At 49.2% G+C, this 505,901-nt stretch overlaps 26 protein-coding genes, 1 long non-coding RNA gene and 1 other non-coding gene across 40 annotated transcripts; 17 read left to right on the top strand and 11 right to left on the bottom strand.

Moving 5' to 3' along the window:
- Positions 1 to 9,554: 9,554 nt before the first annotated feature.
- Positions 9,555 to 17,852, top strand: LOC103175650 (epsin-3). The gene is made up of 8 exons (XM_007888783.2): positions 9,555 to 10,300; positions 12,154 to 12,281; positions 13,078 to 13,152; positions 14,721 to 14,834; positions 15,352 to 15,526; positions 16,031 to 16,204; positions 16,633 to 16,872; positions 17,253 to 17,852. The coding sequence occupies exons 1-8, from the start codon at positions 9,721 to 9,723 to the stop codon at positions 17,612 to 17,614; spliced, it is 1,848 nt and encodes a 615-aa protein (XP_007886974.1). The 5' UTR covers positions 9,555 to 9,720; the 3' UTR covers positions 17,615 to 17,852.
- Positions 14,502 to 14,573, bottom strand: trnaa-ugc. The gene has a single exon. It is a non-coding gene; the product is annotated as a tRNA-Ala (tRNA).
- A 1,078-nt stretch (positions 17,853 to 18,930) lies between the features above and the next one.
- On the bottom strand, positions 18,931 to 33,266 carry gga3b (golgi associated, gamma adaptin ear containing, ARF binding protein 3b). Of its 2 annotated transcripts, XM_042342456.1 has the most exons (17): positions 33,204 to 33,266; positions 31,656 to 31,740; positions 30,988 to 31,063; positions 29,820 to 29,918; positions 29,269 to 29,392; positions 27,875 to 27,978; positions 27,464 to 27,544; positions 25,806 to 25,943; positions 25,152 to 25,233; positions 24,540 to 24,656; positions 24,184 to 24,414; positions 23,791 to 23,861; positions 22,892 to 23,274; positions 22,256 to 22,449; positions 21,771 to 21,940; positions 21,458 to 21,568; positions 18,931 to 20,714 (listed from the first exon to the last, which is right to left on the bottom strand). In XM_042342456.1, exons 1-17 carry the CDS (start codon positions 33,241 to 33,243, stop codon positions 20,604 to 20,606), a joined length of 2,217 nt encoding a protein of 738 aa, XP_042198390.1. In that variant the 5' UTR covers positions 33,244 to 33,266; the 3' UTR covers positions 18,931 to 20,603. The 2 variants fall into 2 exon arrangements, with proteins under 2 accessions (XP_042198390.1, XP_042198391.1); XM_042342457.1 differs by lacking the exons at positions 18,931 to 20,714; positions 21,458 to 21,568 and having other exon boundaries at positions 21,874 to 22,010.
- Positions 33,267 to 39,421: 6,155 nt separating this feature from the next.
- On the top strand, positions 39,422 to 74,639 carry LOC103175745 (Na(+)/H(+) exchange regulatory cofactor NHE-RF1). Its single transcript, XM_042342523.1, has 6 exons — positions 39,422 to 39,882; positions 64,973 to 65,152; positions 65,662 to 65,815; positions 70,193 to 70,236; positions 70,915 to 71,028; positions 71,451 to 74,639. The coding sequence occupies exons 1-6, from the start codon at positions 39,472 to 39,474 to the stop codon at positions 71,604 to 71,606; spliced, it is 1,059 nt and encodes a 352-aa protein (XP_042198457.1). The 5' UTR covers positions 39,422 to 39,471; the 3' UTR covers positions 71,607 to 74,639.
- Positions 74,640 to 74,889: 250 nt separating this feature from the next.
- nup85 (nucleoporin 85) lies at positions 74,890 to 83,718 on the bottom strand. The gene is made up of 19 exons (XM_007888786.2): positions 83,543 to 83,718; positions 82,568 to 82,661; positions 81,858 to 82,029; positions 81,528 to 81,604; positions 80,970 to 81,010; positions 80,614 to 80,683; positions 80,101 to 80,222; positions 79,874 to 80,008; positions 79,587 to 79,709; positions 79,197 to 79,328; positions 78,960 to 79,066; positions 78,680 to 78,763; positions 78,289 to 78,354; positions 77,981 to 78,132; positions 77,473 to 77,590; positions 76,888 to 76,988; positions 75,898 to 76,049; positions 75,463 to 75,561; positions 74,890 to 75,126 (listed from the first exon to the last, which is right to left on the bottom strand). The coding sequence occupies exons 1-19, from the start codon at positions 83,696 to 83,698 to the stop codon at positions 75,022 to 75,024; spliced, it is 2,106 nt and encodes a 701-aa protein (XP_007886977.1). The 5' UTR covers positions 83,699 to 83,718; the 3' UTR covers positions 74,890 to 75,021.
- A 3,716-nt stretch (positions 83,719 to 87,434) lies between these two features.
- Positions 87,435 to 95,506, top strand: sumo2 (small ubiquitin like modifier 2). The gene is made up of 4 exons (NM_001292946.1): positions 87,435 to 87,493; positions 93,028 to 93,156; positions 94,032 to 94,103; positions 94,824 to 95,506. The coding sequence occupies exons 1-4, from the start codon at positions 87,473 to 87,475 to the stop codon at positions 94,884 to 94,886; spliced, it is 285 nt and encodes a 94-aa protein (NP_001279875.1). The 5' UTR covers positions 87,435 to 87,472; the 3' UTR covers positions 94,887 to 95,506.
- Positions 95,507 to 102,599: 7,093 nt separating this feature from the next.
- Positions 102,600 to 113,562, top strand: jpt1 (Jupiter microtubule associated homolog 1). Of its 3 annotated transcripts, none has more exons than XM_042342481.1 (5): positions 102,600 to 102,692; positions 105,921 to 106,072; positions 106,791 to 106,915; positions 107,514 to 107,556; positions 113,179 to 113,562. In XM_042342481.1, exons 1-5 carry the CDS (start codon positions 102,637 to 102,639, stop codon positions 113,310 to 113,312), a joined length of 510 nt encoding a protein of 169 aa, XP_042198415.1. In that variant the 5' UTR covers positions 102,600 to 102,636; the 3' UTR covers positions 113,313 to 113,562. The 3 variants fall into 3 exon arrangements, with proteins under 3 accessions (XP_042198415.1, XP_042198414.1, XP_042198416.1); XM_042342480.1 differs by having other exon boundaries at positions 105,918 to 106,072; XM_042342482.1 differs by lacking the exon at positions 102,600 to 102,692 and adding an exon at positions 104,709 to 104,734.
- Positions 113,563 to 114,270: 708 nt separating this feature from the next.
- LOC103175656 (5'(3')-deoxyribonucleotidase, mitochondrial) lies at positions 114,271 to 118,299 on the top strand. Its single transcript, XM_042342513.1, has 5 exons — positions 114,271 to 114,468; positions 115,719 to 115,819; positions 116,405 to 116,465; positions 117,132 to 117,246; positions 117,839 to 118,299. Exons 1-5 carry the CDS (start codon positions 114,295 to 114,297, stop codon positions 117,979 to 117,981), a joined length of 594 nt encoding a protein of 197 aa, XP_042198447.1. The 5' UTR covers positions 114,271 to 114,294; the 3' UTR covers positions 117,982 to 118,299.
- mrps7 (mitochondrial ribosomal protein S7) lies at positions 118,226 to 123,658 on the bottom strand. Its single transcript, NM_001292955.1, is given in 5 exon segments — positions 118,226 to 118,759; positions 119,595 to 119,762; positions 120,218 to 120,281; positions 120,852 to 121,043; positions 123,589 to 123,658. Coding segments are annotated over 5 exon segments (696 nt in total). The 5' UTR covers positions 123,639 to 123,658; the 3' UTR covers positions 118,226 to 118,537.
- A 1,006-nt stretch (positions 123,659 to 124,664) lies between these two features.
- On the bottom strand, positions 124,665 to 128,646 carry LOC103175746 (tripartite motif-containing protein 16-like). The gene is made up of 6 exons (XM_007888920.2): positions 128,062 to 128,646; positions 127,447 to 127,542; positions 127,068 to 127,301; positions 126,197 to 126,368; positions 125,419 to 125,508; positions 124,665 to 125,227 (listed from the first exon to the last, which is right to left on the bottom strand). Exons 1-6 carry the CDS (start codon positions 128,644 to 128,646, stop codon positions 124,665 to 124,667), a joined length of 1,740 nt encoding a protein of 579 aa, XP_007887111.2.
- Positions 128,647 to 130,789: 2,143 nt separating this feature from the next.
- On the bottom strand, positions 130,790 to 135,753 carry avd (avidin). The gene is made up of 4 exons (XM_042342555.1): positions 135,595 to 135,753; positions 133,298 to 133,568; positions 131,636 to 131,756; positions 130,790 to 130,918 (listed from the first exon to the last, which is right to left on the bottom strand). The coding sequence occupies exons 1-4, from the start codon at positions 135,751 to 135,753 to the stop codon at positions 130,849 to 130,851; spliced, it is 621 nt and encodes a 206-aa protein (XP_042198489.1). The 3' UTR covers positions 130,790 to 130,848.
- Positions 135,754 to 136,052: 299 nt separating this feature from the next.
- llgl2 (LLGL scribble cell polarity complex component 2) lies at positions 136,053 to 157,653 on the bottom strand. 3 transcript variants are annotated; one of them, XM_042342371.1, is made up of 26 exons: positions 157,409 to 157,653; positions 155,718 to 155,847; positions 154,770 to 154,867; positions 151,981 to 152,062; positions 151,645 to 151,763; positions 150,337 to 150,495; positions 149,677 to 149,839; positions 149,319 to 149,451; positions 148,072 to 148,126; positions 147,374 to 147,528; positions 146,245 to 146,462; positions 145,711 to 145,778; positions 144,993 to 145,146; positions 143,809 to 143,913; positions 143,081 to 143,373; positions 142,702 to 142,858; positions 141,926 to 142,076; positions 141,308 to 141,430; positions 140,698 to 140,864; positions 139,824 to 140,088; positions 139,150 to 139,306; positions 137,909 to 137,976; positions 137,645 to 137,695; positions 137,501 to 137,558; positions 137,159 to 137,238; positions 136,053 to 136,712 (listed from the first exon to the last, which is right to left on the bottom strand). In XM_042342371.1, the coding sequence occupies exons 2-26, from the start codon at positions 155,790 to 155,792 to the stop codon at positions 136,708 to 136,710; spliced, it is 3,159 nt and encodes a 1,052-aa protein (XP_042198305.1). In that variant the 5' UTR covers positions 155,793 to 155,847; positions 157,409 to 157,653; the 3' UTR covers positions 136,053 to 136,707. The 3 variants fall into 3 exon arrangements, with proteins under 3 accessions (XP_042198305.1, XP_042198307.1, XP_042198306.1); XM_042342373.1 differs by having other exon boundaries at positions 137,645 to 137,692; positions 157,409 to 157,649; XM_042342372.1 differs by lacking the exon at positions 157,409 to 157,653 and adding an exon at positions 156,709 to 156,770.
- A 1,704-nt stretch (positions 157,654 to 159,357) lies between these two features.
- LOC103175660 (galanin receptor type 2) lies at positions 159,358 to 168,296 on the bottom strand. The gene is made up of 2 exons (XM_042342554.1): positions 167,862 to 168,296; positions 159,358 to 159,449 (listed from the first exon to the last, which is right to left on the bottom strand). The coding sequence occupies exons 1-2, from the start codon at positions 168,292 to 168,294 to the stop codon at positions 159,358 to 159,360; spliced, it is 525 nt and encodes a 174-aa protein (XP_042198488.1). The 5' UTR covers positions 168,295 to 168,296.
- A 3,269-nt stretch (positions 168,297 to 171,565) lies between these two features.
- Positions 171,566 to 185,245, top strand: srp68 (signal recognition particle 68). Its single transcript, XM_007888799.2, has 16 exons — positions 171,566 to 171,673; positions 173,253 to 173,319; positions 173,746 to 173,859; positions 174,450 to 174,645; positions 174,958 to 175,040; positions 175,204 to 175,313; positions 176,008 to 176,078; positions 176,677 to 176,817; positions 179,782 to 179,880; positions 180,020 to 180,090; positions 180,722 to 180,875; positions 181,373 to 181,467; positions 182,706 to 182,835; positions 182,934 to 183,009; positions 183,364 to 183,416; positions 183,897 to 185,245. The coding sequence occupies exons 1-16, from the start codon at positions 171,586 to 171,588 to the stop codon at positions 184,122 to 184,124; spliced, it is 1,776 nt and encodes a 591-aa protein (XP_007886990.1). The 5' UTR covers positions 171,566 to 171,585; the 3' UTR covers positions 184,125 to 185,245.
- Positions 185,246 to 188,549: 3,304 nt separating this feature from the next.
- Positions 188,550 to 209,304, top strand: evpla (envoplakin a). The gene is given in 23 exon segments (XM_007888800.2): positions 188,550 to 188,668; positions 192,265 to 192,364; positions 192,902 to 193,056; positions 194,166 to 194,289; positions 194,449 to 194,580; positions 195,178 to 195,219; positions 195,686 to 195,847; positions 195,950 to 196,057; positions 196,314 to 196,409; positions 196,909 to 197,031; positions 197,205 to 197,354; positions 198,769 to 198,923; positions 199,305 to 199,432; positions 199,858 to 200,024; positions 200,511 to 200,689; positions 200,862 to 201,000; positions 201,267 to 201,460; positions 201,694 to 201,844; positions 202,452 to 202,535; positions 203,047 to 203,154; positions 203,675 to 203,767; positions 205,580 to 206,683; positions 206,685 to 209,304. Coding segments are annotated over 23 exon segments (6,015 nt in total). The 5' UTR covers positions 188,550 to 188,633; the 3' UTR covers positions 208,971 to 209,304.
- An 844-nt stretch (positions 209,305 to 210,148) lies between these two features.
- On the top strand, positions 210,149 to 224,853 carry acox1 (acyl-CoA oxidase 1, palmitoyl). 2 transcript variants are annotated; one of them, XM_042342510.1, is made up of 14 exons: positions 210,149 to 210,313; positions 213,782 to 213,941; positions 218,793 to 218,953; positions 219,452 to 219,559; positions 219,751 to 219,870; positions 220,153 to 220,268; positions 220,554 to 220,723; positions 221,212 to 221,374; positions 221,750 to 221,940; positions 222,545 to 222,724; positions 223,216 to 223,321; positions 223,526 to 223,669; positions 223,959 to 224,165; positions 224,410 to 224,853. In XM_042342510.1, the coding sequence occupies exons 1-14, from the start codon at positions 210,205 to 210,207 to the stop codon at positions 224,458 to 224,460; spliced, it is 1,986 nt and encodes a 661-aa protein (XP_042198444.1). In that variant the 5' UTR covers positions 210,149 to 210,204; the 3' UTR covers positions 224,461 to 224,853. The 2 variants fall into 2 exon arrangements, with proteins under 2 accessions (XP_042198444.1, XP_042198445.1); XM_042342511.1 differs by lacking the exon at positions 218,793 to 218,953 and adding an exon at positions 216,867 to 217,027.
- A 2,903-nt stretch (positions 224,854 to 227,756) lies between these two features.
- pik3cg (phosphatidylinositol-4,5-bisphosphate 3-kinase, catalytic subunit gamma) lies at positions 227,757 to 237,220 on the top strand. Of its 3 annotated transcripts, none has more exons than XM_007888802.2 (11): positions 227,757 to 227,950; positions 229,605 to 231,620; positions 231,803 to 231,868; positions 231,986 to 232,211; positions 233,900 to 234,003; positions 234,486 to 234,632; positions 234,959 to 235,049; positions 235,357 to 235,487; positions 235,687 to 235,798; positions 236,213 to 236,370; positions 236,806 to 237,220. In XM_007888802.2, exons 1-11 carry the CDS (start codon positions 227,945 to 227,947, stop codon positions 237,085 to 237,087), a joined length of 3,339 nt encoding a protein of 1,112 aa, XP_007886993.1. In that variant the 5' UTR covers positions 227,757 to 227,944; the 3' UTR covers positions 237,088 to 237,220. The 3 variants fall into 3 exon arrangements, with proteins under 3 accessions (XP_007886993.1, XP_007886995.1, XP_007886994.1); XM_007888804.2 differs by having other exon boundaries at positions 227,757 to 227,955; XM_007888803.2 differs by having other exon boundaries at positions 227,757 to 228,170.
- A 1,726-nt stretch (positions 237,221 to 238,946) lies between these two features.
- On the top strand, positions 238,947 to 251,865 carry LOC103175747 (fas-binding factor 1 homolog). The gene is made up of 27 exons (XM_007888921.2): positions 238,947 to 239,038; positions 239,526 to 239,553; positions 239,945 to 239,986; positions 240,240 to 240,327; positions 240,635 to 240,695; positions 241,012 to 241,062; positions 241,370 to 241,490; positions 242,092 to 242,160; positions 242,364 to 242,489; positions 242,809 to 242,956; positions 243,341 to 243,474; positions 244,264 to 244,363; positions 244,668 to 245,087; positions 245,217 to 245,312; positions 245,666 to 245,849; positions 246,346 to 246,446; positions 246,928 to 247,134; positions 247,543 to 247,650; positions 247,836 to 247,975; positions 248,242 to 248,360; positions 248,775 to 248,897; positions 249,380 to 249,565; positions 249,837 to 250,013; positions 250,234 to 250,371; positions 250,567 to 250,684; positions 251,054 to 251,193; positions 251,606 to 251,865. The coding sequence occupies exons 1-27, from the start codon at positions 239,036 to 239,038 to the stop codon at positions 251,687 to 251,689; spliced, it is 3,312 nt and encodes a 1,103-aa protein (XP_007887112.2). The 5' UTR covers positions 238,947 to 239,035; the 3' UTR covers positions 251,690 to 251,865.
- A 509-nt stretch (positions 251,866 to 252,374) lies between these two features.
- Positions 252,375 to 257,233, top strand: mrpl38 (mitochondrial ribosomal protein L38). Of its 2 annotated transcripts, none has more exons than XM_007888806.2 (9): positions 252,375 to 252,457; positions 253,351 to 253,556; positions 254,096 to 254,227; positions 254,405 to 254,610; positions 255,137 to 255,209; positions 255,341 to 255,386; positions 255,604 to 255,762; positions 255,918 to 256,054; positions 256,357 to 257,233. In XM_007888806.2, exons 2-9 carry the CDS (start codon positions 253,415 to 253,417, stop codon positions 256,491 to 256,493), a joined length of 1,032 nt encoding a protein of 343 aa, XP_007886997.2. In that variant the 5' UTR covers positions 252,375 to 252,457; positions 253,351 to 253,414; the 3' UTR covers positions 256,494 to 257,233. The 2 variants fall into 2 exon arrangements, with proteins under 2 accessions (XP_007886997.2, XP_007886996.2); XM_007888805.2 differs by having other exon boundaries at positions 252,375 to 252,491.
- A 640-nt stretch (positions 257,234 to 257,873) lies between these two features.
- Positions 257,874 to 261,337, top strand: LOC103175748 (tripartite motif-containing protein 16). Its single transcript, XM_007888923.2, has 6 exons — positions 257,874 to 258,051; positions 258,654 to 258,749; positions 259,012 to 259,245; positions 259,666 to 259,846; positions 260,400 to 260,483; positions 260,797 to 261,337. The coding sequence occupies exons 2-6, from the start codon at positions 258,681 to 258,683 to the stop codon at positions 261,312 to 261,314; spliced, it is 1,086 nt and encodes a 361-aa protein (XP_007887114.2). The 5' UTR covers positions 257,874 to 258,051; positions 258,654 to 258,680; the 3' UTR covers positions 261,315 to 261,337.
- A 1,390-nt stretch (positions 261,338 to 262,727) lies between these two features.
- LOC103175667 (transient receptor potential cation channel subfamily V member 6) lies at positions 262,728 to 272,111 on the top strand. The gene is made up of 15 exons (XM_007888807.2): positions 262,728 to 262,974; positions 263,777 to 263,874; positions 264,940 to 265,062; positions 265,161 to 265,301; positions 265,979 to 266,077; positions 266,245 to 266,411; positions 267,049 to 267,198; positions 267,629 to 267,841; positions 268,307 to 268,393; positions 268,862 to 268,938; positions 269,450 to 269,615; positions 270,026 to 270,092; positions 270,395 to 270,663; positions 270,880 to 270,986; positions 271,275 to 272,111. Exons 1-15 carry the CDS (start codon positions 262,844 to 262,846, stop codon positions 271,483 to 271,485), a joined length of 2,106 nt encoding a protein of 701 aa, XP_007886998.1. The 5' UTR covers positions 262,728 to 262,843; the 3' UTR covers positions 271,486 to 272,111.
- A 927-nt stretch (positions 272,112 to 273,038) lies between these two features.
- LOC103175668 (transient receptor potential cation channel subfamily V member 6-like) lies at positions 273,039 to 282,882 on the bottom strand. Of its 2 annotated transcripts, none has more exons than XM_007888808.2 (15): positions 282,619 to 282,882; positions 281,563 to 281,660; positions 280,932 to 281,054; positions 280,104 to 280,244; positions 278,298 to 278,396; positions 277,541 to 277,716; positions 277,057 to 277,206; positions 276,460 to 276,672; positions 276,084 to 276,170; positions 275,606 to 275,682; positions 274,922 to 275,087; positions 274,474 to 274,540; positions 274,031 to 274,296; positions 273,536 to 273,642; positions 273,039 to 273,247 (listed from the first exon to the last, which is right to left on the bottom strand). In XM_007888808.2, exons 1-15 carry the CDS (start codon positions 282,741 to 282,743, stop codon positions 273,211 to 273,213), a joined length of 1,932 nt encoding a protein of 643 aa, XP_007886999.2. In that variant the 5' UTR covers positions 282,744 to 282,882; the 3' UTR covers positions 273,039 to 273,210. The 2 variants fall into 2 exon arrangements, with proteins under 2 accessions (XP_007886999.2, XP_007887000.2); XM_007888809.2 differs by having other exon boundaries at positions 273,058 to 273,247; positions 276,460 to 276,522.
- Positions 282,883 to 315,845: 32,963 nt separating this feature from the next.
- Positions 315,846 to 323,197, top strand: LOC103175670 (serine/threonine-protein kinase SBK1). Its single transcript, XM_007888810.2, has 4 exons — positions 315,846 to 316,050; positions 320,531 to 320,768; positions 321,557 to 321,759; positions 321,972 to 323,197. Exons 2-4 carry the CDS (start codon positions 320,600 to 320,602, stop codon positions 322,749 to 322,751), a joined length of 1,152 nt encoding a protein of 383 aa, XP_007887001.1. The 5' UTR covers positions 315,846 to 316,050; positions 320,531 to 320,599; the 3' UTR covers positions 322,752 to 323,197.
- Positions 323,198 to 344,196: 20,999 nt separating this feature from the next.
- tmem94 (transmembrane protein 94) lies at positions 344,197 to 374,234 on the top strand. Its single transcript, XM_042342407.1, has 31 exons — positions 344,197 to 344,212; positions 352,331 to 352,450; positions 352,964 to 353,091; positions 354,847 to 354,983; positions 356,209 to 356,411; positions 356,654 to 356,805; positions 357,158 to 357,260; positions 358,003 to 358,089; positions 358,284 to 358,400; positions 358,893 to 358,949; positions 359,184 to 359,288; positions 360,595 to 360,768; positions 361,226 to 361,429; positions 361,790 to 362,105; positions 362,375 to 362,548; positions 363,374 to 363,476; positions 364,337 to 364,554; positions 365,343 to 365,524; positions 366,170 to 366,308; positions 367,281 to 367,396; positions 367,771 to 367,870; positions 367,990 to 368,098; positions 368,515 to 368,704; positions 369,147 to 369,224; positions 369,629 to 369,714; positions 369,887 to 369,968; positions 370,320 to 370,468; positions 371,177 to 371,271; positions 371,654 to 371,747; positions 371,958 to 372,128; positions 372,376 to 374,234. The coding sequence occupies exons 2-31, from the start codon at positions 352,337 to 352,339 to the stop codon at positions 372,446 to 372,448; spliced, it is 4,056 nt and encodes a 1,351-aa protein (XP_042198341.1). The 5' UTR covers positions 344,197 to 344,212; positions 352,331 to 352,336; the 3' UTR covers positions 372,449 to 374,234.
- Positions 374,235 to 376,155: 1,921 nt separating this feature from the next.
- Positions 376,156 to 413,194, bottom strand: LOC103175749 (caskin-2). Its single transcript, XM_042342406.1, is given in 21 exon segments — positions 376,156 to 376,864; positions 377,427 to 377,730; positions 378,154 to 379,813; positions 379,816 to 380,180; positions 380,487 to 380,625; positions 380,762 to 380,863; positions 381,241 to 381,351; positions 381,731 to 381,825; positions 382,257 to 382,329; positions 382,843 to 382,955; positions 383,889 to 384,053; positions 384,412 to 384,529; positions 385,027 to 385,121; positions 385,684 to 385,792; positions 386,185 to 386,293; positions 386,796 to 386,926; positions 387,453 to 387,548; positions 387,885 to 388,030; positions 388,367 to 388,464; positions 390,078 to 390,129; positions 412,843 to 413,194. Coding segments are annotated over 21 exon segments (4,272 nt in total). The 5' UTR covers positions 412,937 to 413,194; the 3' UTR covers positions 376,156 to 376,767.
- Positions 413,195 to 413,223: 29 nt separating this feature from the next.
- On the bottom strand, positions 413,224 to 416,322 carry LOC121850498. 2 transcript variants are annotated; one of them, XR_006085618.1, is made up of 3 exons: positions 415,928 to 416,322; positions 414,198 to 414,320; positions 413,224 to 413,504 (listed from the first exon to the last, which is right to left on the bottom strand). It is a non-coding gene; the product is annotated as an uncharacterized LOC121850498 (long non-coding RNA). The 2 variants fall into 2 exon arrangements; XR_006085619.1 differs by lacking the exon at positions 415,928 to 416,322 and adding an exon at positions 415,787 to 415,801.
- Positions 416,323 to 422,267: 5,945 nt separating this feature from the next.
- tsen54 (TSEN54 tRNA splicing endonuclease subunit) lies at positions 422,268 to 430,149 on the top strand. The gene is made up of 11 exons (XM_042342405.1): positions 422,268 to 422,413; positions 423,985 to 424,149; positions 424,994 to 425,057; positions 425,330 to 425,413; positions 425,569 to 425,667; positions 426,125 to 426,177; positions 426,732 to 426,839; positions 427,451 to 428,124; positions 428,604 to 428,664; positions 428,907 to 429,023; positions 429,502 to 430,149. The coding sequence occupies exons 1-11, from the start codon at positions 422,355 to 422,357 to the stop codon at positions 429,650 to 429,652; spliced, it is 1,635 nt and encodes a 544-aa protein (XP_042198339.1). The 5' UTR covers positions 422,268 to 422,354; the 3' UTR covers positions 429,653 to 430,149.
- A 1,029-nt stretch (positions 430,150 to 431,178) lies between these two features.
- Positions 431,179 to 495,702, top strand: spata20 (spermatogenesis associated 20). Of its 2 annotated transcripts, none has more exons than XM_007888814.2 (16): positions 431,179 to 431,247; positions 433,133 to 433,306; positions 433,544 to 433,608; positions 434,088 to 434,242; positions 434,702 to 434,845; positions 435,557 to 435,758; positions 436,306 to 436,436; positions 436,833 to 436,937; positions 440,438 to 440,512; positions 441,808 to 442,020; positions 444,641 to 444,833; positions 449,576 to 449,744; positions 454,300 to 454,508; positions 457,983 to 458,182; positions 476,508 to 476,588; positions 495,305 to 495,702. In XM_007888814.2, the coding sequence occupies exons 2-16, from the start codon at positions 433,179 to 433,181 to the stop codon at positions 495,482 to 495,484; spliced, it is 2,250 nt and encodes a 749-aa protein (XP_007887005.2). In that variant the 5' UTR covers positions 431,179 to 431,247; positions 433,133 to 433,178; the 3' UTR covers positions 495,485 to 495,702. The 2 variants fall into 2 exon arrangements, with proteins under 2 accessions (XP_007887005.2, XP_007887006.2); XM_007888815.2 differs by lacking the exon at positions 431,179 to 431,247 and adding an exon at positions 431,697 to 431,758.
- The last annotated feature ends 10,199 nt before the right edge of the window (positions 495,703 to 505,901 follow it).

Raw genomic sequence — 505,901 nt, 5'->3', positions numbered from 1 at the left:
CAGCACAGCACAGCCCCCACAGCCCCCACAGCCCCAGCACAGCCCACAGCCCCACAGCCCCAGCACAGCCCCCCAGCACAGCCCCACAGCCCCCCAGCCACAGCCCACAGCCCCCAGCACAGCCCCACAGCCCCCAGCACAGCCCAGCACAGCCCCCCACCCCCACAGCACAGCCCCACAGCCCCCCACAGCACAGCCCCCCACAGCCACCCCACAGCCCCCCAGCACAGCCCCCCACAGCCCCCAGCACAGCCCACAGCCCCCCAGCCCCCAGCACAGCCCCACAGCCCCCAGCACAGCCCAGCACAGCCCCCCAGCCCCCCAGCACAGCCCCCCAGCACAGCACAGCACAGCTCCCCAGCACAGCCCCACAGCCCCACAGCACAGCCCCCCAGCACAGCCCCCCAGCACAGCCCACCCCAGCACAGCACAGCCCCCCAGCACAGCCCCACAGCCCCCAGCACAGCCCCCAGCACAGCCCCACAGCCCCCCAGCACAGCACAGCCCCCCAGCACAGCCCCACAGCCCCCCAGCACAGCCCCACAGCCCCCAGCACAGCCCCCCAGCCCCACAGCACAGCCCCCCAGCCCCCCAGCACAGCCCCACAGCCCCCAGCACAGCCCAGCACAGCCCCAGCACAGCCCCCAGCACAGCCCCCAGCACAGCACAGCCCCCAGCACAGCCCCAGCACAGCCCCAGCACAGCCCCAGCACAGCACAGCCCAGCCCAGCACAGCCCCCCAGCACAGCCCAGCACATCCCCCCAGCACAGCACAGCCCAGCACAGCCCCCAGCCCAGCCCAGCCCAGCACAGCCCCCCAGCCCAGCCCAGCCCAGCACAGCCCCCCAGCACATCCCCCCAGCACAGCACAACCCAGCCCCCCAGCACAGCCCAGCACAGCCCCCAGCACAGCCCCCCAGCACAGCACAACCCAGCCCCCCAGCACAGCCCAGCACAGCCCCCAGCACAGCCCCCCAGCACAGCCATCAAGCCCAGCTTCCCAGCCCAGCACAGCCCCCCAGCCCAGTACAGCCCAGCACAGCCCCCCAGCGCTTTGAGACGTCTCAATGACGTGATAAGGCGCTGTATCAACTGCAAGGTTTATTATTATTGTAATCCTTGTTATAATAATAATAATAATAATCCTTCCATTTGATACAGTGCCTTTTCAGGTCTTCTCGACGTCTCAAAGCGCTTCACAGGAAACACAGTAAAGTGAATTAACTGTGTATTTTATGGGCGAAATGCAGCAGCCAATTGCGCACAGCAGCGTCTCCACAAACAGTCATGGATTAAGTGATCAGTTTATTATATATTTTTTTTGAAGGAATTATTACCCCCATAAAAGCGATCTGCCTATCGACTGTCAACCGGGTTCCTACTTACTATAGCTAAACAGAGGTGTGTTCACCCAGAGGCTGAGATTGCTCGGCAGCCTTTGGACTCAGCTCACGAATAACATCACGGAAATGCAGGCTATTCCCAGGCCGACTCCGTCTGGGAGATTCCCGGAAGCTAATGAGGTGTAGGGGAGCTGGGCTCTGCTCGCAGACCTGTTTAACTGCATTTTCTGAATGAATGAACGAGGAGCGGAGAGCGATAGACGTTACTGAACACGGTGTGTGGATCCAGAGTAATGTCAGGTCACATTCCAAGGAAAACACTGGCTGTTTGTGACGGCTCACAGTATCTAAAGTTAAATAAACGGGCACCGCTGCTAAATCAGTTGAGCTCAGGTCCCAAGTTGTCACACTCAGGCTGTACAATGCCCGGGTCGGGCCACACCTTGAATACCGCTGACAACTCTGGTCACTGTGACCTAGAGACTGAGTGAAGAGAGCAACGAGGCTGAGAGAAATGAGCTGTGATCAACAAGCTAGACAACAACAACAACAAGATTCCATTTATAGAGCGCCTTTCACGTCAGGAGGACGTCCCAAGGCTCTGTACAGTTGGGTCAGGACCCGAGCATTGGGGGGAGATGGTCAGGGTGAGGGGAGGGAAGGGAGGGAGCGAGGAGGGGGGAGATGGTCAGGGTGAGGAGAGGGAAGGGAGGGGGCGAGGAGGGGGCAGATGGTCAGGGTGAGGGGAGGGAAGGGAGGGAGCGAGGAGGGGGGAGATGGTCAGGGTGAGGGGAGGGAAGGGAGGGGGCGAGGAAGGGGGAGATGGTCAGGGTGAGGGGAAGGAAGGGAGGGAGGAGGAGGGGTAGAGAGTCGAGAGGGGAGCTGAAGGCTGAAGGTCAAAGAGAAAGGTCTTGAGACCGGCCTTGAAGGAGGAAAGGGAGGAAGCGGCGAAGGCACTGGGGATGGAGTTCCAGAGCCTGGGGCTGAGAGGCTGAAGGCCACCGATAGTAGGGCGGTTGGGGCGGGGATGTGGAGCAGACCGGAGCCAGAGGAACGGAGGGTACGGGCGGGTAGTAGGGGATAGTAGGTCGGAGAGGTAGGAGGGAGTGAGGCCGTGAATGGCCTTGTAGGTGAGGATGAGGATCTTGAAATCGATCCTCTGGGGGATGGGGAGCCAGTGGAGGCGAGCGAGGGTGGGAGTGATGTGGTCCCGAAGCCTGGTGCGGGACAGGTGCAACAACAACTTGCATTTATATAGCGACGAGCTTGGGCTCTTCAGGTTTGAGAGAAAGCGACTCAAGAGGGTATGTTACATTAGATGGGTAACATTTTTAAATGGGATGGAAAACGTAAACCCAGATCAATACTTTACGATGTAGCAAGACAACAGAACGAGAGGTCGTGGGTTTAGTTGTAAAGGGGCGATTTCAGGACAGACACCAGGAATCTTTTCTTTACCCAAGAAGGTAATCAACTGACTGGAACAGGGTTAGCAGGAAGGATGGTGGAAGCCAGGATACTGAGTCTCATTTAAAAAGCAGCTTGGTGGGAGGGTGCGTGGCAGCAATGCCTAGGATTTCAGCCCTGAAACACCAATGTTCCGCAAAAAACAGCCATGGAACGAGCGACCAATTTTATTTAGGGGTTTGTTGGCCAGGACACCAGGAGGGAGAGAGACTCCCTTCATTTTTAAAACACTTTTAAAAAAATAGAATAGAAAGGAGCCCGTGGGGTCAGTCTGCCTCACTCCGTCACTTAACACGGCTCCTGGAGTCAAAGCTGACCTGGTTTTATAACTGTGATGTAAATGGAAGTCATGATAAATTTATAGCCGCCCCAAACCTATTAATAAATGATCGTCTCCAGAAGGAGCTAGTGGCGGGGCGGGGGCGGGGGAGATCTGAAAAGTTTATAGGTATACTATATTATAAACGATGCCTTTACTCAGGTGATTAGTAAAATAGTCCAGATATGGAGTTGCTGTAATGGGGATGAGGATAGTCTGCTAACATTACCCAGGCTACAGGTAACACAAGCTCCACTCGCTGGGGGCAAATTCACTGGGAGCTGAGCTCAGTGTAACCCAAGCCTCAGAGCTGTCAGCAAGTGGGTAAAATGCTGCACATATAAAGGCAATCAGACCACGAGACACAAACCAGGAGAGGTGGTGGTTTCGGGCATCCGTACAGGGACAAGAGGGAAGCGACTGTGACTGACCCAGCCTCACTCGGCTCCATTGGCTCTCTGAGCCGCAACAGACTGAGCTCATCTCTCCACGGTCTTGTCCCTCTGCGACCTCCTTCAGCTCTACCAACTCAGTGGCTCCCCTTCCTCAGTGAGCACTGGCCTACTTCATTCCCCCCCACCCTGCTCACCCCACCAGCAGCCTCCCCCAACTCTCTGGAACTTCCTCCATTCCTCACTCACCTCGTTCAAGGTCTGTCTCAAGCCTCTACTTTTGTTCAGCTTTCCCGTCCCCTCAGCTCCCACCTCTGCTATGAATGTACTTTGGAATGTCTCGCTGACATACAATGTAAATTGTATTGTATGCACTTGTTTAACGGTTGTATTGAATTGGACACATCACATCAACACAGGAGCTCTGTAATATGGGTGTGAGTCACATACCAATGCAGCTCAAGACAATGGGGTTTTGATTGTTATGACTGTACACAGAGGAAAAAACAGGTTTTTAAGGGTCTGATAAAATGTCTTAGAAACAATGCTTTTGTTACCTGGCCAACAATCCTCCTGATTAATTGTACATTCACTGCTTGTGAGACTTGCTGCTGTAAATGGCTGCCATATTTGTCTACAAAAACAGCAGCGTTTCCACCTCAATAATCACCTTATAAGATGCTATAAAAATGCAAATTGTTTCTTAAGTTCACTCATTCGTTCACTCACAAAACACATAGTCACTACACTACGCTGTAAATCCTGGGAAGCGCTTTGAAACTTCCTCCTGGCATGAAAAGCGCTGTATCAAACTCAGGGATTAACATTCATGCAGAAACCGTTAATTCCCCCCCCAACACTCCCTCCCCACCCCCCACCCCCCCAACACTCCCCTCCCCACCCCCCCCACCCCCCCAACACTCCCCTCCCCACCCCCCACCCCCCAACACTCCCCTCCCCACCCCCCACCCCCCAACACTCCCCTCCCCACCCCCCACCCCCCCCCAACACTCCCCTCCCCAACCCCCACCCTCCCCCACACAGTCTGTTGTACACCTTCCCCTGGTTAGTGCACATTGTAAATTGTACGTACTTGCCCTTGTACGCACAGTTTGACAGTGCGAGTATTATTTGCAGTGTGCGCAGGGTGTGTGTGTGTGTGTGAGGGGTATATCTGTGCCAGAGGGGGGGGTGTGTGGAGTTTAGTGCGTACAGTTGACATAGTGTAAATCTGCACTGTAAAATGTACACAGTCTAATTGTACATCTGCCTCTGTATGTGTGTTGTACAGTGTACACACTTTGTCGCGCTTTGGGACGTTCTCCTGATGTGAAAGGTGCTATGTAATTACAAGTTGTTGTTGTACGAACACACACACACACACACACACACACTGTAATGTCCCCCAAAACAGCCACGGACTGTGTTGACCAGTTACTTGTGGGATTGTCGGCCACGACACTTGGGAGAAACAACAACAACAACAACAACAACTAGCATTTATATAGTGCCCCTCACGCACAGTAGCATCCAGAGAAGCTCCCTTCTCTTTTCGAAATAGAGCTGTGCGATCTTTAACGCTCCCCCTGAACTGGCTGAGCGGAGCTGTGCCATTGGGAAAGAATTCCTCCGTGAGGAAAGTCAGCCTGACCTTCTTTGGGGTATTGTGGTCGCTGCCTCCGCTTACCACTTTGGGCGCACACCGGGGAGAGAGGTGATTCGGGTGAAAGGGATCCTCTCACCATCCTTTATCCCGGATTATCAGAGAAAGTTTTACCCTTTGCTGCCGATGGCCTTGTCCGTTTGGAGCGGTTCCCCAGCCATAAGCTTTTCACTGTCAGATCTCTGCAGCCCATGTCCTTCTCCCGCACCGGCCTATCGCCCCCATCCTCCCTCAGTTCCACTGGCTCCCCATCTCCTGCTTCATGGCCCCCCCCCCAACCTGCCCACCCCACCATTTACAGGCGGGCTTTCAGCCATTCTGCCCTCCCTTGCTGGAATCCCATCCTGGAGTCCCTCTGTCTCATTCTTGCCCCACCCCCCCTCCCCACCACCCCCCCTCCCCACCACCTGGCACATCTCAATATCTACCTCTTTAATAATAATAATAATCCTTGCATTTGATATAGCGCCTTATTACGTCTTCGAGACGTCTCAAAGGGTTTCACAGAATAGACCGTAAAGTGAATTGACTGTATATTTTGTGGGCGAAACGCGGCGGCCAATTGCGCACAGCAGCGTTCCCCCACGAACAATCGTGGATTGAAGTGACCAATTTATTGCTGTTTCTTTATTTCTTGAGGGATTATTATCGGGCGTGTGGAGTTTGACCTTGCTTTCGGTTACCTTTTCCCTGCTCCCCACCCACTTGGCTCCCATCCCCAGCCTGTGTGCCCAGCTGGCAGTGCCAAGCACTTGTGGACTTTCCAGATGTACAACGTGCTGTATAAATGTAAATAATAGCATCATCGAATTTTACAGCACAGAAGGAGGCCATTCAGCTCATCATTGCCTGTGCCGGCTCTTTGAAAGAGCTACCAACTAGTCCCACTCCTCCGCTGTTTCCCCATATCCTTGCAAATCTTTCCTTTTTGAGTACCTATCTAATTCCCTTTATCTAAGTGTGTGTTGCGGTATATTGTTGACGAGTGTGAGCACCGAGATGCTCGGTTTCAGGGTTCAGCTCGGCTCTGCTCAAAGCAGTGATTTCTCTCAGTCATTGACAGACCTTCCCTGAAGTGCAGTGTTGATCAATGTCTCTGTTTGATTACCACCAGGGTCAGGGACAGAGTTCTGAGGAAATTGCCCAACAGCTCGTGTCCTCTGGGACGCTCAGTACTGTTTAACCCTACGTGGTACTCATTCAGAAATAATCCCACCCAACAGCAGGCTCCGCTCCGCTCCACTCCACTCCGCTCCAGCCTGCAGTCTTCCTCTAAAACTGCACGTTTGTTCATTAACATTCCTCCCGTGTATATGTCTCCGGACTTTATGACCAAGGAGAAGGAAGAGGGAGACACAGGGCTCAAGATATGGAGGGAAGAGTGGGTGGAGACCGGGGGCGGGGTTTGGGGAGGAGACTTTGGACCTCAGGAAGTTCATCATCTCCTCATTTTTGGAAAGACAGGAGAGGGCGGGCGGGGAGTGGGAAGTTGGGTGAAGGAGCCGGTTTGTGGTGGGAGAAGAGGTTGCCTGGGGTTGTCCTTGATGTCCACGATGATCCTGGAGTAAGACATTCTGGCTGAGGTGAGGGCAGAGCGGTAGGTTGGGGTTACCTGGCGTTGGTGAACTTGTTGGGCCAGGTATTGAGCCAGATGATGGTGTGAGGCCCTGGCAGGAGAGCTGAGCAGGTGATCGGGGTCAAGGACATCGTGTGCGGTGTCGGGAGTTCACCGCTAACCTTGTGCTGATATCACATTGCTACCCGGAAAGGCTTCAACAGCATTTTGTACAGCTTTTCTCTTCACCAGCACTTTCTCGGTGCAGTGCAGACAGATGGTTGTGGCGGGTTGTGTGGGGGAGCGAAGTGGGAGCTACTGCCCACCAGCAGTGCAGCCTGGCTCGTGATGAGTTTTGCTCTGAGCCCACACCAGCACGTTAGTGACTGTGTCTGAATGCAGAATCACCATTTGCCTGTGAAGCATCACATTGATTGCACTGTGACGTCCCAGTCTGTGGATTGATTTCGGTTACACTGGAACCCGCGACACTTGAGCAGCTCAGGCAAGAGAGAGAATTCTGAGGCTTCGTGGTTAGAGCAACCGCCCGGCAATCGCGAGGACCTGCGTTCGATTCCCGGTGAAACACTGGGGACACAGCTGTGCGCAATTGGTTGCCACATTTCGCCCACAAAACGTACAGGCAATTCACCCTACAGTATATTCTGTGAAGCGCTTGGAGACGACTCGAAGATGTGATACGTTGCTGTATCAAATGCAAGGATTATTCTTATTATAAAAGATGAGGAAGTCGATGACTTGGGAAGGGTTTGGTGTACAGCTTACTGAGCAGCATCACAGACTGTGTGTCCTGCTCGTGCCTGAGACTTGCTGCAGGAATATTACACTCACAGGAGGCTGGTGTCGCATCCTCCACTGGAGCCAATTATAATCCTGATGTTTGCTGCAGCTCCATTCACATAGGGAGGATGTCTCGAAGCGCTTCGCAGGGTTTTACTGTAAAGTGTAGTGACTGTATATCTCGTAGGCAGATGCAGCAGCCAATTTTCCCCGTTTTTTTGTCTTGATCGATTGATGAATCGAGAAATATTCAATCAAGAATATTTATTTTGTCGGCCACCCCTGGTGTAAAGATGTGGCTTTGTGCCTCGCGGTGTCTCGGAGATTGGTTTGGGTCCAATTCCAATCTCTTTGGAGAATGTGTCGAGATCATCCGCAGTTGAGCTGAAAGCTCAGTCCACCTCCCCAGAGAGACACTGTGGGTTTTCACATAATAATAATAATAATCCTTGCATTTGATATAGAGCCTTATCACATCTTCGAGACGTCTCAAAGCGCTTCACTGTAAAGTGTAATGACTGTGTTTTGTGGGCGAAATATGTCAATGCAATTTGTGTACTGTGCCACTGTTCTTTGGGTGGAGAGAGCTTGTGTTAGTCTGTCCCCTCAGTCTATCTTGGTTACTGAGCTTGAGAAGAGCAGCTGGGCAGCCCTCAGTGTGTTCCCTGCTCCATCTGGCGTCAGAGCTGCTCTTTCTGCAGAACCAATAACTGAGGCCAGTGTTCAGCATCCGCACTGCTGCTCCGAGAGATTCTCTTAATAACGTGCCTGGACCATCTGATCTGAAATTCTTCCAACAAGAGGTGCGTGTGTCTGTGTATATGTGTGTCTGCTCACTGTGTAGCAAACACACACACAAATACACATACTCACACACACAAATACACATACTCACGCACACACACACACATACACACACACACAGAGCCAGGCTGCTGACTGATGGGTCAGAATGTTGCAGTTACTGCCAGGATCTTATCTGTCAGCAGAAAGCCTGGCCAAGTTCGAGTGATTGCCAGAGAGTGGTGAAGAGCGTTCGATTGCTGGTTTGGGATTATTCATTGTAGCTGAACTCCATGACGCAGCACATCGGGCAGAGAGCTGATGAAAGCTTTGTGCCTGAATCAGACTGAATTCGCTGCATCTCTATAGAAAGTGCTGGGCTGTGAGCTTCAGGCCCATGAGGTCAGTTTATATTGGGAGGCCGTCTGTCCCGGAGTCCTGGCCATCATTTCCCCCACGGATACAGCCGGTCATTCACGTCATGGCTATCTGTGGGACATTCCTGTGAGAAAAATATACAATCCTTATAAAATAACTCTTGCATTTGTTATAGCGCCTTATCGCGTCTTTGAGATGTCTTAAAGCGCTGCCACGTTGACCCACAAAATACACAGTCACTACAATTCACAATATATCCTGCGAAGCGGCTCCCGATGTGAAAGTCGCGAAACTGAATGCAAGGATTGTTGTGACAGTAAACTCCTGATAACTCGTCGCTCCAAAGGGAAAGGGCTGAGTGATGAGTTATCAGGAGCGGCGTGTTAGGAGTGGGTATAAATACCCAGATAAACACAGCCGGGATTTTGACAGCACGATGACTTCAGTGACAAGTTACGCCAGAGTTGGGGGCCACCCATATTGGAAGGGCCCAGGTGTCTCAGTAACTAGATGTGACAGCTGGGGGTGGGGAGGAGAGCACTGTGTCATGCCCTGCCCCTGTGCTGCCTCTGTCCCTGTCCAGGTCTGTGTCTGTATCAGGGATGGACATTTTATCAACACGTGTGAAGAAGGGGTGGGCTGAATACTTGGGACTGTGAGCAGAGCCCTGGGTGGGGCTGGGGGGAGGGAGGCTGAAGATTTATCCTCCAACCTCAACACAGCGAGCGAAGATCCCAGGACGATTGAGTCGACGTTAAGTGTGGAGGTGATTGTTTCGCTAGATCTCTAACGAGGCCAATCTCTCTCTCTTGTTTACAGGGCAGCACAAACAACGACAACAAGTAACATTTGTACAGCGACGTTCACGTCGGGAGGACGTCCCAAGGCGCAGCACGGATCTCGAAGGAGCTCAAGGTGTGAGCTGGTGACATCTTTTCCTCTGACCTTCCTTCCCCAGGACCGTTTGACGGAGGGAATTCCTGTGTCGTGTGAGGTGAGCACCAGCTTGGAGACCAGGCATGACCACCTCGGCCATCAGGCGACAGGTTAAGAACCTTGTCCACAATTACTCCGAAGCCGAGATAAAGGTTCGGGAAGCCACGTCCAACGACCCCTGGGGCCCTCCCAGCTCACTCATGTCTGACATCGCCGACCTTACCTTCAACGTGGTGGCCTTCTCCGAGATAATGGGGATGGTTTGGAAGCGACTGAACGACCACGGAAAGAACTGGAGGCATGTTTACAAGGCCCTGACCCTTCTGGATTATCTCATCAAGACAGGCTCAGAGAAGGTGTCTCAGCAATGCAGGGAGAACATTTACACAGTACAGACGCTGAAGGACTTTCAGTACATAGACCGAGACGGGAAAGACCAAGGCATCAATGTGCGAGAGAAAGCCAAGCAGCTGGTCTCGCTTCTCAAAGACGAAGAGCGTCTCCGCCAGGACAGGGCACACGCACTGAAAACCAAGGAGAGGATGTCCCAGGCGGCCACCGGCCTCGGCAGCCACCAGCACAGCCACCCCAGCCTGGCCTCCTACACACACCCCGAGGATCACAGGAAGTCAGCCTGCGCCTCACCCATCTCCTACCAAGACTGTGAGTACATGTCCCCCAGGGTACTCAGCAGCTCGGGATAGATTACACTGTACATAGACAATCTCTCTCCCTCCCCCACTCTCTCTCTTTCTCTCTCTCTCTCACCCAAACTCCCCAAAGAGCGTGAGAGAATAACTTGAGCTCCAAGAATGGCTGGGAATTGGGTCAGTCACTGAGCAGAGCCTCCCAGGGATGAGGTCACCGAAGGCGCTGGAGCCCAAACAATTCTATGCACACCCCAAAACTCTGGAATGCTCTTGCTCTATCCTTCTGCCTTGGCCCTTCCTTCCCCATCTTCGGATTGCACCTGAGGACCGTCCTCTTTGACCGACCAGGCCAATGGCAACCTCCCCCCAGGCTCGGCATCGCACTCCAGCACTGTCAAGCGCTCTGAGACGCTACCCTGCCTGAGGGGCGCTGTGTAGATGCATGTTGTTGTTGTTACTATTGATCAATGGGTTGCGATCGGAGGGACTGAAGGGCTTTTTTCATCCAGACTGATCTTGTGATCGAGGTATGTAAAGTAATGAAAGGAATCGACAGATTAGAGAGTGGACCATTACAATGGGCAGAGCCTGAACCTCAGAGTTCAGAAAGTTGTTTAGTCAACCGGGTGTCTGATACACACGGAAACTTATTATCCCAAAGCCTAAGGCTATCCAAAGTCAGACAGAGTTCCATGTATGTCACCTACACCCGGGAGTAGCTGTGTCTGCAACCAAGAGCGTTGATTCTGAGACAGGAGATATTCAGTCACTGAGGCTCGTGAGAGTGTGTTTGAGACGTTCTGCCCTAGATAGCTGTACAGACAGAATCAACAGGGGGAAAAGGGGTGGGCCTGAGCTGGGGAGGAAGGGGAGGGGGTGAGGATGAGAGGCCGTGCGAGGGGATGGAAAATGCTGAGTTCAATGGAGCGTGTGTGGGGGTGGCGGAGGCTGTCTATGGAGGACGAGACGTTCCTCAGTGAAGCCGTGTGTGGCTGGGGAATGGAGCTGATCACAATGTGGTCCCAGCACAAGGCCACACAGAGCTTGATGTAGGCGCAGGCACGTAAACCCATGACAGAATCCATCGATCTCGTGCGGTGTTGCAAATACCCCCAGCTGATATGGAGCATGTTATCACAAAGGAGTGAGTGGAGCAGAGGGTTTATCTGCAGCCCATGTTCTGAAGACAGCCGCTGTTTGCTATTGCTGTCAGTGATCTCTGCAGTGTGTATACACACACACACACACACACACACACACACCCACCCACAAGGAGCCAGGGAGCAGAGCAGGAGTGACGGTGGTCGAGCCCACACGGATTGACACTCTTTAGTATTTGTTTAGTGTTGAGCGAGCTCAGGCCCCACTTCCTCCATTGGCCGAATTAGCCCAAATACGTTCCACTAAGGAACCAGGGTTGCCCCTGCACCCCAGCTCTCTCGCCCCCAAATTGTCCAAGGACAATGCGGACCTGATGCCTGTGTTCACGACAACAACAACTTGCATTTACACAGCGCCCCCTCACGCAGGGCAGCGTCCCAGAGCGCTTGACAGTGGCAGAGCATGACACCGAGCCGGGGGAAGGAGGGAGGCGACCGTAGGCACGGTCGGTCGAAGAGGAATGCCTTCAGGTGCGACCTGAAGTTGGGGAAGGAAGGTGCAAGGAGGAGGGATAGAGGAAGAGTGTTCCAGAGTTTCGGGACTACCTGAGAAACTGACTGTGCAGCTCAGAGCCTGAGTGACCTCCCCCCCACCCCACAGCGGGGGCTGGACTGGGGGTCACCAGCGCGAGGCAGAGTCGCTCCTCACATTACATCACGTCACTGACTGACGCTCTCGTTGTCTCTGTCTTGTTTGTGGTTCCAGCCTCTTCCTCATCCCCCAGGTTCGACCCTGACCTGGAGCAGGCACGACCCACCACCAGCGGCGAGGAGGAGCTCCAGCTCCAGCTAGCCCTGGCCATGAGCAGGGAGGAGGCCGAGAGGGGCTTACAGGTACAGGGGGTGGAGGGGGGAGGGGGGCCAATGAGGGCAGGGGGAAGTGGGGGGGAGCGAGGGCAGTGGGGAGGGGAGGCAGTGAGGGGTGTGGGACAGGTACAGCAAACCCTCCCTTCACGGCACCTCCTGCTCGCTCGCCCACTCCACACCTGATTGCTTTCCCTCGGTCTCGACCGGAGGGGGTCACGTCTGTGGGAAGGAAACGGCAATGGGTGAAACTGGGCATTTTAACCGAAAAGATCTTTTCCCTCTCTGTCAGGCTGCTCTCTTGACGAAAGGGTTTGGGAGATTGTGGGGGGCGTTAATGCTCACGTCAGGGACTCTGAGCTTGTGTGTCTGGGCTGATGCTCCAGCGCGGTGCTGGGAGGGGGTGGCGTGCATTGAGTTGTCAGAGACGCCGTCCCTCGGGTGAGATATTAAAGCCTCCAACTGAATCTTCAGGCAATTTGGGCCAGTGGCAAGAAACTAATGGCTGTAACCATCGCCATCAGCTGCTGTCAGTCTGCTCAGTGAAGGGTGGTGTTGTGGTGCCACCTAGTCGTAACCTTCAGTAACTGCTGGATTCTCACAGTGTTCACCCGACACGATGCGCATCAGGATGGGGCAGAAATGGATGGATAGAGAGATGGATAGAGAGATAGATAGGGAGAGAGAGAAAGCGAGAGAGAAAGACACTGGCCGAGCAGCTCATCCTCTTTGACCTAAAGATTGACTTGCGTTACCGTTTTCCGGGTGTTATGAGTCTGTCGATCGAATGCTGTAACGTGCTAACCCAGCTTTCAATACCCTGTAGAGGTCACCAACAGACTCTGAGGAAGAGATACAGCTGCAGATTGCATTGAGTTTGAGCAAAGAGCAACATGAAAAGGTAGCCTCGGCCATGCCGAGCGAACAGACCGTGCTAACAGCCCGAGTGTCGGGCAGGACTTTCTTTGTGGGCTTTCGCTGCGCGCTTCTCCGCTTAATGGTTGCTGGTTACTAACCAAGTGCTCGTTCTGCTCACTCTGCTTGTGGGAGTAAAGGGAAGATGGTGGTGTCTTCACGTAGAATAGAGTCAACCAGCACTGCTTTCTTCCACCTATGACGCATCGCCCATCTCCGCCAATACCTCACTCCAAAAGCCGCTGAAACCCTGGTCCATACCTTTGTCAACTCTCGGCTGGACTACTCCAACGCCCTCCTCGCCAGCCTTCCCTGCACTACCATCCATAAAATCCAAATCATTCAAACCTCTGCCGCCCACATTCTCACCCGCACAAAACTCCGCTCCCTGATCACCACAGTCCTGGCCCAACTGCACTGGCTGCCTATCCCAGAGAGGATCCACTTCAAGATCCTCACCCTTGTATTCAAGTCCCTGCACTCCTCTGCACCTCCCGACCTCTCTGACCTCCTCTCTCCTCAGCACAGTAACCATTGCCTTCGTTCCTCCGGGTCTGGCCTCCTCCTCGTCCCCCGAGTTCTCCACTCCACCTTCGGAGACCGTGCCTTCAGCCACTATGCCCCGAGGCTCTGGAACTGCCTTCCTCACTCCCTCCGTCTCGCTCCCTCCCTTCCCATTTTCAGGTCTCTGCTGAAGACCTTTCTTTTCGGTCGCGCCTTTGATCACCTTCCTCCCCCTCCCCCCGGCTCTGCCCCGGGATCCGTCACTGTAAAGCGCTCTGAGACGCCGTCCAGCGTGGAGGGCGCTATATAAATCCAAGTCGTTGTTGTTGTTGGCTGTCACTTGCAGCGGCTAACGTTGGGCATTAGAACACAACCTTTACCCCTAAGAATTGACCACATAACAGCACATTGTTTACCACTGCCACAAGCTGGTGTCGGGAGTCTTCACTGGAGACGAGACTGAGCATCCGAGGACTCAAAGGGACAGTTACATTAACCAGGACCAAATGGATGAGTGCTTGGTTGCCTTTGCGGCGTTGTGTCTTGCGCCATCGCTGTGTTGGGTGGTTTCTGCTCACAGCTGAGAGTAATAATAATAATAATAATCCTCGCATTTGATATAGCGCTTTTCACGTCTTCTCGACGTCTCAAAGCGCTTCACAGAATAGACTGTAAAGTGAATTGACTGTATATTTGTGGGCGAAACGCGGCGGCCAATTGCGCACAGCAGAGTCCCACAAACAGTCGTGGATTGAGTGACCGAATTATTATTGTTTCTTTTCTTGAGGGATTTTTATCAGGCGTGTGGAGTAAGGAAACTTGCCCAAGGTTTCACCCTGCCGGGAATCGAACCCAGGTCTCTCGCTTGCAAAGCGAGCGCTCTAACCACTGAGCTACAGGACTCCGTCAGAGTGTGCTGTGCTCTGAGATCAACACAGGGCCGCGTGGAGCTGGTTTAGTGCACGTGAGGGGAGTGTGGAGACTGTAGCTATGGGAGTGTCCGGGGCCAAGGGCAGGGCTCAGCTTCTCTCTCCTCTTCCTCTCGCACAGGAGCAGAGAGAGAGGTCTTCGCTCGTCGATGATGATGAAGATGAGGACGACACACTTCGGAGAGCATTGGAAGAAAGTCGGCGAGAGAGCGAAATGTCCCAGGGGAAGAACGAGGTAAATTGAACGAGTTCTTTAGCTCCTCTCTTAGTTACAACATGGCAGCTACCACACCTGCTCCCTAGCACTCCCTTCCGCTCACCTCTCCCTCCACCCCACTCCCTCCGCCTCACTCCCTCCACCTCACTCCTTCGGCCTCACTCCCTCCCCCTTGCTCCCTCTTCCTAATCTAGCTCCCTCCACCCCACTTGCTCTCTTCCTGCCCCATCTGTAACACAGGGCGACACACCGCAGTGTGTAGCCCCTCTCAGCCGTGCACGTTATATCATTGTATATAGCAACATAAGAACATGCTAGACAAAAGATCAAGGTCCATCTAGTTCACCTTCCTCCATCCATCCTAGTAGTCGCTTGACATGTCGTGTCCCGAACTATATTACTGTATCCCCAGATATTATTTCCCAGCAGAAATCTATCTGATTTGTCCTCGAAACAAATGAATTGGCCTTATCTATGAGATTGCTGCGGCCCCAAGTCAGGTATTGCCAGACACTTGCTTTCTCTTTGTGTCCAGTCGTCGTTGATGGACCTGGTGGATATCTTCGGGGCCCCGGTGACCGGCCCCGAGGGCCATGCGGACCCCTGGGGAGCGGAACTGAACGGCGTCTCTGCCCCCGGCCACCCATGGGGGGACAAACACGCCACCTCCCCCACCTCCGGCACCTCTCCCGACCCCTGGGACTCCCTCGGTAAGTCCTCGAATCAGATTTTCTCGTCGTCCAGCGTTTGCGCCCGCAAAACACACAGTCACTACACTATACGGCGTATCCTGTGAAGCGTTTTGGGACGTTGCGAAGACGTGATAAGGCGCTGTGTCAAACGCAAGGATTATATTATGCTGCGTGTCTGTATATTGTAATGCGGTGTCAGTGCCCATGTTGAGGGGTGTTATTTCTCTTCTCTGGATGTCACTGTAATAAATGCAAGGATGATTACTGGTTACCATGAGCCTACCTTATCCCCCCCCAACCCCCTCCGCCGCCAACTCCAGACAGGCAAGTGGACCCTGGCCTTGGAGCAGTGGTCAACATTCACTGACCTGCAGCCGTTTGAGTCGTTCCTGTTCAGCAGCGAAAATAAACAGGACTAAAAAGACTCCGTGTTAAGCGTTTGTGAACAGGTGTGTAACGTTCTCTCTCTCTGGGCTCCCAACTGGCTCGGTACACATCGCTGTCGTTCACTCTTTCTTTCAGGTACAGAGATGCCGGCTCCCGCGGTGGCTGATTCCTGGATGTCTGCAGACAGCCAAGCAGCTTCCTCACAGCCCTGGGACCCCGATCCATGGGCAGGACCCCCAGATCCCAGCCAAAGCCCCCTGGATCCCTGGGCCTCGCTACCCACCCCCACCTCCGGCAGTCAGCCCGCAGGTAACCACTGCTAAACTCACAGAAGTAACTGGTGTTCAGTATCTGTGAGTATGTTTGTGTATCTGTGTGTTGTGTGTGTGAATATCTACGTGTGTGTATGTGTTGTGTGCGTGTTGTGTCGGCTTCGCTTCAGTCCCTCGTTTTCTCCAATTCCCAAGCGGCTCCACGTTTGATCCGTTTGCTGATCCGGGCAACTCTTCGGCAAACCAGGAGGGGATCCAATCCCCATCGTCACAGCTCGGCGGTCCGGCAGGTACATTCCCCCCCACAGCCACACTCCCTGTCCCATGCCTCCCACACACACCCAACAGCTACATTTCCCACAGCCGCACTTCACATCAGGGAAGTCTGTGTGAAGAATCCTGCTCCTGGGTATTCAATGTATTTGTTAACTCGCTAAACCCACATTTCCAATTCTCGTTCTGCAGGAAAGCTGGACTTGTTAAGTGAAGTTGCTCCGAGCTCAAAGCAGAACGGCACAAGCAGCCCTGACATCTTTGACATGACCGGGATGGGGAACTGCTTACAGGACTCCGCCAAGACCAACGGCACGCGGCGGACTCCAGAATTATTCCTGGATCCGAATGCTGCCTCCCTGGTGAATCTGGACTCCCTGCTCTCCATCCCTCCCCAGAGTGTAAAGAGCAAGAATCCTTTCCATGTGACAGGTAAGGACCAGAGGTCAATGCTGTGTGCTCCAACTCGTCATTCCCTCCCAATGCTTTGAGATGTCTGGAAGACCTGATAAGGCGCTGTACCAAATGCAAGTTTTATTATTATTATTATGATTAATGCCGTGTGGATGTCCTGTGGCGTTTGTACCTCTAACAGTCCACAAGTTCTGTCCTTTGGCTAAAACACCCATTTGCAGTTGTTGGTGTTCTTGAGGGATATGTAGTTGTGTGTGTGGTGGAGGGGGTGTGTGGTGGAGGGGGAATAAGTGTGTAAACTCTAACGCTGGGACAGGGAGATTGCATGGAAACAGAAAGCTGTGTCACGGACATTCGAGTGTTTCAATTAACCCAAACGTTTTTTTAATTCTCTTCAGGAGCTGCTAGTGCACCATCGGCAATTAACCCTTTCCAAGTGAGTGACAGGAACAAGTTAACCTTGAATCAGATGCAGATCAGCTCCGGGTTGGGGCAGGACAGCCTGACCCAGAGTGGCACCGTGGGATTGGCGTCGGGCTCCATGCCTTTCATGTCGTCTCCTCCGATGGCCTTAAACAGCAGCATGCCTGTGTCCCTGACGCTCCCACCTACCTTCAGTGGCCTGGCTCAGCTGGGAGGCATGGCACCAAACATGGGGACTACAGTGAACATGACCAGTAGCCTTCCGCAGCCTCTCATGCCAGTCACTCAACCTGCCCACGTGCCCCAGGCATCTGGCCAGCTAAACCCCTTCCTCTGAGTTCGACCAGCAACCTTCAGTAACCTTCTTAAACGAGTTGTGTTTTCTGTGATACCGAAATAAAATTAGATGCAGCCCTGACCCTAGGAAAGCTATTCTGCCCCGCGATCAACTGGACGAGTGACTTCAGCTAGAGATGTTTCAGGATGTGATGTAAGATTTATAAAAGGCACCCTGATCAGGAGAGATGTAAGTAATTATTGATTCCAGAATAAAATTTTAATTTTATTATCAATGATTGATGTGTAAGTGAATGAGTTCCGGAATAAAGGTTTAATTTGAGATCTGCCGTTTCCGTGCTGTTCTACACCGGCGTGAACAGGCCACTGACACGTTTATAATAATATAATCATAATCCTTACATTTGATATAGCGCCTTATCACGTCGTCACAGAATATACTGTTAAGTGAATCGACTGTATATTTTGTGGGTGAAACGTGGCAGCCGATTGCGCACAACAGTGCCCCACAAACAATCGTGGATTGAGTGACCAAATTATTATTATTTTGGAGGGATTATGACGCTGTAATCCACCAGCACATTTACTGACATTGTTGATGTATTGTTTGGTGCTATGGTGGTGGTGGTAAGGGGGGAGCATTGCTAAATCTGTTATAGAGAGTGATTGTGCTCAAAGCTGCAGTGGGGAAGCAAACAGGACTGATGACTGCGATGTACAGTACGCGCCTTGGTGGCTGCTCATCCTCAACACTCAAGGGTGGTTCAACCTTGAGCACAGCAGGATTGATGCTTCAGCTGAATCTGTCCAGTTTGACCACAAACAGTGTCGCCTTGTGGTGAAGGTGTTTACAGCTAAGATCAACTGGAAGCTTTGCATTGAACTCAAGACCTTCCAATGATCCATCTCATCAAATAGCAACATTGGAAAACAGGAGGCCAATTATCACCATCAAGCACTAGGAAGCCCCACCACTGAGATTGGCTCCCAGCAAACAGGAGAAACCCAGGGGCCTTCCTCATGAGACCTTACCCACTCCACCACGTGGTCAGGCAGTAAGCTAAGCTCCATTGATGCCATTTCACTCATGTTTCCCACTTGTGTTTGCTCAGCATTCTCAGGCTGTACAGAGGATAAAGCCTCTCTCTCTCCACAATGGTCTGACTTGGAGCCTGAGATCTCTCTTTCTCTCATAACCCTGACCAGCGCAGAACTGAACCACTACAACAATCTATAAACAGCTCAGATCAGCACCAAGATCGATTGATTTATTTAAAGTTGTGCGAAAGACAAGCAGAGCTTAAATACTGTATTCACATTACTGTGAGCTGGAGCAAAAGTGCAAGTGGACACAGAGAGAAATCATTTCCTTTTTTACTTCGAACAATAAATACAATATACAAAGCAGCAGCAACACATTACATCACCGAGGAATGATCTCCAAACTCTAATTGGTCAAATGTTGTGCAAAAACGATGGCTTTCATACCAAAGTATGTCACAGTTTGGTTGTTGTTAGTGGTGGGTGGTGGGCTGGAGGGAGGGATGGGGGTGAGGGGTAGGGTTGGGGTGGAGGGAAGAAAGGACGAGATTATCAGTCAGATTCAGTCTTTAATTATAACAAGTGCAACACAAAGCTCTGGAGCCAGCACGGCTCTCAAGGTAACAGATGAGGTTTCTTTTTCTCGCAGACGTGAAGCGTGGCAGCACAGCCCCGGGTGTCCCCACACGTGGAGACGCAATAGGCATGGCCAGACATTGTGGGGCAGACAGACGAACGGCTGGGGGATCGGATTCAATGCTATGGTGCAATTTGCTGAGTGAATTCTGTGCTGATTCGAGTGAGGGTGTGTCAGTGCTGGGAACTGGAACACTTCAGCATTAACATTCGCACTTGGGTCAGCAATAGCGCAGTTTGGGGCGGGTGAAAGCTCCCTCTAGTTTAAGTTAACAGTGTGTCCCTTGGCCCCCGACCTCAAAAGAACCTTGTGTTCTTGCCAATATGAATGTGATTTGCCAGTTTAATGCTAATCAAGGGGTAGTTTTGTGCTGCGCTCACACTCCCTGGGAATGTCACATCTCCACTCAGGTCCACTTTACTTTCATTTCACAACATGGGAATCGTTCTAAACAGGAGTTTCCTGTCCTCAGTAACCTCGGCACTGACTGGGCGTCACTGCACACTGGAAGGATCGTAATAAATCGTAAATAATAATAATATTAACCTTGTGTCTAATAAGGCGCCTTTATCATGTTGAAACATCTGGAAGCGTTTCACAGTATTTGTAGGCGAACGTGGCAGCTGATTTGTGCACAGCGATGTCCCATAACCAGCCAGCAGGCCGATGACCGTTTCCCTGGAGGGTTATACAGTAATTATAAGAGGCCTCAGTTCTGCCCTGGTGTCAGCAGCCCAGGGCAATGACGATGGCAATGCAGGCAAAAACAATGAAGAGAGCTCCTGACCTCCGACAGGCATTGTGGGGAGGGGGGGGAATTTGGGTCTCTCTTTTGGGAGGAGAAATTAAAATAACCCAAGCTCTCGTGCCCTTGGTGCCAGTGGGTTAGACCCCAACAAAAGCTCATGTGCCCCTCCCTCGCCAGCAAACGGTAGCACAGCTGTGGGAACAGACAATCAATGTTGGTTGGAACTGTCCTGCTCTTTTCAACTCAAAACTCGTCCCTCATGAGGTTACCAGTCCTCGACTACACACACACACACACACTGGCTGTATATGAGGGGGAGGGTTTGGCCTGGCCTAAGGAGTGGAATGATTGAAGTACAGACACATTGTTCCCCCTTTCAGCTGTGCAGAATGATAAAGCAGACCTGAACCCATGACTGATCCAGGCCTGAACCCACGCTCCCCCACCACCCCACCCCCCCAGCTCAAACCCAATCCCACTGGCGTTTGGGTGGCATTGAGACACTGAGCAAAACAAATGGTGCGTTCCTTCGGCTTTGAGGTCCTGGTTGGATAATCTCGGTGTTCGGTGAATCTCGACACTGTGGTTGGTAACCAGCGAGGGTCAGAGGCTTCCCCATCTCTCAGCTGGAGGGAACTGGTCCACTTCTCCCAGGTCCGAGTATGGCTGATCTCCCATCGTAAACGTTAACTTGTACCTTAGTCTAACCTTCTCCTGTACAGAGAGAGGAAAGAGAACAGGACCAGTGGCGGCGAGTGAAAATGTGACCTGATCGCACAGAACCCACTAAACCTGCCAATCCTGCAGTCACTATACAGAGCCACTGCCACACTGCGCACCAAACACTAGAGAGAAAAAAAATCAAGTGACCCAGGTGCTGAGCGGAAGACATGATGTTAAGAATCCTTACGTTTATCAGAGCACCTTTTACATTGGATGACGTCACAAGCACTTCACAGGGTTTTACTGTCTGTATTTTGAGGGCGAACACAGCAGTCAATTTGCTCACAGTAATGTCCCACATTTTTGAGGTGAATGGCCGATTTTATTTGGGGGATTGTTGGCCAGGACACCTTCTATTTACGAATAGTGCCAAGGGATCTTTGATGTCCACCTGAACAAGCAGACGAGACCTCGGTTTATCGTCTCATCAGAAGGACGGCACCTCCAACAATGCAGCACCTCCTTCCTCCCTCCACCGAGACCTGCGGCAGCCTCGACTCTACGAGTTAAAAGTCCTGACAACAGGACTTGAACCCACAATTTTCTGACTCAGAGGTGAGAGTGCCAGGCTGACATCTCGGTATCAAGAGTATGTTTTGCAACAAGACAAACTTTCTATTGAAAACAAACAGCCTTCATCAAATCCTCCTGTATAACAAACTAAGTGGCTTTGGTGTTTGCCATCTGGCACCTAGTGTGGTGGGTCAAGGATTGCTTGTGATGGGTGTCATTACCTTCAAAGGGTTGGCTAATAACATGACCTGGGTGATGGCAGCCGGAGGAAGGACTGGGTTGAATGGTGCGAGCTCGCTCCCGGACGGAGGCTGTAACTTCACTTTCATGGCCTGTGAGGAACAAATGCATCAGTCGTCAACCCACGAGATATCCCTGGAAGTTAGTAACGGTTAGTTAAACTGCAGTTAGTATATTGTGTCCAGTATTGATCAGCCTACGTTAGGAAAGATGTCAAGGCGATGGAGGGGGTGCATAAGCATCACAAAGCGCTTCACAGGAATTTACTGAAAAGTGCCGAGCCTCAGCCCCTACCTTTGGTACAGCTGCCTGCAGCACCACGTTAGAGATGGGCACCGGCGCGGTGCTAATCATGGAGATAACAATGACCAAAACGTCTGGCCTGGACGGAGGACAGTCCTTGGCAAAGTGCAGCAGGACCCGGAATCCATTCTTGTCGTATGCGGTGACAGGGAGCACATTACCTGCGTGTGGGGAGAGGGAGCGACACAGAGAGACTAATGTAAGCCAATCTGCGGAGGGTATCACACTCCCCTTCATACAACAGCAAATAGATTAATGTCAGGAGAAACTTAAACACAGAATCAAACTCACAGAGAATCCCTTCACACTAAAAATAAACACAATAAAACATCACACTATACACACACACACTCCAGCATGGAGATGCTGAAGACAGCTATCAGATAGCTCAGTACAGACTGAGCTATTACTAGGATCCCTCCCACTCTCACATTCCCACAAGTAAGAAGACACGCAGAGGGCAGTGCGATACCTACTTGGCTTAATGGTCTCCAATTGAACTAGTACGTTGCCAAGTGATGCTTCTGCCAGGAGGCCAGTGCGGAGCGGGCTGGAGGGCTGTGGGGAGAGCGAGCGCAGCAGGGGGCTGCCGGGTGCCCCGGATGGAGTGCAGAAACCGCTCCCTGACATCCCCGACAACCCCGAGGAGCTGCCCCTGTGACGAGACTCCCTGCGTTTGAAGTAAACACTAACTGTTAACAAAGAGGAATGGCCAGACTAGTGCATCACACAAACAAGGCAGCCACTTGTCAGACGAGCACATCTGATCAACTTCAATACATTTTGCCAACGTTAAAGTGTTTGACTGTCTCTCCTCCCCGCGCTCACACGGTGACCTGCCGAGTGCATCTTGGTGGACATGATGCGCATCAGGCGTCAAGGCCGCTTTCTGCAGCTCAACACGGACAAGACAGAAGCCACCCTCCTTGGCCTCTTTCCATGTCTCCTCACCTCCGTTCACTGACCTCCTTAATCTTTATTATTATTCATATATTATATATTACAATCTCCTGCTGCCGATATCCCATCTGAAGGGCAGTGACTGAGGAGAAAGCTTAATGACTTTTAACAAGACACAGTGCAACTAGCCGAGCTCTCTGCCGCTCACTTACCCTTTGACCTCTTCTAGAAGCTTCTGACTGAGCAAATCCAGCTCAAGCAGGCCGCTGTTTACTGAGGGTGATCCACTGGTGTGGGCGGCCGACAGTGCGGAGGCTGTGGTGGGGTCGGCACCTCGGTGAGCAGCGGGTATCAGTGTGCGGTGAGGAGCTACACTGGCCCGAGCTATACCAGGAACTGTCGGGTTTGGCATGAGCGGCATTGCTGGTGAGACACACGAGGTGGCAGCGAAGGGAGCCCCAGGAAAGGTGGGGCCGGAGGAAGCTGAGAGCGGGTTCAGCGGCTGAGGTACCGACTGCAGCAGAGACGTCAGACAAGAGCTGCTTCCCTCGCTGCCTGTGGTCGTGTCAAAAAGGTTGAGGGGAGTACTTTCATTCTGTAATGGAAACACGGGTGGTCACAGGTAGGTTGTTACACCCGGCACAGCTGCCAAACAGCTGGCAACACATCCAATATCACAGGCGGCAACAACAGCAACAAATTGTATTTATATAGCGCCTTTCACATCGGGAAAATATCTCAAAGCGCTGGGCCATGTATCACAGAGACGTCACAATACCCTGTCACCAGGGACCTCGCTTCATCCATCCACCTTTTTTCTATAAATCCCACCTTAAGATCTACCTCTGTCCCATCTGTGATTACAGCCCCCTTCCCCCTCCATTCTCACCAGCCACCACCAACAATAACAACAGCAACTTGCATTTATATAGCGCCCTTCAGGCGGGTAGCGTCCCGGAGCACTTCACGGTGGCTGAGTCTGACCCCATCAGTAAGAAGGAGCCACATCAAACAGTGCAGGTAATGGTTGCGCTTCCTCACTGGCTTCTAGCTTTCTCCCACTCAACACAGTCGTCAGCGCTATGTGTATTTTAAAAAATTTTTTTTTAACCTGAAACGTTTTCCACCGGGAGCTTCCCAAGTCCTGTCCGGCACCTGAATTCGATGGCGGATCGTTCAGTCCTGACACAGACAAACAAGGCGAATGTTACGCACCTGGTTGACAATGCTCTGTGCTGATTTCTCACTCAGGCTCCTCTTCCCCACCCCGGCCAAACCATACTCCCCCCCCCCCCCAAGTCAGTCCAGTCCTGTCCATAGTCTTTCCCCCCCCCCCTACCCACAGCCAGTCTAGCCCGCAGTCTTTCCCCCTCCAGCCAGTATAGCCCAAAGCCCCCACCTCCCCATCCATCGAGCCAATACAGTCCGAACTCCCCCTCCCTCCCCCGGGAAGGAAGCTTTAGTAACAAAGTGAATGATTTCCCTCTGAGGCCAGCACCATTACCTAGTGAGAGCAGCTCCACGTCTAACAGTCCCAGGGCGCCGCTGGCTGTGCTGGGAGGCAGGCTGGGGGCCCGGGGCCCACCGTGAGCAGCCACGTGAGGAGGGGGTGGGATGAGGGGGAAGGCTGGAGCTGCCGTGGCGTTTGCCGGGGCGGTGGTTACCGTGGGAACATCCAAACCAGCCAAGTCAATCAGCGTTTCTGTGGGTTCTGTGGTCGTGGAAGGAGCTTTAACTGAAACACAGGGCAGCAAGGCTGGACGTTAACACATTCACTAAACAACTCCCCCTTCTCTCTCCTCTCTCACCGTTTTACACACCATTGTTCCGTGGGTCTCTGTGATGTTTAAAGCAAGTTACCTGTTGGCTTTGGAAGTTCAGGTAAATCAACTTCTCCATTGACGGTCTGTCCTTGAACGATCTTTTTATAGGAATTGATCACACGCGAGAGTTCGTCGCTGGCTTGCAAAATCTCACCTGAAAAAAAAAATCAAGGACGTAACTGAGATGAAGTTTCAACAAGAGCTTGTATGCACATATAGCCCTTCACACTGGGTAATGTGTCAGAGCGCCTACTAGTGGAGGGACACCAAACAAGGGAGAAGGGGAGGGCGAGGTGACCATAGACGTGAGCAAAGTGTTAAGTTTTAAGGTGGGATTTAAATAGATAGTGAGGGGGTAAGTCAGAGGGGTGGAGACCGTTCCAGAGGTTAGGGGAGAAGTGATTGAAGTCTCGACAACTAACGGTGGCACAGAGGGGTCGAGGGATAGGCAGCAAGCCTGTGGTAGCTGAGCAATAGGGGTGGGCAGAAGAGTGGTGTATGAGGAGATCAGAGAGTTTCTAGGGAGAGAAGGGATTGTCTGACTAACTCAGTGGAGACTTCCTTCATCTGCAATGGTCCAGTTACACAGGAGGCAATGGCTTGAGCAGGTGAACCACCAGAATGGCCAAACGGATGACTGGTGATGTACCTAAGCAGTTATCATTATCCTCGGTCTCGCTAGCAAGCTTGAACAAAGTCCGCCTCATCTTCTCACACCGGTCGTACAGCTCCTGTTAAAAAAAATGTGCATGTTTAGTGTGCAGCTGCAGCAAGTCCAGTCTTATATTGCTACACAGGCGCATTGCAACAGATAAACAACCAGCTGTGTTGGCTGGAACAGATAACAACATATGTAATGTCCCTTGGCTGTGAGCCTCCTCATCCAGGCTCATGCAAAACAGAAACTGGGTAATGTGTAAGCGCTGAAGTCAGATGTGAAGCTGTACAATAACAATAATATTTTTAATAGTGGCTTATCATGTCTTTGAGACGTCTCAAAGGGCTTCACAGGATACACAGTAAAGTGAATTGACTGTATATTTTGAGGCCAAACGCGGCAGGCAATTGCGCACAGCAGCGTCCCACAAACAATCGTTGATTGAGTGACCAATTGTTCAAAAATTATTTTTATACGCAACAACAGCATAAAGCAGGTTTCAGATGGGAGAGTATCGGTGGTGATCAGGGGGTGGGGAGGAGGGAAATGGGTAAAGTGGAGTGGAAGGGTAAGCGGGAGTGGAGGTATAAGGGGGAGTGGAGGTTTAAGGGGGAGTGTAGGGGTAAAGGCTCTCTCTGTTTGCACCTTAATCAGCTCTTTGTCGCCGTCCGTGGATTCCTCCTGGTTATAATGAACCAGCATCTCATTGAGCAGCCGCACGTTGTTATTCACCTCCTCCAACGTGTTCAAGCGTTTGGTTATTTTCTGCATTCGCACCTCATCCTGCAAATGTTATAATAATAATAATCCTCGCATTTGATCCAGCGCCTAATCACGTCTTCAAGACGTCTCAAAGCGCTTCACAGAATATAGTGTAAAGTGAATTCACTGTATATTTTGTTGGCAAAACGCGGCAGCCAATTGCGCGCAGAAGTGTCCCACAAACAGTGATGGATTAAGTGACCAAATTATTGTTGTTATTATTTTAATTGTAGTAAATCTTAGCGGACACGAACGACATGAGCACTGGGCCCCCACCCTCTGCTCTGTCATCACGCTCACAGGGGCTGCCATCAATTTTAAATCTTTATTTTAAGGAAAACAAGCACTGGAAGGTTCTCGCCAGAAGCAGCCTCCTGTTTAATTCTACACAGCTCCGCAAAAACAGGCGATTGCATTTTATTCAACTGCCAGACAAAGGCAGTTTTTTTCCCTCCCCCATCCACTCAGATCCGAGAACAAAGAGTGCCATTTAGTCTCTTCATTCTCCTAGACACCGTGAATGGCAGATTGTACAATTCAAACCAGTTGACCTACTTTCTGGTCCAAAGCACAGAAACCAAGCCAGCCGAAGGGAGAGAAATGGCAAGTTCTTTCCTAATATCAGATCATATATCAGAAGGTTTTCACACTGCTGCTGCACTCCTCACAAAATAATAATACTTGCATTTGATATAGCGCTTTTCATGTCTTCTAGACTTCCCAAAGCGCTTCACAGAATATACCGTAAAGTGAATTGACTGTATATTTGTGGGCGAACGCGGCAGCCAATTGCGCACAGCAATGTCCCACAAACAGTCGTGGATTGAAAGTGACCAATTTATTATTGTTTTTGGTTTTCGAGGGATTATTATTAGGCTCTGTGTGGAGTAAGGAAACTTGCCCAAGGTTTCGCCCTCTGCCTGGAATTGAACTTAGGTCTCTCACTTGCACAGCGAGTGCTCTAACCACTGAGCTACAGGACTCCACAAAGCCACTTCCCAGCAGCAATTCCACACGTTTACTAAGGTCGGCCCTGCTCAGTGGGTTGAAGCCCCACATCAGAACTTCAGCTCACAATCTAGGCTGACAGAACTGTGCAGTCCTGGGGGAGCAGTAGGTTCCCAGTAGCTGAAACTGGAGACTCTTAAATAGGATATAAGGGGCTTCCATTCCCAGTTGACAAAAATACTAGGGTGTTGTGTACCTTCCCTTTGCATCCCCACTCAATGTCTGTCAGCAGAGCACCTGGTTAAGCACCATTCAACAACAACTACTTGCATTTATATAGCAAGGTAGCGTCCCAGAGCGCTTAATAATTGGTCCCATAAACTGACTGAGAGAAGAAACTAAAGGAAAATATTTACGAACATGCCTTTGGCCAGTTTGTAACTTCTTTAATAATAGAACTGATCATGGCCTTAATCCCACTCGTTGGAAAAACACAGTTCTGTTTTCTCCTAAAGACAACCACACCATATCAATTCCAACAGAAGCAGTTGCTGGGGGAGAGATAGCGAGCTTGGGGCAATCGCCACACCCACCTCTTTCACCATATTCTTAATTAGTTTGTTGGCTTCCTGAAGATCGTCTGGATTTTTACTCTTTAGTAATCTGGCCAATAACTGTGAAAGAAAAAAACGGCTTGTAAATCAGTATAACAAGAGGAGTAAGTAATAAGACTAGGCACAGTTCCATTTCAATATATTTACACTACAGTACAGTCAATTCATTTGCAATACAATATTATACACATTTACATTTATATAAAGCCTTTTGCATCAGGAGGATGTCCCAAGATAAATAGGAGAAGACAAGAACCTACGTCTCAAAACGCTTCATAGAATATATTGTAAAGTGGATTGACAATGTATTTTTGTGGGCGAAACACAGCAGCCAATTGCACACAACAATTATTCTGTGTAGAGGCGCTTATCAGAAGTTGCTTTCAATACCTTTGATTTTTCATCATCTTCAAATACTGCATTTTTGGGCCGAGTTGGGGGAGATGGAACCAGCGTCTTATCCACAGGGATCTGAGGGTCATGTTGTAAAATACCTGCAAGCAAAACGCACAACATCAGAAACACTAACAGGTAAGAAGCCACCTTCATCAGGAACCCTGTAAGTACAACCTTTGTAGTGCTGAATTCTCAATTAAGAGACATTATTTTCAATCCTAAATGATCCCTACTGACACTAAAGGATGCCTATGGAATAATAGCAGCTCACACCAGTTATCTGAGAAGGGTTGATACATGCGCACCTTCACTATAAGAACACAACCTGAAAAGCTGCCAAATTTGTCTACAAAAATCGTCACTACGTTTGACAACAATTATCTATGAAGCCCTTTGAGTCATTGATGTGAAAGGGAAGGTGCTATCAAAATGTTTTTTTGGAGAGAGCAGGAATCGTAGTTTACAGGATTGGGTGGGGGGGGGGAAACATTCTGTGGACTCTCACAGAGTTCAAGGATTTGGCTTCATTGCGACAGCCATCAGGTGGGCTGCCTGCTTAGTAGAGGCACAGACTCGAGATGAGAATCAAGACTGGTGAATAAGTCGCCTAATGATACTGCAGTGAAGCTCTGAGCAGCACGTAACAAGGCAGCCACGTGGGAGGAAGGTGATAGCCCACCCACTGCCTGTGCCTGGGAATGGTACACAGTGTAGAGGGGAGGAACAACAACAAAAAATGAGCAGTTCGCTCTTGCAGTAAATTCAAAACTAGCGGCTGTGTTTCTCCTGCTCAGTACCCACACTCCCCTCAAATGCCTTGAGATTCTCCTAGCTGGGAGGTTCAGAAAGTTGAACAGATATTTAGGAAGTGGGACTATGTGGTGAGATAGTGAGGAAGTGGGATTATGGATGTGAATAACTAACCAGTCATCCACCCCAGTAACCACGGTTATAGCTGCTCAGGCTCAAGAGAATCGAGTCTGCTGGTACCGATCAGATGATGAGGAGTTGGAGGTAAGCTGGTGTTCAAGGGTCAATGATTGACTGGATTCACCAATCCAAACCATTGCAAACTCATAAGATACACAAGTAAGTGCTTCAGTAAGTAGCTTTCTTGCCTTCAAGTCTGAAGGTTGTGGATTCTAACCCCATGTACATCAGAACTTGGAATTCAGTTTCTCCCGGTGTCCTAGCCGAAAATTCCTGATAAATTGGTCATTCACTTCATGGTTGTTTGTGGGATACTGCTGTTCACAAATTACTAACCTATCAAGCATTTTAAGCCATCCGCCTGCCATGGAAGTCCCTGCATCAAATGTAAGGATTATTATTATCATTATTAGTATTATTATTAGAGGGTTAGGATTAACTGGGCAAACTAGCCATACCTTGTTTTTTTAACATCTGATAGGCATCCTTAATTTTTGTTTCCTCAGGGAGAGCAACTGTCCAGCTGTAGAGAAGTTCAATCACTTTCATTTTGACTTTCTCCGACACTCGGTCTCCCAAATACTAGGAAAGAAAAAAATAGAAGAATCTATAAAAGATTATGATAATAATAATCAAAACCACACTGGCAGAGTTCAGACTGAACGCTCACGTTCCCTGTCCAAGGAGTTTAACAATTGTAGCCTTGGTTTAAAATCTCTTCAGGCTCTACACAACATTGATTTGACAGAGAACATAGTTTGCTTACTCCACTGGTCTAAATGCACTTTATTAATTTCAGCTATGGAGTAAATTCATGTCTGAAAGTAAAAGGTTTGCACTTGGTGAGAACAGTTATTGATTCTTGTGCGCAGCTATCTGGCACTGGATATGCTTCAGTTACTGTGATATTCCCCACTTGAACAGCTATGCTTCTTCATTCACCCCCCCCCACCCCATCTTTTCCCCATTGAAATAACAATGCCACTTCACATCCGTTAGTCGAACTCACCTTTGGAGATACCACTTTAATTAGTTCATTCAAGAACCGAAATTTTCCCACTTCATTATGAAATCTTCTCCCGCAGTTCTTCATACAAGCTTCTAACACCTGGATTCAATCAAAGCACTGACTGTAATTACAACCGTTATACAGGTTAGACAGCACATCACTTCCACCCACTGGCTTTCACTCAGCTTTCCCAAATTATGGAAGCGTCCATCGCACAATTCCAAATCATGGCTAACATTATGCAAAATCCCAAGATCCAGATTTCAAAGGGCTGTAAAGCCTTCACCATTGTGGTGTTCCATTTCAAAGCACTGAAGAATAAGCATTATTTTGAGTACTCCTGTATGGAGCTTGGAATACATGAGGAACCTGAGACAGTGCACTAACACCCTCACAGTACATCATTCAACGTAAAAAAAACCCTGACAATTCACATTGATTGCTTAAGACAAATAATTCCAAATTAAATTGTAAAACAGAACTTGTCGTCAATCCACGACTGTTTGTGGGACGCTGCTGTGCACAATTGGCTGCTGTGTTTCACCCACAAAATATAGTCAATTCACTTTACAGTATATTCTGTGAAGCACTTTGAGATGTCTCAAAGACATGATAAGGCGCTATATCAAATGCAAGAATTATTATTAGTATTATTATTGAAGTACATGAAGATATTTTTCTCTCTCTCAGCACCATTCCCCACCCAAAGGATGGGCAGGGAGTCCTACTCTCAGGCCTCCCACTATCTACATCTCCAATGTACAAGAGGGCTGGCCACCAAGCCTCTCAACCACTCCCTGTGGAAAGAGGATGTACTGTGTTATGCAAGTTCCTTCAACAACAAATGAACTCTTGCAAAAGAGATATTGCTGTACCCATATTGGCTGTCGCATTTGCCTTAAATATACACTCAGTACAACTTACAGTAAACCCTGTGAAGCACATTGAGACCTCCCGCTGACATGAGAAGCGCTGTAGCAAATGCAAGTATTATTATAAAAATTTCAAACATATTCAAGAATGGAAGCAGACAAGTACTTGTTAGGTCCCACAAACTTTGAAGCATTTGTAATAACAAACTGTAGTTTAAGAATGAGGTTTGTGCAGTCTCAGAAAACCCTTATATACTCATGGCAGACACTACTTTGGTGAATAATCCCATACTCACTGTAAGGGCTTGTACTGCCTCCCATTCTTGAGGAGACTGGATTTTATGAGCCAGTAGTCTGACAGCTATCTGTGGCCTGGAAAATAAATTAACATTCCAAATAGATTTTTTCTGTGGATAGATGCCAGTGGTCACTGAGAGGGCTAGATAATAAAGACCTTTTCATAAATGTTGTGCACTTATGATCACCATCAGTTTCAGATACATTTTCCCCCTTTGAACAAGAAGAAACAATCCACCCACACAGGTAATCTGTCCACAATAACTTTTTAAAGATGAAATCTCAGTAGTTCCAAAGGCCATGGTTTGTCTCCGAATTACTTAAGGCTGACATGAGAGTTACGTTGCTGCTTTGACATGTTTGATAGTGAAATCAAAGTCAAGCAAAACCATGTCTTCAAATGGCATCTAGAAATGTGCAATTTTCCAACACTGGTAAGGTGTCAGCTTGGCTCAATTAGTAGCACTCTCTTCTGAGTCAGAAAGCTGCGAGTTCTAGCTCCACATCAGGCCTATGAGCTCACTAGGCTGCATAGTCCAATGCCGTGCTCCATGTGGGTTGCATTGTCGGAGGTGCCATTATTCGGCTGAGACCAGGGTCCCAGGTAAAGGCAAAATAACTTAAATGAAAATGTAACAAGCAGCATCATTCTGGCAGCCGCACTTACCCTTCCAGTTCTTTGTTGACTTGATCACAGAAGCCTATGATGTACTCCCAGTCCTCTTGTCGGTTTGCTGGGCTGGTAGCTTTATCTGCAGGAAGGAAAAGAAAGATTCAGTTTGAAAAAATAGAGCTAAAGAAGTTTCACCTCATCTCAACCCATCTGTGACAGTCTTCGTAGTCCTGTTTCTGTGTCAGGCGGGTCTGCGGTACTCCAGGGCACTGCTGATGATAGGACAGCCAGCCTGTCACTGGGGGTAGGTAGTGTTCCATCTTAGCTCCAGTTAACCCTGCAAACCAAAGCCCTAATTGTAGGGTGGTCTTAGTTGGACAAGCAGCAGGAAAGCTTGTCAGTCAGTGATATCAATGGCAAGCTATGCGGTTTTAGCTGGTTTGACTCAGCAATATTAATACAATAAAATACAACATGATTTACATTTATATAGTGCCTTTCACATCAAAAGGACGTCTGATTAATTCGACTCACTCTCAGCAATATGTAAACACACACTCACTTACTATTGCCATGGACAGACACACACCTGTACTAATGTGTTAGTTACAGACAGACCTCAAACCCCCACCCCACCCCCGTAATAGAAATACTGTTTGTGGGACGTTGCTGTGCGCAATTGGCTGCCGCGTTTTGCCCACAAAATATACAGTCAATTCACTTTACAATACATTCTGTGAAAAGCTTTGAGACGTCTCCACAACATGATAAGGTATTATATCAATTGCAAGGATGACTGTTATTATTAACTACAAACATAATATTGTTCACAATTAGATAGATTCTTCCTCTCTCTCCCACCTCTCATTCACTGCGTTTGTAGTGAATGACAGCCCTGGTCTCTGTACACTGGCTCGGGACAATGACAGCCCTGATCTGGTATTGTGGCCAGTGACAGCCCGGTGCCCCCCCCCCCGTGTTGTGGCCAGTGACTGCCCGGTGGCCCCCACCGTGTTGTGGCCAGTGACAGCCCGGTGCCCCCCGTGTTGTGGCCAGTGACTGCCCGGTGGCCCCCCCATGTTGTGGCCAGTGACCCCCCCCGTGTTGTGGCCAGTGACAGCCCGGTGGCCCCTGTATTGCGGCCAGTGACTGCCCGGTGGCCCCCCCCGTGTTGTGGCCAGTGACCCCCCGTGTTGTGGCCAGTGACCCCCCACCCCGTGTTGTGGCCAGTGATTGCCCGGTGGCCCCCCCCGTGTTGTGGCCAGTGACCCCCCCCCCGTGTTGTGGCCAGTGATTGCCCGGTGGCCCCCCCCCGTGTTGTGGCCAGTGACCCCCCACCCCCGTGTTGTGGCCAGTGACCCCCCCCCCCGTGTTGTGGCCAGTGACCCCCCCCGTGTTGTGGCCAGTGACAGTAACAGGCCCCGATCTCCCTCCACCGACTGGGGACCGGCGACAGAGAGCGCGGGTGATCGAGGCGCCGGAGCCCCGGCGCGGGCGGGAAAGCTCCGGGGGCCGTGCGCTGGACGGCGGGGCGCGGGTCCGCGTGAGGGGGCGGTGCGGGGTGAGGGGTGGGGCCCGGCTGGCGGGGCGGCCGTTACTCACTGAGCCAGGACTCCAGCGACTCCCCCTCCGCCTCCGCCATCTTGCCGGCCGCATCCTCCAAACCTCGCGAGAGTTTGGCCCGGCCCCGCGAGATCTCCCCCTCCCCAAGTCTCGCGAGATGTCGGCGAGGGGGGCGGGGCTGGGGGTGACGTCAGAGCCTGGCAGTGGCTGCTCTCAGGGGCAGAGGAGTGACAATGTGGGGAACCCCTCTCTGTCTCTCTCTCTCATTTTTTTTGGGGGGGTGTTGGGTGGGGCTGTTGGGTGGGGGTGTTGGGTGGGGCTGTTGGGTGGGGCTGTTGGGTGGGGGGTGTTGGGTGGGGGGTGTTGGGTGGGGGTGTTGAGTGGGGGGTGTTGGGTGGGGGTGTTGGGTGGGGGGTGTTGGGTGGGGCTGTTGGGTGGGGCTGTTGGGTGGGGGCTGTTGGGTGGGGGCTGTTGGGTGGGGGTGTTGGGTGGGGGGTGTTGGGTGGGGGTGTTGGGTGGGGCTGGAGATGGTTTAAGAGGGTGACCCCAGTCGAAGTTGTTTTTTGAAATTATAAAAGGGCCCTGATGAGGTTTGACCTGTTTTCCCCACTGGTTGATCGGGGAGGAGGAGGACGACGACGACAACAATAATAATAACGATGCTGGGATTCCAGGGAGCCGGCCGACCTTCCGTCGCCTCGCCGAGACACCTCGGAGCGCCGCCCGGCATGTACTCCCGTAGAGCGGAGCGGCCGCCTCTCTTTGTGGGCGAGGCGCGGCGGCCGGTGGCGCACAGCAGCCTCCCGCGGACTGGGAGGATGTTAACCGTGATGGGAGGGGGTTGGGGGGGAACACGCAGATCTATTAGACGGGCGACTCGGGGATCAAAAGAGAGAATTTAAGGAGGGACTTCTCCTTGTAAGAGGGTGGTGAGATTGCGGAGCTCGATTGTAGATTGTAGATGCCTGAAGTCATGGTTGAATCAGATAGTATAGACCGTTTCAGGGGGAAGCTGGACGGGAGGGAGATAGAAGGGTGTGGCAGGGAATAAGGAATGGGTGGACACCCATGTTGAGTGTAAGTATTGTCACGGACTGGTTGGGCCGAGTGGCCTGTTTCCCTGCTGTAAATTGTGTATAAGTCTTTGTGATCTGATCCGGTGCGAGCTCATCCACTGGAACTATTGGTAGAAAGAGGAAATATGTCTGATTTGAAACCTGACTTATATCGAAACATATGCAAACCTATTGCTGCCTTGGAATGTTTTTGGCAACAATAAACACACTGGGAAGAGGGAAGATTTTCCATTTAACGGATTTTGAAGTCCAGCAGATGGCACTTGTTTCCTTGAAGTACAGAACTGCACGGAGTTACACACCAAAACAGACAATGTTTATACTCCACATGAGCCTCCTCCCATCCTATTCCCAGCATATCTCCTCACCCATACCCCGCTATTCCCTTCCGCACGTAAGCATTGAGTTTCCTCTTAAATGCATTGATACTTTGTGCTTCATCCAGTTTTTGGCAGTGAGTTCCGTATTCTCACCTCTCTGAAAGTTCTCCCTTTTAGTTCTGCTACTGGTCTCTCTTAAATTAATCCACTTTGTTATAGATATATCAACATTTGGAAATTGTTTATTTCTGTCACTGTATCGAATCCTTTCATAATTTTCAATACATCTACCAGGACCTCTCAAACACCTCACTGCCAGTATATAGTTATACCCTCGCCTCTACCTTGCCCCCTCTTTGCCCATCTTCAGATTGCACTTGAAGACTTTCCTCTTTAACCTTGCCTATGGTGACTTCCCCTTTTTCCGCAGCTCATGTCAAATTCCAATAATTTTAAGCACTCCAAGACACAACCCCATGCGATGGGTGCTATATAAATCCAAGTTGTTTTGTTGCTGACACTGACTGCTATAAGTGGAAACTATTCCATTACTAACACTAATCTCTCTCACCTTAATCAAAACACATTTTGCCCCTAAATTATAGATTACACAGCACCAGTTAGTCTGGGTCACGATATAGCACACAGTCTAGTATTTTAGGACGGCCTCTGCTCCCTTCATCACCATCTGTGGCAGGTTGTCCTTTTTATATTCCGAAGCTATCATTATGGAACAACCAACTATCAAACATTGAATTATCTTTCTGAAATAACCTTAAAGACATTTGGTATTTTCCTCCAACAGGCGAGATGTGATAATTTTTAATGATATGTCACTGTTTGTTTTTTGTAAGGGTCATGGTACTTTTTAAATTATTCCCTTTTGGGCCTTACCTGGGCCACATCCCACCCATGTCTGAGAGTCTCTGCCAATGCTGCAGGAGCCAACAATAAGCAGGCACCAGCTAGCACCAGGTTGACTCCACCAGATTTTCCTGGGGAAAGAACCAAGTCTTTGGCTGACACTTCAGGGCAGTGATGATGGAGTGTTGCATTGTCCAAGGTTTGATTGGACGTTAAGCCAGGTCCCACCTGCCTGTTTAGATGGATAGTGAAGTATCCAAAGAGCGAGGGGAGATTCTCCGTCTCTTGGCCAACAATTTTCCAGATAAATTGATCATTTCCCCCATGGCTTTTTGTGGCATGCAAATTGGCTGCCACATTTGTCGACAAATTACGACACTTAACAGCAATTTGCCAGGAAGTGCTTTGAGGCATAATACGTTGAGCTATTTGAATGTAATTAGGCGCTATAGCAAAGATTAGTTATTTATGACAATGCAACATGAAATTTCATATAACAATTTATCATTGCTATTGCAGCACCTAGATAAGGGGAGATGTTGCAAAAGAATAACCAATTTATAGAACAATCATGCAATGCATTTATTATATTACAGGCATCACTGAACTGTGGAATTGCACAATGTTGGCAGTCTCGGTGTTGTAATGCTCCTTGCCTCCCTCTACATTCAGCTCGTATTCACCTGGAAAATGTGAGTCACGCTATTAGACTTTAGTGAGATACATCCTTCCCCGATTGTACACTCTGGCACCCCTGGCACTGTTGTTGAACATTCACATGACATCACTAAGTCTCCCACCAGCCCTAAAGCTAACACCCCCACTCATCGTGAAGATCCCTGTTCCAAGCACTTAGTTACTTGCTCTTTTGGACTTGGCACAACATGGCAGTCATATGCAGTACTTTGTTGCTTTAACGGTAGAAGGGAGGCCACAGGACATGACTATCTGTCACTTTCTATCTGAGAATGCTATCAAATAGATTTTACTGACAATTATTTGACAACACACCCCCCCACCCTTTCAATGATGACCTTGGAATAACGACTTTCACTTCTGTAGAAACTCCAGCAGGAATGTGTGAGTCACTTGGCTCAGCTCACCGGGGTGTGCTTCCAAGGGGAGACGTGCATTACAAATACCAACGTTACAAGGCCTAGTGATAAAATGGATCTGTTAGTGTTTTGCTGAAAATTGGCTATAAAAACATAACAGCGCTTTGGGACGTCCTCCTGACTATCTATAAATGTAATTTTGTTGTTGGTGTTGTTTTAACAAGGAGAAGCTCTATTATAACGATCAGGTTCAGATCCCATTGTACGGTACACATCTTTAGTTACTGCTGTGCTAAACCCATAACCAAACCAAGTATTGTGAATATCACAGAACTGCTTAAGGTGAAACAACAACAACTACTTGCATTTATACAGCACCCCCTTCACTCAGTAGCGTCTCAGAGTGCTTAACAGCAGTGTGATTTAATGGCGACCCAGGGGGTGGGTGGGTGTGTCTAAAGGGAAGATCAAAAAGGAAAGTCTTCAACTGTGTTATAATAATAATAACAATAATAGTTACAGGAAAAAGAGGGGGCAAGATGGAGTGATTGAAGCAGGGAGTTCCAGCGTTTTGGGCGTAGTGACTGCAAGGGAGTGGGTGGGGTGAAGCCTGGTACAGACAACCCGAGGACAGTAGTTTTGTATTTTTTTGTGTTTTCTTGTGGAGCTGGGGAGACCGTTGAGGAGTGCATTGGAAAAATATGTGGAAACTTCCCACTTGGCAGTAATTGGGCAATAAAATCACAAATTTTTCTTCACATACAGCCTGGTATATTCAAACAAATTGTTTCACTTTTTTCAAACGAGTAATGTTTGGACCACACAGAACCACAAATATTTCCAATCAGAGGGAAAAAGGAGAAGCTTGGTTTGAACAGATCTGCTCGCTGTGAGCTGTGGTATAGGGTTTCTGTACCACTAGTGAGGCTGACCAAAATATTCAACCTGTTAGCCTATGTGGTTCATCTAAAGGTTATTTGTCAGATAGATATTACATTACAGATCTGGCAGCTAGTTTGTGTCCTCCCGTAAAGTTATTGAGTGATATTTATCCCAGTGTTTAAAGATCAGATGTTTTCATTTGTTCCTGAAACATATTCATTCCCCCACATAAGCTCAGTGGCTAAATTGCATTGCTGAATGAGTGACTGAATGATACAGACAAAGCAGAGAGCGAGGAACGGAGTGGGGGCTGGGACTTTGGCTGGGGTTGGGGCTAGGGGTTAGCAAGCAAAAGCCCTAATGAGTGGCTGTAGATGGACAAGTCGTGGAACGCTTGCCAGACAGCGCTTTCAAAGCAGCTTTGCAGCTTTAGCTGGTTAGACTCCAGCAGTTACCCCAAATGCACACTCTGTGGTCCCCAAGCCTTGGCTTAATTAATGACTATTAATAAATTAATTAAATTAATACTCATTAATTATTTTTTATTTTATTCTGGAATGCATTGCCTGAAAGGCTGGTGGAAGCCGATGCGGTAACAACTTTTAAGAGAGCAGTAGATAATTATTTGGGAAGGACAAGTTTGCAGGGCTATGGGGAGAGAGCGGGGGGAGTGGATTGGAAGCTCTTTTCGAAGAGCCGGCACAGACACCATGGGCCGAATGGCCTCCTTCTGTGCTATATAATTCTATGATTCTATGATTAATCCTCTCTGGAATGAGGTAAGGAGGGTGCGTCTCTCTCAGTGAGCATTCCATTCCAGACATGTGCAGGCAGCAGGCATAAACTCTTCAGTTCGGCTGGTGTGGGTGACTGTCAACCAGGGCGATGGGTTTCCGCCTGTGTCAGGCTCTCGCTTAGACCACTGGTATCAGCAGCCTGAACGCTCGAAACTAAACTGCAAGATCGTTTTGAGATTAAAAAAACCTTCTACGCAGAACCCAACCATTGCTGTGGTTATCAGCCTTTATTTAGATGACCTCCGCTCCTCCCTTTTATTCTTTCTCCCCACCCCCTCCCTCTCTCCCCCCCTCCACTCCCCACCCCTCTCTCCCCCCCATCCACTCCCCCCCTCTCTCCCCCCCCCTCTCTCCCCCTCCTCTCCCCACCCTCTCTCCCCCCCATCCACTCCCCACCCCTCTCTCCCCCCACCCTCTCTCCCCCTCCTCTCCCCCCACCCTCTCTCCCCCTCCTCTCCCCACCCCCTCCCTCTCTCCCCCCCCTCCTCTCCCTACCCCTCTCTCCCCATCCTCCTCTCCCTACCCCTCTCTCCCCCTCCTCCTCTCCCTACCCCCACCTCTCTCCCCCTCCCTCTCTCCCCCCTTCCTTCCCCACCCCTTCCCTTCTCCCCCTCCTCTCCCCACCCCTTCCCTTTCTCCCCCTCCTCTCCCCATCCCCCCCTCCTCTCCCTACCCCTCTCTCCCCCCTCCTCTCCCCGTCCCCAACGATGAAAGCGGGTGTCCGGCGAGTTCCCGCCCCCTTAGTCCCGATAGGATAGGCCGAGGCGGGGCGGTGACCTACGAGCGGCTGCGATTGGACGCGCGAGTTGTCAATCAGCCGCCCTCGCTCTATAAAGCGGTGGGGGCGGGGCCGGGGGTAGCTGCGCGCGCACTCCCCGTCTGTCTGTCTGTCTGTCCGTGTGGATACAGTGTATCGGTTTGTATCTCCGTCCGCGATACATTGTCGCCGAGTGGGTCGCGCTTTGAGGGACCGCCGACAGAGAGAGGAGACCCCCACACAGACCCCCCCACAGACCCCCACACACAGACCCACCCACACACACCCCCACACACAGACCCACCCACACACACCCCCACACACAGACCCCCACACACAGTACCCCCCCCACACACAGACCCCCCCACACACACCCACAGACACAGACCCCCCCACACACAACCCCACACACACCCACAGACACCCCCCCCACACACACACACACACCCAGACACCCCCCCCCACACACACACACACCCACACACACCCCACACACAGACCCCCCCCACACACACAGACCCCCCCCACACACACACCCACACACAGACCCACAAACATGACCAAAGAACAGCTCAGGCCGCGGCTCTGCGTCATGACCCGGAGTGCCAACGGCTACGGCTTCCACCTGCACGGGGAGAAGGGCAAGACGGGGCAGTTCATCCGCCTGGTGGAGCCGGACTCCCCGGCCGAGAGCGCCGGCCTGCAGCCCGGGGACCGGCTGGTGCAGGTCAACGGCGACAACGTCGAGGCGGAGAGTCACCAACAGGTGGTCGGCAAAATCAAAGCGGTGGCCCACGAGACCCGACTGCTGGTGGTGGACCGGGAGACGGACGAGCTGCTCAAGAGCCTGGGCTTGAGCTGTAAGGAGGAGTACGTGCACGGCATCCCCCAGCCCGAGCGGGAGGGCGAGAAGGTGCAGACAGCCGTCCCGGAGGAGGACAACGTGTCCCGGAGCAGCAGCGAGAAGGTGAGGGGGAGACGCGGGGCGGCGGGAACGGCCACCGACCGACCCGACCCGACCCGACCGCTCGATAGCGCCGGGGCCGGCGGGGCAGTCGGTGTGGGGGCACCGACACCGAGGACAGCAACACGGGAGAGTTAGCCAAGTCAGCGGGACAGCCAGGGGCTTAAACCTCTCGTAAGTCGTATCAGTTGGGACCCCCCCCCCCCCCCCGATGCCGTTTGATACGAGTTGCATTAGTCGTATCACACATGACTTAGACACATACAAACCCAGGAGTGGGCTATTCAGACCCCCCCCCCCCCCCCTCTCTGATGTAAAAGTTACGGATAAGTCAGATTTTATACGACTTAACAGGTAACGAATACTCAAGTGCTTAATATAAAATATTATGTGACATAAGTTGTACTACACATCAATGGTGTAAAGTTCTCCACGTGTCTCTAAATCTCTACAAACCGCGGGATCGCTCGCACATCTCTGGTCTGGGGCGTCAAGCCCAAGTCTATCGGGATCTCCTCCCTGGTGGGACGTCTTCGCAGAGGGATAGGTAAGGTGCCCAGAGAGTCGTTTGCGCCCGTGGGCGCGATCGCAGCATGCCAGGGTCCCGCGAGCGCCGCTCCGTGTTGGGCACTGCCCCGGATCACCGGTTTGATTGACAGCAAAGCAGCTCGTGACTTAGCTTAAGAAGGTCCCAGCTGTGAGCCCTTTCTGTCCTGAGTTGGCAGGTTTCTCAACCGTCGCCGCTGGAGCCAGTGTTCCCAGAGGTAGAAAAAATCCACCAGTATCTCAACAGCAACAACTTGCATTTATACAGCGCCCCTCACTCTCTGCTTCCCCCCAACACCCCGCACACACACGTTGGTCATTCACTTTGTGCTATTTGTGAGACAATGCTGTGTGCAAATTGGCAACTGCGGTCATCTTTTTTTTAAGAAAAAGTAGCTCCGCGTGAGAGCAATTATCTGTGGCTTGTGTCGAGAGGTTGAAGTTACAGACGCCGCATCAGTTTTTCTCATATAAAATGAGATTATTACACCTCGTCTTGAGTTGGCACCTTGGTGGGGGAAGGGGGGCAAGCGGTAGGGAGAGAGGAGAGAGGGAGGGGAGCGAGCGAGGAAGTGTATGTATGTTCCAGTAAGGGCCATGGAGTTAATCTGCTCTTCTCCCTTAGAACAAATGTAAAATTCATGATGTTGCCGTTGGTAATAGGATCACTTCATTATCTTGTCAGACCTAAATGTGACGCTCTGATTGTTTACGCTCCTCTGTGGGACCAGATAAACACTGACTGATAAACCAAGATGTCTGTACTTTCTACTTAATCTACCATATTGTTTTCGTTTTGCTCTGTATTGATTCACAGCCCAGCTGTGTATGTTTGCGTGTGTGTGTGAGATAACTGTTCCGTTCTTCTGAAGCTGAACCCAGCGGGTTGGCTGTAGGAAAGAACAGGTCAGATTTTCAGGGGTTAAGTGCAGGCCACCTCCTCTGGTTTGCACAGACTAATCTAAACAGCAATCTGAGACTTCTTGTTCAAAGCATTTATGAAAACCCAACCTCCCCAGGACATCCGAACTTCAAATAGAGGACAATTTCTACATCAAAGTGCTGCAAAGCAAAATATTTTTTTTCCCCCCTATTTTACAGAACTTGTTGTGGTTTGAGTTTCATCCAGTTGTAAGTAGAATCATCAGGATGAGATGAGACCGTAAGTGGTCTGGTTTCCCCCTTTGCAGTTCTATTGCTGCTTGTAAATAACCTTCTGTGGTGTCTGCAACTTGCAACTCTATCTCTATCTGGAGAGAATAGACTGTCTGTTTCCGCTCTGGTGGGTGTTCCCACAAAAGCCAAGCCATTTACATTGTGCTTCTTGTCTAGAATATAAGAACGTAATAATTTACTAGGCGAAAGAAGACCAAGGTCCATCTAGTTCGCCTTCCATGATCCTGGCAGTCGCTTGAAGTGTCGTGGTACAAACTATATACTGTATCCCAAGATATTATTTTCTGACAGAAATCTGTCTAATTTGTTCATGAAACGAACAGCACTTTTATAATAATAATAATCCTTGCATTTGATATAGCGCTTTTCACGTCGGGAGGACGTCCCAAAGCGCTTCACAGAACACACTGTAAAGTGAATTGACTGTATATTTGTGGGCGAACGCGGCGGCCAATTGCGCACAGCAATGTCCCACAAACAGTCGTGGATTGAAAATGACCAATTTATTATTGTTTTGTTTTGGAGGATTATTATTAGGCTCTGTGTGGGGTAAGGAAACTTGCCCGAGGTTTCGCCCTCTGCCTGGAATTGAACTCAGGTCTCTCACTCGCAAAGCGAGTGCTCTAACCACTGAGCTACAGGACTCCACAAGCTGTTGTTGAGCCTATTCCGTAAGTTTACTACTCACTCACTGAAGTAGCATCTCTGTAGATTTGTTCTGAATTTCACCCCTGTCAATCGCAGGCTGTGTCCTCTGGTCCTACTGTCTGTTGGCAAGTTCACTTCTTAAGGAGATTTACTGCAGGGGATCGGATGGTGCAGTAGCTTAAAGGACACCATTCACCTCTGGTTTGACTCTGTCCAGTGCCTTGGGACGTCCTCCTGACGTGAAAGGTGCTATACAAATGTAATTTACTGTATAGCAGGATTGAGGGTATCTCCTCTGTGCCGGCCTAAGCATTGGAAAGGATTTTCAGAATGAGTCAGTTTGGTTAGTGGAAATTATTACTGTCCTGGTACACGCTCTAGTGTAGAGACGAGACTCCTTGAGCCCCAAAGTCAAACAAAATATCCCCAAACCCTACAGTTTCTGACAGCAAGAAGTGTCCTTTGTGAGCGAGCGTTGAAACCTTGGTGCTGAGGAAATGGACGCACGGTGCGTGCAAGGTACTTCCGAGAGGTGGTTCTGCAGTGTAAACAACCCCCATTTTTCGGAGCTCACTTCATTTCTTTTCTCTCCCTGTTTTTCCCTCCATCTGAGCTTTATTGGCTGGGGCATCAGAGCTCGGGGTCTCATGGCAGGATGTGTCTTCCTGTCAGAGCTTGGCTGCCAGGACCTCTCCGCAGCCCTATTCTGAGGTTACGAAGGCCCCTGTGAGCCTTGGGACTTGCTGATTAGTTTCCTGTAAGTGGGTGTCTGTATGATAAAGCTGAACAGCACTGAGATCTGTACACGAAGCAGAGATTCAGTGGAGAAGGGATCCAATAAGACTGGATTATTTTAATAACGCAAAGATAATATTATTAATAATAACAAACTTGCACTGTTAATCAAATATAAAATGCTTTTATTTTAAATACATTTTTACTTTCCTCAAATAACTGGAGCCTCGGCACCCCACATCCCCTGGCTTTGTGCCCCCTCTCCCCCCACACCCAACCAAATAAAATCTGCTGCATTGCTTATTGTTGGGAAAGCGCAGTGACCACAGGGCCTGCATATTAAAGGTCAGGTTGTAATTTCAGTCACAGCCTTCCTGTGTGCAGATGAAGCAAACCCTATGTTTATCTTGCTAGCAGCCTGACAAAGGCTGGAACCCCCACTCCTGCCCAACCCCCCCGATCCCTCGAGTGAGGGGGAAGCTGACGTGTTCAGGAGCAGTCTCTGTGCTTCTAGGGGTTGCACAATCTGTCCCCTTGTACAGCTCTATACATGATCCCATGTTGTGTGTAAACCCATCAGTGTAAACAGATTAGAATGAGGTTGTTTTGAATATAACTCAATACAGTTCTGATTATCGAAGAACTTTAATCCTTTTAATGAAGATGACGAAATCATCTCGAGTTCAGCTCGCCCATGTGAATGCTTAAACCGCATTTTATTTGCCCGGGTGATGTACCGTGTCCAAAGTCCAAATGCTAATCTTGTGCCGGAGCAGTTTCAGAAGCTTAAGCTTAACCTATTCCTGAGTTTTGTTCATAATAATACACAGGCCACCATGGGGTCTCAGCCCTGGCTGTGTTAACGGAGAGAGAAAGAGCAAAATGTCCTCTGAAGTGTGTGGGAACGGGACTGACTGAATGGCCAGCTGGACTGAATTTCTCCTCCTCCCCTCCACATTCCTTGTCCTTGGTTGAAATTGTTTTTGAGAGATTTTGTGTGTGCGCTGCAATATTTTAAGAGATAAGTGCTTTACGTGTCTGTAGGATGCTGGACTTTTGGCTCCTAAATTTTAGATGCTGTTGACTATTAACAGACTGCACTGTACTTTGACATGTACATGAGGCTGTGAGGTGTCCGTGTGCTTTTCCACTGCTGAGGCTGGAAGGAACTTCTGAATCCTAGACTTTCTCTTCTCCTTTACCTCTGAACGCTTGAGTCTCGGGTACTCTGGCACACACGCCATCGTGCCACTTTACTCCCTATCAACTCCCACCTCCCCTCTCCCTGGGTGTTGGGGAGGAGACCATTGTGTTTGTTGGTGGGTGTAGAGCCGGGGGGTGGGGGCTCGTAACCAAGCCCTGACCAGTCCTTGACCGATGTCCAATAGTTCCGTTTCTTTCACGAAGACCTTGGAAAGCCATCAGATTTTCTGCTTGAATTTGACTTTCTTTCCTTCATCTCACGAGAGCGGTGGGCACAGTGGGAGCAGTGTTAATAATAATCCTTTCGATATAGTGCCTTATCACGTCTTCAAGACGTCTCAAAGCGCTTCACACAATAGACTGTAAAGTGAATTGACTGTATTTTGTGGGCGAATCTGTACTGAGAAAATTGATCTTGCCGGGACAGTGATTGGGCACAGTAAGCACCGGCCTCAGTTTCTGTAGGAGGAGGTAGATCAGGCAAGGTGGCTGATCCTGATTGCTGTTGGATGATCCCTGTACATCTGTGTGGATGTCTGAGAAATGGATCTGAACTTCTGTGACTCCCTGTTCAGGGAGCGACAATATTTCATAACAATCCTAATCCTTACATTTGATATACTGCCTTTCAATCCTTCACAGGATTCGCTGTAAAGTGCAGTGACTGTTTTGTATATTTTGGGTATTTTTTGGCTGTCTGACACCACTTGCAGAAACCCATTGCAGTGCTAAGTGTGTCCAAACCAGGCAGAGTTCCACATGCTCCGCCACCTACACGTGGAAACTTTCCTGCGTATGGAATGTGCACTCCCTTCCCCTTAATTCCAGAGAGTATTCGGTACTGATTGGCGAGAGCCAAGGCGTATATTGTGTATAAATACATAAAATGTTGTGTATTTTGTTGGCAAACACAGCAGTCAATTTACACACAGCAATGTCCCACAAACTGAACAATCAATTTTATTTAAAGGGGTTGTTAGCCAGGACACAGAGAGAAACTCCTTTTTTCTGTTCGAATAGTGCCATCGGATCCTTTAATGTCCCTTTGAACAGGCTGGACCTCGGTTTAATTTCTCATCAAGTGGCACAGAGGCGAGTGCTAAGAGCTGAGCCCGGCTGAGACCAGTAAGAGCTGCCATTGCGCTGTGTCCTGGAATGGAAGCCGGTGCCTGATGTTGCAGCCTAGTTAGTGACGGGGAGGTTGAGAAGGTGTCTGAGGCACCGAATCGGGCCCTTTTGATCCCTGTGGTAAAGCAAGTTGCTTTTATCATGTGTTGTTGCTCTCGGCTGCATGTGTAGGGAGACCTGAAGCATCCGGTGTCAGTAACTGCACATTCACATTTGTTTGTTACTTTCATTGTCTGGCAGCTAGTTCTGATCTCTTGGGAGTTCATTGCTGGTCAGTGACGTGAAACAGTTATTGTACATGGCCTCGAGTGCCCCAGGAAGCATTGGGAGGGACCTCTTGTTCTGCTGCCTTCGTGGTCACCGCGCTAACCAGCGTGTGAGGAGGAAGGATGCAGTGAGCTGCTGTGAGGTAATTCCAGCAATGCTTTCTGTAAACTAGCAGGTTAATAGCTACTGAGTTTGTGTGTTAGCCGATGGACTTGTTTTCCTGCAGATCAAGTGGTGACTAGTTTATCATCCAGATTTTAGCGATGTTTTGAATTTAAATATTTTCTTTTTTTGCAACGGATATTTACCTGATTTTTTTTTTAACGAAAGTGAATAATCTTTGAGTTTTGTATTGTACCTCATCACCTCATTGAACCATCTCCGAGCACTTCAGTTTTCTGTCAAGTGTAGTGACTGTCAATGCGGCAGCCAGTTGTGCCCAGTGATGCCCCATAAACAACCGTGAAGTGAGTTGGAGGATTGTTGGCCAAGGCATCAGGAGAAATCCCTTCTCATTTTGAACAGTGCCAATGGGATCTTTAATGTCCACCTGAGCAGACACAGGCAGGTTTAATGCTTCGTTTCGAGGGTAGCACCTCTGACAATGCAGCCCTCAAAGCTTCCATGTGGGGCTGAAATCCACAACCTTCCGCCTCTGAGCTGAGAGCTACCAACTGAACAAGGCTGACGCCCAGTTTGACACCAGTTCACAAGTGAGGTTCAGGTGAAGGCCTTCGACCCATTGGTACCCCCTTGAAAACCCATCCTGGTGTCCTCCCAACACAGCATCAAGCCCGTTTTCAAACGGATCCAGTGTCCTGTCTCCTTAACCCTCTCCCCTGGTAATCCATTCCACTCGTTGGTTGCCCTCTGTGTAAAATAGGTTGGCTGTTGCTGCAGTGTAGCCGTTTAAGCAAATGCTGTTCATTTCCTTCTGTTTAGCTCAGCCTTTTTTTTAAAAAAACGAAAACCCACAAGATTGTCAACGCGAGTGAGGTGACTCTCGCACATTTCCTGGGTTGATTAAGGAGCGAGAAGCTGAGACGTGTACTTAACCAAACCACACGGTGCTTCCTGAGTGCAACAGGCGTTTACACTGCACCAGCTTTACCAGCGACCGTCAGAAACTTCTAGAAAGCCGTGTCTTCACGACGACGGGAATTAGAGAGAATTGCAGTGTCTCTTCCAGGCCATTGGTGTGGGTGACCTCAGGCTGCTCCCGCGATGTTGCCCAACTTCGAAGGAAGGAAATGATTCAAAGAAAGTAATATTAAAAAAAAATCTAGTGTTAAAATCTCCAAAACTTTAACTTTACAAATAATGCTAATCATAAACGTTTCTGCTGGCTGTTTGTAGAACACAGAGTTTGGATCACGTCAGCCCCTCCGCACCTTGTTTATTGGTTGCTGGGATCTCTGTGAAAGGACTGATCCTTAAGCTTGACCTCTGTTTGCAAAGTACTTTTGTAGCTCCTTCCTCCCCATGTATTTATAGCTGGAGTTCATGCTGCTGCTATAACGCCAGTGACCTTTATGGAGAGGTCTCAGTGCGGGGAACACAGCCAACGGAGACCTAACAAAAGCACATTGTGGTGTTGAGGACATTCAGTTCTCTTCAAATTGTTGGAAAATGTGAAGCACTTCAAGTTGTGTCCCGGTGTATCTTCTTAAGGAACTTACTTTTATGTTACCGACTCTTTCAGAGACGTGTTAAACTTATTCCCCACGATCCCGACCCGGAAATCTTTGTTGGGACTGGATTGGACATGGGCAGCTGGCGGTTCTGTCGCCCTGTTGTCTTTCAGTTTCAGTCTGATTGTTTGATGGTGGGGCGGGGGACATTGTTGGCTCCAAGTTACCTCTCATCTAAACCGTCTTACCAGCAGTCCTCGGTCCCAACAGTGGTAGTTCAATGGTGATTTTAGAAAACAAAACATCTACTGTTACGATGAGCGTTGTGCTCAGTGGGTGAGAGTATCCGAGTCAGCAATACCCGAGGTTTCAACACAGCCAAGTGTTCCCGAGCTGCTCAGCTGTCAGCGTGGTACGTTGCCAAGCCTGATGGAGGAGCAGCTTGCTGTAAATATTGCTGGCTCTGTATTGCAAGCTGGCCTGCTCTCCAGTGCTGCAGTACAAGCGTTCCGAGACGCTGTCTGGCGTGAAGGGCGCTATATAATATAATTGCAAGTTGTTATTGTGCAGCTTGTCGTTGCTGTTGTTGTTGTTGAGGCTGTTTGGCATTGCCTGGTGTTACAGCTGAGCGAGTGGAAGGCCTCAGAACAGCCGGGTTCCCAACTAATTAGTGTTGTGTTTCTGCCAGGCTCATTGTGTCCAGAATAAGGAATTTCTACTGGTTGCCCAGTGACGCTGTATAAAGCGGTTGGAATCAGACCTGGCCCAAGTCGGGCCCCGGGATGTACAGCGGTGCTAGGAGAAGGACTGAGCGGAGGCTGATTACAACACTTGTTTTCTCACGCCACAGTAAAGGCAAAAATGTGGTCTTTGTCTCCAGAGAGGTGGAGCTTTATTGAATGTCACAAAAGCTGGACTTATTTTGGAGCTGGAGCCCTCTGTGTGGTGTACCTGCCTTGGGGACTGACTTTTCGACCCTATTGTTTATCTGTAACGTGATGGAGAAAAAAAGCATTGGGAAGTTCGAGTCTCTGAGGGTTTTCATTACGTGGAGAATTGGAGCTGTTTTCCTGTTTGGGAACGGGACAATCTTGTTTGACCTTGGATAGAGGGAACGGGAGAGCAGGCAACAGGAAGCACAAGGGTAGTGATTTGGGTGATTCAGCTTCCTGGGGTGCACAGTACTTGCATCTATTTGGTGAGGATTTGTTGGGGGAAAGCCACTCCTTCCGGTTACTACTTGTAGCAATAATTCCTGCATTTGATGCAGCGCCTTTCCATGTCATCAAAATCATGCATCACGAGTTACTTTGCAGGATTCAGTGTAAAGTGTGAGATTGTATTTGGTACATCGGCGCAGGGCAGTATCCTACAAACAGACATGAAGTGAATGATCAATTTTATCCAGGGGATTGATTGGTGGCCAGGACACTGGGAGAGCGAAACTCCTTTCTCTTTTTCATATAGAGCCACAGAATCTCTACCTGAACCGGTAAATTAATCTGCGTGTTTAATCTCTCATCTGAAGGATGGCATCTCTCAGAATGCAACCTAAGCGGTATGAAGATCCTTTAGCAAGGAAGCTCGATGACTGAAGTGGTTCCTTTTAGTCCTTGGGTTATTAGTTTATGCAATTGACTGAAGTCTAATTTGAGTAAGCTTGATATTGACGCATGACTCCCAATCAGGGTGTTTTACCCGATGGCAATAGAATTGTATGGTGTCCAGTCATTGAATAATTGATCAGTAACATAACTTACAATAATAATAATCCTCGCATTTGATATAGTGCTTTTCACGTCTTCTCGACGTCTCAAAGCGCTTCACAGAATAGACTGCAAAGTGAATTGACTGTATATTTGTGGGCGAAATGTGGCAGCCAATTGCACACAGCAGCGTCCCACAAACATTCATGGATTGAAACTGACCAATTTATTATTGTTTTGGGTTTTTGGAGGGATTATTATTAGGCTCTGTGTGGAGTAAGGAAACTTACCCAAGGTTTCGCCCTCTGCCTGAAATTGAACCCAGGTGTCTCGCTTGCAAAGCGAGTGCTCTAACCACTGAGCTACAGGACTTGGCAGTCGGTGAAATGTAAATACACAATCTGACTGATTCCCTCCTCATCTGCCCTGTTCTCATGTTTATCTTTTGTGTGTGTCCCAGTCTTTAAATGTTTAAGGTGGTGGAGTGAAGAACACCGCCTACTGACATTTTTTCACTCAAAGGGTGCTAGAATTCTGGAATTCTCTCCCCCAAACGGCCGTGGATGCCGGAAACATCCACACCTTCAAGAGTGAGGTTGATAGATTTTTGGTAGGTCGGGCATTAATGGATATGGGGAGAAAGCAGGAAATTGGAATTGAAAGGATTAGTTGCGGTCCAGATCAGCCGTGATCTAATTAAATGGCGGAATAGGCTCGAAGGGCTGAATGCTCTCCTCCTGTTCCTATATTCCTATGAGGGGTGGAGAAGAGAGTTGGGGTGGAATTACTTGGCACCTTGGTGTTTTTTGAGACTTATTGAGTCACCATGTGTGAACGTGACTTTGGAAAACTTGCGGCTGCTTTTCCGGTGAATAGGGAGGGAGTCGCTAACTGTGATGATAGAGAGAGAGGGAGAGAGAGGCTTCAGCTCAAGGCTCCTGGAATTTCAGTGGGTGAGGACTGTACGGACAGTGCTAGGAGAGTGCTAGGACAGTGGTCAGGAGAGCTAGGACTGAGCAGCCAGCAATGTGTTTATGCCACTTGCTACAAAAGACTGTGTTTACTTCCTCTCTCTGACAGCCACAAGGTAATGATGGCTCCGGGTGCTATAAAGGAAATGCCAAGTGAGGGTACAAAACCCCATGAGCTTTCTCAGCAGCTGCTCTGCTGTGGTAATGATACTGAGGTTTGGCTTTATCTGTAAGCTGCCTGCGTGGCTCACAGGAGAATTCACTGTAATAACTTCCCCCGAGTGTGTGTCTGAGTTAGAAATGTCTGGCTGATTTGACTCTGTCGTGTAAATGATGCTATTGGGATGATCTGAATTATTGGGGGGAAGAGAGGAAGTGGGCGCCTGGTGATTAGTCTGTATCAGATAAGAAAATAAATGTTAGGAAATGGCAAAGATCAAGAAAAAATTCTTGCACTTAACACACCATTGAATTCCCAGGAGATATCTGCTTACTCCCCCTCCCACTCCCCCCGCCTGTCGATTGGCCTGGGGTTGACAACTCAGTGAGGATGGGACAATAATGAATTCTTGGCTGTGGTTGAATTTGGCACCTTTGCTATCCACGTGACTGTTTTTTGTGCGTTGCTGTTTTTAAATCCTTGTGCCAAACCCAATGCCCCGCGAGCTTGCAGCTTTCTTCACTTCAAAAAGGTCTACAGGTTTCTTGGCACAAAGAGCGATTCTCCGACCATGACTTGTACAATTGGTGCACAGCTTCATTGTTACACGAACCTCTACATCAGGTGCCACCTAGTCTGGGTTACTCACACAAGTTTGTGTGTTTGCATTTCTGATGATATAAAGTAAATGCCCATTGTCGAGCCAGTGTTCAGTGTAGCCTCGCCTTGTGGGTCCCTCAGTAATGAGTCCCTCACTCTTGTGACCAACAGCAACGCAACAACAAATAACATTTACACAGCGCCTTTCGCGTCGGGAGGACGACCCAAGACGCTGGACAATCGGGGAGCTGGAGGTTGGGATCAGGAGCGGTGGAGGGCAGGGGCAGTTTGGGTGTTGGTGGGGTTGGCAGATACCCTCATCCAGTTGAGTTCCTTAAATCTCAGCGAGGTGAAGGATGCCCTAACTGTGCCCCATGCCTGCGCAATACAGTGGATTGATTACAAGAACCCTGGACTGTGCCCCTTTTCCACTGGTGTGAGTCACCTTTGTTACAACATGTACTGAACCTGGCTGGCTCCTGATCACGGTTGTGAGGGCGGATTGTTGTGAAGAAGCACGAGGCACTTCGGGCAGCATTCTGCCAGCCTAGACTGGCGTTTTGTGTGTGTTTTTGTACTGAGTGATGAGTGGGGTATACGGTGAGCTCCTGATGATAAGACCCTGGCATACTACCATCACAGGGCTTGTATCCAGGAGTCTTTTGGCCCTGATATGGGTGGGGGTTTGAACCCACAACCTTCAGAGCCTTGAGTTTGGGAAACCCTGCTTTATGAAGCTTTGCACTAACGGATGCTGACTGAAAACCGTATACCTGCTGCAGGACAGTCAGAGGCTTCTGAGTGTTAAATCACAGAGATTTATGATTGGCAATGTATAATCTTTAAGGACATCACACTCGTATCTTCAACAGTGTGGCGTATCTGTTGATCTGTTAACTAGGTTCACCTTACTGTTTGTGCAACCTTGTGAAACGTATCAGTTCCACCCTTTCTGAGTACATTGACTAATTGACCTATGGCTTTGTGGTGCTGCCTGGTGCTTGCTCTTAACATGAGACGTGACACTGGATGATCTTGGCCGACTATTTAACTGTGAGGCACACTGCAGTCATGCAAAAGTAAACCTAGACGTGTACTGCGCACACGTCACTGAATGTCCAGCAGGACATATGGCCCAGGAGCCGTGAGGCTGTCTCAGCTGAGATCCTCTGACTTGTCACATAGCAAAGACTCTGTAGCGCTTCAATTAAACTTCACCTCACCCCAGTTCAGAGTGGGTTTGATAGCTCTGAATTCCATTAAGTATTGATGATGTTGGATGAGTGTGTGTTTGTGTGTGTATCCAACACTGAATTTGTGCCCTTGTTGGTTGGCCTTGGTAGTAGCTTGTACATGTCTGTACAGTCCTCAGACTTCTGTACATAAGTCACTGAAGATGGGATTGAAGCCAGTGAACCCCATTGTTTAATCCCTGCTATATCCCGACAGGCACTGTTGGGTCCTTTAAATGCCTTGGCTTCTGATGACCTGACCCAGTTGACGCGCAAATCTCACCAGCATTGGCAAACCCTCTTGATTTGTGAGCTATTTGCTTATACGGTGATTTTCTTTCCCCTGCATGAAGCTCCGCTTTGTGCTGCGTGGGACTGAATGACAGGAACAACAAAATAACAACAACAAAATTACATTTGTAAAGCGCCTTTCACATCGGGAGGAAATCCTAAGACGATGAACAGTCAGGGATCAGGACCTGAGTGTGTGGGGGGGCGGAGGCAGGGTTGGGATGAGGGAGGGCAGAGGGGGTAGGAGGGCGGCTGAAGGAACGGTCAAAAAGGTCGGTCTTGAGTCGTGCTTTGAAGGAGGCAAGAGACGGAGCAAGGTGAAGGGATTGTGGGATGGAATTCCAAAGAGTGGGGGCACAGAGGCTGAAAGCCCGGCCGCCAATGATAGGGTGGGAGACCTGGAGAGACCGGAGCCTGCTGAGCGGAGGGAGCGGACACGTTGATAGGGGGTCAGCAGGCGAGCTGAGGGGTGAGGCAGTGGCGTAGTCGGGCAATGTTGTGGAGGTGGAGGAAGGCAGAGTGGGTCATGGCACGGATATGGGGGAGAATGGACAGTTGGAGGTCGAACAAGATGCCCAGGTTCCTAACTGGTGAGGTGGAGTGTGCAACCGTGAAAGCTGATGCTGCCGGTGCCTGAGGTGCTGAGGTGCTGGTGAGAGCCCATCAGGAGGGCCTCATTCTTGCTCACATTCAGCTGTAGAAAGTTAGCTCTCATCCAGGACTTGATGTCAGACAGACAGTCTGTCAGGACAGCAGTTGTCCTGAATCAAGGATAGAGACAGAGAGATAGTTGGGTGTCATTCACGTACATGTGGAAGTTGACCCCATGCATGTGAATGATGTCACCAAAGGGGGAGCATGTAGAGGGTGAAGAGGAGGGGACCGAGGACAGAGGCCTGAGGAGCACCGCATGAGACTGTGCGGGGGGCTGGAAGAGAAACTTGACGGAGACAAATTGGAGGTGGTGTGAGGGTTAGGGTTACACCTGAACCATTCAAGGACAGAATCTTGAAGGTTGAAAGGAGAGACAGTGGAGGAGGATGAAGTGGTCCATGGTATCCGAAGGCAGCAGAGTGGTCGAGGAGGATGAGGAGGCAGAGGGAGCCCGTTCTTGTAGAGAAGTGGCAGTGTGGTTTTTGATGAAACTGCACCTTAGTTTGGGTTGTCAACGGGACCATTTGATTACAGAAGTAAAAAGGCTACATGTTGCTATTTATTCTTGTATTTATACATATAGACACAGTGGAACCTTGTTATAGTGCGGTAATTGTGGCTTCATAAAGTCCCAACTCACCTTAATAGTTGGGCGCTACTTTCTGTGCAAAAAAGGCCGACTTGGGGGTAAACAGGTTGCCATCAGTGTCACTTCCTGCGGGTTGTGTTCTGCATCAGTCATTTCTGGCTCATCAGACGTCAACTGGTATTTTGAAGTGACCTAATTCTGTGTGTCTGTTTTTTTAAAAGTTCATTTGCTCTCTTACTGACTCCCTTAAATTGATGCCCTCTAGTAACTCACCGACCAGTGGAAATAATTTCTCCCCATCGACTCTATCAAAACCCTCTTGTTATTTTAAGGATCTCCATCCTGTCTTCTCTGTTTTCTCTGTTCTAGTGAAAATAGGCCCATTTCCTCCTGTCTCTGCTCGTAGATCAAACCATTCATCCTAGGCAGCTCACTGACACGCTTGGCGTCTTGCTCAGGAATATCCAGTACTCGGGGGGTTAATCCCCTTCCTTGCCATCCTCTCGGAATACACCTTTTCCAAGAGGGACAGGAAAAAGGAGTTGGGGATCTTATTGTGTTCCGAATCCAGTGCCTTAAAGGTGCGGCCCAGGTTCCTCTCCGAGTTGGTTACTGTGTGGTCAATGCCGGGTCAGCGATTGTCTTTTGTGCAAAGGGAAGCCTGATCTGCTCCAAGCCTTCCCGAAAACAGCACACCCTGTGCTTCCTGATGTTCCCAAAATGCCATTCTTCCCACAGTAATATCCCTCCTGGAATTTTGGGCCATTTAAAATTAAAACACAGAACAATAGGCAAATGAATAAAACATGCAGCAAATCCACCAAACCGACCTGCAAACCAATAATGTGAAGCAGTGAAGCAATCACTTTATTCCCCTCACTCTATAGCTTGCGGTTTCTCTCTCTTTAACCTCGGAATCTCTTTCCCTGACGATTGTACCAGTTTTGGCCTGAACCTCACAAGAGCGGTTTGGATGAAGAAGGCTCTACAGCCAATTTACCCTCCTCTTTCCTGATTTCCCCATTCAACTGCCCTCCCATTAGTGTCTTAAACTCCCAACATGTGCCCATGACTCCTCACGGGTAGGGGTTAATTGCCGATGTGTTTGCGAGGTATTAAGCAGGTTCCTTCCCAGTTGGTTTGCTGACTTCCCTGTTGATGTAGCTGCCAGGTTTGTTGGTAGGACCTGGAAGTTGCTCTTGACTAAGTCTTTGCTCAGCGACAGACAGGCCGTTGTTGCATTGATTCATTCCAAGGCTAATTTCCATGGAAATTGCATGATGCGAGGAGTGGGCAGAGTGGTTTAAACCCGGTGTTGTATCTCAAGGCATCTGGCCAGTTCTCCCTCCACACCCTCGCCCTCTAACTCTACTGGTACATCTGACTGGAGCCTGTTACCTGTTTGTATTGATTCTCTCACTCTACTTGTTTTAGTGTTACATAGACTGATGGCACAGAGTTGAACCAACTACTTCAGGTTCATAAACAACATAAGCCTCCTATACTCCTAGTTCCCTATTTATAACCCTCTATTCCCTTCTCTCTCATGTACGTATTAAATTTCCTTTTAAATACATTGATGCTTTTTGTTTTTAGCACATTGTCACCACCCTCTGTTCTTCCTAAACTCCCTGTTGGATCCAGAGCTGCATCTTATAATTATAACGTCTGGGTTTGCACTTGCCAACAAGTGGAAACTGCTTAATAACGTCCGCTCTATTGAATCCTTTTATAGTAAACGCTCGAGTACCTTGGGACGTACTCCTGAAGTGAAAGGCTCTATATAATTCCAAGTTGTTGTTGAATCAGCCTTGTTTGGGGCTGGTGCCTGTGATCGAGGGCTGATTGCTGCTGACTCTCACACTGGTGACTGTGTTAAGTTTGGTCAGTTTGTACCTTGTTTGTTGTTTTGTTGTTATAGTCTCAGTTGTGTGTTCAGGCTCCCGCTGACAAGACCCCGGTGATCAACCACCTGGTCTCCCTGATAGGAAACCATCCACATAGCCCTAGACGAGGGAACAGTAAGTCCACATGTCACCAAACATCACAGCGGGCAGCACTGGAGCAGTCAGTGTACCTCTCATAACCTTGCTGGATTGTAACAGACATTAATCTGCACCTAATCCTTGCTCTTGTCAGGGCCCTGTTGTGCCCGGAGTCTATCCCTCCGCAGGCTTCAATGGTTCCTGAGGAACCTGAGGTGGTGCTTTGTGGAGGGGAGAATGTCTGAACTCAGTGTCACTGAGACTCTGGGTCCTGGGTCACAGTTTACTTGTGGGCGTTTGCACCGGGGATTGACGCAGAAGGTTGCGAGATGCTCGACTTTTAACCTGTTGGAGCTAAGAATAGAAGTGATTACCATCCTGCCCTGCCTGACCACAGTGTTGTCAACGATTGCAAATAGCTACAGCATAGGGGAGGCCATTCAGCCCATTGGTGTGCACTGTCTCTCAGAGCAAGCTGTTCTTTTAATCTTGCTGCCCACCTCATTCCCACACACCAGGCTTGCAGGAGTGTGGGGATAGGGCAGAGCAGCTCTCTTGCTTCTAATGCTATGAATTTTTTAAAAGAATTATAATAATAATTCTTGCATTTATCACATCTTCGAGACGTCTCAAAGCACTTCACGGGATACACTGCAAAGTGAATTGACTGTATTTTAAATTTACATTTGATGCAGCGCCTTTCGCATCAGGAGGATATCCCATTAGCGCTGCACAGGTTCTAGGGTGCGGTGACTTGAGTATTTCGTGGCAGAGGCAGCAACCAGTGCGCGCACAGCAACGTCCCCACAAACAGCCACAAAGCGTGTGACCAATTTTAGTTGGGGGGATTGTTGGTCAGGATACCAGAGGGAGAGGAACTCCCTGTCCAATAGCGCCGCAGGATCTTTAACATCCACCTGAACAGGCAGATGGGGCCTTGGTTTAACGTCTCATCCGAAGGACGGAGCCTCCTCCTCACTCCTCCGTGTCATGAAGCGAGCCTTGTGGAGTGGAGAATGCCGGCCTCTGCGTAACTTTGCTGAGACAGTGCAACACCCCACCCAGCGAGACTGAGCTCAAAGTCCCAATGTGGGGCTTCAACCCACAGTCTTCTAACACAAGAGTTGGGAGGGCTCCCAACTGAGCCAGGCTGACGTACAGGCTTCCAATACTAATTTAACACCATTCGTAGGAGGAGAATAGAGGGTGAATTGAATAAATCAAAAGAAGGTTTCCAATACAGGAGCAAAATCTGTTCCAATCCCTTGCTCTAAAATCCTCAGCGCAGTGTGAAGTAACGTGTGAACTCTGAACCACCTATCAGCTGTATACCAAACATGACATAAACTTCCTGCCTCTTAATCTGGAGTCCGTTTGCGATTCCAAGCGAAGCACAGGAAAGCTGAACGCACTGGCCTGAGGCAACTTCAAAAGGAATCGTGTTTCTGGAAGAGATTGCTGCAATCTTCATCCTTCAGTTTCCCTGTGTGTGACAGCCAGATACTGAGCAGTCTGTCTCTCTCACCGGCACGCAATGCTGCCTTCGGCAGGCACGATGGTTAATGTAACTTTTGTTTGGTGATTCTGAACTCTGCTGGGAAATGATTCAATGAATAAGTTACTAATCAAAGTTGATCAAATGTAAAAGCGCCACACGGTAGTGTAATACAGGACAGTGCGCGGTATATAAAATCCTCAAGCTCGGGATGGTTACAAAATACAGTCACTACACTTTTACAGTAAATCCTGTGAAGCGCTTTGCGACATCATCCCAGCATGAAAGGTGCTGTATCAAATGCAAGGATTATTGTTGCCTTTTTCACCCTCGTATCTTTGACTCTTGCTGAAGCCTTCAACAACAACAGCAACTTGCATTTGTACAGCCCCCGCTCACACAGGGTAGCATCCCAGACGTTTGAATGAACGAATGAATGAATGACAGCAGCCTGGGCACTCTCAGGTCCCCACTGCCTCAGAATCCTAGGACTTTCTTTTGGCCAATCCAGTACAGGAGGTGCAGTGATAAATAACCTTTGCATTTCATACAGTGGCGTATCACACTGTCGATGTCTCAAAGGGCTTTTCAGGATTTACTGTGAGGTGTGGTGACTGCACTTTGTAGATGTAAAACTTTGAAATTCTGCGTTCTGCTCTGGGGGATTTTGGTGAGTTGGAATCACGTGTCTCTAACACTAGGTCAGAATTTCTGGGACTTTCTGCAATCATTTAGTTTGTGCAGAGGTAGCACTTTAAATCACTGTATCTTTTGAGCAACCTTTTATACACCTGATGAAATGCGACATCTATCAGATGTGCAGTACAAAGGTCCTGGGTGGGTACTCTGCTGTATCGTGCATTGGTCTGAGCGGTGGAGAGCAGGGGTAGGAAGATGACCGAAGGCACGGTCGAAAAGGAAGGTCTTGAGACAGGCCTTCTTTACACAGAGGGTAATGGACAGCTGGACTGGGCTACGAGGAGTGATGGCCGAGACCAGGTTTAATTGATTCTGTAACTCTCCTATGCTCAGCTATTGGTGTTGGTAATGTTTCCAGTCCCTGCATTCCTGGGTACAGGTCGGATTAAAGTTGTCCCCATAAACAACAATGCTGTAAATCTCCAAATACACCGTCATGTGATTGGTTTTTACTGCCTCACTGAGCCGGCTTGAATCAAGGGCACTTTTCTGCTGTGTGTTCAAACCTGCTGAGGACTGTTGTGAGATTTCCCAAGCTCACATCACCGAGGACAGGACACTTAGCAAAGCACTAAACAAACTCCAACTGTGCGTGTGTGTGTTTACTGTGAGCCCGGAAGTCGAGGGGAGTTGTGAGGTAGCCTCAGCCTCTATCCTAACGAGAGGAATTACTATAGTTACTATCAACAGGAAACAACAGTTTAAATCCTCAAAAGATGGTCCTATAAAGCCTATGCCAGTGTGTATACTCCACCCCTCCTAATCCCTCTTCCTTCTCCTGTACCCTCCAATTCCCTCTCCATGTGTCTGCATTGTTTCCTCTTTAGACCTAGGATGCTTTACTAACCAAGACACTGCATGTTACATTGCCTGTCTTTCCGCAGCCTTGCCCAACGCACGATGGACGGGTTGATTGCTGTTTGGTGAAACATTAATACCGTCCGCGAGGCAGTCTCCTCTGACCTACAGTTTGTGCTGGTGAAAGGGGTGGCTGGTTTTTTGATGCGCTCAAGATATTTGTTTCCTCGATGCCAAAAGCTTTGGCTATGAGCTGGCTGGAAATGAAAGCTCCTTTATGGCATTGAATCAGGATTTATTAGGCTCCTGATTTATTAGGTTCCTTCCTTACAAAAGCTTTTTTTCATAAAGAAACGTTTCTTTCCATTAGTGCAGAAACCTCTTGATCTTTATCTGACTCAGTGATTGTGGGAGAACAATATACATAAGGTCTCAAAGGGAGCTTTTATATGACTCCTAATTCAGCGCAGTTGACTTCAGAGGAGGGAAGGGAAGGCTAGGGAGGGGGAGGGAGGGCTGGGAGGAAGGGTGGAGTTTAATGAGTTAATTTTTTAAGTGGACGAGATTGTTCAGCAGTGATCTGCAAATTGGCCATCTCTTTGTGCTTTGTTATAATAATAACAATAATAATACTTGCATTTGACAGAGCGCCTTATTACATCTTTGAGATGTCTCAAAGTGCTTCACAGAATATACTGTTATAATGTAGTCTCTGACGTTGGAGCCTGTGTTATAGCAGGGCTGTGCTGTAGACTGTATTCTGAAATAATAATAATAGCCCTTCCCTTTGGTCTCGCACCTTTAATGATGTCAGGAGGCTGCCTCAGAGCGCTTCACGGGATTTACTGTAAAGTGAAGTGAGGGGAGGCTGATGTCTTTTTTTAGTGGGATTGATTGATTGGTTGATTCAGTGAATGGGCCGCCAGTGAGACTGGGAGACCAGCGAGGCTCCAGGTGCTCTGTCTAATGTTACAGTCTGCTTCACTTCAAGCTCAGAGTTGGCGCCAGACCCCAGCGTGATTTATACCAGAACAATCCTGCCAATGGAGTAGGTGTGGCTCCTCCCCGGTGATAACCAGCCGATCTGGGCCCTCCCTGCCCCCCCACCACCACCATGTCAGACATTCTGACATTATTGCCAAGTGTGTCACCACATCTACACACATGTTCTAATACGCTGGGGATGTGTCGTATTTATAAAATATAAAAATATATATTGTGTGTACACATAGGTGTGCACGAGCGCTTCACAGAATATAAAAACTTGGATTTATATAGCGCCCTCCACGCCGGACTGCGTCTCAGAGCGCTTCACAATAATGGATCCCGGGGCTGAGCCGGGGGGAGGGGGAGGGAAGGTGACCAAAGGCGCGGTGGAAGAGAAAGGTCTTCAGCAGAGACCTGAAAATAGGAAGAGAGGGAGCGAGGCGAAGGGAGTGAGGAAGGGAATTCCAGAACCTCGGGGCAGAGTGGCTGAAGGCACGGCCGCCGAAGGTGGAGCGGAGGACTCGGAGGAGGCCAGACCCTTTATACTGTCAAGTGAATTGACTGTACATTTTGTGGGCAAAATGTGGTAGCCAATTGGGTACAGCAGTGACCCACTGCTCTTTGCTCAACTGTTGGCATCTTGCTTCTCCACAAGAGTGAGAAGAAGATCTCCACCCCTCGGAGTCCTCACTATGACTAACTAGTGACTCCTGCTGGAAAGCTTGCGAGTGGTGGTTTGAGGCAAGACCCTGGTGCCCAGGTTTAATCAGTTAGGACAGGCACTTTGGCTTCTTTAACCCAATCGTCTGAACAAGCAGTGTCACCGGTGGAAAGTTTCCCGAACTTATTCCGTGCGTAAATAAGTGCGGGGTAATGTCAGTGGTCAATGTTAATTAGAACAGGCAGGATGTATTGCTCAACAGTGACTCACCCGCTGCTCTTTCCAAGAATGTTTCCTTTTAGCAGCCTCTTTCATGGGTGGGTCTTGCAACAGTCAACAGAGCACAATGTTGACTGTTAACTGGCAGCGAAGTAAGTGAATGATGGCTCACTTGTGCTGCTGATGTATATAACCTGTAATTATCCCTGCTAGCTGTTATGGGATGATTATAGGTTGAGTATGTATACACTTAGCAGGAAAACTAGCGACTGTTTCCATAGGCTGTTTCCATGGGTGCTCTGGACAGTGGTATCAATGCATTTGTATCCATCTTATTTCACCTGCGGAATACAGTCACTTCGCTTTACGCTATATCCTGCGCGGTGTTTTGAGAGGTCCTCCCAACGTGAAAGGCACTGGATCAAGCATATCCAATGTGAGGATGATTATTATTATAAAGTCAGCTTTGCAGTTTGCTTACGTACGTGTCGAATTTCTTTGCACCAACGCCGGTTACCTAATCCGATCTTATAGCAAAACTGTTTTCTTTCAAAGGTGTGACATTGCTTTGTTCTTTGTGTGTTTGATTTATTCCCGAGCAATAGTTTTCATGACCTTGTGTTGCCCTTCGTGGGAGATTGGAATTGGGTATGTGATTGCTGAAATACACACTGGCCAGTGGAACGTGTCTGGGTTTGGAGCTAAGAGTTTATCCATGAGCCTCTATCTTCACAGATGCTTTCCATCTTCTTTTTTTCTTTTTTTCAAAAAAAACATTCAAACTCTGCATCCTTAGAATTCCTCAACATTGATAAGGATAGAAGAGACCTCCCAGCCAAGAGCTGCCTTTAATTTGAGCCACATTAATCAACGCTGCACGTTCTGTCTTTCCACCCAGAGATTTATGCATTCAATTCAAAGGCTCCACTCGTCCGGCCAAATGTCCTTATTGAAGTGACCGACCGATGCCTTTTCATCCTGTTTTGAAGCACCACAATAGTCTGGCTTTGGCACATTTAGACTGGATACTCTTCATGAAGCTTTTAACGTGTAGGACTACGGGGGAGTGGGACTAGCTGGTAGCTCTTTCAAAGAGCCGGCATAGGCACGATGGGCCAAATGGCCTCTTTCTGTGCTATAAGCTTCTATGTTTCAGTGTTTCACTGAGGGTATTCCAGCAATTCAGTCGCCTCCCTCCCTCCATCATAGAAAAGAATATCAGTCTTGTGGGTTAACAGTTTGCTGCTCCAGTACTAAGTCCTGACTGGCACAACTTCAAGCTAAAGTTTACAGAGAGCAGATGGCTTGGCTTATCCATGATCTCATGAACTGAAGGACCAGCTCCAATAAAGCCACTGGAGCAGTGTGACCTGCAAACCCTTGTCTTGATCACGAGATTGTGGACAACAACTCGTAGTCTAGGCAGCCTCTGTCTTGTGATCTAACTCACTTGCCCTGTTACCAGATCTATATATTCATTGTAACACAGTCTGCACCGCACTCCAGAGTTGGGAGCCCTGCATTGTCAGATTGGCCAAAACCCACAGTTGCCGTGAAGCACTTTGGGATGTTTCGACATTCTAGCACTGAATCGAACGGAAGGATTATTTAATTTTACGTTTGGAGAAAAGGATGTAAATATTCTGGTGAACAGTTCATTAGAAGGCGGCTGTATTGTTCCAGCAAATGTGCTCAGGCTTGAACTTGAATCTTTCTATCTGGTTTAGTTCAAACAAATACTGGAGACGATACAAAGATGAGATCCAGACTGAACCAGCGTATCTGGCCGCAGGCCGAGAAGCAATTTGTAACACTGGGTACTTGGTACGAGGTCAAGTAAATTAATGATCCAAACATACAAGCACAGAAAGCTGAGGGGAGCTTGCTTGTGCATTGGAGGCCTGTCAACAGTTACGTGCCTGATGCTTTGAAATTCCCTCCACATTGGCCTCCTCCTAATTGACATACACTGCGGTGGTCACAGAGGAAGAGGCGGAAGTGGATATGTTAGCTTGGGCTGTGCTTGCTCACTTCCTAGTCAGGCATGCGTTAGCATTGATTGAGATGTGGGTATGGGTTGCCTTGCCTGCTTTATTGAGTTAAGTGCAGGCAACACTGGAGGGAGGGAGGGAGGAACAAGATGTACATTGCTGCTGTGTAGATGGATCCAGATTTCTGAACGGTTTACATATATATATATATATAGCACTTTTCCGGGGGGGGCATTTAAAAAAATTCTCACTTGTCCATCAACGATGTTGGTCATGTGCAGTGCTTAAATAAGAAGGAATCTATTTACACTGTCTGCACACACAGTGTTTTTCTTGGCATTTCACCATGCTCTTCTTAATCGGCATATTTTTCTCAGTGGTGGGCTTAAGGCTCATTAGATCATTGTGGTCCAGACTCCGTTCCCCGATCGCCCCCCATCCTCGCCGGCTCCCCATCCCCCAGAGGACCACCTTCAAGATCCTCACGTTTAAAGCCTCCACGGTCTTACACCTTCATGGCCTTCTGAAACCTTACCAACCCACCTGCACTTCCCACTCAGCAAGCAGTGGCCTCTTTCATATCCCCACCACACACACACACACAAATCAATAATGTGGCAAAAAAGGTTCTATTTGTCCTCGTTTTGAGGAACGTGACTGGTTCTTGTTAAGTTATCCATATGGTAGCTCCTAATGTTCAGCCCTGCCTTTAGTGGCTTCTCTGTGTTCCTTATCAAAGTGGCTGCTCGCTTGGTGACTTTCTATCCCAACCTTCCTCACGGATGCCAAGCTTTCAGGCGTCAGGACTCTGAGGGTTATCGGCCTCAGCCATCGTAAGTGTCATAGAAAGGCAGCAAACAATGTCTCGTATATACTTTCTATTGGTAATTACACTAGCATGAGAACAGTGTGTCCTGTTCTCTCAGGGTGGGAAGAGCAGACTGTTATCAATGGCAATGTAGAGCGGAAGGTATTTATTCTGTGATTGTCTCAGTGACACCGCTGTGAGAGGGTAAACAAACCACATAGACTGTCTGCCCTCAGTGATTACAAAATCGTTTCTCAAACTGGAACACATCAGGTTTACACGGTGCCTTTCACAACCGGAGGATGTCCTAAGGGCTGAACAGTCAAGGATTTTCACCCGAGCTGGGGGTTGGGGATCAGGAGGGGTGGAGGGTAGGAAAGGTAGGGGTAGGAAAGTGGGCGAAGATGCGATCGAAGAGAAGGGTTTTGAGATGTGCCTCGAAGGAGGCAAAGGAGGGAGTGAGGCGAAGGGACTGTGGGATGGAGTTCTAAAGGGTGAGGGCAGAGAGACTGAAAGCCCGACTGCTGATGGTGGAACGGGCTGAATGGGGGACATGGATCAGGCTGGAGCTTGTTGAGCGGAGGGAGCGGACAGGCCTGTATGGGATTAGCAGGTCACAGAGGTAGGGAGGAGCAAAGCTTTGGAGGGCTTTAAAAGCAAGGAAATCTGGTGTGCAGCAGTGTGGCTCTGAAGTGGTTTCCTATGTAGTTGTTTCAGAGTGTACACTTTGCTTCTCTCTCACCCCCACTTTCGCACACGACCGCTCTCTCTCCCCTCCCCCCCCTCCCCCCGCCGCTTGTGATTTCCTTGCGCTCAATGCACCTGTGAAACCTTAGCTGCAGCGAGTGCGGTCTGTTACCCACACTGCGCTGAGCCCGTTGGAGAGCTTTATCGTCGATTGCCGAGCTGCAGAAAGAGCGAGAGAGACAACAAAAGCTACTAATGGAGGAGCTGAGACCTTGGGGATAATGTCCCAGAGAGAGAAACAGAGAGAGCAGAGCGCGCGCTCATGGGGCAAGGCTGAGGCCGGGAGTTCAGCTTCAGGTCTGTCTCGTCTCTGAGCTGGAAGGTGATTGATGCTGACAGTTACTCTCCACAACACAATCTGTTATACGCACACACAGAGTAGAAGGCAGCAACAATGCTCGCTTCCTGCATCTCCCCCACCCCCCCGTGATCCTGTCAATTCTATATTCCACCTGTGGGGGGTGGGGGGGCAGGGCTTCTGGCTTCACTGTAATTGACGGCTCTGCCGTTTAATCTCTGGCTCCTGCCCAACATTGCCGCGGGCGCTGACCGCATCATCGTCCGCGGATACTCTTCGACACGTCACCGAGCCAGTCCGTTCAGTGAGGGAATGGTGATAACTGATCAATTCGTCTACTCGGTGACCTGCTGTATCTGCCAGGCTTTCCCAAGTTGTCCTCAGGAGATTTACCGCAATGTCTGTTTGATTTTACACCCAGAGTCCCCTCCTGATGGTCTCTCCTGTTAGGTAAATAGCCTGCATTATGGACACGTGACGTTAGCGTGTGGTAGCCGTGGTAACCCGGGAGAAACAGGACGTGCGCCAGCCTCCTCCGAAAAATATACCCAACTGTTTGTTCGGATGCTTGGGAGCGAGCGAGTGAGCAGCTATTACAATGATGGTTTGGTGACATTAACAACTGTCTGTTTGTCCCAGGGAGTTTCCCAGAGAGGAGCCTGGCTCCTGGCCGCGGCTCTGTGCTTCTGTAGTGGGGAAGACAGGCACCGTCCTGTTGGATGGAACACAGACGCTCTCTTCCTCGGTGTCATTAAATGCCCGGTGCTATAAACAGGAAATCAGTTTCTGCTAACATTGGCATTGCGTGTGTGTGTGTGTCTGTGTCTGTCTCTCTCTCTCTCCTCACTCTGAGCGTCTGCCGTTTCAGGAATCGTCAGATGTACAGACAGAGCTTCGTCCTCGTCTGTGTCGCATGAAGAAGGGCCCCAATGGCTACGGCTTCAACCTGCACAGCGAGAAGTCCAAGGCCGGGCAGTACATCCGAGCCGTGGACTCCGACTCCCCCGCCGAGAGCTCAGGGCTGCTGCCACAGGACAGGATTGTGGAGGTGTGTAAGTCTGGATTGCCATCTCACACCGTCTAGCATTGGATTTCAAACCTTGTCTGGCTCCTCTGGTGGGTCATTTGGTAAAACTGCAGTGAGAGACTGCGCGCGTGCGTGTGGTTTGTGTAGTGTAAGCTTGTAGTGTAAACCTAACCCTCTACCAACCTGTCCACTCCCTCTGCCCAGCGGGCTCCGGCTGGCTTCACGTCCCCCGCCTTGTCCACTCCATCATTGGTGGACGGGCCTTCATTCTCTCTGCCCCCACCTTTTGGAACTCCACCCCACAGTCCGTTCCGTCGCGCTCCCTCCCTTTGCCTCCTTTAAGACCCATCTCTTCGACTGCTCCTTCGGTTACCCTCTTACCCCTGCCCTCCACCCAAACACCAACTCGGGTGCAGATCCCTTTGGTTCCAGCGCTTTGGGAGGCCCTCCTGACGTGAAAGGCGCTGTGTAAATGTAATGTGATGTTGTTGTCGTTGGTTCCCGCGACTGACCTCTCCTCTCTGCCGCAGGTGAACGGTGTGAGCATGGAGGGGAAGCAGCACTCTGACGTGGTGACGGCCATCAAAGCCGGCGGGGACGAGACCTCCCTCCTGGTGGTCGACCCAGAGACCGACAAATTCTTCAGGAAATGCAAAGTCTTAGCATCGGAAGCTCACCTGACAGGTACCGGCCGCCAGGGTCTGCATCCGGCCACCCCTCGTGTGTCAGCCCCGGCTCAGTGGGTAACGCTCTCGCCTCCGAGTCAGAAGGTTGTGGGTTCAAGCCCCCACATTGGGACTTGGCATCACATACTATAAGCTGACGCTCCACTGCAGTGCTGGGGGCCATTCAGCCCCTCGAGCCTGTTCCGCCATTGTATAAGATCATGGCTGATCTGTACCTGAACTCCAGTTACACGCCTTTGCTACATATCCCCTGATACGCTGAACAAACAAATATCCATCCACAAATGTCCCACAAACAGCCATGAAATGAGTGACTGACTTTTTTATGTGGTCTTGGCTACCTGAGCTCTGGTGGTGGTTAGAATGAATGATACATTTACAATGGCAAAGCCCCAGGCTGGCTGCCTGCTCCCATTCTCACTGCTCTTTGTTCCGGTCACTCTGTTGCGAACTGATTTATTGTTTTCATCCCTTTGAACTGCGAGCCCTGTTTCAGCTGCCTCAGCTCTGCTCCTTATTGCCAGTGACACTGAGCATCGTATTGATGGGTTGTAGCATTGTTTTCCCCTGTGTTTTGGGGGGGGCATTAGCTCTGGTTTTCCAAACATGCTTTGTTGTCAAATGTTGCTTTGATCTGAGAGTACTTTTGTGCTTGAAGAATGACGATCTGAACAACAGCAACTTGCATTTATAGAGTGCCCCTCGGGCAGGCTAGCGCCCCAGGCAGCTTGACTAGTTTGGAACAAGGTACCAGGTTGGGGGGAGTGGGAGCTTCAAGAGAGCCAGGAATGGAGGTGGTTTGGGGGGAGAGGGCTGAGAGGGTGAGATCAATACATCAGCTGAGAAAGGAAGCAAAGCACTGAATGCTTAGCGCTAGAGATTGGGAGCTGTGCGAGAGGCTGGATGATGAACCAATGGGCCACAGATTGTAATCCTCTGCGGTGAGTTGGTGCTGATTGAAATGCCTCTGCGATGCGTACGGAGCTGCAGTCAGGGAGGATGTGGTGTGATTTACGTTACAAATCTCATTCCTGCTCTTCAGGAGAACATGAGCTGAGGCTTGTGAAGCTTATTCTGGATCTCAGGTATCCCTTTCTTCTGTCGAGGAGGCTTAAGGAATCTTTATTACAAAGACTCCTCTGACTTCTCCCATTGTGGACAGCCAGGGCGATTGATGACTCACCGAGTCGTTTATCCCTGCCTTGTGATTGAAATTTTAATGAAATATTAGAATCAGGAGTGTAGGTAACCCGACTTTCATCTCAAGGTTAGTAACCGCTCTTCCACTTTCAGTCTGTATTGTTTGTACTGACTGGAGCTAAAAATAATAATAATCCTTCCATTTGATATAGCGCCTTATCACGTCTGCAAGACGTCTCAAAGTGCTTCACAGAATACACTGCAAAGTGAATTGACTATGTATTTTGTGGGTGAATGCAGCATTTGAGGAGAGTGAAAGAGCCCCACGGTTGATGATTTGCCCTCTAACCCCAGGACTACTTGTGCTGATGGTAGTGAGCGAGGATCTACTGACACAACACAACCCGGAGTCCAGTCTCTCTGGTCTGAATGGTTTTGCTCAGTGACTTGACCGTGTCGCTGAGTAAAGCCACGCATTTATTTGTTTGTCAGCGTCTTGGGATGTCTTCCTGACCTGAAAGGCGCTTTAAATATTTCTATGTTTGTGAATCACCTTTTCTCCAGCATACACCGGCCTGCTTCCTGTCTTGTTTCCCCCACCCCCCCCCCCCCACCCACCCTAAGTGCACTCCCCATCTCCACCCACCACACCCAAGTGCGCGCACAAACACAAACAGTTCCTCTCCCCCCCACCCCCCAAACACACACACGTGGCTCAATATTTACTCTGGGTGGTGCTAGTTTTCACATCCTGTTTTGCTGTTCGTGTTTTGGCCCCAGTTTGAGATGTCAGTGCAGGTCATCAGGAATCTATTCAATCAAGATTTCAGTCGGGAGTAAATGGTATTCTTCAGCTAAACAATGGGAATTGCCACAGAGTGGTTGAGGAGCTGTGGATGTTTCGCTGCAGCCCATGTTGCTCCATTATTGGGTGGAAATACTCTAAACGTTGAAAGGGAATTGAAGTCTAGAGGGAGTTTTTTTTTGTTCAAACCTCTCCTGCTGGAAATGAAGGAAAATAAGTTACATAATTTCTTTTTGTCCTTTTTATAGCCCCCTCTTTGCCCCCACCCCGGGGTCGTTCTGATCACAAACCATTAAGGAAGGAATCTCAAGTAGCTCTTGGTTCAGCCCACCCAGCGCTGAGCCAACAGGGTTTTTATTTATAAATAAATCTGGTTTATTTGAACTCGCACCAGACAGAGCCACGAAACCAGGCTGCATTTGATGCAGCGCCTTATCGCGTCTTCGAGACGTCTCAGAAGCTTCACCAGATACACTGTAATAGCTAATTGACTGTATTTTGTGCGCGAAACTCGGGAGTCAATTGTTCCGACCTTTCCCAGTCTGGTCTGTGCCTGACTCCAGCTCCACACAGTGTGGCTCTCTTCCAATTCCCCTGTGCAGGGCCCCCACAAACCCCTCGCTATCTATGAAAAGGCAGGGTTTAGAGAAGTCCTCCCCCGCCCCCCCCCCCAGCAACTTCTCAGGACGCCCGGGGATAGTGCCAGGGTTGCCCACATCCTGAGACACTGACTTGTTCGGGAGAGGGGAAGGATGTCCGTGCATTTCAATACGAATACGTGAAGTGGCGCTAACTCATCTGCCCGTTTTGTCTGAAGACTTGGCCCTTCAGTGTGAATCATAGATCTTGAACTCATGGTCCAGTGTGCTGCCAATCTCCAAATAATTAAATTCCGCCTTTCAGAAAGGCTTTACAATTGCAAACATTGGGTGGTCTGTATTCAAAACTAAATCCTTTCAGCCGTAACTAGGTAACGGGCTGTGTCCTTGACGAAGGTAGAAGAATGGGAGCTCTCTCTCTCTCTCTCTGGAGTGAGGGCTCTCTTGTGTTGTGCGCTGCTCTTTGGAAATCCAGGCTTCACTTCCAGTTGAGACTTGCCGAGAGCCCACCGCTCCCAGCCCTCGAGGACCTTAATCCTTGCTCCAAGTGTCCCGAGTCCAACCCTCTGCTGACCTGAAGGATACGGGATTGCTGTCTGTTCCAGCCGCTTAGAGCTTTGGGAGGAGAAGTGAAGGTTTGGGCTGGAGCAGTCAGTGTGAATGCAGTTTGTCGCTCCTGTATTCTCAGTGTATGCAGCTTGTGGGGGTGGGGGGGGTGGCCTTGGCTGCTGGCCTGGAAGATGTAATGGGGGTGGGGGGCACAAACACCCACAAAGCATGAAAGTGTTTGCTCCCTATTCTCGTGCCTTTCGGCCAGTCGGGAGGGACACACACTGGAAGCAAATCTGCTAATTTTCTCCCTCTCTCCCACTGCCTTTGAGAAGTGATTGGCTTCCATTCAGCACTTTTCCCACCACCTCCCATTGTGCTGTAGGCTGTGTGATTGTGTTGAGTGAACGGATGATTGACTATACACTTATTATTATTATTAAATGCATCCCACAGACTCTGGGACTGTACGATGGGGCTCTGACACGAGGGAGGGAGGGGTGAGAGATGCTGGTCATCAGGGCTTCGGTAAGGAGCGAGCCAACAGATCCCAGCAGCAATTAGACTGTCCGTTTTCTCGCTGTGTAACGTGGCTTGCCCTGGATTTGCCAGACATCGGTTTTCTTCACAGAATGATTTAGAGTCATTAATCGTTCACGGTGTAGACAAGATGTCAGCCAGACCAGACCACTGCCACTGGGTTTCATTGTTACTGAAGTCAGCGTCAGAGCTCTCTCGCGCCTCACAATATCTCAGCATTTTTAACTGCCGTTTATCGAGGTTTTCAATCATCTCCCCCCTCCCTCCCCCTCCCCACTGGGGCTCTGGGCACAGTATAACAAGGCCTGTGGCTGTTGAACAATGGCCCAGACTGTATCGAGAAGCACTGGGTGTATGTTCATGTCCACACATAACCGCTTGCTGGGGTACCTCTTGAGGGGGTGGCAGAGATCAGCAATGGTTAAACCATCCGAAGACGATTGCTGCAGATCAATACCACAATCAACTGTTTGGGGAAATACAGCAAATGGCATCACTCTGATTAAAGATGGATCAATGATGGTGCTTGGGGGTGGGGGCGAAGCCTCTGGTTCTCTGACTGACAATGTTGTGATGGTGGCTTGAAGGGGTATGGGGTTAGGGCGGGGGCAGTGATGGGATTATGGCTGGGCAGGTGGGGTGTGGCAGTGGGACGGGGGATCACTTTGCTCTGAGACCCGATGTGCTGAACAGCCACCTCCTGCTCTGAATTTCTGAAAGTCAAATTATTTTGTTCTTTCAGGTCCTCTGCCGCTGCTGGTCTTAAACGGTGACATGGAACAGAAGGTATGGAGCTTGCGTTACTTTGCTAACTCTCTGAGAAGCAGTCTTACTCTCTGAGTTAAGGCAATGTGAAAAGGCAAAAAAAATATATATAATATTTATATCCGAGTCACGGGGCAGGCAAGCGAGAGGTATTTGCAACGTCTCCCACAATCTCCCAAGTCGTTGCTGAGCTCCAGTGTGGGGCTGGGACTGACACCTGCAGGAGTGGGGTGGAGGGGCCTGGAACTTACCCACTTACGCCACCCCACCCACCCCTCCTCGCGCTCTCTCTGGCTCTCTGTCTCGTGACACTTTTAACCTTTTATTAATCTTGGGCCGAATCTTGCTGATGTTGCCAATAATCCAGTATCGGTCTTTGGCACAGTAACTCCTGTGTTGTGTTAATCTCCCCCTTGGGCTGACCTGGTGTGCGTAGACTCTTGTGTGTGGAGCTGGAATGTGGGTTGAGACACAGCTGATCGGCTCCCAGCACAGACGGTTTATTGTGAAACACTTAATGCCCCGAGCTTATTGACTTCCTGAAAAGCTGTTTATTTAGAATTGAATATTACCCTTTGTAACGTGTGTGGAGATGAACGGCATTCGCTCTTTCTTTGGTTCTCAACTTGTTTGTGGGCTGATGGGCTGTTGAGCTGCAGATGCTAACGTTGACTTCTCTTGATCCTGACACTTTTCCAGGCAAATGGAAATGTCTCCACACAAGCCACATCATCAGCCCCCTCCTCCACTGCCTCGTCTCCTCCCTCCACTCCAACATCTCCAGGCAGGAAGATGAGTGCTCAGCTGGAACAGGTAAGATTTTCTCACCATGTCCTTGAGTGCTGTTTGTTGACCGTTGACTCGATGCTGACCAGAAGCCTTTTTTGTGAATGTTTAAATGCCGCATTTCATAACAAAACACGCCTCGGCCACATATAAAGCGTATCTAACATTTCTCTTGTGTTTACTCACTTGGTGATCAGGGCAAATCGTCTCCCTTTATCCTTTGACAACCACAAAATTGTTCATCATTCGGAAATCTGTTAGGCCCACATGTCCGTCCCCCCGACTGTACATTTTGTGGGCGGAATGCCTAAATAATTAATTATAGTGGGTACAGCTTTCTTTCGCTTTCTCCGCACTCCTCTGAAGTGGTTCTTTGTCCGAGTCTCTGAAGGAAACGTAAACCGTGTCGCTTTGTGATGGAAATTAACCCCGTGTCACTCGTGTCTCAGGCGAAGCCCGAGAACAAGGCGCCATTGGAGGAGGTGGGGCTGAACCTCAGCATGTCTGCGGCCGCAGCCAAGGAGAAGGTCCACTCCAAACGCTCCACCAAGCGTGCACCGCAGATGGACTGGAGCAAGAAGAACGAGCTCTTCAGCAACTTGTAAAGGAGCAAAATAGCTGGCGTCTGTCGCTCAGTCAGTCAGTCACATTGTTCCTCACACTGTCTGTCTGTCTTTCTGTTTGATACGCATTTGATTTTTGGTTTATGACAAAGAATGTTTTAGTTCATTTGTTCTTCAAATTCATCTAGTTTTATTGATGTTTTTTTCTCTCTCTCTCTTGGGAAGGTCCACTCCTGTCATCTTCCTTCTCAATCAAATCATTTACATTCCTTTCCCGAGTGATTGGGTTTGTCCTTTCGTCAAAGCCAGGCCACTTCCTTGTACTAAAACCCTTGTGGAATGAATCGGGTGGGAGAGACTGGAGGGGGAAATGCAAGGTCTCCCTCCCACCCCTTGTTTGACCATTGGAGCTCTGTCTAACACCTAGGACTGGGCGTCTGTCTGGTCACGTGTTGAGTCCAGCCCAGGTAGCCAGGCTCAGTGGCCGGGCTGGGCCTGGCTCCAGCCATTCTTCCTTCCATCCAGCTGGTCCCAGTCCGCCTCTGGCAGCACCTCACTGCAGGCGGACGTTGGCTTCAGCTCTGCACTGAGACGTCGCCGGACGAGCAGGACCCTAATAAGGACCTCGATAGACCTCGCGGCTACTTGTGGTGGATCCACGGCTTTCTGGTTGGTGGGTTTCCCCCTCCTCCTTTCCCTGAGCTCCATAGAATTCCCTGTCACTAAATTCCACATGAACTGATTTTTTTTGGCAAATAACTGTACATAATTGTCGGATGAGACAAAATGAATGAATTGTCTGATAAACCAGCGACCTCTCCAGTGGGTCTCTAGTTCTGTCTTTCCTGTGTGTTTTGGAACCAAAGGGTTTCTGAGTGAGCAGATGATCATCGGTAAAGAGCCTGTCAGCTCAGTCAATCTGAGGAGATCTCTGGCTGGAACCATCAGGAGCTGGTTTCGGACTCTGGACAAGTCCTTGAGAAACTTTGATGTAGCTTATCCAGCTCCTAGCTGAGATCTTTCTCTCCCTTCTTCCCCCCAAGGCTTATGAGTTGAGCTGGCAATTGAGAGGAGGGTGCTACAATTGGTTTGTGCCTTGGCTGGTGGTGGGGAGAATCACCCATGAGCTGTACTGGTCAGTATTCCAAAGTCCATGGAACAAACTGAAGAGTGTGTCCTATTGAAGAATTTATTAGGGCTGAGGATAATGATGTGGATCTGAGCAATGTAGAGAGGGAGAGAATTAAGAGGCGATTGGGGGAGAATTAATTGAAGGATAGTTTATAAACACCAACTTACCCACTGTAAGGCTCAATAAGATGATTCCTCCATTTGATCAGGTAAATTGTGTGTGTGTGTTGGGGGTGGGGAGAGAAGGGGGGATAGAAAATACAGCATCTGTTTTATTCCTTATCTTCCCGCTTACCCTCGCTGTCGAATCTAATAAATACTTTAGCAAAATGATCAGCGAATCGCTTTATTCTTGATCTCCTGCCTCGCTGCTCCATGGAATCTAATAAATGCTGTCAGAATAACGTGTGCAAAAGCTTTCCCTACAATCAAACCTCTCACCCCGAGGAGAGGGTTGGCATCGAACTGCACCCTGTAGCTTTCAGTTTTCTTTTTTTTTTAAATGGAAGAATTTGTAATTGTTTTTCCTCGTGAGACGCTGAGAGAGACAGAGTGAGTGAGAGAGAGAGAGAGGGGGGAGACTCCTTGTGGGCTGAGATCTGGCTGGAATATCAAGTACTTTTTAGCAATTTGTATTTTTTTTCAGTTTAGTTTTGATTCGGTCATCTCTCATGGAACTTCTAACTGGAATTATGCAATAATTTTACAAATGATGGAATATCTCCTGTGATGATGGCGTTCGAGAGATGATGCTGTAATGTTTGTTCCGTGAGCTAGTTTGATAGCAAGTCGCTCGTGACGATGAAATAACTTTGTAAAACTGTTCCGTGACGACCCTCCTTAAAGGAGCTCTAGTTAAGAATTCAGTGTAACTAAGGCTGGGCTGCAGTGTGTTAATGTGCAATGGCTGGGGAGGCGAGTGGGGGGCGCGGGTGGGGGTTTGTGAGCGTTGAGGTTTGAGCTTCTGCCCTTTCCCAGTGTCATTGTTTTGCCCACAAAATACATAGTCGATTCACTTTCCAGTGTATCCTGTGAAACCCTTTGCGACGTTTTAAAGGCGTGATACGACTCTATATCAAACGCAAGGATTATCATCATTCTAACCCTTCAAAAAAAAAAAAAATCCTTTTTTAAAAAGACGACTCGCTGCTCAGCGCACGTTTCAGTCCAACGTTTAATAAAGGTTCTGCTCCTGGGGCAGTGATCAGCCCTGGTCTCCGCTGGCAGTCGCACAGCCTCGTTGGTTCATCGTTCCTGGGAAGAGGGTAAAATGGAGTGTGTGAGCTCAGTGCCAGAGACAAATCTACATCACTCTGATTGGGGAGTTTACAGCCTGATGTACTGCAGCGGTTTGAGTCTATGCGGTCTTTAAATATGAATTTATTCTCAAGGTTTCGAACCAGTTGAGGTACAGATCAGCCATGATCTTATAGAAGTTCCAAGGTTCTCCGCCGACACAGTCCAGCCTCGCACATGAATTGATGGTCACTCAGGCAAGGTACCTGATACAAAGCAATAAGTTCAGCATGTAACACTTGGACGTCTCTTCCTCTTTCCTCCCCCAGTGACAGGAGGCTGAAGGTTTAAGCTCTTTCCTCTGCAGTGAATGTTATTACTGCCGAGGAAATCCTGGCTTGGCTGAAGAAGATTACTTCCCCTTGTGTTTATTTGCTCTTTGTACATTTCCTGTTGCTGGCTGTGCTTTCACACTGGGACCTGGGCTAAAGCAGGTTGGGTTGAGTTCAGTATTGGCGGTTTCAGCATTAAACACATTGAATAAGTTTCTCCTGTGCTGTTTCTCTAGACGGATCCGTTTTACTGTGTAGATTTAAGTGTTATAAGGGCAGAAATGAAATAAAATCGTGCAAATTCATACATATTGTAATTTTTAGAAACTATATTTTTATCTGTGTGTAAATTTTAAGAAATAAAATGAAAATCAAACTCTTGGGTTTTTGGGGTTAATTTCTTTCCCCCATTTGTGTCACGGAAGGTGTCGCTGGACGTTTTTCTCTCTTTCCTGGTGTCCTGGCCAACAGATAGTGATTATAATGAGCGCCTTTAGTTATATAAAGCTATGATTGTTACCTGATGCTATCTACTGTACAGCCTGACTTGACGATAGGTGGGGGATGACGATGATGATGGGACCTGGGTGGCCAGTGATGGGTGAATAATGAGCATAAAACTTTTTGGTACAAATATATTTTAATTTGCATTTATTCCGGGGGATTTAAAACCAAAAAGTGAAAAAAGTGATTAATTTACAGTTGGACGTAGTGCACACAGGCAGGTACAGCACAGTGAGGTCAGGTTCCTGTCGCCCTCAAGAGCCAGGCAGCGTCCCCTCCTGAACGATGGCTTTGGCCAGGTTGCGTGTGAAGGCGAGGCGAAGCAGCTCCAGCTTCGTGCTCTCCACGTCGTCCTCGTCCTGGAAAGAGTGAGAATCAGCTTTACACGGGCCACAAATCACATTGCGTGTTACAGCCCAGGGGCGGGCAGCATTTCATAAGGCAGGACGTGTTGTATAACAGTAAGAAGATGGCAGGGATTAACGCAAATCGGCTCCTGGAGTGCAGCAAACAGCAAGTGGACTGAGGCCTGAGCTTTTAAACGCCTTGAGAGAATGTGCAATAAGCACATCATGCCTCTCTTTCTCTTCACCCCCACTCCCATTAGTGGCAAGTCCTGTATTTACCAGTTTCACCCCCAGTCAGACGGACGGCGATTGCAACGATTGCCTCTGGCTGTAACAGCCCCCACTTACTGCTATCCTTCTGCTTTCTTGCTTGCTCTCAGCCTGTGCTGTTGTGACGTCCTCCAGACAGTGCATTAGCTCATACGTCTGCTCCGTGGAAAAGATGACCTGAGGCAGAACACAGTCAAGGATCAGTACAGAGGATCCCACAGGGGGAGGAGCAGGAATCAGCCAGAGCTCCTGCCCCATCACTTCTCCCCACGAGGGAGCAGGAGAATGGATAGGATTAGTATTGGCTGCAATGGCCTCTCACAGCTGAAAAGGACACACAGACCACCTGGTGTCTGAACTCTGACCTGAACACTGAGAGCAGAGAGGTCTGGTTTTGGCCTTTCCTAGAACAATTAGCAGCGCTGGGACAACACAGTTCCCTCAGCGCCGAAACCCTATCTAATGGAAAGATTATTGATAATAATAATAAAAAAAAGCCAGGAGCGAACAAACCTGTTTCTGCTCCAGCAGAGGGAGTGCGTCCACGAGCAGAGTCATCCAGAAGGAGCGGGGAGCGATGCGAGCGGTCATCAGGGACAGCAGCAGCCTGGCCGCCTCGGGGAAACGCTTCTCTCCGTACAGTTTGTGGAACTCGCAGTATTTCCCTGTCGCAGGACAAGTGTTCAGCAGCGGGGGTTAGAGTTTTGGGAGATCGTCGGCAGGTTAGAAATCCTTTACGTTACACCAATGACGGACTGAACCGAGGGTTTGTTACTGACAAGACAGTGATTCCTAATGTCTGCCAGGGACTTTCCAGGCCGTCTTTCATTCCCTTAGCGCCTTCCGCCCACTTCACTGTCTAGGCCGGTGGGGTGGGAGGGGGGTTTCCAACCGGTCGGTCGCCACTAGGGGCTGCTGTCTCACATGATCTGAGATAAAAGGAGTGAGAGAACTGCACGGTTCTGAGTCAAATTGAAAACAACCAAATGCACAAAGTATGCATTTGTGAGATAAAGATATAAACTTTGCTTAAGTGGCTGTAAATATCGCTCCTGCCTCTTGTTTTTACTGAGCAGGTGCAAGATCGACCGGTGGGAGTCCCTGGTCCAGGCTGACAGCCCAGGACACTGTTGGGGAGTGCTGTATTGTCAGGAGGTACCTTCCTGCAGACCAGCACTGGATATCAAGGTCCTGTCTACCTATTTAGGGATCCCCAAACATGATTTGAAAACAGAAGGGAGTTTCTCTCTCTCTTCCGGTGTCCTGAACAATAAACCCAAGGTAACATCAGTCACTCACATTTTGTGGCTGGGACGTTGTTGAGATAAATACAGTCACTACATTTTATAGCAAATTTTGTGAAAGGCTTTGGGATGTCATTCCCGACGTGAAGGTTCTGTATAAGTGTGAGTGTGTTGGGTATTATGTTCACAGGTGAGTATGAGATGGAGAAGGTGTGAGTGAGAATCTTGGGCAGTGTGACAGCCATGTTAGTGTCCTCACCTAGGAAGGTCAGCCGGTCACTCAGCAGCATAGCTGAGCCCAGGTTGTTGATCAGGTCCAGGTCAGAGAAGCTGCCCCGAGCGCAGTAATCCTGCAGGAACCTGCAAACCAAACCAGGGCCTTAAACGACAACAACAGCAACTTGGATTGATATAGCCCCCTCCACACCGGACGACGTGTCAGAGCGCTTTACAGTAATGGATCCTGGTGCAGGGGGAGGAAGGTAACCAAAGGCCCGGTCAAAAAGAAAGGCACACAGAGCCTTACACCACACCCAGGCCGGCTCCAACCAGGTTAGATTTCAGAACCGCGACACTCAATACAAGCCGCTGGAGTCTCAGATCTCATTCCTATCAAATACCCAACAGTTTTGCTGGGCTGTGACTTTGACAATTATAAGCCACCCGACAGCTCACTGCAGGGCTATTCCTCATTGAGAGCCTAGACAGTGAGCGTTAGATCAGACACATTGAGCTAACCTCCCTCTGCACACAGGAGCAGGAAGCAGGAGCTCAGGCTCGGAGGAGGAGACCCGGGGAGGGAGGGAGCTTGTTTGCGGCCCCAGTCTCTGATATCCGCACAAACCTATCAGAGATGAGAGTTGCGAAGGCGGCGTCTTTCGCTCGGATGCTCCAGGACAGCGCTGAGCCCAGCCGGTTGTTGCGCACGGCCTTCATAGCCATGATCTTGCAGATACTCCTCACTGCAGAGAAACACAAGAGCACGTTAATCGCGAGGCTCGATTCCAAGTCCCCGCCTGACCTGATATGGCCAAACCAGACCGAGAGTGCCACATAACCATGTCAGCTGCACACCGAGATCTCCCTGCATTTGGAATGGTTACGCACTCTCTCGCTGGAGGGAGGCTCCCTGCTTTACCTGATTCCAGAGAGTGTTAGTCTCAGGATGGGCGACTGAAGAAGTTTAACCAGCTAAAACCACATAGGTTGCATTGAGGATACTGTCTGGCAAGCTAGGACAACCCTACCCAATGGGCTAAATCACACAACAGTATCTTGCTCAGATAACCAGCACTTAATGTCGTTCCTTCTTCTCCTCCCCTCCTCCACTAAAGCAGCACGCTGACACCCACCTTGCTCATTCATCTGTCGCTGTTCACATATCCTCAGCACTTTCAGGGCCTTGCGTTCAGTGTTCAGCGGCACTCGCTCAATGTGCAGCTCCAGGTAAACACGACCAAACTCCGGGCAGTGATCAAAATAGTCTGTGGCCAGCTGCCAGAGGCTGGAAAAGAGAGAATCAGCTCAGTCCAAACGGAAAGAGTGGGGGAGGGAGGGGGGGCAGGATTTAATAACGGACAGTTTGTGTGGACAGTCAGTAACCCTCAGAAATTCCCCCCCAGAGTGAAAGGCCTTTAATCCAGAGGTGGCAAAGACCCACCTGTGATGACAGAAGAGGCCAGAGGCATACTCCAGGATCAGGAACTCTCGCAGATTTGAACCAAAGCTGGGAAGAGAAGACAAAACGTTAAACCTTTTCAGCACTGAAAGAAAGCTTTAGAAACAGAAACCACAAAGCAGTGAATTCCTGAGGACCTTAAAGCAATGTGAAGTGAAGTCTATGGGCAGCTCGGTCATGTGCTGTACAACCAGTTATTATTCCTCCCACCCCCACAGAGAGCGGCGTGGACACTCGCTATTACAACAATCAATGTTCCCCTCATTCATCTGTACGCTTCACACTCTGTACTCGGGCTGTAATTACCCCGTGCTGCAACCTTCTGACGAGGGACACACACACAGACTGGAGCCTGGCAATGGCAATCACTCACTGGAGGTTGTGGGACTGTAGAAGGCTGCAGTGATCCAGCAGGTCTGTCAGGTGTGCCACGAACCACCAGTTACTCAGAGCGACGCTGCAGAGGAGGAGAGAGAAAATAAGGTCAACAAACAGAAACAATGGCTCAAGCACGTAAGCTGCAGTTGCAAAAATCGTGTCTCACACGGAGGGATGTTAAAATCAAAACAATAAGAGACCCTGTGCTCAGTCTGTTCGGGGCACCTGTTCCTTTCTGATGTGTGAATCGGTCCTCAGTCCCCGCTCTCACTCACCTGCAGTCCTTCAGCACCTGGTGGATGTTGAACTCGAAGGCTGATAACAGGATCCTGTCCAGGGCATCAGGACCGTTCGAGTCTCTGGTAAACTGATCGAGACAGACCTGCGCAAAGCCGAGCAAAGTTAGTCAAATCAGTTACTACCCTTTACTATATATCCTTTGAAGCACTTTTATACAATAAGAATTATTTTATTGATTCACAAAGCCCACTGAAAACCATTGATTCCCTTACCTCTGCAAAGTGATGCAGGTCAGTGGGTTTTACTGAGGGATGAGAGTACAGCAACTTAGTGACTAGGTAATGATACCACGTGGTCAGGAGATCTTTCTTCTCTAGTAATGCCTTCTCGTCTCCTAATAGGATCTGAGGAAGGAAAAGTCATTAGCCATTTGTTAGTTTGTTGGATTTTACATTACTGCAAAGGCTCGGTCAAAGAGGAAAATCTTCAGGTGTGATTTGAAGACGGGCAGAAAGGGGGCAAGATTGAGGCAGGGAGTTCCAGAGATTCAGAGTGTAGTGGCTACCGATGGTGGAGCGGAGGAGGCGAGGGATGTCCAGGAGGAGGAGCAGTGGTGCAGTGAGCCTGGCTCAGGGCCGAATATCCCAATGCTACCCTCTTACCTGACAGATTAACTGCAGGGCATCGCTGGAGGCAAAGGTTCCCTCTCTCAGACATCGCTGGCACTCCTCATGCCAGTGCCGCCACTTTAACTCAAACTCCGTCAGTGTCTGAGAGCTTGCAGGCTGGGGTGAAGGAAAATAAAATAAACTAAGCCAAGAAAGAAGCAGAATGTTTAACCTGCCCAATAACAGCCTGCAGACTACAGGCATATTTAAATGTCTTCTCTCCCTCCCCTCTCACCCTCTCATTTCTCTATATGACAGAGGAGCCCAGCTCCACCACGTACCATGAAAACAGGCATCTTCTTCAGTAGATCATCCATGCTGACGTACATGGAATGCGCTGATGGAGCGAGCAAGGCCTTCTTCGCCAACATCTGCCGAGCCTCCTCTATCCTGCCCTGCAGCACGTAGCCAGTGACCTGGGAAAGCAAAGGTGAGAACTGTCTTGCAGCAGAGAACACTAACATGCAAACTCTGGCCTTCTCCTTTCGCACTGAAAGCTATGACTTACCACGTCCCAGTAGCTGCGATGTTCTGTGGGACTATCACTGGCCAGAACCTCTGGAGCCATGCTGTCCACCTGGCACACGTGCAGACGTACCCAGTCTAACAGATGCAACAGGAGAAACCCAGCTGCAACCAGACAAGTTACTGCTTAGCATTTCCAGAACACGTTTCACTAGTTTACAATAGACAGGTTATACCACACACCCCCCACCCCAACCACCACCGGCCCAAACAAAGAGCAATACTCGGGTTTCACATTATACAACTAAGACAACTTGCATTTATATAGCGCCCTTCACGTGGGATAGGGTCTCGGAACTCTTGACAGTGACACCGACAACAGTGACAACTCTGACACCGAGCCAGGGGGAGAGGGAGGTGATCAGTAACTGTGCCTCACAATGAGTCTTTGCCAGACAAGTGTGAATTTTAATCCTATTTTGTATCCCCGTTACAGAAAAAAGCTAAAGAGCTCACAAAGTGATCTTTCACAGCACAGTGAGGGGCTGCCGCTTACCTTGAGCTGCCTCAATGAACAGAACCTCACAAAGATTCCAGATCAGCTCCATGGCAGACAGAATGGAAACCTGCAGTGAAAAAATACACACAAATTAAAGCTGTTCTGGAATTAGTTTACATATTCTAGTTAGGGGACCTCCACCCTTCATAGCCTTTTGCAAACTGCAGGATACAGATGTCTGATGCTCAGTTTGTGTATACACTGTGTGGCTCTTACTGATGCCAGAACAAACGATAAAAAAGTTACAGAAATAGACAAGAGTACGGTAGCCAAGAACAACCTCATTTTAAATACTTTCCACATCACTTTTCTCTGGTCTTTAAATGTTGCGCATAAAAGGACTATTTCCGTACCTGATTTTCAAACTGGGTGAACAGGGCGGGATCGTGATGAACTGAAATGGAAAAAAATAGTCTCTTTTAGGCGAATCCACACAAACACAAGACATCCCATCACTCCCGACGCAGGAACGGTTACACAGCCGGAGCGCTGGAAAGTACTGGCGCGCTGTCTTGAGTCAGGCCTGATCAGGAGAATTGTTACACTGGGAGTTTTGGGTGAATTTTTGTCTCATTTCTTCAATCTTATTTCTTTGTTGTTCGCGCCAGCGCCCAGGTCAGAGGGTGTGCTCCCTGCAGCCAACACCAGAGGGTGCCAGAGATCCTCCGCGCAGTCCCCCTCAGGGACCTTCAGATAAAGAAATCTCCTTATTCTCATTTTCGAATGTCAGTAATACCCTCTTCATGGGACTCTTTCTTAAATAATGCCAGTGTCCCAGCCTCTGGTATTCTCTCTCCACACTGATAGGAAACAGCTCAGACTGGGAACTGACCAGACTATAATTCCAACTTGAACCCGTGCAATCAGCACCTTCTGGAGAGGAGGGAAGTGGAAAAAGATTTGCAGTTTACCAGTTTCCGATACTTTGTGCAGTTCCTCCATGTAAGCTCTCATCACTGAACGGTAGTTTCTGCTGACTCTGACCAGTCTGTAGGGAGAATATCAGCTGATTTACAACGTGGCCATAAAAGAGTGTACACAAACCATTCCATTCTAAGCTCCAAAAAATCACAGGGAAAATCAAACTGTGCTCAGACATCTCCCTCTCCCTCCTTCTTACCCCTCTCCTCTTACCGAGAGCAGGCCTGCCTGTCTCTAATGTAAATGCTGGACGATATCAACGAATGTTGAAGTCAGAGGAAGAGCAGCTTTTGCAGTCAATGTTTACAGTTGTTACTTACTGCAGTTTGCGAGCTTTGGCGACATTTTCCTTCTTGGTGGTCTGGAGGGCGACAAAGATCCCGTGTGACTCATTGAAGAGTTTGCGTAGAATGGGCGAGTAAATGTCTTTGTCTTTACGCACCACCTGAATAGCGGGAGCTGCGGAGGAACCTCCGGAAGGAGTCGGAATATCTGGGGATTAAACAAAGTACAGGGAAGGAAATTCAGTCAGACCTGGGCAGCGCAGACCAAATGCTGACAATACAGCTTAATAGACACGTTTACGGCAGTTTAATTTGAAACCACACTTTGGTTGTCCAGGTTGTTCTGCAGTTATATATTGTCTGATGTGAGGTAGACAGACACAACAAGTATCAGGTCTGATCCTGGTTCTGTGCTGTTGGCTGATCTCAGACAGGGTGATGATGCCTAACTACTATCAATAATGCAAAGTGTATTTCAGTGAGTATAGGATTGGCCTCAGCTGTCATACTGTAATAATAATAATATATTGAGTAAGTCCAGTGTTCAGTGTGAGCCCCCGCAACTGTCGGGAGAAGGAGGGAAAAGGGAAGGGGGACAAACAAAATCATCAATCATTATCAGAGCAGCCTGACGGAGCCATTTGAGACACAAAAATAAAATGTTACATCACAACGTTATAAAAGGAATATATAAATCTCAGTTTCCAGCTGCTAATCTGCCACAATTAACCTTCGACAAACATTACCTGCTCCTTTGCGTTTTATTGGATAGACAAGAATTTCCACAGGACCCCATTCAAATCCCATGTTGTGGTGACCGGGGTCCACTCCCACAATTTTCTGCAAAGAAAAATTATATATTCTGCTTAATATAATTGCCTCGGGATAATATCACAGGTCAGGTTTGGATGAAACAACCCCTCATCCCAGTTATCCCACCGTCATCCCAGCACAGAATCAAGTGACCAGGTAACAGTTCCGGCTATTTATGACCACACCGCTAACACCGCAACATAAATACATTCTCACACATTTCATGCTGAGCTGCGTCGCTCTCCAATTCCGGAAAGTAATAATAAAAATAATAAGAACGGCATTAGGCGCAGGTTGGGCGAGAGCCAAGGCTTGTGGGGGGGGGTGTGGGGGGAGAGCCCAGAGTCTGCGTTGGGGTAACTGCTGGAGTCTAACCAACGACAACCACACAGCTCGGCCGTTGATATCACTGTCCGGCAGCTTTCCCGCTGCTTGTCCAGCGAGGACCCCCTCCCCCCTCCCCGTGAGTGAGTGAGTGAGTGAGTGAGTGAGTGCGTGCGTGCGTGCTTTGGCTGTGGGGTTACCGGGAGCTCAGTGGGAGGATTCCCGGCCCCCAGTGACTGGTCGGCCCTTCCAGGTCCTGCCGATGGGCCGAGCCGAGCCGAGCCGTCACCAGCAGTGAGTGCCCCGGAGCCCTGCGGACCCTCCCGGCTCAGGAACCGGACCAGAGGGATGGCGGGGGGCGGGCGGGCGGGGGGGTGTCAGTGCCCTTTGCTGCCCGGGTCTCTCGCTGTGACTGGGGCCTGGTGCAGGGTCTCCCGGGCCGGGGGTGGGGGGGGCGCCGCCAGCCACAGGCCCTGATGCAGAGACAGCGGCGGCAGCGCAGCCCCGGAGCACCGGGGGGGAGAGGGAGGCTTTGAGGCCTCGGGAGTGAGCGCAGACGGCGTGACTGAGCCGCGTTCTCTCACCGTCTCCGGCGGCTCCAACTCCTCCATTGCTGCCGCTGCCGCCGCCGCACGCGCCGCCGCTCGCACAGGACCCCGAGCCCGGGGCGGGCCTCCCAACCGCCTGGATCGCCTTCCCACAGACGTTCCCTTTGTCCGATCGACTCTCTCGAAGGACATTTAACGTTTAAACCCTTTCGCCGTCATCCGAGTTAATGTTTTTTTTTGAAAAAAAATAAATTAAAACTCGCCCCCGATGGGGTGTTTTTTTTTTGCCGAGCAATATTTTGGGGCGGGTGACTATTTTTTATTAATTTGAAGCTTGCAAAGCGTGTGTTTTTCTCCCCCCCCCACACACACACACTTTGAAGACTACTTTTTCTTACGGTTTTCAAAAGCATTGAATGACTTTAAACTTAAAACCCCCTCACCCAACAGGGTTTGAATTTCTGGCGATCTCGTTGGCGCCACCCTGTGATGTCATCAGTCGGTGCCGAGGTTAAGGAAAGGACCTTCTCGCCCCCGGCGGCGGCGGGAAACACATTCGGGACAAAATCGAGGGGATGAGAGCTGTGTCTCTGAGAGAGTTTAATCACTCAATGAATCGATCGATTGATCGGTGAAAACTTATCAAAAAACCTGTTCTCTTACCGTGAAGGTGGAGGGGGAAAGGACAAGCGGAGGAGACGTCTGCGGGTTAACGATCCCGATGGGGCCCTCGTCCGTGCGGGTTCATGCGCGAGCAGAACAGCAGCACAAAGAAGAAGGACGCAGTGATAATAGTTCCTTGACCAACGAGCTTACTCTGCTCGAAACCCCCCCCCCACCCCCACCCCCCCACGCAAGCGCCTCCCAAAGGAACCCCCATTCGTCGTCTCTTGGGGAAAAGTGCTCTTAAAACTAATGGCAGTCCTCGCATTTGACGCGGCGCCCGATCACGTCCTTCGAGGCGTCTCCCCAAGCGCTTCGCAGGATACGCCGTGGGGCGAATCGATTGTATTTTCGTGGGGCGAACCGTGGCAGCCAATCGCGCGCGGCAGTGTCCTGCAAACAGTCGTGGGTTGAGCGACCAAATTATTGTTGGGGTTTTTTCTTTCTTGAGGGATTCTCATCGGGCGTGTGGAGTAAGGAAACTTGCCCGAGGTATCGCCCTGGCCGGGAATCGAACCTAGGTCTCTCGCTTGAGAAGGCGAGTGCTCTAACCACTGAGCTACGGGACTCTACAATAAATTAAATAAGTCACTCAACAAATGTGAAACCATCACAGTTATCAATCAGAATGAGTTTTATGGGGGTAAAACATAAATGAACTGTGATACGGACAAATTGCTTATTGGTTATAAAAAAAAGGCACATGTACTCCATTATTGGGGCAGAATTTGCACTCAACCCCTCATGAGAACCAAAGTTGCTTACTTCCAGTTTTTTTGGAACCACCCCAGTGTCTATTTGGCTCCCTCAAAATGAACAACAATGCTCCACTAATCTCCCTTGTCTCCAGAGAAAGGACCGTGGGATTCAGTTCACCAGTTTCCAGGAGATTTATTGCTTTTATGCCTATCTAGAATCTGCCTCAAATACTTGATATAGATTCTTATATCATCGAGACATCTCAAAGTGCTTCACAGAATATACTGTAGATCAGTGTAGCCAACTTTTTGATCAGCCAGCCAAATAAATGTTCCTTTGTTTACGACTGTGCCATGTGTATCACGGCTCAGCAGCTACTGGAAACAAGGTATTGATTCAATGCAGACTTGTCTGGACTGTGCAGGTGTGAGTGATTATTTTAGGGATTGTTGGTGAGGAATCGGATAAACACCCTTCTCTTTTCCTGCTAATCAGTGTTCCTTTTACCCTTGATCTCTGCTTCCTTCCTCCAATTCACCCAACCCTCCAAAAAATCTACTCTTTACAAATTCTTGCTGACTCTTTGATCAGCTCGTACTTATTCAAGTGCTCAGTTATTCTGTTCCTGAATGATAGATGCTCATAATTTTCACACAACTTACGTTAATATGACAGGTCTAGTTTCTCCTCCTCTGCCTCCCCCCCCACCACCTTTTTCTTGAATAATGGTAGTAACATTTGCAATTTTCAATCCACAGTTTCTGAAATGTTTTGGAACAGTTGAAGAGATAACATTATTAATCCAGGATGCTTCGGTGAACATGTCATTTCAACTCTATTGTTGTGTTAATCATTTCCCATACATTGTTAGGCTCAACAACTCATCAAAACTAGGTACCCTAAAGCTGTTTGATGCAAATATTTAAACACAAAATAACATAGACAAGTACTAAATGTTTGAGTTAGTTACAATTTCTAGTAACTGCTGGAGCTACTAATCATGTGGCTGGTTCCATCAGACTAAATACTTTCCGAAGAACAAGCGCCCTCTAAAACAGGAATCTGGAAGTAATTTGGTGTGAGTTTTTGTTAAATTAAAATATTACAATAAACATTTAGCATCTGGTTATGGAGGAAGAGGTATCTGCGGAGACCTGGAAAGGGGAGACTTGAAGGGAATCAAAATATTATTATTCGGGGCTTCGGGAACACATCACTCCCACCCTCGCTCGCCTCCACTGGCTCCCCATCCCCCAGAGGATCGAATTCCAGATCCTCACCCTCACCTACAAGACCATTCACGGCCTCGCTCCCTCCTACCTCTCCGACCTACTATCCCCCTACCTACCTGCCCATACCCTCCATTCCTCTGGCTCTGGTCTGCTCCACATCCCCCGCCCCAACCGCCGTACCATCGGTGGCCTTCAGCCTCTCAGCCCCGAGGCTCTGGAACTCCATCTCCAGTGCCTTCGCCGCTTCCTCCCTTTCCTCCTTCAAGGCCGGTCTCAAGACCTTTCTCTTTGACCTTCAGCTCCGCTCTCGACTCTCTACCCCCTCCTCGCTCCCTCCCTCCCCTCCCCCTGACCATTTCCCCCCCACTGCTCGGGTCCTGACCCAACTGTACAGCGCCTTGGGACGTCCTCCCGACGTGAAAGGCGCTCAATAAATGGAATCTTGTTGTTGTTGTATTCTCTCGCTCCTAAAAAAAAAGGAGTAAAGCCCGACCCAACCTGTTGCAAGAGGAAGCATCAGCTTCGGTTGCCGTGTAGGTTATACAGGGAGGGAGGGAGCCGGGTACGGGCAGGAGGAAGGAGCAAGTCACCTTTGGGTGAGGTGAGGGGCGGGCGGGCGGGGCGAGAGTGACGCCATCTCCCTCCTGCCCACCCACTGGCACCGGCCACCCGACTGCGCGGTCAGCCCCACTCCGCGCACGGCCGTTGCGTTGACGCGACCCGGGCCGGGGTGTGGGGCGGGCGGGCGGGCGGTCACGTGCTCGCACGGGAGCAGGAGTAGGCCATTCAGCCCCTCGAGCCTGTTCCGCCATGTTGTTCTGGATTCCCCCCACCAGAGTAAAATAGTCTCTCCCCTCCCCCCCCCCCACTCCTCCGCGCACGCGCAGGGACGAAACCCGCGACGAGGGGCGGGGGGGGGGGGACACAGCGGCGGCGTTGGTGGGGCGGAGGAAGGGTACCCGGTCACGTGCTCTCCTCCCCTCCCCCCCCCCCCGACGCGCACGAGCACGCACCAGGGTACTTCGCGAGGCCAGAATGAGGGCGCGCGCGCGTGGCGTCGCCTCGCCTCGGCTTTCTCCCTCTGCGGCGCGTTGCGTGCGTGCGTGCGCGCGCCACCCCCACACCCCCCACCCTCCCCCCCCGGAAAAAAAAAGAGAGAGAAGCGGGAGCGAGCGTTGTGGATTTTTTTTTTGCGCTCTCCCTCCACTCTCTCTCTCTCTCTCTCTCGCTCCTCCATCTCTCTCTCTTCCCCCCCCCCTCCCCCCCCCCCATCGCCCGCCCGACCGACCGACCGCCCCCTCGTCGTCTTCTTCTTCTTCTTCTTCTTCTTCTTTGTGCCGAGGGAGGGAGACGCTGACGAGAAGAAGAAACAATGGCGGACGAGAAGTCGAATGTAAGTTCGCAGCCTCTGAGGAGAAAAAGGCGGGAGAGAGGGGAGGGAAGGAGTGAGGGGAGGAGAGAGGAGAGCGGAGAGAGAGAGAGAGAGAGGAGAGAGAGGGAAATGGCGGCCCGAGCTACAAGGCGCCAGGCCTCGGGGAGTGGGGGGGGAGAGGGGAGAGGGAGAGAGAGAGAGGGCCCTCACGGTTCCGGCCCCGGAGCGCGCGCGTGTGTGTGTGTGTGTTTTTTTCTCTCTCTCTCTCTCTCTCTCTCCTCGTTAAAGCCGCGCTCGTCGGTGCTCGGAGAGGGGGCCCCCGAGCCCGGAACCCGCGGCCTTGTTCGCGCGCGGCCCCGTTTTGAAATTTTGCCGCCATGTCCCCCCCCGTCAGAGCCCCGGGGGGGGGGGCCGCGGGCTCGCGGTGCGGCAGCGCACCCCCGGGCCACCGCAACCCCCCCCACCCAACCCCCCCCCCCCGCCAGGCCTCCCGCACCGCACCGCACCGCCCCGCAATGCGGCTTGGGCACCATGAGGCAGCCGCGGGCGGGCGGGCGGGCTCGCCCGTACCCGCTCAGCGGGGCGGAGAGAGCTCAGCCCCGAGGCCCCGCTCACCCCCACCCCCCAGTTACAATCCCCCCCCCCTCCCCTCCCCCCAACATGCCCTCCAGATCCTCTTTCCTCCCAGACAGGCCCTCCAGATTACCCCCTCCCCCCAAATATACCCTCTAAACCCTCTGGACCCGACAAAAACATGCCCTCCAGATCCTTGCCCTCCCCCACCATAAGCCTCCGGATCTCTTCCCCCAATCTCAGCGGGGGGTGGGGGGGGTCTCTACCCCCTCCCCGAACTGCCTTAGGAACCCTGTCCCCCCCCCCCCCCCACCCACCCCCCAACGCACGCCCTCCCTCCAGATATTTAAAATGGACAGAGAAGTTTTTTTTTTCTCTCTCCCTCTCGGTTTCAAAATGAAACCCGACTTGGGGGGAAAAATTTTTTTTCCTCCACAAAAATTTTTCTGTTTTCTGACACTTTTTTTTTTAATACAACTTTTTTGTCTACCGATCTGAGTAAAGCAGCTACTGGCGCGAGCTTGATGCCTGCTACCTGCTGATCCAAGGATTCGGGCTGGACAGTGCAGGGTAATTTTAATGCACCTAACACCATCATATATAAGAATCTTGCATTTTGATCTAATGCTGTTTACACTTGTTGTAAAGTGTAGGGCGACTTAGCATTCCGTAGGCAAAGGTGGCAGCCAATTTGGGCACAGCAAATGTCCTTTGAACATGAAGAAGTGAATAACCAATTGTATGTCTACTACAGTCTACTTGTAGGCATGGGAGAGATGGAATTGGGCAGGCATGCAATAGCAGGCTCATGCCTTTCATCTGACGTGTCAAGGTATCTCAAAAGCGCTTCACAGGCTGCACTGTGGGGTGTGACTGTGTTTTGTGGGCGAATCGCACAATTCTAGGAGGTCTGATTTTGAAAGGTTATTGCTGTCGGTTTAAAATTCTATTATTAAATCTAAAATTGAATGTGAACCATTTTTAAAGCTAATTTTCTCTCTTTATCTTCAACTTGAAGTTGCTCATTCCTGCTGATGTACTGTTGCAAGGGTTCCAACAGCACTCAGTACCTTTCCCAAATAGTTATTGATGTGCGACAGTGAAAGGCAGCAGAAGGTTGTTTGATTCTGTCATCACCTGACATTAACATATGCACACCTTCCACCAGTAAACAGTGGCTTACAATCCCCCTTCTGGCATTGTCCCATCTAGTGTGGTAACTTGGCACAGACTGGGAATGAAACATCAACTCATCTAATTTGTGAGTTTAACGCTGCATATGCTCGGCTGTGGTGCTGCCTATAAATCTAGATTATAGCAGGAATTGTATTGAATATTTGTTCAGCAGTGCAACAGCTCTTGTCAATACATCACACCTGCTTATCTGAAGATAAAGATTTTCTTTTTCCCCCTCTTTCCCATCATGACTGAGTCACTGTACCTTCACTATTGTGAAGCAAAGCTCACCAGCTCGCCTGATATCCAGCTTGACCCTGCCTCCTTCTTCGCTTTATTCTCTCTATCCTGCCTTCATAGGCCACAATCATTATTCACCCTCAATTCCTGTATGGGTCTTGGCAGGATTCTTGTCTCCTTTGCTGGGTCATTGGTTCCTTTCTGCTTTGCTTCCATCGGTGCACTTGCTTCACATGCCTTCTCAGTTACAAACTCATAACTCCATGCCCTATGATTTCTGAGACTTTTGTTCCAACTTTGAAAATGGTCTGCTCATCTGCTCATTGGGTACCACCTTCTGACCTTCAGCCTGGTCTGCTGAAGGAGCAACTCCCTTGCTCCTCTTCCTGGAACACCATCTCAGCCATGACCTGAAGCCCCTCTCTAAGTCTGTTTGGGGCCCCCACAACCACTGGTTCCCTAAGTGGAGCGTGATATGGATGGCTGCCCATCCTCTTGAATCCTTGGAAACAACACATTCCCAGGCTGCTAGTTTCTTCCCAGTTCCTATCATCAGGTTCGCAACCTTACAAGATTGCTCCATTGTCTCACCAAACTGCAGTATTAGCTCCAGACTCTGTACTCTGATCTCCCTTCATTCCCTCAGGCTTGGCTGATTGAGGCATAATTGTCTGACGGGTAAAACAAAAGTCTGATCACTTGCTTTAGTTTTAAAATGAAAGTAACCCTGTGACACAGCAAGATATAAATTGCAGATGTGAAATACACACATTTGATTTTGTTAAGTATACTGACTTCCATGCCCCTGATTGGGTGAACACTGTGGGGTAGATATTTTGAGAAGGAAAGAATCTGGCTCAGCTCCCATTTGAATAATTTGCTTGGATATCTGCACATGGTCACTTGGGCAAGATACTTGGAATCCAGAAAGCCATGAAGATTACTGCTCCAGTAGGTACAACAACAATAACAAAATTACATTTATAGAGCGCTTTTCACGTCGGGAGGACGTCTCAAGGCGCTGGACAGTCATGGGTCAGGACCCGAGCATTGGGGTGCGGTAGGGGTGAGGGAAGGCAGAGAGGTGGGAGAGCGACTGAAGGCACGATCGAAGAGGAGGGTCTTAAGACCGGCCCTGAAGGAGGCAAGGGAGGAAGAGAGGCAAAGGGACTGTGGGATGGAGTTCCAGAGTGTGGGGGCAGAGAGGCTGAAAGCCCGGCCGCCGATGGTAGGGCAGGTCGGACGGGAGACATGGAGCAGGCTGGAGCCCGCTGAACGGAGGGATCGGGCAGGTTGGTAGGGAGTCAGCAGGTCAGAGAGATAGGAGGGGGCAAGGCCATGGATGGCCTTGAAAGTGAGAACGAGGATCTTGAATTCGATCCTCTGAGGGATGGGGAGCCAGTGGAGTTGGGTGGGATTGATGGGGTCACAGAGCCTGGTGTGCGAGAGTACACGAGCTGCAGAGTTTTGGATGATCTGCAGCTTGTGAAGGGAAGAGTTGGGAAGGCCGATGAGGAGGGAGTTCCTGTAATCAAGCCTTGAGGTGACGAATGCGTGGGTGAGCGTTTAGGTAGTGGGACTATGTGAGCGAACATCTCAGTAGATGAGATTCGATATCTAATCACATTTTTGTCCAGACTCCATTAAGATGACAGTGTCAGAACAGGAAGAAAAATAAATTTTCAATAAATTAAAAATAAACAAGAGGTGTATAGATGGTTGAGATATTCTCAACAAATTTAACATGTTAGTTGGGAAGCTCATATCTGTAACTTGAGAATGATACAAGGTGCTGAAACTGAGGGATGGAACCCCATATGTGTCCTGAGGTCATCACTAGACCAACATTTGTCGACTTGTGTTCTGAAGCTCAACTTGCGATTTCAATGCATTTAAATGAACTAAGGAAGAGTCATGGAGCTCCTCCATAATAAAGAAGATGAGCTTTAAGTGAAGCGTGTAGTAATGGTCGTCTGGTTCTGAAAGGCAAAAGTTCCTTTCATTTCAGAAAGTGCATTTGTGTATTAATGCAGAAGCCTGGCAGAGCTGTTTTGTGAATGTAATCTGATCACTGTTTGCAAATAATCTTGGGATTGTATACCCCTGAGAGTATACTATTTTCAGAATTGCAAATGGCTAACCTATTGTCTTCTTCAGTACGTTAGCTACAATTCTCCATTTGTGTTCAAAGTCCCAAAGACCAGGGAATTATGACAGTAGTTGATGGGAATATAGCATTGGGTTCTGTAGATGCTATGCTGGGAACAGAGGATAAGCAGGCTGATTAGAGATTGTGATCTTTCAATTTCCACAGTGCTTTCAAGTGATTTTAATACTGGAAGATACTGTAGCCGTATATTTAAACTTGGAGAGGTTGTATACATTTATGTAAGAGGAGTTAAGGAACAATAGTGAGGACTACAATTTTATGAATGTGTTCAGCAGTACAATTTGATAAATAAATAATCATAATAATCCTTGCATTTGATATAGCGCCTTATCACGTCTTTAAGACGTCTCAAAGTGCTTCATAGAATACACAGTAAAGTGATTTGAACATAAGAACATAACATGTTTTTAAGTTCTTATGAATTAACTATATTGTGGGTCCAATAAATATTGCTACGAAAATCAAGTTGCAAATTCAAGATGCAAATTAAGGCAATAGTCACATATGCACAATGCAATTCTTTTCAATTTTGACTGGCATTCTTTTTAATTTTCCTGCACCAGTGCCTAGAGAGATGAAACTGCAGCGAGAGCTCCTGATCACTGATCCAAAGACCCATGCTGGAAAGTGAATATGATGAGCCACTCGAGTTCTGCTGGGATGGTCTTCGCTGCCTCCTTTGAGTTGAAAGTTTTTCTCTTTCCCCTGCTTAGTGTCACCTGTAAATTGAACTATCTTGCACTGAGTCTGAGAATCCTGATCATTCACAGTCCCTGAAACATCCCCAATCAGGACATGCACACATGTTTACAGTCTGTCGATATCTGATTGTTCTATGAATATCCAGATCGCACTGAGCCTATACCACGGATGTGTGTTTGATTTTGAGCACCGTAATGCCCTCGCAAAGCAGGTATTTAGCTGATAGTAATGCAACCGTTGGCAACAGCTGACTCCACTGCAGGACAGACACACCATCAGCATGTATGTCGCTTTGATCAACTTGCAACTGTACCAAGCATTACAAAGCAGAATTTAGCAGAGGTCTAGGAGCATATTGCCTAGTCTCAGTGCAGGAGACAGGAAGAGTACGCACTTACCATGTACTTCCCCATCCCAATTTGTCATAGAATCAGTTGATGCGTCTCATGTTTTATTCTACACACATAAGCAAACTACAGTTGGTTCTATTCCTGTTAAAATGCAACAAAGCAAAAATCGTACCCACTTACAATGCAGTGGCTTGGTCATGTTATCCTTGCTGAAGATCCCTGCTTTCCAATGAATGCTTCTATTTTTGGTGTTTGTTGCCTGATGGCATCTAAAGGATTCTGATTGGGATTCTGCACATCACATATGCTTCTTAACTGTCTGATTCTTCATTTTCCCTCCACAGGAAATTGTGAAGAAAGAAAATGAGCATATTAATCTGAAAGTGGCAGGACAGGATGGCTCTGTGGTTCAGTTTAAAATCAAGAAGCATACGCCGCTAAACAAACTGATGAAAGCCTATTGTGAACGCCAGGTAGGGCTCCGGCTTGTAAGCTGTGCTCGTGCACAACAGGATATAAATGTTTGGGGAACTTGGGGCCAGTTGAGAAAAGATTTAAGTCTGTTACAACTCTCCCAATGGCTTAACAAGTCAAATCAATTGAATAGCTGCTGCATAAGATCAGGGAAGTCTCGAGCTTGATTCCCGTTTTGTGCTGAGTTGGCTACACCGAGCAGGGACACTACAGTTTGTTTCAAGGAAACCAGTCTGCAAGTTTCGTACCAATGTAGTTTGCATTTCACTGTTAAGTTTGTATCTGGATTTGCAACACAACAAAATAAAGTATCAAAATCTTTAGTGTGAGAACTATTATAACATAATAATCTTTACACTTGACATTATTCTAGGATGATTGTCTTAAAAAACTATTTTCAGAAGAGTGAACAAAAGCATTGTGGGGTAAATGTCCTTAACACCTGGAACTCCCTCCTTCTACTGTCTCACCCCTCTCTGTCTAAATTGGCCCTACAATTTACGTCATCAACCACACCCATGTCATCCCATCTCGCCCTTGCATGGCGTCCAACCTGTCTTTCTGATGCGTTCCAGCGGTTTGGGACATTTTCCTGACATGAAAAGTGCTTTGTCAATATATATTTGTTCCGAGACATCCGATGTAAAGGATGCTGTATAAATGCAGTTGATGTTGCATCTGAAATGGGTAGATGCCTTATGTGGAGAGACAAAGGCATCGCTGGTTTGGGGCTGTTGTCAACTTGTTGAGATTTTTTTTTTTGCTTATTGAGGGATTCCTATTTACTCTGGTGTGTTGGGCTCTGACAGTATGAGAGCTGCTATCTTGCTTTGTGAGCATCTTCTCACCCGTCAAGTTCTGTTTCTTTTCCTAGGGTTTGTCAATTCGACAGATCAGATTCCGATTTGATGGACAGCCAATTAATGAAACAGATACACCAGCACAGGTAGGAGCTGGCCCTGACCCAGAACTTTGGGTAAATGGATAAAAGGGGGTGCATGCTGGTGGCAGCTATATTCTGGGATCACATTTGTGCCATCCTGCTCTGATGTTGTGAATTAGCGCTCTGGAATTCAACACCATCTGGGTTGAATTACAGTTCCATAATAATTACAGCCAGGTAAGGTGTATTCTGCAGATCGGACCTCTTTATATGTCTAGTTTTTAACGCAAGCTGCTTTCTCACAAGAATGTTGGCCCTCTTATCCCAAAGCCACATCCTCTAGTTGCACAGGTTCCCTTTAGCATCATTCACCCAGCACTCATAGTATTTCCAACTCGTATTTTTTTTAAATTCCTGACTGACCACCAACAGCATTCTTCCCATTTTATAATTCAGTTAATTTTCCCACCTTTGCGGCAAATATCATTTTACTGTCGGGAGGCAGACAGCATCCAGGATTCTGTCAGTTCATGGAAACAGCCACCAGGAGGGAGGTATTGCTGGATATGCTGGTATTACGCTTTCCTGGAGTTGGTTAGCTTAAGATAAGCTGGTCCAAAGTGCAGGTCCTCTCTATGCTGTATTTCTAATACGGGTAGATTTATTTTTCTATAAATGGGAAGATCTGTGAACACAATAGAAAGCATTTACCTGCACTTACCTCCATTGTGCTTCGGTGCTATGGTGTACATGGTGGATTTGATTCACGTCTTATTCTTGCAGTTGGAGATGGAAGATGAAGACACGATTGATGTGTTCCAGCAGCAGACCGGTGGCCTGTACTGATCGCTGCTGCTTTCCCTTCTCTTTGTCTGCTCCATGGTTCATCGGTGATCAGTGCTTCTGACAAAACCGCAAATCCTTTCTCAGCAGCAGTTTGGAAAAACACTTCTAGATTGTTTTATGTCCACACCTTCATAATAGCTTTTATGGTTTGCTGGTTAATCTTGTTGCATTATTTTTTACAAAAGAATAAATTTACCAGTTTTTATAGAACGATTAGAATTTTAAATCGTTTTTACTAAAGCATCCACTATGGTTACCTGACCAAACCCGAGTTCCGGAGACAAAATATCTTGTTTTTAAGCAAACTTACTTTTGTTTTCGGCAAAAAACATTGGCTCGCTGATCTAGGTTTTACAAATTTGTAATATGGTAAATTATTTCGTTTCATTCTTTTAAAATGTTTGAAACTGGCATAGCTTGTTTGATGGTAGCCATTCCCTTGATCAGCGTAAGGACAGATGCAAACAGATTATTTTATACCAATTTGTATTGTTGTAGTTCCACAGAGCATTCTTTGCTGCTGTATTAAAGTAGTGTAAGATAGGTCAGAAGATGGATCCCATGATTTTGTTTTCCTCATGTATGTGTCTTTGTTTCATAAAATCCTTATTAAAATAATTAAAAACTTAATGAGCTAGTCATCTTCAGCCCGGACTTTTCTTAGTGTTGTTTAATGGGGATCAATTGTAAACCCTGCCATTTGTATCTGATTCATAACCAGAGTAAATGGAAGTGCACACTCGGTACAGATTGTCTTTACAATAGGTTACTTAGGGGGAATTCTAACCGATTGCAACTTCAAAATATGTCCGCAATGTGTTTCAAACTGATTGCTGTAGTATATTATAGACCGTGTGATTTGGCAAGTTCATAACGAGAGGAGTACTGATTACCTTAATAGAATTTTAAAAATGGGGAGGTTAAGGAAAAGAAATTGTTTAACACAGAGGGATGTTCATGTGAAACTCCTCACCACAAATGGCTGTTGAAACCGAGCTCATATCCGCATTTATGGGGAATTGGATAAATACCTGAGGAAAAATAATCTTCATGAGATTAGATATCTCCAGTGTGGGTGAGGGTGTGTTTGTGTTGGGGGTGGTTTTGGGGGGTAAGGAAGTACAGTAGTACACTAGTACAGACACAAAAGGCCTGAATGTTCTGTATTGTGAACGGGCTAGAAACCAAGGGTGAGGCTTACTCCCCATTACACCATCAGCATGAAGAAATAATACCTACAATAAGAGTCTGGCAGTGAAAATAATGGATAGACATGATCTGGCAGTATTCTCTCTACAAATTTGCATTGTGGGGATAATAGTAATAATCCTTGCATTTGATTTAGCGCCTATCACATCTTCGAGACGTCTTAAAGCACTTCATAGAATGTACTGTAAAGTGAATTGATTATAAAGGCTAAAAAGGAATGTACAACCTGAATTTGACCAAAATATTTTTTTTTGGAAAAAGAAATTGAAAATGGTGCTCTTATTATTTATGTGCAACTTATTGGTGGAGGTTAGACCGAGTGTGATGTTCTCAGCAATATTTTCCTTATTTCATGCAGATGTCATTTTTTGAGGAATAGAATCTGGTTCAGCCGGGTGTCACCATGATCAATTAGCACACTGAAGCGTACAGATACTGACCTAGGTAAGGTTCCTGTGGGATTGTGTCCCCCGATAGAAGGGGAAACAGAATCGTGCCTTGGGTAGGAAAAATCTTGGTGACGCAGTGTGCAAGCACACATCACTAAGCATCAGCTAATGAGGGAGAGAAAACCACATTTCTCTCCCATCAGTAAATTGTCATTGGTAGCCACGTTTTGTGTGGCTAAAACCTGGATAAGAACCATCTTTCCAGTATGCAAATAATGTTGAAATGTGGTCTGAGCCGAATACAGAGAACATAACCCTTGGAACTGGTGTACTCCATGGCTGATGATATGGACTTTGGAGATGCCGTCCAGTCATTTTATTTTGCCAAATGTGTATTGTGGTTTAAATAGGGCGGGCAGGTTTGAGGCAACGGAATGCTGACAACTCGCTGAGTAGATTTGCAACTACAAAACATACCATTCCTCAGTTAGGGGATCCCATCAATGGGTTGCAGTTTCCACCACACACAATGTGGTGTATTCAATGATACCTCCAGACATAATGAAAATTCACCTGAAATGTTAACATGTTATAAGGCAGGGTATCTTGCAAACCCAACATATCACATCTAAGCTGTTAAAACTTGCTCAAATGAGCACATTTGTAATCATTGACAATACTGCTTGGTATTCATTTTGCCTTAAAGGGACATTTAGTAGAATTAGTTTTGAGACATTGCATAGTATCAGTTTCAGCTATAGGAAGTTGGAACAATTTTTCAGCACAGAAGGAAACCATTTGCCCCATTGTGTCTGTGCCATTAATGCAAACTGTGTTTGCTCATATTTAGCTTGTTGTGATATAATTTTACATACATTTTGGTTGGAAAATATTTTGGACGTAAATAACTTTCAGGAAATGAATATTTGAATACATTTACTTAATGATCAAAATCCCAATGTTAATCAGGCAAGTCTGATTCCAAGTTTGAAAATAAAATCTATGCAGCTGATGTTAAACGTGTGAAGGTTGATGATCACAGTAACTGCTGTACTTTGAACAGGACATGCTTACTTTCCCATTATAATTATGTTTAATCATTGACTTTTATTTGACATCCAGATTCTTGGCAAGTACCTTAGAAAACCTTACCGAGTGTAGACCCTCCTGGCTCAGAAACGTGACTTCCAGACCGCCACAGAGGGTTGACTCGATCTGACATTCCGTTGCCAACCTTGGAGCCCGTTGAGCTCCAAGAAGACCCTACTTACCTATTTCTCTCTCTCCCCCTGACCAGTCACAGTGCGCCTTTGTGTCCCGGGAGCACCTATGCCTAACTCGCCACTCTGGATAACTAGTCACTGAGCCCCTTTCCCTTGGGGTGATGAGTTATCAGGAGTTTACTGTAAGTGTTCCTAATGGCTACACAGGTTATTCATTGAGTTGCATTGTTTCCTGGGTGCACATGTGATATTAACTGAATCGGCTTGAAACAATATTATTTGTGTTCAATGTCGCAACAGGAAACCTGGCCTATAAAACTGGTATTAGGAACACAATTGCAGTGTATGTTGAGCCTAATTGGAGCTTTCAGTATGTCCATGAAGCTGACATGGACTATTCAGTTGTTAAGCAAATGTCGCTGACTGCAGCATAGAAGCATTCTTCAGATTTGTGCAGTGAATCTCACTAGTCACCACAGATATCTGAATTTTAGAAACCAGTACACCACAAAGTCAGTATTACTACCTTGTGACCATCTCAAAACATGGCTAGCAAGAGACCCCAGTAGGGTAATACACATGTGTGGATAATGGGTAAGGACAGAATTGGGCTCAGCTGCAATGTCCCCCAACGATCGAGCAGCCTGCCGACAATGCTTGGGCTCAATGCATGTGGAATGATCAGCTGGGGCGACTTACCAGAAGGTACCTGGTGTTAGTGAAACTGTAACCCACCATGAATCACCCTCCTCTGGTCTAGAGTCTATTTTCTGGCTAAATTGCTTCCCAGGGGATGTCTGTTGTGCCTGGAGTGTGTTACATCAAACCATTCTGGAGGCAGATGCTTAGGCCATCAGAGTTATCTAGTAAATTAAATTATCCCTGTAGCACACTTATTTGATATTGGAAGAGAAAAATAAAAATAACTACAGTATTTGTATTTGGAGCTCCCTGTCAAACGGGTGGTATCACTTCAGAAAATGTGTGTCTGAGGCTTCCTTAAGCACTACGAGACACTACCTGTGTGAAGGCGCTACATAAATTATAGATGCAAGTTGTTGTTCTCCTGTGTAAAAGCACTACATCAAATGCAATTATCAGTTGGGTTTCTGCTCCAAATTCTTATTAAGAGACTCCAGTAGGGTAACACACGTTATCCTTAAAAAAATTTAAAATAATAATAATAATTTGGTCATTCAATCCACGACTGTTTGTGGGACACTACTGTGCGCAATTGGCTGCCGTGTTTCATCTACAGTCAATAAACAGTCAATTCACTGTACAGTATATTCTGTGAAGCGCTGAGACGTCTCGAAGACGTAATAAGGTTCTATATCAAATGCAAGGATTATTATTATTATATCTGACACTCCGCTTGTGCTCCAATCACATACTATAATAATAATAAGCAGAAATAGTTGCTCACCGTTTACAAATAGGCAATTAAATGATATTCTGATGTATTTTCATTACCATGTGGCTCACGTTGCCATCTGTTACTGATGATGTAATTGTGCCTTATCCCCATTAGTAACCTAAGCCCAAATCACACAGGTCAAGGGACTAGCTAGATTGCTGCTCTGAGAGGCTACAGGAGGAACACCTGTTCAGGAGTTATCGGAAAGGTTTCTGCAGAAATAATTTCAATCGGATATTTAAAAGGTCATTTCCATTAATAATAGCTTTGCAACGTTTTTTTATTTGGAGTTTTTTTTTTAGTAAAGCCAAGTGTGTTTGCGGCAGGGGCCAGGATGTTTTGCTCCAAAGTGCTCCCGAGATGCCATCCGTCGTGAAGGGCACTTTATAAATGCAAGTTGTTTTTGCTTGGGTGGATCTGGGTGTTTGTGGATCTGTATAATAACCTGCATTTGGAGTAGAGCCTTTGACCCTGGGTCCCAGCTCCTGGGATCAGGCAGCCACAAGGCAGGGCTGAGCTCTACTCTTCCATCTGCACTTCTTGTGCTGCCTCAGTGCCATGACATTGATTCAGCTTGTTGACCTGCTCCCCAATCCTTGTAGGGGTCAAGCCAAATCGGGAGGAAACCGAGAACCATAAGCGCCAGAGTTCACAGTAACATTTTATCTACAAGACCCGAGGACATCATTTGAAACCTCAACACTGATTTCTTTCCAATCTGTATACTCAGTGTCCAGTACATTGTACTGCAGTATATTCTGTGAAGTGCTTTGAGTCATCGCAACAATGTGATAAGGCGCTGTATCACATACAAGGATCATTATAATTATTATTTTAAAGTAACTCAAGAGGTAAAGGAAGATGTCAGTGCAGCCATATGGTTGTAGTTCCCACTATAACATAATAGGGAGATTGAACAGAGCCAATGTCCCCTCTCTTTAAAACACCTCTTTCACTGAGGAGGAAATGATCTAAGGATTGAGATTTACATAAAACCCCAGAAAAACTGAGTGCTTCATTTGATTAAAGAGCCATTTTAGAAGCTGTAAATTTATGGAAACTTAATTGGCAGAATAGATTCGATTGGATTTACATATGAACCTGACCTACATTTTGTAATACTAGATCCAGACCTTTTCTAACAACGGATAATGCTTATCGTCTTCCTGTGATCCCTCCGCTTTGCCCCCCTTCCCCCCACTTTCAAATCCCACCTAAAGACCTTACTTTTTGATCGTGCTTACGGTCACTTCTCCCCTCCCTCTCTCCCTCTTCTCCACCACTGCCAAATGCTCCAGGATGCTACCCCGCGTGAAGGGTGTTGTATAAATGCAAGTTGTTGTTGTGATGTGCTAACTCCCAGCTTGTACTCTTATCTCTACCATCCTGACACTGTGGACATTGCAATGCAGACAACCACATTAAACGAAAGTAACCCCTAACTCACACGCTAAACTGCAATGAAAAACATAGCTCTTAGGTAGATATCTATAAATTACACCAAATATGTACAATAAAACAATAAATAGTCCACGATGGATTACTTTTGTCCTTGTGTGTAATCCACGCATTTCAAGATGTAATATTCAAGACGGATTAACAAGTTCACTCTCATGGCTTGCAAAGTCAGCTTTCCTCTGGCATTTTGATTCTCTTGGAGAAAGATTGCGAGTTTTAGTGTCTACACCCTCACAGTGCCCCAAACCACCAAGAGAACTGCCAGCAGACAAAGCCAACTGTTTATATAGACCAGCGTAAACCCAACACTTTCAAGACTCCTTATATAACTTCAGTCCCCGACTGCCTGCACAGATCTCCTAAAGCTGCTTCCCATTAAAAACGAGAAGGGGGCAGGGAAAGAACGCTAAAATAAAAATTTAGGTGGGGTACAGTAGATGATGAGATCAGAGGTGTTGATGGTGGAAGACAAAAGAAGGCAATAAACAATAAATAAAAAAACAGTGGGAGATTGTGGAAAGTATGCGTCTTAAGACCCAGAGGATGTGTGAATGATTTTAGAAGGGTTGGGGCGGGGGGGGGGAGGCAAGTCTGCGAGAAGATGGGAGCTGTGTTTAAGGTTTGAAGAGGTTAGAGGGCTGTAAGGTGCCTCGTGGGTGGATGAAATGCTGCTCTTTGAGCTTGTGTTGTGCTTCGTTCAAACAGCGCAGGAGGCCGTGGACAGGCGTTCTTCCGTAGATGCTGCCTGACCTGCTGGGTGTTCCCAGCCACTTCTGTTTTTATTTCAGATTTCCAGCATCTGCAGTATTTCGCCTCTTGCCTTTTTCGGGTCTCTCTCTGTTGTGTGTAGAGAGATTCTCAGTCAGACGATGACTGTTGTGTGAGACTGCTTGGCTCCTGCGGTGCACAAGACACAGTGGTTTATAGTCGGAACAGTGAGTGCTGCCAACCCAGAATGAAACAGAAATTGAATGAAATCGATAGATATCAGTACCTCTGAGAGACAAAAACAATGGTCTGCGCTGATTTGAGATGGACTCCCCACCCTGTGTGTGTGTGTGTGTGTGTGTGGACAGTTGCTGTCCGTTATAGAGTGTACACAGTGTGTGGGGGAGGAGGTGACACCCCCACCTTATTGTCCTTCGCTGGTGATATCACAGAGGGTTACCCACAGTCGGTTACCAAGCCATCGAGATCATCACAGCAACCAGTTCCAAAGCCGTTTAACGGCAGCAATGATAACAACCGTGCCTTCCGTTTAAAAGATGCCAGAACCCACCCCCACCCACCCACCCACTCACCCCAGCACCCACACCCCCACCCACCCACACCCACCAGCACCTGGATCCCAACTCCCCATTCCATGCCATCTTCTCCCTGGTTTGGAAGCCTTGTCCCCCTTCCAGCTCCACCTCTGGCACACAGTGCCAGGCAATACTCCTGCAAATCTTCCTCACTTACTTGCCAGCCCCTGCCCTGCCCTGCCAGCCCCCTGCCCCGCCCTGCCAGCCCCTGCCCTGCCAGCCCCTGCCCTACCCTGCCAGCCCCCGCCCTGCCAGCCCCCCCTGCCAGCCCCTGCCAGCCCCTGCCCCGCCCTGCCCTGCCAGCCCCTGCCCCGCCCTGCCCTGCCAGGCACTGCCCCTTTGCCCCCTTCCCTCCCTCCCCTTCGCTCTGGGGTCCAGCGCTGCTCCGGCATTACGTCACCGCCACCCCAAACAAAAGGCTTCCCATTACGTCACCGGGGAGACTGGCAGCCCGACCCCCCCTCCCCCGGAGTGAGTGACAGCCCGCGCCGCCAATCAGCCGCGGTCCGGGGTGACCGACGTCACGGGCGGCCATCAGGCCTCGCGCGGAGGTGACCGACGCTCGGTCCCGGGCCAATCAGCTTCCCGAGGAGCGCCGAAGCCCCGCCCACCGCTGCCGCTCGGCACCAATCGGGAGCGGGGGGCGGGCGGTCGGCGGCCGCCGGCCAATAGCGGGCGGGGGGAGGCGGGGCTTGGGTTATATATAGAGGCGCGGCGGCCGGCGGGGCGGTCCAGAGCGAGCGGAGAGACATGACCACCACCACCATCTACCAGGGGCTCGAGTCCTCGGGGCGCAGCAGCTCCAGGTAACAGCGGGGAGGGGACCGGGGACCGGAGCCGCCGCCCCGTCCACAGCAGCCCCCGACCGGCGTCCAGGGGACCCCCCGGGGGGGGGGGGGAGGGAGCGCTGAGCATAGGCACCGCCCGCTCTCTCCCCCCCCCCCACCCGGGCTCTGCCACAGCTGTGCCCGGACCGGGGGCTTTAAATAGCGGGGACCCCCCCCCCCCAACCCCTCTCCCCCCATCCCCCCCGCCCCCTCTCCCCACCAGCCCCTCTCCCCCATCCCCCCGCCCCTCTCCCCACAGCCCCTCTCCCCCCCCCCCCCCTCAACCCCCTCCCCCCATCCCCCCCGCCCCTCCCCCTATCCCCCCACAGCCCCTCTCCCCCCATCCCCCCCCAACCCCCTCCCCCATCCCCCGCCCCTCTCCCCTATCCCCCCCCAGCCCTTCTCTCCCCATCTCCTCTCTCCCCAGCCCCACCCCAACCCTCTTCCCCCATCCCCCCCAACCCCTATCCCCCCCCAGCCCCTCTCCCCCACCCCCAGGATATACAGTCAGTTCACTTTACAGTGTGTTTATTCTGTGAAGCGCTTTGATCAGACCCTGACCAGATCTATTATTAATTGTAAATCATCATCAATTGCCCTTCGCCCACAAGATATCCGCTCGGTGCACTTTACATTGACACAGTAGTCGGTGAAGATGTCTCGCCGGTGCAGCGAGCCGCGACCTCAAATGCAAGGATTGTTTTTATTATTCTAATAATTACATTATGATCATTTTGATCATTGCATTCGATAGAGCGCGTTCCTGGACACCCGAACCGCAGACCGAGAGCTTTGGGCTCGCAGGCAGGAAAGCCTGTGATTTTATCTAAAGGTGGTGGAAATCCGGGTTTAATGGGACCCGTTCACAAAGCAGAATCTTGGTTTCTGCCGCCTCATTAATTTTCTTGATTCTTTAGGTAAATCTTCCGCTTTCCTCCCCGCAAACCCAAAGCCCTCTTTGTGGAGCAGTTGTGCCCATCTCGAGTGGCAAAATGGGAATTCCTTTGTTTTTAAACCTTTGGAGACTGTTTAGTCACCTCTTTGTGTCAGTCGGTTTTCAGGGTGTGTTTGAACCAGAAGCCACAGCTGGAGAGGGGCTTGTGATGACCCCAACCCCACACAGCTTCCTTCCTTCCTTCCTTCCCTCCATCCACGGGTTTAGGCAGGTGCTTTGTGAGGTTTGCGGTGAGCCGTCTTGCTGTCCCTGAACCCTGCCGCACTGATTCAGTCTGTTATGGCTGCTGATATCCTCTTATCCAGAACCGTTCAGTTTCCTTGTTCGATTGCATTCTTTCCCGATTCGGGCTCGATCTGGTTGCTTCCATTAGCGCCTAACAAAGCCTTGGGCAGCGAGATTGGCCTTTTCCTCTAGGTATAGAACGAATATGGGTGGGGCCTCGGTTGAAGTACTAAAGTGCCGGCTTCAATTGTCTGCAAAGCCTATTGTGGCTTTCTCTGGAGCATGCTTTGTGCTTCTCGTTGCGTCCGGCGTTCAACAATTTGTCCAGTCGCTGGACGGCTCGCGAGCACTCCGATATCATCCCCTAGCATTGAATGGTTGTGAGGGTGGTTCAGTTTGTATTCTAGATGTTTCCGTTTATATTGGGGTGGGGTGTTGAGGGTGGGGGGAGAAGGCTGTGCTGCTGATAATGCAGCAAATTTTCAAGGGAGGAGAAAATCTGGTGCAGTGTTGCTGTGAAGTCGTTGAGACAATTTAATACCCAGTGAATGATTTCTCTCCCCACCAACCCACCCACCCCATACGATAAGAGAGTGAGAATTTATTACAGATCTTCCAATTCTGATTGCTTGGTGCATAAAGGCATCACCTTTTGTAGTACTGTCGTGGCTGAGATGTCGCTGGTTTGATTCCTGGTTTGTGCTGAGTTGGCTGTTTTTGACCAGGGTGATGGTAGATGCTTTGTGTGTCCCCGAAAGGGGGAGAACTGTGTAGGATTCTAACTCAACAGCAACAAATTCCACTTGTACAGCGACTTTCTCAGCGGGAGGATGTCCCCAAGGTGCTGAAGAGTCAGGATTCGGAGCCGAGCTGGGGTTTGGGATCAGGAGGGGTGGGGGAAGGAGGGCGACCGAAGGCGCGGTCGAAGAGGAGGGTCCTGAAAGATGGCAAGAGAGAGGGTGCGAGGCGAAAGGACTGCAGGGTGGAGTTTCAACGGGTGGGGTGGAAAAGCTGAGCGGAGGCAGTTAGCCGCTCACAGAGGTAGAGAGGAGCGAGGCCGGGGAGGGCTTTGAAGGGGAGGAGGGGGATTTTGAACTCTATCCTCTGGTTGATGGGGAATCACGGCTGTGTTAACGGATATCTCCTGGGACTTGTGAACAGGCTCAGCACCTTCAGAAGAGGGCAGAAAATTGATGCAAGTGGTTGTAGTATCGTGTACCACTCATAAGGGCACTTTCAAACATCTTTGGATTAAATTCTTCCCTCCTAAAGGGTTGGGCGTGTGTGCTTTGTGTCGGGTCACAGGCTCGGCCAGGTAGATAGTTCTGCACATCTAGACAGTCGTTAGACCGCTCAGTGCGTACGGCATTTCAGTGGCGTCTGGTTGGGTTCTCAGACCTCATTGTTAGAGCTCGGGTTCTGTGTCAGCAAAGTGCATCTTACAATCTGCCCGGTTGCTATGGTGGAAACCAGGCAGAAACATTCCATGTGGCTGACGTGACCTCACAAGGGTTGGTGGTGTGCGCTCACTAAGATTATTGCAATTGTCTAGTGGAGAAAAGCCACTGTACATAATACTGCAGTGTAGAATGGTTTGGGCTGAGGCCACTGCAGCTCCCATTGTAACATTAGTTAATGCTTTCTGAACGCAGAGCCTTGGGTGATGAATGCCCAGAAATGATCGGCTTAAACCTATCGACTCTTTTCATTGTGTCTCGAATTTTTGAGGCTTGACGTGGGTTTGTTTTATTTGTTGGTTGGTTTCGGGAGCAAGATTTTGTAGATTTCTGCTAGAAAATAATATCTCGGGATGCAGTAAGCGCTCCGAGACACCGTCTGGCGTGAAAACCGCTATGTTTGAGACACGGCATGTCAAGCGACTGCATAAAAGATGGTGGAAGGCGGACTAGGCGGACCTCGGTTTTCTTTCGCCAGCGGATTCTTTATGTATTTAGGTTCGGAGAGGTTTGGGGCATTGCTGGAAAGGTTCCCCCGTGCTATAATCAGGATGTATGTATTTTAAGCAGGGTGTTGCAGCCTCCAGGAGGCGGATCCAGCATCTCGTTCGGAGTGGAGGAAAATGTCAAACCGCAGCAGAGCAGAGCCAACAAGACGGCTTCCAACATCTTCGGGCCCCCAGTGGATTCCCAGCCTGCCGTCAGGAGGAGCAACCCTCCAGGTACGGCCAGGGGCGGGCAGTGGGGGCTGCCGTTTCTACCTGAGTTCAGTTTCAGGATCACAGGGCACCTGTTGCACATCTTTCAATGCACTGCCTCTCTGTACCGTGTTTTTAAGTGTTGAAATGAAGCACCTCCTTCAAGGAGGATATTTTCTTCTTATAAATATTATTACCGCCCTATATGCCGTGTTTCGCTCACAAAATTACACAGTCACGGCACTTTACAGTATAATCCGTGAAGGGCTTTGAGACATTCAACGACGTGATAAGGCGCCATATCAAATGCAAGGGAACTTCTATGAAAGCCCGTCGCTCTTTTCTGACTCCCAACCCCCCCCCACCACCCCGACCCGAGCTCACGGACTCTTTGACCTCGCTTTCGGTCAGACTGTGCTGTGTGTGGTGGATAAACTGCTTACTGTTGCGTTCTTCACACCTGTGCCGCCAGCGTGCTTGTAACTGCCGAGATTCTCAAACCAAAGCGAGCTTCAGCGAGACAGGAACTGAGCTCTGGGCATCAGGAAACTTGATAGTTTGAGGTTAACCCAATTGTAATGTAAGTGAGTGGTGGCTGTGGTTTGCTTTCTCACTAGGTTGCTGCTAGTTCAGATTCTAATGCAGCAGAAGCCTCAGTGATGGGGTTAAGTTGTTGTTGAAGTGTGATCGAGCCTGTGGAGAGCTGCCTGTAACTATCTACTCTTAACCTCTCTGTCTCCAGGGGGGAAGAGCAGTGGGATCTTCGGAGCGACTGGCTCTGAAGCCTCTGATCTGAAGCAACGGAGAAACCCTCCTGGTGGCAAAACCAGCGGCATCTTTGACTCGGTGACGACTCCTGGCACTCGGGTAAACCGTCACAGCTCCTCAGCTAGGCTGGGCATCCCAGTCGCTGGTGTCTCCTTCCCTTTCTCTTTTTCCCCACCATCCACCAGCGCTCTCCTCCCCACTCCCTCCATTCGCCCTCTCTCCCACCCCCACTCTCCCTGCCACTTCATAGAATTATACAGCACAGAAGGAGGCCATTCGACCATAGTGTCCATGCCGGTTCTTTGAAAGAGCAGTCCAAATTAATCCCTCTCCCCCATAGCCCTGCAAATTTGTCCTTCCCAAATATCTACCTTGAAAAGCTTTCAGTATAAAATTCAGTATTTCAGCCAACGACAGGTTAAAAATTCAGCCACTTAAATGTAGCACTCACTGGTTTAATATCTTGAGTTCAAAGGCGTGTGGTGTTTTATTAACAGTGACAAGCAAAGGACTTCTTTGTCAATCTCGCAGCTCGAGTCGTTGCCTGACATTTAAGCCATTGTACTGTGTAAAGTGCAGGATTCCTCATTCACACCCATAGCAAAGCTCTCCCACTGAAACCAGGTCATTAAAGCATCTACAGTTCATCTCAAAGCCTGATTTTTACACTGATGTTGGATCTGAACTGTTGTTTCAGGGCTCTGCAGCTGGAGAAGGCAACGAGGGTGAGAAATGTCCAAGTAAGTAAAGATCCCAGGTAGTTTAACTAGCATGCTGGCTGGCACTGTCAATATCAGCATGAGTTGGCTGGGTGTCTGTGTCCTGTGAATATTACATATGTGTGTATATATAAATATATAATATGTTTATATATAATGTATATAATTGCCATGCACAGCTGCTTCCAAATAAACCCTAACCTCAGCATGTGTACCACTAGTGCATGGACTTATGTGCGCCCGTATCAGCATTTAAAGATTTCTGCTTAAAAGGTTACTAAAGTTTTGACTTGATTATGATCCATATGATCTCTGGGCACTTTGCATACAAGGCAGACTACAAGCAAAGTTATCTTTAATACTTGCTTGCAGCACCCATGGATGGAGAGGAAAGCGAGAGAGCAAGCAGAAAAATCCACGACTATTTGGGGAACACTGCTTTGCGCGATTGGCTGTGAAGCGCTTTGAGGCGTCTCAGCGACGTGATCGGGCGCTGTATCAAATGCAAGGATTACTATTAATAATAATAACATCAATGTTCAGTAGTCTAGAGGTTAAGAGCTCCACCGGCATCTTGTAGAAGGCAAGGCTCGCTGGACATGATTGCTGAGATTGTTGGTAATGTAAGCTGGCCGAGCGATTTGAGTGGGGGCGATGAGTTGCAGATTCCACTAGTTTGGGCTTTAGATTCTGGCTGGTGGATTTGGTCGCTGCCTGAGAGTCGGGATTGAGCCCACGTGTCCTGCTCAGCGTGTTTGAGGGAGTGCGGCACTGGAGATCCGCATTTCCCACCTTCAGATCGCTGCTTGGGTTAAATCCCACCTGTAGCTTTATTGACTTTTTGATTAGAAATCGTACATCCCGTGACCCTCCAGGAGCGTGGCTCTGAGCGCTTGTGGCTCGTCTGCATTTTACTTTCTCATCGATTGCGCTGCATGCAGTCTTGTGTTCCTTACTTGTGTTAAATTCCCCCTCTTCAACTCATCCACGCCTTCACCCGCATTTCTCTAATCTCTGTTCTAATACTTGTTAGTTGATGAGCTCTATAACCAGACGGTGGGTAATAATGACTTGGGACTTTCTAACAACTAATGGCCTCAATCTGGCATCATACAGACTTGTGCGTTTTCATTGAAAATAAGGCGTCACTTTAACTATGGGAGGAGGGGAGAGAGGATGTCAGATCTAGGGTAACATCATAACCCCTTAATAATTGAAGTGAACAATTGTTTTTATTTCCCAAACCACTCCTCATTAAAATTGTCAGAGTACACACCGCGGTGGGTGTCTTAGGTCGGCTTACATGGATTCACAAGTTTACAGAATTGCCCATTAAGTTTCCCTGTTTCTCAGACGCACTGCACACCTTTTCCACATCATTGCCTACAAACACAGTCATTACACTTCACAGTGTAATGGGTAAAGCTCTTGAGGCAACACGATGAGACACTATACCAAACTCAAGGATCATTAGCGTTCAATGTGATTTCTGTGCCTCAGTACTTGGAGCAGGCTGACAAACAGAAACTATTGGGAACCCCTATAAATTCAGTGCTGATCCATTGATTCAACAGTAGTACATGTCGTGATCACTGTCAATGGCTTTCAAGTACCTCGTATTTCTACTGGGATCATCTTAAAGCAATTAAGAGGTCAGGTTTCCAGGGCTGTTGTTGGTAGTGTTTAATTAGGAACCAAAAGCGCGAGGGTTTGCCTGTTTTGAGGGGAACCAAATTAGATAAGACATTTTTTACTGGAGTAAAGCCAGCCTCTAACTCAAACAAGCTGATCTTCATGTAGCAGAACTATTAGTCAACCTTACTATTCCTCATATATGTAACATAAAAGGCCTTTGCGGTTGCACGGAACCGCATTTAGTGAATTGAAAGTGATTTGAATTATTCAAGGAACTAGTTCCATTTCCCACATTGTCTAGAGCCAAATATTGGGCAGAACAGTCAACGGGCAGAAGTGACACCAAATGGCCTGAGATGTATTGGTGCAAGTCTCTTTACAAGAGGAAAGGGCCGTGAACAGAGAGGAGAATGGAATGAGAGACAGAGGATTGAAACTTGAACACAGAAATGCAAAAGAAGAACAAAGTAGAATGGACAAGTGGAGGCACGAGCAGAATGAAGTGAAAGTAAACAACCCCAGTGTGAAATCCCCCGTTCTTTAGTTTTCAATCTGATCATTTCTCCACAACCAATGTGTTTATATATCTCAGTGTATCTGCACCTGTCCCTCTGCCTTATCCTATTATAGGACTCTGGGGGACATATTCAAAAGTAACCCTTTAAATACAATCCTAGTCTCAGGTTTTTTTATGCCAGCAAATGGGAATACTGTACATGGAAAACTATTTCTTAGTAAGAACATTACTTAATTGACTCCACCTGACCTCCTCTCCTCCACTACCTCAAACTCCGCACATTGCGGTCCTTTCCTTACTGGAGGCAAGTCAGAAAAGGGCAGGCGTCAATGCAACTGCTCAACTCTTGAATGCTCACTCTTCTACTGAAGGTTCCTTCCTACAGGCACTGCAGTGTGGGAAGGAGATAATGCTGCACTCTTTAGAAATGAAGGCTAAACTGGTTCATGTGAAAGCTCTTGCTCAGTAATTGGGTATATGATCTGCTCCGAATAATGGGCTGAGTCCAGGTTCTGTGAGCTTCATAAACGTCTTGGATGGATTCCATCTGCATATCCTCCTGATGGAACAGTGGGCAGTTCTTCAGATTTGTGCAGTTCAATCTTGAAACAATGTTCTTTCTGAAAGATGCAATTACTGGCTTTTTTTGACTAATCTCGTTTCTCTCTCTTTATAGTCCGCATTGGCAAGTAGGAGTATCAGGTAACATTAATGCATGCACATTTGAGCCCATCTTCTGTATGTGACTGGGAATGAGATAGAAAAGGCATTCACTGCAACCATTCCCCTTCATTATTTGCAAGTTCCTTGTATTAGTTCAATTGAGCCCTGACAGAGGGTGAAGCTTGTCCTGAGGTGGAATCAAATGCCTTATTTTTGCTGGGGGTTTTTGGGGGATGAAAATGTTCATTCAACAGAACTCAGCAGGTTGAGTGGTGGGAGTGCCTGATGTTTCCCTTTCAGTTGATCACACGGTGAGATGTCCTTTAGAAATGGAGGGTTGGAGACCCCGTCTTGGAGTTTTGATTGAAGAATCTTGCAACATGGATTTTTGTGCATCTTAACTGTGTTGGGCTGTAGTCCCAACAGCTATCTGTCGCCAGAGGTTCTTTGTGTCCAGCTTCAAAGTTCGTTAGACAGTGCAATGAATCGTGAAAGTCCTACCATTGTTGTTCATCCTCTTTCCTGTGCTGCTGCTCTCGGCAGTGCTCTATTCCGGTCTCTCGCGGACGCTCCCAATTCGGCCACAATGCTAAACCTGATGCAGTTCTGCTCCTGAGTTTTCGGTTAATTGCGTAAAGTAAATTAACCATTAATGGTAACACTTAACACTTGAACACTTATTCTCAGACTTCCCCCAAAATGATCGCCAAGCGCGGGTTCTGCACCAACGTTGATTTCAGCTGGAAATAAGTAGATGGGAACCTGTTGCTTCCGGTTCCGGTTAATTTATCACATGTAATTTTTGTTGTTGCTAATAATGATATTGATTATTATTAATTGAGGGATGGCTAACTTGTCGCTTCCCTCTGCTGTTGATCCAGATATTAAGTGGTGCAGATTCTTGCTGTTCGTTTGACAACTGTTGGTTGGTTAGTGGGAGAGTTCTGTCCGGATTGGACAAGGTGGAATGTGCATGCAAGCAGGTTGATGCTGTCAGCACTTGAGGTGAGAAGGCGCTGGCGGGAGCCAAGCAGGAGAGCCTCTGTCTTGACATTCAACTGCAGGAAGTTAGCTCCCATCCAGCACTTGATGACTTAGGAGGCAATCAGTCAAAACAGCAATGGTCCTTGAATCGAGGGTGGAAGGAGATGGTTGCATGGAAGTGAACCCATGTCTGTAGATGATGCTGAGCGGGAGCCTGTATATAGTGAAGAGAGGACTGAGGATAGAGCCCTGAGGAACACCGCATGAAAGCTGGAGGACAAACTGTTAGAAGAGATAAAGTGGAGACACTGGGAGAGGACAGGACCACTGAGGTGCAACAGGGAGGAAAGGTGTAGCTGAGGAAATTGGGTCATCTCCTCACCAGTCGCTCCCATCTTTGTAAAGTGCTTTGAGACATTCTCCCTACAATGAAAGATGCTGGAGGTGCAAATTATTGCCCTCACTTTCTTAATCTGACTGGACAAATCTAGAACAAACTAGTTTCACGTGTAAAGCCATGGATACACAAGATCTTTCTGGTACACTGGGGCCAGTAAACACACATCTGCTGTAGGCAGTTTTAAGCTCGAGCATTACCGATCTCGCCCAAAGGCAACTCTACCCATTAGTTCCTCATGTGGTTGCCGCTGGCTGTTTTGAAGTGTCAAGTTACTGAGACTGGTCTTTATGACTCAACAAATCAGTTCATCGTGGAAGTTGGGGATTGAATAGCGCTTCTGTTTGTTACAATGTGTGTTTGTAAAGGGAAGAAAGACGTGCTGTGTGTGTTCTCGGTCACTCTGTTCTACACATGTTGTTGCTGAGATGTTCATGTGCTGATTTTCCCCAAAGCCAGATGTTCCATCTATTCACACAGCGTAGAACAGTACATGATCACTCGTCTCGCAGAGATGAGCTTGATTGGACTTGCAAAGCGAGAAACTTTGTACAATCCAGTTATAAACCAACCAAGCTTTTCTTTTTACATTTGATATTTGGATTAATCTGTTTGAATGGTCAGTGACTGAGCCTGGGTTCAGCAGTTAAAGATCACTAATATCACAGAAATGGGATAACGGCTGTTTAATGATGAGCATCAGCTCAGTGTTTGGGTTAGTTTGTTTGCTGATTTGACTATTTCAGACGTGTTTCTGACCTCAGGCCGCTGAATTGAGGCAATCTGTTTTCCTGCTTGGTGGGATTAAAAGGCTGAAGACAATTGTAGGAACTGGCCTTGAAGCAGATCACCTGCTCATTGATATCCAGTCTCCCACTGGCAGTGTACTGCTGTAAAAGTGTGTGAAGGATCAGAGCTTCACCGTGTTAACAGGCTACTTGAACCTCTTAGAATCTTATCTACCGTTCACAATACCTGAAATGTTGACCACCACCTCCCTCAGTTTGGCGGATTTCAAAGCCCACGCCCTGATGATATGACCTGAATTTGGTATGTTGGAAGATACCTATTCGGCTGAAATTCAGGGTAGATTTGGGGCTGTACTGTGTGCAATTGGCTGCTGCGTTTCGCCCACAAAATGTTCAGTCAAATTCACTTTACAATGTATCCTGTGAAGCGCCTTGAGACATCTCTAAGATGCGATAAGGCGCCGTATCAAATGCCAGGGTTATTATTGTATTATTTATCTCCAGTCTCTTTCACTGAACTGAGTTAAACCCTCATGTACCAACCACTGTGCCTGGTGTGCAGGACTGAGCGGGACTGAAAGAAATGCTTTAGGTCCAATGTGAATTGAATTATATTGCAAGTCGTTTGAGCTTTGGGTTTGGCCCCTGTGTGGTTGGCGGTGGGGGTTCTGCAACTGAATTCTTTGTGCTGCTTTCAGGCAATAAAGCCAGTGAAACTGAAGAGAAGCCGCGGGGTCTGAAGGAGGAACCTGTGCTAATCCCAGCAGAGCCTGCAGCAGCCCGGCCCAGGAAAAACCCACCAGGGGGCATGTCCAGCCTGGTTTTAGGATAAGCCTTTGATGTCTATTTCACTTATGACTTGCGAACCGAATAAATTGTTAATTTTAATGTGAGCTACAAAAAATTGAGCCCTTTTTTGTACTAGCACTTTACATTCGAGTGATCCTGTGGAGGCCAGACCTGCTGGGTGCAGTGTGCCTGCTGGGGGGAGCCTGACTTCTATACGCCCCGTGATGTGTAAAGAGTTGAAATGAGTATTTCATGTTTCTTATGTGACCCCCTCCCCCCCCGCCCCCCCCCTCCCCTCCCCCCCCCCCGCAAGACGGTATTTTGCAATTTAGTTTGTATTTGGCTATGTTGGAAGTATGATTGTGATGAAAATAAAATGTTCTGCAAAGTAGACCTCGAGTTGGTCCTTCTTCGTCCGACCCCACAAAGGGACGTTTGTCTGTCGGTCCCGCTGCCCGGACGGGGAGACGCTCTCTCTCTCTCTCCCCCTCCTCCCTCCCTCCCTCTCTCGCTCACTCTGCTTGAGCGATCGTGTCCGGGTGTGGGTGTCGGGTGGTGGAAATGACTCCCCCACCCCCCCCCCCCCCTTGAAAATCGGATCAATAATCAATAATCATCAGCTTCGTGGTCGTAACAATCTGGTCGCTCGACTTCACGGCTGCGGGACGTGCGCCGGCCCCGCCCGCCCCCCCGCGTGCTGCGGGGGAGGGGGGGGGGGAGGAGGGGGTGGGGGGGAGAGAGAGGTGACAGATTAGCCTTTCGATCGGTGATTGATCGATGAGGTGTGTCGTCGTGGTGGTGGTCGTGATGGTTGGGGGCTACTAAAAAAAAAGAGAGCGGCGCGTGTCGTAGCCCAAAACTCTGGCCCAACGCTGTGGGGGCGGGCGCGGGTGGTGGGGCGGGTAGCCCAACCCGCCCCCCACCAGTCTCGAGCCCAAAAAGTAGCCCAACGAGCACGGGCGGCGGGGCGGCGGCGCGGCGGCGGCGGGGGCGGGGGGGGGGGCGGGGCCGGGGGGGCGGGAGCTATGCCGCCGGTGCGGGTGCTGGTGGACATGGACGGGGTCCTCGCCGACTTTGAGGCCTCCTTCCTCAGGCTCTACCGCTCCCGCCACCCGCAGCTGCCCTACGTGGCGCTGGACGAGCGCCGAGGCTTCTCGGTGGAGGCCCAGTACCGGCAGCTCGACCCCGGCCTCGCGGCGGTGAGCGCGTCGTCCCGTCCGCCGCCGCCCGCCGCCGCCCACCACCCGGTCCCTCCGCGTCGTGGCGCCGGTCGGCCGGCAGGTGGCGCCGCCCGCGCTGCGATCGAGTGCGTTCAGATCAACCTAACCTGCTGTGTGTGTGTGTGTGTGTGTGGGCGGGGCGGTGGTGACGGACGCCTCCCGCAGCCAATCCGGGCGCGCACTCGCCGCCCTTCAGCCAATCGGGCGTGAGGACGCGGGCATCCGCCCCGCCCCTACCGCCCGCCCACCTGAGTTCGGTTGGCCCGCAATGTGTCATCAGCGTTGTGTGTGTGTGTGTGTGTGCACTATCCTAACCCTCTGTGGGGGTGGGTGTGGGGGTGGGGGGGGGGTGTGGGGGTGATGGAGGGACCCCTGTCCCTCACTCACCGCTATAACCATTGAAATGCACCGGTGTGTTACTGGCGCGGTTACTGTCCCCGTGGGTTGGCGTCACCGAGGCGTCTCAAAGCGCTTCCGCAGGATACGCTGCCACGTCCGGCGCTTTTGGGGCGTCCGCCCGACGGGAGAGGCGCTCCGTAAATGTCATTTTGTTGTCGCCGCCGCCGCCGTCGTGGTTTGTTGGCCCTCGGCTTGAGCGGCACTTTGGAAAGTGCCCCCCGACGTTCCTGTGGGGGAAGGGATGCTGTTCCCGGTGACCGGACCGAACCGTCGTGATGCCATTAACGAATGATGATATTTTTGTTATTTTTCAGATAATAGGGCGGTTAGCGCGACTTTTTGGGGTCCATCACCCCGTGATATGTGCAGAGTGTTTTGTCCTACGCATTGCGGTAGTGTTTTACTGGAGTGGCAGTGTCGGTAGAGATCAGTGTAAATCAATGGTCCAGTTGGGCGCAGCATTGTCCCACAGGCAGCGATGGAGCAAGTGACCAGTATTTTTATTTGGGGGGATTGTTGGCCCGGACACTGGGAGAGAGAGAGACTCCCTCCGCTCTTCGAATAGTGCCATAGGCTCTCTTTAACGTCCACCTGAACAGGCAGATGGGACCTTGGTTTAATGTCTCATCCAAAGGATGGGCCAGAAAGCAAGAGAGAGAGTGGGGGGGGGGGGGACAGACATTTTATTTTTTAATCAGGGTCAGGGTTGGCAATGCATGAAGGGCCGCTGTATAAATGTAAGTTGTTGTTGTCCAGCGCTCTGAGGGACTACCTCTTATGAAGGACATTATATAAATGAAATCGTCTAAAAAGAACCTTTATGATTTTAGGATTTTGTAAGGAACATTTATGGGAGTCCCAATTTCTTTTTGGATTTGGTGCCAATACCTGGAGCAGTGGAGGCCATGCAGGAGATGTTCAGCCTGAACGAGTGAGTGACCGCCATCCTTCAGTGTCATTGACCGTGGCTCTGTGCTCGATCTGTGGTTATGATCCTTTTCACAACACTGACAGCTGCAGCTGCTGATCATGTGGACAAGGAATCCTGCCGATCAGCCAAGATTCTTAGGCAAGAATTTTCCAGAAAAAGCTCATAGGAAAGTGATCAGGAATCAGATCAGAGTCGGGGGTAGATTGGTATAAGTCAACAATCAACAAGGCATCATAGAGCTGTGGACATCTGTTGTCCAGAAGTTCATTTCACTATGTGTGATACTGAACATTTTAGTGAATGGCTGTGTCCCAACACCCCCGTCCGGCCCACCCCACCATCGGCGGTCATACCTTCAGCCTCTCTACCCCCACCCCTTTGGAACTCCATTCCCACAGTCCTTTCATCTTGCTCCCCCCATTGCCTCCTTCAAGGCACGTCTCAAAACCCTCCCTGCCCTCCACTCCTTCTGATTGCATCCCCCAGCTCAGGTTCAAATGCCTGACTGTCCAGCACCGTGGGATGTCCTGCCAACGTGAACAGCACTGTGTAAATGTTATTTGTTGTTGTGTTTGTAAACCACAGAACAGAAGTCTTCATCTGCACCAGTCCTATCCTGAAGTATGAATATTGTGTCAAAGAGAAGGTAAGGCTCTAGCAGGTTTTAGTAAATGAACAAGTATTGATGGTTCTTGGTTAAATCGGAGGTCTGACACTTCACTGTGCTTAAGAGTATCTAAACAACATGTTCCATCTATACTGACTTACAAGTGGGAATTTCTCTGTGTCCGGAATAGATTGCACACACTCTCTCTTCCCAGATTGATGCAATAAATCAGAGGTTCTTAGATTGTGGGATGTGTCTCCCAACAGGCCGGGTCTCCTGGGTCCATTCCCCCAATGGCGAGGTCCCACAACTACCAAACCCCATCTCTAACATTCTGCAACCCTGAATCGGATAGTTAGGGGAGTAACACGACTCATGCAAAGAAATCCAAGTGGTTTGGATAGGAAACTGAATCGGACTCGAGTGAACCTACAGCTAAAGAGATTGTACGATTTATAAAGATTAGATTTATGCAAGTTTTACTGTAATCCCTACACTCAACAGTAAATCCTGTGAAGGACTTTGTGCTACAACAAATGCAATATTATTATTGTTATTGTTTCCAAAATTACTAAAACGTCTCAAAACCCTCTTTGACCGCACCTTTGGCCACCCTCCTACCCTGCCCCTAACTGCCCACCACCCCTTCTGATCCCAACCCCCAGCTCGTGTCCAATGCAAATGTAATTTGTTGTTGTCTCCCAGTACGCTTGGGTCGAGAAACATCTGGGCCCCCAGTTTGTGCAGCGTTTGGTGATGAGCCGGGACAAGACCATAGTGTCAGCCGACCTCCTCATTGACGACAAGGTGGATATCAAAGGTAAACTTTCTAACGCAGCGAGATCAGAAAACAACTTGGACAACCAAAGCTTTAACACTGTTCTCTATCTCTTTCATACACACACTTTCCAGCAAGGGAGCACCAGACAGTGATCACACATGGGAACACAGCCTCATCTCTTGAACTGTATAGATATGGTTCTTCTATTAGAGAATTCCAAATCACTACACAGAAATTCCCAGTTTAACCCCAGTAACCACTTCCAAACCGATTGTGTGCAGTGTAAATAGTAATAGCCCGAGCACTGATCTTTCTGTCCCTACAGCAGGGGATGTTCAGGTCAATTGGCAGGTTCAGGTCAACTGAGATGATAGACCACAAATCAAACCTAGTTTGCACTGCTGCCCTCTCCCCCCTTGAATCACACAGAGTAGCCTCGGACAAACCTTCTGCGCTCCAAGACACCATCAAACACGAAGGCTTCAATATAAATGCAAGTTGTTGCTCTGTAGGGGAATTTGCTGTTTCTCTCGCGCTCTCTCACAGGCGTGTGATGGCCTATTTGCTGTGACCCCGAGTCTCTGCCTGTTGGGATTTTACTAACGAAACCATGTTCTTATCTCTGGCTGAGGAGTGGAGCCAAACCCCAGCTGGGAGCACATTGTGTTCACCTGCTGGCACAACCGGCACACTGAGCTCGAGCCACATCGCAGGAGACTGGAATCCTGGTCAGACGACTGGAAAGCCATCATAGACGGCAAACGCAGGGAGTGACAGCACATCGGACGGGAAGCTGCCACCCGGCTTTACTAACGCGAGCACTGGTTCCTTCACTCAGGAAGGCGCTCTGGGACGCTACCCTGCGTGAGGGGCGCTATTTAAATGCAAGTTATTGTTGTTGTTGACAGCTTGTGGGCGATTTAATGAGCGAAACATACTGTGAAACTGTTACTGTGAGAAAATACAAAGGATCAGAAGTCAGAATGAAATCACTGTAAAAAAAAAGTCCTGTTTAATTGAAGTGAAACATTTTATTTGACTGTATAGTCTCGTCTCTTTTTCCCATTAAATCTCTGAAGTTTTATTTTAAAACCTCACTTCTCGTTTGTGGATTGACGTGGTTCGAAACAATCTTGTGTCTTGTCTCAGGGTGGCCGGGTTCAGTGAAGCTTGTGGTTAAGTTAACTGTCGCATCGCAGCACTTTGATTACTGTCTTTGTTGAGTTAGTGACAAATCGCTGCTCGGTCCAGATAAGAGTGAAATCTGACAATCCAGTGTCTTGAAGGTTAAGACTCACAAGAGTCTGGTGTCTGGTGCCGCCCGGCTCACTCACCACCACCGATAGTGGGCAAAGGCTCGGTTTGCCTCGGCCATTTTGTGCAGGTCGTGTTTCCTCTTGATGACGTTGCCCTCGTTGTTGAACGCAGCGAGCAGCTCCTGTGACAGCTGGATGGACATGTGTGTCTGCAGAGACTTGCTCTCCTGGCAATGTGTGATCAACCACTTCATGGCCAGGAAACGTCGGCGGTTGTCCTTCAGTGGTGTTGGAACCTATAATATCAACGACAATTAATTTCATCAAGATATCAGCTTGGCTCAGTTGCCTTACGGTCAGAAGGTTCAAGACCTATGTCAAGACTTTAGCTCACAGTCAAGGCTGACACTGCAGTGCAATGCTGAGGGCAGGGGACAGGAGGAACAGCTACACTGTCAAGAGACCTTGTCCCTCGCACCGGGTGTTAAAGCGAGTTTGCATTCCCTGTTTTGGTGGAAATCATAGCAGGTGGGGAGAGGGTAGAAGGGATTTCTTCTCTCAAGAGGGTCGATAGGGTTTGGAAATCATTACTACAGTCACGAATACACTGGTGGCTTTTGAAGCCGGAACAAGAGATCAAAAGTGAACCTGGGAGTGAAAAAACACAAGTGGGGAAGCTGGCAAGTGGGAAGTTATTAAAGAAAGGCAATTCAGAAACACGGGGAGTGACACATGGTGGGCTGAATGGCCTCCTGTCTGTCAGTATGTGGGAGGATGTTGAGTGAATCATCCCTTCTGTTCTCACACATCTTCGAGCACAGACACGATGGGTCAAGATGCCGTCGTCTGTGCTGTAAATCTATGGTTCTGATACCTCCATTGGCTGACAGCAGAGCAGTGCTAAGACCTCAAAGAATGTGGTCAATTTCTCTTCTCAGCCACGGGGAGTGTGTGCAGGAGAAGAGGAAAATCTCTCTCTCACCTCCACCCACAACCCCAGAAAATCTGATCAGCAGGGGAGGAGAGACACCGAGTATAAAAAACTATTTGTGATTTTTTTTTTAAATTGTCCAAAATTGGGAAACTTGTGCGTGTGGAATGACGGTGTAATCAGTCAGAAGCGAGGTTTACCTGGTAGGTCTTGCCGCCACGCTGAATATTAGTTAATCCAATGACAGGTTTACAGTTTTCCAAAGCCCGGTGGAAGATCTTGTAGGGGTTACACTCAATGTTCTCTCTATTGGCCTCTGGAGCCTTGTGGTACAGCTCAACCTGCTTCCGTTTAATAAGCTCAAAGGTCTGTGCAAGAGAACAGAGGCACTGTTTATATCAAAGTATGTGTGATGTGGGTGGCCACACTGATAAGCAGATGCATAGTACAGTCTGTCGTGATGGGTCACTGCCAGCGTGATAATGTCCCACAGAACAGAATACAAAATTACATTTGTATAGCGCCTTTCACGTCTTGAGGACGTCCCAAGGTGCTGGGCTTGTAGAAGACAGTACAAGAAGATCCAAGATTTGTTCTTTGTTCTGTGTTTAATAATAATAATAATAACCCTTTGCATTTGATGTAGGTCTTCTCTCGCTCGGGTGCAAACCCCAATTGTCCAGCACCTTGGGGCATCCTCCCGCTGTGAAAGACGCTGTGTAAATGTAAATCTATACTGCATGGTTCTGAGTTTATTTTCTCAAACTAGCGTAACGTCAAACGACACCTGTTATAAAAAAGAAGCAGAAATGGCAAACCGTACCTCATTCATAATGGATCGAGCCAACTTTTTCTGTCCTCCCGTCATTATCATATTGATGAATTTGCTGAAAGAATTTATTGAAAAAAATAATCCTTCACCATCTGCAACCAGGCCAACATGTACAGTGGCTCATAAACTCCAGAGCCAGGTCACAGTTAGCAGTTGGGTTTAGACACTAAATAGTTACTAAGACTTTAGAAAGTGTAGCATTTGAGACAAAACACATATATGTTATATATATATATATATTTGTGAGGTTCAGGCAATTGAGCAAGAATTCAACTCATCTGAACCCCATCGTGGAGTCCTGTAGCTCAGTGGTTAGAGCACTCGCTTTGCAAGTGAGAGACCTGAATTCAATTCCAGGCAGAGGGCGAAACCTCGGGCAAGTTTCCTTACTCCACACAGAGCCTAATAATAATCCCCCCAAAACCAAAAACAATAATAAATTGGTCATTTTCAATCCCCGACTGTTTGTGGGACATTGCTGTGCGCAATCGGCCGCCGCGTTCGCCCACAAATATACAGTCAATTCACTTTACAGTGTGTTCCGTGAAGCGCTTTGGGACGTCCTCCCGACGTGAAAAGCGCTATATCAAATGCAAGGATTATTATTATTATTATTATCACTGACCTTAAAAGAGGATCATAAAAGACCGAGCTGGTAATACTGTTCTGAGCAGCTTTTATCGGTCGAACCCTCTTGAGCTCCTGAATATCCTTCTCCTCTTGGCTGAGCTCTGTGACTGGAGCGCGATAGTATTCCCTGTTGACCTCTGGCTCCAGGTAATTCTGACTGTAACGGCTCCATCTCACCGGGATTACCCTGCAGGTTACACAGGCAACGGTGGGTTTTAAAAAGAAGGTATATGTTTTTCCAGCTGTGAGGGGGACATTGAGGTAAAAGTTAATTAACATAGAAGGGAGCAGAGGGCAAGAGAGTGAACTCTGGCCAGAAATACATGATGTCCTTCCACAAGATGCAGGAGTCTGGTGTAGACAGTAACAAAGAGACAGACATATAGACACTACACTCTCAGTGACAGACAGACACACAGTCACTACACCCTCAACAACAACAACAAGATTTCATTTATAGAGCACCCTTCATGTCGGGAGGATGTCCCAAGGCGCTGGACAGTTGGGTCGGGACCCAAGCATTGGGGAAATGGTCAGTGGGAGGGGAGGGAGGGAGCGAGGAGGGGGGAATGGTCAGGGTGAGGGGAGGGGAGGGAGGGAGCGAGGAGGGGGGAGATGGTCAGGGGGAGGGGAGGGGAGGGAGGGAGGGAGGAGGGGGGAGAGAGTCGAGAGCGGAGCTGAAGGCACTGTCAAAGAGAAAGGTCTTGAGACCGGCCCTGAAGGAGGAAAGGGAGGAAGCCTTTCACCTACAAGGCCATTCACGGCCTTGCTCCCTCCTACCTCTCCAACCTACTATCCCCCTACCTACCTGCCCGTACCCTCCGTTCCTCTGGCTCCGGTCTGCTCCACGTCCCCCGCCCCAACCGCCCTACTATCGGTGGTCGGGCCTTCAGCCTCTCAGCCCCGAGGCTCTGGAACTCCATCCCCCAGTGCCTTCGCCTTGCTTCCTCCCTTTCCTCCTTCAAGGCCGGTCTCAAAACCTTTCTCTTTGACCGTGCCTTCAGCTCCCCTCTCGACTCTCTTCCTCCTCCTCGCTCCCTCCCTTCCCTCCCCTCACCCTGACCATTTCCCCCTCCTCTCTCCCTCCCTTCCCTCCCCTCACCCTGACCATTTCCCCCCTGCTCGGGTCATGACCCAACTGTGCAGCGCCTTGGGACGTCCTCCTGACGTGAAAGGCGCTCTATAAATGGAATCTTGTTGTTGTTGTTGTTGTTGAAGCGGCGAAGGCACTGGGGATGGAGTTCCAGAGCCTCGGGGCTGAGAGGCTGAAGGCCCGACCACCGATGGTAGGGCGGTTGGGGCGGGGGATGTGGAGCAGACCGGAGCCAGAGGGACGGAGGGTACGGGCGGGTAGGTAGGGGGATAGTAGGTCAGAGAGGGAGGAGGGAGTGAGGCCGCGAATGGCCTTGTAGGTGAGGATGAGGATCTTGAATTCGATCCTCTGCCGGATGGGAAGCAGTGGAGGCGAGCGAGGGCGAGGGCGAGGGTGGGAGTGAAGGTGAGGGTGAGGGCGAGGGTGGGAGTGAGGGTGAGGGCGAGGGTGAGGGCGAGGGTGGGAGTGAGGGTGAGGGTGAGGGCGAGGGTGGGAGTGAGGACGAGGGTGAGGGCGAGGGTGAGGGCGAGGGTGGGAGTGAGGGTGGGAGTGAGGGTGAGGGTGGGAGTGAGGGCGAGGGTGAGGGCGGGAGTGAGGGTGAGGGCGAGGGTGGGAGTGAGGGTGGGAGTGAGGGTGAGGGCGAGGGTGGGAGTGAGGATGAGGGTGGGAGTGAGGGTGGGAGTGAGGGCGAGGGTGAGGGCGGGAGTGAGGGTGAGGGCGGGAGTGAGGGTGAGGGTGAGGGCGAGGGTGGGAGTGAGGGTGAGGGTGGGAGTGAGGGTGAGGGCGGGAGTGAGGGTGAGGGCGAGGGTGAGGGTGGGAGTGAGGGTGGGAGTGAGGGCGAGGGTGAGGGCGGGAGTGAGGGTGAGGGCGGGAGTGAGGGTGAGGGTGAGGGTGAGGGTGGGAGTGAGGGTGAGGGCGAGGGTGGGAGTGAGGATGAGGGTGGGAGTGAGGGTGGGAGTGAGGGCGAGAGTGAGGGCGGGAGTGAGGGTGAGGGCGGAAGTGAGGGTGAGGGTGAGGGCGAGGGTGGGAGTGAGGGTGAGGGTGAGGGTGAGGGCGGGAGTGAGGGTGAGGGCGAGGGTGAGGGCGGGAGTGAGGGCGAGGGTGAGGGCGGGAGTGAGGGCGAGGGTGAGGGTGAGGGCGAGGGTGAGGGCGAGGGTGGGAGTGATGTGGTCGCGGTGTCTGGTGCGGGACAGAGCTGCAGAGTTCTGGATGAGCTGCAGTGTGGAGGGAGGTGTGGGGAAGGCCGACGAGGAGAGAGGTCCCATAGTCCGGCCTTGAGGTGATAAAGGCGAGACAGACAGTCACTACACCCTCAGTTACAGACAGACACACAGTCACTACACCCTCAGTGACAGACAGACAGTCACTACACCCTCAGTGACAGACAGACACACAGTCACTACACCCTCAGTGACAGACACACAGTCACTACACCCTCAGTGACAGACAGACAGTCACTACACCCTCAGTGACAGACAGACAGTCACTACACCCTCAGTGACAGACAGACACACAGTCACTACACCCTCAGTGACAGACACACAGTCACTACACCCTCAGTGACAGACAGACACACAGTCACTCCACCCTCAGTGACAGACAGACACACAGTCACTACATCCGCGGGTTGACCCCTCACCCCGGGACTCGGCTTTTGATGAACAAACCCGTCACCGCCGCCGCCGCCATCTTGAGAGACGCGTAGACCTGACCCCGCCCCCCGCCGCCCAGGCCCCGCCCCCCGCCCAGGCCCCGCCCCCGGGCAGCGCAGTGTGGGCGGGTTGTGCGGGTTTCCCGCCCAATCGGGCGGGTTTGTCTTTTTTTTGCGTGGTCCTGTGCGTAGAAAGAATGGGCGGGTTTGGGGCGGGACGCCTCATTTTTGGGGGCTATTTCTAATAAAAAAATAATTTGTGCGACACCTGTGCGTTTCGCCCACAAAACACACAGTCACTACACTTTGCAGTGTGTCCTGCGAAGCGCTTTGAGACTATCGAAGACGTGATAAGGCGCTGCATCGGATGCAAGGATTAGTATTATTTATTACTGTCGCATTTGTCCAGTTTTTGTGCTGTCTCAATCGATTACATAAATTACAATTTGTACCTTGAAGGTCTCCAGCGATTGAGTTTAGCTCCAGGGGTCACGAAGCCTCGGCTCTCACTGACCTGCACCTTAATACTCTCCAGAATGAGATAAGCGCCAGACACAGGGATTTCCACGTGTCGGTGGCAGACGTGGAACTCTCAGGCTGGTTTGGAGATCTTAAGCGCGTGCTGACACCCCACCCCCCAAAAAATATAAGTTGTACGATAGACGCCATATTCAAGCTCTCCCGCTGCTCGTCCAGGCAGTCCTGTGCAATTTCCAGCCTTTTCGCATTTATTTGGAAATACGAATACTTTGCATTAAAATAAAGCTGCGCCAAACAAGACGACAAAATATACTGTAATAAGTTGCACAGGTGCAGCACAGCGCAATAGAACGCTACAGGGTCACGGGAGAGGGGGGACAGAGGAGTAAGAGAGGGGATTAGGAGCGGGTGGAGACGAGTGTGGAGTATAAACACCGGCACGGGCTGGTTGAGCCGAGTGGCCTGTTCCCGTGTTGTAACGTTCTGCGTGATTCACCGTATCAGAGTGACATTGTGCCGAGGAGGTCGGGCAGGTTTGGTACGAGAGGCCTGACCAGTAATAACGCCCGCTCCTGCTGCTGTAACTATGGCAGCTGCTGGATCGTGAGCGACGACTTGGAGTAAACTCCGAACGCGGGGAACAGGGGCTCGGTGAACACCGAGCGGAACCGGTGAATCAAAGTCATGGCACCCGCGACCACATCGTAAATGGCCAAGGTGCCGGCTGGCCAGTCCAGGTAGAGTCCGATCCGCTCGCACGCCACTCGCGGGATGTCGAACGACTTGTTCCTGTGCCGGGCGGAGAAGCGTTGCCGGCGGCCCCCGTCCGGGGAGACGCTCAGGCACCAGGACACAGCGTTGCCGCCGATGGAGCAGGAAAGGTCGGCCCCCTTCCTGTTGATCCTCCCGTAAGCGATGCCCAGGTTAGCGGCGAAGCCCCGCGGCCCTGCCTGCCCGCACACCTCCCAGTAGTACTTGCCGGCGCACAGGCTCTCGGCACACAGTACGTGCCACAGAGTGTCGAAGCGGTCAGGGTGCTCCAGGTACCCTCCCGACTCGGGGAAACATTCCATCACCGTCCGGTTCCCGGCAGATAAACTCAAGTAGTTGTTCGCGGTGTTTGGGTCAAATGTCAGCTTTGCGGCATCTGGAAAGGGAGAAGAAATATAATAATAATAATAATCTTTACATTTCATACAGCACCTCATCACGTCTTCGAGACGTCTCAAAGTGCTTCACAGGATACGCTGTAAAGTGAATTGACTGTGTATCTTGTGGGCAAATTTTCTCTTTTCGAAGGGATGATCACAGTGAAATGAAGACAAGCGCAATACTCACAACGTAAAAAGTCCTCCCGGGTCACCGGGTCCGAATGAAATGGGGCAACATGGAGGCTGAGCGGCCCAGGAGCAATCTCTGCTTTACGTCCTGTCCAAAGTGAAATCAGAACAATAATAATAATAATAATAATCCTTGCATTTGATATAGCGCTTTTCACGTCAGGAGGACGTCCCAAAGCGCTTCACAGAACACACTGTAAAGTGAATTGACTGTATATTTGTGGGCGAACGCGGCAGCCAATTGCGCACAGCAATGTCCCACAAACAGTCGTCGATTGAAAATGACCAATTTAATTATTGTTTTTGGTTTTTTGGAGGGATTATTATTAGGCTCTGTGTGGAGTAAGGAAACTTGCCCAAGGTTTCGCCCTGCCTGGAATTGAACTCAGGTCTCTCACTTGCAAAGCGAGTGCTCTAACCACTGAGCTACAGGACTCCACAAAACTGTGAGAAACGCACGTAGCAGCTTCCTGATTGTTGGTCGATTGGTGGATCGCGTGGCATTCAATCCACGGCTGTTTGTGGGACACTGCTGTGCGCAGTTGGCTGCGGTGGCGCGATTCTAGCCAGAAAGCGCTGGCTGACCGGGACTTTGTAGTCAACCCTGATCCTGATAAAAACAATCATAGGAACTGTCTCTACTAAAGCTATAGTGCGTTGAGGCCAATTTGTGCCCCACACTTTGACCCAGTGCTGAGCGAGGCGAAAATATTCTGAGCATCATATCAATCATTCGACAGACAGACAAGACAGACAGACAGATAGAATTCACTGACCTTTTGTGCCTCTGTTTTTCAGTCCGTGGTTGACGGCCTCTCTCAGGTACCCCGTTACCAGCACCGAGAGCTCAGTTACCACCTCACTGGCATGAGCGATCGTCACAAATATATCTCTCCGCAACTGCGGGAATTCCAGGCTTTGAGTGGCTTCATTCACAGCCAGAGATTCCTGACAGCAAGCGAACACACGTGGAAACATAAAAACATAAGAATTTGCCAAGCGAAAGAAAACTCAATGACTTTCTGGAGTAAAACCACAAAGAATTAAGACTTTATTGAAGTCACTGATGTAAAATACTGAAGACAAGATCACTCCATGGTTATATCATCAGATTGCAAATACCAGATTCTCCCCCTCGCATACACACCCCACACACACACACTGCTCCCCCCCACCACACACACACACCCCACAAACACATATACTGCCCCCCACCCCCACACACACACCCTCACACACCCAAACCCTCTCAGCAAGTGCTGACCACCAAATCCATCCCAATCATACTGCCAATGTTGTTGAATTATCTGGCATTTGTCCTGATTAAATAAGCCTTTGTTTGTATGAATAAAAGGCTTATTCAATCAGGACACATGCCAGATAATTCATACAAATGTAACTTTTTGTTGTAGATTTCATCACTGCTCCTGATCTCATTAAGTTAGCCATTGGTGCCCCATTGTATTATTTGGGATAGGTTCTGTTTATCACTGGCCCGTGTCTCACTATTTGCTCTTGTTATTTGCAGCTCCTGTGACCATGCTTGGGTCAGGTGACGCGCTGACCCCGTTTGACGGACAATAACCATCAGATATGATCTGCAGCGTGTAATCAAGGTCCAGGGCTCTGACTAGGCTTTGCTGTTACCTGTATCAGCCTCAGCTGATCGCTGCTCAACGACAGGGTTTTCAGCTGCTTCTCTCGGGCTCTCAGCTGCGTGCACTTCTCCTCCAGTTGGTTCCTGATGCTGTCGGCCTGGCTCAGCGAGGCTCGCTCCTCGCCCTCCACCAGCCCGATCACTTCCCTCTGCGTCTCCTGAATGGCCTCCGCCATGGCCATGAACTTGTTGGTAATTTCGGACTCCACGTTGAGCGCGGCGGTCTGACGAGAGAATGAGAAACCGGGACATAAGAATTTGCTGGAGAAAGAAGACCATCCAGTTCCCCTTCCCTCATCCTGACAGTTGTTTGACATGTTGTCATTCAAACTATATACTGTATCCCTGAGATATTAATGTGGTACTCACTGTAATAGAGTCGATGGTTTGCTGCAGGTTTCTGATCTCAGCCAACGTCCTCTGTATCTGTGTCGCCACCTCCACCTCCTCGTGGGCCAGTTGTTTCTGAAAATTATAACAACAATAAAACTCCCATTTGACATAGTGCCTTATCACATCGTTGAGACTCTCAAAGTCCTTCACAGCGTACACTGTAATGTGGATTGACTGTATTTTGTGGGCGAAACATGGCAGTCAATTGCGCACAGCAATGTTCCACAAACAAGTCGTGGATTGAGTTGACCAAGTTTCTTTTTTTTGGAGGGATTGTGGAATCCTGTAGCTCAGTGGTTAGAGCAAGCAAGAGGACCTGGGTTCGATTCCCGGGCAAGTTGCCTTACTCCACACACATGCCACTGTTGACCAAGCAGTAAGTAGGAACCTAGTTGTTAGTCGATTGGTGGATCGCTTATCCAGGGGGTAACAATCCCTTCAAAAATAAATAATAATAATAGCAAGGCTTTAAACCACAAGTTCTCTCACACACCACATGTTCCTACACTGTCCTGAGGCACTGCAGTCTAGATCATTTCCTACATAGACAGAGTCTCGGGAGATTGTTCTCTCCTGCCACGAATCTCTTACCTTCTGTTTGGAAACTTCCTCCTCCACAGTTACCGTCTGGTGATTGCGGTGTCTCTCGGTGGTGCAGAAGGAGCAGATAAAGATCTGATCGGTCCTGCAGAACAAGTCCAGGAGCTTGCCGTGAGCCGGACACCTCCTCTGGTTGAGATCGCCGATGGGCTCGGTCAGGCTGTGGTGCTGGAAGGCTGCGTTCTCACGGTGAGGCTTGAGGTGGAGCTCGCAGTAAGAGACCAAACACACCGAGCAAGACTTGGCTGCTCCCATCTTGGTTCCGGTGCAGAAATCGCAGGAGACTTTGCCCCCGTCGGCCGCTAGGCTGATGGACACTCGGGCTCTGGACGAGGCGAAGTCGTCCACGATCTTACATAAGATCAGGTTTTTGTGGAGGTGGGGGGCCGGGGCGAAGCTCTGACGGCAGTGAGGACACCTGCGGTCTCCGCCATCGCCCGCCTCACACCAGCAGCTCTGAATGCACCCGAGGCAGAACGTGTGGCCGCACGGGATGGTCACGGCTTCCTTCAACAGTTCCAGGCAGATCCCACACAGCAGACTCTCCTCCTCCATCAGCACACTGACAGCTGCCATCATGAGCAGAGAGCGAAGACTGGAAGTCGCTGACTGAGACTGAGTCTGAGTCTGAGACACATAGACTGAGACAGAGACTGATTGAGAGCGAGACAGACGTGAGACAGAGATGGGCTGAGACAGAGTCTGAGACTGACCGAGACTGAGAGTGTGATAGGTACCTATTGTCCGAGAGTTAATGCCTCTTCCGAGGGGTGGAGCCAAAGGCCAGATGGGGCCAGGCTGGGCCGGGGAGAGATAAGGGGGCACGGTGGCCATCGGAGGAGAAACAGGGAGTATTCCTCTCCCCATCCCCTCCTAGCAGCCACCCTGCTGGGCACCGCCAGTGGCAAGACATGACCCAACACATCAACCAGACGGGGCGGGGGAGGAGAAGTAATAATAATAATAAAAATAACAATCCTTGCATTTGGTCTAGCGCCTTATCAACTCAGAAAGATGCTTCACAGGATTTACTGTGACGTGTAGTGACTGTATTTGTAGGCAAGTGTGGCAGCACAATTACCCATAGCAATATCCCGCAAACAGCCATTGAGAGAAGAGAGCAATTTTATTCTGGGGGATTGTTGGCCAGAACACTGGGAGAGAGAAACTCCTTTCTCTTTTTGAATAGAGCCATGGGATCCTTAATGTCCACCTACACAGGTCGATGGGACCTCAGTTTAGCACCTCATCTAAAGGACCTTGACTGGGGGTGGGGGAGTGAACAATAACTTGATGGGGGGTGGGGGGAAGGGGTTGCAAGGCCAGATTAAAGAATAAGGGGTGCGGGGAGGGGTGGCCCTAAAACACATCACATTTGGGGGGCCTTTGAACTATGCACTCAAAATATACAATAACTTTTGACAGCTGTGAGGCAGGGTCTGTGGGAGCTCAGGGCGGTTACACCGAGGGAGATCACACAGCATTCGCCCCCTATTTAGAGTTCCTTTAGTTTCGGGAAACGGGGAATTTGGATCAATCATTGTCCAGAAGTTTGCAGATCCAGAGATTACGCCAGAAGACTGTAGAGAGGGACGAGTGATTCAGAAAGCGGTGGGGAGAGGCAAGTCAGTTATGGGTCACAGCTGCTCGAGATCACGAGGAGAATGGAAATCAATCCAGTAACATGAGAGATACACAGAGAGACATTAGAGCAGATCATTGCAATGGGGGTATTTTGTAAGATTTGGCCGACACACGCAGAGCAAGCGGGTTCCCCTGGCTCGGGGTCAGGCTGGGAGGCTTCCACCAGGAGCCGACACCGACCACGGGAACGTCAGCTAAATGGCCCCCTCCTATGCCGTCCGTTCCCATGGTTCTCAAGTAGTCATTACAGTCAAACCTGCTCAAGAAACCGCCTCCATTCAGCAGCCACCTCCCCCCCCCCCATTAACAACCACCCTGTCCTGTCAACAGGACGTAACCTGGTTCTGTTCCCGTTGTGTGTAAAGAGGCTCAAAGTTCTTGGCATTTTATAAATGGACAAATTCCTAGTTCTCCTGGGTTGAATACCAATTAACCCAACACCGCGACTCGGTTAGCTCAGGTAACAATCACTGTGTCCTCCTCCCATTTGATATTGCATGATGCGATAATTATGATTTAATCTCATGCAGAGCGCATCACCATGGAAACAGTATCAAAATTCACAAACAGTAGACAGCGTTCTCTTGGTTTCAGACCGATGAGAGTGGCCGCTGAATCGCTTACAACCGTGTTCCTGTTTCGTTGATGTCTTGTCCTTTCCTCTGCTGCGAGTCTAAGCCCCACGTCGGGACTTCTGCCTTCTGCTGCGAGTTCACAGACTAGGCTGACGCTCCAGTGCAGTGCCGAGCTTTGAATGAGACGTTAAACCGTGGGGCTAATTGAAAAGTGAATGGAGTTTCTCTCTCCCGGTGTCCTGGCCAACAATCCCCTGAAATAAAAGCGGTTGCTCACTTCATGGCTGTTTGCGGGACTTTGCTGTGAGCAAATTGGCTGCCGGGTTTGCCCACAAATACAAGCACTACACAATAAATCCTGCGAAGCGCTTTGAGATGTCCTCCTGACGTGATGAGGCTCTGTATTCGAACGCAATGGTTATTGTGACCTTATGTGGATGAGCTTTACAGATGATGCCTCACAGTGTATGCAGCCGACAAGTACTGACAAGTGACACACGTTAAAGAAGATCAAGTGGACATTGCTTTATTGGTGACACTATTCGCTGGACGGCTGCTGTTATGCGCCCGCCCTCAGCTGCTCAGATACCACATTGCCAGGGCTGCGGTGGAAAGTGTCCTCCCCGATCCTGAGGGAGAAAGAAACACAAAGACGGGAGAGAACAGTAAACACCGGCTCCCACACAACCCTCCATCACAGAGAGTGGTGCAGGCGGGGACAAGAGCACCGAGAACGCACCCTGAGCCTTGCTGTTGTCGGCATCGCAAATCACCGCTCTTTCCCCGCACTTTGCTACATGCGCACGATGTTGGACACTCAGCATATTGCTGACCTGATTCTCAAGGTCACCCTCATGAAGCCGGGTGACCACATAGCAGCAGGAGGAGGCCATTCAGCCCCTCGAGCCTGTTCCGCCATTCAGTAAGATCAAGGCTGATGTGTACTTCAGCTCCAATTACCCTTGTCCCATATAATAAAATAATATATTATTATTATTATATCCCTTGATCCCCTGAGCTAACAAATAGCTCTCCGCCTCAGTACTGAATGTGAATGGATCCGGCGTCCACAATCTTTCGGGGAACAGAGTTCCGGATTTCCACTACCCCTTGGGGAGTGGGGGTGGGGGAACTGGGGTCTCCTCGGGGATGAGGTGGCTCCAAAATGTGTGTATGTGGGGGCTGCAGGGGTGGGGAGTCTCTGCCTCACATGTGGTCCGACCTTCAGCAGCTGCTCGTGGCCAAAGGCTTTCATTCTGATAACTTTCTCTCCATTTGCTCACAAAAGAGTTGTTAACCCGCCCGGGGAGTGTCTCCCTGCCAGCGCCGGGGCAGATGTCGCTCACCTCACGGCTGCCCAGTTCTCTTGAGGGCTTGTCGCAGACGATCTCAGCAGCCACATGGTCTTCAGGACCTCCTGTCCGTCTTCCTGCACGAAGCACTGCCCGACCCAGGAGGTGGTGGAGCCTGTGTGCACGCAGACACGCGCGAGCAAACGCACGCGTAAGGTCAACTCACCTTGCGGTGCATTGTGTGGAGCGCTTTAGGTCTGGAAGACTGTCAAGACGTCTCAAAGAGCTTAAGATGGGAGGGCATGAGGGGGTGAGGAGGTGAGGAACGTGAGGGGGTGAGGGGGTGAGGAACGTGAGGGGGTGATGGTGTGAGAGTGTGAGGAGGTGAGGGGGTGATAGCGTGAGGAGGTGAGGGTGTGAGAGCGTGAGGGTGTGAGGGGGTGAGGGTGTGAGGGCGTGAGGGGGTGAGGGCATGAGAGCGTGAGGGGGTGAGGGTGTGAGAGCGTGAGGGGATGAGAGCGTGAGGGTGTGAGGGTGTGAGAGAGTGAGGGGGTGAGGGTGTGAGGGTGTGAGGGGGTGAGGGTGTGAGAGGGTGAGGGTGTGAGGGGGTGAGGGTGTGAGAGCGTGAGGGGGTGAGAGCGTGAGGGTGTGAGGGGGTGAGGGTGCGAGAGCGTGAGGGGGTGAGAGCGTGAGGGCGTGAGGGGGTGAGGGGGTGAGAGCGTGAGGGGGTGAGGGCGTGAGGGGGTGAGGGCGTGAGAGCGTGAGGGGGTGAGGGGGTGAGGGGGTGAGAGCGTGAGGGGGTGAGGGTGTGAGGGTGTGAGGGTATGAGGGGGTGAGAGCGTGAGGGGGGTGAGAGTTAGTTACTGTAGTAAACCCTAAGTCCAGTTACTGCGTCAAACCCTTTGCAAACCCCAGTTCCAGATCACCGTGAGCCTCGGTTCGGGAGTTACTGCAGTGACACCGGGAGAAGGAGGTGGTGAAGAGGAGGTTTAAGCGGTAGTTAGGGGGTAGTCACTGAGTAGGGAGTTGGCAGTTAATTGGCCAGAGGGTAATTAGTTAGTATTTAGTAGGTAGTTGGTGGGTAATTAGTTGGTAGTTGGTGGGTAGTTAGTAGCTGGTGGGTGGGTGGTTAGTTAGTGGGTGGGTGGTCAGTCAGTGGTCAGTGAGTGGTCAGTGGTCAGTCAGTGGTTAGTGGTCAGTCAGTAGTTAGTTAGTGGTCAGTGACTGGTCAGTGGTCAGTGGTCGGTCAGTGGTCAGTCAGTGGTCAGTGGTCAGTGGTCGGTCAATGGGTGGTCAGTGGTCAGTGGGTGGTCAGTGGTCAGTGGGTGGTCAGTGGGTGGTCAGTGGGTGGTCAGTGGGTGGTCAGTGGGTGGTCAGTGGGTGGTCAGTGGTCAGTGGGTGGTCAGTGGGTGGTCAGTGGGTGGTCAGTGGGTGGTCAGTGGGTGGTCAGGTCAGTGGGTGGTCAGTGGTAGTGTGGTCAGGTGGGTGGTCAGTGGGTGGTCAGTGGTCAGTGGGTGGTCAGTGGGTGGTCAGTGGGTGGTCAGTGGTCAGTGGGTGGTCAGTGGGTGGTCAGTGGGTGGTCAAGTGGTCAGTGGGTGGGTGGTTGGTCAGTGGGTGGTGGGTGGTCAGTGGGTGGTCAGTGGGTGGTCGGTGGTCAGTGGGTGGTCGGTGGTCGGTGGTCAGTGGTTGGTCAGTGGGTGGGTGGGTGGTCAGTACCTGCCGCCCAGGCCACCGAGAAGCTGAATGTGGGGTTCCTGCCCGTGTTCCTGACCCCCATCACATCGCTCTCGGGAGCGGCGTCTCCCTTCTGCACCTCCACCGCCGTCATATAGCGGCCGCGGAGCGCACCGCCGCCCCTCTCCGCCAAGTGCACAGCGGAGCCCAGACCACTGCGCCAGAGACCGGTCATGTTACAGCCCTCAGCCTGGGGGGGGACAGGGGGGACAGGGTCAGCGCCGAGCCCGGGGGGAGGGAGCCCCAACCCCGGCTACACCGGGAGGGAGAGACCCCCCCCCCGCACACCCCTCCCCACCCCACCCTCCCCCACCCCCTCCCCACCCTCCCCACCCTCCCCCACCCCCTCCCCACCCTCCCCACCCCTCCCCCACACCCTCCCCACACCCCTCCCCATCCCACACCCATCCCACACCCCCCCCCCCCACCCCACAACCCACCCCTCCCCACCCCCACCCCCCCCCACCCCACACTCCCGCACCCCACCCCCACCCCCTCCCCTCCCCACCCCACACCCCACCCTCCCCACAGCGCAGCGCAGCCTGACTTACCCGGGCGGTGGGCAGGACACACACCCACACACACACCCACACACACCCCCACACACACAGGCGGCACAGGGCGGCCATGGACACACACACAGACACACACACACAGACAGAGCGGCTCAGCCCAGACTCCGGGGCTTTATACCCCTCCGCACTGACAGCCGCGGCCAAGTCTGTGTGTGTCCGCCCCTGACCCCCCCCCCACCCATCCTGACCCTCCCCCCCCCCACCCATCCTGACCCTCCCCCCATCCCCCCCCACCCATCCTGACCCCCCCCCACCCATCCTGACCCTCCCCCCATCCCCCCCCACCCATCCTGACCCGCCCCCACCCACCCATCCTGACCCTCCCCCCCACCCATCCTGACCCCCCCCCCACCCATCCTGACCCTCCCCCCACCCATCCTGACCCTCCCCCCACCCATCCTGACCCTCCCCCCACCCATCCTGACCCTCCCCCCACCCATCCTGACCCCCCTCCCCCCACCCATCCTGACCCTCCCCCACCCACCCATCCTGACCCTCCCCCACCCACCCATCCTGACCCTCCCCCACCCACCCATCCTGACCCTCCCCCCCACCCATCCTGACCCTCCCCCCCCGCCACCCATCCTGACCCCCCCCCCACCCATCCTGACCCCCCCCCCCCACCCCCCCCCCCACCCATCCTGACCCCCCCCCACCCTTCACCAGACGATGACAAACCCAACACAAATAATAATAATAATTCTGGCACTTGGATAACAGCGCCTCTCATCGCACCCTCCGAGACGTCTCAGAAGCGTTCCGCGGGACGCGCCCCCCCACCCCCACCCCCCCCGCGGGGAGCGCTTCGCGGGGGCGGAGCGCGGCAGCCGATCGCGGGCCCGGCCGTCGCGGGGCACAGCCGCCGGCCGACCGCTGTGGTTAATTACCGTGGTGGTGGTGGTGGTGAGTTGTTACTGTTGTTTTTTCGGGAAGGGAGTATTGACCGCGGTACCTGCGATGTAGTCGGGGGGCGGTTCCGGCTCCCGAGTCGGGAGTGACCTGCGAGGAAAAGTTCTCCGAGAAACGGGGCCGAAAAGGAAACGGTTAAAATTTAAAAAAAAATAGATAAAAATACATTTTTTTTTGGCCAACGCCCAAAGCCATGTTTTTTTTTGTACTCCCCCCCCCCCACCCCCCACACACACACGAACCCGGGCCGACTCGCTGGCGCTGTGTGAAGGTCAGTGCGGGTGACGTGTCAGCCCCGCGGCGATTGCTGGGCTGCGGAGAGAGACATAGAACGAAAGGGCATCGACCTGAAACGTTAACCCACTTTCCTCTCTCCATGGATGCTGCCTGACCTGCTGAGCGTTATCATAATAATAATCCTCGCGTTGGACACGGCGCCTTACCACGTCTCCTCGACGTCTCAAAGCGCTTCACAGCATAGGCTGTAAAGTGAAGTGACTGTACATTTGTGGGCGAAACGCGGCAGCCAACTGCGCACAGCAGCGTCTGTCCCACGAACAGCCGTGGATCGAAGTGACCAAATTATTATATATTTGTTTGCCCGTTGAGGGATTCTTATCAGGCGGGCGGAGTAAGGAAACTTGCCCAAGGTTTCGCCCTGACCTGCCGGGAAGCGGACCCGGGTCTCTCGCGCGTGAGGCGGGCGCTCTAACCGCTGAGCTCCCAGTAATGTTCCCGGCGACTCGGGTTTCTGTTTGGGATTCCCGGCCTCTGCCGTATGTTGCCTGTTGTTACGAGCTCATCGCTCGTTGGCCGGCAGTGACCCGCCACCCTCGCTGCCCGTCCCCCCCCAGAGCTCTGCAGCCCGTGGGTCACTGAAGCCCGTGAGTTCCTGTCGTCTTTCCCCCGGAGCCCCGGCCCCACAGAGCTCGGGAGTGCCGGTGGGAGGACCATTAGCTTGGATCGTGACGCCTCCTTGTGGTTGAAGAGGCGGTTGCAGATGCTGTCCCAAGACCGGTAGGTACATAATAATACTACTTGCATTGGATATAGTGCCTTATATCCTTATAGTGCGTTCGCCCACAAATATACGGTCAATTCACTTTACAGTGTGTTCTGTGAAGCGCTTTGGGACGTCCTCCCGACGTGAAAAGCGCTATATCAAATGCAAGGATTATTATTATTACTTCTTCTGTTACTTCCTGCGTGTGACACGACACGCACGCACACACGCACACACACAAACACGCACGCAATGTGAAAATGGTTTAATTTATTGGTCAGTAGAGTAGTGTTTGTTGTGGATTTTCATTAGGATTCCTACTGACGTGATTGGCTACAAAAATAGGCTCCCGGGAGGAGCACCTTTTTAAACTCACTAAAACCATCTCATTTGTATCAAAATATTTCCTCACCAGTAAAACAATTACAGCAGCCACCAGGAACTAAATTATACATATATATTAAATTTGACTAAATGTTCTGTAATTTTTTTAAAAAAAAAAGTATTTCTACATTTCACTTTCATTCAAAAGTTTGGAAACACCCATAAGAAAAGGTCTAAAACCATTTTTAAAAAGTTCTACAGCAGTATAAAGTTTTCCCTATTTTAAAACTATTTGCACCCAGGCAGTTATTTTGAATTAAAATCCATCACGTTTAGTGACTGTGCAAAGAGAGATAGAAAAACCGAGGAAAGGATCCAGTGAAGTATTCCATCGAAAGGTGAAGCAGGGCATAGTGAGTTAGGCACTAAAATGAGCTGGCGTCTCTCCGAGCTGTCCGTTCGTCAGTCAGGCACTGAGCCTTCTCTCCACGGCTCCCTCCCCACCGACAGAAGCCCCACTCGTAGTGTTGTGGCAGAGCGCGTGACACGAGCTGCCGTCAGCGTCGCTAAAACCGTCACCGTCAATCTGTTCGGGAGAGAAGATCGAAGATCCCGTTTGTGAGGATTAAGTGGTGCGACGGTCTAAACGAAGGGTGAATTAACATTGCAAATAAACAACGGGATGTCCGATCGTTCGCTCCTCAGGCCGGCTGACATCTTCACGTCTGCACTCAATGATCTTCAAGTGAGAATATTAGCAACTGAGGGTAATAACACCCTCACCATTGCACGCCGCTGGCCCTATAGTTATTTAATGTCACTCGCGTGTAGTGTAACCGAGTAAAGGAGCTGAATTAGCTCAGTGCCGATGAGCATGTTACTGATGCTGCTGTCTCCCCTCACTCCCCACGAGATGCGTTGGCACTGATAAGAGCAAAGCACTTTGAGACTGCTCGTTGGGGAGCGATTTTAGTCACTCTCTCTACCCGCGAGCTAATGGTTTCCAGGGCATTTCGTGTCCCTTACACCCACCTCCATTAATCAGCCTTTGTTCGTGGTGCTGGCCTGCTCCAGACATTTTCTTTGAATTCCTGTCCAAATAGCCGAAGCTCCTGCAAACAACAAGGCAGTAGGTCAGGATGTTCAGCTGCTAACCACAAGAGTGGCAGAGCCCTGGGCCATTAGATATTCTGAATGGAGACTCTTGCATAACAATCTTCGCCATTCCACTCTCTCCCCCACCCTCGTTCCCCTCCCACCCTTCCCTCCCCTGCTCCCCCACCCTCGTTCCCCTCCCACCCTTCCCTCCACCTCTCTCCTCTCATGCCCATCTCCACCCACTCCCACCCTCCCCCACCCAGCTGCGATACCTACAATCTGTCAGGTGCTGCAGACTCCGACTCCAGCGTGCTCTGAACCTCGTGTAGAATCCCTGGACAAACACAAAGGGGATCTTTAGCCGGACAGAAGCCTTGCTGTATGGAAACCTAGCGTTTCAGCCGAGCCGGGGTTACTTACTTTCGTCGTTGAGCAGAGCGTGTTCCATGATCATCCCGACTTTCTTTCCTGCTGGAAGGAAAAGAGACCGAAAAGATTAATCTACCCTCGTAAGAACCCCCTCCCACCCCCATTCAAAGTACGTCGGTCGGTAAATGTTGATTTAGATTTGAATGATGTGGTGACATCAGGTACATGCAAAATGTTCAGATTTGTGTTCTCATTCCCGGCAATGGGAATTCTGCCCGTCCGCCACAACGCATACCCTCAGCCAGATCCACTCACCGTCCCCCTCACTTCCATCGCTATCTTTCCTGTTGGATCCACAGCGCTGTCGTGCCTGTGGAGCCTCCCTGGAAATGAACAGTCATCAGTATTAATGTTGTCAACATGATCTGCCCTGAGCCAATTTATCACTGAGACAGGAATCAACAGGAAGCGAGTTCACAATTCACATTGAATGTATCAGTACTGTGGGCACAATCATCCAACTAAATGGCCTGAGGAATGGAGAGTGAGACACGATTGTTTGCTTGTACCAAGTGTTTAGACTATGTGTATCGAACTGCAGCAGCCAATTTCGTGCACAGCATCGCCCCACAAACAGCTATAATAATAATAATCCTTGCATTTGATATAGCGCTTTTCACGTCGGGAGGACGTCCCAAAGCGCTTCACAGAACACACTGTAAAGTGAATTGACTGTATATTTGTGGGCGAACGCGGCAGCCAATTGCGCACAGTAATGTCCCACAAAGCGTTGTAGATTGAAAATGACCAATTTGTTATTGTTTTTGGTTTTGGAGGGATTATTATTAGGCTCTGTGTGGAGTAAGGAAACTTGCCCAAGGTTTGGCCCTCTGCCTGGAATTGAACTCAGGTCTCTCACTTGCAAAGCGAGTGCTCTAACCACTGAGGTACAGGACTCCACAATAATAAATTGGTCATTTTCAATCTACGACTGTTTGTGGGACATTGCTGTGCGCAATTGGCTGCTATGAAGTGAATGATCAATTTTATCTGAGGGACTGGCCACGACTCCAGGAGAAACCCCTTTCCCTTTTCTAACAGTGGGAGCTTTAATATCCATCTGAACAGGGAGACAGGCCCCCAATTTAACATCTGAAGGTTGGCACCTCAGTGACAATGCAGCACTTTCCCCAGCGCTGCAACAGAACATCAATCAAAACTATGGACCCAAAAATCACGATGCCTTGAACTCACAACCCTCTGACTCGGAGGCAAGAGTGCAAAACCATCTGCTGAATAAACCCAAAGGTCCCCTTTCAAGCTTTCGTTTTAAGCTCCGAGAGACTATCCTGAGTGAAGCGGCGCTATATAAAATGCAAGTTGTTACTGCTGTTTGTCCCTGAAAATAATAATAATCCTTGGATTTGATTATAGCGCCTTATCACGTCTTCGAGACGTTTCAAAGCACTTCACAGAATATACTGTAAAGTGTAGCGACTGTATATTTTATAGGCGAAATATACTACACAGTGGATTGTGTGCTTTAGTAGCCTCACCTGGAGTTGGAATGTGTTGAGCCTCCATCCTGGCTTTTTTTCCGGTGAAAAGGCCTGATCCCTGTTCCCTCTGTCTCAATAATGGACCTGGGCTCCACCACCCACTTTGAAGAGACTGAAAACCTCTCAAACTCAGAGGGGGAGATGAGGTAAAAACCTGAAAATACAGAAACAACCACCACATTTTGTAGTGGGTCAAATTTCTAGTCATGGTGACGGTAGGTACAGCCAGACTAGTGAATGTTCCTGAATTAGGAGGCATTGGGCCAGAGGTACAGGAAGCTACAGGCAGATATCAGATCTGTGTTAAATGGGAGTTCAATATAACAACTGAGGACGAGGAGGGGGTAGAATGGTTGAAAGCTTGCAGACCGATGGTGAGGTGCATCAGGCGGGGGAAATAAAGCAGGCTAGTGTTCACTGAAGAGAAGGAACAGGCAGCACAGTTGGGTGCGGGAGGTGACAGCGGTAAGATGTGGCCAGGCTATGAAGCAATTTGGATGGAGCCGAGCGAGGATGGGGGGTGGGGGCGATAGGCTCGCAGAGCCTGGTGTAGCAGAGGACACGGACTGCGGAGTTCTGGACGGTGAAGGAGCTGGGTGGGTTCCTGCCGTCACCCTACTAAAGCTGCCAGTATTAACTTCACTTCAACAGCGACGAGCCATAGCTCTCACCTTGTCCGGACTTTGTGAACACGCAGGACGCAATCCCGCTGACGTCCTCTTTCCGGATACACTCGTAGCGGACCTGAGATTTGAGGGCGGGCAGAGAGACCACCTGGACATCACCGAGGTTTGTGAGAACCAAGAGGCCGTTCTCACTGTACTCGTCAGTCTTGCTGCTGTTGAAATTGGCCACGGACACTCTCCTCACACGGGAACCTTCCACCGCCGTCAGCTTCAACTTCAGTTTGGTGCTGACCTTCGGCAACGTGAATATCTGTCGGCAAGAGTGGAATCCAGTTACAGCCGGAGCAGAGCACCGCCACCAACAACTTGCATTTATATCGAGCCCTTCACGCAGGGCAGCATCTCAGAGCCCCTCGACAGTGGCAGAGTCTGACCCCGAGCCAGGGGGAGAGGGAGGTGACCGAGGGGAAAAAAGGAACGTGACTGTAAACACGTCAATCGCTGTGAGCTGGTGGTGTGAGCGGTGAAAGGCAGAGCCAAGCACTGGGCACATCCACAATTCCTCATAAGTTACCGAGTTCTTAAATCTCTCTCTCTATCTCTCTCGCACACTGCAGCATTTCACCACAATAAACAATTACTGGAATAGAACAGAAAGGGCAATAATCTGAGCCGTTTGTTCTCAATAAGGAATCAATTGTGATATTTTCCTCGCTATTCCATTTTTTTAAAAAAAAATCAAATACAGGAAAATACGCAACTGATTTACTTTCGTTTCTGGTAACAGTTATCGTGAAAGGTTCAAGCAAGATCCAACGACGACAACTTGCATTTATACAGCCCTCCTCCTCACGGAGGGCAGCGCCCCAGACCGCTTGTATTCCAACCCAAATCACCTGGCAAACAGGGAGGTCGTTACCTTAAACTGCTCCTCGGACACAACAAGCAGCACGTGGCTGCTGTGCATGTCTGGGCTCCTGGAGAGATCGTGTGAAGCTTCCAGAGGTTCCGGGAGAGGAACTCCTCGGCCGTCCAGGATAAATATGCCGATGACAGGAGCTCTGTGCATCAGCTGGATTTCCTTTGCTGTGAAGTCAAGTAAAGGAATCATACAATGTTACAGCAAAGAAGGAGGCCATTCGGCCCATTGTGCCTATGCCAGCTCTTTGGAAGAGCTGCCCGCTCAGTCCCCACTCCCCCTACTCTTTCCCCTTTCCTCGTATCCCAGTTGGATTTGAAAGGCTCGTTTGCAAGCCAAACACGTCTGAACTTCAGAGGCGAGGGTTTTAAGCTCCTCAAACTGACAAGGTGTGATGTTAGCTGTTAAGGAACATTTTCTACCAGAAATAAAATAAATGTGTTCGCAAGCTCATCATTTGTGTCCTCTGCTCACACAGACACTGGGAGGGTGGCATCTCTATTCCCATGCGGGGCACAGCTCAGAGCTACCAATGAGTTCACATTCAGACTGAATTTTGTAACAGCAAATTGAAAGTATTGCAGTTACAGTTAACGTGACTTAAACTCACCCTGGACTGCAGTTACTGGCTCCTCCATCCTCCTCTCCACTGGGGGAATGTGTATGCTATACGCAAATATTGTTCCACCATTTGTGCCAGCCCACAATGATGGGCCGTGAGAGTGAGAGGAAGCTGTGCAGAAAATACACACACACACTACTGTTATGGCAGCTTCAGGTTAGAGATTGAATGTACATTAGCGCACAGGACCCAAACAGTTACCGAATAAAACCAACCAAGTGTACTTATACAGCTTTTCACATAGAAAAATGTCACAAAGAGCTGGAAATCGGTCAAGAAGTCCCCCCCACTTCACCTCTCCCTTCCCTCTCTCTTTGTTTTCACTTGTGGCTGGAAACAAACTCTTTTCTGTGATTTCAGCTACCTCTCCCTCCTCCCCCACCAACTGAGGCTCCTACTCTACCAACAATGTACTTCTACCAACCTGCGTTAAAGCACTTCGAGATAATCTACAGTCGCTCTACTTTACAGTATATTCTGTGAAGCGCTTTGAGACGTCTCAAAGCTGTGATAAAGCGCTATATCAAACACAAGGATTATTATTATGATTATCTCCCAACATGAAAGGCTCAAAGTGTAAATGTTGTTGAAGAACCTCTCTCTCACCGTCTCTTATAAAGGAATCAGCAAAATAAAGTGTCCGGACAAATCCTGTGAAGGAGTCATCAGCGGAACGTGCCTCAATCCTGCGCTGCACTGGGGCCAGCTCCATCTCATTCAGTGCCTCCTGCCCCAGCCTTGCATTGGCCTCCTGCACCTAAACCACAAAGACAAACACTCACGTTAATCACAAGACAGCCTTGGGCCAAGGGTAAATTCCAGTCTCACCTGATCGCTTTACAGTATAAACTGTGCTCCTCGTGACTTTCACCCTCTGAAACAGCCCGGAATATTTTCCGTGGCAAATATCCGAACGGTGCAATTGCTTTTAGTGTCAAAATCCAAACTATTTTCAATTAACAACTCTTCCTCTTGTGACCCGGAAAGCTCGATCCCCCAAAGTGCCAAGCTGTCATCTTCTACCCCGGGATACGAGAAATTCTGTGAACCAGTCAATCCCTTTGATAGTGACAACACCTCAATGTGGTTACTCATCCTATGGCAGGAGTCCGTGTGCTTAAATGTATTTCTGCCAACATACCAGCAGATGGTGACATGGCTCAGTAGAACAACAAATTACATTTGTATAGTGCCTTTCACGTCAGGAGGACGTCCCAAGGTGCTGTACATTCAGCTACAGGGAGATCTGAAAGACTAGGGACAGATTAAGGCATCGGGGGGGGGGGGGGGTCCTGAACCAGATCACATTGGGGGTCCTTGTGAAAGACCAATCTCAATCGTGTCCCTGGATAACCTTTACAAGTCCCAGTAAATTTTCGTACCTTTGCAGCATTGCTTCCAGGTATCCCTGGTCGCTTTCTCCCAGACATTCGGCTTCCCCGGATACGACGGAAAGACTGCCTCAGCGATTTCTTAATGGATTTTACCCGGGAGAGGGGTCCCTCCAGAGCCAGCTGATCACTGGGGTGCAGTGTACACCTAGAGCCGGGAATAAAACAGGTTACATTGGAGGGATACAGTGCTACGGGATACATATTTCACTTACGTGTTCACCTTAATGTTAACATACAAAAAAATTACAGTCACGACATTTTACAGTATATCCTGTGATGGGCTTTGAGACATCCTCCTAATGTGAAAGGCGCTCTGTTAAATGCCAGGATTCTGTACTCCTCACCTGCAACAACAGACAACACCAACCTGATCATGACTGTGCGCTTTTGCTGGTAGTCGAAGAGCCCAAAACCATGACTCGTCCCAAACGTCACCAGTTTCCATTCGGAGTGCAGAGCGAGTGAGGTAACCACGGCTGGAGGTAGGCACTGAACCAGCACGAAAGGCTGGAAACCGGGGGGGAAGTGAACGGGGTCATCGTGTGGGTTCAGCCTCTCGTGACCTTTCCACTTGAAGGTGTCCTGATCTTGTAAGATGTCCACCACTGTACAGGCCACTTCCTGGTCAACTGGCTCGTCGTTCAGCTCCATCACCAAAACCTGCCGGAGGCGATACACAGTAAAAGGTTACAGGATAATAATAATAATCCTTCCATTTGATATAGCGCTTTTCACGTCTTCTTGACGTCTCAAAGCGCTTCACAGAATATGCTGTAAAGTGAATTGACCGTATATTTGTGGGCGAAACACGGCAGCCAATTGTGCACAGCAATATCCCACAAACAGTCGTGGATTGAAAATGACCAATTTACTATCCATCACACGTGAGGTTGCTGGTTCTCTCTTTGCTCAGCAAGTTAGGAAATATCAGCTGCATTAACTGTACAGGGGAAGGTCTTCTCTGCACGTGTGTGTGCGTGCATGCATATAGATTACCTACACGTGCACACACAAGCTCCTAGAAATGTGCTCGCTCAATGTGCCTGTGTAACCAGCAGGGTATCTGCCGCTGTATGCAATGCGAGGAGTACGTACTTGCCCCGCTGTCCCGGCCACTGTCAAGTAACCACTGTACTTGCATAGATGAATCTTCTGGATTCCCAGTCTGGGATCATCACTGTACGGATCAAAGGAACCGACCTGTGGAGATATCAGCATCAGCAGGTAAGGAAAATACACATGTGTGTACAACAACAACAAGATTCCATTTATAGAGCGCCTTTCACGTCGGGAGGACGTCCCAAGGCGCTGGACAGTGTACAGCATTTCAGACCCGAGCTGGGGGTGGGGGGGAAAAAGAGAAAGGAGGGGAGGGGAAGGGGGGTGACCGATGGCATGGTCGAAGAGGAGTGTCTTGAGGTGGGACTTGAAAGAGGCTAAGGAGGGGCGAGGCAGAGTGATTGGGGGATGGAGTTCCAGAGGTTGGAGCCAAAGAGGCTGAAGGCTCTCCTGTCAATGGTGGGACAGGGGGGTTGGGGGACGTGGACCAGCACAGAGCCGGCTGAGCGGAGGGAGCGAGAGGGTTGGTAGGGGGTTAGGAAGTCGCAGAGGTAGGGTGGGGCGAGGCCATGGAGGGCTTTGTAGGTGAGGACCAGGATCTTGAACTGGATCCTCTGAAGGATAGGGAGCCAATGGAGTCGGACGAGAGTGGGGGAGATGGTGTCACGGAGTTTGGTGCGGGAGAGGACACGGGCTGCAGAGTTCTGGATTATCTGCAGCTGTGGAGGGAGGAGTTGGGAAGCCGACAAGCAGGGCGTTTGCATAGTCGAGCCTGGAGGTGATGAAGGCATGAACAAAAGTTTCAGCGGCCTGAGGGGTGAGATAGTGGCGGAGTCGGGCGATGTTACGGAAGTAGCCACTGAATGGAATTTTCCACAGTTCACGACATCGCTGCTCTGTGCCTGGGAAGGTGAAGCAGAGCGGAGCAAAGCAAGAGCATGACCTGTAGCCGCCGACAGGTCACAGGCACATGCACACACAGCAAATGTGATATTTCCAATGGCGTCCAGAAGAACAGATTAAATATTCAAAGGGTTAACAATTAAAGCCACGATTAGCTGCCATTCGGGCCTGTTCCATCAACTGCTACTGCAGTGAAACCAGTCCGACCAAACGGGTGCCTAACCAAGTCCCTGGCCTGACTGGCATCTGGACCCTTTAACGCCTCCCGCAATGTAACAGACAAAACTTTTAACAGTTATTTATTTCCGGCTCCTTACCTTCCGCAAGGGGGGCCACTCGTCCTCCCCAGACTGATTGAGGTTGTCGTTGTGATCGGCGTCTGTGTGGAACACGCTCACGGTGCTCAGTTTGTAGAGCGGCTTCAGGCAGACTCCCGATGCATCCCAGAAACGCACCGTTCCGTCTTCGTGCCTGAGAAGAGCAGAAAAGAAATGATTACACGTGGGATCCGGCAAAACCTGGAAAATAATATTCCTTGCATTTGGATGTCTCAAAGCTTCACTGGTCCTGCCGATGACCCAGGCTGGGCTGTGCTGTCATCAGCAATACTGCGGACTCGCCTGGCTCAGGAACCAGAGTGCCGAGACCACTTCGGAGGGCTGGCTCGATCCTGACATTCCGTCGACAAACACGTCACCTTGGAAGCCAGTTCAGCTCCAAGGAGACCCCATTCGGTTCTAGTCAACCTGCGCCTAGCGCTCTGGAATTAGGGAAGTAGCGCGGGTCCTTCCGAGAGGGAGCGAAAATCAGCATTCCAATCCAAACGGAAATCTCCGGCTGGGTGTGTCCAGCGTGGTCTGGTAACAATCTTTGTAAATCTGGGTGTGCCTCTCCACCCCTTGCCTCCCGAGTTTGCGGACATGTTTATTCCCCACACTCTGATTTATTGCAATAAATACTGGAACAGTTCTAAAGAAAATTAAGCCAAACTTTAGAAGTGAAGAGGAAGATCTGTGATGAAGGTGGCCCACTTACCCAGTGAGCAGCAGGTCTCTCTGAGGGGGCTCAGAGGCAATGCTTTTACCACCATTGATTGGCCACGGCTGTGAAGACAAAAACAATTAACCAATCACAATAATTCTCGGATTTGATTATAGCGCCGTATCACGTCTTCGAGACGTCTCAAAGAATATACTGTAAAGTGCAGCGACTGTATATTTTGTAATCATTTAAGGGGTCAGAACAGCCCACTTTAGCTAACCTTTAAAAGGCATCAGTCTGTGAATTAATATTTGCGTCATGGGGATGCAGGGTTTGGACATGACCAGGAGAGGTCCACTGAACACAGTAAGTTGATACTTTCCTCTTTTTCGCTCAGACGGCAACAATTATTCAAAGCACAATTTCCACAGCCATTAGTGACGACTGCATGTTGGTCAAGTGCTCAATCTTCAGAGTGTCACTGTCAACAGTGGGACAATCATTCAACCTAATCTCCTTCCCCCCCCCACCCCAACACACTAGGGACAGCAGAGAACAAAGAAGGGACGACAAGATTTGAGTTCCTACCTTGTTCGAGTAGTGAGTGTTTTGCTTGCTCCCTGCAGCGACGATTTTCTCCCACAGTTTGATGGGGATGTTGGAGACGTGATGGGAGCAGGTAATGGCTGAACAATGGAGAGGGATCAAGTATGGCGGCTGAATCACTGGCCATGAGGGAGTCTTCAGATCAATGACCACCAGCTCTTCCTCCGCTAGAACTGCCAGAGCGCTTGGCTCATCACACTCTGCACAGAGGCGCAGTCAGTCGGTCAGTCAGGGACTCTGGAACACTCCATCATTCCCTCTTCCCTGCCCCATCCCCACTTTCAAATCCTGCCTTTTGGATCGTGCTTACGGTCACCTCTCCCCCTGGCTCGGTATCAGACTCCGCCACTGTTAAGTGCTCCAGGACCCTATCCTGCGTGAAGGGCGCTACATACACGCAAGCTGTTGTGGAGCCCAAACTTTACCCACCACAACAATACAGCTCATTTCAGGAGGCCTGCAGCAGTGCAAGTTTCCATAGAAACAAATACACACACACATATTGTATATCACACAGATATGGAGCACAGTGAGAAGTATACAAATTAAATTTAACTCAAAGGAAATACACTGTGTAATTAACACAATCTGTGTTGAGGAAGTGCTGATAACTGCAATTATCTCATCCAACATAGACGTGTTAATTTTAGGGGTTTAGTGCGACACTGCAGGCTCTTTACCGAACAGTAGAAGCTGCCACATCCTAATGTCTGAGTGTCAGGGTTGGTGTTCAGAATACTGCCCCTGATTCAGTGTTAAAGCACTATTGTTTACCCAGGCTGCAACCAATTTAACAAAACAGCATCCTGTGGTATGGCAATGCTGTTGCGACAGGTTAACTGCTTAGAGAAAAGGAGAGAGGTATTCACAGTTGAATTGTTCCTTGTGCAATATTATACTGTAAGAGGCAAGAGTATGTGTCCCAGGCTGGAGTATGTGTGTGTGTGTGTCTGTGGGTGTGTCTAACCAGCAACTATAAGCTTTTAAAAAAACACTGACGAACAACTAAGAGACACAAAGTGTGCTTCATCTTTATGCACAATTTAGTAAAATATAATTTATCCTTTGATTACATTGTGAACTTAAGAGAAACTAACAAGCGATTACGTACCTGAATCAGGTCCATCCTCATTAACAACAAAGAAATCAATCACTCGAGAGGTGAAGTCAAATGCTGTCTGTTTGGCGCCATGTATGACTGAAATACTGTGCCGGTCACCATAGCTGGCACGGGGCATTCCTCCTTTGAAGATAATAAACGGGGACCTGGAGAAAACGAAACAAAATGTATATGTATATTTGTGGAGTCCTGTAGCTCAGTGGTTAGAGCACTCGCTTTGCAAGCGAGAGACCCGAGTTCAATTCCAGGCAGGGCAAAATCTTGGGCAAGTTTCCTTACTCCACACGCCTAATAATAATCCCTTCAAAACCAAAAACAATAATAAAAATTGGTCATTTTCAATCTACGACTGTTTGTGGGACATTGCTGTGCGCAATTGGCTGCCGCGTTCGCCCACAAATATACAGTCAATTCACTTTACAGTGTGTTCTGTGAAGCGCTTTGGGACGTCCTCCCGACGTGAAAAGCGCTATATCAAATGCAAGGATTATTATTATTATTATGTAAACCACTGGGAACAGTTGTACCGCACCCTTCAAGCAGAGCAGTTCTTTCACATTCAGTACTAAATGAGACCCAGATTTTTTATTTTATTTTACGCGCACACGGACTTGAGTTGTAGAGTGTAGACAGATGTTCGTGAGGACACGCACACACACAAAACTCGGTACATGGCAGCAGCTACTTACCCTTTTTTGGTGGACAGCCAAAGAATCTTTGGAATGGCTTTGCAGGGGAAGGGACCTGCACACACAGGGAGGAGAGAAAGAAAAACATTTATTAAGTGTTCTGTACTACATGTATCTGAAGAGGAACATAGGGACACACTACAGATGACAACCAGCTCTTTCAGCAGATGGCAAACAGGGTTTTACTAGAATATTCCAGGTACGATAGACTGCAACCAGGCACTCGGAAAGGCCAGGGATTGTCAGCTGGACATTAATAACAGCTCGTGGAAAGCACCCAACAGATTTATCCCCTCCCACAAGTAGAAACTGCAGGTGTTTTACTGGCCAGCCGTATGAAAATGCTTCAGACGGTATTTTAGAACGACTTGTCCTCAACAACTTGCATGCATACATTGTGCCCCTCACACAGGATAAGGTCTCAGGATTGCTTCACAATGATTGAGTCAGACAAAGAGAGAAATGACCTTAGGAACTTTTTTTTCACAGAGAGGATTTAAAGAAAGATAGAAAGTTGGTGAGATAGAGGGAATACCATAGCTTAGGGGAGTGGCAAGTCAATGGTGGGTTGGAAGCGGCAGGCAGTGTGGCATTCCAGAGCTAGCCGAGCAGAGGGAGCAAGCGAGCGGAGGAGTGGGGTAGGAGAGGATCTCAGAGATAGGGAGGTATTAGTGCGTAAAGAGATTTATGAGAGGGAGAACCTTGAAATCTTGATCCACTGGAAGGCAGAGAGCCAGTGGAGCATGGCGAAGAGTAGGGCGATTGGTGCCTGGGCTTTAGTGCTGCTGTGGAGGTTTAGATTAGCCAGACTTTATGGATGCTGGAACTAGGGAGACTGATGAGGTCATTCGTCATTCTTAAAAAGCTCCAAAGGATGAACATTTACACTAAACCTTTAGGAACTGAAGTGGATGGCCTGCACAATGCTGGACTTTGTCTTCTACACGCCAGTAACTCTCCCTGTAGTTCAGCAGCATTACCCCAGAGACTGCGGCCAAAGGTTACCATGTGCTGCTTTTAATCAAAATGAACCAACAACAACAACAAGATTGCATTTAGTTCAAGCAGCACAACCAGAGTAGATATCACAGAGAATTCCCCCACCATTGGGGGGAAAAAAATCAATGGGAATTGGAAAGCTAACTCCTTCGTGGATGGAGTGCAACACTTAATGTTCTTGCCATGGCAAAGGTCTGTTGTAAATAACTATCACAGGATTTCTACAATCACGAGATGGCAATGCTCACCATAAGGCACTTTGTTCTCCAAAGGCTCTGGCTGTTTGTCATTACTTGATACTGGCCACTGACAGTAACTGCCATCACTGTGAGAACTGACGATTTGCCGGCCATCCCTCTGCCAGGTCACACTATCCAGCTGCTGTGAACAGGATACAAACACATGATTAACATCAACTGAATGAGGCACACACTCACTGTAAGCCCAGACTCAAAGGAAACAAAGGTGGGGGGGGAAGATACACTGCACTAATGGCACTTTATAGGACACAATGATTTTTTTTGTTGTACATTACATAGATCCCTTCACGTGGGGTAGAGTCCCAGAGCGCTTGAGAGTTATAATGACCATGTGTCGGGAGCGTACCTGATCTCCCAGGAAGTGGTGGGTGGCTCGGTTGTTTTGCAAGTCCCACAGGACGACAAGGCCTCTGCTGTATCCGACGAGAAGCTGATCAGGGTTCCTTGGGTTCTCCAGCAGGACTTCCACAGGCCCCAATGCACGTCGATTCTTATACTCTTCAGGCACTCTGAGTAGAGATTGCAATGTAAGGTCCTGCTCACTCCCTCCCTCATTTACTGCAATACTGTAACTGGAATCCTGTCAGTGATTGGGAGTGGGATCCTCCCCAACCTTCATAACCCAGCCCCAAAGGCCAACAACATTTTGTCTATAAAATATACACAGTCACTCCACTTTACAATCACCTGTGAAGCGCTTTGAGACGTCTCAACGACCTGATAAGGCACTATATCAAATGCAAGGATTATTATTTATTAGCATCACAGCCATTGTTGCCCAAGATGAGATCAGCCAACGCGCATTGATCAGGGATCATCAGGATACTGAATTGAGAAGGGATTTTATTCACAGACTAGTTGGCAGCCCACCCCAACAGTAATTAAAGCTACTTTTTAAAAAAATAAACAGAGGAGCACTAATGACATCAATGTTATAGTTGTTACCATTCATATCGCATGTTAATCTGTATAAACGTCAGTAACATAAAATACAATAAAAGCTTACTTGTGTAAGACTTCTTCCTGGCTGATGGTTTTCTCGTGCTGCTCTTTGAAAGTTGGCTGCTCCACCACACATACGCAGCCGCCTTCTGTCCCCAGATATAGCACCTCGCCCGACGAGTGTGGCAGGACAACAGTGACTGTAGTGACGCTGGGTGGAGCACTGCAAACAGGAAACAGGACGTCAGAGACAAGACATGTAGCTGTGTCAAACTGCTGATTCACCATAGTGATAATTTCAAACCTCAAAACTAGCGCACAGTAACGATACTCTAGTGTCACGCTCGCCTCTTAATTAAAAAGGTCATGTCATACAGCTTGACACAAAACTAATTCTTCCAACAACATTTCTGGGCCTCTGAAATGAAGCACTGGTGTAGTGCCAGCACACTGCAAAGTCTCTGCTGTGCAGACATCAGGAGGCTCAGAGTTCTAAGCCATTAATTCAATACATTCACAACATCCAACACATCTAGAAACTGCTCCTCATTGTACAGACAGGCTCATTGTGAAAACACCTTCCCATGTTGTACAAAAGTCCCAGATGTCAGCAGGTGAAATTACATCAGGTTTGTATGATTAAACACTGCACCTTAGCTCAGCTTGTGCTGTACCTCAGAACTCCAGATCCATTAGAAACAATAAGCAGAAATGATGTTTTAAATACTGTATTGCAGTTTTGAATGATTGAGGCTACATTTCTAATGTAGAAACACTAAGATAAAGTCATTTTATAATCAGCAATCCTTTAATGTTTGCCTAGCTTATATCAATAGCACGCCCCACCACATACACTAGGTCTATTTACAGGTTGACTTAGATGCAGTTCATCCCCACTAATGGAAATGTTTCAATGGGGAATGAAACCCAGCAGTGATGTTTTTTTTCTTTAAACTATCAGCTCCTCTCTCCTCCCCCAATTACAGTAACGCTTCTGCTCAAAGCATTCTATGTTCACCTACTTAACCCCACTGGGTTCCAAAGATATCCTTTAGTACTATGAATAATGGGTCAGCGATTCAATCAAGGACTCATTGTGCTGACATAAACCCTCCCCCTCACATCAACAGAAGATCTGAATCCCCCAACAGAAACTGAAGTCAGCTGAAACACACAATTCATACTCCTTACAAAATAGAAGTAATCCAAACAAGGGCAAAGTAACCTTAACTAGAAGAATGAGTAACATGTCGAATGGGGATTGGGGTGGGGGGTGGGGGGAGGGAAGATCTACTGGGGACACCTATCACTTTAGTTAAATTGGCCAATCTAAAGTGAATCAAGACTTGGTTAAACTCAACCAATGGCTTACCCTGGCTGCCCTCGTAGGAGAAAGCGCGACTCCTCCTTCAGCACAGTCAATCCATCTTGGGTTTTCTTCAGAGTCCATAAATGCAGACTGTTGTCATCTAAGAGTGTCACCAGGTGACCCTGTGGCAGAGACACATTACATTACTTGTTACATCACATCCAAGTGACTGTGGAGGAGATCATCTGCTTCCGACTAGTCCTCAGTGAGACCAAGCTTGTGGGTCACAAGGGGAAATCATGTCTCAATACGAATGGCTATAAATGACACACCGAGGTGGGGCCTGTTTTCATTTACATACCTGCATAACACATACAAAGGGAAGAAAATAAAAATTACCTGTTCTGGCAGAAAGTGTATCTGGGTAACCGCTGCATTCTCTTCATGTAATCCCATGATCTCCACTTCTGGCGCCCCATAACTTTTTTTTTTGAAAAGTCAGATGTTAAGGGGCAAAACATTAAGCACAAATATAATTTATATCCTCATCTCCACAGAATACAGACCACCATCACCTTCCCATTATAGTATCGGGGCGGTTTCTTAAAATGAATCCAATCTCCTGATCTCAAGCAGTCTTCCCAGTAACCCAGTCCATCTGCTAATCAGATTGGTGTCCACGCTAAAACTGTGTATCACACAAGCCTGCACCTATGATCTGTTCCCTGCTGCCTTGGCATTGCTCAGTGTAACATACGCTTTAACCAACTTCCACAGCTTGAACACTGCTCCAGCGAGTTTTCCATTAGCTCAGCGCGTACACTGAGTAAACACGCTACTATATTGCTAAAGAATAAAAAAAAGTTGCCCCAAGCTAAGAATGTTCAATATTGGCGATATCTAAATAGATTCCCTAACTTTACAAACGTCTAAAAGGACATTACAATTTCTCAGATCGATTTCCTCAGTTACAGTGCAGCAGCTAAAATGCTTTGATTATAAAATAGTGTCAGTTACCAGCTATCACTGTGATTAATGGACTGCTTTTAACAGTCCATCAGAAGCGCAGGAAAATTAACACCTTTACAAGATTTTTTAAAAGCCTTTGAAAAAGGCGGCAGAAAGCCAAATTTGGACACTTTCACAGCATTCAGGCACTCAGCGCTGTCTTGGCTACTCAGCTGTGGTGATGAATTACATCACACAACGAACGGTAGGATCTAGAAATCGAGTTTTTAAAAAATATATATTCTTTGAAGGTTTGCAACATAAAGAAGTCCAATGTTTCCAACAGTACTCTGGATGTGGACAACACACCAAGCTGACTACTGGGATAGTTTGGAGGGGTACAAGGTGGAAGTTTATTTTGATTTCTTATCTCAGTTGGATGGAGAAACAATTTTTTTTAAAAGAAAGTCCCTAACTATACGATGCTCACTGAGGTGATCTACAGCAACACTGGCCAGAATAATAAGTGGTATTAAAGCCCGGCTATTTTTTTCCTGCTGATTCAAGCATGGAAAACGAGCTTATCATGCGCCGAGGCTCCTCGATCAATCAGACCTGAAAGTCAGCCGTGCGTAGGGCCACTTCTGCTACTGTACATTTTAGTAATCCTTTGGTATCTCAAAGGCTTTAGCAAAAAAAATCCCCCAATGCTTTTAAATTATCTTTGTCTAATCCACCTTGGTCAGTACTTTGAACCATCTTCCAGCATTCTTTACCACTGGTGGCCCCCAAGGATACACCCACAGTATGTGACAAGCTAGGTTTCTAGATTTCAATATGGGGAAAGAGAGAGAGAGCGCTGTGCAAATGTGTCTTAGTACAACAGGCAGGCAACTGCTCTAGGCTGCTGCAACCAGCTGTATATAAAAACCCATGCTGTGTAAACAGATAAAAAAAAATTGGAAGCAAAAACCAAAGCATGTTCTCTTTAAACATTAGGATTCACAGATCAGAAAACACATCTGTTATTTTCATTTCATGGCTGTTTGTGGCACACTGTTGTGTGCAAATTATCTGCTGCGTTTCACCTACAATAAAACAGTCACTGCACTATACAGTATATCCTGTGAGGCACTTTGAGATGTACTGCCGACGTGCAAATGCAAGTTGTTGTTGAAAGGCACTGCATACCAAATGTAAGGATGAGCATCATTTCCACGTGGAAATTTATAGGTATTTGCAGCCCTGCGGGGTTTGCCCATTCAACCACACCTGGTGTGGCATACTCAACTACTCTCAGGTGCAACTATATAATGTTCAATAAACCCCGCAAAAAGTATTCAATGCTTACACAGCCGGACAGGCAGCACGCCCCTCTCCTCCCAAACTCTCTTGCAAAACTACCTCTCCTTTGCCTTAACGTCTTCGAAAAATATTCACCCACGTCTTGGTCAACAATTGTAAATTGTTATCTCCCTACTCAGTGTAGATAGCTACATAGCTTTTAGAGACGATCAACTGTGTTCCTTTACATGAAAACAGCTATAAAAGTTAGTCATGTAAGCACACAAAAAATGTTTTACTTAAAGAGGATGAATAGCCTCTAGAGGTGAATAAAAATATACAGGTAGTTAGCGAACAGGAATAGGCGATTTGGCCCTAGTCAGTCAGTGTTTATACTCAACACAAGCCTCCACCCCTGCTAACACCCCTCTCACAAACTGCTCTATTGTCTTCACCTTCACAAACATGTAAAGATCTGTCTCTTCTCGATCAGGTGGTCATCAGTTGGATCTTAAAAGACACAAAGAGAGGGGACGAGATGGAGCGGTAGAAGGAGGCAACTCCAGAGGTGAGGGGTATAGGAATTCAAGACTTGGCCACTATTGGCTGCTTATCAAGCCCAAGTTAGCTGAGTGGAGGAGTAGATCGGAGAGATAAGGCGGTGCCAGGGAGGGGATGGATTTGTTGCTGAAGGCAAGTACCAGGAAATCCATCGCCTGGGAGATACGAGGAACTGGGGTGATGTGCGTGGAGTTTGGTGCAGGTAGCAGTTTTGAATATGTTGCATAAAAATAAAAATTCAGGAGAAAACATGTAACAAGGTCCAAGCTATGCTTTTCAGCACCTTGGGACATCCTGCCGATGTGAAAGGTGCTACATTAGTGCTGGCCAACCTCTTTAGTTGACCAAAAAAATGTTTCTTGATTGAATATTTCTTGATTTATAAGAAAAGATACAGTTTGAAGGCCCCAGATCGGCTTCCGATGGCCATGAGGTGGAGAGTTGGACTGTAAGCCAGAGCACTAGGCTGGTGCGGAAACCCATGTTCTACAGTCTATCAGAGAGAAACACAAAAAGTTGTAGATTTAGTAAGTTGGTAAAAGCCTACACTGCGTGTTATAAGATTTAACTTGTGACAAACATCCCAAGTACAACAGCAAAGTCACATGAAAGAAGGCACTTTAATCCACGTAGATAGATATTCAGTTTAAAATAAATATACACCCTTACCAAAGCTGAATGTCACACAGAGACATGACTCATCTTTGGGAATTGGAGCAAGAACTTCTCTCTTTGCAATGCTAAGAAAATGTGAATAATCAACAGCTAGCTTGGTTTCATGAGGCTCTTTCTACCGGCTCTGGTCTCCTACACGTCCCTCTGTTCCACCATCGGTGGCTGTGCTTTCAGCCTCTACGCCCCGAAACTCTGGAACATTCTTACTCTATCCCTCCGCTTTACCCCTTCCTTACTCATCTTCAGATTGTGCCTGAAGACCTTCCTCTTCCAGCGTGCCAACGATCACCTCCCCCCGACTTGGTGTCGTGCTCCATCACTATCAAGCGCTCTGGGACGATGCAAGCGATTAGACTTCACAATCAGAGATTAAAACTAAAGGCTTTTAACGTAATTACCTAAATGTTCAATGACCTCAGTTCTGGCACAACTACTCCGTGCACGGAAAGTACATGGAAAATTCAAGCTTGTGGTTAACAAGAGGAAGGGGACTTCATGGTGCAGGTCATGACTAACGTCTATGGTACGACAGTCTACTTCCCGGGTGGAACTACAATCCTTGCTGGAAATTATACTAGCAGTCATTGTGTATACACACACACACAGCTGTACAGTGGATCAGTAACGAGAATTTACGCTGCCATATATAGCTAGACAGACCAACCGACCTTGTTAAACTGGAACAGATCCTGCTTGATCTTCTCTCTGTTCGCCTCGTGCCCGTGTCGTCTGAATCTTTTCATTATTCCCGTGCAGTGCGGGGAGGCAGCTTCTGCAGAAGCACCGATCGATCAGTTCCTGCAGGAAAGAGTTATTGATTGGTAGTTTGCAAAGTCAGAGCGGTCTGTACCATTTCGCCTGGTGACAGGTACTCGCAGCTGCACATGCTCCACTCCGGCAGAAAAACCTCCCCCTGCAGCACAACATGCTCTTTGTAATGGTACTCGTTACAGAGATGCGGAGAGGTGATGTCACGCACAGCTGGCTGGCGTGCTGGCTGAAGGACTTGACAATTAAGCAGCTCAGCATTTACAGAGATGCTCCGCAGACACAAGATTCCACTGTGAAGTTAACCAGCTCAGCAGTTACTGAGGCACAGTATTCTGACCGCTTCGTAGCTAGCTTTCATTTTGGATATACAGTCCTTGGTTGCTAGCGTGGTTTGCAGAATTGCCCTGGAGACAATTTCCAGATTGGCACCGAGAAGGTTTAAACCTAAGGAACCACTTCAACACATTTCAAAATAAGAAAAATGGAGTGAACTGCCCAGAGGTACATAAATGGTTCACGTGGGAGGGTCTGAACAGCTCACAGCAAAAGACTTCACATAGCTGCTGCAGTCTCGAATGGTCACCATTAACCTAGAATTCTGGCTTTGATAGAAATGCAAAGATCCAGTGTGAAAGCAAAGCACTTGGAAGAGGGCAGCTGCCAGAGAAGGATAGTAAGAACAGCAGTAGAATCCAAGGATTTAATTATTTACCTAAACAATGTTACATCGAAAACTAGAAAGCTATTTATTTGGGTGGGTGGGTGGGGGGGGGGGGGGGGGAGCGCAGGGGGGGAGAGAGAGAGAGCTTTCCGGTTGACTCAGGAATAACTGGAATTACATGCAGCACAGCTGAAGAACAAAACAAGCCAGCAATGAGGTCATCCCACCTGCAGCGCCACGTCCCTCCCCAAAGCACAGTGCAAAGTCCCGATAGTTAACAGGCCGCCCCAGGCACGTGCACGGCTTAAGTAAACTATCAAACTGCACAATTTCCTCAATAAGGGGAGGCTTCGGTTTAAAGCGACTGCATACTGTTCAATCCCAAATGGCCGGTTTCTACGAAGTGAAACGAACCCCAGCCTTTTTCGTGAGGGGGTTACTGCATATGGTTACCGAACACTTTCAAAGCCGTGCGGCAAAAGTCACACCGGTTCTCTCCAACCCGGAACTCCCGTGTGTCTGAAGTTCAATGCAGAAGCTGGTCCCACCCATATTGAGTGAGCCCATATTCCAGTGTCTGAGCTGTGTGGCTGCTTTACACCAAGCAATGACCCGTCAGCAAGAATTGCAATGCAATATTTAACGCGTGTTGTACGCTAGTTTGGGAGCACTCACTGGGTGTTAAGCGCTCTGGGACGCTACCCTGGTGAGGGGTGCTATATAAATGCAAGTTATTGCTGTTTGGTGCCACAGAAGAAACAAAGCTCTTACACTGCAGCACTTACATCTCATCTTCACCACTGCAAGTTACAAAAATAACCTCAATCCATGTAAACTCCCCAAAAAGGATATATCTTCATAACCAGATCGAAGACACGATTAGAATGCGAGATTTCAAGGTCTAAAAATAGACTTGTAATTCCTTACCTCCCCAACGTGCATACCAGGGTCCTCAACCAGGAGGAAAATGGTGGGAGTTTAAGTGCTTCCTGTTGCTCTAACGTTGCAAGCTGTGGCTCCCAAAGCACTGTACAGTCTCATTAATTAGCAAGGCCTCAATCTTAACCATCTAGAGCACACAGAATAAGTCAGAGTGGAATAGTAGCCATCAGCCATTTTCCCACAATCCCCATTTAAATTCCACTGTTTGTCAAGGATTAAACTTATGCACCTTCTTAAACTGAAAAGGAATGAGTAGCACGAACAGCCAGGAAAGATAAATACCACATGCAATCTTCAACAGGCTTCTAACTGCTGCCTCAAAGTCATTCCACACATTGTATGTAAAATAATAATCTTTGCATTTGAATATAGTGCCTCTCACGTCAGTGCCACAAGATCTGCATCGATCACCTGAACAGGCAGATTCCATCCAAAGGGCGACACCCCTGTTACTTCCCCGGCCCGGCCCTGGTCTGTCAACCGAGATTGGGTTCAAAGTGCCGACAAACCCACAACCTGCTGACTCAGAGGTGAAAGGGCGACCAACTGAAACAGGCACATACCTTCCGCAAACAATTCAGTTGAAGATACCACTTTATAATAATATCAGTAATCCTTGTATTTGACAGTAACACCTGATCACGTCTTTGAATCGTCTCAAAGCGGTTCACAGAATATACGGTAAAGTGAATTGTCTGTATATTTTGTGGGCAAAAACTGACTTAAAGTGATATAAGCAGCTTGTTTTGAGGTCAAAGTGGCAGGGTTGGATGTCACAGCAGCAGGTTTGGATTGACCCCATCCTTGCCCTGCTCCACTGGCTCCCCATACTCCAGAGGATAAGTTCCACGGCCTTGCTCCTCCCTACATCCTTGGCACATCCTCCCAAAGTGAAAGGCTCTATACAAATGTCATTTGTTAGCAAATTTTTTTTTTAAAAAGTTTAAAATTATTCATCAGTGAATTATTCTCACCCAAACTCTCCACTCAGCAACGCCACTGCAATTTGTAAGTAATGTATGCTGTCCAGAATACATGGCACATATATAAATTGACAGCTGAAGTGCTGCTTCACTTGAACCTACTTTGTGCAAGATACGTAATTGGCAACTAGGTGGTGGAATCATAATACTAAAGCTTCAGCCAACAATGCTGCTACTTACAGTGAAGCGCGTGAAATGCTAAAATGACAAGCTACATATTCATAGGGGAACCGAAAGGTAGCATGGCAGAAAGCTCGAAGGAGTTATTTTTCCATCGATCAGGTCATTCAACGAAGAAAGCAATTTATTAATGCAAATATTTTGCTTTATCCACTTCTTCACAATGCATAACATTTAAGAATTTAAAGAAGAATTTAATATTAAGACTAGTCCAAAGACCAAAGATGGATTAGTTTGATGCAATTAATCCGCTGGGAGATCTGTCAAATCACTGAGCTATCACAGTTACAAACTCCTATTTGCAATTGAGCCATTCGCTCTATCCAAGCTGCTGGATATCAGGCAGATCAAAAAATCTGGACACACATTCCTGCAAAAAATGCAAATACTAAAGCAATGTGTAACATCTAAGAATATATCGTGGAGAGAGAAAAAAATAGTACCGCAGGTGACGAGGGACAATTTCCGAGCTTGTGACACTCTCTGCTGTGACAGCAGTGTGAAAAACAAGGATAGGAAATACTAATTCCTCACAAGAGAGGACTGTTGGGGACAGCATCAGACACAATTAAATGGGCCTGATGAACAACAGTTCTTTTCGTACCAAAGTTTTTTTTTAAACAAAACAGCAGAACACCACTGGGGAATTCCATTCAGGCTCCAACTCAACCAATAAACTTCAGGACTTTGGCAGGACAACCAGCTTGGAATGGTTATCCTGTCCCAACACATTTGAAACCATATATTGTCAACAATTCTTTCTGATCAGTTCTACAAGTACAGAAAGTCGTTTCCAGACACTTTTTGGACGCCAGGAGCAGGACCTGTTGCTCTGCCAATAGACCACTTACTCAATTTGATGACTGCCGGAGAAAAAGAACAGTCAAGGGACAGGGACTCGTGCTGTGTTACTCAGGCACCAGCAGCCCTCTAGTCATTCACCGCTGTGTGCAAACCCAGATATACCGTGTTGGAAAGTTTTGGGGTACCACAGGCGATTTTGAAAATGTCCTCTCTCGGCAACCACGTTACCTGGCTGGTGGGTGAAAAGGAGTAAATTCTCTGATCTCTATTACCTGTATAGGCCAAAACAATCAATCCTTCTGATAAAATTGGTCATTTACTTCATCGCTCTTTGTGGGACATTGCTGTGCTCAAATCCACAGCTGCATTCATCTACAAAATACAGTCACAACGCTTTACAGTAAATCATATGAACCTCAAGACAGTGATAATCATCTGGAGGAGGGTGGAACCACAGTACCAGCTATTAGTTGTAAAACGTACAGACATTTTTTTTTGCAACCCAAGTTGTGGAACTGAGAAACATAGGGCACTGCCCGACCAGCAAATTCCATGGTTAATCATCTCTTCTAGACAAAGATAAGGTGCAGGAGAGGGAAGAGTGAAGTTCACAATAGTTACAACTGAACTGTCATTAGGACAAGTGAACTAATAGAGCATTGAATAGAAATTATAAGCAGTTAATCCTTCTGCTGGCTCAATTTCTTCACGATGTTCTATACCAACCACAGTGCATCCATGCCATTATTATTATTTAACATTTCTTTTGAGCTGTAAAAGGGCAATTTAAGGAAAACATGAACCACTGGCTGGCTCAAATACGTATGATGCAGAATGTTATACTGATTATGGGCACCACAACTGCTAATGAATCTGTGTAAATCAAATACCATGTTCAGCAAGAGAATATACAGTCAAAACTGGGGCTCAGTTGGCAGGACATCAATGGGTCCCTGCACAACACAATGAGCACACAATCATACCCAGGGCAGACCCAGTTGATTCAGATGAACATTTCTCAGGCTGTGCGTGTGTCACTTTTCCGAGTTGGTATCTAAAGGCCAGAAAGTGCGTTTCAGCATTTGCTTTGTGACTGCAATGATATCAGCACTCTGTTTAAACCGGATCTCAATGGTCGGATAAAAGGTTTACGCTTGGGTTTAACAGTCCAGGTTGACCTAGGTCTGAACTGCAATCTAAAAATCAGGTCCAACAAGAAACACTGTGTGCTCCTAAAGATCGTCATTATGCATTGAGAAACCGACGCTCTCCCAACTGAAGTTATTGGTGAGTTTACAGCAAATGTAGAGCTCCCTTTACAGAACAGCCTCGACAAGCACCATCAAATAGCAGCATCACAACAGCACGGCTTCCCAGGTTACTGGCTCTTCTGACACCACAGAAACAATAACTTACTCTCTTCTCAATGAGAACGCAGCTTGGGGCATAACTCAGAGAGTGATACAGTACAACCACAATCGTTCGCGTGCTTTTCTACCATTTGTTTGCTTAAATCACAAATCCTTCAAATAACCTCATTATCATTCAGCACAGTGCACGCACCAGATATATATCCGCAGAGCTCCAAGACTGGCACGTCAGCACGTTAAATTTACCCACAGATCGCAATCAATACCGTTTGTATTTGTGTTTTGTCCGACGGAAAGCATTGAGACAATACTGTAACAAGCCAACGTGAGCACTGGGCACATGAAAATACACATCTTGTGAAATTCATCACCTCAAATTGCTCCCACACGACTGGGTCTGGACATGCAATTGGCAGCACTTAATCGTAGCGTTAGTTCCAAAAAAAAGGCACCCAAAAATTACAGGGCTAAAAATACTCATTCCAGACACAATGAGTTTGAAAGAGCAAATACCAATAATTGTATTTCTGTTTTTCTCCATCTGCAATTCAAGTGGACATAATGTGGAAGTATTAAGCCCACTACATTTTGCCGTAATCTAGAAGGGTCGTTTCATTCCTGCTAACCCAACAAGCTATGGATCATTCAAATCATTCCAATTTTTGCCACTGCACTTCTGTAACTCGGGGAGGTAGGGATTGTCTTTACAAGCCTGTGAGATGGAGGTAAACTAACATTACTTTGAGGGACATGAGTCACTGGCAGAAACTGCATTCTTGAAACGGCTACTTTAAAAAAAAATCATTATGCTTGCATGTCGGCAGGACATGAGTGCTACCTGAGACGCCGTATGGTGCGGAGGGCGCTATATAAATCCAAGTTGTTGTTGTTACCAACTGAACCAGGACGATACCTTTTCTTACACTTTCTTATATCTTTCCAGAATAACTACACAAAAGCAGGAGGACCGATTCTCTGTCACATCAAGAGCGGCCGTTTGCAAGATTTGAAAAGCTGCTTTCATCTCCTACGAGCCGGCAGATCAGATATACCCGATCTTAACCACAGATTTCCTCCATCAACAAATTGCCGCTCTCGGCTTCAAGACTGGGAGCAAGAACCCAGTGTCAGATTGTAATTATCAGAATCCGCGAGAGAAAATGCTATTTTGATCCAAAGCCAGAATCTGTAGCTTTAGGAAAGATGTCAACAGCAAGGGGGTATAGCAGATGCTATAATCATTAGCAAATGTAGAAATTTCAACTGCTAATTATTATGCTGCCTACAGTTACAACATGGGCTCTGTGGGAAAGGGTGAGCTAAGGGACATACAAGGAGCTCTGCGGGATGGGTTATAAGATCACCCGGTGACCCCTGGTATAAGAATGTTAGTATGTGAACAAAACCAAAACTATTTTAATTAAAAAAGGGTGATAGGCATTCCAACAAACTATACCAACGCAAGAAACCACAACGTTTGAAAATGAAACTAGACAAGTTCTTGTCAGCAAAATAGATTGGAGGGTTATACGACTTAGCAATAGATATACTGAAGGAATCTTGTGGCAGATTCAAAAAGGGGTTATTTAGATAGAGCGAATAACCTGCAGTCTTTATACGGCACAGGATTTTACTGAAGTGTAGGGACTGTGTATTTGCAGGCAAGTGCCACAGCCAATTTGCATACAGCCGTTAAGTGAATGACCAATGTTGCATGGGGAATTACTAGCCAGGATAACAGAGAAACTCCCTTCTCTATTCGAATAGTACTGTGGGATCGTTAACTTCCAGCTGAACAGGCAGACTAGAACCCGGTTTAAAATCTCATCCTAAAGATAGCAACTCCACCAACATTGGTGTGTCAGCCTAGACCATTGGTGACCAACCATTATCGTTGGCCAACAGATAAATTTTCTTCACTGATGTCATAAACCGATCAAGAAAAAAAAACTAAACACACACTACCACGGACCAAGTCTCAACTTAAACCCACAACCTTCTGACTGAGCGGCAAGAGCGCTACCAGCTCAGCCAGGTTGATGGCGTGAGATAACGAGTATCATTTTGATACACCGCAATTAAAGTGTACATTACACCGATAGCAGTGTAATGAGGATATTAGATGACGAGGAGGACATATTACACACCAACGAATAAACAGGAACAGTTGTTTGACACCATGATTACCCATCATGGTGTACCCATCTACAGGCAACGGACTCAAGTATACAAAACAAAGACTCCAGGAGAACTAAACCACAAACACCATGGCCACATCGGTGCAAGCTTCACTATTATAAGTTTAATTTGAGTACCACTACACTGCGATAGAGAGATCGACTTGTCAGAGGACGGGTTAAAAACATAGGAGCCAAGTCTTTGTGTGGTGCTCATTTCCAATCCAACAGACACAAAGAGGTGACATTTCTGAGTCACTGCTCGATTTGTATTGTGATCCCTCTTTTCCTCAGGTTATCACATCAGCAGTCAGCCAAAAAATGGCCCAACATAAAAAGGCTCCAGATTTTTTAATGTGGAAAATTACTAGGTAGTAATGAAGGGATCAGAAATGTGTCAGCTCTGTCATTCCCATTTATCCGTCCGTCATTCATTGCACAAAACACTCAAAACCGTTAATTGCAACAGTGCTTAACTCACACCCAGGTATCCATCGTTGTGCTCAAGGCATTTTTCTGTAGAAGTTTATTTACATATTAACAATTCTTCAGGGAAAGCAAACAGATGGTAAAATGTAACCCTTAACAAGAATCCAACAGCCACAGTCACGAGCAGACCTCAGCCCCTGTTCTGCAAAGAAATAAATGCCTGCATAAAGGCAATGGCAATTCCTGCCGCAGACCTTGTTGTAAAACAATGGCTATTCTTCCAAAGGGTAAGCAATACACTGGAAGGGATAAGTGGTAAATTGCAGTGTGCACTGAAACAGTGGGGTAAGGTGGGGGGTAGAAAAGAGACATGGCATGAAAGAGCTTGTACAGAATTGCAATCCGCCGAGTAGAGAATACACCGCAATGTTCAGGTGTTAGACAATGATGTAATTCTATTAAGAGAAATCCAATCATGAACAATCACTCAGTCAAAGCTAACCGTTAATCAGCTTACAGTGAGGCAAATCAGCGCAGCTAATCTGGTCTACACTACACCTAAACCAACACCAAGCAGACAGGTCAACGTTTCCGTTCCGTGACCCTTCATCAGAACCAGTTGTGAAAGTCACAAAGATAACAAAGTAAATAAAGTAAATACAGTTGCAAACGTCTCACTAACTGGGTTAGCTACTGGCATCCTAGGTAATCAATCGATATATGGCCAATAAAGTGCACAACTTACTCCTTACTGACAGGTATTTCAGAAGGGGAAATCCTACGGTATTAACAGCAGCTTTCAGTGACAAAACCTCAAATTTTAAAACAAGAGTCAGCATTCAAATCTAATGCCACATCTAGGTTACACAAACAGAAGTGGTTCTGTAATAGCCTGTCTGGCAGGTTCCGGTACACTTGCCTCATTTACACCGACTGCAAAGACAAAGCCACTCCAAAGTCTAGGATAACGATTCAGTGACTGTTTCGTGATGGTCCCAGTTTCAACAAAGAGGTGATACGTGCCAAGCCAGGGCTGACGCGCACAGATACGGTCAGGAAGCAAGGGTCTGCTGGTCACCAAAATACTCGCTGGCAAAAACTGTGGTCTCTGAACCTCTCAGGTAGGTTTCTGTCCCTTTAATGGTAAATGCTGCTAAAGTATCATATAACTGATGTTGGACCTGTGCAGGTGAACAAACCTTCTGAGCATTTATTAGGGAAACAATGAATCATAATACTGAACAATGGGTCAGTCTTCGTGGAAACTCAACCAGCTCACTAATAATTGGTTAATCTTCCGCCCTTATAATACTCACAAAAAGTTCGCAATTATTGCAAATAATAACGAGAGAAGACCATGGATTTTACACACCCCACAGCATATTTAGAACAGATAATAATACTAATAGTTGCATTTGACATAGTGCCTATCACATTGTTGAGACATCTCAAAGTGCCTCACAGAATAATAAGTAGTAATAATAGTAAGTGCCTCAAAGACGTGCTAAGGCGCTATATCAAATGCAAGGATTATTATTATTATAGAATATATTTTGAGGCGAGCAAGCTAACTACTACTCTATAGGACTCGCTACAGGAAGATTAGCCTGTCTACCTTGGAGCAAGTCTCTTTAGTTGCAGCACTTTCAACTCTGATACCAACCACACATCTCCCGTGTTTGGATAAACATTCAACCTTTGGAAGCTTTAATCTGCAACAACAACTTACATTTATATAGTTTCACACAGGAAAGCTTCTCGGAGCGCTTAACAGTGGCGGAGCCTGATGCCGAGCAAGAGGGAGGAAGAGGTGACCGTAAGCACGGTCAAAGAGGAAGGTCTTCAGTCGTGATCTAAAAGACGGGAAAGAGGGATTCGGGGAGAGAGTTCCAAAGCTTTGGGGCATAGTGGCTGAAAGCACAGCAGCAGATGGTGGAACGGTGGAATGGAGGGGACGAGGGACAAGCAGGAGGCTGGAGTCAGCCAAGCGGAGACAGCGGCCCTGGGAGTGAAGGGACTTATAGACAATGTGCCTATACATTTCCTCATAATTAAAGTCAATATCACAAGACAAATTGAGTGAAGTTACGAGAAAACCAAACACCTCTAGAAAGCCCAACTAGCACTTTGTTTTGTTGTCAAACTTTCCACAGTTCCAAACAGTACCACTCTGTCTCAAACGTCTCACCAGGTAGCCGAACTGCACAGGTCTCAACACGCCTCCAGGACAGTGAGTATTTTACACATAGTACTTTGTTAGAATCCTGGCATTTGATATAGTACCTCATTACATCATCAAAACGTATGTATTTGTAGCAAACCCGGCAGCCAATTTGCACACAGCAATGTCCCACAAACAACCATCAGTGAATAATTAATTTTGACTGGATAATTGTTCGGCAGGACCCAGGGAGAAACTCTCTTCTCATGTTGAATAGGCCATGTGATCTTTAACCTCCATCCGAACAGGAGCGAACATCTTGGTTTAATGTTTTATCTGAAGGTCAGCACCTCCACTTCCAGCACTGCACTAAAGCCAAGGCAATGAGCTCAAAGATGATACGAGTTCAATAATAATAATAATAATCCTTGCATTTGATATAGCGCTTTTCACGTCGGGAGGTGAAGCGCTTCACAGATCACACTGTAAAGTGAATTGACTGTATATTTGTGGGCGAACGCGGCAGCCAATTGCGCACAGCAATGTCCCATAAACTGTCGTGGATTGAAAATGACCAATTTATTATTGTTTTTGGTTTTGGAGGGATTATTATTAGGCTCTGTGTGGAGTAAGGAAACTTGCCTAAGGTTTTGCACCGTCCGGGAATGAAACCCGGGTCCTCTCGCTTGCGAGGCGAGCGCGCTAACCATTACGCTGCAGAACGTCTCGTTATCTTGCTAATGGCTGCACGGAGTCTTAGGGTGGCTCACCGCAGGCTGGAGACTCACACCACCCACTGTCTGCCTTCACAGTCTGAAGTGGGTCACAGATGGTGGACCATTACTGTTAATCGGGAACCTGTGCGCCATCAGCGCCGTTTACAGCCTTTTCATTAGACAGATCGTAAAGTCGGTTTACAGCAGTAGTTGAGTTCCCCCTTCACACCCCCACCTGTCCTGCCCTGCCCTGTGTCCTGCCCCCTGCCCTGCCCTGTGCCCTGCCCCCTGTCCTGCCCTGCCCTGTCCCCTGGCCTGCCCTGCCCTGCCCTGCCCTGTCCTGCCCTGTCCCCTGCCCTGTCCTGCCCTGTCCCCTGCCCTGCCCTGCCCTGCCCCCTGGCCTGCCCTGTGTCCTGCCCTGCCCCCCTGCCCCTGCCCTGCCCCCCTGCCCTCTCCCCCTGCCCCCTCCCCCTGCCCTGCCCTCTCCCCCTGCCCCCTGCCCTGCCCCCTGCCCTCTCCCCTGCCCTGCCCCCCTGCCCTGCCCTCTCCCCTGCCCCCCCCCCCCCCCCCCGAGCCCCACACTGCAGGTTAACCCCATCACAAACCCCACAGTATCTCGTTTCGGGGGTCAAACGGGAGCGCCGCTCCAACCGAGTTTCCCTTTGGAGCAGTTTGTACATCACAGCGCGTCCTCACCACCGCCACTCCGCCCATTCTGTAGCCCATCTCCCAGTCTGTCTGTGTCTCTGTCTGTCTGTGTCTCTGTCTGTCTCTCCCTCTGTCTGTCTCTCCCTCTGTCTGTCTCTCCCTCTGTCTGTCTCTCCCTCTGTCTGTCTCTCAGTCTCTTCCTCTGTCTCTCAGTGTCTGTCTGTCTGTCTGTCTGTCTCAGTGTCTCTCTCACACACACCACACACGCAGTCTCCCTGTCTGCCGGTGTCTCGGTGTCAGTCAGTGCTGTGTGTGTGTGTAGTGTCAGTGCTGTGTGTGTGTGTGTGTGCAGACACTGACCTGTCCACAGACACGGCGGTGAGGGTGTAGTGTGTATGTGTGCAGTGTGTGTGTGTGTGAATGTGTGTGTGTGTAGTGTGTGTGTGCAGTGTGTGTGTGTGTGAGTGTGTGTGTGTGTGTGTGTGTGTGAGTGTGTGCGGGCACTGACCTGTCCACAGACACGGCGGTGAGGGTGTAGTGTGTGTGTGTGTGCAGTGTGTGAGTGTGTGTGTGTGTGCAGTGTGTGAGTGTGTGTGTGTAGTGTGGTGTGAGTGTGTGCGGGCACTGACCTGTCCACAGACACGGCGGTGAGTGTGTAGTGTGTGTGTGTGTGAGTGTGTGTGTGTGTGTGCAGTGTGTGAGTGTGTGTGTGAGTGTGAGTGGGCACTGACCTGTCCACAGACACGGCGGTGAGTGTGTAGTGTGTGAGTGCAGTGTGTGTGTGAGTGTGTGTGAGTGTGTGAGTGTGTGTGAGTGTGAGTGTGTGTGTGGAGTGTGTGTGTGTGAGTGTGTGTGAGTGTGTGTGTGAGTGTGTGTGAGTGTGTGTGTGAGTGTGTGAGTGTGTGAGTGTGTGTGAGTGTGTGTGAGTGTGTGTGTGAGTGTGTGTGTGTGAGTGTGAGTGGGCACTGACCTGTCCACAGACACGGCGGTGAGTGTGTAGTGTGTGTGTGAGTGTGAGTGTGTGAGGGCACTGACCTGTCCACAGACACGGCGGTGAGTGTGTAGACACTGCTGTACATACTGAGGAAGATGATGAAATGTACGGCTTTGCACAGGAAGGATCCGAACAGCCAAGTGCGGAGGGTGTAGATCGTGGCCTGGAATGGCACACAGCACAGCAGGAAGCCCAGGTCGGCCAGGGCCAGGTTCAGGATGAACAGCTCTGTGGTGCTCGGGCTGTGTCTGTGTCTGTGTCTGTGTCTCTGTCTGAGCAACGCCGCCACCACCAGCACATTGCCCGCGGTCCCCAGGGCCAGGATCAGACTGAACAGCGCCGGTACCACCACCGTCTCTGCCCTCAGCCCCCACACCTCAGGCTGACTCCAGCTCCCATTGCCCTCCATCACCCCTCTCCTCCCCTCCTCTCTGTCTCTGTCTCTGTCCCCCTCCTCTCTGTCTCTCTCCTCTCTGTCTCCCTCCTCTCTGTCTCTGTCCCCCTCCTCACTGTCTCTCTCCCTCCTCTCTGTCTCTCTCCTCTCTGTCCCTCTCCTCTCTGTCTCTCTCCTCTCTGTCCCTCTCCTCTCTGTCTCTCTCCTCTCTGTCTCTGTCCCCCTCCTCACTGTCTCTGTCCCCCTCCTCTCTGTCTCTCTCCTCTCTGTCTCTGTCCCCCTCCTCTCTGTCTCTGTCCCCCTCCTCTCTGTCTCTCTCCTCTCTGTCTCCCTCCTCTCTGTCTCTGTCCCCCTCCTCACTGTCTCTCTCCCTCCTCTCTGTCTCTCTCCTCTCTGTCTCTCTCCTCACTGTCTCTGTCCCCCTCCTCTCTGTCTATACTCTCCTCTCTGTCTCTGTCCCCCTCCTCACTGTCTCTGTCCCCCTCCTCTCTGTCTCTCTCCTCTCTGTCCCCCTCCTCACTGTCTCTGTCTCCCTCCTCTCTGTCTCTCTCCTCACTGTCTCTGTCCCCCTCCTCTCTGTCTCCCTCCTCTCTGTCACTCTCCTCACTGTCTCTGTCCCCCTCCTCTCTGTCTCTCTCCTCTCTGTCCCCCTCCTCACTGTCTTTGTCCCCCTCCTCTCTGTCTCTGTTCCCCTCCTCTCTGTCTCTCTCTCCCTCCTCTCTGTCTCTCTCCCCCTCCTCTCTGTCTCTCTCCCTCCTCTCTCTCTGTCTCTCTCCCCCTCCTCTCTGTCTCTCTCTCCCTCCTCTCCCTCTCTAATCTCGCTCTCTAAATCTTCATCTCTCCTCTCCCTCCCTCTGTCTCTCTCCCTCCCCAATCTCTCTCTAAATCTTCATCTCTCCTCTCTGTCTCTTTCCCTCCTTAATATCTCTCTGAATCTCCAGCTCTCCCTCCCTCTTTGACTCTTTCTCTTTCTGTCTCTAAACCTTTCTCTCCGAATCTCTCTCTGTCTAAATCTTCCCCTCTCTCCCTCACTGAAACCATCTGTCTTTCCCTCTCTGAATCTTTCTCTGTGTGTCGCTGAATCTTTCTTTCTCGGAATCTCTGTCTCCCGGAGTTGGGGTTGGATCTGCTCTGTGTCTCTCTGCCCAAAGACAGGGGCTATAAAGTAGGTTGGCTGGTTACCAGGGAGTCTTGCATTGGCTTCAATGTTGAGGGTGAGGAACAAACCCTCCCCCCCTGGAGTCAGTCATACCAGCAATATCTCATCTCTCCTTCCCAGCGCTTAGATCTTGAGCTATAGGCTAATGCTGTCTCCCTCCCTCTGGGATTACACGGTGCGTGAGGTGCAAGGTGGATGTGAGTATATGAGTGTAAGAGGGTGTGCGCGTAAGAATGAGTTGAAGGCAAACTACGAATCATATAAAACTGGGTTTAATCAATAATCTACACCGCGCACTTGGAGTTCATTGCAGCCGGTAAGTGCACATGTGGTGTTTCTCACGATTCAATGTGTCTTGGAATCACAAGTGTTGGAATCGCATTGAATCGTGGAATAATAATAATCCTTGCATTTGATACAGCACCTTATCACGTCTTTGAGTCGTCTCAAAGCGCTTCACAGAATATAGTGAATTGACTGTATATTTTGTGGGTGGTGGCGGTAGTGTACAAATACACAGTCACTACGTTTGTAATGCCCTGTGAAGCGCCGTGAGAAGGTTTGATGTTACAGATACTGTTTCAAGTGCCAGGATTATTAATAAGGTAAAGAGGCGGATGAATGCAGCAACCGATTTGCACAAAGCAATGTCTCAAGGACAGCCGCAAAGTGAATTTTATTTGGGGGAAGAGTTGGTCACCGGGAGACACATTTCTTTTTTCAAATAGTGCCATGGGATCCTTAACATCCACCTGACCGGCAGACAGGACCTCGATTTAATTTCTTATCTGAAAGACGGCACCTCTGCAAATACAGCGCTCCCCTGACGCTGCACTGGAGCGTCAGCCAATACTGTATGAGTTCCAGGTCCCAACGTGGGACTTAAACATACAACCTTCTGACTGAGCCAGGCTGAGATATTCTGATGGATAGATATCCTTTGCATCCAATTTTCTTTTCAGTAACTAGGCATTTGCTGGCATAAGTTAAATATATTGTTTATATTCACACAGCATTGTTTGCCTGTTCGAGTGAACGTTAAAAATCCCACGGCACTATTTAAAAAGAGAAGGAAGTTTTTCCCAGTGTCATGGCCAGCAATCCCGCAAATAAAATTGGCCCTTTGTTTCAATGGCTATTTGTGGGACACTGCTGTGTGAATTGGGCTACCGCGTTCGCCTCCAAATACACAGTCACTACACTTTAGTCCTCCGAATGTGAAAGGCGCTGTATTAAATATTATTTATTATTAGCTTTCAGCACCGCTGCTGTCTCCGGAAATCAACACATTGCCCTCTGCTGACTGAAATGAACTGAGTTATATTCCTTATAATAAATAATAATAAGCCTTGGCATTTGACGTACTCGCGACTTTCACGTCGGGAGGACTTCTCACCGTGCTGCACAGTGCCGCCACTCCGTATTTTGGAGGTGAACGTAGCAGCCAATTTCACAGAAAAACATCCAACAACAACAACAACAACAAGATTCCATTTATAGAGCACCTTTCACGTCGGGAGGACGTCCCAAGGCGCTGTGCAGTTGCGTCAGGACCCAGAGCATTGGGGGGGAAAATGGTCAGGGGGAGGGGAGGGAAGGGAGGGAGCCAATTTTTAACGCGGGGGCGTGGGGCGTATCGGCCAAGACACTGTGAGAGAGAGAGGTACCCCCCACCCCACCCCTTCTCTTTTTTGAGGATCTTTTAAAGTCTGTCCTGAACAAGCGGATGAGATGGAGCCTCAATTTTAACACCTCATCCCAAAGGGATGGCACCTCTGGACAGTGCAACAACCCCCCACACCCCACAGCCCCCCCACACCCCACAGCCCCCCCACACCCCACAGCCAGCCCACAGCCCCCCACACCCCACAGCCCCCCCACACCCCACAGCCCCCCCACACCCCACAGCCCCTTCAGCACTGCACCGAAACGTCAGCTTAAGACGACTACCGCTTTCGAGTCGCGACGCGGGGACTCGAACCCACAACCTCGCGACTCCAGAGGCGAGTGCGCTGACAGACAGGCGCCGAGGGGGGCGTGGCCTTTTAATCCGCCCACACCCCCCCACATCAGCGGTTCCTCCAGTATCCCGGCATGCACCGGCCGGTCCTCCAGTATCCCGGCGAGCCGCGCGCGGTCCCAGGCTGATGGCGGCGCCGCGGGAGAGCGTGGCGGATGCGCTGGAGGATAAAGAGAACCGAGCGGCGGGGCTCGGGGCCTCGCTGTCCCTGGAGAGTATCCTGCGGCGAGGGCGGGGGCGGGAGAATAAGGGAGGGCTTCCCGGGCCGGTTCCGGGCGCGTTCTCCTCTCTCTCTCTCTCAGACGGCGGGAACGAGTGGTCAGCGGGTGAACTCGGCCCTGAGAGCTTACGTGTCAGTGTGAGGGCGGCCCGGGCCCGGGCCTGAGGGCAGCCGGGGGAGGGGAGGGGAGGGGGGGGGAATGGGGAGAGGGATTGATTGCCCCACGTCAACGGCAGCGGCCGCAAGTCACACAGTCGGCGTTAATCGCTGATTGTGAATAGGAGTGCAGTGTTGCAGCACTCGCCCTGCGAGCGAGACACCTGGGGTTCAATTCCAGGCCGAGGTGGGGGTGGTGGGGGGTCAGCCCGAGCCCGAGCCCGAGCCCTGGGCAAGTTTCCTTACTCCGCCCGATCGTCGTCTCCTCCCCCCCCCAAAAAAAACGACAAACCCCCCCCCCCCCCAAAAATAAATGGGGTCGTTTTCCCACCCACGGCTGTTTGCGGGGGACTCCGCCGCCGCCTCTCGCCCGCAAATGGTACGGCCGATTCGCTTCGCAGTCTTATTCTGCGAAGCGCTTTTTGAGACGTCGAGAAGCCGTGAAAAGCGCTGTATCAAATGCGAGGATTATTATTATTATTATTATTACGAGCTGACTGTTGAGTAGCGCCGATGCACTCTCCCCTCCCTCCTTCCCATACGTGTCGGGTCTCTGGCTCAGTCTCTGGCTCAGAAAGGTCTGGGTTCACACCCCACGTCCTGGTTAAACTCCAGCAGTTACCCCACCAACGCACACTCCCAAGAGACTAATACTCTCCGGAATTGGGTAAGCAGGATGTGTCCCAGCAGGGAGAGAGAGTGAGAGCGAACTCCGATTCCAACAATCTATTACTGGGATTTCCATGTGCTGGTGGGATGTATGGAATTCTCAGCTCGGTTTGGAGACTCTTCACTCTTCTAACTGGTTTCCTGCTCGCTCTAAATTCTGCCCACTTTTTCGGTAGTAATATTTTGCTGTGGTATTTTACCTGAATGGCGAGCGAGTTGTCCAGCTGCTTCAGGTTTTCAGTGATGGGAATTACTTTTTTTTAATATAAGTACTGGGTATCTATCTATACTTCTAATTTGCAAAATTTTATTTAATTTGATACTGCTTGTTTTCAAATGACTGTTGCATCCAGCCTCTGGGAGTGTTAGTCCCCTCTCTGATTATACAGTAACTATTAGTTTATGGCTTGTCTTTAACATGAATTTAATAGCACAAAACTGCTTGGGACACTAAATGTGGTGTAACAGCACTAGGCAGACAGATCCAACTTCAGTCACGGGAATGTGCATTTCACTTACAGGTTTATTTTAACATAAATTGAATAAATATCAAAATAGAATCTTTTTGCTGTCTGCCCTTCTGTAGTGCACCAGGTCTTGCTCCATGTTTGGAGTGACTTCTGGTGTGGGTAATTTAACAGCTTATGCCTTGGCTAACACCATATGGATGAATGATTAACAGTTGCTGGGTGTGCTTTTATAATGTTGTTGAGGTTTGAGTCCTGTTTTCCTCAATGTGTAAAATCCAGTCCTTCAGATAATCAAGGACTCTCAGCAGCAGCATGGCTTACGGCATCAAGACTACCAGAGATACAGGTCAGTGGTGATATGCTGGATATGTGTCCTCTGCCCATTTAAGTTGCTCTCAGCACACAAGCTCAGCATTCAGACACCGAGGCATTACAAACATCCAGTCAGTCAGCTTTGGTTTTAGCACAGTACTGAACAGTTCAGTGGTTAACGGAGTTGGAATACTGTTCGTTGCTAGTATAGCGTGCTAACACTCACTGACTGGACTTGCACATTGGAATGGTGACTTGGTGAGATAATGGAGGTGACTGGCCCTCATGGAATGCACCCCAGCCCGAGTCTGCTCTTTCAGAAGAAGAGATTTCATCCTGTGGTACATCTCCATCTCAAGGCTATGATGGCTGTTTGGTGGTGTTTCTGGAGCTTCGTCTGATTGGGGTGGAGGAGAGTTCCAGCTGTTGATTTCACTGGTTGTTTTCTGATTGGTTGCAGGGGTTACTGTTCGCGCAGACTCCGGCGTCTCAGGAAGACTTTGGGCTTCAAAATGGGGAACAGACACAAGTTCACGGGCAAGAAAGTGACGGCAGAGCTTCTCTCAGACAACAGGTAGGAGAAAAATCAGCTGCTGGAAGGTCACTTTATGCAATACAAGAGAGTTTAACATTTTGCAGTGCAGAGCTCAGTACCTCTGTGATCTTATTGGCATCTTTCCCTGGGAAGAAAGGGTGATTCAAAGTGCAGATAAATATGTTGAGCGTCAGCATAAGGTTCATAAAATCCCAGCCTGCTTTATAATGAGGCTGTAAAAGCTGTTGTTTTTGCTGGTATGTTCAGCAATCTGCTCGGGTCCCTGTGTTTATATTAAAAACAAAAGCCACAGATCCGGTTATCAGGTCACCCACAACATGCAGGACTTGATGTTGGCGGCTGCCTAGTGAGCTGACATTGACGTGTGAGTTTCTAGCTGTGTGTGTGTGCGTGCGCTCTCTCTTGGAGTGAATGGGGTGCACATCCCATCAAGATTTAAACAAATCAGCGCTACAAAACGATGCAAAATGAAAATGGCTGCTCCACGTCATTTCAACCATCTCCCAAGTATTTACCTGTGTAGCCGTGGCATTTCAGACATGGTGAGGTGATTGAAGTCCTGGGTTCCATTGCCTTGTTCGTGTCTAATCCTGAACTTGTGGCATTAGGTACCTGCTGCTGGTTCTGATCAATGCAGAGCGCGCATGGAGCTACGCCATGCAGCTGAAACAGGAAGCCAACACCGAGCCTCGCAAGCGTTTCCACTTGTTCTCTCGGCTGAAGAAAGCCGTCAAACATGGCGAGGAGCTCGAACGCCTGTGTGAGAGCAACCGTGTCGATGCAAAAACCAAACTAGAAGCTCAGGTAAAGTATTCGGAGAAGGATTGTGTGGGGTAGTGAGGGTGGCTACTTATTTGCTTATGCTTATACTGGCCTGTAATTGGACTGTGAGCACGATGCAAAGAGAGCAACATCTACATCTTAGCAATTTAACTTTTACTCTGAGAACTAAACTTGTGTTTATTAAATTAGTTCTAACGAGAAAAAAACAATGTGAAGTGTTTCAGTCCCTCTGTACTTTCTTTTTTCAATTGGATGCGTGAGGGGCGCTACATAAATTCATGTTGTTTTGTTGTTGTGGTTGTTGTGCTGACAACTGTTTCCTGTTCCTTTCAGGCCTACACTGCCTATCTTACAGGTATGCTGAATTTTGAGCTGCAGGAATGGAAACGCGCAATGGAAGCTTTGCACACATGCAAGTAAGTGATTTGCTTCTTTACAATGCAGACTTCCTGCGATGTGTTTAAGCTTGGAAACAAAACTGTTAGGTGTAAAAAGGAAGTGTACATGTTGGTCCTCCGTGAATGCTGTATGATAAGGGTAACTTTGAACTTTTAAAGTAGAACTTTTAAACTTCAACAGGACAATCTACGAGAAGCTAGCCAGTGCCTTCACAGATGAGCAGGCTGTGCTGTACCGCCAGCGTGTGGACGAGATCTCTCCCAACATCCGCTACTGTGACTACAATATAGGTAAGGCACACTCGTTTACTCTGTAAGGTGTTGGAGGCCAAAGAAAGTAAACTCAAATTAACGTGCTGCAAGTTTGCAGGATTGAAAGCTGGAGGACCCCAGAGTATGTGTTGGGGTAATTGCTTGAATTTAACCAGCTAAAACAGCACAGTTTGCTATTGAGAGGAATGTCTACAAGCATCCCACCGCTTGTCCAGCTCGGTAGTCGTTAGGGCTTTGGCTTGCAGGCTTAACAGGAGCCGAGTGGGAAGAAATCGCTGCCCTTAGTGACTGGTTTGTCATCAGACGTGTCTTGGAGTACAGTGGAATCCACCAGCTCAGAATGGACTGTCCAGTTCTGATTGACTCGATTCCGACATTCTGTTCCCATTCGCATCATCCCCGAACCTGCTCAGTCTCGAGGAGATTTCATTATACCACCCCCCCCACCACCTCCCATGAACTAGCCTGCCCATTAAATGCTGTGTTCAATAATCCAACCAGCTCCTTCAGAACATGCCGCTAGCAAAACGTGTTAGTGTTGTAAGTGCTTCTGCAGCCTCTGAAGCCAAATGTTACGTTTATTGTCTGAATCCTGGCCGAGCAGCTCATCCAAGATGGGATTCTATTGCTAAATCCAGCCTGCTTTATTGTATGCTTGTGTTACATCACTGTTAAATGTGTACGCTGAGATCTGCTGTTTGCTTGTTGGCAGGCGACCCACTTGCCATGAATGAGCTGATACAGATGCGACTAAGATCCGGAGAGAGTGGAGGACTGTTGGATGTAAGTAGTTACTATTTAGAATTGACTGATACTTGCGTCCTGCATGATAGGACTTGACGTTGAACATAATTGCAGCATTTTACACATCGATATGTATCACAGTTGGGGTAACGGAATTCCCTGCAGTTCCTGGGAATAAAACAACGGCTAAAGTAAAGGTTCATTTACTTTTATTTCTGTTTTATTCCGCAAACCAATCCTTCCCACTGTCAAATCCATCCATGGCATTTTCTGCAATGCAATACTGATTCACATTTATATCGCGCCTTTCACGTCGGGAGGACGCTCCAAGGTGTTGGACAGTCCATGTGGATCTCATTGACTCAAAGAGAGCAATGACTCGATCAGACTCTCTTTCAATCCCATTAATAGTGGCAGCGATGGTGTTGGCATTTGGAAAAAATATGATTGGTGAATGGAATGCGATCCATTCGCCGTCTCAAATGGAACGAGTGAGGATTCCGTTTGTACAAGCGAGGCACAGGCGAGTGGCGCCAACTGGCCTGTTCTGTGCCGGCTCTCGCTCCTTGTAACTAGCGGCTATATCCTTTGCCTGTCACTGTCAGTGATTCTCTTGTTGTGCTTGTAATTCTCCCAGACGCTGATCACACAGACCAGAGCCAAGCAGGCGGCCACCATGAGCGAGGTGGAGTGGAGGGGCAGGGTCATCCCGGTGAAAATCGACAAAGTCAGAATCTTCCTCCTCGGCCTGGCTGACAATGAAGCGGCCATTGCCCAGGTATGGCACTAGGTGAGGGGATCGCTCACCGTCCGGGTCTGATATCCTAGAGCGGGCAACCTGATCGGCCAGGGGTGGGTTCTGGGTTAACAGGAGATGGAAAATGGGAAGGTCGGTTATTAAGAGGTGGCGGGGGAGTGGTCGGGACCTGGTGGTGCAGTTGGGGGAAGGGGGGGGAGGTGCCTGGTAAGGGGGTAGCTAGTGGTGTGATTAACTGAGGTGAGGGGGCTGCCGGTGTATGTGAGGGTCTTGCAGTGGACAGCACTGTTCTGTGAGTTGATCAATGTGTACAGTGAAATAGTGTACGGTGGTGATCCGGGTGGTGACCTGTAGGTGTCAGAAGTGCTGATGGGGAAGTGTCGAGTAATCACGTGTCGAGCTGTGAGTCTCCTCTGTAATGTTCACCATTTCCTACCCTTCAGCTTCAGGGCTACAGGTGCATTCTGGTAGCCCGAGCAGCCATTATTGGTGTATGCGCTTAGTTTGTCCATGTTCACAAGGTGTGGAATCGAGGGGAGCTTGGTATTGTATTGTCCTTTCCCCATGTTATCTTACTCAGTATTTCTAACAGGGGCAGTGGAGCAGGGATTTCATTCTTCCCTCACCAACCCAGGACACTGAGTAAACTCAGCACAGATTGGGATTGAAGCTTATTCCTGCTCGCGTGGCTAAATTTCAGGCAGAACTAGTGGGACTACGGTTGAGTCCTGTAGGGTAGTGGTTAGAGAACTCGCCTCGCAAATGAGAGGACCTGGGTTCAATTCCTGGGCAGGGCGAAACGTTAGACAAGTTTCCTTACTCCCCACACCTCTGTTTATCAAGCAGTAAGTAGGAACCTGGTTGTTGGTTGATTGGCGGATCGCTTTTCCGGGGGTAACAAAACCCTTCAAAAAAAATTTTTTTAAATGTGGTCACTCAATCCATGACTGGGACACTGCTGTGCGCAGTTGGCTGCCGCGTTTCGCCCACTAAATATACAGACTATTCACTTTACAGTATATTCTGTGAAGCGACCTGAGACATTTCGAAGATGTGAAAAGACACAATATCAAATGCAAGGATTATTATTTTAATTGTTGTGGTTTACCTGCTGCAGTATCGGGGAGCCGGGAGTTTTGGATGAACTGGATTGTTGATGACAATGTGGGCAGAGCAGTGTTTGTAAGGGAGGTGTTGGAGTTGAAGCAGTTTCTTGAATCACTTTGGAAACAGCCTGGAGCACTCATACCTCAGGAGGTTTTCACTGTTCAAATAACAATCTGCCCACTCAGGTGACTGTAGGAAATGGAATGCTTTTGGTAAACGTGGAACAGTAACAACGCCTTTAGTTATAACCAAAAAAGGAGAGGGAGGAGAGAATTGTTCCGCTGACATACTTTGTTTGACTGGGAAGTTGATCTGAAGAGTGCGTTATTTCAGCTTTCTTAGTGGATTAAACGGAAGTGAGCACCTGTCGTGTTTCTGTGACATACTAGATGAAGCTTGCCATTTATTTCATAGAGAGATAACACAATAGAACCAAATTATAAAGTGCCCTGTTATGAGGCGTTGCCTCATTAGCAGTTGCCCAATTAATTTTGATGCACAGAGCAGCAAGTTTACCAGCACTAAAAAATGTCCAACTTATGGACAGCTCATGATGATGATAATAATAATAACCCTTGCATTTGATATAGCGTTTTTTAAGTCTTCGAGACGTCCCAAATCGCTTCACATAATATAATTACACATGCAGGTGGGGTTGGAGCCTCATTGTGTTAGATCCTAGAGAAAGCTGTCATAGCAAACACTCCCCAAGCTGGTTCCAAACCAGCTCAACAGACTGCGCAGCATTCCACTCCAAACCCAAATGCCTCAATTGGGTTGGGTTCTGAATTAGCACAGCTAGAGAGATCTTTACACTCCTCATGGATTCCATTTCTTTGCCTCTTGTTACTTGTCTCTATTTATTAGATCCAGTCACAGCATCTACCCTTCAAAATTCTCCGTTATATAGATCATGCTTTGTGTGACGGAGTCCCTGATGGTAATCATGGAATCCTGCAGCACAGAAGGAGGCCATTCGGCCCAACGTGCCTCTGCCGGTTCTTTGAAAGAGCTACCAACTAGTCCTGCTCTTTCCCCGTAGCCTTGCAGATTTTTTTTTTCTTTTCAAGTATATATATATATATATATATATTCAATTCCCTATTGAATTCCCTAATACAGGTTTAAAACAGGGGAACTGGGAGAGAAGTGAAGAGATGGTCGCAAACACAAAACATAATACCCCAAAAATTCCTGGGTTACAATTAAGGGAGGCTTTTTCAATGATGAAGACACAACAGGGACAGTGAGACATTGTTGTACCCACACTGGCTGAGATCACCTAACTCCATACTGACCATGGGAGGGAACTTCACTCTAGCTAGTCTGCATAGTCTTTGTTATAGCTGTGGGGAACATGGCTGGTGCAGTGTGTGCACTGTTCTCAGACTGGTGCTATGATGAGCTCCAGCTGAAAAATGTACCTATTTGAAATGGCTGAACAGTCTGAGCCCAGTTTACACAAGGACCAAATGTTCTTGCCTAAACTGGCAGTGTGTGTACCACATGTGTTTTCCTCTGAGAGGGAAGCTCTTTAACCCATTGTATAGCTGGAAGTGGTTGATGTGGTGGTGTAGAGGAAACTATATCTAGCCTGTGGTGTACAAGGATAGTAGCGCTTGACTGGGGAAATGCAGAGGAAGCTTTACTCTGCATCTAACCTATTGTGTCTTAATCATTGATAAAGAAATAAAATATTCCACATTTTGAACCCAGTTTCAGCATCGGCACAGCTGACAGAACAGTCTCTCTCACCTTGCCCACACGCACAAGAACACTCATCAGATATAAACCAAACTCTTATTTGTAGAATCAGATCAGTTTTACCGGTTGTGGAGGCTGACGCACAGCTTTATGTTTCTGTAACTTGTGCTGCAGGCTCCGACTGACGAGGCTAAGGAGCGTCTGTATGAGAGCCTGCTGAGCGAGTGTCGTGATGCTATCCAGGCTGTCCGTGAGGAGCTGAGGGCTGACCCCGTAAGTACCATCGTGAAACTTTGTAAAGAGCGAGTCGTAGCTGTAATGGTGCTTAACTGTGAGACTCCCTTCTGTGGCGAGCTGACTATTAGCCATTAGTTTTGATTCTATTGATTTTTTTTTCCTGCTAATTGTTCAGATGCAGAAGCAGAGGGAACGTTCTCTAGAGCCTGATTTGGGGAAGGTGTCCATTCTGCAATATCTCCACAGGTAGGAGCTCATTCTGGGTTAGAAATACCTTTGTTTGTTTGTCTTAGTAACCTGGTAACGTTTCAGAACGTGGAACTTTTCACATAACAAAAGAACGTTAGGGTGATGTGAATTCTATTTTTTTCTTAAAAGAAAACTACAGGCTTACATATATAACTAAATTGTTTTGTATTTGCATTTATGTGGTTGGACTGTGTGGCATTATAGGCAGAAATGTCAATCTACCTGTCCAATATTAAAGTCCAGTCCAACTCAATGCTGTTGTTGGTGACTACAGGTTATACATCACATCTCCTGTACAAGGCAGTGTTGAGAGCTAATATGTGAAAGCATCTCTGCCTCTGTTAAACAAACATACCATTTCTGGGTTTGTAAGACTGACCTTAACCTACAGCTTCAAACGTTGCTGGGAACACTCAGCAGGTCGGGCAGCATCTATGGCAACAGTTCGGGACCACGACCCTTCGTCAGAATGGGTCGTGGACGCGAAACATTGCCATTAGATGCTGCCCGACCTGTCAGGTGTACGCAGCGACTTCTGCTCTTGTTTCAGATTTCCAGCATCTGCAGTATTTTGCCCTTTGTTAACCCGTAGCTTGTTCACCACCTATTCCTGTTTGTGTCTCTGCAGCTACCTCGCCTACATTAAATTGTCTACAGCGATAAAACGCAATGTTAGCATGGCCGAGGCCTTGCAGAAGCAGCTGAACGAGCTGTCGCAGGAGGATGGGAAGCGAGTTCCGCGCCCACAGGATCTGATCCGCGTGTACGAGATCATCCTGCAGGTACGTGAGGGACGTCCCCCTGACGTGAAAGGCGCTGTACAAATGTCATTTGTTGTTGTTGGCCTTCCCTGCCTTTCTCTACACGCGGAGCCCGGGTTGCTGCTGCTACTGCTGTGTACGTGAGGCTGCATTTACCCTCTTTCCCCTGAATGAACACCCGGCCTGAGCTTGAGCGCTGAGAGACACCGTCTGTCATGAAGGGCGCTATATAAATGCAAGTTGCTGCTGAATTGTTGGTACGTGTGGCTTTGAAGGAGCACAAATGTGAGATTAGGAAATTAAATTCCCCCGTGTTGTGGATTGAAAAGCTCACACAGATGGACAGTCAGGAGAAGGGTCTCTGCTCTTATCCTAGTATGAATAGAGCTCTAGCAGACTAGTATTTCATGTCCCTGAGGAGGAAGTGTAGATCCAGAGCATGATGTTGGGTGACTGGGGTGAAATGAGGGGCTGGTGTTCTGCCGTCAGGATTAAGGCTGAGTGTTGTGCTCTCCTAGAATCTGTCGGAGCTGACCCAACTGCCAGGGCTGGAGGAGGATAAGAACTTCCAGAAGGAGGTGGAGCTGAAGACTTTAGCTTATAAAGCCTACAGGTGAGTGAAGAGGTGATCAAACCACTCTGTAGGTAATTACCTCAAACAACTCCTTCCTCCACGCACGCACACACACACACTATTGGTTGCACTGATGCTAACACTCTCATCACTTCATCCACAAGTGTCAATTTTTCTGTATGTGAACACAGTGAGTGTGAGTGAGCTGTTTGACAGTGGGGGGATTACTGCTGAGGCCATTCTAGTCTTTACCCTTGTCACCAGGCGCACTTCCCAGCAGGATCGTTGGACAATAGAAAGCAATGGGAACTGAGAGCCTCAGAGCCTCTCTCACTCACGCTGCCCGACCCGCCAAGGAATGTAGCGGCTCAGTGTAGCCCACAAAATACTCTTGTCAGTCCGTGAAGTACTTTATAATAATAATCCTTAATTTTCCGTTATTAATAATAACTTATTATTAGTGCATCTACATTGTATGATGTTCAGTGGCTTACCACACATTGCAGAACCATCGGAGGCGAGGAGATAAACAGATTAGTCAGTCCTCAAGAATTTTACATTCAGGAAGCAATTTAGAAGGAAGGTTCAAGAAACCTTTGTAAATAGAAACATTACAAAAGTTCTACTCATAAGAAACGGTGGTGCACATCTGTCAAACTGATGTTTCTGTAAACCTTGAACTTGCATCATTTAAAGCCTTTTTTTTGCCCTGTTAAATCCTTGTTGGATTCAGTCTTAAGATAACAGTTAATTTTCAGAAGGTTGAAGTCTGTTTCAAGCCAGTCTCATGAAGCTATGAATGATGCACTTCCCAGATGCAGGGTCATTGAATCCATCATGAGAATGTTGCACTTTTCCCCTGGATACATGCTTCCTGGGACACAGCTTGCTGTTTCGTTCTATTTCAGTCGGGAACACTTAGCCTTGTCCTGTACTGTTTCAACCATCTGCTTCACAGACACCTCTTCGTCTTACGTGCCATATCTGCATATCGCAACCACTTTTGGCTGCAGAGCAATTACAACCTTGTGTAGTCGGATGTTGCCCTTTGCAGGAATGCTGTTTACTTAGTTTATTGTGACTTGCTTCAGATGAATTCAGTGTGAAGGTTTAATTTGAAGGTTTGCAAGATCATGAGGGATTCTGATAAAGAAGTGCCCTTTGGGCAATTTGATCCCATCCTTCCCAAGTTACTGACCCTTCTGTCTTCCCTGTACAGCAACAATCTGTTTCTCAAATGAGTGGCTTGCCTCTCAATGTCTCTGCCTGCATTTCAGATGCTTTTTCATCGCTCAGTCTTATGTCTTAGTGAAGAAGTGGAGTGAGGTGCTGGTGTTGTATGAGCGAGTGCTTAAGTACATCTCAGAGTTCCAGACCCTGACCAGCAAACCTACAAACAACCTGCAGGTAGGTGTTGTTGAACGTCATTCAAAAGCATTGAGCTGATTAGCTGGGGTGCACTGGTTTCCCTGTGACGTGGATTGACTGTGTCCTGTTTTGTGCAGGATCTCCCCGATATGAGGGAACTCGCTGCTCGGGTGAATGCTGAGAAGTATTCTCTACAGGCAGCTGCTATTCTAGGTGAGTGCACTTACTAAGCTGAATACCGCTTCAATCATTTTAATGAAAAGAACGGCGAAAGAACTGACACGGGAAACCCTTGCTTCTCTGTGCAAAGTGACGCAAAAAGAGAAGGTACTGATATTATAACGTGTGTTAGGCAGAGAATATTGGTGGCTTTGCCCTCTTTATTGTGGTGTGAAGGTGTGTGATTGGTACAGGATTGTCCTGGGCTCTCTTTCCCACTCACTGCTCGGGGTCTGACATGATCGAGTGATGAGCTCTGAGATGTTGCTGTACCTGAAGACGCTGTATAAAATACAAGCTGTCGGATGTATCAGGGAATATTTATGGTGTTCATTCTTGTTTCTGCAGACACAGATGAGGTCTCTGATATGGTGTCACAGCTCCAGGTCAAAGACAACAAGGTAAATAATTCACTGCATTAGTGCTGTACATCCTCTGTGCTGTATTGTGATATACAAGATCAGATTAACGTCCAACACAATTCAAGTGTTGAAGGAAAGTGTATTTTATGGCTGTTTGGTGAGCCTGCTGTCTTTAACATTTAACAACACTCAGCTTAAACAGTGCAGCTTTTCATTGAACTCGGGCCACTAATCGGGGCATCTTTTTTCTGTGGGATTCAGATCAACCAGTTCAGGAGCTTGGGGGAAGTTCAGAAAACCTGCTGACTATAACATTCTACAGACCGTTTCACAGAAAGCACAGTGGGCCACTCAGTACCTCACAGTCATTGTCCCTATAGTTAGCTCTGCAAAGGCATGTTGTGTTCCTTGTTAACCCCGGCTATCTAGTGTGATGTTCTGTCCAACATGTGAACACTTGCCATGTCCAGCTGTACACTTGGTGATGATTGTAACCTCATGACCCCTTTTCTCCCACAGCCTTTAGCAGAGCGTTTGGAAGTCTTCTCCATCGAACCCTCTCTGGTCACGAAACACGCTTTCCTAGTGGAATTCCCACCCCACTTCCAGCCCATACCCTGCAAGCCCTTGTTTTTCGACTTGGCCTTGAACCATGCGACATTCCCACCCTTGGAAGACAAAGTGGAACAGAAAGGACGAGGAGGCCTCACCGGCTACATCAAGGGTTTTTTCGGCTTCCGCGGCTAACCTTTGGGGTTGGGATTGGGGTGACTGGTGGTGGGATGGCTGTGGGAGTTGGGGGGGGGGCTTTAAAACCTTATGTTCCACATAGCAGCCAGCGCTCACACCTGAATGGAGTTTAAACGCTTCTACTGTTGTACATCATAAACCGCGGACAAAGCTAGTGATCGACGGCAGACTGAACTGAACCCTGTCTCTATTAGATGTAGGGAGAGCTGGCAAAGTCCACCCGGCACCACTGGCGATCACTGAGTGTCACACAGTCCTGTCGCGGTGTGAAATCTGTTCAAACATGTCCTCTGGGCTACCTGGAAATGGACCTCGATTAAAGGATCAATGATTGTGGGGAACGGGATAGAATAGTAATTTGTGATAAATCCATTCATTCCGATACTTAGCCTGATTCTGTAGCATGTGGCTGTATGATTCTACCTGGGGTCGCTTGATGTGGTTCTGTGACATAATTTGGGTCCTTTCTGCATCAGGGACGACAGTGCAGTTTGTGAATTTTGTGGAAATGACTGACTGAAGCAGCTCAACACTGCCAGTGTTCTCGCCGACTGACGCCAGCAGCCAACCGACTCGTTGACTGCCGCTGAGGTGTTCTGTGGTGCGGAGAGCACACAGGGGTCCCTGAATGGTACACAAAATAAGCATCGTTCCCACACCTGTAATGTTTTAGTAAAAAAAATCGCTACTGCCAGTTAGTGGATTTTGAGCACAGAAAGCAAGGACCTTGCCAGGTTGAGTTCAGTCTGCCGGTACACACAACCACCTCAACTATTTTCCTCATTAATCTTGTGCAGTCGACTCAAGCGTTCAAAGATCATCATTGAGTAAATTCTCAAGAGTTTGTTTTTAATCGGTCTGTACGGTCAAGTGTCGAAGCCAGTGCAACCTGGGATCCACACAGAAGATTTTTTAAGATGAAACGTTCTAACCTAAAACAAGTTCAGAAGATCGAGGGTATATCTGAATTCAAATTTCAATTAAAATGATTAAAAATCTTAACGGTTTGAGTTCTTGGACATTGGGAAAGATTGTTTCTGTTGTACTGCCGTTGGCTCTGATAATTGGATGAAAATTTGCTTTGTTTCAAAGGTCCTACAGTAAAACATTTGAACTAAGCTTGTGTCTTGTATTGACTCTGCAAAATGACTTGCTTGTACAGGTCACTGATCGATTCCTGTTGTGGTTGGTCCACACCCACTGACAACTGGTTTGACACTGAGTTCATGGAGCTCCATTACAGCCACGAGACAAAGAGGCTTTTATCCCCTCAGTCTGGGCTGCATTCCCAGGCCCAGGGGTTGAAAGAACAGCAGCCAACTCAGGCTACCACCCATCTCCGTTTAAGCTGTTGTGTTATATAATACACAGTGTGTTTTGTGCTTGGAATGTCGCTCTTTTCCCTCCCAATGTTATAACATGGATATAATTGTAATAGGTTTCCTCCTTATGACTGTGTCAACACTTGTCTGTCCATTACATGCTACCAGGCTCCTCCAAGTCCCTCTGATCAAACTTCTCACACATCTTCCCATTTCTCTTCTCCCTGGAGCTAATCTTGCCCACTCCCTTGGTGTCAGATTGTAAATCAACATCGACCTCTGTTCACCATCAGTGGGTACAGGTGATGGTTTGAGAAATGCCATTGGGATGAAGGCACGTTTATGCCTGGGATGCTGGACGCATTTCAGAAACAAATTGGTGCAAGAATGAGGAGACGGTGGAGTTGAAATTCTGGCAGAATGAGTTGCAAAAGGAGCCTCTTTATCTGAATCTCTCAGGATGGGAGCTGATTCCTCCACTCCTACTTCCATTAGAATTTAAACTGTCAACTCCTACCTGCCCACTTCACTGCCACCTTGAAATGGGGAAAGGAATGGGGCCCCTTGCATTGTCTCTCCATAGGAATAAATAAAATTTGAATAAAGTATTGAGAGGAGCGTGTGATGTAACAGGAATTAAAACCTCACATGTACTTGTGTAAATTGGTGATGTTCTGACTGGAGTGGATCAGCCATGATATGAAAGCAATGCGAAAGAAAATTGTATTGTGAAATACAGAAAGGATTAAGCACAGCTGTTTCATGCAATTTCACTACAATAGTAACTAAGGAGACTGGAGAGTGCCCAGAGCCCTCCCACTGTTCACAGCATAATGTAATGTGCCGAGGACTGGTTTGGGTTTGACGGGATTGTGGAAGCCGTGTTCTGCTCATTTATCTGCACAATGATGGGAGCGGTTCACCAAGTATGGGCAGACATGCCCAGCAACCAACAACAACTTGCATTTATATACATGGAGTCTGTAGGGTATTGTTTAGAGAACTTGGCTCGCAAGTGAGAGGACCTGGGTTTGCTTCCCGGGCGGGACGAAACCTTAGGCAAGTTTTCTTACTCACACGCCTGTTTACCTAGCAGCGAGTAGGAAACCGGTTGTTAGTCGATTTGGTCACTCAATCCACGGCTGTTTGTGGGACACTGCTGTGATTTCACCCACAAAATATACAGTGAAATTCACTTTACAGTGTATTCTGTGAAGCGCTTTGAGATGTTTCAATGACCTGATAAGACACTATCAAATACAAGAATTATATTCCTAAACGAATGGAGCAGGAAAAGTGAGGGATTTTTGATGGCCTGTGATAGTGAACAGGCAAGAGTGACTGATGCTCACAGGCAGTCGATGCTTACAGTTCAGAGTTCTGACTTCTCGTAAAAGGAATCTGGTTCAGTGAGCTCATTCAGCGTGTAACTGCGCCATGATGTTTCCAGGCCTGATTTCCTGCCAGTCTGTGCTGAATTAGCCCATCTCAGCCAAGACAGCAGGACAGAGTGGGAATCAGTTTTCCTGGGATAAGGAGAGGAAACAATTAGATGGGGTACCCACCCTTGATCACAGTCCAAAGGTACTCTTGATCTGTATTGAGGGGTTAGCCTAAGTGGGACTGAAAGGATTGGTTTTAAAGAGGCGCAATGAAATGTGCTCTTAAAGAAGCATGCAATGGGCTGAATAGCCTTGTTCTGTGCTGTAAATTTCTATTGTTAATGAAAAGGGCTTTCAGGTTAAAGTAAGAGGGTGGTCACTCTTCATCCTGAGTAAAGGACTGAAACAAAAACATAGAGAATCTGGAAAAGCAGGGAGGTGTTGGGAGGTATGTGTGGAATGTACCAGTAAGAGCCCATTCAACATTTCTCTGCTAAAAGTCACTCACATTCTTTATATCCACCTCCAATATCTGATTCAGATATGCAGCACCAACCTTAAACACACCTACAAAATCAGTCCCGATCTCAAAGTCCTTTTGGACGGCAGTCCAGAACGTAGAACAGGAGCAAATCGACCCTTGAGTCCTGTGGAAATATCAACCTTTCAAACAAGGGTGAGATTAGAATGACCAATAGTCGTTACTTACAGTGGTTTCAGCACCGTCTGAGTAACTCACAATCATACGAGCTACTGAATTCTAGGCTTTAATTAATACTTACATTTGTTCCTGTTTGGAAATGTTTTGCTATCTGTTTGGCGAAAACAATGCACTGTATTGTGGAGCAACTGGTCAGTGGATCACTGATCTCCAGATTTTCTTTAATTTGGCTGAGTAAACGGCACACTTTGGGTTGCGGGTTCAAGCCTCCAAGTCAGGACTTTGAGCTCACAGTTTTGGCCGACGCTCAAGTGCAGTGCTGGGGAGCGCTGCAGTGTTGGAGGTGCCGTTATCCTCATTTCTTCTCCATCTGTTCTGTGGGTCAGAGGAATGTCAAACGATCGCAAGGCACAACATGAGAAAGGAGGTCAGGGAGTGTTTCTGGTGCCCTGGAGTACTGTGGTCCTGTTTGGCTCAGGAACCGCACTACTGAGCCCACCGCAGAGGGTTGGCTTGATTCTGACATTCCGTTGCTAAACGTGTCATCTTGGATCCAGTTCAGCTCAGAGGAAACCCCCTCCCCACCCACCCACAAGGAGGATAGTCTAAAAGTCACACCAAGATCCAATAAACTGGTGAAACAGGCTGAATGGGCTGAATGACCTCCTCCTGTTACCATTTACATTTATATAGAGCCTTTCAAGTAATAAAACCTATTACTGTTTTCCTATCGGCCCTATTGATTCAACAATCAATGAATAAAGTCCTGCCACCGCTTCAGCTGTTACGGGGCTGTATTTCACGGCCTGGACTTTAGATGTGATGTGAATAATATTCGGGCTGCAGAGGGAAGGTGGGTGGGTGGGGCAGCCAGTTGTACTGTGTTGCCTTTTGCATTCCCTTCGCAACCGGTTCAGCAAGTTTTATATTAACCTGAAACTTGTGCTTCAGCTTTCTTGGATCACCTGTCACTGCGAGGAGGAACCTCCCTGAAACTGGGTTTTAACAGAGCTTCGGAGATCACACACACCACACATACATACCGGGAGATCACATCCCACAGACACACACACACTGAGACACACACTGAGAGCTTGTGTACAGGGCACCGAGATTCGCTCCTTGCTGGAGACCAGACAAGATGTCCAAGTATATCTCTCCCCAGAAGGTCTCCAGGTGAGTCAGCCACATCACTTGACCGTATATTTTGACGGGTTAAATGCTGGTTTCAAAACATTCCATCGTTAGTTTGTACAGGGTTTGATCAGAGTCCCGCGTTTGTTCGTGTGGAGGAACAGCATTGTCTTTGTTTGAATTTGTGTTTGTGTTTTACTTTAAATGTTCTCTGCAGTGAGGCTGTGCTTCCCCGCTGTGTCTATGTGCCAGCTGTTTGTGCACTGCTTCGCTCTAAAGAGCAGGTTTGCAAATAGCTTTGGGGACTGAGGGAATTGAGAGCTCTGTGGGAGTTTGGAATTCAATGCGTTTTTTGAGTCCGAGGGATGGAGGAGTTTATGAGCTCGTCACAGTAGGGAATTTGAATATTATTAATAATAGTAATAATCCTTGCATTTGATCTAGCACTTCATCATATTGTTGAGACGTCTCAGGATATATTGTAAAGTGAATTGATTGTATATTTTGTGTTTTTTTTTGTATTTTGAATCTTGGAATTGGGGCTTTGTGGACTATTTTCCGAAGTTGAACACATTGGGATTTGGGAATTTTGGTTTAGGAGCTGAATGAGTTTGGGAATTGGGAGTTTAGGAACTGAATGTACATCATGTACATTTGGAAAATAACAACAACAACTTGGATTTATATAGCGCCCTCCACGCTGGACGGTGTCTCAGAGCGCTTCACAGCAACGGATCCCGGGAACGAGCCGGGGGGAGGGGGAGGAAGGTGACCAAAGGCGCGTTCGAAAAGAAAGGTCTTCAGCAGAGACCTGAAAATAGGGAGTGAGGAAGGGAGTTCCAGAGCCTCGGGGCATAGTGGCTGAAGGCACAGCCACCGAGGGTGGAGTGGAGGACTCGGGGGACGAGGAGGAGGCCAGACCTGATATATATGAAATTAAGCGAATGGGAGTTTGGGAATTTCGATTGGAAATTGCTGGATTGAGAGTGAATGAGTTTGGGAAGATTAGGGAGTTCGGACGTTTGGGAGCTGAGAGAATCCAGGAGCTTGCGTGAGTGTGTTTGTCAGTTGCACCGGTTTCATTTCCATAAATTCTAATTCAAATAAAAATGAACCCAAGCGGCAAGCTGAGCCAAGTCCAGCCGGAAAAATCACATACTGTGTGGGTTTTAAAGAAAAATCCACAAGATGACATTGAAATATCATCGTTACAGATACTAAGATGGAAGCAGGAAAGACAGAGAAAAACCACAATACAGAGCTTCACACTGGGCAGTGTGCAGTGACTATTGGAGTGGAAGAAGCCAGTTCAATTCATATCTTTGACCCTGAAAGACCCTGGTGTCGGACATTCTATTAATCTAGTAAAACCATTCGCAGTCGTTCACTTCCCCTCCTCCTTGCCTTCGCTGCTCCAATTAATTATATAAATTTTTTGGTCAGCCGTTTTTCGCTCTGACACGTGCGGAAACCCGTCACCGTGTCTAAGAGTATCTAAACCATACTGAGAATTCTATGCATCAGGCCTAGACATGGAAATCCCAATTACATTACACTGAATCCACATGTATTGATAGATTGTCAGTCCTGAAGGTCATAGTCAATGCCCTGCTTGGCTGGGCTGACAGAGTCTAAGTACAGGTGGACTGAGTGAAATGTAAGCCATGTGGTTTTCAAAAGGGTGAGAAATATGTCAGGAATTCAGGGTGGGGAGAGTGCTTTATGTGCCAGCATCAACACCCCATTCTTCAGGTGTTGCAAGAATATTATTGACCAATAACTTACTGTGATTGGTGATAAGCTAGGTATTATTGTGGTGTGCCACAGTCACTGATAACCTCCGATAACCCCTATCTCACAGGCTTGTTCCCAATCCAACCTTTGATTTGTACACAAGCCTTTGACACTCTTTAAAGCTCAACAACTACAAAATTACATTTGCATGAGGTCTCTGATGAGGCTGCGGGGAAGTGGGGCAGGATGGCAGCCACATTGAGGAGTGAGATTACAGCAAAGAAAACAAAATTAATCTGACCATGAAGCTGTAGAGAGGTTAAAACTGGGATGAATTGTCCCTTATCAGGGCCTCTGTATTACTAAGCTCTGTCTGGCATTAGAAGCAGCAAAGATGTATGAAAAAGCTGCTTTCAATGTCTCATACACCTCACTCATATTCCCCCCCCACCCCGCCATGGTATCTGCTTTAGTGGAGGAAGCGCAGCTTAGCTCAGCCTCTCTTCATATGTATGTTGTCTGTTATTAGTGCCGTCCTCGTCAATCTGCACCACACCCTCAGCTTCTCTCAGACACCCTTCCTGTCTGTCTTTATAATGTGAGAGCCCAATGTCAAATGTGGCAATCAGCACAGGAAAGATCGTGAGGAGGTGAAAGAGAGAGCGAGAGTCAATGGAAACACCTGAAGGGTGGGGTGAGGGCATAAGGAGGTTTATTGAGGAGTGAGGCACTCACCATAGGGAAAGGGCAGGTCAAGGGGCCTGAGACGATTACTCTTTCACAGAGCAGCGCAGACATGATGGGCCGAATGTCCTTCTCTGTGCTGTAAATTTCTATGGTGCTATGTTCAGATCAGTTGTCTAAATGGTACTTGAGAGAAAGTTACAGCTCCTGAGGTTTCAGTGTTTATTGGCCCACAAAATACGCAGTTCTAGTATAGTAGTTTATAGTATACTCTGTGAAGAGCTTTGAGATGTCTTGAAGATGTGATAAGGTGCTAAATCATATGCAAGGCTCATTTTTTTTTAGTACCCTTTCCCCCTTGCTCGGTGTCCAATCCCACTACTTAAGCACTCCGAGACGCTGCCCCGAGTGAAGGGCGCTACATAAACAGTGTTGTTGTTGTTGCACTGTGCATCGCTCCGAGACTCTATGCTGGGTGAAGGCCGATCTATAAATGCAAGTTGTAGTTGTTGCTGAGACGACACTCCTGCCCCTCAGTGACTCCAGACGGCTGATGCCACAGCCTGTGGTTTGCGCCGCGTGTTAATGGAATTCCCTTATCAGGAATCCTAATGATGTAACGGAGGATTCTTTCTGGTATCGTTCCTCGTCGATCCGTAGGAACTCCGCCCTGACATCATCCACTGCCAAGGAGTGGCGTTGGGCGAGTGGCGCCTTGAGACGTCCTCCCGACGTGAAAGGCGCTCTATAAATAAAATGAAACCTTGTTGGTGTTCCCCCACGTCAACAGTCACTACACTTCATAGTAAATCCATAATGAAGCACTTTGAGACAGCCTCTCAATGTGAATGAAAGGCGCTGGATCAAATGTAAGGATTATTATGTTATAATAAACCCCATTATATAACCCCCACAAGATAGGCTGTAATCTGTGAGCCACTGATTGGAAATAGCGCCTCCATATGGCCTATTGTTGCCTAAGGTTTTTTTTCCTGCCCAGGAATCTAACCCATGTGAGGAGTGTGCTCTAACCTCTACGTTACCGGACTCGTGTAGAGCACAGACACACACACCCCTACAACCTAGTGCCCAACAGGCATCGGTCATTAACCCGGCACAGGCTGACTGACGGCAGTCTCCAAGGTCACGTTAGTTAATCAAGCAACGCTTCTGAACGCTGCACAGTTTAATGTTTTCATTCTTCCTCGATCTTGTTGCAGGACCCAGAGCAATGAGATGCTTTTACTCATCTCTCGGCTCCAGAGTAATGGCGACCAGGTGGAGCACGACATCCTCAGCACAGAGAACAAGCTGCAGGCGGTGAGTGGGTGTAGGGACCTCTGTCTCGCATCGAATCCTCCTCTCCGGATTGGGCTTCCTCTTCGTTTGTGACTCTGCTAATCCTCTTCAACGGGCCATTTCCCTCCTAACCCAACAACAAGCGCCTTTCACGTCGGGAGGACATCCCAAGGCATTGTGCTTTAAATGCAACTTGAATCCTTTCAACCTGTTGCCACCTGTAGCATCTCTATAGCCGTAGAAGCAGAGATCAGGTCACTGGGTGATCAAGCACTATATCAAATGCAAAGATTATTATTATTATTCACCCCCAGAAAACCCCCAGCGATCTCACGTTTCATCCTCAAAATGTCCACTCAATCCACTTTACAACATATCTGTGAAGCGCTTTGAGACGTCACAACGACGTGATAAGGCGCCATGTCAAATGCAAGGATTAATATTAATATTATTATTATTATTACTATTACTTGTGCCTTTGTTATCCTGTCAGCCACCGGCCAGAATCAGTGAGATGTTTGATTGACACCTGGATGTTTTGTTTCAATGCATTCCCAGGACAAGATGTACCTTGCGCAAAAGAAGCCTTTTAGACACCAAGAAGTGATCAAAGACAGTCTCAGTCGCTCGGAGGAGCTGCTGAGGGACATGTTCATGGATGCGGACAAGGTGGGACGGCTCAAACACCCACAGAGCAAGGAGATAGAGAATGAGTAAGTCACACGGTTACCATCACTCTCTCTTAGACCGGCTACGTGGTGTCCTGTAGCTCAGTGGTCAGAGCACTTGCCTTGCAAGCGAGAGGACCTGGACTCAATTCCCGGGCAGGACGAAACTTTGGGCAAGTTTCCTTAGTCCACGCCCACGCCTCTGTTTACCCAGCAGTAAGTAGGAATGCAGTTCTTAGTCGATCGGCGGATCACTTTTCCGGGGATAATAATCCTTTAAAAAAAAGATAATAATAAATTGGGTCACTCAATTCACAGCTGTTTGTGGGACACTGCTGTACGCAATTGGCTGCTGCATTTCGCCTACAAAATATACAGTCAATTCACTTTACGGTGTATCCTGCGAAGCGCTGTGAGACATCACGAAGACGTGCAATGATTATTATTATTATTACAAGCTCCACCCCTTTCCCACATCCCTCTATCCCCTTCTCTCTCATGTACATGTGACGTTTCCTCCTGAATAAGAGATTAGAATCTAATCAAGGGATTTGGATGGTTTATATATACTGTACAACAATGATCGATGAGAGAGGCAGAGGCTGGAATCTCAGAAGCTTTCAGAGGAAGGCATAAGGCTCACAGGAGTGGAGCCTCGGTGACTTATCGTAGTTCTGTGAAATGTTTTGGGTTCCTGGTAAACAGTCCCACACAGAGAAATTAACAATCATAAAGTAATCTTGACGGTGAGGTGTTCCGTGTTCTCCCCTCACCAAGTATCTGCTCCTCGTGTGTGTGTGTGTGAGCTGTGACAATGGGTGTCAGTTGCTGTTTCACCAACAGGGAAGGCGGAGGATTCGAGGCCGAGCTCTTTCACTTTCTGGTTGCTTGCGGGATGTCGCTGGGCGCAAACTGGTCGCCGAGCGAGATGTTCCCCCACACGAAGAGGGTTATGTAAATGCAAGTTGTTGTGGGTTGTTGTTGTTTTTTTACCTGCAAAACACACAGCCCCTTCACTTTACTGTGAAGCGCCTTGAGGCGTCCTCCAGAGGTGAAAGGTGCTGGATCGAATGTGAAGATTATTATTTATTACGATGACTTTCCTGGAAGAGTCAATGGCTAAACGAGTTGTTGTTGTTGTCCTGTTTGTTTAGTGTGAAGAAGATGCACGAACGCTGGGCCAAGCAATGCTCTGAATATCGCGACATGTATGAGAAGCTGGAGCTGCCCAAGGATGACTCCTCTGTTGATTGGCCTCGTATCTTAGAGCAGAAGCAGGTAGATCTCCAACGTCCCCCCTGTCTCCACACGTCTGTCCGTCCATCCCACCCCTCCTCTTCCCTCCCCTCCCCGCCCAGCACAGATTCCTGGAGCTCGCCTCAGTCGTGTGTATATGTGTGTGTGTGATGTTCACCTCCCTGTTGTGTGTGCCCACAGAGAGAGATCAGCGCAGGTCAGTACGGACCTCAGCTGCCTGAGCTGGAGAAGCAGATCGGGGAGCACAATATCCTGAGCAGAGAACTCGAGTCGTACGGTCCCAAGATCAACAGCAAATCTGTCTCCAACCCGGTGAGTTCCGGTGCTGAACAGTTACCTGCAGCACCTTACATTTATATTGTGTTTTGCCCACAAAATATACAGTCAGTTCACTTTACAGTATATTCTGTGAAGACGTCTCGAAGATGTGATAAGGCAATTGTATCAATTGTATCAAACGCAATTATTATTATTATTATAATAATCCTTACCTTTGATATTAGCCCCTTTTCTTCATCAAAGGTAAAGGTCCTAGCAGTAAGTAGGAACCTGGTTGTTAGTCGATTGGAGGATCACTTTGCCGAGTGTAATAATCCCTTCAAAACAAATCAATACTGTAAATAAATAATAATTTGGTCACCCAATCCATGACTGTTTGTGGGACGTCGCTGTGCGCAATTGGTTGCCGCATTTCACCCACAAATTACAAAAAGGAACTGGAGAAGGTCCCTTCAACTGAAAGGATTCAGTTTCCTAGATTTGGAGATGGACATTGAAGGGATCAGGTGGCTAGTGAGACTGATGGTGCCCTCCTGCCTCAACTGTTACTGTCTGACTAGAGTATGTTGTGAGGGCAGCTGGAGCCTGTGGCTAGTGATGTTGACTGGTGGCTGTGACTTTCTCTTGCAGGATGAGCTGAAACGGGTCCAGAAACAATACCAGAACCTGCAGGTAAGTCTCAGCATCACGGAGACCCTCGAGGGTTCACAGCTGTGATGAGAAGCCACAGGTTACATGGCCTTTGCCAATTCTTTACCCTTATTTGTGCTGTTTACCCTGACCCAGTCACACAGAGTATGCAAACCCCTCATTACCCAGTGTGGCCACTGGCCTGGGTGTTTAGGAGACGGGTTCAACCCCAGCTACACCGATGATCACAGCAGCTCTGTCAGCATATCTGGTGGCAGATCAAGACATCCCGTTGCTTCTTGATTGGAACAAGGATAGAAACTAAATTGCGCTTACACCCAAAGCGCAGCCAGCCCTGACCCAGACACTCACTCCTGTGACCTCCCGAGTGCCTGGAAAATCTGCTGATGTCTTGGTCTTCAAGAAACTCTCATAATGTGATACCTTTTCCCACAGCGCCATTTGCTGTATGTTTCTGCCCTTCATTAACCCGTTCCTTCCTGCGCAGGACCAAGCCAAGAAGCGTAAGCAGGAGCTGAACACTGTGTACGACTACATTCAGGGCTGCTCCAAACAGCTGATGTTCCTGAATGAGCAAGAGGAAAAGATCCAGAAACTGGACTGGAGTGACAGGATGATGAACCCTGAGGAGGTCCGCAGACAGTACGAGGTGGGTTGGGGGCAATCCCTGATTTCCTTGGGGAGAAGGGGGGGAGAACGACGTAAACAAGGTTTGAAATAAATAACCGCCTTTCCGTTCTTTTCTTTCCAGTCTTTCAAGAAGAACGGGCTGCTGGAAGAGGAGGACAACGTTAATAAGATCCAGGAGAACGGAAACCGGTTGATTGAGCTGAAACACCCTGGGAGTCCTGCTATTGAGGTACAGTCGAGGTGACCCAAGCACTTTGGGTTGTTCTCCCAATGTGTTAGACGCTCGCTGTATCAACTGTCTGGATTAATATTATTATTATTGTTTCATAAAGCATTGTTGCATCGTACATAAAGGTGGCCGGTCAGCATCTTCTCGTGGCCTATCTCAGTGAGCTCTGGGCTGTCTGCTGTCTGCTCAGGTCCAATGCAGTGCATTGACTCCTCTCTACCCAGAGGTGTTGACATCTATTGGGACTTTCTTCCAGGCTCACAAAGAGGCGGTGAGGAACGACTGGCAACAGTTCCTGAACCTCTGCATCTGCCAGGAGGCGCATCTGAAAAATGTGGAGGACTACAGAAAGGTAACAGAGAAATGGGGTGGGGGGAGAGAGAGAGCACCACTGCTTAGCTTAGCCACCACACGTTGGGCTGTGTTGCTAAATCAGTTGTTTAGATCCCTAGACATCACTCTCAGGCTGTAAGGTGCTGTGGTCAGGCTGCACGTTGAATACTACACACAGCTCTGGTCACTGTGATATCAGGGGCCGGTTGTACTGGAACAATGAGATCAGATGGGCTGAAGGGCCTTCTTCGTCCAAACCAATCTGATGATCAGTATGTTCCCCTCCACTGTGCATGGGTTGAGTCACGTTACACCCTGACAGGGCGCTGACTGCAGGGAGGATCCCACAAGCAATATAATCTCGGGCGAGGTCTGGAGATATTGTCCTTTATACTGTTTACTCACAGGGAGCGGTGATTGTTGCCTGGTGATGTGATTTCTAATGCTAGGCTGAGCTTTGTTCTGATCCCACGTATTTGTGGATCTCTGATGGCTGTTCCTTTCCGCTCTCCTCCCAGTTTCAGCGCAATGCCGAGGCTCTCGACCAGACCATCAAAAAGCACGATGCGGAGCTGGACACCAAGTTCTCAAAGTACAAGAGCAGCCCCTATGCTGCGTCTGACCTACTTCAGCAGTTTGAGGTGAATGTAATGGACCACTTTCCCAGTATGTCCAGGCTTCGATACAAATTCATCAAAATCAGCTTCAATATAAATCCATTCAGTATCTCAGAGATTGTCTCAGCTATGTTCCTTCTGGTTTCTCTTTCCTGCAGTCATCTTAATCTCTTTCTGTCTCTCTCTCTCTCTCCCAGGCGGATGAGAAGAAGGTGATCGATATGTACAAAGATGTCAATGACCTGAAGAAGCAGAGCGGGCAAGTCATGCCGCTGAAATCCAGACGCACGCCAGTGTCTAAACCCATGCCAGTCAGCGCGCTGTGTGACTGGGGCGATGATCCCAAGGTGAGAGAACACCAGCAGATTTTAAAAAAAAAAAAGGCTGTGGATTATGGATGAATCCATTCAAATTTTCCAAGACTGAGGTGGATAGATATCTGTTAGGTCAGGGTATCAAGGCATATGGGGCAATTGGAGTTGAGGTACAGATCAGCTGTGATCTAATAGAATAGCGGAACAGGCACGAGGGGCTAAAAGGCCTACTCCTGCTCCTATATTTAAACGTCTCAAATCGACTCGCAACCACAGAGACCGAAAAGAGTGGATTTCACGTCCCTCAGAGATGCAGATCCATACCTGCCAGGGGTTCATGGCAGCTTGATAGTGTGGGAGTAATTGTTACTGCACTTCATCAACCAGTATTCATAACACGCTGATCGCCGCTTGATCGTGGAGGGTGGGGGGGGGGATGTCTGTATGTGGAGTCTATATTGGCGCGTGCCTTAAGAACGAAAGAACATAAGAATTTGCTTGGCGAAGGAAGATCAAGTCTTAAGATTAAGAAGGAAGTTGGTCTTCCACCATCTTGGCAGTCGCTTGACATGTCGTGTCCCACACTACGCACTGTCCTTGTTTGTTTGTATCTGTGCGGGGGCAGGGAAACATGTTGTACAGATAGGAAGCTCCTGGGTTAAACCTGTCTAAAATGGGAGTAAATGGAACCACAGTTGATCTCAGCCCTCCTGGGCTGGGCTGGGAGTGTGGAAGGAACAACAAACCAGTTTTAGGCTGTGACTGCGCCCTTGACTGTACGCAACAAGATTTGCAAGTGAAAGTCTTCATATCGGGTGGTTACCAACTGCAATTCTGAACAGGAGCGCAACTTGATTGGTCGTGGTGCTGGCACCGCTCTCCTCTCTCTCGGTGTCCTGGCCCGACAATCCTCCCCAAATAAAATTGTTCACTGGCTCCATGGCTGTTTGCGGGACATTGCTGCAGGCAAAAGGATGCGTCATTCACCTTACAAATACACAGTCACTACGCTTCACGGTAACTCCTGTGAAGCGCACTGTGATGTCTGGACAATATGCTAAGGCGTTCGATCGAATGAACTCCCTCTGGTTGGTTGAGTTACCAACTTTTCCAGTGTGTACGTTGCGATGGGGAGTGTAACTCCACTCGACCAAGATGGGGAAACGTGGGGGCGTGAGCGCCCCCTGGTGCCAGGAACTGATCTGTCAGCGTCTCCGGGAAGAAGCTGTTAGTTAACAAGTGTACAAGCTCATTCCTGCTGTGTCAGCAAGTGTTGGCCGCCTCCTGGGTCGCACTGAGCCTCCCGCGCACCCCCCTCCATGTTGCACTGAGGAGCTCTTCTCCCCACCCCCCTACCACCCCCCCCACCTCCCCCGGAATGGTGCAGTGCAGAGCAGAGAGGGGGTGAGAGCTGAATGGGAGCGTGACGTGCCTTTGACCTTCGCAGTCTGAAATTAACCGTGGTGAGAAGCTCGTTCTCCGGAACAACAACGACAATGACAACTGGGTGGTGGCCACCAACAACGGGCAGACAAAGAAGGCCCCCGGCGTGTGCTTCAGCATCCCTCCCCCGGACCCCGAGGCTCTCGCTCAAGTCAACAGGTCAGTCCGTGCAGTCATCTCCTTCTCAACACGCTCGTCCCATCGTTAGTTGCTTTGTCGATCGCTGCGAGGGCTCAGGCTCTCCAGCCCAGACAGAGCGACGGGTGGACTTCGCCCAGGTCCCCCGAAACTCTGGACCACTCTTCCTCTATCCCTTCGTCTTGCCCTTCGCTTCCCCATCTTCAGGTGGTACCCGAAGACCTTTCTCTTCGACCGAGCCTATGGTCACCTCCCTCTCCCACCCCCCCCCCCGGCTCGGCGTCGTGCTCCGCCACTGTCGAGCATTCTGAGGCGCTGCCCCGCGTGAGGGGCTGCTGTGTAAATGCAAGTCACTCGGCAGCGGCTGATCCTGGGTGAGCTGTGATCTTTTGTGACGCTCAGGTTGGAGAAGGAGATCAATAACCTGAAAAAGAAGCGAGAGACCGTGGAGAAGAACCTGAAAAAGCAGCAGGTGGAGAAGGACCACCTGAGTCAGACCAGCCTGCCGGCCACAAACACAGCCCCATCAGGTGAGAGCACAACTTGGAGCCGGCGCTAACCATTAACTAACCACTAACCGGAGCCCTGACACCAGGGCAACCCGGCCTCGAGAGCACCCTCACTGCCTGGCTAGCCTCCCGCTGCTCATTCAACTCGCACCATTCTGCCTGTTGAGGCCCTGGATCACCAAGACTGCACAGCCGATCGCATTGGTTCTGATATTCCATTGCCAGCTTGTATGTTCCTGATTGATTCTGCCCTCAAACCCTCTGCGTTTCCTGCCTTTCTCGGTTCTGGTGTGAACTGCTCTTCCTCGGTCCGCCTTACCTGCCCCATTTTGAAGCACATTGGTCCCAGATCTCAGCTTCATTGAGTTCCTCTGCCCCTTGTTTCTCCCCTGCTCTCTCTTTCGCTCTGTTGACCGGCCTGACCTCTCTCTCTCTCTCTCTCTCAGGAGCCTCTGATACGGTTGAGAAGCATTGCAAAGAGCTCCTGCCTAAACTGGATAAGATCAACGCGGACATTGATCGGACTGAGAAGGCGTTAACAAACCAGCTGCATACCCCTGTGAACCGCACTGCGGCCCCCCAGGACCTCAATGACCGTCTGAAGGACCAGCAGGTAAACAACAATAACAACAAATTACACTTGTATAATGCCCTTCACGTCAGGAGGATGTCCCAAGGCGTAAAGGCTGTCAATTTGCTCACCACAGGTCAAGCCACCGCCAGGAACTTCTAGAAGGTGTCATTTTGACACGTGCGCAAGATGAAGTAGATCCTATACATTGTGGGACAATAGAAGCCTGAGGGCAGGTCAGAGAGCGGTCTTACATGGGAGCGTCTCACTTTACATTGATCGACATTAAATGGAAGGTGGGGAGTGGGTGGGTGGGTGGTTGGGGTGACCCACATGAGGTTCTGAGACACTGCTCTGTGGTCTCTCAGTCTGGTCTGAGCAGAGGGACAGAAGCTGTGTCACATCAGCAGCAGCTCTGCTTGTGGGCGGTTGGTGGGGGGGGGGGGGCAGGGGTTGGAGTGGCGGAGGGAGGAGGTTTGAGTCAACGGTAGCAAAAGGGTTAATACCCCCACCCTGCTCTGCCCACAGCATATCAGCAACAAGCTGCAGGACATTGGGAGAGCAAAGGAGGCCGCCCAGCGAGATTGCGAAGCTATCCTTGCGAAGAAGCCCACGTCTTCCTCCGTGCCTCTGCTGAGTGACAAGCTGAACAAAATGAAGAACAATTACAAAGACGCCACTGAGCTGGTCTGCCAGGCCCAGGACAAGTGAGTGCACACGCAGCAGCGATTCTGTGGCTCCTTTCTTCCACTTTAACGCTACGACAAGTAATAATAAAGCTCGCATTTGATACGAGCGCCTGTCTTAACACGTCGTTGAGACGTTCTGAAGCGCTCCACAGAATATATTGGAGAGCGAATTGACTGTATTATTTTCCAGAACGAATGCTCAGCTCAAGCTGGAAAGTGACATTAAGAAAGTGGACGATGTCCTCAAACCCTATGAGTTGAATCTCGCTGAGGAGATGGTGGTTCCTGCTTCACCCAACGCCATCCAGGACAGGCAGGCTGAATTACAGGTATGGACCGAAACAGGCGGAAAAATGCCGTATGAACTCTCTGCAGTGAAGGTGACGGGGTGGGTAATGGCGGGAGGTGGGTGGTTCCAGATGGAACAGTGCTCTCCTTTACCTCTGGGATTCAGAGCCTGGGGAAAGATGACCAAAAGAGCCGTCAAGGAGGAATGTCTTGAATAGAGCTTTGAACTTGGGGAGGGTGGGGGGGTAGGCTGCAAACTTGTGGGTAATCGTAAAACTTCCTATTGCTTATTCTTGGCTTGTTTCAGAGGTTGAAACAGAATCTGGACAACGATCAGGACTCGGTGCAGACCCTGAACCAGAGCCTCAAAAAGACTGATCAGAGTTGCAAGGCTCTGCAGCTGAACTTCCAGGAGTTCTGCCCCGATTTCAAATCCCAACAGGCTGACGTCCAGCATCTCAATACCCGCTACAACAACATCCGAGATCAACTGGAACGCAGGTGAGTGGACATGGACTGGAGCCCGGTGTCAGCCTGGTTCTGCCTCTATTCCCCTCTCCCACACCCCTCTATTCCCCTCTCCTACACCCCTTTAGTCCCCTCTTGTACACCCCTCTATTTCTCTCCCCTACACCCCTCTACCACACACCCCTATTCCCCTCTCCTATACCCCTCTGGTAACAAGCTCCCCGCTCAGGGCAAGGATTGACGCTGTGTTGTGTGATTGCTCACAGGGAAGCTATGATCGAAAACGCTGATTCCAAATACAACAACCTCAAATCCTCTGAGCAAAACCTCAACAGCTTCATGAAATCCCTGCCCGTCAACCAGCTCAACCCCATGGACAGCCTCAGGGATACGGAGAACAAACTCCGCTCTCAGGAGGTAGGTACCTGCCCAGGGTGTAGGAATAGTAAACCTGAGGAACAGGCTCCCTAGGGAGATGGTTGAAGCAGGAAGTGTTGATTCCTTCAGGCACAGATTTAATAGGTTTTCTTTTAGGAAATGACTTAATGGGATATAGTACATAGATAGTTTGGGACATATGTGCATGAGGCCACCAGGAAGGTGTAAGGCGAACTAGATGGATCTTGGTCTTTTTTTGTCTGGCATTTCTTATATTCTTATGTTCTTATGAATAGAGGGGTGTAGGAAAGGGGAACAGAGGGGTGTAATAGCGGGCTGCAGAAGAGGTGAATATATGGGTGGAGGAGAGGGGATTAGAGGGTAATAAATCACAAACAAAATACATAGTCCATCCACTTTACAGTGTGTCCTGTGAAGTGACGATGTGAAAGGCACTCTATCAGATTGAAGGATTATTATTATTATAAAATAAATGTAAACTGTTGATATTGTTGCTTCCTCCACCACCATTGTATCTCAGGCATTTCGTGTCCTAACCACCCTCTCTGTGTGGGAACAATTAAAAGCGTCTTACATGGTGTTTACGTCTGCTCTCACTCAGTTGACTCAATCGTTTTCTTCACAGAAAGTGGTGGCTGACATCAAGAAGAAAGAACCTGAGAAGAACGCTACCCTCAAACTCTCTCAAGATCTGCAGTCAGCGCTCAACGTGTGTATTATTTTAAACAATTACAATAACAATTTGCAATTACACCGCACCCCTCAATCAGGGTGGGTCCCAGAGTGCTTGACCGTGGCGGAGCACGACACCGAGCTGGTGGGAGGGCAGAGATGACCGTAGCCACAGTTGGTCAAAGAGGAAGGTCATCAGGTGCGATCTGAAGATGTGGAAGGAAGGGGCAAGATAGAGGGAGAGTGTTCTAGAAACTCGGGATGTAGTGGTATAATGATTCCTCATTATAGATCTACTTATACAGAGTAGGGGGCAACACTTTACTGTGACTAGCTCAGTCCTCACTCTGAGGGGTCTGGTGTGTCTCTAACATGCCAGTTCCCAGGTCACAAGAGAAGCCAAAAGGCAAATAACAAGAGACGAGTGGCCCGAGAGGTCGATATAAAGATTTTAAATCTGAAGAAATGTCGACGTGTTTAACGTACAGCAAATGTTATTGTCTGTGAATGTAAAGACAGCTAACATTGTATTATTGATTGGTTTGAAGGACTTTGAAAAGAATTCTGAGAAATATCGGGCGACGCTGGACGACAGCAACAAACCCATCACCAAGAAGCAGAGGATTCAGCCGCTCCAGGATGTTGTTCAGGAAGAGGTGAGGGTCACAGCACAGTGCGAGTGATGTCCACAAACTGACAGTGCAGTGCAGGCTCTGTGATCACACTGAGGGTGCGGGGAGAGAGGCGGATGAGTGTGAGGGACACTTGAGAGACATAGGAGAGAATTAGTGAACCCGGCCTCAAGGATAATAGAAAGAGAGAATAAAAAGGTTGCGGGTGAGAAAGGTTCAAGTCTGGGGATGAGCACCATGTGACCTATCAGTCTGCATGCCTGTTACATCTATTAAAGGCGCTCTGAGACGTCCTCCCGATGGGAAAGGGCTATACAGCACAATGTGGGAAGAGTCCCTGCCACCAGTGACTAGTCTGTCCTTCCAATGAGCCAGGCTGTGCTGTGCTGTCATCAGCAGTGCCCTGGAGAACTGCAGGCCCACCTGGCTCAGCAACCGGACTAGAGACTGCCACCCAGGGTGGGCTTACTTCTAAGATCTGACATTCTGTTCCCAAACATGTCACCTTACAGCCAGTTCAACTGCTTAACTTTATTTCATGCAGGAAAAGGTCCTGGCCAGTGAATTTGCCAAAGTTTCATCTTTAAACCAAGAACGACTGAAACAACTGAGATACGCCACTGAGGTTAAAGCAAAGGTAAGGTGGATATTAGAACGTGAATATTGCCTCCCTAAACTAGACTTGTAAGAAAGATAGAAGCCCATGGTATAAAAGGGACAGTGGCAGCATGGATCCAGAACTCACTGGGAGACAGAGAGCAGAGAGTTGTGGTGAACGGCTGCTTTTCTGACTGGAGGGAAGTGTACAGTGGTGTCCTCCAGGGATCGGTATTAGGACCATTACTCTTCTTAATATACATAAATGAGCTGGACTTGGGTATAGCATGTACCATTTCTAAGTTTGCGGACGACACACAGTTAGGTAGGGTGGGAAACAGTGAGAAGGATAGGAGCCGACTGCAGGAAGACATAGACAGAATGTAAAATGGGCGACACATGGCAGATGAGTTTCAATGTGGAGAAATACGAAATAATGAATATGGTAGAAAAAATGAGGGGCGGCAATATAGGCTGGAAATACAATCTTAAGGGGGGTAAAAGAACAGAGAGACCTGGGGGGGCAGGTAAATGAAGATGACAGGACAGGAAGATAAAGCTGTAAAAAGGGCATATGGAATACTGGGCTTTATAAATAGGGGCATAGAGTACAAGAGTCAGGAGGTTATGATTAACCTCTATAAACACTGGTTAGGCCTCAGTTAAAATACTGCGCCCAGTTCTGGGCCCCACACTATAGGAGGGATGTTAAGGCATTGGAAAGGCTGCAGAGGAGATTTACGAGGATGGTACCAGGAATGAGGGACCGTGATGATGAGGAAAGGCTGGAGAGGTTAGGATTATTCTCATTGGAGCAGAGAAGGTTACGAGGAGACCTGACAGAGGTCTTCAAAATCATGAGGGGATTTGATAGGTTAGAAAGGGAAAAACTGTTTCCACTGGTGGGTGTGTCGGTGACTCGAGGTCACAGATTCAAAATAGTCTCTAAAATAAGCCGAGGGGAGGTGAGAAGAATTTTTTTCACGCAGCGAGTTGTTCGAATCTGGAACGCATCGCCTGAAAGGGCGGTCGAGGCCGATTCGATAACTACTTTTAAAAACGCGGTGGACGGGTATTTGAGGAGGACAGGTTTGCAGGTTATGGGGAAAGGGCCGGGGTGTGGGACTGACATTAATTGCTCTATTCAAAGAGCCGGCACAGACTCGATGGGCCGAATGGCCTCTTTTTGTGTTGTACGATTCTATGATAAACGCTTCAGCAGCAGTTTTGATGTTCTTGTTGACACCTTTCCTTGTTAAATGCCCCCACTTGCCTGGTCTTGCTAAGTCAGGAGAAAAGTCTTGTCACTTAGGGAAGCAGTTTCAGAGAAGCTGTAAAGGGTGGATCAACCATGCACAGTGGGTCAACCAATGTGTGAAGGATTTTGGGGTCTAATCCTCCTGAGAAATGGATGCGAGGGGGTTGTGATGGAGAACTGAACCCAAACAACAACTTGCATTTATATATCACCCCTCACGCAGTGTAACGCTTGACAGTGGCGGAGCATGATGCCAAGCCAGGGGGAAGCGGGGAGGTGACTGTAGACATTGTCAAAGAGGAAGGTCTTCAGGTGTAATCTGAAGATGGGGAAGGAAAGGGCAGGGTGGGAGACATGGAGCAGGCAGGAGCCCACTGAGCGGACAGGTCTGTATAGAGTTACCAGGTCACAGAGGTACTGTGAGAGTTCAGAATAGGCCCAAACCAACCTGGATCAATAGACCACATAGTGTGCCATCCCTTAGCAGATATTGTAGATTAATTGGCATTGGTTCTGAATCTAAGGCAGGCTCCAAATGATGTGCTAATTGTGAAATAAGAGTCTGAAAGTTCATATTTTTGTTCTTCCCTGAAGCAAGAAGATAGTCCAATAAGCCAGACTGTACAGAACAACAAGGCACTGTTTGCAACCAGAAACATGAATGATCTCAAAGAAGAGATGATAAAAGAGGCAGAGAAAATCCGATTAGCTGAGGCAGATCTGAAGGAGCAAAAGGAAGAGCTTCAGATGCTGAAGATCCAACGACCTGTGGACATGAAGCAAGAGAAGGAAGTGGTGGACTTTTACCGGGACCCGAAGACAGAAACAGACCTGAATACCCTGCGAACCAAAATCCACGAGGAGAGGAAGAAGAGGCAGAACACCGAGATGGATAAGAATGGACTTGTGAAGAAACTCCGTAATTTGGAAGACAAACAAAACTCCATTGTGCCCAACCTGCTTATCAAGGAGGTGACCAGGCTCGAAAAGGATCCATTGCTGGACGTCGAGGCTGAAAACCTACGTAACGATATCAACATGTGCAATCGAGAGACACAACTAACCGAGGGCGAGTTGGATCACCTGAAGAGGCAGATCTCCAACCTGGAGAAGACTCCGGTCAACGTGGTAGAAAAGGTGGTGGTTGTAGAAAAGGTCAAAGTGGAAAAGGATCCCGAGATGCTCCGAGCGTCCAGAAACCTCCAGAACCAGATTGACGAGGAGGATCAGAAGAGACAAACCATCACTAACAATATACGGTCAGTAGCAGATGAAATTGACTCGCTGGAGCACAAGATAAGGAAGATTACACCTAAGGTCATCATTAAAGAAATCCAAAAGATCGAGAAAGACCCTGAGCTTCAGAAGGAATCCTCCAAACTCCGAAAATGGTGTGAAGATGAACGTCAGAACAACGCCCTCTTAAGCTCAGACTTGAATGACCTGCAGAAAGCATACAATATTGTCAATGAGAAAAAACTAAAGGTAGAAGTCAAAGAAATTGTCCGCGAGAACTTCCGCGTCGCCCCAGAAACCGAGAAAGAGATTGTCGATTTGAAGAAGGAGATACAAGAACTTTTGAAGAGGAAGAGTCAGCTGGAGATAGAACTCACGCTCCTTAAAGGAGATCTGAATGTTCTCAAGGATCAGCAACCCCATATTGAATACAAGGAAATTGTTAACGAGGTAGAGAAGCTGCCAAAAAACCCCAGAGATGCTCAATCAGATCGACCATCTCAATAATGAGCTCAATAAGCTGTCTGACACCTCCAAACGCATAAAGGAGAATATCAACGATTTGAAGGACGAAAGGGACGATTGGCGAAAGAGGCGGAATAAGGTCGAGACTAAAGTGGTGACCAAAGACGTGGTCAAATATCTGAATGACCCAATTTTGGAAAAGGAAGCGGAAAGTCTTCGTAAGGAGGTCCGCGATGAGTCCCAGAAACGAAGAGACCTCGAGTCTCTCGTGTTTGACTTGCAGCAGAAGTATTTGCTGATTGAGAGACAGAAACCGAAAGAAAAGACCGTTGTCCAGGAGACGGTTCGCTTACAGAAAGATCCCAAAATCATTAGGGAACACGATAATCTAGGCAAGAACCTGGACGATGAACGAAGACTGAGACGCAACCTGGACCGGGAAGTTCAGAACTTGAAAGCTCTCCTGAAAGAAAAGGAAGCAGAAATCAACCTGGAGGAAGAGAGGAGCAAAAAATTGCAGTCCTTGCATGAATTGAATCGAATCAAAGACAGAATCTATGAGCTGGAGACGGCTCCTCCCCCGGTGGAAGAGAGAATTGTCACCGAAGAGGTCCTTAAGATTGAAAAGGATCCATTAATTGAAAAGGCTTGCTTATCTTACCGGCGAGAGCTGGAGGATGAGAAGAACAAAATAGTCGACTTGGAACAAGAAAAAAAAAGGGTTGAATTCGAAGTGGATCTTTTGCACAGAGAGAAATCTCAAGAAAAGACCATTTACAAGGAGGTTGTGCGGGTTACGAAAGACAAGGCTCTGGAAGAGGAACGTTCCCGAGCCCGAGACCAGTATAACAAGGAAAAGAATTCCAGGCTGGATGTGCTGGAGGAAATCCGCAGACTTAAAGAAAGGTTGCAGAAGCTGGACGACATGAAGAGAACACATTCCCGCGAGGAGGCTGAGCTGAAGAAGATGAGGGATGCAAATTTACATGAGAAGGACGCTCTGGAGGATGAGCTAAAAGATCTGGAGAACGAAAAGGAACAGAAGACCAGCCAGCAGTTGAATGAAAGCAAACTTATGTCTCGACAGCATGAAAAAGAGAAGGAAAAGAGGAATCAACTGGGGAACGAGGTAACGGCGCTGGAGAGAGACATCATAAAGGAGAACGATAAGCTCCACGATCGAGAATACACCGTCAGGGATCTCCAATCCCAGATCAACAGAGAGGAAGCCCGTCACAGAGATACGCAGCTGAGGGAAACCAACCTGTCCACCAAGATAACCATTCTGGATTCTGAAACTGGGAAAGATTTGTCCCCCTACGAGGCTTACAAGAGGAATCTGATAGACAGGGAGCAGTACATCCAATTGCAGGAGTTGGAATGTGATTGGGAAGAGATTTCAACTCTTGGGCCATCAGGAGTAACCTCAGTTCTTCGGGACAAGAAAAGTGGCAAGCATTACTCCATTGAGGATGCCTTGAAGAACCGGAAAATTACCAAAGAAGAGCTTTACCTTTACAGGGAAGGGAAGATCCCAATCTCCGAATTTGCCCTCTTAGTAGCTGGTGAAGATAAACCAAAGACATTACAAAGACCAGCGCTCAAACAAACGGATTATACTCCACATATTGAAAGGGATAAGTTCCCCATAGCAGGCGTTTATGACACCATGACCAATTCCAAGTTAAGCATCAACAGTGGGCTGAACAGGAAGCTGATTGATCCCCTAACGGCTCAGAAGATCTTGGAAGCTCAGGCAGCCACAGGTGGGATCATTGATGTCGGCACCAGAGAGAGGTTTTCAGTCAGCCAGGCGGTAGACAAAGGTCTGATCGATAGAGGCCATATGCAGAGGCTGCTGAATGCACAGAAAGCCTTCACTGGCGTTGAAGATCCCATGACAGGAGAACGCCTTCCTGTAGGGTTGGCTCTGAAGAATGGGTGGTTGCCTGCAGAAACTGCACTGCGTTACCTGGAGGCTCAGCACCTCACTGGCGGGCTGGTGGACCCCAATAAATCGGGGCGGGTGTCTATCAGAGACGCGCTGCAGAATGGGATGATTGACAGCAACACGGCCAGGATGCTTCAGGAAGAGTCCAACTACGTGAAGGATCTGATCGACCCCATGACCAATGAGCGAATCCATTACCGGGAGATGATGGAGCGTTGTCAGAAAGACGAGCTCTCCGGCCTGCTGCTCATCCCAGCTGCTTCCAGCGAGCAGAGCTCTTACCAACCAAACAGTCGCTTTGATTATAAACCAAGATACACATCAGGCTACTGATCACTGATACTGCAGTCTCCGAATGATACAGCCTCTCTCTTGCTATTCACTAAAAGGGCGTGACTCAAATGGTTTTCATTTTAGTTTTGGGGGTGGAAAATGTGGGGAAGACTAGATCGGATTTTATTTCCTCTTACTTCAGGCTTGTTTATTTGTATATTTAAAGGCATGTAAGGATCCAGAAGGAGCTTTAACTTTGATTTCTGAGCTGTGATTGTGATCAGTGATGCGTTACTTGACACATTGCCATCCGGAGTTGCAGGAAGTTGACATTGATTGTGTTCTATGTTGTATTTTACTATTTTTATTTTAATAAACGAACTTGTGATGGAAATATCTGACTTGCCTGTTTTCCTTTATGGATCTGAGCTCCTGGAGCCCTTTGCCCATATGCCAAGTCCAGGAGCGAGCAGTGAGCTGGATTTGTGGTAAACAAGGAAGTGGCTACAGGGAGGGAGGCTCTGGCCTACACTGATCTGTCGCTACGCACCAATAGTGACTGTCCTCCTTAGGGGGACATAAGTGGGGTCTCCTTGGAGCCAAACTGGTTCCAAAGTAACATGTTTGGCAACTAAATATCAGAACCAATTACACACACACACACACGCACGAAAGATGAACGAGTAGGGCTGTGGATGCACCAATAGTCTACTCCTGTCTGGACCTGTTGCTCCAGCCCTGAAAGCTTTGGTTTTCAAAAACTATTGCTCATTGGGCCCTATTAAACCTTCAGACGACCCCCACATTTGCCCCCGAGGGTCTGACAGGGCATCTCGGAAACCAGGAAGCCCGAGTGTCTGGGACAACCGACAAGGAAGCACGCGAACCGCAGAAGACTGCCGCTGGTCTTCCCGCAGCATTCCCAGAACTGCCAGGACAGCTCAATAAGAGGTGCAGCGCCCCCCCCCCCCCCCCACTGTGTGTGGGGTGGAGAGCTGGCATTGCCTGCTTAAGAGGTGCGGTGGTCCCCGCTATGTGTGTGTGTGAGTGAGGAGAAGGGGCGCGGGTGGTGTTGCCAGTTTAAGAGGTGCAGTCGTCCCCACCGTTGTGTGGCGGGGGGTGACGTTGCCCGTTTAAGAGGCGCGGCGGTCCCCACCACCGAGTGTGAGGCGAGTAGTGGCGGTGCCGGTTTAAGAGGGGAGGGGGAGGGAGGGGGCGGCGCGAGCGCGCGCGCGGGCGGTTGTCAGTCGCGCGGGCGGTTGTCGGTTGGTCGGTCGGTCGCTCGGTCGCCGCCATGAATCCGGACCTGAGGCGGGAGCGGGAGAGCGCGAGCTTCGTGACCGAGGCCCTCACACAGATCCTGGACGGAGGCGCCGAGAAGACGCGGCGCCGGAGAGAGATCGGTGAGGAACGGGGGCCGGTCCCCAACTCCCAGCCCGAGGCTGCGGCCTCTCCTGTGGCGCTCTCCGCCGCCGCCGCCGCCGCCCCTTTCCTGCCTCAGGTGCTGAGAGCATCGAGACCAACCTCACCGGACACCGGAACATGTCAATGATTAACCAGTATACCCCCTCCCCCCCCCCCCCCCACACACACACACACAACACACCACACAGTCACTACACTTTAGGGTATATCCCCGCGAAGGGCTTTCGGACGTCTGGAAGACGTGACCCTCCCCCCCCCCCCGGGGACTGGGGCCGGTGTCCAGGGGACTGGGGCCGGTGTCCAGGGCTAAACCAGTCACTCGGGAGGGGTTACGGTTACATGTAAACTCACAAAGCCAATAAGGAAAGGTCAAGTGCAGTAGTAGTAGTAATAATAATAATAATAATAATAATCCTCGTCTGCGATACAGCGCCTCGTCGCGTCTCCTCTCGACGTCTCAAAGCGCTTCGCGGCACAGGCCGTAACGCGAAGTGACCGCACGTCGTACCTGTGGGCGAAGACGCGGCGGCCGCTCGCGCGCAGCGGTGTCCCCCCCCCCCCCCCACCACGAACAGCCGTGGGTTGAAAAACGAACCGGTTTTTTTACGATTTCGGGGTTTTTTTTTTTTGTTTTGTTCCCACGAGGAAAACGGGGGATTGCCAAACGAGGAGAGGAAAGGGTCGAGAAAAAATTGAAATGGAAGGCGCGATGTACCCGGACGAATGCGCGAAGCAGTCGTGACGAGAGACACGAGTTAATAGGGCACGAACAGGGATAAACCAGTACGGTCTAATAGCCGTTACTGAGACACGGGGACAGGGAGACATTCCAGGGTATACCTCTGACGTATACAATATTGAGTTTGAGGTTTTGATGTAGTTAAGTCCGAAACAGGGGTCTTAAACTTAAAATAAAGCCGACTTTGCAGGCACGAGGGACGATTTGGCGAAAAAATAGACTGGGGAAGTAGATCAAAAGGTACGATGGTAGACCAGCAATGGCGAACGTTCAAAGATCTATAATTCCCAGCGAACGCGTATTCCCTTGAGAAATGAAAATTCCCTGGGAAAAGCGGTTCTGCCGTGGCTAACCAGAGACGTTAAGGAACAACAGCAACAAGATTGCATTCATAGAGCGCCTTTCACGTCGGGAGGACGTCCCAAGGCGCTGGACAGTTGGGTCGGGACCCGAGCATTGGGGAAATGGTCGGGGAGGGGAGGGAGGGAGCGAGGAGGGGGTAGAGAGTCGAGAGTGGAGCTGAAGGCTGAAGGTCAAAGAGAAAAGTGTTGAGACCGGCCTTGAAGGAGGAAAGGGAGGAAGCGGCGAAGGCACTGGGGATGGAGTTCCAGAGCCTCGGGGCTGAGAGGCTGAAGGCCACCGATGGTCGGCCGGTTGGGGCGGGGGACGTGGAGCAGACCGGAGCCAGAGGGACGGAGGGTACGGGCGGGTAAGTGGGGGATAGGTCAGAGAGGGAGGAGGGAGCGAGGCCGGGAATGGCCTTGTAGGTGAGGATAAGGATCTTGAAATCGGTCCTGTGGGGGATGGGGAGCCAGTGGAGGCGAGTGAGGGCGAGGGTGAGGGCGGGAGTGAGGGTGAGGGCGAGGGTGAGGGCGAGGGTGGGAGTGATGTGGTCGCGGTGTCTGGTGCGGGACAGAGCTGCAGAGTTCTGAATGACCTGCAGTGTGGAGGGAGGGCCGGGAAGGCCGACGAGGAGAGAGTTCCCATAGTCCAGCCTTGAGATCATAAAGGCGTGGACCAGAGTTTCAGCCGCGTGAGACTTAACTACATCAATCTCAAACTTAAGGTGAGATAGTGCCGTAGTCTGGCGATGATCCGGAGGTGGTGGAAAGCGGTGCCAGTTGTGGCGCGAATGTGGGGAAGAAAGGAAAGTATAAAATTAAAATAAGAGGCCTATAATATTGCCCAAAAGAGCTGTAACCCTGAGGATTTGGAGGACTTTAGAGATCAGGATAGGATATCCAAGAAACTGATTAAGAGGGAGAAAATGGTATATGAGAGTAAACTAGCTAGAGATATAAAGACGGATTGTAAGAGCTTTCACAAATATATAAAGAGGAAGAGATTAACAAAAGTAAATGTGGGTCCTTTACAGGCAGAGACAGGAGAAATTATAATGGGGAATAAAGAAATGGCAGAATCACTAAACAAATATTTGCTTCTGTCTTCACGTTAGGAGATACTAAAACTTACCAAGAATAGTGGGGAACCAAGAGACTAATGTTAGTGAGGAACTTAAAGAAATTAATATCAGTAAAGCAATAGTACTAGAGAAATTGAGGGGACTAAAAACTGATAAATCCCCTGGACCTGATGGCCTGCATCCTTGGGTTTTAAAAGAGGTGGCTGCAGAGATAGTGGATACATTGTTTTTGATCTTCCAAAATTCCCTGGATTCTGGAACAATTCCCGTTGATTGGAAGGTCTCAAATAGAGGATATAGTTCAAGATCGTTCTGCCGCTCTGCCCTCTGAAACTCCAACCCGCAGTCCCTCTGCCTCGCCCCCTCCCTTGCCTCCTTCAAGATCCGTCTCAGGACTTTTTCCTCATCAACCGTACCTTCGGTCACCCTCCTTACAACCCTGCCTTCCATCCTCCCTGATCGCGACCCCCAGCTCAGGTCCGAAACATTGATGGTCCAGCGCCTTGGGACGTCCTTCCGACATGAAAGGCGCTATACAAATGAAATTTTATTGTTGTTGTTTACAGTATATCCAGTGAAGCGCTTTGAGACGTCTCAAAGATGTGATAAGGTGCTATATCAAATGCAAGGATTATTATTGCTATGAATCCTGTATTTCAGCCAGGTGGCTATTTAGCTCGGAACACAACCTGACATGCAGAATTTCTGCCTAATCCTTGCTGCTTTGTGCAGTGTTTATTTAATTGAATGTTTTATTTAAAATGATCTAAGTTCCGTAGTCACCTGGAACAAAAGGCTGTGACTGAATGGCTTCCATTCAAACATGCAGTGAGTGAAACCTTACACAAAGTGCTAGTTCGATACAAAGGATATTCTCAGCTAGGACTATCATACCCATTAGGTGATGTCTGCTCAATGGCTCATTGATGAGCCAGATTGGATTTGTCAGTTTGTTTCCTTGGAGCCAGGGAGACTGCTTAACCTTGCCTTTTCCCCTCTCCAAAATATGTTTTTGGATAATTTTATCAACCTTAAGGGTTGTGTGCAAGGACTTGTTGTCTGAGCATTCTGGTGCTGAGCTGCCCATTGTGTTAATAATAATAATAATAATAATAATAATAATAATAATAATCCTTGCATTTGATAGAACGTGTTATCACTTTGTTGAGATATGTCAAAGTGCTTCACAGGGTATATTGTAAAGCTGGAGGTATTGGACGATAAAGGTGGGGTGTGCTCTTGCCTCTACATGCCGATTTTACTGTTTCCTTCCCTGTGCTTTAGAAGCCCTGGTGCTGAATGACCCTGAGCTCCAGCACGAGGACCTGAACTTCTTGTCACGTAGCGAGCGCTATGACACAGCTGTCAGGAAGAGTGCGCTGATGGTGAAGAAGATCCGGGAGCATGCCATCTCTAATCCAGAGGAGATCATATGGTTCAAGAGGTACGTGCTCTTCATTCATAAACCTGCCTGGCCCAAGAGTGAATGGAACAAGACTTGCTGGAATTAGGCAAACAGGAATGCCTTGCTTCCTGAAGTCTGCCTTTTTGATACTCACTCACAGTGCACCGCTTAATGTTTAGTGTGTATCTTCCTCAATCCTACCAAATATTCCTGAGTATTCTTCTGCTCTTTTATAGGTGTCTAGACAAATGGATTCTTATGGGACTGGGACGGCTGACTAATAAGTACACCACTCGCCAGAAAAAATAAAGTACAGGCTTTATACAGTATAGTGGGTCGTCCAATTAGAAAGGTTGCATTATTGAGATACTACTAAGGGGAAAGTCAAAGTAGCAGGAAGGGGTAGGGTTGTAAATAACACCTAGTCTTAGCCTACTAGGCCGTTTTTGTTGACAATTTCAGTTTGGGCTGCTTCTTTTTTAGGNAAAAACAACTTCCAAATTAAGTATGAATTTAAGAATTTTCCACAATTCTGTTCAAACTTATATTCTAAGACAATGTGGTCTTGTAGGCCAATATTCACCAGTGACTGTTCTGATCCCCCATCTAATGTTGAATTTAGCAGCCAATTTCTGTTGTGGTCCACATCCCCACTGAGAACTGGTTTAACACTGCCCGCCCGACTCATGGAGCTCCATTACAGCCAAGAGACAGAGAGGCTTTTATCCCATCAGTCTGGGCTGCATTCCCAGGCCCAGGGGTTGAAAGAACAGCAGCCAACTCAGGCTACCACCCATCTCTGTTTAAGCTTTTGTGTTATATAATACACAGTGTGTTTTGTGCTTGGAATGTCATTCTTTTCTTTCCCCCAATGTTGAGACATGAATATAATTGTAATAGGTTTCCTCCCTCTGACTTGTGTTAACATCACATCTTTATGCACAACCTCACTCCTGAAAGATGAGATCAAGAGGGTATTGTTTATGTGAACTTTGTGATTTGCTGCCTGAGCAATTGAAAGTGTGGCAAATGTGAAGGTATGGCTTTGAAACAACAACCTGATTCAACCCAAACACTTTGAAACAATTTTAGACCTAATGACTGAACCTGAATCATTTTGAAATTTCATTCTCAGTCAGTCTATTTTACATAAAAAGGCTATTTAGAAAAACTCATGGCAGTGGCAAAGAATTGTCCTCGTGTGTAGACGGTGTCAATCTGACTTAAAATCCCAGTTTCTCTTCTGCTGTGTCAAGCTATCACAGAGTGGTTAATCATTGACATATTCCTAATGCGCCCACGTTCGTGACTTGACAATGTGACCTGACAATAAGTGACAGAGGCTGGCAACAACCCAAGGACATCAATGTCAAAGTTGTCTCTTGAGTGGGTGACACGCATCTGGACCAGCTTAATGTTTGTTGCAGTGACTTCGGGTCGCAGGCACCACTCGTGTGAAATCCTACACAAAGTGGTTGACAAGCTGAGCTTTCCTGACCTTTTTTCTTTAGTGGCTTTTCAGTTCAAATCAAGTGACAGAACATGGCTAAGATTCCTTGATGTTTCCCAGTGAAACTCATCCAATTTCCAAAGTTCTGATTGATTGTAATATTGCTCATGTGCTGTACTCATGCACGAGGCAGTGCTGGATTTATCTGATCAAGAACAAACAGTAAAGTGCAACACTGCGCCCAGAACATAGTCCCTCTCCAGTGATTGGATAATCAGAGGAGTTGAGTGGTTCTGTCCTCCTGATGTGTTTGCAAAGTGCTTTCTCTGAACTTGCCCATCCCAAGCAGCATTCTAGCTGTGTGTGAAAAACACACATTGCTTTGGGCAGTAGAATGGAAATCAAATGGATGAGTGATGCCTTGGATAGGGTGGAAAAGTGGGCTGATATTCGTGGTCAAGGCTCTCGATAAAGAACGTGCATTTTTACAGCATCTTATCTCAAAGCGCTTTACAGCAACTGTTGCTAATTGTGCAGACTGTTTTTGTGGGCCAAACGCACACTCTACACTTTACACATGTATAACTGGTTGGATAGAGATTTGGATAGTTGGGGAAGGAGTCAAGTACTAAATACATATTTTAATGCCCCCCAAATTATGTATTTTTAAAAAAACTAGCATTTCCTGAAGTGATGTGAAGTACAGTGCCACAGACACCAGCTGCTTTGCCTGCAGATACAGTCTGGATACCTGGTGAAAGTTACTGTTATGTTATGAGATGTTTCAGTGCGATGAGATGCAAAAATAACACCCAATCTTTCTTACGTCCAATCATTTGCAGTCTCTGCTCACGAAACAGATTCCGAAACAAGCCTTCTCTGCACTCGCTCTCCTAAACAAATCAGTTACAGGGTTTAAAAAAGCTGAATTCTTTGATGACTTGAAAGCTGCACTTGAGTATCCTACTGGGGGGGTGGGGGCGAATCCATAGGGGATCCTCTCTTGATCACAACCCAGTGGCGCCCACTGGTCATGGGCTGCGATTCCATTTGCCAGTTCTTCTGCTCTAGGCTCCAGTTGGTGGTCCCACCCAAGGACAGAAAGGGGAAGAGATAGAAATTAGGGGACAGAGTGGAACAGGCGACCTATCCACAAGGCTGAGAGCCTCAACACTTGCCTCTTTTACCATGCTTTCTGTCATCTTTTCCCCTCCCCACTCCCCTGAACTCCCTCCCCCAGCTCAGGTGTATCCAGCACAGTGAAACACTTTGAAACATCCTCCTGACGTGACAAGTGCTATATAAATGTAAATTGTATTCACCCCTCTCTGTGTTGCCAACGCTAAGTTGGAACTTATTTTCTGGTTAAATGTGCTTCTCAGGTTGGCCATCATTGCATGCTTGCCATTCCCAGGGCGGGTCCTGGGAAGATTAGGGTATGCTGGGAGCAACCAAAGTACTTTGAGCAGTAATGATTTAAGTGAGCAGTCACCATTAATCATTGTCCCCTGCAGACCGTGTCTGAAGAACAAGACCGATCCCATTGGACTCCACCATGCCATGTTCATTCCCACCTTGGAGCACCAATGCACTTCCGAGCAGAAAAAGAAGTGGCTTCCCCTGGCTTACGCCTGTCAGATGATCGGCACCTATGCCCAGACAGAAATGGGCCACGGTTAGTGCTTCCCAAAGCTACCAGGTCGGTCTCTTGTCGCAGTGCTGGAACATTGGACAAGTGTTCTGGCTACTGAGCTGAGTTCCAGCTGGCGTTGGGGTATTATTGCCCCTCTCGGTCTCGTCCTCACTCCCCGCTCCCCCACCGCAAGCATTAGGAGAGACTGAAGTACCTCTTGAGAACTTGCAGCGTTTTCCTTATCTGAAGCATGCCACCAGATGTTAATGGAAACTCAACAAGCTCCCAGTCAACTCAAACAATTCAGAGGCCATGACTGACACTTCATCTGAATGGCATTGGCATAGATCGAGGTAGTTAGCCAGCCACACAGTGGGGTTGGGAAGTGCTAAAATGGGCATTGAAGGATGAAGAATCGAGGGATAGCTTGCAAACTTTCTTTCAAAAAGCCACCCAAGCCGGGAAGAAACTCTTTACTCTCGTTGTCCTGTTTTCTCTTATGGCTGGGGAAGTGAGCCTCTTGCATGCTGCATTGCGAGAGCCAGAATGGTGCAGGCCGTGTGTCAGAACAGCCTTCACTAACCTGTTTCAGACAAGAGTGTGAGGAATGCTGCTCCCTGACCTTTCTGCTGGAATTTAAAGATTTTGTGCTCGCTTCCTTTTCTTGCTCTTTTCCTTTTATTGTTTTCCTTTCCCTGTGCTCTGTGTCCAGGCTACTTTCGCTCCCTCCCGTCTCTCACAGCTTCTCTCCTTTTTATTCCGAACTGCCTCGTCTGCACCTCCATTAACTGCTTTCACAGCCATATTAATGAACTGTCAAGCTGCCCATTGATGGAATCACTTTGCAAATTTCTCTGGTGTATTGTTTTAATGGGAAGCCTTTCTCTCTCTCTCTCTTCCCAACCTTGTCCTCTTCTCCTCTCTTAAATTAACTTCCAATGAAGATCTATAGATGAAATGTTGCTCACTTTCTTTCTCTCTCTCTCTCTCTCTCTCTCTCTTATGAGTGTTGGATTGACCTGCTGTGGGTTTCCAGTATTTCTCTTCTCTTTACCGATTGTTCAAAATCTGGGTGACTGCTTTTGTTCCAAGGTGCTGGCTAGTGAAGGGTTTGCACCCGATTTGGGGATTGGAGCCAAAAGGGGTGGAAGGCAAGGGGGAGGACTTGAGACGGGCCTTGAAGGAGGCGGAGGGGGGTGGGGCAGTGCATGACGGAGGGATCTGTGGGATGGAGTTCGAAAGGGTGGGGGGGCAGAGCGGCTAAAAGCCTGACCGCCAATGATGGAGTGGGCAGGGTAGGGTGAGGGAACTTGGAACAGGCCAGTGCCCGCCGAGGGAGCGGGCAGGATGGTTAGGGAGGAGCAAAACTGTGGAGGGCTTTCAAATTGAGGATGAAGATCTTAAACTGTATTCTCTGGGAAGTGGAGCCAGTGAAGCTGAGCGAGGATGGGGGTAGCATAGAATTTGAAGCAGCAACGGAATGTTCGGTGTAGAGCTGCTCCACTTTCATCTCACTGTCGAGGGAGCTTACACAAAGGTTCTTTAGGTGAAAAGATTGTGTTCGCTAAGATTTTTTATAGCAGAAAATGCAATGAACATACAGGTACCTCTACTCATCGCATACCATTTCTAATCGAATATATGAGGCTCTCCTTTGATTGCTTTGCCTAACTGGTGAAATCCCTGCCATGACTGATTGTAATAGTTGCTGCATGCCAGCCCATTAATGGGGGCTCTAATGAACCTTTCTCTCTGTGACCTCTTGTCTGTTCCTATTCCTGGCAATCCTCCCACTCTGTCTCTACAGCTATGTGCACCGTGGACGCCCTGAGCCCCTGGATCTCCACCTGGGCATGTTCCTACCCACCATCCTGAACCAGGCTACTCCTGAGCAGCAAGATCGCTTCTTCATGCCAGCTTGGAACCTGCAGATCATTGGCACTTATGCCCAGACGGAGATGGGCCATGGTATAGTACAGAAAGCAGTAGTGTAGAGTTCAAGTCCAAATTCAGTTACCTTCCTAGCCCCCTCAGTTCTATAATGTAATCTGCTATCTGTGGTTTTGTTTAATTTCCAATCCTATGATGAGTCTCAGACACTTGGGCTCCAACAAATCTCCAACCTCTGCTTCAGTCAAGAGCTTCCGTTCCCTTGATGGTCCAGTTGGTTAATTTAGTATCTCACTCAATCACACAGACCAGGAAGATCAAGGATCTAACAAAACACTAAATACTGCAGATGCTGGAAATCTGAAAGGATCTAAGAATCCAAGGATCTAACCCTGGTTTCTGGGGAGTCAATTGAAGCAACACTAAGGGACGATATCATAGGTTTTAACATCCCAGGCGAGGTGTGGGGGGGGAATAATCTACCAAGACTGCCCCACCTTGATTGCCTTCCAGCAACCTCTGATAGTGTTGGATTGTAATGGTGAGGAACTAATCTTAGTTCTGTGTTGCTCTCAGGCACATTCCTGCGTGGATTGGAGACAACTGCGACGTATGACCCTTCAACTCAAGAGTTTGTTCTCAACAGTCCGACTGTGACCTCCATCAAGTGGTGGCCTGGAGGATGTGAGTGAGCCTCAGTACAGGAGGGACATGCTGGAGGGGAGGTGGGGGGGTGTTGTGGGAGTATGTGGTGGGGGGAAGGTGTGTGAGGGGTGTTGCTCTAGTATGTCGGGAAGTTTGTTCAGTAATGTGAACTGGAATGAATATGTTTACTTCCTGTCTTTCACGAGCACCGTGTGTATCTTGTTTTACAGTGGGGAAGACTTCAAACCACGCTATTGTGTTGGCTCAACTGTACACGCAGGGCCAATGCAGGGGGCTTCACGCCTTCATCGTCCCAATCCGAAAAATGGGGACCCACGAGCCTCTGCCTGGTAAGCGGCTAGATGTCTGGGGGCATTAGCAGGTCGGAATAAAGTCTCGGTTGTCTGGGACTGTAATAAGGTTCCCCAGTGAGTGTGCCGGTTAGCAGGGTCTGGTGAAACCTGATTCTCAGTGGTCCCCTAACCACAAAATCTACAGTCAATCCACTTTACAATATATTCTGTGAAGTGCTTTGGGAAGTCTCAATAATGTGATAAGGCTCTCTATCAAATGCAAGGATTATCATTAGTATTAGCAGCAGTATAACCTGCCTCTGTTTGTTTGCTCTCCAGGTGTTGTGGTGGGTGACATTGGGCCCAAGTTCGGTTATGATGAGGTGGACAACGGTTACCTGAAGCTGGAGAATGTCCGTGTTCCGCGGGAGAATATGCTGATGAGATACGCAAAGGTAGGTCAGGTGCCACAGGGTTAGCTCAAGATTCCACCTGTTTGACTTGTCGTTCGCTCTCTCTTTCTCCATTAACCCTTACTTTGTTTCTGTTCTGTGTCACCTCCCTCCGGCTCTACATCATGCTCTGCCACTGTCAAGCGCTCCTGAGTGAGGGGCACTGTGTAAATGCAAGTTGTTGTTGTTGGAGGTGTGTTGCTGTTGGCCTGGCACAATTGGCTGATTTGGTTTCTCTCTCATTTGTTTCATTTTCCCCCCTTCTCCACCCACCTCCTCTACATGAAGGTGATGCCCGACGGCATGTACGTGAAGCCCCCGAGTGACAAGCTGACCTACGGCACCATGGTTTTCATCCGTTCCATGATTGTCAGTGACTCTGCCCGCGCCTTGTCTCAAGCGTGCACCATCGCCATCCGCTACAGCGCGGTCCGACACCAGTCAGAGCTCAAACCTGGGTAACTGCTGCTCTTTGTACTTGTGTTCATGTTCAATCTCCCAACGTAATGGTTCCGAGGTGGCGACGCTGGAAGGGAGGGAGGGGAGATGTTTGCTGTTGAAGGAGCGAGAGGAGGTTCCCGATCGCAATAATAATTAATACTAACCATAAACCCGAGTTTCGCACTTCACTCCGAATTGAAGGATAAAAGAGGAGGAGGAGTGTACATCCGTGCTTTATATTCATAGATGGAAAGGAAGAATTTGCAGGGCTGTGGGGTAAGAGCAGGGACTAGTTGGTAGCTGTTTTAAAGAGCCGGCACAGGCATGATGGGCTGAATGGCCTCCTTTTGTGCTGTAAAATTCTACAATTCTATGAAAGCAGTACTGGAAATATCAAAGTTTTTTCGCCCAAACTCGTGCTGATCTGGTCGTATATGTATGATCTGTGTGTTTGTGTTTATTTCGGGGTTGGTAACGCTGGCTGTGTTTACTCACTTGCCCACAGGGCTCCGGAGCCCCAAATTATTGATTACCAGACCCAGCAGTACAAGCTCTTCCCGTTCCTGGCCACGGCCTATGCCTTCCGCTTCGTTGGCAACTTCATGGCGGACATGTACCATCGTATCACTGGAGACATCAACGAGGGGGACTACAGCGAGTTACCTGAGGTGACGTTGGGACTCTGAGCTCACAGTCTAGGCCAGTCTAGTGCTTCTGAAATGTTTGTTTGGTGGCCTCAGTGTGTGGACCACCAACATTTATTGGTGGCAGCAGTGTTACTTTTGTAGTTTGCATTACTTCTCTGCCCCTCCCCCCCACCCTTCTATATCCAGCTAGTGTTGGGGGGAAGAGAGAGGGAGAGCGAAAATGCATGCAGGCCTGCCCGGATTCCCCACACCCCTCCCACCCCCTTCGGGAGATGTAGTCAGTAGCTCTGGGAGGGGCTGTTGTGTTTGCACTTGGCTGAGTATTCGCTGGCGCTGTCTCCGCTCGGTGGTTTCCCGGCAGCTTCTGCTCGCTCACTGACTCCGGTTTGATTCCAGCTGCACTCGCTGTCTGCTGGCCTGAAAGCCTTCACCTCCTGGGTGGCCAGTGCCGGGATCGAGGAGTGTCGCATGGCTTGTGGCGGGCATGGATACTCGCGCTCCAGCGGCCTCCCAGACATCTATGTCACATTTACACCCAGCTGCACGTACGAGGGAGAGAACACGGTGATGATGCTGCAGACGGCAAGGTATGAGATACCAGGTGGCAGCCTGACCCATTCAGTCGCACTTTCACCTCTGAATCAGAAGGTTGTAGGTTTGAGCTGAACATCAGGACTTTTAATTTCTTAACTTCAGTGTAAGCTGAGGTTCCAGTGCATTGCTGGGGGTGGGTGGGGAGTAGTGCATTGTTGGAGGTGACGTCCTTCGGATGAGACGTTAAACCAAGGCCCCCCCCCCCCGCCTGGTCAAAGACCTTGAACGAGGGGTGGGAGGGAGAGAGTGAGTTGGAAGGACTCCAAGATGGAGTTCTAGAGACTGGGGGCAGAAAGACTGATGGTGGGGTGGAGAGGGCAGAAGATCTGAAACAAGCTGGTGTTCGCTGAGCAAAGGGACCAGTACTGCTGAAGAAAGTCACAGAGATAGGTAGGGATGAGATCGTTGATGGTGAAGGTATCTGTCATATTCCTTTTCCGCGATTATTTGTTCCTTTATGACTTCCTACCTTTTATTTAACTACCCCTTTCCTTTTCACGTGCTTATAAAATCCGTTAGTCATTTTCATTATTACCTGCCAGCATTTCTAATCATTGTTTTTTACTATCAGAGTATTTTCTTCCTGTTGTGTTGCAGATACCTGTTCAAGAGTTACACTCAAGCCAAGGCTGGGCAGAAGCTGTCTGGCACCGTCTCGTACCTCAATGAGCTGTTGCACGACCACATCCAGCTGCAGCAGGTGGCTGGCCGGCCTGCGGTGGTGGACATCAGTGACCTCGGCAGCCTGGTGGAGGCCTACAAGATGCGAGCAGCCACGTAAGTGCAATGAGAAACCCGGGAGGCAAGGCACCATTTACATACCCAAAACACCTGCGCTTGGACACATGTCTACAGGCTCACACATAAACACGATGGTGTGCATACACTCCGCTCCACCATCGGCAGCCGTCCTTTCAGCCACTTCCAGCTTTGGAACGCTCTCTCTTGATCCCTCGGCCTTGCCCCCTTTCTCCTCTTTTTGATCACAACTGAAGACTTTCTTCAATCTTGCTTACAGTCAACTCCTCCCTCCCCCTGGCTCGGCATCAAGCTCCACCACTGTTAAGCAATCCCCCACTGTTTCTATATCAATTCACTCTGTGTGTGTGTGTGTGTGTGTGTGTATATGTGTGTGTCCTCAGCAAACCTGACTTGTCTACTCTGTAGGTGTGTTCTTGACTGCACACACTGAATTTAACCAGTTGCACCTCGCAGTACCTTTAATTGGTCTACGTAACTTCTCTCTGCTTTTCCCATCTCTGCCTCAGACTAGTGGATGGAGCCGCGCAGAATTACCAATCAGAGCTGGCACGCCGCAAGAGCAAGGATGAGGCCTGGAACAATACCTCAATTGACCTGGTCAGAGCATCACAGGTAAATATCTTCCCTCCCACCGCCCCCTGCCATCAACAATGTTCGCTCCATCTGCTACCAGTCACCCTTTACCTCCCTGGCCATCTCAATCTCTGTCACCTTTATGTCATCTACTCCATCCTTTTCTCCCTCACTCTCTTCCTGTGAAAGGTGCTGTATATATGTTCATATGTTGTGTATAACCTGTTGCTTGGCCTTGCTCAGGCACATTGCCACTATGTGGTGGTGAAGCTGTTCACAGCAAAGCTGTCGGAGATCAGCGACACTGCCATCCACGAGGCTCTCAGCAGTCTGTGTCTGATGTACGCTCTCCATGGGATCAGCAAGAACTCCGGGGACTTCCTGCAGGTCAGTGTTCTACAGCCGGGTAAACCATACAGCAGTCACATTCACCCCAGTCCTCACCAATCCCTCCGTTTTGCCTCCTCTTTGCCCGTCTTCAGATCGCAACTTACAGCCACCTCCCTTTTCTCCCCAACTTGGTATAAAAATATGCCATCGCAAAGCGCTCTGACATGGGGATGGAGGGCAGAAAGACAGGGTGATGGTGCGTGTTTGAGGGAGAGATTCTGTGGTTTGGAAGTCTGGGTGTGGGCTCTCTCTCTCCCTCTGTGTGATGCTATGAGTTTGCTTGCAGGCCGGGATCCTGAATGATCCGCAGATTTCCCAGGTTCACCAGCGTGTGAAGGAGTTGCTGGCAGTGATCCGCCGGAACGCCGTGGCTCTGGTGGATGCCTTTGATTACCCAGACGCCGTCCTAGCTTCGGTGCTGGGACGCTACGATGGGAACGTCTATGAGAACATGTTCGAATGGGCGAAGAAATCCCCTTTAAATAAAACTGAGGTGAGGGAGCCTAGTCTGTCTGTCAGGGGCGTCGATTCATCGCGGAGGGGATGGAAGTGTGAAGATGGGGTTGTCCCTTTGCACTTGTGATCCAGTGTTTCAGTACAGATGGCTGACTGTCTCCCCTCACTGCTGGCTGTCATGAGAAGCAACAGCCTCCGTTTTGCTACTCGGCATTTGGTAGAAATCGCGTGATATTTCTGGCGCAGGACTGTACTGATCCCGCTCTCTATCTTGTTCACAGGTTCATGAGTCGTTCCACAAATACCTGAAGCCACTGCAGTCCAAGCTGTGAGGCAGCACTGAGTGCTTTTGTTTCAGGAGACTCGCCCAAGCCTCTAAATACAACACTGCACCTTAATCCCAGCCCTTGCTTCCTTTGGTCTTGTAGAATCATGATTTCCCTCTTCTCTCCATGCCCTCCATTCCCAATGGAAGTCTAACCCTCTCTTAGATATTCTTTAGACAGGAAACAAATGGAGTGGTTTGAAAGGTATATCTTTTAGCAAGTAATTGTGAATTAGCAGTTGACTGAGTGCAGCACCACCCTCTGCTATGAGAGGTTTAAACTGCATCTGAAGCCAGTATCATTGTGTAGCACTGAAGGACTTTATTTTCTTGGCTCAGTGCATAACTGGGTAAAAGTTATAATAATAATAATAATCCTGGCATTCATATAGCGCTTTTCACGTCTTCCAGACGTCTCAAAGCACTTCACAGAATATGCTGTAAAGTGAATTGACTTTATATTTGTGGGCGAAACGCGGCAGCCAATTGCGCACAGCAATGTCCCACAAAAAGTCGTGGATTGAAAATGACCAATTTATTTTTGTTTTGGAGGGATTATTATTATCCCTGCTTTGTAGCCTTGTGCAATAGTGAAAGGTGCTCCTTTTTGGTGTTTGCCCCCATCACATTTGTGATTGTCATTGCTCAGAGGCATGAGCTCAGACCCAACGGTCCAATTTCTTGTTTGTCTCTCGGAAAACATGTGGGCTGGCACGCATGAGTTTTTGGTTAAAGGTTCAATAAATGGGAATTAATGAATTTCAAATACACCCACCGTCTGAACAAATGAATTCAGCCGTCCAGTTGTTAGATCAAACAGTGACGTTGAGGTTATTTGGCTCCCAAAATGTAGGCAATGCCAGGTGAGCGATGGGGGTGTTCCTGTCACTGTCTTGTGTCTCGATTGCACATTCTTTATTATGCCAGCTGACTCCTTCCGATATACATCTGAGAATTTGTATGACAATAACTTTTCCTGTTAATTTTTAGGCACTGTTTTCTGCCGCCAGCGAGGATTAAGTTTTGTCCTATTTGTGTTTCGCTAATTGGCTACCGAGGCCCCTCTTTCAAGTGCTGCCGAAAAGCAGTTCAGATGAAAGGTTTGGCAGGGAAACCTGCCTGGAAGCTATAGCGGAGAGCTTTCATAAATAGGGATATATTTGGATTACGTAAAGTCAAATGCATTAAATGTGGCTGCGTCATTTTTAATTATTTTTAAGAAATGTGGAGGAGGCCCTTGCTTGTCCTGGGAGGTTTAGTACAACAACAACAACTAGCATTTATATAGCATCCCTCACGCAGGGTGGCGCCCCGGAGCGCTTGTCCGTTGAGTTTCCTCCTTTCTAAGATGGGGAGATTTTTTAAAATTCTGACCTCTGAAAAAGGGATGGGTTGTGAGTGGGTGATCATTACAGCGAACACTTGTTAATTATCAATGTCAGTTCCCCCTTTCAAGGAATCGCTCGTTTGTTTTTGCGAACGGGCCCCTAACCCAAAGGGGTTCGTGCAAGTGCACAAGACTGAACGCTCAGCTGCTGGACTGCTGACACTCTGCCAAGGAAAAGAGTGGCTCTGTTCCTTTTCAATCTGATCAACGTTTTGCTTTCGGTAGTTAAAAGCCGACGGACGACGGTGTTTTATTCTCGTAGGTGTCAGTCCTCTGTGAGGGACACAGTCTGGCCACTGGGTGGCGCTAAAGGGTGCTGCATTCAAAGCAGCGTCACGTCAGTGTTGCAGATAATAATAATAATAATACTAATCCTTGCATTTGATAGAGCGCCTTATCATGTCTTCGAGACACTTCGGAGCTTCACAGAATATACTTTAAAGTGAATTGAATGTATAGCTTGTGGGCGAAACGCGTCATGCGATTCCCTCCCATCGTCGGATCATTAATTATTGTTGGTTGAAATGTTTGTATCTTTTTCTTATTCTTGATTTAACTTTACTGCCTATTAGAAAGGCGTGACTCTAACACTGATTTGCAGGCTAGTCCGCATGCTTTTCTCTCTTGAGTAAGTAATTATAATGGTTTAATATGAGTCGCCCAGGCCGTAATTTCTGGGCACCCAACGATAGAAAGATGATAGGAAAGTGTGCTCATGCCTGTGGAAAGTTCACATGAACAACCACAATATTTCCAGGTAGCTGATATAAGGAAGTTCAGATGGCTCTCTTGTAAAAGATTCAGTGCCCTGATTGAAATGTACAAGACATTAAAGAAGCAGATTACCATCGAGGCAAACTGGTTACAGTGAGGGGAAGGAATCAATTACCTGGGAACTCAAGATTTTTTTTAATTAAAAAAAGGAATAATAAGACAAATCAGGGTAGCATTTTACATATCAGAGTAGCAGGTTTGTGGAATGTTAGTTGGGAGGATCATTGAAGCAGACTGCCATTGCAGGTGTGAAATTAAATATTTTTACTGTCACGATCGTGCTTAATATCGTTTAACTGTGTGGCACAGCTTAGCTGAGGCCCCGGGAATTACAGACTTCCAATGAACAGCCCTGACTGTGAACATTGGGTACAGAAATGAGATGACTGAAGCTGATTGAGTACCTTTTCAGTCAGATGATCAAGTGTGCGGTTCATTGAGTCGTCAAACCCCTCAGCCGTCCCTCCCTCTACTGATATCTACTGACTGTTTTTAGTGAATAATTATGAAGGAGCCCAGAGCAAACTGACATACGAGAGCTGGCCTCAGGCCATACAAACTATGAATTTCCTTCCATCTGTTGGGAGAGAATGATGTGACATTTAGTGCCTCGATGGTTTGTGAATATGATTTGTGTGTACACCTCTTTGAGGGTGATTAGATCCACTGTGAAATTAATACACTGTATGTGTAATTCCTGTATATCTAACAATAAAATGGACGATTAGAGAGCTGAGAGGTTGATTTATTGAGCATCTCTGCCGAAGGGTCTTGTTGGGAAATTGCCTGGTGGAGTGGCTAACGACAACAATCCATCTGCCACGTGAGCAACCTGGAGATCCAGCCCCACTTCAACTGCAGTATCCAGGCTGGGTCGCTGTAGATTGTTCAAGGCTCTGTAAAGACTGAGCTTTGTTTGGGGCAAATGTCCCATACTTTATTCCTTAAAAACTGATTGGTTGTACTGACTTTGAAGATGAACCAGGCATTGAAATAATTGTTTGAACAAATCTTAAGTCAGCAAGATACACCATTCATAACAAAATGCTTATTGTAATGAGATAAACACAACAGGAACTAACTATGCTGCTGTTTCTGAATGAGTAATACTCTTGTTAGCTCTGTTCTGACTTCCTGACCCAGCTTCATTTCCTCTGTGGCGTGTGCTACTGCTGTGCTCACTGACTTCTCTGATCTCAGAGCAAGTGTATAAGCCTTGTTCCAACAAACATCGAGGGTTTCGGGTAAAATGCCCTCCTTCACAGCAGGTGAATCTGCCTTTCAACCCAAGAGAGCTTCCAGGATTCAGCATCTTCAGTAGCTGTTGCTGATGAAAGTAAGGTCAGTTACACTATTAAGTATGGGCTGGTTTCTTTTGACTTAGATTGAAGGAGCACTAAATGAGGAACAATGAGTGGCTCGACTGTTAGTAATCTGGGTGTGGGCGGGTGAAGAACATCCAACTGCTTCAGCCCTGATACAACACAACCAGACACTCGGCGATTGAAGTTGAAGAGTTTTGAAACCGACGTGAAAAAGACTGAAATTTTTAAAAGGTTAGTTTTGCCCTGAGCCTTTCGCTCGCCTCACGATGTTCACTGTTATCAAACTCGGGAGAGTTGACAAGGAACGTGATCCCAGATCTTGATAGCTCTGCTCAGATCACCGGTCCTTACAGGAGAAGTGAAAGCAATTATGAGAACACTCTGAATTCTTACCTTCCACCCACCCTTGAGCAGCTTCTAGACAACCTTGGCCACTGCCCAAAATCTTTGCAACCCCCCCCTGAATCTTTGTAACCCCCCCCCCCCACCCCAATCTCTGCGTTCCATTTTAATTTTCATCCTCCCCATCGAGAGAGATGCTTTTGCAGACTGGCGCTCCAGGTGAGCCTGGAGCCTGTGTTCTTATAGCTTTACCCTAGAAGGAATCTGCAGCGAGGGACTGCGGTCAGATTCCTGGCAATTAGATAATGAATGTTTCCCCTCCTCACGTCAACACACACACACAATGGACGTGGTGTGTGTGAGTGCCAGGGCAGGGAGAGGCTGGGAGGGCCTCACAAGAGGTGTTTTCATACGCTTATTATAATGAAAACAAATGCAAGAGGAAATACAGGTATGGTTTGTGTTGCACTGTATGAGTTTTGTTACGTTACTGGAAGCAAAGTGCAGCACAGTCACAGACCTGTTGAGGATCCTGACAATGCAAATTATAGGTTAATTATTCCCGGGATGGTTACTCGCAAGTTCCCGGTAGAGGTAGAAATGCCATTATTGAGCTACGCACATTGTTTCTGAACCCTTAACTGAACATCTGGGGATGTTGTGTGACCCTGATACAATAAACCAAGATGGAATCCACAAACCCTTTCTATGAGGTTAGTGGGAGGAACTACTCTTCTTTGAAGAAACGACAACTGAGAATGAGACGCAATCCAGAAGCCCAAAATGTTGAAAGATATGGATGTAATCGAGTTGTTTCATTTAAATGAAAATTCAATGAAATGAATAAGCGTTGAACCCTAATGCAACCCTACGGATTAGAATTGCTTCTGCCCCCATACAACAGTAGATAAGGTGAATTGGGACATCCTCCTGACGTGAAAGGCGCTATATAAATGCAATTTGTTGTTGCTGTTGTGGTCACCTGGATGGTTTTAACCAGCTTGGCTGTTTTTTGTACTGCCGTGCGTGCTCTTGCACGTAACTTCTTTTACTGCTTTAAGTATTTATGTTAGTACCTGCCTCCCACCAACATCAGATTCACAGTCTCAATCCCTCAAATAAAATCGTTCACTAAATCCACGACTGATTGTGGGACACTGCTGTGTGCAATTCACTGCCACGTTTTGCCCACAAAATATGCAATTTATCCTGTGAAGCACCTTGAGACGTCTCAAAGACATGATCAAGCGCTGCATCAAATGCAAGGATCATCATCATTATTAATATTAAACAGAGTTTGGCTTTAACTGTTCCCTTCGACAGATCGACCCTGGGATGGAAAACAAAACGAACATTGAAAAGAATGATGAGCTCCCCATTGTCATGAGAGAAGAAAACAAGAGGCGGAGGAGGAACATGAGAGCCAACACCACCAGGGGCATGCAGTATTACTCGCTGGAGCAGCTAAGCATTGAGATCATCCTGCCCACTCGCAACAAACGTACTGCCATGCACGAGAAGATCTCGTTGGACATTGCTGGCAACTACACGGTGGAGCAGCTGAAGACCAAGATTTGGGTCAAAGCCAACGGAACAAGCGGATCTCCCGAGTACTACCAGAAGTTCAGCCCGGATCAGTTCATCTTGCTGTACCAAAAGAAAGGGCAGTGGTACGAGATCTATGACAAGCAGCAGGTGATCCAGACCCTGGACTGCATCAATTACTGGAAGGTGCTGCAAAAGTCCGTGGGCAAGATCCACGTGGTGCAGAAAGCCAGGAGCAGCGATCAGTCGCTTCAACTGCAGTGGGACCTCAATAACCTGGTTGGCTATGACGTCACTGATGTGAGCAACGTCCATGATGACGAGCTGGAGTTCACCCGCAGGACGCTGATCACCCCGCGTTTGACCGAGGTGGCCACCAGAGATGTTAGGCTGTACTCCATGGACCCCTGGATCCTCTCCAAGCCCCTGCCCGAGTACCTGTTGAATAAAATAAGTGGCAACAATATCTTTATGATCATTCACCGAGGAGCAGTCAGCCTGACTATAAAGGTATCCATTGATGAGACACCTGAGAGCATCCTGAGGAACTTCTTCAAGAAGATGGCAAAGAAGATGAGCCTCCTGGACATGAATGAGAGTCACAGTGAGGAACACTTTGTGCTCAGGGTCTGCGGCCGGGACGAGTACATAGTGGGCGATAACCCGATCAAGGACTTCTTTTGGATCCGAAACTGTCTGAAAAACGGAGAGGAGATTCACTTGGTTCTCGACTTGCCCCCAGACCCGGTCCTGGATGAAGTTCAGAAGGAAGAGTGGCCTCTGGTGGACGATTGCACAGGCGTTACCGGGTCTCACGAGCAACTGACCTTAGAAGGAAAGGACCATGAGAAAGTCTTCACCATATCCCTGTGGGACTGCAGCCAAACATTCCGAGTCAAGATTGTAGGGATAGACATCCCTGTCCTGCCGAGGAACACAGATGTGACCGTCTTCGTGCAGGCCAGCATACTGCACGGGCAGCAGATCCTAGCGCAGCAGAGGACACCAGCCAAGGCCTTCACAGAAGAGGTCATGTGGAATATGTGGCTGGAGTTTGATATTAAGGTGAAGGATCTCCCCAAAGGAGCACGGTTGAACCTTCAGGTTTACTGCGGTAAAGCACAAGCGCTGGGCAGCAAAGCACTAGAGGACCTGTGGGATTCCAGGAGCAAGAACAATATGCTCTACTATGTCAATCTGTTGGTGATTGACCATCGATCGCTCCTTCGCCAAGGGGAATATCTGCTCCACATGTGGAAGATTCCCAATAAGGGTGAAGAACAGGGCACTATTGAAGCTGACAAACTCACATCAGCCACCAACCCCGACAAACAGACGTCCATGGCTATCTGCATCCTCTTGGACAGGTACAACTACCCGATTGCTCTTCCCAGGAGCCGTCAGACAGACCCCGAGGCTGAGAGGTCGGGGCCGGAGATGCACAGTCAGCTCCGCAAGCAATTTGAGGAGATCGTCAGCACCGATCCGCTGAACCCGCTCAGCGCTGAGGACAAGGAATTACTCTGGCACTTCAGGCACGAATGTGTCAAGCAGCCGAAAGCCTACCCCAAGTTCCTCAGCTCGGTCAAGTGGGGCCAGCAGGACGTGGTGCTCAAGACCCACCAGCTGCTGCAGAAGCAGACGGCCTGGGCCAGCAGCCCCCTAGACGTGGGGCTGGCACTGCAGCTGCTCGACTGTCGCTTCTCAGACGAGCAGGTCAGGACCATGGCCGTCCAGAAGCTCGAGACTTTTGGCAATGATGACGTCCTGCGCTTCCTCCTGCAGCTGGTCCAGGTCAGTCTGTCTGTGTGTGTGTCTGTGTGTCTGTGTGTGTGTGGGGCAGTGTACGTGTGTTTAAGTGTGTGTGTGTGTGTCTCGGGTGGTTACAGTATTGCCTTGGGGGTTGGACAACGAGCCACACGGGACACATATCAGTCAGGGGGTTATTTAATCGCTCGTTCTCACTCTGATTTCAGGCGGTGAAGTTTGAGCCTTACCACGACAGCGCCCTGGCTCGATTCCTACTCAAGCGGGCACTGGGAGTGAGTATTTATCCTTATTATTATTGTTATCATCATCAATAATAAACCGTTTACTCCTTGCCCTTTGCGAATCAGTGTCCTTTTTCCAACGTGGCTTTCCCTCATGCCCATCGCCAGAGCAAACGCATCGGCCATTTCCTCTTCTGGTTCTTGAGAAGCGAAGTGTCGGAGTCGATGCACTACCGGCAGCGCTACGCGGTCATGCTGGAGTGTTACCTGCGAGGCTGCGGCCAGGCCATGCTGATGGACTTCATGAAGCAGGTGAAGGTGATCAAGGAGCTGCAGAAACTAACGAAGGAGATAAAGAACGTGACCGCCGACAAGTACGATATCTCATCTCAAGGTAAAGCCACCGACCGGCCAGGCACCCGCCAGCAACGCTCTCGCCTCTCAATCACAAGTTCGTGGGTACGAGCCACTCATCGAGTCCGGATGTTGTTATTAATGATAATAATAATAAATATCCTTGCATTTGATATAAAGCCGTATCGTGTAAAAAGGACGACCTAAAGTGCTTTGTAAGATATACTGTAAAGTGGAGTGACTGTGTATTTGTAGGAAAATGCATTGACCAGTTTGCCCGCAGCAGTGTCCCACAAACCGCTGTGAAATAAGTGCCCAATTTTATTCGGGGGATTGTTGGCCAGGACACCGGTAGAGAGAAACTCCCTTCTCCTTTTGAACAGCGCTGCGGGATCTTTAACGTCCACTCGAACAGGCACAGACGGGACCTCGGTTTAATGTCTCATCCGAAGGATGGATTTGAAAATGGTTTAAAAATATTTCTCACGTATAGCGCATTCAAATACAGCTACGCAGTAACTTTACAGTAAGGACGAAGGGAATAGAGGGGTGTGGGAGGCAGTGAAGAATGGGTGGAGATTCCTGTGGAATATGAACTCCGGCGTGGACTAGTTGGGCTGAATGGCAATGTATGTAAATCTATGTAAAACCCTATGATAAGGAACTGTGTCAAATACAAGGATGATTATTACTGTTTCTTCGGAAACCTTTTGATGGGTGGAGATTCCGCCTGGGTCTAGACTCGGTCCATTACTGTAGAGTTTCAGAGTGTCCTAAATTCATCCCGTTCTTAAATGGAGCCTATCATTTTGAAGCCGCTTCTTTGTGAGTTTCTTTTAACAAGTACTGAGCTCAAGTTGAAATCAGCTGAACCACTTCTCCAGTTCTACATCCTCTGAAATGCTGCTCATGGAGCAAACCTCGACCCAGGTGGAATCTCCACCCAAAAGACTGAGATCCTTGTACCTTGACATGGAACTTAACATTCAGTGACTGAGGAGGAGGTATCGGGTGTAAAAAAACGTGTGAGCTGATCAGTATAAGGTGGGCGAGGGGCATTTGTTAGGGCTGAAGTAGGAAGTGAAAGAGGATGTGTATGTGTGCGTGCGTGCGTGTGAGAGGATGTGGTTACACAGTGGCAGAAACACTAACCACTGCTGGTTCTTTTTAAAGTCGCTCAGCTGTTCAGTATCCTTCAGCTACAGAACGTTCGGCTTAATCCCAGCCCCCGAGCGCAGCCTGGTGGGGAAGGCATCGCCAGTGTCGCTCTCAGCCCTGCCCAGCCGAGGATTACAGGTCCAAATCTTGGTGTCCTGTAGCTCAGTGGTTAGAGCACAAGCTTCGCAAGCGAGAGGACCTTGGGTTTGATTCCCGGGCAGAGCAAAACATTGGGCACATTTCCTTACTCCACACGACACTGTTTACCCAGCAGTAAGTAGGATCTCAGTTGTTAGTGAACTGGCGGATCACTTTTTGGGGGTAATGATCCCTTAAAAAAATAATAACTAGGTCACTCAATCCATGAATGTTTGTGGGACGCTGCTGTACGCAATTGGCTACCGCATTTCACCCACAAAATACACAGTCAATTCACTTTACAGTATATCCTGTGAAGCGCTTTTGTCTCAAAGATGTGATAAGGCGCTGTATCAAATGCGAAGATTATTATTATATAAGATGTAAATGTTCTAAATAACGACTGACAGTCACGATCTGCTTCTCTCTCAGCAATCTCCCAGCTCCGACACCGACTGGAGAAGCTACAATCCTCTGGGTTTCCCGAATGTTTCCGGGTTCCATACGATCCTGGTCTGCGGGCTGGAGCCCTGGTGGTGAGTTATTATTAATAATAGTAATTATAATAATCCCTGCAATTCATATAGCACCAGGAGGAGGCTGCACAGGATTTACTGTAACATATAGCGACTGTGTATTTGTAGGCGAATGTGGCAATCAATTCCAAGTTGGGCTTTGACTGTCAATAACCTGATAAAACACACTCACTGGCCTCAAACATGGGAGGTAGTCCCTCCGCACAAGTCGGTCCGATTGGTGGTGGGGAAGAGCAGATAAATAAATGGGTGGGGGCGCGGAGAGGAGGAAAAACTATTCATTTCAATTTTGGGGTAAGTTGGTTCGGATGAAGAAGGCCCTTCATTCAGCCCATTTGATTTTTCCGATCAGAACACCCGGCCTTCCCTTCTTCCCGTCACAGCCAGTGACCTCCTAACCTCACCCACAACAGAGTTCTCTGAAAGAGGACGAGCCAACACCCGGTCACTGTCTGAATTTGCTGCCGTCCCTTTTTCTGCAGGTGGATAAATGCAAAGTCATGGCGTCCAAGAAAAAGCCCCTGTGGCTGGAGTTTAAGTGTGCGGACCCCACCTCCGTGTCCAAGGATACCATTGGGATCATCTTTAAGCAGGGCGACGATCTCCGCCAGGACATGCTCATTATCCAGGTACACAACACGGGACATGACTTGTCAACCAACTGCCAGGATGGTGGATGGCGAATTGGATGGACCTTGGCCTTCTTTTGCCTGGCAAATTCTTCTGTTCTTATGTACGCACTGTCCATTATACAGATACACACTCGCTCATCATAACACAGGGATACACCCCGCAATGTCACACCGCCTCACCTCGCCCTGTGGCACCCTCACGCTGAACGACTGAGATGTACCGGTGGGCAGTGTAACAACGTGGGTTGCTTGGTTGGTCAGACGCAGTGGCTGGTGTGACCTCGGTCATTGCTTGGTGATGTATGTTACTGTGTTACCCACAGATTCTGCTGATTATGGATTCGATCTGGGAGATGGAATCCCTGGACCTGTGTTTACTGCCGTACGGCTGCATCGCAACAGGCAACAAAATAGGTAAACTTCACCTCACCTCCGACCATTGTAGTGCAGGTGTTCTGACGCGTCCGTTTGTGTTTGGATGTGGAGCTGTGTGCGGGACTTTAAACAGGGGACTGTGCACAAATCAACTGCCGAGTTTGTGTACAAAATAAACACAGTCACTACACTTTGCAGTAAATCCTGCAAAGCGCTTTAAAATGTCGTCCCAACACTGCAAACATAAACGGATTTAGGGAAACGAGGGGCTTAGGATTGAGAGCCTGTGCCTCCTCCTGCGTTGCGGTGACCACCAGCTCATTAAAGCCTGGTTGCCCCTCGACAGGAATAATCCAGATTGTCAAAGACGCCACGACTATTGCCAAGATCCAGCAAAGCACAGTCGGCAACACCGGGGCGTTTAAGGACGAGGTTCTGAACCACTGGCTGAAAGAGAAGTGTGTGATTGAGGAGAAGGTAGGGGTATCTCTGTGTCTTAGTGTGTTGTGGTGTGTTTCTTGTGTGCGTGGTGTGTTTGTTGCGTTGGGTGTGTATGTTTTTTCACTCTGCGTCCCAGATGTGTTGGCCACTCGATGGTTTAGCCGGGTTTAACCTGGTTTAAGGTTAACCGTTTCCTGCACCATGTGAGGTGAGACTAACTCTGTTTCATCTGCAGTTCCAATCAGCTGTGGAAAAGTTTGTCTTTTCGTGCGCTGGGTACTGTGTCGCTACGTACGTCTTGGGGATTGGAGATCGACACAATGACAACATCATGATCACGGAGTCAGGTGAGTGTCCAGTATCAGTGGGACCTATTATTTTGGCCAGCCGGGTGTCTGACCCACGCGGAAACCCATCACCGTGATCAGCCGGGTGTCTGACCCACGCGGAAACCCATCACCGTGATCAGCCGGGTGTCTGACCCACGCGGAAACCCATCACCGTGATCAGCCGGGTGTCTGACCCACGCGGAAACACTTCACCGTGATCAGCCGGGTGTCTGACCACTCGGAAACACTTCACCGTGATCAGCCGGGTGTCTGACCCACTCGGAAACACATCACCGTGATCAGCCGGGTGTCTGACCCATGCGGAAACCCGTCACTGTACGTTATCCCCTGCATTGTAGGGTCTACTTCATGTTTTCTGAGAACTCTTCTAAATAAAGCTAAATCATGAAGACTTTTCTTTATTCTACTCAGGGAATCTTTTCCATATCGATTTTGGCCACATCCTCGGAAACTATAAGAGTTTCCTTGGGATAAGTAAAGAGCGAGTCCCCTTCGTCCTGACTCCGGACTTTCTCTTTGTGATGGGCACGTACGGTAAAAAGACCAGTCCTCACTTTCAAAAGTTTCAGGTGAGTAAATAATAACATAATAATATAGTTTGTGGGACTCTGGGACACTGCTGTGCCCAATTGTTTCGTCCACAAAATACACAGTCAATCCACTTTAAAATATATCCTGTGAAGTGCTTTGAAACGTCTCAATGACGTGATCAGAAGCTACATCAAATGTAAGGTCCATTATTAGTGGCTGTTTGTGGGACATTGTGGTGCAAATTGGCTGCTGCGTTGGCCTACAAAACCGCAGTCACTGCATTCTCCTGAAATATTGTGAAGCGCTCGTGAGACGTTGGCGATGTTACTGAGGCTACGAAGTGCGAGGATTATTGGTTGCTATTGACTGTATGTTTTGTGGCCGGGAACGCGGTAGCTAATTGCGCGCTGACGGCGATGTCCCGCAGACAGTTGTGTATTGAAACCAAATGATTTATTTTGTGTGTTTGACAGGAGATCTGTTTGAAGGCCTATCGTACCTTGCGTCACCACGCTAACCTGCTGATCATACTCTTCTCCATGATGCTGATGACGGGAATGCCACAATTGACGAGCAAGGAAGATATCGAGTACATCCGCGAGACCCTGACCGTCGGCAAGAACGAAGAGGAGGCCAGGACCCACTTCCTGGAACAGATTGAGATCTGCCGGGATAAGGGATGGACCGTGCAGTTCAACTGGTTCCTGCACCTTGTGTTGGGCATCAAACAGGGTGTTGAAAAGCACTCGGCATAGCTCCTGCAACTGGGGATGAGGGGGCGGAGTGGGGTAGGTGGGGGATGAAGGGTGGGAAAGCTCGGCAGACCTTTGAGCAGACCTGACATCTCCTGTGGAGTCCTGTAGCCCAGCGGTTTGAGCACCCTCCTCGCAAGCGAGAGGACCTGGGTTCTGATTCCAGGGCGAAACGTTGGGCAAGTTTCCTTACTCCACACACACGCCTCTGATTACCGAGCAGTAACTAGGAACCTGGCTGTGAGTCGATTGGCGGATCGCTTTTCCGTGATAAGATGCTACATCAAATGCAAGGAATATTACTATTATCTCCCCAAAATCCATCAAATCCCACTTCAGTTTGCTCAGTCAGGCCAGACTTAGATTTGCTCAGGTGACGTTCAATAAAAGGTCCAATGCCTTTGCCAATATTGTACGTCGGGGCAGGACAGCAGTGAACTGTTGTGGGTTCATTTGTTAAATAAAAGATGTTGCTTTTGCAAAGGTGTGTAACCCGTTCTCTGTGCTTTCCCCTTGTAAGCAGATAATTATTAGAGGAGGATACAAGTTTGCAGGGATCTGGGGAGAGAGCGGGAGGGGAGTTGGGTTGATCAGGGCTATGGGGAGAGCGCGGGGGAGTGGGGTTCATCGGGACTATGGGGGGGGAGAGCGCGGGGAGGGTCGAGTGGGGTTGACCGGGGCTATGGGGAGAGAGAGCGGGGGGGCGGGGAGTGGGGTTGACCGGGGCTATGGGGGGGAGAGTGCGGAGGGGGGGAGTGGGGTTGACCGGGGCTATGGGGGAGAGAGCGCGGAGGGGGAGGAGTGGGGTTGACCGGGGCTATGGGGGGGAGAGCGCGGGGGGGGGGGGGGGGGGGGGGAGTGGGGTTGACCGGGGCTATGGGGGGGAGAGCGCGGGGGGGGGGGTGTGGGGGGGGGGGAGTGGGATTGACCGGGGCTATGAGGGGGGAGAGCGCGGGGGGGGGGGGGTGGGGGTGGGGGGGGCGGGGGGGGGTGGGGTTGACTTGGAAGCTCTTTCCGCAGAGCCGGCACAGACACGATGGGCTGAATGGCCTCCTCCTGTGCTGTGCCCGGGGTGGGGGGGAGGGGTGTGGGGGGGGGGGAGGGGCTGATTGTCTCCCACACTCACTGTCACTTCCGGCATCACAGCGTCCCCATGGTAACCGCCCCGGCGCCTGCGCACTGAGTCAGACTGGAACCCGGAAGCGTTAGTGTTGCCCCCGAGTCAGTGACACAGAGAGAGAGGAGAGAGTGAGTGTGGAAGGGAGAGAAAGGGAGATAGAGAGAGTGTGTGTGTGTGAGAGAGAGAGTGAGTGTGACAGACACACCAGAGAGATACAGAGAGAGTGTGTGTGAGAGAGAGAGTGTGGAAGAGTGTGAGGGAGAGAGAGAGTGAGTGTGACAGACACACACAGAGAGAGAGTGGGTGTTTGTCTGTGTGAGTGATGGACAGAGAGAGGGTGAGAGAATGAGATAGAGAGGGAGGGAGGGAGTGGGGGAGTGGGAGTGGAGTCCGGCCTCTGACGGCCCTGTAGTCCGGTCCTGAGCCAGGAGGGGCCGCAGGATCACCGCTGGTCCCAGTCCGGCCCGTCATCGGCCGGGGGTCCTCCCCCTCAGCTCCTGTTGACCCCACACACCGAAGCCCTAAGTGACTGACTAACTCACCACCTGACGGGTCGGGTCGGGTCGGGTCGGGTGGTCCTGGCTGGACAAGCAGCGGGAAAGCTTCCCAGACAACGCCGGCAATGGCCGAGCTATGTGCGGCTTTAGCTGGTTAGTCTCCAGCGGTTAACCCCCTCTTCAACGCACGCTCTGGGCTCCCCCCACCCCCCGCCGACAAGCCTTGGGTCCTGCCAGCCGGGTGCCCGCCGGTGCGGCTGATTTCGGTCACACACACACCGACCGGTCTGGGTCTAAGCTGCTGGTGACGGAATTGCCGCGAAAGAAACGTAAGATGGTAAGTGGAGGCCGGGCTTCTTGTCACCGCTGAAACAACGTCGACCGCCATTCGTCCCATCGTGTCTGTGCAGTGGTTTAAAAGAGCTGCCTCTCCCCCTCCCCCCACCACCACCGCCACCCCACCCCCCCCACTCCACCCGCCGCCCCCACCCCTGCAACTCCTTCCTCTTTAGATATCTATCGAGTTCCTCTTAAATTATAAATAATATCATTTTAAAAATTCGGCCAATCAATCCGCAGCTGGTTGAGGGCCATTGCTGTACGTAATTGGCTGCCGCGTTCCGCCTACAAAATGCACAGTCACTACACTTTACAATATATCGTGTGAAGCGCTTTGAGTCGGCTCTCAATGCCGTGATAAGGCTCTATATCAAATGCAACGATTGTTAGTATAATTTGATCAAACGTGGCTTCACCAGAGCTGTGGGCAAAACTTGTATAATTTCTTCGAGAGGATTATGGAAGATTATGTGTTTGCGTTTCAGAGTTCAAAACAAAAGAGAGGTTTCCGAGGTGAGTAAACTGCATCTGATCCTCATCAATGTTTGAACTTGTTTGTGGACAGACAGTTGCGATAAGGCACTGTATCAACTGCAACGATTATTATTATTATTAATTTAATATTAATAATAAGGAAGTGGAATAAGAGACGAACGTCAATGTCTTGCATTTATCTTGCGCCCTTCACGCAGGATAGTGTCTCAGAGCGTTGCACAGTGAAGAGTTGGGATGTGTGTTGCCCTTCGCTGTGACTGTCTCTTGTTCTTCAGCAGGACTCTGTGTCTGGCTCACAGGCTCCTTTACATGTGCTCTTCTGGCCGAGTGTCTCTGGACAGTGTTTGACTGTAACGGTGGGGTAAGGTGTTAGCTGGGGCAGCCTCTCATGTGTCTCTGTCTGTTTCAGACTCGATTGATGATGTGCTGGGTGACCTTCTCGGTGAAGATGGTACGATTCCATTCAATGCGTATTCACAACCAGCTGGTTATACTAACCACCTTTATACTAACTTCCATATATTAACTACTGTTACACTATCCACAGTTATACTGACCACCGTTACACTGGCTTTTACAAAGTCTGCGTCAGAGCTCACTGCAGCAGTTATACTTCCTCACACAGTCGCCTCAATCTGCTAACTTTGTGTGGGGAGCCGAGCGGGTGCTGATCCTTTTTCCTGTCCCTCGCTTTGTGCTGACAGACGACTCGCCCACGAAGCCTGGTTACACAGCTCCACGAGCCGGCAGCGGCCCCGGGAGGCCGGCCAGGCCACCGCGAACCGGCAAAAGGTAAGTGTGAGAGTTGGTGCCGCTCACAGGCAACCAGCAACCACACTGAGCACAGTGACCTCCAGCACCTTTGCCCTCAGTCCTCACACGCACCCTCTCCTCACTGAGGCCACCGCTCTTGCACCAAATTCCCCCTGTCCATCCCCCAGTGAATATTTTGGGGTCAGCCCTCACAGTCAATTCATTTTACAGTGTATCTTGTGAAGTGCTTTGCGACGTCTCAGCGGCATAATAAGACGCTATATTCAATGCAAAGATTATTATTGTTATGTGAAGGGGTTAATGCTATGATTGTATTCTGAATCAGGTCATTGTTGGATGATGATTTCTTCAGTAATTTGGCACAGGAGGCTGACCAGGACAATGAGGTGAGAATGCCTTTCACTGACACACACGCACACACACACACAGCTCTTTCGTAGAGAAACTTATGCGGGCCCGCACGGGTGCATGTGCGTGCACAAGTGTGGGCGTTTGGTTGTGCATGTACGTGTGCACTGGGATGTGTTAGCCGTGAGGTGGTAGGGAATTCGGCTTCTTTTTATCGGTGGGGGTCGCTGACGGGCAAACCCGTCACGGGAAAGAGGCATTAAAGAAAGCTGTGGTCACAAGCTGACGCTGATGGACAGAGTGGGGATGAATGATTGCTGCCAGGCCAACGCTGACGATGTTTTCCTTGTGTAGGAGTCGGAAGTGTCCGAAGCTGACCCTCAGGCTTTGTTGGACAGTATGAAGGTAAGTGCGGGGAAGCAGTTCCGTGACCTGCAGTGAATAATAAGGAGCAAGTTGTTCTTGTGGTGCGAGGGGAAGAGTGTGTCATCACCTTTCGGAAGTCCCAGAGACTCGTCACGTGTCGGGGAGGAAACGGTGGTGTCGTGGTAACGTTACTGGGCCAGTAACCCGGAGTCCGTGGGCTCGAATCCCCCCAATGGTCAGGGAAGAAAATGGCTACGCACTGTACAGCATGACTGACGCCATCTGGCGTGAAGGGCTATATAAATGCAAGTTGTTGTTCAGGCAACAGGGTGCTCTCTGTGTGCAGGACATCGAGGACATGGACGCCGATCTCTTCAGCAAAGGGAAGAAAGCCAGTCCGTCCCCGAGCCAGACAGCAGTCACAGCATCCTCCAAACCACCATCACCCCAGAGCAGAGCAGCCAAAGGTACAGACAGTCCTGTGCGGGAGTGAGTGTGTCTTGAGGTAGAGGGTTCCCTCAGGTGTGTGTGTGAGTGTGCCCTTGGGGGTGGTGACCCCCAGTGGGGAGTGGGGGGGGGGGTGAGTGTGTACTCGGGGGGTGATGGTGGCCATTGGGTGTGGGGGGAATTTGTTTAGATTTGATACTGTGGGTATTAAATCTATTTTGATCTTCCCCTTTAACGTCAAAAGTCTCTAAACCCTTTGCAAGCGCTGAGTGTAGTGACTGTGCGTTTGTAGTTTCACCCACATTTTGGAGTTGAGGTATAGTTCAACCGTGATCTAATAGAATGGCGGAACAGGCTCGAGGGGCTGAATGGCCTACTCCTGTCCCTTTGTTCCTATACTTATTCTTCATTCGTTTTTCCCCCAAGAGTAACTGAAACGCGGAGGATCTCATTTTGAAGCTATACTTTTCCAAAGATTGCAGTCTCCCAGTGCTATCGCTTCGGCTGCCTGTAAACACCTCACGTAAGTCCCCATCACGCTCTGCGTGGTGGCTTTATGTAGAAGACGTATATGTATATATATTATTGTTATATAAATGCCAATTATTGTTGTTGCTGCAGATGTTCCTGGTCAGGATGAGAAGCCAGTCGCTTCCTCTGGGCGTCCATACAAGAAATTCACCTTCAACGGTGAGTTAGGGCATCCTGATGGACTTCCTGGATCTGTTTATGTGCCTGGCCCCAGCGCAGCCACGCCCCAGCACAGCCACACCCCAGCGCAGCCACACCCCAAGCACAGTCACGCCCCCAGCAAAGCCACCGTTCCCCACGTACTCGGTGATACATGCTCATCGCTGACCCGTGTAACGTTCCGATTCCCATCTCCATCCCAGACATGGATGACCCGCTGGCCGGCATTCTATCCGATGAGGAAAGCGAACCGAATAAGCCGGCGATTCCCGGGAAGCAACGGAGCGTTCGCAGTGCGGAGCTGGATGTGACGAAGAAAGAGGAGAAAGGTAATGGGGAAACGTGTTCCGCTGGGAGCAGGAGTATTTTTTATCTTATTTTCTGCCCGTCCTGTGTGCCAGAGAGCGCTGCCTCCCTGGTGCTCCTGAGCTCTCAGAGGGACCGTTCCTCACGTGTGGACCAGAGAGCGAATGTCGCCAGACTGTTCAACCTTGGAGGGAGAGTCGCGGGCCAACAGCTGAGTCCCCACAGACAGCCATAAGTTGTTAAGGACCAATTAAAGGTGCTGTGTGAGAGACGGACGAGTTGTGTTGGTGGGTGAGCGGTTGATTGACTTATTGTGACTGCGATTGGCTCCGTTTCTCACAGTGTCCTCCAGCCCAGCCTCCGCTCCGCCCACGTCCACCCCTCACAGGAAAGAGGAGCTGACCTTCGATGATGGCGATGACCTCATGGACGCACTCGGGTTCGGCGATGGCCTCAAAGCCAACAAGGAAATGGCGAAGAGAGGCGAGGAGTAAGTGTGCCGAGGGAGGAGCGTCTGTTTAGAGTCTGTGTCAGCTTTTCCCTGCGCAGCCCCACTCCCTGTGACCGAAGGCACGGTTACAGAGGAAGGTCTTGAGATGGACCTTGAAAGAGGTGAGGGACAGGGCGAGGCAGAGGGTCTCCGGGATGGAGTTCCAGAGGGTGGGGGCAGAAAGGCGGAAAGCCTGACTGCAGATGGTGAAGCGGGCAGGGCGGGGGACGTGGAGCAGCCACTGCCTGCCGAGTGGAGGGAGGTTGGTTAAAAAAAAAGGTTGGTCCCAACGTGAGGCTTGAACCCACAACCCTCTTGACACTGAGGCGAGCGTGTTAGTGACTGAGCCAGGCTGACAGCCGAATCCTCCTCTCTTTGTGCTAGAGAGGGACTGCGTCCTGCCCGATCCAAGCTGGATGAATTACTGGGGAGAGGGACAGCTAGCAAGCTCCTGGAGCGTCCCCCGACTGCCGAGCAGAAGGAGTTTAAATTGGATCCAAAATACAAGAAAACACAAGGTGAGGAGTGGCACGAATCCCGATCCCAGACCGGAGATCCCGGCATTCCTCAGCCGTCAGGTCGCCGTGCTCTGCTCTCAACTCAGGGAAGCAGAAATCGGATTCAAGGTGAAAACCTCGTGGAGCCCCTTAGCGTAGTGGTTAGCATGCTCGCCTCGCAAGAGAGAGGAACCCTACTTACCGCAAGTTAATTGGTTGTTAGTCGATTGCCGGATCTCTTTCCGGAGCTAATAATCCCTTTGAAAAAAAATACGGTCACTCACTCTATGACTGTTTGTGGGACGCTGCTGTGCGCAATTGGCTGCCACATTTCGCCCACAAATACGCAGTCACTCCACTTTATGGTATATCCTGTGAAGCGCTTTGAGATGTCTCGAAGAATTGATAAGGAGCTATATCAAATGCAAGGATTATTATTATTATTATTAAACCTCGCAGTACCAAAGGGTCCAATAACGTTTGGGCGGTTGGAGAGGCTCAAGAGTAGAAGCCACGAATCCCAATGCTGTCGGCCGCTGATTCTTTCAGCTGTTCTCTTGAGTGACCAGAGACGGACAGGGACTGGGTTCACTGTCTCAGCTGAAGGATGCCACACTGCACGAGGAAACACTCCCTCAGCATAGGGTCAGCCTCCATTCTGAGCTCCAGTGAGTCTTTGCTCTTGAGTTGTCCTGTTGCAGTTGCTGTTGAGTTGTCGTGTTCAAGAGCTCTGGGACGCTATCCTGCATGAGGAGGATAAACGCAAGTTGTTGTTGTTGTAGGAGTAACTAGTCTCTCTTTTGGCTCTAGAAGAGAAGGAGGAGTTGTTGGACGACTTCACCTTTGGCTCTTACCAGCCCACAGTGGCCACTACCCCAGAGGGCCGGCAATCCCGACGGCAATCGGTCAGGTACGTCAGTATCACACCCCCCCCCACAGGAGAGACTTCAATCGCTGTGCGTGATCAGCTGCCGTGTTTCGCCCACAAACCACACAGTGCGAAGTCCTGAAGCGTAGTGGTTAGCACGCTCGTTTTCGCTAGCGAGAGGACCCGTGCTCGATTTGAAGGTGGTGCGAAACCTTAGGCAAGTTTCCTTACTCCACACGCGTGGCTGTTTACCCGGCAGTAAGTAGGAACCCCGTTGTTACTCGATTGGCGACTGAGGTGCTCTGAGGGGGTGTGAACGGTCTCCGCGTTTCTATATCTTTTGTAGGTTCAGCCCGGTTGACGAGGGAGACTCCTTTCCGGATCAGAAGCTGAAATCATCTGCTCCGTCCCCGCCCACTCCCACACGGCTCCGCAGCAGTAAGAGTGCGGGGGACTGGCTGGGCCTGAAGGACGAGGAGCCCCTCGACCTGGGGCCACAGAGAGGAACTCCCTTAAACAGGGCCGAGTCAGACCCTGCCCTGCCAGCTCCTGCCGCCCCCAGCCAGCCTCCCCACACAGACCGGCCAGTCTCCGCGGCTAAACCCAGCGTTGAGCTCCAACGGGGGTCCACACCGTCCACACCATCTGCACCGGGGGGAAGAGAAGCTGATTGGCTGGCGGGGGCTCTGGCCCGCAAGAAGGCTCAGGCCGGGGATTCATCGCTCGCGGGGCTGGGGGATGGAGCTCGCGTCCAACCATCTTCACGGTAAGGCCTGAACAGAGTGCGGGGAGTTAGACCCAGCTGTGCTGTCAGTAACACTGACACACCCCGCTGTCACCATGTCTCTCTCCCTGACACACGTCTGTTCTTGTTATTGTTCGTGTTGAATATCAGGGCGAGGGCCTCGCTCGGTGTTCGTGGCCGGCCGCCTGCTGAAGCCCCCTCGGAGGCAGCGAGCGAGAGGAGACCCGGGGAAGCCAGAGACACTGAGTAAGTACAGGGAGCCGTTAGCTCGGGCTGTTAGCTGTTAGCTCACCGTCAACAACAGAGCTGTACAAAGATATGTGCAGAAGCGGAGAGAGATTGTGCCGGTCTGTTCCCCTCTGCACTGTATCCTGGTACAGTCTCCCCTTTGGACCATGTGGGCTTGGGTCCACCCATTCCATTCAACAATCTGTCTCTGGGATTTCCACGTGTAGGTGGGAGGCATGGAAATCTCAGCCTGGTCTGGAGGCTCTTGAACAATGGCGATGAGTTTCCAGACATTTCAGACACCCGGCTGACCCTCCTGCCTCCCCCCACCCGAAAAAAAAATCTAATCCTCTGCATTATTTCCCCACCAGCAGCTCCTCGTTTCCCTGGGAACCTCCGCATGGGCAGCCCACGGCTCTGCCTGCGACTGACACCCGGGCGGGTGTGAAGGCCTCAGAGACTCTGAGCCTGCAGAACCAGCTGAGGATCATGGAGGCCGAGCAGCAGATGAGCCTCCAGAGAGCTGAGGCCACCATCGTCGAGCTCCAGAGTCAGGTAATACAGAGGTCGCTGTGCGTGGGTAACTATTCCCGGTCCCGGCTCGTCGTGCTGTCTCTGATTCCCCGCCTGCCCCCCCCCTCAACCCCCTCCACACGCCGTCCCCGTTGGTACATTGTGTTTCACTATAAATCTGACATTGCCCTTCACTTCTCTCTGCACAAAGATTGTATCTTTTGACATTCACTGGTAGGAAACGTCTTTATACTGGTATGAGCTCGCTCTGGGACGCCACCCCAACCCCCACCCCCCACAACCGTGCCCCCCCGCCCACCCCCAACACACACACACACCAACACACCAATCCAGGACCATCCCTCCACTTCAGCTCGCGTCAGACACAAATGGCTCCGGCACTGCTGAGAGCTGGCTTGAGGAGGTTTTAGGCCTCCCGCCTCCCTTTCCCTGATATTCGCGACACGTGTTCTGTTATTCTCTGTGTAAACCTGGCATTGTGAACGTGAATCGCAGTGATTGTGTGCTCGCTTGTGAGGTGCGGAAGCTGGAGCTGGAGCGAGAGCAGCAGGGAGTCCTGATGGAGAGTCTCCAACAGCGACACGAGGAGGACAGCCAGCTGCTCGAGGACGCTCACAGGTGAGGCAGGACCCATGCTCCGCTCAGCGCGCAGGCACGTGTGTGTCCCGACACGCCTGAGACCGCTGGAGTGTGAGGGTACGCGCGATTGTATTGCACGCACGTGTATTCGGGCTGGAAACCCTTCACTCCGAAGTCCAGCGCCCTGGGCCGTCCTCCCAACATGAAAGGCGCTTTATACGTGTGTCATTTATTGTTGTTCGTAAGAGTAATACAAATGAGTGTTTGCAGGAATAATTTTAAAAAATCTTTGGTACAGCGCTCTCCGAGGGAAGGAGTTCTGGACAAGGGCAGGCACTTGATGATGACTGAGATGGCGTGGATCGGTTCAGTGGGAAGAGTATTGCAATGGCGGAGGGGAAGGGTTGGGGTGTCACATATTTCAGGGTCATTGTCTCGCTCGCATGGGTGTCATGTCTGCTCTCACGGTGGTCGTGAGAGCGAGATTGAGTCAGTGACGTTCCCTCTGGCTGTCCCTCAGGAAGCGGCTGAAGGTGCTGGAGGAGCTGTGGCAGGGGCGGGAGGCCAGGCTACAGGAGGAGAACCAGGAGCTGGCCAACCGGCACGTGACCCGACAACACAGCCTGGATCAGGAGAGATCCCAACTGATCGCTCAGCACCAGCGCAGGCTCACAGAGTCTGATCAGGAGAAAGCCAGGGAGATGGAGAGGATCAGGGAGCTCCAGCGGTGAGACACTCAATAAGTAATCCTTACATTTGATACAGACGTCTTTCACGTCGGGAGGACGTCTCACAGTCCTTCACAGGGTCTACTATAAAGTGTAGCAACTGTGTTTTCTTTGTTGGCGAATGTGACAGCCTAGGGCTGTGCTGGAGCGTCAGCCTAGACTGAGCTCAAAGTCCTGACGTGGGGCTTGAACCCATAACCTTTTGACTCAGAGGCAAGAGGGCTACCGAGTTGTCATTTTACGATGAGATACAGGTTGGCCACTTCTACATAGTACAGGCAGACCCGATCCCAGGCATTATCTAACCCACAAGGTGTGAGCAAGGGAAGGGAACCATCTTTTAACGGAGCGAGTTACAGAGCTGGGTTTTGTTCACGAGTTTCATGAGTGTTGACTTTTGAGACCAGGCAGTCGATCGTTGAAATGCGGAGAGACCACGAGGAGCAGCTGGAGCGCGTGAGGCTTCTGAAGGAGCAGGAGATCGACGCGGTGACCAGTGCCACCTCTCACACCAGGTAACTTTCCAACCCCCCCCCACCCACCCACCTTCACCCTCGCAGAGAGGGCAGTAACACCAGGGGGCAGCTGAGAACTGAGTTGTCAATGTGTTAATGATCCTCTGGCCTTCACTAAACACTGGGATCTCATGGGCCCGCGCGGAGCGTTGGGGGAGTTCCATTCCCACCTCTCTCTGCTGCAGGTCTCTCAATGGTGTGATCGAGCAGATGGAAGCCTTCTCCAGGAAGATGAACGACCTCTCCTGCAAAGTGGAGAGCACTCATCACAACACCTCACAGGAGATCGAGTTCAACTCACGGCAGAGAGAAGCACAGCATCGAGGTAACTATACCCTGCACACAAACGGGATATCTCTGTCTGTCACAGACTCCCTGCCTCCCTCCCTCCCTCCCTCCCTCCCTGCCTCCCAGTGTGGTGTGCACTCCTCGCCACCATGTGCACACGACACTCTCTTGAGTTGCAAGAGCAATCCCACACTTGACGGGTTAATCTGTGATGGATTTATCCGGAATCGGGCATTGGAGTTGTGGTCAGCAAAGAGCTGAAGCCAGAGGTTGCCGAGGGTCTGACTGTCTCCCTGCTCTCAGCCCAGCAGGAGCGGCTACAGGCTCAGCAGAGAGACTTGGAGGAGGAGCGAGTGCGTCTGCAGGAGGTCATCACCAAGATGGAGATCAGGCTGAACGAACAGACGCGGCTTCTTGAGAAGGTGAGGACCTGAGCGCAGGACACAGAGCCAGGGCCTGGCTGGCAGCGAGTAGAGAGGCTGGGAGCTAGTACCAGTTACTTAGAACACTCACCTCGAAAGAGAGAGGACCTGTGTTCGATTCCCGGGCCGGGCAAAATGTTGGGCAAGTTTCCTTACTCCACACGCACACACACACGCCTCTATTTACTTAGCAGTAAATAGGGACCCCATTGTTAGTCGATTGGCGGATTGCTCTCCCGGGGGTAATAATCCAGCGGGGTGTCGATTGGCTGAATGGCCGTCTACAGCGCTGTAGATTTCTAGATTTCTAACTCTGCCTGAAAGATAAATGCAAGTAGTTGTTGTTGCTGTCGCCTGTTAGATGAGGCTGGGTTGCTGGCTTTCACTGCTCTTGTGTCCTCTGATCCTCACCAGGAGCGCTGGAGAGCAGTGGCAGAGCAAACCAAGGTGGAGTCTGTGCAGAGATCGCTGGCCGAGGAGAGAAGGATTATGAGCCAGCACTTTGCCATTGAAAGAGAGGAGCTGGAGAGGGCAAAGGTAAGAGGCTAACTGTACAACTCACTGGGAATATAGGGGTGTCAGACACCCGGCTCATTACAGTCATGGGTATCCGTGTACAAATGTATGACTTTCCTTTGAAAGCATTGGCTAGTAAAACGACTCCCTGCTTGTCCAGCTCGGACCATCCGACTTGTCAGGGCTTCAGTTCGCAGGGACTGGCTCCAAGATGGCAATGTTCAGGAAAGGAATGTCAGAATCAAGTCAATCCTCTGACAGTCTCTAGTCCGGTTCCTGAGCCAGGCAGGTCCGCATATTCCAGCCCAGCCTGACTGGGGTATGAATCCCGTTCTTCAATGTCACTGCTCAAAGCCCAGGAACTCCTCACCATCGCCACCTCTCGCTCCGGGGTCGTGTGGGGATGGGAAACAAATGCCAGCAAAACGGCTGGGTCACCCTTGTGGAGGGGATCGAGTGGGGATGTCTCTGGGCTTGACGTTGCCACTCCGGTTGCCCGGCAGAATGCCTTGCTGGAGGAGCAGCAGTCTGTGATGCAGCGCTGTGCGGAGGAGCGGCGCAAGCTGGCCAGCGAGTGGGCAGAGTATCACACGCAGCACAAGCTGAGGCAGGAGCGCGTGGAGCAGGACTCCCGCCGGGCACTACAGCTCAGCGCGCAGCAGGAAGGCGCCATCTTCGGCCTGGCTAAGGTAAGCGAGCAGAGCAGCGGCTGCGCGCGGTGAGATCTGGTGATGGTTCCCGTCCCTGTGTTCGCCGTGATAAACACCATTAATAGGCACCCAACAACTTACATTTACACCTTCACGGTGAATAATGCCTTGGCCGGGGTGGGGGAGAGGGGAGGGCGAGGGGAAACGTGGGCATTTCGAGCACTGACCCAATGCTGTGTACTGTGTCTGGGAGTGTTTGATGCTCTCTGCACTGACCCAACAATACTGCCAATACATTATTCCCCTGTAGGAACAGGCTGAGATGAAGCTAAAAGCCTCTGAAATCAAATCCAAAGAGGAGCAGCTCGCCAGAGAGCGAGAGGCAGTGGAGAGCGAGAGGCGTGAGCTGGAGAAAGAGAAGGAAAGGGTTAATGACATGGCAGTCCGCATCCGGCAGAAAGCTGAAGAGATAGAGGGTATGAGCAAGGTGTGTGCACCTCCTGTTTCTCTGTCTTTCACTCCGATTGTTTCACTAATAATAATAATAATAATCATCCTTGCATTTGATACAGCGCCTCATCACATCATTGAGACGTCTCAAAGCGCTTCACTGGATGTACTGTATAGTGAATTGGCTGTGTGTATTTTGTGAGTGATTGTGTCATATAACCTCTTGTAAGTGTCTGCTGTATTCCTGTCCCACGCAGATTGCCTCTCAGAAGTATGAGGAAGGGGAACGGGCGCTGCTACAGGCTAAACAGGTGGAGGGTGAGCACCAGACCCGACTGCAGGCCATTCAGCAAAAGATGGAGAGACTCCAGCAGCAGGAGGAACAGCTACTACAGGTACTACAGGGTGTGCGGGCAAAGCTGGTGGTCAGGGAGTGGGAGGGGAACAGCTGGTGGGGGAGGTGGGGTATTATTTCACAATCTAACGGTAATGAGCGTGTAACCGCTCAGTACAAAGGCACAGCCCTCTGAGAAGAGGCTGGATGGGGACGAGCGGAGAAGCTGACATTTGTCCTCTCAATGTGTTTCCAGCAGCGACTGAACCTAACCCAGCACCAGCGACGGCCAGGGCCGGCCGGCATCGACACGCGGATTCCCAGCGCCTCCCTGGGGCCAGCGGGCAGTGCTCAGCCACTGGCCAGCCTTCCCTGTAAGTGCCTCACTGTAAGCCGAGTCCATACTGGTGAGCTGTGTGTGATACAGTATTACTGTACCCCACACTTACAGCCTGGTCAGTTACTTTGTGAGACAATGAGCAGGAAGAGCGATCAGTGAGACTATTACGTAGTAATAATAATCCTTGCATCCAATATATTAATCCTGGCGTTTGCTATAGCGCCTTATCACGTCTTCGAGACGACTCAAAGCGCTTCACAGGATACACTGTAAAGTGAATTGTGGGCGAAACGCGGCAGCCAATTGCGCACAGCAGTTTCTCACAAACAGTAACTGGTTCTAAGGCAGGCAAGACAGGCAGAAACCCAGAGCAGGATCTGAACTCTGCTCCTCGTCTCTTCAGATTTTACCCCGGGACTCGGGAACAATCTGTTTGGAATGCCTGGGAATTCTCGAGAAGATGGGAGTCTTCAACCGGTCGTGGGAGCTGGGCCTTCGGAGCTGGAGGCCAAACTCGCTCTTTTCAAGCACACGGCTGCGAAGGTTAGTGAAGGGGGCGCTCCCCTGGGCACTCAGTGTGAATCAGCACAGGGTGAGGAGGGTGCTGGTGAAGGAGCCGGACTGGCACAGCACTGATGCTCTGTACCACACACGCAGCCGGGGTGGTGAAGAGATCACAGTCCAAAGTGGGTTCAGTCCGTTCTGAGCGAGCCAGCCCAGGTCACTGTGGGTCGGCATGGTCTGAGGTGACGCAGCACAGGTCAGGCTGGTGTAGATTCAGTCCAGTGTCAGTCTATAAGTAAGAACAATAATCCTTGTATTTGATATAGCGCCTTATCACATCTTCGAGGCGTCTCAAAGCGCTTCACAGAATATACTGTGAAGTGCAGTGACTGTATATTTTGTGGGCGAAACGTGTGAAATAAATTATTCTTATCTTCCTTTTTTTTCATAGGACCAGGATTTCCTTGAAGATGAACAGTTATTTCTGGCGACATTAAAGCAAGCTCCGTACAATACGCCGTCCCAACTGGCATGAAATCAGACGTGACCAGCACCTTTGTCCTTTCTGACCCTCCGGGAGGACCGCTCAAGTTGCTATAAATTCTTTGCATACAATCAATGCTGTGATAATTGTACAGTCCTTTATTTTGAAAACACTGCAATGTATAAACTGTATTTTTTTTCCATTTATAAACCTTTTTGTAGACAACGAAGCGCAGTATAACGATGCATCTTCCTGATTCCACAAAACATTTCTGTTGCAAGATTTCTCTGTGATTCAGTCGGAATAATCATCCTCGACATAGCGCACGTCACACTGAAGCACCTCCAGAGAAACTTAACCAGCACGGAAGAAATCCGTTCGGCTCCGTCGCGGGTCTGTGAAAGAACAGTCCATTTAAGTCCAATTCACCATTCAGTAAACCTCAGGGGTGTGTTGGAAGCGAAATCAACAATTAAATGGATGCGATTAAAAAATCCGTCTGTAGCCCAAATCGACCCAACAGACGCTCTAAAGACTTTACTAAGATCAACAGAGAGAGGGAGGGGGAGAGGGGGGAAAAAAAAGCCTTTTCAGGTTTAAATTAAAAGGTTTTTTAAAAAAATTCGCTCATAGCCCCAGAATAGCACAAACCCGCCCAAATGGGCGTGAAAGAAGCCCCGATCGGGCGTGAAAAGGCGCGCCCCTACCCCTCCCTCCCCCCGCGGGGGCTGCCGGGATACTGGCGGACTGGCCGAGGACGCGCGGCGGGACAAGATGGCGGCGCTGGTCAGGCTCGGGGCCGCTGTCGGGCGGTCGCAGGTGCGGGAGCCGCTGAGGAGCATCACAGGCTCGGGTAGGGGTCCCAATGGGAGGGCGGGGACCCAGGGCCCAGTGTGTAACCCAGGCCTCCCCCCCCGCCCCCCCCCCGCCCCCCTCCCGGCCTAGAACCCACCTACAATATAAGGCGCTGTAAATGCGGTGTAATATGTTATTGTTAATGATAAATTATGTTAAATACAACAATGGGCTGATGTCGGACTGTGGCTTATGGGCTATAACGGAGTCCTGTGGCTCAGTGGTTAGAGCACTCGCTGTGCAAGTGAGAGACCTGAGTTCAATTCCAGGCAGAGGGCGAAACCTTGGGCAAGTTTCCTTACTCCACACAGAGCCTAATAATAATCCTCCAAAACCAAACAATAATAAATTGGTCATTTTTAATCTACGACTGTTTGTGGGACATTGCTGTGCGCAATTGGCTGTCGCCTTCACCCACAAATATACAGTCAATTCACTTTACAGTATATTCTGTGAAGCGCTTTGGGACGTCCTCCCGACGTGAAAAGCGCTATATCAAATGCAAGGATTATTATTATTATTATAATTCGTCTGCATAGAGCCACGACCCGCGGAGAGTTGGTGACTCAACGCAAAACACACACACAGTCACTCCCACTCTGTGATATATCCTGAGAAGCGCTTTGACACGATGGTGATGATGATGATCCTCACATTTGATACAGCGTCTTTTCACGTCTTCCCGGCGTCTCAAAAGCGCTTCGCAGGATAGACGGCAAAGGGATGAGGTGCCACGTCACATGTGAGGATTATTTAGTGTCAGCCCGGCCCAGGGGTAGCGCTCTGGCTCCGTTGAGTCGGAAGATTGCCCTTCTCCGCTGTAAATTTCTAAAGTCCGGTAACCGGATGCTTTGCAGAGTCTGCCGTTCGACATTTCTCTGTTTCGGCCTCTCTGAGGAACGAGTTCCTCCTCTGGGACCGATGCCCAACGAGGAGATTGACGTGAACGACCTGGACTCGCTGGAGAAGTACCGCAGCTACAAGCGCTATCTGCAGGTGGCGGAGAAAGCGAGGCAGCAGACTGCCTGGTGGAGAACGTATCAGCAGTACGTCCAGGAGCCAAGTGAGTAGGATTCAGCCGGGGGAGGACGTAACTGATAATCCCTTCAAAAATAATAATAATTTATTCACTCATTCCACGAGTGTTTGTGGGACGCCGCTGTGTGCAATTGGCTGCCGCCTTTCGCCCGCAAAATACACGGTCAGTTCAGCTTACAGTATACTCCGTGAAGCGCTTTGAGACGTCTCGAAAACGTGATAAGCCGCCATGTCAAATGCAAGGATTATTATTTGCGAGTGTTTAGAAGCGGAGTGAGCGTTGAAAATGTACTAATCTTTCACTTCCTGGGGTGCAAGTTTGTGTCAAGGTCAGAGAGAATCTCCTGACCTTGATACAGTGAGTGCAAGTGACCCAGCCTAGGGTCAAATGATGAAAAATGATCGTAATTGGCCCCGTAAACTACAGTGTAATTCCGAAGCAAACCCAGAGAGAGTTAGCTGACAGACTCGGCTGGCTGTGGCAGTCACTCAGCTTATACAGTCATTTGCTGCTCTGACAGTCCGCCGCCCATCAATATTTTCCATGTATTTCTCTCTTTTCAGGTACAGAGAAGATTGACATTGGTCTGCCTCATTTCAGAGGGTCACGGAGGAAGGAATGGAAGGAACGGAGAGACATAATCAAGGAGAATCGCAGAAACAGTGACCTTGAGAGCGCGGCAAGGCACAGGACATGTACGTTGATTGGGGTGGGGGGTGGGAGGGGATCTCATCACTAACTGAGGAGAGGCATCAAGCCTGTTGACACAAAACAGGTGCAAGAGGCAGCCCGCAGTGGGGAGGGGAGAGAGAGAGAGAGAGAGAGGAGCCTTCCCTCCATTAATCCACGTGGTAAAATCTTTTGTTCTACAGTGCTGATTTCTCTGGATAAAGTGAAAGCTGAATGGGAGAAAACCTGCGGCCCTTACCACCTAAGGACCCTGAGTGAGCACTACGGAGTTTACAGAGATCTCTTCCGCAGCGCCACCTTCGTCCCACGTGTGATGCTCCGCGTTCAGTACGAACTCAGTGAGGACCTTGTGCCAGTGTATCACGGGAACGTGGTGACTCCCACAGAGGTACGATAGTGCCCGCCCGTCAAGCCAGGGACTCCCAGCCCAGCAATGGCCAGTGCAGTGCCTGTGTGAACAGCCCTTTATACTTCCAACTGCACTAGACAGCAATGGGATGCACGAGGCATCAGCTTGAGTCCAAATCATTGACGTGCAGTGCCCTGGGACTCCCTCCTGACGTGAAGGATGTTACACAGATATAATTTTGTTGTTGTTGTTGTTGTTCCTGTTCAGCTAGATAACCAAATTGGTGGAGTTCAGATCCCCAGACGTCATTCTCAGGCTAGTCTGACCACCTAGATTGGTCATAGAATTCTGGTCGCCATGCATAATGGGGCTTAGCAAGTCCTAGAAACAAGACAAAGGAGAACAGGAAGGATGATTCCCCAGGGTCAAGGAATGAGCTAGGAGCGATCATTAGATGAGTGAGAAAAGTTAGATCTTCTTCCTGCTGTAACTTAGTAAGATAAAAAGGGTTTTGATGGAGACGTATGTCACTGTAGCTCATTTGTTCTGTCTGTGTGGTTCTCAGGCAGCGGCTCCTCCTGAGGTGTCCTTCGAAGCGGAAGCGGGGTCTCTGTGGACTCTTCTCCTGACTAATCCAGGTCTGTACACCCCTGGCTCGGCATCGGGCTCCGCCACTGTTAAGCCGTTCAGTCAGTCCCACTGCCCTGTTGGTTTTGTCATTGTGTTGAACGTCTGATGGTGATTCTCTGTTTCTTTGTTCTGATTACAGACGGCCACCTGAAAGAGGATGAATCTGAGTACGTCCATTGGCTTGTGTAAGTGTGTGGTTTTTCCCTGAGTTTCTTTTCAAACAGACTAACTAACGGTATTCTCTCCAGTTTTCTGACCTCAGCATCACTGTACTGTACTCACTGCACTACACTGCAATTAATTTACCTGACTGCACCGGAGCCTTTCACTACCCGCAGTGGCTGAGTAACTGTGAGCCAGGATGTCACTTGTCTGAATGTTTCCATCTCTGTGTTTCTACAGAGGCAACATTCCTGGGGATTCTGTGCGGGAAGGAGATGAAATCTGCCATTATTTCCCCCCTTTCCCCGCTAAAGGAACCGGATACCATCGATTCATTTTCATCCTATTCAAACAAGATGAACGCATCGACTTCAAGGAAGACTGTAGGCCCTCCCCATGGTAAGAGAGCAGTGCTTGTACCTAAGGTAGGCTTGTGTAGCTGATGGGTGGCTGTAGGGAGCTGTATATGTTTCCTTGATTAGTACGAATAACTAGAGGTGTATGTGTGTGACTAGATGCAGGAGGTGCCTCACCTGTGCCCACCTTATTTACAGTCATAACCTGGAGAGGAGAACCTTTACGACATTTGATTTCTACAAGAAGCACCAGGGTTTGATGACACCTGCTGGACTGGCATTCTTCCAATGTCCCTGGGACGAGTCTGTCACAAACACGTTCCATACACTTCTCGGTAAGCGTCTCTGCGAATACAGGATTGAATTCTAGTTTAAAGACACCGTTAGTTACATCTTCCATGTCTTCCACCTTGTTAATGTCTGTGTGAGGGGGGCGTGTGTTTGTGAATGGAGCCACAGTCCAAGTGGTGGAGCTGAATAAGACTCAGTGAAAGTGTGTGTGACTGTAGATTTGGGAGAGTTGCAGTTGAGGATTGACCGAGCTGAGTACAGTCATGGAAATACTAAAAAGGATGTGGAGATTTGATGGATGGGTGTGTTTTCAGGGACTAAAATCACTGCTTGTGTTTCCTGACAGATATGAAGGAGCCTATCTTTGAGTATGATTTCCCTCCAGTTTACCACCCACCTCAGAGGAAGTACCCACACGCTCAGCCCCTGCGCTACCTGGACAGGTACAGGGACACCCACGAGCCCACCTATGGTATCTACTGATCCCACAACAGCTTCCGCTCCGACCCCGACTCTCATGGCAGAGGCTGAGGCCCGAGGTCAGGTCTGCTCCTTCAGTGACGTTTGATATGACCTTCTCAAAACCTCCTGCAATTGAACAAAAATAAATATTTTTATAATACGTTGGGATTATGGCCTGGAGAGGATGGGAATGTGCCCATGAGATAACTTGCGCTCTGTCTCCTGTGTGTGTTGGTCCTGACTGTGGATTGGGTGACAAAAGAGCACTGAATTTTTCTTTAGGGTTTCAAACCCATCCCTCAATACACTGAGGAATTGTGTGTCAGCCTGGCTCCGCGGAGCACTCTCCCTGCGGAGTCAGAACACTGCGGGTCCGAGCATCGCACCTGGACTTTGACACTCCAGCATCACCAAGTTTTGTAATTTTGTTGTTGTTGTTGTTGTTGTGGCACAGTGCTGGGGAGTGGGGGGCAGGGGTAGTTTTCTCGGAAGTGCCATCCTTTGGATGAGAGATTAACCTGATGTCCCATCTGCCTGTACAGTCGGAGGTTCAAGATGAAATAATAATAATAATAATATATTGCTTGTTACAGCGCCTTATCCCGTCTTTGAGACGTCTCGAAGCGCTTCCCGGGATACGCTGTGAAGTGCATTAATGGCGCTATTGGAATACAGGAAGGAGTTTCTCTCTCGCGCTGTCCGGGCGAACAGATCCCCGCAAAATAAAAGTGGCTGTTTGCCTCGGTGGCTGTTTGTAAACATCGCTGTGTGCACATTGGGTTTCTGGTTCACCTACAAAAACACACAGTCACCAGTGCAGCACCAACACGCCCAATGGGGGCGTGAAACCCGTCCAAACCCGCCCAACGGGCGGCGGGGCGGCGTGAAACAAAATCACCCGATGGGGCGTGTAACCCGCCCAACGGTGGGCGTGTCGCCCGCACAAAACCGCCCAACGGGGGCGTGTCACCCTCACAGACCCGCCCAATGGGGGCGTGTCACCCGCACAAACCCGCCCAACGGGGGGCGTGTCACCCGCACAGACCCGCCCGCCGGGCGCGGCGATGGAGGAGCGGCGATGGAGGAGCGGCTGACGTGCGCCATTTGCCTGGAGCTGTTCCGGGAGCCGGTGACGGTGCCGTGCGGCCACAGCTTCTGCACTCGGTGCATCCACGACGCCTTCGACCGGCAGCGGACCGGCGGCTGCCTGCACTGCCCCACCTGCCGCCGCGCCTTCCCCGCGGGGCCGCTGCCGCTCAGCCGGAACGTCACTCTGCATGAGGTGGTGGAGGGATGGCGGCGGCGCGGCGGGAGGCCGGGCCCGGGCCTGGGCCTGGAGCCGGGCCTGGGCCTGGAGCCGGGCCTGGGCCTGGAGCCGGGCCTGGGCCTGGAGCCGGGCCTGGGCCTGGGCCTGGGCCTGGAGTTGGGCCCGGAGCCGGGCCCCCGCTGCCCCGCGCACGGCGCCGCCCTGGATCTGTACTGCAGGGACCACCGGCTCGGCGTGTGCTCGGCCTGTGCCGCCACCCAGCACCGGGGGCACGACCTGGCCATCCTGGGGGAGGAGAAGACACTGCAGGAGGTACACACTCCCCCCACCACCGTGTACTGACGATGATAATAATTCAGGGTGGCCCAACTGGCGGCCCGCGGGCCGCACCCGGCCCCCCCCCCCCCACCCGCTCTGCCCTCCCTCCATTTCAACTGGCCCCACCCCGCTCCCCGCCACCCCCCCACATAACCCGTCAATGTTTTGTTATGCCTCTGGACGGGGGAGACGCAGGAATGCTGATCGCGGGGCCGGCGGGCGTTTCTGACACAGGGCACCCCCCTCGCTCGCTCGCCCCGCGGGCGGGTTCGTCTCTCGGGCCGGGCGAAGCGGGAGGCAAGTTTCCTTTGCTCCACGTGCCTCTGCGTGTCCAGCAGTGAGTAGTGGCCCCCAGTCGTTGAGACGACTGGCGGATGGCTTTCCAGGAGTAAATAGTGTCTTAACCAAAAAAAAACTACGAAACAATAATAATATTAATAATAATGATAATTTGGTCACTCAATCCACGGCAGTTTGTCGGACGCTCTTTTCAAGTAGCACAAGCAGCGAGGAGGAAGGATTATGGTTGTGATTCTTATTAAGCGGCGCTCGGCTGTTTGGTTTCACTGACACCGTTTCCGTGTCGTGAAAAATAGAAGAAACTCATCGCGAGATACGAGGAGATGGAGCGACAGCTGAAGAGCACCGACAGGACGATCGGAGAGATTAAAGAGCGGGTCGAAGCCGTCAAGGTGAGCCGTTGCGGGTTTGGGAAGGGGAGGCCAGGGGGCGCGGGGAGGGGAGCCAAGCGTCGCGCCCAGCGTTGCTGGCAAATATCTTTCGTCCACACAATACGCAGTCCGTTCACTGTACGGTGTATCCCGTGAAGCGCTTTGAGACGTCTCGGAAGACGTGATGAGGCGCCGTGTCAAATGCAAGGATTATTATTATTATTATAGCAGGGAGGTATGAGCATTGTTGACCGTCGCTGTTCTCTCGGGGTTTACCCCTCAGGGCTCGGCCTCTCAGGCCAAGACGAACTACGTGAACAAGCTGGGGGTGCTGGCTCGGGCGCTGGTGGAGGCTGGGGCAGAGGTGACGGTGCTGATAGAGCGCGAGGAACGGATGGCGCTGAGCCAGGCGGACGGCGTCTTGCAGAAGCTGGAGGAGCGGCAAGCCGGGCTGAGCCGCAGCAAACAGCAGCTCGAAGCCACCCTGAGGTGCAGTGACGCCCTGCAGATCATACAGGTGACCGGGCGATCACGCCGACGCTGGGTCGGTCACACCATTAAAACTATTCAGGTTCAATTACCGTACTGTTGCTTCGGTCCGTCTGACACGTGTGGAAACCCACCGCCGTGCTCCGAAGAGTCCGTGCATCGCACCTACACACGGACATACCCGGGGTTTGTTGGAATGGAATGCGCGCTCTCCCCCTCTCCGGAGGGACCCCTCCTGCTTCCCTAATTCCGGAAAATATTAAGCGCAGGCTGGCAAGAGCCAAGGGCCCGCAATACAGGGAAACTCCCCTCAGTCATCCATGCACCCAAGTCACATTTCAGTGAAGACACGCTGAGACTCAGAAGCCCTACGTGATGTTGTACTGTATCATGTTATGTGTTCTCTGCTGTGTGTGCGTGTGTCTTGATATGCTACCCCCGGCCTCAGTTCTCTCAGGAAACAAACACGTGGAAAGCGATGGGTGAGGAGCCCGTGTGGGTGCCCTGTGACTTCGCCCTGGACACCACGCTAGGAGGCGTGACGAAGGCACTTGAGGCAATTTCCAAACTGATCCACAAAGACCTGCAGGGAGTGTCCCGGCAAATGGAGCGGGCAGAGGAGATTCCTGGTGAGGTTCTGCCAGACCCCCACATGCCGATCCCTGGTGCTCCCGTGTCGTTGAGCTGTCACGTGGGTTTTCATCTCAGTCTCCGGCACAACTAGACACCAACTCCCTACAACTGACCCCAACACAGCCCAGAGCAGAAAGGCCATCACACACCAGAGAGAGAGACTAAACAGAGTTGAGCTGAGAAACTGAGCCCACCCTCTACAATGGTCTCTAGTCCGGTTCCTGAGCCAGACGGGTCCGTGGTATTGCAGGGCACCACTGATGACACCACAGCCCAGCCTGACTCACCCACAGGATCTGGAAGGGCAGACCAGTCACTGGGACAAGGAGTCATCCCACTCCGCTCCTGTTAACCCTGCAAGCAAAGCCCTAATGAATAGGATGGTCCGAGCTGGACAAGCAGCGGTAAAGCTTGCCAGGCAGTGCTCTCAATGGCAAGCTGTGCGGTTTTATAACATTGCTCATCAAAAGTATTTGTTTTACATAAAACTGGGAACAGAATTGTATTATACACAATTGTGACCCTCTTCAATGTAATTCACTTTCTCAGGTCCGGAGGTGGCTGAGAGGTGTGAGGCTGGGCCAAACCGGTCTCTGCCCATCGACCTGCAGATCAGGGGCAAGTTCCTGCACAGTAAGTTGAAATTCTTGTCTTACAAATGCAGCGAGAGCTGAGATCGGGGCATCGCGGCCCAGCCTGAACCCGTTGTCATTGGCAGTGACACATGTACTCAGTGATGCGTGGAGTAAGGACAACTTGCCAAATGTTTTGCCCTGCCCGGCAATCCACCCCATGTCCTCTTGGCTTGCAAGGCGAGTGCTCTAACCACTGAGCTACAGGAGTTCTCCTCCGGGTTAGGGGTGGTGGGGGGATGTCACTGTATAAGTTTAACGTCACTGGCACTAGTTCCCTTCCGTCCTGTAATAATCTGTGGTGTGTCCTGCAGGTTACAGCCAGCTCACCTTTGATGCCAACACTGCTCACCAATCCCTCACTGTGTCCAAGGCCGGGCGGAAGGTCTCGCACAAGGAAAAGCAGCAGTGCCCTGCCCACCCAGAGCGCTTTGAGAGCGAGTGGCAGGTGCTGTGCTCACAGGGCTTTGCTCAGGGCCAGCATTACTGGGAGATGAAGCTCAGCGATCAGTGGGTGTTCGTGGGGGTCGCTTACAAGACGATCGAACGGAAGGAGGAATCCCGGATCGGGAAGAACGGGGCATCCTGGGCCGTGCAGCTGTTTAGCCAGAGTTACTCTGCCTGGCACAACGGCCATGAAACCAAACTGAGCCCGGCCGAGTATGGGCGTGTCGGTGTGTTCCTGGACTGCACTGCAGGCACCGTCTCCTTCTATGGCGTCACCGACACCATGACCCTGATCCACAGGTTTGACTCGGTGTTTGTGGAGCCCCTGTACCCTGCCTTGTGGGTGGGTGACAGAGTCACAGTGTCACTCACCCAGCTGAAGTGAGGCCTGGATAAAGGATTGGGGCATGTGGGCTGGTGGGTGGGTGGGCGGGCGGGCGTGTGTGGGGGTTGGGTATTTGGTGATGGGTTGGAGACGGATGGAGGTATCGAGGGAGAGTTGAGCGTTTGTGGTGAGGAGGTGCGGTTGGTGGGNGGGGGGGCAAGCAAGAGTTTTTTTTTGCAACCATACCTTTGGCAACTGAATGTAAAGTTAATCCAGGGTTAATGGTTTCAGTCTGAACACTTGTGCCTAATTTTACCTGTTGTTATTGCGGCGTTTAACCTCCTTTAACACTTCGCTCTGTGTACACGGGGATTTGAGTCGCATGTGGGGCGGAGGGAGGAGGAGAACAGGGGAAGAGATGGCAGTACATGCAATGCCCCCGGTCTGTCAGCAGGCGACGATGTTGGTCTGTGGTCCGAGCGTCACACTGAGGTGCTCACTGGGGTGGCAAACAGGTCCTCAGAGAAGATAATCGGGTGTTGAAGCCTTTCCCACCCTCATTGCACCCGCGCGACAGCAACCTCGGACTGGACTCATGAAGTTTGATAACATCGTCGCTGGAACAGGACGACCCAGGCCCCCGGTCCCGGGGGGAGCATTAACTGGGGCCTTGCAGACCCTTGGGAGATCAGATCACTAGTTAACGATTCTCGCTGTGTTCAACGGGACTGTCGGTGACACGCGATACGTACCGTCGGCTTCTTTCGGGGTTGGATTTTGCCTTTTATCGGGGAACGAGAGCTCGAGGAAGTCTCCACGTCACCAAGCAGCACGGACCTGCGCAGACCACCGCCGCTGTCCGTCTGACCCCAGCCTGGACGAGTGGGGCCGAACGGACTTTGTTTCTGTGCTCGAACCCCATGTCCTTCTGTCTCAGAGGCGAGAGTGCTGCCGCCTGAGCCAGGCTGAAACGAAATAAAATGGAAAAATGATCTGCAGAGTGTAAACCTTTCTCAGATTTGCTGCATGAGTGTGTTTCCTGGCAGTGAGTGTGACGGTTGCTCTCAGCCTCTGGTGGTTATTATAATTATTATTGTTATTGTGGTCACTGAGCTGCCTCGCTCGCCCGTCTGTGCCGCGCCACCATGTCTGGGCGTGTGTGCCACTCGGTCACTCGCTGTGTGTCACATTGTTCACTGGCTTGTCTGGTCCCAGCGTCGCTCTCACGCTGAGACAGGACGCAGGGACGCCTGGCACTGCCTCTCCAGCAGAGCTCATTCCCGTCTCCGGATTGGGATTGTGCCGAGCAGTCGGGACTCAGGCACCCACTGGCCTCCGTTAACTCTTTGATACCTGGCGGGTCTTTACACTCTGGCAAAGATTTCTCGGTGTGGGGCGGGGATGGGGGGGAGGAGGTGTGGCAGTGTAGAGGGAGGAGCAGCAGTGTGGGGGTGAGGGGGCATGTCCGTGGGGAGGAGGGAGTGTGGGAGGGGATGGTTGGTGCCTCTGATTACCTGGCTCCCTGGTTCCTGATCAAAGAGTGAAAAGGATTCCCGAAGGATACACGTTTTATTTTCCCTGGGAGCGGAATGCCGGGATTCCTGTCCGGGAGAGGGAGAGAGATCCTGTCCAGGTTTGCCAGGGAGCTGAGCTGCAGATTACAGCCCGGGAAAGAGCTACAGGATAGAATTGATAAGCTTCACTTGCTGCAGAACCAGAGGTGAGTTCACAGCAGCTTTACTCTTGATCTCCCCAGCGATTGCCGGTCTGCGCTCCCTGGACTCGGAATCACATCTTCCCTTCGGTGTTTGGCAGTCGCTGCTATTTCCCAATATTCCGACATAATAATATGGGAACTGCAATAATAATCATAATTATAGCAACAATCAGCTGTAACAGGCCAGGTATCATAAAGAATCAAATCGATTGCATATGTGGTGTTATCGATGTGGCTCTCATCCCAAGTGATTACGATGTGAAACAAGGAACTGGAGAAATTCAGGAAATATATTGATCAACAAGAGGGAGAATGTGGATGTATGTGGCAATGTAAAACAAACATAGTTCCTATAATCGTTGGTGAAACGGGCTGTTAAGACTTGACAAACTAATACCTGGTGAACAAAACATCAATCTCCTTCAGAAAGTGGCTATGACTCTGGGAGGGAGAAACTCTCTTCCCTCTTTGAATAGCGCCACAGGATCTTTACCGTCCACCTGAATGGGCAGACGGGACCTCGGTTTAATGTCTAATTTAAAGGGGTAATTGTGTCTCGGGACTCCCGAATATCGGATGGCATCCCGATCCCAAACCTGCAAAGTCTATAATGAGAAGCCGACGGGAAGCAGATGATGATTTGTTCTTCCATCTTTTTCTGGGGGTTTGACAGCCCAGGATTTCAACTGAAGGACAGCACCTCTGACAATGCAACACAGGAGGGTATCGATGTAAATTGTTGTACTGATGGTCTGGCTGCTGATGGCTGCTCTTTGCTGTTCTTACCGCTGGCCTCTCCCCATAGGATCAGTGAGACGCCTCTCTTTTTGGCTGCCAGAGAGAATGATGTGGACGCTGTTAAAACGCTCCTTGAATGTCCCACAGTTGATCTCTTTGAAAAAGGTGAGAGATGCAATTGGCTGCCGCGTTTCGCCCATAAAACGTAACAGTCAATTCACTTTACAGTATATTCTGTGAAGCGCTTTGAGACGTCCGGAAGACATGAGAAGCACTATATCAAATGCAATGAAGGAATATATTGTTGACCTTTGTAATCAGAGTGTGTGAGTGTGACTGTAATGGAGTGTCAGCCTAGCGGACCTAACTTGATAAATGTTTTAAGATTGACCGGCAGCTCAGAAATAACAGGGAAGCATCTCCCCAAACCGTGTCATTCCTGCAACATAACGACCCTGAGTCATTCCTACTCTTGACGGGTTTCACTGCAAATGTCAGAGCCAGGAAGCTAATTGCTAATGTAGGACTGTTTGTACAGGATTGTTAAAACAAGGCAAAAAAACCCCAGCTCAGCCCGATGAGGAGCGATAAGTCATGTCATGGGAAAGTTATCACATTAGAGACAAAGTGGTGAAAGAGAAGATGAGGGAACTTGGAACTGGTCAAACCTGCTCGATCCACCCACCACATCTGTGCTGGTGCTCGCTCCCCCACTGTAGCTGTCTACTCTAATCCCATTCCCTGCTCCCTCCTCATCGATCACAGAGGTTAATCTCTTTCCCTATTAAAGATACTCGTGACTTTTGAAAACTTCTTTTGAACCTCTCAGCTACATCCAAACATTCCCAACTTTTCAGGCCTCTTTCCATAGCGATAAAGTATCTTCCCTGATATGAGCCTCGTCAACTCCGCTGGGTCCTCTCCAGGACTCTCGTGTCGATGTGTCATGGGCTCAAAACCAAACTCAAGACTCCAACTGCAACTTCAAATATTGAAGTCAAGTTCAATATTTAATCTCTAATACCCAGTATTACCTACTCGCTCTTATAGTCAGTCCTCTTGTCTATAAAGCCTGAGATTTGGTGACTACCTGTGGTTTCTCCCCGCCTGGAAATTGAACCTTGCGAGGCGAGCACGTTAACCATTACCCTACAGGGACTCCGTCAGCAAGTCAGCGGTAACCGAGCGGTTGAAAGGAATGTAACAGGTTGCCTGTTCCTCTCTCTGTAGGAGTGATGGGGGAGACGGCCTTACACGTCGCTGTGCTCTACAACAATTGTGAAGTGGCAACGGAACTTCTCGAAGCCGCTCCAGAGCTCATCAACGTGCCGGTCACCTCCCAGATGTATGAAGGTATAGGACTGACTGCCGCGTGATAAAGCGCCACATCAAATGCAAGGACTGTTGTTATTGTCCACAGGCTGTGACCTTGTCGTTTGGTTGTTTATCAGGGGAAACGGCACTTCACATCGCGGTGGCAAATGAGAACGTGAGTTTGGTCAGAGAACTGATCGGGCGAGGAGCAGACGTGGTGACTGCGCGAGCGACTGGGACCTTCTTCAGAAGGAATGCGAAGAAACTCTTTCACTTTGGTAAGAACGGGTGTTGTTGGGTACCGTATGTAGCGTTACCGAGGTCGGTGGCCGGGTGGTGTGTTGGTAAAGGAGGTGTGAGCAACGAAGAATGAACCAGGGACGGGAAAGAAACATCTGGAGCTGGGGACCTTGTGAATGCGCTCAACGGGAACGGGAAAATAGAAACTGTGAGGAAACGTTGTCTTTATTATTGAATTAATGATGAAAATGGTTTGCGCACAATTTGGATGTTATCTGGGATTTATCTTGTGGGAGCTGAGTACCTGCCCCCAGTGACTGGTCGGCCCTTCCAGGGACCTTCCGAAGAGCCAGGCCGGGCTGTGCTGTCATCAGCAGTGAGTGCCCTGGAATATTGTGGACCCGCCGGGCTCAGGAACCGGACTAGAGACCGGCACAGAGGGTGGGCTCGATTCCCATCTTCCATCTCCAGCTGTGTTAACTTGGAATCAGCTCAGCCCCAAAGAGACCGGTTTTCCTCCTTCCAAATAGTAAATCTTTAAGATACTTTATATGGAATTTTCTGATCTAAAATTATAGCAGAAAAGATTTTAGTGACTCCCCATAGACCTCAATGTCACTGCTTCCTTTTGGAGAGAGAGATTTATTTGTTTCTATTTGCAGCTTTTAATTTGTCTGTCTGTCTGTCTCTCTCTCTCCCTCTCTCTCTCTCTCAGGTGAGCACGTGCTGTCCTTCGCCGCGTGTGTTGGCAACGAGGGGATCGTCAGGATCCTGATAGAGAACGGAGCAGATATCAAAGCACAGGATTCCCTGGGTAAGTCATGTGGGTGTCCTGTTCACCGAGGGTAAAGTGTACAGAATTCCTTAAACAAGTTCCTTCTGTGGCACTGGGCACAGGATGTTCTCTGGAGCAGTCTAACTGACGCTGAGTCTCAGACCGTCTGACACTGTGTTGGGTCACTCCTTCTGGCCATCTTGCAGGTAACACTGTTCTCCACCACCTGGTACTCCAGACCCAGACGAAAGTCACGGAGATGTTTGATTTGATTCTTTCCCTCGAACCAAAAGACGGGGCCACAGTGGAAACGATGACAAACCAGGCTGGGCTGACTCCCTTCAAACTGGCAGCCCAGGAGGGCAACGTGCAGGTGGGAATGAAAGCTCCTCACCCTGAGCTGCTCACAGGGTGGGTGTTGTGGCCCCCGCAGCAGCCACACAACACTGTGACCTGAACCTGACAGAGCTCCCACAACAACTCCGTCATTACACAGGACAGGACACAGACCCAGGCTAACTCAGTGCTTCCCACAGGACAGTCGTGCCCACTAGCCAGACCATGTAACCCATCCAACACACAGCTCCCCACACACCCAGAACCACAGCGAATCATAGAACATGTACAGTTCACTCACAGAAGCCACCAACTCTATCACTAACTAATTGACTGACCGACTGACCGTCCGACTAACTAATCTAACCCTCATGTGGTCTATGCAATATCATGAGCTTCTAACCAATATGGTTCACAATCCCATGAAGGGCTTTGAGGAGAGTTCCTGACTCTCTTGGAAGGCAAGATGCATTACTGTAAGCAATGCACCATATCTCACCACAAACACACACATTAACTTCCATGTCAGAGTCCCTGCCCTACTCCCCACATACAATAACCAGTATCTAGACACATAACCAGCAGTGGGGGTTTGAGCTGGAGCAGGGCCTGGCTGGCACTCCGCTGGGCTCGGGGACGGTCAGGCCACTTGAGCTGCTGCTCTTTCCTTGCAGTTGTTTCAGCATTTGTTGAGAAAGAGAGAACGTCGTCTTCAATGGTTTTTCCAATCCGTCTCCACTACCTTCTACGATATCTCCGGCATTGACTCCTGGGACGACAACTGCTCGGTCCTGGACCTGGTTGTGTTCAGTAAAGAGATTGAGGTGAGAGGGGAATGTCGGACAGAGACGCTGACCTGGCAAACATCCAGTGTGAGTTCAGAGTAACAGCGGAGTAAGAGGTGCAAAGGTCCCTGTTCAGGTGGCGCTATTCTAAAAGACAAGGGAGTTTCTCTCTCTGTGTCTGACAATCCCCCGGATAACATTGTTCAATCACTTCATGGCTGTTTACGGGACATTGCCATGTGCACATTGGCCCCCTCCTTTGCCCACAAAATACACAGTCACTACACCTAACAGTCCTGTGATGTGCTTTGAGACATTCTCGACAAACTGTTGAGACACAGTATCAAATGAAAGGATTGTTATTACATTATCATTGTTATTATTTGTATCAGTATTGCCAATATTCATTTTTATTATTATAATTATTATTATCATAATGATTATTATTATTATATCTGCTGGGTCTCAGGCTCTGAAAATCCTGGACCTTCACCCGATCAAGGAGTTGGTTAGTTTCAAGTGGAACAGGTACGGGAAGTATTACTTCCGCTGTCTGAGTGTCTTGTACCTGCTCTACATCATCATCTTCACCCTCTGCTGCACCTTCCGGCCCCTCATCCCACGGCCAGAGGTGGTCACCGATCCCGAAGACACACAGCTATTGGTGGAGGCTCCTTTGAAGGTCAGCACCAGAATAGCCATCAGCGGCCAACACCAGACAGTACAATGCAATGCAACATGATACATCTTACACCCGTCCAGAGCCTTTCACTTCAGGAGGACAAGCACCCAGACCGGGGGTGGGAGCCGAATGGAGGTGGGGTTGGGGGAGGGGAAAGATAACGGAAAGCGCGAGGTTAAAGATCCCGCGGCGCTATTCGAAAAGAGGAAGGGGTTTCTCTCTCCCGGTGTCCTGGCTGACAGTCACCCCGATTAAATTGGTCACTTACTCCGTGGCTCTTTGTAAGTAGCTAGCTGCTGCGTTGCGCTCACAAAATACACAGTCACTACACTTTACAGTATGTCCTGTGAGGCGCTTTGAGACATCTTAAGGACATGATAAGGCACTATACCAAGTGCAAGGATTATTATTATTATCATCATTATCATTACCGCCAACAACCCTGTGCCTGTGACTATGTTCCAGCTCTGCTACGTCTCAACCAAAGACCAGGTCCGCTTGGTGGGAGAGCTCATCAGCGTTTTTGGAGCCATTGCCATCCTCTTCATAGAGGTGAGGACCTGGCTCTGGTTACACTGCCGCGCGCGCGCGCGTGTGTGTGTGTGCGTGTGTGTGTGTGTACCTGCCAGGTCAGCGGGTGCCTGACACACGGAGATTCCTCGCTAGAACACTAAAGAGTCTCCAAACCCAGACTGGAGAGTCGGCTGCTAAATGGCTGCCAGGCACGTGGCGGTTGAGTGATGTCTAAGGGGCTGGGATGCTCCTCCTAACGGGACCGAAGAGACCTGTGGGCCACTCACCGATTACCAATACCAGAGCATCGAGGAGCATTACTCATTCAGGTCGATCGGCTGCTGCATTTTGCCCACAATCGTACAGTCAATCCACTTTTCAGCATTTTCTGTGAAGAGTGATGAGGCGCTATATCAAATGCGAGGATTGTTGTTATTATTATGTTTTGTTCAGCATTTGAGCTTTGCTCTCTCTCTGTGTTGAGCCGTGTATTGTTTTCCTGCCTAGATTTCTGACATGGTACGGTATGGAGTGTCCGGTTACTTTGGGAAAACTGTCTACGGAGGACCCTTCCACGCTATAAAGTGAGTAATATTCGAGGTATCCCTTGCGTTTCGCCCACAAAATACAGTCAATTCACTTTACAGTGCATTCAGTGAAGCGCTTTGAGACATCTCGGAGACGTGATGAGGCGCTGTGTCAAATGCAAGGATTATTATTATTATTATATACATAAAAGTAAGATTTTATTTCTTGTACGTGGGTTTTCATTTCATTTTTCAAATAAAATTGGCCGCTCACTTCTTGGCTGTTTGTGGGACGCTGCTGTGTGCAAATTATCTGGCGCAGTGTGCCCACAGCTCTCTATCTCTGCGAAGTGCTTTGAGAGGTTCGAGTGCTGTATCAGTGGCGGGAATTCTTCGAGAGTATTTGTTTGGCGTCAGGCTCCGCTGCTGTTAAGCGCTCGGCGACACTGCCTCGCGCGAAGGGAGCTATACAAGTTGTTGTTGTTATTGGCGGCGACGGTTCAGTCACTGGTTGACGAGTTCCCCTCCTGCTTTACCGTGTCCCTGATCTGAACTCCACCGGGGACAGTATTTGCTATGCGTGTCTGGTGCTGTTGATCCTCGTGCTCAGGCTGAGCAGTGCGGGGTCCGAGGGGATCTTCATGTCCCTGGCTATGGTCCTGGCCTGGTGCAACTTCATCCACTTTGCCCGCGGATTCCAGACTCTCGGCACCTTCTCCATCCTCATCCACAAGGTGAGCCATCCCAGTCCGTGCCAACTGCACTGTTACACTGCAGCCTTCCAGCCGCACACAATCCCATCAGACAACCAGGGGCATGGACAGCACAGCACGAGGCCATTCAGCCCTTCGCGTCTATGCCGGCTCTCCCTCACCGATCTCCGTCCGCTCTCTCCCCCCACTGACATGTTTTATATTTCTCCCTTTCTGATATTTGTCCAATTCCCTTCTTTAAAGCCATCATCGATTCTGCCTCTACGCTGTCCGTCCACACGGGTTAGAGACAGAGTAAAGCTCCCTCTACGCTGTTAGTTCCCCTCCACTTTCGGCCACTGCACCCGCTCCCCCCCACTCCCCCTCCCCCCGCACATTGTTGGCTGCAGTTGGTCTAATGCTGACATTGGCTCTTGTTCCTCTTTCCTCAGATTGTTCTGGAGAATTTGATGCCGTATCTCTTCCTGATGTTAATAATCATTGTGGGATTCACAACAGGTGCCCATTGTTAATCCCTCCGTTCACTCCCCCCCCCCCGTCCCCCCGGCCCCAATCCTTCAGTGTGTGCCTGAGACGTCGGTGTGTGCGTGATGTAGGTAAGCAGGATGTGTCCCTCCAGAGAGAGAGAGAGAGAGCGCATTCCATTCCAACAATCTATCTCTGGGATTTCCGTGTGTGTGTGTGTGGGGGTGGGGGGTTTGGAGACTCTTAAGCAACGGTGATGGTTTTCCCCGAGTGCCAGACATCCGGCCGACCAAATAAATAAATTGTAAAGGGCTGCGTCTGCGTCCTGGTTCCAGGCCTGTACGTGATATTCCAAGAGCTTGACCCCAAAAAGTGGGTGTATTTCGACGGCTTCAAGAACGAGATGTTCCTGATGTTCATGCTGTTCTTCGGGTTGCTGGACATCCCGCTCAACTACGAGGTCTACACACCCTACATGATCAAGGTGCTGTACGTGGCCTACATCATGATGACCTTCCAAATGATGGCCATTCTCCTCATCAACCTGATCGCGGGGACCCTACGCCGAGTGGTCCCGAACCGCAACAGAATCTACCGGGCGCAGGTACCTGCCGCTCGTTCTGTCTCCTCAAATCCTGGCCTTTAAATCCCTTCACGGTCTTGCCCCTCCCTATCTATGTGACCTCCTAAAACCCTACCAACCTGTCCCCTCCGTCTGCTCGACCAGCACCGGCCTGCTCAGCATCCCCCACCCTGCCCGCTCCACCTTGGTGGGCCCCACCCTCTGGAACTCCCCTGATCTGGCTTCTTTTCCTCACAGGTCATCGCGTCAACACTTCACCTGGAGCGGAGGCTGCCCCGGCTGCTGTGGCCTCGAGCTGGGACCTGGGGGGAGAAGGTCGGACTGGACAACAGTTGGTATATTTGGTGAGATGTGTGAGTGGACGTTAAAGGTGCCGTGGCACTGCCCACAAAGAGAAGGGAGTTTCTCTGTCCCCGTGTCCTGGCCGACAATCAACCTTCACCTTATCAAGCGCTTTTATTGTCTAATCTAACCTGCATCAGGTCCCCTCTCAAGCATTACGTCCAGAGGATGTGATCAGGTGCCTCACCTCCAGAGAGCAAAGCTCTATGAAGGACAACGGACGGCTAATAAAAATCTTATATCGGACACGAGGAAAGGAATCTTATCCGTGTCTTATTCTTGCGTTGCAGGGTGGAGGACAGGAATGACAAACCTGCCCCGAGCAACTCCAGGGACTTGACGACAGGAGAGAGCAGAGCGGCCGGAGACTGGACCAGGACAGGGCGGGCGGTCCAGCCACAGGCCGACGGCAGGAAACGCGGCCTGAGCCCGGGCACCAGGCCGCACGGCCCGAGGCACAGGCCCACCAACCACAAATCACCAGGTCACCATGTGCACTGAGTGGCAGCAGGACATGCGTCAACTCCCACCCGCCTTCCTCCTGTAGTTCTCTGCCAGGTCTGTGTCTATCTGTCTGTGCTATCAGGCTATATGCTATATGCGCTGCGTATCATGGTGTATAAGGTATATATGAAAGTGTCTATGAAGCTCTTTGGGAAGGTTTAGACCAGCGTGTGTATGAATGCGGAGACCAGTGGTGTGTGTATCTGTCTCGAGTTAGTGACCGTAGTTCATTGCCGAGCTAGTTTGGTTGAAGGCTCCATCACTTTTGACATTGCAGATTATTTCCAATGAATGCGACTAGATTTGCCCGAATTTCCTTCGCTTTAATCTTTAAATCGTCTCTAATCACGGGATCTGGGTGGTTTGTGGTCGTATAACTAACCTGAGTGGGCTGGAGCTGTGGATGTTATGAAGAGAGGGAAGCTGTACAGAGAGACTTGGCGCAGCACCGTAATTGCTCAGTAATTTAATGTGTCTCTGGTAATCACCTGGTACTTGTTGTTCATAATGAGCATCGCGGGGAATTGATGGGGAAAGAAATCCTGCTGCACGCACGGCTCCACGGCTAACTTTTAAATGTAACGTTTCCGGTGAACATAAAATACAATAAACCTTTAATCAGATCAGCGTCTGTGTGCAGTCGTCAGAGAGTGGTTTGGACAAGTTAACTAATCCTTGCATTTGATATAGCGCTTTTCACATCGGGAGGACGTCCCAAAGCGCTTAAAGTTGACAAAGCTGTCAAAAAAGCAGATAAAATCTTTTGGCTTTATAAATCGAGGTGTGGGGTACCAAAGGACATTTGTTGTTGTTGTTGCCCAGCCGCCGTGCCCCGAAACTTTGGAATTTCCTCCCTCAACCCCTTCGTCTCGCCCCCTCCTTCCCCACCTTTAGGTCGCGCCTGACAATCTTCCTCTTCGACAGCCCCTACGGTCACCTTCCCCTCCCCTTGGCTTGGTCTCGGGCTCCACCGTTGTTAAGCGCTCTGAGACGCCGCCCGGCGTGAAGGGCGCTATACAAATGCAAGTTGTTATTGTTGTTGTCTCAGCGACGTGATAAGGTACAAGATCAAATGCAAGAGACACACCTGAGTACACACAGCCACTGCTTTCACACACACAGAGAAGGGTGTGTCTCAGAGCAGTGCTGAGAGTCTCACAGGCACTGGGAGCCGCGCTGATAAGATCTGGTCTCGCCAGGTACAGCCTGTGCCACTCATTACCAGAGAGAGAGAGAGATCACAGCTGATTCCTCGCTTGAACGCTCAGCGATTTGCTAAACATCAGCCGAACTTGGAGCCCGAGAGGTCCCATTGGAAACATTGTGATTGGCATCTCAGGTCACAGACGTCCCCAGTCTCCCCTTCCTCCCCTTGAGACGTCTCGAAGACCTGATAAGGCGTTTTATCAAATGCAAGGATGATTATTACAGAAAGCGTCTCAAAGCGCTTCATAGGGAATACTGTGAAGTGAAGTGGAGTGACTATGTATTTTCCAGGCAAACATGGCAGCCAATTGCACACAGCAATGTCCCACAAACAGCCATGGAGTGAGTGAATCAATTTTTATTTATTTTGGGAAGATTGTCAGCCGGGACACGGGAGAGAGAGAGAAAGAGAAACTGCCTTGCGCTCAGCCTTGATCTTGTTCGGACGTTTGTCTTCCTGCGACCTTCCCTCAGTCTCTCCGCTCCCCACCCCCGACCCGACCCTGTTTCAGGCCCTCACCGGCAGCATTCGGTGTCCTTCCCGTCGCCCACCCTGTGGAGACACAGACACACAGACGGCAGTGAGCGGGGCTCAGTTTGCAGGACATCACACCTCCCCTTCCTCCCCACGCTGTCGGAATCGCTGAGCCGATTGTTTTCAATCTGGGCTTTGCTCACACTGACATCAAGGCCCGTTCCCATCACCCTGTTCACACTGAAACTCCCGGCAAACTGATGGGGAGAAATTCCCCTTATCTGGATTTAAATCCGTGTGCAATCCTCGTGCGCAGCGTGAACAATCCTGGTGTCCACTCTTGGGGGAGGTGGACAGGTAACTCACCGGAGGAACCAGCTGTCTCCCAGGCCATATGGTGTCCCACAGATTCCCAGTCGCGGCCAGAGGCATCTGGGGAGTCGCCGTTCCAGCAGCAATGTGGTGGCCGCCACCTGGATATCGGGAAAGATTTCAGGAAAACAGGAACAATAATAATCCTGCCATTTGATACAGCGCCACATCAAGTCTTCGAGACATCTCAAAGCGCTTCACGGAATATACTGTAAAGTAAATTGACTGTATTTTGTGGGTGAAACACGGCAGCCACTTATGCACCGCGGCGTCCCCATAAACAGTTTCTTTTTTGGGATTATTATCCCTGGAAAGCGATCTGCCAATCGACTAACAACCGGGTTCCTACTTACTGCCGGGTAAACAGAGGTGTGTGGAGTAAGGAAAGTTGCGTAAGGTTTCTCCACCACCCCCACCCCTGCCCAGGTCCTCTGGCTTGCCAGGCGAGCGCGCTAACCACTGCGCCAGGGGATGTACTTGTTTCCGTACCTGGCCTCTCCATATCTCGTCCCGCTCCCTGATCAACCTGCGGATGAGCTCGGACATGACGTGGATGATGAGGAAGACCATGAGGGCGAAGGCGAGGAGTGTGTAGGCGGTGTACAGCAGCTGTGCCATGTCCGGCTTTTGCATTTTCCCATTGAGCGGCATGTTGACCAGCCCGAAGAACAGCATGAAGATGTTGAAGAGGGTGGTGCTGAAGTCACTGAAGCGTTCCCACTTGTCGGGGTCCTCTTGGAAAGACAGGTAGATACCTGGGACAAGGACATGTCCTGTCATTCCCAGCACAGACCCAGGAGATGGAGAGAGATGAGAGGGAAGGAGAGGACAGAGAGAGAGAGAGAGAGAGACAGAAATGGCAGAGAGAGGGAAAAAGAGAATCAAAGAGAGAGAGAGAGAGCGTGTCAGAGAAAGGGCTGGGCTGTCCTTACCACATGTGAATGCAAACAGCACAACGAACATGAGCAGCAGGTAGGGCAGAATAATCTGAAATATAATCTGTGGAGAGAGAGAGAGCGAGAGAGAGAGCAGGTCACCAGAGGGTGGTGTGGGTGATACACAGTGTGCGACCTCCGCTCAGGCAACCAGTGAACCTGTCCCGAGTCACAGACACAATCTCATCAGCAGAAATTACATCCCCACCTAACTCCCCACACCCTCGCTCCCCCTCCCACGCCCTCACTCCCCCACCCCCTAACTCGCCCAACCGCACTCCCACCCGCTCCTTCCCCCACCCACTGCCCTCTCGCTCCCCCTCCCCCCATCCCCACTCCCTCACTTGCCCCCACTTTTGCTCTTCCCCCCCCCACCCCACCCGCATCGCCCCACTTCCCGGCTTGGACACGGCACGATCCTGGTGTTCCTGGCTGGGCTGCTCACCTTCTGGATCATGACGCTGAAGGGTCCGAGCAGCTGGAAGCCGCGGGCGAAATACATGAGGTTACACCAGGCCAACACCACAGCCAGCGACATGGGCTCCGGTTGCCCCACCACCCCAGCCAACCTCAATAACACAACCAGCAGCACCAGCACTGCCATAGACACACTGCCCGGGGGAAGAGAGCGGGGAGGGGCGTGGGGAGAGGGAGGGGAGGAATGGGTGGGAAAATATAGCAAGTGTTGTGGGGGAGAGAGAAAAACAATGCGGGAGAGTGGGTCAGAAAGAGATTGATAGGCGTAAGGCAAATGCACACACAAAAAGCAACACGCGAACAAGACGCTGAATGAGAGAAACTGTTGGTTAATTGTGCGTCGCCGCAGAAAGCTGTGACTTGCAGAGTGTGGGATGTGGGATCAGGGTCCCGGCGTGAGATTCCACCACCATGTGGGACAACACCGGTGGAAACTGTGTTTTGACAGCCGGAATTCTCACGCTATTTGTTCACCGCGGGGTGTGTGAGCAGGAGAGCTGACAGAGCAGCGAGGTCACACTCGCGGGCTGGCGGGGCTCACAGCACTGCTCCATGTAAACAGCGCAGGTGAGAGAGCCCTTCCCTGACCATTCCCACACTGGCTATTACTGCTATCGTCAGAACAGAATTGGTGCAAAGAAAAGAAACTCACTTGATGACGTGGAAAGGCCCCCCCAGCACTGACTTGCCAAAGTATTTCTTCGGTCCGTATCGCAATATGTCGTGCGTCTAGGAGGACGAAGCAATGATGAGTCTACCCACCGTGGGCGGCTGAGCTTTCAGCCGCTACGCCCCAGAGCTCTGGAACACTCTTCCCCTTTCCCTCCTTCTTGCCCCTTCCCTTCCCGTCCTCAGGTCACGCCTGAACGGTTTCCTCTTTGACTGACCGTGCCTGCGGTCACCTCCTCTGCCCGGCTCGTGCTCCGCCATTGGCAAGCTCTCTGAGACGCTACCCTACGTGAGGGGCGCTGTGCAAATTGTTGTTGTTGTTGGGCTGTTGTCATGCTGGTCAGGGGGTGGGGTGGGGGGGGGGGGGCGCGGCACAGGGGTGGGATTTGAGGTGAGAATTAAAGACAAAATGAGAGGGGGAGAGAGCCGGAGGGAGTTCCAGACCTTTGACTGTTGCTTACCTCTATCACAAGGATGGCGATGGCCCCAAACAGGCTGATGAGCTCACCCACCAGACGCACATAGTCTCCAGGGGTCTGGTAGCTTTCCTGCCAGAGAGAGGGGGTGTGGTGGTTAACGGCCGGGACAAACGGACCTTATTTCGGACTGCGTTTTAATGAGTTACAGAGCGAAGCCCAAGTCCTAGATACACAAGGCAAATGACAATTCTAATGCCCTCTGTCGACTCTATGTGTTCTATTATGTATTCTCTGTATCTGCCGGAGGATTGTAGCACATGGAGTTATTCACAAGTGTGTCTCCCCCCTCCCCCTGGAGGCCGAGTGAGTGGAGGGAAGAGGAGGGGAATTGAGAAGAGGAGAGGCGGTGTGTACAGACCCGCAGTGGCTTCTCCACGTAAATGGTGGTGTCTCTATCATTGGTGGCGTTGTCGGGCCGTAGCTGGAGGGGGCGGAAGACACAGCAGCAGGTGAAGATGATGATGTAAGCGAGGTAGGTGCAGGACAACAGCCGGAAGTAACACTTGCCGAATTTGTCCCACTTCAAACTGATCAGCTGCTGCACGGGAGCCACCTGGAGCAGCTTCAGAGCCTGAACCGGGACACGAGGGAGATCGATCGATAATAATAATCATAATAAGAGATTTATCAATAACAACAGCGGCATTTATATAGCGCTCCTCACGCAGGGCAAGGTCCCAGGGCGCTTTACCATGTTGTTGAAGCGAGAATGCGGAGGGGGAGAATGTGGAGTAGGAACAAACGATTTCCTACTTACTGCGCGGTAAACAGGCGTGTGTGTGCGTGTGCGTGTGTGTGCGGGTAGTAAGGAAACTTGCCCAACCTTTGGCCTTGGCTGGGAATCGAACCCGGCTCCTCTCGCTGGCCAGGCGAGGGCTCTAAACCACTGAGCTCCAGGACTCCACGTGCTCGACTGCGTAACAATAGCCCACTCCACTCTCCGGTGGGCTTTTACCTGGGTTTTATGGCTGGAGATCACCAGGTCGAGCACAGAGCAGTCGCCGTCCCAGGAGTCAATCTCGGAGAGGTTGTAGTATGTGGAGGTCCGATGCCTGACAAAGGGCTCCATACCACACGTTTGCTTCTTCACCAGGTGCTCAAACATCTGACACACAGCAAGCAATGGGAACACTGAACACAACAGGACTGAGGGGAACATTAATCACAACAATAATAATAATAATAATTGCAATGGATTCAGTGGCTGTGATTTCACAACGTTACCAAGGGCTTCATTGGGAATTCTCAAGTGTAGTGACTGTACACTGTGGGTGTTTCGCCCACAAAATACAGTCACTACGCCGTGTATCCTGTGAAGTGCTCTGAGATGCCCAGAAGACGTGATCAGGCGCCGTATCAAACGCAGCGATTGGCACGTGGGACAGTCATTGGTAACCGTCCACGCCCCTGACCCATTGCCCAGCCACGGACTGTCCGACCTGCAAGTTGCCCTCGGCGGCTGCCAGCTTGAGGGGGCTCAGCCCGTCCCTGTTCAGGATGGTGTCGGGACGGACCTCGTTCTGTGGCCACTCAGAGGACAGGAGGACATCGTATATCTGACAGGCCACCGGCAACTGTGTCTGCTGCAGCACCAGCACGTGGAGAACAGTGTTCCCTGAGAGAGAGGGAGGATCAGTAGTGAGAAGACGCCCACACACGCTCGCTTCCCCTCCTTGTCCCCGTGTCCCTCCTCCTCCTCCTCCTCTCTATTCCACACTCACCCTCGTTGAACAATAACATTCCTTGCATTCGTACACCACAGCCTTAGCACATCGTTCAGCTGTCTCGAAGCCCCTCACAGGACTTTTACGGTCGAGCGTAGTGACTGTGCATTTTGCAGGCGAGCGCGGCGGCCAATTTGCGCCCGGCCGTGTCCCACAAGCAGCCGTGGAGCGAGCGAGCGAGCGACCAATTTTATCCGGAGGATTCTTGGCGCTAAAGATCCCGCGGCGCTATTAGAGAAAAGAAGGGAATTTCTCTCTCTCTCTCTCTCTCTCTCTCTCTCCCCTGGTGTCCTGGCCAACAACCCCCCAGGGTAAAACCGGTTCCACACACTCCCCCCCCGCTGTTTGTGGGGACGCTGCTAATAATTATTAATATATTATTATTATTGATCATTAGTGGAGACAACCCTCGCTGGTTTACCCTTTGCCAATCACGAGCCGCGAGGCAAACAGCCGTGAGCGGGCTACCTACCCAGGGAATCCTGCGCTTTGATATCTGCTCCGTTCTCGATCAGGATCCTGACGATCTCCTCGTTGCCAACACACGCGGCGAAGGACAGCACGTGCTCACCTGAGACACAGCCACCGGGCATCACGAGGCGTAAGTAGAGACAGAAACAGCCTCTCTCTTGCCTCTCTCTGTGACTCTCTGTATCCTTCACCCCACCTCACCCCACCCCACCCTCACCCCCCCCACCTCACCCCACCCACCTCACCCCACCTCACCCACTCCACCCCCCCACCTCACCCCACCCCACCTCACCCACCTCACCCCACCCCACCTCACCCCACCCCACCCCACCTCACCCCACCTCACCCCACTCACCCCACCCCCCCCACCTCACCCCACCCCACCTCACCTCACCTCACCCCACCCCACCCACCTCACTCCACCCCACCCACCTCACCCCACCCCACCCCCCCACCTCACCCCTCTCACCCCACCCCACCCCCCCACCCCACCCCACCCACCCCACCCACCTCACCCCATCCCCACCTCACCTCACCCCACCCCACCCCACCCACCTCACCCCACCCCATCCACCGCCACTGTCCACTCCTCCGCTCAGGTAACCCTGGCCGCTGCGCATCCCCCCCCTCGCCTTCCCCCCTCGTCACCATTGGCGACCGAACCTTCAGTCATGGTGCCCCTAATCCTGCGACTTTCTCCCCCTCCGCCTCACCCCCTCCCTCTCTGCCCCTCCGCCTGAAAACACCTCCTTGCGTTACGTCGGAGCACCAGTCAGTCTGGACCGTGAGCTCAAAGTCCCGATGCGGGGGCTGGAACCCACAGACTTGTGACTCAACATGGCGAGAGTGCCACTGGACTGAGCCGGGTTGACGTGCGTAGGAGACGGGATAACAGCCACAGAAATAACTAACGGGCGGGGGGGGGCAACAACAACAACAACAACAGCTTGAGCGAGGTCTCGGAGCCCCTCGTTAGTGCAGAAACACAGATCGAGCTGAAACACGTTCTGATTCAGAGTTCAAATGCTTCAAGGACTGCGGCAGCGAGAGTCAGGCTATCACTCGGTGTCTGTACAGGACCTTGGACGCGAGGAGAGGACAGAACAGATGGGAGATGATCTACAGATAAGGGCAGCCTGTATAAAGGCCAAAGGATTAATGATGCGGGGTTTCAATCACCGCTGCTCGGAGGCTGGGAAAAGAACATTGAGGAGAAACTAATGAGGCGTGTAGATATCTGGAGGATTGTCTTCATAGGGCACCACTGTCAAACAACCGAGACAGACTGACATCAGTGATCAGTAACCAGTCAGATACGGAACACAGTGTAACCAGCACAGAAGCTGATCTCGGGATCAGATTGCACCGTTCACTGAAGTTCTCAAACTTGTCCTTTGGTGCATTTACAGATGACTACCGACAGATAATTGCCCTCAAAGTGCTCCCCCTCTCCAAGCGCTCCGCACGGTTTTTACTGTAAAGCCGAGCGGACGTGAATTTTGTAAAGTGGGATTTAGAGACGGATAGAGATGGGGTGTGAGACCGAGGAGAGAGTTCCGATGGGTGGGTGGGGAGGGGGAGGGGGGGGCATCGATACTGAAAGCCATGTCATTAAATACATCAACAGTGACTTTACCAAACCAGCCACTGTTTGAGCTTAGATAACATTCCACCAGCTGCCACCCCTCGTCCTCCACCCCAACTGGGAAGCTGAGCGCTGACACCCCGCCATCCCCCCCCCACCCCCCACCTCCCCCCCCCACACTGGCATCATTGTGTTGATTTTCCCAAACTCTCGTCTTGTTACCGTAGTAAAGGATCCCGGTGCCACCCAGCCTGAAGAAGGTTCCGGTGGCTCGCGGTGTCACCACGTCAGCTCCTCGTCTGATCAGCTCTCTCACCAGACCCACGTTGCCGTTCGCCACCGCGATGTGCAGCGATGTTTCTCCTGTTGAACCAAACGGCAACTTCTGTTCTCCGTCCAACCCCAGAGCCTCAGGCTCTCTCCCTCCTCAATGCCATAATCACGACACCAATTGTACAATAATAATAATAATAATAATCCTGGCATTTGACTCGGCGCCTCATCACGTCATCCGAGACGCCTCAAAGCGCTTCACAGGATACACTGTAAAGTTTAGTGAGTGTATTTATATATATTTATTTATCTTGGCTGTTGTTCTATCATTGCCTCTTTCAGTGTTTCAGTACTGCTGCTCTTGCGATATTTATATATACAATTACAGAGCCCGGTGGGGGTGGTGGGGGTGATGGGGGGTGTGTGGGGGGGGTGGGCGAGTGGGTAAGTAGCAGCAATGAAACCACTGTTTATTACAGAGTGAGTGAGTGAGCCGAATTGCATTAAGTAAAGTGGAATCAGTCTGAGACGCCTTTGTTGTATCTTTAATATATCCTACATCCACCTCCTGGCAAACACATTGATTAAGGGAAAATCTCGGTCTTTTTGTTCTTGAGTAATGTCTCTCTGTCCCTCTGGAATAGAGGAAGACTGAAGACTAAATGTGGGTTGAGGACTGTAGTGCTGCAAGTAAGTGTGTCCCTCTATTGATTGCTTTGATCGGAGCCTGTTGGCAGATCACTGACAAGGAGGACGAGGGTAAAGGCCAGGGTGTACCTTGGTAAAGCTCGCCAGTGATCGGTAGATTGATGAGTTCAGGAACTGCTTCGAGAAGAGTCACTACAGCCTGGTAATTACCGTACGTGCTGGCGATGTGCAGTGCTGTCTCCCCCATGGTGCCTGCGGAGAGAGCAACGTCAGAGAAAGACCTCACGCAGGTGGACAGGCCAAAGCCCTGGGTGGTGGGGGGAGCGTCCACTAATAATAATAACAATAATAATCCTACGCTACCTCCCTGCTCCCTGCAGGACTTCCCAACTCTTCCCTCCGCGAGCTGCAAACCATTCAGAACTCTGCAGCCCATGTCCTCTCCTGTGCCAAGCTCTGTGAACAGATCCTCAGCCAGGTTTTAGGAGCACCGTACAGTGCTGAGGTTAGGGAGAACGGGGAGGGTGGAGAGGTGGGGGGTGACTACAGGCGCGGTCGAAGAGGGATGAATAAAGAGGGGTGCGAGGCGGAGGGATCGAGGCAGAGAGTTCCAGAGGTTTGGGGCGAAGTGGCTGAAGGCACAGTCACTGATGGTGGTGCGGAGGGAGGAGGGATGGGTATGTGGCACTCTCCTGTGACTATCACAGAACGGATTTAACAAACCGCAGTGACCCTTTTTCTTTAGGAAAAACGTGTTCACCTGTTTGGAAGTTGTCGATCGAGGGGCATCGGATCAGCTTCTTGATATCCTGAACCATGTTTTCTTTGGCAGCGTATAAGAGAGGGGACTCGCTGATCCTGCGGGCAACAACAGCAAGAGTGAGACCGAGAAGACACCAGCATCGCTGGGATCGAACTAAAGCTAAGTCCATAGCCAACCTTCGAGCTACAGAGATGAAGTGAGCGTCAGCCTGTCCTTATCCCCCCCCATACCCCTGCCGTATGAGTTTCGTGGCATAAACGCCTTTTGTTGTGGTTGTTGTCCACGTACAATCAGTGGCCTCGAGAGTTTCCCCGAGACGACAGAGAGGGAGCAACGAGCAGAGGAATTTCAAGACGATCAAAGGCACAGCGAAAGAGCGAGGGTTTTAGAGAGGGATACACACGATATTCACAGGGTACGCTGTAAAGTGAATTGACTGTACATTTTTGTGTGTGTGTGTGTGTGGGGGGGGGGGGCAGCGAAACGCGACAGCCAATTCAATTGCGCACAGCGACGTCCCACAAACTAACAGTCGTGGGGTTGAAGTGACCAAATCATCATCTTTTTTTAAATACTTTTTTTTGATGGGATTATTACTCCCGGAAAAGCGATCTGACGAGGACCTGTGTTGTGTGTGTCTCTCCTGGGCTATTGCTGCTGTTACTTCCCTGCCCCTGTTCCTTGGAGTCCTGCAGCTCAGTGGTTAGAGCACTCGCTTTGCAAGTGAGAGACCTGAGTTCAATTCCAGGCAGAGGGCGAAACCTTGGGCAAGTTTCCTTACTCCACACAGAGCCTAATAATAATCCCTCCAAAACCAAAAACAATAGTAAATTGGTCATTTTCAATCCACGACTGTTTGTGGGACATTGCTGTGCGCAATTGGCCGCCGCGTTCGCCCACAAATATACAGTCAATTCACTTTACAGTGTGTTCTGTGAAGCGCTTTGGGACGTCCTCCCGATGTGAAAAGCGCTATATCGAATGCAAGGATTATTATTATTATATTATTATTATTATCCGCAGTGCAGTGCTCAGAGCCGGCCGATCACTCACCTCTTCTGCTGGAGCACATGCAGCTCCTGTACCTGCTGCCCGACTCCTGGGGTCCCTGTCTCTGTCCCTGTCTCCGGCCACACAGCCCGGAGCCTCCGCAGGGAACTGGCCATTAGACTGGTCATCTCTCCCTCTGTCTGTGCCTCTGTCTCTGCCTCTCCCTTTCCTCCGCTCTCAGCCTCTCAGGTCCTCACTGGGGAAACACTCTGGGCTCCTGTCCTAAGCCTAGCCCAACATTTACATTAATTAACATACCTTTTCCTCCCCCTTCCCTCCCTCCTCCTCTCCCTCTCTCCTCCCCATCTCCCTCCCTCCCAGACTCTACTAATTCCCAAACTATTTTTGGGGGGGAGGGGAAAGAGGTTTGATCAAAGTTTGTCCAAAAAAGTGGAAAACTTAAGATGTCAAGTTCAATCACATCCCCTGAAAGAAATATAGAAATATATAACAGAGACACAGAGAGAGAGAGAGAGACCTGATCTCACAGGGTTTAAAAGCACTCTCTCTCTGGGTTTTTTACAGAAAACTTCTCAGGGTTTATGGCTTTGAATCAAATAGAGCGTTTGTAGCGCATTCGAAAGGTGTCAATTAATGTGCGATTCGCTAGACATTCGATCAACACACACACAACACACACACACACACACACAACACACCTTAAAACCAGACAGTTACAATGCTCTGTCAAAGCTCAGATCCCCAGGTTCTTTGGTTTTCCCCCCCAAAGAAATTGGTCAAATATTGAGGTTGGACGCTGTGGCATATCAGGGATTGTAACTAACCGGTGATTTACTTATCGTTTCAGAAACCGCTTCTGCAAATGAAATCCGATGTGAAAAGAAACCTTAAAAAGACTTTGGCCGTGATCAGCAGCAAGAGGTCAATCCGATCAGGGTGAGTCTAACGTGGTGGGTCGAATGGCCTCCTCCCGTGCGTTAGATTGCCGTGGGGGTCCATCGGTGGATATTGCTGATGTACAGGGCGACCAAACAGTCCGTTTTCGTCACAATGTCCGATAAGTCTTAAAGAAATTATGATTTTTTTCTAGATAACAGGGTTAGTTATCACGACTTTTTGGTCACCCTTAATCCAAGACTCCTCTGACCCTATGCTTTGTGACGAGTCTGGTACCAGGAGGTAAAATGTAAAAATTAATGACAGTAAAATAAGCATAATTGAGATCCTTTACGGTACCATTTTATTTGAGAAGTCTTGTATCTTTGTTAATATAGCCTAGTGATAGTAGGGGTTAGTATGGAGTTATTAATGATAATAATAATAATCCTGATGTTTGATATAGCGCCTTATCACGTCTTTGAGACGCCAAAAAGCGCTTCACAGAATATACTGTAAAATGTAGTGACTGTGTACTTTGTGGACAAAATAATGATAATAATAATCCTCGCATTTGATATAGCGCTTTCCACGTCTTCTCGACGTCTCAAAGCGCTTCACAGAATAGACTGTAAAGTGAATTGACTGTATATTTTTGGGCGAAACGCAGCAGCCAATTGCACACAGCAGCGTCCCCCCCCCCAAGGTTTCGCCAGCCGGGAATCGAACCAAAGTCTCTTGCTTGCGAGGCGAGTGCTTTTAACCACTCAGCTGGGATTAGTTTGGAGTTATTGGGGTTAGTATTGACAGCTATGTGCCTGGTTAACACAAGCTTGGCTTCTGTTTGCTCTGCTGTTGATGCTCTTTAATGCTTTATTGAATGTTCCATTCACAATGTTAAATAAATGAGCTTTCTCTCCAGTCCCTGCTTTATTGTGTCATGGTGTTGATGTGTGCTCCGAGTCACCAAGGAACAGGTCAGTGCTGCAGACGACATGATAACCAACGAGGCTGATCGCCTGCGTTAGAGGAATAAGTTAAGAGCAACGACTTGACAAGCTGGGGCTCATCAGTCTTGAGAGAAGCTATCCAGAGAGGACCTTATAGAGGTGCGTCAAATGTTACAGAGATGGGCAATTTCAGGACAGATAGATAGACAGACAGACACACACACACACCCCCCACAGGAAGTTTTTGTGTACCTAGAAGACCCCGTTGACATGACACACTCAAAACCAAGTGGTGAGAGGGAGGGAGGGAGGTGTTGATTCTAACACCTGCCACTGGATGGCAGTGACACTCTACACAGAAACTTCAGACCACAGTGAAGCCAAAGAGAGGAGGACCACACACCAACTCCCATCTCAGCAACCACACACTGAGCCGATCAATATCGTCAGGGCATCTCCTCTGGGTCCACAAGAGAGAGGGAACTCAACGGTGATGCTGACAGAGGGTCCAGGTGAGGCTGAGACACCAACGCGCAGGACCCACAACGTCCCTGTTACCCTGCAGCCGAGCCCAAGTTGCTGCTCCTCTCTTCCTTAAGACATCTGCCCACGTGTTCCTCTCTCGCTCTCTCTCTCGAATGAGCGGCTGCTATTGTCTCGAACGGTATGGCACGAGAATCTGAAAAGTACCTGTATCGAGTGAGGCACTCGATCAAAGTCAAGTTTGTCCACAAAATACACAGTCACTACACCTTGCGGTAAATCCTGTGAAGGGCTTTGAGACGTCCTCCCGACGTGAAAGGCGCTGCATCAAACCGCGAGGATGACCTTTTTGGGGCTTATTCTCTCAACTCCGTTCAGCATCTCTCAAAGCTCTGTGAGGTGGCCTCAGTTGGAGGCTGAGCTTGTGTTGGTTGTCTTTGCTCCTGTCGTGGAACTCACACCGAATGGACAAAGCGCAGAGAATATTCTGTCTTCAGAGTGTCTGGGTGTGCGCACGCCAGCCTCAATCCAATCACCGGCCTCCAGTCAAGAACTTCTCAATTAAACACAGAACACAACAGATCAGGGAATCAATTACCTGCCCAGTCCCTGTTTTGTTTTGTTGCTATTTTGATCGCTTGATTGCAAATGGATTGAGGCTTCTTGATGAAGGTGCAGTTTGGTGAGAGAGCAAATTGCTGACCCCTGAGCAGTGTCTGCGCCAGTCGATTCTCTGGGCTCTTATCTCGCACTCCTTCCTCTGCTGCAATCTGCTGCCAATTCCACTGACATTCAGAGCTGGTCAGAGAGGTGAGGGAGGGAATGAGGGAGCGCTCTGAGACAATACCTCAGGTGAAGGGCACTGTGTAAATGCAAGTTGTTGATGCTGTTGTAGATTGATGGCCTGGACTGACACCAGCGATGTCGTTTGGATGAGATGTTAACCAGCCCACAGGACATTAAGAAGCTGCCCCCCACCCCCCGATCAATCGCAAGGTCCGAGGTAAGTCTGAGTTCAATCGGCTTTGTGTTTTCAGTTTTTTCTCGAATGAATATTTCTTGATCGATGGCCTCAATCCAGAACAATTGAGTTTGTTGGACAAGGTTGTCCACCCCTGAGATTTCATTCACTGGGTGTCATTGCAACAACAACAAAATTGTATTTACATAGCGGCGTTCAGTGTCTGTCGTGTTGGGAGGATGTCACAAGGCACTGGATGGTCGAAGGTTTGCACCTGGGAAATTGATGGGAGTTTCTCGCTCTCGGAGTTCAATTCTCCTGGCCGACAATCCCACAGACTGGTTGGTCTTTCACCTCGTGGCTGTGTAACATTGGCTGCTGCCTTCACCTGGATAAAAAGTCGCTTTGCTTGACAATCATTGTGATCAAGCTCACTGATCAGTGTGGTGACTGAGACAACCATTATTGGTGGAAGGAGGAGACACTGAGAGACAGAGAAAGAGAGAGCGCGAGAGAGAAGATAAGGAACTTGATAGAGAGAGGGAGACAGAGAGATGGAGAAAGGGAGACAGAGAGGTGGAGAGAGGGAGACAGAGGTGGAGGCAGAGAGATGGAAAGATGGGCAAATGGCAGTCGGTGGCTTGTTTGAGCGGCCTATTATTTTGCAAGCAGACAGTTTGGAAGGAGGAACACCCGGCCTCTGTTAGGCTCAGGCTGGCTGCTCAGAGCTCTGAGCCAGTCGCAAGCCAAGGACGAGATTGTGAGATGATCAGAATCACTCAAAGCATGAATGATTGATCACCTGCCCGCCTCAGGTAGTCTACAATTCATTACCATCTCCATATGCATCACTGTCTCCAGAACACGGGCTGTGGGGGGTGTCAGGGGCGGTCTGTCTGCCTGCTCGTGTTCTGTAAATGAGCCTCAGCGATCGAGACACAGAAACAGGTAATGGCTTCACATCAAATGTGTGGGAATCTCATTGATAAAGCTTCCCCAGGAACCCCTGGGTTTTAAACTGATGGAATAACAGATGACAGAGTTGCTGTGTGACGTTGTGTGTTCACAGGTCTCCATTTGTTGAGCAATGGGGGGGAGGTGGGAAAGACATAACTTGCGGCTGAGATGAACAGCAGTCTTTCTGTGCCCATCTTTTTTTTGAGAATACTGAGAATTACACAGAACATGACAGCAATGCCCGATAAACAGCCATGAAGTAAATGACCAATTCTATAATAATAATAATAATCCTTTTGGATCCGCATTTGATACAGCACCGTATCACGCCGTTGTGATGTATCAATGCGCTTCACAGGACATACGGTAATGCGCAGTGACTGTGTGTTTTGTGGGCGAGTCAGTTTGCACACAGTCACGTCCCACAAACAGCCATGGAGTGAGTGACCAATTTTATTGGGGGGATTGTGGGCCCGGACAGCGGAGAGAAAAAATCCCTTCCCTTTTCGAATAGCGCTGCGGGATCTTTAATGTCCACCTGGACAGGCAGATGGGACATCGGTTTAACGTCTCATCCGATGGATGGCACCTCCGACAATGCAACCCCCCCCCCCCCCCCCAGCACCGCATTGGAGTGTTAGTAGACTGTGAGCATTGAGCTCAAAGTCCCGCTGTGAATCGCAACCTTTGGAGTTTGCCGAAGAAGCCTCTTTACATTCGCTCACGCAATTCAGATGTGATGGTAGCCCTTCTGAATGCTTCTCCCCCCGCCCCCAACATCCCCCTACACCCCCTCCCGCACGCCCTTGACAGAGGCAAAGCAAATCACTGCGCTTGAGATTAAAGGGATTGGTATTGCTGAGCAGACACATTAAAAGCGAACAGGAGATCAGAGATGGAGAGAGGAGAGCTGCCTCGTTGCCTGGAGCATTTCATTATCAGGAGAGTAATCCTCTGGGACCTCACTTACATCATGTTGACACAGTTTGGGTCAAGACAAGGCTATTGAACTGAGGCCACTGATTGATGGTAAAAGTCACCTGTCCATCACACGTTTGGGAAGTCACAAAGCACCTGAGCAATGATTAGACAAACTCGGGCTCTCCTGATTTGAGACAAGACATTTCGGAGGGGATGTTAGAGAGGTGTACAAGATACTAAATGGGATTGAAAATAATACTTGCATTCGATATAGCACATTAACACGTCTTCGAGACATCTCCAAGCTCTTCACAGAATACACTGTGAAGGATTGTATACCATAATAACTCTTACATCGGGTATAGCGCAATTCACATCGGGAGGACATCTCAAAGGATTTACGTGAAGTGTGGTGACTGTGTGTTTTGCAGGTGAACACGGCAGCAACATACACAAGCAACACCATACACACACCCAACAACGACAATAACAACTTTATATATATAATATATATAGCGCCCTTCACAATCAGATTGGAGCCGGGAATTCTGCCCAAATTATCGGCGGTTATTATATTTTTAAATATTATATTAAGTGTCAGAGACTCTTATCAGTTTACTTCAAAGTAATCAGTGACCTATTGATTAATTGTGTTGTGATTCCCATTGCCTGAGCTGCGGCCTGACAAACTGACGGGTGTGTGTGTGTGTGTGTGTGTGTGTGTGTATGAGAGACAGAGAGCGAGAGAGATAATTCTGGCACAGAATCAAAGGCAATGTTGACACTCTCCTCGGTTCCCTTTGATAGTGGATATCTGGCAACTTCTGCTCAGCTCAAAATACAATCATGTTGGTGGGTAAATAATGATGATAATTAACGTTTCAAAGCACAAACCAGCCTGAGCTCTTCGGAGTCTGTACTGCTTTCCATCTCATCTCCCTTCCTCCCACCCGCACAACATCAAGGACCTTACTCGGTACTGGGGAATAGAAACGATGAACGCTTTGCAGCCACTGTTAGATCAAGCTTTTCCCAGTGCTGTGGTAACGATAACTGAACGCATAATCATCAGCGTTTGGCCCACACACTACACTATATCCTGTGAAGCGCTTTGAGACGTATCGAAGACGCGATAAGGCGCTGTATCTATCAAATGCTAGGATTACTGTGATTATTAAGGGCTGCGAGACACCGCCTGGAGTGAAGAGCGCGATATAAATGCACGTTGGCGTTGTTGTTACTATTTGCTAAGTGACATTTTCCACGTCTTCACGTGTGAAAATGGAACAAATCGTCGGGATTGACGGCAAGCCAGGCTGTGACCGGGGGAAGAGCCTGTAAACTGCCTGTGCGAGTGGAGATTACAGCGGCTTCATTCAGAAATGACAGCTTCATGCGTTGACCTGTCTGTGCTAATTCTCCCAGAGATATTAAACTTGAGCTCTTGATAAACGGAAGATGGCTCCATACAGTTTCAAGCCCTCACCTTGCAAAAGCCTGATATCTGTTCCTAACAGATAGCACAGCAGCACGGCCATGGGGGGAGAAAATGGTTCATAATGTACAGCTCTCAGTGCTCAGCCTTGCTCACAGGCTCACTGCCTTTCCCCTCTGTGAGCTGGACGAGGGGGGAATTTCTCCTGTAACGACTGTAGGGATTAGCCGCCATCCTGGCTCAGTCGGTAACACTCTCCCTTCTGAATCAGCCCCCGTGTCAGGACTTTGAGCTCACAGTCTAGGCTGATGCTCCAGGGCAGCGCTGGGGGAAAGCTGCATTGACAGAGGTGCTGTCCTTTGGAGGACACATTAAGCCGAGACCTGTTCAGGTGAAGGGACTCTGGGATGGAGTTTCAGAGAGTGTGGGCAAACTGGCTTTGGTTCTCCCTCCCTCAATCCTTCCTCCTTGCCCCTGCCTTCCCCACTTTTGGATCATGGCTAAAGACCATCCTCTTTGACCGTGCTTACAGTCACCTCCTCCCTCCCCCATCGGCTGGTCTTCGGGCTCCAGCACTGTTAAGCGCTTTGAGATGCTGCCCTGCATGACAGGCGCTGTGTAAATACAAGTTATTGTGGTCAGGTCTTCAGGTGGGACTTAAAGATAGAGAGGGAGCGAGGCAGAGGGATTGAGGTGAAGTGGCTGAAGGATCAGAGTGAATGTGACCTGTGTTAGCTGAGCGGAGAGGATGGGCAGAGAGAGCAATGGGATAGGGGAGAGAGGCTGGTGCTAGAATGTGAAGGGATTTCTAAGTGAGGAGGATGAGGATGCACTCGCAAGGCTCACAGAGTCAGAGTGTCGCTGTGTGTGTGTCTCTGTCTGTGTATTTGTCTGTGTGTGTGTGTCTCTGTCTGTGTGTTTGTCTGTGTGTGTGTGTCTCTGCTTTTTGTTGCTGTTTACAGTGTGGTTGATGGACTGTGAGGTCTGGTATATCCTGCAATCCCGTGCTGATTGGATTGGGAGCAGAGTGCGGCTGTGCGGTGATTTTGTTGTTGCTCTGGTAACTTGGGGATTTCAGCCATGGGAGGATGGGAGGGAGGGAGGACGGGAGGGTGGACAGGAGGGAGGGAGGGCGGGCAAGCGAGACAGAACTCCGTGGCTGGGAACCATTGACAAGACTGCAACAGGACTAAGGGGGTGAGGGGTGGGAGGTGGAGAAGGGGAGACAAATAGGACCAAAGGTGAACAAACTGGAGGTGACTATAAGCACTCTCAGCTGACCTCAGTGTTCCAGTTACATATTCCCGAGTCTGGGAGCTTGATGGAATGAATAATAATAATAATAATAATCCTTGCATTTGATGTAGCGCAACAGGGCAGCCAGTTGCACACAGCAGCGTCCCACAAACACGTCGTAGATTGAGTGACTGATTCTTTTTTTATCTATGCCACATTCCCAATGAAAACCACAGGATGGTTGGTTGATGGGAGGGAGCCAAAGGCAGAAAAGCTGTCTCGCTGCTCGCAAGTTCAAAGTGGATGGTGGATGCATGTCAGCTTCGATCGAGCCAATTCCTCTCTCCACAGCCTCTGCCATCACATGAAACCCACTCTCCACACAGACTGGCTGTTACACAGTACAGCTCTGCGCTGTCCAGCTGCTCAAACACCAATCTCATAACCCCAGGGCTCTGAGCCGTTGTGATACAATTGTCACTTCCCGCATCTCTCAATTAGAACATGAGATGTTTCCAGGCTTCACCGGGGGTTGGGGAGGGGGGAGATGAGGGGGGGAAAGTAGCGGTGTTTGATGGTTCTCACACTTCCCGTTTAGTTCACTGTTTGCGTGAAGCCGACTGTGACTGTCTCTCAGTGTCTGTTGCTCAGACGCTGATCACTGAGACATTGTAAAAATATGATTATTTCTGTTTGCATCCCAAACTCCCCAAGGCCATCACAAGCTCGAGGCCGTGCTCCGCCACCACCAAGCGCTCTGTGACACTGCCCTACGTGAGGGGGAGCGGTATAAAAACTTGTTGTTGCTACTGGAAATGTTTCTCATTTGGTATGAAGTCTCCGGGTGGCTGTCGGGCTGGATTGAGCTCACTGTCAATGATTTCCCGCTTTCGTTGATGGAGAAATGGCTATTATTTGGTTATTGCTCGAAGCACTGAGACAGCTGTGGCCTTCCCTAACAGCATGACTGACACGATTGCTTGCAAATAAATAAAACATCCGATTCCAGGGATCTTCACTTGCTCGCTCGTTTGCACACTCACTCACTCATGGTGGGAAGGGCAGACACCAGGAAGTTTTTTTCCACACACAGACTAATTAATAGCTGCAACAACAACTTACATCAATATAGCACCCTTCGCACAGGATAGTGCCCCAGTGCAGATTACCAGGAAGGGTGCTTGAGGCCAGGATGCTGGACTCATTTCACAAACAGCTTAGTGCTGGGATAGGGGAACAGGAGAGTGAGCGGTCCTGGATTATTGGAGTTTCTCTCTCCCAGTGTCCTGGGCAACAATCCCAATTGTCACTCACCCACTTCATGGCTGTTGGTGGGACACTGCTGTGTGTAAAGTGAAAGTGGAGGGACAGAGAGAGGTTAGAGTTCCAGAGGTTCGGGGGGTAGTGGCTGAAAGCACGGCCGCTGATGGTGGAGTGGAGAGAAACATGGAGAAATAACAGTAATAACAGGAGAGATCAAGGCTGAGATTCCCTTACACACACCTCTTCAAAAAGCCACACCTCTGTGACTGGAGCCGTGTCTCCTGTATAATTGATGATCTCGCCTCTAGCTGTGAAAACAATTGTTCAATTATTCATTCCGTCGCTTCTGTCAGACGTTTGATAAGGGACCACCTCCCGCTTCTCCACCAAAACATCCCGGTCTGAAACGCTCCCTCTCTCCACCACAAACAACATCCAAATAACAGCCTGCGTTTCCATAACTCCCAACACTCAGAAATATCTTACAACATTTCCAGGCAGGGACAAGGGAGCAGTGACTGGGGGGTTGGGGGCTGGGGGAACCCTCATCCCCGCAGCCTCATCCCAAACCAAGCTCCGCGCACCCAACACCCTGATCCGCGCCAGGCTCCATTATCACCCTGTCTATCCGCAGATCGATTTCAAGCTCCTCGTCCTCACCCACAAATCCATCTACTCCCTGCCGCCTCCTTATCTCTCCCATCATCTCCTACTTCACTCCTCCTTTCACTTAAGTGAAGCGAGGGCATGGGGGATTATTTACAGGCAAATCCGGCTACTAATTTACTCCCAGCAACGTCCCACACATGTAAGAGAGATGGGATGAGAGAGTTTTGAGGTGGGATTATACTAATAATACTACTATTGATAATAATAATCCTGGCATTTCATACAGCGCCTTATCACGTCTTCAAGACTTCTCCACGCGCTTCACAGGACACACTGCAAAGTGAATTGCTAGTGGGAGGTAGGCTGGAGGCTGAGGGTACTAAATCCCACACCTTGCTGAGCACAAGTTCCTTATTAAGAACAATGTCAAAGCTGCCTGGCGATCTCCCGGCCTGTCAGCGATTAGGGGCGACTTCCTGGCACCATCGGCTGATCTTTCTCAGAGGAGAGCAGATCAGATCATTGCTTTGCCTCATTAGAAGCGATAGCGGCCGTCAGTCAGTCAGGCAGAGAGACACAGGCAGCACTGCTGGGAACATGTCAGCTGTGAAGCCTGTGGGTTATAAGGTGACAACTGGCTGGTGCTGGGCAAGAGGAGCAGGAGCTCAGGGTCCAATGTCACTCATTGAACAAACGATGCGAAGTCAGGGACCATCACTGCTCCATGTCTCCGTGTGTCTGCTGGATAAACCAGCGCTGGTTTACAGAACCAGACAAATCTACAGCACAAAGAAGGGGCCATTCGGCTTATCATGCCCATACTAGGCCTCCATTTAGTCCCAATCTCTTCCCCACACCCACCTCCCCCTCGCCCCCCTCCTCCCATACACACACACTCATACTTCTCCTTTTCAGATATTTATCTAGTTTGCATTTCCTTGCAAAACACACAGTGGTGCCAAGTCCTAACAGCCGTGTGTTAACAAAAAAACAATCTCTCGATCTCTAGCTTTCTCCTTTGATGATTAACTGATCTACTTTAATAGTCTTCTGTTCCAACCAGAAAGTCACAGACTAAACCCTAGTCTGTGCTGGGTTATTTTTTGGGGGGTGGGGTCAGCCAGGTGTCTGACACGTGCGGAAACCCATCACCGCACTTAAGAGTCTCCAATCCAACCTGAGAATTCCACACATCCCACCTACACATGGAAATCCCAGAGATAGATTGTTGGGATGAAATGCGCTCTCTCTCTCTCTCTCTCTCTGGAGGGATGCCTCCTGCTTACCTAATACTGGAGAGTATTAGGCGCAGGTTGGCGAGAACCTCCTGACATGAAAGGCGCTGTATCAAATACAAGGAATATTATTAACATGATCTCAGCGGTATTCAGTTGGGCTCCATCGCCTTTGCTCGCGGGCTGTCAGTGCTAGCCTCACGCTATTTGATGTTCGGGCACTGGTTTGATTAAAGCTCGGAGGAGCAGGGAGACGCTACAAGCAGAGGAAACAGCTCGGCAAAGCTTGGCAACTAGATAAAAGGTAGAGGAGTCAATGAGCTCCCCAAAGGCTGGAGCGAGAGCCAGGCAAAGACCAGCTGGACCGCAGCTCCACCCAAGTGTACGGTCAGTGTTGTGTGTTTCAGTCAGTCGTGGAGAGTGGGCAGTGGGACAAGACGAAGCAGATGGTCACAGATGGCAGTCTGTAACCGAGGAAGACAGGGATCGAGAAGTCAGGGAGGTCCAGAGGCCTCACAGTCGGATCAAAGCATTTCAATCCTCAGGCTAGTCTCTGCTAAAGAGAGCAAGCTTCTAATGAGTTAAATGTGGTGCGAGAAACATCTTGGAATCATAGACATTCACAGCTCAGGAGGAGGCCATTCGGCCCATCGAGTCTGCCCCGGCTCTCACAGAAACCTGTCCATTCAATCCACTGCTTTGCCCTATCCCCTTCAAACCTCTCTCCCTCACATACCTGTCTACTTCCCTCTTGAACCCTACAATGGTATGAACACCGGCACAGACTAGTTGGGATGACTGGCCTGTGTGTGTGGGACGTATCGCTCTACATCAACTTTATGTAACTCGTACCTCGTGGGAGCCTGAGCTGATCATCGCTGCCTGCTCCCCAGTGCTCTCTGCTCTAAATCCCTTCAACGTAACCCTTTGTGTTCGATTCTTTTCAAATATTAATCCCGTTCCCTTCGCAATCGTTGCTGTGCTGTTCGCTTCCCGCCCTGGCTGTGACGTGACCCAGTTCATTACAATCGCGGCGATGCTCGCGCTCGCTCGCTCGCTCGTTAGCCCGTTTTACTCTCATTTGTTTGCTCTCAAACCCCGTCCTCTGCAAAGCAATGGCTTGTTCACACAAGTGAAAGTCCTATTAAAATTAATAACCTCAGTGCGAGCTCTTACCTGACCCACTTTAGTGTTTCATTTCCCTGTTAATTTACCTCTCGCTTTTTCTCATTACTGATGATGTCCATCTCTAGGTTTTTATTAGCCCCGTCATCAAAACAGTGGCCGGAGGCGATTCCAGTCCTGTAATTAAATTGCTCTTGTTGTTCGATCCTAATCATTTTCGCCCACAAAACCCAGAGTGACTCCACTTTACAGTGTGTCCTGTGAAGCGCTTTGAGACGTCTCGAAGACGTGATCAGGCGCTGCATCAAAGGCAAGGATTATTATTAATATGATTATTATGATGATTAATAAGGAAACGGCGTAGGCTTGAACCCTTTAGCCCTATCAAAAACAACAACAACAACTTGCACTTCTACTGCGCCCTTCATGCTTCTCGGAGCATTTGACGGAGGTGGAGATTGAGGCCGAGCTCCAATTATTGTGAGGGTTTCTGTGCTTTAAGACATTCTTCCCCGTGTGACAAGCTGTAACGTCAGAGGTCAGTCACATCTTTAGTATTCTAACCCAGTGTGTCTCTCTGCAGCTCTGGAGACAGAGACTTGGTCACCACACGCGCACACACACACACACACACCCACTCACTCGCACACACACACCCACTCACTCGGACACACGCACACTCGCACACACACACGCACACACTTGCACACGCACTCACACACATGGCAAATCCAGTGAGTTCCAGGGCAGGAATCACAGTCAATAATTTCACAATAAAAGACACCTTCACTTTAATGTGCATCATCTCATCCCCCCCGAGAGGGTGAGTTAACACCGAGTGAGAGCCTGGCCTCCTGCTCTCGGTGTTAAAGGCTGCTACATGCAGGAGGGGGATAAGCATTGTGACTAAACCCATTAGCAGCAGTCTGCTCAGGAGCAGCTACACACTGGGGATTAAAGCTGCCGTTTACCTTCTTGTTGGCCCACAGAGAGTGAATGAGATGTGAGAGTCTCTTTCTCTCTCAGTCTCTCTGTTCTCCGCCACTCGCTTTGAACAGGTGTCTCCGGCAGCTGAAAAGCACAACTCTCCAACACACTCCCAGCACCTGTAGCTGTGCAGGTACCCCTCTCCTGCCGTCTGGGACTGTGTATGAGGAGACACCCAGACCGTGCAATTATAATAATAATGATTATAATAATGATTATAATAACAATCCTTGCATTTGATACAGCGCCTTATCACGTCTTCACGTCTGGCTCGTTTTGAATCATCGGAGTTATAATAATAATTTGAGACGTCTCAAAGCGCTTCACAGAACATACTGTAAAGCGAAGTGACTGTATATTTTGTGGGCAAATCCCGGCAGCCAATTGTGCTCAGCAGCGTCCCACAAACAGTCGTGGATTGAGTGACCAAATTATGACTATTTTTGGGGGAGGGATTATTACCCCGGGAAAGCGACTAACAACCTACTTACTGCTCGGCAAACAGAGGCGTGCGGAGTAAAGAAACTTGCCTGAGGTTTCGCCCCGGTCGGGAATTGAACCCAGGTCTCTCGCCTGCGGGGCGAGAACAATATTTGGGGTGGGGAGGGTGGGTTGGTGGTGGGATTGTTGGCCAGGACACCAGGAGAGAGAAACTCGCTTCTCTTTTCCAATAGTGTAACGGGATCTTTAACGTCCACCTGTAAAGGCAGACGGGACCTTAGTTCAACATCTCACGTGAAGGCCGACACGTCTGACCTCCCAGCACACCCCCAGCACTGGTGATACAGCGGATTCATAGAGAAACTGTGCAAAGTACAGCACAGACAGTTTATATGCAGCATATTTCAAGCAAGATAAGATCTCAAAGCACGTGTGCGAGGACTGAGGTTCGATCCTAATCATCCCCTGGGGTGGTGCTGGGAGGTCAGGCTGACTGCTTGTCCCTAATGATGATCGTGTATTGATGCAAACGGAGACAGAGCATATTGATTGCAAGCTGGCGAGAGGCCAGAGCACGTCCCGAAATCAATCAGCGCTTCCTGTACACGCCCCTGGCACGCTGGTTGGCACTGCCGCGAGGTGCTCATTAAAAGCAGACTTTAAATTAACCTCAAAGCAAGTTTACCTTCAGTAATGATCCCGCTGATGGTAATGACCCGCCTGGTCCCACAGTGGCCATGTAACCATTTATCTTCCTGTTAATTTAACAGAAAACACTGCCTGACTTTGACCCTGAGTAGCTGAGAGGCGGATAGAAATGACGAGTCAGTAATATGTTGTGAAGAAGACTTGTGTCCCTGAGCCGTTAACCTCTCGTTCTCTTTCACGCACTCCGGTGTTGAGCCCCGGCCTTTTCTGTTTTCCAGAGCGAGGGGGTGGGGCGTGATCTTGAAATTAGAGCCAGGCCACTCAGGAGCGAAGTCAGGAGGCAGTTTTTTCACCCAAAGGATAGTCGTCACGCCAGATGCGGGTTGGAAGGTGGCGTCATGCCATATGAAGGTGTGAGCGCGTCACGACCACGTGCTATGTCCTCTCCCGCACCAGGTTCCGTGACCCTATCACCCCCATCCTCGCCCAACTCCACTGGCTTCCCATCACTCAGAGGATACAGTTCAAAATCCTGGTCCTCACCTTCAAAGCCCTCCGTGGTCTCGCTCCCCTCGACCTCTCCGACCTCCTAACCCCCTACTACCCTGTTCGCTCCCTCCGCTCAGCGGGCTCCAGCCTGCTTCACGTCCCCCGCCTCGCTCGCCCCACTATCGGCGGGCGGTCCTTCCACCACTCTGCCCCCACCCTCTGGAACTCCATCCCGCAGTCCCTCCGTCTCGCCCCCTCCCTCGCCACCTTCAAGACCCCCCTCAAGACCCTTCTTTGCGACCGTCCTTTCGATCTCCCTGCTTCGCCCTCCCCCCTCCCTCACCCCGACCCTCAACTCGTGTTTGTAACTCTGTCTGTCCAGCGCCTTGGGGCGTCCTCCTGACGTGAAAGGCACTATAATACATGTAATTTTGTTGTTGTTGTGGTTGACGTGTAGACATAACGTTGCTCACACCTTCACATGTCTGAGGCTACATTGACATGTGGACACGAAATGATGGACACTATTGGCTCCCACCGACAGACACACGTGTGTGTGTTGCGTTGTAGATTGGGATGTGTTGGTTGGAGCCACGTTGCTGCAGGGACGAGAGATCTGATGCTATAAAAGCGGTCGGTGAAATGGAGAGTGAGATGATGGTGGATTTGACTCATGGCCGCCAGACCCCTGATGAAGAGTGACATTTATCTCAGCCCATAAACACTGAAACAATAGCCGTGATTTACTGAGCATCTCTCTCCCTCTCCCCTCTCTATCTCTCACTGTTTTGCTCATTCGCTTGTCTCTGTGGCACTGTTAACATTCCTGTAGGCGAGACTAATCTGTCTGTGGCTCAGAATCCATTCACAGCTAATCACGCTTCTTAATCTCTCCGAGCCCGGCTTCCGCAGCCTGCATACAAACCAGCCAATGACGCAAGTGCAAGAAGCAGAGCCTGAATGGAAGATTAATGGCAATCCGATCGGACTGTGGCCCCTCACCAGCCTCACATCACACAAGAGAGTGTCGCTCACAGTCAGACACAGCCAGACGAGCCCTGTCTGTACAGCTCTGATCTCGGTTTGTTTCCAGGTCTCATTAGATGAGAACACACATGAGCTGAGGTTAGACATCCTGCAATGTTTGCTATCAACGACCGGGGTTAACCCTTTGAGTACTCTGGGCTACCGTTCGCTTGTAAAATATTGAATACATTACAAGGTTGCTTCAAAAGTCAAAAGCCAGTCTGGCTCAGTTGGTAGAACTCTCTCCTCTGGATCAGAAGGTGCGCACCTTTGAGACTTGTAACCTACAGACAGTAACATGTTGACACTCATGTTGATGTTGTGCTGGGATTTGCCGCATTGTCGGAGGTGCCATCCTTCAGATGTGATGTTAAACTGAGGTCCTGTCTGTCTGTCTGCCTGCCTGCCTGCCTGTCTGTCTGTCTGTCTGTCTGTCTGGGTGGACATTTAAAAATCCCAGGACACTGGGAGAGAGAAACACTCTTTCTTTTCCAATAGCGCCATGGGATCTTTAACACACAGACACACATACACACACACATACACGCGCACACATATATATATATATATACACAATGTGGGATATTGCTGTGTGCAAATTTGCTGCTGAGTTTGCATATGAATACAATCACTCCACTTTACAGTAAAATCGTGAAAAGCGTTTTGAGATGTCTTTACGACTCGATAAGGCGCTGAAACTAATACGATTAGTTTAGAACGGTCTTAAGTGTAAGGCGGTGCGAATTTCAGGTCCCAGATTGCTGGTTGGCACGGGCGGGTTTAACAAGCCGAGCGCCCAACATTACAGCCTTGGCTAATTCACCATCGCGGTCATTTACTGAGTACTTTGATCGACGTCTGAAGTCCCGGCCACTTTAACAACCAACGTGATAACAATAAGCACCGCATCCACAGAGAGGTTTTAATAGTCTCCGCACAGTCTGCCAGGGGCTGGCTCTCTACTGCTCATTCATCACGGCCGCTGAGCAATGCTGCTTTTGAACTTTGGGAGATGAAATACCGCTCAGCCTGTGAGCCGGTCTGAAGTCACCCTCACCAAAGGCACCGCTTTTCACATGGAAAATCGCCTTCTGAGAAAGAGCCCGGGATCACCAGGAATTAATCCTGGCCGGTCAATTAATTGGATCCTTCCATTCTAATTAACTGTAGACTAATTAAAATGAGACACGCTCTGATAGGGAGAGTAACAGCCTCGAACATCCACAGGAGCACCCGGGTCATAAAAGCAAGCACGCTCTCACATATGCTCACACACAGACAGACACATGTTTATATACAATTGTACAGACACACACACATATACACACGTATACACTTACACACAGACACACACGCACACACATATGCTCACAAACATATATATAAACATACATGCACATACACCCAACCACACACACCCACCCACACACACCCTTCCACACGTACCCTCCTACACATACACTGTCCCACACACACACCCTCCCACACATATCCTCCCACACAATGTCCCACCCACCCACCCACCCACACATACACTGTCCCACACACACCATCCCGCACACACACTGCCCACACACACTGCCCTGATTTTCAGACCTAATTATACCCACTCACGGCTCTGACAGGTAATGGAGCCTCAGAGGTTTTGTGTAATAAAAACAACTGCCAGAAATGTGGGCTAATCTTTACTCCTCTGAGGTCAGACACACTTCAACCAAATGTATTATTTTTCCATTTAAACACTTTATTCCTAACCCTTTAGTAGTCTGGCTGTGTTATATCCCAGCATATCTGATTGTGTGTGTCAGCTGTCAGCCTTGCACACTTGTCTTTGCTTTAGAAGGTTGGGGGGGGTTCAAGCCCCACGTCAGGACATTCAGCTCAGAGCCGTGGCTGACACTGCAGTGGGGGATCGCTGCATTGTTGGAGGTGCTGTCCTTCGGATGAGACATTAAACCGAAGTCCCTCCCATGCCTGCTCAGGTGGACGTTAAAAATCCTGTGGCACCATTCAAAACCACTGTTCCAAGCCTTGGGGAGCCCAGAGTGTGTGTTGGGGTAACTGGTGGGGGCCCCGTGGCATAGCTTGGCAATAAGAGCACTGCCTGGCAAGCGTTCCCACTGCTTGTCCGGCTACGACCACCCTACCCATTAGGGCTTTGGTTTGCCGGGTGAACGGGAGCTGAGTAGGATGTTGATGAGCCAGGCTGGGCTGTGCTGCCATCAGCAGTGCCCTGCAATACTGCAGACCCCTGACTACAATATTATGGCTATGTTTCTCCTGAATTGTATTGGACAATGATGGTGGTGGGGGTGTGGTGGGGGTGGGGGTGCATCCTCACTCACCAGGGCTCTGTGCAAGCCGGGGAGATGTATGTTACACAGTCTTATTAAGTTGCCTCTTCGGCAGTGCTTTAGAGAATGAGTTTGGGGATTAAAAGCTTCTTAGGCTTTGATCAAAGGCAGTGAGCCTCGCTGCGGGACAGAAACTGCCTCTTTGATCTCCGCGCTGCTTCCCCCCATTATCACACTCCATCTTAACCCTCTGCCGTCACCCGCTCCTCACTGCCATCAACATTTGCCCAAGATTTATTAAAGGAATCGCGGCTTTATCCCCCTCCCTGGCCCTGCGCCGATTTCACCATCAAAAAACAAAACAAATGGCTCATTTTGAATCATCGGAGTTCTAATAATAATTCGAGACGTCTCAAAGAGCTTCACAAAATAGACTGTAAAGTGAATCGACCGTATATTTTGTGGGCGAATCGCGGCAGCCAATTGCACATAGCAGCGTCCCACAAACAGCCGTGGATTGAGTGAACAAATTATTTATTTTTTTGAGGGATTATTACCCCCAGAAAAGCAATCCGCCAATCGACTAAACAACTAGGTTCCTACTTACTGCTGGGTAAGCAGAGGCGTGAGGAGTAAGGCAACTCCCCTAAGGTTTCGTCCTGCCCGGGAATCGAATTTTATACCAATTCTCTTGCTCGTTGGCAAACCTTTAAGATTTCACCATGAAAAACGGCCGGATTGACAACGCTGAAACAGTCGCACAAATGAAATCAGCGGATTACTTTCAAAATGAACTCCCGTTCCGCACGGCACAATCCCATTATTAGGCGGTTAGCGAGAGACGCTTCAGGGAACAGCCACGTTAATGTGATCAAGGTTCATGGTCAAAATAGAATAAAGGAGGAGTTAAGGGACTGATTTGGAAAAGAGCAAATTTCTTGAAGTGAAAACTATTTGGCGGAGATTGGGTAATAAATCATTGTACTAGTAATAATAATCCCTGCATTTGGTACAACAGCTCATTATGTCATTAAGCCATTCTCAAAGCGCCTCGTGCGATGTAGAGCGTAGTGACTGAGTGTTTTGTGGGTGAACATGGCAGCCAGTTTGCACACAGCAACATCCCACAAGCAGCCATGGAATGAGTGACCAATTTTTTCTGGTGGTGGGGTGGGTGGGGGGGGTATGGGGAAGTTGTTAGCCAGGACACCGGGGGAGAGAGAGATTCCCTTCACTTTTCCAATAATGCTTTAACGTCCACCTGAACAGGCAGACGGGACCTCGGTTTAACGTCTCATCCAAATGTCTACCTTTGACAATGCAGCAACATTGGAGCATCAGCCTGGACCATAGGGGCTCCAAGTCCTGACATGAGGCTTGAACTCACAACCTTCTCACTCAGATGCAAGAGAAGCACTGACTGAGCCCGGCTGACACAGGGCTACATACAAGGCAAGGGAGAGATACACACAGGACAACCCCAGCTGTACAGGTTGCCAGTGGGCGCTGGATTAGGGCTCTTCAGTAGCTGCCAGCAACAAAAGCAAAACAGTTGCAAAGGTGGCACCTCTGCAGATAAATAAGAAAACCGAGAAAAAATAGAGGGCCAAGAAGGCGTGTGACAGATGGAGGGCAAATGACACGGAAAATAGCTTCAGTACCAGGAGCAAGGTAAAGTAAGTGCTGAGGAGGCTAAGTCATTTACAACATAAGCCTGGCAGGGACCATTAATAATATAGGGGAACCTTGTTACAGCTCCTGGGATGGCACTGCCTCGCTTACCTGTATTTGTGGACCCCGAGCAAAGTAGACGAGTAGTACAACAGCAACATTTATACAGCGCTCGGAGTCTGATAGCTCCCCCAGGTCAGCTTCCTGCCTCCGAATAATAACGTCCGGGTTGTCAGATCACTGCTGACGTCACCTCGAATGTGACAGCCCATTCGCGCAGAGCAGTAATGGTCAACAAAATGCAAGGATTGTCATTTCTTATTATTTCGTAGATAAACGCGACAGGTAATTTGCGCCCAGCGATGTCCCACAAACAGCCGTGACGTGAATGATTGATTTCATTCGGGGGGTTGTTGACCAGGACACTGGGAGACACCTCAATGCTACTCGGACCAATTTTCTCCCCTTCTCTCTCCTGAAAACCTTAGTGATTCCCACACCCACCTCCACCCTCACCCCCACACACTCCCCCTGCCCCCCACAACCCCACAACCCCACCCAACCCACCTCCCCCCTTCTCCGCGGAGCAATTCCATGGGTGACAATCACCCGCTACCTCACTCAAAGTGCCATTTAGTCATGCGTAAGCTTTGGATCGAGTCCTGGCAGGTTCCTCTAGTGCGGGGGTTTAGCTGCTATCTTGGCTGTGAAATAAGAACATCAAAACTGGCAAGACTGAGGATGCAGAGAAAAGCTCAGGTTTGAAGGAACCAGAGACACCAGATTAAGCCCAGGGTAAATCCAGAACATGAGATGCTGTTGTTTTCTCAACATAGCCCTGGAGTTGATTCAGACAATGCGGAGGAGAGTGTTTACTGTTGGGTACTTGGTAACAAACTTATAGCAAAGGGTATCGCCTAAGGCTTTAAAGGCTCCTGTTGCTTCCAGGTGTGAAGATTTTAATAATAATAATAATAATAATAATTCTTGCATTTGATATAGCGCCTCATCACGTCGTCGAGACGTTTCAAAGCGCTTCACAGGATACACTGTAACGTGTAGTGACTGCGTATTTTGTCACAGGGAACGAGCTGCTGATTGCAGCCATATCGACAGCCACCACGCAATCTGTTTTTCTCTGGTGCTTTAGTTAATCAGCTGAAACACCTGAATAACAGAGGGTCTTCACTGCTGTGATCTGAGAGCGGCTGTTTCCCCGACAATAAGTTATCAGCGACGAGCGACAACACTGAGATTGGACCAGCCTCGGCTATGTTAATGTCAGCTCTTCAGTTCAATATCTCTCCTCTTATCCGCCATCTGTGCTTACAATTGTGTTTGTGCCTTTTAATTAACATCGTCAGGAGCTCCAGCACGTTAACAGTTATATCACTTAATGCCCTGAGAGAGCACTCATTCTGTACAAGTGCTTCATTCAGTCGCAGCCAATTCCCCCCACCCCACACTTGTGCAATGATACCACTCCACTGCTCTGATAGCCTAATGGGTAAAGTCATCACTAGACATAACTAGACATGTCTAACAGGTAACAGGCACAGGTTGATCCCTGGCTTGTACTGAGTTAGCTGGACGCTGTTGTTTTGGTGCTACATATGCCTTAGGGGTTAAAGAGAAGAAAATCAGCCAACGTTCTTCCCCCTTGATGTGGCCAGGATCAAACCATCAAGGACATTAATATAATAATAATCCTTGCATTTGATAGAGCGCCTTATCACGTCGTTGAGATGTCCCAAAGCGCTTCACCCCTCCTGACACCAACCACCAGCTCGGGTGCAGATCCCCGAATGCCCAGAGCCTTGGGACGTCCTCCTGACGTGAATGGCACTGCGTAAATGTCATTTGTTGTTCTTATTGTTGTTGTTGTTGTGTCTCAAAGACCTGATAAAGTGCAATATCCAATACAAGGATTATTATTATTATTACTCTTGTCATTATACAGGCTGAGACTGGATGGAAGTTTGGGGCTTCCGGTCTTTCTTTACCTCGTTGAGAACGCGATTAGACAGGGAGTGTGGATGGCTCTCGTGGACCCGCAGTTACGCTGTATAAAGGGCTACGGCTCGTGTCTGACTGGAAGAGGCCTGTAACCTGCTATGAAGAAGCTGCAACTCGTCCATAGGAGGCACCAGGCAGCCACGCTGTGCGGAGGATGCAGGAGGTTAGTGGGTTTAAGTGGAGGCTTGAGCAGCTGCATTGTGTTTGCAGCATAAAAGCCTTGCTTGATGTTGGCGCTCTCTGATGCCAGCTCTCTCCTGCTTGGCAGAGAACAGGGGCGCAACTGAGACCACTGTTACTCAGAGACAGAAAGCATATCCCGGTGCCAATGGCGCGGGAGCTCAATTTGTTAACGAGACACATGTTTTTGTGGCGATGTCCGGTACGGCGATCCAGACCGCAACAACAACCAGTTCCTTCACAGCTCCTTTCCTTTATTCCGTGTCCACCTTCAGCCCAGTCCCAGCGTCAGTCACAGGCTGGGGATGTCAATAGACCAAGAGGTAAACAAACAGGCCAGTGATCTGAAATCCTACCTCGTCTTAGAAATCCCCCACTGTCTGTGTGACACTGCTGTGTGCAATTGGCTGGCCGATTTCACCCACAAAACACACAGTCACTACACTTTACAGGATATCCTGTGAAGCACTTTGAGACATCTCGATAACCTGATAAGGTGCTGTATCAATGCAAGGATTATTGTTATTATTATTATTATTCTCTCTCCTTCCTGTTCACTCTCGTTCTATAGATCCCTAAAGTGGATTGAGCGACAGCCATATATGTCTGAGAGCATTTGCTTGATTTCTGCACTGAACTATCTGCGCTGATCACCCATATCCAGAGTGCTCATAATCTCTTTAAAATAATTACTGCTTGAACCAGCCTGGGGTTAGGTATTAGCCTTTTATTGTCACTAACTCCAAAATAGAAAATCTCTTCCTGATAGTCCGCTAAAGCCTAACTTTAATTAATATCAACAAACATATCAAAAGGTCACAGGAGGAAAGCTTGTGATGTAATGTGGTTTTATTGTTGAGTGATATATACACGTGTATGTACTCTAAGCCACACTGAGCTCTCTCGCTCTCTCTCTCTCTGTGCTTCACTCAGACACTGAGCCGGTCACGTGTCCTGTTATCATGCCAGCCGGGTGTCCGACACACACACAAACCCACCGCCGTGCTTAAAAGTCTCCGAACCAGACTGAGAGACCCACATATACATGGTACCTACACTGGGAAATTGGGGTGTTTGCAGTGGAAAGGATTAGGTGCAGGTTGGCAAGAGTCCGTGTCGGGGTAACTGCTAGAGTCTAACCAGCTAAAAACGCACAGCTTGCCATTGTTATTGCTGTCTGGCCAGCTTTCCATTTCTTTTTGAATAGCACTGTGGGATCTTTAACGCCCACCTGAACAGGCAACGTCTCATCTCAAGGCACCTCATTGGATTGTCAGCCTAGACTGTGAGCTCTTGAAGAGGACGCAATCAAACAGGTCGAAGGATATATTTGTCTCTCACTGCTCTCGTCACTGAAAAACCCAGTGACTGTCCAGGCTGAGTTGTTACCTGAAGAAACCTTTCTTAACTGGGTTGCTCTGAGTAAATAACACACTAAATATTTAGCGCACTCAGACATTCATTGGCCAGAATTCCGGATTAGGATGAGTTTGACTCCGAGTGGAAAGAGAGTGTTTTTTCAAACATCAATCTTTTATCAGCTTAATATATAGGCTGGCAAAACATGTTCCGACTGTCAGTTTCCCTCACCATTATCACACTGCTTTCCTTTTAATTCCCTCCATCGCTCGAACAAGGGGCTCTGACCAACATTCCCCCGGATAAATCTGTCTTTCGCTGCACCTGTGAGCAGAGTGGTTATTTCGAGAATTATTGGCCAGGGATGCTTGTTCCAGCGATCAGGGGATTTAAGAGAGGCATCACGTGTGCACGGAGGGTCTTCACAGTCCAGGAGAATACCATTCGGCCCATCGTCTGTGTGTGTGTGTGTTGGCTCTTTTGAAGTAGAATCCTTTCAGTCCTGTTTCCCTGCCCTTTCCCCATAAACCTGTAGTTTTCTCTTTTGAGGTATTTATCTCTTTCCCCTTTTGACAGCTAATAGTGGATTCCGCCTTAACCGCCGCTCCTGGCAGAATATTCCATATCCTAACCATTCTGTGCGTTAAAACATTTCTGCTAACCTCCAAACCTGCTGGTTTGCTAGCTTTCCTAAATTGATGCCCTCTAGTCATTATACTGACAGAGCACAGTGTTACTGTGTTATAGGGCAAAATGTTGGGCAAGTTTCCTTACTCCGCACAGACGCCCCTGTTCACCTAGCAGGAAGTTGGAACCGGGTTGTTAGTCGATTGGCGGATTGCTTTTCAGAGAATAATAATCTGTAAATAAAATAAATAGTAATAATTTGGTCTCTCAATCCACGCCTGCTTGTGGGACACTTCTATGCACAATTGGCTGCCCCATTTCGCTCACAAAATACACAGTCAATTCACTTTACAGTGTATCCTGTGAAGCATTTTGAGATGTCTGGAAGACGTGATAAGCCGCTATATCAAATGCAAGGATTATTATTATTATTATCATCGGCGTTCTGACTAACCACAGGAACTATGTCAGTCTCGAGACGTTTACAGATTTGCTAAATTTATCAATGAATTTACTACTTTATCCTTACCTAGATTAGTAGCTGATTTTATTCAATTAAAACTGACCTGCAGCTATTTATAATAATAATGTGAAATTGCACCCAGTCTTAGCCCTGTTAGACCATTATGTCTAAAGTTTAAGGTGATTCAGAATTGTTAAATTCAGCCCTAGTTTTGGGGGTTGGTGTCTGGACAGATACACAGTGCATGTACATGTATGTATGTGTGTGGGGGTTGGGGGTGGGGGTTTAGGGACAGAGACATGCAGTGTGTGGGGAGGAGGGGAAGTATTATCCCAGGTTTAGTTCACTATTCCACCTGTCACCTGCAGTGATTTGACACGTTGCCAATTTTAGACGCTGACATTTTAATGGAGAGGGAGTAAAGAGTTGTGTGGAATACCACGAGGAACATAATAACAAGAGATGAAATATCCTCCATCAGTGAACAGCAGCAAACTCTCACTGACAATTTGATTAAACAAAGTAGTAAATAAGATCTCGGCGAATTTGGTTCAATTTTTTGCTGTTTAAATGAATGCTTCTTGACACAAATACACTCACTGCATTTCCTGAGGGATGGCTTGACGGATGCTACCAGATCTGTCATCTTGCAGAGCAAGGAGCCAGACCCAATGGAAAATGGTATATAGCCGGAGAGAGAGAACGCGGAGAGAGAGAGGATCAGAGTGTCAAGATGCCCCAGGGATGTGCTTAGCGAGCTTTCTGTGAGAAAACAAACACATCCCTGCTCACCGGATTTCCCAACTCTTCCCTCCACAAGCTGCAGATTATTCAGAACTCTTCAGCTCATGTCCTCTCCCACACTAAGCTCTGTGACCCTATCAACCCCATCCTCGCCCGGCTTCATTGGTTCCATATCTCTCGGGGGAAGAGAGCTCTAGAATTTGGGGGCTAAAAGCTCGGACGCCCATGGCGGAGGGAATGAGGGACAAGCAGGAGACTGGAGCCAGCCGAGTGGAGGCTGTGGGTCAGAGCGGTAGGGAGGTGCCAGGGTGTGAAGTGATGTGTAGACTAGTGTGAGGATCTTGAAGTCGATCTGTCCAGTGTAGCCTGGCGAGGACTGGGGTGATGGGAATACAGAGTTTGGAGCAGGTGAGGAATTTTGAATGAATCGGATTTTATGAATGTTGGAGCTGGAGAGACTGGGGAGGAGGGCGTTGCAATAATTGGGGCTGGAGCTGACAAATGCTTGGGTAAGGGTTTTGGTTGATTTTGCTGTGGAGATACGGTCAGAGGTGGACAATGTGATGGAATGCGATCCTGGTCAGGGACCGGATGTGGGATAGGAAGGACAGCTGTGGATCAAACCTGACACCTGAGTTACCTAAGGTTCAGTACAGTGGGACAGTGATCAGAGCTCACAAATAGCTGCCTGGGGATATGGCAGATATCCTCCGTCAATGTTATTCCCTCTCTGTCACTCTCTGTCACCCATTTCCGGCTCTGAATTCATAAGACAAAAACAACATAAGAATTTGCTGGCGAAAGAAGACCAAGGTCCATCTATTTCGCCTTCCACCAGTCCGGCAGTCGCTTGACATGTCGTTTCCCAAACTATACACCGTGGCCCCAGATATTACTCTCTATCTAGAAATCTATCTAGTTTTGTTCTTGAAACAAACAACACTTTCTACTTCCGCAATGTTAATTTGAATGACGTTCCCTATCCTGGGATCCCGTTGAGTAATAGCAGTTGTCGGTGTCTGTGCTGGACACTGGGTTGTGCTGTTTATTAAGATGAGGCAGAGCCCAGAGTTGGCCTCTTTGGTCAAGCTGCCCCTCTCCCCCCCTCCCCCCCCCCCATTCAGTGGCTCAGCTGTTCCCAGCTCAGCGCAGTTCGCTCGCTCAGTCTTTGGGGATTGAGCTCCAATCTCGGTCGCCCAGGCAACACTCCTCGCCGAGAGACGGGAACTGATGCAGAAAATTAGAATGTTTCTCTAGAGCTCCCCAAACTCCTCGCTCCGTTCCATCCACACACACACACACACACACCTCCCCCCCTGCCCCCCGCCACACACATTCCACACACACACACGCGCACACTCCCACACACTCCTCCTTCCCCCCCCCACCACCCGCACCCCCGCCCCCAACACACACACGCAGTCCTCCACCTCCATCGCCTCCTCTGTCTTTTGTTCGTTTGTTACTGGCTCTAATTTGAGTCTTATTAAGAAACCCCGTCACAATTCCTGCGGATATGTGGGGAATCCGCTCTGCACACTGCGTTGTGTTCCCGTGAGTCGATGTGACTTTCATCCATTGATCAGAATTTCCTCTTCTCATCCCCAACTGTCCCCCAAAACCTAATCACTTGGCTGTTTGTCTGTGTGGTTTTCAGGACATCGCTGTCACAGATTAGTCACCGCATTAGGCTTCGTAAAAACATTAATTTCATTTACAATCCATCACATTTTCTAAAGTGCTTTTATGTAAAAGGCACATGTAAATGCAGGTTTTAATTATTATTTTTTGAATGTGTTGTCCTGAATCAGAGAGGCCAGTGTCAAGGAATGGATTACATTTATGTATTTTAATCCAATGTCAGAATCTAGGTCTCCCAGGTCAGCAACAGCACATGTTAGAGACGGAGTAACATTCCCTCTGCACTGTCCGTCCAAACTCCCAGGTCAGGGTTAGAGACCGAGTAAAGCTCCCTCTACACTGTCCGTCCACACTTTCGGGTCAATGACAGCAGAGGTTACAGACACAGTAAAGCTCCCTCTACACTGTCCGTCTACACTCCCGTGTTAGTGACAGCACAGGTTAGGGACAGAGTGAATTTGTTGTCTGACAGGCTTTACAAGAAATGACTTGTTGCTTCAATGGGAGAGGATGATATCAAAAAGGATAATATTCCTTACATTGGATCTTGCCCCTTTTACTCTGAAACAGGAGGTTTAAACAAGACATCGGGACTTTGAGTTCACAGTATAGATTTCCTGTAGATCCTGGTGTAAGGGGAAAGCACAGCTTCTCATTTCACTCCGAGGACCAGTTGCCGTGTGTTGTTTTAGCCCGCAACGCCAGTAATAATGAACTGAGACAAAAATCCAAACCAATTACAGAATGAAACTTAATCATTCACGGTTTAGGACATTTAATATGGAAATTAATTTCTTGAAAATCAGGCAGCGGTCTTCGCTTCTTCAACTCTCGGTAGACATGAGATTCTGGGGTAATGATTGAAAGTAAAAGGAGTAACGAGGGTTTATGGTGGGGGGAGGGGGGTGGCGGAGAGGGGGGAGTCAGGCAGTTTTGCCTAATGCCTTTGTAATGATGAATTGTGAATGAAAGTTCTTCTTTAATCTGAAGTTGTCCATGATTCAATGTCATACTAATTTCCTCTCCGACAGCCACTTTGACTCTTCCCCCCCCCTCCGCCACCCTATCCCCACCTCCCCCTACATATACCTCCTGACTGCCATGTGCAGTATATGAGAGTGAGTCTCTTACATCGAAGCGCTCACTGCTATCGCTCTTACACCTTGACCTCAATCTCACTGCTTAACTACTGTCACACACAGGATCTTGCCCAGATCAGTCGCACATCTACTGGTGTATCCTGGAGCTTGCCAGGATTTATGGTTTATTTATTCCTGGTCAGCCAGGCTGACGTGTGTGGAAAACCGTCTCTAAACCAAACTGAGAGTTCCACTTATGTATAATAATAATACGATATTGCTATAATAGTAATAATCCCTGCAAATAAAAAAGAAAAGAATAACTTGGTCACTCAGTCCACGGCTGTTCGTGGGGACGCTGCTGTGCGCAACTGGCTGCCGCGTTTCGCCCACAAATATACAGTCAATTCACTTGACAGTATTATTATTATTCTATGAAGCGCTGTGGCCTTGGTTGGCAATAGCCAATGCTTGGGGACCCCAGTGTTTGAGTTGGGGTAACTGCTGGAGTCTAACCAGCTAAAACAGCACAGTGCACCTGCTAACCCAAGCCTACACTGACCAACACAAAAGGTCCAAAATTCCACCCAGCCTTAACCTGCGACACCCCATCCCCTGCCCCTAGCGTAACCGATACGGTATTAAAAGACTAGCTTATGGTCCTACAGTGAGCCATCGGGTATGTAAAGATCTGACTTACAGGACCTCATGCTGTGCAGAGACACTTTTGGTGAATATAAAATCTTTCAATAAACCTTATTCAACAAAGGGCTGTTATCAAAGTACTTGCTGCAGGAATGAATTAATGAAGAGCCGAATTAAGTCCTCTCTGTTGTGTCCTGATTGTTGCTCTCATTACCCACAGTCTCTGGGACTTTGGTCTCCAGCTTTCATCGCACACACACGGCAGTTCCCACATCCGAATTAAAGGGGCACAATGTTCAGGGGCAAGTGTTTGGCAAATTGTATTGATTTATTGTGGGTAGGGGGGAGGGAGAGGGAGGGAGGGAGGGATGGAAATTATTGAATAAACTTATAATTTGAATGGCTCATAGTGGTGCGACTTTCAACAGGTTTTCAATCAATTAAGTAACTACAGCTTTCACACAGTGACTCCTGTTTTGCCTTAGACAGAGCGGGGATTGCTGCCTTCAGGCGGGATCTGAAAAAGGGGATGTGGGGGGNCTAGGAGAGTTCCAAAGCTTCGGGGCGTAGGGGCTGAAAGCACGGCTGCCGATGGTGTAACGGAGGGGTGAGGGATAAGCAAGAGACCAGAGTCAGTGGAGCGGAGCCATCAATTATGCGAGTAAGCAGGTCAGAGAGGTAGGAGTTTGAGGTAGGAGAATGAGCATGAAAATCTTGAAGTCGATCCATTCTGTGATCGGGAGCCAGTGGAGCTTGGCAAGGACTGGGGTGATGTGGGGACGGAGTTGAGAGCAGGTGAGGATACGCGTGGCGGAGTTCTGAATTGGTTGCAGAAGGGAAAACAATATTCAGCTAGAGGCTATGGGAAAGATCCCAGTCAGCTCCTCACAGGAATAAGTGATGCATTCTACGTGCAATTGGAGTTGAAGCTCTCAAGTTTAGATGTGGCCTGTGCCAGAACCTCCTTCTGTCCACGGCAATTTGTCTAAAAGCTCGAGGCAGTTGAAATGTCAAATCCTTTGGTGAATAAAGATGAGGGGAAACCAGTTCAACCAACAGATAACTCCGTGGATGGATGTTGTCCTGGCTCACGATCTCCACATAGAAAGATTCAATCATTCACCTCATGGCTGTTTACGCCAACAAAATACACATACGCAGTTTCAAGTACATAGCCCCGAGTCACGGCTGTGAGTTGACAGTGTTGGCTGTTGCTCATGTAAGTGCTGAGGGAGAGTTGCATTATCGGAGGTGCCGTCCTTCAGATGAGACATTAAACCCAGATCCCGTCTGCCCAGTTCAGGAGGACGTTAAAGATCCCACGGCACTATTTGAAAAGAAAAGGGAGTTTCTCTCTCCCGGTGTCCTGGCCAACAATCTCTCCAGATAAAATTGGTCTCCATGGCTGTTTGTAGGATATTGCTGTGTGCAAAATTGGCTGTTGCATTTGGCTACAAAATATATAGTCAATACAATTTACAGTATATCCTGTGAAGTGCTTTGAGACGTTTCAATGACAAGATAAGGCGCCATAGCAAATGCAAGGATTATTATTATTTATTATTTAATTAGCAAGCCGTGTGTCATAGGAACAGTCACTAAACCTGAGAGCAATTACATGTGGAACCCTTTGAGATGTTTTCAAGTGATAAAACACCTTTGAATTCTTTTTTTCTCCCTCTCTCTGCCTTCCTTCCTTCATTGCTTCTTCCTCTATTCCAAAAACATACTGGACCCGTCGTTCGACAAGGACATCGAGCAAAATAATTCTGAGGATGTGCTTTTTCTTACTGTTTCAGTGGCTTCAAGATGTTTACAAGATAATAACACGTCCCATGTCCATTAACCAAGCATCTGATCATCATATCATAAACCCTGATTACACACTTGATGGGTCACTGTAGGCATCATCCTGCCTCAACGCTGTGAAGTGTCATGGATTTGATTTCAGGATGTGCCTGACAGCTGCCTGCAATAAACCTCCCCCCACCCCAAAATGATAGAGAGACGGCAGTGATTTCAAGGCTGTCATTACTTCTTAGAGTTGAGGCAAAAGCTTAGCCAGCCAGCCTTTCCCCTCATCCCACCAATTTTACATATTGTCAAACCTCTCCGTGTGTCTCCAGGCTGCACTCGCTCCAAGATATTTGCCATTCTAAATGTGAACATTTCCAACCCATCGACTTGATTCCAGCCTGGAATTCACTTCTAAATATCTATCAGTTTATATATACATCATCTCCAAGCCTCACCTGTGCTCCAGCCAGTCCCCTCCCTCTCTCCTTCGTCCCTCCATCACTCTCCCTCCCTCCCTGCCTTCAAAACCCGTGTTCAAGCGCCATCTTTTTGACTGCACATTTAACCCCCACCCACCCACCCACCCACACAGCCACCCACCCACCCACACAGCTCCCCCTCCCCACCTGAAAGGCGCTGAATTAATGTAAACTGTAAAATCGTGTAAAAAGATAAAGCTGAGAGGGTTTGTGTTGTCAGTAATGGAGATACCAGGCAGTGATTACAATCCAGTAATTGAACCTCACAGAGTAAATTATAGGCTATAAATTGCTCTGGTGCAGTTTTGATCCTGAACCCATTGGCTCACTGACAGCTGTGTGGCTGTGGCAGACCCTCAGGGCTGGATGTGCAGGTGGCCAGGCTGTGGGCCAGGGGCGTAGCCAAGGGTGGGCCGCAGTCACTCAATTAGCACCCAGCCCACTGTGACGGGAAGAGAGCCGGGACGGGGTGGGGTGGGAGGGGGTGGGGTTGGGTACGAGGCAGTGCGGAAGGAGCCAACAACAATAACAACAACAAAAAACAAATGGCCTTTACACAGCGCCTTTCGCGTCAGGAGGATGTCCCAAGGTGCTGGAGAGTCACGGGTTTGCTCTCGAGCTGGGGTGTGGAGGGTAGGGGTCTGGGGGTGGGAGTGTGGCCAAAGGCACGGTTGAAGGGGAAGATCTTGAGATGGGCCTTGAAGGCGGTTTGAGGGAGGGGAAGAGGTGGAAGAGAGATGGGACGCACGAAAACCTTTGGTCCTCACCCGCCCACTGTAAGTTGGTGCCTCCGCACATCCCCGTTCCTAGCTACGCGCCTGCACGTGGGCACGCTTAAACCACAGTGCATTTCACAGAGCCCTTGTGATGTGCTGCGCTGGATTGTGCTGGGCTGCGCTGGGGGCTGCACTGTGCTGTGCTGGGGGCTGCACTGTGCTGGGGCCTGTGCTGGGGGCTGCGCTGTGCTGGGGGCTGTGCTGTGCTGGGCTGGGGGCTGCGCTGTGCTGGGGGCTGTGCTGTGCTGGGCTGGGGGCTGTGCTGGGGGCTGTGGTGTGCTGGGGGATGTGGTGTGCTGTGGGCTGTGCTGTGCTGGGGGTTGTGCTAGGGGCTGTGCTGTGCTGTGCTGGGGGCTGTGCTGTGGTGTGCTGGGGGCTGTGCTGTGCTGGGGGCTGTGGTGTGCTGAGGGCTGTGCTGGGCTGGGGGTTGTGCTGGGGGCTGTGCTGTGCTGGGGGCTGTGCTGTGTGTGCTGGGGGCTGTGCTGTGTGTGCTGGGGGCTGTGCTGTGTGTGCTGGGGGCTGTGCTGGGCTGGGGGTTGTGCTGGGGGCTGTGCTGTGGTGTGCTGGGGGCTGTGCTGGGCTGGGCTGTGCTGTGCTGGGGGCTGTGCTGTGCTGGGGGCTGTGCTGTGCTGGGCTGTGCTGTGGTGTGCTGGGGGCTGTGGTGTGCTGGGGGCTGTGCTGTGCTGGGCTGTGCTGGGCTGTGCTGTGGTGTGCTGGGCTGTGCTGTGCTGGGCTGTGGTGCCTGGTGCTTTGGTGTGTACAATGCACAGCACTGGTTAACGCTCGGTTCAAGCCTCACTGTCCTGTGTAAATCTTGTTCCTCTGCTCATGGCTGACAGCTGGACTGCTGCTCCCAGGCTGTGTGGGGGGGGGGGGGGGGGGGGGGGATGCTGTGCTGGTTGGGTGTGGAGTACACATATATCTTTTTCGGGGGGGGTGGGGGGAGATATATTTTGGGGGGTATTACAGGGCTGGGGTCTGGGCTGGCACACACAGACCCTGACACACACACACACACACAGACCCTGACACACACACACACACAGACCCTGACACACACACACACAGACCGACACACACACACACACACAGACCCTGACACACACACATACACACAGACCCTGACACACACACACAAACCCTGACACACACACACAGACCCTGACACACACACACAGACCCTGACACACACACACACAGACCCTGACACACACACACACCCTGACACACACACACACAGACCCTGACACACACACACACAGACCCTCACACACACACACAGACCCTCACACACAGACCCACAGACCTTCCTCCTGTGTGGTGGACAGTGATGGGCAGCGCTGATGGAGGCGGCGCTTCCCTATTGGACGGCGCAGACAGAGGGCGGAGCTACTCCCCGTCCCTTTAAACCCACAGCTGTGCTGAGACTCAGACAGACAGACACTCACAGACAGACAGACACAGAGAGACTCACAGACAGAGACTCACAGACAGACACAGAGAGACTCACAGACAGACACAGAGAGACTCACAGACAGACACGGAGAGACTCACAGACAGAGACTCACAGACAGACAGAGACTCAGACAGACACACAGAGAGACACAGACAGTCACAGACACACAGACAGTCACAGACACACAGAGACACACAGAGGGAGAGAGAGACACAGACAGAGAGAGACACAGACAGAGAGAGACACACACACAGAGGGAGAGAGAGAGACACAGACAGAGAGAGAGACACACACACAGAGACACAGATAGATAGAGACAGACACACACACACACACACACACACACACTCGCAGAGAGTGACAAAGACACAGAGAGAGAGAGAGAGAGAGCTCTGAAGCTGCGTGTGAGAGAGAGAGAGAGAGAGAGAGCGCCTGTGGGTGAGGAGCGGTTTCCAGGTGACAGACACCGCCTCACAGGCACTGCACTGACCACAAGGACCGGACATTCCCAACACAAACAGAGGAGGAGAGTCAATGCGCCTGAAACAGACCATCACATCCGCACCACATCTGTCCAATGCTGTGAGCGGCAGCGACCTGAGCAGGTGAGGCACCGCCGGACAAAGCCTCTGTGGGTGTGTGAGGGGCTGTGTGTGTGGATGTGTGACAGGCTGTGTGTATGTGTGTGAGGCTGTGTGTGAGGGTGTGTCTGTGTGAGGGTCTGTGTGTATGTGAGGCTGTGTGTGAGGGAGGGTGTGTCTGTGTGAGGGTCTGTGTGTATGTGAGGCTGTGTGTGAGGGTGTGTGTATGTGTGAGGCTGTGTGTGAGGGTGTGTGTATGTGTGAGGCTGTGTGTGAGGGTGTGTGTATGTGTGAGGCTGTGTGTGAGGGTGTGTGTATGTGTGAGGCTGTGTGTGAGGGTGTGTGTATGTGTGAGGCTGTGTGTGAGGGTGTGTGTGTGAGGCTGTGTGTGAGGGTGTGTGTATGTGTGAGGCTGTGTGTGAGGGTGTGTGTATGTGTGAGGCTGTGTGTGAGGGTGTGTGTATGTGTGAGGCTGTGTGTGAGGGTGTGTGTATGTGTGAGGCTGTGTGTGAGGGTGTGTGTATGTGTGAGGCTGTGTGTGAGGGTGTGTGTGTGAGGCTGTGTGTGAGGGTGTGTGTATGTGTGAGGCTGTGTGTGAGGGTGTGTGTATGTGTGAGGCTGTGTGTGAGGGTGTGTGTATGTGTGAGGCTGTGTGTGAGGGTGTGTGTGTGTGAGGCTGTGTGTGAGGGTGTGTGTGTGTGAGGCTGTGTGTGAGGGTGTGTGTATGTGTGAGGCTGTGTGTGAGGGTGTGTGTATGTGTGAGGCTGTGTGTGAGGGTGTGTGTATGTGTGAGGCTGTGTGTGAGGGTGTGTGTGTGTGTGAGGGTGTGTGTATGTGTGAGGCTGTGTGTGAGGGTGTGTGTATGTGTGAGGGTGTGTGTGAGGGTGTGTGTATGTGTCAGGGTGTGTGTGAGGGTGTGTGTATGTGTCAGGGTGTGTGTGAGGGTGTGTGTATGTGTGAGGCTGTGTGTGAGGGTGTGTGTATGTGTGAGGCTGTGTGTGAGGGTGTGTGTATGTGTGAGGCTGTGTGTGAGGGTGTGTGTATGTGTGAGGCTGTGTGTGAGGGTGTGTGTATGTGTGAGGCTGTGTGTGAGGGTGTGTGTATGTGTGAGGCTGTGTGTGAGGGTGTGTGTATGTGTGAGGCTGTGTGTGAGGGTGTGTGTATGTGTGAGGCTGTGTGTGAGGGTGTGTGTATGTGTGAGGCTGTGTGTGAGGGTGTGTGTATGTGTGAGGCTGTGTGTGAGGCTGTGTGTGAGGGTGTGTGTATGTGTGTGAGGCTGTGTGTGAGGGTGTGTGTATGTGTGAGGCTGTGTGTGAGGCTGTATATGTTTTTTAAAAAAATTGAACCACGATTAGATTTTGATGGGGATGTGAATAAAGCAACTGCCATGTCACTGCCCTGGTCGGTGCAGCCTAACCTCTGCAGCCTGTCATTCAGATTGCTATGGATTGCACTAAATGTGCTCCCCCAACACCCCCCCCCCCCCCACCCCTCCCTTCAAATGGGGTGTGAGGTGCAGAAGGGTGGGGTAGGGAGGTGGAGGGGGGTTGGGGGGACAGATGTACTGCTGGATTGTTTGCAGTGTGATAAATTATTGCTTTTTTTTTGGTCACATGCGGAAACCGATCACTGTGCTGAAGAGACTCCAAACCAAGCTGAGGGTTTCATGCAAAGTGAAGCCATTGTGGAGGTTCTGGCAATTGCATTGTTTGGTGCCAGAGGCTGCGGTGCTGTCTGGCTGTGTGCAAGTGTGGAGAGGAAAGGAGCTAAGCTGAGCTGCCCACTGATCCCAGCCCTCTCTAAAGCATCCCCTGTGCTCCCTGTCCGCTCCAGCCCTGAACACGGTGTGGCCGCGTTTCATTCAGCGGCGTGAGTGTGTGTGTGTGTGTGTGCGTGTGTGTCGTTGTCTTAGAAAACACAGCCGAAAAAAAACGCCTTGAAGCATCTTATACAAAGACATCGGATGTTTTTCCCCCCCCCCCCCCTCTATTGCAAAATCTATTGAAGAAATATTTCAGGGATTAAATATAATAATAATAATCCTTGCGTTTGATATATATATATATATATATACGTGTGTATATTTATATCTTACGTATCTTTTGATACACAGTGTGTGCAAATGATTCCGTTGCTTTGTGCCTTGGATACCAAATCCACAATAAAGGCTGAGCAAACGAGGAGACAGGAATTGACAGCGTCGCTCTAGGAACAGAGCTGCTTGTTAGATGTCTGTCCCCCAGGAGCGGCACACAGGTGCGGTATTTTCGCCTGTAACAGCCCGAATCGCAATGAATTGCTCATTTTCGCCAAACCGATTTGCAACCGGGAAATTGCATTGAAGTACACAATGAAGCAAACGGTTGTTTCTTTTTTTTTTTATTGACGTCGATGTAGGTCTTGACGAGAGGTGAACAGACAAGCTGTCACGTTCAGCTCATTTCATTGTTCTTCTGGGGTTTGTGTTAAAATACTGAGCGGTTGGAAAACCACAATTAACCTGGAATTTACCCCCTCTGCTCCCCCCCCCCCCACACACACTCTCCTCCGACTCCCTCGCTACTCCCAAATCATGATCCATGGAAAGGCTGTTAATTTTACCTGTTTGATGGTCTTTGATGAGCTGTTAAAAATGTTTACGCTACCCCTTAAACTACGCTCCCCCCTCTCTCATATCAAACGTGTTTCAAGCTCCGTTTTGCCCAAAGAAATATACAGTCGATTCACTTGACAGTACATTCTGTGAAACGCTTTGAGACATCTCAACGATGTGCTACGGCACAAAGGATTATTATTATTATTATTATTTTTAATGTGTGTTTTCCGTGTATTCCATTACAAACAGCATTCCCGATCGGGGATGTGGAGACTGGAATGGAGCTGCATGACCCGGTGCTGGGAAACATCCCTGGATTCATGTGTTGTTATTGATTTGGGGTGTTTGCTTTGTGCAGTTCTGGCGTGATCAGCTTTCTGATCTCACTACACAAATCCAGGGCTGACAGAAACTATTTTATGCATTTCAAAGAACCTTGAATTCCTAACCAGTTATCGCCAAGGGATGGGATCCACAAGACTCACCTTTTTGCCATAAATATTATCCATATTTCTCAGGGAATCCAGTCCCGAATTCTCGCTAAATGCAATTATTTTCACATCACTCTCATTTAATTATACAATGCCATGTAATCTGCAAATACCCTTTATCCACTGACCTCCTTAAACCTCTCCCATACTCCAGCTCAGTGATTTTCATAGGAAACCCACTCACTGGCTGATCGCTGGGTATAATCCGGGATCGCTCTGTTGCGGTGTTAAAATAATCGCCGGGATTAATATTCAGCATTTTAGTGGAGGTCAGTTTGGAGGTGATGCTTAAATACAATATTAATGTGCTCGAGAAACAATCTTTTAGGTACCGTGTGTGAAATATTAGAATGAATAAGTGGTGTAAAATATATATATTTACACTTCATGGCTGCTTCTGGAATGACGCTGTGTGCAAATTGTTTACTGTGTTTTCCAACAAAGACACACTCACTCCACTCCACTGCAAATCTTGTGAAGCTTTGAGATGTCTTGGCAATGTGATAAGGCGAGATATCAAATGTAAGGATTATTATTAAAAGCGCCGTATAAAATGCAAAGGATTTTATTGTTTTCATTATATACAGATGGAAAAAAAATCCTAGACATAGAGAGACAGGAGGCTGAGAGAGAGAGAGAGAGAGAGAGGGGGAAAGAAGGAGAGAAAAGGGCTAACAAAGAAATAAAGACAGGAAAATAGGCAAAAATAGAAATAGATCAACTGAAAGAGAGACACAAAGACGGAGAGACAGTTTTGGTTAAGCGAAAGCCAGAGATCAACCTGCTCTTCAGCATTCCTGTTCCATATTTCATTAGTTCCTACCCAGATATATTTTTTGCATTGTGTGAACAGCCTAATTGTAAGAGACATAAAACACAGAGAGAAAGACACGGAGTGTACTGAGTACGTCAATCATCTCTCTGCCTCAATCTCTGTGTCTCTGTCTTTCTCTCAGTCTGCTGTTGAGGCGCAGTGTACGTGATGATTGGCAATATTTAGGTCTGTTTTTGGGGCAAGATTTGACGAGGAGTATATGGACAGTGGTGTGACACACTCGTGCCCAATGCTGCTCATTCTGGGAGGGCTCTGAATGCATTCCTATTGGAGGTAGCTTCATCCAACCCAGCATTACCCACATTGCTTCCCAATAGACAGGACTGAAGACGGACTCGATGGTGAGAAGACATCATTGTTTCTGGTGGAGAGTTGATTGAACCTGATTGAAGTTGGAAATGTTTCATGGTCCCATCGATGGTTGTTCTGAGCTGCAGAATGTGTCAGCGCAGAGATGTAAGGTCGCTGCGGTTCCTGAGGGGTGATTCACAGCCGGGATTCATTGTACCGCCAGCCCCCAGCCTGGGAGCTTGCAATAGGACCGTTAGCCAACTTGTGCTGATCGTGCTTTCTCTCTCATAGGGGCAAAGATCTGAATTTGGAGCTGGGAGAATCCACGCTGGAACCCGCTTCCCCGCTGTTCCTGAGAGCATGAATTTGTCGCTGATGTCGAGAGGAGCAAGTGATGTGCTGGACGAGCTCCAGCTGCTCGCGGCTCAGAACCTGGAGAGGCTGGAGGTGAACAAGTACTACGAGGTGATCAGAGAGCTGGGCAAAGGCACCTACGGCAAGGTGGACCTGGTCATCCACAAAGTGCGAGGTATGTGGGTTTCTGGTTTATGGGTGGTTGTTGTTGGTCTAAACTGGACCAGAGTGTGGGTGGTGGAGGTTTGTGTTCTGTCCTCTTGCCTGTCCAGCACCAAGCCAGGGCATTGCTGATGAAATGCCCCCATGACAATGCAGCTTGTTTTACCAGAAGCTGTGCTTTGGGGCATTAAGATGTTGTTGTGCCGGCACACCCAGGGGCGGAGGGAGCTCCAGTCATTGTGCGTGGTGAGCCGGGCAGAAGGGATTCTGTCAGTCAGGCATGCGTTGGAACCTTACACTTCGGCTCCTGCCAATGCCTGCTTCTGGGTGTGTGTGTGTGTTTTGTGTGTGTTTTGTGCGCGTGTGTGTGTGGGTGTGTTTAACCTTTAGTTCCTTCTGTGGTCTTGCCCCACCCAACCACCACCACCACCTCAAAACCCTACCGACCTGGCCAATCCCCCCATACAATAGGCACGGGTCTGCTTCAAGTCCTGCGCCCCACTATTGGCACTCGGGCTTTCAGTGTATCTGCTCCCACTCTCTGGAATTCTGGAATAGTTCCCTTTGATGTTCCCTTGAACAGGCAGTCGTGACCCGGGTTTAACATCACATCCAAAGCACGGCACCTCCAACAATGCAAGCCACCCCCAGCATTGGAGCGACAGTTAAGACTACGTCATTCCAAGCCCCGACGTGGGGCTTGAACCCGCCACCTTCTGACTTGGAGGCGAGAGTGCTGCCCACTGCGCCAGGCTGACATCCTGCGCCAGGCTGACACCCAGTTTTCTTCCTCCTCTTCAGGTACCAAGATGGCTCTGAAGTTCCTCAGGAAGAAGACGACCAAACTGAAGAGCTTCCTGAGAGAGTACAGCATCTCCCTCTACCTGTCCACCTCCCCCTTCATCATCGACATGTTCGGCATTGCTTTTGAGACGGACGAATACTATGTGTTTGCCCAGGAATACGCGACAGCAGGAGACCTCTTTGACATCATCCCTCCCCAGGTACACGCACACTCTATCCAATATTCTCAACACAACATCAACTCGCATGTATATGGTGCCCCTCGTGTGTACCTCAACTCCAATTGCCCACCCTTGCCCCATACCCCTTGATACCCCGACCTCACAAATAAATTCAGAGCGATAAGCGTTGTTGGTGATGTGATGGAGGCATAAACTCCACCCGATTACATTGTGTGTTTGTGTCTTCCCAGGTTGGCCTTCCTGAGCAGGTCGCCAAGCGCTGTGTGCACCAAGTTGCCTTAGCCCTGGACTACCTCCACAGCAGGAAGCTGGTGCATCGGGACATCAAGCCCGAGAACATCCTGATCTTTGACAAGGAGTGCCGCAAAGTCAAACTCTCTGACTTTGGGATGACCCGCCGGGCTGGCACCCCTGTCAAGCGGGTGAGTGGCACCATCCCGTACACAGCGCCCGAGCTCTGTGACTCCTCCAAACACGAGGGCTTCTCCGTGAGCTACAGCATCGACGTGTGGGCCTTTGGGGTGCTGCTGTTCTGCATGCTGACTGGCAACTTCCCGTGGGAGAAGGCCCTGCCCTCGGACTCCTTCTACGATGAGTTTGTCAGGTGGCAGAAGCGCCGATCGTCCACGGTGCCCTCGCAGTGGAGGCGCTTCACCGACGACGCCCTCCGCATGTTCCGGAAGCTTCTGCCCATTGAGCCCGAGAGGCGCTGCTCGGTCAAGGAGGTCTTCAGGTACCTGAGTCACCGCTGGATGCTGGACACGGACACCGGCGGAGGTCTGGCCGACGTGAGCTCGTCCTCGGAGGAAGATCTGGTGGCCAGGATGAAGCAGCAGAGCTTGTCTCCGGTCTGCAACGTTGCCAAGGGCACCATTTCCATGGAGACGGCTACCTCGCGCTTCTCCTCCATGGCAACCTCCCTCGCCTCCTCCAGCAACTTCGAGAGGGCGGCAAGAGAGAGCAACAGCAGCAGGATCCTGGTGGCAACCCCCATCGAGATCTGTGTCTAGGTGGCGCTGGGCTGGGCTGTGATGGGGAGCAGCTGTGGACACATGCTTAAAGAGTAACAAGTCTTTATCCCGGGAGGAATCGGTGGCTGTTGATGGGGGAGCCACTCTCAGCCACCAACTAGGGCTCGAACCTTGATTTCCGTGGGTCTGTGGGTCAGCCACTCCACGAGCCTTTCGTGTGGAGGCCAAAGCCGTTTCTCAGCAGCTGTGACTGAGAAGCTTTGAAGCCTTGGAGCACTGGGGCTGGCCACACATGCTGTCCAGCAGCAATCGAGACCCAACCGTAACATTTTAAAGCAATATACTCACTTTGTGTTGACGTACGGTGTGATATCGAAGACATAAAGCCGGGGCCACTGTTAGCTGCAACGAGACCCTGTATAAACCACGGCTGAACTCTGTGACTTTTTACTTAACGGTATGTCATTTATTTTGAGAGAGAGAGAGAGAGAGAGAGGAGGGGAAATGCCATCCTAAAGGATCAACAGTTTAGTGTGCTCTCTTGTTAAGGGCTGAACCGTGTTCAAGTGGAGGAATGAACCCACAGCACAAGGCATTTACACAAGTCTTTCACTGTCCCGTAACATAACATCATTGTGTCTATCCTGTGCCACCCCTGTCCAGCCTCCTGGCCCACCCAGGCATTGAGCTGAGGAGTGTCTGAACATCTCCTGTCTATCATGAACTGACTGTAAATGTAGTGACCTCTCCATTCTGTCTTTACTGTGAGAACTCCTGTTCAAAAAACATCAGGAAAAAAATGACTATTTTTAGTGGTCGGCATATGATAGACTTGCAGTTCCACCGTGTCTGAAACATTGAGGCTTGGAATAACTGAGGTCCATGGCAACTTTTGGGCAATCACTATAGCAACAGCCCGGGTTGCACCACTTGTGTGTGACGTTGAGATCCAGCGAGGGACTGGGATTGGATTGGGCAGACCCTGCAAATGATAATATAACATAACAGGAAAGGCAATGTGAAGGCACTTTTTCTCTCCTTGTAAAGTTCTCAGACTCTTTTTTGCACTTTCTTTCTCTCTCTTTCTCTCACACACAGTATTTGTGATAAACAGGTCGTCCACTAACAGGTCACTGTGAAGCCCGAACACATACATTTGGGGAAATAGCAAAGATTATTTCCATGAACAAATCACTTCACGTCTTGGCACCTCCCTACCTCTCTGACCTGCTTACTCCCATTCCACTGCCGATGGAACACTCTCCCTCAATCCCTCCAGCTTGCTTCTTCCTTCTTGTCTTCAGATCACACCTGAAGACTTTCCTCTGCCCGGCTCGGTGTCAAACTCCACCATCATCAAGCGCTCCGAGACTCTATCCTGTGTTAGAGGTGCGATGTAACTGTTGTTAACCAAGCCTATCTTTTGGTGGTTGATCACGGCAAACAGGAGAGCAGTGTGTAATGGATTCACTGTGCTGAGCTGGGCTCTCCGCTGTACAACTGGAAACTCTTTAGGCTTCAGACCAATTCTTGCAAGCTCTACTAAAGTGGTGGAACAGGCTGGATGGGCTGGATGGCCTCCTCCAGTTCCTATGTTTTCCTATGTCTCTAAATTGGGATGGGTGGGTGGGAGAGAGGTCCACGATACCTCAACTGTCCATCTCCCAATGATAACTGGATGGATCGGATGACCATCTTGGGTCAAAAGATCATTGGCAAGGCATTGGGCACCGTGCCAATGGTTCTGGATTAGAAACAGGGTTGTTTTGCCTAGAAATCTGGTGATTTAAACGTTCCTCTCTTTTTAGCCTCCCCACGCCCCACCCCACAAACGTCTTCATGTGTGCGTAGAGAAATGTCGATTTTGTGTGTGTACCCTCACTGTGCGTGTAAGAGAAGCATTTTTAATATTAATATATGTACAATACATCTCTATATATATATGACCACTATATCTAACGTATAATTTTACAATGGATTCTCGTATCTATTTTTTTTAAAACGAACCTGAAAAATGAAACCACAGGGCTAACGAAATCTAACCTTGTACGAGAGACATTTTCACACCCGATGTGGTGGGTGAGCTTGGCACATGCCCACACGAGAACTGCATTAAGGACATCAACGCAAAACAACCAAGCAGCCGTTGGAATAACACAAAATGGTGGATATCCAAAAATATCCCATTCGTTCCAGCCCCTCCAAACAAGGCGAAGCCATTTCGCTTCCTTCTACCAGCGTCTCTTGTTTGCTACCGTCATCTCCCTTCCCACTCCACCCGCCCATTCCCCCCTTCAAGCCCACAGCATGGGATGTGAGAGCCATGTGGCACACCCCAGAGTGGAAGGCCCACTCTGACTATTATAATCCCTCCCTTGTGGAGTCCTGTAGGGTAGTGGTTAGAGCACTCGCCTCGCAAGTGAAAAGACCCCGATTCGATTCCCGGGCAGGACAGTGCAAAACCTTAGGCAAGTTTCCTTAGTTCACGCACACGCTTCTGTTTACCTCGCAGTAAATAGGAACCCGCTTGTTAGGCGATTGGTGGATTGCTTTCCGGGAGGTAATAATCACTTCAAAACAAAAAAAATTGTTGGTCACTCAACCACGACTCTTTGTTTGTGGGATCCTGTTGTGCCCAATTGGCTGCCGCGTTTTGCCCACAAAATACACAGTCAATTCACTTTAGAGTATATTCTGTGAAGCGCTTTGAGACGTCTCGAAGACGTGACAAGGCGCTGTATCAAATGCGAGGATTATTATTATACCATGTTGACAATGATATTTGGACGAGTGGGTGTTTGGGGGAGGGGGAAAAATAATACTAACCTCCCAACCCAAAAATGACACGGATTGGAGATGGGTGAACAGAGAATTCCTTTGGTAAAGAATTCATTTGAGCCGGGAATCTCACTCCCAATGCAAGACACGCCTCAGCTAGTGTCTGGGGCGTCTAGGAATCTTAGTCGTTCAATGTATGTTGCCTCACAGTAGACATGTTCAGCTGCTTCTTGTAGACAGTGTGACACTCCGTACAGCACGGTAAGGACTTTTGCCCTGGCTCCAACCTCCAGAGGTGGTGAGGGTGATGGTGGGGGTGGGGGAACATTAACGTGTTTGAGTTGCAGTGCAGTGAGTGTTTTCTGTTCAATGCTCCTCGAGTTGTCCCTCAGTGATGGTTTGTGGTTGTAACTGTCTGTGGTTTGTGACCGTGCACTGCGCCCTGTTAGTCTCTGATTTTTAGCGATTAGCTAAAATGTTTCTTCAGCTCCTCTTCGAGCCGTACGATCGATTTAATGGTTGCAAAACAATTTGTCTTCCTGTAAGACTTTCTTTATAATTTGATTAAATTTAGCTAAGTACACATGGCTTTCCTCTTGTTCCTTTCACTGCAATGAAACACACTGAGAATAATGATCATGGCTGTGCTCATGCTGGGTAATTATTGACCATTCTATACCGAGATTGACGTCGTTAGACAGAGCTAATCACCCCACAATGATGTTCGCACCTATAAGGAGTTCTCTAGCGAAGTGGTTAGAAAGCTTGGCTTGTGGGCGAGAATTCCCAGGTTTGATTCCCGACAGGATAAAACCTTAGGCAAGTTTCCTTACTCAACACAGCCCTCTGTTTACCTAGCAATAAGTAGGAATCTGGTTGTTAGTTCGATTGGTGGATTGCTTTCCTGGGGTAATAATCCCTTCAAAACAAAATATGTGCTCACTCAATCCACGATTGTTTGTGGGACACTGCTGTGAGCAATTGGCTGGCGCGTTTCACCCATAAAATACACGGTCACTACAGTTTACATTATATTCTGTGAAGCACTTTGAGACATCTTAATGACATGATAAGGTGCTGCATCAAATGCAAGGATTATTATTACTATTATTATTTATTATCACATCCAGTGTCTTAACAACATGGACCACAGGAAGGTTTTCCCGGTGTCTGTGCTGACAATCGGTCCCTCACTCCCGAGCTGTGTGTGGAACATTGCTGTGCAATGTATTTGCCAGTAAGTACAGTCACTACACTGGGAGGCAATTCCCTGCACAGGAAGTGATGTGTCAGCAACCTGATGACCTGGAAGTCAGCCATGAACTATTGGAGGTGGTATAAAGGCTCTATAATGACGCCACCTATAAACCGCCTCATTGCTTTAACAAACAGATCATACCAACATTCCTGATAGGCAGAGGTGGGCACTGCGTCACCCAGCCCGCCGCCCCCTCCCCGACACCTGGGTGCTCACAGTCGCTCGAGGGTCCTCAGGCACCGCTCACACCAGTGAGAGCAAACACTTCGAAAGGTGACGCATTCCTGCTCCGCAACCGTCATCCGTACGGACCGTCACATCCGTTTCCACAGCAACCGTTCCGGGCGACACCATTTGACGGGAGGCAGAGCCTTGGCCACAGTGAGAAATCAGGTCGGTGTTTTCTTTTTGCTTTGGTGTCAAATCAGAGTAATGACTCAGTTGGTGATGGAGAAGGGATGAGAGACTGAGTAACAAGAAGGAGCTGGAGACAAAGCTTGGAGATGTCCAAGCCTCAGAGTTAATCGTGTGCCCACGCTATCAACATCCCGCACTCCACACCTTGGTTGCCGTCAGTGTGTGCTGTTGCTGTAATTATTAACCTGACTGAGAGACACCGGGAGCTCTCAACACCAACCGTCCCACGCACTGTGTGGTTTTGTTTTGAGCAGAACTTTCTGTTTTTGCCAATCTCTCTGCTGGTCAAGCTCTAGCAGTAACCCAACACACACTCTGGGTTTCCTCACAAACCTTGGCTCTTGTAAACGTGTCTGGGATCAGGTGAGCAGGGAAGCATAACCTCCAGAACCCCCACCCCAACACACGGACCAAAAACTTCCATCCTTAACACGGGAATTACGTTTCCGTGCTGAAGAGTCTCCAGACTAAACACCCGAAGGAAGCTCCCCATGGATTGGTTTGGGGGCTCTTTAGGCAAGGTGATGGTTTTTGGCATGTGTCGCGGCTGCAGACAATGTCCTGTTAACGCAGTGGGACAGCAATGCAGGTCTCTTACATTGATGACATTCCCAGGAGGTAACTTGTGTCTATCTGACCATTGAACTATTTGGCAGCCAAAGGGATTGGATGTCAAGGGCAACCCGTAGGCACTTGATAGCCGGGAGCAGAATGAATATTTTGAAAGATGTGAGGTTGCTGGCAATGCAGGGAAGCAGTTATTAATCATACATAATGAAATGGAATTTGTTCTGGGGGTGATTTATGACACTTGCGTCCGTTGCCATGGTTCATACCTGAGCAGGAGCGTGAGACAAGATAAATCACGGAGAGATTCGTGATCTCTGCAATTCACGTCGGAGCCTTTGTGTTTACTCAGAGGATCACACAATAAGCGTTCTCTCTCAGGGGATGAAAAATATTCACTGCTTTCATTTCTCATGACAAATGACGGGGCCTAATTTGTGGTATTGCTTAATGCAATTCCTCAATAAACAATCCTCGCATCCCATCCAGCGCCTGTAACATCAACAGGTTTCACAGGGAGTTACTGTGAGGTCCTCGTGACCACAGGCACAGTTGAAGAGGTAGACTTTGAGGTGGGACGTAAAACAGAGGGAAATGGGTGGGGGGTGGGGGGGGCAAGGCAGAGGGGAGTGAGTTCCAGATGTAAGGGTCTTAGAATCTGAAAGGAAGAGCGGAGAGGGCGGGGGGGCCTAGCGGAGGGGGCGAGCAGAAGAGTAGGGTAGGAGATTATAGAGATGTTAGGTCACTTGCTTCAAGGCTGTTTTTAGGGACATTTCTTTGTGCAAATTGCATGCCACGTCACCACATTTTACAGTAAATCCTTCGAAGGGCTTTGAGGTGTCCTCCCAACCCGAGAGTTGCTGTATCAAATATATGGATTATTATTTTATTTTTGTTTAAGAGAATAAGGATATTTAGGAGGGGTTGGGATTAATGGACTCTTCTGTGCTGTGGGCTTTATGGCATAAAAGTCTCCAAGGCTTTACCTCAGAGCCAGAGCAAATCCAATCCAATACCAGCTGAGATTTTGTTTGTTATTGGAATCACAGTCAATACATAATCATCTGCATTTAATATTTTTGCATTAAAAAATTCTCAGTGATTTACTTAAATTGATTTATTCCTGACAATTTCTACCAGGTACAAAACACAATAACTACGGGGACACATGATAATGATAATAATCCTAATAATAATAATCCTTGCATTTGATGCAGTGCCTTAATATCCCGACTGCCAGGATGTTGGAAGGCAAACTAGATGATCTTCTTTCGCCTATCAAATTCTTAATCACGTCTTTGAGACGTCTCAAAGCGCTTTACAAAATATACTGTAAATTGTAGTGACTGTGGGTTTTGTGGGCAAACGAGGCCTAAATGAACCCATGTGCAGTGTGAGTACCATGCGATTGAGGAAGACTGACAATGACGGCAGGCTGGCTCTGTTTATCAGTGCCGCAGGAAAATCAAGGCTACAGCCCACTGGTGCAGCAAGAGATCAAACAAGAGAAAGGGAAATGGTCCTCAATAGGCGATGCTGTCATCATTACTCACACGGTCTCTCTCCACTGCCACCGCAGCAGCTCCGAAGAGACAAACCAAACACACGTGACAGGAAAGCTGTAATCACAAGGATAGTGTGTACATACAGAACACTTCACATCTGCCTCTTCCCATTACAGAGGAGAGGGGCAATCCTTTGTGGATCAGATAGACTCCACCGCCAATAACAAGGGAATCACAACTCGGGTTTACTCCCACTCACAGCCAGGGATTCTGATTGAGAGGGTTGGGGGTTAACTCAAGGAAAGAGCTGGTGAGATGAATCAGTTATAATGTCAGTATTCTTCTTTTCACCTCTTGCTCTCTGTCTTGTTCTTTTCTCATACACGGAATGCAGAGTCCCACTGTGTGGTGGTTAGTGCGCTCGCCTCGCAAGCGAAGAGGACCGGGGTTCGATTCCCCATCAACGCGAAACCTTAGTCAAGTTTCCTTACTCCAGATGCCTCTGTTTACCAGCAGTAAGTAGGAACCCGGTTGTTAGTTAATTGGCGGAGTTTCTCCCGGTGACCTGGCCAAAACTCCCCCTACACTTTGCATTGTATCCCGTGAAGCCCTTTGGGGTGACGTGAGAGAGAGGCGCTCTATCAAACATAAGGATTATTATTATTAAATATTAATACATCAGTAGTTACAGTTTATACATCAGTATTGCCCTGCACAGCTCTGAGGAAGGGCATCACTTGCTCAGTAATAACCCGCAGTGATTAACAGCAAAGTGATTAAACCACCAAGTTCTTACATGCAGCGGATACGCTCCTCATTATAAAATTCAATTATAATTTTTATTGATTTCTGCAGCATAATTCATTACTAGTCAGTTAGGTGCGTTATAATGAATTGTATTTGCATAATTGTATTCCGGTTGATATCTTATTTAAAACATCTCCAATGTTCAATCCTCCCCCATCCTGTGTCCTTGATAGATAACGTGTTGAGTCTCAGTGACTTTCACAATGACTGCGGGAGGGGGGTTGGGGGGTTCAGGGGAGAGGGAGAGTCACTAATAGGATTGCAGTGGTCTCTGTCACTTCACCAGATCAATTGTTCCAACGCACCCCAGTAAATTATTAATCTATTATCAATAAAAGTACCAAAATCCTCGCGTTTGATATCGCACGTTTTCACGCCAAAATGTTTGACTATAAACTTCAACGGCTGAGTGTTTCGTGGGCAAACCGGGCGGACACTTTGCGCACTGCGATGTCCCACAAACAGCCGCGTGAAGTGAATGACCGATTTGATGTGAGGGATTGTCGGCCAGGAGAGAGAAGCTTCCTTCTCTTTTCCAACTGTGCCACAGGATGCTTTAAATTCCGTCTGGCGCAGGGAATGGGACCTCGGTTTAACGTCTCGTCCAAAGCACGGCACCTCTGTCAATGCAACTCTCCCCCCAGTGCCGCTCTGAATGTCAGCCGAGACTCTGAGTTCAAAGTCCTGACGTGGGGCTTGAACCCACAGCCCTCTGACTCCGAACAAGCCTGGCTGACAGCTGTCATATCCCAAAGCATCTCAGCTTCACAAGGAACCGCTGTCCAGTGTAGTGACTGTGTATTTGTAGCCTCACTAAGAAGTGCACACAGTTCTCCTCCCTCTTCTGGATAAACTAATCGCCCATATCACACCGGCCAATTGTCAAAGAACGAATTGAACGTACAGACAAGAGGAGCTTCAACCACACGAGAGAATAAGAAAAAGCCCAGAAATAGTAAAGTACGTCAGCCTGAGGTGACACGGCACTTTGTATAATCGTGGCTGTTGGGTATTTTCCTGTTTTTAATTGTGAAAAAATACAAAGCTTCCCATTTCCACACACTTTCTGTGACATTATTCCCTGTGTTACTATCTCTCGCTCCAATCTGCATTGCCTTGCACTTAGTTAGAACTAAATCCATCTGCCATCTGGTCACGAGCCATTTTAACGGCACCTTCACTTTATTCACAGCTTTCCTGGTGAGGAATGGCTCCACTATTACTAGCCTCGGCTCTGTAACATATTCCTCCCCGTTTATCCCTGTGACATCCAACTGTTCAGAGGGCACAGATTTCAGGTAGTCACCAAAAGAGCAGAGCTGATTTGGGGCTGTGGGCAGTTAGGCTGCAGCTGGTCTGTCTGTAATGAGGATGTACAGTGGCTCTCATCACCACAGATCCTATTGATTAGCAGGCGATGAGTGCAAGGTTGTGTTTTATATGTTGAAGCCACACATCCTTCACCTGAGCCAAACAGACTGGGAGACTCTGGCTGCCCTCATCCATATTTCTCTGGCTAATAGATTGGAGCAATAACCAATGTGCTTTATATCATTAGGACAGTCAGATGTCACGTCACGTGTTCAATCCTAATTTGATCCATTTTAATCCTAGCGTTTTGCTCAATGGGACAAACCATCATCGGAGGAAGAAGACCTTTATCCCATCTGTGTTGTCCTCACAGATTCTCCTCACAGTCAAACCTCCGGCTAATGGTGCAGATGTGAGGCAGGCTCCCTGTGGAGCACACAATGCTGTCATCCGCTGTCTCATCCTCGCCTGGGATCGTTACCGTCTCTCCCCAGCCTGGCGCAGTGGTAGCTCTCTCGCCTTCGAGTCAGAGGTTGTGGGTTCAGGAAGGTGTTCTGAGGCAGTGGGGCCTCGATCTCAGATGGCTCTCGCTCGCACACTCACTCCATTCGGTGGTGTCAAGCAGATCAAACGCGCATCAGTACGATGAGCTGTGGGGCGGTGGGTTTGGGCTGGAGGCCGGGCTGTGCCAGCGAGGGACAATGGGCCTCACAGAGCTCCCCGTGCCCTGCAGACTGCGGATACACTTAACAAAAGCTGGTCTCCCACACTGGGCACAGGGCAACCTCTGAGCTGCTGACTGCTGGAAGATAAATGTCACTGAACAACAAGGCTGAGCGGCTTTTGGTCGGGACAATGAGTCACAGTGGCTCATTGTGGGTCCGTTATATGACCTGTGCCCACACACACACACAACCGTCTTCCAATGTTCTCCATTGGCTTTCTGTGGACATGGTGTCAGCTGAGAGAGAGAGAGGGGGAGAGTGAGTGAAGGAGGGAGGGAGAGAGAAGAGAGAGAATCAGTGTCCAGTGTAGTGACTGTGTATTTGTAGCCTCACTGAAAACTGTACACAATTCTCCGACCCCTTCTGGATAAACTAATCGCGCACAGTTAAATCGGGGACCTGTCTGTTCAGGTGGACGTTAAAGATCCTGCGGGATTTGCGTGAATAAAAAAAACCTCAACAGGGCCATAAACTGAAAGCGCTGCTATATTGGGGAACCTGACAACGAGGAGGGAAAATAAGATGGAGAAATATAGCAAAAAAATAAGTGAAAAATAAAACGGAAACAGCGAGGAGGGGGAGGAAGTGATGAGGTTTGTAAATTAACAGGAAAAGAATATAATAATTCTCATCGACCTGAAACCTTAAGCCGCTCTACTCTCTCTCTCTCTCCATAGATGCTGCCTGACCTGCTGCGTGTTCCCAGCGACTTCTCTTGTTATTTCAGATTCCCAGCCTCCGCGGTGTTTTGCCTTACGTCCTAACTCTTACATATTTGACCGGGCGCCTTTCGGGTCGGGAGGACGTCTCAAAGCGCTTCGCGGCGTTTGACTGTCAGGTGCGGTGACTGTGTGGGTGTTTTGTGGGCGAACGCCGCAGGGCGGCAGCCGACCTGCGCACGGCGACGTCCCTACGAACAGCGGTGAAACGAAGCGGTGCTTGTACGTGACGGTTTATCCGGGGGCCGGGGTGGTTTCAGCCCTGCGCGTCGGCCGCTGTTCATCTCTCAGCATCTTGAGCACGTTTAACTGCAACTGCTGTTACCATGGTGACGGCAGACACTGATGGGGTCGGAGCTGGCGTGATGGTGGTGAGGAGCATTGGGCAGCCTGGCGTGTGAGAGGAGAGACGCCCAACCTCTGGCACCGTGCGCTGTCCACACCGTGGAGGGCTGAGGTGTACACAGAAAGCGCTAAAGTCAGCGAAACGCCGGTAAGAGTTACGGTAAAAACCATTTAATGCATTTAACGCAGCACCTGCAACCTCACAGGTTTATCTGGCTGAAACCCACCCCCCCCCCCACAGATAAAATCACTCGCTTCACGGCTGTTTCGCGGGACACCGCTGGGCACGAACTGGTCGCTGCGTCTCGCCCCCCAAAATACACAGTCGCCCAGGGTTGGCGCGAGGGAACGCTGCCCGAACAGCATCTCGTGACGGCAATCACGGCAGCGGAGTGGGCGGCGGGAATGTCGGGAATGCCTTTGTGTGCCGGGCGGTAATTCATTCGGGATATTCCTGTGGGTTGAAGCCCCCGTTGTTACAGCCGTCACAAGACAGGCCTCGCGCAGACACACAGCGTCTCTCCCACACAGACACCGGGGCAGGAATGTGCCGAGCACTGGGTTAAAGCAACGTTACCTGGTCACTGAGCTTACAGTGCCCGCACACAGCACCGCACAGGCAGCGGTCAGTGTGTGTGCACAGGGCAGTGCGTGTGCACAGGTCAGTGCGCGTACACATTTGTTTAGGCAAACGCAACAGTCAATTTGCACACAGCAACGTTCCACAACCAGCCATGGATTGAGTGACCAATTTTATTGAGGGGATTGTTGGTCAGGACACCAGGAGAGATAGAGAGAGAGAGAGAGAGAGAGAGAGAGAAACTCCCTTCTCTTTTCCAATAGCGCCGCGGGATCTTTAACGTCCGCCCGAACAGGCAGACGGGACCTCGGTTTAACGTGTCATCCCAAGCCCGGCACCTCTTTACCAATTGCGTCACCCTTCAGGTGCTTATGAATGAGCAGAGCCCAGGAGATGCAGCGATGTGGTGTAACTCTCGCTCATACCTTGCACTGAATTTTACATTTGATCGCAGATGACACAGTGAGGAACTGAACCCGGTAACACGCTTCGTCAGTGGGAACCTTCAGCCGTGTGTCCGTGTGTCTGACACGTCAGCAAGTTGGCTGCTGAGTTCGCCTTCAAAGCACGCAGCCATACACTTCACAGTGAACCTCTGTGAAGCGCTCAGAGGCATCCTCCAAGTCGCTGTATTATAATAATAAAAATAATAATAATAATCCTTGCATTTGATATAGCGCCTTTCACGTCTTCTAGACGTCTCAAAGCCCTTCACAGAATAATAATAATAATAAAAATAATAATCCTTGCATTTGATATAGCGCTTTTCACGTCGGGAGGACGTCCCAAAGCGCTTCACAGAACGCACTGTAAAGTGAATTGACTGTATATTTGTGGGCGAACGCGGCAGCCAATTACGCACAGCAGTGTCCCACAAACAGCCTTGGATTGAAGTGACCAATTTTATTATTGTTTTTTTTTGAGGGATTATTATCAGGCTCTGTGTGGAGTAAGGAAACTTGCCCAAGATTATTATCACTGTGTTGGGATCTCCGGTGCTTTGACTGCCATCCCCTGGCAGAGTGACAGTCCCTGATTCTGCCCTTGACAGTACGGAATTGTAAAATGAATCGTTTCCTAATTAAGAACATCGCGGAGTTACAAACGACAAGACATCTTTGCACTCGCTCGGTGTGACAGACTCGTGTCAGCCACTGGAGCGCGGAGACGCGTTGATGTTATCACTCCCGTCACACGCTCGCTGGCCGTTGACGGAGATACGATGACAGATCGGCTGTCTTGAGCTTTCACACTTTGCTTGTCACCCTTCCTGCTTCTCGCAGGTTTCAAGGTTACTCGTAACAGCCATAGTCATCCACACACGCACGCACGCTCCCTCCAAACAAAGCCTCGCACAACCTCCCAACACCTCTCTCACTCTCCAGCCTGGAGGAATAATAATCCATTGTTAGGTCAGGGTATTAAGGAATATGGGACAAGGGTGGGTAACCGGACGTCAGGTACAGATCAGCCATGATCTAATAGAATGGCGGAACAGGCCCGAGGGGCTGAATGGCCTCCTCCTGCTTCTGTGTTTCTATTTGATACATCACCTTTCACATCGGATACAGAACTTACTGTATTGTGATTGTGTCAAGTGTGAAGAGAGAGGTCCTGGACATCTTCATCTCAACGATAGAAAACATTCACCTGGCTGTCTCCTCTTCCTCCCCCTATCACCCCCCCAACCACCCCCCACATGCCTTGTACATTATCTACTCCTTCCACCACTGCCTCCACCCTACATTCCTTTAACCCCATTTTTCCTTCCTCCCTCTCAGCTACCATCATCGCCCACCATCTGCTGCTTCGACCCATTCTCCACCCAGCCCTGTTGGTCACTCAACACCCCACCCTCCTCTGCCCCCACCCCCGCCGCGGACCCCCTCCTCTGCCCCCTCCCTCTCCTCAGGCTCCGTCCCCCGCTCCCCATTCCCCACTTCTCCCTCAACACCGCTGTCATCACTCCCCTCCTCAACAACAAAAACACACATCCTAAAATACCACCGGCCCTTTTCCTACTTCCTTTTCCTGGCCAAAGTTCTGGAATGCGTTGCTGCAAATCAACCTCGCTCACAACCTCTCCCCCCACACTCCCTCCTCAAGCCCCTCGAGTCTGGGTTCCGCCCTGCCCCCCCCCACCCCAGCTCGGGTCCAAATCCCTGACTGTCCAGCGCCTTGGGACGTCCTCCCGCCATGTAAGACCCTGCTTCAGTGTCATGTGTGGCTGTTGATGTTGTTGTTGTTGCCCACAGTGCAGAAACAGCGCACGTCAAAGTCACGAATGACGTCCTTTCTCTCTCTGTCTCTCTCTGTGACCAGGGCTCCCTCCTGCTTCCTTGTCCTCCTGGACCACTCTGCTGTGCCTTTCACGTGGGGTAGCATCTGTGAGCGCTTAAGGATTAGGTCTTGTTATTATCATTGTACGGCAGCGGGGAGCTCTAGTGCTTTGGTTGCAATCCGCTGGCAAGAGATGGTGACAGTCACTGGCTCTGCCCTTGACAGGACGGAAGGAAAAAAATGAAGCGTTTCCTAATGAATAACACGGTGAAGTTACAAATGATGAGACATCTTCGCGCTCACTCGCTGTGACAGGAGATTGGGGGGGGGGGGGGTGGGGGGGGCTGCGGGGAGGGGAGGGGAAGTCATTAGCATTTCATTTTACGCTCTGGGCACATGAGCTACTGACTCACGGGCTGACACCCTTCACCTGCCACCCAGCAGGGCTATTGCCTCTGTCTCTCTATTTGTCTCTGTCTCTCCAGCTCTGTTCCTCTACTTCACTCCATGTCTGTCTCACTACCTCTTTCGGTCCCTGTCTCTTTGTCTCTCTGCCCGTCTGTGACTCTCTATCAGTGTTTTAATATCTGTCTGCCTCCGTCTCTCCTATTTCTCCTTGTCTCTGTCTCTCCTTACACAGTCTCTCTTTCTCAGTCTCATTTCCTTTTTATCTCCATTTCATTCTGTCGTTCTAATTGCCTTTTCTCTCTTTCCAACCCCACCCCCACACCTTCCTCTCTCCAGCTGCCTCTCCCTCTATCTGTCCATCTTTTTACACCTCATCTACCTCTCCACAGCTCCATTTCACCAGCTCGCCTCACTCTCTCTGTCCCTCTCTCTCTCTCTCTCTTCTATTCTGCAGACTGGTAGTGAGCAGATTCTGTCCCTCATGCCCTGAAAACCATAACTAAGGCAATAAAGATGCAAATAAGCCAGTGACGCAGAAGGCAGTAACCCAGCATGGATGATTGAATTTGTTCCAATTCAGTGGCTTAAAAAACAAATGATTTTTAAAGGCAGATCACCTGCTGGCTGTCACCCCCCTCTCTCTCTCCATCGCGCTCCGGCCTGGCCAGACCGAATAGACAAGACTCCGTAAACTAACCCGGGTGTTTATTGCAGTAAAAGGGACCATAAACAGCTGATCCCCTTGATGTTAAGGTCAAAGAAGTAAAAGGATGATTTTATATTGTCCCTCACAGGGCTGGAGTCAGGCCGTCTCTCTCGGGCACCACAACGAAACACAGACTGAATTCAAAATCGGTGCGCGTGTGCACAGTACTCGGGAATCAGCGCATAAACAGTATCTCCATCCCCCAGCCTTTCCAAGCTTATAGCTCATGGATCTGCTCACAATAAACCCAATCTCTGTGTCGGAGCCGACTGGAGCAAAGCCGGTTTATACACCGTCGCTGTGTGAGCGGCAGAGAGAAGCTCAGGCTGATTTTACACGCTGTGATCGCACCAGCCCCCAACCAAGGGGCAGCTGCAGGCATTGTCCTAAATTCTTGCTCGGCCCAGTGTTCGCTGACCTCGTCCCTCTCCCCACTCCCAGCACAAGTGCCTGTTAGTGTAACCATCCAGTTCAGATCCCCACGTGTCATTCTCCTGCGCTTACGGAAATAATAATAGTAACACTAATGATGAGAATCTTTGCATTTGATACAGCGCTTGATCAGGTCTTCGAGGCGTCTCAAAGCGCTTCACAGGATTCACTGTCAAGTGAATTGACTGTATAGCTTCTGGGTGAAACTCAGCAGCACAGCAATGTCCCACAAACAGTCGTGGACTGAGTGCTGAGTGACCACATTTTTTTTTAGGGATTATTACACCAGGAAAGTGATCCGACGATCGACTAATAACCGGGTTCATAATTAAGGAAACTTGCCTAAGGTGTCGCCCTGTCCAGGGATCAAGCCTGGGTCCTCTCGCTTGTGAGGCGAGTGCTCTAACTATTACCCTGCAGGACTCCACACACATATAGTATACCGGATGGATGAGGCTGAGATTAAATGGGCCAAAGGGTTTTATTAATAATAATAATAATCTTCTTCATCTGAACCTCTCGTGTGAACTTGTGATGTAATTATTCACATTTCAGCACTCAAATTCCCACTGCGATATTTTAGAGATTTATATAGGATGAGATCAGGAAAGAGGAAGGAGTGCGGGAGCGGGACTGATTGGGTAGCTCTTCCAAAGAATTGGCATAGGAATGATGGGCCGAATGGCCTCCTTCTGTGCTGTAGGATTCTATGATTCTAGGAGCACCCAGTCTGTCTCCACCCTTCCCACTCCTCCTCCTCAGCAGTCACACACACTCACACACTTACACTCACGCACACATCTCCACTCCCCCTCCCCCCCCACACACACACACACAGACGCGGAGTGAACTTGAAGAGAAACACACAGCGAGTGACAGCCCATCAGCGAGTGGTGAGGTTGCGACAGGGAAGATGGCTGATGCCAGGTTAGCTTTTTTCAGCCTCGATCAGTGGTTTGGGCGATGGGGCTGCTTCTGTGAGGCTAAGCCTTCGTATCTGGGCCACTCTCCTCTCCCTGTGTCATTGAGGTCCAGCGAGTTGTCACATGGGATGTCTCTGGCACTGGCTGACGGACGCTTTGGAGAAAGGAAATCACCGAGGGCGCATGCTGCTGGCTAGCGTGACAGAGAGCGAGAGAGCGAGAGAGGGTGAGTGAGCGTGTGATCAGACATTGCCCTCCGAGCAGCACACACTGCCCCAGGTAGCTGGTGCCTCTCTCTGCTCGTTCCCCAGCGAACAGTGTCAAAGGCGTTTGTGTCACTGGAATAAGCTTTATCGCCTTTATCGTAAATCAGCCGCGAGTTCCACTCCGAAAACTGTGTCACGCTCGGCTCAGTTGGCGGTTTTCTTTTGGTAAAGAAAATGTAAACGAGTTCAGATTCTGGTGTCAATTCTACTCGGGTTTAGCTGGTGAGAGAGAGAGAGAGAGAGAGAAGGCACTCAGAGACGCACTGACTAAGCCACTGCACATCTGCCTCCTGTGAGCATATTCTGTCACTAGCTGTGCGGCCGTAGGAGCGAGTCTTGCTTCATTAAACTCCGGCGCTGGCAGCGTCACCATCCATGGATGCATTCTACAGTTCACTGAACCAGTCCAGAACCTTGCCATCTTGTTTGACCCTCAACTAACCTTTCTACCCCTGATCCACGTCCCCCCACCCGACCCACGCCAACATTGCCTGTCAGGCATTCAGCCTCTGTGCCCCGACCCTCTGGAACTCCATCCCAACAGTCCCTGTGCCTCTCTTCCTCCGTTGCCCTCTTCAAGGCTCATCTCAAGACCCTCCTGTTCGACTGTGCCTTCGGTCACCCTCCTACCCCTACCCTCCGTGCCCTCCACTCCTCCTGATCCCAACCCCAGCTCGGGTCCAAATCGTCGAGTGTCCAGAGCCTTGGGACGTCCTCCCGACGTGAAAGATGCCGTATAAATGTCATTTGTTGTTGTTATTGTTGATGGACTGTGTTTTGGTAAACCAGGCAGGGCAGAGATGTTGAGGCCCTGAATAGCCCCTATTTTGTTACCTGCCCAGTAATCAGCCTGAATGGGAAGCCCTTTGAGATGACCACCCCAGGCAAAAGGTGCTGACGAGTGTGAGTGTGAGGCTGTTTTGCTGCACTTTCTGGCAGAGCTAAGACGGCAGTGTGAGATGAGAGCTGTCAGCAGTTTAACCTGCACTCACTGTGTCAGTAAGACGCAATCTCTGTAATCTTGTGTGCAGAGCGTGAGCATTCACTGATGTGATCCCTGTGGGGTAATTATTGTGATCTTGATGAAGTGTTTTTAGTCTGTGAGTGGGTGCAAATGAATGACTGCAATGGTGTAAGGCTTGATATCAACACAAATTAAACAATTGGTATAATTTTTTCATGGGCGTCTATGTAAATAAATAGTTTGACTGACGCCTGAGAGAGATAAAAGGGAAGGAGGCAGCGAATGGGTGTGATCACAAAGGTCAGCCTTCACCTAGTATAATGTTAGACCAGGCTCGAGGGCCGAATGGCCTCTTTTTGCTCCTAATTGTCATGGGGTTTACTCTGCAACAGACAAGCCGAACAACTCCGGCTGACAATGGAACGTCAGCCCAGACTGGGAGCTCAAAGAGACTATCAATTTTAACGTTCATCCAGTTCCCTTGCATTTCCAGACCCAGTAAATCTTCACGAGCAGCACCCTGTTTAATGGCTGTATCTGGATTGATTTAAACCCCATTAATAGTGACACTGGGATCCCTTGATTGTGACACTTTTATCGAGTCACCCCCCCAAAAAAAAATCTGCTCCTCTATAGACGCAGGTTGAGCGCCAATGACCATAAAAAGCAGTGACGGGAGTTATCCATCACAACAAGTCACTACACTTTACAGTAATCCCTGTGAAGCGCTTTGAGATGTTTCAACAATGTAATAAGACGATGTTTCAGACGCAAGGGTGATTATTACTTGTATTATTAAAAGGAAATTGCTGGACCTGCTGTGAAGAGGATTCTCTGGATTAAATGCAAGGCACTTCACAGAGAGACAGAAAGAGACCATATTATTCGGATGAGCAAGTGCCCTCTGTTGTTTATCGAGGTGACTGACGCTGTGTTTAATTTTCCCCACTGTTATTGTAAAATGTGTGTGTTATTAAACGCCTACATTATTCGCCTACAAAATACACAGTGATTACACTTTACTGTAAATCCCAGGAAGCGCTTACAGATGTCTTCCCGACATAAAAGGCAAAGGCAAGGATTATTCTTTTATTTAAATGTCCCTTTGCAACACTGGGCTGCTATTGCCACCTGCAGGTTATTAGTCAGTAGTGTAGGATCTGTATCCCCTTCAGCTGCTGTCTCTGTTGGCCTCATAATAATAAATTGATTTAGCGCCTTATCACATAGTTGAGGCGTCTCTAAGCGCTTCACAGGATATATTATAAAGTGGAGTGACTGTGTATTTTGTGGGTGAAAAGTCGAATCGCCGTGTTATAACAGTTTTGGATTCTGTGCTGCAGGAACAGAAGTATTACAATACAATTTACATTACCAACACCTTTCACATCGGGAGGATGTTTAAAAGCACTTGATGCTGTTCGCTGGGCACCCGAGATGAGTTGGGGGTGGGGGGGAGGAGAGGGGAAGGATGAACGTTCAAAGAGAGAAATTTTTATTCACCGTTCATTCATCTACCTCATTGCTTTCAGCGCTTTGAGAACATCCTCCCCACGTGAAAGGCGCCATATAAATGTAAACTGTTGTTGTTTCTGTTTGCGGCATTTTCCTGGCAACACATTAGTTACCGTGTTTGCCTGAATGAAAACGGTTCCTACACTTTCAAAGGTGTGAGAAGCACTTTGAACCATTTCAATGTAATAAAGTGTTATCTCAAGAGCAAGTGTTTAGCTTCACACTCTGGCAGTGCCCTTCTGTTCTACAATAATAATCCTTGCATTTAATACAGTGAACTTCGCAGAGAATTGCTGTAAAGTGCAGCCAATTTGCAAAAAGCAATATCCCACAAATAGCCAGGAGGTGAGTGACCAGTTGTATCTGGTGGATTGTTGGCTAGGACTCCAGGAGAAAAACACTCTCTTCTCTTTTCAAGCAGTCCCAAGGGATTCGACAGGACTTGGCTTAAATTTGATGTAAGGTTGGTTGTGGGTCCAAGCCCTGCATCAGCCCTCAATGGGATGATAAGGTGTTATAATCAAATGCGAGGATTATTATTTATAACATCTGATTTGAAAGAGGACACTTCTGAAAAACACTATGCTCGACCGAAAAGATGTCAGTTACCATCCTGCTGTTTCGCAAACTCTAAAAGGCATAGTGCGTCGCCACAAACAGCTCATTGTGTGCTCAGCCGGTGAGTGAGTGACTGACCGTCTATCGGTGGTTGTGTAAACTAGTCTAGTCAGGCTATAAAAGCACAGCCTTAGTCCAGTATTCCCAAAAGGCTGGTGTTACGTGGACAGAAACGGAATGACAGTTGCAACCACAGACACAATAGAACTGTGGCCCGCATTCAGGGAAGAACATTGAAGTCAAAAATAACAGCGGACGGAAGGAACTCCGAAGCTTCTTTGCTCAGAAGCTACCAGTTTGGGTTCCATGTGATTGCGACAGACCCCACGATGAGGATAAACTGGATACGGGGACCTATTCGGCAGCATTGTTGCCTGGTTACCAGCACAGGTTGATGTTGATCTTCAAGGTGAATGTTTTACAGTCACTGCATACCTCAGTGAACTCCTGCTATATGATTGCCCGGCCCAGTCGGACTTATCGCATGGTTCGCTCACCCCTTCACTGTCCCGCCGTCTGCGGCTGAGCTTTCAGTCACTCTGCCCCCATCTCTGGAAATCTCTCGCCTTCGCCTTGCACCCTTCCCAAAGAGGCCTCCTCCTCAGCTTCCTTTGCTTCCCGATTGGTAAGTGTTTTGGCTGCAATTGGAAATGTTGTCCTCAGGAAATTATACGATGAGGATGAGTGTTCAACCCTGTGGTTCCCTTGATTTGTGGGTTGATGGTTATGGTTCGAGATGCAGATGTCAGGAGCCTATCTCTCCACTGTCATTAGGGTCTCGGGACCTGTCTGTGCATATTTCCAGCTCATCGCGTCACCGCGCAATGCCACTCAGCTCAAGACAACAAGTTTGTGTCTCCATAATCCTGCCAAATCTCTCCGTCCCGCACCCTATAAGTCATAGTGGGGTGGGGGGGGGGGGGTCAGCCTGGTTCAGTTAGTAGCACTCTTGGGTCCAGGTCACAAAATTGTGGATTCAAACTCCACATCCGAGGCCTTACTGTTGATGCTACGATTAACACACCCCACACTCTACACGTCAGCTGACTGGTCGACGGCCGGAACAGGTACCCTGGTGGATCCGAGCCTCGCTTTACCTCGTAAGACGTGAAAAAAAGCAGCCTTTACTTCTACAACAACAACAACAAGATTGCATTTATAGAGCGCCTTTCACGTCGGGAGGACATCCCAAGGCGCTGGACAGTTGGGTCGGGACCCGAGCCTTGGGGGGGGGAATGGTCAGGGGGAGGTGAGGGGAGGGAGGGAGCGAGGGGGGAGATGGTCAGGGGGAGGGGAGGGGAGGGAGTGAGGAGGGGGGGAATGGTCAGGGGGAGGGGAGGGAGAGAGTGAGGAGGGGGGAGATGGTCAGGGGGAGGGGAGGGGAGGGAGCGAGGAGGGGGGAGATGGTCAGGGGGAGGGGAGGGAGGGAGGGAGCGAGGAGGGGGGAGATGGTCAGGGGGAGGGGAGGGAGGGAGCGAGGAGGGGGGAATGGTCAGGGGAGGGGAGGGAGGGAGCGAGGAGGGGGGAATGGTCAGGGGGAGGGGAGGGAGGGAGCGAGGAGGGGGGGAGATGGTCAGTGGGAGGGGAGGGGAGGGAGGGGGCGAGGAGGGGGGAGATGGTCAGGGGGAGGGGAGGGAGGGAGGGAGCGAGGAGGGGGGAGATGGTCAGGGGGAGGGGAGGGGAGGGAGCGAGGAGGGGGGAGATGGGCGAGAGGGGAGCTGAAGGCACGATGTAATAATAATAGTAACAATAGTAATAATCCGTGCATTCGCTACAGCGCCTCATTACGTCTCAAAGGCGCTTCACAGAGAACGTACCGCGAAGCGTAGTGACTGTGCGTTTCTGTGGGCGAAAGGCGGCAGCCAATCGTGCACAGAGGCGTCGCCGCCCCCCACACCCCCCACAGACGGGTCGGTCGTGGGTCGAGTGAGCGAAGGCGACACGAGCCGATCAGACTCCAGCAGTGACCCCCTCCCCCTCCCCCCCCCCCCCACCCCAGGGGGCTCTTGTCAACCTGAACCCCACCCAACCCCCTCACACAGGTGAGTGAGAGAGCCGCGCAGGCGCAGACAGGGGCCTCTCCGGCTCGAGGGCGGAACGCGCAGGCGCGGGAAGCCGGCCAGCCCCCGCGCAGGCGCAGAGCGTGCGGTGAGGGCCGCGCAGGCGCAGAGCGTGCGGTGAGGGCCGCGCAGGCGCAGAGCGTGAGTGCGGAGCCGGCGGCCGAGGGAGGGGAGGGACTGACGGGCGGAAGGGAAGGGACGGGGCCCTCATGTGGGCAGCGCCGCCGCGGCTCCGGGCACGGCTTCCGTGCTCCACGGCTTCCCCCGCGCCGCCGCCGCCGCCGCCGCCATGGACAGGCCGCGGCCCAACTGTCAGGTAACGGGGCCTTCCCGCCCGGCGTGTGGGGGAGGGGACGTGAGGGGGGACGTGAGGGTGACGTAAAGGGACGTGAGGACGTAAAGGGACGTGCACCTCCCCCCTCCCCCCCCCCCCTTAGGATGTGCACCCCTACCACCCCCACAATGGACGTGCGTGCGAGCCCCCAATGGGGCGGTGTGTGTGGGGGCGGTGTGTGTGGGGGGCGGTGTGTGGGGGGGCGGTGTGTGTGTGTGTGGGGGCGGTGTGTGTGTGTGTGTGGGGGCGGTGTGTGTGGGGGCGGTGTGTGGGGGGTAGGGAGGGCCGGTGTGTGGGGGGGAGGGGGCGGTGGGGGCAGAGGAGCGGTGCCCCCGCGGTATAACGCATCCGCGACCGCGACGCGTGCCGTGGTCCATGCCCTCGTCACGTGGTCCAGACGGCTGGCGCTCGCCTCACGGGGGGCACTGCGAGGTGGAGCGACTGTGGCCGGAACCCGGAGGCGTAGGGATGGGCCGGAGCACTGGAACTGAATGGACGCTGTGAGAGCCGGCGCAGACCCTGATGGGCTGAATGACCTCCTTTCCGTGGTGTAAATTTCCGCGATTATAATCAATGATAATCCTTGCGTTTGATCACGTCTTCCGGACGTCTCCGAGCGCTTTACAGGACATACTGTACAGTGAATTGACCGTATGTTTGTGGGTGAAACGCGGCAGCCAATTGAAGGCACAAAGTCGTGGATAGAGTGACCAAATTATTATTTATCTACTTTTCTTGAGGGGTTATTATCAGGCGCGTGGAGTAAGGAAACTTGCCCAAGGTTTGGCCTTGCCGGGAATCGAACCCGGGTCTCTCGCTTGCGAGGCGAGTGCTCTAACCACTACAGGACTCATGTAGTTTGATTCTTCAAGCCCCTCATGCCTTCTCTATTCCTCTCCTTCCTCCTCACCCCAAAGCGCAGCAAATGAGCACATCCCTGTCTACCTCCATCTTAATACACCTCCACCATTAATTCCAACTCCCCTCAGTACGGGCAGCTCCACTTCGCCTGGAACAGGGTGTGCAGATATCTATCGCCTCTTCCCAAGGGCATTGACATCAGGCCTTCCTGGACTGTGGGAGGGCAATTTGGATGCCAATGGGGTGTGTGGTTTTACTTCCATTCACACCATTGTTTACCTAGTGAATTGTGAAGGGTGTGGGGGAGAGTAAGGAGTGAGTGGAGTATAAACACAGGCACGGACTGGTTGGGCCAAGTGGCCTGTTTCTTGTGCTGTTGTAAATCTATGTGATGATGTGATGGGGTGAGAGAAGGGGAAAAGAGGACGAAGGCTGGAGGTGGAAGAAGCATTGCCTATGAGCGTTCCAACCTGTTCTTGGATTATGCCCAGTTGCGAAAGGTACTAGAAGAGGCTAGAGTAACTCGTGTGAACTATTTCCCAATGTACTAGAGAATGCTGTGGATTTTCTCTAAAGCTGTCAGCTAATCTTAGGATGCAGATGATTATAAAACACTTTAGTTTTGTGCTCATGGTTTGACATCTGAATCCATTGCGTAGAATCTATTTGCTGTTAAATAAATCATTGTTTCAGAAAAGCAGCAGTGGAGTGTGCTTGGTTCGGTATTTTGTTTTTATTAAAATAAGTAGTAATGTGTGCGCAGTAATCCAGCAGAGATGATCCTCTGCAAGGATGCAGATTATCCTTTTATATCTTATAATGATAACAATAATTCTTGCGTCTAATCGCATCTTGTAGATGTCTCAAAGCGCTTCACAGGATATACTGTAAAGTGAATTGAGTGTATGTTTGTGGGCGAAAAGCAGTAATCAATTGCACACAGCAGTGTCCCACATACAGTCGTGGATTGAGTGACCAAATTCTTTTTTTTATTGAAGGGCTTATTCCCCTCGGAAAAGTGATCTGGCTATCGACTAACAACCGAGTTCCTGCTTACTGTTAGGTAAACCGAGGCATATGGAGTAAGGAAACTTGCCCAACATTTCGCCCTGCCCGGGAATCAAACCCAGATTTCTCGCTTGCGAGGCAAGTGCTCTAATCACTAAGCTACAGGACTCAACTGAGCGCTTACGCGTAGAAACACCTACTGTAAGGTTTGATACCACATAGGATGCAAAACTATTAAATGAAAGAGTAGACCCTCCGAGGCTTGGAATCTGCAGAGTGAGCTTTGTGTTAATTAAGAAATTAAATGGTCGATGGATTCAGAAGCAGCAGTAACACACAAGCAGTTTATTTGCACACTAATGGTTTCCTCTCCAACTCCAGGCTGTGAGTCACTGGTATTTTACTAAAGCGTAATGATAAGTGTGTGAAATTTTTATACTGCATCCACTTGAGCTGTGAAAAACCACTCAGTAATACAAAGGATTGATCTTATTCACTCAAAGCTTGTCCAGAGGGCGCGTTTTGAGCTACATAATACCAGTATGATAACTGCTAATGGTGTGAGTGCTGGGATGGGTTTGAGCCGGTGTAGATATCACACAATTGTTCAGCGTTGCTTGATGATGAAGCATACTGTCGGACAATGCTGGATTGACTCCAAATGTCCATTAACCTTAAACAACAGCAACAACAAAATTACATTTGTATAGCGTCTTTAACATCGGAAGGACGTCCCAAGGTGCATGACAGACAGAGTTATGTTATGCTAAAGTAAATAATCATGATAATAATCCTTGCATTTGACATAGCGCCTTATCAATTCTTCGAGACGTCTCAAAGCGCTTCCCCATATTTACTGTGAAGTGAATTGACTGTCTATTTTGTGGGCCAATTGCAGAGGTGTAATCTATGGTCAGTCAATGGTTGCCATATCTCTTCTTGCAAGCTTGGCAAATCTCCTCTTTCTTTTCTCAATGACCTTTTAATTTTACAAACCAGCCAAGTGGGAGCCTTGCATTTGGCAGCAGAAATCCAGTCTGCCGCAGTTTTTTGCCATCGAGATCCTGTTTACCTGCAAAAGAAAAGCTTTTCTGCGAAGGTTGCATTTTTAACATTGTCGAGAGGTTTCATGGATAAACACTGCAGCAGCCTTTAAAGTGTCCCTATTTGTGCACAGCAATTTCTGCTTGTATATATTTTCCTTTCTTCCCTCCACTTCTTTCTCCCCCCCCCCCCCGACCCCACCAGATTTAAAATAGCCTCGCTGTAAAAGGAGGAAGGAATTTCACACCAAGCTTGTACCACATAAGATAAAAATTCAAGTGTGTCTTTCATTTGGTAATTACTTAGCCCGTGGAGATGTATAATGAATGTAGGTTTATGCCTGCGGGCCCACGCATTGATTTCCAAATCTCACTTGTGCCATTTGGGAAGACACTGAAGAAGAACTGAAGGCTTTCACCAGAGGAAGGGGAAGCCATTAAAGATGTGAACAACCTGCATTGCAGCGCCACCAACTGTACCTTTCCCTACTTTGTAAAACTTCCTCGAATTATCTGGTTAGATAGTGGACAACTCTGCCCTCCGGTAAAGGCGAAGGATCCATTATAAGAGGCAGAGCCTTAAACTCAGAGGCGAGACAGTTAACTGTGGTCAGAAAGAGTTTATTCACACACAGGGTTGTGAGGATGTGGAACCTTCTACCCGGATAGCTGTAGATTTAAAACATCTGTCGTCATACATTCGTACATAACTATCAAATTTTAATGTTTAATTACCTAAAGACAAGTGGAAATTAATCCATAAAGCACCACAGAGGGCATACACATAGTTAATGTGGTGTATACTGTTATACTGCTGTTCCAGTTAGTGCAATATGTTGAGAGGAGTGTCAGAAAAATTTTCTTTCAACTGTAGCTAAAGTCCTTACCAAAGAGCTGTGTGCAGAATGGATGATCACAGTATGTGTGGTCGCTGGTAAGGAGCCCATCGTGTACGTGACCACAAGCAGCTGACTGCGGTTGTATATGACGGAGGCGCTATCTCTGCCTGCCCTGCCTGCCTGGGCTGAGCTTGTGAGAAAATCGTCCCTTCCGTATCTTTAATCTTCAGCGCATATTTGGACAATGCTGTTCAGAGAAGTGAGTGCAGTTGCAACGAAGCTTCGTCGATGTCCCAAGCTGCAAGTAAGTGCTTTCACGCATTCTTTAGTGGAATTCTAAACAAATGTCCGTAAATGTTTTTAACTCCTGTGAGAATTCGATGTATGTGGCTATTTAGCTACTGTTCATGCTGTTGTTTGTGGGAGACGGTATTTTCATAGAACAAATGCATTAAACTCCTTTGGAGCACTGTTGCAATAATTTGTCACTGTTAGATTAATGCTGTCTGTCGGACGAGAGGACAAGTCTGATATAGTGTTCTGCAGTGTTTTGTTCAGGAATATTTATTGTATGTGAAGAATCTGCGGTACTCTTGTGTTAGAGGCTGTGAGTGTTAATGTACTATTTTTATCGTTAGTTAAAAATCTTCAAATGGACATTATCCCCACTCCAAAGCTGCTCGGTGAGTTTCATTAGTATTTTGTGGACACACTGTCCATTCAGTAAATCTAGCTTACTTAAGTAAATACTGTTTAGCTGGCGTACAAAGTCAAATGAGATTCTGGAGGTTTATTTGCTTTTTCTCTCTCCGATTCCTGAACAAAGCACTGCATTAGACTTGCTCTCCCATCCTATAAGACTGCGTTAAGTTAACCGTGCCAAATTACTGCAACAGTGCTCGGAAGGAGTCTGGCACATTGCGTCTATGAAATTCTGGAGGTTTCTGTGCTTTTCGTCCCTGATCCATTAGAATTCCCTGTAAAGGCAGGCCAATAAGCTTCTCATGCTGTTTGCACGCAGATTTTCTCAGGTTTTATGGCTAGTTCCTAATTTGACTTGAGTTTTAAAAGCAATGAGAATGGAGGACTCCATGTCTAAATTTTAACTAACCAATATACTTTACTCTTGCTAATACCCCTTCAATGTAAGAAAGATAAATGTAGAATAATTTGGTTAATCCACTGTTTGTGGGACACTGCTGTGTGCAATTAGCTGCCGCATTTCGCCCACAAAATATACAGCCAATTCACTTTACAGTATATTGTGTGAAGTGCTTTGAGACATCTCAAAGACGTGATAAGGCGCAATATCAAATACAATAATTATTATTGTTATGAATGCACGCTATCATAGAAAATAACCAGCTTTTCAGTGGTTTGGAGGGTGAATACCCAGCTGAGCACATCACTGAGTTGTATTGATCACAAAGATCCCAAGCTTTGTTGTTGTTATTATAATGGGGTTTAATTTCATTTGGGGGATTTATAGTGGTGGCTAAACCCTCGATTATCACAGCAACTCATAACTGATGTAGTAGATCAGGTTACTGTGAATGCAAATCCGGGCTGCCTAATTATCCCAGCAACCGTGCTCATATTTCACGTCAAACCGTGTCCTGGAAGTGTCTTATTACAGTAGAACTTAGTATTGCCAGTGAGATGAAATGTTGCAGTCTCAGTTGGTGCTGATTGAAATATGCACTTTTTAGTAGCTTAATGGATTCTGGGTGACATTGCTTTATGCCCTACAATAACTATAATAATACTAATAATAATCTATCTAAAAGAATCAAAGGATTGTGATGGTTTAAAGGGCAGGTTCGCATACCTCATTCCTTAATAACATTAAGAAGAACCGTCATTTTGCCATCAGTAACTGGCGCTGTGCAAAAGCAACTTCAAAGTGAGAAACAGTGCTATAAATATCTGCCGTGGAAAGGGAAGAGAAATCACTCCAGTGTTGTGAATTGGGATTAAATGCTGATCAAGGTTTTTGTGTAGAAGGAAAAGGAAGAGGAGTGTGAAGTTCTTTCCAAGTTTTTTCAAGAAGCATTTTTTTCCCTCTCTTTGATTTAATCCACACAGGATCCAGATACTGTGCAGTCTGTACATTGAATGGTTTTGGTCTGGGCCGATTATTTCTATAATCAATAGTGTTCAATAAATGGACTCGTCGGAACGGCTGCTGCTAGTTTACTGATTTCGGATCCTACTTACGTGACTGATAATGAAACCAGTTAAAATTAAAGGTGTCAGTAGGAAAGAGAGGTGCTTAGAGGAAATATTCCAGTTCAACGTAAGCTTTTTAACTGAGCATAGCGAATCCGTGTGGCGTTCCTGCTAAGCACATTGGGACTGGAACTTTTATACGGCTGCAACAAGAGATTATGCTGTGCGCAATTGGCTGCCAGGTTTCACCTACAAAATATACAGTCAATTCACTTTACAGTATGTCCTGCCAAGCGCTTTGAGACGTCTCAAAGACGTGATAAGGCGCTATATCAAATGCAAGGATTATTATTATTATGGGTGTTGCTGCAATCCAATGCCGATGCACTGGGCTTTGTTTAATTACGTCTGTGTATGTTTCAATCCTTCCTGGGGCTGTAACAATGGAGACCTCAGTCCAATTCACAGAACTGCAAACACCACTTTCTTCATTCAGATAGATTGGAATCTGTGCTGCGATATGCATTTCCTTCAACAGGATATTTCTGCTCCTTTGCACTGGATGTATCTGTTACTCCTTGCCTTGACGTGTGAGATTTCTGTGAGAATTTTCTGTTCCTGAATGATAAAGTAGATGCTGGGAAGCATGAGCAACTTTATTATTAGATGTACTCAAAGGAGAAATTGGTGGGTTTTTATTTTGAATTTCAAATTGGTTTTTCACAGTACTGCAATTATGCAAATTATTAATGGCATTGACGAGGGCCAAGAAATATTCGCAAATGTGTTATGTTTTTGGAATGCTTTCAAATCTGGATGTTTCAGATGGGTAATAAAAACAGAAGCCGCTGGGAACCCTCAGCAGATCAGGCAGCATCTATGGAAAGAGTTTTTAGTGATTTTCAAAAAAAATGATATTTAATATTGTCACGTTGAAACATTTCAAAGTGCAAATTGAGTTACCAAAGTGTCGTAACTATTGCAAAACTAACCCAGCAACTCATCTGCATCAACAGCTCGCCCAGAAACAGCAGTGAGATAAATGCCCAATTTAATTTGGCTTTTTTATGCTGTGATTTTGGATGGAAAAGTAATATTTAGCCGTGATTCTGGAAGAACTACCTGCTGTTTTTTTNGATATCAAGCCATGGGATCTTTTAATATCTATTTGGGGCCCAGTATGAACAGAGTCTTGGCTCAACTTTGCTCCTGAACGATGGGACCTCCAATAGAGCAGAGCTCCCCCAACTGGAAAGATTATTAACTCGAGTACTAGTGTGGGCCTTAGATCTGTAAACTCCTGACCAAGAGGCGAGAGCGCTAAAAACTGAGCCAAACTGACAGAATCCAAGTACGCTGCATTCTTGCCAAAAAGCTCTCCTCTGATAGTATGAACACGAATATCCAGAAAGAGAATCTGTGTGTTTTTCTCTCACTCCCTGCACAAAGTCTCTGGGATCGCAAAGTAATCTGTTCTGCCCAGATGCTAAGTCTGTTTGCGTGTAAGGTGATGTCACATTGAAGTCTCGGTGTGAGTTGTCTGTACTTGCTGACACCTAATCTTGTTGTAACTCAGACATTAATGTGCAGGTACACACCAGAATGATTGCTCTGTGCTTTACAAGCATTGACGTCATTCAAAAACTTTTTTTTAAAAAATGCTTGTTATTTTCAGAATGTGCAGTAGTTGCTTGTTTAGCCCAGTGACTTTGACCTGTTCTCTAATGGGAAACAGATCACTCTTGTAAGTGACTTTACACGTTCACACAGATAGATTTGTAAGGTACAGGGAATGTACCTTCGTGGGAATGTGATGCTTCTTTGCTGGAGAAAAAACCCAGACTTTTGCACATTCTGCGTTCATTATATTTTAAGCAAAACCATGAAATGTAACGGTAAGATTGCCACCAAATGGTGGGAGTATTGGGGGTACTGGGAGTATTGATGCATTGTCCTCTGTGATAGTGGGAAATGGGGTTGTTCTTAAGATGTTCTTAAGGCCTCCACTCTCCCTCCCCACCCTCTTGTGGAGAGACGCTTCACTAAAATAATGAGCGGGGCACCTAGAAGCCAAGGACGTATGACAGCTGAGGCTCGATGAGTTCCAAGTATCTTTGTTCTGTTTTGACAGCGTGAGATATGGACCTAAATGAAATGTTTCTGTTGTGTTTCTTGCACAGGATGAGATGAGTACAAACCTGGGTCTTTCCACCAAGCAGGCGCTGATGGTCCTACGTGACCAGCTCACTGCCATTCTGGAAGAACATCAGAAGCAGCGCAAGAAGAACATGCCCTGGAAGGTACAGCAATGACCGGAAACGGAGCAACTGACCCTGTCCTTCTTACTCTTGTATTTGTGTGAGTTTGGGGGGGAGAGAGATTGGTGGCTGCAATAAATTTGAAAATAAAATAGTTTAGTGTTCCACTGGTGGTTTTGTGGGTACGTGCCCTCCGTAGTAGTACTGAGGCCAGTACATCAACAAAAAACGGGATGAGATGTGTCCTCCATGTGATGAAATAGATTGAATACCAACCTAGGATTGAGGAAATGGATTAGGATGCTTTGGATTGATTTGCAGTAGTGGGTTACATATTAGGCAAGTTTCCTTCCTCCACACGCCTCTGTTTACCTAGCAGTAAGTAGAAACCCGGTTGTTAGTTGATTGGTGGATCGATTTCCTGGCGTAATAATGCTGTATGCATAGCCGAGTGGTAACCCATCTGTTTTGTTCAGTGCTGTACGCCCGATTTGCATGACTTTGTTTTGCATTTCCTCAGCACGGTGTCTGTTCACGTCTGCTTTTGTTTTTCAGGATAAATGGTTTAAGGGCTTCCTCTACCACAACAGCCGATTCTCCAGCTTCCATTGGCCAGGTGCAGCTCTCATGCTGTTGTCTGCCGTCTTGTTGCTGTGCTGCTATGGGAGCCAGCCAGAAGGCAGGTAAGAGAGAGCTCACTGAATAGTGGAAATCCCTGTCTGTAATCTTCTACCTCACTCCTCTTTCTGTTTGGCTAACTCGGGCATGTTGCTATCCTGGGTCGCTATCCTGCGTGAGGGCCACTATATAAACACAAGTTGTTGTTGCTTGTTTCCCACTTCCTTTGCGTCACTGTTGGTAGCTGAGACCGCAGCTATTTATGTCCCAAACCTCTGGAACTATGGCTCATCCCCTCCCTCTTTGTCTTAAAACCACCCTTCAACCCACCTCGTTACTTCCCCCTCAGAACATTGTTCCACTAAACCTTTGGGAAGGGGAAATGGTTCTCTTGCGTCTTAAGAGAATTTGCTCTTAGCCTTTTGGTTAACCTTGACCTCTTTATTCCGTCACGCTGTTTTTAGCGGTGCTGTTGCTCTGTTTCTCATGGGAAAAGTGACATTTTCCCATCTCACTTTGACCCTGTTGGGTTTGCGCACCAGAGTATCTTCAAAGAGAAGTGTTACATTAAGCATGACAACTTGCCCAAGCACGGACACACACACACGCATACACACAGTGCTTGGGCTTGAGTTTGGTTCCCACAGCTGAATTCCATTGCCGCGTATTGCATTGTCAAATCTCTAAAGGTGGGCTGTCTTCATCTAAAAGTGAAATACTTGTCCAGCATCATTCTCTTTTTCTACATTTGTGTATTTTTGTACATTTGTGCTTGAAAGCTACTGCTTGTGATATAACTTGATCCAAATCAACACTGCTGGGAAGTGACCTGGGTGCAGACATTTTATGAGGAATCTTTGGAGTCAGTGGTTTGGAAATAACTGTTATTGGGCGATCTGCCCACAACCCTCTGTCCAGTTCGCATGCCACTGAAGAGGGTGAGCTACGCACAAAATGTCCGTTACCAGGCTCCCTGTTTCCAGCAGTCTTAGAAACACTTGGCATTAAAAACTCCAAGATATCACTGTAAGACTCAGTTACAGTGTGGCATTTCAGATCAGTAAACTTCCTCTTTTATAGAATAAGGAGATCAAGATTAACCAAAAGATAGCAGGCAGTGCAAATTTTTTTTTGCTTAACGTACAGGGTGGAAGTATACAGCTCATCATGCTCTTAGCTGTTATTGTGATGTTTTAAATTCATGTCCACACATTTGGCCAACAGCCAAATTAGTATCCGGCAGCTGTCACAAGGAGTTTGGGTGCCCCCAGGTTGAGTAACATAATTACTTCGGAAATAGTTTTCAGTCTGGCTCAGTTACTTGTCTCTGCATCGGAAAGTTTGTCGGTTCAAGCTCCTTGTGGGGTCTTGGCTGATATTCCAATGCAGTGCTGGATCATCAGATTTGCCGTCTTTCAGATGAGACGTTAAACCGAGGTCCTGCCTGCCTGTTCAAAGAGAAAGGGTTTATTCCTGGTCAACAATCCTCCGGATAAAATTGGTTATTCACTCTATGACCAAATGTTTGTAGGATATTTACTGCTCACTAATTGCCAGGGCTCGCCTACGAAATACACAATCACTGTGTTTCACATAAACCATGTGAAGCATTTTGAGACGTTCTTGATTCTACAGGCCCGATATCAAATGCAAGGATCGTTCTTTTTTTATTATTAAATATTTTAGTGTGGCCTTGCCCTATAGTTGAACCATTTATTAGTGTGTAATCGTTGCCTTGTATTGAGATTCTATTGAGAGCAAAGCCCAATTTATGTATATATGTATGTGTATGTGTTTCTTTCCCCACTCTCCTTTGTCAGCCAGGGACGTGCAATAGTGAATGCAGCAGCACTATTCCTGCTTCTCCTCCTCAATCTTCATCTAATTGGGCGACAGGGGAAACAGAAGAAGGAGGAGGTCATGGCCAGGCTGCAAGCTATCGTCAGTAAACTGAACGGTGAATAAACTCCCAACAAGTAGTTCCTTTGTTTAGAGCTGAGCATTTCTCTTTAGTGATTAACACTATGGTTCACTGGCTTGGCTGATGTGAGTTTCAGTTTTTTTGGGGGGTTGGGGGGGGCCTTCAAGACTGTCTACAGATAAATCCGGATAAACTGCGCGCTGATAAATTGGAGGAAGCCGGGAACCGAAGTAAATTGTCTCAATTCCCACGCCTAGCCTGGTTGCTCAGCCGAACTATAAAATCTTATCAAGCCAGAATGTCTTAATAACCTTCCAGTGTGTCAAGTGTACGATCCGAGAATATTAATAAAACCCAAGTGCATTTGCTGTACTTCTGAAACTTGTATCTGCCAGATAGATCGGTGATTAGAAAGTCAGAAAGTGAAGTCTCAGTAAGTTTGTGAGAGCAGTAAGTGGTTTTTCAGTGAGTGCCAAACACAGTGGTATTTGCTCTCCTTTCGTCTGGGTTTTTGTTTGGTCAGCCGGGTGTCTGACACACGCAGAAACCTATCACTGTGCTTAAAAGTATCCAAGGCAAACAGAGTTCTGTGCATCCCACCTACACATGGGAATTTCTTGCCTGGAGTAGAAAATGCACTTGCTCCCCTGGTTTCCTTATCCTATCAGGCGCAAGTTAGCAAGAGATAAGGCTTGGATGCCCCAATATGTGCATCGGGGTAACTGTTGGAGTTTAGCCAGCTAAATGCTTGGCATTCCATTGAAAGCACTGTCTAGGAAGCTTCCCACTGCTTGTCCAGCTAGGACCAGCCTACCCGTTAGGGCTTTGGCTTGCAGGGTTAACAGGAGCTATGTGAGAAGGATCCCTATCTCCAATGATTATTCTGCCTCTCCAAGTCTTGCTGTCTGTCTGATCTGTCTTCAGTAGTGTCCTGCATTACTGAAAACCCTCCTTACTCAGGAACCGGACTAGTGAGACCACCACAGAGGGTTAACTCCATTCCGACATTTTGTTGCCAAGGAAATCCCACCCCCCCATTAGTCACTTGTTGGTCACCTTTCTCTGTATGATAACCTGTAATGAAAAAGATATGATTCTGACTTTTGTCCAGTTGAGTTGATCTAACCCAGTCCCATAGATAGTGCCACTGACTGTTTGTTGCACAGTTACTCCACAGGTGTGCCAGTTGAGCACGTGTGTTCAGGTGAGACATTAAAGTGTTTAGTTCTAACTGAATTCATTTTTTTATCTATATTTGCAGAAGCGCTAAAGGCCGGTGAGGGTCTGAGATGGGAGGACACGTTATACCCAGACCTCTACATGCCCTGCGCCCCATCCTGGTCACTGCACTGGGCCTTCAGAGATGGGCGTCTAGTCAACCTGCCCGTCTCTTTATTGGTAGAAGGTGACATCATTGCACTTAGACCTGGTCAGGAGTCCTTTGCTTCTCTACGAGGAATTAAGGTAAACATTGATATTCCATCATAATGTGGTGTCTAAAGGAGATCAGTTTACAACGCAGGCCCATGATATGAGCACTGAATTGTTTATAACGCAAATTATAAACATGGGGGGTGACTCATTCATTATGTACGTGTTGCTCCGACTGACTTGTTTCTTATGTGTTAAAAATAGCTGATGTCCATCTACTTAAATTAACCACTTTCTCCCTCTCTTGTCTGTTCTGTTCCCTGTGACTGATGCAGGACGACGAGCATATAGTCCTGGAGCCAGGAGATTTGTTTCCACCTTTCTCTCCTCCCCCAACGCCCAGAGGAAAAGGGAAAAAGGGACCTCAGAGCCCTCAGCAGCACAGGCTCTTCAGAGTAGTGAGGACTCCTGTTCTCGAGAATGTCAGGTATGCAACAGCAAATTCATAAGCACAAGAGGCAACACATGAGAAAAGATCCTTCAGTATTGCCATAAACTGACTTAGCTAATAGTTCATGGCTTACTTCCATACCCTTCACGCTTCCCAATATGTTTGGGGAGTGTCAAGGGAATGAATGCAAAGTGAAACTTCTGTGAAAGCTGATATAGCTAAATTGAACCATCAGTTAGCATGAGAACATTTAGCATGTATCAGCTGGTGTTTTCCATCATGTGAATTGGGGACATCTCACTCCCCACCCCCCCCCCCACCCCCACATGTAGCTCTAGCCAGTGATCTCACATTTACAGTAAGGTGTTGTGGCTGATTTGTTTTGCAGACGGAGCCTGGATCTGGCACATTCCCGACCTGTGACTGCGCTCGACAATGAACGCTACACAGTGCAGACTGCCATGGAGAAGTACACCGTCCCTGTTGTTCTGGTAGATCAAGTGTTTAATCAACTCATTATTTGTGTCTTAGATTGGTTATAATAGTTATGTAAGGATTAGGGCTGAAGCTCCCTTAATAGGGTAAATGGGAATCCTTCTCCGGGCACACCTTCCTCCTCCAAGCAGGTAGGGCAGGGTGGTGGGGTTCAGCTGTGTTTTTAAAACGATTGTTCTTCCAACACCACTCGGGAGAGGCTTGTTGTGTCCGACTGAGTTGATATGAGGGGAATATTGGACCGTTTTACAATCCCAGGCAAGGAAAGCAAGGACATCTTATCTACAAACAAAATCAATGCAAGAGGTATATGAAGCGACATTGTCACTTTGTGCCTTGGTGAAATTTTAATTAATCAGTAATGTGGTGTAGAGCAGCAGGATGCTGTGAAGTTGTGCAGCCGCTGCAATCTTGTGAAGGTTTGTATCCATTTGAGACCATCTATCTGCCTGATCAGTAACCATTCAGTGCAGGGGCAGAGCTCAGATCAGATTGGCCACCCTTTCAGCTGACTCAACGCAATGGATTTTTTAAACAACGGAGACTTTACTCACAAATTAGTAAGTAACTAATCTTTGCATTTCATACAGTGTGACGATATAGGTAAAATAATAGCAAGTTTAGCCAGCCTTCTGATCACTTGCTTCTGGTGAAGTCCTCCTGCTTCATTACAGCATGATAGGTTGTCCACTGGGTTGCTGAGGCAGCTGCTCATTGCATATATGTTTTGTTTTAAAGGGTGTATTTCTGGTTACAAACACTGTGCGGTTTGTCTTCCGTGCTCCTGGAATCACCAATTGGCAGATTGCCCTTTTCCAACTTCAGGTAAATTCAAAGGTCTTTACTATAATGCAGGGCTCCAACATTGGTTTCTGTCAGAGCAACAGTATCGTTGATCTGTTTTGATGTGCGGGCTTCGCGACATGTCATCATTTACAAACCGGGGCTCCCATCACCGAAAAGGTGAATGAACGTATTTACCGCACGATTGTAATGAGCGCTTTCTGTGTTGCGTTTAGGTGAATGGCATATTGCCAATCCTCCCTTTGCTCTTCCCTGTGATGTGGGTGCTCGTCACGGCTTATGGGGAGGCTCGAGTCTTGGCGCAGTTCAGCAAGGCGCCTCCCGTTGGCCTGGTAAGATCATCTCTCAATACGAAGAAACGTCGGTCCACAGGATAGACTTAAAGGAGAATTGTACTGAAGGTTTTGTGTTAATAGTGGTGTGGACAGATAAAGCACTACCTTTCCAACTGTGTTCCTGTGATGGGACATGTGGTCCCTTTACACCAACCTGAATCACCAGCCAGATAGAAGCCAAAGTAATAACCATCAAAAAATGGGGATTATGAACTGGAAATAAATAAAATCGCACTTAATATAGAATGGTTTATTTCCTGTGGACAAATCCACGTTTTAACCTTGTAACTGATGCACTGATCAAAACAAAAATCTCTTAATCTCTTTTGGGAATTGCTTTCCCGTGGGTAACCTGATCTGGGAAAGTTTAATAAAAAAAACTGTTTGATTCTGAGTGATAATAACCTGGAAAGCTTTGTATACCGCGCACGCTATCGGTAATTTCTTATATGATGTGATTTAGTGGCTGATCAATTTCTCCTCCCACAGTTGGCGAAATTCTCTGAGGACACTCTGAGCAGTTACACCGAAGTGGTTTCTTCAAAGGTAGGATTTCAGCTGCACTAAACCACACTATGTCACCTTTTGCAGACACTTTCACACGCAAAATATACAATCAATTCACTTTACAATGTATTCTGAAGTGCTTCCGATTTTCTCGAAGATGTTTGATCCAGGTCCTCACGTACAGAGCTTTAGTAGTTTGTAGTTTATGCGCTATGGACCTGTTCTCTTCAGTTTTTGTCTGTACTCGGCTGTGTCCTGATTTCCCCCCGATAGGAAATGATGTGCTGTGTTTGGAGTCACTTTCTGTCAGTGCTACGAGGAAAGTCGCTTACCCTTTGCTACACTTCAAGCCTACTTCAGAACCTGGGCTCCATCACCGTGAGTATCGAATTACCCAACCTTTCCAATCTAGTGTCCTCGACTACTGCTGAGAAATCATGGGATTGAGTTGATGCCTTACCAGCCAATTTGCTTATGGTCTGTAGGGACAGAGTGTTGTGCTGAATTATCACAAAGTACATAGTCCTCATTAATTGTGCAAATCTATTTTTCCCATTGGCTCAATGAGGGTGTTGTTATATTGCCGGAGTAATTTGAGATAAATCAATGGGGCAGATAATATTTCTGTGTCCTTGAAGATTTGGAGTCCTGCAGCTCAGTGGTTAGAGCACTTGCCTCACGAGCAAGTGACCTGGGTTCGATTCCCGGCAGGTCCGGGCGAAACCTTGGGCAAGTTTCCTCGCTCCACACGCCTGATAATAATCCCTCAAGAAAAATAAATAAATAATTTGGTCACTCGATCCACGGCTGTTTGTGGGACATTGCTGTGCGCAATTGGCTGCCGCGTTTCGCCCACAAATATACAGTCAATTCACTTTACAGTCTATTCTGTGAAGCGCTTTGAGACGTCGAGAAGACGTGAAAAAGCGCTATATCAAATGCAAGGATTATTGCTGTTTGGTGAAAATCAATCCTTTACAAATTTGTTTTAGATTTGTTTAGGTTTTTGTTATTTTGTTACATTTGCATCATATTACATTTGAATCGTGTTTACACTTCAGACATATCATTGCACTCGCATCTGACTTGGTGAACCAGGCTTGCAAAGCTAGTGAGCGGACTGCGAGGCCTCTTTTCAGGCTATAAATGTCCTGCTGTATCTTGTACAAACCGTTCATTAGAAAGGTGAAAAGTTATAGGTTGAGCTGACACTCCTGTGCAGTGTCTGAGGGAGCGCTACATTGTAAGAGATGTTGTACTAAAAATGAGCTGTTAAACCGAGCTCCGTCTGCCTGTTCAGGTGGGCATTAAAGATCCCGCGGCACTATTCGAAATGAGTTGCTCCCGGTGTCCTGGCCAACAATCCCCCAGATAAAATTGGTCATTCGCTTCATGGCTGTTTGCAGGACATTGCTGTGCACAAATTGGCTGCCGTGTTTCGCCTACACATATACAATCGCTAATTGATGGCAAGTAGTTGTGAAGTGTTTTGAGATGTTAGACTCTCATCAAAGATTATTACATTATTATTATGAAACGGTTTATTTTATTACTTTTTTTCCTTCAGTGCACAAGTGCCATTTGTCACAGTTCTGTGTGTGAGAACTGTGTTAATCTAGGATCATCCATGCAGAACTTTTTTTCATGTTGGTAGAAAGGATAATTGTGTTATATGAAAACCTAGGTATTGTGCTGTGTGGACAAGCAAGGAGTGTTGTCTTGGCCCAACCCGAGCCCAGAAACCGTCCTGTTCTTCAGTGGGCGTATGGAGTCGCCCCATGACAGCCTCGAAGATCTGAAGGACGACCTCTCCATGAGGTCCTTCGGCCACCCAGAGGTGGATGAAGACAAGGAGGAGGTGAGAGTAATGTCATATGCCCATAGGGGATAAGCCAGAAAGAACCAGTGTAATGCAAGGCTGCAGTTCAGGATGACCAGGATTATCATCGCAATCCCTGTTTGGTACTGATGTGTACGCCCTGAAACTCTGGAACACTCTTCCTCTATCCCTCCTCCTTGCCCCTCCTCCCAGCTCGGCATCGTGCTCCGCCACTGTCAAGCGCTCTGGGCTACCCTGTGTGAGGGTTGTTATGTAAATGCAAATTGTCGTTGTTGATGTTTTTATTGGCATTTGCAGGTGTGACAATCACACTGCCTGGGTACAATTCTGTTTTACTTCCAACTCTCTCTCTCACACACCACTTAGCACATTGAGTCATTCGAAGAATTGCTTTTAACAAAATAATAAATTGAATTGTTTTTAAATAAAAAGATCTGTCGAACCCATGTTCCATGGATTTGTGTGCAATTCCCAGTCCAGGGAAGCTGATGCTCTTCTGCCGACCTCTGGCCTGGACTTGGTGTACGTCGCTAACGAGATGTGCCAGGAGAGAGACGAGAAGACAGAAAGCACCCCCAAGCCCAAGAAACACAGTGAGAATCGTCGGTGCAAACACCTGTCGGGATCCAACGTCAGTTTCAGCAAGGACACGGAAGGAGGAGAGGAGCAAATAACGCAGGTTAAAACTTAACATCTGGGTATAAAACAAACCAGAAGTTTATATATTTCGCCCACAAAATATACAATCAATTCACTTTACAGTATATCCTGTGAAGCGCTTTTGAGCTATCTCAAAGACGTGATAAGGTGATATATCAAATGCAAGGATTATTATGTAAAAAGTAGCAATGGGCAAACTGAATTGAATTACTATAGTCCACCTGATGGTATGTAATTGTGGTTTGGTGATCAATAGCTGGGAGATGGATGACGTAAGAAACGAAAGGCAACTGACACTGCTGGACAAGATTTAGATGAGCAGTGAGTCCTAGGTTGAGCGGAGAATAATAGGGTTTCTACCTTTGCACTTTTGTTACAGATCAGTGGTATTGGTGAAGGGCTGGATCTGGAAGCCGAGGATTATGTCTGCGATTACCACCTGGAAATGCTGAGTCTCTCTCAGAACCAGCAGAACCCAGCCAGCATTCAGTTTGATGACGCAAACTGGCAGTTTCACATCTCCTCGCTGAAGCCACTTGGCCTCAATATCCTCCTCAACTTGTGTTACTCCACAGTCACTGAGCAGGTGTGTCACTTCTCCGACCACCTGTCTAACATTGCTCTGCAGGAGACTTCTGGTGCTGCCGTTCCCATCCACATTCCCTGGGGGCTGTGTGAGCTGTCCAGGCTTATAGGTACGTAGCTAACCTGAAGGATCATCAGCTTTTCCAGAGGTGATGATCCCTTCAAAATAAAGAAAAATTAAAATTTTAAAAAGTGTGATCACTCAATCCACGGCTGTTTGTGGGACGCCGCTGTGTGTAATTGGCTGCCGGGTTTCGCCCACAAAACATTCAGTCAATTCACTTTACAGTATATTCTGTGAAGCGCTTTGACACATCTCAATGACGTGATAAGGCGCTGTATCAAATGCAAGTATTATTATCAGGTATCTGTTTTGTAGGTTTTACTCCTGGTGCCAAAGAACTCTTCAAGCAGGAGAACCACCTGACGATGTACCAGCTTCCCACAGTAGAAGTGGTCAAAGAGATTGTGCCAAGGAGACTCTCGTATGTCACCAAGAGGAGACCACCGCTCAGTCATCTGATCAGCCTGTTTGTGAGGGATACTTTGACCAGTGAGTGATTACCATCTGTGTGCATATTCCAGCCTGCTAAATTTAAATACTCATTTTTTATGTTCAATATCATTTAGGATCACTTATCATTTCACCATTTCCCTTCCCTTTGATACAATTGCTCCCCTTTCTTCCTGGAGGCATTAGAGGGAATGTTACTGTCAGTGACAGTTGTGGTCTGGTACCTCAGCCCAGTGACAATTCTTGGTGTGAATCCAATCAGTGAGTGCTAGCAACCTATTTAACCACAGGGACATGGCATCCATGTCCTGACCTAGCCAACTGAGCTAGATAGAGATAATCAGTAATTGGGAACCCTCTAACCCAGGGCCACAGGATTCAATGAGGTGTTGGTAGGCTAATCTAACATGCCATATAATACATCTATTCTCCTCTGTTTTTAATATATTGAGTTTGTACTTAGTCTTCGATTGAACTGAGACTTTTCCATTCATGACTGATTGCACACCGAAGCAAAGGTCCCAAATGCTTCCATTGCTCCCTGGGGTGAGAATTTCCCCTTTGGTTTTCGATGGGCAAAAAATATTTGAAGAGTTGAAATGTGGAACTCTCTTTCCCCCAAAAGGCTGTGGATTATGGCTGGATCCATTCAAATTTTCAAGGCTGAGGTGGATAGATATTTGTCAGGTCAGGGTATTAAGGGATATGGGGTAAGGGCAGGTAATTGGAGTTAAGGTACAGATCAGCCATGGTTTCATAGAATGGGGGAACAGGCTCAAGGGGTTGAATAGCTTCCTTTTGTTCCTATGTTGTTCCAAGTCTGTTGTGTTGAGCTGTTTCTTCCACTGTCTGATCTGTGTGCAGGTGGCGTCCAGATGTTGTCTCATGGCTCGGCTGACCTCATCCTGGAGGCCTGCACCGATTTCTGGGATGGCACGGATATTTATCCCCTCTCTGGCTCAGACAGGTTTGTTCTGCTCAGGTGCTCGGTACACTGCATGGAAGGTCATTGCCGCATCTTGTCCAACAGTTGAACTTGCATCATTCAGTTCAAGTGAGCCCGGGTCCAATTGTGGGCTGGGTTAATCTTACTCGAATACTGTGGTGGAAGTGCAATCATTGTCTTACCTCAGTAACCAATGTGGGCCTTGTGCAGATTATTTCACTTTTGTACCTAAATCTATTATTCATCCAGGTGCTTTGGATTGTGGGTTCAGTTCAGGTCAACACTTAAAATTTTCCTTCAATCCTCTGGGCTGAGGGTTTCAATCGGATTTAATCTTCGGGGTTGACTCTTAGACAGGTTTTTTGGAGTAAGTTCCTAGGCCCAGTTTTACAGAGATGTGTCTATGTCAGTGTAAAGGGCTTGGAAGGATTGCTCCATTGCACAGCTCTTTGTAAAATGGTCCCTGTTGGACTTAAACAATCTGAAGTGAGAAGTACAGAATCTTTAATAAAAACAGAAGTCACTGGGAACACTCAGCAGGTCAGAGAGCATCTATAGAGAGAGGAAAGTGGATTAACATTTCAGGTCAACGACCTTTCGTCAGAACTGAAATGTTTATCCTCCCTACCCAAGGCAGGAGAGAGTGGCTGCTTATTAACTTTTTATGCCAATCATTTTTTGTCAAAAGAATTGATTGATTGATGGATTGATTTGGAATGTGTTCTCCTGTAATCAATGGAGTAGATGATGCGCAGAGTTTGGTGCGTTTCTACAGTGATAATTGAATTTCAATCAATCAAGATTGATTTTTATTTCTGTTGGAGTGACTCCGATCCCAATGGTGTTTATTTTAATCTACCTTTTTCCCTGTGATGTTGCAGGAAGAAAGTGTTGGATTTCTACCAGCGGGCCTGTCTCTCGGGATATTGCTCTGCGTTTTCCTACAAGCCTATGCATTGCACCCTGTCCTCTGAGCTGAATGGGAAGTGCATTGAGCTGGTCCAGGTGCCAGGTCAGAATGCTATTTTCACCTCCTATGACCTACCAGGGACCACGCCCATTAAACATGGCAGTAGAAGAAACAGCTGGAGTTCTGATGGTACTTTGATCTTCACAAAATTACTTCTTTTCACAACTTATCTCTTACCGTTTTGGGGGATTTTTGAAGTTTTTTTTTACCTCCTTCCACACTGTGCTGTTTCTCCTATTTTCTCCCCCTTTCTCCCACTTTCTTTTCTGCCCTTCTCTCTTCTAAAGGTGTTGATTTATGCTGGAGTACTGAGCAGTTCCCGAGGATTGGTAGCCCTTTGGCACTATGCCCAAGTGGAGATACTTATGTTGTGAGCTTATAGACCATTATTGTGTGCTTTTTTTTGTTGCATGAAATCAGTCTATTTACACCCAAAACACCCCGGGTTGTGGACAGTGTACAACAGAGTATGTGCAGCCTACGCTGACACCTTTCTGCTTAGGCACTAAAATCATGTCAGTGATATGACCATATCCACCTGACGTTTCCCAGCTTTTCATAGGCTGCAAAACTGACCGGTGAAGTTTATTAAATTAAAAACGCTGTTGTCAAGAGAGTAGCGGAAGGGGAAGGGATGGTTTGAAATGGGAAGGAATTAGTAGGAATAAATCTTGCATTTAGTCTAGCGCCTATAACTTTGAATGTCTCTAAAAGTGTTTTGTAAAGTGTAGTAACTGTAACTAAAGACCAGCACGGCAGCCGTTTTTTGCACATCAGTGTCCTGCAAACGGCCTTGAAGTGATGATTATTATTAAATGAGGTTAAGACGGGACAAGGTTGAGTTTTGAAGGCCAGGATGTAAAACCCAGCTGTGCAGAGCGTAATGTGACTGAACAGAATTCTGGTGGTTTCTTCAGAGGGAATCGTGGAAGTGATGGAAAAGGAGGACTGCATCCAAGCACTGAGTGGGCAGATCTTCATAGGAATGGTCTCCTCCCAATACCAAGCTCGACTAGACATTGTGCGGTTAATTGATGCACTGGTCAACGCATGCATCCGTTTTGTTTACTTCTCCATGGAAGATGAGCTAAAAAGCAAGGTACTGTTCTCGGGTTCAGTAGTCTCTGGCCTTTTTACCCAAAGTCTCGTTATTGTGGCAGGTGTTTACTGCACAGCCATTGCATTTCAGGTGCACTTTCGACCAGTTTGTTTAAATAATAATCTTTGCATTTGAAAAAGCGCCTCATCACGTCTTGAGACGTCTCAAAGCGCTTCACGGAATATATATTGTAAAGCGAACGGAACTCTTACCGGATTTGCCTCCTCTTGTAACTGGGCACTCGATTTAAAATTAAATCATGTGTTAATTGTTCTCCAATAAATATCTTTTGCCATTTGTTGCAAAGATTTTTTGGGAGAAAGAAAAGAATATTACAGGTCTTTTTTTTTGTTCAACATGCAACTCGTAACAGTAGAGTAATAGATGGCAAGTTCGTGGAGGTGGGTGGGTATGATTTGACCTGGATTGCCACTTGTAAAGCTGTCTCTTAGCTCAAAACTCCATGAATTATCCATTGGATGCACTTTGCAGCCTGGCTTCTAACCAAGTCCTTTGCACATCTACGGAAAAAGAAGTTGTGACTGAGCGCAGCCTGCTTCTGTTCTGGGTGGGTGCTCTGCAAGGATGAGGTCAGATGAGCCAAAAGGTCTTCTCCACCCAAACTAATCCACTGCTTCGTCGCAGGTGTTTGCAGAGAAGATGGGATTAGAGACCGGCTGGAACTGCCACATCTCTTTACTGCCGTACATTGGAGGTCCTGGCTCTGAGATACCACAGTCCAGCCCCAGCCACACAGGGTCCCTGCGTGACGACCTGCATCAGGGTAGGCCATTGCCTTGTGTCTCTTTTTCTTGAAGCCTGCGAGGGAGTGATATATGGTGCTGCTGCGCTGATAACTAGCGTAATATTTCACCAGTGTGCTTCCTGTTTGACGGCTCAGTCGATAACAACAAAAACAACAAATTACACACACACAGGGCCTTTCACGTCGGGGGTACATCCCAAGGTGCTGGACAGTCAGGGATTTGGACCCCGAGCAGGGGGTTAGGATCAGGAGGGGTGGAAGGCAGGGAGGGTGGGGGTAGGAGGGTGGCCGAAGGCACAGTCGAAGAGGAGGGTCTTGAGACGTGCCTTGAACGAGGCGAGGGAGCGAGGCGTGGGGACTGTGGGATGGAGTTCCCAAAGGAATTGTCTTACTCATACTGTCTTACTCGCACATTAAAACATCGCTCACGGGTAGAACAGTTCTGTAAAAGCTTAATTTGCTTCAATTAGAATCTTGGCAGCATCTTTCAGTCTGCAATCTGGGTGATTAAGCCATATGTCTCTCGTGTAGCTTTGCTGCCTGTTCCAAACCCCAGCACTGGTGCCACGTAGACCCAGCGTGTAAGAAGCGTTACTTGTGGAATAAATAGGAATGGAAATGAGCAAAGGTGCGCCCAATTTCAGAGAACAGAGGTGAAACTGGAGAAATCGGGGATGGATGTACTGCTGGTTCACTCACTTGACGTACGTACATGAAGCGAAGAAATCCGCATTGAGGCAGGATAAGAACATAGGAATTTACTGGCGAAGCAAGACCAAGGTCCATCTAGTTCACCTTCCACCATTCATCCTGGCAGCGCTTGACATGTCGTGTCCCAAACTATATACTGTAGCCTAATGTGTTCTTGAAACAAACAGCACTTTCTGCTTCCACCATCTGTCTCCCTAGGGAGCCTGTTCCATAAGTTCACTGCTGATCTCTGCAGCGTGTGCACCAAGGTCACCTCACCTCATTTTCTCTGACGCGTAGATTCAAAGGACGATCCAGAGGGGGCGTTGCTAATGGAAGAAGAAAGACACTCAGATCTCATCAGTTTCCAGCCCACAGACAGCGACGTGCCCAGCTTTCTGGAAGACTGCAACAGGGTGAGCAGCGGGATTCAATGATTCAAGTTCACAACAGGAAAATCTTAAGACTGCCTCCGTGCCCCACGGGGGGAAAACATTCTAACTTGCTTTTGACGTCATTCAGGATAAATATGCAATGAAATATGCTCACTCAATCAGAGTAGGTTAAGAGATCATCTTTTAGGAAATCAATGTACAATTCTTTTTTTTTCTTTTTTTAAAAAAAAACTTGTACACTTTTTAAATGTTTTTTTAAAAAAAAGTTCAAGTTGTGCACCTCTCCGGTCGAAAGATTGTGGATGTGGCCCGGCTGGAAAGACTGCTCTAAGGCTTACTGTTTGTGTATGCGTGCAAACCAACAACAAACCGCACGTTACTTTTCTTCACCTTAGGCCAAACTACCACGGGGAATCCATCAGGTGCGGCCACACCTGCAGAACATCGATAATGTGCCTTTACTGGTCCCTCTGTTCACAGACTGCACTCAAGACAGTAAGTTAACATTGTACAGTCCAGTATTCGATCACGCTCGTGTCTCTCTCCCTATCCTTATAGTCTTCAATACTGTTCCTCAGCAGGTAGCTAATGAATCCTTTTCTTCTCTTTGCCAGCCATGTGTGAGATGATGAAGATCATGCAGGAATACGGGGAGGTGATCTGCTGCCTGGGGAGTTCTGCCAACTTCAGGAACAACTGTCTCTTCCTGCAGAGTGACATCGGGTGAGGCTGTTTCCACACATGGGCACTATGTGGAGTCCTGTAGCTTAGTGGTTAGAACACTCTCCTCGCAAGCGAGAGGACCAGGCTTTGATTCCTGGCTGGGGTGAAACATTCGGCAAGTTTCTTTACTCCACAGGCCTCCGTTTACCTAGGAGTAAGTAGGAACTGTTTACCTAGCAGTAAGAAGACCAACCTCTTCAACCATGTCAACCTACTTCAACTTACTCTCTATCTTCATCTTGGTATTAAGCTTCACCGCTGTAAAGTGACTGCCTTGGACAAAATGAACGGCTCTATATAAATGGAAGTTGTTGTTGGAGGACGTCGCTAGCACTGACCTGATGGGCTGTGTGAACCTACTGTCTGTTTCCGCTTCTCCTACTAAAGGTTTCTTCTGTTGTTTTGTTCATTAACAGCATTGGGTTGGATCCGCTGTATCCATCTCGATGTTCCTGGGAGACCTTTGGTTACGCTACCAGCGCCAGTGTTTCCTTCGAGTCCGAAGACCTCTCACCGCTGCAGTTGTCCGGCCTATTGAACAGCTTGCCTTGTTCCATTTCCTGCCACCAGGAGGAGAGCATCAGCATCATCAAGCTCATCGAGCAGGTAACGTACCTGTGGAGATCAGAGACTGACTGCTCTCGCCACTAAACATCTACCTGCCCTTCTGGATAGCAGGGAAAGAGAGTGAGAGAACAGGGAGGGAGAGAGAGAAAGACAATAAACATTCCTTACGCTTACTACGTCGGGAGGACGTCTCGAAACGCTTCACAGGGAGGACTGCAAAGTGTAGTGACTGTGTTTTTGGGGGTAAACTCAGCAGCCAAGTTGCGCGCAGCCTCAGGAAAACCTTAGCATTTTCAGGAGAGGTGAGAAAAGTAACGATAGGAAATTCCCCATCGTCTTTAAACCTGGTACAGCTGTGTATGTTTGCTCTGTGCCACGTTATTGTGTGGCATCTTTGAGATGGTATATAACCCAGACACCAGCAGCTGTGTTTGATGCAACTGGTGTTTAACCCAAGGGTATGTTTGTGTTTCTCCCTTAGGCACGACACACTACGTATGGGATCAGGAAATGCTTCCTTTTCCTGCTACAATGCCAGCTTACTCTCGTCTTCATTCAGGTGGGTCAACTCAAAGCCTCTTTCCTCACAGTCCTACTGGTTCTGTTGGACCGACCGACTGATAGATAGATTCACAGGGTCCACAAAGTCTTATTACTCCCCCTCCTCCCTCTCCTGCCACACAGTACATTGACCAACACCTGAAACATGTGGATGATGTCCCCTTATTCTGGATTCTCCCACCAGAAGAAATAGTTTCTCTGTATCTGTCCTGTCGAATCCCTTTAGCATTTTAAAGAGATTACCCCCTCAACCTTCTCAACTCAGGGGAATACAGACCAAGTTTATTCAACCTGGCCTCGGAATTTAACCCTTTAAGCCCTGGTATAATTTTGGTATTTTTGCTGGCTGGCGGTGTTTTGAGCCCTGATTAACCTTAGCCCTTTCTGTTCTTTTGTGAGCAGTTTTTGGCCTGTGTGGTTCAGCTGCCCCCACCACTCAGCACCACTGACGTTCTCTGGCTCTCCTGTTTCTGCTACCCGTTACTGAGGTAAGATGCTGTCCACGTACACAAAGCCCCAATCCCACCTCCTCGCCACGCACGGCCCTTAATGGTTTGATACACAAAAAAAAAGATTTAAAAACACAAATAATTGTTTATTTCGCAAGGCGCGGAATCGTCCCAAACAGTGTTTGTGATTCGGTTTTGATTTTGTCGTCAGTGCCTCGTTGTTGGGGAAACCGCCAGACAGCTCCGTGATGACAGTGGCCACCGGGAAAAACTTTGTGTCCATTCCCAGAAAGGTGAGCTGCCTTTACAGCTGAAGCCATGTCTGTGCCCTGCTCTCACCACTGTCCGTCCGTCCCTCCCTCCCTCCCTCCCCCCACAATCCCTTTCCAGCTTCTTCAAAAAGGAATTTAGAAGGCATTAGAAACAGGAGGAGGCCATTCAGCCCATCGAGCCTGCTCCACTACACACCGTTTCATGGCCCATGTACCACAGTCCCAATTCCTCAATCCAACCTCTCTTGTTACATACCTTAATATTTTTATGTATAAAAAGGAGATTAAAAACACAAATAATTGTTATTTTTGACATAAAATTGAGCCAAGAGGTAACAATTCTGAATTCTGTTACCGTTGTAACATCTGCAGACGCAACAGCACTTTGTGATGTGTTTCCTGATCAAGTTCAGCCTCACGGTCTTTGCCTACCTCATCTGCTTTGGGTTCATGCTGCAGGAATTCTGTGAAAAGTCAAACACCTTAAATATTACCAACTGCTCCTCCATCATGTTGCACAGGTGAGTTGCTGGCCAGTGTAATCCTTGGCTCAGGCCGGTTAGAATGTTTTTAGCACAAAAGGAGGCCATTCTCGTCCTTCGTACCTGGCCCCACTCTCCCTTAGAGCTGCTTAGTCCCACTCACCCTTCCCTCTTACATATTTTTTCTTTTTAGATGTTTCTCCCATTCCCTCTTAAAAGCTTTAATGAATTCTACTGCAGCCAGTGTTTTTGGCAGGACATTCCATGTCCTGTGTGTGTGTGCGTGTGCGTGTGTTGTAAACATAGGCGGTGGGTGAAAAATCTTCTTTAAGGGGCGGGGGGTGGTTGTGGTGCTGAGTAAAGCTCAGTTAAAGGGTCCGTCCCCCTTTACAGCAGGCGAGTGATTGGCTTGCTTATTGGTTCAAATAATTATTGTGTTGATGGTATTTATGTAATGGACATACAGAGCGTGACAAAGTTAGTTGGACAAACTATACGCCAAGCTATTGTATTCTCTTCCCTGCCTTATTTTGCTGCTGTTCAGTGCTCTTTGGTCCAGCAGATGGAGCCATATTACCAGAGATGACCAGCTTATCTCCTGCTTTTCGTAAAGACATAAAGACCATAGAACAATTTTATACAGGGAAACCTCAGCAAATTGGCTAAGTAGGCAGCTCTAGCATTGCCGTGTTGCTGAGCGAGAGGGAGTGGACCTGGGGGTTGACGGTGAGGTTTTACTTGTTGCAGTGATGCAGAGGGAGCACCCTTGTGGTTCCAGCAGCACTCTAATGGCTTGCTGTTAGCTCAGAAGATCATGGTGTGTTTTATCGTTCTGCATACAGGTAAGAGGAATAACCACAGTCACGTGACGCACATTGTTAATACACATGAACGAGCCGGGGAACCTTTATAACGCAGTATAAATCGGCTTCCTGATTGAGGGGGTGGGGGTGGGAGAGGCAGATCAAGGAGGATGGAGTGGTGAACAATGTCAGACGCAGCAGAGAGACTGAGGAGGAGGCGAAGGCAGAGGGTGTGGTGTGCAGCAAGCCGGTTGGCCTCCATTCACTCAACTAGTTGCTGATGTGGACTTTGCTGTTTGCTACGGTGCAGTGGCTTGAGGTGGATGTGAATAGTTGAGAGGTAGTGTCTAGTGCCTGTCATGTCTCTCACACACATGCACTACAGCTGCGGTTCCTGATGCAGTGTTTCTCCTGCTTACAGTGTGCATCTCCATTAGCCACGTACATCGTTCCAAACCCCTGTGGAGGAAAAGCCCCTTCAGTAACGCCTGGTGGTGCCTCACTCTACCTGTCGTGTAAGTATCGCCAGGGGAGAGAGAACGTGCGACAGCTCCCCCCCACCAGCACACTTGGGTCCGATGCGGATCAAAGCTTTCTACAACAACAACAACTTGCATTTATATACAGCGCCCCTCATGCAGGCATAGCGTCCCAGAGCGCTTTGACACAAACGTGCTGTGATGTGCAAGCCGCAGCGTGTGAGCTGTTTCCCCTGTGACGTGCAGGTTGGTGGGCCAGATGGTGCAGGTGGTGTTGGACTTGAAGCTGTGGAGGAACGCGGAGACACCGCTGACCTACGAGCTGCAGGACGTCCCAGTGCCGTGCTGGCTCCTCGGCCTCCTGTCCCTCTTTCTGGTCATTGTCATCAATGAGGTTGTGAAACTGCATGAGATCAGGTGAGTGCAAAGTTTTATCACAGGGGGGAGGGAAGGTCCGAGTTCATTGACGAAAAGCTAGGCTACAGCTGCTTAATATTTTAAACCTGCAGCCACAAAACACACAGTCACTACACACACTTTACGGTAAATCCTGTGAAGCGCTGTGGGACGTCCTCCCCACTTGAAAGGTGCAAAAACCAAATGTAAAGATTATTATTATTATTATCATTAAAACAAAGTAATCTTTGCCACCTCTTCTCCCCAGGGTGAGAGTGCGTTACCAGAAGAGGCAAAAGCTGCAGTTCGAAACGAAACTGGGAATGAATTCTCCGTTCTGACACTCGGGGAGCGTGTGAGAGAGCAGCGGCCAGAGCGGTGTGAGAGAGAGAGAGAGAGAGAGCAGATCCTCAAGCCACTGCAGGCATCAGAGCCAGGGCCTCGCTCAGAGCTGCGCCACCAGGACTGGATCACTACTGCATGAAGACGCACAGAGCCGCACAGACACCTGCCAACCTTTCACCAGACGTGTCGGAGCTATAGGGGCAGGGCCGCCGAGTACAGTAGGTACCAGAGACACAGCAGCACAGGCGGCAGAGCTCAGTTAGTAGCACTGCTAAACCATCCAGCTCTGTCGTGATGTCTAGACCTACAGACCCCTACCTACGGCAACTGGAGAAGGCACTAATTTCACCTTAGAGACCGTTTCTGCTGCTGCCAATGTGGTCCTGCCCGCGATGCACGTTCGTTCCTGCTTGTTCCAGCGCAGCGCAGCGCTGTAGTGTGGCAGGGCAGCAGCTGAGAGCTCAGCCACCAGGTTATAACAGCGATTGTCACTTCAGAGGGACATGGCCGGGCCGGGCCGGGCGGGAGGACTTGGTGTAAGGAGCTTATCGTGTAGGATGGAAGGCTGAGATCAAAGTGCATCGAGGTAAAACGGGACCCTTCCTGTTCACTAACATTAGAGCAGACGTCAGACAGAGGGAGAGAGAGACGGCCCAGGCCAGTTATAGAGTAAATGTCTGTTCAGTCCCCGGTTTTTAAGGGCTTCCAAGTACATGGTGCAGTCTTCAGAGAGAGAGAAAGTCTCCCCTGTTTCCAGTCTGCAGTAGGAGGTGCTGTAATGTCAGCCTCCTGACAGGAGCCAGGTCAGCACCAGTGATTTGCTGCTTGTCTTTAAAAGATGTGTTTTTATTCCTGTCTGCACTGATGGTAGCACTTGGCACTGCTTCTCGTCCTTGCTCCTGGTCCCTGCTTGTTGCCTGTTACAAACGCACCAGCTCGAACAGCCCTCGGAGCCGCAACTCTGCATGGAAGTCCTGCTCCCCTTATCCTGATGTTCCTGTGTAACGCGCTCGCACACGCTCTCTCCCTCTCCGTGCAGTTTTTTTCACCTTTGACGTTCCGAGTGGATACAGATTTGAATGAAATGGCATTTTAAAGGGAAAGAAAATAAAAGTGAACTTCGAAAGCGACCTCCAGCCAAGTTGGTGCTCACCCCACTTTCAACTTCAGGACTTGTCGATGAGGGTCACTGTGGAATGGGTGGGGGGTGGGGGGGAAGGGACTCCCAATGACAGCCTGACTGGGTTGTGGGCTAGTTTAAAGCCAGTGAATTAGGAGGTCCTGTGTCTGCCTGGCTTTGATGATGGCCTTCATGCAGAATCTCAAGATGTGCGTCTTCTGCCTCGCAACCAGCAACAATAGATCATGTGTGTTAGTTACCACTGCTGAGTGATGGAGCTGATTCTAATCGACCTCTGTACCCTGGGAGCTTTTGTGTCTCTGATGGTCTTGTGTGTGGATGGGTCAATGAGCTTCCCAGCATCGGGCTGTTCTCTCTCTAGTGTCTCGGGCCCTGTAGTCTCCGCTGGGACCTGACACTAATGGAGGTATGGAACATGTCAAAACCTTCACATCTTGTTCTTTTCTATTTATTTGTGATTGCTTAAGGGCTTGAAACAATTGTCGGTTGCCAAATCTGAGAGAATCCTTTCCTATCTGATACCACACACACAGACTAGGTGTAAGAGGTGCCACAAATAATGTCAAAATGTCTCAAAGCTTCACAGATAATTGTCAAAGCTAGGAGTCCTGTAGCTCAGTGGTTAGAGCACTCGCCTCGCAAGCGAGAGCCCTGGGTTCGATTCCCGGCCAGGACGAAACTTTGGGCAAATTTCCTTACTCCACCCGCCCGATAATAATCCCTCCAGAAAAAAAAAGAATAGTCACTTCAATCCACGACGGTTTGTGGGACTCTGCTGTGCGCAATTGGCTGCTGTGTTTCGCCCATAAATGTAGAGTCAATTCACTTTACAGTATATTCTGTGAAGTGCTTTGAGACGTCTCGGAGACATGAAAAGCGCTGTATCAAACGCAAGGATTATTTATTATTATTAGTGTGAATTTTGTAGGTGAAACGTGGCAGGTAATCTGCACACAGCAATGTCCCCATAAGCAGCCATGAAGTGAGTGACCAATTTTACGCGGGGTTTGTTGTCCAGGACACCGGGAGAGAGAAACTCGCTCTTTTGAAGTAGTGAAAAGGGATTTTTTTTACCGTCCGTCTGAACAGCCACTGCAGGACCTCAGTTTAACATCTCATCCAAAGGACGGCACCTCTGACAATGCAGCTCTGCACTGGAGCGTCAGCTGAGACTGTGAACTCGCAAAGTCCCGTGGTAAAAAATTGAATATTTGTCAGAAACACTGCCGGTCATCTCTTTGAGAGTAAACCGGGCTCCTGCCTCCCCCTCTCCAAGTTTGGAGGAAGTTTGTAAGTCGGGTTGTTTTGATGTTTTCTCTCTGGTCCCGTGTGTGTTTCAGGCAGGTAGGAATGTCACCCTCAGGAGTGATGCTGTGAGTGGTCAGTAAACTCCTGACATTGTTTGCTTCATTCATATCCAAGTTGATTCCCCATCTTGAGCCATCAGGACCGTGGTGCCTCTTGGGAGGCTGAGAGAACAGTCAAGTCGCCAATCTGTGCTGCTCAAAAACGTCACTCCAGCAGGACACTGAAAGCTTTGCCGTGGGGCTGGTGCCGCCAGTTGGAAAGCCAGGGACTAGGGACAGGCTTGCCGTCTGCGTGGACGCTTCACGTGCTCTTCAGCTCGAGCTTAAACCCAGAGCCAGCCAGGTGCGTAGGCGCTGTACACCCCCTCCCCAAGTCCTTCATAACAACAATAAACCTTGCATTTGATATAGCGCCTTATCACGTCACAGACGTCTCAAAGCGCTTCACCAGGATATACTGTAAAGTGAATTGACTATGTGAGAAAAACGCAGCAGCCAATTGCGCACAGCGATGTGCCACAAACAGTCGTGGATTGAGATGTGATTTATGCTAATCCAGAGCCCATCGTACTGTTAGGAAACTAAATTCTGAGGGAGGTTTCAACACCTACATCGGTTTATACCCCTGGAAATCGATTCGGTACGTCCCTGTTTTTATTGCTTATTTCCAGTCGGGTGTCAATCAGGAACTCTGAAAGTAAACTCTTTTAAACTTCCACCATTAAGGTAGAACGTCCCTCCTGAACGAGGGAACTGTTTGTTCTAAAACAGAAGTTTGTGTTTTTTAAGCAATATTTCGTCCCCTCTTACGTGTTCACGAAACTAGACGTTTCCCATTAGGAGCTGCATGTCCCAGGCCCATCACAGTGGCATTTGCATGTCTCGCCTATTCATTTTCAAGCGATTTTGAGTGCCGGAGGGGGAAACGAGAGCCATTTCTGCGCCTCTTCCTCCATTTGTGGCACCCAGCCATTGGGACGACTTTAGTACTTGGTATTCTATAAATTATGTATATGGTGTAAAATGTTTTAGATATTTAATAAATTCACTCTGGTCATTTTGATTTTTACTGAGCCGAAAGGTTGTAACTCGTAAGAGAAATTGAAATACAAATAAATATATTTGTAACGCTTTTCATGCTCGGTAATCAATGTATATTGTTCGTGCTTCGCTCATGATTTTCCTTCATTTCGTGCTGTCCTGCAGTGCAATGACCTCCCACAGATAAAAAAAACACACACACACTCAGAGCAGAATGAGTCCAACACGTCTGTATGTTAAACAAGTGCAAGGATTGACTCCTAGTGACAGCAGTTTCAGGCATTTTTGCCCAGACTCGGCTTCAAGTGTTAATATAACAGCTCATTCAGCAACGCTCTCACAATGGATATTCAGGTCCCCAGTAAATACACGTTTGTGCTTTTTTTTTTTAAGTGCTTTTGTGCTGTTAGCAGAAGCCAGCGGTAAAGAAATATATACAGTCACGTTTGTTTTATAATATATATATATATATATAAAAAAATCAGTGTCGTCGTCTTTTGGACGTTCTGACCAGTCATTCGCGATGCGATGCTGGGTTCAGAGGGAGAGGCAGCAAGAGAGTGAGACACAGAGAGCGAGAGTTAGCCTCAGAGCTGCTCGCTGTCTCCACAGTGTCTGATGATTGAGGTCCTCGGGGGAATGATCCACTGAAATACAGCGGCAGGGAGTATTTGATGGGGGTGGGAGGAGGCACTGAGCACCAATCCACCCCTCAGCGGTCTGTCTCTGTGTCGGTGTGAACGTCTCATAACAGCAGTGAGGCTTCAACCCGAGGCAGGTTAGTGTTTTCGAAGGCCAATCGATCGCAGGTCAAGTCGAGACGGTCTCAGTCCAACATGGCGTCCAGCTGGTCAGCGAGGTCGTCAAACATGCTGCCGATGTCGTCCAATATGTTGCCGGTGGAGATGACTGCGCCGCCCGAGCTGTGAGGAGGAGAACGATCAGAGTATGAACTCGGGCTCGTCACCTTCCCTTTGTAATAACAGCTCGGTTACAACCCAGGCAGCTGTGCCAGGCCAGGCCAGGCCAGGCCAGGCCCGGTCACCACACAAAAAGGGAGGATAGTGTAGCGTTGGAGAGAGAGAGAGCGCTGTCACGTCTTGAAGGGGGCGAGCCGAGCAGATCAGGGGCAATGATGTTTGTGCCGACTCTCCCTTCACTCCCCACTCTCCTACGTGTGACAGGCGTGTTGCTATGTGCCGAACACGCCGGGAGGCACGCAATGCAACCCAATATCACATTTACACAACGCCGTTCCATCCACGTCAGGAGGACCTGCCAAGGGGTTGGACAGTTAGGGGTTCGGATGCGAGCAGGCGGTTGGAATCAGTGGAGGGCAGGGAAGGTGGGGGTAGGAGTGAGAGATGAGAGCAATGCAATGGGAGGAACGTGTCACCGTTCCGGGGGCACACAATACAAGTGGCGTTGGCTTTGCCGAGGCTGAGCCAGAGCCTGACGCTCGCGGTGCTGGTGGCTGTGACTTACCCGTCGCTGCTGTCCTGATCCTGGGTCAGTTTGGCCTCCACGGCGTGCAGAGCCGCGGCGAGGGAGGTGCTGGTCTGCTCCAGCCGGCGGTGAGCCCGGGTGGCCTCCACCTCGCCCGGGGGGGGCCCCGGGACCGACTGCCCCGCGGCACACGGGCTGAGGGCCCTCGCCGGGGGCTGGTGCACGGTGTAGGGTGACGGGAAGAGTGGGGGGCTGCAGGCTCGGTGGTGGGCAAACGGCAGATGGTGACCGGTGCGCTGTGGGGAGAGAGGCGGACTGGCACACACCGACACCGGGCAACACTCTGAAAGAGAAACAAAATCCCGTCACCCGCCGTCTGCGCCCTCCACAAACTGCAGAGCACCCAGGGCTCGTGTCCCCTCCCCCGCACCAGGCTCCGTGACCCTATCACACCCCACCCCACCCGCGCCCGGTCCCACTGGCTCCCCGTCCCCCCTGAGGATACCGTTCAAAAATCCTCGTCCAGTGGTTTGGGACGTCCTCCCGACGTGAAAGAGTTCGCGGTGTGTCCTGTGAAGCGCTTTGAGACGTCTCGAAGACGTGATTGGGCTCTGTGTCAAACGCCAGGATTATTATTATTATTAAAGCCGCTGTACAAATGTAATGCGCTGTTGTTGACGTTCACCCCCCTTCACCTGCCCTCCCCTCCCCCCGGCCTCAGACATGCCTGACCCCCATGCGTTGGGTGGGGAGAGGGGGGGTTTACCTGTGGCGGGTGTCCTGGTGAGCGGTGGCCTGCGGAGGGCGAGGCTGCTGTGTGGGAGCTGTGCCAGGCTGGGCTTGGGCGAGAGCGGGGGCTTCAGGGTGGTTTTGGTGCCTTTCTCCAGGGACCTGATGCTCCTCTCGATCTGCGCGATCCTCAGCCCGATACACGTGTCGTCCTCCAGCTCGCTGTGTGGGCGGGGCGGCGGGGGAGGGGGTGCGGCCGGGGGGCTGGGCTCTGGCATCAGCGCCCCCTGCGCCTGGGTGTAGTGAGCCCCCTGGGGGGGCTGGGCACCACCTGCCTCCCCCTCGCCCTCCCTGGCTCTGTGCCTTCGCTTCACCGTGTCCGACTCGGTCAGGTTAAACTCGGGGGCGGTCGGTGACGGGGCGGGACCCGGCCCCTCCTCCTCGGGCCCCTGCGGCCCCCCGGTGTCGATGCCGGGCCGGTGCTTCGGCCGCTGTTTGATGGTCAGGTTGCCCTCCTCGGCGAAGGGGATGCACTCGCTCGAGCTGCTCTGGGAGGAGGAGGAGGAGGAGCCGGCCAGATCACCGTGACCGGCTCGAAGCTCCTCATCTTCCTCCTCCGCCGTAGCCCCTGCCCCGAGGTGCTCGAGCCCCATCCCCGGCTCACTCAACGTCCGCCGTCGCTGCCGTTGACTCCCGGCTTCCAGGCCGCCTCGGGGCCCCTCCCTGGCGGTCCCGACGGCGATCGCCACCTCCCCGGTGACCCCGGGCCTCGGCAGGGCCGCGAAGCCCGCCCCGCAGGCCGCCATTTCCAACATGGCCGCCATGCTCCTGACGCTCCCGCCGCCCAACGCTCCCGGGAATCCCTCCGCGGTGTCCGGCCGGAGTGGCAGCCCCTGCACCAGGTCGGGGTCCCCGTCGTCTGGCCTCCCGGGCCCCTGGGTTTCCTGGGAGCCGGGGACGGAGCTGAGGCGTTTGGGCGGGGGAGGGGGCGGCCCTTTCCTCCTGGCCCGGATGGCGAAGGACTGGCTGCGGCTGATGGTGCCGTTGAGCAGCGCGGGGGCCCGGGCGGGGTGACCCCGGCCCGGACGCCGGCTCAGGGTGGCGTAGGAGCTGATGGCCGCCATGTCCATCTCCTCGTCCTCGCGCTCGTGCTCCCCATCCGACACGGCAGAGCGGCTCAGGCTCTGGGAGCGTTTCTTCGGTCGGAACACGTCGCCGTTCGTCAGCTCCCGGCCCGGCAGGAGGTGGCGGATAACGGGCACGGCTCCCGGCAGCGGCACGGCCCCGGGCTGTGGTGCGAGCCGTCGCTGCCCCGGGGGGAGGGCAGGTAGCCGAGGCCCCGGTGCGTGGGGGAGCCAGACCCGGCCTTTGACGCCGGTGCCCGTTGCTGCTGCTGGTGCAGAGGAGCCGGGGAGTTGGGGCCGCGCTCCAGGGCGGGGCAGAGCTTGGGTTTGCCTCGGGTGGGGGGAGGGGTGAAGCCGGGGGAGAGAGAGGGTTGGGTGGACCCCACCCTCACCCCGTTGGTCGACCTCTGGAGCACGGGCCTGGGGTAGTGATCCCGTCCATCCGGAACCTTCCGCTCCTTGCTCGGGCTGCAGCTGAAGCCGTTCAGGGGCTCCCAGTGGCTGGCGGTGTCTCCGGGGGGCCGTGGGCCCTCCCCGCCCAGGCTCTCTTGGGACTGGCCGCCCCCCAGCAGGTGCTCCTGGGAGTGTCCCGAGCCCCGGGACCTCACCCCGATGCTCTCCTGGCTGCGGGAGATGCCGCCGGCCGCGGGCCTGAGCCCCAGGCTCTCCGGGCAGCCTAGGCCCGAGCCCGACATGGCCGACTGCAGCTCCGAGCTCAGCTCACTGTCCTGGAAGGTCAGCATCTTGGGGGTGTGGGGGGAGGGGCAGTCTCCGCTCTCGGGGGCCGCCAGAGCCGTTGCCGGCTCGATGGTGACGATGTCGAGGGCCCGCGGAACCTTCCGGCGCAACGTGGCCGTCTTGGCCTGCGCCTCCGCCTGGCTTATGGCCTTCTGCACTTCCAGAAGCTTCTTGACTGCGATCATCATCTTCTTCTGGTGCCCTGTGGAGAGAAGCCGACCCACGGGGACAGGACAGCAGTCAGCGAGACGTGCCCTCAGCCCACGGCTGAGACACGCGCACGCACACGGCTAGGACACGGACACGGGCACAGCCGGGCTCTGGCACCGAGGGGGCAAAGGTCAAACCACGACCCTGACCTTTCTTGGTGATTAATTTTTGGACACAACTTATGCAGTGCCCGTCACACAGGGTAACGTCCCCGAGCACTTACTACACACACGGTGACACAGACACAGCGACAGACACAGCGACAGACACAGCGCAGACACAGCGACAGGCGACGTACCGAGCTGCGTGACCCCGATCTCCTGCAGACCCTCCCAGGTGATCTCTGTGATGAAGTTGATGGTGTCGTAGCCGTTGTCCACCAGTTGCTTGTGGTACTGGGGTAGGCCGATGGCGCTCAGCCACTCCGACAGGTCAGCCTGCAGCCAGACACACACGCACACAGTCACACACGCTCGCGGTGAAGGCGTGGCAGGGGCGTGAGGGCGGGGCAGCGAGAGTGGGGCTGAGGTGGAGGGGGGAGGGGAGGAGAGGGGTTGGGGGGCAGGTACTCACCGGTCTGTAGCCGGGGAGCCAATCTGGGATGCTCATCTTGCCGATCTCGGTGGAGATTTTCTTCCTGTGGCCGGGCTTGGTCACGCCGATCGCTGTCAGGTCCTGGAGACAAGGTCACGGCAGTTTTGTGGGTGAAACGTGGCACCAATTAATTGCGCACAGCAGCGTCCTCACAAACAGTCGTGGGTTGAGTGACCAAGTCGTTATTATTATTACTTGAAGCGACTATTACCCCCCGGGAAAGCGATCCGCCGATCAGCTAACAACCGGAACCTCCTCACCGTTACACTCCGGCACTCCCCGACACTGAATGTATCCTGGTGTTCACTGCACCGAGATTCGGGGCAACTCAGGCTCCACGTCTCAGAGGGAGAGAGTGCTGTCTCCATCCCCTCCACAACCCACACTTGCCAAACCACCGCAGCCCCCATACCCCCCCGAGCCCACCCCCCCTCCCCCACACACACACACTCACTCACCTCGGGGGTCATGCGGCTGATGGTTGGCACGTCGTACCCCGCGGTGATGAAGTTAGCCGTGTAGTGTTGCAGCTGGAACTCACTCAGCCAGTTATAGATAGCCTCAGCATCCTGCCCCACACGCACACACACACACGGAGAGTGAGTGAGAGACACACGCTCGCTCACACACACACACACACACACATCCTGCCCCACACGCATACACGCAGTGAGTGAGTGAGTGAGAGACACACGCTCACACACACACACACATACGGGAACACACGCACACATACACACTCACACACAGACACATACATACACGCGCACACACACACACACATACACTCACAGACACATGCATACGTGCGCACACACACATATGCACACACTCGCACATCCATCCATCCACCCACCCACCCATCCATCCATACATACATACCCCCCCACACACACAAAAGCCAACACGCTGGGGGGTGGGGGTGAGGGGGTGTCAGGCTGGCCTTACCTTGCCCTCCAGCAGCTGGTCAGGATGCATGAACTGCAGTGAGTACCCCGGCTCCATGCACCTGTACCCCAACACCCCCGGGGCTCTCTCCATCCCTGCACAACACACACAGCACGTCAGGCGGGAGGCAGAGTGACAAAATACAGTCACACTTCACAGCGCTCTGAAGAGTCCTCCTGATGTGACAGACGCCACATCAAATACATGGATTCTTTTTACTGCTGTAATAAGTCAGGGCTGGGACAGGAAGCCAGGAGGCACCTTGCTCTCTCTCTCTCTCTCTCTCTCTCGCTGGGGAGCTGGGCTGGGGGGACAGAGAGAGAGTGAGCGCGAGGCAGGTTTGGGCAGGTGACCGCCTCCGAACAACAGAAGGTTGTTCCACACGTGTTGACTCAAAGGCTCCTTTTAGCTTTGAAACCTGATCCGCTGGAATCATCAGCCCTCCTGAGCGAGAGTCAACCGCCTTGGGGGCCACAACAGAGCTTAGCTTCCCCCGCCCGCCCTCCCGCCCGCCCTCAGACCTTACCTGCCCCTGGCTCCTCCAGCTCACTGCCCACAAACACCTTGTGATGTCCCTGGTCTCCCGCAGGGGGCGATGTCTGCCAGAGGACAAACACAAGGCTACGGTCAAATCACATTCGTACCATTTATTATTACGATTGTTACTATGATTGTTAGTGTTATTATTACTAGTAATAACCCTGACATTTGGTGTAATGGCTGTGATGTCAACACATCTGGGGAAACTGTGACCCAATGGGATCTTTAACATTTTTAAAAAATTTGGTCACTCAACCCACGTTGCCGTATACAGTCGTGCCCCGCGTTTGCCTACAAAATACACAGTCACTCCATTTCACAGTAAGTCCTGTGAAGCGCTGGGAGATGTCCTTACGATAAGGGGCTGCACCAAATGCAAGGGTTATTATCAATAGACGATTCAGCGCTGCCCCAGGACTGCACTGGAGCTCCTTGGGACGTCCTCCTGACGTGAAAGGCGCGGATTATACAACGGTCATTTAGTATTGTATTGTCCAGCCTGGACTGTGAGGAGAGACACTCAGTGAGTAACACCATTAAGGCCCAGCCCTTACGGTGGGCCCTTGCCGTACCTTGCAGTTCTCCGGGCTGGCAGGGCCTGGTTGACCCCCGGCGCTCTCGGTGCTCTGCCCGCTGCCTGCACTGCGGGTACTGCCCACGCTGCCCACACTGTTCCTGTCTCCTGCTGGACACAAAACATCGGAGTGAACAGAGGGTCGGGGGAGATACAACAACAACTCGCGTTTATATAGTGCCCTTTATGCCGGATGGCGTGTCGGAGAGCTTAAAGATACCCAGTGTGACAGGGACGCGGTGAGTGGGAGGGGAGGTCACCGTCAATCCATCTGAGCTGACCCCCGAACGATACCGTCTCCAGTTGACATCACTTCCCCCTGTGATCGGTTGTCGGTCAGCACCTACCAACCAGTGTCCATCCTCGTGGGGTGTTGGGGCAGCTCCTCTCAGTGTCCACCTCACACAGCGTCGCCAGCCACCACACAACATGGGAATCATCCTGCCACCCCCATCAGGAGGCAGTTGGCCCCCCACACCGCCCCCCCACCCACCACCCCCCGTGTTAGTGCTGGTGTTTGCTTCGCTCCTCCAGTGGAGACGTTCTTCCTAATCCCAATTCTCATGTCTTTCCCAGACCCTCTGTACTCACGTGCCGCTCACACTCCCTTTTCATCAACTCCAGTAGGAATACGAGTGCGAAGAGAAGCAGAGGGTGTTGGGTGGAGGGGAAGGTCTGAGGAAGCACTGATCAGGACTGAAAGCACTGAACGCTATTCCTAACCTCACACAAGGTCAGGGTCTGACATGGATTCTAGTTGTTCTATTCTATAGCGGGGAGGAGTGGGTGGGGGGGGACATGCTTACCGGGTTGCCTGAGGACCCAGACAGCCTCGGAGGCGTTGGAGCGCCGCCCTGGTAAAGGCTCTGCAGACCATGACCTGCACAGATAGGGAGAGCTGATGTGTGCGGCTATGGGTCAGCAGGGCTGCGGTAAAGACAAGGGAGTCTCTCTGTAAAGGACGTGTGGCTGCAGGTGTGAGGGTGTGTGGCTGCAGGTGCGAGGGGGTGTGGCTGCAGGTGTGAGGGGGTGTGGCTGGGTTACCTGGGGCGGGGTCTGGGCGGGGTTGGCTGAAAGAGGCGTGGCTGTAGGTGTGAGGGGCCGGCAAGGTCTGGCAAAGCTGGAACGAGCCGTCCTTCTGGGGGGTCCTGGGCATCGCCTGGCGCTGGTGGGTGGGCACCGAGGCGTGGCGGGTCAGTGTGCCCCCTGCTGGCGAGAGAGGGCAGTGAGTGAGCCAGACGCGTACAGTCACTCCACAACCCCCATCACTCAGCCTCACACTCATCCCCTCACACTCACCCCCTCAGTATACAGACACACCATCAGAGCTGGAACTGAACACCTTTAAAGTAGGACGGACATCTCAAAGCGCTTCACAGAGGTGATGGATAGAAGAGGAGAGAGAGAGAGGGGGGAGGGAGAGGAGAGTAAGAGGAGAGAGAGGAGAGCAAAAGAGAGGAGACAGAGAGAGAGAGAGAGAGAGAGAGAGTGTGGGGGGGGGGGGGGAGGGGGGAGGGGGCAGCGGGAGAGCCATTGACCGGAGGTTTTCTGAGTGCTGGACACTGACCTGACCTCCTGCTGATGACCTCCACGATGGCGGGGGGAAAGTAACCCACACAGTCGGTGCCTCGCTGGCTGTCGTGGATGTGGCCTTTCCAGCGGCCATCAGCGTGCTGCTCCAGGACCTGCCGCGGAGAGAGAGGGGGGAGGGGGGGGAGAGGGGGGGGAGAGGGGCTGGGTCAGTCTCTTGATCATGTAAAGCTCAGGTATAAAGCGTAATAACACTACTCCTTGAATTCGACCCGGCGCCTTATCCCCCGTCGTTGAGACGTCTCAAAGCGCTTCACAGGATACACTGTGAAGTGTAGTGACTGTGTACTTTGGGGAGAGAAACGCGGCCAGCCAAGTTTGAGCACGGCAGCGCCCCACAGACAGTCGTGGATCGAGTGACCGCATTTTACTTGTTGGCGATCGTTGGCCAGCGGGGAACTCCCTTCTCTTTTCGGCTAAAGACTTTTGTGATCGTCAGGCCCCGCCCCGACCTGGGGGCTTGAACCCACAAACCTCGTGACTCACGAGGCGAGAGCGAGAGCGAGAGAGAGAGAGAGAGAGAGAGAGCGCCAACGCTGAGCCCGGCTGCCGCAGCTTTGATGCTCAGGTCTCGAGCTGGGGGTTGACTGACCGTGATGACGTCACCGGCGCGGATGTTGAGCGAGGTCAGGTCGTGAATGTTCCGATAGTCCTTCAGGGCTCGTACCTGCAGCACCCCAGAGGCCTCTGTCGGGAAGATTATTAGGACAACAAGACTTTAATCTGACGCCGGGTCGAGACGCCTCAAAGCGCTTCACAGAATATGCCGCAAAGCGGAGTGACGGTGTACTCTGCGGCGGGCGAAGCGGGGCAGCCACTTGCGCCCAGTGGTTGGTCGTTACTGGTTATTATTAGGGGTCATTACGACTAATTATAATCATTACTATTCACGGCGATCTTCTTCTAATTGGCGAACGGTCGTGGATCGACAGCTTATTGTAGAGCGTGGGTGATGCGGAGCCCCGGAGCGCGAGCATGGCACGGTACTACCCCCACCCACCCACCCACCCGGGAGCAGCCCCCGACTCTGGGCTCTGTCTGAAGCTGTTGCCCCAGGTGCTGGCGGGAGAGGTTTAGAGAGTCTCAGCAGTGGAGAGTGGCTGAGGTTCTGGCTTGTGCCCTGGGGCTACGCACTGACCAGACAATCCAACCCCAGCCCACCTCCCAATTCCCCTCCCCTAACCCCCAACCTCCTCCTAACCCCCACCCCCAACACGCCCCCGCACCCCCCTCCGCCCACCCCCCTGACCTCTCAGTAGCTGTTTGATCTCCTTGCTGGCCTGCGAGGTGGTGAACTGGTTGACGATGTCCAGGGCCGTCTGGTTGTAAGTGTTCCTGATGTTCACGTCAATACCGGCCTGGGGCGGGCGAGCAGATCCGAGTGAGTTCCCAAGACAGGCTGACACACACACACACACACGCACAGGCACACACACACACACGCACACACACACACACAGTCAGTCACACACACAGTCACACACACACAGTCACACACACACACGCACACACACACGCACACACACACACACGCACGCACACACACGCACACACACACACACACACAGGCACACAGTCACACACACACACACGCACACACACGCCCGCACACACAGGCACACACACACACACACATGCACACACAGGCACACACGCACGCACACACGTGTGCGCGCACACACACGCACACGCACACACACACGCGCCCCGCGTGATGGGTCACAGCCCAGGCCTGTGTATTGCCGCTCACCTCGAGAAGCAGCCTCACCACCTGTGTTTTCCCGCACAGCGCGGCCTCGTGCAGTGCGGTTCCCGTCTTGGAGACCTTGTTGCTGTCGATCCCGGCCTTGATCAGCAACCTGCGACCGACAGACAGACCGAGCGGGAGAGCGAGCTCCGTAACTGCGGATTTTGTGGGTGAAACGCGGCGGCGGCCGATCGCGCACAGTGATAAGTTGGTACCGGTTATTATTAGGTAATTATTACTAATTATAACCATTGTTATCAATGGTGGTTGTTCTAATTGTTACTGTAATCACACTCTGGGTTCCCTCCCACCCAAGCCTCGGCTCTCACCAACCTGCGCCTAATACGCTCCATAATTAGGTGAGCGGCCTGCGTCGCTCCAGGGAGAGAGGGAGAGAGAGAGAGCGTATTCCATCCCAATAATCTATCTCTGGGATTTCCATGTGTGGGTGGGATTCATGGAATTCTCAGCTCGGTTTGGAGACTCTTAAGCAACGGGGACGCGTTTCCATGTGTGTGTGTGTCAGATGCCCGGCTGACCCCCACCTCTCCGCGCCACACAAAAAAAATGACTGTGACCAGTGACTCTCTCCCGGTCTGGTGAAGAGCTATTACCCGATGATGTCCTTGTGGCCATTCTTGGCGGCCAGGTGCAGGGGGGTGGTGAAGTTGGCGTCGTGGCTGTCCTTAGACTGTCCCTCCAGCAGGGCCACACACATGTTACTCTTCAACAGCAACTGGGCAACCTGTGAACACAGCCATCGGTCAGCCAGCCAGCCAGCCAGCCAGAGAGACAGACAGACAGCCAGAGAGACAGCCAGAGAGACAGAGAGACAGACAGCCAGAGAGACAGACAGACAGCCAGCCAGCCAGAGAGACAGTCAGAGAGACAGACAGCCAGCCAGCCAGTACAACCTCCAATATTACAGGCAGTGAGACAATAATAATAATAATAATCCTTGCATTTGATACAGTGCCTTATCGCGTCTTCGAGACGTCTCAAAGCGCTTCACAGGACACACTATAAAGTGAATTGACTGTATGCTTTGTGGGCGTATAAACTGTGTTAGGAATGTGAGTGAGGGAGGGAGAGGCTTGAAGGGTGTGGGGATGGGGCAGTGGGATTGTGTGGACAGCTTGCTGTGAGAGCTGGGTGGGGGGTGCGTGAGGTGGGGGGAGTTGATGGTCCAAATGGCCTCCTTCTGTGCTGTAAATGTCTACGACTCTGATCTCCATTGCACTACAATCTGCACTGACCCCTCAACGCCTCACCTTCAGTCGGCCGAACTCACAGGCCAGGTCCAGCGGGGTCTTGCGGGCCTTGTTGACGATGCAGGGGTTGGATTGGTGCTGCAGGAGCATCTCCGACTGGCAACGGGGAGAGAGAGAAAGCGTCAGAGTGGCCTTGCTGCCCACTGTGAAACCAGACCCCAAACTCCACCCGGTCTCAGCCCCAAAGCCCTCATTATCCTAACAAATCAAAGCCCTCACGGGTCAGTCGGGTGGTCCAAGCTGCACAAGCAGCGGGAAAGCTTGCCAGACAGGGCTCTTGATGGCAATGGCTCCAGTGACAGCATTGACGTCAGGGGTCCTGAGGGGAGGCTGTGAACCTACAACCTTCCAGGCCCCAGCATCGCCCCAACAACAACAACTCGCATGTATACAGCGCCCCTGAGGTAGGGTGGCGTTCTGGTCGGTACCTACCACACAGTAATGTCCATACTGGGCCGAGAGATGTAGTGGGATCTGCCCGTCCAGTGAGGCCATGTTGACGACCGCCCCCGCCCGCAGCAGTAAACGTACGGGCTCCACCAGCCCCTGCCAGGCCGCATAGTGCAGGGGGCGCATTCCTGCCCCAACGCCAACAACAACAACAACCACAACCGGGAACAAAGAGAAGAGCGTCAGTGCAGAGAACACACAGCGAGTGTCACACAGTCACGTCTCGGTCACCGCGGTCAAAAGCGAACAGGAAAAGCCCTGGTTATATTGGGTACAAAGATCTCCCTCCTGGGATTGGAGTGGAGAGCCCCAGTGGGGGAGCGAGCACCAGCACGGACACGATAGGGAGAGAGGGGGAGAGAGAGAGAGAGAGAGAGAGAGAGAAAGAAAAGGGAATGGGGTTAGAGTAGAAAGGCACGTTGCTAAAATAAAGCCATTTCCCAATGAGAGTCAGTGATACCCACCATTGCCGTCCTTTATATCGATGACTGCCTGAGCTTCCAGCAGGAGAGAGATGAGCTCAGTGCTGCCGCTGAGAGCAGCGTGGTGCAGAGCCGAGAACCTGCGGGGAAGAGCACACGCATCAGCATCCACGCCGCGCTGGGGGGGGGTTGTTGGAGGCTCAAGTGAGGCCTCGTCTGACTGTTCTGGTGGAGGTTAAAGATCCGGCGGCACTGAAGGGAGTTTTTCTCTCTCTCTCCCCCAGTGTCCTGGCCGACAATCCCCCAGATAAAACCAGTCATTCGCTTGCGGGGCATTGCTTTGCGCAAATTGGGTTTGGCCTGCAACATGCACAGTCACTACACCTCACTGCAAAACCCTGCGGAGGGCTTTGAGACGCCTGGACGACGTGATAATGCGCTGGGTTCAAAGGCAGGGGCTACTGTTGCTATGTCATTATCTCGCTGCTGTGCGCCATTGGCTGCCCACGAAATACACAGTCACCACACGTTGCAGTATATTCTGCGAAGCGCTTTGAGGTGCCTCTGGATGATGTGATAATGCGCTGTATTGAAAGACAGGGATTATTATAGTTACATCATCGTTACACGGCTCTCCTTTCACTCGGAGCTGAACAAGACAGAGCTCGGAGTTTGTCGGCCTCCTCGTGAGTCACTCACAATGCTCCCCCTCAGCAGAGCGGAGCTGAGGGGAGAAGCTGCACTCGCGGTCAAAACAGCTGCACTCGGCCCACGGTTAGCGAGAGCGTCACTCCGGCAAGTACCCCGGCATCCTGCCTCCTCGCTGCAAACACGCTCACATTCCACTCTCTCTGCGAGTCACAACCTGACTCCCATGTCCGCTCGCGTTTCATCCACACACACACATACACACACGCAGCACGCGCATACACACACATCGCTCGGGCGCGCACACACACACACACATCGCTCGCTCGCGCACACACACACACAGCACGCACACATCGCTCGCACACACACACACAGAGCACACACATACACACACAGCACACACACACGCACATTGCTCGCACACACACACACAGCGCGCGCGCACACAGCACACACATCGCTCACGCACACACACAGCACACAAACACAGCACAGACACACACGTCGCGCACACGCAGCCCACATACAGCATAGACTCAAACACGCGCGCGCGCACACACATTGCACACACACATCACATCGAACTCAGACACGAACATGCGTGCACATACACACACATCGCGCACACGTGTGCCCGGGAGGAGTGTCTCACTTCACCTGCGCACACAAAGCGTGACGCTGAGCGGAATGTCTGACACATCATCAGCTGAACGAGCAGCAACGTGTTCTGGGGGAATGTTTTCTGGGTGAGTCACCTTCCCGAGGCCACATAACCAACAACACCTCGCACTCCCTCGCCTCTGCTCCTGAAGGAGCGTCCTGTTCCCAGTGTGGAGGGAGGGAGGGAGGGAAGGAGGGGGGGGAGGGGAGGCGAGTTGAGGATGGGGAGGGGGTGTCACTGGTTGTTTGTGTCTGAGCGATGATCTGAATCAGCAACGAGACCCCCTGGAGCTGTCAATACCAGCCGTTCCCACCCCGCGCAGACCCCATCCCCGCACTACCCCTACCCCCCCCCCGCCCCCACCTCACCCACTCCTACCCGCACAGTGTGATTTACGGCAGAGGGTCAGCGGGTTAGTGTGTGGGGACTGTGAGCACTCACCCATCCGAATCCTGGTAATTAACATTCAGCCTCTTGGAGGATCCCAGCAGCTCTGTAATTACACAGAGAAACATCGAGTGAGACAGGACGGACACAGAGAGAGAGAGAGAGAATGAGACAGGACAGATGGGTACCTTCATGCCCTGGTACCTCCCTACCTCTGTGACCTGCTTGTTTTGTCCCTCGTGCCCTGCGTTCCACCATCGGCACTTTCAGCCACTACGCCCCCGAACTCTGGAACACTCTCCCTCAATCCCTCCGCCTAGCCCCTTCCTTCCCTCCCCATCGGTCACCTCCCCCTCCCCCAGGCTTGGCGTCGTGCTCCACCACTGTCAAGCGCCCTGGGACGCCTCCCGGCGCAAATGCAAGTTGTTGTTGTTAAAAAGGCAGAGAAACGAGTGTCCAGAGCCGTTCTGCTCAGATTCCCAGCCCTGGGCACCAGCTGCGGAGCCACAGCCCGGCTGGAGTTCCTGTGTGGCGCTCGCTGGCCGGGCCGGGCCGGGCTCTGGTAATTTAATGCTCTTGGGGAGGTCACAGCACAATGCTCGCTGTTAATCGTTAGCTGATTCACTGAGGGTCACAGCCACAGCGAGGCCACAGGCAGCAAAATCAGGGCATCAATCTGCCAGCCCGTCAGTCACACGCACACACACACACGCGCACACACACACACGCACGCGCACAACATCCACTACACCCCCAAACTCCGGAAACACTCTTCCTCTATCCCTCCACGTTGCCCCTTCCTTCCCCATCTTCAGGTCGCGCCTGAAGACCTTCCTCTTTGACCGCCCGTGCCTACGGTCACCTCCCCCCGGCTCGGCGTCGTGCTCCGCCACTCTCAAACACTGCGTGAGGGGGTGGGTGGGGGGGGGCGGGGAGCGCTGTGGTAAATGCGAGTTGTTGTTGTTGTTGTTGTGTAAGCAGGAAATCTCCACCAACCTGTCTGTGTGCAGGAAGCTGCCTGACCCATGGCTGCTCCCTCCCTCCCTCTCTCTTTCAGTCTCCTGCAGGATTCACGTCAAACCTTGCCGACTTGTGGCTACCCAGGCCCCGATCACACAGAGCGTCTCGCACTCGCCCCCCCGCACTCCCCGCTCCCCCTTCCAGCGAGGGGACACACACACACGTGTGCTCCCGGATGGCTCACACACACATGCCTCGCTGCCCGTCCTGCTGATTCCAGTCTCTCTCCGGCACAGTTTGGATCCGAGCTCCGAGAGCTTTAACACGTCGAATCAAACCCTCGTCACGGCTCAAGCATACTCCCGGAATTCCACCCCCCCCCCACCACATCGCTGTCCGGCCCCCCCCCCCCCACCACCACCACCTCCGCCCTCATCCACTCACTCACGTTCCAATGGCCACTGTGCAGCCAGGACCTGCCCCTCTCTCTCACACTCACACGCTAAAGCTTATCCCCTTCGCAAGCTCTCGACTCCCACCCACTCTCCGCTTTAAACTCAAAGCGTGTGAGAAAGAGAGAGAGGGCGATGGAGAGGGCGATGGAGAGAGGGAATGAGAGAGGGAATGAGACAGACAGAAAGAGAGAGCACAGTTCACATGCCTTAGTCAGTCTCCAGCTCGTTCTCCTCATTAAACCCCGAGTGATAATAATAATAATACTAATCCTTGCATTTGACACAGCGCCTTATCACGTCTTCGAGACGTCTCAAAGCGCTTCACAGGACACATTGTAAAGTGCACTGACTGGCACTGGAACAGACAGCGCTCGGATGCTCTCACTCCAACCCACAGCCACTCCGTGCAACTCGATTAACAAGCTTCGTAACACAGGAGCCGCTGGGACTTAGGATTCTTTTGATAAAATAGGGAAACAGTGAACGAGCAAGTGTGGGTGTGAGAGAGAGGGAGAGAGAGAAGGGAGTGGGGGGGGAGGGAATGAGAGAAAGGGTGAGAGACGGCGCCAAACACGACTCTGGCAAATGAAGAGAGCAACGGTAAAAGGCTGACAAAGAATCCATCCGACATTTCATTCAGGAAGACTTGCAAAAGACACCCCTTCTCCCCACACACGCTCTCTGTCCTCAGTGTCTTTCTCGCTCCCCCTCTCCCTCTCCCCGTCTCCCTCGCGCTCTCTCCCCCTCTCGGTCACGTTTTCAAAAAAAAAAAAAAATTCCTAATTCTATTCTCTCACGTCCAACCGTTTCTAAAGTCCAGCCGTGCGTGACAGAACGCTCAATCCCTTGTTTGTGTTGTCGCTTAATATATTCCCTCCCCCTTCCCTCTCGCCCCAACCCCCCCCCCACCCACTCCCTCCGCCCGCGCTCTTGAAGGAATGTACTATTCTCCGCCTTTTATCAATGGAACAATTTTTCTTTTGAACGATTTTCCCTTTCCCCTCCTTTTTCCTCCCCCGCACCCATACCTGATGATTGACAAACACCCCCACACCCTCCGTCATCCCCTCTCTGGGAAAATGTTTCCTTTTCCTTTGCTCTCTTTCGCTCTCGCTCTCTCTTCACACCCTTCGGTCTAACCTTGCCCAGCACAAGCCATCTCTCACCTGGTACCCAAGGTTCACGGGGAGAAGATGAAGTCAAACGCTCTCCAGGACCCTACCCTGCCTGGGGGTGGGGGTGGGGGCTATATAAAGTCAAGTTGTTGTTGTCGTATCTGACTCACTCAACCGCAGCTCTGTCTCAGATCAGCGGCACTGAGCAACAACAACAAGTGACATTTAAACAGCGCCTTTCACGTCGGGAGGACGTCCCAAGGCGCCGGACAGTTAATGGTTTGCACCCGAGCTGGTGGCTGGGATCAGGAGGGGGTGGAGGGCAGGCAGGGTAGGCGGTAGGTGGGTGCCTGAAGGTCTGGTCGAAGAGGGATTAAGCAGGAATTTCAACGGCAGAGTCTGACCCTCATACGCACAAAGCTATAATACATTCACTTGCAATCTACAGTAAAGGCCTTTTATATTAACTCTTAAGTCCCACTTGGGGACCTGCTCTGTACCACTATCCACACACCCCCTCCTCCCAAAATGCTGCAATGCATTTGGCCTCCAAATACACTTCCACAGGATTTTACTGAAAAAAGTGTAGTGACTGTGTAGTTTGTAGGCGAATATGGCAGCCAATATGAGCGCAACCAATTTCATCTGGGGGCGGGATTGTCGGTCAGGACACTGGGAAAAGACAGTAAAATCCAGCGAAGGGCTTGCTTCGAGAAGTCCGGGCAACGTGAGATAGCGCTGTATGAAATGCGAGGAATACTGTCACTGTTTCTAACTGTGTGTCTCTCCCCTGTGCAGGTGGGCGTTAAAAGATCCCGTGGCACAATCTGAAAAGAGAAGAGAGTTTCTCCGGTATCAGATGTCAGGTTCATTCTTGTTTTGTTCATCAGCAGTTCAGGCCAGGAACCGATAGACAGAGAGAGAGATTTAGCTGTCAGAATCGTTCCAACTTTCCCTTGACAAACATGCATGCACACATCCCTGCGGGGGCATCAATTCAGCCTGTCAGCCCCCGCCTTGCCTGCTCTCAGACCATTGATGCTGATTCCGGGTGAGTGCACACAGCCCTGGGCACACACAGCTTTTCATGGTGTTCGTTCTGTGTCTAGTAGAGAGACATCCTCACGACTAGATTTCCATTGCAACCACTGACTGCCACATCCACACTCCCAGGCCAGCCCCAGCCCAGGTTAGCGCCAGAGTAACACTCCCCCTACACTGCCATTCCAACTCGCTCTCTCCCTATGTCACCACCCGATCAACTGGCTCCGGCCTCCTCCTTATCTCCCCCGGAGCCTCCTCCCCACCATCGGCGGCTGTGCTTCCAGCCACTACGCCCCGAAGCTGTGGAACCCTTCGCCTTGCCCCCACTCTCCACATTTTCAAGTCGCACTTGAAGACCTTCCCCTACGAGCGGGCCTGGGGGTCACCTTCCCCCTCCCCTGGACTTGGCATCGGGTTCTGCCACTATTAAGCGCTCTGAGACGTCTCCCTGGGTGCAGGCGCCTTATAAATGCAAGATGTTGTTGTTATCAAATGCAAGAATTATTATTTTCGGAGGCAACGTGTAATATTGGGCTACTGTTGGGCCAGTGTTTGGTTGACTTTGGGCTACAAACGTGTTGTAATTTCTGGCAGTGAGCCACTGTATTGAGAGGTGGAGTGGCCGAGGGCAACGAGTGCTGATCAGCGGAGGGATCAGTAACACTCGGCTCATTTCTCATCAGGAATGCAGAAGATTGCACGAGAAGCCAGAGATCTGATAGCAGAGACTCCAAGCTTAAAGCAGACACGACTGAGGAACGAGGTGTCTTGCCCTCACACCAGGGGACGGCCCTGGCTATTGAGGCGTCCACACATTTAAAAACAACAATAATCCTCGCATTTGATCTCGCGCGTCGTTGAGATGTCTCCAAGCGCTTCACAGAATATACCGTCATACTGTAAAGCGGAGTAACTGTATATTTTGTGGCGTCCCACAAACAGGATTGAGTGACGGTCCGATTTCATCTTTTCCCGGTGTACCTTACGGAGGGTCGTTCGTTCGTTCATGCCGGGAAAGGTTAGAAAGAGCAGCGTGAGGAGGGAGAGCCCGGCCGAAGAGGAAGGGCAACCGGAAGATGGACAAGGCAGAGGGATTGAGCCGGAGACAATTCTATTAGCTGAAACCACCCCCCACCCAAAAAAAACCACCAGCCGTCGCTCTCTCTCCAGCACAAAGACAAGCTGAACAGATCCACATTGGGTGATGAGCAGTGAGCCTGACAGACACTGGGCCAGTAAAACAGCAGGAATGTTTAGAAGCGGAATGCGAAGCCTTGATCAGCTCAGGGCAGGACAGGACGGTAGCCGAGAGCTGTGAACTTTCACTCTGTCACATCCTAAAGAGCAGGATAACTAACTGTCCAACAAGACGGATAGCACTCCCGCCCCGAGCTCCAGGGATTATAAACGCACGCAGAGCCTCCGCACACCTGCCCCGACCAAAAGTCACGGCGGAATTCACGCTCAATTCAACATCTCTTTGTCTGTCTTTTGCAACTTGTCTCGTCTGACACAGAAACCCTTCACTTTGCTTAAGAATCCGAATCAGATTGAGAGCCTCACATGTGTATGTCACTTACACACAGAGATTTCCTCGTATTATAATAATCCTCTGGAATGCATTGTGCATTCTCTCCCTCCCCAGAGGGATGCACCCTGCGCACCTAATTCTGGAGACTAATAGGCACAGGAGCCAATTTGTGGAGCCCAGAGCTGGAGTCTAACCAACTAAAACCGCACAGCTTGGCCATTGAGAGCGCTGTCCGGCAAGCTTTCCCGCTGCTTGTCCAGCGAGGACCACCCGACCCTTTAGGGCTTTGGCTGCAGGGTTAACGGGAGCTCAGTGGGAGGATTCCCTGCCCCCAGTGACCGCTTGGCCCTTCCAGGTCCTACAGATGAGCCAGTCTGGGCTGTGCTGTCACCAGCAGTGCCCTGGAGTCCTGCGGTCCCGACTGGCTCAGGACCAGAGCAGCTGACTGTTGCTCACTGCCCAACAATGGTCAAGGAGAGCGAGGGGGCAAAACCCACGTGGGGACGAGGTCCACATGCCTAAGACATGAGGCGGAGGGTGGGGGCTGGGGGGAGACTTGCTGAAACCCTAAATCTCAAGCAACGCGGCAGGACCAAGTTTCAACCCAGGGAGAAACCGTGTTAGTGAGTGCGCCTCACACAACAACTTGTACTTATACAGCGCCCATCACACAGGGTAGTGTCCCGGATGCTTGGCTCTCTCTCGCTCGCCATTAATAACAGCGCTATTCGAAAAGAGAAGGGAACTTCTCTCTCTCTCTCTCTCTCCTGGCGTCCTGGCCAACAATCCCCACAGGTAAAATTGGTCACTCACTCCACGACTGTTTGTGGGACACTGCTGTGTGCAAACTGTCTGCCGTGTTTCGCCCGCCCACAAAATACATGGTCACTACACTTTACGGTATATCCTGTGAAGCGCCTTGAGATGCCTCAACGACGTGATAAGGTGCTGTCTCAAACGCAAGGATTATTATTATTAATATTATTATGATTATTAGATTTTCCACAATTCGCAGCCGCCTTAAAAAGTCAAAAGCACCTTAAAAGTCGCGCAGGCTCAGACCAGGTGGGAATTTGGTGGCTCGGGCGACACAATGGTTCCCGGTATCTGAACGATCTGGGGAGGCTGGCCGGATGTCTTCTCATTCTATTCATGTCCTGTCCCTGCCCGGCTGTCCTGTCCTGCGTGGCTCTGATTCCATCACAAATAACACAATCTACAAGGAAATAGAAGCCCAGAGAACTGGCACAGCCTCAATGCTTCCTCCACACCAGCGACCCACTCAATGACCTCATCCCTTTCTGCTCTTACACTCCATTCAGTGTCAGCGATCGGCTTTCACCCCCCCCCCCCCCCAACCCACCTCCCCTCCCCACTTCCCCCAACATCCAGTTTCCATGACGCAAACACTCTCCTGGGTTAGGCTGGGGAAGTGCCTCCAGCAAAGCAACGTCCCACAAACAGACATGAAGGAAATCTGACTGTCGCCCTGACACAGGCAGAAACTCTCCCGTCTCTTTTTCCATTAATAATAAAAATCTTCAGATCGTTAGAGGCTATAATCCTTACATCTGCCACAGCGTCTCTCACGTCAGCAGGACGTCTCGAAGCTTCATAAGATTGACTTTAAAGTGACTGTGTATTGTGTAGGTTGACTGTTCCACCCCCCCGCCCCCCCCTCCCAGGTCTGACTCTCAGTGGTTAGCAGCATGGCACACATGGCACAGGAAGGTAATCTCAGGATACGGTGACTCACACTTGACCACAGGGTGACCACACGACCCGCCCTGCAGTCAGACCTGCTTATTTGACAGAACGCTGAGGTTAAACTGTACCCTGCGGCTGAGTGTAAGCTCCCTCACCAGCTCCCACCGGCTTAGTGGGCACTAAACCACACAGCGTCACGTCACCGACTTTGATCTCAGCCTGGGCTGAGCTCACTGCCCGATTTGATGCCACAATTAGACGGGAAAAGCAGCAACTCTTCCCTCTCAACTCCAACCCTGCTGACAGACGCACTGAGCACTGAGCTCGGCCCAGGCTGAGGACTTCTCAAAGCTTCATGGTATTTACTGTAAAGTGTAGTGACTGTGTATTGTGCAGGCTTACTGTCCGCCCGTTTTTGTTCTGAAACTCAGGTTTGATGCCTAACCACCGTTAGGGTGGGGTGGTCCGAGCCGGACAAGCAGCGGGAAAGCTTGCCAGACATCGCTCTCTATGGCAAGCTGTGTGGTTTTAGCTGGTTAGACTCCAGCACACTCTGGGCTCCCCAAACCATGGCTCTCGCCAACCTGAGCCTAATACTCTCTGGAATAAGGTTAGGAGATTGTGTCTATGGATACAGAGTGCACATTCCATTCCAAAACATGGGAATGTCCATGTGTAGGTGGGATACATGGAATTCCCAAATAAATAGTAAGAGAGGGGGGGTAAGTAAGCGAGAGACGGAAAGAGAGAGAGAGAGAGAGAGAGAGAGAAAAAGAAAGCAAAGGAGAGGAAAAGAGAAAGAGAACAATAAAGAGAAAAAAAGAGTGCGTGAGAGAGAAATAAAGAGAGGAAGAGAAAAAAAACTAGGTGAATAATGAGAGAGAGAGGCAGACAGAGAAAAAGAAAAAGTAAATGACAAAGAGAAAGAGAGAGAGAGAGAGAGAGAGCGAAGCAGGGAAAGAGAGCAAATGAGCTGTTCAGAGGCTGGGAGACGGAGGCAGACATGAATAATGATCTATAAAAGGATGACAGTGGGAGTCTAAGTGAGACACAATGTGGCTTCAGTTTGTTCTAAAAGAGAGAGAGAACAGCGAATCATAATGAAACCCAATCTGGGAAAGGCTTAAGACCCTACAATAGACGCGAGCATGTGAAATCACGTCATTGCCTGAAGGTGCCCCCAGCCCCTGGGAACCTGCACAGCAGAGGTCTGACAGCGAATAATAATAATAATAATAATGATGTTCGTTGCATTTGATATTGCCCCTTATAACCTCTTCGCGATGTTTCAGTTTCACAGGATATATTGCTGTATCAAATGCAAGGATTGTTATTATCATTTATACCTCAGGCTGACCTGGGAGTGTTGGATGGACAGTATAGATAGAGGGAGCTTTACTCTAATAAATAACAATAATAACCCTTACAACTGATGCAGCGCCTATCACACAAGGACATAAGAATTTGCCGTGCAAAAGAAGACCAAGGTCCATCCAGTTTGCCTTCCACTCTCACGACTTGGCGACATCTCAAAGCGCTTCACAGGACATACCGTGAAGTGAATTGACTTGTATATATTTTGTGGGCGAATATTTTTTCCCCAAGGGAAGAATTGACAGGGAAGATCTCCCTGTGGCAGGGAGCGGTGGCTGTGAAAGCCTGTGGGAAGGGAAAGGCGCTGACAGTCTCTCAGGAAGGCCAGCCCTGTCCCTGGCTCCGGACAATCAACAAAACGCTGGGATTGGGAAGGAAGGAAGGAAAGAGGCCGGAGTACACAGCTCTGCTGTAGTTGGAGCCTCTCCACCTTGCCTCTCTGTCAGGATTGCTCTATGTACGCAGATAGAATAGAGGCAACCATAGAGTCTCCTACCCCCCCACCACCACCCCACAGCCTCTCCGCTCCTCCCAGTCTCCCACTCCCGCCGACCCCACCCACCCACCCAAACACTTGTGTATTTTGTGGGCGAAAAGGGTCACCCACGACAGAGACATTCATGAGCGGGTAAGAGAGAGAGCGAGAGAGAGACAGAGAAAGCGAAAGGGGGTGAATTACAGGATACTGAGTTGAGGGGCTGGAGCTTTAATGTATTTATTCTGGATTTTTNATTTGGGGGATTATTGGTCAGGACACCGGGGGAGAGAGAGAGTTACTCCCTTCTCTTTCTGAGATTTTTAACGTCCACCTGAACAGGTAGATGGGATCTCATCGTCTTAACGTCTCATCCAAAGAATGGCACCTCCGACAGTGCAGCACTCGCCCCAGAGGGTCAGCCTAGACTTGGGAGCTCAAGGTCCCGACGTGGGGCTTGAACCCACAACTTCCTGGCACAAATGCTAGAGAGCTAAGCACTGAGCCAGGCTGATGGCTGCACAATGTGTGGAGCAGTCACTGACTACGTGTGTGTGAGTGAGTGCGTGCACTAGCAGAAGGTGAGACGCTGGAAAGGGAGCAAGCGCAATACAAAGGAAATCCTAGACGGGAGAGAGAGAGAGAGAGAGATTGGCGGGGAGGGGAGGGGAGGGGGGAGAACAAAGGGAAGTGGGACAGCATCAGTACGCATGACATTCCAGCACAAGAAACTGTAAAATAAACCGGCCATGGTGGGGGGGGGGGGGGGGGAGAGTGGGAAATAGAGGAGCAGCCATGATGTGATTTCATGATGTAAGATTTCTACAGCACGGAAACAGGCCATTCGACCCGACTAGTCCGTACCGGTGTTTGGACTCCACATGAGACCCCTCCCTTCATAATCCCTCTTCCTACCCCCCTCCATTCCCCTCAGGATTAAACTTCTCCCCCCGCCCCAAACAACACCGATGCATTTTTCCTCCACCACAGTGAGTGAGTTCCCGCACTCTCACCAGCCTCTCTCTGCGCGAATAAATTCCTCTTAAACCTCCCCTCCAGATCTGCTATTGGCCATCTTACGTTTATAATAGCCAAGGGCTCCTTCCAAAGACTAGCCAAACAAGGCCACCCTCGTCCGTCCACCCTCTCTAACCAAGCCCAACACTGGAGTAAGGAAGCCGGGTGGATGGCAGTCTGCCGATCACCATCATTCTTCCACATGTTTCAGTTGTTGGTCAGTGCATTTGTAGACAGAAAATGGAGGTAACAGGACTTTGTGAACACTCTGTAACTAACAAGAGATTTAGACCCAGGAAGGGGGAGGGGGCGCGGGGGGAGACGCGGGGGGGGTGCTGAATGGCCCAGCTGTCTGGTAATTTAACCGTGTCTAATATTCCGAGACACAATTGGAGAGATGACAGATGGAGGCAGAACTCGGATGCTCTGTTACCTTCTGCTCACTGGACGCCCAACTCAACCTCACACACCGCTCCGAGCGGTCCTCCTGCTCACACAGGGAAGCACCGGTAAGTTTCCCATCAGGATGAGGGAAGAGATTGCAGATAACCTCTGCTTTACAGAGCGTGTCAGCACACAGCTGAGACCGAGTGTGTGGGCAGGTGTCTAATTACCGACAGCTGTTTACAGTGTAACTCGCAGCTTAATAACTGGCCTTCTCGTGTGAACCAGAGTTTTACTCAACAACATTCCTGATAAACAATAGTAATAATCCTTGCATAAATCCAAGTTGTTGTTGTTATTTGATACAGTGCCTTATCATGTCTTCAAGACGTCTCAAAGCGCTTCACAGGATATGCTGTATAGTGTAGTGACTGTGTTTTTTGGGGTGCAGAGATTCTTCCCACCAAGCTCCTGTTATCCCTGCAAGTCAAAGCCCTAACGGGTGGTCCAAGATGGACAAACAATGGCAATCTTGTTCCCTCTCAATGGGAAACTATCCGATTTTAGCTGTTTAAACCCCAGCAGTTTGTGGGGTCTTCAAGCCGGAGCTCTCGCCAGCCTGTGCCTATAACTTTCCGGAACATAGCGAGCAGGGTGCATCCTCCAGGGGGAAGAGAGTTCGCATTCCATTCCAGACACGGGGAGATTTGCATTACCGTGCCTATGTGGAACTCTCAGTCTGGTTTGGACGCTCTTAAGGTCAGTGATGGGTTTCTGCATGTGCCAAGACACCCGGCTGGCCACAAAAAAAAAGGGCTTTGAGACGTTGAGATGTTGGAGTCGCCGTATCGAATGTGAGGATTAGAGCCATTACTCCATGCTGGTGTAATGAATTCGACTGCTCGGAGTTGATCCTAGCGAGCTGGCTGGCAATCCTCCACCAAATTCCAGGCTAAAAGTGGTCGCTGCCCCACTCCCAGGCTGAAACATACCCAATGTGCAGCTCTGTCCGGAGAAAGCCTGCGATACTTGCGATGCCCCGGAGCCCTGCTTATAATAGACTCAAAGCATTTTTCAGCCGACAAACGACTGATATTTTGCTCAGAGCATGGCATGTTGGTCCAGTCTCACAGCTGTTCATTACTGTCCACCTGACCAGACACAGGTGGCACTTTTGTTTAATGTCACATTTGTATCCAAAGGGACGGTCACTTCTGACAGCTCAATGGCTCCCCCCAGGTCCTCTGGCTTAGTGAACATATAATCACCAGATCCCACGATCTGTTGGGATGAAGCAGATCCTTTGGCCCATCTGATCTGATTTCCTCCATCCAGAACATCCCACCTACCATCCTCCCAACACGGCATCAAAAAAGTGGCCATTGCCACTCTTCCCGGTAACCTGTTCCAGTTGTCAATTATTATTATTATCATTATTATTCTATAGCCTCTGGGTAAACTTCCTGGTGTCTCTCCTGAAACTGCCCCTTGCAAACTCCTCCACCCCCCCAACCCCGTGTCCCCTTGTTCCCCTGCCTTAGTGTATACAATACAAAATTACAGTTGTATAGCGTCTTTCACATCAGGAGGACGAACGTCCCAAGGTGCTGGACAGTCAGGGATTTGGACATTTGTCCACCTTGGCAGAGGATTTGGCATATTTTGCTCCTGCTTACTCTAAGAATAGCACATTAGAGGAAGGTCACCATAGAAACTACTGCACTGTAGTCATCAACAAAGGCAGGCAATGGTATGAGGTCATCTGAATTTTTAAGCATTTAAGCCTGCGGGCGTTTCCGAAAGAGAAAGTTTGAGCAGCTGAAGCAAGCCTTGCTGACCCTGGGCACAGCACAGAGCCGGCCGGGGCTACAGACTTCTAATAGTGGCTACTGAGTCTGTCTGAACCACTGTGATTCCCTTCGTCCATCAACTGTTTAAGGGGCATTGCCCATTCCCCCGCCTGAAGTAATGGGGTGTCAGAAAGCACTTGGTACGAATCCAATAATAATACTTGCATCTGACACAGCGCCTATTAACGTCATAAAGTCTTAAAGTGGTTCACCGGAAATTGCTGTCAAGTGTAGTGACTGTATATTGGAGGCAAATGCGGCCACCAATTTTACACACAGCATGACTGGACAGCCGTGAACTGAACGAGCGATTCATCTGGAGAAATTACTGACCAGAACACCGGAAGAATCTCCCTTCTCTACTCCAACTGGGGTCTTTATTCTCAGAACATACTGTAAAGCGAATTTGGCTGCCGCGTTTCGCCCACAAAATACACAGTCAATTCACCTTACGGTATATTCTGAGAAGCGCTTTGAGAAGCCTTGAAGTCGTGACGAGGCGCTGTATCAAATGCAAGCTTTATTATTATTATTATTATCAAAGTCCTGATGTGGGGCTTTGCAATGTAAGCTGTGTTGCATGTGAAGCCTGGGTCAGTCAGTGCGGGTCTGGTTTTCAGTGACCCGCTTGTCCAGGAAGCACAATGAAGGTATTTCAAAAATCCTGTTTAAACAGCTGGGTATCTGAGCTATGAGGAGACTTAGCGGAGACGGGGAGGGGAGGGGGGATCTGATTAAGGTCTCCTCCAAATCCTAAAAAGTACAGATCAGCTCCACTTCATTCAATGTGGTGGTCAAGAGGACCACAGCAAGCGATCACTTGTTCATCTGAAAATTCCCAGTTTGGAGAGACAGTGACGCAGTGGCTAGTTATCCTTTAATAATAATTAGAAGCTTTGCATTTGACATGGCGCCTCATCGCAGAACATTGGGACGTCTCAATGTCACAAGGATTTTGCTGTAAAGTCCCCAACCTTGCCTCAGAGGCGAGAGAGAGAGAGCTACCAACCAAGCCAACCTGGCCCTTCAGACAGTTTAGAGATAGACGCTGTGAGGAATGGGATGTAGTTTCAGCGGTGAGGGGCCTGGTGGGTAATGCGAGTGAGGTATTTGGGAACGGACCTGGTCAGACAGGCTGCACTGATCTTTCCCTGGTCTCACACATTCCGACATTCCCATCAGTATTCTATTCCTATCTCGCACTCTGACCTTTAATCTCCATTCCAACAGGAAGGCATTATTGGGGGAATGATGAGGAAGAGTGACCGAGGGGCGAGGGTGTGTGTGAGTGTGCGTGTGGAAAGGGGTTGGAAATATGCGAGGGCTCTCGCCAACAACACAGAGCAACATCATTTGATTTACCGCAAACCCCACCTCCCCCCAGGCCACACCGAGATGTTGACAATGGAGGAGCCTGTAGGGTCTCCTGTCTGTTTGAGTGAGTGTGGAGATTGAATGACTGTGTGGGCTTGGGGTCTATTAATTGCCTACGGGCTATGTTGGCAGCGGGCCAGGCTGGGCTCAGCGATGGGCCACATTCCTCAAGTCCCAGCTGTGACAAAGCACCATCTGGCTGACACTAATCGCAGTGTCAGCAGCACTCAGACGACCCCGCTAAGTTGGAAAGCCACCAAAGGACTACGTAACCCCTCGTCCTCGCCCACGGTGACACATTAACAGTTTTGTGACTAATTTTTCATGACCCACATTCTTCCTCACTCACTGATGCTCCAGTGCGCGAGTCCTTGCATTTGATACAGCGCCTTATCACGTCTTCTAGACGTCTCAAAGCACTGCACGGAATACACCGTAAAGTGATTCGACTGGATATTTTGTGGGCGAAACACGGCATCCAATTGCGCACAGTAAGGTCCCACAAACAGGAGTGGATTGAGTGACCCAATTATTAATTTTTTTTTAAGGGATTATTACCCCAGGAAAAGCGATCCGCCAGTCCACTAAATCCAAGTTCCGACTTGCTGCTAAGTAAGCAGAAGCATGTGGAGTAAGGAGACTTGCCGTAGATTTCACCCTGCCCGGTAACTGAACCAAGGTCCTCTCGCTTGCGAGGCGTGTGCTCTGTAACCACTAAGCTACAGGACTCCACAGTTTCTGACTTGGAGGCGAGAATGTAAGCGACTGAGCAACACACAAGGACAGGGGCTCCGTTTTGGAAGAGGACAAAGTGCGGGTTGGGGAGCGAGAGGTTTCTGCAGCTTGTTGTTGGGGATGTCACAAAGCAACACCCAACTGAACCAGCTCCCGATGAGCACAGGCTCGGTCTCAGCCAAGCCACTGGCACAAGGGACGAGTTTATCCTTCCTTCCTGCTCGCAGAAGAGGCTCCCCAGAGCCGCAGAGCACACCACCTCCAGGTGTTTATAGGAAGTGGAGCTCTAGTTTGTGGACAGAGAGATCAAAACAGCCTTAGCTCCACACGTCTGAGGCAAGTGAGAACACGCCTGGAAATTACACACCTCGGCAAGACGGCACGAGAGGCTGCGATGTTAAAAGGCCATTGGGCCGATTTCATCAGTTACAGGATCCTAACCGTATCTTTCCTCAACCACAACACAAACTTGCATTTACATAGCGCTTGGTTGTCACTCAGGATAGCGTCCCAGAGAACTTGCTCCACGTTCAACCACCTCTGAAACGAGTTCCAGTGTCCCTACACCACCTTTCCTGTCAACCCTGTTGGCTCCACCATTGTTAAGCGCTCTGAGACGCCGCCTGGCGTGGAGGGTGCTATATAAGTGCAAGTTGTTGTTGTTGTTCCTGGTGGCTGCCCTTCACTCCTGGTCCGTCAGTCAAAATAAACCAGGTCTATTACAGTCAACGTGTCCCGACCCCCCAACCTCACCCCACCCTCATTTTATCGAGCTAAGAGACAGCAATGACTTAAATAAAGGTCCTGATGGTAGGATAACAAGGGAGAGAATAAACTGCAGGTCACAGCCCAACCCCAGAAGGAAGAGCTAGCTATATCCTGTGAAGCACTTTGAGACGTCTCAACAATATAAGGCGCTATATCAAATGCAAGGATTGTTATAATTATGTTTATGTCAGTATATTAATGTATAATATTCATTATGTAAGTTCAGGAGATTATCTCTTTGGTTCTATCATTCTTTTCCCTCAATTGATAAAACCTAGGATTCCAGTTGCTTTCGACAGCTTTGCCCACCTGCCCGCCTTCCTTTCATGAACATTTAATCCCAGGCGTTGTTCAACAAACATCAACCAGACTGGCTTCCAGGGGCTCAAACTCCGAGCAGTGTTATAAATAAGTGACAATGAACGCGAGTGGAATTTTACCATTGCTCAAAGTTCACCTGATAGCAACAACATGTTGACACCGACCGGGCGGGTGGAGTGAACAGAATCCTTCTGTCACACTCTTCATTGCCAGCCCTCCCTTTAGTCGTTTAATAAAATAATAATCTTTGCATTTGATATGGCGCCTTATCACTGTAAATACACTGTAAAGTGAATTGACTGGTTATTTTGTGTGCCAAACACTGCAGTCAATTAATTGCACACAGCAGTGTCCCACAAATAATGATAATAATAATTAATAATTCTCACGTTTGATATCAGTGGATGTCTCAAAGCACTTCCCAGGACTGTTGTCACTGTTTGGACAATTTATCTCTGGGATTTCCATGTGTAGGTGGGAGGTATGGAATTCTCAGCTTGGTTTGGAGACTCTTAAGCAATGGTGATGGTTTGCCAGACACCCCGGCTGGGCAAAAAAACCCACAGAAAACACAGGCGGGGGGTGGGGGGGGCGCGGAAGGAGGGAGGGATGGTGGGTTTTTAAACTGTAATCTGCAGCGTTGCCACAGAGACTGGGAACATCTGCGAGGCTCCTGGCTGGGAGGAGGGCTGATCCCAATCAATGTGGCTCTTCATTGCATTCATTCAGTGGCTTCGAATTACCATTTCATTCACACCAGTCGATTGAGATGCAGCTCCAGACACCACTCACCACCTTGCCTGTCCTGACAGGCAGCTCCCAACTCCCCCGACCAGATCCCAACAGCTTACATAACACCACAGGCAAAGACACTCAACAACCAGCTCAGCTCTAAGGAGACCCCATTTACCTCCCTCCGCCGCTCCCCTCCCCTACCACCTCCCTAAGGAGGATAAACCCAGCTCAAACCCCGGTCCAGTTGAATGTAGCTCTCCATAAAACTTCCCTGTTTCCAGGCCAGCGAAGAGGACACCTCGTCCAACCTCCTTCTCCCCCCCCCACCACCACTGTTGAGAAGTAATTCTGGGCGTTCAAGTGGAAAATTGAACATTTAATTTCTACCCTGACAGAAGCACTGGTATTTAAGATGCACATCGGGACCTAGTTTTTTTTACAATCTGTGTTTAATCCTCCTGCAACTAACATTCTGGCCCGAGCATTCAAAGCAGATAAGCTGGAGAGGATATTCCGTGCCATATGGCAGTGGGACTGAGACCCCGACATACAAGGACCCTGGCCCCTGCCCTGCCCAGGGATTGTACAAGGTCTCACTTGGGCTCGGACAACAACAACCTCGTAGGGTTTTCCAATTTAAAGAATCAATGATATTAAAAGTAAGAATGCTGCTGTAGCCTGCGTCCGGCAGAGGATCAGGAAGTTTGGTGGAGGATGGGGGAGGGCAGGCAGATCAAACCTCGGTGATATATTAAGCTCACACACACACACACGCACGCACACACACCACACAAGCACCAGATTCCAGTGTTGGCAATCTGTCCTGTACAATAAGCCTGGGGCCAAGAGTCACATGATGTGGGTTGATCGTTGGATTGTGAGATGGTTTCCACCACATCATCAGACAGCCCAGCTAATAGCGATAGTCCCCTGAGTGAGTGAGTGAGTGAGTGAGTGACCTCTCTAATTGGGGTAATGTTTGTCGATCAGCAACATCAGGAGGGAGAAACCCCCTTCTCTTTTCCAGTAACGTCCAATTGAAGAGGCAGTTGGGACTTCTGTTAAGGGTCTCATCCGAAGGATGACATCTCCGACAATGCAGAGCTCCCCCCAGCACTGTAATGGAGCATCAGCCTCGACTCTGAGCTCAAAGTCCTGACGTGAACCCACAACCTTCTAGCTCCGAGGTGACAGTGCTCCAGGGTGACAACCAATAACGACATGCGGTTTTGCCTTGAACGTAAAACTGCCTCAAGTGTAGTAACTGTTTTTTTTGCTACAGGCAAACACAACACGCCGCTCAATGGCGTTACGTTTGCGGTGCAGTCGTGAATAGCAACGCAACCCCCATTCCTCTATCAACCCCAAACTTGTCCACCCACCACCTCCCCCTCCAACCCAGTCCTACATCCCCCTTCATCCACTCACCAAAGAGAGAGAGAGAGCCAATGCCAGGGCTGGTTTGTTGCTCCAGGAGGATTTGGAGTGTACGTCACTCACTTTCCTCCATCAGAAGCAATTTCCGCCCCCGCTCGGTGGTGATTCAGCAAATCTCTGAACCTCACCTTAACACTGGCATCAGCAAAAATGCCAAGGAGTTGTGGCTGACATGTCCTAACCTGAGTCTGAGAGACACCATGTCATTACAGGAGGCAGCAGCAGGAGCCTGCACTACACAACACAGCACAGCATCGCACAGCCCCCAGCTCAGCACAGCCGACTGCAAGAGATCTCCCATTTGCTGGTCTCTGTGCAGAGGAATGTCCTGTCCCCCGTGTGCGTGTGTATGTGTGTGTGGAGCTGGCCGTCTCCAGACCGCATTGTGCGCTCTGCGAGTCGCTCTCGATTCACGCAGCGCGCCGTTAATTGCAGATCAAGTGGCTGCTCCGTCGCCTTCTCCACCCCGCCCCCCCACCCCAGTGTATTGTTAACAAGACCGAGGCATCAGCCCAAGAAACAGCAGCAGAGAAATTAGGCAGCCCACAGGGAGGAGAGATAGATACACACACACACACACACACACAAGGAAGGACAGCCACAAATACACACACACGCGCACACAGAGGGTGAGACAGAAACACATAAAATTAATAATAATATAATAATAATCCTTGCATTTGATATAGCCCCTAATCATGTCGGTGAGACGTCCCAAAGCGCTTCACAGAATATTGACTTTTGTGGCTGAAACGCAGCAGCTAATTGTGCACAGCAGAGTCCCACAAACAGTATTGGATTGAGCGACCAATTTTTCTTTGAGGGATTATTACCCCCAGAAAGCGATTTGCCAATCGACTAACAACCGGTTTCCTAATTACTGCTAAGTAAACAGAGGCGTGTGGAGTTGATGGTGGAAGATCCCGGGCTGCTGCTCGAAAAGAGAAGGGACTTTCTCTCTCTCCCGGTGTCCTGCCCAATAATCCCCCAGACAGAATTGGTCACTCACACCATGGCTGTGTGTGGTGCTTCGCTGTGCACAATTCGGCTGCTGCATTTGCCCCCGAAGTACACAGTTTCTACACTTTATACAGTATATTCTGCGAAGTGCTTTGGGCCATGCTATTACCCTACATAAAGGACTATTATTAGGGTGTAAGAGTTGCTCAGCGCGGATGTAAATATTTGCGGTGTAAGTTCTTGTTACGGTTTGGAATGCACTGCCTGAAAGGGTGGCACGAGCAGATCCGATAGTAACTTTCGAAAGGGAATAAGACAGGTACTTAAGAGGGGAAAGATTTGCAGGGCTATGGGGTAAGAGCGGGTTGGGGGGGGGGTTTGGGACTGATTGGGCAGTTCTTCCATAGAGCTGGCACAGGCACGATGGGCCGAATGGCCTCCTTCTGTCCTGTAAGATTCTATGATTTTAAGAACCCGGGGCCTGTTCCCGAGTCTCGGCTCCTCCAGTTTAGCTGGTCTGCTCTGTTGTGCGGTTTGCTCACGTTTTCCTTTGCTGAGTGACTAAGCCTCGCACACAGTAAGCCCTCTCAATGGCCAACTTACACAACAGTCCCTTTCACTGCGCTCGCTGGCGTGACCAGACACATCAGCCCCGCCATTGACCAGACACTCCCTGCTGCCTGTCACTGCTCTCAGCACATTTCCCCCAGAGGCGTTTGCGAGTGCACTTCCCCAGCGTCTCAGCCCGTATCCTCTCCCGCACCAGGCTCCTCAGTCTGACTTTCTAACAACAGACCCGACCCTTCACCCTCCCACTGGACCTCTGATCTCCTGGTCTTCCCCCCTTCCTCTAATGTGTAGTGACTGTATATTTTGTAGACGAACACAGCAGCCCAGATAACTCACTGTCGCAGCAGCTAGGGCAACATTTATGGCAAAGGCTGTGTAACTATTCTACAGAGAGGTTGTGTGTTCAAGCCCCCACGTCAGAACTCTCAGCATACAGTCTAGGCTGATGCTTCAGGGTAGTGCCGGGGGGGGGGGAAAGCTGCATTGTCAGAGGTATCGTCTTTCAAATGAGGTATTAAACTGCGCTCAACATCTGTGCCCCGTTCAGGTGGACGTTTAAAGATCTTGTGATGGTATTTTATAAAGAGAAGGGAGTTTCTGCGGGTGTCCCAGCCAACAGCCTTCCACTTGAACTGAACCTTAGGACGTCCTCCCACGTGACTAAAGGCGCTACGCAAGTGTGATCTATTGTTGCTTTGCGGATTGCTTAAGAGTCTGTCCGTTCTTTGCATGGTGCAAATGGGCTGAAACTTCGCCTGCGTCAAACACAGTTGCTACACTCAACTGCAATCGCCTGCGAAGCACTTTGAGGCAGATAGACTTTATAGACAAGGTGTCAAAGAGGCGAGATTATTATTCTCCTCAGCACTACGATAACCACTGACTAAGCAGAGATCTGTCAGCGAGCCTGATTCAGCCACTTGTTATTTGTGCAGTCACTTTTTACAAATGTATTGTGTTGCCAAATCCTCATTGCCCAGCCCCCAGCTCCGCACAGCCGACTGCAAGAGATCTCCCATTTGCCGGTCTACGTGAAGAGGAATGTCCAGACACCCTCGCGCGCGTGTGCGTGCGTGTGTGTGTGGCATTGCTACCATTCAAGAAGTGTCGTAGTTTGCTTTTGGTTAACCAACTGACCAGCTAACTAGTTAGTGTTAAAGTGGTTACTGAATACACACAGTCAGTTATTTGGTGATCAGTGTTAAAGGTCTCATTGGCTGCCTGGACCCTGTGCAAATCCAGGCAAATATTTCTTTTCCCCAGTGGCTCCCGGCATCACGCCACACCCTGTGCAACGTCCCCAGACCCTCTCCTGGGAAGCGCTCAAGTGTGTTGTTGGGAGACATTCCTCCATTAGTATCTTATTGTTTTCCACTGTGTAACACATTAGTTATAGAATGTGCACACAGCAGGTTCCCACACACAGACATAGATTTAGTGACAGTATATTATTATTATTTTTTGAAGGGATTATTACCCCCGGAAAAGCGATCCACCAAACGATTAACAACCAGGTTCCTACTTACTGCTGGTAAACAGTAAGAGTAACAGTAAGAGCAACAGTGGAGTCCTGTAGCTCAGTGGTTAGAGCACTCGCTTTGCGAGCGAGAGACCTGAGTTCAATCCCCGGCAGGTCAGGGCGAAACCTTGGGCAAGTTTCCTTACTCCACACACCTAATAAGAATCCCTCCCAAACCAAAAACAATAATAAATTGGTCATTTTCAATCCACGACTGTTTGTGGGACATTGCTGTGCGCAATTGGCTGCCGCGTTCGCCCACAAATATACAGTCAATTAACTTTACAGTGTGTTCTGTGAAGCGCTTTGGGACGTCCTCCCGACGTGAAAAGTGCTATATCAAATGCAAGGATTATTATTATTATTATTATAAACAGAGGCTTGTGTGTGGAGTAAGGAAACTTGCCCAACGTTTTTCCCTGCCCGGGAATCAAACCCAGGTCCTCTCACTTGCGAGGCGAGTGCTCTAACCACTGAGCTACAGGGCTCCACAACCTATTAACCTAAAGTCTGCAGAATTTGGCAAATTGTTCAATTCAGTTTTTAATCTCTGAGGCCCGATCTCTGTCGTTCTTAAGCAAATAACTTACAATTAAAAAAAAAGCTTCTACGTTCGCGACTTTATTTTTTAAAAAAATGAATTTGTTAAATTTTGAATGCTTTGAAATGCTCCTTCAATAGAGTGGAACTCCGACCACGGGAATTTTTAACCCCTTCAGCATCTTATTTGGGGCGCCAGCGCGCAGTCATTGCCATGGTTACTGCAAACCTTCAAACATCCCTTTACAATGTAAAGCACAGCTCCCCAACCCCCTGCCTCCTTTCAGACACTTTGCCACCCACCCCCACTCTCAGGAAATCTCTTACTTAAGAAGTCCCTCCGCCCCGCTTTCTTCCCTACCCTACACCCCTCTACCTAAATCCCTCCGCCCCGCTCTCTCCCCTAAATCCCTACATCCCAACTCGCTCCCACTCTCTTTTCCGAAACCCGCCTAAAAGTCTCTCTCTCTCTCTCTCTTTGACTGTGCCTTTCATCACCTCCTGCCTATCCTTCCCTTCCCCCCACAACACACTCCTGCTTGGGGCCCCACTCCGTCTCGGCAAAGAGCTTTGAGCGTTTCCCATGTGAAAGATCTCATTCAGACTTTGGTCTAGACTGACCCTCCTGTGCAGGGCAGTGTCGTGTTGGGGGAGCGCAGTATTTTTGGCGGTGCCGTCTGTCAGATGAGACATTAAAGGCTCTCCAGGTGGACGTTAAAGATCCCGTGACCCAATTCAAAAAGAGAAGGCAGTTTCTCTCTCTCTCTCTCTCTCTCCCCCAATGTCCTGGATAACAATAATAAAATAATAATCCTTGCAACTGATACAGCATCTTATCATGTCTTCGAGACGGCTCAAGGCGCTTCGCAGAATATACTGTAAAGTGAACGGACTGCGTATCGAAAGTGGTTGCTCCCTCCACGGCTGTGGGCGGGAAGTTGCTGTGTGCAAACCGTGCGCGCCTACAGAAACACGCAGTCACTGCGCTTTATCGTGAATCCCGCGAAGCACTTTGAAACATCTTCCCGGACGGACCCTGGCACCACGGGTCAGGGCCATGGGGAGGAGAGAAGCGGACACAGATACAGAGAGAGAGAGAGAAAAACAAAATCTTGTGCAAAACGCAACATTCTTGCAGCCGCCACACTGTGTAATCTCGCTGATTGCATTTCTGCTGAAATCTGCTCTACACAAGTTCACACTCAACAAATTCAGCCGCTCAGTCAGTCGGTGGGAGCTGGGTGCACATTCAGAGCGCTGGAGTTTCCGCTAGCGTTTGGCAGATAAGCTTCCGATAGTCCGCGCTGTTTACCCCAGAGAAGCCTCCAGGCTCCAGGAACGGTCAGGAAGAGCTCCGAAAAATGTACATTTCCAAGGTTAAATTGAGCATCACTTTGTTTTAAAGGATTAATTGGTGCCGTCTGGGTATTGCTGTAATGTAAAACAGCCGGGCACCTCACCAGCAAGCACTCAGACTCCGTGTGCGTTTCCCACCCCCGCCCCCCCCAACCCAAAGTTTTTTCTACTTGGAAGTTTTATGCATATAGATTTTTATACAAGTCAATCCACTTGACATCCTGCGAAGCACTTTGCGATGTTCTCACTTGTATTTACGACAAGATTTACAAAGCTGGAATCTTTCACCATGATTCAACGAGGGGAGGGGAGGTGAAGTAAGGTCAGGGAATCGAGGGCAAGTGCAGGTAATTAGGAGTTGAGGTATGAGTCATGATCTTACAGAATGGCGGAACAGGCTCGAGGGGCTGAATGGCCTCCTCCTGTTCTTAAGTTTTTAATCTTTCACCTGGCAGAAAATCAACCTTGGATTTGTTTTTGTTTTTTTCGGGGGGGGGGGTGGGGGGGGAAAGAGAAAAAGCACCACACGCACCAAGATATAAAACAGAGTTAAAATACATTTGAACGCCTTAATCTCATGTTACACACTCACTGTTTTTCGAAGCCTTGATCTTTGCCAGTAGTTTCTGGGCTGCTGTTACGTCTCCGTTCTTCACTGTCTGAACCAGTTCCTGGTCTCGCCCCATCCTCTCTCTCTCTCTCTCTCTCTCTCCTCACTGTGCGGCTCTCTTCATGGGGCTGCCCGCAGGTACAAGCATCGCTCCGACATCCTCAGCCCCAACACCCCCCCCAAAAAAAACCCGGTGTCTTGATTCCAGCCCGGGGCTGGGCTAGATGGGAGTGGGTAACTCCAAGCAGCCAAAGTTGCACATTAGGAGCCAATCTCCTCCCCCTCCCCAAACCTCCGCAAAAACAGCTGGAGGGAACGAGATCACCCACCACCCCCCCCCCCACCACCCAACCGCCCCCCCACAAGAGCGAAGCTGAACAAAGCTGAGTAGTTGGGCTAAAGTTTCTGGGAATAAATTTCACCCTCTGGTCAATTTTGGGTCAACCTCAGGGCTGAACTCCGGTCTTTGTTGTTGTTGAGGTTTTCCCCCCCACCCCGTCTTCACACTCAGGGTCTTTCAGTCGTTGCTTGTTCCTATTCCGTGTGCGTGTCTGAGCATCTCTCCCCCCCCACTCTCTCTCTCTCTCTCACCCCCAGTGAGGAGGTTACAGCCAAGCCACACACATCTCTGGACAGCCCGCGGTCTGTGGAACGAGAGGAATACAAACAAATAGGGAAAGGGACAAGTTAAGACAAAAAGGGTTACCCCAGGGACCCGACTCCCAGCCCCTCCCCGAGTAACACCCGATCTCGCATTCCCCGCTTCCCTACCCCGACTCAATCGCCCTTCCGCAAATACACAGTCACTCCACTTCGCAGTGAAGCGTTTTGAGACGTCTCAACAAAGTGACGAGGCGCTGTATCAACTGCAAGGATTATTATTATTTTTATTAAGCTGTGATCTGAAAGGTTTAAAGCTCACTGGGGGGGGGGGGGGGGGAGCTGTGAGGAGCTTCCCACTGACACTGGGGGCGGCTGAGGGGTAAATAAGGCAACTAATCGACGCAAATCTGATTTGACCAGCAGCTGCACAGCAAGCCACACACTTCCCATTGGGATTAACTCAACCCAACCCAGTGCAGCCGTGCCGTGTGGGGAGGGCGTTCCAACCAAGGGTTTGGCCAAGCCCGCTTCCCCCCCGCTTGGGAAGGGCGGTATTGCCCACACTTGGGAGACAGGTGACATCCCGGTCAGTGCCAAGGCAAGGCTGGCAGCAGCCGGTCGCTCCCGAATTGCCCGTTGTAAACCTCTCCCAAGCTGTGTGGATTGCTAACCTAACCTTTGCTCCGCTCCTGCCCGCCCCGGATGGTGTTTGGGTCGGTGCCAGAGCCGCCTACCTGTCTGCCTCTTTCTTGCCACACACCTGCTGATCGTCTGTCTGTCTGTCTTTCGCCCTTTCTATTGCCAGTCTTTGCTGCCTGTCGGTCTCGCTGCTGCCGCTCCCTGCTGCTCTTTAACCCCTTGATACATGGGTGGGTGAGGGGTGGGGGGGGGTCACACAGTCAGTCCATCCAGGCACCATAATCATCCCGACTCCATCACCACAGCACAACAAAGAGAGAGCCAGACACGGCACAACCACCCCCCCCCCACCCCAACACACACACACACACACACACACACGGGGTAGAGAGCAGAGCCGGGGGGGGGGGGGGGGGGGGGAGAGTCTTACTGACCCCAGGCAGGTGTCTGGATCCCTGGGGAAAGGGAACAGGGAAGATATATATATATATATATATATAGAGGCCATCGCTGTTTGGGGGGGGGGGGTAGTTGCCCTGTTTGGGGGGGGGGGGGGAGTTGGGGGGGGGGGAGTGGGGGGGGGGGGGAGTTGGGGGGGGGAGTTTGCCCTATTGGGGGGGGGGGGGGGAGTTGCCCTGTTATAATAATCCTTGCATTTGATATAGTGCTTTTCACGTCGGGAGGACGTCCCAAAGCGCTTCACAGAACACACTGTAAAGTGAATTGACTGTATATTTGTGGGCGAACGCGGCGGCCGATTGCGCACAGCAATGTCCCACAAACAGTCGTGGATTGAAAATGACCAATTTATTATTGTTTTTGGTTTTGGAGGGATTATTATTAGGCTCTATGTGGAGTAAGGAAACTTGCCCAAGGTTTCGCCCTCTGCCGGGAATTGAACTCAGGTCTCTCGCTTGCAAAGCGAGTGCTCTAACCACTGAGCTACAGGGGGGAGTTGCCCTGTTGGGGGGGGGGGGGAGTTGCCCTGTTGGGGGGGGGGGGGGGGGAGTTGCCCTGTTGGGAGGGGGGGGGGGGGGGGGGGGGGGGGGGGGGGGGTGGGGGGGCGGGGGAGTTGCCCTGTTGGGGGGGGGGAGTTGCCCTGTTGGGGGAGGGGGGGGGAGTTGCCCTGTTGGGGGGTGGGGGGGGAGTTGCCCTGTTGGGGGGGGGGAGTTGCCCTGTTGGGGGAGGGGGGGGGAGTTGCCCTGTTGGGGGGGGGGGGAGTTGCTCTGTTGGGGGGGGTGTTTCTGGGGGTGCAGTGTGTGGGGGGGTTTCTGGGGGTGCAGTGTGTGGGGGGGTTTCTGGGGTGCAGTGTGTGGGGGGGTTTCTGGGGGTGCAGTGTGTGGGGGGGTTTCTGGGGGTGCAGTGTGTGGGGGATTCCGAGCGATCGCAGGAGAGAGAGAGGAGAGATTTGCGACGTTTGTTTAAACCCCGAAACTCATTCACACCAAATGTCCCCCCAACAGCCTTCTCCCACAGTGCCCCCCACAGCCTTCTCCCCCAGTGCCCCCCCACAGCCTTCTCCCCCAGTGCCCCCCCACAGCCTTCTCCCCAGTGCCCCCCCACAGCCTTCTCCCCCAGTGCCCCCCACAGCCTTCTCCCCCAGTGCCCCCCACAGCCTTCTCCCCCAGTGCCCCCCACAGCCTTCTCCCCCAGTGCCCCCCAGTGCCCCCCACAGCCTTCTCACCGAGTGTCCCCTCAGTGCCCCCCACAGCCTTCTCCCCCAGTGCCCCTCAGTGCCCCCCACAGCCTTCTCCCCCAGTGCCCCTCAGTGCCCCCCACAGCCTTCTCCCCCAGTGCCCCTCAGTGCCCCCCACAGCCTTCTCACCGAGTGTCCCTCACAGCCTTCACATCGGAACAGCTCCTAATTCCTTCCACTTTTAATCCACGATCTTCACAAACTCTCGTCCTCCACAAACCATTCCCAGTGAAAAAAACCTTCCAACACAGTCAGGGGGTGAGAGAGCGAGAGACCTCCTCCCCTCCTCTCCCCGTGTACACACTCCTCCAAAGACTTCTTTATTTTGCGCAAAACTCTGCCCCACTTTATCACCTGAACACAGACACAGACAGACGGAGAGCGGCCGGAAAGTCCCACCATCCACTGCCACACATTGGCTCTGTTTGCCCCAACACTGCCATTGGGCTCCATCACCATCAATCATTGGCCAAAGCTTCCAAAGCTCTCCCACACTGAGCACACAGCCCCCACACCCACACCCACCCCACCCACCCTCCCCACCCACACCCACCCTCCCCACCCACACTCCCCACCTCCCCACCCACCCTCCCACCCACACCCACCCTCCCCACCCACACTCCCCACCTCCCCCACCCTCCCCACCCACACCCACCCACCCCACCCACACTGCCCACCCCCCCCACACCCCCTCCCCACCCACCCCCTCCCACCCCTCCCCACCTCCACACCCACACCACACCCACCCTCCCCACACCCACACCCACCCTCCCTCCCCACCCACACTCCCCACCCACACCCACCCTCCCCACACCCCTCCCCACCCACCCTCCCCACCTCCACACCCACACCCACCCTCCCTCCCCACCCACACTCCCCACCTCCCCACCCACACCCACCCTCCCCACACCCCCTCCCCACCCACACCCACCCTCCCTCCCCACACCCCCTCCCACCCTCCCCACCCACACTCCCCACCTCCCCACCCACACCCACCCAGCCCCCCACACCCCCTCCCACCCACCCTCCCCACCCCCCCACACCCCCTCCCACCCCACCCTCCCCACCCACACCCCCTCCCACCACCCCCTCCCCACCCACACCCACCCACACCCCTCCCACCATCCTCCCCACCCACACCCACCCACCCACACCCCCACCCCCCCACACCCCACCCCCCCCACCCTCCCTCCACACCCACCCCTCCTCCCCACCCACACCGATCCTCCCCACCCCCCCACCCCTCCCACACCCACCAGCACTTATTATTCATAAGAATAATCCTTTCAAAATAATACTTTCGTAATACTAGTTCAGGTTAAATAATCCCTTCAAAACTAAATAACTCAATAATAATAATAATAATAATTTGGTCACCCCCCCCCCCCCAGATCGTTTGTGGGTCGGACACCGCTGCCTGCGCTCAATTGTCCTGCTGCGTTTCACCCACAAGATAGCACGGTCCCTCCACACGTGCGGGACTGTGCTCTCCGTAATAATAATAATACTAATAATAATAATAATAATACGTGTTAAGAATCCTTGCATTCGATATAGCACCACATCACGGCGTCGAGACATCTCAAACCCCTTCACAGAATAATCCTTTCAAAATAATAATACTTTTGCAATAACAGTTCAGGTTAATAATCCCTTCAAAAATACATAACTCAGTAATAATAATAATTTGGTCAACCCCCCCCCACCCCGGATTAGCGTCTCACCCGAAGGACGGCAGCAACACAACACAACACAACAGCACCGTGAGATCTTTAATCTTTACCTGAAAACATGAAACCGGAGACACGGCCTGGTCTGGTTTGAACGTCTTTATCTGAAAGAGATAACACCGCGCTGGAGAGTCAGCCCGGAAAGGGTGAGATCAAAGTGCCCAAAGTGGGACAGGAGCCCAGAAAACCTTGCGAGTCAGAGAGTGGAGAGAGACTGTGGGAGAGAGAGCGAGAGACAGACAGACGGAGCGAGAAAGACTGAAAGGAGTCAGCCTGACACCTTTATCTCATCGGTGTTTACACCACAGTGACTGGAGATCCACCCTCGGGCCGGATGACAACAGAGCAAATACTTCCCGCCTGTGGTTACACCCAAATCGTTGTCTGTTTTTTTCTCTCTGGTGCTGAAAGGTACAGATAACGCACGCGCCAACAGACTTTTTTTTAATCGGAAGAGAAATAGAGGACAGTGTGCGAGCCTCGCCCAAGATACCAGTGGAATCTTCTTCACTGGGACTCAACAGTTACAGCGAGACTCACCGATGCCCGTCATAACTTTACACCGCGTTTTGGAACACTGCACTTTACACGGCATTTTGAGACGTTCTCCTGACGTGAAAGGTGCTGTAAACGTGAGGATTATTATTATTATTACTGCGTGCAACTGGCTGCCGCGTTTCATCTGCACAATCCACGTGACTGAATATTCCTGTGAAGTGCTTTGAGACGTCTAAGGCGCTTCTATCAAATGCAAAGGATTATATTTATTATTACGTTTTCTTATTCATGCTCCATTCCCTGATTGTGTTGGTGTCTTTACACAGAAAATACATTCTCCACCTCGCCCTCGCCACCCACACTGGTCCCCTATAAGTTCCTATCTCTCCTCAATTGTCTGTGAAGTCAATGGCGTTCACACATTATTGAATTAGCCATTCGTTGAAGGCAATTATCCTTCCCCGTTCTCTCCAGGTAGCAATGGGCAGGTGCCAACTGCCATCACCTTTGAATCAACCCACACCTTCAGCTCTTCCCCGGAAGCTGGACCTCTGATCTCATTTATTCTTCATATTTTTCCAATACCAGCTCAATCCCCACCACCCCCTCCCCACTTCTGTAGCTCAACTATCCTTTGATTCAGTACCCCTGTGCTTCTCCACTCCGTGTTATATCACATCTACCCTCTCTGTACAAACAGCCACAAATTTCTCAGCTGAGAGCTAAGTACAGAGAGAGGTACAGCTGTAGACGTGGAACAGAAGGTTCCGTGTCCCGATCACCCCTCTCAAAGTTGATAAAACATCCAACAAATATGCTCCCAGGGAGGGGGGAAGGGTCAGATGGACGCTTTCCGGGGATAATAATCCCTTGCAAAATAGTAATAATTTGGTCACTCAAGCCACGACCGTTTGTGGGACACTGCTGTGCGCAATTGGCTGCCGCATTTCGCCCGCAGTCACTACACTTCTGCAAAGTTTCTCCTGGCATCCTGGTGCCCAGATAAAACTCTGGGTTTGCCTACAATCACTGTAAGAACCCCCTGTGAGGAGACGTGAGGCTTGTCCACCTCCAGGTACTGCATCAAATGGCAGGATTATTATTATTATTATCCTGTGATTAAGAATTCAGTGCATCGTGCTATTCCAGTTGTTATTCTTAGTATCTTCTGCCCTCTGATGGGCACTTACATTACTCCATGCAGCTCACGACAACAATTTAATAAGAATAATTCTCGCACTTGATATAGCGTCTCATTACGTCTTCGAGACGTCTCAAAGCGCTTCACAGAAACCCGGCAGCCAATTGCCCGCAGCAACGTCCCACAAACAGTCGTGCATTGAGTGACCAAATTTTTGTCTATTTATTTATTATTACTATTATTTTTTTTGAAGGGATTGTTACTCCCGGAAAACAGATCTGCCAATTGACTAACAACCGGGTTCCTACTCAGCCTGCCCACTCCCTCCGTTCATCGGGCTCCATGTCTCCTGCCCGACCCGCCCTACCATCGATGGCCGGGCTTTCAGCCTCTCTGCCCCCACACTCTGGAACTCCATCCCACGGTCCCCTCCGCTCGCTTCCTCCCTCGCCTCCTTCAAGGCCGGTCTCAAGACCCTTCTCTTCGACTATGCCTTCGGTCTCCCTCCCACCTCTCTGCCTTCCCTCACCCCTACACCGCCCCTCCCCCATGCTCAGATCCCGACACCTGACTATTCAGCGCTTTAGGACGTCCTCCCGACGTGAAAGGCGCTCTATAAGTGTAATTTTGTTGTTATTGCAAGTAGAAACAGAGGTCTGTGGAGGTAAGGGAACGTGCGCAAGGTTTTGCCGTTGGCACTGTGCCAAAGTGCCACAAGGGAACAAACAATGCGACACAATTAACCAGCCTCTTCCCTCTCCAAGTTGGAGCAATAAGGTTTTCCTCAAATGTATTGGGTGTCCTGAGGCTTGTCTTCAGTACCTAAATACTACAACAGAGCTGTGGCCAGGCAACAGTACGCCATTCTCAGTAAGTGTTGAGTTATGGGCAACGATTAGACAAGCCAGGGCTTTTCAGACTTGAAAGAGCACATCATAATAACAATAATACTCCTTACATTTGATTTAAAAACTTATCATGGCGTTGAGATGACTCAAAGCGCTTCACAGTGTAAAGTGGAGTGACTGTACATTTTGTGGTCAGCGGGATGTATGTAGAAATGTATAAGATTTTAATTGGGATTAAGAAAAACAACAACAACAACGCCTTTCACGTCGGGAGGACGTCCCAAGGCGCACCACTCCAAACACGCAAACACTTTGGGATGTCCTCTCACTGCGAAAGACGCTGCATCAAATGCAAGGATTATTATTAAAATATTCAAAGTGCTTTGAGAAATTTATTTTCACCCGAAAGGTGCCATACGGACGCAAGTTATTATTTTTAATAATATCATTTCTGCATAGCCTCCCAATGCAGCATTTCAACAACCTGCTGTGCCATCTATCTCTCTGGGAATGAAGTGCGTAATTTATTTAGCTGCAAGGTAATTGGATTGTGAATTTCCGGGGCACATTGAAACCGTTTGCTTTAATTTATCAAACATTTACCAGCCGAGGTCATTCCACTGAAGGGTTTAAAGTCAACGCGTCACCTGTTCTCCCCCGGACTAACCTTCTTTCATGATTCCAGAGCCTCGGCTTCAAAGGGTGAGAATTGATGGCGACGTTTGATGTTGTACGTTTAGATTTACAAACAAAGAGCCACGTGAAAGACTCCTCCACAAGCTGTGGGTCACTGGGTATCCAGAGCAAGACACGGACGTGGATTCAGAATTGGCTGAAGGGAAGGAAGGAAGCACAGGGTCTGTGTTAGGGGAGCGGGGTCACAATGGGGAGAGGTATTTAGCGGGTACACCCGCTATCCTTTAATATACAACGCGATACCGCTGTTTTCCTAGCCGGATGTGAGTCGGTCGCCTTTCCGGGGGTAATAATAATCCCTTCAAAAAATAATAATAAATGGAGGTGCGGCGTTCAAGCAGCGGCTGCGGCTCCGGGCCTCTCTGCAGCCCAATCCAGGTGGGTTCCAGGCTCTTGTCTGCCTTCCCAACTCTTCCCTCCACAAGTTGCGGAGCATCCAGAACTCTGCAGCTCGGGTCCTCTCCCGCGCCGGACTCCGTGACCCTAACACCCCCACCCTTGTCCGGCTCCACTGGCTCCCCATTCCCCCAGAGGTTACAGTCCAAATACTCATCCTTGTCTCCAAAGCCCTCCATGGCCTTGCTCCTCCCTACCCATTACCTACTGATCCCATATCGACCTGTCCGCTCCCGCCGCTCAGCGGGCTCCGGACCACTCCACGTCCCCCGCCCGGCCCACCCCACCATTGGCGGTCAGGCCTGCAGCCTTTCTGCCCCCAACTTCTGGAAGTCCATCCCACAGTCCCTTCCCCTCGCTCCCTCGCTTGCTTCCTTCAAGGCACATCTCAAGAACCTCCTCTTTGACCGCCGCACCTTCGGCCATCCTCCTCCCCTCCCCGCGCTCACCCCTCCTGATCCCAAGGTCCAGCTCGGGTCCAAACCCCTTGGGAATGTCCAGCGGCTTGGGACGTCCTCCCGACATGAAGGAACTCAGGACTCTAGGTCACGCCTTCCAGCAGCTGTGGCCCCAAGTCTCAGAGTTTCCTCATCATCAGCATTATCATCATCACCATCACTATCAGCATCACCACCATCATCATCATCACCATCACTATCAGCATCACCACCATCATCATCATCACCATCACTATCAGCATCACCACAATCATCATCATCACCATCATCATCATCATCACTATCACCATCATCACCACCATCACCATCACTATCAGCATCACCACCATCATCATCATCACCATCACTATCAGCATCACCACCATCATCATCATCACCATCATCATCACTATCAGCATCATCACCACCATCATCATCATCACCATCACTATCAGCATCACCACCATCATCATCATCACCATCATCATCATCACTATCAGCATCATCACCACCATCATCATCATCACCATCACTATCACCATCATCACCACCATCATCATCATCACCATCACTATCACCATCATCACCACCATCATCATCACCACCATCATCATCATCACTATCAGCATCACCATCATCACCACCATCATCACCATCACCATCATCACCATCAGCTCTCCGGCACCTGATGGACATCTGCCTTCAACGCGGTGGGCGGAGCCTCTGACACGACACGTGACAGGACGGACAGGACATCACGTGACAGAGACGGGCGTTAGGACCGGGAGGGCGGCGGCGGCGGTGAGGACGATGGCGGCGGCCGAGGAGCCGAGCGATTGCGGGGAGTCAGACCGCAGCCGTGTTCTCAGGTACCGACACGGGGGGGAGGGGGCGGGGCCCCGGGAGCCGCCGGTAACAGACAGAGGGGGGGCACCGACTTAAAGCGGCAACGTCACCGGCAGCCTGTGGGCCCCACGGCTCTCGGTGCGGGGCTTCCACCCGCAAACCGCAGCCTCTTGACTCGACCCCGGGCCCCGGGAGCCGGGAGCCAGGCTGCTCTCTCCTCTCCCTGGGGGGGAGCCTCACCCCCCCCCGCGGGGGCGGGTTGGGGGGTTCACGCCCCAATCGGGAGGGGGGTTCTGTTTTTGCGGGTGAACGCACCCCCTCTCCCCTCCCCCCGCCCCCCCCCCCCCCCCCCCCCCCGCCCCCCGGTTTGCCCACAGCGGCCCCCGATGTCATTCACTTCAATGGCTGTTTGTGGGACTTCTTATATTGTTGTAGGTTTTGGAGGGGGTGAGGAGGGGAGGGGCGCGGAGGGAGGAGAGGGGTGTGGAGGGAGGAGAGGGATGTGGAGGGAGGAGGAGAGGGGTGTGGAGGGAGGAGGAGAGGGGTGTGGAGGGAGGAGAGGGGTGTGGAGGGAGGAGAGGGATGTGGAGGGAGGAGGAGAGGGGTGTGGAGGGAGGAGGAGAGGGGTGTGGAGGGAGGAGGAGAGGGGTGTGGAGGGAGGAGAGGGATGTGGAGGGAGGAGGAGAGGGGTGCGGAGGGAGGAGGAGAGGGGTGCGGAGGGAGGAGGAGAGGGGTGTGGAGGGAGGAGAGGGGTGTGGAGGGAGGAGGAGAGGGGTGTGGAGGGAGGAGGAGAGGGGTGTGGAGGGAGGAGAGGGGGCGGAGGGAGGAGGAGAGGGGTGCGGAGGGAGGAGGAGAGGGGTGCGGAGGGAGGAGGAGAGGGGCGCGGAGGGAGGAGGAGAGGGGCGCGGAGGGAGGAGGAGAGGGGCGCGGAGGGAGGAGGAGAGGGGCGCGGAGGGAGGAGGAGAGGGCGCGGAGGGAGGAGGGGAGGGGCGCGGAGGGAGGAGGGGAGGGGCGCGGAGGGAGGAGGGAGGGGCGCGGAGGGAGGAGGGGAGGGGCGCGGAGGGAGGAGGGGAGGGCGCGGAGGGAGGAGGGGAGGGGCGCGGAGGGAGGAGGGGAGGGGCGCGGAGGGGAGGGGAGGGGGGGGAGGGGAGGGGGCGCGGAGGGAGGAGGGGAGGGGCGCGGAGGGAGGAGGGGAGGGGCGCGGAGGGGAGGGAGGGGGAGGGAGGAGGGGAGGGGCGCGGAGGGAGGAGAGGAGCGCGGAGGAGGGAGGAGAGGAGCGCGGAGGGGGGAGGAGAGGGGCGCGGAGGGAGGAGGAGAGGGGCGCGGAGGGAGGAGGAGAGGGGCGCGGAGGGAGGAGGAGAGGGGCGCGGAGGGGGAGGAGAGGGTGTGGAGGGAGAAGGAGAGGGGCGCGGAGGGAGGAGGAGAGGGGTGCGGAGGGGGAGGAGAGGGTGCGGAGGGGGGAGAGAGGGGCGCGGAGGGAGGAGGAGAGGGGTGCGGAGGGGGGAGGGGAGGGGTGCGGAGGGAGGAGGAGAGGGGCGCGGAGGGAGGAGGAGAGGGGTGACTGCCCTGATGCTGTGGTTTTCCTTGTGTGCAGCTGTGAGGAGCTTTTTGCAGCCCGCTCCCGGGACCACAAGATTCCTCAGAGATCCCACGGCCAGAAGGACTTCTTCCCGGACCAGTCGGAAGAGCAGGCGGAGAAGCTGAGGCTGTGCCGTGAGGAACAGCGGCAGCTCCTCTCCGAGGAGCGAGTGGAGCGGCTGTAAGAAACGCGGCTTATTGCAGCCGGAGACGTTTGCGCTGTGCGCTGAACGAGGCCCATCGGGTCTGGCCCCCGGCGCTCAACAACAACAACAACAACAACAAGATTCCATTTATAGAGCGCCTTTCACGTCGGGAGGACGTCCCGAGGCAGAGCAAAGTGCTCCCTTCAGTCGCACTGCCCTATCCCCACACCCCCCTTGAAGCGTCTCTCCCTCCCATACCTTCTTGAAATCCACTGCGGACTCTGCCTTTACTCTGGGCTCTGGATGTCCATCCCCCGGTGCCTTCGCCGCCTCCTCCCTTTCCTCCTTCAAGGCCGGTCTCAAGACCTTTCTCTTTGACCTTCAGCCTTCAGCTCCGCTCTCGACTCTCTACCCCCTCCCTCCCTCCCCTCACCATTTCCCCCCTCCTTGCCCCCTCCCTTCCCTCCCCTCACCCTGACCATCTGCCCCCTCCTCGCTCCCTCCCTTCCCTCCCCTCACCCTGACCATTTCTCCCCCCAATGCTCGGGTCCTGACCCACCTGTACAGCGCCTTGGGACGTCCTCCCGACGTGAAAGACGCTCTATAAATGGAATCTTGTTGTTGTTGTTGTTTGCCACCTGACTTGGCCGAGGCATTCTGCATCACAACACCTCTCTGAGTGAAACAACAATCTCCTAAGCTTTCTTTTCGCTCTTCGTGGTTATCTGAATCTACATGTTCCAGTCACTGACTGTGCAAATAGTGTCTCTCTATTCGCCCCATCAAAACCCCTCGTAATGATGTACACCTCTCCGGCTGTGTTTGCTTTGTGGGCTATTGTTTATCTGTATAAATAGCTGTTCTCTTCATTTTATCCAGAGGCAGCCTGGTAAGGACAGAATGGAACAGACAGGAGAACATTGTGGAGCTGACGTCCAATGCTGTGAGTTTCTTTTTAAACTATTGGGTTTCTTAATTCGGGATTTCTATCATCTAACCCTGTAACCAAAGCATTTGTTCCTGTTTAATAGTGTTAAACTCTCTCCTCCTCCTCCTCCTCCAATCTCCCAAACCTGCCTAGGCTCCCACTCTGACGCTGCGAAGCGCTTTGAGACCTTTAACCAGGTGAAAATTAGATGAACTACTGTAATTGTGTGCGAGTTGATGTTCCTGGTGCTTTGTGCCTTGCCAACTCCTTGTCTTGTCCTGGCTCAGGGGAAGTTCTGGCACACCATGGGACACGTGAGGCACGGGAAGCAGCTGCTGTATCCTGAGGAAGCGCTGTACCTATTGGAGTGTGTGAGTACATAGTAAAGCAAAACGCCAGCAAGGTACCGTCAAAGATCCCCGTGGTGTCTGCTGAAATGATGAGATAGATTAACGCTCCCAATTCTGTGTTGGTAACTAGACTGTCTGTATATGAAAATACTGACAACAAGTAACCTGCCTTTCAGGGGTCCATCCAGATATATTACAGAGAGCTGCCTCTGTCCATCCAGGAAGCTTACGAGATCTTACTGTCTGCTCAAACTATCCCACTGCATCATTATCAGGTATGAGGGTAGAAAGTGTGGGCAAGCCTGGGTCAGTTGGTAAACCTCATGTCACAGTGTTGTTAGTTTATGCCCCTCAGTGACCTTGAGCTCAGGGTTTAGGCTGACACTTGAGTCGACGCTCCATGTTGGAAGGTGCTTCAGATGAGATGTTAAACCAGGGTCCCGTCTGCCAGTTCAGGTGGATATTAAGAATTGTGGAAAGTTCTTAAATTCAACTTGCATTTGGAAGTCAGTTTCTTCTCAAGCCCTGTGGAAAAGCCGGGTTCCAAATACAGAGATGTTCAAGAATTTTCTACAATTCTGAGCAAGTTTTGACTTCCAAGGCCTAGGCTAACCGGAATTTCAGGCTTCTGACATTTTGCCATTGAGCTGTTTGTCATCCTGTTTCTTTGTTTGAACAGACAATGTGCCTGATTCCACACATTCTGAAAAGTGTTTCTTTTGTTTGTTGAAGGTTTACAGTCACTTGAAAAGACTGGGGTATGTTGTGATGCGATTTAATCCCAGGTAAAGGTTGCCTTACCCTCGCCCTCTCTCTCTCTCCCTCTTCTCTCTGTGTCCATCCCCTCCTCTTTACGGGCTGTCTCAGTGTGTGAAAATGCTTTGGTCCTTATCCAGCTAGGGCCGCCCTACCCCGCAGGGCTTTGGCTCGCAGATTTGGTTGAGTGTATGTCTATACCTGCAAGTTTTATCATGGAGCCAGACAGGCTGGTCAATCAGCAGTGGTGCCTTTGATTCCTGCAGGTGTGTGTGTCTGTTTTTATCACGGGCGTCTCCTTAGAGGTCTAGCAACCACAACAACCCCCCCCGCAGGGTAGGTTCCAGGGCACAGGATGCCGTTTACTTCCTCGAGGAATATGTTAAACAGGGAGCCTGTTTTTATTGACCTCGCAAGGGCGGAGGCCTGTGTAGACCAGCGACCAGTTATGGAATCCAGAGCCTTCCGATCCAAAAGTAAATAACATAAAGTAAACGTGACAGGAAGCCTCCGGTATTTGATGAGCCGACGATTAGCTTGAGTTGCCGCTCTGTGGTGCTATGGCATCTCTCTGTCCTTTCAGTGGCGTTCCCACGGCCTATGAGCAGAAGCTGAACCTGGAGCCTCATCTGAAAGCCTCGGACAAGCACCAGCGCAAGAGGAAGAGGAGCATCAGCCCAGACACTGGCAGGTACTCACTGGGAAAGCAGTGTCTCGCTAGGGAGTGCATTGGTTTGCCACGGCCACAGGGGATTTCCTTCGATCCCCAAATTTCAATGATTTATAAATGTTTGCCTACAAAATACATGGTCACTACACTTAGCAGTAAATCCTGTAAAATGCTTTGAAATGTCCTCTGTCATAGAAGGTACAGCTCAGAAACAGGTCACTCGGCCCGTCTTGTCCAGCTGGTGTTTATACTCTGCATGGGTGTCCATCCTAGATCCAATCCCTAGTCCTGTATCCCGGCTTTTTCCCCACGTTGCTCTACTTTATTCTCTCATACCGAGTGTCCGGCCTTTTTTTAGAAGGTGCACCCGGTTGTTACCCCAACAACCAACTGTGGCAGAGAATTCCACACACTCGCCACTCTCTGTGTGAAAATGTTCCTCCTGATCTCTGTTCAGGCCCGTAATAGATGAGTGAAGAGGTTGGGCGGAGGAGTGGGGTTATGGGCAGGTCAGAGAGAGAGGGAGGGAGAGATCCGCTAGAGTCTGAAACACATTGAGACATCCATCCGATGTGAAAGGCACTATATCAAATGCAAGGATTGCTTTTATTTCATTGTTCTTTCTGTTAAAGAGGTAAGGACTCCGACCGAGGCCAGGCAGAGCGATCGAGGGAAGGTGAGAGGTCTGTGGTCGCAGAGGCTGAGGAAGGTGTAGCAAAAAAGAGCCAGTGTTTGGATGGAGACGGGTCTCTCAAAGACAAGGTTGAACCGCCCTTAGAGCCCGGCCTGAGGAACGCAAGCATCAGGCTGGAGAGCGCACAGGAGGCCTCGGGGAGCGTTGACGATTGGCCGATGGAGGAATCCACTCTGGCGTCTCCAGGTCCTGTCCATTCCTCTCCCCAGAGAGCTCACACGAGCTCGGTGTCAATGAGGCGGCTGCGGTGGGACTTCAGCCAAATAAGGTTCCCGAACTTTGCGAGAGACTGCCCGCACACCAACCTGCCCGCCCTGGACGCAGACCTTCTGCCAGAGAATGTGGTTGGACAAGCGTGCGATGCAGGTGCCTGGCGACACAAGCTAAACCAGAAGCAAGAGAAAATGTCTTTCAGGGAACGGGAGAAGCAGGAGAGGGCAAGCAGATACAAAACCGACATCAACAAGGACAGGCGGGTCAGGCAGTGTGCCAACTGGAAAGAGTACAAGACTTTCTTGAAATGGAAGCAGAACAGACACGATGAGCTGCCTCCCCACCTCTGGAAGGACCAGGTTCAGCCGCTTATCAAACCCAGACAAGTCACCTCACCCGGTAGGTAGGCAGCAGGCTCTGGTGATTTGCTGCTGGCAGTGGACAAAGAAGTCCATCTGGAACACCCACCTGCTGGAACCATGCAGCAGCTCAGGCAGCATCTATGGAGAGAGAAAGTGGGTTAACGTCAAAAGGGGTGAAGGGGCTGAGCTCGCTCGCCAGGATTTGAATCCAAAACTTTCCAGTTACATGTCAAATCATGGTGGCAGATAGGACAAGGCCAGAGTCCACAAAAAATGCCGTGAAAAGACATAGGAATAGGAGGAGGCCATTCAGCCCCTCAAGCCTGTTTTGCCATTCTATAAGATCATGGTTGATCAGTACCTCAACTCCAATTACCGCCCTTGCTCCGTATCCCTTGATACCCTGACCTAATAAATATCTATCCACCTCAGTCTTGACATTTGTAATTTTGCTGTGCTTGAGGACAGGCTACAGCTGATTATTAACTTGTTCCTTGTTTTCTTTCCATTACAAAGGAGACCTCCTGCAACGTATTGGCATCCTGCATTCCACTCGCCTCCTGGATGGAGCTGCTTGGTAAGTTATCTGGTAGCATTAGAGGATGATGAGAATGACACCAGGGATGGAGAGGGCTGTAGACTATAGTGAATGGCTGGTAAGACTGGCGATGTCTTCTCTGTAGTTGATGCTGAGCAGTGATTTGATTTTAGTGTTTAGAGTTATGAAAGCTTTCCACACAATAAGCAAAGTGACTCTGTCAGTCAGTGCTCACAATAGTCTGTGTCTAAATACCTAATTATCCACTTTGTGCTGTGCAGCCTCAAGGAGTCTACCGAGAGCGTAAAAATCACCTTCAATGTGTACCAGGCTGATACTGTGGCGGCTTTCCGCAAATCCCAGCCCGGGAAACCCTATTCAAGGATGTGTGTTTGCAGGTACGGTGCCGGGCGATCTGTGTGTGTGTGTGTGCTTGTAATTTGTCTGTGCGCGCGATCTGTATGAGTGCGTGGTTTGTGTGCGCACGGTGTGCAGTTGTGTATGATTTGTGTTAAACTAGCTGATCTTGTATTTAACCACATTACACTGAGAGAAGTGAATTCCCTGTCTATTCTTCTGCCTCGCCTCTCTCTACCTTCAAATCCCACCTTAAAACCTACCTCTTCACCCATATGGTCACCTCCCCCATCCTCTGCCTCCTGATCCATCAAGTCTCATAAGCTGCTTATCCTAAAAGGCCATCCATAATAATAATAATGATCTACTTTGCATGACCGTTTCCGTCCGATGGGAACCCCAGTGGGAGAACCCGGGTCCCATTTCAAAGCACAGCTTCTCTCATGTTGTTGATCGACACTTCAGTGTGAGATCACTGGGTTACTCTCTCTCACATTCTGCCTTCTGGCCTTTCCGCAGCTTTGAGGAGTCGGTGCCAGACCTCCGCTTGATGAAGGCACTGTCCTATCAGAGTGGCGACGTGCCTATTGTCTTTGCTGTGGTGGATAGCGGTGACATCTCCTTCTACACCTTCAAGGAATTCAAACTGCCTGTGGACGTCTACCACTGACGGCGTGGCGAGTAGGGGAGAAGGCTTCCCCTTTTGTGCATGATCTCAGGGCTTTTGGGAAATGTGAGTCTGGGTTTGGGGCGAAGACATTGCTTTAGTCGGGGAGATTTCCTTCTGCACAGAGAGAGTTTCTAATGATGTGTACGTAGATTGCTGGTGATGTAGTTGTTGATCAATTGCTCAAGTTGCCTATTAACCTCTCTCACGGGTACCCGCTGAATAGTTGCCTGATATCATTAAATATCTCAGATGACATTGAGGGAATTCCCCCCTCTCTTCCCCACCTGCAAAAGTCCCTGGCTTTTATCAGACGAGAACCCTGCAACAGATTCCTGTTCCAACCAGCAAAGAGCTGGTCAAACCCATCGATGGGTTGAATGGAATATCTTCGACTGTTAGTATTTGCTTCCTATTCAAATGATATTTTTCTAGCCTTCATGTTTGCTGCATTTGAGTTTATTGGGGATAATAAATTCCTTTATATTTTCTCTCGCCCACAAAATAGTCAATTCACTTTACAGTATACTCCGTGAAGCGTTTTGAGACCTCTCGAAGACGTGGTAAGGCACTGGATCAAATGCAAGGATTATTATTATTATTTCCCTCCCCCACACCCCCCATTACAGATTGATTCTGGGAAGATTGCGGGAAGTGAAGGGAAACGCTTCCCCGGAAACAAAATACCCCGAAGCGCTTCGAGACGTCTCGACGTGACTAAGACCCTTCGCCCCTCCGGCACCTCCTTACCTCTACGACCTCCGTCCTCCCCGACCCACCAGCCGGCGCCTCCGCTCGACGGGCGCCGGCCTCCCGCTCGTCCCTCGCACCCTCCGCCCCACCGTCGGGGGTCACGCTTTCAGCCACCACATTCCGAAACTCTGGAGCACTCTTCCCTCAGTCCCTCCGCCCCCCCCCTTTCTCAGGTCCTGCCCGAAAGCCTTGCCCCGCCGCCGTGCTCACGGGCGCCTTCCCAACCATCCGGCTCGGAGTCGGGCTCCGCCACTGTTTAGCGCTCTCGAGACGCTATCCCGCGTGGAGGGTGCGATATAAGCGCAAGTTGTTGTCGATCCGGGGGGGGGGGGGGTTGGGGTTGGGGTGGGATTGGGTTGGGGGGGTGTTGGGGTTGGGGTGGGATTGGGTTGGGTTGGTGGGTTGGATTGGGGGGTTGGGTTGGGGGGTTGGGTTGGGGGGTGGGGTTGGGTTGGTGGGGTGGGGTTGGGGGGGTGGGGTGGGGTTGCGTTGGTGGGGTTGGGACCAGCTGTCCTGCCCTAACATATTACCCTGGCTGAGATATTTGTTAGGTCGGGGGAGGGGGGGGAGGGGGGTAATTGGAGTCGAGGTACTGGAACAGGCTGGAGGGGCTGAATGGCTTCCTCCTGTCCCCATGTGCCTGTCAAGCCGACAACACAGCCCTGGCTGCGCTGCGCTGACCACCTCCGGCCACTGGGTGTCGCTGTTGCAGTGACAGTGTCGCACCGCCCCACCCTTCTCCCTCGCCACTGCCCCGGGTCGGCGATGCTGCTCGGCCGCCGCGGAGCTCGTCTCTTGCCGCTCGCCTGCCTCACGCCGCTCGGGCCGTGGGCGCCGGGGCGCAGGTAATGCGGCGCGGGTGAGGGAAGCCCCGGGGGTGGGGGGCTGAGGCCTGAACTCCCCTACGCAGCCCTCGCCGTCGCGGGGCGGGGGGGGCGGGTTGGCGGTTGGCTGGCGCGAGGCAGGCTGGGAGTTGTAGTTCCCACCCGGCCTTGCGCTGACGCCCGTCAGGGGTGGTGGTGGGGGGGAGGGAACGTCAGCTCCCGGCATGCCTCGCGGTTGTAGTTCCCGCAGGGTTTTGCGCGAGGCGGGCGGTGGTGGGGGGCGGAGCAGGACTACAGCCCCCAGCCTGCCCCGCGGCCAGCTGATCGCGTCACGTGGCCCCATCGCCAACATGTGCTGCTGATTGTGTGACAACAATCCCTGGTGCAGCCCAGAGGAGCTCACAGGTCCCTCCCTCACTCCCTCCCTCCCTCACTCCCTCCCTCCCTCACTCACTCACTCACTCCCTCACTCACTCACCTTCAAGCCTCTTAATTGCAAGGAACTGCAGCTTTCTCCTGTGGTTTTCTAAAGGTTTGCAAAGCTTTTTGCATTGCATTATTTCCTTCTCTCCCTCTCCTCACTTCCTCCTCCTCCTCCTCCTGCACCTCCTCCTCCTGCACCTCCTCCCCTGCCCTCCCTTTTTTCCCCCCCCCTCGCTCCCTCCTCCTCCTCCTCCTGCTGCTGCTGCGAGCGCCTCTTGATTTCTTTTATGCCCGACTGTTCATGGCCGCGCTCGCCCGGGCAACACGCGGGGGGTGGGGGGGTCGGTTGGCTTCGCGGTACCTTTCCGCCGAGGATTGCCGTTGTTTTCTTTCGAAAGAACGCCGTCGCACCCCCCGCGTCTGGAACGCTCGCGCCGATTCGCTCGACCCGCCCGCTCGGGGCGCTCTTCTCGTTTCGCCGCGACCTCCGTGGCGGCTCTCGCAGAAGAGGGCTCAACCTCGACAATGGCAGCCGGTGGCAGCGACTGCGCACTCGCTGCGTTGCTCCGGGGGGTTCGCGCACTGCGACGCCCCGCGAACAGCCGCAAAGTTGACCATCGATCTTATCCGCGGGAAACCGGTCGTCGCAACGCCGGCGGAAACTCCTTTCTCTTTTCCAGCAGTGCCGTGGGATCCTTCACAATCCACCTGAACGGGCCACAGGGCATCTCAATTCAGTATCTTGTCCGAATACATTTGTTATCTCGATATGTCCAGATCAATACATGTCACGAGCATCGTGACATCACAAATGTACTGCATTGCACCTGAGGGGGAAGAGCAGGGAGGGACCCGGGTTTAATGCAGTAATTCCTATTGGGTTTAATTGAGCTGCTAATCTCGGGGAGGATCTATCTGACGTTGACGTTCAAAAAAAATTCTCGTTGATCGAGTTACCGGTGGAATCGCTGCCCTTCATAGAGGAAAGTCATTTGGGATACTCTTAATAATAATAATCCTTACAAATGATATAGTGCCTTTCAGGTCTGGAGGACATCTTGTAAATTGTAGTCGTTGTATGTTGTAGACGGGCACTGTGCCTGGAAGGACTTAAACCCAGGTGCTCAGTAATCCTGTACTCAACTGAGTGTGAAAGGCCTGAATACTACCAGACAGTTCAATTTCCCTCCTACGGTATTTGGCGTGTGTGCAGGTCAGATCTTTTCTCCGGTGTTAGAAGAGTTTCTGTGCTTGACCCACCTACCGTAAAGCGCTTTGAGAAGTTTCGATGCGATATGGGCGGTGGGGGTGGTGGTGGGGGGATGTATCCCACGTACACACATGTACCTTTTGGTTGTTGCTGGCATCGGGCTCCGCCATTGTTAAACTCCCCGAGAAGACGTCCGGCGCGAAGGGCGCCCTGTAAACACAAGCTGTTGTTGCCATGTTTATGGAGTGCCGCTTTCTCTGTTTGAATCGCTAGGAGGAGTTACCCAAAGAGAAGCCCGGCACGAGTAGCACTTGTAGCTATGGCGACAGGCGGCAGCGAAAGATGGCCGCCATCACCACCCTCGCCTGATTCCAAACAGCGCACCAACCGGCTCATCCACGAGAAGTCGCCCTACCTCCTGCAGCACGCTCACAACCCCGTGGACTGGTAACTCGCTCTCTGTTGCTTTCAGCAATTGAAGGTCTTTTTCAGAGACCCGGAAGGAATTGCCCGGGTACGGTTGGGGTAACTGCTGGAGTTTAACCTTTGCTGAATTGTAACTCCCATCGCACTAAACCAAGGCTGAATTTCTGCAGCGAAACAGCCAGGGGCTGTAGGAATAAACCCGGGGTGTTGTTTATGGAGTTACTGACTGACTGGGACCTTCTTGTTTTGACCCTCCAGGTATCCTTGGGGACAGGAAGCCTTTGACAAAGCGAGGAAAGAGAACAAACCGATATTCCTGTCAGGTACGCTGTGAGCAAGGATCAGTCTTAATTTATTACAGATGCGAAACCAGTCGCCGGGAATCATAGGTTTACTGCAACAACAACAACTTGTATTTACACAGCGAGCGCCCCTCACGCAGGGCAGCGTCCCAGAGCGCTTGACAGTGGCGGAGCACAGCGCTGAGCCGGGTGGGGGGTAGTGACCGTAGGCACGGTCGATCGAGGAGGAAGGTCTTCAGGCACGACCTGAAGATGGGGAAGACAGGGGCAAGGCGGAGAGATAGAGGAAGACAGTTCCACAGTTTCGGGGCACGGTGGCTGAAAGGGCGGCCACTGATGGTGGAACGCAGGGCACGAGGGACATGCAGGAGGCCAGTTGAGCGGATCAGACGAAGACCCTTCGGATTTCTTCTTCCTTGCCTCTTGTGAGGAGCGCAGGGCGGAGCTGTGGCTCCAGATTCCATCTTCCATTCACAGATTTCCATTTCTTCCCTCCGCAGTTGGCTACTCCACCTGCCATTGGTGCCATGTCATGGAGTGCGAATCATTTGAGAATGAAGAGATCGGAAAAATATTGAACAACAATTTTGTTTGCATCAAAGTGGACCGGGAGGAGAGGCCAGATATAGATAAAGTTTATATGGCATTTGTACAGGTGAATGTCAGCCGCCATCTTTCGGGCCAGTGATTAGTGCGTCTGGGACTAATGTGGGTGCTAATTGTAGCAAATGTTTACAGACGGTCACAAGCAATAAAGGCTTAGCATTTGCTTTACAGTTCACAAAATATAGAGTCACTTTACAGTATATTCTGTGAAGCGCTTTGAGACGTCTCAGCGACCTTTCCCTTACAATTACATTGTCGCTACAATTTACAGATAACTGTCGAGACCGAAGTGGATAGATGTTTGTTAGGTCAGGATATTAAGGGATACGGGGCAATGGCGGGCAATTGGAGCTGAGGTACAGATCAGTCATGATCTCATAGAACGGCGGAACAGGCTTGAGGGGCTGAATGGCCTCCTCCCATTTCTATGCTTCAATGAGAGCTTTGAGATAGTTCATTGGTATATAATGTAAGGATTATTATTGTGATGTTTTTTTCTCTCTCACAGGCAATAAGTGGAGGAGGCGGCTGGCCAATGAGTGTCTGGCTGACTCCTGAGCTCAAGCCATTTGTTGGAGGGACGTACTTTCCACCCGAGGACACCTTACACAGACCAGGCTTCAAAACTGTCCTACAGAACCTGTCTGAGCAGGTAAGGGAGGGCGATGGGTTAGGGGGGGTGGGTGGGCGGAGAATACATCACCTATTGAGTGATCAAGAAACACACACTGCAAAAAAAAATTGGTTAGTTAATCCGCGACTGTGTGAGTGTGAGACACTGCTGTGCGCAATTGGCTGCTGCGTTTCGCCCACAAAATACCCAGTCACTCCACTTTACAGTATATTCTGTGAAGCACTTTGCGACGTCTCGAAGACGTGATAAGGCGCAATATCAAATGCAAGCATTGTTAAGATAAGGAGAGAAGTTTGCTCAAGGGGGAACAGACTGGAATAAACTGTTTAGAGCAGGTCACTGAAGCAGAGGTGTATGTCCTGTAGTTCAGGAGGCCAAAGGGATGCATTTGTGGAGAGAGAACGGATTACTGTTATCAGCTAACTTATGTAATAATAATAACCTTTGCATTTGATACAGCGCCTTATCGCGTCGTCGTGACGTGCTAAAAAGCTCTTCGCAGAATATACTATAAAGTGTTTTTTGAATGTGTATTTTGTAAGCGAAACACAGCAGCCAGTTGCACACAGCACAGCAACGTCCCACAAATAGCCCCGGAGTGAGTGATCCATTTTATTTATCTATGTACACAAAAATGAAGCTGGAACAGGCCAGAAATGTTTCTTAAACTGTTCAGATTTCCACCTTTTGATTCACCTTCTTAAAAAAAAAAATCTTTTTTCATTTCAGTGGAAGGAAAACCAAAAGGCCTTGACTGAGCGCAGCGACAAGATCCTTTCGGTGTTGCAGAAGGCGACATTGGTTAACGCCAAGGCCGGAGAGATGCCACCGGACTGGCAAGAGGTGACGGAGAGGTGTTTCCAGCAACTGGCTCATTCCTATGAAGAAGAATATGGAGGGTTCAGCACGTCACCTAAGTTCCCTTCAGCGGGTGAGGAGCACAAGTGCCACCGTGGAGTCCTATAGCTTAGAAGACATGATAAAGCTCCAAATCAAATGCAAGAATTATTACTATTATTATTGATCTTTTTGTTACTTCAACCGTCCTTCACCATCTCTCCCTCTCTCTCTCTCTCTCCTCCCTGCTCCACTTCCGGGGTCCCCCCCTTCCCTGGTTTCACAGGAGTTCCTGTAAAGTGTGTGTTTTGTAGGTGAATTTAGGCTTTGGTTCCCATTGCTGTTTGCTATCCTGTTGCTCAGGTGTGATTCTTCTCCCTCCTCCAACCACACATATTTGCTGACTGGTTAGTCTGGCACATGGTGATTAGCTCCTCGGATGAAATGCCAGTTGATGTCACACAACTAGAAGGAATAACACAGGGGGATTTGGGATGGGAAATGAGCAGGAATGAATACTGGACAGTAGTACAAATGGGAGCTGGTTTGGGCAGGATATCGCAGGCCGGCGATAGTAATTGTCGCAAATTCGCGATCTCTTCCTAACTTTGTGATTCTTTTGATCCAATTGTTTTGAGCAGTGAACTTCCGTTTCCTGTTCCACTTCTGGGCGCTGAAGAAGACGTCAGCGAAGGGCGTGCGGGCCCTGGAGATGGCTTTGCACACACTGAAAATGATGGCTCTGGGAGGAATCCGGGATCACGTTGGGCAGGTAGGAAGATAATAATAATAATCCTCGCATTTGATACAGCACCTTTTCACGGCTTCGAGACGTCTCAAAGTGCTTCACAGGATACCCTGTCAAGTGAATTGACTATATATTTTGGGGGCGAAACGCGGCAGCCAATTGCGCACTGCGGCATCCCCACAAACAAGTCGTGGATTGGGTGACCAAATTCTTATTATTTTATTTATTTGTTTATTTGTTGTCTTCAGTCACTTTCCTACCCCTACCCTTCCTGCCCTCCACCCCTCCTGATCCCAACCCCCGCAATACAAATGTAATTGTTGTTCATGTCGACCGCAATGGCTATTGACTTGGAGAAATTGCCCGTCTTCTGAGATGCTGCTCTATTAATCCCCCCCTTATTGTGTTTGTGCCCGGTAGGGCTTTCATCGTTACTCCACAGATGGGGAATGGCACGTTCCGCATTTTGAGAAGATGCTGTATGATCAGGCACAGCTGGCTTTGGCTTTCACAGACGCTTACCAGGTAAGAGAAAAGCTCTGGAATAATAATATAATAATAATATAATATAATCCTCGCATTTGATACAGCGCCTCCTCACGTCTTCGAGATGTCTCAAAGCGCTTCACAGAATATGCTGTAAAGTGAATTGACTGGAAATTTTCGTGGAAACAAAAAAAAGTGTTTTCCCATTACGTTACCTGGAATTGGCCACTGGAGGACACTGGTAAACCATCCCAAAATGTCTGTGGCAACTGAAGTCGTCAGTGTTCCTGGGTGTCACTGTGATCGCGTTCGTCACATTTTGTCTCGAATACTTTAGTTTTAACGTTTCGTGCTTCAGTTCACTGTACTTAAACACTGACTGTCCAGCTATAAAAAGGCGCTACACAAATGTAATTTTGTTGTTGTTCAAAGGTTCTCCAGACCAGCAGCCAGTCTCAGAGATTGGGTGGACATTTTGGGGTTCAATTTATTTCTACCTTTAAAGAATCATAGAATCTTACAGCACAGAAGGAGGCCATTCAGCCCATCGTGACTGTTTGAAAGAACTACCCAACTAGTTCCACTTCCCCCGCTCTTACCCCATATCAAATTCCCTTTTGAAAGCTACTATCGAATCTGCTTCCTCCACCCTCTCAGGCAGTGCGTTCCAGACCGTAACAGCGGTTTTATGATCTTCAGCAAAGCACTCGGGCTCAATTTATAGCAGCCTCACCTTGAGTCTGAATCCTCACATCAGCACTTAATAAATAATAATCCCTGGTGCTTTTCAAATCGGGAGGATGGCTTAAAGCACTTCACAGGATACACTGTAAAGTGTAGTGACTGTGTAATTTGCAGGTGTATGCAGCAGCTAATTTATGTGCATCAATTTCCCACAAACAGCTGTGCGGTGAATTGCCATCTTTTTCTATTTGGGTTTTTCTGTTGGCCAGGACCTGGGAGACATTCCCTGCTCTCTCTGCGAATAATTAGCCTCTGCATTATTTTGGCAATTTGAGACACTTTTGTAATGAGATAAAGCACTGTTCAAATGCATTATTTTGTGATCTCTCCATCAGCCTGGCTTTTTGAAGCCCAGAGTGTGATTAATCTGCATAATAATAATAATGATGATATTCCTTGCATTTGACACGGCGCTTTATCACATCATTGAGACGTCTCAAAGTGCCTCACAGGATATATTGTAAAGTGGAGTGTCTGCATTTTGTGGGCGAAACACGGCAGCCAATTGCACACAGCAGGGTCCCCACAAACAGTCGTGGATTGGTGAACCGCATGGGCGTGAAATGTACATTTCTCTCTACTTTTGAAGCAAGTTGTAATTATGCTTTCAGCGTTACCCACAGGAGAATCAACGGTTGCAGCTCTCTGCCATAGACCCTGTTAGTACTTTAGTTCAATTCCCTCCTCTATTCCCCAGGTGACAGCTACACATCAGCGAGTTTAAAAAAATATCTATCTATTAATCAAACAGTGATTTGTTCGAATCAATAACGCGACCCCACTCGCAGGAAATGAGAAGAGAATGGAGTGTCAAACCACCTGTGTCTGCGCTGCTCAGCCAGCGAACGAAAGTCAGCCACGGATCCCATTACATTGCACCTGCAGCCGTCCTTCTTGAGGTGTAATGAGAAGCAATTGTAAAATCATTTCCGTAGATAAAAGCCTCCAATTTAATCTGGCGCCTGTCAGTTTCCTAATTGAAAGTGCCTTTTTTTTTTGCACTCTCTGTCTCTTCTGTTTTCGGTGCTGTTAGCTTTTTAGGGTGGTGACGGAGGTTGTGTGTGTGTGTGTGTGTGTCTATCTGTGCCGAGTTGGGAAAGTGGGATAGATTTCCATCTGATCCTAAATCTTTTTATTTTATTTTGGAAAGGGCACGAGGAACGTTAGGGCTGGGAAATAGAATGAAGAGAAAGAGAGAGAGAGAGAGAATGCGTTTTTATAGCCTCAGTGAAATGCTCCTCTGTGATTACCATCACGTGCAGTGACTTTCTTGTTGGCAAAAGTAGGAAAAATTTTATTTCCGGTGACCAGCGTCACTGTTGAGTGCTCCTGGGAAAGGGTGTAGCACAGCCATTTAGGGAGCAAAACCCTCTGCGTTCTGCCCCCCCCATGGTGGAGTCCTGTAACTTAGTGGTTAGAGCACTCGCCTCGCAAACGAGAGGACCTGGGTTCGATTCCCAGGCAGGGCAAAAGGTTGGGCAAGTGTCCTTACTCCACACACCTCTGTTTACCTAGCAGTGAGTAGGAACAAGGTTGTTAGTCGATTTGCATATGGCTTTTCCGGGGGTAATAATAACTTAAAAAAAAATGTGGTCACTCAATCCACGACTGTATGTGGGACGCTGCTGTGCGTAATTGGCTGCCGCATTTTGCCCACAAAATATACAGTCAATTCACTTTACAGTACATTCTGTGAATCGCTATGAGATGTCTCGATAAGGCGCTATATCAAATGCAAGGATTGTTATTATTATATTATAATATAACTTACTAACCCAACCTGTTCCTTTCAATCTGGATCGGTGGAAATAGGATCTCAGACCCAGCCTAAAAGAGCTTGACAAACTTTCAAAGTTTCAAAAAAAAATAATCATCTGACTCCGGAGTCAGTGTCTGTTGGGATCAGGGGAAAGATAGAAAAGAGGGCAGCTTTCTGGTGCAGTATCGGAGCCAGATTGTCTTCCGAGGATTTGAGAATAAAACAGAGAGACCGAGACCAGAATGGCGAAATAAGGAGGTCAACCCCCTGAGGCCAGGCAGAAACAGTTCAAAGGATTCAAAGGAACATATTTCAAGAGGAACCTGAGGCAAATAGAAGTTATCTGAGGAACATTGGAAGGAACGTTTGATCAAAACTCTCTTTGCCCACAAAATACACAAGTCAATTCCACTTTACAGTATGTTTTGTGAAGAGCTTTGAGACGTCTCAACAATGCGATAAGGCGCGACATCAAATGGAAGGATTATTGTTACTGTATAAAATAGTCAGCGTGATGGTTCAGTACACCTCTGTCACCAACAGGAGCCTGTAGAGAGCTTAGTAACCACCTCTTGAGCTCCCACTGATAGTTAGTTTGATCGACAAAACTGCCTGAACAGGGGAAATGTTTGTAAGCGCAGCTGATCATACTGCAAGTGATTTAAAGTGAGTTGAGAAAAGAAGGTTCTTAGACACTCTTTCCCCTGCTGAGTGCTCACTGGGTCACCAGCAAACTCAAGAAGAGCACTTAAAAGGTGAGCAGTTTAAAAACCTGGGAGTTTGACTGATCTCAGCCTCTTAAACCCTGTGTGTGTTCAGCCGCAAAAGAGTTTACAAATCTTGATAACAATAATCCTTACATTTGACACGGTGCCTTGTCACGCCTTCGAGACGTCTCAAAACGCTTCACAGGATACGCTGTAAAGAGAATTGACTGTATATTCCATCGTTGCTTTCATGTCAGTTTGGATAGGATTCCCTTGTTTTTCCCACAGCCTTTGGTTCACTATATAAACCTTGATCTGTCTCCTCACAGATATCTGGCGACTCGTTCTTTAAAGATGTTGCTCGGGACATTTTGCAGTACGTCTCGCGAGATTTAAGTGACCCGGTAAGGTTCTGTTTTTTGCCTTTTAAGTTGCTGCTGGAATTGTAATTGTGGATTGAATTGTAACCCTGGCCATTGCAACAGGCGATCTACAAAACGCTCACAAAGTATAGTCACACCACTTTACAGTAAATCCTGTGAAGCGCTTTGAGACGTGTTCAAGATCCTCGTCCTCACTTTTAAATTAAAAAAAAGAAATTGGTTATTCACTTTGTGGCTGTTTTGTGGGACATTGCTGTCTGCAAATTGGCTGCCTCATTCCCCTACAAAATACACAGTCACTAAATTTCACACTAAAACCTGTGAGGTACTTTAAAATGCCTGAACGACGTAAAAGGCTTCCTCGCCTCCTTCAAGGCAAGTCTCAAGACCCTCCTCTTCGACTGCACCTCTGGCCTCCATACTACCCTCCACCCTCCTTGCCCTCCACCCCATCTGATCCCAACCCCCAGCTCCGGTCCAAATCCCTGACTGTCCACCGCCTTGGGACATCCTCCCAACGTGAAAGGGACTGTGGAAGTGTCATCTGTAATTGTTGTTATCAAATGTAAAGATTATTATTATCATGAATAAAACAAAGCACAGTCATTGGCCGACTTTCAGGCTTGTCAATCTGCACAAAAATCACGAACAGCATAAAAATAACCGAAGCCGTGTGTAAACTATCTTAATTACTTCCACTGGGATCACGTTGAGCTTGACGTTGATGAGAGGGGCGGGGGGATAAAATCAATCTTGTGATCTGTTCCCAAAGTAGGAGCTTGGTGTAGTGCAGCCGTTTGATCCAGTCGTTCAAAACTTGATTGACTGTTAGCAAATATCAGGGGAACAAGTCGCTGAAATGTATTTGTAATTCTTAGTACAAATGAATGCAAAAAAACCCCACACATTTCACAATATGTCCATTATCGCTGACAGTCGTCTTTCATTCCATCAGCCAAATAGATTCAGGCCACGTTTCGCCCACAAAACACAGTCAATTCACTTTACAGTGTGTCCTGTGAAGCGCTTTGAGACATCTCGAAGACATGATAAGGCGCTGTATCAAATGCAAGGATTATTATTATTGTTTAATAGTTTCAGTAACTCTCACTTACCTTGAGAAATATTCTGCCGGGCAATTCTTGCAGACACCCATCTTGAAGCCTGAAGGTGCCTCGGATTGCCTGGTGGAGTAAGGTAGTTTAAGCACGTTTGAGATGAATTGCAGTGTAAGTTTAATGAGCTCCATCGGTAAAGGTGGCCACGGGCTGTTGCCTGCCTTTATATGACCGTTTAAACTCTTTCGGTCTCGGCAGACTGGGGGCTTCTACAGCGCTGAGGATGCAGATTCCTATCCCACTGCGGAGTCCAATAAAAAGATGGAGGGGGCGTTCTGCGTATGGACAGAAGACGCAATCCGCCGACTTCTCCCCGAAACGGTTCCGGGTGCAACGCAGGGGACTACCATGGCGGATATTTTCACTCATCATTACGGAGTGAAGGAGGGCGGGAACGTTACCGGAGAGCAGGTACGTGAAACCGATTTGATTAAAACCAGGAGATTTATGAGCAGGTGCCCTGACCAGTCACTCAATGGTAAAGGCAATCGCAGTAAAAAAACAAGTTAATAATAATAGTAATTTGGTCACTTCAACCCACGACTGTTTGCTGGACACTGCTGTGCGCAATTGGCTGCTGCATTTTGCCCACAAAATACACAGTCGAGTCACCTTACAGTATATCCTGTGAAGCGCTTTGAGATGCCTCGAAGACCTGATAAGATGCTATATCGCATGCGAGGATTATTATTATTATTATTAAGTTAGTAGCAGGTGGCTGTGCAGAGAACAAGGAGCAAGAGGATGAAATAAAGTGAGCTGGGGATAGATTGGGAGATAGATTAGAATGGCGGGTGACATATATATAATGTGGCTCAGTGAAGAGTCACGACTAGTGACTGAGGCGAATTGTAGACCTCAGTTGAAATCAACCATCGCATCACAGACCAAAGTTTCTGATGTAGAGACACTCTGCGCAGTCTGGCTCAGTCTGGCTGTCACTGAGCCATCAGCAGGGCCTCTGACGTGCTCACTTCGGTTCTGCTTGAAGGTTCCAGAGTACAATTTGCGCTCTGAACAAACCCATTCAGTCCGTGCCAGAGCTTTCTATTTCTAATCTATTTAATTGAATGCGAGCGATTTTACAGGACTCCCCGAGGGATTGAGGTAATCGGTGTCTTGTTGTCTAGATATTTATTACTCCAGTGAGCACGCTTGTTTTGTTTGTGGCGTGCTTGTTGCCAGGACTGCATACCTAGAGAGCCCCAGATCATGGCCATGTACAATATTGGATGCAACACGACTCCCAAACCAATAAACAATTGGTAATTAATCCAACTATGCCATTGTTCTCCAACGCACATGACGATCATCGAGACTGTCGGCATTCGTGTGCTGCCAAAATAATGCAATTCAAGACAGTTTGTAGTCCAAATGATAAATAGTTATTGAAACATTAGAATGGCATTTGGCGAGGTCTCCTCATATGTCACTAAACTGTCTGAAAGCCAATATCACTGACTTTCTTTTCAAATGGTATGAAATGTTGCATTTCAGATGCCAAACGTCTAAATCCATTTCCACCCAGGGTCAGTTGGTGTGGTGTGTGATGTGTTGGTGTGTTGTGTTGCGGTGTGTTGTGTGGTGTGTTGCGGCGCTACTAGATTTGGGCATCTCCTAAACTTTACTTGAGATTTAATCCTAAAAGTCCCCTGCACAATTTGTGTTGTTTGTCTCGACTTCAACTCAGGATTGATTGGAAGATGCATCTTCATGGAAATAAATGATAATAATAATAATAATAATCCTGGCATTTGATGCAGTGCCTTATCACGTCTTTGAGATGCCTCAAAGCCCTTCACACAGTATACTGTAAAGTGACGCAAGGATGTTATGTTAAACCTTTACAAGTCGCTGGGACTGGTTGGGTGGCTGTTTCAAAGAGCCAGCACCTTTCTGTGTTAACAATCACCAGCAAATAGTGAGCGAGTCCATTGTCTTTGATCCCATCGTTTCTTCAGCACCCAATGGTTACGCATCCTGACGTGCACACAAACCGAGCCAGCGGTTTATCTGACGTGAAGTGTGATCTTAACATAAGTCTGTTCGAACCCAGGCCGTCAGTAAAGAAGATGGCATTCAACGCTGTGTTATTTTCACAACAAAAACCTCCCAAAATATCTGCCTAGACCCCGGGCTGTCGAAGACGATTGTCAGGGATCAGACGTGGAGAGGCCGGGGACAGTCACTGCCACTTGGGAATGAGCCACTTGCTCATTAGCGCTGTTCGTGTCAGTCACCGTAAATTACAGCCGAAGGGTGAAGAATGAGTGACAGAGGGTGGGGTGGGGGGGGGAAAAGATCGGCCCAACATCAGCCTCAACCGAAGACTGTTGTGATCCAGTCCTCGTGACAAGCAGCAGAAGTTTGTGCTATTACATCAGTGTACTGACTGACTAACTAACTGACTGGGGAGATCTTGGCACTGAAATGCATCTTAATGGATTTAGGGCAGATTTGTGTCAAATGTGAATTGTTCTTTTTTCAGACTTCCAGGCAATCGAGTCTCAGGGCAATTTAAAGACCAGCTCAATCCTGTTTGTGTGTGTGTGTGTGTGTGTGTGTGGTTTTACACCTCACTAGTTTCCCGGTAATGTGCACAAGTTGGCAGGTAGTTGGTTGGACACCAGTCGGGACCAAATGCACATAACAGGGCCCAGTCCAAAGCTCCACAGAGACATAGTCACCCCAATACTACCATTGACCCAAGTGGCTCCCTCCCCAAACTTCCAATCCCGCCTAAAGACCTTCCTTCTTGATCGTGCTCACGGTCACCTCCCCGCCTCCCTCTCCCCCCGGCTCGGTGTCAGACTCCGCCACTGTCAAGCGCTCCAGGATGTTACCCCGTGCGAAGAGCGCTATATAAATGCAAGTTGTTGTTGTTGTGTCTCTTGAGATGCTCTCGCCAAGCACCTCATTCATAGCTGAGTAGAAATGACACAGATTCCGGACTACAGGCATAGACTGACTACCGTCAGGGAGACGGGTATACTCTCTGACTGTTGGCGTGTTCTCTGTGCTTGTGCTGTAGGACCCTCACGGAGAGCTAAAAAATCAGAACGTCCTCATTATCCGTTACTCACTGGACCTGACGGCCGCCAAGTTTGACTTGGAGATGGGCAAGCTGGAAGATGTCCTGGGCAAGTGTAGAAGCAAATTGTTTGAGGTCAGCAGACACCGGCCTCGGCCCCATCTGGATAGCAAGATGCTGGCATCGTGGAACGGTGAGGGAACTCTGTCATGTCGCTGACAGCACTAATAATAATTATAATAATAATAATCGGCGCATTTGATATAGCACCTTATCACGTCTTCGAGGCGTCCCAAAGCGCTTCACACAATATACTGAAATGTGAATTGACTGTATATTGTTTTTTGTGGGTGAAACGCAGCAGCCAATTGCGCACAGCAGCGTCCCACACACAGTCATGGATTGAGTGCAAAAATATTATTTTTTTGAAGGAAAAGCAATCTGCTAATCGACTAACAACACTGGACTGCCTCACCCACGTTCTTCTAATTTGAGTAGTTCACCGTTGAATTATTTAGATGCTTTGCAGAACATTAATGGGTTCAAGTCCATTCATGTCGGATCAATTGAATTTTTGCACAAGTTGGCAGCTGCTCAAAGGAGTGGCTCACGTTGCAATAGTCATCTCTTCAGTCACGCTCAGAGATTGATTTCGGTCCCTGGGCTTGACTGGTGAGCTGTGAAGCTCTCTCTCCAGTGGAGGGGGACGCTGGAGAGATGGAGTTGAGTTCTGCAGTGTGTCCACAAAGTCTTTTTTTTTTCTATGGTCATCGCCCCCACCGACTCCCCCCCCCCCCCCCCCCCCCACAGCTCGGCGTCAGACTCCGCCACTGTCGAGCTCTCTGGGACCCTACCCCGTGTGAAGAGCGCTATATATATTTTGTAAGGTGATTCGACCACAGTTTAGAGTGTAGTGAGCTTTTGTGTCTGGTTGAGAAACTTCTTCCATCCCCATGTCATCGCTGTCAAATATTGAAAGCTGCCTTCCTTTCAGCCACAGCTAAGCCTCTTCTGTCAGTGCAGGAAAAGCTTACCTCTTTGTCTCTGTCTCCCATCTTGTTTCCAATTATTCAACTGCTAGAGTAATTAACAGCTAGAAGGTGCGATAAAGCACTTGGCAAGGTAAGCTCATTATGGCTGCAAGAAGAGAAATAATTATCTTTGTTGAATTCTCTTTCGGAGAAAGGATTTGCCAAATCGTGGTAAACCTTCAGTGACTCGTGTTATCTTTCTGAGACATGGAGCCCAATCTGTAACAAATCTCTCTCGGATTTGCATTGCTTACATTTGAATTCCTCTGGCAATCGTACTGGGATCACACTGGGATCAGGGGTTATATCATACACAGCAGATGTCATAGATGATGCTACAGAAGAAATGTATTTTGTATTGTGTACCCTGCATGATTGTGGCGTCATGTCATAGGATATTTGTTAGGTCAGAGTCTTAAGGGATACAGGGCAAGGGCGGCAGGTAATTGGACTTGAGATTACAGATCAGCCATGATCTTATAGAATGGTGGAACAGGCTCGAGGGGCTGAATGGCCTCCTTCTGTTTCTATGACTGTGACACCTGTGGAAATATTTTCACACTTCAAATAAAAAATTGCTCTCCTCTGTTTCTCGCTTATGGCCTATCTCAAGACTTGAGGATGACCTCCTTTCTGGCTTAGTTCTCCTCTATGAACAGCCTGCAAGGAGGTGGCCATCTGTGGACTTTTCCCTATTTGTCAAATAAATCTTTCCTGCCGAACAGTCAGGAACCTTTGAACCATATTCTAAAATCGACAACATTAGTTTCTTGTAAAACTGCAGTAATGACTTGATGAGAGGAGTGCAATTGGGACGTCCTCCCGACGTGAAAGGCACTTTACGAATGTAATTTGTTGTTGTTGTTGTAATCCCTTTCTGCACATGCAAGTCTATACACACTGCTGAGGCACTGCAGCTCTGTGAATCTACCCACTGTATTATAAATGATGGCTGCCCACAAGATGTAACTTAATGTCTGGGGTTCAGGTCCAATTCATAAACCATTTGTGTGGTTGTTGTCATCTTGATTGGGTTACGGTGGTGTGACTTCCCTGCTGGGTAGATGTTACTATTGCCAAGGAACACTTAAACATTCAGTGTTGAATTGATGTATGGATGATCATTGGGGCTGCCAGTCTACCCTACTGAGAATGTGTGTTGGAGAATCTGTGGGATGAGACATTAAGTGATCGCAGGTTCAGGTAGGTGCTAACTGCCCCGAGGCACTTATTGTGAAGAAGAGCAGGGACAGCTCCACTGTCATGGGTGATGTTCATCCCTCCTTCAAGCTCACTTTGAAATAAATGGTTATTTGTCTCAATGCTTACGTTAGTTACGCCATTTAGCTCCCAGTATCCCTGTCTGGCAATCCCCCAGATACAATTGGTCATTCACTTTGTGGCTGTTTGTGGGACGTTGCTGTCTGTCCTGACAAATCCTGCTGATGAGCTGTGCTGTCATCAGCAGTGCCCTGGAGTGTACTCCGGACCCACCTGGCTCAAGAACCGGATTACCGAGACCCCCCCAGAGGGCTGGCTTCATTCCAACATTCTGTTGCCCAAACACGTCACCTTGGAGCCACTTCAGCTCTCAGGAGACCTCCCCCTCCCCCCGCACCCCAAGAAAGATAGTCACTAGTTGGTCGTTCGACATCCACCAAGCGTGGGTTTGAGCCTCACTAGGTGGATGATAGGTAATAATATTAATAATAATCCTTGCATTTGATATAGCGCCTTATCACGTCGTTGAAACGTCTCAAAGCGCTTCACAGAATATGCTGTAAAGTGAATTGACCGTATTTTGTGGGAGTAACGTGGCAGCCAATTCCACAAATGTAATAATTATAGATAATCATTTATCGCTGGCTTGTTAGCTGGAATTGTAATACGATAGACTTGATTGAGCCTCTGCGTGTGTCAATTTGGCAAAACTCTACAGTGGGGCACATAATAGCCTTTGATCAACATTCCACTTGGCAGCCTGGCTGATGATTGGCAATCTTTGAAGCTTAGTGCTGTCTGAGAGAGCAAGTTTGCAGTGCACGTTAGTGGCCAAATTACTGTCATTTACATTTCTCTTTGCAGACTCGGATTGACATTGTGCAGATCTAGAACTTAACCTCTAATTATCTACTGAATATGCCTAGCAATGGGCAAGGTGCCAGTGTAGAACTTTTAACCTTATTTACTACAATTGAGGGTCTAAAGGTAAAGGGATTATTCTGGTTCCATAAAGGAGCCATCCTTCTCATCATGGAGTCTCTGTTACAGTGTGTATGTGTGATGTGAATGAGCCATCCTATCTGTCCTCTCTGAACCAGCTGATCTGAGCAGCAGATTAGGGTGTATTTTCAGCTCACTTTACACACTGTCCAAATTTGATAACATTGAGATTTTACAGCTTGCCTCATGAATCTTCCAGAGAAAGGCTAGTCATGTAACAGTAGGGACCGGCAACATTAAACTCAGCTCCCACGTCACAGTACCCGGCAAAGAAGAGAATTTCAAGGTCACTTACTTGAGGTGTTGGCCTGTTACTTCCTCGCTGACAAATTGTGCACCAAATTATTATGATTGATGGATCCAGCCCAGGAAAAAAGTCTCAAAAGTAACTTCCTCCACTCCTTACCATTTCACCCTCCATCCCAGACTGAGTATAGTTAACTCGAAACAAAGTAGGAATTGAACCTTTTATTACAGCTTTGCGGCAGAAAACAAGGCAAGGGTAACTTCTGAATGCCAGATCAGACCGGGGTTAGGAACGGGCAACAGCACTTTTTGTTAACTATTGAAAGCAGAAGAGGTTAAGTTTCTAAGGAAATCAATGCAGTGAACAGAAATCATGGCATTTCGCAGAACTCACACTTTCACAAGAACCCGTATAAAAAGGAACCGTGTTGGATCCTGGAGCATTTCACCTCACCATCAAACAAACGCCTCACTAACGATTGCTAAGGTGTTGCAAATTGAATTGCCAGCACAGCGTTGGGATTGCCAAACACTGATTGGGACCCCCCACTGCGCCCGTCATCAGAGTACTTAACACCGTTCACAGAAAGCCGTCAATCCCCAGCTCTCTCAGGCCTGAGCTGCGCGATGCTGTGAAACTCTATTTAGTGCACGGCTTCCTATTGAAGCTCACTGCTGAGAGAGATGATTGCTGGAGATTGGGGTGAATTCTATTGCACAAGCCCCCCCAGGGAGGGGAAGGAGTTGGACGTGCTCTGAAGGAGAGAAAAGTTGCATTTATATGCTCTGTCCAGCGCCTTGGGATGTCCTCCCGACGTGAAAGTCGCCGTACAAATGTAACCTTGTATTGTATTCACTTCCAGGGAGCTGTCACTTAACAGTAACAAGAGTAAAATCCTGTGAAGCACTTTGAGACGTTTCAATGATGAGATAATAATGGTCATGTCTCAATGACCTGATCGTTGATATGAAATGCAAGGATAATTATGATTGTATTGTGTACGAGAGAGATCATTTGTTTCCATGTTTTACCATCTTGAACACAGCCATAAATAAACGAGGTGAGGATGGTGTGTGTTCAGATAAATTATTTTCAACAAGTTGCAAACACAATGAAATCCAAAGGCAAACTCCAACACTAAAACATATCACAGTGAGAAGAGGAGGTCAATATTTCTTGAAGGACTTTATTGTTCTTGCTTTTTGTTTCTGTGATTTATCCTTTTGGACAGTTTTACTGGAGGTTTTGTCTGTTTAGTTGCAAGCGTTGGTCTTGTTTTGCCCACAAAATACCTAGTCAATCCGCGTTAAAGTGTATCCTGTGAAGCGCTTTGAGACGTTTCGACAAGGTGCTATGTCGAACGCAAGTGTTGTTATTAATAACCAGAAACTGTGTGTGATACCCATGCCCTTTATATCTGCTTTCCTGTTGCAGGTCTAATGATTTCTGGCTTTGCTCGCGCTGGTGCCGTGCTCCAGGATAAGAGCTATGTTCAGCGGGCGGAGCGGGCCGCTACCTTCCTGAGGACACACTTGTTCGATTCGTCGAGTAAAAGGCTCCTGCACAGCTGCTACCGCGGAGACGAGAGGATGGTGGAGCAGATGTGAGTCCCTCCACAGTCCCTCCGCCTCCCTCCCTTCCTCCCTCCCCTCCTTCAAGGCCCGACTCAAGACCCTCCCTTTCGACCGCACCCTCCTACCCCCACTCTCACTACCCTCCACCTCTCCTGATCCCAACCCCCAGCTTGGGTCCAAATCCCTGACTGTCCAGCGCCTTGTGACATCCTCCCGGGGACATGCTGTTGTTGCTCATGCTGTCAGCGCAGGTCAATTGACTGAGTACAGCTTTATTATAATAATCTAATCCTAATCCTTGCACTTGATACAGCGCCTTATCACATCTTCGAGATGTCGCAAAGCGCTTCACAGAATATACCCTAAAAGTGTAGTGACTGTACATTTTGTGGGTGAAACGTGGCAGCCAATTGCGCACAGCAGCGTCCCACAAACAGTCGTGGACTGAGTGACCAATTTATTTTATTTATGGCTGCGTTCGAGTGAAAATGCTCATAAAATTGTTTGAGTCGTTAACCTGATCGACTCGGTCAATCACTGACACACGGTGTGTTTTGCTGCAATGAGCAGACATCTCCACTGAGCTTTGTTGGACTGTACAGCATGGCCCCGCATTCTGTAGCCAGTAACTCCTGGTGAGCCGATGCAGAACTATAGCCCATTTAGCTGATCTATCTGTTGAGGGACCTGCATTGATCCCAGGCTGAACCAGTGCCTTGATTGAGGAGGAGAGAAAGTTGGAGAGGGATTGGGAACTGTTTTTAAGTTACAGAAGAGCTTAGATTTTTTGATGAATTGATCTTTTACTGGTATCTAGGGCTTATTTCCATTTTCTTGTGAAGTGTGCATATTCCTCTAATTATAATATAATAATAGTAATAAAAGTAATAATCCATCCATTTGATATAGCGCTTTTCATGTCTTCGAGACGTCTCCAAGCGCTTCACAGAATATACTGTAAAATAAATTGACTGTATATTTGTGGACGAAATGATAATTACCTAATTATCCTGGAATTAAATAGTATCAGCACTGTGAGAAAGTCGAGAGAACAGTCCTTTCCTGTGTTCGTTTGGTTTAATCTTTATTAAAACTACCAAACACAGGATACTAATATTTTATTCTATAATAATAATCCTTGCATTTGATACAGCGCCTTATCACATCTTTGAGATGTCTCGAAGGGCTTCACAAAATATACTGTAAAGTGAATTAACTGTATATTTTGTGGACGGAACATGACATATTAATGTTCCTATTGCTTATTAAGACGAGGGGAAGTTTTTATTATCTGCATTACGCACGATCCAAAATCCACTTGACGAGAGATTCTATTCCATCATCTCCTGCAATTTACAGCTCAGAAGGAGCGCATTCCGCTAATTGAGCCGAAACGCATCTGTTATACAATTTACATTTATATTAGCATCTCACGTGTCCGGAGGACGTCTCAAGACGCTTTACACAACTGGTTGGGTACCTGAGACTGAGTGGGGGGATGTGGGGTGAGAGCTGAAGAGCGGTGGGGAAGAGGACTGATAATGGTGAGAGTCTTTGAAAGTGGGGACGGAAGGAGTGAGTCAGAGAGATGGAGTTCTTCAGATGTTTATCCCATTTTAACACAGAAATGTTTCCAGATCACAGAAATCATCATAACTCAATAATAATAATAATGATTGCATTTGATTTCGCACCGTTCGGGTGAGGAGGACGTCTCAAAGAGCTTCACAGGATTTACTGTAAAGTATAGTAACTGTTTTCGCAAAAGCAGCAGCCAATTTGCGCACAGCGAGGTCCCGCAAGCAGCCATGAAGTGAATGGCTGATTTTATCTCGGGGATTGTTGGCCAGGACACCCAGAGAAACTCTTGTCTCTTGTCCTTGTCAGACTCCGCCACTCTGGGACGCTACTCCATGTGAAGGGCGCCGTACAAATACAAGTTGTTGTCCTCAGTTTCTACCTACGACCAAAGCTAACCATGAAACACAGCAAGCAGTTAATTAGTTGCGGACACTGTGAACGGTGTCATTACACAGCTTTTTTTCTCTGGACATTACTGTGTGTCCCTCTGAGTTCCTCGGCTGCCTATCTTGTCAATCATCTTGATTGAACTTATCTGGACACGCAGAGAGGTTTGCCAGGCCGTTCAGCAAGTCTCTTAATCCCTTCATCCCATGATGTTTCCCCTTCCTGACACTTCCTCGCCTGCATTGTTTCTTTAAGGAACCCTCTGTCCCAGAAGGCACGTCAGCTCAGATAGTTTTAAAGACGGACAAATAATGCCAGGCTTGGCACATATCCTGGGGTTTAGGGAGGATTTGAAGGGTGATTTGGATGTAATTATCTTTTCATTTTGAGAACACAACTTTGTTCTTTCTGCTAATTGTTATTTCCAAGCCTGAATTCTCAGATCAGGGCGGAAACCTCGGCCAGACTTCATTTGCAGCCCTTAAAGCGCTTCACAGATTATCCTGCAAAGTGAATTGACTGTGTGTTTTGTGGGCGAAACACGGCAGCCAATTGCGCACAGCAGCGTCCCGCAAACCGGTGTATAATAATAATAATAATAATAATAATAATCCTTGCATTTGATATAGCGCTTTTCACGTCAGGAGGACGTCCCAAAGCGCTTCACAGAACACACTGTAAAGTGAATTGACTGTATATTTGTGGGCGAACGCGGCAGCCAATTGCGCACAGCAATGTCCCACAAACAGTCGTGGGTTGAAAATGACCAATTTATTATTGTTTTTGGTTTTGGAGGGATTATTATTAGGCTCTGTGTGGAGTAAGGAAACTTGCCCAAGGTTTCGCCCTCTGCCTGGAATTGAACTCAGGTCTCTCGCATGCAAAGCGAGTGCTCAACCACTGAGCTACAGGACTCCATAGTGTATAGTGTTTCACCCACAAATGTACAGTCACTCCACTTTACAGTCTGTACTGTGAAGCCCTTTGAGACGTCTCAGCAATGTGATAAGGCGCTATATCAAATGCAGGGATTATTAAGGATTTTTATTAAATACTCAGCCCGATGAGTTGAACCAACCCGCAACATTCTCATTGTAAAGGTAACGCAGTAGATTTGCTACGGGAGCAGACGGCTCCAGCAGGCAGCTAGCCAACAAGCATTCAGAAACGTTGGCGCCAAGTTCATTCCAGTCATGTGCTTTATCAGAGATCACCTGGGTGAAGATTCCCGGGGAAATAACCGGTGACTCAATTGAACCCAATAAATAAAACCAATGACTTGACAGCAGGGATTTCTGAGATTTACTTGACGTGAAAATATCGGTCGGGATTTCAAATTATGAAGCACGAAACCTGCTGAATTCCAACGCTGAAACTTCCTTTCATGTAGGTTTTAGTCAGCAACCCTTCAATGAACCTGGAGATGAAATCCAGGGCGAGTTAATTTGTACTTGTCGGGGGGCATTCTCCCAAGTGTTCGCCAGTGGAAATGAGGTGAAACCAATTGTTTCCGATTCAAGGTTATTGCTATCACACAGCTCGTCAAAGATGCTGTTTATGTTGAACATTACCTGGCTTCGGTTTAGTACACGTTTCGCCCACAAAATACACAGTCAATTCAGTTCTACAGTACATCCTGTGAAGCGCTTTGAGACGTCTCGAAGACATGTTAAGGCGCTATAATCAATTGCAAGGATTATTATTATAACCTAACGCAGAAGTGAGCGTGCTGGCGACTGGGTCGGGCTGGCTGGTGCAGGCTGCTTCTGATGGGTCTGGACTGCTGTCTGTCCTGGAAAGAATCGACTTGACGATGTAAATCCAATTTCTGTGTATGGGATAAGAATAGCTGTTGATACACTAAATAGCCGAACGGCATGAATACACAAAGACTTACTTTAGGCGTGACAGAAATGTAGAAAAGGTCCACGTGCTTTATTGTACTCAACTCTGGCTCCCTAATAATAGGATTCATTAGTGTTTTGATCTTTGTGGTTAATTTTTCACACTGGGTTTAATTCAGTCAGGAAATTGCAGCCTGGCATTAAAGTAGTGTGATAGCCAGAGGAGATGTGCTGCTACACACTGTAACTTAGAACATTTCCGACACTGGACAATTAATTGCACATGTTATTTTTCAGAGAGATAGATGGATTGCATTTATACAACAACAACTTATATATATATATATATATATAACGTCACATGTAAAAAATTCAATATTGCAAGGTTTAATTAATCAGAAATGAACTTGATGATCTTCAGCGACGTCTGTAGAAGACAACAGAGATAAGCGGATAATTCATCTGAATTTGGGTTAATGGTTGGATATTTGTTATTGAGTTTGTATTTCACTGGTCCCGACAGAATGCTGCGTTCTGCTGTACGTTTGCTGCTGAGTCAGTGCAAAGTGAGTTCCTGATTTCATCCAATGGGTAAGATGGGGTGGAATGGAGGACTTGTCTGTAGGGAAGGGAATCTTGGGCTGTACCTGATCTGTTTAAAGCAACAGCGTGGGGAGGAAGATACAAGGGTATCCCTCTAAACACACCAGTCGTCAAGACCAGTAACATGGAACAGCCAGTAACATGTGTTTATTGTGTGTGTGTTTTACAGAAGTTCGCCCATCCCTGGCTTCCTGGATGACTACGCCTTTGTTATTCGGAGTCTGATTGACCTGTACGAGGCCTCCTTCGACCAGCAGTGGCTGGAGTGGGCCGTGCAGTTACAGGAGGCACAGGACCATTTGTTCTGGGATTGCGAGGGCTTTGCCTACTTTACCAACGACACCAGTGATCCCTCGGTGCTGATTCGCCTCAAAGAAGGTGGGTATTAAGAAATTCACATTAAATTAAGCCATCGATATTCCTTGAACACTTTAGTACTTTCTCAGGCTGTGCTGGGCACCTCTCGAGTCCCATTAATCCTCTGTTACAGTATCCATCCTGCTGGGCTACAGGTGGTGAGGTGGCTGGGGATGAATTTAAAGATGAAAAAGCCACAAGCTGTTTGTGCTTTCACAAGATGCGCTGTGAATTTCTAAAGCTGCAGTTTGTGCCGTGAGCTAATCCCCACCAGGACCTGGACTGCCACTGCCACACTCTCAGCTTTCTATAGGAATCTACAGAGACTGGGTTTTCTCCGACAAACTTCGGGATTAATTGGCATTGACAGCCATTAGCATTTCCCCTGCCTGTCCTCAGTGCTGGGTGATCACTGAATGGAGGAACATGGAACAGAGTAGATAAAATATTCACAACTAGTTTGAAAAGAACCTTGTCATTTAGCCTGAGCTGGTTGCATGAGCCAGAATGAATAATAATGTAATAATCCTTGCATTTGATACACCGTCTTATAACGTCTTCGAGACGTCTCGAAGCGCTTCACAGGATACACTGTAAAGTAAATTTGTTGACTGTGGGTTAGGTTTATGCTGCTGAAAACGTGAAAACCTGAAAAAAGTTTGTCCTGAAAGACTTAATAATTATTCCAGGCAACTGGAGCCTTCTGTTAGAGCAGGTTGAAGCCCAGAAGAAATTGAGTTTGGAAGCAAGGTGAAATATTGATTGCAAAGTGCACTCATTGATTCCTGCAGTTTGTGCTATTTATCCTAGAAGATGCCTGGGCGGTTTGCAAGCAGTTCTTTATAACATTGTGAAACACGGAGGCTTTCTCTTGGTTTATATTCCCCTCCACATCCACATTCTCCCCTAAATTCAAATCAATCGGCCATTCATCTCACTGCTGTTTATGGGATGTTGCTGTTGAACATTATCTGCTGTGTCTGTCTGTAAAACAGCTTTTACGTCCATTTCTGAGCTTGTAAAGTGCTTTGAGACGTTTATTTTCACGTAAAAAAAAAAGCTCTGTATGCATTGTTGCTGTGTATTTTGTGCACTGAACCCTACGCCGAGGTTCACATTTTTTGCTGGCTGTTATTTCCCATTCAGGTTACGATTACATCGGGGGTAATAATTCCCTCACTCAACAGCTGTTTGTGGGACGCTGCTGTGCGAAATTGGCTGCCGCCAACCCACTTTACAGCATACTCTGTGAAGCGCTTTGAGACTTCTCAACAACACGATAAGGCGTCACATCAAATGCAAGAATTATTGTTATAAGACAGTATATTTAATGCGCTTATGTTTCCATCATTTTATTTTTCATCCAACCTTGTTTGCCTTGTCATTGAGGTAAACCTTAAGGAATTCCCTGCTGTTACTTCATAGAAAAACGGGGAGTTTCTCTGAATTATCCCGCCTTGTAAAGCGCTCGAAGACGCTAACCTGTGTGTAGGGCACCGTATAAATGCAAGTTGTTGTTGTCGAATTATCCCACTTGTATCTCTTCCTCGTCCAAATTCACCCTTAAAAATCAAATTCATTGGCTGTTCACCTCCAGCTCTTTGAGATGTTACTGGTACAAATTACCTGCCAGCCTAACATCTCACTTCTTTTCTAATGATTCTCATTTTGCGAAGTGCTTTGAGACATTCATCCTCCGTGAAAGGCGCTTTATATGAAGTGTAGGCGGTTATTCATGTGCCAGGAAGCCTGCAGTGTCTGGCTCACATTACCAGCCTTTATACAGGATTCTGGAGAGGAAACAATTGCTTGGGTTTGGAAGTTGAGGAAACTATTAGCACAAAACATTCACAAAACACACTTTACACTGTATCTTCGCAGCCCACTTTACAGCGTATCTTGTGGAGCGCGTGGTGATGTCCTTCTGACATGAAAGGCACTCTTATCAAATGTAAGGATTATTATTACAACAGAGGGCAATTCTGGTCTGTAGAAATTACCTTCTGATCAACACCAGCCAGCAACAGAAATATAAAGCATTAATCTACAGTGCTGGTCAAGTACATTCATTCTGAGGCTCATTACCTACTTGCCCTGAGACATCGCCACTAGATAAGATTAATAACAACCGGTTTTTGTTCCTTGTTGCCCGTGACATTAAAGAGAAATCAGTCAATTGCACGAGAGAATTGCTCCTCACATCCGTCATGGCCTGCATTGGTGACACAGTTCCTTTTGACTCTGCTGTTTGTCATTCTCCAGCCCCTGAATTACATGCATTGTGAGCGCACACAAGAGCAATCCATTCTCCCTTTTGGCTGTCAAAGAGGCAGCAAAAAGGATGCCAGGCTTCAGGAGAATGTACTGTGTTTGAACTTCTCTCTCATTCAGCTGTTCTTCGCAGCTCATCAAACATTCCTGATGGAATTTTGACGGAACAATTAAAGACTCGCAGGAAATGGGGCTTTCCTGCTTCAATAATAACAAGAATCCTTGCGTTTTTTTGATACAGCGCCTCATCGCGTCTTCGAGACGTCTCAAAGCGCTTCACAGGATATACCGTAAAGTGGAGTGACTGTGTATTTTGTGGGCGAAACACGGCAGCCAATTGCGCACAGCAGTGTCCCCACAAACAGTCGTGGATACAATGAATACACAATGAATGCTGACGAGGGGCGAGTTGCCGGAGTTTCCTTGTCCACTTCCCCCCTCCCTAACCCTGGCAAGGCCAGGGACAATTTAGTGTCTCCCCGCAGCTCCCCTGAGATCAGCAAACAACACAGGTCGGGATTCGCACCCACGCGTTCCTGGTCAGTAAAGCTGCGGCTCTCTCGCCTACACCGTAGACGCTGCCCCCACCACCCTGTGTCATCTGTTTTCATGGCTGCTTTGTTGCCCTCTCGGCTTTGTCCCTCTTTCATGGATATCTCCTTTGACTGTCGCTGTGAGAGCCTCTGACCTGTGGGCTGTGATATTGAAGTTCAGCCTCGTAGCTTTCACGTTGTTCAATTGTTCTGTTTGCCAGGACTTCACAAATGTTTTGACTGAAAGGAGTTTTGCTCAGACACCACACGTGGCTGCATCAGAAGCCGCTCTGGCCTCTGCACCATTCACACTCGGAGGCCCGGTGTGAAGACTGAAGACTTGCAGCGCCATCGCTTCTGGCTCAGTGTGAAGAACCCACAGCTGGACTCCCATTTCATTGAATACTCATAAATATGTCAGGCCCACCTCCCGCATTTTTGAGAAATCTCTGCAATCGACTAACGAGTGGGTTCCTGCTGACTGCTCGGTGAACAGAGGCGTGTGGAGTAAGGGAACTTCCTTGATGTTTTGTCCAGCCCGGGAATCGAACCCAGGTCCTCCGGCTTTGTGAGGGAGTGCTCTGACCACTGAGCTACAGGACTCCATATGGATTTAAATATGGACAGCTCAGTGATGGCGGGAGAATGACAGAATGACACGTTCTGATTCCCTCTTATGTTTTTACGACAGATCAGGACGGCTCTGAGCCCAGCGCCAACTCGGTGTCTGCCTCCAACCTGCTGCGGCTCTCGACCATCGCCGGCCGGCCTGAGTGGGCAGATAAATCCAGGCAACTGCTGGCCGCCTTCGCCAAACGCCTCAAGACCATTCCCATTGCCCTGCCCGAAATGGTAACCGCACTGATGGCCCAACATCACACGCTCAAAGAGGTAGGTACCGAGAGCACGGCCTAACACTGCACGTACAACTGTATCCACAGTCCCTTCGCCTCGCTCCTTTGCTCGCCTCCTCCCAGGCACATCTCAAGACCCTCCTCTTCGACCGCGCCTTTGGCCACCCTCCTACCCTCCTTGCCCCCCTGGGTCTAGATCCTCTCTGTAATCGTGGCATTTCCCAGTGTCCAGAAACCAGCAAATCCTCACATAGCCTTTCATTTTGAATCTGTTTTTCTCCAAAGTTTCTCTGAAGAAACTGACATCGAACTTAACACTGAAATTTCATCACTACGCCCTGACATTGCTGTGTTAGGAATGGAGGGAGTCAGTTGAGGGCTTCTGCCAGCGTTCAGAACCCTCCTGATTGCTACCCAGTGACTCCTGTAGGGCAGTGTTTGCGTCCGGGGCATTGGGAGCAAACAGAATCAAGCTGTGCTGTGCTTTGTATCCCAACTGGTTGAATAACCTGACCGCGTAGAACACACCTAACGTGTGAAGGATGAGCATTTGGGTGAAGAGCAGATCAGTCAGCGTCTTATCAAATAGCCCCCCCAACACGAGGGGGAGAGGGAGAGAGAAACCTGGAAAAGGGAAAGACTTCTTTTAAGAAACTGCGGTTTTAACCGTCAGAAGTCACATTCTAAAATGTTGTTGTGGTCGAGCTTATTCCAGGTGGATGAGGTAACAGAATCCCAGGGACATTGACGATTAATACTGTAGAGATTTCAGTTCCGCGAGCTTCTCTACACAGATCATTTTAAGCTGTGCTGAGGCCACTTGGGCTTGAGGCTGTGCCAATTAAATTCCAAACAGTCATCAACGAGAAATGCCAGGGGTTGTTAATTGATGCCACTCAGCCTGGGCGTGGGCTTATACGATACATACTCCACTTTGCTCTCGGCTTTTGCGGTTCAGAAATCTCGTGCTGGTGTCGGAACGATCCGTGAACTGCGCATTTCGTAGCCGTGTGTAAGGGTTGAAAAGTGCATTTTTTTTTTGCTGGAGACTCTTCACTTTCCCTGTCGTTTTCTGAGACATTAAAACAGCCTGTTCAGGTGTCAGACTGAACAGCGTTCCAGGAAGGTTAGTGGTATAATGCGAGCAAACCTGTTTAGGTATTTTGTGTGTAGGTGTCTCTCTGCCACCCTTACAGAATGACGTCTCCATTGTCTGAATAGCTGGCTCTGCCTCTGGCACGCAGCCTGGCCCTCTCCGCACCGCCTCCCACAGGACGCGTCTCCTTTGTTAAGTCTGTCATCTCGTGATTCAGAGATAAGCAAATAATACTAATAATAATCCTTACATTTGATGCAGCACTTTATCACCTCTGCGAGACGCCTCAAAGCGCTTCGCAGGACACACTGTAATGTGTAGTGACTGTATATTTTGTGGGTGAAATGCGGCAGTCAGTTGCGCACAGCGCTGTCCCACAAACAGTGGTGGACTGAGTGACCAAATTATCATTTTTTTGAAGGGATCATTGCCCCCAGAAAAGCGATCCACCAATCGACTGGTAAACCGAGGAATAAGGAAACTTGCCTAAGGTTTTAGGCAAAAGGATGGTTGTGATCTGGCACTGAGTCAGTCAGAAGCCCCTGATATATTGGAGGCAATAAAGCGACGAGGGATATACTGAGAGGAGGAGGAGGAGGATGTGTGCTTGGCATTATGCAGTACAACAAAAGGAAAGTGTCTGAGAAGCAGTAGCTAGCTGGAGGATTATATGGAGCAGCCTGACATTTCCTGATAAGAGCAGCGTGCTGAAAATCCACTCTCCCAATAATGTCATTCTCCTTTTCGTCGCTTTATTTTCGCGAGGAGCTGACGATGAATCCCCTTCAAGGAACGGGAATCCTCGATAAGTAATCCCTCGTATCGATGTGAAATCATTATTTTATAAATTGCAACGGGGTCTCCACAACTCCAGAACTTCCCCGATTTAGTGAATGTATCCAAATCCCTCCTCCTCAGGAGCAGAGGTAATAATAATAATATTAATATTAATCCTTGAATTTGATACAGCGCCTCACCGCGTCGTTGACACGTCTCAAAGCGCTTCACAGAATATACTGTAAAGTGAATAGCTGGGGCAGAAAATTACTGGGGAAGATCTGGATACAACCCCTCGTATCCAGCGTTGTTCTCTTTGTCGTTTTGCATTGTTGGAGGTGCCGATCTTCAGATGACAAGTTAAGTTGTTAAGGGTCCCGTCTGCCTGTTCACATGGCCAACAGTCCCCCAGATAAAACTGGTCATTCACTTCATGGCCGTTTGTGGGTTATTGCTGTTGTATTCGCTTACAAAGTACCCGGTCACTACTTTCCTGTGAATCTTGCGAAGCACTTGGAGACCTCCAGCTCAATATGAATGAGCCATAAGCTTCCCATTCGGTACAAGATTCACTGCAAAGTAATCATGACTATAATATCATTATCCGAATGATGACTCGAAGCAGAAAATGAGAAGCTTGGGCACAAGCCTCCACGAGGGTTAGGTTTGCCTTTTGCCATCACCTCAGTGGAGTCCTGTAGCTCAGGGGTTAGAGCACTCGCCTCGCAAGCGAGAGATCGGAGTTTGATTCCCGGCAGGGCGAAACCTTAGGCAAGTTTCCTTATTCCACCCGCCTGATAATGGTCCCTCAAGAAAAAAATATAATAGTTTGGTCACTTAATCCACGGCTGTTTGTGGGACACTGCTGTGCGCAATTGCCTGCCGTGTTTCGCCCACAAATATACAGTCAGTTCACTTTACAGGCTATTCTGTGAAGCGCTTTGAGACGTCTCGGAGATGTGATAAGACGCTGTATCAAATGCAAGGATTATTATATATATATTTCCATTATTACCTCTTTATGCGCGATTCCTTTCCAGGTCACAGTGCAGGAAGGACATCTTCAAAGAGATTCATCCTTCATTGCATTTCATGTATCATTTGATGCTCTGTCCAGGGTCCTCTCTCTGTCCCAGTGTACAGGCCCATAAGGGAAAAGGCTGACCGGCCATAATCGTGATATACTGAGCCAATTTTCCACATAGTGACACAAGGACATACTCACTTGGAGCTAATGGATTCCATCTGATATGAGTGAATACTTTTATTGATTTCTTCAGTGGGGTATGTCGTACAGCTGTTGTACATTTCCGCACTGCTTTATAGCTCGGCTCGTAAACCTCAGGAATAAGCAGATGAGTTAGCAAATTGGTCTGAAAACTACAGGAGCTGACTGATTTCACAGAACAATTTGAATTTGTTTTCATTGAGGTTGAGCTGTATTTTATGAAGGTTTTATAGGATCGGACATGAAGCTTTCATAAATGGATGAATGAATCATAACCCTCTTTCTTGCATATTGAATTTGCATTACACTTTAAACCCTGGATGTACTGCTGTGTTATGCAGAGGTTTGGGTTGAGTGCAGAAGTGAATTGTCTCTCATTTGTGAAATGTTATTCAATTTTAAGTAATTATTGACAACAATAACATCGCAGTTAAATCGGAGTGAAATGAAAACCCATTTAATCTAGTCAGGAGAAGCATAAAATGTTTTCTCATTATTATATATTAAATGTAATAATGTGAAGGTGATTGTGGAACTCATTAATGCGTTGGTTCATTTAACATGTGGGTGAAAAGCATTTTTCCAGGGCATTACTCAAAAAGAGAAAATGAGCAGGGAGCTTCTCTCCTGGTGCCCTGGCCAACAATCCCTGAGATAAAATAGGTCATTCACTTCATTACTGTTTGTGGGACGTTGTTGTGTACAAATTGGTTGACGTGTTTGCCTACAAAATACACAGTGACGAAACATTAAATCCTGTGAAGAGCTTTGAGGAGTTTTGACGAGTTGCTTTATCAAATTCAAGGATTATTATTGTTAATAAGGGACAAGTTATATCAAAGGGTCCACAGTAATTCCGTAGCTCGGTGGTTAGCGAGCTCGCCTCGCAAGCGAGAGGACCTGGGTTCGATTCCCGGGCGAGGCGAAACCTTAGGCAAGTTTCCTTATTCCACATGCTTCTGTTTATGTAGCAGGAATTAGGGACTCGGTTGTTAGTCGATTGATGGATCGCTTTCCGGAGGTAATAATCCCTCCATAAAAAGAGAGAGAAAAAGATGCGGTCACTCAATCCGTGACTGTTTGTGGGACGCTGCCGTGCGCAATTGGCTGCCGCGTTTTGCCCACAAAATACACAGTCAATCTACCTTGCAATGTATTCTGTGAAGCGCTGTGAGACGCCTCAACGATGTGATAAGGCGCTGTATCAAATACAAAGATGATTATTAATTCACATTCAGGCTAATGTGAATCCTGAATTACGAAAACAACTGAACAGAAATATTCATACGTTACATATTCCCCTCTAAGCAGCTCCAGTGAAAATAGAAGATTGGAAATAATTGATGCGATATTTCTTCTGTAGACAGCATATGTTGATGTTTTCTCACACACACTGCATTATTTTTCTGGCATCTCTCAGTTGCAGTGTATTCACTCGCTCACTAACCCGACTTTATTGCTTAGTACAAGCCAGGGTTTTATAACTTACATCAAAATGGGGAAAAGAAAGGCTGAATATTTGAGAAAACAGACTACACACATTTGGAATAATTTGCTGTTTCAGCTAGAAACTTTGCAATGATGCATTATGCATGTGGTTGAGAAGGGGAGAGAATTACTCAATTACAAAATATACAGGTGTAACTCAATACAATTTAACTTATGTAATAAATAAATATTCCTTGCATTTAATCTAGTGCCTTATCGCATCGTTGAGACGTCTCAAAGCGCTTCACAGAATATACTGTAAAGTAAATTGACTGTATATTTTGAGGGTGAAATGCAGCAGCCAATCCCGCACAGCAACGTCCCACAAAACAGTCATGGACCAAATTTTTTTTCCCAGTCAAAGCACTCGAAAGCTATAAGTGAAAGGCCTAGAATAGAAACTATTTAAACTGGAGGTTCCTAGCTAGCCTGTATGGTGTAGAGGGTGAAGTACATCCTGTGAGTGAGCTACTAGTCTAGGTAATTGCCTCATTCATCAGACGTTTCGGAGGCTATTGATTAAAGGAACTGCCATCTTCTACGGTACAAAGCCTGTGTTGCATTTCCACATCAGGGAAGTGACTGCAGAGATCACATCTTCACTTGCAGCGTTTCCTGAATACCTGAATTCTCACAGTTCCTGATAGCTCGAGGATAAAATTGTAGAAATATAAGTCGCATGAGGAGCTATTTCAGCTAAATATTTTCTGTCAGTGCCTCTCCTCCAGGAAGCCGTCCATCCTTAATTCAATTCCCCGCTCTATTCCCATTACCTATCAAACCATTGTTCGGATGACATTCAGTCAAGGTCCTGACTCTTTTCAGGGAGACGTTAGAAATCCCATGGCACTATTTGAAAAGAGAAACGAGTTTCTCTCAATGTCTGGTCAACAATCCCCCAGATATAATGAATCCTTCTCTGTATGATTGTTCGTAAGACATTGCTGTGGGCAAACTCTCGCTGGATATTCACCTACACAGTCATTACGATTTTACAGTAAATCCTGTTAAGCAGTCTCAGACATCCTCTCAAATGTCAAACGGAAGGATTTTTACAGTTGCCTAATCATTGATTCATACAAATCCACAGCACAAAAAGGTCATTTCAGCTCTCAATCCACTTTACACTATATTGTGTGAAGCGCGCTGAGACGTCTCGAAGACCTGAAAAGGTGCTATATCAAATGCAAGGATTAATATTATTATCATCATAAAGTTTGGTGTTCTGAGAGAAATAAAGGGATCAATTAATAATAGCCCCACATGTAAATACAGTATTTGGTTAAAACACACGATTTCCACATGGAAGAAAGGACAATGAAGTTGTTCTGTTTCACTTTATTGATTCACTGCATGTCTCCAGGCAATTCAAGAAGATTTACAGTTGCACTTGTCAGCTTGGAGGAAAATCCCATTGAATTTCTAATGGCTCAGGAGCTAATAACGTGCTTTATGGAAATTGGTAAAAGCTTCTGCCAGAAAAGCTTACTTGCAGTTTACTTGTCCCACAGCATGCTCATGACCCAGGCTATTAAACACGACGGGTAGTTCCTTTAATCGATAAAGTGGCTGATGAATGAGGTAGAACAGACCAGACAAGCACAGGGTGTCCCTCACTCTGTGGGCTGTGCATTCTAATAGCAACTTTGCTCACAAAACATACAGTCACTCCGCTTTTACAGTGCATCCTGTGAAGCGCTTGGAGACGTCTCGAAGACATGATAAGGCGCTATATTATTATTCTCCATGGAAATTCCAGAGATTGGTGCGTTGGTGCATTGCCCTCACTACACCCTGCTGTGTGACATGGTACATTGTGACTTTACAGTTGCCCACATACTGAATGCTTGACCAGTCTGTTGGGGAAGTGTGTGAGTGCGTCTGGGGGTGGGGGGGGCGATCAGGTGGCGGGGAAACCAGAGCAAAGAAAAGCAAAGGTAAAGCAGAAGGAGAAAAACGCCACCAACCTCATAAAAACTCGTCAGCAATCCCTGTAGATGTTTTAGATGTTTTAATGTGATAGTCAGTGGCGTATGAAATACTTCCATTAATCGTTAAAAAAAAAAGGGAGTTCTTTCACCATTGTTTAAAAAAAAATCCCTGCGTCTGTTTCCAAGTCGAATCTTTCGACGCGTGAAAATCTCCCGACGTGCCGAGCGCCTCTGGGTGGGTTACTCTGCTCGGATCCCCATTGTGATTTTATTATGTTCAACATTTGCGTTCCCGCTTCGCTGCTAATAGCAACTCTTTGCACGGCGGATTTCTAAATGATAGACTGCTGCCTCGGACTGAAGGCTGCAATTCGAGTGCGCCTGAACTTGTAGATTAAGGTTTATCGTGCGGAGTCTGGTTCGGTTGCTTTGATTACGGTGTGTGAAAGCTCGCCACATGGAGAGGTAATGCCACTAGCTGTGCTTTCCTGCCTTTACCAGTAAGAGGTGCTCCTGTTCTGTCAGCTTATCAGTAACGTTAAGCTCTTTCCCCCCCCCGTCAGCATCCAGAGCCGAGCTGGTGCATTTAATGGTAATATTATACAGTAAAGACAGCACATTAAAACATCAACAAATGATTGCTCTTGACTCTGAACTCTTGTCTGTCTGGATCTGTGCTTCCTGTTCCCTTGCCGTTCGGTACAGCATGTGGCTTTGAATTATTAATAAGAAAACATTATGCAAGCGACGTATTTCCATCAGAAAGCTCTTTCTCAGACTCGCACTGATCTCCCTCCAGCTGCCCTTGTATTGAATTCGTATTGCGGTTTGTGGGACGGTTACTGAGTTTGCCGCAAACTCAAACATTTATGTTTGTGATTAGCACTAATACAACCAACAGGTTTTCACTTTCGATCAGCAACAGGTTAGTCAGTGTTCAAAGCGGTTTCTTTCCCAATCTGTGACTTCAAAAGGGGGTTTGGTTTGCTTTTCTCTTGCATGAATGCTGGCTGTCCTCCTTGGGAGGGAGGTGAGCAGGGTCTCCGAACTGGCTCCGAGGTGACATTTTTGCCAACGGAATGTCGGAATCCAGTCCATCCTCTGTGCCGGTCTCTAGTCCGGTTCCTGAGCCCGGCGGGTCTGCAGGACTCCAGGGCACTGCTGATGGCAGCACAGAACAGCCAATCGACTAACAACCGAGTTCCTTACTTCCTGCTAGGTAAACAGAGGCGTGTGTTGTAAGGAAACTTGCCCAATGTTTCGCCCTGCCTGGGAATCGAACCCAGGTCCTCTCGCTTGCAGGGCGTGTGTTCTAACCACTGAGCTGCAGGACTGACTCCAGGAGATGCCGTTTAGACACTGTTGACTTACAGACCACTGGATGTAGTATTTGTTTTCTGCTGATGGGACGCTGGCTCACACAGGCGCAATCCGTGGAAGTGAGAATGATGAAGCTTCGTTTTGCTCTGAGGTTGAGCAATGAAATTGGTGTTAAACTTGGCAAGTTCCTTTGCAGCTGTTGACCTCACACCCTCAGCCCACGGTTTGAATACAGGCCAGTTCTCCATACAAAGTGGCTTTAATTATATTCATTATAAATAAAAAATCTCTCACCTCCCACCCAGTGCCTATAATGAGTTACAACTGGTGCGAAGGAGTGGAGTGTGGCTAGATCCTGGAATGTATCTGACCATTTATGACTCGACACCATGAAATGGAGTGTGCAAGTCAAACCTTTTTCTATCTTTATCTATCAGGACCTGGGTTCGATTTCCGGGCAGGGCAAAATGTTGGACAATTTTCCTTACTCCACAAGCCTCTGTTTACCGAGCAGTAAGTCACTCAATCCACGACTGTGTGTGGGGCACTGCTGTGCACAATTGGCTGCCGCGTTTTCCCCCAAAAATTTACTTCACTTTACAGTATATTCTGTGAAACGCTTTGAGACGTCTTGAATACGTGATAATGCGCTGTATCAAATGCAAGGATTATATTATTGTACAGGTATTAGGAGCCAGCTCACTGCCTCCGCTACGCTATCTAGGTTCATTATGAGTTCCTCAGGGAGTCTCAAGCATCATGGTATATAGGAGGGAGCCATAAATATAAACAGCGCAGCACTGATGACAACCGACCTGTGTTAGTGTCCGTGCCAGCTTTCTAACAGCCTGAACCAGGCATCAGCCGCACACACCGTGCCACCTGATTTATTGCACCAAGGTGGGACAACGCGCGGCTGACACCTGTAAAGGCGATTGTCGGGTCATAAAGTGAGTCTGCACTCTGTCGAAAATGTTCAGCGTTTGAGTGCATTAATAAATGCTTCTGATGTGACCTCATTATTCTCTCTCTGTCTCTCTCTGTCTCTGTTTCGCTCTCTCTGTCTCTCTGTCTCTGTTTTGCTCTCTCTGTCTCGCTCTCTGTCTGTCGCTCTCTCTCTGTCGCTCGCTCGCTCTCTCTCTGTCGCTCGCTCGCTCTCTCTCTGTCGCTCTCTCTGTCTCGCTCTCTCTCTCCCCCCCTCTCCCTTTCATCAAAAGCACTTTGTCAAAACACAGTTTGTGTTTCCTTGGCTCAGACTCTCATTGTGAATGAGCGTCACCCGGGCACATCTGCGAGGCGGGCCGATCAGTCTGACAGTCTCCATGGCAACTCAGTATCCGCTCCAAAATCTTTGCCATCCAAGCGTGGAACAGGGAGGGGGGGGGGGGGGGCGCGAAGAGGAGATGCCATGAAGTGTCTGATTGCTGATGTCAACAAAGCCTGCGAGGAATGCCGTGATTCCCAGAGAGCCAGGCCAGGCCCTGTGATAGCAGCACTAGCACAGAGAGAGAGAGAGAGCTTGTCCAGCGTCACGTGCTGACTGGCTCCGGCCTCCTACGTGTCCCACTCCACCATCGGAGGCCGCACTTTCAGCCACTGCGCCCCGAAATTCTGGAACACTCTTCCTCCATCCCTCCGCCTCGCCCCTTCCTTCCCCATCTTCAGATCGCGCCTGAAGACCGTCCTGTTCGACCGACCGTGCCTACGGTCACCTCCCAACCCCCCCTCACTCCCCCCCCCCCCGGCTCGGTGTCGCGCTCCGCCACTGTCGAGCGCTCTGGGTATAAATGCGAGTTGTTGTGGTTGGTATCAGTAAGGTTTAACCGTTCGGCATCGCGACTTTTATCTGCCAATAAGACAGGATTTCAATTTGCCAAGCCTCAGCTGTCTTCATCAATGACCCAATTAACATGTCCGCTGGCCAGCGTTGCTCAGCCTGCACACACCTGTGGTCCCGTGCAATCGTTAATAACAAGATTTGACAAGTGCCGACTGTTCTCGCCCGCCCCCGCAGCCAACGCCAAACTCAACCGACCTGCCCGTGTCCTGCTGCTCAGTCGCCTCTGCTCACAAGCTCACCGGGCTCGCACGCTTTAACACCATTCTCCCTGGCAGGCTGGCAGCTCAGGTGCAGAAATTCTTGACTGTCCAGCACCTTGGGACGTCCTCCAGATGTGAGAGGCACTGTGTAAAAATGCAATTTGTTGTTGCTGTTGATCCAACACCCTGGCATCTTTTCGCCCACAAAATATACAGTCAATTCACGTCACAGTGTATCCCGTGAAGCTCTTTGAGATGCCTCAAAGCCATGAAAAGGCGCTGTATCAAATGCAAGGATTGTTATTATTATCTTTAGGGAAATTCACTGAGTTTCACCGAATCTCTTCCCCGCCCCCTCACCGCTTTGAAACCTGATTAGCAGCAACCTGTTTCGAATGCTTCTGTTGTAATGAATGTCTTGTAGCTGAAGTATCCCTCGTGTCTTCAAATTGTAGCTCACCTGCACAACGAGTTGTACGGAAAATAATAACCTCAAGTGACTAATCCTAGATGTTAAATCGCAGCTGTAGTACATGATTGTGGAATGACATACAATTAGCTCCCGCGACTCGATTCACCCAAACCCGTTTCATTAAGAATCCCATTTCCTTGGTTTAACGTTTCCAATGTATCAGGTAATCTGATTTGAAGTCTGTCTGAATACTGACGTGATCTCAGGCTGAGCCCTAAGATTTATTTAATGGACGTCAGTGTGACTCAGGCAGCAGTGAGCAGACTGCTTCTGGCATCTTGGGTTCAGTTCCTGATAGTTCTTTAGCGAAATAAAAAATGTTTCTTTTGAAAAAAAAATGCACTGCAAGACAATTCGAACAAACGCATAAAATAAAGTGCCTGTGGGGGCCAAATTAAGCTAATTTGCTTTGTCAGAGATAACGGAAAGCCCTGGTCCAGTCTGCCACTCTGGCGCGGTGGTGGGGAATCGCTGAATGGTCAGGAGTTGCCATTCTTCAGACAAGCTGTTAAACCGAGCTTGAAGCTATCTGCCTTTAGAGGTGGATGGTGAAGATCTCATGCCGCTATTTAAAAAGAGAAGGGAGTTCCTGCATGTGGCCTGGCCAACAAATTAGTCGTTCACTTAATGGCGGTTTGTCTCAAAGTGCTTCACAGGATTTAACGCAAAGTGTAGAGACTGTGTATTTTGAGGTGAACACAATAGTCAATTTGCATATAGCAACAGCACAGCTTTACTGTGTACATTCCTCATGTGGTACCTGACCAGAAAGTGCTGGATGCTGGGACTTCAAATGGGGAAAAGGTTCCATTTTCTAGCCTTCGGTTCCTCGATTAGAAGAGAACAGAATTTCACTGTTAAGTGATTGAGAAGCTGTGAATATTCAGTGAGGCTATCAAAATTTAAAATTGCATTAACTCAGCCTGCAGAACCACTCATTCACTGTAAATGTGCCTCCTAGGATTTGTAAAGATCTTTTCATTTTCCTTATTTCCTCCTTCCCCCACTCCACACTTGCCAAGGACTTTGAATCTCCACTAGTCCCAGGTTCACCTGGCTCCAGACACTCTGATATGTCATCCAAGTCTTCTTTCCTCACATGTGGGAATGCTGACAGACTGATAGACCAAGAGCAAAGCTTGTCCTTGCACTCTCACGCTTCAGAAGAAGGCAAAGGCTGAGGATCAAAAGCAGGAATCCTGACTGTTTCAACAACAACAATAACAACTCGCATTTATACAGATCCGTTCACAAGGGGTAGCATCCCAGAGCACTGGCCTGTGACAGAGTCTGAACCCCACCAGGACAAATACAGTCACTCTGCTCCAAAAGGGACATGCTTTGATGTGATGAGGCGCTATATCAAATGCAAGACTGATGGTTAGTGCTGTAATCTGCTTTCTCCTGTGCTGGCCCTGGACTCTCTTGAGTCGCTTGCTGGCTGCCTTTGTCTGCCTCTTCCTAAAATGCAGGAACTCAAAGGGTAAGTGATCGAACCGTCAACTGCCTGGGATCAGGAGTCTCCCACTGCTTAACGGTGGGCAGGCGGGCACCTCCATGTGAAATGAAACTTATCGTGAATAATTTACTGCTGCAAAACTAAACTGCACTCAAAAAGAAGAACATTTCCAAAGCAAGTGTCAGCTCAGAGATCACGTTTCGGACACGGGTCAGACATTTGCCCGGCTCAGGCTTTTAATCCCATCACCTCATAAAATAGTGACATGTCTAGATCAATTGTGCATAACCACAAACTGTAACCTGGCATGAAAATACTGGCAATTTATACCCCGGACTTCACTGGAAAGCAAATTGGGAGGACTTCAGGACGTGCCTAAGTCACGAGGGAAGCAGTTGACGAAACACCGCAGACTTTTAAAGATGCAGCACTTGTTTTGGCTTTAACGACCTCGATAAGCATTTGATTTGCAATAGGATAGCAAGAGAAACCATCCACTCCCTCTCTGTTCAGTTCTGTCTGGAAATTTCAATAAACAAGAATAAGATCCCCGAGGAGACTGGAGAGAAAGTGACTGTCAATTAAAACACATCTTTAATTCCAGGGAAATCAGTCACAGATTTATACTAACTTGGAAAGGGTTTTTTCTTGTAACTTGAGAATGATGACCTCACGTTGCACAACCCATCTTAAGGTCAATTTTGTCATCTGGGCTGACATTAGATCTTGTGTTCCTGATTTCTAGTTTTCAAGCTGTTATTAACAATAATCATCCTTGCATTTGACATAGCGCCTTTCACATTGCGAGGACGTCTGAAAGCATTTCACAGATTATACTGTAAAGTGCAGTCAGTGAAAACAGCCTTGAGTTTCTGGCTTCTCCTCACCTGTCAGCTTTTTATCAGTGTCACCCACTTTCACATCTGGAATTCTATTCCCAGATTCCTTCACCTCACCCATCCTCTCCGCCTTCAACTCCTGCCTTAAGACCTGCCACTTCGGCCACTCCTACCTCCCCCCCACCCCACTCAGGCTCCCAGACAGCTGTGTGAAGCTCTTTGCGACGTCCTTCTGATGTGAAAGGCTGTAAATAAATATGAATTGTTGCTTCACCTCTGGACATGTAGTTAATTTTCACATTCCGCTGTGAAAGCTGTAGCCTGCGGCTGAATCATCAAGTCTTTGAATTATCTTTGAATCAGGCACCTGCCATTTGCCTTCATGGTTCTGTTGATAGAGACAGTTTAGTGCCAGAATTGAGTAAGGCATCAGTCATAAAAGCTTACTTGTTCAGTGAGTCCTCTCTCCTGTCATTGGCTACAACCGCAAAGCTACTGTTCAGCAGCAAAGTAATCATTGTCTGCCACTTCTTATCTGACGTTTCAAAACCATTTGACAACCCTAAAAAAATATTTCCTGTCTTTCAGTTTTTTTGGAAACTGCGACTGCAGTGAATGATAATACGCAGCAATGCAACCAATGTAGTCTAGAGGTAGAAAGTGCACGAAGGTTTCAAATAATAATAACAATGTCTGCATTTGATATAGTGTTTTATCACGTCATTGAGACATCTCAAAATGGTTCACAGGATTTACTGTACATCCTGTGTGGTGTCTTAGTTTCACTCACACTCACTCACACGCCAGTGGGCTATTCTCATCTCTGAGCTGTCCCCAGGCAGATCTCTGTAAAGATTACAAGGCGCTTCAGGTTTGTATGTTAGAGGGTGAAAGGAGGCTCCTCTCGGCACTTCAAAAAATATTCATTTTTTTTCTGGGCAGGGAATTCCATCCCTTTCGTATAGATTTAATGGTCTCGCCTCCAGACGTTGATCGATTAGTCGCAGTAGGTTGGGTTTAATCCCCGTGTGCTGTACCGTGAATTTGTCAGCTTCACTCAACCTTCCTTTCATTTTATGAGGATTCTGCTTCAGGACGCTCGCTTGCTCACTCACTCGCGGTAATCCCACCACATTTGATACAGAATCGAAAACATTTCTCCTGTGCTCAGATGCTATGTCTGGTTAACCCCACGAGGCCTGCAACAAGCCTTACATACAGTCTAGAGTGCGAGCTGTGTTCCTTTATCTCTCTCTCTCTCTTCCAGGTGTAATAATCCCCTAAAAAAAATGTGGTCACGACTGTGCGCAATTGGCTGCCGTGTTTCGCCCTCAAAATATACAGTTACTACACTTTACAGTATACTCTGTGAAACACTTTGAGACGTCAAGGCAGTGCTATATTAAATGCAAGGATTATTATTATTATAAATGCTTGTCCCAGAATTATACAGCGCAGAAGGAGGCCATTCGGCCGATCGTGTCTGTGCCAGCTCTTTGAAAAGAGCTTCCAAGTCAACCCCACTCTCCCGCGCTCTCCCCATAGCCCTGATCAACCCCACTCCCCATAGCCCTGATCAACCCCACTCCCCCGCTCTCTCCCCATAGCCCTGATCAACCCCACTCCCCCGCGCTCTCCCCATAGCCCTGATCAACCCCACTCCCCATAGCCCTGATCAACCCCACTCCCCCGCTCTCTCCCCATAGCCCTGATCAGCCCCACTCCCCCGCGCTCTCCCCATAGCCCTGCAAACTTGTCCTCCCCAAATAATTATCTACTTCTCTCTTAAAAGTTGTTATCGAATCGGCTTCCACCGGCCTTTCAAGCAATGTTCAATAATAATTTTAAAAATCCTTAAACTGACATGAAGGACTAAATGAATCAGGTTCTATTCGGGGATTCACAATGCTCTCATATAGATGTCCATTCGAGAGGCTTTCCTCTGCTTAATGGTAATGGCTTTGGCAGCAGTTGTTGATTTGCTGAGTGGGAGAGCCAAGTAGCTAAATGGATTAGCTGCTGGCAGCCTCAGGCCAGTTGATTTAGATTAGAAGATGCAGTGGGTGTGTGTGTCCCATTTCGTCTGTTGCTTTGCCTTTGTACTCATTTCTCCTCGAAGCACCAGAACTCACTGCTTAGCATCCCCGGAGCTCAGCCCTGCGCCGCTGTATTCTATGCGGGATTTCAGCTTCTACATCTTCCTTAAAACCTCCACTGTCCCGGCAACCACAGCTGTGTGAGGCACTCTCGGTTCCACATAACTTCAGTGTGACGTCAACTGATTTAACTCTGGGACGCCGCCCGGCGTGGAGGGCGCTATATAAATGCAAGTTGTTGTTGTTATAATAATCCTAAATCAATTCACTGAAGCAAATACCGTCTCAAAGCGTTTTACAGGATTTTTTGACGTAAAGTGGGGAGATTGTGTTTCTGTAGCAGATTGAGGCAGTCTATAATAATAATAATAATCCTTGCATTTGATCATTTACACCCAGCAATATCCCACAAACAGCCATGAAATGAATGAACAATTGAATCTGGGGGATTGTTGGCCAGGACACCGGGAGAGAGAGAAACTTCCTTCTCTTTTCAAACAGTGCCATGGGATCTTTAATGGCCAGCAGAGCAGACAGATGGGTCCTTGGTTTAACATCTTGCCCGAAGAACAGCACCTCTGACAATGCAATCAGCTCCCAGCACTGTATTGGAGTGTCAGCCTAGACTATGTGAGTTCAAATTCCCAATGTGGGATTCGAACCCACAGCCTTCCATCTCAGAAGCGAGAGTGCTACCGCTGAGCCAAACTGACACCTGAAACATAGCAATAACTTTCTAAACTGCTAACTTCTGAAAAGAAGGAGTCAGGGCTTTTGAGCCAATCTGTAATAAAATAGTATTCACGCTTTCCTTGCTTGCAAATCTCTCGTCATCCCGCAAACAAATTAATTGGCAAAGGAGCTCCCAAACTAGCCATGCTCAACCACATTTTTAAATATATCCCTTTTATGTTTTAATTGCAAGTTTTGTAATATGTTGTGGTAAACTGGGACATTTCTGATGAAGTTACGGTTCATTAAATATCATCTGGGAATACGGAGGAACACATTGCAGATTTGCCTTTAACCTTTATCCCACTGACAGATGTGAGCAGGTAAGATGAGTGCTTCACAACTGTTTGCAGTTTGTTCTCCTTCCCCAGCAATCCCCACCTTCCCTCCCACTGAAGTTAATAATAATAATAATAATCCTTGCATTTGATATCTCTCGGTGAGATGTCTCAAAGCCTTATCACCATCTTGAAGAGGCTGGTGGCTTCAAGCCCGTGGAGCGATGCAAGACTGGAATAGGCACAAAGGGTCGACCTCATCTCACGGGAATGATGGGGTGGGGGGAATGTCTTGAGTGAGACCAGTCATCAGGAGTGCCAACGGGCTTTCTAGTGAAATGTTAACGTGGCTTTGCTTCTGCCAATCATCCTGCTGTGTGCTCCCAGCATTAAAGCCATTTCTTTTTTGGCCCGTTCTGGAATTTTTGCTTAAGAGCCTTGGCCAACGATGGCCAAACAGCAGAACTGGAGCTTAGTTCCATGTTAAGACTTTGAGGTAACTCTGTCTAGCTGCTTGCTCAAGACAAGAAAGGCGTTTCAATAAACCTTTTTGCTCTTCTTAGAATATGAGCTGGATAAAAGCCAGACCACAGTGCAGCCCTGTGTACGTCTGAGAGAGCCTCGGAGACTGCAAATAGCCTGTTCACATAGCCTCTGCACGCACAGTGTGTCTTTAAAGGAAATCCCCAGGGCTCCTACATTTCCCTTTGATTTGCAGACGCTCCTCAGATATCTGGTCCTGGGCACAAAGTCATTTTTTTCTTATCGAGTTTATTGGCATTGTTTCTTGAAGAACACATTTCAAAGGGAATTTTTTTACATGAGTGATCTGATGTTAATTGGAAGATCAGTCGTGGCTTTTTCTCACTACACCAGGTCAGGCTCACGGAACCACGCAGCAGCCTGAATTGAATTGATTGTATATTTTGTCAGTATATTTTGACTGTATATTTTGCGGGCCAATGTAGCCTTTGACCAGAGCAGGATAAACCCTCAATATAAAAAGGGTCAGATTCTACGGACATTGTGCAAGCCAGAGTCAGCACACACACACACACACACACACACACTGTTGTCTGATCTGTTGCTGGTTGCTAATCCGGGTGAATTAGCTCCTAGTGTTGGAGAACGAGGGCTTTCCTTCTGCTTTGATCGCAGCCCATGTGTCGCTTTCATATTACATCCGCGCAGAAGTACTGAATCACTTTTTCTGACAGTTTCACAGTCCAGTGGATTTCACAGTCCAGCACTTTTCATCTGCACAGAGCTGAGATTTTACAGCTGTTGTCGGTGTCTGCGACAGGCTGATCCAACATTGATTTTGGCATTTCCAAGCAGTTTAGGAACATGTGCTTTCAGAGGTATTTTTTACACGCACATAGAAAGAACTCTGCTTTTAACGTCATCAGGAACCAGGGAATCAGAAATCGCTCTTGACTGCAATGAGAGGTATGAGATGTGCTCTCAGGTTATCTAACCCCAACTCGCTCTAAATCAGTGTCAGTGCTCACCGTCAATACCTCTCTGTCATCTTAGCTGAAGAAGTTAACATGGAAAAACAGTAATTTGGGGATTATTTGAGAAAGGATTTTACTCTCCCTAATTGTGGCCCTGACTGCTGCCTTGCTTGAGTTAAGCTACTCACTACCAAACATGATTTGAAGCTGCAATCATGTGTGGTCCAGTTCTGCACTCGAGAATTCCCTTGCACACACGGCTTGTCATCTACAAATACAGTCAGTACACTTTACAGAAAATCCTGTTCAAATGCTTTGAGATGTCCTGACAATGTGCGGTAACAGTTGCAAATGTTATTATCTGTTTAATTATATTTATTTACTCGTCTCGTGTGTGGACACTTGACAGTGCAATTAAGAATTTGTTGAGTTTGTGTTGAAAACCAACCGAGAAGCAGTGTGTCAGCCAGAAATTTCCCTGTGTGGATGCAATGCGACTCTCCCTGGAGGGACATAACCTAATGCAAGAGAGCATTAGTCACAGGTTGCCAAAACTTGGAAAGCCCAGAGTGTGTGTTGGGGTAACTGTTGGAGTCTGACCAGCTAAAACCACGCAGCTTGTCGTTGAGAGCACTGTCTGACAAGCTTCCTGCTGCTTGTCCAGCTAGGACCACCTTTAGGGCTTTGGCTTGTAGGGTTAGTGGGAGCTGAGTGAGGACAATCCTTGTCCACGGGGAGCCAAAGCTCTAATCCCCTGGCGGGTGAGGAATGGCTTTTGGATGGGGTTGTGGAGGCAGATGGCGGGGGGAATCTGTGGTGTCAGGAGGGGAGGGGAGAAAATTGGGTTAAACCAGGGAGAGGCTGTAAATAGTGTATTTGAGCTGTGTAAAACCCTGAGCAAATGTAAAAAAAAAACCTGATTATTTTGTGAAATGTTCTAATCACACCTGAGGGCTGAGGGAACCAGTGACGTGCTGTGATTGCTGTGGTCTGAGGAGATGCTCCACACGCTCGGAGACTCTGCCCCCGCATTGAAGGGCAATAAATAAATGCCAGTTGTTGTTGTTATTGTTGATACGGTGAAATACTCACTGTGCCCAGACTCGGCATTAACCCTTTGTGTTTCTGCCTCTCTCTCTCGGCCTGCAGGTTGTAATCCGCGGGGAGCTGGAGGCAGACGATACCCAGGAACTGATTCGATGCGTCAACTCTCACTATTCACCGAACAAGGTAGGACACAGACAGCAAGTCAGCTGCAGGACATGGGGAAACTGAAACAGGTTCAGTGTGTATGTGTATGTGTGTGTTTGTGGGGTGGGGGTGTGAGGGAGGAGGGTGTGGGGCGAGTGGGGGTTTGTAGGAGAGGAGTTCAGTACAGAGGTTCTCAGCTGGTCGAATGCCTCTCATCACCCGCCCCATGTTCAGATCACAGCTCTCAGCAGGCCACAAGAAGCTATAGCCCCTGTCTGGATCTGGTATGATTGTTTATCAGGGGATGGTTCACAGCTTAAACCCTCCCAACGCAAGAGGAACTAGCGTCGATCTGCTGCAGACTTGCTGTGTAGGCTTCCTGCTGGCCATAGTAGACCGCCGTGCCTTTGTTCGGGAAGATGCGATCACCTCTGGGATGTGTGACACGAGCCATGTGTTCAGGCCGGTTGTTACGTTGGGATCCTGGGAAGAGGTGGCGTTTAAAACGCCTGTTGTAAACGCTTCAGGCGAAGCGAGCGGTCAAACCACTAAGCTACAGGACTCCCTTTAATAATACAAACGCATTGTGAAATTGCTCTAAACTCGCAAGCACTGAGCAGATACAGATATCTGACCTGCCGATTTGTCAGTAATGGCTGCTCAGTGAAGCTTGTACAAATATCACAACAGCTCATTAATCAATGCAGCCCATTTCCTCCTAAGTCTTCGATCCGAAGCGACACAGACACACATTTATATCAAAATACATCTTGTCACGTTAGTAGGTTAAACAAATTATTTGATGGTTTAGGAACGGTTTGTGTCAGTCTCGGGCTTTCTTGCAAACATCCATACTTGAAAGGCTTGTTACGTAACCATATACAGGAAGGCTGTCTGTCACACCAGGAATCAGCATCGCAACACAAATGGATGTGGGGCACTGGTTACAAATAAATCATTTTAAAGCCTCTTTTGTTCTAAGTTGAACATAAATGGGGATTTCTGCTTGTTCTGCGCTGCTTTTGCACCTCCCTGTCCTGACCGAAAATCCTCCAGGTAAATCGGTCATTCACTTCCTGGCTGTTTAGAGGACAAAAAATAGCTGCTGTGTTGGCCTACAAAAACAGTTACTACACTTCACAGTAATCATTTCACAAAAAACACTTGTTTGACGTTATAAGCGCAAGAAGCATACAAACCCTTTCTTTACAAAATGAAGCCATAAGTCAGGTTGGAGAGATGATCAATGTATTGATCTCTTCATCTCCAGTCTGTTTCTTATCATTATTTACCATCGATCTCTTCCCCCCACCCCCAGCTCCCCAATAGCTATTGTTCCCTTGTGAGCGCAGACAGTGTGGACAGGCTGTCACACACACAGGGACTCATCTTCTTCTCAGTTCCTGAGACTGACTAAGGATGAGGTACAATGTTTAAATGTCCGGGAGCCTTTTAACATTGTTCAGGAATGTGCTGATCTGAACACTGTCCACTCCGCTGGCTCCAGCCTCCTGCTTGTCCCTCATCCCCTCCACCCCACCATCGGCGGCCGTGCTTTCAGCCACGACACCCCGAAGCTTTCCCTCATTTCCTCCGCCTCGCCTTCTGCTTCCCCATTTTCAGATCACGCCCCAAGACCTTCTTCTTTGGCTGCGCTTACAGTCACCTCCTCCCTCGCCCCGGCTCGGGGTCGAGCTCCGCCACTGTTAAGCGCTCCGGGACGCTGCCCTGCCGTGAAAGGGAGGGCTGTATCAATGCAAGTTGTTGTTGGTGGTGTTGTTCTTCTGTCACCATCTTGTGCGAAGTTATTGCAGCCAGAAGGAGCTGGCGTTATGCGTGTGCGCACGTGTGTGTGTGAATGTGTGCGTGTGCATGTGTGCGTGTGTGTATGAAGGCTGTGGTATGTGCCTGGTTGCCGTGGCGTCTCTTCCCTGTGTTTGGCTCCCCGGTGGGTGATACCCAACACTTATCATCAATCACTCGGCTCTGTCTTCATTAGGTTCGTGCGCTGACAGGTTACAGTATTGATGGCGGCCAATTCCGCAGCTGGATTCAGCAGCTTACATCAGCGAAGAGGTTACTGTGGAGCTCTGCGTGTGCGCGGCTGTCACAGGCTGCCCCAGACAGGGGCTCGGATCTGTCTCTCTTGTCAGGTTAGGTTGGGAAAGGCAGCTGGTCGGGTGTAATTAATGCCACGTTGATCGTACAGTGATTGAACCCTCGGAGTGGGTTTGAGACATTCCAACTGTTCTGGCGTTGATATTTGTCAAAAATATATAGATAGATTTCCATATTTTTTTTAGAAAAATACAAACTCGGGCTCTTTAGTCTTGATAGGAGACAACTCAGAGATTTTAAATGGAATTGAACAATCCTTTTGAGATGCCCCCAAGACAGTTGAAGAGGACCTTGGTTCACAGTTGTAAAGGGCAATTTTAAGCCCAGTTGCGAGGAGAGTAATTAAGAAATAATAATAATGGTAATAATAATAATAATAACAATCCTTGCATTTGATGCAGCGCCTCATCACGTCTTCGAGACGTCTCTAAGCGCTTCACATAGTACACTGTAAAGTGAACTGACTGGACATTTTGTGGGCGAAACGCGGCAGCCAATTGCGCACAGCAGTCTTCTTCGCTGAGGCTGCAAAGATTATTGTTAGTTACAGCGCGCTCTCTCTCTCTCTCTCTCTCTCTCTCTGAAGCCAAGAATGCGCCCAATGGCCGCGGGGCTGTATAAATCCATGCAATGCGAAATTCAAGTCATGAATATGGAAAAGTTGTACATGTGAAGGTTTGGCGAGACATGACTGCGTTTGTAGCAGATTTCGCTGTCAGATACACTGGTACTTATATCTTGTTAATAGTCAGCTCCAGCTTCCCCCGTTTCCTCGCATCTCACAGCCCCGCAGTTTGATCTGCAGAACATTCAAAGCCTGGAGAAATTCAGCGTTGCGTTACTTTAGGAAAGTAGTTCAGACACTCGGTGCTTGTAGCTGTAAACAAAGCGACGGTGTTTCAAGGCTCTAATCGAGGATATGGGTTGACGAGATTCAGTGCTAATGGAGGTCGTTGAGAGAATGAGACGTTGAGATTCTTTGAATTTTTATCTGCGGTACCACACTCAAGAGAACTAAATCCGAGTCGCGAAAGTACCTGGAAATCTCTATCCAGTTCCCAAAGGTAAATCAAGCAAACCTTTACACGATAATAATCCTTACATTTGATACAGCGCCTTATCACGCCTTCGAGACGTCTACCTCCCAGAGATACAACCGTTGGCTCTGCTCTGGCTTCTCCTGCCCCGCGGCAGGGGTTAATCTGGGGCGAAGAGAGAGTTTCCTTCCGCGCGCTTCCCCTCACGCTGGATCCCGGCTCTTGCCGTTCGTGCGATGGTGCAATCTGTCAGGCGGTTAATTAGGAGTGACAAGTTAATTACAGCAGCAATGGCTCCTCCCCACCACCACCACCACCCCCCCCCGCCAGCCTGTTGCCGAGCTCTGCTAATTACAGCCGCAGTGGGGGAGGAGGAGTGGGGTGGGGGGGATTGCACTTGATATAATAAACCAAAGTGCTGCCTGCCAAATCCCGAAACAACCTCGCAAGCTGTGTTAGGAAAGGTATCTTTTAACGTGACACATCTCTCACTCCAACGTGCCAAAGATGTACGTAAGGTTCACTTGTGGTGAAATCTGTCTCTCTAATCTTACCCCTTCCAATTTTTCCCTCACCCCCCCCCCCCCCTCCCACTCTGGAAAAAAAAGATCTGGCTTGTGCTTGTGTCTGGTTCTGAGGGAGCCGGTGGCTGCTCTGAGCCTGATCCTGTACAACGACAGCCTGCATTTACACAGCGACCCTAATTCGGGGCAGTGTCCCAGAGCGCTCGACAGTGATGGGGCATGACTCCCGAGCCAGGGGGAGAGGAGAGGTGACCGGAAGATGGGGAAGGAAGGGGCGAGGCGGAGGGATTGAGGAAGAGCGTTCCCAGAGTTTCAGGGCGCAGTGGCTGAAAGCGCAGCCCGTCTGCACCCACACTTCCTGAGAGAATTGTTGAGCCCCCACTTGCCAGTCCAGCCAAGATCAACAAAGCTCCTCAAGATCCAGGGAGTGAACCTGAGAGCAGCTGAGATTTGTGGCTCAGTGGCCAACACTCTTCCCAACCGACCCAACAGAGTGCTGGAGTTCTGCCTGCGAAATCTAAATGCGAATAGCAATGATTTGATAGCTGTCATGGGCATGTTCGAGTCATCCCAGTATTTTCTGCCTTTATCTCTTTACTTAAGCCTCTATCATCTTACTCCCCCACCCCTCTGCTCTCTCCCCTCTCCCCCCTTCCTCTTTCCCCCCTCTCCTCTATTGCTGCCTCCCTATTTCCCCTCTCTACTCTCCCCCACCTCTCCTCTCCACCTACTATTTTAATCCAATTATTTCTCAATATATTTACATTTTTGCCTGTTTCCTTTTTGTCCAGTACTGTTTGTACTTGCCCTGGCTTGGCACTGGCTGCCTGTCCCAATGTTCCAGGAGGAACAAAGTGAAATAAACACACTGAGGTTTATTCTCCCTTTCTTATGCAATTTCCCACTTATATATAATAAGCACATGTCGAAAGATCCACAACACAGAGCGAGCGAGAGAGCGAGCGAGTGAGCTCAGTGATGCCCAGTGTGGTTTTTGCCTTTGTGCAACGGCTGCTAAGACATTCCAGTGTTTTCTGAGAAGAAGCATTAACTCAGCATTCATTCCAGAAACTGTTGGGTTGAGGAAAGTCCAGAGCAATGCAGTAGAGTTTGGGGCTTGCAGTGAACGTGAGAGAGAGAGAGAGAGAGAGATTAGTGAGATTGTTAAACAGTTTGGGGGATTTCAATTGCTCTGTCTCGTGCTTTTTCTTTTTATGTGTATATTGTTTTGAACACTCACTCGCAGATACGACATTAAGCCAATTACAGTTTTGTAAACTGTTTACACATGCGGAATTTTGTGGGCTTGTTTTCATCCTCTACTTGGTTTTGCTTTGTTTAGGCTTGGAGTGCAGTTGGGGTGGGGGGTGGGAGTCGAGGAGGGAGGAGAAATAAAGAGAGGCCCAAAGGGAAAAGGGGCAGATGATCCCAATAAGGCATCAGTCTGTAATTATCTTCACCAGGCATTTGGTCAGCAATCCTTAATAATCCTTACATTTGATATAGCACCTTATCACTTCTATCAAGACATCTCAAAGAGCTTCACCGAAAATATACTGTAAAGTGGAGTGACTCTATATTTTGTGGGTGGAGCACGGCAGCCAATTACACACTGCGGTGTCCACAAACAGTCAAGGATTGAGTGACCAAATTATCATTATTTTATTGTTTTTTTAATGGATTATTACCCCCGGAAAGCGATCCGCCAATCGTCTAACAACCAAGTTCCTACTTACTGCTACGTAAACGGAGGCTTCAATCCTAAACCCAATTCCCTTTAGCACCACAGAAACTCATGTTTTCGCTCTTGTGTCTGTGCTGCCATTTTTGTGACTTGCTTCCTCTGGTGACAGTCTCTGGTGGGTGAAAGCTTAATCTGAGCGGGTCTAAAAGTAACAAGACCTGAACAAGAAATCTCCAGCGCTGTCCACGGTTTGAAGGTTCCCTCAGAACACCAATTACTAGCACAGCCCTTGATTGAGTTCTGTGGCTGACAGCCATTATTGATGCTGGAGCCCTTGGGCCTGACCAGAGTGCTGTCTGTCCCTGCTCTGCCTCACCAGTGACGTGCATCGGTGGTATTTGTCAATCTCACAGAAATAACAAAGACAATTTGGAGCGGGCAGGTGTAACGAGGGTTAGGGAGAAACAGGCTGCCACTGGCCTTTCGGATCCTGTGCCTGATTTAGCTTCATTTTTTTCCTGTAACGTGTTTATTTGGAGAGAGGGGAATGGATATTTTGGCATCTCAGTTGGTTCAGTCAGCTGTGCACCAGACTTTGTGAGTTTCAAATGCATTCTATTCACTCAGCCGTTTGCCCTTTCAAGGTAGATTAAAAAAACAAATTCTGTTTCAAATATGTGTACAGAGAGAGAAACGAGGGGGTTTCTCCCAACTCCCTGTTTAACAAACCTCCAGATTGGGTTCAGTTGCCTCTGCAACTTGGCTGTGTTTACCTACAAATACAGCCGGGTTCCTAATTACTGTGTTTCGCCCTGCCTGGGTCCTCTCGCTTGCAGAGCAAGCACCCTAACCACAACGCTATGGGTTACAGAGCCAGCACTACTCTCCATCAAAAGGAACTTGAAGGAATGGGTGTCACACCACCAAATGCTCTTCAATTACAGCCTCACATTTAAGAGCTTCTGTGCTGGAGGAGTATTTCCTTAACGCATCTCGTCAAAAAAAATATTCTTTCGACCTTGCTGTCCTTAAGGTGAGGTCAAATAGTTCCAGAAATTCCAAACGATGATTAATTAATGAAAAGTGTGAATTAATTAACTTGCACTGGGTTTGTGTTAAGGTCGCTGGCTTCTGCTCAACTGAATAATCCGGTTGCTTGTTATTAAACACTAATTCAGTAATCTTCTCATTACCAATCGCTTGAAACTGCAGTGCTCAGAATTATCTTTGCTAGAATCACAATTACACTTCGGGGAAAGGCCTGTGTTCAGCTTTCTCGCTGCTGTTGCAGTTTGTCTGTATCGTCACCCAATGGTCACTTCCAGCTCCTCGAGGTGTTGGCTTAATAATAATCATTTGGTCACTCAATCCACGACTGTTTGTGGGACGCTGCTGTGCGCAGTTGGCTTCTGAGTTTCGCCCACATGACATACAGTCAATTCACTTTACAGTATATTGTGTTAAGCACTTTGAGACGTCTCAAAGACGTGATAAGGCGCTGTGTCAAATGCGAGAATTATTATTATTATATCAATTGGACTTGATATAGCGCTTGTCAAATCAACAACATAAAGGGATAGACATTGTCAGCACAGAAAGTCATTTGCTCCATTTTGACTGTGAAAGAACAATCTGTTCAGTCATATTGACCTGCCTTCTCACCCCCTCCTCCCCCCTATAAATTACTGCTTTTGAGATATCTCTCTTGAAAGCCTCTATGAATTCTGCCTTATCCACAGCAGTCAGCAAAGCATTCCACATCCTTTGCATCAAAAGAAATTCCTCCCTTCGCTTTCTTGCTAATTATCTGGAATTGATGCATGGGAGAGACATGCACGTCATGCAGGAGGAAGAAGATGGTAACAGATGTGAGTGAGCCAATAAATATTCATTGGTTTGCTGAAGTGAATAATTTGGTTTGTTCCTCGTCAGAAACTGCAGTTAATAAATGAATCCCATGAGATGAAGACATTGGGGATGGGGGAAGGGGCTTGCAACGCAGGAATAGGAGGCCATTGAACCATTCAGCCAACCTGACCCACTGCATTGTTATACCATTACACCTATTTATACTTTAATCTCCTTTCTCTGCTCTTTCTCCAGATTCCTTAACACTGTTACTTCCCAAGTGTCTATGGCAGGTTTTCTATCATTCAAAAAGGCAGAGCTTGTTTCTGATAAGAACCATAGTTAACAGAGTGTCATGAAAGGAAGGGGAAGGGTGGGGGGGGGGGTAACAGTTAATTCTTAGAGCAAACAGAAGATGTCTTCATTGAAGTGGAAATAAAGAGAAGCTCTTTATGTTGCCTGCCTGCAGTTAGCATTAGAGCAACGACCTTCGGAGGAGACGTTAAACCGAGGTCGGGTTTGCCTGTTCGGATGGAAGTCAACAGAACCCTAGCACTGGCCAACAACGCCCCCCCCCCAAGTAAAATGAGTCATTTGTTTCATGGCTGTTGGTGGGACACTGCTGTGCGCAGTTGGCTACCGCGTTCGCCCACAATTACACAGTCACTACACTTTGCAGTATATCCTGTGAAGCGCTTTGGGATGTCCTACCCACATGAAAGGCACTTTGCTAAATACAAGGATATTAGTATTATTATTATAATTGTGATGTATATGAGCTCTCTTGCCTCTCACAGGCAGGGCTATCTTACGCTGACCGCTTTAAGATTAAGCTGGTGAGCTTGAAAGTTATGAGACAACAACAAGATTACATTTGTAGAGCGCCTTTCACGTCAGGAGGACGTCCCAAGGCGCTGGACAGTGTACAGCATTTCAGACCCGAGCTGGGGTCGGGGGGAGAAGGGAGGGAGGGGAAGGGGGGTGGCCGATGGCATGGTCGAAGAAGAAGTTGCTGTTGTTGTGATAGTGTAGGACCCACTGACTGGCTTTACTGCAGGTTCCAACGTCCACACAGTAGGAGGATATTGAGATGCGAGGCAGGGGATTGCTTGCAATAATGCGTCCGTGTGGCTCCTGGGTGAAGCAAACACACTGTGACAGCAAAATTACACAGCTCTGCGGGAGCCCCTGTTGTCTGCGTTCTATTTAGTGGAAACATAAGCAGTAAATGATGTGCTCCAGTCGCCCGCCAAGTGCTGCAGAGTATTAACATGTCACCAAGTAATGTGCCCACACACCCACCCTCCCTCCCTCCCTCCCTTCCATCCTCCCTCCCTCCCTCCCTCCGCTGCAAACTCATACACAGATGCGCTGTGATGGTCAGGCCATGGACTGTGTTACCTGCGATCCATTTGCACTCTTTACAGCGAAACACAACCTGTGCTCAAGGCTCCTGCAGATTCTTGGGGAGATGAGGTGTCGGAATAAGAATGCAAAAGTAATAGAGCTTCTAGACATCTCAAAGCGCTTCTTGTCCTTCCCTCACGAACAGTCGCTCCGGATGGAAACGCAGAGGGTGAGAGTTGAGGGCTTTAACCCTTCGCTTTATTCCACAAATAGAAGAAACAGCTGAGGAAACCCCTCTCAATTACTGCAAAGGGAATTGACTGTATATTTTGTGGGCGAAACGCGGCAGCCAATTGCCCACAGCAGTTAAACCCCAACATTCCTCTCCTTTAAATCACAGCTGAAGACCTTCCTCTTCGGCCGTGCTTACGGTCACCTCCCCCCTCCCCCGGCTCGGCATCAGGCTCCGCCACTGTTAAGGGCTGCGAGGCGCTGCCCTGAGTGAAGGGCGCTGTATGAATGCAAGTTGTTGTTGTTGATATGCAGAGTAACTGAACCCTTGGAAAGGCAGTGAAGAGGTTAATGGTTTCCGTTTGAAGCTCATTCACAGGAATTAGTGCATTTAATAAACTGTGGGAAACTGTGGGGCTCTATAACACAGACAGCATTGGGCTCACATTACTGGGTACACTTGTGTAGAGGCAGATATCCTATCAGGAATCTCTCCGAGATGAAGGCTCGAGTGTGCCAAGGGCTTGTCCTTATCCCCCAGTGATTTGTTTCCGTGGGAACTGGAAATAAAGGCAGGAATCCCAAGCGAGAGCAGACCAGCTCCTGTCCCTTTGTGACGCAGGGCTGTGTGTTACAGCGAGAGCGAGTGTCAGGGGAAGTCAGATAGCACAAAGCTAAGTGCCTGGCTCGATGCCACAAAGTCAAGTGGAGGCTAAATCATCATCGGATTCCAGCATCTTCAAACACCGTGGCCGGGCTCATTCCCACAATTTCCTTCCTTCTTGTTCTTCCCTCACAAACAGTCGCTCCAAATGGAAACGTAGAGGATGGGAGTTGTGGACTTTAACCCTTTAAGCCCTTCGGTTCCCACACTGATAGGTTCTTCAAGTATATACAGTATCAAGTGTATACAGTAGGTACACATTCACTCCCTCCTTTTACCATCTGTTTGTGGGACACTGCCATGTGCTATTGGCTGCTTTGTTTCGCCCATACACAAAACACAGCTTTACAGTGTGTCCTGTGAAGTCCTTTGATAAGGCGCTACATCAAATGCAAGATTATTATTATTATCTGGATGTTTTTAGGTGCACTGCTGCTTCCCCAGCGGGGAAACAAATGCTTGTCGCGGAATCTGGGAGCCTGGAGTATTCCAGAAGTCCAACATCTGGAGAATGTCCCCGAGCAGACAGCAGGGCTGTTAAATAAGAATGTAAGGCGAAAGAAGATCAAGGTCCAACTAGTTTGCCTTCCACCATCCCGGCTGGATGTTGTGTCCCAACCTATACACTGAAATCTATCTCATTTGTTCTTGAAACAAACAACATTTTCTGTTTCCACCGTCTGTCTCCCCAGGGAGCCTGTTCTGTACAGTTGCTACTCGCTCCGCAGTTTTGTTCTGAATTTATCCCCTTCAATCGTAGGCTGTGTCCTCTGGTTCCACTGTTCAGTACAAGATGAAACAGCTTATCCTGGTCTACATGATCTATTCCCTTCAGAATCTTAAAGACCGTAATCATAAATGACCATGGAACAACCTCAAGTGCCTCGTTTGGAACCTAACTCCTCTCCCGGCATTCCTTGTGTTTCTTGTTCCCTATTCCCTTGTGATAGCTGTTCCTGAGAAGAAAGGGATCATTAACCTGACATTCTTACCCAATGAAAATGTATTCTGACAGCCATAAGCGTTTAGTATCCAGCTGTAATGCCCATATGAATATTTAGACGTCTTGATTAGCAGAAATTAACGTTTCCTCCAGTGTGTGAGTTAAGGACAGGCAGTGTTTGCAAAACGTTACTGACAGCAGCTGAAAACCCAGTGACTGGAGTCAGAGTCAGAAATGGCTCTCGGCATCTCAGTGTTTGAATAGATTCTGTGCCTATTATTTACCTGATTAAAAGGCTGTATGATGCTGCCTTCACCCAACTTTCAACCAATATTCTATATACTTTCCAGTCGGAGTCAGTGAATAGCGATCAGGAACAAGGTCTCTGGATTGATCTCTCTCTCTCTCCCTCCTTCTCTGCCCACCTCCCCTTCTTTCTCTCTTTCTCTTTTCCTTCCATCCTTTCTTTCCCTCCCCTCAGCATAAAGAAATACACTGTGCTTTTCTCCTGAAATTGTCCTTCACAACCTTGACCCTAAGCTGCCTTGTGTTTAGAGTTAGAGTATCTCAATCCATATCTGACCCTGAACAGTAATTCCCTCAGTGTTTCACCATCCTTCCACTTGTTGTTGTGAACTTTATTGGAGGTGACACCCCTCGCCAACAACAACAACTTGACCTCTATCGGGCCCTTCTCACAGCATCGTGTCTCGTGGCTCTGTTATTATTAATTATGTGGACCCCAAAACACTGTGTTATAACAAGATGGAACTGCAGCACTGCCAGCGGGTGATACAGTATAGACTGGACAGGGAGGTGGAAGTATGAAGAGTTGGAGTGTAATGAAGGGATTCACACAGATCGTGCCATAAACAAGGATTAAGCCTGAAGCTTCTGTCAGACAGCAGGTTGAGCTAAAATAAAAGCTCAAATTGGATAAAAGAGAGAATCCACATACATTGTTTTCACGTCCTCCAATATGATTTATAATGGGCATCTGGTTGTACAGGGGATTCTTCCTGAAAACTACAGAGGCTTTATTCCATAAATAGAAAAACATCTTTACCAGCTGAGGAAACGTCTCTCAATTACTTTGGTTTCTGGCAGTCGAGCTTAGCTCTGAACTGTGTCTTAGATCCGCCCAATAAAAACAGTATGGAAATAATAATAATAATAATAAAAACAGTATGGAAACTGTGTTGCCTACACTTTAACTAATTGGGGTGCCATCGGCAGTGCCCAGGCTGAGATCAGCGAATGTCTGAGACTATATAACTAAGTTTCCACACGAGGCAGTTACCTTGAGAACTGAGCCTCTCTCACAGATACTGAACACCTCCCTCTCTGATCCCAACTCACAACTCGGGTGCAAACCCCTCATTGTCCTCCCGACATGAAAGGCTCTGGGTAAATGCAATTTTGTTGGTGGTGTTATTGTTGAGCCGCTGTTAGCAGAACTCTGATATATATTCACAAATTGAACTTTTGAAGAAGAGAACTTTCAGCGCAAAGAATATTTAAGCATTTGTTATGTGCACGGAAACCAGGAGTAAATACTGCAAGCGGCTGCATCCTGATAGTCGCTTGACATGTTGTGTCCCAAACTATACACAGTATCCCCAGATATTATTTTGCTGTCTGTCTGTCTGTCTGTCTAACTAATTTGTTCTTGAAACAAACAACACTTTCTGCTTCCACCGTCTGTCTCACTAGGGAGACTGTTCCATAAGATTACTACTCTGAAGGAATTTCCGGCCTCATGTTTGCTTCGTAGCCTGTAAGAGACCATTTGCCCCAGCGCCAAGCTAGACAAAGTGGCAGTTTCTCTGAGATGAGATTACGCAGAAGGGTATAAGATAAAGCAGACTTGATCCACTTCCTCCAGGGACAGATTCTAACAACAGCTGGGAAAATGAATAACTCTTACGCATATAGCATGTTAGAGAAATCAGCTGCCACAGTGGAAGATAAGAGAGAGAGGGACTGCTGTTTAATCGGATGTCAGTCTCTTATGCATTATCTTCCTGGCAAGCCAACGGGTCTTTAAGGATTCAGTGACTGGCATCAGGAGAAATGTGGGCTGTATCTTGGTGCCTGTTAGTGAGTGGGAATCCTATATTGTAGCGTAGTGGTTAGAGCACACGCCTTGCAAGTGAGAGGACCTGGCTTGGATTCCCGGGCAGGCAGGGAGAAACGTTAGGAAAGGTTCCTTACTACACACGCCTCTGTTTAGCTAGCAGTAAGTAGGAACCCGGTAGTTAGTCCATTGGCAGGTCGCTTTTCCTGGGGTAATAGTCCCTTCAAAAAATGTAAAATTATAATAATAATTTGGTCACTCAAATCCATGACTTTGTGGGACGCTGCTGTGCACAATTGGCGGCTGCTTTTGCCCACACCATATACAGTCAGTTCACTTTAGAGTATATTCTCTGATGTGCTTTGAGACGTCTCGAAGACGTGATAAGACACTATATCAAAGGCATGGATTATCATTATTGTATTTTTTCATCCACATTTGAAAACTTGCAACTCAATCATTTTATAATCTTCATTGTGGAAGTCTGTATGTTTTCTTTGTGATTTATGAATGTCTTATGTTGGGTGTTTTCAATTAAAACTATGGAGCTGTCTTCTTGCAAGAGAGGATACATACTAACTCTGTGTAATTAGAATTATAATGACTTGTCAGAATTCAAACAGATATCATTAATAATTGAGGTTGAGGGGCTTTCTTTAGGTAATAAATCCACATTAATGTTGTGCCTAATAAAATATTACGTCCGGGAGTATTAAACTTTTTATTAAAAGTAGTAATTCAATTATCAGTTTCAATAAATATTTTACTCCATCATTTCATGTGATGGATTTCATTGCTGTCAATGCGAATTTTGGCTAAAAACCCAAAGCTATTTATTATTCTATATGATACAAGTGACATTCCAGCCAGAAATTGTGAAACTGAATTTAATAATATAATAACAAATAATAATAATCTTTGCAATAAAAATAGCGCGTTTCAAGTGCGGGAGGAATTGCTTCGCAGAATTTTACTGTAAAGTGGAGTGACTGTGTATTTTGTAGTCAAGCACAGTAGCCAATTTGCACACAAAAACAGCCATGAAGGGAATGACCAATTTTATCTTGAGGATTGTCGGCCAGGACAACCGGGAGAGTTTCAAACAGTTGTCGTGCAATCTTTAATATCCACCTGATCAGGCAGATGGACCTCGGTTTAATGTCTCATCCAAAGCCCCGCAACTCCAACAACAGAGCACTCTCACCGCCCTGCACTGGAGTCTCAATCAGACTGTGTGACTGTTTGAGCTCAAAAGTTCGACGTGGGAGGCCCAGAATCTTCTGATTCAGAGGCGAGAGTGCTACAGACTGAGCCAGGCTGACACCTAAAGTGCAATGACGTAAGTATTTGTGTAGGCGATAATGTACAGGTGCCTTGAGGCTCCTGGAGAGTTACTTGGTCCTTGGTAGAAAATTGTAGGTTCTTTCACTGCTGGAGGTTGTGCAAAATATCAGTGACAAAGAATAACAGATCATTTTGTCAGCTCTTCGTTTCCTGTTTTTGCCCCCTCGTTCCTGCTCTTCCCTCTCCCTTCACTTTGCATCATTCAGATAGGGACAAGTGATTCACTTTCCAGCCAATTCTTTTGCTATAGCAGTTATATATAACTTCCTGCTCTCTAAGGTATATGGCTCTAGCCTCTCCTCATAGATAACCCCCCTTCAGCAGCTGTGTTATCAGTCTAGTGCACTAAGGCTGGATATCCAACTTCATTGATTTACACAGTGCAAGGGACAGAAGTCTTGTGTCAATAGAAAACAAGTTTGTTACCCAGGAAAAGAGTTTAGTTCTTTGGATGTGAAAAGTCCATTGAGTGTTCCTGACTGGAGGGCCCATCTGCCAAGGAACATTGTAGCTCAACTCTCTCTGCCTGTGAATAGAGGTTCCTCAGAGGCCACCTGTAAGGCAGTGGTCTGAAGCTATGCTTGAGCTTCTACTGAGTTTAATTGCCTTGAGTTGACATTTCAGAGTGACAAGTGCTCGGGTTCTCAAAGCTATACTGAAGATACAAGTGCTCAGCAAGCTCTCCCAGTATCCTGACGTGTGGGTGACATTTTCTTCAATTCAAAGTCCCGACCGAAAGTCCCCACCAAGTCAGTTTCATTATTTTCTGACCTGGTGGCATTCAGTCTATTTTAATGCTTTTATCTGACATCAATCTTCCAATTAAATATTGCTCAGAATGAGCAAACCTCAGAACCCTACAGCTGAGCGAAGGAGGGGTAGTGTAACCGGGCAGTGTGTGCTTAGTGGAGTCGTGTCCGCGGGCGGGAAGGTGGCAATGGCTAACTTATACTTTGAAATCAGTGCTGTAGTTTGGGGATCAGCCTGGCTCGCTTAGGAGCACTCTCACCTCGGAGTCAGAAGGATGCAAGTACAAGGCCTGCCTGGGGATGTTTTGCGGTCATTGTCCACACTCACACTCTAACGCAGTGCTGGGGCAATGTTGGAGGTGCCGACTTTTGGCTGAGATGTTACACCGATGTCCCGTCTGCCTGTTCAGGTGGATGTTAAAGATGTCAGGAAATTAACTCGAAAAATGAAAGAATGATATTTCTCCCGATGTCATGCTCCAGAATATATATATCTTTGGAGCCCTGTAGCGCAGTAGTTAGAGCACTCGCCTCGCAAGCATAAGGACCTGGGTTTGATTCCCGGGCAGGGCGAAACCTTAGGCAAGTTTCCTTACTCCACACACAGCTCTGTTTATCCCGTAGTAAGTAGGAACCCAGTTGTTAGTCGATTCCCGGGCAGGGTCACTCAATCCATGACTGTTTGCGGGACACTGCTGTGCGTTAACTTGCATCTCCCCGATCCTGAGCAAAGTGGGTGGGAAATACTCGTGAAAAACCTCCATCTGCCAAGAGTCAGCAAATGCTTTCAATGAGCAGCCTGACCCCAGTGTTTAATGGGAGCAAGAGTCTGTTATGAACGGATTACTCTTAACAAACATCACTGAATTGCCAAATGTGAATTGCAGATTCCTGTTATTACGGCTAATCACCCTTCACTTTACAACACTTCAATTACGGAATTCGATTCCAATTAGCATCAAATTAATTTCTAAATTTGCACATTTTATGGCGATGTCTGTTTCTGCAGGAAAAACGTTAAGTCTGGCTGTTTAATCTGTGCAAACGCTTTGAGTAGCTGCCTTTACCTCGCAGTGGGAGAGATTTTATACAAGCGTTTGCCAGCCTGTATCTTTTTGGGGCCAACCGGGTGGCTGACACCTGTGGAAACCCATCACCGTGTTTTAAGAGTCTCCGAACCAAGCTGAGAATTCCCTGCCTCCCACCTACACATGGAAATCCCAGAGTTAGATTGTCGCAATGGAATGCACTCTCTCTCTCTCTCTCGCTCTCCCTGGAGGGACACAGGCAGTTTACCGAATTCCAGAGAGTATGAGGCGCAGGTTGGCAAGAGCCAGGGCTTCGGGGAGCCCAGAGTGTGCGTTGGGGTAAGAGGTAGAGACTAAGGCGAGTGCTCTAACCAACACACTACAGGAATCCACATGAGCTCGCTCACTCACTCACTCACTCACTCACTCACTCACTCACTCACTCACTCACTCACTCACTCACACACACACTCACTCAGCCGCTGGAGCTCAGGACACTATAGGTAAATGTACATTGCCACTTACTGTAGCAGTCACAATAGGATGCAGTTGCAGCTGTATTCTTGCTGACAGTGAGTGAAGTTGTTACTTGAATTGTGTGCAGGGCAGGTTATGTAATAGTGCCTGACAGCAACCTTGAAAGCAATCACAGGACTGACAGCACAAGCAGCTCATTGCAGCTCCCCGTGCCATGGCTAGGATTCAGCCTATCAAGCCTGTGCCACCAGGTTTTTAGATCTTGGCATATCTTTGAATCTCACTGCCTCGACCTTTACCAAACACAGCTCCCACGGCCTCCCTCGTGGCTTCTGACTTCCAAACGACTGGTGGATGGTAACTCTGACCGTCAGTCAGCGTCTCATTTGTATCGAAAACTCTTCTCTTAGAATCTTAAACCTGAATTTACTCTTCCTTCACCCCCACTTACCCCCGACCCATTCTCTCCTGAAAATGCTTCCTCCTTCAACCCTCCAGATGCCTCAAAACTCTTCATAACCTTGAAGACTTCCATCAGGCTTATCCCTCAACAACAACAACTTGCATTTCTATAGCGCCCCTCAGACAGGGTAGCGTCCCAGAGCTGGGGGAGGGGACCTTAGGCACGGTCGAAGAGGAAGGTTTTCAAGCTTGATCTGAAAATGAGGAAGGAAGGAAAGGGAGCAAGGCAACAGCAGCTCACAACAGATCTCAAGCAGCAGGTCCTCAGATGGGATGTGACACTGACATTTTCACAGATCAAAGGATGCCGTAGCTGAGTGAGGCTTGGCAGTGACTTGATGTGACAGACACATGTATAACCCAGCATGGTTCTGGACAAAGAAAAGTCTCCATTTAACCCGTGCAGGTCTGACTGAAACAAAGACTCAAGCCTCCGGACTCGAACAATGCTAGAAGGTTTACAGCACAAAATTAGGCACAGCGCTATCTGATCCCGTTGCCCTAATCCCGGTTGTTAGTCGATTGGCTGATCGCTTTTCTGGGAGTAATAATCCCTTCAAATAAATAAACAATAATAATTTGGTCACTCAATCCATGACTGTTTGTGGGACACTGCTGTTCGCAATTGGCTGCTGTGTTTCCCCAACAAAATATACAGTATATTCTGTGCAGAACTTTGAGACGTCTCGAAGTCCTGGTAATATCAAATTCAAGGATTATTATAATTATTATATCTGTCTGCCTGTCCGTGCGTCCGTTGGTGGATGAAATTCCGTTCCCAGGATGTCAATATCAGGCATCAAAGCTCACCAAGCGAAGGGAGACAGCTAAGCACAGTCCCAATTGCCTCCCATGTTCTCTGTATCACTGATAGCAAGCTCTCTCTGCTTTTAAGATGTCTTTATCAGCTCCCAATGGCGATAGAGGGTGAGGACCCACAGCAAACACTTTTATTCTGGGCACTTTTCAAGCCCTCCACCGCCACCCCCACCGTCTATTCAGCTGTACGTCAAGTGGTGCAGATCAGAAAGGAATTTTCCTGTTGATTTGGATTAATCTGTTTGCTATTTCTAGTCGGCTGCGACTCTCTCTCAACCCTGTCCGGTCTGTCCTGTCTTCTGCCTCTCCGAAGCAGTCGATGGCACTGAAGTACTTACCTGATAAGCAAATGTTTCTCTTAAGTGGCTGGAAATTGAAAATGGAGCAGAACCATCTGCAGTGTCTCCAGCGGCTTCTCTGATGATCTCCTGGGCACCTAACCCTCCACTGTACAGCACTCCAAGAGGTTATCTTGTACGAAGGGAAGCTGTATAAATGCAAATTCGGGCTGTTGATTGATCAAGTTAGCCCAACACTAGAGGCAGCCAACCTCCGCTACACTGTCATGCCAACAGCCCTGTCTGTCTCTTCCAGTTATTGGAACTGCAGCCGGTCCCATTTATTGTAAGATTCCGACTGTTCACTTGATGGTTTTTCACTGAAAACCATTGTGATTTTGTTCGACCGAAAACCATTTCTTAAATTGCATCTTGGGCCTGTGTCATTGTAGGTTTCAGTTGAGATGGTTCAATTATTCTGACGTCACTCAGGGAATCTGTTACCGCAGTAACATTCTCTCTCCCCTCTCTCGCTCTCTCTCTCACTTTCTTTCCCCTTTTTACTCTCTCTTTCTTCATCTCTCCCTTTTTCTCCATCTCCTAAACCTCTCTGACTTTCCCTCTCCCTCTCTCCCCCCTTCCATCTCTCACTCTCTGTCTGTCTCTCTCCATTTCCTCCTCTCGATATCCCTCTCTTTCTCCCCCTCTCGCTCTCCCTCCTTCTCTCTCGCCTTCTCCACCTCCCTCTCTCCCGGTTGTTAGTCGATTGGCGGATCGCTTTCTGGGGGTAAGAAAAAATAATAATAATAATAATGTGGTCACTCGAATCACGACTATTTGTGGGACACCGCTGTTTGCAATTGGTTGCCCACAAAATATGGTGCAGTAAATCCACTTCACAATATAATCTGTGAAGTGCTTTGAGACATCTCAACTATATGATAAGGAGCTATATCAAATGCGAGGATTATTATTCATTAATATATTATTATGGCCTTGTTTTCTGGATGGGGATTGGGAGCTGGAAGGTGACTGAGGTCGGAGTGAGTTTTGGTGTGTCTGTCTGTGCTCAGTACCAGCTGATGCTCATCAGTAAGTAACAAAGTTCTCCATTTTCTGCTCTAGATTTTGCTGTTGGCTGACGGAAACCACCAGAGCTTCTTGTACAAGACTCTCCCCTTCCTGTCCGCGTTACAGATGAAAGGCGACAAAGCCACAGCCTACCTGTGCCAAGATCACACCTGCTCACTGCCAGTCACCTCAGCAGAAGAGCTCCAGTCGCTTATCATTAAATCAGATAAATGAAAGAGATGTGATGTCGGGTGGAACTGAGCGTCCCCTGTAACCTGCCCCAGAGCCTCCCTGCTTCTCTGCTCCTCTGCTTTGTTGGCCTTTCAAGTGGGGTCTCCTTGGAAGTGGGAATCGAGCCAGCCCTCTGTGGCGGTCTCCAGTCCAGTTCCTGAGCCTGGCTGTTCCGCAGTATTCCGGGGCACTCACTGCTGATGACGGCACAGCCCGGCCTGGCTCATCGGCAGGACCAAAAAATAAATAAGTTGGACTCCAACTACGCAGTCACTACACTTTTTCAGTATATCCTATGAAGCATTTTGAAATCATCTAACAGCACAGTCCAGGGTTACAAGCAGCCAATTCAAGGAAATTATGGATGGCTAATAATAATAGCGGCTTATCACGTTGTTGAGACGTCTCAAAGCTCCTCACAGAATATGCCGTAAATTGAATTGACTATATTTTGTGGGGAAAACGCAGCAGCCAATTGAGCATGGATTGAGTGATCATATTATTTAGGAGGAGGGATTATTACCCGCGGAAAGGGATCCGCCAATCAGCTAACAACCAGGTTCCTACTTACAGCTAGGTAAACAGACAAGTGTGCAGTAAGGAAACTTGCCTGAGGTTTCACCCTGCCCGGGAATCAAACCCAGTCCTCTCGCTTGCGAGGCCAATGATATAACCAATATGCTACAGGACTAATATCCCCTCCAATAAAATCTGTTAATTTCGATGTACATTTGATAGAGGAATTAAAATAGAATCTGGATGCATATCCTTTATTTGCTGACTTATTGAAAAGCTTGTTAGAACTTACTGCTGTGAGGGAAGCTGGATCTCATATAATCCAGGCGACTGTTGAGAAACACAGAACTCATTTCAAAAGAATCAGACTTTTCTAGAACTACAATGAAATTGGAATTTTATGGCTGGCTTAGGTAACGTATTTATTCAACTTCCTGTGCACTGTTAATGAACTCGGAGGTAATTAAAGATTAATGGACATTATTTCTCCATTATGACTTAAGTCAATTATTAATTTTAATTATCTTTCTGGTAACTCAAAGTTGGGGTTTGGGCGACTGCTGTGAAGTGACATCAGTGAGCTCAACACGTGCATGTGTGTGTGTGTGCACCTATGTGTGTATGTACGTATATGTGTGTGCTTGTTTGAGGGCTCATTTTCCTCTGATTTCCACAGAATGTCTTAAAACGCACAGAGCTGCTTCCTCAACGTCTGTTGATTCTCAATCAGTGTTTGGATGGTAAAGCCAGTGACGTTTACAAGAACAAAAGAGAGGTTTGGATGAAGAATATTGCCCAAATTGATCTCAGAATATACCCTGTCCTTCCATTAAGGAATTAAGAGTGTCCTGGTCTACGTGACTGTAGGAGGTAAACAACTGCACAGGAGTGATCGCCAGTCAACAAAGACACAAAGTAATGTGTAGGAAGCGAGGAGGTATTTAGCTTGTTAATTCCTAATGTTTCTTCATTGCTTTTCAGGGCCCAGGAGATGAGAATGTGTGTGTGTGTTTGTGGGTTGGAACTTAGCCCTCGGTAACTTTGATTAAAGGAGCGCACACAGAGCTCAGGGGCGATGACGCTGCTAATTTCCATCTGTTTGACATCCAACACTACCCCACTGTTCAAAACAGCCACGGTCACGAGAGACATGGATGACAGATTCAGCGGAATCAACACGCAAACCTGCGTCCCAGATTGAACAGGCTCGCAGATCAAGTACTACTTGGTTCAGGTAGAGTCCAGGACACCATGTGATTCTGAAAAGGACTTTATTTAAGCCGAGCTGTCAATCCCCCCCACCACCCAGCTCATCTGCTCCACTATTGTTACGCGAGTCAAAGACAGGTTGACCAAGGAGAGCTGATGCCTCAGGTTTGCCCCAGACCTGACAGCTCAGAGAAAAGTAATTGATGATAGTCATCAGACCTGTGCATTCTCACACCGCAGGTATGTTTAATTTTGAGATTTGAATTAAATATCTAATTCTGCAACTGCTCCAGTCCACTGTAGTCTTTGCTGACTCTTTGTGGCAGATTCAGACTGAGAACCAGGTGAAGATTATTAAACCCCCATCTAAAATCTGGTAAGCGTAAATAAGGCTACCGTTGATTTTGACATGTTGCAAAATTAGATATTTAATTCATTTAGGCCAAGTAGCCCATCAACACCTCTGATCTCATTATCTCTAACCCTAATTTATTTATTTATTTATTGACTTATTAATTTGGGATCAGAGGATGTTACTGGTAAATTCCCTGCACATTTAACCGATTTGCAGAGGTTCTGGCCATAGTTTTGTTCCAGTTTTAGCTGTGATGGCTTTGGGGTGCTGGGCTGGGAGGGGAAGCGAGCAGCTAGCCTTCGATGACAGAATCCATCTAAAGAAAAGAAACTCGTAACAAGTTTGCTCACCGTGATCTCTGACAGGAGTTGTTTCTTCGGTGAGGTGATGGCCTGCAATGAGTTGATGGTTTCCTTGACACTGTAATATGAAGAGTCGGTAATGGGGTTGAATGGCAGTACAAATATCCAATTAGATACAGTGTCAAGACCTCTATCCAATTCGTAGCTGAAGACAAGGGAGTGAAAGTACAAGCCATCTAGTTATCTATCTATCAGAAACAGTCAGCTTGATTTGCTACAAGGTACAGACTCTTTAACTTCTCTGTACTTGTGTTCTGTAGATGAACATCAACTGAGCTTTCATTCTCTCAGGGATTGTTGACCAGGACACTGGGAGAGAGAAAGTCCCTTGTCTTTTCGAACAGCACCGTGGGATCTTTAATGTCCACCTGAACAGGCAGATGGGACCTCGGTTTAATGTCTTATCCGAAGAACGGCAACTCCCGATAATGCAACTCCCCCAGGGTTGCACTGGAACGTAAGCCTAGACTCTGAGTCCAGTGTGGGGTTCAAACCCACAACCTTCTGACTCAGAGGGGAGAGCGCTATCGACTGAGCCAGGCTGACACCTAAACAAGTACAGGTTACAATCCAGCACAAAGTAAATGAACAGACTCAAGGGGTGAATTGTTTGAGGTGGGAGTGTGTAAAGCTAGAGGTGGGGCACATTGACTCACCGCTCTTATCTAATGTCTAATGATAAAGGAAAATCAGTAATGAGATTAACGGGAATAATTCACGTGTTAAACAGTGTATTGTAAGCAAAGAGGGAACATAAGAGACTTGGATCTCAAAATCATTTGGAAAACGTTTTAACACATTCGATCAATCACACCAGATGGAGATGAAGTATGAAGCCAAAGGACAGATTCTGCACTTTTTCTCTCAAGTTGCTGCAGTTTCTTCTTATAAAAAAAAACTCGGAAAGTTCTGCCTCACAGGGTTCTGTCGTGTTGTCATAGATTTCGTTGATGTGACTGTCAATGGAGCCCAGTACAGGGATAGCCCTCAATTAATCTTGTTCGGTGGGATGGAGGTGAGAGAAGTTGCTCTTTATGTTTCCAGGCAGATGGCCAGCCAGCACTGGGCAGCTGAGCAAATGGAGATTCTCGCCATCACCTGCTTCACGGATGAATTTGTTGAGACGTTAATAATAATCCTTGCATTTGATGTAGCGCCTTATCACGTCTTTGAGACGTCTCAAAGGGCTTCACAGAATACACTGTAAAGTGAATGGGCTAGATTTTGTGGGCAAAACAGCAGTCAATTGCACACCGCAGTATCCCACAAGCAGTCTTTGATTCAGGGACTAAATTATTATTATTCCTCTCGGCTCTGCCCGCCCTCTCTCAGCTCTGATGTGTGTTTGCTTACAGTGCCTGAGGTGCTGCACTCGCTGGAAGAGCAAGCAGTGAAATCAAGCATTTTTTTTCTTGAAAGCTCCAGTAATTACAGACGTGTTTATATGCTGCATTGAAGCTCCTGAATTTGACCTTTGTTTTGGTGATGATTTTGACTGTGGACTCGAGATAAGGACTCGCAGTCAAAGAGTCAGTTCCATTGCTGCAGTTGAATTTTTCTCTTCTCTCTGAGTAGGAACTGCCCTCTTGTTTTCTCCCATGACCGTTCATCTCAAGCCGTACATCGGGACCTGGCACTCACAGTCTAGGCTGATGCTCCAGTGCATTGCTGGGTAAGTGCTGTGTTGTTGGAGGTGTCGTCCTTCAGACAAGATATTAAACAGGTCTTGCCTCAGTTCTCTTCAACCGTGCCTTCAGCTCCCCTCTCGACTCTCCACCCCCTCCTCGCTCCCTCCCTCCCCTCACCCTGACCATTTCCCCCCTGCTCGGGTCCTGACCCAACTGTCCAGCGCCTTGGGACGTCCTCCCGATGTGAAAGGCGCTCTATAAATGCGATCTTGTTGTTGTTGTTGACCTCTTCCAAGTGAATGTTAAAAACCCAGTGGCACTATTGGAAAAGAGGAGTTTCTCTTGGTGTCTTGGCCAACAATCCTCCAGATAAATCAGTCTTGTCTCTGTGACGGGTTGGATCAGAAGCATTGCCTGGCATTTGACTGGGAATAAGTTCAAAGACAAAATGGCATCTGGTCCACATCCTGCTGACATAAGTGAAGGAGGAGATATCAACAGAAGATGTTTTTTTCCAAATAAATTATCTGTCGAGGGAGGAATTCTTTGAGTAAGTAGCTGTCAGTAATGGTACTTAACTCTTCAAGCGAGCTCTCCTGTAATCACACAGGCAGCACTGACAGCACTCACTGCGAATAAAGCACTGAGAATAAACTCCCTCACGTCTCCTACTGTGTGAATCATACCAGCACGTCTCCTCGTCACACCTGATGTGATTGGGAAAACATTACTCGCCCATTTCCACCACAACAGAGAAGCTCAGACGTGACTCAGTCCCACGAGGTGTGCAGACATTAATAATAATAATAATCCTTGCATTTGATATAGCACCTAATCACGTCGTTGAGGTGTCTCGAAGCGCTTCACAGAGTATAACGGGTAGGGTGTTCCTAGCTGGACAAGCAGTGGGAAGCTTGCCAGTCAGTACTCTCAACGGCAAGCTATTTGGTTTTAGCTGGTTAGACTCCAGCAGTTACAGCGACGCACACTCTGGGGTCCCCCCCCCAAGCCTTGGCTCTTGCCAACTGGTTCCTAATATTGGAATTGGGTAAGCGGGATGTGTCTTTCTCTGGCAGGGATTATTACCACTTGCTCCAGGTACAGGGAGATCTTCAGCCCAAGGACGGACCCGAGTCCTCACAGCCAATGTCATTGGAAACGTTCATTTGTTGTTCACCAGTTAACAGAGCAGCTCCGCTGGGCAAGAGCAAAGCTTTGTTAAGCCTTGACAGCCTTGATGATAAAGCTGAGGGGAGATGTCAAACAGAGTTGTTGGGCTAATGGGAGGCAGCTGGAGCCCAAAGGAGCTTTAATCATCAAATTCATCCGCTCTGCGAACGGGGTGAAGGCAGATCCAACCCAATAACCTGCTAGAATTGGTGGTGATTATCGTGACACAGCTGTGCCGTTGCTCTGTCCGTTGCTCTGTGACCAGCGCGGTGTCGGAAAAAAATGTCGGAAATTTGCTCTTGGTGTTTGCTATCAGGAGAGGTGTCAGTTCAGTTATTCTTCAAAAAGCCCAACCGTTGTGCAGAGCAGTGCAACGTGCCTTCCTTCCTCTGTCTAACCAGCAGAGGGTCGGGGGGAGGGTGGGTGTGGGCATCGTGTGGGCTGACTCAGCGCCTGTTATGGTGATGGGTTTCCAATGGAGTACAGCACAGTCCAGCCTGGTGCATCAGAAGGGAAGGGCCGACCAGTCACTGGGGGCGGGGAATCCTCCCACTCAGCTTCTGTTAACCCTGCAGCCCAAGCCCTAACCAAACGGTAGGGAGATCCTAGCTGGACAAGCAGCAGGAAAGCTTGCCCTCCAGCAATATCAATGGCAAGCTATTTGGTTTCAGCTTTCCTCTCTCTCTCTCTTCTTCTCCCCATTCCCTCTCTCTCTCTCTCACGTTCATTGTGCAATTCTTAGCATCCAACAAAATGGCAATTAAGGCTGCACTTGGAATCTCCTGATTAAGCGGCTTTTGTAGGTTAATTGCTGGCTGGCAAGCCATCAATTGCAGCTGAAGGAGCTTAATCACGGCAGCAGTGGAATGTGGAGGCAGATGCCCAGCCCAGTGTACAGTAGATTGGGTCTCGCTGTGCTCCACTGTTCTGCAGAGCGTCCAATTGCTGGCGCCGATACAGAGGAAGCCCACAATCTCCACTGTTCAGGTCAGTCTCTAATGCACATAAACAGCCTCCTGTGACACAGCTTGTGGAGCCCTGTAGGTTGGTGGTTACAGCACTGAACAAGCGATGAGATCAAATGGGCTAAAGGGCTTTCTTCATCCAAATTGATCGTGTGGTCTGGGGAATTAATTCAAGCGCTCCAGGATGCTACCCCGCGTGAAGGGCGCTATGTAAATGCAAGTTGGTGTTGTTATTGAGATTTCCATCGCAAATGGCCACAGATATATATATATATACTGTATCTATTGTGCACCAGGGGGCACACTAATGGAAACTATCTCAAATCTTTCAGATGTGGTTGCATTTTCTCAACAGTGAGTACTGTGCAGGACTCGGGACAAGTAGGGAAACAATACCAGAGGTGGTTGGTTCAGTCAGTTGTCAGAAGGTTGTGGTTCAAGCCTCACCTCAGGAGTTTGTGTTCACTGCCCAGACCGATGGACCAGACAATACAATACAATGGGGCGGGAGGGAGCTGCCATGTTGGAGGGGCTGGCTTTAGGATGGGAATGAGGTCCTGTCTGCTTGTTCTGGTGGATGTTGAAGATCCCACAGCACTATTCAAATAGAGAAGGGAGTTTCTCCCTCCTGGTGTCCTGGCTGACAATGCCCTAAATAAACGGGGGAGTTTGACGCTGAGCCGGGAAGAAAGGGGGAGGTGAGCATAGGACAGCGTTCGTCATCCACTGCTGTGCGTAATCGACTGCCGCGTTTCGGCCACAAAAGCACAGTCAACTCACTCTACGGTACACTACTCTGTGAAGCGCTTTGAGACGAGTCGAAGACGTGATGAGGCGCTGTATCAAATGCCAGAATTATTATCATTACAGGTGAGCAGAACTAACACGAAGAAGCAGGCAGATGTGAGTGGAACCTTCACAGTAAAGTAATTAAGCTGGCTGCTCCCACAGAGAAAATGTCGTACAAAGAGGTCTGAAAAATGATTACAAGTTTGATTATTCAGTGAGCTGGAATCCAGCGCTGCTGTAATTCCTCAGGCTGCCTTGCTCCGCTCCGCTCCGCTCCGCTCCGCACCTGCTGACAATTTCCTGCAATCAGCCGCCCTTTGTTCCTCGGGAACAAACGGGATCAGATTGAACGGGTTCCGGGAAGGGACGTCTCCGGGTGAATTCCTCGCCGTGGATTCTGTCTTTGAATGGAATTTCGTGCTGATCCGTTTGATCTTTTTGATCGTGTTTCCACACACACACACCACCCCCCAAACATGTAGATAATAATAATAATCCTTGCATTTGATATGGCGCCTTGTCACTTCTTCGAGACGTCTCAAAGCGCTTTGCAGATTATACTATAAAGTGAATTGACTGTATATTTTGTGAGCGAAACAAGGCAATCAATTGCGCACAGCAGCGTCGCACAAACAGTCGTGGATTGAAGTGACCAATTTATTATTGGTCAACTCCAAATTCACTTCACATTGGAAGAGAAGTGAGTTTTTCTCTCCCAGGGAATTGTCCTGACCAACGATCCCCCTGGACAAAACTGGCCACTCGCTCCATAACTGTTTGCGGGATGTGCCGTGAGCAAATGCGCTGCTGCATTCGCCCCCAAAATACACAGTCACTACACTTTACAGTATATTCCCCCCACCCCAGAATAATCCATCTCAGGGTAGGACAGCTGTCTACGCCTGGTGGAGGTTTGTGCTAACATCTGCAACCTTGTCCCTTGCACAAAACCCGCACCGCAACAAAACAAGTCATCTATTTGTGCTTTGCGTTTGTTGTAGCAATAATGAGAATAATTAATAGGGAACGTTTGCTCAACAACAGTGATTACAGGAGGCCATTAATCAGGGATGTGTCAGGCTGGCTTCTCGGCGGCAACATCTTAATGGGGAGGAAGAGGCTCTTGGCTGCTTATAGAGCACAGCCAGACTGATTAATAAATCTAATCAGAATCTTTGTATTACATATAGCGCCTTATCACATCATTGAGACGTCTCAAAATGACCTCGGTTTTAACGTCTCTTCCAAAGTACGGCACCTCCGACAATGCAACACAACCCCAACGCTGCATTGGGAGTGTCATTTTAAACTATGTGATTCCAAATCCCGATGTGGGGGCTTCAACCCACCACCTTCTAACTGGGGGGGGGGCAAGAGGGAGAGAGCTCCCGACTGATCCTCTGTGGACACTAACAATGGTGATCTGCTGATTGTCAGAGACACATCTTTGTAAAGGGATCCTCCAGGATTCGATTAACCGATTTGTTCCGTTGTGTTTTTATTTATTCTCGATACCTCCTCCTAGCTGCCCCCTCGAGTCTGTCTAATTACCGCGGTGATGACTTAGCAGAGGAAACGTGTTAACCTCGGTTAAACAGTGGGTTAAGGAAGGGAATAGACGGTAACGGTCTTTGCTTGAACGGTCACCTGTTTCAACCGAGGTAATTAAACCTGAAAGGTTTAGAATAATTCTGTCGCTTTTTTTTTCTCTCTCCGCTTATGTTTCTGTCGTAAAGGGTTTTACAGAAATCCCGTTTGGATTGTATTCAGTGTCCAGTGTTCGTATTGTGAGTGTGGCTAACATCCGGAGCTGTGAGTGCGAATCCAGATGGTGATTTGCTCCTCATGCTGTCCAGATGGATAAGAAGTGTGTGTGTGTGTGTGTGGGAGGTTGGGGGGGAATTCCTGAGCCTGTGACCTCCCCATCTGGGGCTGTCCTCAGTACTTGTAACACGTGCTGGGAGCTCTGTTTCGCACGCTGGGAGAATTAACATTTCAGCTTGTTCGTCCAAGGGAAATCTCCCAATGCCAGGAATCCTACTTACTGCGCGCAATTGGCTGCCGCATTTCGTCCACAAAATACACAGTCAATTCACTTGACAGTATACTCTGTGAAGCTCTTTGAGACGTCTCAACGACAGGATAAGGCTCTGTCTCAAATACAAGGATTATTCTAATTGCCCCTGTTTTAGGGAGAGACAAAAAAATCACCCAAGTTTTCTCTCAACATCCAGTGACACGCTACCCTGAGTAAAGGGCGCTATATAAATGCAAGTTGTTGTTGTAATTACTGGTAACTAGTGAAAGTTGTCAGTAATTATTGGTGATTAGTGGTGGCCATAGGTAACCATTGGTATCTAGCGCTAACTGCTGGTTCCACATTTAGTGCTATCTTGCTCTTTGATGGCTCCCATTTCAGAACGCTTGATGCCATTTTCTGAATGCGTGTTGGTACCCGTTGATTTTTTTTCCCCCCCTGACGTTTCCTTTGACGGATCTCAGAGATTCTGGACGTTTTCAGTCAAAAGGCAGCTGACAGTTATCGAATCCACAGAAGAGAACCATCTGAGCTTCACAGTGTGGCTGAAATGGTGAAACCCATTAGCAGGAATGTGGAACTGGCAACACTGCTCGTCAGTGACAGCGAGCGTCAAACAATAAATCAGGTACATGTAAATACCAGCTTGAAACTCTCGCATCAGGTTCCGCTTTGATAACTTTGATCACACGTCTTATTTCCTCTGAAACCGATCGCTGGAATGAGACCATCTGATGTGACTTGACGAGCAAGACTAATTTGTTTTTGTTAAACCTCTTTGTAACTTTCGCGTTCGAAATGGAGTGCGTTCAGAACACATTCGGTCTTGGGCAAAACTCATGTGTTGTTCTCAAAGGCACCTGTATCCCAAATGCCAGCCTCTCTCTGTGTTAATGTTTCCTGTTTACGTTCTTCCACACGGGTACTCTCAACCAAGGAGAACCGTCAAGTGAATTCTCTGAATTTTCAAGCTTCAAAGTATTTAGTGATTCATTTCCAGGTCAATATCTTATTCCTTTGTCCACAAAAACACACAGTCAGTACATTTTACAGTATAACCTGTGAAGCGCTTTGGGACATCCTCCCAACGTGAAAGGCGCTGTACCAAATGTAAGGATTATTATTATTTTTGGAGAGGAGACTGAGTGAGATCCCTGCAGGTTTCCAGCTTCTGGATCAATAACCCAGTGGGAATATCAAACGATCTGGGACTCTACCCTGTGTGATGGGAGGTATATAAATGCAAGTTGTTGTTGCTGCTGCTGTTGAGAGTTCACGCTTCCCGGAGCAAGTTTCAGAACTTGCTCTTCCATCCCCAAACCCCTCGCTCTGGGGAACCCTTTGCTCATTGATATTCCGAGTGTCAGTGTTTCTGTCTTTTTAATCTG

The sequence above is a fragment of the Callorhinchus milii genome, unplaced genomic scaffold (genome assembly GCF_018977255.1).
Source record: "Callorhinchus milii isolate IMCB2004 unplaced genomic scaffold, IMCB_Cmil_1.0 Scaffold20, whole genome shotgun sequence".
Classification (NCBI taxonomy): Eukaryota; Metazoa; Chordata; class Chondrichthyes; order Chimaeriformes; family Callorhinchidae; genus Callorhinchus; species Callorhinchus milii.
This window is presented reverse-complemented; position numbering and strand designations above follow the sequence as displayed.

Coding starts and splice junctions, on each gene's coding strand:
- srp68 (XM_007888799.2), top strand. CDS start 171,586: ATGGCGGCGCCGCGGGAGAGCGTGGCGGATGCGCTGGAGGATAAAGAG. Junction 174,646..174,957: donor AAACCAAACTAGAAGCTCAG/GTAAAGTATTCG, acceptor TGTTCCTTTCAG/GCCTACACTGCCTATCTTAC. Junction 176,818..179,781: donor ATGAAGCGGCCATTGCCCAG/GTATGGCACTAG, acceptor CTTGTGCTGCAG/GCTCCGACTGACGAGGCTAA.
- pik3cg (XM_007888802.2), top strand. Junction 232,212..233,899: donor GTACGATATCTCATCTCAAG/GTAAAGCCACCG, acceptor CTTCTCTCTCAG/CAATCTCCCAGCTCCGACAC. Junction 234,633..234,958: donor AGGACATGCTCATTATCCAG/GTACACAACACG, acceptor TGTTACCCACAG/ATTCTGCTGATTATGGATTC.
- LOC103175745 (XM_042342523.1), top strand. CDS start 39,472: ATGACCAAAGAACAGCTCAGGCCGCGGCTCTGCGTCATGACCCGGAGT. Junction 65,153..65,661: donor CACAGGACAGGATTGTGGAG/GTGTGTAAGTCT, acceptor TCTCTGCCGCAG/GTGAACGGTGTGAGCATGGA. Junction 70,237..70,914: donor ACGGTGACATGGAACAGAAG/GTATGGAGCTTG, acceptor ACACTTTTCCAG/GCAAATGGAAATGTCTCCAC.
- tmem94 (XM_042342407.1), top strand. CDS start 352,337: ATGAGTACAAACCTGGGTCTTTCCACCAAGCAGGCGCTGATGGTCCTA. Junction 358,090..358,283: donor TTGCCCTTTTCCAACTTCAG/GTAAATTCAAAG, acceptor TGTTGCGTTTAG/GTGAATGGCATATTGCCAAT. Junction 368,099..368,514: donor TTCCTGCAGAGTGACATCGG/GTGAGGCTGTTT, acceptor GTTCATTAACAG/CATTGGGTTGGATCCGCTGT.
- LOC103175656 (XM_042342513.1), top strand. CDS start 114,295: ATGCCGCCGGTGCGGGTGCTGGTGGACATGGACGGGGTCCTCGCCGAC. Junction 114,469..115,718: donor TCGACCCCGGCCTCGCGGCG/GTGAGCGCGTCG, acceptor TTATGATTTTAG/GATTTTGTAAGGAACATTTA. Junction 117,247..117,838: donor CGACAAGGTGGATATCAAAG/GTAAACTTTCTA, acceptor TCTCTGGCTGAG/GAGTGGAGCCAAACCCCAGC.
- spata20 (XM_007888814.2), top strand. CDS start 433,179: ATGGCGACAGGCGGCAGCGAAAGATGGCCGCCATCACCACCCTCGCCT. Junction 433,609..434,087: donor CAAACCGATATTCCTGTCAG/GTACGCTGTGAG, acceptor TTCCCTCCGCAG/TTGGCTACTCCACCTGCCAT. Junction 440,513..441,807: donor CGCGAGATTTAAGTGACCCG/GTAAGGTTCTGT, acceptor CGGTCTCGGCAG/ACTGGGGGCTTCTACAGCGC.
- LOC103175748 (XM_007888923.2), top strand. CDS start 258,681: ATGGAGCGACAGCTGAAGAGCACCGACAGGACGATCGGAGAGATTAAA. Junction 259,246..259,665: donor ACGCCCTGCAGATCATACAG/GTGACCGGGCGA, acceptor CCCCGGCCTCAG/TTCTCTCAGGAAACAAACAC. Junction 260,484..260,796: donor CAGGGGCAAGTTCCTGCACA/GTAAGTTGAAAT, acceptor TGTGTCCTGCAG/GTTACAGCCAGCTCACCTTT.
- llgl2 (XM_042342371.1), bottom strand. CDS start 155,792: ATGAAAAGATTCAGACGACACGGGCACGAGGCGAACAGAGAGAAGATC. Junction 149,840..150,336: donor CAGGAAGAAGTCTTACACAA/GTAAGCTTTTAT, acceptor ATCTCTACTCAG/AGTGCCTGAAGAGTATAAGA. Junction 140,089..140,697: donor TGTCCGAGGAGCAGTTTAAG/GTAACGACCTCC, acceptor TCTTGCCGACAG/ATATTCACGTTGCCGAAGGT.
- tsen54 (XM_042342405.1), top strand. CDS start 422,355: ATGGCGGCGGCCGAGGAGCCGAGCGATTGCGGGGAGTCAGACCGCAGC. Junction 424,150..424,993: donor GAGGAGCGAGTGGAGCGGCT/GTAAGAAACGCG, acceptor CATTTTATCCAG/AGGCAGCCTGGTAAGGACAG. Junction 428,125..428,603: donor CAGACAAGTCACCTCACCCG/GTAGGTAGGCAG, acceptor TCCATTACAAAG/GAGACCTCCTGCAACGTATT.
- avd (XM_042342555.1), bottom strand. CDS start 135,753: ATGGTCCTCCCACCGGCACTCCCGAGCTCTGTGGGGCCGGGGCTCCGG. Junction 133,569..135,594: donor GGCCAACGAGCGATGAGCTC/GTAACAACAGGC, acceptor CTCCCGGTGTAG/CCGGGGTTGGGGCTCCCTCC. Junction 131,757..133,297: donor CTCGGTGGCCTGGGCGGCAG/GTACTGACCACC, acceptor GCGTGCACACAG/GCTCCACCACCTCCTGGGTC.
- LOC103175667 (XM_007888807.2), top strand. CDS start 262,844: ATGCCGGGATTCCTGTCCGGGAGAGGGAGAGAGATCCTGTCCAGGTTT. Junction 268,394..268,861: donor TTGCCATCCTCTTCATAGAG/GTGAGGACCTGG, acceptor TTTCCTGCCTAG/ATTTCTGACATGGTACGGTA. Junction 268,939..269,449: donor GGACCCTTCCACGCTATAAA/GTGAGTAATATT, acceptor CACCGGGGACAG/TATTTGCTATGCGTGTCTGG.
- mrpl38 (XM_007888806.2), top strand. CDS start 253,415: ATGCCCAACGAGGAGATTGACGTGAACGACCTGGACTCGCTGGAGAAG. Junction 255,210..255,340: donor TCTTCTCCTGACTAATCCAG/GTCTGTACACCC, acceptor TTCTGATTACAG/ACGGCCACCTGAAAGAGGAT. Junction 256,055..256,356: donor CACGTTCCATACACTTCTCG/GTAAGCGTCTCT, acceptor GTTTCCTGACAG/ATATGAAGGAGCCTATCTTT.
- acox1 (XM_042342510.1), top strand. CDS start 210,205: ATGAATCCGGACCTGAGGCGGGAGCGGGAGAGCGCGAGCTTCGTGACC. Junction 220,724..221,211: donor CAGTCAGAGCTCAAACCTGG/GTAACTGCTGCT, acceptor ACTTGCCCACAG/GGCTCCGGAGCCCCAAATTA. Junction 223,322..223,525: donor ACCTGGTCAGAGCATCACAG/GTAAATATCTTC, acceptor GGCCTTGCTCAG/GCACATTGCCACTATGTGGT.
- jpt1 (XM_042342480.1), top strand. CDS start 102,637: ATGACCACCACCACCATCTACCAGGGGCTCGAGTCCTCGGGGCGCAGC. Junction 106,073..106,790: donor CAGGAGGAGCAACCCTCCAG/GTACGGCCAGGG, acceptor CTCTGTCTCCAG/GGGGGAAGAGCAGTGGGATC. Junction 107,557..113,178: donor CGAGGGTGAGAAATGTCCAA/GTAAGTAAAGAT, acceptor TGCTGCTTTCAG/GCAATAAAGCCAGTGAAACT.
- LOC103175650 (XM_007888783.2), top strand. CDS start 9,721: ATGACCACCTCGGCCATCAGGCGACAGGTTAAGAACCTTGTCCACAAT. Junction 16,205..16,632: donor CTCCGGCAGTCAGCCCGCAG/GTAACCACTGCT, acceptor CTCGTTCTGCAG/GAAAGCTGGACTTGTTAAGT. Junction 16,873..17,252: donor GAATCCTTTCCATGTGACAG/GTAAGGACCAGA, acceptor AATTCTCTTCAG/GAGCTGCTAGTGCACCATCG.
- gga3b (XM_042342456.1), bottom strand. CDS start 33,243: ATGGCGGAGGCGGAGGGGGAGTCGCTGGAGTCCTGGCTCA. Junction 31,741..33,203: donor GTCGCTGGAGTCCTGGCTCA/GTGAGTAACGGC, acceptor TCCTTCCTGCAG/ATAAAGCTACCAGCCCAGCA. Junction 29,393..29,819: donor TTAAAGTGGTATCTCCAAAG/GTGAGTTCGACT, acceptor TTTCTTTCCTAG/TATTTGGGAGACCGAGTGTC.
- LOC103175670 (XM_007888810.2), top strand. CDS start 320,600: ATGAATTTGTCGCTGATGTCGAGAGGAGCAAGTGATGTGCTGGACGAG. Junction 320,769..321,556: donor GGTCATCCACAAAGTGCGAG/GTATGTGGGTTT, acceptor CCTCCTCTTCAG/GTACCAAGATGGCTCTGAAG. Junction 321,760..321,971: donor TTGACATCATCCCTCCCCAG/GTACACGCACAC, acceptor GTGTCTTCCCAG/GTTGGCCTTCCTGAGCAGGT.
- LOC103175747 (XM_007888921.2), top strand. Junction 239,987..240,239: donor TGACCTTCTCGGTGAAGATG/GTACGATTCCAT, acceptor TTGTGCTGACAG/ACGACTCGCCCACGAAGCCT. Junction 245,850..246,345: donor TCGTCGAGCTCCAGAGTCAG/GTAATACAGAGG, acceptor CTCGCTTGTGAG/GTGCGGAAGCTGGAGCTGGA.
- LOC103175746 (XM_007888920.2), bottom strand. CDS start 128,646: ATGGCAGCTGTCAGTGTGCTGATGGAGGAGGAGAGTCTGCTGTGTGGG. Junction 127,543..128,061: donor AGGAAGTTTCCAAACAGAAG/GTAAGAGATTCG, acceptor TATAATTTTCAG/AAACAACTGGCCCACGAGGA. Junction 127,302..127,446: donor AAACCATCGACTCTATTACA/GTGAGTACCACA, acceptor TTCTCTCGTCAG/ACCGCCGCGCTCAACGTGGA.
- LOC103175660 (XM_042342554.1), bottom strand. CDS start 168,294: ATGGAGGGCAATGGGAGCTGGAGTCAGCCTGAGGTGTGGGGGCTGAGG. Junction 159,450..167,861: donor ACCGCCGTGTCTGTGGACAG/GTCAGTGCCCAC, acceptor TTTCTCCGGCAG/TCATCAAATTGAGTAAGTGG.
- nup85 (XM_007888786.2), bottom strand. CDS start 83,698: ATGTCCTTCGAGAGAGTCGATCGGACAAAGGGAACGTCTGTGGGAAGG. Junction 81,011..81,527: donor GCACAAAGTATCGGAAACTG/GTAAACTGCAAA, acceptor TTTCCATTTCAG/TTCATCACGATCCCGCCCTG. Junction 80,223..80,613: donor GTTCATTGAGGCAGCTCAAG/GTAAGCGGCAGC, acceptor GTCTGGTTGCAG/CTGGGTTTCTCCTGTTGCAT.
- sumo2 (NM_001292946.1), top strand. CDS start 87,473: ATGGCGGACGAGAAGTCGAAT. Junction 93,157..94,031: donor AAGCCTATTGTGAACGCCAG/GTAGGGCTCCGG, acceptor TTCTTTTCCTAG/GGTTTGTCAATTCGACAGAT. Junction 94,104..94,823: donor AAACAGATACACCAGCACAG/GTAGGAGCTGGC, acceptor TTATTCTTGCAG/TTGGAGATGGAAGATGAAGA.
- LOC103175668 (XM_007888808.2), bottom strand. CDS start 282,743: ATGACCAGTCTAATGGCCAGTTCCCTGCGGAGGCTCCGGGCTGTGTGG. Junction 277,207..277,540: donor CCGCCGAGGGCAACTTGCAG/GTCGGACAGTCC, acceptor GCTGTGTGTCAG/ATGTTTGAGCACCTGGTGAA. Junction 275,088..275,605: donor GGGCCTTTCCACGTCATCAA/GTGAGTTTCTTT, acceptor TCCCCCGGGCAG/TGTGTCTATGGCAGTGCTGG.